Raw genomic sequence first — 553,562 nt, forward strand, 5'->3', positions numbered from 1 at the left:
ACAGGGACTCTCAAGTCCTTTAGAAATTACATCTTGCTATTATGAGCCACAGATGCCAAAGGTGGAACTAAAAAATGTTTGCCCACCTGGGTTTCAGTCTTAGTATGGCTCTATCTGTTCTTTCTAAGCCTTACTCTTCCCTTTTGGAAGGGGAATGCTTACTCTGTGCCATTGTACATTGGATATATGTAACTTACTTTAGATCTTTATAGGGGCTGACAGCCAAGAGTTTGCCTGAGTCTCAGGTGAGACTTTGGACTTGGGCTTTGGGCAATGCTGGAACTGTTAAGACTATGGAGCACTGAGAGATGATAAACTAAATGCATTTTTCATTTGGAGATGGACATGAGCTTTTGGGGACCAGGCACAGGATATTATAGTTTGAATATGAGGTGTCCTTCAAAAGTTCCTGTTAATGCAGGAATATTAAGAGGTAAAATTATTCAATTATAAGCTGCAATCAAACCAGTCCATCCTAGTTTGAATGGACTTACTGTGTGGTACTTACTTACTGTGTGGTAACTGTAGGCAGGTGGGGCATGGCTGGAGGAGGAGGCACTGGGGCTGTTCCCTGGAAGGGCTCATTGCCTCTCTGGCTCCTTACCCACTTCCTTATCTCTCCCTTTACTTCCTGGCTGCCATGAATGGGGCAGCACTACTCCACAATACCCTTCCATATGCTCCCTGACCTTGGAACCAGAGCAATGGACTAAACCTCTGGAACTTTTCTAAGTTGTTCTTGTCAGGTATTTTGGTCAAGTAATGAAAAGCTGACTAACATAGGTAGTGATTCTAATATTTTTTAGATTAAAAGAAAAAATGTGATACTTACAGTACAGGGCTTTAATGAGACACAGTACTGTAGAAAACAAAGCAGAATGTTGTCACATCTCTACCTGCAGCTGGCATGTGTGGTGGTTCCTCACAACCTTAGCTTGCATATGCCCTGCTATGGCTGCTCAGGTCTCTAGACCATTCCACAAACATCTGGCTTTGGCAACCTTTTTCAGCACTACTGCCACAGTTTTATGGTTCCTAATTTAAACTTCCTTGTGAGAGACTCTCATTGACCTAACTCATTTTTTTCTCCCTCATATCAGTCAAGTTGAAGTGTGTGGACTTCAAGGTGGACCTTGTCCTGGTCTGGTAATCTGGGACAAAGAAGTATTAGGGAGCTGATGTCCCTATAAGGCAGACCCTTCCATATAAGTAGGAGGTAGAAGGTGGAAGGGGTCTCCTTTCTTAGAGTATACTTGTGGTAACAGGAAGGCCTCCATATATGTAGATTAACAGCCCATGCTGGGACCTGAACCACCCCAAATGAGATCTGTTTGTCAGGCACAGAAGGAACAAGAAAAAAGAGGTGGAGAAGGAGAGGATTTTTACTGAAACAAAAGCCTTTTCTAAGTGTATAATTCTGACCTTGAGTTTTGGAGATGGTGAGAATACCTGGACTACTTGTACACTGAATTGCCCATTCATCTGATAAGCAAGGAAGCAAAAGCAGGCTCCCACAGGGAACCACCAGACACAAAGGGATCCCTCTCTTCACCTCTCCCCTGTGTTTTCTCCAGAACATCTGGAGGTGTTGCTTGGGAGGAAGGTGGATCTGAACATGACTCACCTGCCGAGTCATTGGCAAGGTTTCTATGCAGGCAGCTTTGCAGGGCTTTGTTCTTATGCTTGCTCTTGGTGAGGTAGCCTAAAAACCAGTCCTCCTCTTCCTCATCCCTTGGCTCTTTCTTTGACAGAGCAGCAGATTCCTCCTCCCTTCAGATGGTTGGAGCCTTTGGGAGAATGAACTAGCTCTAAAGCCTAAGTTGTCAGTCAGGGATTGAGGCTTAAAGTCCTTCCTCATAGCCAGACAGTTTACTAGTTGCCTCAGCACACTGAGGAAGGCCAGGATGCATGCAGTTCTAAGGTTTGAGGCACAGAGCTACATGGTGCTTGTGGATATCTCCAGGCCCTCTCTCACCAAACAGTGCACTGCTGGTTTTGGTCCACAACATCTTCAAGGAGAGCATACCATCTTCCCAGGGCTTGGGACACAGCCTCTTTACCATTCAAGCCTCCCATGGTAAACGAAGGACCATATACATAGCTCTGTGAACCCCACTCACTGCTCAGTGCCCTGTGCAAGGACTTTTTGTGCTAGTGTGGTCATCAGTGGCTCAGCCAACTGTACTGACCTTCAAGGAGTGCTGAGCTGGCAAAGAGACTGAACTTTAGAATTCAATAAGCCAGGTTCAAATCCTGGCCCTGATGAAGTGAAAGAAGTCACTTAACCTCTCAGTCTATTTTCTTATCTGCAGAATTGGGAACAAATAACACCCTCCTTTAAAAATTGTTGCTGGATAAAAAAAAAAAAGAGATAATAGATGAAACAGTCAGGCTGAAAAGTAGCTCCCATTCATCATTCATCCATAAACACATCTTAGATACTTTCTATGTGCCAGGCCCAGGGCTAGGTTCTAGAATATAGAGAAATCAGACAAGAAAGCAATTACTTACTATAGCACATTTACACACTATTTAATATGCAAATGTTTAGAAAAGACCTCTCTAACTTAAGTTGGAAGAAGATGTCAAGGCAAGTTTCCCAGAAGAGGTGGCAGCTGCAAGCCAGAGAAGAGGAATATTCTAGGCAGAGGAGCTGGGTGTTCCAAAGCCCAGAGGATAAGAGAATCTCTATGGATTCCCATGGGATCCAGCTGTTTTCTCTGGGAGGTTGAAGGCCATTGAGGTATCTTGCATATCATTTCTGATATAAACACACATGCAATGCTATTAGGTTCAAATGCTTCCAAGCTGGTGCCTCACAGAGGAAGTACTTGCTGACAGTTAACATCTGTGGCCTAAAGGAATCCAGGGCTGGTGATGGGGCTGCAGTTTCAAATTTAATAACATTTTTACTCACTCAAGAATAGTTTCTATTCAGCCCTGAAGCCTTCAGAGCCATGCTAATTCACACACAGCACAGACACTCAGGTTTGCTTTTACTCAGGGAAGGAGATAATAAATAGTTAAGGATAAAAATTCTCATTGAAAAATAAAAACACTTATGAACTACCCAGCTTAGCATATTGTAGCTGATGCATCCAGCCGGAGCACTTAGCCAGTCATTCAGGGTAACTGGCAGGTTGATGTTTCAATGACTCATCTTTGCAATGGTAGGGTCAAGGCTAGAGGTTAAGAGACATGTTTTAATTTAATAAACCATCTGTAGGTAATGCACAGTTTTCAGTTAAACACCTTTGGCCTCCCTATGTGAATGTTTCTACACTAAGGTCCAGCACATCTCTAATTAAAGTCTAAATTGCATTTAAGACTTTCACATCCAAAGAATGACAAAAAAGAAAAAACAAATGTTCAGCAAAGACCTAGCCCACTGAATTGTGAGTTAATATTTGAAAGCTCTTTATTTGTCCTTCCCCAATGCATAATTTTCCATTTTCACCTGGGTGCCAGTAAGTAAGCTTGCTATGAATATAACTAGGACTCATTTATCCTCCCAGCTGATATAACTGACACTTCATAAAAATAGTCAGAAATCTTCAAATGAATCATCCCCATCAGCAGCATAACAATAGCTTAGAAATACACTAGATTTTTAGACACGATTCTTACATGTCAGAGAATGAGAGGAAAATGCACCACACAGCCAATTAAGTCCACATATAGAATAACCAACTGCAGGGTTCCACTGTCTAGACCAGGGATTCTCAGCTCTGGATGAACATTAAAATCACCTGGGGAAGTTTAAAGTATACTAAGGAGATGGAATAATTAAAAGCAATAAATTTTTCACAGTTATTCAGAATTATCTAGAATTATTCATCAATTTCAATTGATGCAAGTTGAATAAGATCTTTAAATTGGTGAATGCTATTGAATCAATGTTAATATCCTGTCTTTGAAAACTCCACTGTGGTTATGTAACATGTTACCATTTGAGAAAGCTAAGAAAAGAGCATACAGAACTATTTTGCCTTTTTTTTTTTTTTTTTGGTAGCTTGAAGTTATTCAAAATGAAAAGTTTGAAAAAAACAATAAAAAGAAAGTAATTGTGGGGAAATCACTGAAGAAGCCTACAAAAATACCAATGCCTGGACTCCTCCTCAAACCAGTTCATTCACATCTCTGAGTGTGAAGCCTGAGTTTTAGTACTTTTAAAGCCCCTCTGATGACATTAATGTGTAGGGAAAATAGAGAACCACTCTTATAGTGAGGGTAAGTGAACTGATGCCAATTTTGTCATATGACTTCAGGCAGGTCATTTAACCTATTTCAGTCCATTTTTCTGTTGATAAAACTGAACACACAGACTGGAAAATTTATAAAGAATAAAGGTTTATTCAGCTCAGTTTTGGAGGCCCAAGGACAAGTGGCAAATGAGGATCTTCTTGCTGGGTGGGGACTTTGCAAAGTCCCGAGGGAACAGAGGATGTCATATTTTGAGAGGGGTGTGTCTGAGAGACAGAGCCACCCTTGAAATAATCCATGAACCTATCAATCCATCAGCCCATGAGTGGGGTAACTCTTCTAGGAGAGCATATCACCCATGTTACCTAATCACCTCTTAAAGTCCATCTGATACTACCTCTTAATATCTCACAAAGGGGATTAAACTCAAACCATAGCACTCACTATACCTCACTGGCCTTATCTCTAAAATGCAAACACTTGGATGCACCTTAAGAATATTACTAATATGGTAGTAAAGAGGCAGTGCAGATGGAAAAAGATTTAGAAATTTTCAGGTGGTATAAAAGTGTGTAGTGTAGGGGAATCATTTCCTCTGAGTTCAACTTAAGAGTCCAAATGACCTTCAGAACACAATGACATGTTCATAAATTAGTGTCTAGATGGTGTCTAGTAGTCCAAGAGTGAGCACTTCCATTACAACCATCTCAACCTAGCCTTGCCCTGAATCTCTACAGTAACAGCGACATCTGTCCATGGGCCAGACACTATCAGATCCCACTGCCTGGGTTCTTCCTGTATCTTGATTTATCACCTAAATTGTGAACTATACTTATTAAAAAGAACTGCTTCCTACTTGTTCTCTCCCCAACTCCAATCTACGATAGTGGCTCTCAAACTGTAACAGGCACTATGAACACCTAAAGGACTTGTTGCACAGGAATGATCATAGCACCCTTACCAGCCCCAAAGTAGAAACAACCCAAATGTCCATCAATTCATGAACAGATAACAAAAAAATGGTATATCCAAATACTAGAATATGATTAGAAGGAATGCAATATTGATACATGTTATAATATGATTGAACAATGAAAACATGCTCAGTGAAAGGAGCTAGACACAAAAAGCCCTCATTGTATGTCTCCATTTATGTGAAATGTCCAGAATAGACAAAGAGAATGTTAATTAATGATTGCATAGGGTTGGGGGGGATAAGGGTATAGGAGGGAAAAGATGAAGGGTGCAGGGCTTGTTTTGAGGTGATGAGATGTTTTAAAGATGCTTGATTGATGGTTGCACACATCTGTAAATAAACTAAAAATCACTGTATTGTATACTTTGAATGGGTAAGTTGTAAGGTATGTGAATTATAACTCAATAAAGCTGTTTAAAAGTGTTAAACAAACAAACAACAACAACAAAAAAACTACATATGGCTGACTCCTGATACCAAAGTTTCTGACTTAGTAAATCTAAGGTAGGGCCCATGAGTTTGCATTTATAAATTTCCAGGTGATGCTGATGCCATTGGTTTCAGGAACCACACTTTGAGAACAACCAATCTCCCAAATTCTTAATCTGACTAATAACATTCAGGATGGCTCTGTTAATGTCCTCTGGATTTCTGGTAGTCTGCATTTATAGTTTTGTTTTCTTTTTCTTATATTGGGCTGATCTTACTGGGATTCACTTGACATGAGGAAGTAAAGTCTTTATCTTTGTAAGAGCTGCAGACACCCAGTGCAAAACATACACCTAAACCCAGGCTGACATTGGCAAGTGACTTTTCTAAAGGAGTTCATACCTCATGGTATTTGATGTGATTGGTTGGGACATGAAAAATATCTAAGAATCCTTTCCAAACCTGCACAGACTTTGCCTTTGATTGTAGTTTGAAATTGATTTATTCTTCAATTGAAAGTACTTCATTAAATATCTTTTATCAAAAAACTGCTGGGCACAGTGGCACAGAATTGTAATCCCAGCTACTGGAGGCTGAAACAGGAAAATCACAAACTTGAGGCCATCCTGGGCAACTTGATGAGAACCTATTTCAAAATAAAATTAAAAAAACAAAAAGTCTGAGGATTTAACTCCACAGAGTGCTTGCCTAGCATGCACAAGACATTGGGTTCAATGCCTACTACCAAAAAATAAAAATAAAAAAATCCTTAATATGCATATCTGTTATCTCACAATTTTCCATTTATAAACACAGTCTAAAGAAAATAATAATGGATATGTGCAAATATCTAATTGTAAAGACATTTTGTAATAAATGTGTTCAAAATCACAAATTTAGAAAGCACTTAAATGTCCAATCAGAAAAGATTAAATAAAATATGCATCTGTTGCATGTCCCTTTCTAAATAAGATTTTTTATTTTTTAGCTATTTCACCTCAGAGAGATCCCTTATACTCTGTACCTAGTTTCTTCTATTATGAACTTCTTATGTTAGCATGGTACATTGTCACAATGAATGAATCGATATTCATAAATTGTTAAATTCCACACTTTATTCAGGTTTCCTTACTTTTACTTCATGTCCTCTATTTCAGGATCCCATCCAAGATGCCACATTATATTTTGTGACCTTTTTCAGAATTTCCTTTTTTTGATGATCATGAGAATTTAGGGAAGTGCTGGTCAGGTATTTTGTAGAATGTCTGTCAACCTGGATTTGCTGTTGTTCTCATGATTAAACTGGGATTGTGTGAGACCACAGAGGCACAGTATTATCACATCACATTAAGGATATGTACTGTCAACCAGACTTACCACTCTTGAGGTTGATTTTGATCACTTGGTGGAGTAATTTTTTGTCAGAGTTTCCGCTGTAAAGTTACTCTCTTTTCCTATTGTATTCTTTGGAAGAAAGAAGAGCCCATGATTTAGTAATACATAGTGTGTTTCACCTTTTTTTAAAAAATATTTTTTAGTTGTAGATGGACACAATAACTTATTTATTTATTTATTTTTATGTGATGCTGAGGATCGAACCCAGTGCCTCACCCATGCTAGGCAAGTGCTCTACCACTGGACTACAACCCCAGCCCCTTAAAGGCAGAACATCTATACAAATTATTTCAAATTCTTCAGCATATGAGGTTTGTCTCTTTTCCCTTACTTGTGCAATAATTTATTTATATCAGCATGTGTACTTGTTTTATAATGTTGTGTTATAATTCAATACTCCCTTATTTATTTGTTGCCCAAGTTCCTTCACCCTTGGCCATCGGGAGCTTTTCCAGTTGGCTCTTATACCCCTTTGGTATGCTCCCACTGTGTGGCTGTGTGTGTGTTCTTTAGCACTTTCTTCCTGGTGTTACAAGGTACTCCAGGGTTATGTATTTCTTGCCACAGTCTTACAGTCAGGAAATTCTCCAAGAAGCCCTGGTTCCTTTCAGTGGGGAATGATTTTAGAACCCAAGATCTGGATGCTAGGTGTGCTCACAGCTACTAGGATGTAAAAGAATTTTAATACAACATTGAAAATATGTGGTAAAAGGATACTTAACATCTACCAAATCTTAAGAGAAAAAAAAATCAGTTTAGAAAATAGCATGTATAATCCCATAGATTCTTTCACATATATGGCAGATAGTATATAATACAGATATGTGTCGCTTAAAAACAGTGATAAATTGTGAGAAATGCATCATTAGGCAGTGTTGTCAGTGTGTGAACATCATAGAATATGCTTACACAAATCTAGATGGAATAATCGACTACATACCTAGGTTATGTGGCAATACTGTCTGATATGTGGTCCTCATTGACTGAAACATCAGTCAATGCTGGCCTATGACTGCCAGCAATGGCTAACTTTTGATATTCAATGACAGGTGGTTTTTATTTACTTTGTTTTATGTAACTACAAATTTAAAGTTTCTGTAACAAACATGTATCAATTAATAATCTGAGCTTAGGCAGCTCCTACATGTGACAGATCCAAGGTCACAGGGCTACTTGCTGACAGAGCTTAATTAGAATCTGAAGTCAGAAGATTCTACTCCACCTTTGCTCCCATAGTAATGGACCTAGTATGGAGCAGTGCATCACTGAGGGTAGCCTGGGAAGCAGAAAAACAATGAAGGAGCTGTTATTCTGTCCTGAATAAGTAGAGTTGGTTAAGATCTGGGATAGCATGTATCACTCAAGATACTATGGTTCAATCCCTACTTCCCAAATGTGCTAATCTATCTTTTGTTACTACAACCAAATACGTAAGGCTAGGCAATTTTATTTTAAGAGGGGGTTCATTTAGCTCACATTTCTGGAGGTTCGAGGGCATGGTTCTGACATCAGTGTACCCTTATGGTGGATAGCATTGCAATGACAGGAGCCCATGGAGGAACAAGAAATCATGTTACAAGACAGGAAGCCAGAAAGTGATCCAGGGGTCAAGTGCTCTCTTAAAACAAGTCAGTCTTGTGAGAACTAATTCAAGGACTCATGAAAATTACCTTAGTCCCTTTCAAGGGCATGCCCTCAGTGTCCTAACAACCTCCTACAAGACCCATCTCTAAAAGGCCCCATCACTTCTACACTGCCACATGAACAAGCCTCCATTATCTGAACCCTTGTTGGAAAAGCCACATTCAAACTATAGCACGAAAAAGTGAAAAATGTGGAAATAAATATATCTTTCTAGGTTTTTTAAAATTGCAAAATGCTGGAGACATTCATTGAACTTAAATTCATTCTGTCAGTCATATTCCTTTGACTTCTACTGAAGTCAAGGACTGTGGGCAGCACCTCCCACCTGCAGAGGAGATCTCAGAAGAGCAAGGCCTTAGGTAGTCAGACCCAGGGAGGCTGTACTCTTTCTGTGATCTGCATGTTTGTGTCCCCCACAAAATTCATATGTTGAAACCTAATCCCCAGTTCAATAGTATGAAGAAACGTGGCCTTTAAGTAGTATTAGATCATAATATTAGAGCCCTCATGGATGGGATTAGTATCTTTAGAAAAGGGGACCAAGGAGCTTTTGTGCCCCTTCTGCCACATAAAGACACATAGAAGGGCCTGGAGCTATAACTCAGTGGTACAGCACTTGCCTCACACATGTGAAGCACTGGGTTCGATCCTCAGCACTACATAAATAAAAAAAAGATATTGTGTCCATCTACAATTTAAAAATAAAATTAAAAAAGACACATAGAAAGTGCCATGCTCTCCTCATCTGTCACTGAATCTCCTGGGGCCTTGATCTTGGACCTCTTAGGCTTCTCAGAACTGTGAGGAATAAATTTCTGTTCTTCATATATAACCCAGTCAAAGGTATTTTGTTGTAGCAGCCTAAACAATCTAACAACCACTTTTTAGGACAGCCAGAAATGCTCCAGTTTTCTACAGAATTTGGATAAGAGGTATTCAAAGGTGCTTCTCCAGGGAGTCATGCCTATCCACTTCTTAATGCAAAGAAGGATGGAATCATTTTATTAATTTTATAGCTAAAAACATCACATCAGGTATCCCACTGCACCTATTAGATCAGTTAAAACAAATGAATATATTCCCGTGTGGGAGAGAAAGCAAGTCTTCTTGTTATTCACTTCTTGGTAATATGTAGAGTAAGCTCTCTTGCAAGACTTTATGCAGGAGTTGGTTTAATTTGTATGTCTGTTGCTTATTTATACATAAGAATGTTTATGACAACTTTGTTCATAATAGTCCCAATCTGGAAACATCTTGTACCCATCAACAGGAAAATGGATAGATAAATTGTGATATAATCATACTTTGTTAGTTCTCTGTTGCTACATAATAAAGCAAAACAAAATGCAGAGGCTCACACAATGATGTCTTCACAATTTGTTCACCTGATGCACTCAGCTGGTAGTTGATGTGGGTGGTGTGGACCAGTGAGTTTGGCTGGGCCTGGATCATCTAAGGTGTTTCTTTCACGTGTCTGGAATCTCAGGGGCTGGCTGGAATGGCTGGTTACTGCCTAAGATCTCCCATGCGGCCTCTCATATTTTAGCAGTCTCATTGGATCTTAATAAAAGTCACTTGTCTTATTGGTGATAACTTTTTCTTGAACATTTATTATATACCACACACATATTTATATTGTCTAATTTCATTTTCAAAAGAGCTACTGGAGGTGGGCATTGTTTCATTTTACAATAAACTAGTATGAGGTTCAGAAAGGATACAATGCCATGCCCAAACTCAACAGCTAAGTGGCAGAGCCCAATAACCAGTAGGAAGAGGTAGAGTTGGAATTCTGACTCAGATCTGTCCCACCCCAATGGGCCTAAAAATATTGCCAGTATATATACTGTTGGCCAGTGGCCTCAGGAGACACTGATTTGATTTCCGAGGTATATGAATGGCTTTCAAAACAAGGTAACAAACAAGTATGTCTTGGGTATCATGCCCAGGACTTACTATATCCCCTGGACTAGGTGCTTGCTGCTCTACAACTACAAAAAGCCTATATTGGTGAAGTCTTTGAGACTTCTGGGTTTTTTGTTTTTTTTCTTTTTGCTTTTTTTGTTCTGGTTGAACTCAGTAGTCACCCACTGAGCCACATCCCCAGCCCCATTTTTAAATTTTGAGACAGGGTCTTCTTGCTTAGTTGCTTGGACACTATGTCGGACACATTTAAAAAAAAAAAACATTTATTTTTGAGTTGTAGGTGGACACAATTTTATTTTTATGTGGTGCTGAGGATCGAACCTAGTGCCTTATGCATGCTAGGCAAGCATTCTGTCTCTGAGCCACAATCCCAGCCCTAAGTTTTATACATAACTCTATCTTACAAATCCATTTTTTTTTTCTTTCTAATATAAACTTCTGCCTTAGCTGGGTACTAGGCAATGGGATATCAGGTATACATTTTAGTGTGGATGACTGAAATTCTTAGTCTTTCCAGGGCTACATGCCTTTTAAAAGGAAATCACATTAACCCAAATATATGTATATAATTTGTGGAATATATGCATCCATTCATCAAGTGTTTGTTGGGTGTTCCCTGTGTGTCATTTATTAGGAGTTGAGATACAACAATGACCAGATATTCTCTAGCCTCAAGGAGCTCCCCGTGCTTGGCAGGGGTGGGAGAGGAAGCAACATGGAGACAGACAAAAAGCAATGTCAGATGGTATTAAGTGCACTGAAGGAAACCAAAAGGACAGAGGATGACTGGGTGACTAAGAGTATGCTATCCCTCTCCTTGGTCTATACACAAAGGACTAAAAACAGCATTCTACAGGGACACAGCCACATCAATGTTTATAGCAGCACAGTTCACAATAGCTAAACTATGGAGCCAACCTAGATGCTATGCCCTTCAGTAGATGAGTGGATAAAAAAAAAAAAAAAACATGTGATATATATGCACAATGGAATTTGCAAGTAAATGGATGGAGTTAGAGAAGATAATTCTAAGCGAAGTTAGCCAATCCCAGAAAATCAAATGCAAAATGTTTTCTCTGATATAAGGAGGCTGATTCATAGTGGGGTAGGGAGGGGGAACATGGGAGGAATAGACGAACTCTAGATAGGGCAGAGGGGTGGGAGGTGAAGAGAGGGGGTATGGGGTTAGAAATGATGGTGGAATGTGATGGACATCATTATCCAAGGTACATGTATGAAGACACTAAATGGTATGAACATACTTTGTAAACAACCAGAGATATGAAAAGTTGTGTTCTATATGTATAATATGAATTGTAATGCAGTCAGCTGTCATATATAAATTTTAAAAAATTAATTTTAAAAAAAAGAGGATGCTGTTTTCCACTAGGTGTCAGAGGAAGCTTCTCATATGGTGATTCTTGGGCCATGCAGGTGCTAGAGGGACAAGAACTCCAGGGAGAAGAACAGCAGAATCCAGTGTGACTGAAATGGACTGAGCGAACAGAAAGCAATAGATGAGGGCAGACGTAAGACAAAATTATGGGGCCTCATGGGCTGTGGAAAAGGCTCTAGATTTTATTTGAAGTGAGACATGCAGCCACTGGAGTTTTGAGTAGATGAGTCTTAAGATCCAATTTATGACTTAAAAGGGTTACTTGGCTGCTTGTGAGGGAAAGGAAAGAAGCAAGGAGACCAGTTAAGAAGTTATTGCAATAGTTCAGGGAATCGTGGCTTGGAATAGAGGGAAATTGCAGTGGAAATTGGCTTTTGGATATATTTCAAAAGAAAAGCTAATTGAATTTGTTGATGGATTAGATGTGGTATATGAGAGAGACAAGTTAAGAATGTCTTCAAGGTTTTTGGCCTGAGACTAAATCAATGGAGATGATAAACAGATGAACAAGGAAAAAGATGGGAAGATATGAGGAGAAATTAGGAGTTCATTATGGGATATACCACTAATTTTGCAATGCTTAATAGATATTCAGGTAGATATGTTGAGTACAGTTGGATATGAGCCCAGAATACAGAGTAGTTAGGCTACAGACATAAATTTGAGAATTATCAGAGTATAGATGGTACTTTATGTCATGACAATGGATGAAAATGATTCAGGAGAAATATAGATAGGAACTCCTAAAGTTTAGAAGTCAATAATATGAGGAGCAACAAGAAAAGGACTGAAAAGAGGCAGCAAGTGTTTCAAGAAGGTGAGAAAGTCAAATCTACAGGATGTGTCCCAAAAATTCATCTTGGATACAGGAACTCAGAAGTCCATTGGCAGCTTGACAACAGCTGTTTTAGCAGAGTAAGAAAAACAAAAGCTTAGAGTGGTTTAGAGGAGAATGAAAGAGCTTCCAGCACTCACCTTCCCATGGCAACCTAATAGTACAATATTAAAAAATGATGGGATTACTCTATGTTGGAGAAAACATCATTTAGCATCACAGGTGGGCTCTCCAAGGAAGACCTTTACTTTCCAGAGAAGAGGAAAATCACCAGCCACATGAGAAAAACCAGATAACTCATGTTGGCCATGAGTCTCACTTCTGTGAGGTCTGGTGAATGAAGGAAGCGCTTCCTAGAGAAAAGCAGTGGGCAGCACTAAGCTGGTATGTGAAAACCCCTGCTAAGGTGAGCACATGTCTCACAAAGGCAGCAAAGTTATGAGTGCCTTGGTTGAATGATGCAAGAGTATTCATGGTTCTGTGTCTTCAAAAACCTGCAATGGCAATTCAGTAGTGAAAGAATAGTCTTTGATTTAACAAGTGATATTAAATAAAAAGGATAGTCATATTTTACAAAAAAGAAGTTTAATCCATAACTTGAATCATATATAAGAATTATCTTAAAATGAAGCAAATATCTGAATTGCAAATTTAAAACTATGAAATTTTCAGAAGAAAACATTTGTGATCTTGGGATAGGCAAAAATTTCTCCGATAGAACACAAATCACACAATCAATAAAGGAAAAAGTAAATAGACTAAACATCATCAAAATTAAAGACAATTATCAGACAACAGAATGAAAAGAGAAGCCAGAGTGGGAGAAAATATTTGAAAACTAAATATGTGATAAAGAACTTACTTCTAGAATATCAAAATTTTCAAATCTCAACAAAAAAGTAACCAGCTAGGCAAGGTGGCACACACTGTGATCCTGGCTAGTTGGGAGGCTGAGGCAGGATTGCAAGTTTGAGGCCAGTTTGGGGAATGTAGTGAGACCCCATCTCAAAAAAAAATATTTTTAGAAAAAGAGCTTTGGCTGTAGCTCAGTGGTGAAGCACTTGTCTACAATGTGCAAAGCCTTGAGTTTACTTGCCAGGGCCACAAAAAGTAAAACAAATAAGTAAAAAATGAAATAAGCAAGAAAATTTTAAAAATGGCCAAAATATTTAAAAAGACACTTCATCAAGAAAAATATATATTTGACAAATAAGCACATGAAAAGGTGTTCAATATCTTTAGTTACTAGGAATGTACACATTAAAGCCACAATGTGATACCATTATGCATCCATTAAAGTGGCTAAAATTCCGAAGACTGATCGCATCAAGTGTTGGTGAGGGGTGAAGAAGCTGCAACTTTCAGACAATATGGGTAAAATGTCAAATGGTTACCCAACAGAAATAAAAACATATAACCATACAAAGACTTATAGATGGAGATTCAAAGCAGCTTTCTTTGTAATAAACTGGAAATCTTTTATTTTTTTATTGTTTTTATTGTTTCATAGGTAAAACAGATAAACGATAGTATGATCCATACAATGGATTACTATTCTGAAATAAAAAGGAATAAGCAATTGGTATATGCAGCTACACAAATGAACAAGATAATGGTACTGTGTGACAGGAGCTAGATGAAAATGAATATATATCCTATTTATATAACATTTCAGGAAGTCTGAACTAATCTATAGGGACAGCAGGTCAGTGGTTGGGGTGTAGAGAGGAGAGCTGGATGAGAGGCAGGGCACACACAGAGATATGAGAAAGCTTTTGGGGGTGATGTATATGTTCATTGATGTGGTAATAGCTATATGAATGGATGCACATGAAACTTAAATTTTATACTTTAAACATATAAAGCTTGTTGAATGCCGATTATATATCCCAGTTAAATGTTTAACATTGGAAAGACAAAGTCTAGATTAGGAATAAAGACAATTCTTTTGAGTAGTTATAATTTAAAGGGAAATAGATTGGAGGGTGTTAAGGTTTAAGTTTTGGTCTTTCAGATGAGAAATATTACATTTGTTAGTGGATGGGAATAAAGAAGTAGGGAGGGAAAAATGATAATACTTAAGAGAAAGGGGACAACTGCACAAGCGATACCCACGAGGGACCAGAAAAGATGGGATGCAACAAACAAGGAATATGGTCTCTGGAAGGAGCATGGGCAGTTCCCCTCCACTAGCTGGGGGAAGGTAGAACACAGATCCCAGGGCTAGGGAGTGGATGAATATGGCAGCCCGACAAGTTCTCTTTGGATTGTTTTCCAGAAAAATCCCAAAGCAAGGTCATCAGCCAAGAACGGAGAAGGAGAAGCTTTGGAAGTTTACAGTGAAAGGAAAATGGATGAAATAGTTGTCTTAGAGAGCAGGTGAGAGGATGAAGTTAGGAAAGCAGCACTGAAAGCCCACTGGAGGACAGTGGTCACTAATTCAATAGTTAGACCACTCCGTATGGTCATTTTCTTTCCTTCATTCACTATTTTCCTACTGCTAATGTGATGGAAAAATAGGCCCTGTTCCTTCAGAACTCATACACATCAGATTCATCAAAATGGCCCCTACTCCCTGCCCTCTATGCACCATCCCCTACCGTGCTTTATTTTTCTTCACAACACTCATCTCTACCTGGAAGTATTTCCTAGTTTGTTTGCTTATGGTCCATCCTTGCTGTCTCTCTAGGACTAAGAGCAGTGTCTGGTACACAGATGAGGAAGGTTAAAGTCCCTGAGGACCTCTTCCTTCCCTCTCAAAGAGAGATTCCATCTGACATCAGGTTACTGATGGCCTGTTGTCCTGTCAGTGATGCTGCTTGCTGGCAGAAGTTAAAGCTGGGATGCCAGTAATCACATGCTCCCACCTGCCAACCACTGAGTGATCACATATTCCCCATTGCCTAATGGAACTCCAGACAAGCTCGATCTGGTTCAAATGCTATGGTGACAACCCAGGCAACTTTGGGTTCATTACAGTATCCTGGAAATAATAAAAACACATCCACTGGCACTATGACAGATCTGACTATGTCCCATGAGGGAAGACCAAAGGTGGCACCCTGATCCCTGGAAACCTCCCTTCCATGAAAAGCTCTGATGACAGCATGCACACCATACCCCCTCATCACAGGTCCTAGCAAAAACCCAGACCCCAGACTAGCTAGGGGAAAAGGTGCTTTTAGAACATGAGCTCTCCTTCTCTATTCTTTGGTCTTGAATAAAATTTCCTGCCTGGTCCCAGAATACTTATTTATGCATAATATTGAGGAAAAGAACCTGCAAATTCAGTAACATACCTGTTTTGTGCCCTACATTTCTGCATGTTTCCTGCAAGGAAACTTTGTTGTGTCCTGGGAAGCTACAGATCATACCTACAAGGTAACTTGGCTTTGGGTTGGGTGGGGCCAATGGGTGTCACTGGCAGGAATTTATTCTCTTGGCTCTTCCTAGTGTCACCACAGGCTGGGTGCATATCTCAACTAAAGGTCATAAAGCCACTGTGTGCACTCATCTGTCTCCTTCAGGATTTTGGTAACCAACTACTCCCCTCACCCTACCCCAATCCTCTCAGGATGAGGGGTGGTAGAAATCCTTTGTGTTCCCTTATATCCTGCCCTCTTGTGTGTAAATAATCCTTTTATTAACCTCCCTTAGAATTATCCTAATTTGTATGCACCACCTATTTCCTGCTGGGGCTCTGATAGGATATCTTTGTGAATAATTATTTTAATAGCTCTCTCTCTCTCTCTCTCTGAATTCCATTAGAGGTTCAACACTCAAATGTGACCATGGGTCAGCAGCATTGCCATCCCCTGCTGGTTAGAAACGTACAATCTCAGGCCCCACCCCAGACCTACTGGATCTGAATTTGATATTTTAAAAATTTCCTGGTGACTCTTATGCATCTTGACATCTAAGAAGCTCTGCCTTAGAGTATTCTGAATTTCAGTGAAGCTTTGTGGAGTGCAAAACACTCAAAGATTCATTTGAACTAGCTCCAGTGATGGGGTCTCATAAGTCAGACATACTTACCCAGAAACCTAAGAATAAGACCCATGAGAAGGTTAGGCCTATGAAACCAAAATTCTTGAGACCAAGGGGTCCCTGAATTAAAAAGGATTATTGAGCCATTATAGAAGCAGACCAGAAAAGGACTGGTCCTAGGACAAGTCTTTGCAGCTACAAGTAGCAAGACTAGGTAGCAGTGGCAAAATGTCTGCTGGATCAGAGCTAAGAGTATTTTTTAATTAAAAAATCTCGTGAAGGAAGGTATAAGTTGTTCCTGTTGAACCTACATTGGCTGTAGATAAGAGGGGCAGAATTAAATGAATGAGGGAAAGCTCTGGGGTGGGAGGATACTCCATAAGGACAATCTTTACGTATGAAGTGGTGGGTTAAGCAAAATGCAGTGGTACCTAGGGTGTCCTGATGGGATTGGGGTTAAGGTTTTAATACACATTCAGGAATGTAAAATGGTCTTTTGTCCTTCTTAGCCTCCCACATTTCTCTTCTCAGACACTTGTAATTAAATTTAAGACATCTGAGAATTTTTTCTCTTATCAAGTCTCATGGTAACAAGAATAAGAGGGTCAGTTTGGATCACAGAGATATCAAAACCAGAGTGGGCGGGCCTTCCCTAGCCATCCCCAGCCATGATTCACCCCTGCCCACACATGGTTTCTGGTCCCCCATGAACCATGGGATCTCTTATTATTCTTTTTATTTTCCTACCAGAGTTTTCACTTACACTTTGTCCTAATTTGAGTTTTTTTTTTTTTTTTTTCCCAGCATGTGAGTCTCATAGGCTTCCCACTTTGCTCACTAAATTTCAGTGTCTGAGAATAATATTATTTGTCCAGTTTGTCCCTGTTTGAACAGAGCTTTTTGCCGGTGCGCCTCAAAGGGTAAATAAAGGTTTGGCTGCCAGTTGCTGATTCAGCAAGCACTAGGTAATATGGTTTAAAATATATCAGCCCTGGGCTGTCTAGTCAGCAGGAGCTGTTGAAGGAAATCACCCTATGGTTACAAGTCTAGTTGAAGTGGTCTTAAAACATATGAAATAGGTTTGATGTTGGTTGCTGATTCTTTCCCCTTCGCCTACCTACACCACCACCTCCTGGGAACACCTGCATCCTCTGATAGTCTCAGAGAGGACTTTTCATGTTCAGGATATTTCAAGTGTTGTGTAACAAAATTAATTATATTTAATTAAACTTATCCATTTTTTATAGCCCCAAACAAATCTAAAGTGCCATGTGAAGCTTATGAGATGGCAGTCCTCCAAAGGCTTCTGCTGTTGGGTATATCTATCAGAGACTTATGTAATTTTAGGGATCATTTTACATGAGCAAGTCAGACAAATGGCCTCTCGGCCTCAGTAAAACAGCAAAAATTAGTCTTTGGATCCTGGACATGCTAACTACCTGTCTTCTCTCTTTCCAGCACTTCAACAATAGCTCCCTCAATAAAACAATAATCTTCCTCTTTTCATGGTACACTAAAAGTATACCCCAATATGGTAGCAGGAAAGGAACTGTTTGGATTTCCCACAAACACAGGGCCTGGCATATGGTAGTCACTGGATTTATTAACACTTAAAGAAATGCCTGCTCTTTCTCCTTGGCTATATGCTTCTCTCACCTTGTATGTTAATCAGGTATTCCCGTGATAAGCCCCAGGGTCACTGGTTTTCTTTCCACAAGCTTGATAAGTGACTGTGGAGGCTATAGTGAGCTTCACCCGTCTGCCTGCCCTGGGCCCACACTGAAGGCGTATCTTCTCTCTGGTCCATACTGGTCAGAAGGTGGGAGGCAGGAGTACAGGAGAGCTAACAGAGAACTTCTGCTTATGACCAGAACACAGCCACTTCCACCAAATACATGGGCTAAAAGCAAGTCATACGGATGAGCCCAACATCAGTGCCCTGTTAAAAATATCCTTCCCAAAGGAAAAAAGAGGACTGGAGTGAACATATGCTAATAAAACAATCTACTGTGCCTAAATTTTCTATCAGCACTATTCTAATGTTTTAACTAGTTTTCAAGTCAAACTAAAATCCACTACAATATTATATAGGTTAGGATCCATTCAGTTCCAATACAAAGTACAATTTCAAACTAGTTTAGAAAAAAAATTACTGACTCATGACATACTTAGGAAGTCCAAGGAGTAGGTTAAGTTGAAGTCCTGGGGCTTCAACAATGCCATCAGGGCTCTCTAGCCCTTCACTCTGGTTACCTCAGTGTGTTGATCATCTTCTCCCCAGTCTCTCAGAGGTGACCCCATTTAGCAGGAGTCAATGGCTGCAAAAACCCAGATCCATATCCTCCATTTTTGTTGTAACTCTTTATGGATAATTTCTCACCTTACGCAAATCACTCACAGGAAAGGTGTCTAACTGTCCTGAACTGAATATTATAATCACTTTTGGGCCCATATCTGTGTCTAGGAGAAAGGCTTTGATAGCTGACCAGATCTGGACCATGTGTCCTCTGATGTCAGAGATGACAAGGTCTCTTACTGCTCCTTCCCATACATGAGGCTAAAATACAAATAGGCAGAAAAGTAGCTAATTTAATCTGTTAACATAAATATTTGTGGGTATAGTGGCACACACCTGTAATCCTAGAAACTCCAAAGGCTGAGGCAGGAACATCACAAGTTTGAGCCTCAGCACTGAGCAAGACCCTGTCTCAAAATAAAAAGAGCCAGGAATGTAGTTCAGTGGTGAAGTGCCCCTGAACTACAACAACAACAAAAATTGCACACACACACACATTTGTTACATAAGTTTTCTATTAGCACTGTACTTATATTTTAACTAGTTTCCAAAAGCTACTAAAAACTCAATAATGAACATATTAGTCAGGATCCATTTAGTTCCAGGGACAGGATACAACTCAAATTAGTTTATGAACCAACAGCCTTGAAATTTATCTATTTAATGTTTATATCTAGGGAGTAATTAAACTGACCTACTTCCCTATTTGTGTTAGGAAGAACAATCTAAAAATGAAGAGTAAATTCAATAGTAATTCAATCTTCAGTTTATATATTCTTGCAACTTTATCATATTTGAAAATATTCAAGGCCAAGAGACTCTGCATCAGAAACATTATTTCCAAATCTTTCCAGATTGTTACACCCTGAATTTCTTTCCCATCTACCTACCCTTAGCCACTTTATCTAGTTTTCAAGTCCATAACTCTATGTCCTTCTTATTAGAAGTAACAGAGCAAAGTGCTATAAAAGACCTCTAAAAATTATCTTGTGTTATTACTGTCTACTAATTCACTAGGCCAAATATAGGGCAGATGCTGTATTTGGCTCTGGGGATATACAGGTATATAAAATATAACTCTTTTTTTTTCTCAAGAAACTTGTCACATATCAGAGCAACAGGTTTATAAACAAACATCTATAACATCACATGATAAGCACTATAATAAAAGGAACAGCTAGGAGAAACATGCTCAGCTCCATGGGCTATGAAGAAAATTCCCTGAGAAGGTTGAGTTGGAGAAAGTGATACCAGAAGCATGGTGATCAGTCAGGCGATGCTGCAGTAGTCTGGGCAAGTCCTGATTATAGTAGGAACTGTGACTGAAGGCAGAAGCTGTGAGGTTAAACAATGGATAAAAAGGTCACTATGGAGGAGAAACTAATAGAAACAGTAAAGCATAGGATAACAAATTTGTTTAAAAAAAAAAAAAAAAAAAAAAAAAAAAAAACAGTTGTTTCATGAAGGCCTGGATTTCTTCACCACTTTCTGTCCCTCTGAAGAATCTAACATTTATAACAAAAGAGTAGTTCTGTCTCATTTTGCTTTCCCCCTCATTATCAAGAGTTGGTTTGGAAGCTCTACAGTATCTGTTGAACAGAGTGCCCACAGAAGGTCTCCAGCCTTTACTGCTTAGATTCTGGATTTTCACAGATTTCATAAATGATTGCTAACAAATCTGCACGTGTAAGCAAAATGATATCATCTTTGACCAGACTAACTTTTTTTTTTCTTTTAGTTTCCGGCAGACACAGCATCTTTGTTTGTATGTGGTGCTAAGGATCGAACCTGGGCCGCACGCACGCCAGGCAAGCGCGCTACCGCTTGAGCCACATCCCCAACCCTGACCAGACTAACTTAATATGAAGAATACACTGCTTCAGCAATTGGCCATGCATTTTATTTTATTTTTGGTACCGGGGACTGAACTTAGGAGCATTCAATCACTGAGCCACGTCCCCAGCTCTATTTATTTAGAAACAGGGTTTCACTGACTTGCTTAGAGCCTTGCTTTTGCTGAGGCTGACTTTGAACTTGTGATCCTCCTGCCTCAGCCTTCCGATTCTCTGCGATTACAGGCGTGTGCCACCATGCCCAGCTGGCCTTGCATTTTAACCTTAAGAACATTAAGTCCCCTTGAGAGAGGGTTTTATATCATTGGACACAATGAAAACATTAATACTTTATTTTATAGGAAATATGTTTATTAATGATCATTTCAATTAAAAAATACTCCTTTTCCAAGGCTGGTGCACCATACTCTATCTCTTTGAAAATACGAAATATACCTTAAAATTAAGAGCCATTTTAAGTTACACTGAGACTTCTGCATAGCGATACAGGAATTTCCAACTATGAAACAAGGCTCCAGAACTTGCCAGTAAAACAAAGGAGCATTTCAGTGAGAAGGGGCAGGAACCCACCTATAAAATTTAACAGCACACATTGCAAAATGAGACCAAGAAACTAAATATCCCACCCTTACTCTGAATATGTTCTGTAATGGTGCAAAGCATGGCTTGTGAAGGGGCTCAGAGATGTAATTGCTTTTGTCTGAAGAATGTGTCCTTTGGGAATGGGACATATGATATCTACAGGCCCCAAAGTCAACTGTGTTCTAACTTCTTCTCAACGTAATGATGTCCAGAAGTATCAAAGAGCAGACAGGCATGGGAAGTATTTAGCTTTGATTTTTGAGTAGATGTAACACCAGCTCTTCATCCTCTGCTAAAGACAGGCCTGTATCCAAAGGTTCTAAGGTTTCCCACTTGGCCTTCTTTCTATGATGACTTGTTGGTCCCACATCTTCCACTTCACTGTTGTTCCTTTTCTTCATTTCCTGCTTCTTCTTGGTATCACTGGTGGGAACAAATCCAATGATTTACTTTATAAGTAAACTCATTATTATAAAATTAAACATCTGAAATAGGACAGAGTTATCAGTGACAGATAGTTGGTAAAGTGATATTATTTGAGAAGGAAAGAACCACAAAATCAAGACATTTCTATCAAACTTAATATCTTCCCATCAGCAGATGGGGAGAGAAAGCCTGTTGTACACCAGGCACACAAAGAATGCTGTGTATACAACGTGTCACCCATTTCTTACATTAATTATAGAAAGTTCTGAATATGTTATCTACAATTTGAAGACAATGAGAGTTCTCTTAAGTACTTCTGGATGCAATCTGTGCTTGTTCTCCATTTTAAATCACCTTTATTTAAAGTTAGGTAATCCTTTAGTTAGCAATTTGTGGGATACCGGATTAGGATACCAGGGACTGATTCTAATATTAATTGCATTAAGTTGTGGTAAGGAAGTCATAGCTAACAATAGTGCTTGAAATGTTAAATTGCAAGCAACTTAAGACACCAGATAAAATTTTCCCATTTAAAATGTGTATATAGTCTTAAGAAAGCAAATATTACTGCAGTATTCTTCATATACCCAAGACATAGACCATAAAAATAAAGGTTATTTCTGAAAGTGGAGGCAATTGCTTGATACAATAAAAAAGAAAAAGAACTACATCCTTTAGACATTTTGAGATATCATCATGTTCAAGATGATCCAAATGGAAGGGGCAGAGCAAGACATCAGTAGTCAAGAAAGATCTTCTGGATTTCTCTTCCCATAGATACACCAAGTTGAAGAGCTATTCATGCACCAAACTACCAGCACAAGAGCTAAAGAAATCAGTTTCTAACATTTCAAAAGCTTGTTAAAATTAAGACATTTTTTGTAAGCCTCATAGGAACCACAAAACAAAAGTCTGTAACAAACAAAAGTCTGTAACAAACCCAAAATAATAATCAAGGAATCAAAACACACTACTAGAGTAATTCATTTAACCACAAAGTAAGACAAGACAGAAAGAACTACAACAAAACTAGGACACAAGTTAAATAACGTCTGTGGTAAGAACTTACCTATCAATAATGACCTTGAATGTAAACATGAATTCTAACAATTTTATTTTCCAATTGAAGATATAGACTGAATGGATTAAAAAAAAAAAAACAAGATCCAACTACATTTTGCTTTTAAGAAACTCACCTCACTTCTAAAGACACACATAAACTAAAAGTGAAAGAATAAAATATTCTATGCAAATAGGAGGCAAAAGAATGCATAGTAGCCATATTAACATAAAATAAAATGGATTTTAAATCAAAATCTGTAAAAAGAGATAAGGAAGGACATTACATAATGATAAAAGAATCAATTCAGCAAGAGGCAATAACAATTCTACATACATGTGCATACAATATTGGAACATCCAAATACATAATGTATTAATAGACCTAAAGAGAGAGTATGTCCTGACACAAAATCAATAATGAAACTGAATTATATTGCACTTGAGGCCAAATGGACCTCACAGTTATCTACAGAACATTCCATCCAATAGCTGCTAAAGACACATTTTTCTCATCAGCACATGGAACATTCTCTAGATCAGACCATATGATAAACCACAATACAAGTCTCAGGAAACTTTTAAAGATTGAAATATTGAATGTCTTTTACTTTTGAACAACAAATGGAAGGAAGAAATCAAGAAGGAAATTTAAAATTTTCCTAAAAAGAAATGTAAAATGGAAACACAATCTATGACAAAAACAGCAAAAACCAGACTAAAAGGGAAGTTTATAACAATCATTACACTGAAAAACTAGAAAGATCTCAGATACTATCACTGAATTTCAAAGAATCAGAAGATCAAAAATAATCTAAACTCCAAATTAGAAGAAGGAATGAAATAAATAACAGAGCAGAAATAAATGGAGATTAAAACAAAAAAGACCAATGAAACAAAGAGCTAGATCTTTGAAAAGATAAAAACAAAGAGAGGGGGCTGGGGCTATAGCTCAGTGGCAGAGCGCTTGCCTAGCTTGTGTGAGGAACTGGGTTTGATCCTTAGCACCATATAAAAGTAAATAAAATAAAGGTATCTGTCCATCTACAACTACAAAAATATTAAAAAATAAAAAAAGAAAGAAAGAGAGATAATCCCTTGGTTTTACTAAAAAAGAAGTCTCAAAGATAAAAAGAAGAACATTATAACTAATACCACAGAAATATAAAAGGTCATTAAACAGTTTTATTAACAACCATATACCAACAAATTTGATAACCTAGAAGAAATGGGCATATTCCTGGATATACACACCTTAAGACTAAATCATGAAGAAACAGAAAATTTGAACAGACCACTAATGAGTTAACAAGATTAAATCCTTAATACAAAGCATCCTATGTGGGAGGGGGAAGCCCAGGACTAGATGCTTTCACTGTCGAATTCTACCAATATTTAGAGAAGAACTAATAACAATTCTTCCTAACATATTTCAAAATATAGAAGAGAAAGGGATTATTCCAAATATATTCTACAAAGCCAACACTACTCTGATACCAAAACCAGATAAGGACACAACATAAAAAGGAAACTATAGACCAACATCCTCTATGAACATAGATGTAAAAATCCTACCAAACAATATCCAACTGCAAATAAAAAGATTATTCACCATGATCAAATAGAATTCATCCCAGGGATTCAAAGACAGTCCAATACATTCATATATTTACACTGATATATGCTGATTTTTATAGCAAACTAACTGCTTCTTCAAAACATAGTACATAAAGCTGTAGTAATCAAAACAGCATGGCACTGTCATAAAGACAGAGACACAGATCAATGACAAAGAAAAAAGAGGCTAGAAATAAACCTATACATCTATAGTCAACTGATTTTTCAAAAGAGGTGCTAAGAATACACATTGAAGAAAGGATGGTCTTTTTAGTAATGATGTTGGCAAAATTGGATTTTCAAATACAGAAGAAGCAGTTACACCCCTATCTCTCACCAGCTACAAAACTCAACTCAGAATAAAGACTTAAATATAAAACCCGAAAGTATAAAAATACTGCAAGAAACAGGGGGAAATGCTTCAGGACATTGGAATGGTAAGAATTTTTTTTTTTTGGAAAACATCCCAAAAGCATAGGAAACAAAAGCAAAATAAACAAACAGTATTACATAAAAACCGAAAAGCTTCTCCACAGCAAAGGAAAAACTCAATTCAGTGAGGAGACAACTTAAGGAACAGGAGAAAATATTTGCAATGCATACATCTGACAAAGTGTTGTCCAGAATATGTGGAATTCCAAAAACTCAACAGCAAAAGCAAACCAAAACAGACCAAATAATCTGATTAAAAAGAGGGCAAGAGATCTAAACAGACATTTCTCACAAGAAAATATAAAAAAGAACCAATGAGTATATGAAAAAATATTCAACATCCTTAATCATTAGGATAATGAAAATCAAAACCACAATGAGCTATCACATCTAATCCAAAAAGACTAAGGATAATAATTGCTGGAAAGAATGTGGAGAAAAGGGAACTTTTGGACACTGTAGGTGGTGTAGGTAGAAAACGGTATGGAGGTTTCTCAAAAAAATTAAACACAGAACTATCATTTGATTCAACAATTCCACTCCTGAGCATATATATAAAAGAAATGAAATCAGCACATCAAATAGATTTTTGTGCTCCCATGTGCAGAGCAGCACTTTTCACAAAAATCAATAAATAAAACTTGATGAATGGATAAAGAAAATGTGGTACATATATAAAACAGAATGCTATTCAGCCTTTAAAAAAAGAATGAAATTCTATCATATGCAACAACATGGACAAAATGGAATAAGTCAGGCACAGGATGACAAATATTTCATGATCTCACTTATCTGAAATCTAAAAAAGGTGATCTCATAAAAGTTGAGAGCAGAATGTTGGTTACCAGAGACCAGGAAAATTGGGGGAGGGGGCGAGGAAATGCTGATTTATAGAGACTAAGTCAGTTAGATAACAGCAAAAAACTCTGGGGTACTATAATCACACTGCACGATAGGTAACAATTATGTCCCGTATGTGTCAAAAAGCTAAAAGAAAGGATTTTGACAGTTCACCACAAAGAAACAGTGTTTGAGGAGGTAAATATGTGACCTGATTAAAACATTATGTAAAATACACATGTACTGAATATTATGTAGTATTTCATTATATTCCAACTTTTATGTTTCTGCGTAGCAGTTAAAAAGAAAAAAATGACCCAATTATTGGATACAATATTAAAACAAAATAACCCAACTCATAGCAACAGTAGCATTATAAAGGGTAGAAAGTGAAAATTTTGTTAGGCAGAAAGTCTGTATTAAGGGCTTTCTAATGGTCTCGCATGGTGCTACATGCTTTACATAGATGACATTATTTATCTTCATGAAAACCCTGGGTGTAGGGAACATGAGCTTCATTCTACAACGAAGGTAAGAGAAATTAATGACTGGACCCAGATTATACACATGGGACTCAACCCCAGCTCTGAATGATTGAATCCAGACCCAACATGAGCAGGTTTTTGAAAATTATTATACTTGTCTCACTTCAGTCAACACTTGGATGACAGTAACTGAAAGAATTAGCTATGGAAACAGCATTGGTCTGGCATCAACACAAGTCAGATTTCAGACAATCAACTAACATTTCTGAGCCTGTTTTCTTTCTAAATATGCAGATTACAAAAAATTTACTTAGAATTATCGTAAAATGAAAACATATAAATGAGCTCAGGCAGTAATGCTTAATATAGGTTAGTTTACATTCTGTTTATAAACTACTCACTTTGAAATTCTCACATTGTACATAATATCAGCAAAAAGTCAAAGAATTATTATATTCCAACTATATGTATTTGAAAAGAGAACTTCTAAAATTCTGATGGATTCTATTATCTTTTAAGAAGAAAGCTTCAATATCAAAGTGAATATGCCCTATCAGCATGTCAATTTATGACCAGCTTGAAGCAAAACTAAATGATTCCTCCATTTACCTCCCAGAAGTGCCCAATGGTCTGACTCAGCCATTGTCTTTCACCACTGGAGGACAGACAGACTAGACCACATCATGAGGTTATTTAAAACACAAATAAATACCTTTTAAAAGGGAGCCTGAAGAGAAGAATTTGAAAGAGTTCTCCATTGATGACAATTCAGTCAGCAAATAATTAAAATAAGTCTTGGTAAAAAGATGCCTTTAAAAAAATGTACTGGGTCCTAATCTGCTTATGAATATGGCCAGTACTGTACCAATTACACTGGGCTATAGTGCCATGTTTTATTTGGTGCAAGATAATACTGATTTTTGCCCTGTAAATAAAGTGCATCTGAGAGTAGCTCATCAGAAGAGCCGTAATCAGTGGGCTCTACTAGTGCATCTTTTGTTAATGTGGGCATACACATTATATTCCCTGCAGGAAATAGGTGGTTCAGATACTAAAGGAAGATGGGAAATTAATATAACCCCAATTTTTTCACAATTAGCAGATCTGCTACTTTGTGGATCAGTTCAAATTCTAGAAAAGCATTTTATACTACTTTCTATATTGCAAATAAGTGGTAATCTTATAACAAATTAATTATCCAACAATAGTATAGGAATTCTATAGGTAATTCACCAAAAAAGGGATAATGTAATGGACCTAGAAAATAGCAAGCAGAAAGTCACTATCTGACCTTTTCAAAAAGGCCTCTTTCAAATGGTCTGGCACTAGAGGCCTCCATTTTATTCACATTTGCTGAATTAGGCAGAGGAAGCACCAAAGTGAAAGAATTCAGAATGACTCATCTTTCAATAATCCAAATCACAAAGAGATTTCATTAGTAATCATATAACAAAGTATAAAGAAAAACATCATGTAATACATAATCTGAACTGATGACAGGGAAATTCAACGATTTTCAAATTTTAGTGAAAACAGGTATACAAAAGCTTGTCAGGATACTCAAAGCAAATATCTGAGCCAATTATTCATTGCTAATAACTAAAGAAAAAAGAAAGCATTCGGATGTGAATTCAATTTTAAAATCTTAACATATTAAGAACTGATTTTTAAATGGAATATAACTTTCTTATTTTCTAAATTCTCTGAACCCCAAACCGAGAAACTGAACTGATTTTCTCAGTAGTTTTGATTCCCTGATTTCAACATTTAAATTTTTTCAGGTACTTAGTTACCTTACACCCCCTATCCCCGGCCCCCACTGCCCCCAGAATGTCATCTGTGTTAAGTTCATGAGCAAGAAAAGACAGGAAGGAAAGCCTAGAGTCAGTGTTCTTGTGGTAGCATTCCCAGTACCCAGCTGTGATTATGGGTCTTCCTTTGCTCTTCAAGATCCATTCTCCAATTCCACATCTAATTAAAAGGGATCTCTTTCCTCTGAATTCATGTGGCTTTAATTGTTTATTAGTCATTTTGCACCATCCATTCTACTTTCTGATACTAATGTGATTTTCTCATTTTTCGCATATAACGAAAGTTATCAGCACCTTCTGAAAATTTTAAAGTCGGCATGCCCAACAATTTCTCTTCTGGGAATTTTTCCCAAGGAAATGATAACTAGGGGTATGTTAAAAATGTAGTAACAAGGAGATTTAAGAAAAAGCCATTTTTAATTTCAAAAAGTTAGAAATACCCAAGTCCAACCATAAATAATTAATTGAAATGGTTATAAAATTAGAAATAAGATACCATGCAGCTAATAAAGTTTGCAGTATTTTTTTTTCCTGGACACTGAAAAAAAAGCTCTAAAAACAATAAAAAATAGGAATCCATCCATATATATATTTTTTAAAGTTTCTCTCTATATACATATATATTTGTAGAGAAAAGGACTTGTTCTTTTGCTAATATGTTTTGATTTTTTTTTCTGTAATCATTCTGCATTACTCTATGCAATAAAAAGGGAAAAAATTAAATTTGAAGTTCCAGGTAGGCAGGTAAATGTTAATTCTTTCTAATTCCACAAAAGCTCAGAGGGATACAGAAAAGGTGTGCTACATAGTCCTTTCCTGTTGATGATCCAATCTCCAACTTAAACAATCTTTAATTCATAGAACTACGGAGGAAAGGTGAGATTTGTTATGTAAGGATAGATGGGTCATGGGTTATTTTCAGTATTTAACAACAAATCAAAACTGCAATTGTGTGCCACAGACTAAGTTGTGGGATTTCTTTGCTTTTTGATAAAATCATTCCAACTGAACTTTGTGAATGCTTGACATAGCTGATGTTCAACTGGAAATTATATCTTTGTTGAAATAAACATAAAACATTAAGTATTAATTTTCTTAAAAGGCAAAAAATTTTTCAAAATATATGGGACTACCCACATTGCAAACAAATTTCTCTGTGATGATGAAAAGGTTGGAAGTCCCTGTTCTAGACTTGAGAGCTCTGCTCCATAATCATATGCAGAAACTTATGGGAGTTGTTGACAGTTTTCAGCTTCATATATTAGGCTTCTTAGATGCCATTCAATAATAGAGTCTATGCACACTTGCCCAAGGAAAAAAATTTAAGAACTGTTTTTCTACATAAATATTGTTGAAATACCATTTATTAAACCTTCATGTCTCCTATGTAACATTTCTCACTTTCCAGCCAATTTTATGTATGCTTACAAAAAGTAGCACTTACAAAGGTACAGCTTGGTTTTTGTAATTTCTTCATTAAAATTTCAGTGACTGCCTAGAAAATTTATTTAGAATAATGTTAAGAAGTTTTATGATTTAGTATATGCTTGTCCCTATAACCTACCCTGTATTTTGCCCCCTTAATACTCCTTCTGTTTCAGGAGGCTACTTTTTATTCTCAGAACATGTTCTATGTTCTCAATTTCTTTTGTTTCCAGTTGAAATTTTCTTTTCTGTTTCCAACTATATAAATCTTTACCATTCTTCAAAACCCACTCAAATTTTGGCAAAGACCCATGGTAAATTCATTTTTATTATCACACACACACACACACACACACACACACGAAATAGTGATTGCCAGGTATTCAGAGGGACATACAAACAAATGGAGTATAGGGCAATGATACTATAATGGTGGATGAACGTCATTATATATTTTTCCAAAACCAGAGACTATACAACACAGAGTGAACCCTAATGTAAACTACAGTCATCATTTGGGGTCATCTTGGTTTCACTTTCCTGTTCTCATGAGCCTCGTGCTAGCATACTTCTTTCTAATGAGGTGCATCATGCAACATAACAGCAGTTTCTCATGTTCAACACCTTTTATGTAACAAGTACCATAGGCATACAGGCACATGGGTGGAAGGATGATCAGATGCTGAGAGGCTCCTCTGGCAGGAATGCATATAACTATGTTTATAATTATGCTATTAGGATACATACTTAAATCTTAACGATTGTTCAAGTAATTCATGAATATTAGTATGAATCATTCTTTCTTTACTTAAAAAGAAAGTTTTCAGTAACTCTTCAGATCTCACCTCAGGGTGGGTTTTCTTAACTAACTCATCTAAAGAGAATTCACAAGTCCTCCTTCATCACAGTCACTGCTTTCAAGGCCCTATCACCCACCATCTTTTCTCTACTTTCTGTTTACTTCTTTATGGTCTGTCTCCTTCCCTGCAGGGTAAGCTGTATGAGAGCTAAGATCCAGTCTCTCTTCTTTTGGCTCTTTTCCTGGTATACAGTAAACTTTCAGTTAACTGAATGCCTACATAATGGGAGTGTTGAGGAACAAATAGGTAAGGGCATCCCCCATACTGTGGTAATATGCACTTTCTATCATATCTTGAATAAGATATATTACCTAAGATTATTTTTATTATATAATTCATTTCAACTTAGGCTGTAGGATATTTTTGCAGACTGTTTTGAATATGCCAAGTATTTTGTGTACCAAGGGCTTAATGAATGACTTTAATGAGGAAGATATTGAAGCTATATACTGCAGAGACCATTAAATTTTATTTGTATCAATGTATAATACTCATGTAAAAACTCCTACCAGTTTCACTATTAAAATGATTACTATATATTAATGACCTTATTATGTACCAGACTTGACTCTCTTTTCACTCTTACTAGGTCTTTATAATAATGTGGTAATTAAGAATTATTTTCATTTGACTGACTCAGAAAACTGAATGAGAGATTAAGCAACTTATCTAGGGTCCAGAACTTGTAAAGGAAATTCAGATTCAAATTCAAGTCTTTCTGGCTCCGAACATCACAATTTCCTATACAAGGCCAAATAGCCTATTTTTTTTTTCTAACACAGACTTAATTTCACAAAACTCCCTACTTTGCTTCATATTACAAAGTTTATAATAATAGAGCATATAGATCAATATTCCAAACCTACACACAGTGACACATATGAGCAAGACATTCAGTAGACTACTGAGTCACAGAACCTCATGTAATTCACATCATGCACCTGACAGAGTAACTGCTTTTGTAACACAGATGCTTCTGAGATCATATTGCCAGGACCAGATATAGTTTAAATACCTATGTATTGACAAAGAAAGGTAAAAGGAGAAAGATTGACCCCCTGATGTATTTTTCATGCAGAAGAAAATCCTAGGTCTTACTAAATTTTTTAAAATGCTTCTTCGCTGGTTCTTAGTAAGCTTTAGCCAACAGACTTAAAGATGCTGGAAAGGGTAAGGTGAGTGACATAACAAGAACAAAATGCTCACTGGTACCTGCCATGAATAGGAAGACCACTCACTGTTAAACAGCATACTTTAAATAAATGATGTGTGAATTCAATTAAAAAAAAAAAAACAGATCAAAATGTCCTCTGTAACCTGGGAACTACATTCCCTGGCTACAAGAATGCTGCAGTCAGAATCACTACATCAGGTCTTAAAAATGTTCTAGATGCTAATTTCACAATAGCCAAACAATAGGACTAGCTTAGGTGTCCACTGATAGATGAATGGATAAAGAAAATGTGGTACCCATACACAATGGAGTTTTATTTAGTCATAGAAGAATGAAATTATGTCATATGCAGGAAAATGGATGGAACTGGTGAGCATTGTATTAAGTGAAATAAGCCAAACTCAGAAAGTCAAGGGTCATATGTTTTCTCTCATGTGGAAACTAGAGAAGAAAAAGGAAAAGAAATGTGGGGAAGGATTCATGAAAACGGAAGGGAGATCAGTAGAGGAAAGGGACTGCAGGGAGGTTGGAAGGGAAGAAAAGGGGAATATACTGAAGAATGATACTGGCCAAATTATATTGTTATATTGTGTGCATGAACAAATATGTAACAACAAATCCCACCATTATGTACAATTATAAATGTGCCAACAAAAATATAGGAAAAAATAATGTTTCAAGCACTATGTGATATGACTGTGGCTAGGGCACTACAAAAGAGAAAAGATCTGCTGAGAAAATTTGTCAACTTCTTTCTGGAATGCTTTAGACAAATATAGTGCAGTGAACACTAAACTTGCAAAGACACTAGGACAAGTAGTTCCAAAAACTTGGTTATAAAATGGCAACTGAAATCATGGGGGATTCTGTAAGTTTGATTCTGGAAGAGACTGCAGCCATAGAGTACCATGGTGCCTGTGTTACAGCTCCTAACTTGGTTAGGGATTTGAGAGTTGGAATATGTTACATCATAAATTGAGGATAAACATCATTATATAACCTATTCAAAAATCTAACAAAAGCACAGATAAGGGGCTTCTCAAAGAAAGCACACTTTCCTTAATGTATGTGCAGTTTTTTGAGCTCTTGATTTTTCCTTTTCTCTTCCTTTTGAAATGCAAAGGGAAGAGATCAGGTGAAAATGCAGACTGATACAGCAGGATGAGGGTGGGTGTCTGGAGGTGGAGAAATAGCAAATATTCACGTACAGGGAAACTCCTGAGTGTCCTTTTACAAAATGCTGCAATATTGGCTGTGCAAAGCCACTGTATGGGCAAAAGTTCAGCACCCCAGTGCCCCATGAGAGCTTCTATTTATATAAAACTCTCCTTGTATTCATATCAAATGTAGCTTGGACTTTTCCTATGTAATTTTCAGCTAGTAATAAGTGAGCTTGTGATCATTTAAAATCAGTCTTGGAAATCTTCATAGGCATCCGTAAGTATTGGCACTTTGGTATTCAACTATGGTGTACCAAAGACTTTTTCCCTAACAAATTTTAAATTACAAGGCCATGGCAACAGTCCTAATGAAGATTAATTACTGCAGTACATTCCATAAAATCTGCTCAGTTTCCTTCTGATGGCATGTACAATAGTACTGAGAATGTATCACATTTTGAATATCTCTTCTAGTTGCTCAGAACTAAAAACAGATTTATAAAACCAGTTTGATCTAAGAAAAGATTGATTGGCTCAGAGTTCATTATAAACATAACTGCAAGAGGAAGAAAAAGTGTTTTCTTAGACCAGAATTCTAATAACCAGAAAAGGCTGTTGGTAGTAAGAAGGCAGAAAATGGCATATCTCACCACTATTCCTCAGATACATTTCCTTCTATAAAATGTATACTTAAACCTATTTGAAAATTTGATGAAAAATAAGACCCCCTTTTCCAGATGCATGCATGCCACACCTCATATTTACACACAATTTCAAGATATTCAAGATTCCCCTAAAGCTTATCAGAAGAGTCCAGGTTCAGAACTAGTGCTCTAGCAATTTGGGAGATATAATAAAAAATTTAAAAATCATCCAAGTTGGGTTTAGGCTACACATTTTGTTACATTACTAATACACATGTAGAACACTTTGTGCTCCCCAGAAACACATAAGCTTTTCTCTTAACTACTTTCACTGATTAGTTTTCAATATTCAAGATGATCACCTATCCAAGCATATCCCCCATGTTTTAGCTATCTGGCAAAATTAAGTTTTACAGTTTAGTCTTATTCTTCACTAGCCCTTCAAAGAGAAAATTCAGTCTTTACCAAGTTTCTCATTAAAGAATTACTCACAATGGCAATAAATAAGTAAATATATAAAAACCAAGCAAAAAGAACCAAAAACCTAAGATGAATACAATCTAAAATTCTGAAAGGGAAGGCTGATAAGGAAATTATGGTATAACTAAGTGACAGAACATATATTATGCAAACATCAGACATGAATACCTCTACATGTGAAAAGCAATGTGAAACAAAAGAGTCATTCTCAATGATCTTAATGTGAACAAACCTGCCATGCATCAGGATTAGGGCCACAGCCAAGAGAACACTATTTTTAGCAAGATGCTTTGCTTTGGCCTCATGGTGTCCTCATGGCCTTAAGGCAGTCCTGATACTTCTGAAAAATGACAAACTCACAACTCAGTGTCACTGACACTTATACAATGGGTGAATCAATGACACAGCAGAAAGCACAGGGCAAAAAAGACTATAAACAAAGTCAAGAGTATAGTTTCCTAAACCCCACATTTCTCATACTAGATCCTTACTATTCCAATCCTCACCCCAGAAAATTACACCCTCCTTCCTCACTGTCCCAAGCCAAATCATGTTGTCCTTTCCTATCCCTATTCTAATAATCAGCCTTAGAAGTTTCCCTAAATATTCTTGTTTCCAAATGTTTCACAGATAAGTAGAGATGATTGGGATTTTTCTCTTGAAAGCTGTTAGGCATACTGGAATGATGTTAAACCTCCTGAAGTTACAAAGACTAAAAGGAAAGAAATGGGCTAAGGGTGTAGCTCAGTTGTAGAGTTGTAGCTTAGCATATGCCAGACCGTAGCTTCAATCCCCAACATGGGTGAAGGTTGTGGTGGGGAATGGCAGGCACAGAATGAATTCATTACATCATTTAAGCTGAACTCACTTTTTCTATATCTATCATTCACAAGTCTATCAATCAAGACGTTCAAGTTGAAACCACAGTTAATAGTGTTTTTAAAACATGTATAATCAGACTACATGAGAGAGAGCTCTTTAATAGAGAATCATCCTCTCTCTCTATATATATATATCACAAGTAAGTTCACTAGATTTATATAAAATAGCATGCTACACCCATCCTGCCCCAATCAAAAGAAGTTTGGTTATGGTTTCTGCACATTTTCCTTCTCCAGGAATTCATTTTTGAATCATATACATTTATTTTCCAAGTGAAAAATCTCCCATATATTATGAGGCTGACTGAAAAGTCTTGAAAGAAGAGCTGCTAGGCAAAACTCACTGAAGAGATATCATAGAACTCAATACTAGGACAAACTACAGAGATTCAAGTAGCTCATGTAACAGATAATTTATAAAGATAGGCAAGTTCATTCAAAATCCAAACTAGTATAGAATAGATATTTTGAAAACAAAAATAAAAACTTCAAATTAAAAAAAGACAAAACACCTTGATCAATCTATTGTTTAAGAACCATGTAAGAGGTAAGATAGCTAATTATATCAGAAGTGGATGGGTTTACTCTTTATAGGAAGATGTATTAATCCATATAGATGTATCTCCATAGAAATTATGTGTAAACTATGACAGATTTCGGTACCAGTTACAGCTGTAACTGGCCTTGGGCAACTTAGAACAATCTACTAAACACAACAGGACACAACAGTTTGTTTTAAAGGAACCTACCTTAGTCAGAGGCTACAGTTTGCAAAGCAAAGACTGATACAAGGTAGTAAGAATCTAACCACCACTTTTTTCTTTGTTTGAAAAAGGTTATGATTATAAATATTAAAAACTCAATTTGACTGGATAATGAATATATGGAATATCCAGCTGCTTCCTTTTCATCATATTCAATACTATGCAAAAATTTACATCATTAGCAATTCACATGAAGATGGCCATAAACAAAATATGATGAATGGTACTAGACATACAAAATTAATCTTATATTACATGCTTACAGCCAAATCTTTTAGCTTGTGAGGCAGAGCTAAAAGGAACAATCTTACTGAAAGAAGAGATTAATTGGAACATGGTTAAAGATACTCTTCTCTCACTTCAAAGGCTATACCATTGCTCCCTCTGGTTGGTTAAGACTTAACTCACTTCAGGTTTAGCTTAGACATGGGTCCCTGCAGGAAGCTCTTCCTGGGCTCTTCCACCAGACCAAGGTGAGGCCTATCATTTATGTGCTTCCCACGGTCATTCTCTACATAAACCCTCTCCACTGCTTACCCAGGCACATAAAGCACAACACTAGTCCATCCCAACGTTTTGTAATTGTGTACTTAACTCTCTGTAATTGCCACTGAAAGAAAAACTATGAAAGCAAGAAAGGTACTTGTTTAGTGTTTTAGCTCTGTACCTGCACTCAGTATGCCTAGCACACTTCAGGCCTCAAAATATTCTTATTTGAAATAATGTATGGAGAAATATGATAACCAAACAAACAGATCAGGTAAGTATTTTTAATTCTTAAGTAGAATATGGTTTAAATTATGCAGAAGATTCTTATTACATTTCTTCGCACTACAGTTAGAATCTTTTAAAAATATCATTTTGTTGTTGTTGTTGTTGTTGTTAAAACAGTGAAGCCGCATTATATGGACTATCTGAAATGAATAATCACTTATGAGCGCAAGGGCAACTGCAACAGTTGAAGTCTTCTTTCCCCTAAGATACACAACTCTCCTAAAATATATTGGAAAAAAGAACATACAATTCTGCATAGATCTCAGCAGACCAGTGGATTGTTTGATGTTATAAAAGTCCACTAAAACAAGGAACTACATTTCATATCAAACTGTTTTGTCTCTATTTTAATAACAATAATAACAAATCCTAACATCTTTTATGAAATTCACCATACTAATTCCATAGTTCCAAAGCAGAAACGAGAGGTCAAAGCCAGAAAAAAAAAAAAAAAAATCTGGACTAAATTTTAAGATACCCCTCCTCCCCCCCCCAAAAAAAAGAAGAAAGAAATCAGAGAACAAAGCAAGCTCTTCTTTCTATACCTGTTGTCAAAAGAAGCACACCAAAGCCTCAGATGAAATTCAGATACCTGAATTTAGTACAGGTCCCAACTCCTCCTGTACTAAGGGTAGATTACCAGCCTTCCCAGTTCATAATTCTGTTTTTGAGGATAAATAGATTCATGGCAACTTTCTTATATCTCCTTAAAAGGAACTCAAGGTCATTATTTTCCTATTTGCTGGGACCACATATTAAGCAAAGGTTTCTTTTTAGTCATACTAACTTAAATCTCATACATCGAAATCCCTTTGGAATCTTAGTGCTAGAGACAGAAATTTTGATAATTCCACAGAGGGCTGAGGGTATTTTAAATTCTACTACAGATGTGCACTGAGCTGAGAAGGAAGGTAGAAATACGAACTTTTAAAAATCCTGTCAGACCTCCCTAAGGAGGAACTATGACCCCAGATTCAGCCATTCTCCACTAAATCTGGCTCTCCATTGCCTATTTCCTACTGACAAAGTATCTCTCCATGTAGAGACAAAAGTGCCACTCATGCTGAATATTTATGAGTGTCAGCAAAGTGAGGGAAAAAGAAATTCCAGAGGAAATTTAAATGAAACTACTTCATGCTGGCATTTTCTAATTGTTGTGTCTAGTCTCATAAGAATGAACTCATCTCTGAAAACACCAAGTTTATATACAGAGAATAACCTCCTGGGAGAACAATGATGACCAAGGCAGAAGCATGAGCTGCTGAAACAATTACTGAGTGGAAGCTAGAAAGAGCAAAGCAAATAAGCCTGTGAAAATGTTATGAAGCTCCTCTAAAGATGACATCACAAAAATCTTAGCACACCATCCTTTTTTTGAGAAGCAGAGAAAAAGAAGAGGTAGTCAACTGAAACAACACTGGAAAATTGTACTCATGTTATTATTGTAAATTGCAGTTGCAGCAGCAATTATTACTGTCAAAATTCTATAGTGTAGGGTCTGGGATTGAAGCTCAGTAGTAGAGTGTTTGCCTAGCATGTGTGAGACACTGGGTTCAATTCTCAGCACTGCATATGAATAAATAAATAAAATAAAGGTCTATCAACAACTAAATTTTTTTAAAATTCTACAGTATATATCCTTGTAAATACTTTTTCTTCATCCAAAGCAATTTTTGTTTTTTGTTTACATACATTTTAATTCATTGCCAATGAGGTAATTTAAAGAAAAAGGAAGAGCTGAGTATAGTGGCCTGTTATTCCAGTGGCTCAGGAGGCTGAGGCAGGATTGCAAGTTCAAAACCAGCCTCAACAATTTAGTGAAACTCTATGCAAATCAGCAAGACTCTGTCTCAAAAATAAAAAGGGTATGTGGCTCAGTGATTTAGTACCCCCGAGTTCAATCCCTGATACCAAAAAAGGGGGGAAGGGGGATGAATATCAGCGTATGAAAAGAAACTGTACATGTAGACCACTACTTGTAGCTTACCATAAATCCTGCCTTCTAGTGTTGGAATGACAAACAGGTTTTATCTTTTGTACCAGTTCCACCTGACTGATAGAAGCTGTGCTGAGGAGGACTACTTGCACTAAAATCTAGTCTCCTAGTTCTCAACTGTGGGCAATTTTGCTTCCCCAAAGTATGCCTGGTGATGTCTAAAGACATTTTTAGTTATCTGAACCAGGGGATGGGGAGAGGGAATCTGGTACTGTCAGTGGCCAGGGACAATACTAAATAGCCTATAGCCTCCCCTTTCCCTAAATATAGTATTTTCTGGACCAGAATGTCAATAATCCTAAAGGCAATATTATAGTTTGGATCTGGAATATCCCCTAAAAGTTCCTGTGTTGAAGGTTCTGTCCCAAATTTAGCATGTTCCGAGGTCAGGCCTTGTGGGAGTGACTAGATCATAAGGGTTCTGACCTCATCACTGGATTAATCCACTGATGGACTAAGAGTTTAATAGGCTATTAGGAGGTGGTGGAAACTTTAGGAACTAGGGCCTAGTTGATAGAAGTAGGTAATTGGAGGCATGCTCTTAAAGCATATAATTTGTCCACAGCCCCTTCCTCTCTGTTTTCTGGTCAACATGAGGTGAGCAGCTTTTCTCTTCCATGATGTATTGCTTCTCCATAGGCCTAAAAGCAATCAGGGCCAGAGACCATGGATTAAAATCTCTGAAACCCGTGAGGCAAATCTTTCTTCCTCATAAATTGTTTAACTCAGATATTTTATCACAGCAATGTAACTGCTTAACACAGTGGAAAACCATGGCTTAGTCAAATCTACCCTCTAGTTTGTAAATGGATCCAGGTCTTTAGTCAAATAAATAAATTTGTCTTTAGGCAGTTTTCCTTACCTACCTCTCCTAAAGTTGGAGAAACCCAGGATAACCTGATTGTGGTAGTAAAACTAAGAAATCAATTTCATTTATGCAAATCACACAAATCTGTCCCTGATTTTTACTGTGATCGTGGACATATATTATTTTATCCCTTAAAGCTTTGGTTTCTTCATTTGTAGGAAGAGGGAACTGAACTAGATAAACTGTGCTCATACATAAAAAGTATTGAATATACTTAAGGAATAATACCCTCATGTTAATAATAAAGCCCTGGTTGATATTCTCAAAAAAAGAATGTGTCTTTAGCTTGAGACAAGTTGACCAATTTTAATCTTTTTACTAGGTGTGCCTTAAACTACAACTGTTTTAATTTTCATATAATGCTTGACTATTTTCCATTTGAATTGTTGTCTTTACAATAAGATGCTTTGGCATCTTTCAGGGTACCCTACCTCCCTGTTTGTCCATTACACTTACCCAACCGTGGCTTTTCCCAACCTGCCAACCATCTGTACTCTGTCCATCATCAAACCATTGGGACCAATTACATAATTATAATTATATATTTTAACCCTATAAGTCTCCAAATATCAATGAATCAATTCAAATATTTCAGGGTCTTCTCTGTACTTGTGATGCTAATACTGAGGATGGAAATAGGGGCTCAATTCTAAGTGTTGATAAAAAATAAAGATAGAATTTCAAGCTATAAAACATTTTCAGGCTAATTAAGAGGATGCAGCATGTGAAATTATAAGAGAACTAGTTATATTAAGTAGGTATAATAGAGAAGTGTCATTATGATGATAAAAAAAGACAAATATGAAATGGAATGTCTGTACAACACAAATGAAGGATGACCCCAGAAACTCTCATAAAAATATTAAGGAAAAAACCTGTTCAAATCACATGCAGGATTGCCAACAACCTGCTTCTAAGATGGGTTCTATCTTTTAAAGGTATATTGGATATGCAAAATATGGCTACAGAACAAATTGTAAGAACCAATTAACATCCCTCCAGAGAGTCAAACAGAAACATCTGGAAGTTAATGGTTTAAAGTCATGCAGTAAGTCAAAACACATGTATTAAAATAGAGAGCCTATAAACCACTCTGAAAGAGGAACAACAACAACAAAACAACAAATATATATATATAAAATAAGGGGTAGTAAAATGGACCATCCAGTTTACCTAGATCTCAGACACATGCAAAAAGGAACTTTCTGAAGCTACATATGTGTACTTTCTTTTTTAAAAGTCAGTTTTTAAGAATTAAGAATAAGACCTGAACCTAAATAACTCTAAATGGCATAAACATTTGTATATTTTGTTAAATCCTAATAAGATTATCTTTACCTATGGTGCCTTTTGTGGAAGTAAAGTTAGTATTGCATTGTCTAGTATTTCACTCCCCAGTAGTCTAATAGCACGTACCTCAAGTTTCTGGCATTAGTTGGTACAACTGAGTTTTGGACATGTGAATTTTCCCTATTACCAAATAATTCTGTGTCTAAATGAGCACAAGATTTAAATGAAGAGTAACTCAAGGTCTCCACACAGCATTTTCTCCTTAGAGGATAATCTTTTGCAGATCTGCTCCTGTTTAAGAACAAATTGTAACTCTCTATGGCCTATTTGTGCAATTCCAAACTCCTTTGGCCAGCACTTCAGGGGTTCCATCAAGCTTCAACTTTATTTCAAGCCTATTAACTTTATCTGCCACTAGTTCTTAACTCCTCCTGCTCAATGATTTAAAATGTTTATGAAGTCTAGCATTCTTAACTTTTAAATCAATATAATCTTAATTTAATCTAATACCCAGTACTCTAAAAAAAAATGCTGAATAAGTAAAAGCTTTATTCAATTCATCACACTTATTTTTGGCATGGTGGTAAATAGATGACACCAAATGAATAGATTTTAAATTGAAAGAAAACTGTCAAGGGTTATTTATATTGTTTTCTAATATCTTATTTGTTATTAAATGTGAAAATATAATTGCTCTTTTGAAATTCAAAGGCAGGCCAGCTAGGTGGTACATGCCTATAATCCCAGTGACTCAGAGGCTGAGACAGAAGGATCACGAGCTCAAACCTAGCCTAAGCAAAAGCAAGGCACTAAGCAACTAAGTGAGACCCTGTCTCTAAACAAAATATAAAATAGGGCTGGGGATGTGGCTCAGTGGTTGAGTGTCTCTGAGTTTAATTCTCAGTATCCACTACCCCAAATGAAATTCAAAGGCAATTTTTAATAGAACTCTCAACAGAATCCTTTGATAGTGAGTCAAAATAAAATCCCCCTCTGTTTGTACTTACTCTAATTCATCAAAGAGTTAAGCATAAAAGATTCAGGAAGAGATGAGAGAAAAAGAATACAGAAAGAAAAAGAAAACAATTTACATCACACCTTTACCTGTTAGCAGGAATTACGGAAATAATTTTTTAAAAATCCTTTCTAAAATGACTAGAAAGGTCTGAGATATTTGTATTAGTGATCTAATACACCAGCAGGGTTTTCAGGATGTTAGAAGTAAAAAATTTTTTGGAATAATATTTTAAAAAATGTCTTTGGGATTCATTAAAAGGAGAAGATTCATGTGAGTATTAAGTACAAACTTAATAATACCAGTGGTAAAAGCATACCTAATTTTATTTTCCATGTCTTCACTATCTGATTCTTCAGAGCTTCTGTATTTATCTGGATCTGGAAGTGTGCTCGGATCAAATCCATCATCATCATCATCACTCCAATCCAGAAAAGCTTCCTCTTCCTCTTTGGCCTAAGAAAACACAAGGAAAATTGTAATTCAAGAAGTCAATTGGTAGGTAATCAGGTTTTATTTCTAGACCCAAACAGATACCCTTCTAATTGACAGCTTCAAATTAGAAGTGTTCTTTTCTGGTAAAGGCTTTCTATGACTTTCAGAACTATGGACATTTGCAAACTCATAGAAAATCTTTATCATTTCAAAAATAAAATAAGATTCAAAAAGTATATCATAAAGTTCTTTGAACTTAACACAAGGGAAAATGATCAATCCTATTACTTGCAAGCCTCTCAGATATCAAGGAAATAAAACTTGGTTTTAGTCCTTCCATCCAAACACATTTAAGCATTAAAAACATTAGGTGAAAACATCGAGGGCTAGAAGTCAGAGTACAGTAACATTTGTCTGATTTTATGACAATAGTTTGTCTTAATATACAACTGGATCTGCAACAAGCTTATTTATAATAAGGGATATTCTAAATTCAAATCCAAGTACAAAGCCATCAAGAATACTGGGAAAGAGAGAGAAATACAGTACAGCAATCAACCATGCAGGCCACTACAGAAGTCCTCTAATACTTTAACAGCTCTCCTTTGATAACCCCTAAATGTAACAAAAGGAGGGAAAAAAAGTAAGGACTTTTTTTTTTTTTCTTTACTTCAAAAGTCCTTATCTGCTTTCCTGATAAAGTTCCCTGGTAAAAGTAAAAAGTCTAGAAGCAAGTATCAGAAGGAAAGACAAGAGAAGATTGCCATTGGAAGCAGTAGGCAGCACACCTACTGCATGCTGTACCATTTACTTGAAAATAATGATACCAACAAAAATTGAAAGTTATCATATACTCAAGAACACTAATCTCTGGGTTACAAGGTATTTCCAATTTTCCAGTCTGCTGCTTGTCAAGGAATGTGCTGTCTGAAGGTAGAGGCAGAACAGGCTCAAAACAGTTCTCAATTTTTTTAGTCTCAGTATACCTTTAAAACTTAACAAAACAAAACAAAACAAAACAAAACAAAAAAAAAACTGGGGGATCCCAAAGAGCTTTTATTAGAATGAAGAATATCTATTGACTTTTACTGTGTTAGAAATTAGAACTAATAGAGTTAAAAAAAAATTATAAATTCATTTAACAATAAACCTACTACATGTTGACATAAAAAGCATATTTTTTATGAAAGAAAGGCTGTAATTTTTAAAACTAAAGAATACCAACTTATGTTTTTTCAAGTCTCTAACATCTGACTTAAAAGAAAAAAGCTGCATTCTCAAATCTGTTTCTGCACTCAATTTTTGCAATGTTATTCTGGTTGAGGTATAAGAATAAAATCTGTCCTTTCATGGGTAGTTGGGAAAGGGAGAAGTTGTTCAGATAACTGTGATTATTCTTTTTTGATACCATGACAAACCCTAGAGAGTAGTTTCTTCCACAGTAGTTACAATGTGACATCAGAAAGCACACCCATTAACTTTTTGTACTATGTTACACTAAACTCTATGGGCTTACTTTGTACTTTGAATGGATTTTTTTAAATCAGTGTATAATTTTCAGAATCAAGCACTGGTCTTGTAAAATTCTGGGTAGAATTATACAGATCCTTTTTATATAGATCTCTAAATGTTGACATATTTCATTAAATGTTAACAACTTTTTTAAAAAATCAATTTGCTAGTACCACAAAAGTCATTTTAAAGGCTTCTGAAGTACTAGGAAGTTTTTGGTGATTACAAGTTTTCCAAAACCACATATTATATTGCTGAATGTAAGTTTTCCAAAACTCCTTTTTTCCCCCTTAAGAGCTCAAATTTTAACACCAGGAACAAATATTATCAGTTGTTCTTTTGAAGTATAAGTAATAAGTAGTATTTTCCTCTGACTTTAACATTTTTCTGTTTATCTTAACAGTGGACTAGGATATGCCTAGAAATGATTTTCTTCATGTTCATCCTTATTGGTGTTCTATAAGTTTCTTGGATCTGTAAGTTAATGTTATTCACTGAATATGGTAAGTGTTAAGCCACTGTTTCATCAAATATTTTTATGCCTCATTCTCACCTATATTTTTAGAAATGCACATATATGTATATTAGACTACTTCACAGTTCTCTTAGGATCTACCTGTTTTTCAGCAATCTTTTTGTTATTAGAACACACCTGTTTCTACTGGGTCTTCTGATATTTTCAAGCTGTTTTTTGTTGTTGTTCTTGCTGAAGAAAAGACAGTCTTCTTAATAAATAGTGCTGGGAAAAGTGGACATCTATATGTAGTGGAATGAAATTTAACCCCTATCTCTCAATCCCACACAAAACTGACTCAAAGTGGATCAAAGACCTAGGAATTGAGCAGAAGCCCTATGAATGGTAGAAGAAAATGTAGGCCAAAAATTCCAATGTGTCGGCTCAGGAACGGGCTTCCTTAAAGACTCTTTAAGCATAAGAAGTAAAATTAAAAATCAATAAATGGGATGTTACCAAATTAAAAAGCTTTCTCATAGCATATAAAATTATCAGGAATATGAAGAAAGAGCCTATAGAATGGGAGAATATCTTTGCCACCTGCTCCTCAAGGCATTAATAACCAGGATATAGAAAGAGCTCAAAATATTTAACACAAAAACAGACAAAACAGGAAAAAAATCAAAACAAAACAAAAATATAACCTAATCAATAAATGGACAAAGGAACTAAACAGATACTTCTAAAAAGAAGAAATACAAATGGCCAATGAATATATAAAAAAATTCAATATCACTAGCAATTAGAGAAATGCAAATTAAAACTAAGATTTCATCTCACTACAGTCAGAATGCCAATTATTAAGAATACAAGTAACAGTAAGTGTTGGTAAGGATGTGAAGAAAAGGGTGCACTCATACATTGCTGGTGGGATTGCAAAATGATGAAACTACTATGGAAAGCAGTATGGAGATTCCTTAGAAAACTTGGACTGGAACCACCATTTGACCCAGTTATCCCACTCCTCAGTATATGCCCAAAGGATTTTAAATCAGCATATTATAGTGAAGCAGCCACACAATGTTTATAACAGCACAATTCACGATAACTAAGCTATGGAGCTAACCTACGTGCCCTACAACATATGAATGAATAGAGAAAATGTAGTATATATACACAATAGAGTATTACTCAGCTAAACAGAAGAATGACTGTATGGTATTTTCTGGTAAATGAATGGTACTTAAGACTATCATGCCAAGTAAAATAAGCCAGTACTAAAAAGTTGAAAGTCAAATGTTTTCTCTGATATGTGTAATCTAATTCAAAATAAGGGGGGAGGATTAAAAATAAAAAGGAATAGAAATAAGATCAGAGGAGTAGACAAAGGGGAATGAGGGAAGGGTGAAGGAATGGGATAAGGAAAGTCAGTGGAATAAATCTGACCTAACTTTCCTATGTACATATGTGAATATACCACAGTGAACCTTGCCATCACTTACATCCACAAGATACTAATTTAAAGAAAAAAACTATAAGTAAACAGAAGAAAGATCAGTAGAGCAGAGGGAAGGGATTTGGGGGGTGGGAGAAAGAAAGGGGAAAAGAAAGTACAGGGGACTGAATGAGAACAAATTATATTCCATGCTTTTATAATTATGTTATATTCTATCATTATGTTGCAACTAAAAAGAACCAATTTAAAAAAACACTGGATTGGGATGCTGGGGAAAAATTATAAAGTTAATGCAAAATATATTATAAAATTTGTAATAAATATATAATAAAATTACATATGACAGACTCAAAAATTTCTGAAGTCTATGTTAGGCAACCAGGCCTCTATTTTATGTAACTCAACACATGCTTACTTATTCAGAATCATTTTGTTCTTATTGGCCAATAACAAGCAGCAGCTCAAATATAAAGATATATTTTATGAGGAAAAGAAAACTCCTTTTTTAGTTCACTTACCAAATGAATTTTAGAAATTATACTTTTCAACTTTAAGATTTCCAGATTTTTTTAAAAATAATTTTCACTGTTCTGAGATTACCTGTCCATTCACTGATACCAAATTTTCTTTAATTCTTTGAACCTATTTTCCCTTACTTCTTTAAGTATAATTATAAAAACCTGCTTTGAAGTCTTTGTGGGGCTAAACATCAGTTTCTACTGACTACCTTTTTCTAAGGAATGGATAATCTTTCCTGTTTAATTCCATGTCCAATGTTTTTGTAGACAACTGGGCACTGTAGATAACATGTTACAGAAACACTGTTTTCCTATTTTCTGAGGGTCATTGAGATTATATTCTAATAATCTTGCCTGGATTCAAACTGCAAACTAATCCATGATATAAAGCTGGTTATCTCTGTTATGTTCTTATGACTTCAAACCACTGCTTTTTAGCATGGTTTTGTACAGGATTCTCCTAAGCCTGTGAAATGTGGCACTTCATCAAGGATTTAGGCAGAGCTGGTCTTATCTTGGCTTTTTAAGGATTTCCCTAATTTCCAGCTGTTCTGCTGACCTTGAGATCTCTCTGTACTCTAACACTTCAAGTAAATTATTCTATTCATACTATATTAATATCTATTACCATTTAATATAGCCTTTTATCATTAATGATAAAGCAAAGATCTTCATATAATAAGAGAAATAAACCACATGTTGAAACTTGGGATAATATTTCAGTTGATATTCCAGTGTAAACATTTCTCTGTAGAAAAATAGTCATTTGGAATGAAAGTTTACTGTTTAGTGGATAAAATGTTATTTGGATTTGTGTTCATATACCTTTTGTCATCAATCATTCTGATTAACCTTTTTTCTTTTATTTTGGCCTATTCTTTGAATGGTTGGAAATGTATAACTACAAAATGTATAATACTTCTATTTTAAAAAGTATATTGTAACTAATTCATGCCTTTATCTAAACACACACACACACACAATCACTTATGTCAAAATATAGTATAAATAAAAGTCACAAAGTGAACAGAGTGTCACCATAATGAAAAAAAATTGGAGAAAAGTATTATGTTTGTCTTTCTTGTGATGTCTAATTTAGATGTATGCTCTTTCTAGCCATATTCAGCAGCAAAGAAAATGCATATTCTAGCTGCTCTGCCTCGGTGATTTCATGAATCATTTAAAAGATAAGTTACAAATATAGCACATATCTCCTTTTAGAATCATTTTCATAAAAGACAACACAGATATTCTCTGATACATCTAACAATTCACAACTGATTATAAAATGTCATTGTGTTAGAAAATCCATAGCTATAAACTCTGCGCTAAGTAAAAGGGAACCGTTTTTAAGTATTTTAGCAAGGGAGTAATTAGCTAAATTATTACTCTAGAGATGCAGTAATAGGAAGGGTAGTTGACCAGTATAAGATCTGAAGGAGGACATCAGTTTTAAAACTAAGAATTCAGGGAAGACATGACAGATTCAGAAACTAGCAATGAAGATGGAGAAGAAGAGAAGATATGAGAGATATCAAGGAAATAATCAACTAGAATCTTTGGACTATGTGGGCATTACAGTAGACAACTTTAGTGTCCCCTTCTTGAAATACCTATTGATATCCTAATCCCAATGTGATCATTATGAGGGCAGAGTCCTGACCAAAGAGGTTAGTGCTCTTAAGGAGGGAAGAGAGAGCTATTCTACCATGTGAGGACATAGCAAAAAGCTACTTGCAAACCAGAAAGTGGGCCCTCAATAGAAACTTGATCTACTGGCACCTCGACACTAGACTTCCAGTCTCTATAACTTGAGAGATACTTGTTGTTTAAATTACCAATCTGTGGTAATTTACAAAGCAGTGGCAAGTGACTAAGAAAGAAATATAATGCATAAGGATACAGCCTTCACACATGGGATTAGTGACCTTATTAAAGAGATCCCAGGGAGCTTGTCCATCCCTTCCCCTATGTGAGGGCACAGCAAACAGACACCACCTATCAAATAGAAAATAAGCCCTCACCAGACTCCAAACCTACTGGCACCTTGATCTGAACCTTCCAGGCCCTAGAATTGGATCAATAAATTTTAATTCTTTATAAATTACCTATTTTGTGATAGCAGTCCAAACAGAGTAAGATAGAAATGCCTCATTCAACAAATATTTATTCAACTGCTATTACTTGAGCCAGAAACACTTCTAGGTTCCGGGGATGCAGCAGAGAACAAGAATGTTCCTGTCCTGATAATAATGTGCTGTCCTAGGATAGTTATCCACATAAACATTAAAATGAAAATCAGGTACTGGTATTTCTTGGGAGCAGCCAATTAATAGAATCAACTCCATGGTCCCTGATAAATGCCTACATTTGATAGCAGTTTCAACATATGGACCTCTTAAAATGTGACTGACTGATTATGGATCCTGGCTATCAACATTTCTCTCTCTCTTCAGTTATTTCCAGATTGAAAGCTGTGACCACTGCTCTCCCAGTCCCATCCAATTATACATACTCATAATCCTTTGTTAAGACCCTGTAGGGGAGAGTTGGCAACCCACATAAAATGATCAAAGGCACCTGTATGAACTGACTGTTAATGAAACAGGACCTCTGGGGAAATGACTTCACTTAAAACAAGAATGAGTTTCTCTAAAATACTGATTTGGAAGACTCATTTGTAAGTAGAGCAGGTGAAAATAACCACACAAAAAATGTTATCTGGCTAGCTTCTATTGTGTTTTGATAATTGAAAGAAACACAGATAAGTAATAGCAGCATCCACCTACTCCACATTTACCAAGTGCTTTGACATGTATTATCACATTTGATACAAATACTGTGAAACAGAACAGAAAACACTGATTTCATTTTCAAAATTAAGAAACTGTGATTCATATAATTACTTAATCGAAGTAATACAAACCTGAACATGCCGCAGTCTGGCTGGGCACAAATGCCGCAGTCTGGCTGGGCACACAATCACGAGCCACCACACAGCTTGTAGATTCAAACAGCAACTCTTTATTCCCGAACTCACACCAGCCGTCTATAATCACGTTCTGGGGAAATCCACGTTCTCTTCCCAAATCCAAATCCACTGGGCTTCTATCTCCAAAATATACTGTCTAAATCCCGTGAGAACTCAAGGGGAACTCAGGCAGCAGGATACGCCCTATTCCCAGCAGGAATAATCTTAAACCTTAAACCTGGAACCTAAACTGGGAACGCCCTAAACACGATTATCTTAAAACCGGGAACACCCTAATCTGCCTTGGTCCTTGAGCAAGGTCACGTACATTCAATGTCACTGCAACATGGGGTACGCTGGCAAGGAAATTGTCATACCTACTTGGCTAATGGCTCCCAGCATGAACATAAACTAGGTTTTTTCCTATCTCACCCTGAATCTCAAATTTTACCATTTATGCTTTGCATTTGCTACCTGCACAATGTTTTTTCCAGTGCAAGCATATTTTATAAGTTTCATTAAAAAAAAATTGGGTACTTTCTGTGTTGCCTTATATGCTTTCACCTCTACTTTCATTACACTTGTCTCTCAAACCTTTATTTTTCTCTTGTCTGAAATATCACACCAATGGCCTAATGAGTCTCCCTGCAAATAGTTTCTTCGTTTTGATCACCAATTCTGTATTGCAATTAGGAATTTTTTTATCGTGAAATATTTTAATTTCATTGTCAAATCTGAAGCTTAATTTTGCTGGATACAGTATTCTTGGTTGGAATCCATTATTTTTCAGCGTTTGAAATACGTTGTTCCAGGATCTTCTCGCTTTCAATGTCTGTGATGAAAAATCAGTCATTAACCTAATTGGTTTACCCCTGAATGTAATCTGCCTCCTTTCTCTCGTAGCTTTTAATATTCTCTCCTTGTTCTGTATGTTGGCTATCTTCATAATTATATGTCTTGGAGTTGGTCTATTACAGTTTTGGATGTTTGGGGTCCTGTAGGCTTCCAGGATTTGGCAATCCATTCCATCTTTCATCTCTGGGAAGTTTTCTAGGATTATTTCATTTAATAGGTTGTTCATTCCTTTGGTTTGAACCTCTATGCCTTCTTCTATCCCAATGACTCTCAAATTTGGTTTTTTTTATGAGATCCCATATCTCTTGGATAGATTGCTCATGAGATTTAAGCATCTTTTCTGTGTTGACTATATTCTTTTCAAGTTGGTAAACTTTGTCTTCATTATCTGATGTTCTGACTTCTACTTGATCTAGTCTATTTGTAATATTCTCATTAGAGTTTTTAATCTGGTTTATGGTTTCCTGCATTTCTAGGATTACTGTTTGTTGTTTTTTTTTTTTTTTTAAATCTCTATCTCCTGGTAAAGCTCGTTCTTTGCAGTTTGAATTTGTTTGTTTAATTCATTTTCAAAATATACTTTAATTGCTTGGACTTGCTATCTCATGTCTTCTCTAATATTCCGTTCCATCTGAGTTAGGTATGCCTTGATTTCTTTCCCTGTCCATGTTTCTGATGCTTCTAGGTCCTCCTGTAGATTTAAGTTGTCCTGCATTGTTTGTAATCCTTTTTTCCCTTGTATTTTCATGTTGTTTACGTTACTTTCCAGCTCTGTTTGACTGCTATGTAACTGCTTTCTCCTATAAATTTGTTATGGCTTTGTATATCTCTGTTGTCTCTCCTTTGTGGTTGGAGATTATGCCTAGAAATGTTGGGCTTTATTTTACTTTAGAGCTGATTCATTCAATTCATAAAAGGCTTCCGGGTTCTGTATGAATATAGTGATTTGTTGTTTGTTCTTAGGACTTTATGTTTAGGTTAGGTGCTATGATGGTATGAGGGTTAGTATGTCTTGGCTACTTTAGAAGATTGCTCTACTGAAGGGGGATATTAACAGGCGATTGGATCAGGGTGCTGGTAGTAGCTAGGTATTTACGAGCCCTATAGACAGCCTCGAAACATTCACCTATTTGCATTTAGACAATTACACGTAATGGAAGACGTAGTGCTTGGGATGAAAGTTGGGGGGTAGGGGAAGGAGGGTGCTCTTAAAAAGAAAGGAGAGAGAGATAGATAGGAATTTTTTTTTAAAAAAACTTTGTAGTTGTAGATGGACATCATGTCTGTATTTATTTGTTTATTTTTATGTGGTGCTATGGATCAAACCCAGTTCCTCACATGTTAGGCAAGTACTCAGAGCTACAGCCTCAGCCCTGCAATTAGGAAATTTTTAATATAAATATCAATTCTGAAGTCTGTCATCTGCTTAAAGTGTATAACCTCTTTATACCTGAGTCTTCACACATGCTCTTTCTCTACTAGAAAATTCTTTTGCTGCCTCTTTCCTCTTCCACACTAAGTCTTCAATTTCCTGGTACTAAACAAGTACAAAAATTTGACTCAATTCTGACACTTAGTCACCAGCTTTAGTCACTACTTTACAAACAGAAGCTCCAAGTTACTTACATTTCCTCGTGGCTGGCTACAAATTCAAGGGTTCCCTCAACTCCCTTCTCAGATTCCATAATTCTTTAGAACTATTCACAGAACTGAGGAAAGTGCTTCACTTTTAGTCACTAGTAAAGAGACAAACAATGTGCAGAATAAAATATGGATAGGGGTTAGGGGCATAGACTCAGTGATAAAGCATCGTACAAAGCCCTGGAATCAATCCCTACCATCCCAAGAAGAAAAACTGTGAAGCTTGCAGATATAGTGTCTGCATAGCATGCAAAAGGTCCTAAATTCAGTAGTTTCTACTACCAAAAAAAAAAGAGTCGGGGTACAGAGCTTCCACAATCTTTCTGGGTAGGCCACTTTTGCTGCACATGAATATGTGTCCACCAATACAGAAGTTCTCTGAATCTTGGTATTCCAGGGTTTTTAATCTTTTTCCAGCTGTCCCTCAACCTTCTATGAGGTGAGACTAAAAGTTCTCATCTTCAAATCACGTGTTAAGTTTGTCTGGTGATGAGCTTCCATCCTGAAGCTTTCTAGGGATCCCACCCTGAGTCCCTTCATTAGCATAAATTCAAGTATGCTCTGTAGGGGCTCCTCATGAGTAAGAAGAGACACTACCATTACTCAGTAAATTCCAAGGGCTTTATGGAGCTCAGTGCCAGAGACCTAGACAAAGAGTAAGTTCTTACAGTTTTGGTGCTTCACCCAGGGTCAAGTCATCATTTGTGTGATGTATATTTCCTATGCAGTAAGTTCCATGTAAATAGAGGCCATGCCCAGTTATGATACCCAGCTCTAATCAATGAAAAGCACAATGTAGAAGGGGACCAGGGAGATGGATAAGTAGAGGGAAAAAGTAGGTACTAGAGAATGAATCTGACCAAATTACATTGTTATATCATATGCATGTACAAATATCTAACAATGAATTCTACTATTATGCATAATACACCAGTAAAAAAGCCCATTAAAAGCACAATGAAGGTACTCAAAAAATAATATTAAGTGTGAAACTATTAAAGTGGGATACAAGCTACTAATAATCAAATTGTTATAATCCATCAGAATTGCTACAATCTATATGGTCATACATAGCATCTCATAAAAATAACATTTTTATGATGAAATTTTATTATGTGTTGTTTATTATGTCTGATGAAATAACATGAATAATAATGTATAAATCTTTTCTTTAAATACTACATTAAATAATGAGCATGCAAACAGTCATCCTTATTAATGGAGATTAAACATTAATTAAGTTTATAATTTACCAATTTAGTTCTACCTGTATAATTTTTATGGTAATTTTCAACCACTTAATTTCTTAGATTTCTCAACAATAAAATGAAAATAATTTATGGTATTTAGATAATAAATAAGGAAGTTTGGCAAGATTTTAATTAATTGCAGGTCCTTAGAAAATATGCAATAAACATCTTCATGGGAAAAAAATAATAGTCAATAAAAAAAATGAATGTATGATAATGCCTAAAGTAAAATAAATTATGTTTAAAACATCCCTCTAGAGGATAAGAAAACTTTTTAAAAGAATCTTTACACAGGACTTTGGGAAGAGGGCAGAATAGAGGAAGTCCTGTTTCTGGCTGCTCTGTGGCATGAAACCAAGAAAGCAGACAGGCAGGGACTCCACAAGGTCTCGCCTAAATGGAATACAACATCTCAGAGAGTGTGAGAAGACCTCTATACAGTGGATTTTTGCAGAAACCACCAGTGCTGTGACCACCCACACAGAAATCAGAGCCTCTGGGCTCGAGTAAGTCTCTGGATTCTGGACCCAAAGCCTGCAATTCTAGTTCACAGAAGGTTCACAAGCAGCTTAGCAGAACCACCTATCATCACCTCTGCAGAACTCCAGACTGCGCTCCGCTCCCACACAGGTCACTCAGCTGCTACCTATCCATAGCACAAGTGAATCGCCAGCTCCCCCGACATTACCAGACACCCTGGCACTGGAAGCAGACCAATTCTATCTTGGAAAACCTTCCTCGCTATTTTTGGTGGGCATGGCTATCAGATTGGATTGCCATTTGAGCAGGTACCTGATATCCAATTCCTCCCTCCTCCCTAGCAGCGATAACTCAGCACAGTGGCCACCCAACACAAGAATAGCTCTTAGTTGGACAGGAATGCAGTGCAAACAGAGCGCCGCCCACCTGGTGTGAGCCTGAAGACGAGAGGTCCCGCAGTTGGGACCTGATAAGTCAGAGACAGGAGAGGACTAAAGTCTGGAGAGATCAGGATCAGAAATCTCCAGACGAATGGTCACAAAAAAAGACCCGTGAGGCGCTATTTCCCTCCTGGGACTGGTGAGCAGCACTCCCAGCTTCCAGACGCTCTACAACAGGTCCAGTCTTCTCACCCTGGTTACCTACACCATCTAGAGGGCAGAGTTACCAGCTTAAAACAGACAAGTCCACCTACTGGATGAGAAGAGAAGCAGGAAAGAAATGAGATTCTTGTTGTTGTTGTTCTCTTCTACTCTTCTATCCTCTGGGCCTCACATCCCCAACATATATAAAACCAAGAACTTTGCATGAAATAGAACTTTGAGGACTGAGTCACCTGAATAATATAATATAGAGGAATTGCATAAGCCCTTTTTTTCTTTTTGTTTTCTTCTTTTTTCTTTCTTTCTTCCCCTTTTTTTCCTCTTTCTTCTTCCTTCACCTTCCAAATTATACTATTTTTACATCCTGTATTTCTCGAAATACATATGCGTGTTTGTTTTATGTACTCCACTATCTTCCCATGTAACTGTCTACCCCAAATTACTTCCTATCTATTCTCCTGTTACTAACCCTCTTCACTAGATTTATCCCTCACGTTTCCTAAGATATATTAACTCTATACCCACACATATTTTCTCCTCAACATATCACCCTACGCCTGACCCCCAATTCATTGTCCAACGCCAGAAACTATAAAACTTTTTATGAAACTACTGATTATATTTTAAATAATAATTGAATCCAAGATTTCTGGACATTGAGACGAAACTGTTAATGTCGTGATAACAACAATTTGTTCATAAGTGATGTACTGTTGATATTGGGATCTGTTAATATTGTCCTTCCCCACAAAGGAGAGATCTTGGAACCCTACAAGAGCACTATATTCTATAGGGTAAAAACAATAATACACCAGATCCACAGAGCTGGAAAGGAAAAAACAGGAGCAACATGAAAAGACAAGGGAAGAAAGTACCACAAACAAATCAAGACAACACATCATTAGAAGCATTGGCAGCTACAGCAGAAATAAATGACAGAGAAAGATTTCAGGATATGCATGGTTACAATGTTTTGGGATGCCAAAGAAGATATCAAAGAACAAATACAGGAAGTGAAAGATCACTTCGACAATGAGCTACATAAACAAATCCAAGATAAAAAAGATCACCTCAACAAGGTTCTACAAAAAAAAAAAAAAAAAACCCAAACAAACAAATTCTTGAAATGAAAGAAATAATAAACCAAATTAAAAACTCAAATGAAAGCATCACTAACAGAATAGACTACTTAGAAGATAGGATATCAGACAATGAAGACAAAATAAATCATTGTGAACAGAACATAGACATAGACCACACAGCAAAAACGATAAGAAACCATGAGCAGAACATTCAAGAAATATGGGATAGCTTAAAAAGATCAAATTGAAGAGTTACTGGGATAGAGGAAGGCATAGAGGTCCAAACCAAAGGAATGAACAATCTATTCAATGAAATAATATCAGAAAACTTTCCAAACATGAAGAATGAATTGGAAATCCAAATTTAAAAAGCCTACAGGATGCTAAATGTACAAAATCACAACAGATCCACACCAAGACACATTATAATGAAAACGCCCAATATACAGAATAAGGAGAGAATTTTAAAAGCCACAAGAGAAAGGAATCAGATTACATATGGGGAAAACCAATTAGGACAACAGATTTTTTAACACAGACCCTAAAAGCTAGAAGATCCTGGAACAACATATATCAAGCTCTAAAAGACAATGGGTGCCAACTAAGAATCTTGTATCCAGCAAAATTAAGCTTTAGATTTGAAGATGAAATAAAAACCTTCCACAATAAACAAAAGTTAAAAGAATTTATACCTAGAAAACCAGCACTACAAAACATCATTGGCAAAATATTACATGAAGAGAAAATGAAAAACAGCAATGAAAACCAGCAGAGGGAGGTAATACACTAAAACAAAACAAAACACTAATCAAAGAGGAAAACCAATTCAAATAAAATAACAAAAATAAGCAAATATAGCTAGAAATACAAACCACTTCTCAATAGTAACCTTAAATGTTAATGGCTTAAAACTCCCCAATCAAAAGACATAGGCTAGCAGATTGGATTAAAAAAAGGACCCAACAATATGCTACCTCCAGGAGACTCATCCGATAGGAAAAGACATACACAGACTGAAGGTGAAAGGTTGTGAAAAATCATACCACTCACATGCACTACGGAAGCAAGCAGAGGTTTCCATACTCATATCAAATAAAGTAGACTTCAAGCCAAGGTTAATCAAAAGGGATAAAGATGGACATTACACACTGCTCAAGGGAATTGTACACTAAAAAGACATAACAATTATAAATATATATGCCCCAAACAATGGTGCAGCTATGTTCATCAAATAAACTCTTCTCAAGTTCAAGAATCAAATTGACCACAACACAATAATCTTGGGTAACTTTAACATACCTCTCTCACCACTGGATAGATCTTCCAAACAAAAGTTGAATAAAGAAACTATAGAACTCAATAAAACAATCAATAACTTAGAGTTAACAGACATATATAGAATATTGAAACCTGCATCAAGCAAATACATTTTCTTCTCAGTAGCACATGGATCCTTCTCTAAAATAGACTATATACTATGCCACAAAGCAACTTTTAGCAAATACAAAAAAAGTAGAGATACTACCATGCATTTTATCAGACCATAACGGAAGGAAATTGGAAATCAATTACAAAATAAAAATAAAAATTATTCCATCATCTGGAGATTAAACAATATGCTACTGAATGAACAATGGGTCTCAGAAAACATCAGGAGGTGATTAAAAAAATCTTAGAGGTAAATGAGAACATAGACACAATATGACAAAATCTCTGTGACATTATGAAAGCAGTACTAAGTGGAAAATCTATTGCATGGAGTTCATTCCTTAAAAGAAGAGAAAGTCAACAAAAAGCCCTAGAAAAGAAGAACAAATCAGCAGCAAAAGCAGTAGAAGGCAAGAAATAATTAAAATTAGAGCTGAAATCAATGAAATTGAAACAAAAGAAACAATTGAAAAAATTGACAAAAAGTTCTTTGAAAAAATAAATAAAATTGACAGAAACTCAGCCACACTAACGAAGAGAAGGAGACAGAGAACTCAAATTATGAGCATACGTGATGAAAAAGGTAATATCACAACAAACACTACAGAAATACGGAGAATAATTAGAAATTATTTTGAAATCTTATACTCCAATAAAATAGAAGACATTAAAGACATAGAGAAATTTCTTAAGTCATGCGATTTGCCCAGATTGAATAATTCCAAACTCATTTTATGAGGCCAATATCACCCTTATCCCAAAACCAGGCAAAGACACATCAAAGAAAAAAAAAACTTCATACCATATCTCTAATGAACATACATGCAAAAATTTTCAATAAAATTCTGGCAAATCGAATACAAAAACATATCAAAAAGATTGCACACCATGATCAAGTGGGATTCATCCCAGAGATGCAAGGTTGGTTTAACATATGGAAATCAATAAATGTAATTCATCACATCGACAGACTTAAAGATAAGAATCATATGATCATCTCAACAGATGCACAAAAAGCATTTGACAAAAATACAGCACCTTTACCTGTTCAAAACATGAGAAAAGCTAGAGATAACAGGAACCTCTCAACATCATAAAGGCTATCTACACTAAGCCTTAGGCCAACATCATTCTAAAAGGAAAAAATTAAAGGCATTACCTCTAAAAACTGGAACAAGACAGGGATGCCCTCTTTCACCACTTCTATTCAACATAGTTCTTGAAACACTGGCCAGAGCAATTAGATGAAAAAAATTAATGGGATATGTATAGGAAAAGAAGAACTTAAATTAGCATTTATTTGCTGACAATGTGATTCTATACCTAGAAGATCCAAGCATTAATCTAGGGTATATAAAGAACTCAAAAAGCTAAGCACCAAAAAAAATAAAATAAAATAACCCAATCAACAAATGGGCCAAAGACCTGAACAGACACTTCTCAGAAGAGGATATACAATCAATCAACAAATATATGAAAAAATGCTCATCATTTCTGGCAATCAGAGAAATGCAAATCAAAACTACTCTCAGATATCATCTAATTATAGTCAGAATGGCAGCTATTATGAAGTCAAACAACAGTAAGTATTGGTGAGGATGTGGGGGAAAAGGTACACTCATACACTGCTGGTGGGACTGCAAACTGGTGCAGCCAATATGGAAAGCAGTATGGAGATTCCTTGGAAATCTGAGAATGGAACCACCATTTGACCCAGTTATCCCTCTCCTCAGTCTATATCCAAAGGACTTCAAAACAGCATACTACAGGGACACAGCCACATCAATGTTTATAGTAGCACAATTCACAATAGCTAAACTATGAAGCCAACCTAGATGCCCTTCAGTGGATGAATGGATAAAAAAAAATGTGGCATATATATACAATGGAATTTTCCTCAGCAATAAAAGAGAATAAAATCATGGCATTTGTAGGTAAATGGATGGCGTTGGAGAAGATAATGCTAAGTGAATTTAGCCAATCCCCCCAAAAAACAAATGCCGAATGTTTTCTCTGATATAAGGAGGCTGATTCATAGTGGGGTGGAGAGGAATGGGGGAATAGATGAATTCTAGATAGGGAAGAGGGGTGGGAGGGAAAGGAAGGAGGCAGGGGATTAGCAAGGATGGTGGGATGTGATGGACTTCATTACCCAAAGTACATGTATAAAGACATGAACTGGGTGTCAACCTACTTTATATACAAACAGAGATATGAAAAATTGCAGTATATATGTGTAATAAGAATTGTAATGCAAAAAATAACCCCAAAGTACATGTATAAAGGAAAAAAAAAGAATTTTTACACAGTGAAAACTTATTCATGCACCAAGATTTTATTTATTTATTTATACACTATATTTTTAATAAAGCTCTTGATGCTAACATTGGTAAACTGTATAGACTATAAGCATTCTCTTCAGCTTTAACTATAACCATTTTGAGTGCTTAGCATATGTAGCCTATCGCAGGGTATGCAAAAATTACTTTGAAAAATTTAAAATTTTAGAATATTATATGAAATTTCTTTAGAAGACAAAGGGGGATGGCTGAATAAGACTTCTGTTATCAAGTCCACAAATGACTAAAATAATATTTTTCTTGCAGTATCTAATAAGAAATCAGAACTTGAAAAACTCACTTAAAACATTTTCTCAGAGATAGAGAATTCTAACTTCCATTCCTCAATAAATTTATCATGCCAGGTGTTTCTACCACAGGTCTTGGATATAAAATAGAATTTCAAATGCCAGAATGAGAATAAAGAATTTGTATTAGTTTGTTCATATGACAGCATCACATCAAATTATACTCAGTCACATCAATGGTATAAAATGATTTTATTCTTGTCAAGGGTATGTTTTGGTGGTATAATCTAAAATGGTTTATATAGAAGACTCTCCCTTTGTCCATGGTTTCAGTTACCCATAGTCAATGGTAGTCCAAAAATATTAAATGGGACACTCCAGAAATAGTTCAAGTTTTAAGTTACACACACTGAGTAGTGTGTTGAAATCTCACATCACCCTGCTCCTTTCAGACAAGGATATGAACCACCCTTTTGTCCAGTGTATCCAAGATGTATATACTACACATCCCTTGTCACTAAGCAACCCCCCTTAAGAAGCTCCAGTGGTACTGCAATGCTGTGTTTGAGCAATCCTTATTTTGGAATAATGGTCCCAATGAGCAAGAATTGTGATGTTGGCAACTCAGATATTTTAGAGAAGCCATAAAGTGGTTCCTTTAAGTGAGAAGGTGAAAGCACAGTAAGATTATTTTCAGAGGGGGCAAAAGAGAAAAAGTGAGCATACAACCACATTCATAAAACTTTTATTACCATATATTGTTATGATTTTCTATTATAAGGTACTGTTGTTAATCTTATTAATCCAAATACTTTCTAAATTAAAATTTATCATAGGTATATATAGGAAAAACATAATATATATACGTTCAGTATTATCCATGGTTTTAGTCATGCATGGGGGATTCTCAGAATATATAACTTTCAGATATGAGGGAACTATTGTATTTGAATTTTCTATTACAATTTTCCAAACTGCATTTTACCACCCAAAAATGTTACTGAATTTAACATCCATTATCCTTTTTTTAACTATGAGCTACTGAGGCAATTGTTTACATATTATACTGAGAGAATATACACACCCATCCTGTACCTCATCAAATAGGCTTTGCAATAGTTTTTATGCTGTAACAATAAAGGTCACATTTAATTCATCTCTTGGTGGAGATCACTCAACATTAGCTCATAAACGGAATGTGTGTATAGAGAATTCTTAGTATTAAAACAGACTTAGAGAGGAATTTCAGAACTTATAGTGCTGAAAAGCAATGATATGACTTGAAACTTGGTTACATTTATAGTTACTTGCTACTTGTCCTGATAATTACACATGTCCTTCTAGCTCTTCCCTTATGATGAGGTCAAGATTGTATTGATCTATTATAGGCCATCACCAATTGACAGTCTATAAAAGTTCCTGGCCCATAGAATTCAAAAGACTGTATTTTACAGAGGTCATACTCTGGTAGTGTTATTGGAGTACCATAAAGTAATCAGATTGTCAAAAATAAAAATTCTTATTTTATCCTTAGACAGAGCCCCATTTGTGATTCTTATAGATGTCACCAAACCCAGCATAATACCTGTTGTTTTATAATACCTGTTGGTCATCCCATTTTGTTCCCCAAACTAGTGGCTGACTGTAGCAAGCCAAATTACATCCAAAAGCTTTTTCTGATCATAGATCCTCTCTGTGAGTCCATGGCACTGTACAGATACTTCTGTAGCACTAATCAGAACACAACTGTATTTTCTCCCTTGCATACAGTCCTTAGGAACAGACAGTGCCCCACAATTGTTAAGAACCAGAATTATTCAATATGGGTATAAATCCCAGCTGTACCACTTTCTATTTGGATGACATTGGGGAAGAAAGACTCTTAATCTTTCTCACATTCTACTTCTTCACTTATAAAATGAGGATAATAATACCATCAGCTTCAGAGGAACACTATGAGGATGAAGAGAGATAATAAAGTAAAGCACATAGCAGAGTATTTGGCATATAGTAGGAACTCAAAATATGCTACATAATAACAGTTCCATTTCTATTCCTCCAGAATTTAGCAACATCTGATAGCAAATAGAACAAAAAGAGGAAAAATATTCAATTTCTTAAGAGACCTCACTGTCTGATTTTCTTTAAATTTTTTTCTGAGTAATTTGTTGTCCTAGACATGCTTTCTTATTAGTTATTATTAGTGAGTAAGGCAATAAGTTCGAAGTCTAAACACATAGCATTACCCTTATTGTTGTCTTGTATACCATAGAGTACACATATAAACAAAATAATGTTTAAAAATTTATCTAATTCTTAGTTATTTAATTCTATTTGGGATTTCCGAAAGAATTCCTCCCATATTATATGAATTTAAATTAAAATGTTCACATTCTATATTTCAAAATTTCATGAGGAAAAACTCCAAAATTTATGATAAACTATTTCCCATCCTGAAAAACAAGTAAAGATTGCAAAGAAATGAAGACATTTTACAGAACAGTTAGTACCTCAAAAAAAAAAAAAAAACACATTTTGTTTCAATAATCAAACTTTGAAACAACTAAGCATGCATTAATGTTTCAGTTTTGAAATTTAAAATAAAAATTCTGCTAAGGATTGCTTTGGCTATTCTGGTCTCTTATTTTTCCAAATGAATTTCATGATTGGTTTTTCTATTTCTATAAGGAATGACCTTGGGATTTTAATTGAAATCACATTGAATCTGTATAGCTCTTTGGGTAGTATGGCCATTTTGACAATAGTAATTTTGCCTATTCAGGAGCATGGGAGATCTTTTCGTCTTCTAAGGTCTTCTTTAATTTCTTTCTCTAAGTGTCCTGTATTTTTCATTGTAGAGGTCTTTCACCTCTTTTTTTTTTTTAAGTGGATTCCCAAGTATTTATTTTATTTTATTTTTGAGGCTATTGTGAATGTGGTAGTTTTCCTAATTTCTCTCTCAGAGGTTCATCACTGATGTATACAAATGCATTTAATTTATAGGTATTGATTTTATATCCTGCTACTTTGCTGAATTCATTAATTAATTCTAGAAGTTTTCTGGTGGAGTTTTTGGATCCTCTAAATATAGAATCATGTCAGCAAATAATGATATCCCTTTAATTTCTTTTATCTGTCTAATTGCTCTGGCTAGAATTTCAAGGACTATGTTGAATACATAGTGATGAAAGAGGGCATCCCTTTCTTGTTCCAGTTTTTAGAGGAAATGCCTTCAATTTTTCTCCATTTAGAATGATATTCGCCTTGGGTTTAGCATAGATAGCTTTTACAATGTTGAGGTGTGTTCCTACTATCCTTAGTTTTACTAGTATTTTGAACATGAAAGGGTGCTGTATTTTGTCAGATGCTTTCTCTGCATCAACTGATATAATCATACAATTCTTCTTTTTAAGTCTATTGATGTGATGAATTATATTTATTGATTTCCATATGCTGAACCTACCTTGCTTCCCTGAAATGAACCCCACTTGATCTTGGTGCACTATTTTTTAAATATGCTTTTGTATGCAATTTGCCAGATTTTATTGAGAATTTTTGCATCAATGTTCATCGGGGATATTGGTCTGAAATTTTCTATCCTTGATGTGTCCCTGCCTGGTTTTGTTATCAGGATGATACTAGCTTTGTAGAATGAGCTTGGAAGGGTTTCTTCCTTTTCTATTTTATGGAATAATTTGAGGGGTATTGGTATTAATTCTTCTTTGTAGGTTTTATAGAACTCAGCTGTGAATCTGGTCACGGGGCTTTTCTTGGTTGATAGGCTTTTGATGGCGTCTTCTATTTCCTTGCTTGAAATTGATTAGTTTAAATTGTACATGTCGTCTTGACTCAGTCTGGATTATATGCCTCTAGAAGTTTTTCGGTGTCTTCGAGGTTTTATATTTTACTGGAGTATAAATTTTCAAAATAGTTTCTAATTGTCTGTATTTAATAGTATGTGTCATGACATTTCCTTTTTTATCACACATTTTAGTAATTTAAATTTTCACCCTTCTTCTTTTCATTAGAATGGCTATGGGTTTGTCAATTTTATTTACTTTTTTAAAGAACCAGCTTTTTGTTTTTTCAATTTTTTAAATTATTTCTTTAGTTTCAATTTCATTGATTTCTGCCTGATTTTTAATTATTTCCTGTCTTCAACTACTTTTGTGTTGGTTTGTTGTTCTTTTTCTAGGGCTTTGAGCTGTAATGTCAGGTCATTTATTTGTGGACTTTCCCTTCTTTTAATGTAAGAACTCCATGCAATGAACTTTCCTCTTAGGCCTTCATAGTGTCCCAGAGATTTTGATAAGTTTCGTTTACCTTTAAGAACCTCCAGAATAGCCAAAGCAGTCTTTTTGAAGAGTGAAACAGGAGGCATCACAATACCAGACCTGACACTATACTATAAAGCTACAGTAACAAAAACGGCATGGTATTGGCACCAAAATAAACATGTAGACCAATGGTACAGAATAGAAGACACAGAGACAAACCCACATAAATACATTTATCTCTTACTAGACAAAAGTACCAAAAACATACAGTGGAAAAAAGATAGACTCTTCAACAAATGGTGCTAGGAAAACTGGAAGCCATATGCAACAAAATGAAATTAAACCCTTATCTCTCACCCTACACAAAACTCAACTCAAAGTGGATCAAGGACCTAGGAATTAAACCAGAGACCTTGTGCCTAATAGAGGAAAAAGTAGGCCCAAATCTTCATCATGTTGGATTAGGCCCCAACTTCCTTAACAAGACTCCTAAAGCACAACAAATAAAATCAAGAATTAACAAATAGGATGGACTCAAACTAAAAAGCTTGTTATCAGCAAAACAATCAATTAGGTGAACACATAGCCTACATTTTGGAAGCAAATTTTTGCCACACACACATCAGACAGAGCATTAATCTCTAGGATATATAAAGAACTCAAAAAACTTAACACCAAAAAACCAAACAACCCAATCAATAAATAGGCTAAGGCGCTAAACAGACAATTCTCAGAAGATATACATTCGATCAACAAATATATGAAAAAATGCTCAACATCTTTAGTAATTAGAGAAATGCAAATCAAAACTACTCTAAGATTGGAAGTTATCAAGAATACGGACAACAATAAGTGATGGTGAGGATGTGGGGGAAAAAAACACACTTATACATTGCTGGTGGGACTGCAAACTGGTGCAACCAACCTGGAAAACAATATGGAGATTCCTTAGAAAACTTGGAATGGAACCACCATTTGAATCCAGATATCCCACTCCTTGGTCTATCCCCAAAGGACTTAAAATCAGAATAATATAGTAACACATCCACATTAATGTTCATAGCAGCACAATTCACAATTGCTAAACTGTGGAAGCAACCTAGATATCCTTCAATAGATGAATAGATAAAGAAACTATGGTATGTATATGTACACACACACACACACTGGAATACTTCTCAGTATTTAAAGAGAATAAAATTATAGCATTTGCAGTGAACTAAGCCAATCCCCCAAAACCAAAGGCCGAATGTCCTCTCTGATAAGTAGATGCTGATTCATAATGGGAAGGGTGGAGGCATGGGAAAATGGAGGAACTTTGGATAGGGCAAAGGGGAGGGAGGATGCACAGGGGCTGAAAAGATGGTAGAATGAGATGGACATCATTACCCTAGGTACATTTATGACTGTACATATGGTGTGACGCTACATAGTGTACAACCACAGAAATGTAAAGTTGTTCTGCAATTGTCTACAATGAATCAAAATTCATTCTGCTGTCATATATACCTAATTAAAATAAATAAATTAAAAAAAATCTGATTGCTAAAACTAACCATTCTCAATAGAAATGGACTAGTTTTTTAGATTTACCCAAGCTATAAATACTAGGTATAAAATTAGTTAAAGAAGATTTTTTATTAATACAAAAAGGTTAGTGATATTACTAAGTGCATCTGTTAAAAGTGAGCATTTATTGGTAAATGTAAGAGCACTGCTGACAATGCTGAGAAATTAGTTATTTTACCATAATATTTAATTTGAATAAACTGATTCCCTCACTTTTCAATAATAATGTAATACTAATTAAAATATTTTTGAATGTCTTCAGTTTTTTTTCTCTCTCCTAGAAATTCATTCCGTAATGGTGATGTTGGATAATAGTGTAGTATTAATTTATATACTTGGTTCTTTGGCATCTGGCTAGACTATGCTATATCTTTGGTACACCTCTAATACAATCTGTCTGAACTGCATTTAAAACCCCCATCTTTGATCAAGGACTCTGTACTGCACAATTATGAGGATGCTACTCAGAAACATGTTTTTCCTAACATCCAGCATTAATAAATAAAATTGACAGAAACAAATGAGAGAAAGGCAAAGCATTTCAGTTCTGGCCAGCTGAACTAGAAATCTGATAAGATAGGAGACAATGCAGAATATTGGGGAATGATTAAAGCAATATTATGGGGGAATAAGTAGGAGGATTCAGACAAAAGCCACCTGCTTACAGACTTAGTCCCTTAAAGCTAGTAGTATTTACCCCAATTTCTCTCAATATTTTTTTCTGAACATTCCAAAACAATGGGAATATTTGATTAAAAGCTTGTAAAAGGCAATGTAAATAATACATGCAGTGAAGGCAATTAAGAATGGCAGGCGAAGGGCTAGTGCATGAATACTGAAAGTTTCAAAGAGCAAATTCCATATTTGGAAGTATCTTCAGAATTTAGAATATCCACTTAACAACTGTTCAGTGCATGCTTACGATGTACTGGGCACTGCTCTAGAAGACTATAATCTGAAGCAGCATGCAGTAAAGAACTCTTAATTAAAATTTTAACCTTAAGACTGAACAAAATGAAATTTCTTCTACGATGGCTTAGAATAAAATTCATTATTCCTTCTAAATGGCTTACTCACTCAATATATGAGCATCTGACACAGCCCTACAGGATACTAATGCTACAACTTTATAATAAGCTATTAAATATTGGTGAATCCCACTTTAATCATCCTTTTATATAATTATCTTTCTAGAGGAAAGGTATACTACATAAGATACTAAATAAAATAAAAACTGCAAATTCAGTTTGCTTTTTTCAATAATGAATACTTTAATATGAGATGAGTCACAAGATGCTGATTTGGCTGCTGTTCTACCAGCAGCTAGCTGTATATTCTTAGCAATTTATTCAACTTAGGAAACTTCCATTTCCTTATCTGTATAATCTGAACACTTACTTCTACCATTCAAGCCTGTTAAAAGTATTCCATTTGGTCACCTTGTCCTCCTTAAGGATCCTTTAGATTTCTCTAAACCTAATTCTAATATAAACAGAAACACGAAATAGATTTAAATCTCCTCAAAGCAGTACATTCATGTTAGTAAAATATAAATTATATGCAAAAGAATTTAATTGAAACTACAGAAATAATGTCACAAAGGCTAAAAGCATCAGTGTTAGAATGTTTACTTGATGAAGGTAAATGAAAATACTACTAGTTTGATGACTAGAATATTACCCAACAATGATATGGTCTCACTTTTGTAACAACGTGGATGGATCTTAAATTCACTTTTCTAAATGAAGCAGGTCAGACCCCAAAGGCTACAAACTGGATAACACTTTATATGAAATTCTGGAAAAAGCTAAATTATAGCAACAGAAAACAGATCAGTGATTTCCAGAAGCTGGGTTAGTGTGAGGCAGAAGAGGACATTTTTTTATGAGATACAACTGTTCTGTATTTTTGATTCTTATAGATATATGACTCTATGCATTCGTCAAAATCTATAGGAGTAAATCACAAATAGTGAAATATACAATGGGTAAACTGAAAACAATCAAGTACTCCAAAGAACACTTTAATGACTTTTAAAAGTATCCACAAAGAATCAGTAGATTAGAAAGAATATACTATAAAGGAAAGTTGGGGTATTGAGATTGGATCACAGGATATCCCCCTAATAGCCCCTTATAATAAACAATGTTTTTGAAATAAAAGAGATTTTTAAAAAGTAACTCTCAAAGTTGCTTGCATGAACTCTTCATTAATATAGAAGGTGCAAAGGAGCTTTGGATTGAAAGTTGCAGACCTGAGGTTTCTGGAAGCCACATAATCATTGAAACAATAATAAAAATCTATAATAATATAAATATGCATTTTAGGAGAAAGCAGAGCCAAAACTTTCAATAATCCATGTCAGCCTCCAACGTGTCAAGGACTACTACTTGGTACAACTGAACTTCTTGGGGCTGAACTGATAATAAGAGGGAAAGTTCTCAAATTACACAGTTCTGAGAATTGAGAAGGTCATTCATCCCTGAGAGGCTTGAACATGATTTAGGTTTCCATTGCCTTGTGACACATGCCAATCTCTCTCTGTAAAATGTTCCAGGCTGGTAAAATGCAGAAAAACACAGAATAGAGTCATAAAAACAACATACATAAGGGCAAGAACAACATCTCAATAATTCATAAAATAGCTGTGAGATGAGTGGAGTCATGTACCTCTCTGACATGTGGCTATATTTTCAATCTTTGGCCAAAATTGTTATATCTCAAAGGGAGAAGAAAAACCATTATGGAGCTAGTCAAGATCTAGCTTCAGAGAAATAAAACTCTGATGAGATGGGTATTCTTGTCATTTGCATGTTTCGTTTTATTACATTCTTCATTTGTTTGTTCCATCAATTCTTATCATTTCTCCAAGTGGGAACCCAAGTTCAATCTCTCTCAGTGAGCTATTGGAAAACTACTCTTTGCACAGACTACAACTGGCTTTTGTTTGGTAAAAATAAGTAAATAAATAACAACTTAAAATGAGAAATTAATTCAGGTTTTGAAAAATATGTATGAATGAATCCTGTAGAATGTGAAAATCCATCAACCATTTGCATTTGAAAAGGCAGAAATATTAAATGGGAGGAAAGCATTCTTTCAAATGTAATAAAGTCACAAACCATGACAGCATATCTTCCAAGGAAATATGTCATTTCAATATCACTGAATAAAATGTCTTTGAGTGAACATTTCCAACCAAAACCAATTTTTTTCTTAAACATTCTGAAATAGTCCTCACTTCTGCTGAGACAACCCTACTCTAGCAGTCAGTTTCCTTAGAGTAGTGTCAGCTCCAACTGGCTCATTTTAAATAAATTACTTTTTTTTTAATCATAGCAAAATTTTTTCTTTTTTTTTCCTCCCCTCCCACTTCACCATAACATCCATGAAAACCCATGTTCACCATAACACCCATGACTCAAAGAGAATGGAGGAAGAATAAAACAAAGATCTTTAAGTTAAAGAGTACTTTGGAAAACAGTTTTTCAAAAAGTTCATCACAGAGCTACTACATAATTTAGCAACTGAAATCCTAGGTATACACCTGAAAGAACTAAAAACATACCCCCACATACAAAAAAATTGCACATATAACAGAATTATTCACAGTAATCAAAAAGTTCAAATAACACAAATGACCTCTAAATAACCAGACAAATAAAATACAAGATATTCATACAATGGAATATTACTCATCAATGAAAGAAATGAGGTACTTACATATGGTACAATGCGGATGAACCTTGAAATCAGTACAATAAAGAAAGAAGTCAACAAAGGATCACCTAGTATATGAATCCACTAATATGAATTTCCATAATACATTAGAAATCAAAGGAAGGGTAGTGATTGCCAAGGAAAAGCTAAAGAGAAAATGAAGTGAATTTAGTGAATATTGATTCATTTGGTGGCTGGCAAAATTTTCTGAAACTATACAATGGTGGTGGTTGCACAACATTATGAATATATTAAAAACCACTGAATTGTATACTTTAAAAGGGTCAATTTTGTGGCATGTAAATTATATCTCAATTTTAAAATAGAAGATTAAAGCTTACTTATTTAAAATTTTAGCATACGGAGGGAAGGATGAAATGATGGGGAGTGAAATTGGCCAAATTATATTGTATGCAGTATGAATATGTAACAACAAATCCCATCATTGTAAACAACTATAATGCACCAATAAAAAATGTGGAAAGAAAAAAAATGGTATAAAGCTGCAAATTTTTATATTCTTTATTTTTCATTCATTCATTTATTTATTGTTGGGTACCGGGGACTGAACTCAGGGGCGCTCTACCACTGAGCCATATCCCTAGCCCTATTTTGTATTTATTTAGAGACAGGGTCTCACTTAGTTGTCTGGTATCTCTGGTTTGCTGAGGCTGGCTTTGAACTCACAATGCTCCTGCCTCAGCCTCCTGAGCTGCTGGGATTACAGGCGAAAACGACTGTGCCCAGCTTTATTTTCTTTTAACTACAAATATACAGGATTATTTAATAGATGAACAACAATTCTATACCTCTGAAATGGTCAACAAAGTTACAGAATGAGAGAGAAACTACAGAAAAAATGAAGAAGAAGAGAGTGAGTTCTCTGACAGTTCAGACACGTAAAAACATTTATGAACACTTTTTATGTATTCAAACCTCATCACTGCTACAGAGGTTTAAAGAGATTGTAGTTACTCAAAGTCTGCAAACAAATGAATTTTCAATAAGAGCTGGAAAATTTTTTTTCACTTAAACAGAGATGTTACATCTATAGAAATATTAATATTCCCATCACAGAGTTTCAGATTTGAAAACTGAAGCTTAAAGGAACTATGTGAACTTCTCAAAGACAGTTTAGATGAGTGTGCCTCTCTCTCTCTTCTCTCTATCTTTAAAAAAAACAAAACAACAAAAACTATATGATCTTTTTACTACACTTAGGGAGAATGAAGAAGAATTCCATGTAATTCTACCTTGTGACACACACAGCTCTAAAAGCTACTTAATGTGAACCTATCAAAATGAGGTATTACTAAAATCAACTACCCCAAAAATTAAAGGTTACTTAGGTATCAGAGTGAGTAAGGTTGGTTACAATGTTGAATTGTTACTTTTCTTCAGGGATGAAATTTTATTACTTTAGTATTTTCACTATCAACTGAATTCATTAATTATATAGAAAGAAATGATGCATATTGCATGTTTTGGGCATATAACTTCCTAAACAAGTACACTTACATAAACACTGTTGTTTCCCTCTCGTTTCATATACAGTGATGTTACTGGTGATATTCCACCTTTGATGATTCTGTATTATTTAAATAATCTGCCACACACCATCAATATGGTAATAAATTGCTAAGGTATTTTCAGGCTTAGGTGGCATACAAATCATGTGTAACTTCATAGTTTTCACTTACTTAGTATTTCAGATGCTATTAAGCAACTTGTTATTCATGCTAGTTTGTAAATACCAACACACCTTAACAACACCTCCACCCCATATTTTACATTTGCTATGTACGCTGTTAATGTAATACTGTTGTCAAACTGATTGTTATACCAAGAACACCTCCATAAAACAAAACAAAAATGCTCTTGAAACTGTTCATTATCTTTATCTGCTCAAATTCTGTTTTCACTAAATAGGACAGTAGTTAGGATAAGAAAATTGTTTGGGAATACTACTTCTCAGCCTCAGAAATGGAAGTTAAGTTGAATATTATCTAAGAATTTCAAAAGAGCATTTGAAAACTCATGTTTTTGGAAGCATTATTCACAATAACCAAGAATCTGAAGCAATATAAACGTCTATCCATGGATAAATGGGTATGAACATTGGCATATACATCCAAAGTGGACTGAAGGTGTAGCTCAGTGGTACAGTGCTTGCCTGGAATGTGTGAGACCACGAGTTCCATCCCCAGCATTGGGGTTGGGGGGGGGGGGAGAGTTAAAAATATACATATAAGGAAATATTATTCAGTTTCTAAAAGAAATCCGGGTACATTCTACAACCTACAACAAGGCTGACACTTAAGGATATTATCAAAAGTGAAATAAACCAGTCACAAAAAAGATAAACACTGCATAATTCTATTTCATGAGGTATCTAAAGCAGTCAGACTCAAACAGTAAGAATGGTGCTTGCAGTTTGGGTTCAGAGAGTAAAGAAAGTTTGTACAATAGATATAGAATTTTAGTTTTGCAAGATGAAAAAGTTCTAGAGATCCATTGCCTAACAATATGCATACATTAATACTATTATGCTATAAATTTAAAATGGTTAACCATTTTAACCTTAATCTTAAGATGGTAAATTTTATCTGTATTTTACCATATACAACAAAACATTAATTAGCAAATACCCTCGCTTTACAGATTTCATACAAATATACACACAAGCAAGCACACACATGCAAAATATGGAGTTCAAGCAAATTTTCCAAGACCACAAAAAAGTTGCAAAACCAAGTGAAGTTCTTTAGTTTCTCAGTTTTCCAGTCAAGGCCAGACAATGTCACTCATGAAAGGACTGCATATATACAGATATATACATATACATATATATGGCATATATACATATACATATATATATATGGGAAGAGGTAGAAACTCAAAAGATAGTTGTCTTATTAGAGAGGCAACTAGGAAAAGACGTTGACTTCTAATATGAAACTGGCTTGAATTCCTCTGTGTCTGTATCAATTACAGAACAGTTATGATTTTAAAACAGAACTTTATAATAATTGTGGTACAAATCAGATGTGATATTGCTTTAATAATAAAGCCCAGACTCTGCTTCCAACTCTAAAACAGATCAACATCTTAGGAAACAGGAGACTGGGAGACAGACCAAAACTATGAATGTGTTTATTATCATTCATAATAACATACCACAGGTAATGGACCTGATTCAATTCCCTCCCCAAAAGCCCTGGAGAGTCAGCGACTAAAACACATGTTGGTAGGAAGAAGATAATTTGAAAGACTACTGTTTCATATATCTTTAGTCTAGAACCATCAAAGAGCTGCAGAGATTTTTGAGGCTAGATTTACCAGTACATTTGTTATTGTTTTGTCTTTTAATTGAACAGGTGTGAACACAGTATTTCTTAGTGTGTGTATATATATGTACACACACACACAAATACTTCTTCTTAGTAGACATGTTCTTATGTATACAACCTAAAATAAATAATACAGCCATAGCAAAGTCACTTTTATTTTTGCAAAGTTACTTTCAATTAACTTCCATGTTAATGTCCTGAATTGCTTATTTAAACAATTTCATTTGAGTGGTATGATACATATAAATGCTCCAGTCCTGCTCAGTAAATGTTGAATTGTTCCTAAGGTAACACCAATAGATCTCCTTTTAAGCACAAATGGTTTACTTTAACCCTCAAAGGTATTCTCAAAAAATAAAAAATTTGGTATTTTGAACAACAGGTTGATAACTTTTCTTTATTTGGAAATGTTCTAGTGAATTTTCTAAATGCAAGAAGCTGGGAACAAAAGCACATAGCTGGTGTCTAAGTATCTACTTTATTAAAATGAAATTTTGATACTTTCTCTACTATTACCTTGGTATTAACCAAAACTAAGAAATCTCTGGAAATAGTTTTGGTTATAATTATTAAAGCCAAGGACAACAACAACATTATCAAGTCAGCCTGTATTATTCTTTATGTCCTACAGAAATAAATCTCATTAGGATATAAAGAAAAGTATGATAATTTTTAAGATGTTAAAATCACTATTAATGTATTAATGAAAGATAGAAGTATAATTCCTTTACAGAATGAAAACTAAATTTGGGTCCAACTGCCTTATAACAGGTAATAAAAAATAGTGAATCCTTAATATCTGTTATTAAGAAATAATAATCAGATTTTGGGAAAAGATCATTTAACAAGAGATTAATAAGAAGTTTTCTGACTTCATCAAGTTTACATTCCAAGGATACTTAGATATAACACAATGGAACTCATAACTCAGAAAAATAAGTCACATCTTTTACACTAAGACAAAACCCCATTCATTCAATGATGATATTTCATACTGTGGAAAAGTTTCCCAATAGGCACTTTTTAATTGCCTAGGTCAAAGCTTGCTTCTATTAATCAAAGTAGATACTTCAAACCTGACAGAATTAAATTACAAGTTGTCTGAAATTCCAGTGTTCTTATTTTGAAAATAAACAAAGAAGTTATGATCTGAAATATAGGCTAGAATATAAATGCCAACTACAAATCCAATTTTCTACCAAAGCTCTGCCTAGGATAAGTGAGAAATTTTCATTAAGAAAATAAAAAGGATGAGGGGTTGGGGTTATGGCTCAGTGGTAGAGTGCTTGCCTAGCATGTGTGAGGCACTGGGTTCAATTCTCAGCACCGCATATAAATAAATGAATAAAATAAAAGTCCATCAACATCTAAAAAAAATTTAAAAAAGAAAAGAAAAAGGATGAAGAAATCACTCTTAATATTCTTATGGCAGTAAATTCAGAGGCATTTCTTCTTCTTTAAAAGAAACTGAAATAAAATATAATTTGTCCCCAGTTCCCTTGATTTCTTTTTTTTAATATTTATTTTTTAGTTATAGTTGGACACAATACGCTTATTTTATTTATTTATTTTTATGTGGTGCTGAGGATCGAACCCAAGGCCTCGCACATGCGAGGCAAGAGCTCCACCACTGAGCCACAACCCCAGCCCCAGTTCCCTTGATTTCATAATAACTATTTCACCTGAAAAGTCACATAGCTACTACAGGATTTTTTGAAAAGGTATCTACAGAAGAGTACAAAAAAAAAAAAAAAGCCAGTATGAACAAAATGCCACTTTTTAAAGGTGTTTTGCATTCTGAATCCTATTAACCTTGTCTTTTAGTCATAACTTAAATTTGCTCCATTATTAATTTTAGTCTTATATTTTCAAATTTAATTAATCTGAATAACACATTAATATTTAAAAGGCCATGACTGGAATCACATAATAAACAACAACTTGCAATCATGAAAAGATTGATAACTCTCATAAAATCATATAAATACACCTTTAAAAACTATGAAGAAACTTCATTCCTTAGCATTGTGCTTAAGTATACTAAAAAGGATGAAAATTTCAATTAGTATCAGTTTCCTATATCATTCATTGCCATAAAGACAAGAAAGCATCAATTTCATTTACAACTTCCTAATTCTTAGTCCTTCTGCTGATTGGTAAAACAACTCAGCACCAACTTAGAACCTTTGCTCCTAAAACACAATATGAGCAGTGAAAGGGTATCATCCTCAAATTCTCATTTACAACCTTTCCTTTATTTAACCAAGAATCAATTAACTAATTAATAATTTTTATGCCCAATGAATAGATTTTCATAAAATTCACTTTTACAATGAAAACCAAGTATTGGAACTCTATTTTATCTCTTCACAGTTTGTCACACAGTCATTTACAAGTAGATTTGAATATAGGTCAAATTAAGACAATCAACTTTCCATTAAGCCAGACAAAAAACAAAGAATATGTTTTGTTTACACAGGAGAAACATTTTAAGATGAACACCTGGAAATCATAGCTAACTTATCTACTGTATATATTTGCATGCAATTTCTTATCTATTACTTTCTCTGTTAAGAAAAAACAGGCTAATCTTACATATCAATCTCTTTAATATTCTATTTAACAATTAACGTTCCCCTGCTAACAGACTGACAAAAACAATTCCCAAATATCATTCAGGTGTTAAGATGAAGATGAAATCACTTATCCATAATTACATACAGATAAATAGTTGGGACTATAATCCCCAGTAACTCTATTTGAAAGACAGTTTATTTTGTGCAGTTTTTCAAAAAAATGAATTTTCCAAAAGGACAAGATAAACGGTAATAAAGTACCAATAGGCAATATAAGTAGAAAGACCAAGCCAGGAACAACGCATCAAGACCCCATGTCAAAAAAAAAAAAAAAATGAAAGAAGGAAGAAAAACCAATGTAATTATCTCAATGTTACAATTTAAAGATAATAATGTCTAGCATATCAATATTAGTTTAATGAATGAAGAGGTGAATGAAAATGTGTCAGAATTTCACATTTCGTAAATAAGGAAATAGGTTTATCAATATCATGATACAGCTACAACCCAAATTTCCAGTTTTTAATATAAAATTCTTTTTAATACAAAATTCTTTCCATAAAAGATAATTTAACCAAATATCTCTTACCATGCAAAATCAGTACTATATTTATCAGTTCAATGAAACCAATAGTAATCTTCAAGTGCTAAACAATCACTAGACTGATAAGCTACTAACATAACTTTATGAATCTCATGGACACATCATCTTTTCCTTCTTCAGCAAATATTTTTGATCACCTACATCATGTCAGTTTAATGAATGAATAACTTCTATATAAAAGTGCCTATTAGTAGAGTTAGAATTTCATAGTTATCCCTTTTTTGAATTTGACATTCCATACCAATAGTTTTTTTTGTAAGGTTCAGAGCCTATAGAAAAATATAAATAATTTAGCATCTTTATTCTCATTTTAATTGTCATTTCTCTGATAGTACTTTATGAAATGATTAACAGTGTTATTAAAATCCATAAGTCATCTAATCTTAAAAGTAAGGCCTATAAGTATTAAGAACACTAAAACAAAGCAATATCCATTTCCTCTGGTAAATTAGTAAACAGGAAGATGACAAAAGACAGAAAAACAAAAACAAAAACAAAAACCTAATACATTTCTAACCACTGTTTTCCAGCAGACTGATTTTCAAGTTAGTTCAGATATGGGTTTATTATTGTAATAAGAGAATTCACTAGTGATTTTCTCGGAGCCTAACAAACTTGCTGTACCATAACTTTTGTCAGAAAAAAAAAAAAAAATCAATGACAAATCCAGAACAAAACAAAGAACAATCCTTTCCTCAATCAACTAATTTGCTACACAAAAGAAAAAGAAATGTTTCCTCCTCCCCCTCTCCCTAGCCCTCCTCCTCCTTCTTCTAAAGAAATGCTTAGATACTTTCTTGTTGGGATAGAAGTACCTAATTCTAGAAGTCCCTTGCTAGTCTTATTTCTTTTATCAGATAAAGCAACATATTACATAATATCTAAATGCCCTGTTTCATTAAGCTAGAATAACTTTAATAAATGTAATGGATAATCTTCAAAGTCCAGTATACATACATTTTCATAAGATTAGGTTTATATGACTAGTGAAATAATGTTTGCTGGATAACAATGACAGCAAAACTTGAACACATTTTCAAAGAAAAAAATCAATTTAATGATTTGGTAGCTAAACAACTGAAAAAAATGCCTCTTAGAAATGTCTCAAAGAAACCTCTCTTAACTGCTATCAGGTGGTTATGATTTGCCCCATTCCAAATAAACAAAAGCTACTTTGTTTCTGGTATATTCTTTCCAAATTTCACCAATATTTGTAGATGTCCAAGAAGGTAAAACAATGCTATAAACTGCACTCAGATGTGGATGGATTTTTCATGGAAATTTTCAGTAAGTAAATTTTCAGTTCTTTTGGAAGAACCTAGATTTTTTGAAAGAGTAGGAAAAGGCTTCTTACCCTGCTTCAAAAAGCTGGTTATGAGGAATGATTATTTTTCCAAGAATTTTCACATAATTTGTATAGAGTTCATTATAATGGAAGTCAGATTTTAGAGAAAAGTTCTAAAAATCAGACAACTGAACAAATAAGATCAGTAATTCCAACCTGGGAGAGTCAGGGAGAAGAGTTAGACACAAGGGGAAATAATAAACATAGAAGTTGAGATGTGAAACAGTGTTGTCATTTCCAAGTCACAGAAAGGCAGAAAGGGCAGGTGAGTGTGAAGACAGAGAACAACCACATAAAGGAGAATAAAATCTCTTAAGCAGCAGCTAATGGGGAGATAGAGGTAGATGGGGAGAAATGAGGGAGTTCTGAAACCAAGGGAAAACCTGAATAAACCCTCTAGCTTCTCTTGTTTTTTTAAATTGGTTCTTTTTAGTTATATATGATAGTAGAATCTGATGTAATATACAAGCACGGAATAGAGCTTATTATAGCTGAGTCCCATTCTTACGAATATACATAGTGGTGGGATTCACTGTGTTGTTGTCATATATGCACATGGGAAAATTATATCAGATTTATTCCACTGTCTTCCCAGATACTTTCTTTTGTCACCAATTTTAGAGGTCACATATCTAAATATTATACTACCATTGACTCTATTACAGGTAACACCTCTGATGGATGGTCACGGTGGTAATGACCACAGGCCACTTTTGTCTATCTCAAACTGATTAAAATGACCAACCCTTCCCATGGGCCTGCCCAGGTATGGAGTGAGTGATTTTCAGATGTCAAAGGGCCAAAAATTCCACCCTCAGATAATGCTAACACTGCCATTTTCTGAGAATATATCCTATGAAGTTTCACTACATGTGTATACACCACTGATTATTTCAGTTTTCCCTGCTTCTAATTAATTACCTTTCCCCACAACTCAGACAACTTGCTTCTTTATCCCATAAGTACCAAACCCTATCCTCTAGGAATTGTATTTGAGATATGGGGATCTTGACAATTGACATCTTATGAACTCTTTTGCAAAATTCATTTCAATGATTGGAATACTGTGTAGTGGGCAAAATGTCTCATTCTTAACAAATCAACATGTGGATTTGAGGAAAGAGAAGACTAGGAAGAGGGACCATCAAGTATAAAGTTCCAAACATAGCCATGAGCTTATTGTATTCAAGGAACTTCCAGGGTTTGGACCCAATCACCGAGTGAATAACGATGGCATATATTGAGATAGAGAAGTCTTGCTGAATGGGGACAGAGATTTGTCAACAATGAATGTGTTTAGCTGTGATAAATTTGAAATACTTAACAAACATCCAAATTAAAATATTAAGGAGGCCATTACATATATGAACCAGCAACTCAGGAGAGAGGTCACAGCTAGAGATACAAATTTAGGATTCATCAACATTAAAAAGGAATTTAAAGCATTGAGACTAGAATAGATCATCCAGGTGTGAGTAAAGACTGAGAGGGAAAAGAGGTCAAAAGACTAAGTTCAGTACCATGCTGTTTTCGTTATTATTGCTCTGTACTATAGTTTAAGGTCTGGTATAGTGGTGCCACCTGCTTTTGCTTTTCCTGCTAAGGATTGCTCTAGCTATTCTGGATCTCTTATTTTTCAAGATGAATTTCATAATTGATTTTTCTATTGCTATGAGGAATGCCATTGGGACTTTGATCGAAATTGCATTAAATCTGAATAATGCTTTTGGTAGTATGGTCATTTTGATAATATTAATGCTGCCTATCTAAGAGCAAGATAGATATTTCCATCTTCTAAGGTCTTCTTTGATTTCTTTCTTTAGAATTCTGTAGTTTTCATCATATAGATCTTCACCTCTTTGGTTAAGTTGATTCCCAAGTTGTTTTTTTTTTTTTTTTAGATTATTCTAAATGGAGAAGTTTTCCTCATTTCCTTCTCAGAGGATTTGCCACGGATATACGGAAATGCCTTTGATTTAAAGGTGTTGATTTTATATCCTGCTACTTTGCTGAATTCATTTACTAGTTATAGAAGTTTTCTGGTAGAGCTTTTTGGGTCTTCTAGGTATAGAATCATATCATCAGAAAATAGTGCTAATTTAAGTTCTTCTTTTCCTATACATAACCCTTTAATTTCTTTTGTCTGTCTGATTGCTCTGGCCAGTGTTTCAAGAACTATGTTGAATAGAAGTGGTAAAAGAGAGCAATAGTAACAAAAATAGTATGGTATTGGCACCAAAACAAACTGGTAGACCAATGGTACAGAATAAAGGACACAGAGACTAACCCACAAAAGTACAATTATCTTATATTAGACAAAAGTGCCAAAACATGCACTGGAGAAAAGACAGCCTCTTCAACAAATGGTGCTGGGAAAACTGGATATCCATATGCAACAAAATGAAATTAAACCCATTTCTCTCACCATGCACAAAACTCAACTCAAAGTGAATCAAGGACCTAGGAATTAAGCCAGAGACTCTGTGTCTAGTAGAAGAAAAAGTAGGCCCTAATCTTCATCTTGTGGATTAGGCCCCAACTGCCTTAATAAGACTCTGCTAGCACAAGAAGTAAAACCAAGAATCAATAAATGGGATGGAATCAAACTACAAAGTTTCTTTTCAGCAAAAGAAATAATCTGTGAGGTGAACAGAGAGCCTACATCCTGGGAGCAAATTTTTAACCCTCACACATCAGATAGAGCACTAATCTCTAGGGTATATAAAGTACTCAAAAAGCTAAGCACCAAAAAAATAAAATAAAATAACCCAATCAACAAATGGATCAAGGACCTGAACAGACACTTCTCAGAAGAGGATATACAATCAATCAACAAATATATGAAAAAATACTCATCATTTCTGGCAATCAGAGAAATGCAAATCAAAACTACTCTAAGATATCATCTCACTCCAGTCAGAATGGCAGGTATTATGAAGACAAACAACAGTAAGTGTTGACAAGGATGTGGGGGAAAAGGTACACTCATACACTGCTGGTGGGACTGCAAACTGGTGCAGCCAATATGGAAAGCAGTATGGAGATACCTTGGAAATCTGGGAATGGAACCACCATTTGACCCAGTTATCCCTCTCCTCATCTATACCCAAAAGACTTAAAAACAATATACTACAGAGACACAGCCACATCAATGTTTATAGTAGCACAATTCATAATAGCTAAACTGTGGAGCCAACCTAGATGCCCTTCAGTAGATGAATGGATTAAAAAATGTGGCATATATACACAATGGAATTTTCCTCAGCAATAAAAGAGAATGAAATCATGGCATTTGCAGGTAAATGGATGGCATTGGAGAAGATAATGCTAAGTGAAGTTAGCCAATCCCAAAAAAACAAATGCGGAATATTTTCTCTGATATAAGGAAGCTGACTCATAGTGGGGTAGGGAGGGGGAGCATGGGAGGAATAGAAGAATTCTAGATAGGGCAAAGGGGTAGGAGGGAAAGGGAGGGGGCAGGGGATTAGCAAGGATGATGGAATGTGATGGACATCATTATCCAAAGTACACGTATGAAGACACGAATTGGTGTCAACATACTTCATATACAGAGATATGAAAAATTGTGCTGTTTACGTGTAATAAGAATTGTAATGCATTCTGCTGTCATTTATTTTTTTTAAAAAATCAATTTTAAAAAAAAAACTAAATACAGAGCTTTCGAACAACTAGAAGTCTGGAAGTGTAAGTTTGAGAAGATGATGGAAAAAGAATTTCCTCTGAAGTAAACAGAAAACGAAGAGAACTTAATGTCCTGAAAACTTAGTGAAGAAAGGTTTCAGGAAGAGAATGAACAAATGTTTCAAAGTGCTGAGAGGTCCAGGAAGATGAAGACTGAGAATCAATCATGTGATTTGATAAACCAGAAGTTGCTGTTGATGGTAAAAGAAAGTTTTCTGGGAAGTGGAAGTAAAACATTCTGAGTTAAGTAGCCTGAAAGATGAAAGGGATGAAAGATGAGGACACAGTAACACAACCATAGCAAAGTAGCATTTTATTATAAAGCAAAACTAATAACTGTACACTCAAGTAAGGGATCCCCACTCCTCAGAGGTGGCATGTTTGCATGTTAATAAGAGGGATCTATTAAAGAGGAAGGTTACAAAGAGATATGAGATACTTCAAAAGCAAAGTCTTTAGTAGAAACAAGGGGCAGGACACAGTCACCAAACAGAGAGGCTGGCCTTGGATTGGAGTTGGGACAATGATGGAAACACACAATCTGGAAGCAATATGATAGAATATAAAATATCATGAATTCTACTGTTTTCTCAATAGGTAAACTGAGAGATTCTTTCACTCATGATTTTTATATACCTTTAAAAGCAATCTTTGCAGGTAATATGATCTACTGAAAATACTATCAACCAGGCAGTAAATTCTAGATATGGATCTGATAGTACTCTACATAAATATCACCAATTTTTTACTTAACTGAATTATTATATTTCAGTTGCCCAATTTTCCTTACCAAGTGATGTCTATGTAATTGCTTACCATTTTAACATTATTTAGAAAGAGCAATCAGTATAACAAAACCTATTGTTATATTCTGTGGGTTACTGCATAGGAATACTTAGAAACTGATATAGGCAGTATCTTGAGATTCTGAATAATGAAATTCATTTGGAAAAATAAGAAACCCAGAATAGCCAAAGCAATCCTTAGTAAAAAGAGTGAATCAGGAGGCATCACAATACCAGACCTTAAACTATACTACAGAGCTATAGTAACAAAAACGGAACTGTACTGGCACCAAAATAGACATGCAGATCAATGATACAGAACAGAAGACACCCAGACTCACATAAATACAGTTATCTCATACTAGACAAAGGCACCAAAAACATGTATTGGAGAAAAGACACCCTCTTCAACAAATGGTGCTGGGAAAACTGGAAATCCATATGCAGCAAAATGAAATTAAAACCCTATCTCTCACCATGCACAAAACTCAACTCAAAGTAGATCAAGGAACCTAGGAATTAAACCAGAATCCCCGTGCCTAACAGAAGAAAAAGTAGGCCCCAATCTTCATCATGTCATATTAGGTCCTCACTTCCTTAATAAGACTTCTGAATTATAAGAAATAAAATCAAGAATCAATAAATGGGATGGATTCAAACTAAAAATCATCTTCTCAGCAAAGGAAACAATCAATAATGTGAAGAGACAGCCACAGAGTAGGAGAAAATCTTTACCACATGCATATAAGATAGAGCACTAATTTCCAGGATATATGAAGAACTCAAAAAACTTAACACCAAAACAAACAAACAACCCAATCAATAAATGGGCTAAGAAGCTGAACAGACACTTCTCAAAAGAAGATATATAACTGATCAACAAATATGCAGGAAAAAAATGTTCAGCATCTCTAGTAATGCAAATCAAAACTACTCTAAGATTTTACCTTACTCCAGTCAGAATGGCAGTTATCAAGAATACAAACAATAAGTGTTGATGAGGATGTGGGAGAAAAGGTACATTCATACACTGCTGGTGGGGCTGTAAATTGTTGCAACCACTATGGAAAGCAGTTTGAAATTTCCTTAGAAAACTTGAAATGGAACCACCATTTGATCCAGTTATCCCACTCCTCGGTCTATACTCAAAGGACTTAAAATCAGCATACCATATGACACAGCCACATCAATGTTTACAGCAGCTCAATTCACAATAGCTAAACTGTGGAAGCAACCTAGATGACCTTCAACAGATGAATAAAGAAACTGTGGTATATATACACAGTGGAATATTACTCAGCATTAAAAAAGAATAAAAATTATGGCATTTGCAGGTAAATGGATGGAACTGGAGAATATCATGCTAAGTAAGTCAATCCCAAAAGACTAAAGGCCAAATATCCTCTCTGGTAAGTGGATGCTGATCCATAATGGGTGGGGGGCAGAGAAGGGATGAAGGAATTCTGGATTGGACAAAGGGAAGGGAGAGGACTGAGGGTAGAAACATCATTACCTTAGTACACGAGTGGTGTGACTCTGCATAGTGTACATCCAGAGACATGAAAACTTGTGCTCCCTTTGTGTATAATGAATCAAAATGCATTGCCATGTATAACTAATTAGAACAAATTTTAAAAATAAAATAAAATTGAGAATTCTACATTAGAATTTCACAGAATCACAGACTGCTTAAGGTGGATGGGAACATATTTAAGTGTTCAACTCATGAATGTTACAGGCAGGTGGGATTAGAGATGAAGGCTGAACACCAGCTATGCCACTTACATTGAGTAAAATTATTTAATCTCCACTAGACCTCCGTTTAAAAAAAAATTTATTGGTGCATTCTAAGTATATGTAATACTAGAATTCATTATGATACAGTACAATGACAGCATAAATTATTCTGTTTCATTCATACCTCTCCTTTCCCTCACCCTTGTCCCTCCCTCATCCTCTTCCTATACTTACTATAGACTTTAGTTTCTGAGTAACAGTGCTAGCAGAATCTACCCATCCAGTTACACATTTCTGAAAATGCTTAGTAAATGTTAGTAATTATAATTGTTGGCAAAGATAACTTAGTTCAGCTTCCTTCTAGTACAAAGGAATCAAAATATTAGGAGAGGGGGATCTTCTCCAAGTTTACTGTCACAGAGCCCATGTTATGGTTTGGATATGACATGTATCCCAAAAGCTTCTGTTAAAACAGAAATATTCAGAGGTAAAATGATTGGATTATGAGAGCTGTAACCTCCTAGTTTGAATGGACGGAGTTGTAACTATGGGCAGGTTGGACATAGCTGGAGGAGGTAGGTCACTGGGGACGTGTCCTGGAAGGGTTCATCTTCTCTTTGTATTCCTCCTTACCCCCAGCTTCTTGATCCCACCATGAGCTAAACAGGTGAGATCCTCCCTTGGTCCCTTCCCTCATAGGCTCACCTTGGCCCCAAAGCAATGGAGCTGGTCATCTATGGACTGCAACCTTGAAAGTGAGCACCAGATAAACTTTTTCTCCTCTAAGTTGTTCTTGTCAGGTGTTTTGGTCACAGTGATGCAAAAGCTGATTAAAACAGCCCACTACTACAGAGTTGGAACAACATGCTAGGTTCATTTGATTTCTTCATTGTTTTTCCACAACACACCTTAGATAAAGCAAGCTGGAATATTGTGTGGCATGCATATTTTACTACAGGGATGAAAAACTACAAAATTATTTGTATCATGGTACTCTCCAATTCTATATCTTCTCTGAAAGTAAACAGGAAAATAGCACTATCACACCTGGACCTTCAACCCATCATAGAATGTTATGAGGGGAGAAAAACTTAATTTTCAAGTGTATTCATAATTACTAATATTATGGAGAAAACAAAGACTTGAAATATGATCACTGCTATTGTAAGTCACATAGATAATATATACGGGGGAAAGTTTTCTTCTATTTTCTTCTGTATTCCTACCAATTATAATTCATTATCTGCTGAGCTACAACTCAAGCTTTAAAGGCATAGCACAAAATGCCCCTTAAGCAGAGAAAGCATATGGGACAGGGATAACACAACATAGCACCTCCTCATTAAAATCAATGTCTAAGGATATTAATAATAATCCTTATTTGTAATGGCTAATTTTTGAAAAAAAGGAAGAACATGAGAAAGATATTATTTAATCATAGAATTTTAGATATGAAAGCAATATTCTGCAAATAAATGAAGAAATGTTTAAGACCAAGAGATTTGAAGTGATTTGCTAAAGGTTATATCAAGCCCAGAAAAAGAAGCGTGGCTCCAAATTCCTTCATATAACAACATTTTTTTAATTTGTAGGTGGACACAATGGCTTTATTTTACTTATTTATCTTTATGTGGTGCTAAGGATTGAACCCAATGTTTCACATGTGCAAGACAAGCATTCTACCACTGAGCCATGACCCCAGCCCAACACTTTTATACATTATTACCAAAATATATTTTCTGCGATTTTATGAAATATTAATAGAAATAAAAATCAGAGTTAACAAACTTATACATCTTACTTCTCATCTATCAATTAAAAACAATAAATTTTACTCTATAAGTATATAATGATTTAAAAAGATATTTCAAATTACCTATTTACATAATTAAGGATTATTGCTTCCATCATAAATGTCACTATGAAATTATGGAATTTTAACAAAATGTTTCTTTACAATATGGAATCAACACAAATCTTAAGTCAAAAATGATTGTGGAACTTACTTTACCCCAATTTCCACAGATGAGGTGCTCACCATCCAAGCACTGCTCCCTCCTCTGGGTAAACTGTGGAATTACCAAAGGAATGGAATACCATAGGACTGAGTTATCTTTTAAAATCAGCACAAAAGGTGAATGCTTCTCCTTGTTCCCTGATTGAACAGGGTGGGACACATATTAAGCACTACTTCCAGGAGAATTATGTAAAAAAGCAAAACAATGAATTCAGAGAATTCTTGAGAAATTTACATCTTGTTTTGTTTGTTTTTTATGGTGCTAGTGACTGAATCCGGAACCTCACCCATGCAAGGCAAGTGCTCTACCACTGAGATACACCCTTAGCCCTTGACTGATTATATAATCCAATCATGGAAGACAGGATTCTATTGTAATTTTCCCCACAATGTACAATTATTTCCTGATAAACACCCTGATGCTACTCAATTCTCCAACAGGAAGTAAACACAATTTTAGAAAATAAATATATGGATCAGATACTTGTTCATGAATCTCCTAATGGTTTAATCTTGAAAGATATTACCATCAGATAAAACAATATTGGGCAACCCTACACAGACTTTAGGATATGCCCCTTACTACCACAAAAAAAGATTTCCATGTATTACTGGATTGAAAGGGTTAACACTTATCAAAATCATAATCCTGCTGGAGAAGGGAAGGGGAACAAGAAGAAGATAGGATGGGGGAGGGGGAGAAAGGAGAGGAGAGGAAATGAATTTGTTTCATGAGATTTATTTTCCCAGATCATTTCACCTGAAATACCAGCCTTTTGTAACCACAGTGTACCTACTCATATTTAATTTACTTGTAAGGCTTCCAAATCAACAAATTGGTCTATGAGAAAAAACTTGCACAAAACCAATGATCCTATGGAAAGCAGTCATAAAGCCTAAAAGCCTCCTCATTTTACAGGGGAGGGGAAAACTACCATTAAGCTACTAGTTTACAACTATTCCTAGTGTTTTCTAGAGGATAAAAATACTGAATCTTTTGTGATGCTCTGAAATTTTGTGCTCACATCGCATGTGCTACAAAGACAGTTTTAAGAGTACTTCAGAAGTAATTCAGGGACATTTTAAATAGCTGGCACATATGGCTTAGTAAAGAGAAAACAAAAAAGTGCATAAGAATCCATCTCTAAATATAGTGGTCATGACAAAAATAAGGTTTGGTTTTTGTTCCTTTTCAGTCAATGAAGAAATAATGTAAAAAACACTTGAAAACTATAGAAGAAAAAGTCCAGGTCAATGTTCCAGAGGCCCCAAATAGCACAGAAGAAAGCCCCTCCAAGAAATAAAGCTTGGAAATATATATAACCAATTGTTTAAAAAGTTAGTTCTACATATGTTTAGAAAAAAGGCCAGACAACCCCAGATTATATCATTTTCCTGATTATAACTCTTCAGCATTCCCTATTAACTAACAGCTCCACCCTGAAGCATGATGCTTTTGCCAGTACACCTAATTTTTCCTTGTTCATGCCACCTCACAATGTTTTCAATATCAACTAAAATCAAACTGTCTTTTGACCATATCTGCTCATACTTACCAGATTAGTTTTTACTACTGATCAGTTTTTATGTTGGGCTTCCACATTAGAGAGAATCTTTTAGAGATTAAGATGATATCTAATTCTCACATATCCAATGCCTAATTTTGTGTTGCCCCAAATCCATATCTTGGAGCTCTAACCCCTAATGTGACTATATTTGGAGATAGGGTCATTATAGAGATAATGAGATCATACAGTGGCTATCTACAAGTCAGGAAGACAGACTCATCTGAATCCAATCCAGAGAGCACCTTCACCTTGAACTTCTAGTCCAAAACAGTGAGAAAGTAAGTCTGTGCTATACTTTTTATGGCAGCCTAAGTGGTCTAGGGCAAAGGCCAAGAAAGTATTTTGCTAAGTGGAGTGTTATTCAAAGTTAGTCTTTAAAAAAACCCAAGTTAGGAAATTGTCTTCAATTACCACCACATAGTTTTGGAACATCATGCCTTCAGGTTGAATAAGTATGCAATTATACCTGTAAAACTTGGTCTTCAAAGTATAAGCAACAGCAGAACATTTTGACATGGCCACCTTGAAATATGGGATATTCTGATGAGGTTACTTTCAGTTAGCTATGTCAGAATGACCCCATTAGAATGCAAAATCAATTTTTCATTAGCAAGAATAATATACAGAGATAACACTAACTCTTACTCATTTAAGGAGTGTTCCTGTATCAAAATAGTCAATCCAAATATTATGTTACTAAATGCTCCTAAAACCTATTGCCAGTCTTTTTTCATGATCATCTTCCCCTTACTCCATCTCTCCCCCTTTTTATCCTTCTCCCCTTCTTTCTTCATTAGTAATCTGCTTTCTTCATTAGTAAGAGCAATGCAGAAGTTACAAATACAGGAAAATTATAGTCAACAGTATAAATACAGTTGTGTCACAGGAATCTGAAAAAAGATTTAACCCATACTATATATAAATAGGAAACTATTGTTTATCTTTGGAAGAATGAAGCTAATTGATCAATCTCAATGTTTAGAAGCCTTAGAAAATTCCAGTGAAGAAAAAAATCATATCCTTATCCAGTTAGAATGAAACACAGAACTCTAAGGGAAGGTACATCAAAAACAGAAGTATTTTGGTTCCATTTCTTAGCTATCCTCATATATTATACTAGTGAACTGAGATCAGTGAAGTAATTTTCTTAAGTTCACAGACCTAGTTAGTTTCCAAATTATGATATCAACAAAATAAAAAAGTATCTCCAATGCCCAAGTTCTTTGCACTAAAACATGGCTTTTGCAATTAACATTAAAGGAAGACATAAATTATTGAATCAGATAATCCCATGACACCAACTTGTCAAATGAAGACCTTCCTGAGCAAGAATGAAAGTGAAACACTACAAAAAAGAGACGGAATGCTTTTCAAGTATTCGTAATTTCATTCCAAAAAGAAAACTGCACTGTCACATTAAGGGACAATGTTAAGAAGAGAGAATCAGTGTAAATATTATACTTCAGTAAAAAAAAAACACAGTAGTTAGCCAAGAGAAAGAGGTGAAAAAATATTTTTTAAAAACTTTGTTGCTGTGGCAATTGTGTGATACACATCTATTTCCACAAATCAGTTATAACATGTAATATAACAGTAACTGGGCAATTAGTTTTTTTATAAAAGGATATCTCAGAACTACTCAACTTAATTGATTTTTCTTCCAAAGAAAAACAAATAAATAAAAGTGAATAAAAATGAACAAACAGATTTTGGTCTAATATATCTATTCTTATTCTTTTCTGTATTTGGAGATGGGAAAGTTAGTATAATAAATGTCCTGCATATGACTCTAATATGCTTAATTCTGAATAACATAGAGATTTAAGCTAGTGAAATCTGGTCTTTGGTCTTCAAAACTATTTTCAAATCAGAGGGAAAAAAGTCCTTTAAATATCTTTTTTGGTATCAAAGTGAAGGAGAAAGGGAGGGTAGGAAAAAGAAATCACCAAAATACAAACAGAAATAAGATAAGGAAAAAGAAACATTAGCGAGCCTCATCCAGCTGTGCCTTAATAAGTTTTCTTGATGCGAACTTATTTTCCTTGGGCTAGACGCTTTCACTTCAAATGATAAGATGAACTCTGCAAAATTTGAAAAGCCACAACAAATGTCAAAATGAAAACGAGAACTATGCTTTTTCTGCTTATCAGTTATCGTAAGAAGACAAAATTCTCTAAGCCAAGGAAGCATACGAGGACCTTCTATAGAATGTCCATTGTAATGTCTCATTTATCCAGGTCCACAAGTTTAATTATGAAACACAGACCTTTTATACATCAATGTGAACAGTGTAAATTTACCTTCAGAAGGTACCTTCTCCATCCTAACCAACCATACATAATCAACACCCTTAGTGACAAAGTAAGTACCTAACAAAGCTTGTTTATACAAATATTTTAGAAACTCAATGAAGTTCTTAATAGTAACTATCTTATAAAAATAGGCTTCAAATTGTGGTTGAGATCTAGATATAAAAGGACACTTGAAATGTCTTCAGGTCATCAGAATGAGATTCCACATATGCTATTCTATAACCAAAAGTGTTACATAAATTTAAAACTAAAACATACACAATTTACTATGCTTTTTACTTGGCCAGAATAATGTCTAGATCATGAAAAGAGACAAATGATGCTGATGACTTTCAAAGAATCATTAAAAAAAAAAAGGAAAAAAAGCAACCACAAATTTATATTCAAGTTTGCACCATGGTTTAATTTGAGAACATTCTTTTGAAAAGTTAAATACAGTGTATAAAAACAGTCACAAAGCAGCAGTTATTTGCACTTTTTCAAAACGGGGCTATATATTCCAGATTTATAGGAAATAGTCAACTTGTATCAAAGGTTTTGAATTCCTCAAAATAGTTTGATAGTTGATGAAGGCAACAGGAAAAATTTTAGCCTTTTTCTCTGTGCTTATTATGATCTCTTCAAAGAGCCTAAAAACTGGTCAAGTGTGGGGAGGTTAACTGGACTAACTATTATCAAACCAATAATTCCCTTAATAAAGGGTTTTGGGGTTTTTTTGTTTGTTTGTTTGTTTGTTTTACTTTAATTGGATACAGCTAGTGGTGGTGGTGAAATAGCTAAAATCTCTCTAAGAACCTGCAATGACATCATGTTTTATCCTGATCTCTGATAGGACTGACAATAATTGAGAAAAAAAGGATACAATTTCTATCTTTGAAGAAGTGTGCTATGAGAGGCAAATGACTTATGGAGAAGATCTTATGTGCCAAGGGTTAACATGTGCTACACAAATGCTACCTTACATATTTTTCCCAATAACTCAGGATTTAGGTACCAATAGTCCCAAATTACAGATGAAAAATTTAGGTTCAGATAGTTTAAGAAATTTTTTCATAGTCATATACTTAGCAAATGAGATGGATTTTAATCCAAGTCTGGATGATTCTAAAGTAAATGCTATTTTCCTTCCTAAGCATTTTTTTGAGCCAAGTCAAATACCTACAGTTGCTTTGTAGCTGTTTTTCATATCTCTTGGCTCCAAAGTGCCCTCATCATTTTGTTCTTTGATGCGATGCAGAGGGAAAAGAGGTTTGGAATCTGTGAACTTATTTGGCACATAACCTGTTCAACGTGAGCCTATTGCTTAAGTAGTCTCACCTTTAGGTTCCTCATTTGGTGAGGGAAAATAACCGTCAGGTATAAATAACATGGTGACAATAGGAAGGTAGCCCCAAATGACCTAAAAATGAGTGAAATAAGGCTATACCCTAAAAATCAAATCACTAAAACTAATATAAGATGGACAACATCAGAAATATTTAACTATATCTATTTAATGTGTTACAGTTTGAATCAGGAGTTTCTCCCAAGTCTTCATACATTAAAGGCTTGGTTGCCAGCCTGTTTGCTCTTTCGAGGTAGTAGAAACTTTAGGAGTTGGCACTTCCCTTAGTGGGAAGAAGTTAGATCATTAGGGGTATACCCTTGCAGGGAATATTGGGATGTCAGTCCCTGTTGCTCTTCCTGGCTGCCATAAAGTGAGCAGCCTCCTCCTCCACATACTCCTACCACCATGACTTAGTGTAGTACAGCTCCAATTGATGAGGTCAAGCTACAATGGACTGAAGCCTCTGAGAACATAAGCCCAAATGAAACTTTTCTCCCTTAAGTTGACTTTCTCAAGTATTTTGACATAGCAACAGAAAGCTAACATAAGTGTTTTATTTATTCAATCTATCATGTGCTAGAGGGTGTAACTCAGTAGTAAGCACTTGCATAGCATTTGTGAGGCCCTGGATTTGATTCCCAGCAATTATGAGGGGTGGGAGGCTATCATAACTGTTTTGGTCAATAAGAAATGATCCGATAACTTTTTAATATTCCACCTCATATATAACCTTTCTGAGGCTCTGTTTACTCTCATGTGCAAACCTGGGAAAATGTAGCTGTTTTTCATGGGTTTGTTGAGATCATTACACGAACTGGGACACAGAACTGCTGTAACTGCACTATGTCAGGTTCCATGAGGTTAAGAAGCTGTGGATCACCATTAGGAAAATATACAGTAAAACCCACAAATATCTCCTAAAAATCCACCATTTGGCTTCTCCTGTCTTCTTTTCCACCTCCAATTACTACTTATATAAAGGTAATGCCTAACTACCTTATTGCAAAGGAAGGCAGTTAGAAGCTAACCTACAGGATCACAACATGTGGAAGTGCTTCAAGAAGTGGGAAGTCAATGCAGACCACATCTGGCAGGATGTTAGCTCTGTATTTTCCCTATGAAACAGAGACCCTCCCTTCTTTAAACTGCTCCCTGGACACCTGGCCCTTTATTCTGGATGAACACTGGACCATCAGCAGCACCACTCTGCATCTGTGCACTTATCACCTCAGCAGCTGTGAGAGGCATTTGGATAAGAGCCACAAAACTGGAACAACAAATCTCTTGCTGAGAGCCCCTTCTGAGTTTACAGTCCCTGAAATTGTTCTTCCATAATGACAGGAATAGGGCCACAGGGAGTTCTAAAAATGGGATTAGAAGTACCTGCAATCTTTCAAAAGCTCGTGACCCATCAGCCCCTCTGGATTCTAGCAGGATCTACACTTAGAAATCATGACTCATTAAGTTTTCAGCAGAGACAAAGGTCTAAGACACAAGAAGGCTAATTTGAAAAGCATACGTATTAGAGCTTTGCAAAACAATCATGTGTCAACAGACAACTAACACGGACTGACTAAAGTCAGCCAGTCTTTTCCTTTAAAACAGAATTAAAATATCATTCATGGTAATAAAGTCATCATAGAAACTATGTCCTTTCCTGGTTTAGGGTTATTTAAGCAACTCTGTCTTAAAACCTCTTCCTGGTTCAACAATCACATTGTATAAATTATTTAACTTCACTTATGGTAACTTTATATTAATCATTACCTCATTTAATCCCCCAAATAGTGCTATGCAATAAGTACTATTATTCCCTTCATTTTAGAAGTGAGAAAACTTAGGGTTTCAATAACTTGTGCAAGAATTCAAAGTTAGACCATCTGTTCCAGAGTCATTCCTCTTTACCACTCTACTCTGCTGCCATCAACAAAAGAATTCAACTGAATTACTGTGCTACTTCACTAATTCAGCACATATGACTCTGGCATTGGCATTTTTTAAAAGGCTAGCTGAAATTAACTTTTCAGAAATCAAACAAGGCTGGACTTGTTAAGATGTTAGAAAGGTTTAGATATTAAAGAGATAAAACTACCTCAAGCACCTTCCAACATTTCAAAGTACTGATACTTAAAGCAACTATCATGCTAACATATAGCTCTCTGCTAGTTAATATGTTGTTTGCTTCCTCTGAGTACTCTCAAAGTAAATATCAACAGAATTATGAGCTTTTGAGTATCTTGAAAGGCCTTGGAATCTGTCTCATCTAAACTCCCAGTGAGGGCAGAAATCCCCTGCCTTAGTAAGAATGGAAACTAAAAGTAGAGTGTGCTCAGCATTATCTCCCTCAAGAGGGGAGTTCATCCCATTTCTCAACAGTTTTGTCATGAAGTTCCTCCATTAGCCAACTTTGATCATCACATGTAGTACATTTTCTCTCATAAATCCTAATCTTGAGTAATCACTGATTTCGCTGTGTATCTGTAGCTGTAAAATACTCTGGATTACCCCTACCCCTGCTTCTGTGAAAACACTATCTAAAAAAATAGCCCTCTGACCCTCAGCTTTCTTGCAGGCTAAATGGAATATCATCCTTTAGGTCAAGGAGGCACATCCACTATGAGTAGTGAAAAGACCTAACAGAGATCGACCCTGTGGAGTTATGCGAATGAAAAAGCTCATGTATTGTTTGATCCAAATGAGTGTAATATCTAGAAATATGAAAGATTAGTAATGTAATTTACTTAGTACAGGTACTATAGAGTCCCATGTTTGATAAAACTATTATTATATCTATACTTTCTTTCTTACATGGTAGCTTTGTAACATGAACAAAACATTTAGGGGATGTGCTAGCCAAACAAAACACAAAGGCGCTGTACATGCCAGAGGGCCTGAAGTTTTGAGTTCTCATTCTTGGCCAATCAATCATATAACTTCTCTGGGAAGAGATTTTATGAAAGGAATTTGATCTTTGTAAGACAAAAACAGAGGAGATCCAGAGCACAAATAATTTGTCCAAAAGGAAATGTTCTCAGAAGAATAAAAGGTTTCCAGGTTAGAACACCCATGGCAACATCATAAGACAAAGGCAACCATAGGTGGGACTAAAAGTGCTATGATGATTTATTCCTATATAAAAAGGATGCTCAGTCATTCAGTTAAGAGGGGTTAAAAAAAAGAGAGAGAAAGAGAGAAAGCGGGGAGAGATTCCATCAAAATAGAAAAATGAAGGGAACTGAGGGGAAAAGAAAAGGAACAGAATAAGGGAAGAATAGCAGAATGAATCTGACCTTAACTTACCTATGTACATACATGACTATACCACAATGAATCTCAGGGAAAAGAAAGGAGAAATACTAGGGACTGAATTAAAGCAAATTGTATTCCATGATTTTACAATTATATCAAAATGAATCCTAATGTTATGGATAACTAAAAAGAACCAATAAACATTGAAGAAGAAAAAAAGCCACTCTGAACTATCAAGCATAAGAAATCTGGAGATCTAAGCTGACAGCAAAAGGGAAGAAAGAGATTAACAACTTTTATCTCCTTAAGGACTAAGACAACATGTTTGTCCTTGATAAATATCATGCTAATCAGGAACAAAGTGCCAAGTTTTCCTCAAATCTGACCTTCAGACAGTAAAGACATTCTTCTCTACCCATTTAGAAGAATAACACATGTTGGCTCAGTTTTCAAACTGGAAAAAAAAAATGGTACAAATACCATTTTTTCAAACAGAAATACCATTACAATTATGCTAATACAAAATGACATTGCTAAATACCCTGCTGGCCTTCCACTGATTCATGAGTGAGTGACAAAAATTTTGTGAGTGACAAAAATTTGTTTAGATATTTAGAATGACTTAACTATGAATTATGACCATTATTTTTTTAATTGTAGATGGACCTTTATTTTATTTATTATTTACATGTGGTACTGAGAATTGAACCCAGTACTCACATGTGCTAGGCAAGCACTCTACAACTGAGCTACGACCTCACCCACCATTATATTTATTCTACATTTACTCACAGATTTAATTTCAGGGTACCTCCTAAGCAGTGGTTCCTAATCTTAAATCATAGCAAAGTCCACATTTAACAAGTACATGTGCTAGTTTTCAGAAGCCTTTGTAGTATGGGAGCAGAAGGGAAAGAAGGGATAGGAGAGGGAGAGTGTAAAAATGGATGTGAAGGAGAAAAACAGAAAAAAGAAAAACAGGAGGGCAGGTTGACACAAACTTGCATCCATATTTTTATAAATAACAGACTTGTATTTGCACCCAAAACCTCTTGAAAGATATTGCCAAATATTTCCACAAATTCAAACACACACAGACACCAGGGAATGGCACAATTAGCTGACAGTGGTGCCAGAAATAATAGAAGTCAGTTGAGAAGCTAGTACATTGAAGGAAAATGGACTCATATGCTTGCTGTCAAAACAAGTCTGTTTTTTGCAAACCAAAGCTGTCTAAACCTGGGGTGAATATAATATCAAAGTGTCCCTGATTTTCTGCAACTCAAAATACTCTTTACATGCTACACTCCCATTCTACCCCCTACGCTAACTTATATAAGTACTAATTTTAAGGGAATAAGAAAGGTTTTCTTAAGGTTTTATATTTTTATACCAATTTGGTTTTCTCTGAAAGGATCAAACAATGAAGAAACTGCTTGTTTTAAAGACAACAGAACACAATGATCTTAAAGGATATTCAAAGTAAATAACCACTTAATGGAAAAATCAATTACATAAAATTAAGTTGACTTTGAGTACTATTAGTAATCAATCTTTTTTATGCATTTGTGATTTATCTTGTTGACAAAGCATTACACTAGAGTTGGGTGTTCACAGGGAACATTTGACAAGATGAATTTCAAAGAACACATAGTATAAAAGAAAAAATAAAACTACCTGCAAAATAGTTAACTCTGGGCAAATTCACATGTCACAATGAATGTCATTTTAGCAAATCACTACTTGCTAGTGCAGTTATTTGTGAATTTAAGTTTCTTAGTACTTTATAAAAACTTATTTATGTCAAAGATCAACTGTTTTACTTTTTTAATTCATAGGACTGGTAAGGAGGAAAATAGATTTGGGATGTGGACAAATGGGTGGTACAGGGACAGGGTATTTTCTTAGTGCTAGTATGACCAGTAGAGAATAGAGTGTTCAGGAAGGAAAGGGAACAGATGAAACATAATATTTTTCTACAGCAGGAGCTTAACATGTTCCAGAGATCCAAGCCTTCAGCACAGGTCAGGGTGACCTTTCCCATAGGATAAGGTAAGGTCATCTTTGAGTTATATAATTAAGGTGACCATGCATCCCAAGTTTGTCTAGGACCATTTTGGGGGGTATAATTATTCACTGTACCTGCTTTCATTCTCCAAAGTGTCCTGTCTGCATGGTACTTTTTTATGGTGACCCTAAATAATAATGGAAATCAACCATAGTATATATCATCTTTTCTATGGAAAAAAATGTGCACTAGTTTATAAAATATATATTAATTTTATCATTGCTTTCAAACCTCACCCATTATCTGTCTTGTTTTACTATTTTTCATTGCAAAAAATTATGAAACATCTCAAAAATTATTATACCTGTTAATAAACAATACACTACAATGCTGCTATATCACTGTTTAGGATATAGCACAGCGAAATCAAGTAACTACGTTAAATAATTACTGCTTAATTCACTCCAATACTAAATGCCTACCATTTACATGCTATCAATATAGGCATTAGTGATACAGCAGTGAAAAGTCTCTGTCCAGTCATGGGGTTGTTGGGATAAGTCAAGCAACAACAAACTAAAATGTATTAAAATGTTGTCTGGTAGAAAGAAGCACTAAGAGAAAATATACATCAAGGCAAGTGATTATAAGACTGGAGTTGGATGATCAGAGAACTTTCAGCAGAAATCTGAAGGGAATAAGGAAATAAATCATGTTAGCTATCTGGTGGTACCAAGGACAAAGGCCAGAATCTGCTTTGTATCTGAGGAGTAATCAGAGCTTGAAGTTCAATGAATTAATCAGCAGAACCATGGGAAATAAGAGAGGCAGTTGGATCATATATTCAGGATTTTGTAGCTTTGATTGTAAGATGGAGAATCCCTTGGGGGTTAGTTTCTGAGCAAATAATGATTTAATGTGACTTTTTTTTTTTTTTTTTTTTGGTACTGAGGATTGAATCCAGGAGCACTTTACTACTGAGCTACATCCCAACCCCATTTTATTTTTTATTTTGTGACAGGGTCTCACTAAGCTACTTAGAATCTGGAACTTGTGATCCTCAGCCTCCTGAGCCATTGGGATTACAGGTGTGTGCCACCATATCCAGTATGTGACTTATTTTTAAAGGCTCATTCTGGTTACCATATTAAAAATAATATGGGGAAGCAGCTAAGAGAAAGAGGACTAGTAGACTAGAAGGTTCTTCCAATTAATCCATTATAGAGATGATGGTGACTTGGATCCAAGTGATAGTAGTGAGAGTGTTAAATAATTTTATACTTACAGGAAATTTGTAGAGACAATTTGGAGTACCATAAACACTCAACCACATTTTTCCCATTTTTAACATATTATGGAATATTTGTCACAATTAAGAAATCAACATGATATATTAACAACAGACCTCAAATTACTACCATCAAATTTTCTGGATCTATTTTTAAGGTAAGGTCAATAGCACTTACTGATCAAGTACGGTACAGTATTAAAAATCAGAGAAGTAGCCAGGCTCAGTGGCACACACCTGTAAACCCAAGTGGCTCAAAAACCTGAGACAGGAGGATCACAAGTCCAAGGACAGCCTCAGCAATTTAGCGAGATGCTAAGCAACTTAGTGAGGTCCTGTCTCAAAATTTAAAAATAAAATAAAGAGTGTTGTGGGTATAGCTCGGTGGTAAATTGCCTTTGGGTTAAATCCCCACTATCAAAATAAGTAAAAGAGACTTGAAGAAGTCAAGGATATACCTAATATTTTTCCTGAACAACTTAAAGGATGGAGGTGTCATTTCCTGGGACAAGGAAAACCATGGAAAGGACTTACTTGGAAGACAAGTTGGAATTTGGATAAGTTGAGATTCCCACTAAAAAAGAGCAGATATCTAATAGGCTATTGGCTATATGGATATAGAGTTCAAGGAAGAAGTCTGGACTGTACATATTAGTTTGAGAGAAATTTTTAACATAGAATTATAAGAACTTGACACTTGATTTGTGTAAATATGGAGATGCTGAAAATAAATCGTAGGTTTCCAGGTAAGAGAAGACATAAATGATACAAACCCTATTTCAGCCAACTCCTAACTAATATCCATATTTTACCACAATGCTCTATAACAAAGGTAAAAATCTCAACCAAAATGTCAGTAAAAATTATTATTAACACATTTTATAGAAAGAATTATTAAAAAAAAAAAAAAACAAGACCTATCAAAAGCTTCTTGGTAAAAGAAACATTTTTTTTTTTTTTTGGTCAAGATTACAGGAGATCAGAAAGAAAACACAAAATTGACATTTTATAGCCTATCTACATACAAATATATTTAAGGACTCATTTCATTCTTGTATTTCAGCCTAATATTGATGATCCAGTCTCTTCACAATGAAATTTGAAGCAATATACACTTAATGATTTTCAGAAGGTAATGAAAATACAGAATAATCTATGTCAAAAAGGAAGACTAGGCACATCTATACCAATTCACACTTGGCAAAAGGCCTGCTTATATGTCGAATTCTAAATTATATGTTTCTGAAACTTAAATATTAGTATTTTCATATTTGAAGATTAAACAACAAAAAATACTTTCTCAATTCAGTTCCTTCCAAAGGGAAGATAAGTGATGAAAACTATCATATACTATGACAGAACATAATGGCAATTTTATACCCTTGGCCTTGCTCAATAAATGGGCTGGAATTTTACAACATAACCAAGAACAAACACAAGATTCTGGGATGCATGTCACTGGCTTTCAACATAAAAGTAAATTCTTCAAGTAATTACTTGGATTTTCTTTTGACTCACCATTTGACCCCTCCCTTCTATTTTTCTATAACTATCATTATCTCTGCCCAGACTTCTGGTAAGGCCAGTTAGTTTAACTTTTTCTCCTACTCACTAATCTAGCTGTCAGAAATACTGAGTTTATTTCCTAAATAGGGCTATAAACTTAAGAGGCTTTGCCTCTTTAAACCTCAGTTTCTTTTATCTTCCTCTCAAGATTATTATGGGGAACAAATTAAATAAAAGTATGTCAAAGTTCCTTATACATTGTAAGGAGCTCTGTTAGGGTATTATCAAATTACTAGTACAAAGACATAATTATGTTAGCACCCTAACACAGAATCAGGAACCTTTTATTGCCCAGATTAAATACAGTTACTTGGTGTGGCATTATAGAACACGTAGAATATATAACCACAACACAGCCTTGTAACTTTATTTGTCCACAAGATAATTTACATACATGTTACAGTAGAACAGTCTTATGTCAAATTGCACATCTTCATTCATTAGTATATCATTAACTCAGTATCCTGAAGTTATGAGTGGAGTATGACTATTACTTGTTTAGAATAGGATATTCTGAGTATAACAACAAAGTAGAACTAGATATCAATTTTATATTGTATACGTGTTACTGGAAAAGTATGTAAAATTTATTCTTACTCTAAGATACAGGCAAAGGGAAAAAAAAAAAAAAAAAACTACATTGAACTACTCACTACTCTTCCACATCCATACCTTTATGATCTTCAATCATCCAGCCATACAAAGAAAATTCCTAGCATCCAGACTGACCTCTACCTAAACTTTTCAGGTCTCCTTTCCTCATCTAAAAGATGGAGATAACATATATAGAAACTTATAATGCTGCTATGAGAGCAAATGGGACTCCTTTGTTACTAGATATTAAAAGACATGAGGCACCAAAAGATTTTCTCAGTTCCTTCTCCTGACTGCAAACCTATAGGACAAAGTAAAAACTAGGGTCAGTAACCACTGTGGGCAAAAGAAAAATGAACCCAGTGTGTACAGAGCTACAATATCTAAAAAAAAAAAAATCAACAATTTCCTATTACTTTGAATCCCAAGCTTACTGTTCAAGTGAAAAAGGCCTGTAAAAGTCAAACCTTTTATGAAGCATTGCCTGAAGACAAAATGTACCTTATTATCTCCTTGATGCCTAAGGGCAAACACTGCAACTACAGGTACTATAACAAAAATGTTGTCCTTTGGGTCTGTACCATACCACTTTAAAATCAAAGAGGCCTGTTTTATTAGTAAATGTCTATTAATTTTCCTTGCTTGTCAGTTATCTTGCTTTGCTGATAAAGAACTGGCCTTAAAAGACCACCTCTTCTTATTTGCTATATATCATCTGTAGCCTTACATCATGAATAGGGCTGAGATTAAATGAATACGGTAGCAATTGTGTTACTTTATCCATCTTGATCTTTGGCTGTGTACATTAATTTTCCCATATGGGCCTTGCTTGGAGACAGAAGTGTATGTTCCCTTACAGGTATTGTGACCTGAACATTGAGAGATCAGAGGCTTTTTGTTCACTTCAAGGTTCTTGAGTATAGTAGTTAATTTTCAAAACAGTTAAGTATGTCATAAATGAGACTAGACCTCAACTTTCAACTTTCTAAAATTATGTCCTTGATTATATACTGAAATCTCCCAATGCAAAGTATTAAATGAAATTTTGGCTTATTCTTCAAAGTTCAAACTTCATACTAAACCACGACATATATGCAAAAATACTTAAACATGAGATTTTTGGGGGTATGTATTCTTATTTCTACTCTCAACCCTTCAGTGTCTATTTACCAACTTAATAAACTCAATGTACTTGCTATATTTATTGTGATATATTCAAGGTCCTCTACTTCAACTTGTCCTGCTCCACCTGAAGAATCTCTACGCTCCAGGAAAAATTCAGCAGTAATAACTTAAGACTTAATGCTCCCTTGCTTATGCTTGATGTCAATGTGGTATGTTCAGTCTACATAGTTTTTATAAATCATACTGTTTACCAATTTCTTCCATTTAATTGTTAGTTCCTTAAGAGCAGGTTAACTTTATTTTGGCATTATGTTGATTGGTATGGTTTGGATGTGAGGTGTCCCTCCCAAAAAATCCTGTATATTCAAAGGTGAAATCATCAGATTATAAGAGCTGTAATCTAATCAGTTCATCCTAATTTGAATGGACTGGATAGCAACTGTAGGCAGGTAGGCACGGCTGGAGGTGGGTCAACAGGGTCATGACCTGGAAGGGTACATCTTCTCTATGGCCTTTTCCCCTTACATTCTCTGTTTCCTGATCCAGTCATGAGCTGAGCAGCTTTCCCCTGCTGGGCTCTCCTTCCATGATGGGCTGTCTCACTTTGGACCCAAAGCACTGGAGTCAGCTATCTATGTACCGAGACCTCTGAAATCTAATAAGCTTTCTCTCCTCTCAGTTGTTCTTATAAGGCATTTGGGTCCTTTGCTCAAAAATGACTTAATACTTCTTTCACTGTGTTCTCCTCAAAGGAGCACCACAAAAATGTCATGCACCAGTTGAACTAAAAGGAGCAAAAATCTTAAGGTTAGATAGATGTCAGGAGACAAGGGATTGATAACAGTCATATTTAGAATTTACATACACAGCTCATGTTAAAAGCAATTCAATTAGACTGAAGCCTCTGACAATATACTTTCTAGTTTTCAAAAAAGCTGTATCAATATGAATAAATGGATGAGCTTGAAAGCGTATATCCTCTCCAAATGAAAGAAAAAAGATGACTTTATATAATAAAAATCAAATTAGTCTCTAGTAAGGGGGGAAATTAATGTACACAGCCAAAGATCAAGATGGGTAAAACAACACAATTGCTCTTAATTTTAGCAGAGATCATCTTATAGTCCAAAGACAGATAAGCAATATGATTCTTGATAAGGGCACTTTGAATCCTGTGTGTGTGTGTGTGTGTGTGTGTGTTTTCCAAGCTGCAGAGACAAAGTAACATTCGCTTTTGCACTTGGGAGAAATAATTTTGTAAGTTTTAGGAGGTTAAAGCATCACACCTCTTGGAAGAAGCGGATTTAAAAAGAAATGTGTACATGAAGAATATAAATTATTTTCTTTCATAAAACATGGATGACTCTATGGACTAAGGTTCCTATTACTTTAGGAGTTACAAGAGATATCCATAATGCCCTATATTCCTAAATCTACACGTTAAAACCTCTAGCTGAAAGCACACGTGGAAATCTAATCTACCCCTTCATTTAAAAAATCTCTTACATTGAAATATGACATACATTCAGAAAAGTGTTCCAATCACAAGCATATAGCTTGATGAATTTTCACAAAGAATAATATATAATTACCATTCAGATGAAGAAATCAGGACACTATTAAATTCTACAGAATCACCCCTTCTTGTGTTCCTTCCTAGCAATGATCCCTTCTTTTCCCCAAAAGTGATCCTACCATACTGACTCTAACCCCAAACATTTTTCATTTTTTAAAAATGTCATATAAATGGGATACAATGCTACTTACTCTTGTGTTTGATTAATTTTGCTTAATATTATATTTGTGTAATTTGTTTCTGTTACTATTTGTAGCAGTATTTCTTCTATGGGAATATAATATTTCATTGTACGATTATCTCACAATTTATCTACCTTACAGTTTAGATTATTCCCAGTCTTTAATGAATATAAATAGTGCTATGTGAGTAGCTTTTGATGTAAACATGGAAGCATTTCTCTTAGGTATATACCTACAAGAGTAATTGTGAGACCAGGTAGATACATGCCCAGCTTAGCAAATACTGCCAAACCTTTCTCCAAAATGGCTGTACCAACAAGGAAAAGAAGAGCTTACAGAAATAAAGTGATTTTGCACATAAATATATAATGATTTAGAAGAAGAACCAGAGATAAATTCTGGAACTTATAATGTACTACTATTACTACTCCTTTCTAAACATTTTAGATAATGCTTAAGGCAATCCAAGTGAGAAGACTTATTATTTGAAACAGAGAAAGACAGAAAAGAGACAAATTCTAAATAAAGCCAAAAGACCTCTGCATATTGGATCCTGAAACAGAAATCTGAGGGATTTTTGTTTTGTTTTTTACCCTACCAATTAAATATATAAGCTAAGACAAGTAACTTAAATAGATTTGCCATGCCAAAACTTTTTTAACTGTTAAATGACTATGAAAGAAATCTTTGAATCCTATAACAATAGTAAAGACTTAGGCAAATGAAAAAATATTCCCATATAAAACACTGCAGACACCTGGGAATATCTTTCCCCAAAGCAAGAAAGTACAGCAAAGATGAATCATTTCATATTGATGATAATAAAAGTAATAAGATTATCTAAATACAGCTTTATAGATACTGAACATTTTCATCTGTAATTCCTGAAACGACAAAAAAAAATTGTGAGAAAAACAAGTTCTTTTCAATGTTATTTTAGGTTATATGTGATTATTCCAGGGATAAGTTCCTATGGCCACTAACTTTTATACTCTTTCAAACACTAGTTTATGGTGCTCAACAGAAGTCTTTATAGTTTCAAGGAGCAGGCAATAAAGCTTTGTTACTCCACAGTCCATAGCCATACAAAACAGAGTAAAAGCTTATCCCCACAGAGCTCTCCTCATCCAAAAAAAAATTTTGCCACTAACACAGGAATTAGTGAATATTATAAATACTTGAAAATTTAGTATCAGTTATACTGTATGACCCATCTCCAAAATAAGAATGACTTTTAGGAATTAGTACAAAATTTTTGTCATTCTCCCTTTTTCTGTGTTCCATCTGTCTGTTATTTCCTTCTCCACTGATTTTTTCCTCCTTGAAAGGATAGAGAGCAAAGCCTCCTCCTCCTTTTAAGAAACAGTATTTGGGGCTGGGATTGTAGCTTAGCAGTAGAGCGCTCACCTCTCACGTGTGAGATCTTGGGTTCGATCCTTAGCACCACATTAAAAATAAATAAATAAAGATATTGTGCCCATGTATAACTAAAAAAAAAAAATTTAAAGAAAGAAAGAAACAGTATTCTATGCTTTTCCCCATCTCTTTTCTTTCTCCCTGTGCTCAGCTGTCTCAGGAATATGCCTGCTTCTGTTTATACACCATATGACAGTATTCTTGATAAACTATCAGAGGTGCTTTGTACAGGAGACCACAGCAATAGACCAAAGCAAGAGTCCATCACACCTGAGAGGGTCAGAAAAATCTTCACTAATTATTTTTACTTAGTCTTAAAAGAACAGCAGGTATTCACGATAGCATGACTATATTCCTCCATTTCACGAAGTTAACTATAAATAATCATGACTAGAGGAATAATTCTCAAAAAAAGGGAACACTGGACTGGAAGTATCACTTAAATAACTTCTAGCATAGTAATCCAGTTCTTATTCATTATCACCAAAGAAAGAGAAAAAACACACTGCTACATTAATCTCCAAGCAATCCATACCAACACTAGAGTCACAAAGATAAACCTATTTAGGTTTTCATAGCTAATTTTGGTAGATATTAAAGAGAAATAGCAAGCTGTCAAAAACAGGGTATTGTTTATTAAAATAAGGCAGTGTATTTGATCTTATTACAGTATTAAAGCAAGGTATTATGTGAGGAGTCCGCTTAGAGACGCCAAATCACTTGTTCAGTAAATGATTATATTGGAATGTGGCATTTCTGCACACCAAAATGGAAAAAAATCTTAATTTGGTATTTATCAATAATGCACTGCCAAAAAACGAATAAATGCGAAGGCTTTTATTCTCTGGGGAACTAATACCACCAACAACATTTAATGTCCCATTTATAGCTTTATGTGAAATCATCATTTAACAAATAAGCTTCTGGTAAAATATGAAGAAAAAATATCTTCAAATATCAAGAGGATGAGGACCTTTACTAGGAACCATTCAGTACAACTGTGCCTTTAATTACATAGCTCAGATCAAGATCACACAAGAACCACACAAACAACAATATCATGATTAAAAATGTGGAAAAAAATTTAAAAAGTGAGAAAGTGGCTGTCCTTCATTTTATACATTTTGAGAAAAGAACTAGAAAGGTTAATGATATGCCCCAGGTCACCAAGCAACTTTGAGACATAGCATGCTTTCTAGATTTCAGATATCACACTTTTAATAAATCCTACTCTATTTTCAAAAGTAGTATACCCCTAAGATAATTCTGAAGATTTATTTCCTCAAGTTTCAGCATGGTTGTTCATTTTCTACACATTTCTGCTAAATCCTTACAGCCACAAGAGATTAGTACAAGCAATTGTGACTATAAAAGCAACAGGAAATCTAGCTGGATAATGAGGTAAAACTATATTTCCAGGATTATGTAACTTCTATGAGTCAAAAGGCAATATAGTCTATTGATCATTGCTACAACTATTTTTTCAGATCTCAGTTTAAAATATCTAAGTTATAAGAACATTTGATATTCTGTTAGCTAAAGCAGAAGCAATTCTATTGTACAGTTCAAGTATTTCCTTGATAAAGAAAGTTTTCATTTAAAAAAAGACCATATTTCCACCAAACAATTAAATATTGGGTCTCCAAGAAATGTTCCTAAGCATTTCATCTTCATATGCCTCTTCCATTCTGGATACTGTATATAATATATTTTAGGCAGATCTTAGATGTGTACTTTAACAAAAAGCTGTATTAGTTTTGGTTATTGCTTTTGTTCTTTGTTTTATGTGGTACTAGAGATTTAACCCAAGACCTTCACACATGCTACACAAAGAGTCTACCACTGAGCTATATCCCCAGTCCTTTTTTGTTTTTATTTTGAGATGAGGTCTCTCTAAGTTGCCAAGGCTAGTGTAGAACTTGGTTCTCCTGCCTCAGTATCCTAAGTACCTGGAATTATAGGGATGCACCACCTTACCTGGCTGAATCAGGTTCTTGAGAGGGCCATTCCAACTTTATTTTACCATATTCATACTTAAAGACAATTTATTTTTAGAACTACTTTCAATGTACAAAGAAATAGATAATCAGTAATCATCATTTCTAAAATTGAAAACCCTCATTATCATTAAGGCTTCACTTTTCTGGGAAATAAAGATATTTCCATTAGCTTTCATTGTCTTCTCCCAAATTTAAAAAAAAACACCATGACCTCTATATTACTCCTTTATAACAACATGTTAACTGTATGATACAAGAAATAAAAACATTGAGTCCACTCTTTCTCACACTTTCAGTTTCTACATGCTAATTCCTTAAAATAGCTTATCAAGAGATAAGACCACACACTTGCTGGCATATTTAGTTTGCAAATACCACTTTCTTTTATCATTAAAATACCTTTTGTATATCTTACAGGTCTGGCTCAAAGAAATGCTCTAGTCTGAATCTCACTCAAGTATCTCAGAAGGCAACATCCTAAAGCAACACAATAATTATATTTAAATGAGATTAAAGAGAAAAATTTACTTTAAAATTAAGTCACAGAAGTCATTTAAAGCACAGACACTGTAGAGAAACCTGACTATTCCATCACGTATTTCTTCTTACATATCATAAAATTTTGGGTCTTCACCACTTTGTCAATTCTTTTCAAATAATAGGTCTGTTTCCAAGGGGAAACTGAAAAGTCAAGAAAGCTTTCATGTCTCATCACTTTAATTTGAAAAGAAGCTGGGTGCAGAAAAATTGGTTCAAGTTAATTCCTTGGGATCTGTCAGTGAGCCTGAACCTCTCACTAATGCCAGTTCTCAGTCCTGGCTACAAACTGGCCACACAGCTCTCTGGTATCATCACTCTTTCTAGAAGCCACCTATCTGCACACTCAGAGGAGGGTGGTGAAATGAAAGCAGCTGAACTATTAGAGAATAATGAAGCACAGCCTCTATCCAAAGGTCATGGCTCAACAGCAAAGCCATGTCATCTGCAGATCCTCTTTTGTTCCTAGTACAATCCTTAGGAGGGTGATACAGAAATTAGACCTTCTCTTGACAAGAAAATCCCTCTTCTTTTCTGGATGCCAGAAAACAAACGCATACGAAAAACATGAAAGAGGGAAATTAGAGAAGCCAGGGACTTGTCTCAAGCAGTTCACATTTCAATTCACCCCCAAGGGAAAAACCGAACTCTTGTGGCCTTCACAGTTTATTTCCCCAGCTGATACAGTATTAAAACCAAATACAGCTGGGCAAGATAGTGCATGCCTGTAATCCCAGCAACTAGGAAGGCTGAGTCAAGTGCACCAAGTCTGAGGCCAACCTGGGCAACTTAGTGAGACCCTATCTCAAAAACAAACAAAACCATGGGCTGGGATGTAGCTCAATGGTACAGGTAGGTCTTGCCTAGCATGCACAGGCCCTGTGCTCAATCCCAAGTAACACATACATACATATTCCCTCCCTTCCTCCCCCTGCCCTTACATAGGGGAATGAAAGAAACTGTTTCTAAGAACAAATCCAGAGAACAGGCTCAGCAGTGAGTGTGATATTTTACAGCTCAAATAATTATGAAAAATTAGGCATACAACATCTATTGAGTGTAAAAAATGAACCATACTGAATAATGCAATTTTCACTTGAAATCTTAAGGGAAATTTGTTCTAGAAATACCAAAACTCCGTAAATACCAAAACCTAAAGATACCTAAGTCCCTTATATAAAATGGCATATAACCTACATACATGTCCTGCATAATTAAATCATCTCCAGATTACATATAATACCTAATACAATGTAAAATCCCATATAAATTATTAAACTGCATTTTTAGGGAATAATGGCAAGAAAAATTCTCTACATGTTCAATACAGATGTAACCATCGGCTTTACTACACTTTCATCTCTGGTTGGTTAAAATCTGTGGACATGGATACAGAGAGCTGACTGAATGAATGAACACGCACAAATACACACAAAGGAAATGTGTAACAGGGCTTTCTTTTGGCTCTAGAGTGTATCTTTCATTTTGTATACTTTTATTTGCAGAAATGAATGTTAGTGAAACAAAAAAGGGCTTATTTTTATGCTAAATATGCAATATTTCTAAATATCAAGGGCGTTCATTAGAGTTAATATTTTCTTGTTAATTTTAAATTCTTCCAACTATAGCTCCTAAGATCTCATTTTCCTGGCATAAGAGTTCACATTTCCATTTTAAAAGCATATGCAGAGGTCACCACCTGCTTTAGCAGTCAGGCTTACATACTGGGGCTTTCATTTTGAGGAACTTTTGAAGAAAGAGTGATATTAAATACTGAATATAAGCAGTCTTTTCATCTTACACTATACAGTAATTGCTTCCCACTTCAGAATTATAGCATGAGTTACCATCTCTGACTTGCTTTCTAAGTGCTATGACTAGCATAGAAAACACACACACACACACACACACACACACAACAAAGAACTTTATGGACTTACTCAAGGGAGTCGGATCTTTGGTAACTGCCAAGAAGAAATCATGGCTAGTCAGGCATAGCACAATAAGATACAGCATGAGAAATGACATACATTATTGGGCCCTGGTTCTAGGATATCATTTCTACTAAATGTCTTTAGAATTCAGACACTGCACACTTCTCAGTGTGAAACACCTCAGATAAAAAAAATCATGGCAGCTTATAGATGGTGCTTATAATTATACATATATATTTCAGGGAAACTGTTTATAAATATTTGAATATTATTTGCAGAATACAGTGAAAATGAGAAATATAGAGCACTTTCAAGTATATTCTGGGAGCTAAATTGTAGCAACCAATGCTCTCAGAGTTACTTACTATCGAGTTGAGTTCAAATAGATCATCTATCTAGTCTAATGATGATAAAGATGAAAATCCTATCAGACCTGGACCATGGAGACAACTGTATTCTGTATATATGGAGGCAAAAAAATACAATGGGAAAAGTGGTAGGGAGAGTATAGCAAAGCCCAATGAACAAATTATTTTAGATGTGTTTCATGCTGCATCATAGAGGAAACAAATGAATATGAGAAAGTAAATAGGCTACAAGGACTTAATCCAACTAGAATGTCCTGGGGTATAAATAAATAAATAAATAATGCATATTGAAAGACAAGAATTTAAACTCTTGTTTCAACATTACAAAAATTGTTTTTATCAAATATAAATCCCTTTCAATTATATCTTAAGAAAGCTGGCAAAAAAAATACAATATCCACATATATAAATTCGTACCTTTGCTTGTCTCTTGTTGGCTTCTCTTCTGGCTTCCCTTTCTTTCAGTCTCTTCTCCTAAAAGAAAGATGGGGAAAATTAGCAACATATGAACTTTTATCTATTAGACATAAAACAAATTATTACTGTTTTATTTTTTAAAGCCAACTGATATGTGTAATTTGTTTTTCAGTAAACACTTACTAAAAACACTTACTATGGAACTGGCATAAGTATTAAAAATCACTAAGTATGTGTCAGACAGACCTGGAATTAAATGCTAGGTCCACCACTTACTGGAACTTATTGTGTAGTTTTGAGCTTTATACTTTCTAACTCAAAATAGAATGGAAAGAATTAGAGCACACGGTTTTATAAAGTTGATGTAACAATTCCGAAAATACCTAAGTGATTAGCATAGCATCTGAGATACTACTGATACATAATGACAGAATAAGAATAAAAGGAAGAAAAATATGCAATCATGCCTATTTCCCTTGTCTTCTATTTGAAATGGAATTTAAAGAAGATATAAAATTCACACCCTGAGGGTTCTTAGGAAAGAAACATTCTTATAAAACATGTTATTTTCATACTTTGCTTTCCCCATTAGTTTTCCACCAATCACAAAATAGGAAATGCACACCAGGATTTTTTTTTAAAGAAAAAGAAACATATATGATATTAAAATTCAAAACAACAGGGGCTAGAAATATAGCTCAGTTGGTAAAGAGCTTGCCTTACATGCATAAGGCCCTGGGTTCAATCCCCAGCACCAAAAAAAAAAAGACATTACTTAGCTAAATAGTAAACAGAAAGAAAGCCATTTTGAAAACAATCAAAAATCTATCTTCCTCTCCAAACAAAAGTATTAACAAAGAGGCTATTCCTGAGAGCTTCTTTGGGGGTTCTAGCAGGGAAGCACAGTTACTAGTATACCCTTGTCCTAAAAATCATCCTTTCTCTAACTAGAAAGATGGTCTTCTTCAACTGAGTACACTTCTGGAGGGGTTTACCTAGAACAGTTAAGAAATGGACACCTACCTAGCCAGCCAGATCAGCCCAATCACAGCCAGATTACCTTCATGTCCAAAGAAGCTATTCTTAATCCTAAATTCCTCATATTTTATGTTTTTTAAATGTTAATGAACAACTAGGTCAATGCAAAAAGTAAATAGTTTTCATGTAATAAGAAGAAAATGCAATCATGATTCACTATTGCATTAAACTAAGTCATCAACATGAGAGTGAACAGGGGGTTCTACACTGGGCATTCTTTCATTTCCATTATGCTTTGCACATAAATAACTTCCTTCAGATTCAAAAAACAATCCTAATCCATCACTCTAGAGGTAGAATTGCTAATATGTATGTTTTCTAAGTTTACAGACTTCTTTATGATAAAGTGAGAAGACAAATGTTAAAAGTCTCCAAGAAGATCAAATACTAATGTCAAAAAGAAGGAGTCCATCAGGCTTCTAGATTCAGTTTCTATAGCTTCAGATTACATAGTAAAAAAGCTAAATTCTAAGTGAAGTTGAAAATTCAAATTCAAATGGCTGTTGGTTGAGTTATGTTCCTAAGTATGCCTAATGCTAAATTGTTCTTCTGTGCCTATTCTTTTTCTTCTTTCTCAACTTTGGAAATTATGGTTAGTACTCTGATTTCCAAATAAAGTATACAATTAGCAAGGACATCTGCAATTACACAACTAGACCATTACATTCTAAAGATTACTTGGAAGTTGCAGAAATCAAAGTCAAAGGAAGGAACAAGAGAGCTAAACAAAAACTCAAAAGAGAATTTGACTTGCTTATTGTAAAGTCTTTATTTAGTTACTAGGAGATTAATCCAAAAGCTGGGTCTTCACATGTCATATCTAGTACTTTTTCCAATACATTCTAATAAAAATAAAAATGTTCACTTGGGGTTAAATAGTAACAGATGTGACTTTAACAACCCAAGAAAATAATACTAGTATTTGAACAAGCAGCCAATTAATGCAGTAGTTATTATCAAACTCTATCCCTGAATAGGTTCTCTAATGAGATTATGACAAATGTCCTGCCTCTAAAATAATCTCCAACTTTCTTCAATTTGTGGGGAAAAAATAGGTTAATGGATGACTGTTTCTAAATAATTTGCACCAAAATTTTTCATAAACCTGACACCAATTACTGATTTTCTTTTAACATTAGCAGACTACAAAATACATAAATAGCAAAAAGTATTAGAAAAAATATTAAAATAACTAATATTAATTTTGCTTAGTTGCTGGCTCTAGTTTGTGGTTACATGTATTTATAATCTTCTCTCTCTTCTGTGTTACCTTCCATCAAAAGGACAATTGAATCCTATTATTAAAAAAAAAAAGTTTTTCTGCTTTAGATACTAAAATTAAACGTAACAGTAATTTTATGCTAGTCTACAATAAGAATGACTTTCAAAAGTTTTGTTGCTTAACTTACTTTTAAATCTACAGCTATATAAAACACTAATTACAGAGATCAATAAAATTTTACTTTCCACAAATTTGTATTTGTCCATAAGTACATTATTACCATTTTTGTTATTTTCTTACAAACCGTTACAGTTCTTAGTAATTATCAGCATTTCACTATAAACTTGTATTTGAAAACCTATGTGATAGAATTTATGAGATATTATTTTCCCCATTTTATAGAGGAAAAAAGTGAAAGGCCAAAGTAATGAGGTCACTTGGCTGATGTCAAGTACACAGTGAGTAACAGGCCTGGGATTATCCTGGGTCCATGGAGCTACTGCAACATACACTCAAGGTTTCTTCATTCGAAATGTTCATTTAAGGTTGTACAGTCATATGTAGTATTTTTCTCCCACCAATATGCTTAGACAAGTGGTGCTGTTTCTTTTATTACTAATAGTCTGCTACTATGAATCTTTTCATATTTTTCTGACATTTTATGGACTTAATTAAGTTTTGACAGTCTCCTGTGCAGAACAGATAACTGACTACACTTAACAGTCACAAAATTTGGGGTTGTAATTATTCAATAACACATGAGAATATCTGAAAAATGACACTTCAATTTGCAAGTAACCTCACCATCAGAAAAACCTTTTCTATATAACTAAACACTTCTCTATTCTGAGCATTTCATCTAGCCATTTTAATCACAGCAGGAAAACACAATATTGGCAATTTTCTTCTTCTACTGAATTTCAATAATAATTCAGTATAGTCACTAAAAGGTATCTTAAATTTCAGATTTCAATATCAGAATTCACATATGCAAAAGTAATCATTTTTGCCTACTGACATTTTCTGACTGTAGTCTCAAATAGATGAGTGACATCCACAGACATTTACAAAATGGCCAAGACATAAAAGGGAAGTGCATTAAAGGCAACCACCTTTCAATACTGGATGAAACAAAAGGAAAATAATTTGAAGTATATCATTAGAAAACTTTTTTTATTTTACAAGGTTATGTTACTACTCTGCCTGAAAAAGAGACAAGAGTAAAGAGTTCTCTTTAAAGTTAAAAGAAAGTAAAATTACAGGAATTCAAGATTTGGGATATATAGATATAAGGAAGAAAATACCTTTTTTCTTTACTGAGGTAAGAAAAAAATTTATAAGGTCATGATACATCAAAGATAAAAGGTCAGAGTACTTGAAGCCAAAATATAACTTAACTTCATTTTATTCAGTAACTTAGGTTTCCCCCTCAATATCATCTGGTTCAAAAGTTTTAAATCCTTTATTTTTCTATTTCATTTCTAAAAGAGTAATGTCAACAAAAACTATTTTCTTATTTCTAGGAGAGTACTAATATAAAAAACTATTTTAGGCCACACAAAAAGACAAAATTTTATCTTTAGTTCTACCATGCTACAAATGATTAAATATAAGGACAGAATGAAATTCAATAATAAAAATCAAATTAACAAGGGAAAGGAAAACAGAAAATCACATTTCAAGGTACAAAATACTCCCTTTATAGCTATTATAAAGCTTTTGGCCTCACACATACTATAGGTCCTTATCAGTCCAGAAAAGAACGAACCATGAAATATGACTTTCATCAGCAGTCAGGACAATGTATTTAAACCTTTTTCACTCTCTGACAGTACTTAAATCTATTTGTAGATCTGGAAATAAAACTCATTTTTCAGGAAGTAATGAAAACATGACCCATATGGATGAGTTTGGAGGAACTGTGACAGTTTGGAAAGGAGTAGAGTAGCAACTATCATACAGGGATCAAGGGGATATCTAGCTTTATTTAAGTATTAGAAGCACCTCTTTTTCAGGTAAGAAAATTGACTCAACAAAAGTGCATAAAAGAATGTTTATAAGAATCTTAAAGCCTGAAGGAATCCCCTGCTCTCCAAGGACAAAATCCTAGAAAACCTAAATCCTTCCCAGGAACTCAGAACACAGTAAGATTCTTTTGATCTGTTACCTATTCTTTTAAGTTTCATTTGAACAATATAAAAAAGGAGTCTTTTATATTTAAATATGAAATAATTACAATAAGAATATGAAGACAGAAAAAAAAATGATATGGAAACAACAATTCACTAGTTAATCTCTTTGACTACTTGATGAGATACTCTATGCCATGTGGCTGTGGGTATAAAGCAATAGACAACAAATGGTTCAATCTCCTGTGACGTCTATCACCCCATCTCCTATCAAATTGGACACCATAAGCACTAAACTCTGCTCTGTGCTTATCAATCCAAGTCTCCAACTAGTCTCAATCAATATAATCATCAATCCATATCTTAAACATTATATGGTGTTTTTAAAAATTCATAAAAAATTAAAATATAAGTTATAAAAATCTCAAAGACTTATTATAAAGTTGATAGATTCAATGGGGGCAGGGAAGAGACATTGGTCAAAGGATATAATGTTTTAATTAAACATCCGAAATGAGTTCTAGGGATCTATTGCACAACATGGTGACTATGATTGATAATACTGTACTATATGTTCAGAGTAGAGATGATTTTAAATCTTCATACCACAAATACATAACAATCATTTGAGATGACAATTAGACTGATTTGATTACTGTACAATGTATACTTGTAACAAATCACAATATAAATATATATCATTTGTATTAGAACACATATAATACACATTAGTAAATATCTTAAAATAAGTTAAAAACTTTTTAATGAAAAAAATCTTTATATCCCAGGGGCTGGGGATGTGGCTCAAGCAGTAGTGAGCTCGCCTGGCATGCTTGCAGCCCGGGTTCGATCCTCAGCACCACATACAAACAAAGATGTTGTGTCCGCCGAAAACTAAAAAATAAATATTAAAAAAATTATCTCTCTCTGTTTCTCTCTCACTCTCTATTAAAAAAAATCTTTATATCCCAGTTTAAGACTTTAAGACAAGTATAAATATTAGAGTCATGGTAGAAATTATGTAGCTTCCAAAACTTGGTAGGTGAAAACAGAAGTCAAAGACAAGTGTGATAAGAGAGGACAAAATAAGAGAAACAAAATGAATACCTGAGTCCTATATTACATAGGCTGAGAACACATCTAAAACTATAATTTAAGATTGTTAACTTTATAAGCTAGAGGGAACAACTACTGTCAGGATCATTAAGAATAAATTCACTTATATATAAAATACCTTTTTAAATAAAAAATTTCATCATGAAATATTTTGAACAAGCTGGGTAAAAAATTCTAAAAGCTTATAAAACCTAAAATCAATATACATTTTAAAAATATATGTGAAATAGAGAAACATGCCATCAGTTTTATGGAGTTTCGTTTTTTTCCATGCAAAATTCATCAGACACATCATTATTCATAATTTTGCATCAAAAGTTTCTTAACCTTTATCTATCTTCATGAAGTAAAGCTTATTCCCAGATTCTAATGTTAGTATTTTCAAAATTCACTGGGGACAGAGAACTCTTCTTAGTACACTTTCATAGAAGTAACAAAATTATGAGTGATAGCCTCCAAAAGTGACAAAATTACATTTGCTCAAAGCAAAACCTCATGCTAGAAGAATATTGTCATCATGGTAATATTAGTAATACAATATTATTTCAACATCAACGATGTGTTCAGCAATTAATTGAAACAAAATAATCTGTTCAGCATTACTAATAGTTTTTTAAGTAAAATTTTGTAACTACTGGAAAATAAGTGAACAAGAAAAAAATGTCATCAAAGCAATATGATTTGTCATGGAGGAAAAATTATAAATGAAAATTCCATTTTCCCCAAAAAGTAAAGGCAATTTTATTCCCATGTCTTGACTGGATCTACAGAGCCAGAAGACCTAACTCTTATTCCCTTGTCATTTTTAGAAATGTACAGTCCAAATTGGTGACTGATTACTCAAATTGAACTACATAATGCCATACTCAGTAGTCAAGTGCAAGTATTCTCCCTGACAGCCCAGAACTGTTTCCACTAACCACCACTACTGCTTCACTATGCCATACAATATACCTTCCCATTTAAAATAATATTCCATGTATCTTCAGGACAGAATCCATTCCATGAAAGTTTGGTGCATAAGTAATTTGAATACCGACACTGTATTTTATACATGTTATTATTATATAAACATATTAATTCCAAAGTGTTCACAAATGTAAATTTTTCTCTTCTTCAATACACACAAATATTATGTATACATAAATGTTACTGTTAAAAATACTACCAAGAAACCAATCATGTGAGTTGAGTATTATTACATTAAAGTTTAATACAGACAACTAATCTAGCTATTGCAATTGTGCCCTATCACAATACTACTTAATTCCCTAAAAGAGGACATTTCACTAATCAGTTAATGGAGTAAGGCAGCTATGCCATGAGCTGTCATATGTAGGATATACCCCTTTTATCTGAAATAGAAAGCTTTCACTGATTTTTTTAAAAGACTTGCTCTTTTAGGTACAGAGATACTGTAGTATCTACTATGTCCTACTACGGTACTATGTAAAGGTCTGGTGATATTTCTTTGAAGTTTATCAGCTCAAAACAACTTTGTGCGACCTTATTGTGAGACAGTCCATGAGACTGTTTGAAGCTATGCTATATTTTAATACTGGTTCAAAGAAAATTAAAATTAAAAACTCAAAAATCAGTGAAGCAGAAAAGCATAAACATTATATTCAGAAGGCTCGATCTCAGGTAAGAAAAGGAGAAAGTAAGAGTATGGTATTTCCATTAACTCCTCTTTGCATAAAAGGCCTCATTAAAAGGAAATAAAAGTAGAGAGCTGTCAGGGTGGGGTATGAAAGACAAGTATAGGCACAAGCAAAAATTTTCAATATGCTTTTTTACATCTTGAATTTTGAATCATGTATATTATTCATCACAAAAAAATACCATAAAATAAAGATACAGATTTTGAACAGTGCCAGTATAGCCAGAGTTAACAATCACTTATTTATACTCTTCCTAAGAGGCCTCATATATTTTAACAGATGACATTCACAGTCTAGACTGTGTAACCACATGGACAATTAGCCCATTTGACACAAAGTTTCTAAAAGTTTCAGAAACAATATTACAAAATTGGAAATAGTATAACTTCTACAAATGGAAAAGAAAGGGGAAGGAGGGATAATCTTACTTAATTTATATTCTTCATATTTCTCTGACTATAACTTAGAAATAATAAAGGGTCAAACCTTCTTACACTTTATTTGCTCCAAGATAAGTACTCTAAGTAGAATGTAAGCCAAAACATAGCAAATTGCTGACAGTCTTTAGTATTTCCAACGATTTTAACAACTTGTTAACACCAAATTTCAATTCAATTTAAAAGAAATTTTAATACAATTTCAAAGGAAGTAATGCAAAAAAAATGTCTCTCAATAACATAAACATCCAAAAACTACAACCAGTATATTTTTGATTGATTTGTTCTCCACATTTCTGAATGTTTTTCACAACATTCATTTCCCTCCCTAAAGCTATGTTTAATATCTACTTTTTCCTTTTTCACCAAATGCTATTGTGAAATTCTATCAAATGGTTAAGAAGCTATAATTACTGCTCTCTTTAAAAAAAAAAATTTTAAAGTGTTCTGGCCCATTAAAAAGTGATAAATTAGTTCAAAGAAGGGTGAAAAACTACAAGAATCTCTCTTGAGATGCTGCTAATAAGGTCCATATCCAAAGGCTTCAGAGGTTCTTAACACAGAATCTAGTATTATGGCAGTGATTCTCAGGTATGATACTGTGCTACTCTGGAATCATTGTCTCAAAGATATGCTACATAAAGTTTTTTAAAAGTGTAAATCTGCTTTACTTCATTAACTAATCTAGTGAAATGTCCACTGTTAGGGAATTAAATAGTATGCTTGATAGGGCAATAATATGTATAACAGAAAACTGCCAAGTTTAAGACTATCAGGAACATGCCTATTTAGAAGCATTCCCTCTTAAAAGGTTTCCACTTTTTTTAAGGCAGTGAATTTAATTTTATATTTATTATCAAATAATTGATATGAAAAGAAATTTAGCTGAATTTAATTGAATCTGGAAGTAATACCAATGTCCCTCATGGTAAAACAAACCTTGGTGAATCCAAACAATGAAATACTACTCAGTATTATAAGGAATAAAGTGGTGTTGATTCACACAACTTGGATAATTCTTCAGGAAAAAAAAATGCCAAACAATAAAAGCCAACCCCTAAAGGCTACATATTGGGGCTAAGAATATTGCTCTGTAGAGCAAATGCTAGCAACATAAGGCCCTGCATTTGATCCCTAGCACTTGGGGGGTTGGAGGGGAGTACAAAAGGTATATATACTGTGTAGTTTCATATACAATATACTGAGCAGTTTCATATACAAAACATTCTGTGGTGACAAAAACTACAGAAATGGAGAACATGGGATCTCTCTGTATTACTTCCTACAAGTACACATCAAACAAGAATTACATCAAAATAAACATTTTACTAAAGTCATGTGTCACTAGGTGGTTTCACCATTGTGCATACATTGTAAGTAAACTCACAGAAACTGAGAAGGCTCCAACATCACTACCCCACATAATCTTATGGGACCACTATAATTAATATATGTGGTCCATTATTGATTGAAACATTATAGGAATAGGGATGTAGCTCAGTGTACAGCGCTTGACTCATATGTGCAAGGCCCTGGGTTCAATCCTCAGCATTGCTTTTAAAAAAAAGGAAAAAGAAAAAGAAACAATGTTATGTGGGGTGTGACTATAATTTTAAAACCCACTAATATTATATGAGTCACCTCAGACCAAAAGCAGATCTATATGACACTGTCAAGAGAGATGTCAGTATTATAAAGACTCTCCCAGTAGAAGAACCAAAGGAACAGATAAAATGATGATAGCCACAGGAAAAAGCATCAGAAAACAATGAAAAAAGTCATATCAATTTACCTGAGTATTTATATTTCTTTAGGGACATAATAAATTTCACTTAGTACTAATTCAAAATGGAATGCTTACCCGATGCTTTGCCTTAATTTTCTTCCTATATTCTTCTTTGTCAAATTTGTCCTCTTCCTGAAGCCTTTCCTTTGCTTTATCTAAGTTGATACCACCAGTGTCATCATCCTCCTCCTTATCATTCATGGTGGATTTCTGCATCTGTGGCCACTGCTGAACCAACTACAGACGAGAGAGATAAGTATGGAATGAGAAACAGGAAACATTCACAGAAACCCTTTTCTTTTGTGTAACAACTTTAAAAGTTGTTATATGTATACTCACTTTCTGCCTTATAACTATATTTCTTAAGTTTTCTCACAAACTTCATAATTCAAGTAAGCAAGCCCTCCTCCAATGCCCCACAAAAAGTCCCAGTAGGGGTAAAGTAATGCTGTCATAACCTATTAAGAACACAATAAAACGAAAATTTTACAAAATTATTTGGAGAAGGTAGGCTCAAAATAGAAATGCTTTGTAATGGTGTTCCTAATACCCTAGCCTAATCTCCATACAATTCAGGTAAAAATTACCCACGTAGAGTAGGACTTGAGCTGACCAACATGTACCTCCTTTAGGCTACCAAGGCACCTGTACCTCTATATCTTATCATACTGTACTGGTTTACTTTCCTGTTTCTCTTACTAGAATTAACTCCTTGAGGACAGTTGTACCCCAGTACGGTATGAAATACATAGCAAACACTTGCTCAAAACTGATGAACAAATCACCTTTCAGCCAATATTACACATAAGCAATGAAATACATGTAAAGGAGAAACTTAGCTTGGATTTCCTGAACTGTTCACATTCAAATGATTCTGTATGCATAATTTATGGACAGAATCAAGGTGACAGGCAGGCAAGTCACTAATCTAAGAGTTGGGGGACCTAGTTGAATGTGTTGGCTTTTTCACTAGCCTACTGAATAATGATGAATAAATTAATTAGTCACAAGTAGCTTGTGTCCTTTCCAGAAAAATAAAGCCATTACTCGGTGATTTGTAGGTCCAACATAAAAATATAAAACTCGACAATTTAGACAAAAATGTTCATTTATTTAATAATTGGTTGCCAGAAGGATGTGAGTAGGTGTCACTGTTTTGGAAAGACTAATTAGCATACAGTCTCATGGAAATTGGAGACACACACCTCACAGACCCTCATGCATCCTTGCCTCCTCTCACTCTTGTAGTCACCACAGGCATTCTTTGGGGTGCAATACCTACAGTCTCAACTTCTGGCAACCAATGGAGGTGATGAACATTACTAAACGACAGGCAATACTAGCAGTTACTGAGCCTAAATCTGCCAAAGAGAGGGGTCACTCCTGACAAAAACACCATCCATTACTCAGACTCCTCATTGTGATTTGTATTGAAGAGGATAAAAAGTGTGCCCTTCTATGGGCTACACTATAAGCAGCACTTTTAGAGTTTTAGATCAGAAGTTTCAGTGTGGTGGATAACCTCCTATTAGCAATAGACATAAACTGAAACATTTTACAGTTACAGATTTATACTCATCTTGAAGCTAACTGGTGTAATCTGTGCAGATAAACTGAGCAGCATACTAAGGAATCTCATTACTATACAACATTCACTTTATTTTACAGTGAACACCTGATGTAATAGGTCTACATCCTAGTTTAGCCTGCTTCTCAGATGTTTATCACTTTTTAATAATTTTGGCACATTAATTATTTATCATATATAGCATTTTTCGTTTCCAGCAACTTTGAGTCACTATGTATACTGTGTTATTCTTCATTTAATTCATATATCCCAAAATAACATCCAAATCTTTAGTACTTCCAAAACAAAAAGGAAAAACTGGATATAGACTACTTAAGCAGCATTTACATTAGTGAAGATAAAATATATGCGATACTTTAGTCAATATGAAAAGCTGTTATTTTATTGGAAAAATAAATGATTCATTCAAGAAATCTGGGGGTTTTCAGTTAGCACTGTTATAGGTACTGGGGACTGATAGTGAACAAAGTCAACAAAATAACTAACTTTCTTCACATCCATTTTTCCTTCACAGAAAAGTGGAGAAGAAATTGACAACAGTCAAATAATAGATTGAGGTTACAAACCAAGCACTGTGAAGAAAAGTTATAAAAGATGAAATAAGATTATGATGTGTATAAGTTGCTGTGTGGTCAGAAAAATTTGCATGTAGTGAGGATGAGGTCATCTGAAATATTCAGAAGAATCTGATATACTGTTCACTTCTTAAGTTAAACCACTCAATATTCTGGATCTATTTAATCATTTAAAAACAAAATAACTATTATGCAAAATAAGGACCTTCCTGTGAAAAGCTTTGAGTTATAATCCCTTCCCTATGATTTTTTAATATAACTGTTTATTTAAAACCAGGCCACAATAAGGGTGAGATAAAGGCACATGTGTGTCTGAGATTACTTAAAGGCAGAGAATTTCCTCCTGTAGCCAACCCAGCAAGAATGTGCAAGAACAGCATCTAAAGCAAAAGACTCTCTGGCAAGACAAGTAGTTGTTAATATTCTTATGCTTGTTCCATAGAAGAATTTGATAAAAACCATGATGAGAAAATCTTATTGCTGCCAGCACTTATAAAATTAGAATTTATAAAGTTCACTATCATTTTTGTGTCAGCATCACCAAGAAGTATCTCAAGTTTAATGCCAGGAATTCATCCTTGTCCAGAGCTGTAGAGCTGATCACATGCCTGCAGGGGTAGCTAAAGGAACTGACCATTGCTATACAGAAACACTGGCCTTTTCAAGAAGTAGTCATTAGGAGAGTCAAACTTCTTAATATTTGCAATGTATCCCAGAAATGAAGCTTTCAGACTCTTACCTCCCCTTCATCAGTAAATGTTATTTTCTTATTCACTTTAAAATTTCTCTTCATTACTTTTTTTGCTTCTGCCACTTTGGTTACTTTTTTCTTGACACTGGATTTAGAAGGTTCTTTCTTCTGCAAAATAACAAAACAACAACAACAAAAGACAATTAGGGTAAAGGTTGCTTTATATTAATTTAACTCAAGCAATATACTTTCCAATATTGAGTGCATTTATTGCTCTTGTTGGTAATGAGAAGCATCAAAAACACTGAACAGAAATAAAAAGTTATTAGACTTATTAACTAATGACTCCCCCAAAGCTAAAAGGATTTAAATGTGAATTCAATAGGTATTAGATATAAATAAACTTTACATTTTCTTCTATTGCTAGAATTGGACTATCTGAAAATGTTGAAGTACCAGAAACCACATGACAATGTAATAAATGAACATAAAATATAGCTGTCTCTCCCAGCTAAAATACAAAATATATTTTTAAATTCCCAAGCACAAACTTCAATTTCTAGACTATGAAAATGTATATTTGGAAAACAAAATGATTAATGCATCGTTTGCAACTCAACATTCTTCCACCAATTACAATGACTTACTCTACGTGCCCAGAAAAACATCTGTGATGATTAGGCTGTGCCAGAGGTGAAATAAAATAACTCCATAATAGGATAGACTGATCAGGACCAAGTTAATGTCCTAAAACCTCTATGGAATGGTATTAAAAATTCAAAGGCACGCTGACTAATGCTAAGTGAAAAATGCTGAGAATGCCACCAGACATGTGGGGTGTAAGAGATCACAGCATTGTCTGCTTGTAATGAGAGGGTGACAAGAAGCAACATGTGTCTCGAGAGGATTTTTATCATTCTCCTTGAAGATTTCTCGTTAGTGGTGTTTGAGATGAAGTCACTGGTACACTGGTTAAGAAAATATATTTGTGCTCAAGCTGTACCACTTACTAGGTATGCTGGGAGAAGTAGATAGTAGACATAAAACATAAAAAGAAGTGTTCAATAAATCTAAAATATTATCATTACATATTGATTTTATGTTGCATGAAGAGAATGTGCCAACTGGATAGGACCTTACTTTGCAAAATACCAGACCCCAAGCTTCCTAGTTTTAAATTCTGTACCATAGGGAACCACCCAAGGAAAAGTAAAATGGTTCTGATCTAGAAAACCAAAAATCATCAGAAGCTCTGAAAAGACATAGATGGGTTATAACCATTATACTGTGGTAATAAATATGCATAAAATTCATTTAATAAGTTGATATGGTTAATGAGGCATAGATCAAATGCTTAAAAATAAAACACTATAAAATTATAAACAACTAAAACAGAAGTTTATGACAACTTAGTAATGTATTCTAGTTTTAGATAATGAGGTTTGTTACGAAATAAGCCAGTGCATCTGCAATAACAGTATAAGTACAATAAACTTATTTTGACACCCTGGTTCTCTTATGTATTACTAACAACACTGTCTTTGTATTCTTGATTCTTAATGAAGGAAAGCTATAGCATTTAATCACATTTATTTATTTCTTGGACAATAATCAACTTATATTTAATAAGCTATTAACATCTTCAATCTTATAAGATTTAATAGCCCATTCCTACAGACTGGAGACAAATGTCGAAGCATAGTGATACCAAAAATTGTCAGAACAGAATAAACATCAGTCAAAGAAATAATGCCACAGAAGCAAACTTTAGAGCAAGGTAATGGGTCTATTTGCAGACCTTCAAAGAAGTCCACGAAACTGCGTGATAACATTTGGAGATATGTGTATCTTCGCCTTTTTATGGTGTATCTTGATTTCTAAAAGGGATTTGTGTACCAACCCCCACCCCGGAAAAAAAAAGTTATTTTTAAAATTTAGGTAAGCTACTGAAAAAAAAGCAACAGACCTGCCAATGTACAACAGAATAGAGTTAACATACTTTCCTGATAGGCTGTGGTTTTTCTCTGAAACTGCAGAATTATTCACTTATTCAAATAAACACTGTCAACTACACAGAATGCATCTGTTAGCCTTCTGTCACTGACAAAAATATGAGATAACCAACTTATAAAGGGAAAAGGTTTATTTTGGCGCACATATTTATAAAAACATTTCAGACCATGATGGGTTGACTCTATTGTTTTGAGCAAGGTAGCATATCATGATGGGAGCACATGGTGGAGTGAAACTACTTGGCCCCACCCCGCAAACAAACAAAACTGCTTGCCACTTTTGCAAGGAAACAAACAAGAAGAACAGAATGAGGCTAAAGTCCTACTGTCTCCTCAAAGAGTATGCCTCCAATGACCTTAACACCTCCCATTAAATCCCACCTCTTAAAGGTCCGATGACCTCCCAATAGCACTTTACTGGACAAAGCCTTTATCACACAGAAATTTTACCACAGCTAAGATCCAAATTATAGCACCACCGCAGTACAAACCCAGGACCCAGCAGTACAAACCCAGGACCCAGCAGTACAAGGTAGGTGGGCTCTAAACATTCTGGATCCTAAATGTATCCATGGAAAAGGATATTAAGCAAAAATAAATTTTCTTAAAAAAATAACTATTTAATCACAAATGTAATCATTTGCATTCAAGTATGACAGAACCTTATTTTTCTGTGAATCATTTATATTCTTTGTTCATAGTTCTAATGAATCCCTGGTATTTTATTTATCAATTTGTAGTATCCATTCCTAAAATATGATTCAATATTTTCCTCTGTGCCATCAGCTATATTTAGACTCTTGTCATAAAGTCATTTTAAAAATTCTTTTTTTTCCCTTGCCAAAGATTTTTTTTAATATACAATCAATTTTATTACTTTAAAATGTTCTCTTTTTAAAATGTTCTCTTGGGTTGTGCCATGTTTTAAACTTTTCCAACTAAAAGATTTTTAAAAATGAATTTGCCTTTTTAAAATGCATAAGAGTATATTTACTGTTAGGCAGAAGTTACACTGTAACTACAAAACTGTATTATGAGTACAAGAATAAAATTTGAGGCAAAAAAAGAAGCATAATAAAACATTTTGCAGACAAGACATAAAAAACATCAAAATGTCATGTTTGATCCAATTTGTATTTCTTCTACAACATGTGTCCTAGTCCTTATAAACTAAAATGCTAAAAAGAAAATGTAAAATATGAAATTGATAAAGCATCAAGTTATCTTCAAGGTACAGTGTTAGCCATAGGAAGCTGTTGTTCTAATAGCTCAGAAAATAAAAGAACAGCCACCAGTCTCAAAACAATGATGACTGTAAAAACATTGGCTTTAAGATTCAAAACACAATCAATGAAAAATAAACACCTTAGTAATGCTAAGCATTATTAATAGATATTCTAGCAAAGAAAATAAAGATACTGTTTTTAAAAATGGTATTTTAGTGAAAAGCAAAAAAATTCAGGGAAATCAATATTAGAATTAAACTGAAAGACAAACCAATCAAATTAAACTTTATGTCTCAAGTGACTCCTCCTACCTGTGTGACTAACAGTTTACAATGAAAACTACTGTAAAGTGAGGGGAGCAAGAAATAATCAACAAAACTTAGGAACTCAATCCTGGTAAAGTTTTTAGAGATTACATGTTATAAACTAAACCACACATGTCAACATGAGTCCATTTCTTAACATATTGATAAATACTGCCTCCCCAAAGACCACATGTGCTTAACTATAGACATTTCCATTGGCTAAATAATCAAACACTACTAAAAGTCGTTAATGATTTTTTAATAAGTGCCTGTCATATAAGCATAATTCCTCATTATCTAGTGAACTAAAGTAATGCAAATATTCTCTAATTTTACAATATCTATTATATATGCAATACTTGACATTCTAAAGCCATGTATGAGATCTCTTAAGAAACTTAATGCTACCTTTAAGTAGCTAAAGCATTATGTTTGTAAAATCTTTGCAAAAACTCAGCTTAAAATTAAGCCACCTGATGGATTTAGTGTTTCAGTTTTGTAAGATGAAAAAAAATTCTGGAGATTGGTTGCACAACAATATGAATATACTCCACACTACTGGACTGGTTTTAAATGGTCAATTTTATATCCTGTATCCTCTACACAACTAAAAATATTTTTAAAAAAGTTAAGTCCCACGAAGAATCAGGCCATCAGGTTAAAATGTTATTATAGGAACAAAGTTTGTCTTTTCAGAATTCCTATACACATAAACTTGTTGAAACAAACACATGCTACAGTAACAGTTCCAGAATTATAGAACATTAGAGGAGAGGGAATGGGTAGCATGGTGTGGCAGTATGTGGGAAGCCCACAATGACCACAAGAAGGGTTAAAGACTGCTAAGTAAGAAAAACTAAAATTATATAAAAGAATATGTATAAATTACAGATTATAAAAATGATCTTAGAGTGGTCTAAAAAATGTCAGGATTTTTCTTTTTAAAAATGTCTACATCTGGGGCTGGGGTTGTGGCTCAGTGGCAGAGTGCGTGCCTCACACATGTGACACACTGGGTTCGATCCTTAGCATCACATAAAAGTAAGTAAATATAATAAAGATATTTTTAAAAAATGTCTACATCTACCCATGTAAAGTTTATAGAGCGCACAATAAAATAAACCTTGGTCATATGCATAAATTTGAAACCATAAGAATTCAGGAGAAAGACAAAAGTCCTATCTGGTCCACCCAGCTCCCAGTTACCATTATTTCTGGAATGGACTGCTTATTACAATAGCCTTTTAGGCTGACTCTCTGGTGCTTTTTTTGTTGTTGTTGTTTGCTTATACATAACAGTAGAATGTATTTTGGAAGAATATACATACACAGAGTATAACTCATTCTATTTAAGTTCCCACTCTTGTGGTCCATATGATGTGGAGTTACCCTGGTTGTGTATACAAATACAAGATTAGGAAAGTTTTAACCAATTAATTCTGCCTCTCCTATTCCCCTCCCCTTCCTTCCCTTCAGTTCATTTGGTGGGGGGGGGGGGGGTAGTGCCAGGGATTAAACTCAGGGGCACTTGACCACCAAACCGCATCTCCAGCCTTTTTTTTTTTTTTTTAAGAGACATAGTCTGAGTTACTTATCACCTTGTTTTTGCTAAGGTTGGCTTTTAACTCCTGATCCTCCTGCCTCAGTCTTCCAAGCTGCTTCAATCACAGGCGTGAACCACTGTGTTGGGCCTCATTCTTGATGCCACAAGAGCTTTGTTTCTAATAGACTGCAACCTCCACAAAGGATAACATTAATGTTACATCTGTTTCCACAGTATATCACAGAAAAGGTGGCATGTAGGGAACATTGGACAGAGAGTTCTTGAAAGAATTCATTAATAAACTATGTAAGCATTGCTTCTTTTTCTGCTCATAACAATCCTAAGTCAAATCTTGTCCCTACTGACAGTTTTTATATTAAAAGTCCAAAGCTTGATTAATCCAGCAACTGTTCAAGTTTGCATCAAGCTAACTGAAGTATATGACATTCACATTCTACAATGCTTAGCTGATATCTGTTCAAACTGCAATAGAAGACCACGTCATTGTAATTTGACTGCATTTCACATTGAAATTTCTATCAATTTAGCAAAAAATGTTTGACAATTGCCAAGAAACTTAGTTTTTGAGACTCTTTAAATAGTCATTTACTAAGATTGTTTTCAGATTTTAGATTTTATTTTCATGCAGTTTGGTTTCAAAAATAACTGTTTTCCCATCAAAATACATATTTTCAATACTGAATATGCTATTTTTGAACTACAAAGCCCCAACCATACTTCTCTTCTGATAAATATTGCAGCTGTTATGAAATACTTGTTACTTTGCATTAATGCTTCATTAATTATATCTAAAAGACCACCTAGAAAGCTTTCCATATTTTACAAATTATATAGATAATTCATATTTATTCTAAGCACAAGAGCAAGCATGAGTTTCTGCATTTCCTGTTACAGTCACTCTTCAGTCAAGATTTGATTAGTCCTGATTACACTATGAAGCAAGCTACAAGTGAATGCTAATCTTCCTGTTTTGTAGGGTCAATACCCATTTTCCTGGTAGTTTCTAAACTGCAAGTCTAATGTTTAATATGATGAAAATGATTAGAGAATAATATATTGAGCAACAATGCCAAAATATTTATTAATATTAGTAATTCACTTTAAAATAATCTTCAATAGGCAAACATGAAGAGGCAAACAGATCATTTTGTCTTGCATGCTCTTTCCCCTTTCCCTCCACCCTACCCTAGACCAAATACCACATAAATATGCAGTGATCTGAAATTGATAGGGACTTCCTTCCGTCTGCTTAATGATAAAGGCACAACCTCCCCTAGCATTCCCAATTCAAACAATCTACACAATGTTTTCTGATTGCTGGATTCCTGGTGCCTAAATTCACAGGCTTATTTTTGAGTAAATTCCAGGAACTGCTTTTTAACCTAATAAATTTCTGAGTTTATCTGCTATCATAACTATTGAATGTCTTAAAAAAATAACATTTAAATGTATCTCCAATACAGTGTCTATTTTCTTCTACTGTTTCCCTCTTTTTTTCAGATACATGTTCCCCCCACCAAAACCTAAACACCCACAACATATTTGTCTGCCTTCTCTCATCAAGCCCACCCCCTGCAACCGCCATCACGGGGATTGAACCCAGGAGCTCTCTACTATTGAGCTACAAACCTCAGTTCTGTTTATTTATTAATTTTATTTTGAGACAGGATTTTGCTAAGTCACCCAGACTGACCTCAAATTTGTGATTCTCCTGCCTCTGTCCCCCAAACAGCAGACTGCAGGCATGCATCACTGTGCCCAGCCAATTTCTTGTCAGAATGAACAAATTTCTTCCTTACTTTAAAAAGACTCTTAATAGGATTTCAGCCTAATAATTCTTTAAGAATAGAGAAAAAAATTTACATTTCTGTTCTCCACACAAGCCACATTAGACTTTGTTTTCATACTATTTCCTTACTTTAAGGTTCATCCCCATTTGTCACCATAAGCCCAATTCATCAAACATTTGTAACACTGGAACACAAGGGAAATTTTCATTGTCTTCTATCTATTCATTACCTTAGGACATCTTTGCTTCATTCTAACTGTTGTAGGGGTTCGGCTTTACCTGACTGTAGCCATCTTGATTCAGAACCACCAGGACTACCCCTGAGTAACCCAGGCCTGTTCTTCCCCACAAACTTTTCCAGCTTACTGTATTTTGTAGACAAAATGTTGGTGTGGTTTGTGGAGCATTATGACTAGACTAGGGTGCTGTTGATGCTTTGATATAAACTCAACATAAACGAGGTGCAATACTGCTTGGATTGAATTCACTTTTGTCCTGACCATTATGTAAGCTCCCTCCTTTATACCTAACTCCAAGGGATTCACTGGTCTTAGTACCACCCCAGACACACTTCTGTTCTTAAAGTCCCAGTCAAACTGTACTCTGTGCAAACCTGGATCACTGTACCTCTTTCTTCAATCTCAGGGAACCCTGCTGCTGCTTCTCAAACACTGGAACCAGATTCAAGTTTTTTCCAGAAAGTTGCCTAGACTGTGTAGTGTTCAACTCCAGGAAACATATTTGCTCCACGTCATGCTCCTCAAGGTTGGAGGTCCAGGGGACACTATAGTGACAAAAATCTCAGATATTTTCTACTCTAACAAAATCATGGAACCAGTCATATTTTGCCATAAGAATCTAATTTTTAACCTGTCACTTTTAATAAATATTTCTATATTAAGAAGCAGGCAGCTGTAAGCAATTTAGAAACAGAACCTGATACATTCTTGCTTCTTTTTTAGGTATCAAAAAATGACAGTATTGATTTTATTTCTAACTTGTGTTCAAATTGGCCATATCAATTTCTGTTGTCTCCTGATACTTTTGGAACTCTTTCAGAATTTATAAATCTGATAAGCTACATACCAAAATCAATAACAATGCAGAAAGAGATGCTAATTTGTGTGATACAGCCTTTTGGTTAACAAATGGATTACATAGTGGGAGACAACAAAGAGGTAAAAAACTAAAAGGCCTGAATCAGAATTCATTAAACAATATAACACTAAAAATGTTTTTCTCTTGGGGTAGTCTCTAAGTCATCTACGTCTCTATAATCTTCTTTCCAAGAGATACCAGTTAAGAAGGAATCATAATTTGCTTGAACAACATAGAATAGTATCAAAATAACATGCAACAATATTCAAATATTAGTTTATCTGGGAATTCCAGAATTGGCTTCACTTATAAGAAAAACAAGTTGTTGGTTAGATTAGTGTGGTTTTAAAGTAGAGTCTCTATAAATCCATTCATCATGAAAATCTAATAAACAAATACAATATAATACTGGCTATTCAATGAACCACCACATGTTAAAAGTACATACACATGCACGTACACTCTGGACTAGAGAAACAGAATCTCTATATGATTTAAAGCCTTCACAAGAACTATTCTGACATAGCATTTTAAAGTCATCTAACACCCAAGATGAAATAATCACTATTACTAGGTTTTCCATGATTTCTAGTTACCATATAACATTTTTCTAAAATGGCTGACATTATGAAATCACAAGACATACAGACTGTATCTTAAGTGAACAAAAACAAACATCATTATCACGTACAATAGTTTCCAAACTCTACCTTTTATTATATACAAACACCAGCTAAGAAAAAAGTACCAAATAAAAATTTAAAGGACAGCCTACATGTACTGTTTTAACAAAATGTGCAAGAATGGTGTCCAATTATTCAAAATTGAATACTCTTTAAAAATAGCACTTGTAAAATAGTAAAGTTGAACAACAGTGAATTAAAATACTGACATTATTTTAAAAAAAACTTAGAAGCATCAAGGGTTCTTTAAGATCACCTTGAGAAATAGATAATAAATAAACAAGCATGTACATACACACACATACACCAGGGAGAGAGAAATTCATGATCAAAACTAGTACCAGCAAAGACAGAGATAGAACTTCAAATCATTCAAACACCTAGTATGTGTTCTTAACCTGACACAATGCAAAATAACTATGTTAAATAGGAACTTCTCCAGACTAGACCTTCCTAGGGGAACCATAGTTGTCCTAAACATTATTTTGACCTCATGAAATGTAAAAGAAAGAGCTGACCAACATACTTTTTTTAGTGACAAGAATTCTTCCAGGAATTAATTTAAATTTTTTCATGGGGCCACAGATATGACTCAAAATCTAACCTATAATTTTTTCTCTCCCAAAAGAGTATTATCTCACAGAAGAAAAATGGCAAAAAAAATTATTCCTCAATGCTTTACTACTTTGGCCACTTATAAATTATATGCTGAGCCTGTGGCAATTAATACAATTTCTATCTGTCTCCCTTAGCACTTAATTATTTTTAAAAGCTTGACAGCCATTGGAGGCTGCTGACAGATTCATGCTCATTAGTTTGTTTTCCTTCCATCTTAGAAAGAGTCCTTGCTATTTTCAGTAAATCAGTCATACTAAAATATTTTGAGGAAATACAACTTTCTCTACAAACTACTTTAAAAAAATCGCAATTCCCAAAGATTTTAAGTAACACTTACTAGTCTCCAAATTCCATATGTTATATTGCCAAGAATAACTATGACTTTTGCTGGTAAATGAAAGGATTTGGAGACTACAATGTTAAGTGAAAACAAGCCAATTCCAAAACCCCAGAGGTCCAGTGTTCTGATACGTGAATGCTAACACAAAAGTTGGAGGTCAGAGGGAGAAGAGAAGTTCAGTAGATTAGACAAGGGAAAATGAAGGGAAGAGAGCGGGTACAGGAATAGAAACGACAGTGGAATGTATCTGACATAACTTTTCTATGTAAGTATATGAATATCCCACAGTTAATCTCCACATCATGTACAACCATAAGGCAGGGATCCTTTAGAATAAGATGTACTTTATGTTTGTATAAATATGTCAAAATATTCTCTACTGTCATGGATAACTAAAAAGAAATAAAAATTATAAAATAAATCATTCTCCTTCTTGCCCCATATAGACTAGAATATTTAGGAGCTATCAACAAGCTTGGAATTCTTCCTCAAAAAGTAGCTTTATGTTAAGCTTCATCATCGGCTATCTTTTGAAATTTCTTGTCACTTCCTAACCTGAGCCCACTGGTGATATTTCTTGTGGTACTTCTTAAACTCTATGTGTATTTTTAAGTCTTGTATTTCATTCCTCTTAGACATTCAACTCCTTAAAAGTTATGAAATTTGTTGTATTTGTCTTTTAATTACTAGATCAAGCAAATATACAATGTCTAACAAACCAAAAATGATAGAACTGAGTTGAGTCTGGGCTAATCAAAACCAATTTTCTTTGACATATTTAGAAATATATTCTATTGTTACCCATTCTCTTATCAATCGGCTTAAACAGTATAGAAATAAACATATAATATTGTACATTTCATTTGACAATCACTTGTTGAGAAAATGAATTTGATGGCCTTGGGGAAGTAAAACATAATCTGAGAACTAGACATGCCTGAAAATGATATCAGGAGTCACTCTGGGTTGCTTCAACAGTGAGTTTACATAATTGAATAATCACTCCATTACACTCATTTCCCAGCAGGGAAGGCTGCAAAAATACTTAGCTTCTGACAGAACCATGGCTTTCTCCCTCAGCAAGGCACACTGAACATCAATAGGCCCTAAGTCCTCACATAAATATCTCAGGTGACTGCAGGAACATGCAAATATAACATCTGGTTCCTAAGCAGTTTCTGTGTCTGTGATCATACACTGATACCACTAATCTGCTGCTTGTTCTCTAAAAAGAGAGGACAAAAAACCTCAAAGAGAATGAAAATCAATGCTGCATCCAATATGTTATCAAAATTCTGGCATCCCTTCTTTTCACGATAAAGCTTACTCCTTAGTCAATGCCAAATGAAACTATGCTATCTGTCCTCAACTCTGATACATGATATGTGCCAAATAGATACTACTTAACTTACAATCAAGGTCACTAATATGTACAATTACTACATGGCAATTAAAATTAAAAATACATTTAAAAATTTTTTAAAAAGAGGTCATTAAACTCCTTACAGAACAGTAGTTATCTACAGATGTCATATAACAGAAATACACAATGCTAGATCTCACAACTACACTTATGAGGGACTGCTTTGCATGCTACAGATAATTAAACAATTATTAAAGTAAAAGGGACAGAGGCTAGCTCTAAACAGAGGTCTATCAAACTTTAAAATTCAAACTCCCCAACTATGAAGCCAGTATTTTCTGGAGTCAAAAATTTCGCTGATTAGAATAAACTCCATAAGCACTGCTTATAGAAAGATTTAGTCTACTTCTCAAATGCTGGATCCCATAATCTTCCTCAAAGATACACATGGTATCTACCTGAACAAATCCTTCCATAGAGAATTCAGTAAAAACAAGAAAACATTTTGGGCTGGATCATCCATTCCTACTTTTCTCATATTTTTTTATTCTAAAATATTTAAGATTAGGAATTTTCTTTTTTATTTTTCTTCCCACAAATGGGTATGTATAAATCTGACAGTGATATAATTCTCACCTGCCTAGTTGTACTTTAATAATGTAATTAAGAAGAAGATACAATAAAGGACTTTATTTTAACTAATGTTTTTGTTGAAGTATAAAGAGACATATAACCTAAAAAGGGAGGATACAACTCTCCTCAGATATGAACTAAAACATAAAAGTGTGAGAAGATCCTTTATAAGAGAACTATTATGTAGCAATTAAATGTAATTATACACTAAAATTAATCGTTCAGTTTTTCAAAAGCAGGCTCAATTTATTTCCTGTGTTTTTTCTTTATTTTCTGAGTCCAATCTCATTTTTAAAAGTCTTTACATGTAGACATATTTCTTAATGGGAAAATTGTAAGACTGCTGGCACACAAGCACTGTTCTTCACTTTTGATGAGGCCACTTGAAATCGCCTAATAGCCAACAGTCATTTTTTTCTGAAACATTTAGGTGTGTGGGGGAGTAATTTTCTTAAAATCTGTAAGTTTAGGGATGCTACCTGGAGATTGACTTGACTCCTAAATTGGACACTGTTTTTCTCTAATTATATATTAAGATGGCTTCATACAATATAATTAGTCCTTCTACTCAACACATTCATTTCAGAGCAAAGGGCACACATTTTAAAAGAAGTATATCAATAAAAAACAAGCACTACTCCTTTTACCGAAAAATACACGTCATCTCCAAACAAAATAGGAAACCGATATTGGTCAAAAATTCCAATCCAAATGCCTTCCCCTACTCCCAAGATCTAGCCTAACCCTCGAAGGGTCTATCCTGTTACTACAAAGACAGATTCAATCTCCTCCTGCCATTCTAGTAAGAAGACAACAGTAATTACAGACATAGGTGAAATAAAGTTAGAGGGCAAAAACGGGGAAGGTAATAAGAATTCAGTGACAAACTGAATTCAGAGTCAAAAGACAGCGTATGCCAAACAAAAAGGATAGCTATGCAGAGTTAAGACACTTAACTCTGATAAAAAGAAACAGAAAACAAAATCACAAGGAAGGAAAGAACAAGGGAAAGCTAAAGCTCTGTGAAAACAAATTCCTCCGTGATTGGGGATGTGCTGCGAAAACATTGCAAGACTCCCATTAAATTGTATTTCTCCACAGACACTTCTAAATTGTCAACTCTAGATCAGGAAAATAAAATAACACTGAGAAACTTTGAGAACATCTTAAACAGGATGCAAAATAATTACTACCCATTTCCTAAATATCTTCTATATTATAGAAACAAGGGGGAAGATACAAATCTAGAAGTGGTTAAATCCAAACAAAAAGTATATCAGAACATAAAAATGAAATTTTAGCACTCAGTGTGGTTACATTCAAATTAATATGCTATTACTAATAAGTATTATTTGCAACATATTCTAGACCACTTCTTTTCCCGATACTTTGATTATTTAAGACATAATAATTTGAAGAATTCAGTTGACTTTTTAATAAATGAAAACATTAAACTTAAAGATGATCCTAATAGGCTAGGCACAGCAGCCATGTACATGCCTGTGATCCTAGTGACTCAGGAGGCTGAGGCGGGAGGATGGTGAGTTCAAAGCCAACCTCAGCAAAAGTAAGGCGCTAAGCAACTCAGTGAGACCCTGTCTCTAAATAAAATACAAAATAGGGCTAGGGATGTGGCTCAGTGGTCAAGCACCCCTGAGTTCAATCCCCAGGACCAAAAAAAAAGATGATGTTAATAAAAGATTTATATCAAACTAACTTGAAAGATATTCAACTTTAATAAAATGAAGTAAATAGGCTGAAATGATTAAAATTATTAAAACACAGTTCATTCTCCACTACTATGATTTCTGAAGTAATGATATTATGAAATTCCTAATTTGCCTCATTAATTCCAAAACTTTGATACCACATGTCAAAACTTCCTAATAAAGGCCACAAATTGCTGTGGATTAAGTTGATAAAAAACTGTCACTATTAGCTAAGCAGAGTGACTTACACCTATAACCCCAGCAACTTGGGAGGCTGAGGCAGGAGGAACCCAAGTCTGAAGCCAGCCCTAACAATGTGGTGAGACCCTTAGCAAGACCCTGTCTCAAAACAAATAAAAAAGACTGGGAATGTAGTCCACTGATAAAGCACCCCTAGGTTCAATCTCCAATACCTTAAAAAAAAAAAAAAAAAAAGCCATTATTAGCAGGTATTTGAGCATTTTCAGGAAGCCTCGTTAGACTAAAGACATATTGTATGGCTACTTTTCAACCTGCTTTGTAATGAGTTGCCCAGGTTAGGAATAATGCACAAACTGTCTCAGTATTCTGTCACTGAGAAAAATGGTACATTTTGATAAAAGTGTTAAACAAGCTCTACCTTATGTAGGAGCATGTACCCATCCTGGTGTTGGGGAAGAAGGATGCAGAATAGGAGAAAATATGAGTATGCGTGATGTGCTTGAGTATTTATTAGTCAGTTTTCAGAGTATAGCCAGGCATGGTGTCACACACCTGCAATCCCAGTGGCTCGGGAGGGAGGCTGAGACAGGAGGATTACGAGTTCAAAGACAGCCTCAACAATATAGCGAGGCCCTAAGTAACTCAATGAGACCCTGTCTCTAAATAAAATACAAAAAAGGGCTGGGGATGTGCCTCGGTGGTTAAGTGCTCCTGAATTCACTCCCCAATAAAAAAAAAAAAGTTTCCAGAATACTGCCTTCCCTGAGCATCATCATCATCATCCCTCCAGTTTACTTTGAAGATGGGTATTATCTTTACCAAATAAAACTTACTATTTCATGTTTTGTTGAACAGTTTGAACTGTTAGGAAAATTTGTGATCTTGGAGTACAAAGAATGCTTTCTCCTTACAGACAAGCTGTTTCTCTTCTCATTTTGGCAGTAAAGAGACTTTAGATCCAAATTCCTGATCTATAATTAAGAAAGATGTAAAATCTTGCATGACCTGAATATCAAATTTCCCACCATTCATTTCTATTCTATCTACATTTTGCATACGTTGATGTTTTCAATTTTAATATAACACATCAAAAGTATTTTAAACTCCTTTTGGAATTAAAGGGATAAAATAAAAAGAAAAAAGCAAGCTCATTCATTTACCCAACAAATACTGTCTACTATACTCTATGTAATAATTTTCTGTTACTGTAATAAACACCTAAGATTAATTCATTTAAAAAGAGAAGAGGTTTATTTTTTCTCACAGCTTGGGAGGTTTCAGTCCATGACTGATTGGCTCTGTTGCTTTGAGCCTGTGGCAAGGCAAGAGTACATCATGAGGGAACAAAACTGCTCATTTCAGGGTGGCCAGGAAGCAGAAAGAAAAAGGGAGAGATCAGTATCCCACAACTACCTTTGAAGGCATGTCCCCACTAGGTCCCACCTCTTAATGTTCCACCGCCTTCCAATAGCATCTTGGGCAAAGAAACAAATCTTTAACACATGAGCCTTTAGGGAACATCTATCCACAACCATAGTACTGAACACCACAGCTATGCACATGGATACAGTGGAGCTTGCATTCTAGTGGGAAGGTACAAAATGAGTATGTCAAGGAGCTTTTCAGTGCTAGAGACAAATAAAGGCAAGCCTGAGTGGGCAGTACAAGATAATAATGTTAAATAGAGAAGGCCTCTCTAAAGAAGGAGCACTTGCGCAAAAAAATCCAAAAGACATGAAAGAACAATTCCTGCAGTGGTCTAGATAGAGTGCCAGATGGAGTTGCCAATACACGCAAAGGCCTAGAAACAGAAATGAGTTTGCTCTTTTCAAGAAACAAAAAATTCAGAATGGCTAGGCAAGAGGAAGGGAAAGGGTAGTAGGAACAAAACCACAGGAAGATACTGGATTATATAAAACATTAAAGAAACCTAGTAAAGAGTTGAACTGACCCAGAATATAACAGAAAGAACACAAGTTTTAAACAATATACATGAAGTAATCTCATTGGTCACTTAGTTGTAGGGGACAATCAGAAGTTACACTATTGGTCTACATGCAAGATGATAGAAGGTAGAACATAGGGCATAAGTGAAGAACACAGTAGTGTCTGGGTATGTTTTGAAGGAAGAGTAAATAAGATTTTCTAAAGGGATAGTAGCAGGACGTAAAAGAAGATTCAAAGACAACTCATGGGTTCTGAATGAGTATTATTAAACATCTAGGAGATATTAAATGGCAAGTTAAAGGGAGTTTAGAAAAGCTAAAGGGGTTTAGGAGATATATTTGGGTTTTGTATGTGTGTGTGTGGTGCTAGGGATTGAACACAGGGCCTTGTGCATGGGAGGCAAGCACTCTACCGATTGAGCTATATCCCCAGCCCAGCATATTTTTTAAAAAATTTTTTTTAGTTGTTGATGGACAGAATACCTTTGTTTGTTTATTTTCATGTGGTGCTAAAGATTAAACACAGTGCCTCACATGTGCAAGGCGAGCACTCTACCACTGAGCCGCAACCCCAGCCCCCGCCCCCAGCATATGGTTTTTAACATAAAAAGACTTACTGAGCTTGTCTAGGAGAATATGTCAATGGAAAATAAACTAAAAGGGAAAACCCTCAGATACTCCATCATTTAAAGGCAGAAAAAGAAGGAATCAGCAAAGGAAGAAACAACCAGTTAAGGCAGGAATAAAAGGAAGAAAGTACAGTGTGCCAAAAGCCAAATGAAGAAAGCATTCTTAGAAAATGTTGATTAAAAGAGTCCTGATAGTTGATTATTTAATTTAGAAAAAACAGAAACTGTTTTTGACCTTAGCAAGAGAAATTTCAACAGACTGTCAGGTACAAAAATATGACCCTATACTGGTCATATTCAAAAGGAAAAATGAGGTGAGATAGTGAAAATTGTAATTACAGATTACTCTTTCAAGTAATTCTCTTCCTTATCCCCTGTCATGATGAAGGTCCAGAATTTAGTCTCATGTTAATGGAGTTCACCTACATAATGAGTTATGTTTTTAATATGCTAGACTGAATACTTAATCATCAGATTTTACATTTTCCAGAAAATCATTAAGGATTATCAATGAAATATTTTCAATAAATCATTCCATTTATTAGGGTAAAGCAAGAAGAAACCCAAAAGTATCATGATAGTTTCTGAGTAAAATGTGGTAAATGATGCTCATAGTCTTAAGTAAAGCATAATAGCTATTAAATTATTTCATTATACAAACACATTTATTAAAATGGAAATATTCCCTAATATGGACTTTTTTTAAAAAAAAATTAAGGTTATAGATCAAAATATAATACTACATGTGCTCTGTAATCTAAAATGTGTTGGGGGAAGGAGAATATGACATGATCATATAGGAAAAAAGGCTAAGAAGTATAAACCAAAGAATTCTGAAGTATGTGATAGGAGTATGATTAATCTTTATTTTCCTTGTATCTTACATTATAGTTCAAATTTGTAGCAGAAAATGAAATGACTAGCAAAAATGACTAATTAAAATAAAATTATTTGCTGAGGAAAAAAGTTAAAATAATGAAAGATAAAATTCCTATTTATTCTTCTAGATTAGCTCTAACATCAATTAAAGAAGTCTTCCCTGATTCCCCTTTTCTTTCTCATCCATACAGGCTGGATGAGGTACTTTCCTTATGCTCCAAGAGACTTTAAACTCTCAGTTTCTCCAGATATGTAATTCACCAGATTAATTAATGGCTATAAACAAGAAGCTGTGGACATTCAGTAAATATTAATTGGTTCCATTTATTCCATAACAAATTCATTGATGTATTGCAATTTTTCCTCCAAAGGTCACTTATATATTATTAAGAATAACAATTTAACTGATGTTTAAATAGTCATTTCAAAAATTTATGAGAGGTTTTCTTGTACTCTAAAATTCCAGCCAGGTACAGTGGCACATGTCTATAATCCCAGTTGCTTGGGAGGATGAGGCAGAAGGATCATGAGTTCAAAGCCAATCTCAGCAAAATCAAGGCGCTAAGCAACTCAGTGAGATCCTGTCTCTAAATACAAAAAAAAAAAAAAAAGGCCATGGATGTGGCTCAGAAGATTATAAGGTATAGATAGATGCTGAAGATCAGAACCTAAAATGAATTTCCTACACCAAGGGTTTATTAAGTTGTAAGGATGCGCAGTAAGTCACATTTGATTTAAGACCTGAACAATTTTTTAAAAAATAAACATTTCACAAGTCTCTTTAATTAAAAATGATCAATTGACATGTTTACAAGTAGGGATTCATATATAATGAAGGAAGGTTTACCTCTATATTAGCCTGCAAATAATCTTTATATGAAAGATAAAATTAAAAATTAGAAGCCAAGTTTCTTTATGATACAAAGACAAAGCTGCCATTTCTTATTCTAAGTCAGCTAAAAAAACAACTTTTTTGGTTGTGTGTCTGTATTATCCTATACCTCCTGATGAACCTTAGAGAAGACAGTTCATGTTAAGTGACTAGAAGAAGGGTAATGAAGATTTTATTAAACCTGTATAAAATCATCTAAAGAATATAGATCCATTACAGCATTTAGGGATAGATTCCTAATTAGTAAAGATTTCTCCCAAAGAAGATGTATATTAAAAAGCTATTTTGAAGATAAATAGTAAATCCTAAAATTCTATACATTGGAATTTAATTGTCCAAGCATAGTATTATTTTGTTTTAGACCCAATTTCTAAGCAAATAAAATTAAATTATAAAACTTTAAAGTGAAATATAACAAGCCCCTTTTAACCCCATCTTCATGCTGTGATGGAGAGAATGATAAATCTGTTTATTATGATTCTGATTCAAGTTAATAAGAAAAAGAACAAAGTTAAGTGAGCCTGAAAAAAAATCTCATTTAAAAATTCAAATTTGATTCATGGTCTCTAATTTGATTTAAAACCATGAAGACAATTAAGCCCATTTTATAGAAAAAATAGCCAAATCTTCTGAAAATCTTACCAGTATTAAATACCATTTCTCAGGAAGCTTTGGATCTTTAATACTGCTCACTATTCTAAAAATCTAGTTTATCCATAAATAATGGTAAGTTTTCATTCTGTTTATCTTGTGTATTTTAAAATACCTCCCAGAATCATTCTGAAACATATAGACACATACATACAAATATGATTAAGCATACATATTTCTAATGTCAAATCAGAAGATTTTATCTTCTAAACCTAAAAGGTTGGCGGAGCATGGAAAGATAACAATGATAGTGTTCTCTTGTTCCCAAGTTTAAGAGTTAGTTTGTTTGTATCACTAGTAATGTTGTGTTACGAAAATCCATAAGAAAAAAATAATCTTCAGATATAGTGAGAGGAAAAAAAAACTCACTGGGCTAAAAATACAGTGTCTATTCAGGGACAATTTGTTAATTTTTTACTGTTACTAAATAAGGATGGGGTAGAGAGTTCCTCTAGATGATGAATACAAAGACTTGATAAAAACATTGTGCAAAACCCAGGTTAGATCTACACAGTCACTAATTCCCTATATTAAAGTAATCCAATTTGCTATGGTTTAACTTTAACAAATTAATTTAAAAAAATCAATTCAAAAGACTTGTTTCATTAATAAGGCAGTAGAACAGAGGTTAAGCTTCAAAGTTAAAATATAAGTAAAATGCTCAGCAAACTGCCTCCCCCAATAAACAATCCATTTCCCCTTCCCCTTCTTCTCCTTCCCCTCCTTCCACTCCTTCCTCTTCTTCCTCCCCTTCTTCCCCTTCCCCTTTTCCCCTTCCCCTTCCCCTCACCATCACAAAGGCAGTCGCAAAGCACAATGTGTCAGGGTGTGAAGAACAACACTGTCCAACTCAGAGACCAGCAGAGGATGTAAGTGGGCCAGAATCTTTATCTTACTTATCTAGTTTACTGACCTCAAACACCCTGAGCCAGTTCTGATCAAAAATGTTTCTTTATTTTGTCTCTTACTTCCACTCTACCAATGAATTGAGAATGGCATGTAGCAGTGTTACTCTGAAGTTGGCTGTTTACTCTTTTACTTCACATCAGTGTCCTGCCACCCTTACACTTGTCTATGGTATTAATATGTCTCCCAAAGTTAATGTTAGAAAATTAATCCCAAAATTCATATGTTGATTGTAATTGGAGGTAGGACTCCTGAGAGCTAAGTCATGAGTGTGGGTCCCCATCATGGCATTTTGACTTTATAAGCAGAGGAAGAAAGACACTTGTTCCATCTTGGTTCCCTAAGACCTCTGCCGTGTTATGGTACAGTAAGGCCTTCACCAGAGCCCAGTACTGGAATTCTGTTCTTGGACTCCCCACACCTCCAGAATCAAGCTCTTAGACTTCCCAGCCACCAAAACCAGGATCCAAATAAACCTCTATTGGTTATAAGCAGGTATTTTGTTGTAGCAACATGAATATACACACTGTCCCATACACCAGACCTGACCCCTCAATGTCAGTTCCTGGTAGAAAGCCACACACCACAGATTTGGCTCAAAATAAGAGTCACAAGCTTAGAAAATAAACTTCTAGCATTCGTAAATTGTGTTCAAGAAAATATAGAAAATATTTTGTCTAATGTCAGTTTAGAAATACCAACATGCAACTTGTTTTATCTTTTTAAAAATAAATCTTTGCTTATTCATTATGTATAGCCAAGAGATGAGTACAAATATCAAAAGAAAAGCCAAAAGTTCTTCAACCTTTCTATACAACAAATAGTCTGAGCATAATAGAAAATCATGAACTACTATTTATAAAATCAATGGTTTTAAATGTGTACTATTTGGAGATTTTCATTTTGGCAACATGATGAAACTCTCCCCCGACAGACATCCAGAAAAATTGATAAGATGTAGTCAAAAAATTTTCAATAATTAAATACATTGCTAATTTTACATGAGAGAATCCCTAGAATCAGAAAAGGGAAATTAGGTATTCTGGGTTGTGTTATCAACCCAAATAAATGCTATGGTATTGAGTATTATGCTCATACCTGAACAGAAGTATGTCCAGAGCTATAGTACTGAGTGTATGATGCCAATAACTGAACAGAAATGATGTTCAATTAGAACTATTAAAGCTCTATGTAACTCTCTACACCCTCTTTAACAGGACAAGAAAAAATTTGCCCAATAAGACCTAACAAGACAACAATGAAGTTTAGTTTAGGCTCTGATCTTTGGGAACAAGGTAAAGGGTAAGAGAAAGGAAATTTTTAAAAGAAAAGGAAAAAAAAAAAAAAAAGCCCAACACAAAACTTCAAAATGGAATACTTGAATTTATACCACCATAAGTCTCCAAGTCAAGAATTTTTTTAAGATTATGTTTAAATTCAGAATTTCAGAAATCTCCAAAAAAAAGTAATAATACTCCAAAATATTTAAGCATGTTATAAAGGAACTACATCAAAAGATCTGTATAGGAGGGAAGATGGCGGCGAGGGGAGTGCATTACCCCCGTGTGCTGCTTCACTGTGTGGGAGTATGACAAGTCAGGACGGCTAAAGGATATCTTGTTAGGAATTTCCAGCAATAGTGGGGTGCGCCGGAACCTGGAGGAAGGATTTCCATCGCATGAGGATCGGCTACGGGGACTCAAACGCGAGAGGTTTGTCGCACAGAGGGTAATACTGCTTATTCAGCAAATCGCCCCGCGGCTAGAGTCTGCAAGGCGCGCTGGGATAGAGACGCAGGGTTACAGCGCTGCAGTTTCTGCCAGATGCGCAAGCACCGCACTCAGGGCTGAATTCTGGGTTCGAGACGGGGAAGGAAGCGGTCCATCTCGGTTCTCCACACCGGTCAGACCACAGAGGAGGCCAGCAGCCACCATGTTGGTAAACTGACGTCACCACACCTGTTTTTGACTGACCGCAGCTCATTCAGCCATAGAACAGGTAATTTCAGGCTGCAATTCGCCTGCGGCTTGCAGACAGATTGCTAGGGTTCAGCGCCTGGGGGCTTCTTAAAATCTGATCTTATCGGAGTGAACACGGAGCGCGGGGCGGCCAAGTCCCCGCTCCCGGAACCGTCCCGGAACCGCCCTGGCTCCGGGTTGCGGAGCCTGCGGAGGCTGCTTCTTGGACCCTGCTAATATCAGAGCAAACACGAAACACCAAGAAGCCGAATTCCAGCTCCCGGAACTGAGCCCGCGGGGACTGCTTCTTGGAGCTTACACTTATAGGAGCTTACACCGAGCACAGAGCGGCCGAGTTCCGGCTCCCGGAACCGTCCCGGAACCGCCCTGGCTCAGGGCTGCGGAGCCCGCGGAGGCTGCTTCTTGGACCCTGCTACTATCAGAGCATACACCAAACACTAAGCGGCCGAATTCCGGCTCCCGGAACTGAGCCCGCGGGGGCTGCTTCTTGGAGCCTACACTTATAGGAGCTTACACCGAGCACGGAGCGGCCGAGTTCCGGCTCCCGGAACTTCCCTGGACCGGGGCTAGGAGCCCGCGGAAACTGTGTCTTGGTCCGGGTCCTGCTGAGGGCAGGTCAGGACTCACCCATTGCTTGGGCTGCCTGGCAAGGGGAACGAAATGCTGCCATTCGCATAGGATACCAACATGGCAGAGATCTGATGTCAGCAGAAAGCGGTGGAGGAGAGATCTTCATCAATACCAGCGGTGACATAAGCAGTTGGTCTTCTGGTAAGGGGGGTGAGGCTCAGTCACCCGAGTCTCCTCAATTTGTCCTCGAGCCGGAGGGAAGGAGCCGGGCCGCCGCCAGCCCCCGGAGCAGGCCCAGCGGCTCGCCAGCGTGGTGACCGCGTGACCCCAATTGGAGAGGGGGCGGAGCGGAGCCGCCACCCACACCCGCCAGGTGGGCAGACCCACAACCCAGTAGTACATGGGCGTGGTAGGAGGGGCAGGGCAGAGCCGCCCTTCGCGCTTGCAAGGTAAACAGACCTGTGACAGCCTGGCGGGTCAGGCCCAGTGGCCTGCCAGTGTGGTACACACGTCACCCCAACTCGAGTAGGGGCAGAGCAGATCCTTATCCCACGCCCGGATCAGGCCCTGCCGGTGTGGTGGTCACGTGACCCCAATTGGAGTGGGGGTGGAGCGGAACCGCCACCCGTGCCCGCAGGGTGAGCAGACCAGTGATCAACCTGCAGATCAGGCCCAGGGGTCCGCAGGCGTGGTAGGAGGGGCAGGGCAGATCCGCCGCCAGCGCCTTCAAGGTAGGCAGACCTACAACAGACCGGCGGATCAGGCCCAGGAGCCTGCCGGCGGGGTACAAACACCACCCTAATTGGAGTAGGGACAGAGCAGAGTCGCCTCCCTTGCCAGGAACAGACCCAGCATCCTGCAGGCGGGGTAGTCACGACACCCCAATTGGAGTAGGGGCAAAGCAGAGCCTCCACTCGTGCCCGAAAGGTGGGCAGATCTGCGACCGACCAGCAGGACAGGCCCAGTGGCCTGCTGGTACGACAGACACGACACCCCAATTGGAGTAGGGGCAGAACAGAGCCGCCACCAGCTCCCAGAACAGGCCCAGTGACCTGCCGGCGTGGTAGCCACGACACCCCAATTGGAATAAGGAGAGAGCAGAGCCGCCGCCCGCACCTGCAGGAAAGATACGCAAGCAGTATGAAAAGACAAGGAAAGAAAGGACCACAAGCAATGCAGGTCAACGCAACTTTAGAAGAGGTAACAGCTGCAGCAGATGGAATGTCAGATAAAGAATTCAGGATATACATGCTTCAGATGATCTGGAGTATCAAGGAAGACATTAAACAGCAAAATCAGACAATGAAAGATCACTTCGACAACGAATTACGCAAACAAATCCAGGAAGCAAAGGATCAACTATACAGGGAGATAGAGGTTATAAAAAACAAGCAATCAGAAATCCTAGAAATGCAGGAAGCAATAAACCAACTTAAAAACTCAATGGAGAATACTACCAACAGAGTAGAACACTTAGAAGATAGAACATCAGACAATGAAGACAAAGTATTTCAACTGGAAAAGAACATAGACAGCTCAGCAAGACTGTTAAGAAACCATGAGCAGAACATCCAAGAAATATGGGATAACATTAAGAGACCAAACTTAAGAGTCATTGGGATACAGGAAGGTACAGAGCTCCAAACCAAAGGAATGAGCAGTCTATTCCATGAAATAATACAAGAAAACTTCCCAGACTTGAAGAATGAGACAGAATCCCAAATCCTAGAAGCCTACAGGACGCCGAATGTGCAAAATCATAAGAGATCCACACCTAGACACATTATAATGAAGATGCCCAACATACAGAATAAGGAGAGAATTTTAAAAGCTACAAGAGAAAGGAAGCAGATTACATTTAGGGGCAAGCCAATCAGGATAACAGCTGATCTTTCAACACAGACTCTGAAAGCTAGAAGATCCTGGAATAACATATTTCAAACACTGAAAGATAATGGGTTCCAACCAAGAATTGTGTATCCAGCGAAATTAAGCTTCAGGATGGAGAATGAAATTAAAACCTTCCACGATAAACAAAAGTTTAAAGAATTCGCAGCTAGAAAACCATCTCTTCAAAACATCCTAGCCAAAGTATTACAGGAAGAGGAAATGGAAAATAACAATGAAAACCAACAGTGGGAGGTAGGACAGTAAAGGGGGGGGGGAAACAATCAAAGAGGAAAACAAACAATGTTTAGTAACAGAAATAAACAAATATGGCTGGAAGAACAACCCATATCTCAATAATAACCCTAAATGTTAATGGCTTAAACTCACCAATTAAGAGACACAGGCTAGTAGAATGGATCACAAAACAAGACCCAACAATATGCTGCCTACAGGAGACGCATTTGATAGGAAAAGACATACATAGGCTGAAGGTGAAAGGTTGGGAAAAATCATATCACTCATATGGACTTCGGAAACAAGCAGGCGTGTCCATACTCATATCAAATAAAATAGATTTCAAGCCAAAGTTAATCAAAAGAGATAAAGAGGGACACTACATACTGCTTAAGGGAACCATACACCAACAAGACATAACAATCATAAATATTTATGCCCCAAACAATGGTGCAGCTATGTTCGTCAAACAAACTCTTCTCAAGTTCAAGAGTCTAATAGACCACCACACCATAATCATGGGAGACTTCAACACACCTCTCTCGCCACTGGACAGATCTTCCAAACAAAAGTTGAATAAGGAAACTATAGAACTCAATAACACTATTAATAACCTAGACCTAATTGACATATATAGAGTATACCACCCAACATCAAGCAGTTACACTTTTTTCTCAGCAGCACATGGATCCTTCTCAAAAATAGATCATATATTATGTCACAGGGCAACTCTTAGACAATATAAAGGAGTAGAGATATTACCATGCATCTTATCTGATCATAATGGAATGAAACTGAAAATCAACGATAAAAGAAGGAAGGAAAAAGCATACATCAATTGGAGAATGAACAATAGGTTACTGAATGATCAATGGGTTATAGAAGACATCAAGGAGGAAATTAAAAAATTCTTAGAGATAAATGAAAACACAGACACAACATATCGGAATCTATGGGACACATTGAAAGCAGTTCTAAGAGGAAAATTCATTGCTTGGAGTTCATTCCTTAAAAAAAGAAAAAACCAACAAATAAATGATCTCATACTTCATCTCAAAATCCTTGAAAAAGAAGAGCAAAACAACAGCAAAAGAAGTAGAAGGCAAGAAATAATTAAAATCAGAGCTGAAATTAATGAAATCGAAACAAAAGAAACAATTGAAAAAATTGACAAAACTAAAAGTTGGTTCTTTGAAAAAATAAACAAAATCGACAGACCCTTAGCGATGCTAGTGAAGAGAAGAAGAGAGAGAACTCAAATTACTAGCATACGGGATGAAAAAGGCAATATCACAACAGACACTTCAGAAATACAGAAGATAATCAAAAACTATTTTGAATCCTTATACTCCAATAAATTAGAAGATAGTGAAGGCATAGATAAATTTCTTAAGTCATATGATCTGCCCAGATTGAGTCAGGAGGATATAGAAAACCTAAACAGACCAATATCAATTGAGGAGATAGAAGAAACCATCAAAAGACTACCAACTAAGAAAAGCCCAGGTCCCGATGGGTATACAGCAGAATTTTACAAAACCTTTAAAGAAGAACTAATACCAATACTTTTCAAGCTACTTCAGGAAATAGAAAAGGAGGGAGAACTTCCAAATTCATTCTATGAGGCCAACATCACCCTGATACCTAAACCAGACAAAGACACTTCAAAGAAAGAAAACTACAGACCAATATCTCTAATGAACCTAGATGCAAAAATCCTCAATAAAATTCTGGCGAATCGGATACAAAAACATATAAAAAAAATTGTACACCATGATCAAGTAGGATTCATCCCTGGGATGCAAGGCTGGTTCAATATACGGAAATCAATAAATGTTATTCACCACATCAATAGACTTAAAAATAAGAACCATATGATCATCTCGATAGATGCGGAAAAAGCATTTGACAAAGTACAGCATCCCTTTATGTTCAAAACTCTAGAAAAACTAGGGATAACAGGAACATACCTCAATATTGTAAAAGCAATCTATGCTAAGCCTCAGGCTAGCATTATTCTGAATGGAGAAAAACTGAAGGCATTCCCTCTAAAATCTGGAACAAGACAGGGATGCCCTCTCTCTCCACTTCTCTTCAACATAGTTCTCGAAACACTGGCCAGAGCAATTAGACAGACGAAAGAAATTAAAGGCATAAAAATAGGAAAAGAAGAAATTAAATTATCACTATTTGCAGATGATATGATTCTATATCTAGCAGACCCAAAAGGCTCTACAAAGAAACTATTAGAGCTAATAAATGAATTCAGCAAAGTGGCAGGATTTAAAATCAACACGCATAAATCAAAGGCATTCCTGTATATCAGCGACAAATCCTCTGAAATGGAAATGAGGACAACCACTCCATTCAAAATATCTTCAAAAAAAATAAAATACTTGGGAATCAACCTAACAAAAGAGGTGAAAGACTTATACAATGAAAACTACAGAACCCTAAAGAGAGAAATAGAAGAAGATCTTAGAAGATGGAAAAATATACCCTGTTCATGGATAGGCAGAACTAACATCATCAAAATGGCGATATTACCAAAAGTTCTCTATAGGTTTAATGCAATGCCAATCAAAATCCCAATGGCATTTCTTGTAGAAATAGAGAAAGCAATCATGAAATTCATATGGAAAAATAAAAGACCCAGAATAGCAAAAACAATGCTAAGCAAGAAGTGTGAATCAGGCGGTATAGCGATACCAGACTTCAAACTATACTACAGAGCAATAGTAACAAAAACAGCATGGTACTGGTACCAAAACAGGCGTGTGGACCAATGGTACAGAATAGAGGACACAGAAACCAATCCACAAAACTACAACTATCTTATATTTGATAAAGGGGCTAAAAGCATGCAATGGAGGAAGGATAGCATCTTCAACAAATGGTGCTGGGAAAACTGGAAATCCATATGCAACAAAATGAAACTGAATCCCTTTCTCTCGCCATGCACAAAAGTGAATTCAAAATGGATCAAGGAACTTGATATCAAATCAGAGACGCGCCGTCTGATAGAAGAAAAAGTTGGCTACGATCTACAGTCGGTGGGGTCGGGCTCCAAATTCCTCAATAGGACACCCATAGCACAAAAGTTAATAACTAGAATCAACAAATGGGACTTTCTCAAACTAAGAAGTTTTTTCTCAGCAAAAGAAACAATAAGAGAGGTAAATAGGGAGCCTACATCCTGGGAACAAATCTTTACTCCTCACACTTCAGATAGAGCCCTAATATCCAGAGTATACAAAGAACTCAAAAAATTAGACAATAAGAGAACAAACAACCCAATCAACAAATGGGCCAAGGACCTGAACAGACACTTCACAGAGGAGGACATACAGTCAATCAACAAGTACATGAAAAAATGCTCAACATCTCTAGCGGTCAGAGAAATGCAAATCAAAACCACCCTAAGATACCATCTCACTCCAGTAAGATTGGCAGCCATTAGGAAGTCAAACAACAACAAGTGCTGGCGAGGATGTGGGGAAAAGGGTACACTTGTACATTGCTGGTGGGACTGCAGATTGGTGCAGCCAATTTGGAAAGCAGTATGGAGATTTCTTGGAAAGCTGGGAATGGAGCCACCATTTGACCCAGCTATTCCCCTTCTTGGTCTATTCCCTAAAGACCTAAAAAGAGCATGCTACAGGGACACTGCTACATCGATGTTCATAGCAGCACAGTTCACAATAGCAAGACTGTGGAACCAACCTAGATGCCCTTCAATAGACGAATGGATAAAAAAAATGTGGCATTTATACACAATGGAGTATTACTCTGCATTAAAAAATGACAAAATCATAGAATTTACAGGGAAATGGATGGCATTAGAGCAGATTATGCTAAGTGAAGCTAGCCAATCCCTAAAAAACAAATGCCAAATGTCTTCTTTGATATAAGGAAAGTAACTAAGAACAGAGTAGGGACGAAGAACAGGAGAAGAAGATTAACATTTAACAGGGATGAGAGGTGGGAGGGAAAGGGAGAGAGAAGGTAAATTGCACGGTAATGGAAGGAGACCCTCAGGGTTATACAGTGGAGGGGGTAGAGAGAGAGGAGGGGAGGGGAGGGGAGAGGTGGGGAGGGGGGAGGGTGGATGATGGGAAAGGCAGCGGAGCACAACAGACACTAGTATGGCAATTTGTAAATCAATGGATGTGTAACTGATGTGAATCTGCAATCTGTGTATGGGGTGAAGGTGGGAGTTCATAACCCACTAGAATCAAAGTGTGGAATATGATATGTCAAGAAATTTGTAATGTTTTGAACAACCCACAATAAAAAATTAAAAAAAAAAAAAAAAAAAAAGAAAGAGGTAAAAGATCTATATGATGAAAATTACAAACCCCAAACAAGACCTTAGAAGATGGAAAGATCTACCTTGCTCTTGGATAGGCAGAATTAATATTATAAAAATGACCATACTTCCAAAGCACTATACAGATTTAATGCAATTCCAGTCAAAATCACAATGACATTCCTCATAGAAATATAAAAAGCAATTATGAAATTCATCTGGAAAAATAAGAGACCTGGAATAGCTAAGCAATCTTTAGCAGGAAGAGTAAAGCAGGTGGCATCACTATACCAGACCTTAAACTATACTTTAGAGCCATAGTAACAAAAACAGCATGGTAGTGGCACCAAAACTGACTGGTAGACCAATGGTACAGAATAGAGGACACAGAGACTAACCATCAAAATTACAATTATCTTATATTAGACAAAGGTGCCAAAAACATGCATTGAAGAAAAGATAGCCTCTTTAACAAATGGTGCTGGGAAAACTGGAAAGTCATATGCAACAAAATGAATTTAAACCCCTATCTCTTACCATGCACAAAACTCAACTAAAATGGATCAAGGGCTTAGGAATAAAACCAAAGACCCTGCGTCTAATAGAAGAAAAATTGGGCCTTAATTTCTATCATGTGGAATTAGGCCCCAACTTCCTTAATAAGACTCCTTTGGTGCAAAAATTAAAATTAAGAATCAATAAATGCCTATTTCTTAAACTCCAAAAAAAAAAAAAAAAAAAAAAAAAAAGATCTGTATAAAAAGCCTAAAATCAGAAAGATTTTAGATAGAATAAAGGTAGTTTGTTAAATCAATGCAAAAAAAGAATTTCGTAAATGGTGGAACACCTGTGTATTTATACACAGAAAATAAAGTTGGATATATAGTTCATACTGTGCAACATAGTGAATTCCAAGCAGACCAAGCACTTGGAAGCAAAAAAATTAAGCCATAGAAGTGTCAGAATAAACCCTGGGAGAATGCTTTTAAAACTTTAGTGAAGATCCTATTCAGCTGTGACATGAAATTCAGCAACTACTGAATCGGCAAATTCAACTAACTAAATTTTTTAAAACAACTCATATAATGCACCAATAAAAAATAGAAAAATTAAAAAAAACACACCAGAAAAAGAAAAGAAAAGCAAGTTACTTGCAACTCATCAGATTAGAAGGAAAAGGCAAATGTTCCCCAAAATAAATAATAAATATAAAGGAATATAAGGAAAATAGCCCAACATGACAAAGATATCATCAGTTTCCAGAAGAGCCAATATAATAAATAGTTCACCCATCATATGAAAATTGTAAAAGTAAACTCCACTAAGATACTGTTTCCCTCCTATCTAAAAAAATTGGAAAAGATCGAATATTTGAAAAAATGCTGTGTTAGGATAAAAGGTAGTATCATGTAGTATGAAAAATATATAATTAGCACAACTCAATAGCTACCAAATTTTAAAATTTACACTCTGACTTAGCAATTTCAGTTCTAGAAATGTATTCTATAGGCATTTTTTCTTAAATGAAGGGATATATATACTCCGAAATTTTTCGGTGTCAGAAACATATATATAATTTTGGCTATTGTCTGTTTCAAAAACCAATATCATGAATTTTATACCACTTTAGGAACACCTTGGAAAAATGTGTTTATAAACAGTAGATGTTTTTTCATGTAATTTTTATGACTGCTTTTTATTATCATTTCAGATATCTTGCATTTTTATGTATACTACAATTCACTTGGTAAAGTTTCTGAAGAAAATGTACAAGCAAGCAGAGCACAGTGATGCACATCTATAATCCCAGCTTGGAAGACTGAGGCAGAAGGATCACAAGTCCAAGTCCATCCTTGGCTACTTTGCAAGACTGTCACAAAATAAAAAGTAAAAAGGGCTAGACATGTATTTCAGTGGTGAAGCCTCTAGGTTTGATCCCCAGTACCACCAACAACAAAAATAAAGCAAAATACAAAGAACATATAAAAATAAAGAGCAATAATAACTAAGAACTACAAAACTGTGTTTCAGTGAAATATAGGTAAAGAGCTGATATGTGTTTGTCATCAAAAACTTATAAAATCCTAATACTCCCCTTCAAGTGCAACTTTCTTAGATATAACACCTTTAAAATAAGTACTGAAAGAGACAAAAGTGAATTGAATATGAAGGTATATAATTAACTGAATATACATACCAATTATAGTAGGATTTGCTGATGTTGGGTGGTAGAAATTAAGTTTATTTCAAAGGCACTGTATCAGTGTTTAATGATTTGTTTAACAAACTCTGAAAGATAATTAGGTTTGTTTTAATGTCTTAGTTATTGATTCCAAAACAGTGTTCAGTGTGTTGGGTGAAGTGTCTAATAGAGATAGGGAAATTAATGAACAGGCGGTTGCAGGCCATTGATGCAAAGTGATCAATCTTTTTCTTAGAAGAAAAACACACTAACATGCTTACACCTAACTACCACCAAGATAAAAAGGGATTGCTAGGATAAAAGAACAGTTAAGGGGGGCTTTAAGGAGGATTTATGTATGTAAAACTGGAAAACATACAAGAAAGTATGGCAAAAGTGTTATAATAATGTTAATCCTACCAACTAGTCAGATCTCTCCCGCTATATTTGCAATTTCCATTCCCTAGATTTCCTGATGAGAACCATACTCTGTTTTATTTGTCATAACTACATAAAATTCAAAAGAATCACTCGTCATTTCCAGGTCATACAAGCAATGAAAAACCACTGGGCAGTAAATCACAAAATGTAATGGAATGCCAGAGCTACAGTTAGTCTTTGAAGGATTCTTTCCAACTCACTGAAAGACAAAACACTCCGTGCTTGGTTTTTAACAAATATACCTAAAGTAATAATATGGCCAACTATTTTTTTCCACTTTTTTGAGTAACTGTATACCAACAGTTACATTACAACATAATATTTAATTATGTGCTATATACCAGACCATGAGATGGTGAAAAAAGTTTTAGTTTTGTTTTTAAAAATAAATCCTGAAGAATGGGGATCAAGATTAGAGAAAGATCACAGGAGATACCATGAGGACTCATTTCTTAATAGCCTTCTACACTACATCCTTTCCAAAATCCAGTTTTTGAGTTCTGCCTATTTCAAGAAGCCATCTTGTACCCATTATAATACGTTCCTGAAACAATTCCTACCATATAATTAGTGCTTAAATTTATAGGATCGTGGGTCATTTCCTAATTTGTACACACAGTATTTATCTCCATAATATAACCCTGAGAAGTATGACAAGTGGAATATGCACATAGAAGGCCACAGCCACTACCAACACCATCCCCAATATACACACATATTATACTGGAAATGGCACATATTAAAAAGATGGTCCATATAGATTTATATAGTGTATCAAGTGGCAAATTATGATAGATGACTCAAAAAGATCTAGTAATCTTCAAAAAAAACTAGAAAGTTAAAAATAAAGATATCTCCTGTCGAAAGATTATATTGCTTTGGCGATAGATAAAGAACAATAACTAGAATGTTGAAGTGCTACAGGAAATACTTTACAGTCAGGTAAAGAGGAATGGCATTGTGGTATGTGTCTGGGGTTGGTGGTAATTAAAATTTCTGGCCATGCACGTGCTTGTGTGTGCACATATATCATGAAGAAGCCAAAACAAAACACAGATTCAGTGGAAACATAATAATTTATACTTTGAATATACATAATCCAGTGCTCTCATTTTAAAAATGTGTGTCAAATCAACAGATTCCAAAAAAAACTTAGCATCACTCTCATCAGTATCTGTACCTTTCAATCATCCTCTTGCTTCCTCTCTACACATGCCCTCCAAATCAAATTGATAATCAGTCAAGACAGTTGGGTGTACCTCCTACTCCTTTCCACATGGGTTTTCAGCACTGCTTTCAAGAAACATGTCACAAAAGAATATCAAATAATACCAAAAATTTTAAGAACCTATAACTTCACAGGGAAGAATCTGAAAAATAACCCTCTCTATTGTCCCTCTAGGGTTTAAAAAATCTATTTCATTACAGGTAAAACAGATTTTTATCAATTAAGAAAGAAAATAAATAGCCATTCTTAGTTAACTATTCCATTCCCTTACACCTGTACCACTCTATTCATAACCTTTTATAATATTGTTTTATTATATCTTTTATTACCTTATATCTTGTGAAAATGCTCAGATATTCAACATTGTCATTGTGACCAAAACATTTGACAAGGTAAAAATGGGAGTTCATAACCCACTTGAATCAAAGTGTGAAATATGATATATCAAGAACTATGTAATGTTTTGAACAACCAACAATAAAAAATTAAAAAAAAAAAAAAAAACATTTGACAAAAACAATTTTCCCACCCACATCTCGCACCCCTTCTCATCAATAGAACATGGCAACAGTGACTGGATGCTACTCCCATGACTAGGTTACATTATATGACTAAGGTGATAACTGATTGTGTTATGTTTTAACATATGACCCCATCTTATTAGCACACGGGAGCTACAGAATCTCTTTTAGCCTTAATGTTGTAAGCAGCCATGGTGGAGAAGCTCACATGACAATAAATGACAGATGGTCTCTAGGTGCTACGACTGCAGTTCAGGCTACCTTAACAAAAATACTACACACTCAGTAGTTAAACAACAGAAATTTATTTCTCATTTCTGAAACTGGGAAGTTCAATATCAAGGTGCCTTCCAATTAGATGGTCTCTGGTGATGGTCTCTTCCTCCTTAGAGATAAGTTTTCTTACTGTATCCTCATATGACCCAGAGAGAGGAGAGGAAGAGAGAAGAGAGAGATCATCTTTCTCCTGTCTCTTCTTACAATGGTAATAATCTCATTCAAGAGGGCTTTGCCTTCATGACCTCATTACCTCCCAGAGGCCCCAACTCTAAATACCTTTAAACTGGGAATTAGGACTCAGATTTGGAAGGTACACATTTAATTCATAGCAGATGGCCTTCAACCAAGAGTTCACCCCTCACAAAAGTGGAGCCCTAAGTAATACAGCTGCCTAAGAAATACATTCTGCTCCAGTCTAGCCCCAAGATAATAAAGCAAAATGGCTAGCACTTGAAAATATTGTTTTGAGACAATGAGCCCAAGTTCCAGCTATGCTATACACAGACTCCTGACAGAAAGTCTGGTAATACTTTGTCTTAAACTGCTACATTTGTAATATTTTTTTACACAAGGAAACTAATACACTGGCTTAGAATTGTTCTCTAGCTTGATTTTATTTTTCTTTGATGTACTTGGACTAACATAATATGCAATGCCCTCAATAAACATTTGCTGAATTACCTGTGATAACCCAGATCTTTATGGATCTCTTATATTTTGATCCTATGATAATGAACAAGCAAATGTAAAAAAATTTAAAAAAAAAAAACAACACAAGAGCACTAGAAATTGCCTTTGAAATAGACCCAGCAGGAGCACCTTGTTCTAAAAAGAATGAGAAGCTACACACACACACACACACACACACACACAGAGAAAACCTTACTGAAATAATGCCACATTGGCAATTTCTTCACATCTTTTCTTTTTAAAGCTTCTATGTCTTCCTTTTCATTAATAACTATTTTTAAATATTACTATTTACAAAGTAACACTTCTGTTCATTGTGGTAAGAAATCGTTGATTATACACAGAATCGTTAAATGACCAGTCTCAGTCTCTAACTTTGCTCTTTATTGTGTCGTTTTTAATTTAGGAAAGTGTCTAACTTGTATGTGCATATGCAAAAAAAAATTATAAGAGGGGACAAGATACTGTTTGGGGGCTGAAGACATTTTAAAGGGGTAAGAAGAATGTAAAAGGCATCTTCACCTAGGAGAAAATGGAAACTGATTTAGTACTACCATATCAACACAGAAACTAATGCTACCATACAAACAGGTTATAAATATTTACATTTTTGTTTTTTCTTACTTTATTCTCACAAAAGGGTACCTGAGAAAATTCAGGCATTAAGAGGTGGGGAAATTTGCTAATAATCAGAAAACAGAGCTCACTGTATTCAGGATTCACAGGTCTTCTGATATCTAGTCAAAAAGAATTTTCTCTACACATACCTGAGCTGTTTCCAATCTTCGAGTATAACATTTCATATATCTTCCTAAAACACACTAAAAGCATACTCTGAGCTGAAGCTTTAGGAAGGAAAAAAGATAAGCAGACAGCACACAGGTCTCCTTGCTGATTCTACAGTAGTTTACCCATTAGCAAAGATGCCATTTCTCTTCACAGGGTAGGCAGCTAAGTAGAGATGAACACTAAGTTTTTATTGTAAAATAATACTGCTAGAAAACTATGGTTTCATTAAACATCTTCTTAACAAAATTGGAACAATCACACTCTGGCATTCAAAACCCCCATTCTACAATCCAAGTGCATACGCTAATAACTACAGGTTCTCTTTGATGCAGAGGAGATGCACTAACATCTTCTCATCTTGCTCAGTCTGACAATGTGAGAATTGGTACTTGAGCATATCTGCCAATCCAAAGGATTACCTTTTATCAATTTCAGCATATATTTGACAAAATGATATATCACATAACAACAATATACATTTCTCTCTGTACATACTGCATAGGGATGCAAAAAAATGGGAGAAAATTCCTTTATAACCTTGACAAGAAGCTAATTTATAGATCAGACAATATAAGGGTAAATGTAATAAGGTACAGTGAAAAATCATCAACTGAGAAAATGGGACTAGATAGCAATTCCACAGAAGCAATACTATTACTCAAATAAACAGTTCAACCATATTTTTGCCCAATAGAATTAGGAAAAAGACTCATTTCATACAATTTTCCTCATGACTGTTCATTAATCAACAAGAATTTGATTTATTGTAAGCCTGGCACTAGATGTTCCAAATATTCACATCATTAGGAGGTCATTAGGAACATTAGCTCTAGCTAGGCAGACAGGTAACAAGGAAAAAGAGAAGTGCTCAAGGCTGACACAGTCAACTGGAGAACAAAGACAGAAATGTTAAGGTAGTCATTTTAAGAAAGAACATAAATGCAAAAGTAAGTTAGAAAAGGGAATGAACAACACAGACAGGCTGAAAAATAAGGCTGAACTCCTCTTAGAAAGTCAATATGATCCTCTTCAATATCTATACATATATTCCACTAGCCAACTCTGTATAAGGTATAGTGCTACATCCCAGGATATGAAATTAAAACAGACATTATCTCTGTTCTGTAGTATCCAGCCATAAATTATAAATAAGTTGGATATACAAATAATTATAATGAGATAAATGTTTCAGGGGTGTGAAATCTGTGCAAGAGCAAAAGAAGGAAACAAATTTAACATTAGCCATTTCTCACTGGGCCCCCCCAAAAAAAATTAATCCTTAATATCCTTACACATCCACTGAAGGTAATGAATTAACTTCTGTTACATGTGTAGGGTGTTAGCATCATGTATCACTCTTCAGGAAACAGAAAAGTGTCACTCAAATCATTGTCTGAATAAGGTTCCAATGAGAAACCCTGGCAGAAAACAAGGACTTCAATCAACTAGTGGGGCTTCACCTGATAAAGACAATAAGGATAAGATATCCCAAAGAAGGAGAACATTTGTCCCCACAAGGAAAAGATATATGCCAAATTTGGGAAATTCTCAGTATTTGGTAGAAATGGAAGCAGAGGTGAGTGACTAAACTGTTTAGGAGTGACTAAACTGAAAATAGGCAAACTAGGGGATGAAAAATTGTGTTTTGCATCAAATTATGAAGCACGTAATATGACATGTTAAGGATTTGGGAATTCATACATAAAAAAGGGCAGAGAAATACTATAGAGGTGTGCTCAGATTTCTCCTACAGAACTTCTTTAGATGGTTCCAATTCACAAAGGCCAAGACTTAACCCTTTTAAAACACTATCATATCCACCACTCAATAAACAGAAAACTGAATGTTCTATCCAAACTTGAGCCTAATATTTGCCAGTAAGTGGATAGAACTGGACACTATCATGCTAAGTGAAATAAGCAATCCCAACAATCAGAAGCCAAATATTTTCTCTGATATATGGATACTAACACACAGTTAGGGGGAGAGAAAGAAGAGAAGTTCAATGGACTAGACAAAGGGGGATGAAAGGAAGGAAGGGGGAATGGGAATAGGAAAGTCAGTAGAATGAACTGGACATAACGTTCCTAAGTTCATATATGAATACATGACCAGTGAAACTCCAAATCATGTACAACTGCAAGAATGGGATCATAATTAGAATAAGTTATACTCCATATATGTAAAACATGTCTAAATACACTTTATTGTCATATATATCTAAAAAGAATTTTTAAAAAAACAATTTGAGCCTGAACAATTTTTGAATTTAAAAAATATAACAAGAGGCTGGGGTTGTGGCTCAGTGGCAAGCACTTGCTCCTCACATGTAAGGCACTTGGTTCAATCCTCAGACCACATAAAAATAAATAAATGAAATAAAAATATTGTGTTCATATATAACTAAAAATTTTTAAAAAAGGAAAGTAAAAGTTGTCATCTACATTTTATCAAAGAATAACAGAACTCAAAAGAAATAACTTAATTTTCAGATTATCTTGGTGATCAGGAGTTGAAAAAGACATTTCCATTACAGTTTTAACAGGTCTTTGATTGAAATATCTATCACAAAGATTATATAGAAAAAAATATAGTAGAAACAACTATTGAAACAGAATGCAAAGTTAAAACTTCAGAAGGCCCAAAATCTTTTTTCCCTGAATACACCTGAGAACTATAACCATTCTTTTCAGAAATCTAATATTCTAACATCCTCAATCCTCTTCTCATTTAAAAAAAAATGCTCTTAATGGAGATTTGACATTCAACTTTAAAAAGTGAAGAAATTCTAACACATACTGAAATAGTGGAGAATTAATTTGTATCCTAAATCTGCAAACCTTTAAACAAATGAGGTCCATATTTTGTACTAGCTGAAAAGGGGGGAATATTTAACAGAGTACATTATGGTAAGCCCAATAAGCCAGTAATGAAAAAAAAAATAGTACTTGATTCTATTGATATGGGATATCGAGAATAGCCAAATTTATAGATAGAGAAAGTAGAATGGTGGCTGTCAAAAGACTGTGGGAAGCTATATATCTGAAAACAGGCATTTTTTTAATGATTATAGAATTTTTTGCAAAATGAAAAAGTTTGGAGATTGGATATATAGATACACACAAACCAAAACACTGTGCACTTAGAAATGGTTAAGATGGGACATTTTATGTTTGTCACAATAAAAATAGGAAATTAAAACTTAAAAAGAAAAAAATTAAAAATTAGAGATCAGAAGAAAATTCATTAAGACTCAAATAGTAAATAACTAAGGAAGTAGTCCACGTCTCAAGAGGATGAAATCAAAGGAATACTTATTAAAGACTAAGAGTTTTATAGAATTTTATTCTGTAAGCCTTGAAATGTTTAAGGGGTCAAAACAATGATGCAACTGAAATGCTGGTTTAGGTAGATAAATGTGACAGTAAATATTAAAATAGATAGGAGAGCAGGAGGTAGGGACTCAAGTAAGCAAATCTGAAAGAAATTAAAAGAACTCAAAAGATGAGTTCAATGCCTATGTCAAGGTTTCTAATATGGACAAGAGGAAGGATGCATCCTGCATCCTACTCCTTTGTAATCATTACTGAGGAAAGGCTAAACAAGCAGATAAATTCACAATACACTGCAAAAGGTACAGAGAAGGCCCTTTCTGTTGTGCTTCAGTCTCAAGGCCATTTAACAGGGATCAAAGAATTGCATTATTTATGACTTTCCTTACTTGAAAAAGTCAGCAAATAGCCACTGTTCTGTTACTTGCTGTTGACCAAGCACAATAGGAATACTGACACTCCCCAGAATTCTACCTGTTATAATAAAGATACAGTTCTCCTTGCAAATTGTATAATAGATGACATTCTGAAAGGCTTCATAAAGAAAATTATGGAAACTCTACTTACATGTTAAACGTACTAGACAAACCCTATCTTCTATGTAGAGCTCTGTCTCCACAAGTGGATCTTTTTGTAATAGAAATAATTTATCTGTTATATCTTACAGTGGATTCATTGCATTCATCTCCACTATGGCTTGGGAGAAAGGCTTGGAGTGAGGTAAAAAGAAAGCACCAAGTCAGATAAAGGGACTTTCTTACTGTGTTTGCTGCTACAACAAACTACCACTAACTGGTAATTTATAAAGAACAGATTTTTCTCACAGTTCTAAGGACTAGAAAATCCCAGATCAAGACTCCTATATTTGGTGAGTACCTTAATGCATCATAATACAGTGGAAGGCATCACATAGAAAGGAAGGAAGAGAGAAAGATCTTGCTGTGTGTGTATTCACAAGACAGTGCCAAACTCCATGCTTTATCAAGAGCCCACTCCCTCAAAAGAGCATTAATCCATTCATGAGAGGTGCTCAACAACCCAATCACCTTTAACAGGACCAGCCCTCACTATATCACTGTTTTCAGGATCACATTTCCAACACATGAACTTTGGGGGACACATTCAAACCATATCAGATATTACAACTATTTTTTCAAACCAAAAAAAGGCAACACTAAAAAATGAGATCAGAATTATTTGAAGTATGTTAATAAGAACATAAATTATAATAAAATTTAGATTATTTATACTTTAGTATATAAACAATTTTCAGATAAAAAAGAGTGAAGATGATATACATGGCTTATATGGGGGAAGTAGCATTTCAAGAGCCAAAAGCAAAAGAGACTCTGAAGTGACACAACTTTGAACTAGAGTAGGGAAGAAAAAAAAAACACATGCTTGCCTAAGATTCTGAGTACAAGTGAAATGTATTGGTGATCAATGGATACATCCTAATAAACTCATACAGCATCCTCTAGGAAATGCTCATGCCATTAGGAAAGACAAAGATCAGGAGAGCCAATAAATTCTGTTCAGGCAAATGCTAGTCAAGGTGCAATGCATTTGAAAATAAGGGGAAGGAGAAAGCCACAACAAATAACAAATTTTATGTCATCTGTGGAGAATGAAATCAATTTTGATTAATCATGAGTTGGCTATATTCCTCCTAAAGTAAGCCAATATTTACCCTAAAGATTGATATATATCTGCACATAATAACTAAAATGTGTTCTGATAACCCTATTTCCTTCCTGGCCAAAATATTCTCATTATAGTTCACTACTTTAATCAAATTGCCTATCTAGAGACTTGTCTCTCAAGTGAGTCATTTATGTAACTCTTCTTTAAGTGATAATAGTGAATACCACAAATTCAAAACATAAGGGAATTTTTCTAGAACTTTAATCCATCAAAGGGTAGATATCAGGCTAGGGTTGTGGCTCAGGGGTAGAGCACTGGCCTAGCACCATGTGAGGCACTGGGTTCAATCCTCAGCACCACATAAAAATAAATAAAGGTATTATGTCCATCTACAACTAAAAAAAATATATTTTTTAAAAGGATAGGTACCACTAATTGAATTCCTTTCTTTCCTTCCTTAGTAAAAGAACTGATTTCTTCAGTTATCAAATGACCTGCTTCAGAGGAGGTGGGTTTATAAACTCCTTGGTTAATCTTAATTGGTGAAATTCAGCACTCTTGAGCCTAACTAGCTGTACAATAGAATCACTGAGGATATTTGTCCTCTTCATGACAAAAACACACTACACAACAAGATAATTAAATAAGAATTGTGGGGGAAGATTTAATTACTTTGGAGTTTACAGTGTCTTTTACTCACGAGAGCACAAATCTGAGGACAAAAGTCAATTCAGTAAGGACATCAGAGTGTAAGAGCAAAACCTTGATCTTGACATTATTGAATACACTGACCCTAGAAATGCCTTTCACCCATGTTTCTCATTATGTAAACAATTTTTCCTTGTTCTATATGCCACCTTTAGTTGTGTTCTTTTTAGTTGCAGTGTAAAGTATCCTAGGCACAAAACATTAGCAATACAACCTTCAGAATTAAAGCCTGGTTTTATAAATGAAGCAGACTTCAGTCATTTTGTTGAAAAAGTGCATTTAATACGTGTCAAGCCAAGAATTTAATCACTGTACTCTATATGAAAATGCTTTTTCTCACAGCTTATAAACAGATCTAATGTTGAATATTTGAAAAAATAGGCATATGTATATTCAATTGCCTCTCTAAATAGCTACATATTCTTCTTTGAAACTGAGTGATACGGTAGTATATATAGCATCACCTTTTCACAAGTGTTTCAAGAGCTACCTCTCAGATATACCTATAAAATTAATTTGAAATAAAGAAGAACATTCTAAAAAACAAAATAAACAGGTAACATGTCCCTCTTTTACATGGTCTCTTTGTGTCCACTAGGCTGTTCCAGGACCCCATAAGATACCAAAATCTGAAGATGCTCTAAACTACCTTCAATAAAATGGAGTATTGCTTGCATACAACCTTTGTATATCTCCCTGTATACATTAAACCATGTCAGAATTACCTACAATATCTATACAATGTAAAATGTTATGCATATAATTGTTATACTGAATTTGGGGAATAATGAATAAAGTCTGTACATTTCAGTACAGATACAATGTTTAAAAATATTTTTGATATGTTGGTTTAATCCACAGATGCAGTACCGGCACACACAGATGGCTCATCTAAATACACTAAAAGCAACTGCCACCAGACTCACTATACCACTGTTTTCAGGGTCACATTTCCAACACATCACTGAAGGTGAATACTATTCAACTTTGGCTCTAATATAAGGTGTAACATGAGGAGGAAGCAACTTATTTAAGGGGTTCGGCCCCAAAATTCAATTCTAAGTCAATTATTTAGAACTTTTTCTTGTTTTACTCTCAAATGCAGAAAGCTTGTCATTTCAAAAGTTCATCTCCCCCTCTACAACCTATTTTCTGGATTTGACCTCTCTCAAATCCTCACAAATCCCCATTTCCTCAATGAGGTCCTCCCCTGGGGCTCCTTCCCTAAGACTATTATCATGTTCAGATGTCCCAGTTTTCACATTTATTTTAAAGCATTCCCTGTCAGCTATAGCCTCCATTCTTCCACCCCTTCTGCCTTTCACAGTCAACCTCCTTGAATCATGGCCCACTCATCCTTTCTTTCATTCATTTTATCAACCTACCTCAATATGGCCTTTCACCTCCACAAGTGAATAAAATATTCTGAGATAGGGAAAGATCACCAATTATTATTGCCTCATTGTTAAAAATAACGAACTCTGTTAAGTCTTTTTTATTAATTTTTAAGCTTCCATTAAAGCCAAACTAAAGTTTACAAAGATGATTAAAACATTCTTGTATCTTTAAAAAGCTTACAATAAAATAGGACTAACAATCACAGATTTCTTCATTCTTTTTGTGATGCCGGGGATCAAACTAAGGGGTCACACATGCCGAGTACTAACTTTATCACTGAGCTACACTCTTGGCCCCCAATTTATTTATTTTATTTCAGAGACAGGGTCTTCTTATGTTACCCAAGATGATGTCAAACTCCTAGGCTCAAAGTGATCCTCTTGCCTCAGTCTTCTAAGAAGCTAGGCCTAGAGGGACAATTCTAATACAGGGGTAAATTCAATGAATGAGACTTATATATGTGATAGAGAAACCATAGGAAATAGGCTAGAGAAAATGGTTTCAGTGAAGTGACGAATAACCTCCGTGATAAAAGTTAAACAGGAATCAATTAACACTAAGAGCATGGATATTCCAGGGAAAACATATGTATGTGAAGAAAAGAGAAATGACCCAAACTCAGGCCATGGCCATGAACACTGAAGAGGGGATAGATCTCAGTGACACAATTTGGTGCCACTGACTTCCCTCCTAATATGCTCTCTCTGACTTTTCTCCTATCCTTGTTTTGCTGGATTCTCTTTCTATAATTCATTAGAGTCCTGCCCTCATGCTCCTCTCTTTCTAAATGCTTCAAGAAGATCTGATCAAAGCTTACTACTAGCTGGTAATTCGGTAGACACGGCAAACAGCATTACTATAAAGGAATAGAAATGTCCATTTTTAACTTTAATGATAGCACCTATGAGCAAAAGAAGATTGAGTTCTCTCTATAGAATATACTAAATTATTTGCTTTGATAAAAGTACTGTACAAACTAAAATTTAAAAATAGCAAATATGAGAATATGGTACATGAAAAATAGCCTAAGTTATACTACAATAAGATGTACTGAACAGAAACAAGCAAAAGCAGTTCTAAAGGAATAGAACTGAAAAATCTAAAGTGCTTTAGAAATAGTCTTAAGTAAAATTTAATTGCAGATGAGAAATATTAATCATAGATTTCAACCATATCCAAAAGACATTTGAACTCAAGAGTCTAAAGTGATTTAGAAACAATCTAAGTAGAATTTAACTGCAGATGAGAAAAACTGATCATGTAGATTTCAACCACATCCAAAAGACACTAAAAAATGACTGCTGAATGAAATGACTGAAGAAATGAAAGACTGAGCCTCCTCTGAAAAAAGTAGGGTCCTCCATATTAAAATTTATATCTGAAAATGCTCTGCAAAACTGCCTGTGGCAAGAGCAATTCCTAATCAGAAACCTAAACAAAGAAACGGTTTCTAAGATATAGCCAAGGCCCATGCCTATACCATATATAATCTCATATACCATACTCATCACCTGAGCTTGTTAGAATTAACTGGAGAATTTGTGCCGTAAATCTGCAAACCATTAAACAAATGGCCTCCATATTTTGTACTGGCTGAAAAGGGGGAATATCTGACAATAATCTTTCCTGAGGTCTATGCTGTTAGTTCCCAATCACCCAAGGAAACATGGCCCTTTACTTATATCACAGAACCTTTTAAATTTTTTAAAGAGAAATTTAAAATAGTATGATTCAGTTATCCATTCAGTTAGCTATACTAACTTTTGCTATTTTTATTTCTACCAAGAAAAAAAAAAAAAAATATATATATATATATATATATATCTATATATCCAACTGTTCATCAAAATAAATAATGGGGGTAGAGGATAGTTCTTTGGTTTTCAACTTTACACTTTTAGAACCCCTGGTAACCTCTGTTACCTTTTTAAGAAAGGCTATTTCAACTATAAGTTAGAACTATTTTAAACACAAATAACTTTCTTCTTTTACTCTATGGGAATAAGAGGGAAAGGATCAATAGGAACTGAGCTAATCCTTTCATACAGCTAAATATTATGCACATCATTTGATATACATCATAACATTATAAACTAAATTTTTTTTCATTCAATTCAATTCCATTAGATGAGCTTCTCTGTAAGTACATTAGCTTACAATGACAATTCACATTGTAAGGTACTTAATTTTCCTTCCTCTTGAAAATTTCATTTTAGTCAGCTTATGTAAATCAGTACCTTTTCTACCCCAAGGCGGGAGGAGTTGTTAATAGAAACATTTTGCAACAATAAAACCCAGGCACCTATGTTAATAAAGTACTTAAGGAGAATATTCGGGATATATTATTTCAAAGTGTTATATAATAAAATAGCATCCTTTGGGACACAGAGAAGTATATTTATGGAAAATGTGGTCAACTATAAAAACTACAAATCCAATTAGCACCAATAAAGAATTTTAGTGGACAGGTTTTAAAATGGGTTTACTTAAAAGACACTCATATTGGAAACAACCCCAGCCAGGGTATTTGCTGGCTTAACCCAACAGATTAGCCTTATACCAAAGCAAGCATATTGTTGGGGCAGGGCAGGAGTAGTCCCCAGAAGCCACATCTGAAAGTCATCTTAACAGGATTTCCTTTTGATGCACAAACTAAAGGGAATAGGATAATTTTATCTTTTGGATTCAGCACACAACATGTAATTGATAAACTGTACTTTCGTCTGTAACTTCAGTCAGCATATTCTGTGTTCTTGCCATTTGTAGTTGTCTTTTTTCATTATGTATATGGATCTGTTTTGAAAAGTAATCCAATTGTAAATGGGCATTTTACTCAGAAAACAAGGTGGAAAAACACTAAATTAGCGATAGTCATTATCTTTATCTCCTCATCTATCACTATGTGTCCATATCTTTGCCAGTATTTTCTATAAATAATGTAATCTCATCCCCAAGAAACTATGAGAAACAGACTTTCTTACCCTTTCACGTAAGGGGAAAATGAGACTACTTTAAACTTGCCCCAATCTCTCATAGCATGCAAGCGGCCCAACAGAAAGTGAGAACTTGTATATCTTACTCCAAAGGTTTTGAGAATTTCCTCGATTCTTTTTAGACCCAGAATTCTATTCCAAATGTATCCCAAGTAAATAACAGGACTGACAGAGATATCTGCAGCTTTTTCTCTTTTAATAGCAAAAGTAAAAACACCTAACATTAGGAGATGGTACTCCAACACATTGAGATGTTATGCAACTAACATGAACCCATATGAATAATTTTAATGTGAAAAAAGGACCCACAAAATGATGTGAACGGGAAGTTCTAGCTCCAGTTAACAGCTGAACAGCTTGTATCAGAATGGTAGTCCCAGATGATGATTACAAAATCAATATGAAATATATAAAACAACTACTTGTACTGAAGAGAAGCAGTATCAAGCAGAAATTAAAAGGAATTCTCAGGAAAGAAGCAAATTATGCTGCATGAAATTCCTGTTGTATTAGTTTTCTACTGCAGGATAACCAGTTACCAGAAACCTAGCCACTTAAAATAACAGCTATTTATTAGCTCAGAATTCTGTTAAATTAGAAATCTGACATAATGCAGCAAATTCTCTGTTTGGGATTATTGGAAATCTGAAATCAAAATGTCGGCTAGGCAAACTGCTCATCTGAAAGCTCTGGAGAAAAATTCACTATCAAGCTCCTTAAGGTTGTTAGCAGAATTTGGCTCCTTGTATTTATAAGACCTGAGGCCCCCTTTCCTTGCTGGCTATCAGGCAGGGACTTCTCACTTTTTTGGATTCCTTTCTCACATAATGTCCTCCATCTATAGGCCAGCAATGCTGTGTCAAATACTTCTTTGCTGCTTCTGTCACTGGCCAGAGAGTGAGAGGCTATGGGAGTAGTTAAGCCCACAAAGATAATCTCCCTATGTCAATGTTATATTAAACATCATCATGACAGTGATATCATATTCACAAATGCCAGAGATTATGGGTCTTTTTTAGTGTTCTCCCTACCTGACCCACTTACATGGTTTTTCCTCCCTGAAGACATTCCGAAATCCATTATGGACTAGTGGCTCTAAAACCAGAAAGATACTCTCCACTAGTCTGAGGAATCAGATCATTTAGCATGGGTCCAGACATAGACATTAAAAGAAATCTCAAAACAGAGGGAGCCACAAGAGAAGGTGGCTCGAATCTGTATATAACTCCTGAAATTCTTTTCTGACAACTGAAATGCACATGCTAACAGCCAACTCCAAGAAGCTCAGGAAGAAATGGCAGAGACTGCAGCTGTCCCTCACTGAAACAAACACAAAGGTTGAAGTTTGAGTCCCAATAAATTAGAAGAACTTTGTAGACACCTTGGGCTTTCCATTAAAATGCCAGAAAATTTCTAGAACTTCAGTTTTTCATAACTGAAGGTGAAACCAAAACAGACCTGACTTAATAAGATGGAAAATAAAGCTTCCACATTTTAGGTGGCCTATCAGTAATTTAATCATCTGTTAAAATACACTTCAAAGGAAGATAAAATCATATCTCTACAATATAGCATCTTAAGCATATGATAAAAAAATCAGGAATGAAAAAAAAAACAGAAAAATATGCCTCATAGTCAATAGAAAAAAATCAATAGAGACAAATATCTTTAATAAATATGTGAAAAAGATGGATTTCGTGGGCTTAAAAAAGGGGTTATTTCAAAACAGATTGAAATACTAAGGGGGGAAAAAATCCCAATGAAGAAATAGAAATCCCACAATTTAAAAAACAATTTCTAAAATGAAAATTTCAGAGAAAACTAGTTGGAAATTGAACACAAAATAAAGAACCAATAACCTGAAGACAGGCAAACAAATCATCTGTACAACAAGTTAGAATTAGATGGCCAAGAATTTAGAAATCAAAACTGACTAGACCTAACACAAGGGAAAACAGGGAGGTAAAAAAAAAAAAAAAAAGAACTCTGAATATCCCTATATATACACCAAAGAACCTAAATTCGTAATTTAAAATTTTCACACAAAAATTCTCCAGGCACTGTTAGCCTCACTAATGTACTTTACTTCATTTGTAAGGATTAAAAAAAAAAAACTCACAAAAAACATTCCATTTTTCATATAGGGCCAAGCATAACCCTGACATCAAAACCTGCTACAGACACTATAAAAGAAAATCACAGTATCACTCATGAATACAGAAGCAAAAATTCTGAACAAAGTATTATGAAATTGAACCAAGATTTTATATATATATATATATATATAAAGGTAATAAAATGACTCATTTGGATATAGCCCAGGAAAGCAAAATCAATTAATATAATTCACTACATTAACATATTAAAGGGAAGAAACTCTATCATTTTAATCAATATATAAAAAGTACTTGACTAAATAATGCTCCTTCATAATTTAAAAAATAAAGCACTCAGCAAAGTGAGAAGAGAAGGCAACTTCCTTAGTTTGATGAAAGACAGCTATGGTGTAGGTAAAGAGAAATTTCACTAACTTTCTAGCTCCTCTATCTCCCTGGCAACCTGATAAAAGTAGCATGTCCATACCTTTATTCTTCAGATTATGAGACTGACGCACAGCCCACTGTGCCAAGAGGGCAGCTCATATGTTTATTCTTATAGTAAAAATGACACCTGGTTGGAAGACTTCATCTGGATCCAGAACTAATAATCTGATACAAAGTATAAATTCAGACTTCCTTGTCAAGGACATGTTCCTTGAAGGAACCCTGGAAAAGACATCTTAGAGAGTTGTTAACAAGACACAGTATCTCCTTAGGACCATGAGGCTTCCAAGACAGGGTGGCTCTGCCACACATTCAATGTGGATCTTGTCTCCCTGCACTTGAACTCTCATTGGGGGCCAAAATCAGCCAAAATAAAGCAGAATTGCTAAGCTATAAAATCCAAAACTGAACAACACATTTGTAATCAAAGTTCTCATGTGTTTTTCATAAAATCAACAACTACGATTTAAAATTTATATGGAAATTCAAAAGATTTAGCATAGGCAAGATAATACTGAGGAAAAATACAGTTGAAGGCCTTACCTTAACTGTTTCCATGACTTAATATAAAACCATAATAACTGAGGCAGCTTATGATATTGGCAATAAGGATAAATATAGATGATAGAGCAGAATAGAAAGTCCAAAAATGGAGTTTAGGCAGAAGCCCATCTTATTCATTCAGGGAAATAGACTGGTAAAGAAATTATATACAAACATTGAAAATCTACATAGAAATAAACACATCTCAATCCCTATCTTACTGAAGAAATTCGTTCCAATATATTGTAAAAATTAAAATTATAAAACTCTGATAACTAAGAATACAATCTTAGTGATATCTTTCTACAGGCAATGCCTTCATAGAGCACAAAAAATAAAAAAGTAACCAAACACACAAAAAAATTTTAAACGATACACTGGATTCCAAAGTTAAAATTTTTTTAATTTCCAAAAACAACATTAAGAAAATTAATTCTACCAGATGCTTTTGCAAAATATATAGAAAATGATCAAAAGGCATATAAAAAGATATATAATTTGTCATCAGAAAATGTCACAATCAGATAACACTAGACTGGCTAAATTAAAAAAGACTGATAATAAAAATTTAGGAGAGTATGTAGAGCAAATAAACTATCATATATTGCCTATATATATTACAGCCACTCTGAAACACTGTCAGTTGTTTAAAACAAAATTCTTCAAAGCCAACATACAGATATGTTGAGCTATAAAATTTTTTGTTGTGAGGAACCATTATATGCATTGTATGGTTAGCAGTCTCCCTAAATTCAATCCATTTTCACCAACTGAGATAATAAAAATGTTTCCAGATTGCCACATTTCCTGGGAAGGGGGATTGTTTCTAACCAACCCACAATTAAGACCCTCTGCTTTATAAACATAAATATAATCAACAATTCCATCCACAGCTATTTATCCAAAAGATGTGAACAGGTACACCCTTAAAAGATTTATGCATATAATTGAGACAATTTCATTTGTACAAGTAAAAAGTAGAAATATCCCAAATGTCCATCCATAAATTATATACTCATAAAATAGAAGACGACTCAGCAATAAAAACAAACTACTGATACATCAAGTAACATGAATTTTAAATTATGCTGAACAAAAGAAACAAGATATAAAAGAAAACAAGCTATTTGAGTATGTTTATGAGTTCTTCAGGCAAAGCTAAACTATGGTAAATATAAAACTAGTGTGGTTGTTTAGGATAAGATCAGGGGCTGGAAAAGGCACAAGGGAATTTACTTAAACTCTGGGCCTTCAGTGCATGTAAATTACAGCTCAAAGTTCATCTATTCCTCCCATGCTCCCGCTCCCAAAATGCCAAATGTCTTCTTTGATATAAAGAGGCTGATTCATAGTGGGATAGGAAGCTGGAGCATGGGAGGAATAGACGAACTCTAGATAGAGCAGAGGGGTTGGAGGGGAATGGAGGGGGCATGGGGTAATTAATGATGGTGGATTAATTAATGTGATGGTCATTATTATCCAAAATACATTTATGAAGACACGAATTGGTGTGAATATTCTATGTATACAACTAGAGATATGAAAAATTGTGTTCTCTCTCTATATATATAATAAGAATTGTAATGCATTCTGCTGTCATTTATAAATTTTAAAAAATTACATTAAAAAATTAAAATACATTTAAATAAATAAATTGCAACTCAAAATGGGGAAAAGTTGTGATACTGTACCGAAACTACAAATGTGCATGTTTATGTTGAGAAAATGAGAAAACAAAAATAGAGTGTAAAACTAATTCTGAGGTAACAATGATTTTTGGTGTCATCGTTATATAAATTTTAAACAATATTTATGGAAAGAAGTGAGAAAGCCAATAAGCATTCCTTGCTAAAACCTGCCACAGGCACAAACCAAGATCGTCAGGCACTGCTTTGAGATATTGTACTTAATAGATGCTTAAATTTTCCTAAGTTGTACAAATATCAAGGCTTAACATAAATTCCTCTTACTCTTTTCAGTAAGCTGGTCACTAATTCCTGAATTAAAGAGACAATATCGCACTCATTTGTTTATACGCTAACTCAATTGTCAAATGAATTATGTGCTTCCTTGGGAAGGTCAAAGTCTTCATAGATTCATCCACCAATGCAACTTGTCACATTTACAAGCCAGTATGCAGAGAAAAACCTATTTAAGATTATTAACTTTTTCATTTCCATTTAATTTCCTGTGACAATCTTACCCTCAAAGTTACAATGTTTCCTTCATTTCACTAATGAGCTAGACAGCTTTCACATTAATTTCACTTCCTTCAAATTGGATGCATTTGGCAGTACCCACCATTTAAATGAGCCAATGTCTAACTCTGAATAGTTCTGAAAATGTTTCAGCACACTTTCTGTCACTCATAAAACTGCCTGGTACTGGGGCTGGGGTTGTGGCTCAGCGATAGAGCACTCGTCTAGCACGTGTGAGGCCCTGGGTTCGATCCTCAACACCACATAAAAATAAAATAAACAAAATAAAGGTATTGTGTCCAACTACAACTAAAAAATAAATATTAAAAAAAAACTGCCTGGTACTGGATGTGTTCAATAGAAGTGCACACTGGTAAGAAAAGTTGTAATTACCAAAGCACTCTATGCTACTGGCCACTCAGTTGAAAAAATTATGTGTCTTCTGGATCTACCAAGTTAGATAATGAACTTAAGAGTGAGCAGTACGTGATTTTCACTGGACAGGCGGGGGATTACATAGCATCCTCAAAGCTTAACAGTGAACTGTGTGAAACAGCATATTTAATATCCCTATGTTTTTCCACAATACAAACTATAAAACAAAGCAAAACTCTTCTTTGCTGGGGAAAATAGAACACAGTATAAGAAAATCCACAAGGAGTTTGTCTGGAGGGAAGAAAATGCTATACAATGTTTTCTAGGTACAACTTGTCTTAGGTTCTGACACTGAAGAAAAGGTTAATACCTGAGATATAACTTAAGGCCAAGGTTTAATTCAAGGCAGGAATTTCCAGGTAAATCTTGCCAAAAGGTTGAGTCTGATCTGATTCCTCCAGCAAGGAATGAATTTTAAAAATATACAAGAAAAAATTTAGGCCCAGTGTGTTGGCACAGGCCTTTAATTCCAGCAACCCAGAAGCTAAGGCAGTAGGATCGTAAGTTCAAGGCAGGCCTTGACTAAGAAGCAAGACCCTTTCTCAAAAAAGAAGGGGTGTATAACTTGGTGGTAGAGAGCCCCTGGGCACAATTCCCAGTACTACAAACATCAATAATTTAAATATAAACCCAATGACCAAAAGAAAGAAGATAGCAGCAAATAACAGATTTTAACAAAATAGTACAATGAATTAATTAATTAACAAATAACTAATCAACATGAAGAAAAGTGTATAACCAAAGTGCCTGCACAGGGCAATGCCCATAATGACCCTCCTAGTCACACTGCCAATGGACAATAATTCTCACCTCACTAAGGTGTAATATACCAAGGCAAAATTTATTCTCTTGCTGCGTACAAAATACAGAATCAATGTAATTATTCCATACTTCCTACTAGCAACAAGTAAGACAACAAGTCTGATTTAACCTTCCTGGTTGTCCATCAGTCCCAAACCAATGGGAGGTGGGGGACTGAACATAAAAGCACAGTAACATCTACTTACCCTCAAGGACACATTGCAAGACGCCCAATGGATACCTGAAACCACAGATAGTATCAACCCCTATAAGTTTTCCTGTACATATCTGATGAAATTTAATTTATACATTAGGCACAGTAAGAAACTGACAATAACAGACTTATATACTATAATAAAATGTGTTTAAAACTTACAGATTGTTGATCTCTAAGTTAAAAACCAAAAACATTTGCCATATTTGGTACTCCTTAGTTTGGCTATAAATAAACTAATCCTAACCCATAATACCTTGGGAAATGAATACTTTTAAGGATGATTGTATAATGATAAAACTGATTCCATGAAAAGACTGACAATTATATAACGAGGTGAAAGGTATGTTTGAGTATATATGTGTGTGTGCACATACACAGTAGGAGAAACGGAGGGAGAAAAAAGCCTCCTAGGCATAAATTCATAAGAAAAAATCAATCCATAAAAAATAAATCTGATAGCTTCCCAAACAAAAACAAGACAGTTAAAGAGCATACACAGACTACTCTAAAAGACAAGATACAAAAGATAAGATACCAATAGTAAGTAGTGCTACCTTGATAGGTAAAACCCTAAAAGCAATTGCCAATTATCTTGAGTGAGTAGAAAGTAAGATTAGGTTTAGGTTCTCTTTTTGCCACTTACAAGTGAAAGATCTACTCTCTTACTTGTACATCTCTCACTTGGATGATGAGAGACCATTCTTACTAGCGTTTTTACCAAGTATCAGAAGGTACATAATATTAACAAGTTCTAATTCAAAAAATATCATATCTACCAAGCAGTGCTACATGTTATATCTGAGTCGACTGTGAAAAAGAACATAATGTTTATTATAACCTGCACCCCCAAATGAGCCTCAAAGAAGAAAGTTTTATCTGGATTCTTCAAGTGCGTCAGGTTCTGTTAGGCACTGGTCCTGAAAACATGGTCCACAGACCTCAAAAAAAAAAAAAAAATGCTCTCAGGCATTTCTACAAAAACTCGAAATCAGCCTGTTAATTTCAAAGAAAACTGACAGCATTTGTTGCCAATGTTAAAATTCAAGACTTCAAGAAAAAATTACCTTTCTGGAAAATGTTTATCTACTATGCACTGGATTGCTTCCCAATACTTCAAGATAATTGTAATAAAGACACTGATTATGTTAACATATATAATATTGATACTATAAAGTGAGATAGGTCAATATTTGGAAGATCTGCACAACTCAAAGAACAAATTTCCAATTAAACAAAACATACATGAGTTGAGCAACAATATATGAATAAAGGTCTTTTCAGAGTTGAAGGCAGGCTAATGGGTTTTATTATAACAAAGAAAAGGTTCTTTAACATATCTACATTGTAATTGATCTGTATTAAATTATCACTGGTTGAGCTTTGGTGCATTATCAAAGAAGAATGTACAATTATGTGAAATGATTATTAAAATATTCCGCCCTTTCCAACTACAAATCTGTGTGAAGCCATATTTTCTTAATATTCTTTAAAGATACATGTTGTAATAGATTAACCCAGAAGCTGTTATTATATATGTAATTATATCACTAATATTTTTTTGTATTGGAAGACTTATTTTTCATTAAAAAGTTATTTTCTGTTAGCATTTAATAAGTTTGCTATTATTTTAAGTTAATAAACCTGGCTTTAAAGATTGCAACGTCAATTTCTAATGCAGTAAATATCAACAGATAAAGTGTACAAAAAAAAGGTCTTCAAGATCCTCAATTTCTAGGACAGTTCATGGTCCTAAGACCAAAAAGTTTGAGTTGCTATCTGAAAGCATTCGTCAGACATCAATAACTTTTTGACAAAGAATCTATATTCCAGATTATCCAAAGCTTATTCCATACAATAATCATCTATAACACAACTGCATTATAATTTCTATCAATTAATGTTTCCAGGCCTCAAAATTATGAAACTAAAGGCATGGACAAAAGACATGATAAAAAAAATAAAAAGCCATTTCAGAACAACTTAAAGAATAAGGTGAAAACTTATTTACATTGTTCATCTAAGAACTTTCAAGCCAAGAAAACTGACAGATGTCAAAGGCTGCACTATCTAAGGTATCATAAAAATATTAAATGGGTCTGAAGGAACAACAGAATTTCCACAGTATAAGGTAATGAAGATAAGTTCAGCAAACTATACAAAACACCTGATCACTACTCATCACTGTGAAGAGTCACTACACACAAAACACAGGAGCTTATACTCCTATGAAATTGAGATAATAAAATTACATGGTAAATATTACAAAACAATCAAGTTTAACATTTCTGAGGATATAAGAAAAGTAATGTATCTTTTTGTATGGCTAGTTAGAAAAAGAACCAATCACAACTTACTGGAACAAAAAAAAAAAAAAAATGGGCACCAGAATTAAAACCTCAATGGTTGTGTTACAAATGCAAATCAGATACAGAAAAAGATAGCAGAGGTTGACTGAAAAATGAATCTGAAGAATTAAAATAGAAGACAAAAGATGGAAAATATTAAAAGATCATAAAACATGAATAAAATAAAAAGGCAACATTTATCAAACGGGAGTTTCAAAAGAGAAAATAATGTTGAAAATTTTCCAGTACAAATGAAAGTGATGAATCCTCAGATATACAGAAAGGATGAATCACAATCAGTGAATATGCAGACAAAATTTTAAATGAAATCACAAAGATAAATTGTTACGAAACAATGACAATTAGATTAATATCAACCATAGAATGCTGGAAGACAATGGATAATAACCTCTCACTAACAACTAACTACACAATTAACATTTGTGAGTGAAACAGCCATTTTTAGACAACGTTTACTAATAATCCTCACTAAAAGAGACACTAAAAGCATACCACTTTAAAAAAACTAAATTCAAAAGGAAAAAGTGGGGCACCAGAAAGACTTGGAAAACATAAAGATGTGCAGCTATATTTTTAAATAAGGATTGCTATGAAGGGGGGGGGGGTCAAAACTAATGTTCAGGGCCTAAAAAATTATGAAACTATAATACACAGAATCTGGGTTAGAAAAGTGAATTAAAGAATTTCATGGGTTTATGTTGTACAAATGGTAAGTAGAAATACTGGTTGACGTTAGCTCAATATGCTTTTATTCTATCAAGAATGATCGCAAAATTTAGATGTTTAAGATAACCAGGTACACACCACAAATTAAAACACACTGCATTCTGCAGAAAATCAAAAATGGTGGATACAGATATAAAACCCTGTGTGTTTCACCAACTCCCACTCTTCCTCTAAATATTTCTCATATATGACAAGTGTCAGCTTGATATATGAGATAAGGGGAGTGTCACTGTAAGTCCAACCAATAAACACTAGCAAAGCTTAGTTTTCTCTGAAAGTTTATACAAATAGAAAATCTATTATTTTCTTTCTTATTTACTGAAAGATTATCCTGGACTTCACTTTGGAAACCATAGAGAAATAGATATGCCCAGGATTCCATACGTAGTTGTTCCCCAATCAAACAACCCTTAACATCATAAGCTGTTAGTTAATTAGGAAAAAAACAAAAAGTGAAGGATGACCCAAACACATAATAACATGAACAAAAGCCAAAGGCATAAAACGGAATGATCTATGTGGAAAAACTAAAAATTGTTTGAAGTTTGCAGTTTTGAACTGGTAGGGCTTAAAGCATATCTCTCTTGACATTCACTCTTAAAAACTAAGAGGAGACAATGCTACCAGTGGATCTCAGTGAGGCAGTTTAATCTTCACCTTCCTTTCTTTACAGTAATCAATGCCCCACACTAACATGTTATCAAGTCTCCAATGCCTAGATATACCTGCCTGAATTAGAAAATAGACAAGATTTTATTGTTTGGCTGCAAAAGAACATGAAATCTGACTTTCACTTTATTGGAGAAAATGAGTTTCCTTAGCACAGATGTACTTTTATACTGCTTCTTCTCAGAAAGAATCTCAATATAAAACAAGTATTCATGCTGCTGTCTTCCAATAAGCAGAAAGAGTAATTCCACAGATGAATTATTTACTGATATACAGAGGTGACTAAGACTGCTGAGAATATAAATCATAAGGTCCCCATCATTTTGTGCCTAACTCTGCTTCCTTTTTGATGCTCTAATATGAGCACTGAAATAACCAGCATAACAAAACACTTAAGACAATACTGATTTCTTAATAAAAGGCTCTCGAAATAAGTTTTCCACACCTTGAAATCAACTTGAAGCTTGTAATCAATAACTCAAGTCCTAATGGTTGCACACCAGCCTAGCTGGTTGTTTTCTAACAATCCTATATAATTGTATTCACTTATTCTTTCACTCAGTCATTCGTTCAAATTCTCAATGAGTATTAAGTATGTACCAGACATTGGTACACAGTACACTGTTATAAAATCAGATGTTCCTATCTAGTATGACACAGCATTTCCCTGGTTATTTAATCTCAAGAATCATGATATTCATTACACCATCATTTCATCCATATTGTTTTAAAATTCTCAGGACCACAAATCACACCCATGTGAGCCTTATAACACACGTTTGCTCCAAGTCTAAATAGTTGCAATGAGGGGGAAAAAATATTCAGTAGTAGGTGTTACATAAACATATATTAATAGCCACTAAACCACTAAATACTACATAAATCTTGGATCTACTATGAGATTGTCTCTATTTCATTTCAGCAGATGAAGGAAAATTAAGTCTCCAAATATTTTAAAATATTACAAAAAAAAATCTTTAAAAAGGTTTACAAAATAGTTCTGCCTTTGTAAGCTTATTATAGTGGAATAAGGTGGAATCCAAGAAACAAATGGAAATATTAAAAATATTAGAACTACAAATCTAGAGACCTATTGATTATTATATGTAGAAAATGCCTTAAAAGGTAATATAGCATGAATGAAATTCAAATAAGGATTTGCTGAAATTAGAAATAAAATTATGTATCACTCTGTTTAATTTGTATATGTACCAACAATTCAATACTTCAATGCATAAATGACAAACTTTAAATTTTCTTAGAACACTTAACAAATTAAGGTTCTTTACAAAAATCACCTAATCTAGTCTTCCACATCATTTGACATCCTCTCACTTCAAATATATAAAGCACACAGTGGGCAATTAAATGACTGAACTATACCTTTGGCTTTAATTTTTTTTAAAAATATATTGTTTATTTAGATGCAGATAAAAATCATTTTGTGGTGCTCACTTAATAAAAAAGTACATGAACGAATGTCAAACATTATGACTTATAATGCATTTTGCAATGCACAAGTAAACTGACATGTATTAAATACAAAATAACTCTTGAATCTAATATGAGGTTGTCAAATTTCCCAAAGTGCAATCAAAATATTTTAATTCATCTCAGCGAATGAAGTGAAACTAAGGCTACAAATATTTTTCTGAGCCAAATTTAAAAACAGAACACCTAATTTACTTAAAAACTAAAAGCATCTTGTCATCAAGACCTAAGTAAAGTTTCTGAAAGAGCTTTAAGTAATCTAAAACTACAGTATATGAAACGTCAATATTAGTTTTTAAATAGGGATAAGAAAAATACCGTGTTTAATTTTATTTTACTTAGGTTTAAGAATCCAAGAGCGGAAACAGGATGGGAATTAAGGATAAACGGGAGCAACCTAAATTTTAAATTCAGCACCACTACCACTGTTGTAATGCTTCCATTTATTTTAATCAAATAAAAATAGGCTGTTAATATTTTTTTTCTTAAGCTCAGGATGCCAATTCCCATTGGCACACTATTACTGCTATAGATTCCTCTGCCTCTGTTTCAGATCTATGAAGAAATTTTGTTCATTCAGTATATTACTTAATTTGAAGGTCCATTAAAATCTTGCATAAAAGCTACTTACTTGGCAAAAAAAAAACAAGAAAATGAATCTTAAATTGCAAAGCATGTGAATGTGTTTTCATTTGCATGACCTAATTAATTTTCTTATAAAAAAAACAATATATTTTTTAAGAAAAGGTTTGCTACTCTAATGCTCTACTTTTTATTCCCAAGTTTTATGTTGTAATTTATACCAGAATCATTACTGATAACAGTTCAAAAGTCATTATACTGAAGCACTTCCTTATGTTTTATGATCAGTTTTCAAATTATTATGGATTTTTAAGACATCAAGTCAAGGAAATAAGATTAAGAAATACATTCTATGCCAAACCTCACTTGACATTACACTTATTATTTCTTATATTCGTAGTATCAGGGTAGCTTCTTTCTTCTGAGGGTTTGTTTTGGTTTTTGTTCATTTACCTTTGGAAGGTCCTCCTGATTTACAATGTCTAATTGCAAACACAGTGAAATTATTCTGCATTGCAGAGAACTTTATTCTTTTAATTCACACACACACAAAAAAAATTAATTAATTAAAACCCTCTCTAACCATCTCTTTTGCTCTATTTTTGTTCTGCTTGGTTAAACCAAAAATTCACTGAAAGGGAGATATTCTTTTGATGTTGTGTTTGATGATTCCATGGTAGAAAGCTTTATGAAAATATGTAGGCCAACCTCATCGTGCTGCTGATCCAACACAATGTCTAGTACAACATGATCTGGTTTAGACACAGTCACTAAAATACAAAGACTTCCCAATCAACAACTACCTAAAAGTTTCAGATGGTCTTCCTTAAAACAAAAGTGATCTATTTCCACAATTCTCATAATCTCGATTTTTCTTTGCACCCAGGCAAAAATGAAAGCCCCATATTTGGAATGGTTAATCTTTGTCAATCTGTATTTTCCAAAAATAATTTGAAACCTGTTAAAAGAACATTTTCTCTGGATGCAAAGAATAGTATTTTCAGCTATTCTTATGTGAAATTTTAAACCTGAATTGTTTAATGTAGCATTACAAGGTACAGAATATTTACTGGTAAGAGTACCTTTTGCTTTTCTCCATACATACATTCTGAGCAGAATCAAATCTTATGCCCAACTAATATTCCAATTACAATACAATATAATACCCAATGATTCAATTAATTTACCTCTTCCTTCAGCAAATGACTTTGGTTATAGTACAGCACAACAATAAAACACTTCGAAAATACAAGGTTTTCTAAGTCCATTTTAAAAAGAAGCACATTGCATTCAATACTGGAAACAGCACGGTGCTCACTGACAGAGATATCCTTGGTACATATGTGTACTCAGATGTTAAGGATCTCCCACATCTCTACGAGCACAGATGTCCTAACTCACAATTTGATTTTTTAAAGTAGATCCTTTAAGTAATTTTTCCAAAAAGATTATGAATTCTCCTTAAGGTAAGAGGAGAGAGACTAGGTAAAAATAAGCCCAAGTGAGGATGACTTCTGAAAAGACTATGAAATTAAGGTATCAGTAGCATCATCCTCCCCAGGAGTGTCAACTTCTCAGTACTACTGCTGCAGTGGACAGTCTGATCTGGCTGCAATGAAACTGAAACCAAAGGAAGAACCACCACCACCAGACCCTGTTCTGAATCTGTTAACTAATCACATACTATGCAAGTCACTACAAATATATTAAGGATACCCTGTCTCTGTTCTGCACAAAAAGCATGTATTATAGTAAAGTCTTCTCAAGAATCAATCAGAATGTAATTAAGACATGTTATTTTTTAAGTTTTAAGCTAGAAACAAAAAGAATCAAAGGGTGGAAGGCAAGAGGAAGATTAAGAGAAGATCATATATTCTACTCATTTTGTGACTAGAAGTTCAGGCATGATACAGAAACTCAAAGATAATTCTAATAGGAATCAGATATTCTATAATAGAAGTAAAGAGTCAGAACAGCCTATTATCAACATTTTAAGAAATACTTAATTATTGTTCCCAAAAAAAATATAAATGGCCAACAAATTTATGGGGAAAAAAAAAAGTTCAACATCTTCAGCAATCATGGAAATGAAAATCAAAACTACCCTGAGATTTCATTTCACTCAATAACAATCATCCAGAATACAAATAACAATAAATCCCAGCAAATATGAAGGAGAAAAGATACACTTATACATTGTTAGTGGGACTGAAAATTAGTACAACCACTTTGGAAATCAACATGGAGATTCCTCAAAAGATTAGGAATGGGGGCTGGAGATGTGGCTCAGTGGTAGAGCGCTTGCCTAGCATGTGTGAGCCACTGGGTTGGATTCTCAGCACCACATAAAAATAAATTAATAAAATAAAGGTATTGTGCTCATCTACAATCAATCAATCAATCAATAAAGGTTAGGAATGGAAACACCATATGATTCAGCTATTCCACTCCTTAGAATTTATCCAAAAAAAAAAAAAAAAAAAACTAAAATCAACATACTATAGTGATACGTGCATACCAATGTTTATAGCAATGCAATTTGCAATAACCAAGTTATGGAACCAGCCTAGGTGCCCAATTGAAGAGATGATAAAGAACATGTAATGGAATTTTACTCAGACATAAAGAATGAAATTATGGCATTTGCTGGCAAATAGGTGGAACTGGAGAACAAGTAAAATAAGTCAAGGGTCAAAAGTTTTCTTTTGTACATGGAAGCTAAAGAAAAAACAATAAAAATTTTAAAAGGATCTCATAAAAACAGAAAGGAGGCCAATAGAGTACAGGAAGAGAATGTAGAGGAAGGGAGGGGGACAGAACACATGGGGAAGCATTAGGGAATCAAATCAACCAAATTACCCTATGTCCATGTATAAATACACTGCAATGAATCCCATTTTATATAGAATTACAACACGCTAATTTAAAAAATAATAAAAGAGATGAGTACAGCAAGGGGATTGGGGGAAGAAGAAGAAGAGGGAAAGGGAAGATATTAGGGAATGAGATTAATCAAATTATGCTGTTTTCTGTTAACCAAATAGAAATGCATATAATTTTATATATAAGAACTCTGATACCATAAATCTAGACATTATTTTGGTTTCTCCCTAACTTTAATTAGATTACTTATTTCCAACAGGATCTGCCATGCCTACTGAAAGAGACCAGTATAAAGATGTTTGAGAACCTCTGAGTCAGATAACCTTCAAGGTACTATCAAGTTCCCCTTAATCTAAATACTTCTACTTGACTAGTAGGTTATGCTTTCAGGAACTTCCTTGGGAGTATTTAATCTTTCTGTCCTAGATTTTTTAGCCTGAGTCCCTAATCTGCATTGATAATGCCTAATTATCATCATATCAGGAACAGAAAGAATCCATCATCCTGTAATCCTTGCTCTGTGTGCTTACTTTCACAATCAAAACAACAAATGAACATAATATAGCTGGCAGCTCAAACCATCCTAAAAGGCAAAGTAACTCAAGGGGAAATAACTGCTTGATTTTGCAGCGTTTTTTTCTTCCTTTTTTTTTTTTTTTTTTTTAAGATTTGTTACCTAAATAGGGATTGCTGGTATATTTCTACCTCACTAGTACCTGTTTGGGCAACATTTTATTTGAGCACTTCATTCAAACAAGTGAACCAAACAGAACTATAAGGAGTTAGAACACATCAACACAACAGAATTTGAGAAAGAACTAGCCCAAACTCCTCCTCTTAGTTATCATATAAAAAGAGAAATTACAAGCTTATAAACTTAACTAACAATTTGATGAAGGTCTACTAAACAGTTTGGGGACTCTCAGTTGTCAGCAGATTATAGTGAGAAGTACTGTTTTAGGAAAACACACACACACAATAATTTGAGGAGTCCTAGTTTCTCATTCCTGCTACCAAAAATGCTCTGGGGAGTACCTGTCAAAAGCAGAACACAGGACACATCCAAAGTATCCCTGGATTTGTTCATCTGGCAACTCGACCCAGAAAATAAAATGAGATAGATTTAAAGTGAGTAACCTATACTGGGTTCTTTTGTTCATTCCCTTCTCTTACCGTATGCTGCTAATTAAGCTCTAGAGTTTTCACCAAAGATCAAAGCTAGCTTGCTAATTTTCACTTCCAGAATTTAACTCTAGAGCTTTAAAAAAAATAAAATAAAATCCACTCACTTAGTGTCTTTCTTCTAACTTCTAGCACTTTCTTCAAACACCTTCCAATATTATTCATCAACTCTATGAACATTACAATTCTCTTTAGAGTCAAGCAAATAATTCTATAGTGCTAAAATTAACTCCTCACTGTTTTAGGTAGAGGGATACAGAGAGAAATGAATGGTATTAAGGAGGAAAATAAAGCCATTTTTGGCTCACACATAGAAGACTATTAAATTCCTGGAATAATACATTAATCCAAATGCTTCTAAGTTCACTTCAGTTGAAATTCATTAAAAGCTTACTATAAAGTATAGAAGTCACTGAAAACTACTGTCATTTTGACATATTTAAGCATTTTTAACAGGAAGATCACAGGTACTTGCTATTCATTTGAATAGTTTCTAGCAAGGGTTACTAGAGAATGAAATGCCCACACACTTCATACCATTAAGGTCCCTTGAATTCAATGAAATATTAAGATTGATTTTTATTATGTACTGGGTAAAAAGTTTTCCCATTACCATAGAAATCAACAGGGAATGTTTTTAATGTACAAATGTCTCTTTCTGCAACTTTATATGAATACAATCTAATACTTAAAATAAGGTCAAGCTGTTTGCTCTCTAGCAGGAGTATTATTATGCCCACTATGAAGTGATAATGACAAATCAGGAAAGATGTGGAATAAGAACTTAAACGAGTGTTACCTCTGATTCACACCTGGTAGGCTATAATATTAATAGTGTTGAGATTAAGTAAATGAATCAGGTTTAGTACATGAACCTTTATCTATGTGTACTACTGGGATAGCGAAAAGTACTGGTGGCTATAATTTACTCATAATTTTTCATTTTAATACATGTAGACCTTCATTTTTAAAATAATTTAAGAAAATCAGGGATAGCAAATTCAATCCAAAGGAGTGTTCTAGTCCAACTGCCAGAATTGAGCCCGAGAAGTCCCAGTGAACAATAAACATCAATATGTTCACTTTTAACTACAGTACCAAGTCAAACTTTGATTTTTCATACATTACTGGTGAAAATATTATATAAATGTACTTAATGATTTATCAACCTAATTTTCCATAGCATATCTCCTATGGCTTCCATAGGATTTGTCTACATTGTACCTAATGTATCTAATGTATACTGGCAAGAAATTTAAGTCTAGAGATCTCAATAAACCCATGTTTGACTCATACATAAGTTTTACTTCTTGCAAGATACTTTCTCCATCTAATGGTCCTTTTTTAGTATTCTTCCAAATGTGGAGGCTCCATATATGTTAGGGCAAAACACCACTACTATGGCTGCTGAAATGTCTTATAAGGAAAATGGGTCTGAGTTTTTACTTGATCCTTTCTCTAAACACCTTATCTTGGCAATATATGGTTTACTCATGTTTTTTCAGCTTCCCGTTAACAAAGGAACTATAATGAGTAATCACTGGGGACAACACAACAACAGGGAAATAGTCTCACCAAGCCAGAAGTAACAGCATTATGAATCAAGAATACATCTTACTAGAGGGAATTTGAAATCCAAAAGATCTTTAAAAGTCAACATTTATAGTCATTTAGAAAGGTCAGAATCAAAGAGGAACACAAGTATGACTTCAGTTCCAATTCAGTTGTTTCCATGCAAAATGAACTGTCTCAAGATCACAAAAAATAAATAATAGAGAAGTGCCCTCTAGACTACTGTTGCCCAAAAGAAAAGAGAAAGACACAAGTATGTAATAAAATTATTTGCATAATGAAAATTAAAAGAGTCTGTCTTCCTGAACAGCTTCCCTGCTTTGAGTACCTAATGAAGTTGAAAAGAGACCCACAGGCTCATTGGCTCTCAAATTTCTGATGAATGCTCTTACTGTTGCCACTTTAGGAAAACAGAAAGCAGGAAACAAACAGGTTCTCGGAGATGAAACCACATTCCATAAAAGCTATGTGAAGTGATGAGAGTTTGAAATTGTTTTCATTTTACATTTTGTGTCTGAATCATTTTTTCCAACACAGGCTGTAGCAAGTACTATAGATGAGATAGGCTTTGTTACACAGCTGGAATTCCAATAGCACATGCTTACAGACTGAATTACTTTGTTTATTCAATCTTCTATTCCCTAGGACTTTTTAAAGCAAAGAAGACTTAGATGAATAGCTCTGGTCATCAGAGAAATTATACATGGCAATAGCTAAAATCAATAAAACTGTTTGGAGAAAACCACGTATAGTTTTCCCATTCCCAAACTCTAGCTTTCTGTTTCCACAGGTCACTCATTGGTAAATCAGCAAGAATAGAATAGGTAGCCACCTTTCTTCTTATAGGCTGTGAACCCCAGTTTTTTAAAATGAAATCATGTTTTACTTTAGTAAAAGAATATCCTAAATCAAATCCCAACGTGATCTTTTATTTGTCCCAAAGACATGATGATAATTTCATTTAATGTACTGCACTAAAAAATAGTATCAAGGAAGTTATTCACAACCTGATGAGCCTCTTAAGCTGCCCCCAAAACTTACCAACCATACACAATCAACATGAGAACCTTCTCATATGAACTAGAATGAAAACATATGGGAACTTCAACAAACTTGGAGTTTTTAAATATAAACACACACACACACACACACACACACACACACACACACACTGACCATAGTGAATCATTTAAAAATACAAAAATGTCAAAAGGAGGGTTTGGTTTGTTTTTTTTTTTTTTTTCCTATTTCTGTATTCTACTCTTTCTCTGTTTTCAAATGAACCAACATAGGCTATTTCTAAAAATATATCTGAACAGTTTCTTTCACAAATTCAACAACACAATGAAGTACAAGAGACTAAGAAAAACACATTTTACACAAAAAAAGTCTCCTTCAGCATGAATGAATTCACAATTTGGATACCTATAAAATTTCCTCCTCATCTGGAATTGTAATATTAAATATTCCTAATAAAATGATATCTAGTAGAGGTAGCATTTTAGAATAAGTCTTACTGCCACATCCTAATCTGAGCTATTAAAGGAATTCACAGAAAATTTAGGTCATGAGATACTAATGAAAAAAATGTAGACAACGAAAGTGTTAAAAATGTGGTACAAAGTGATGAGGCTTCAAAAGTGAATTCTGCCTACATTAGCATTTGTCAAGGTTAGAACCTTCAAAGTCCTGAGATATTTATATAATTTTAAGATGTCTCAAAGGTTTCCTATAATAACTTTTTAATTATTCGCTTGTATGATAAATGACAATCTAAAATCTTTTGTTTACTTTCTGGATCAAGTGGATAATAAAACCAAATCAACCACCAGAGTACAGTGGAGTACAGCACACAGCACACTGAGCTGACACGGGCAAAACTCACTGTACCATAAAAGAGCAAAGGTTGGCGGAAGCTCATATGGAGCAGAATCTGAATCACAACACAACCACCCAAACATGACACATTAATGAAAGTTATTACCTGTCCCATAAAACAAATGCTATTTATTTGAAGTCTGATTTTTGTTTTATTATTGTTTTGATTTAAAGGCATGAGATCTTTTAAATACAAAGAACTTAGAAATAATTTTATGTTATACTTCAAATAAGTGCCTAATTTTAAAAGAATCTGAAATGAAGGAGTGCATTATTGATAAATGTTAGTTATTATCCATTTACATTTTTGCAAAGCATCCTAGTACCAATCTTCAGTAATGCAGAACCCAGAAGAATTGAAAGAATCATATGGAATGCATTATAGTAGTATTAATACTGCTGGTATGTTCATTAGTGTGGACAAAAAAGAAAGCAACTAACAAACAATGTTTTCTATTATTATTCTTACCCCCATAAAGGCAGCCTAGAGACATGCAATGACCTAACTAGAGCAAATGAGTGGAACTTTATCGCCATGCCCAAAAGAAAAACAGGCACCCAATATGTCCACATGCTAATACCCATATCCTGTGAGTATTGGGTTGCATTGAAAGGTGAATTAAGGTTCCTAATCAGCTAAGCTTAAATGAGAAGATCCTGAATATCTCAGGTGGACTCAATGTAATCCTAAGGATCCTTAAAAGTAAAAAGGGAAGCAAAAGATGCAGCAAGAATGACACAATAGGAACTAGGCCAGCAACCCACTGCTGCTAGCTCTTAAGAGAAAAAGGCCAACATGGGTGGATCTGGGAGCTAAAAAGGACTGAGAAAGGGACCCTTGGCTTTTACCACAGTGAGATTCATTTAAGACTTATGACCTATATATAGAACTCTTAATAAATTTATGTTGCTTTGTGCCACTAAGTTTGTCCTGATGTTTGTCACAGGAGCCACAGAAAGTTCATATACTTCCTCTATTCTTCCATATTCCTCATGCATCAAGCCAGTCCTAACATTTTACAAAGCCAGAAGTTTTATTTAAGCTTCACTATTTGATATGCATTTCCTGTGAGCTATTTCAAATTCCTTGTAAACAAGTAGTATACATTTTTTAAAATGAATAATATCACCCTCAAAGATCCTGAATATCCACTGACCATGAAGTTTCACTAGGTGTTATAGAATACAGTAAGTATAATTTATAGTTTTATCTCTCACTCACTACCATGAACCTGGTTTTCTACCAGATGGTATATAATTTTCACTATGGCATCATTACAAGAAACTGAGCAAGTCGATGATTAGTTAGGAGGCATAAGATTTGATGCTACCACTCTGGGGTATAAGGAACCAGAAACAAAGAGATCCAGTTAAGATTGTGATAATAGGCAGCCCAGACACAAGTAAGCAAAAAAATAACTGGGACTGATAGATGGTAAAGAAAAGTAAAGTAATAGTGAGGAAAAACAAAACAAAAACAGAGGGAGAATAATATGTTATACGGGCCAGAAAGTTAATAAATTAGGGTCAAGGAATAGTTTCAGGTAATGAATATGCTAATTACCTGCCACAGTCTGGCTGGGCACAAATAACCAAGCCGCCATGAGGCACTTGTAACTTCAAACAGGAACTCCTTTATTGCCCAAACTCTCACCAGCACTCCATACATACTCCCTGGGAACTCTCTCCACCCTCAACGGGCTCCAAGAGAACTCAAAAGTAGCAGGCAGCAGGAGCTACCCTATTACCAGACAGCAGGGGCCTATATACTACTGAATACACAGCCTGTTTCAATCCAGCATCATCCAGTCACAGCAATTATACACAGCTTAACTTAATTATCATCTTAATGGCTCCCTGGCTTCACCTCTCAACCACTCCTTCTGGCTAAATGTCAGGGACCATCCTGTGGCTCTCAACATCTCCCCACTTCTGTTTAATTAAACAACAAGCATTTGGCTTAGGGACCGTGCCTGTCTTAGGTTGTCCAATACTACATATGGTCCTTACCCGTCATCGGATGAGCTGACCTCAAGGCATCAGCCTCCTGTCTTAGGTTGGTACCATTGCAATTGGATCTTACCTGTCATTCACTACCAGCCCAGCATACAGCCATACTTGTGGATAGGCCTTTGCACCAGAGTGGGGGGGTGAGGTTCTTTGCCTCACCTCTGTTGGCCCCTAAATTTTAGTTGAACGACCATCACAAGCAGAAGGGAGGAGGATACAAAATGACAATACACCAAGCCAATTGACAGCTCCTTTTGGAAAAATTGTACCACCGATGACACCATCAGCAAAAATACCCCAGCACTACCACAAGTCGCTGCACCCACAGATAATTCACAATGCATACAAGTGATACATAGTCCAGGAAAGTCCTATAAGTAGATCAAAGCAGAGGAAACCATTAATATGTCCATTTCCTCCCAAAGTAAATCAACTCCTTGATTGAGCATCACTTGTTGAGTTATATTATTCATTGATGCATCAGTTTATACAATTTGTTGTGATAGCTATCGAAGAAGCAGTAGTTTGCTTTTATCTTTGTCTTCACCAGCACTGGAATGAAGATAGGAATTCTGGCAATGATGGATAAAAAAAAATTATGTAACATTCCAGCAGGCACTAAAAAAAGAGCAATTTTCTAAACAATTTAGTATCCTGAATAGAATTAGATATAATGAAAAGGAAAGGTGAAAGTAAAAAAACAGATCTGTTAACCTCCATTTCTGTTCACATTTTAAAACAATCCTCAACAGCTGTTTACCCAATTTAAATTAAACCAATCACATGAATAATAAAAAAAATTTGGATCCATTTTTTTATGAGCGCTGCTCATATATGATATGGACATACAGACATACAACACAAACCCAAGTGTGCACACATAATACAATACATACAACACATAACATAATAGTAAAGGCCTTGTAGCTTTTCACAGGTGAAATCCCCATTGCAATGCTCAAAAACTCCACAGTTAAAAAATAGAACTGATCAGAAAAACATTAACCTAGGTCTGTATGAGCTCAAAAAACAAAAGCATTTTTACATTTGAAATAGGCCTTAATGGTGTTCAAAATTCATTAGCCTCCAGGTGTGGAAGAACCACTGTCGCAGATGTAAGGATAGCCAAACTGGAGTTCTGGATATCAGCTGTTATGGATTTGAGCCAAATCATCTTCTTTTTGGTCTGTAGAAATTGCTTTAGTTAATCTCTCTGGAATCCAAATCGGCTGCTGTTCTCCCTGTGGAAACACACAAACAGACCCCCGACTCCAGACAATCACTGAGTCAGGACCTTTCATTGTCCTGTTAGAATATCCTTCCAAAGTACCTTGGGCTTATGTACATTTTTTGGACACATGTGCCTTTCCGCAGCACTAAGTCCTGATGAATCCAAATTTTAAAAGTTTAGAGTAAAAAGGGTTATTTTAAGTTTATCTTTGAGGGATATATACCCCTTCCCAATTCCTTCTTTTTGCTTTAATAAGTACATTTTAATAGTTTGATGAGCTCTTTCAACTAGGCCTTGTCCCTGTGGATTGTATGGGATTCTTGTTATATGAGTAATACCAAATGATGAGCAAAATTGTTTAAAAGAGGTAGAAGTATAGCCAGGGCCATTATCTGTTTTTAACTGTTTTTGAATGCCCACAGTAGCAAAATTTTGTAAACAATGAGCTATAATATCTTTAGTTTTTTCTCTGGCATGAAGGGAGCCCATCAAAAATCCAGAAGAAGTATCAACTGTAACATGCAAATATTTTAATTTTCCAAATTCTGGCAAGTGTGTGACGTCCATCTGCCAAATATGGTTAGGTATCAATCCTCTAGGATTGACTCCAAGATTAACTTGTGGTAAAAAGGTCACACAATTTTGACATTGTTTTATTATTTGTCTAGCTTGTTCCTTAGTTATTTTAAAACGCTTTTTTAAAGTATTTGCATTGACATGGAAGGATTTATGAAAATTTGTAGCTTCTTCTAGCGTAGAAAAAATATGTATGTCATGTGTAGTTTTATCTGCTAAATCATTGCCCAAACTAAGGGCTCCAGGCGATCCTGTATGTGCCCTGATATGTCCTATAAAGAATGGATTTTTTCTGTCCCAGATTAGACTTTGTATAGTGGAAAACAAAGAGAAGACAGTAGAGGAAGGGGAAATCCTACCAGCATCTTCAAGGGATACTATAGCATTAACTATATACTGACTATCAGAAAATAAATTTTTAAACATCATAAAAGCTTGTAATACTGCATTAAGCTCTACCTTTTGAGCTGATTGTTTGGGTACTAAAAATGTAAAAGTTTGATCAGGGGTAACTACTGCTACTGTACCATTATTTGACCCATCAGTGAATATATTTGGAGCATTCATGATAGGGGTTTTTCTTGTCATTTTTGGAAAAACTACAGGATTCGAAGACCAAAAAGACAACAAAGGATTAGATGATAAGTGGTTATCAAATGAAACATTAGATTTGCACATGATTATTGCCCAAGTATTTAACTCATTAGCTAACTCATCAATTTGATCCATTGTATATGGAGTAATAATTTTATTGGGAAAAATTCCAAACACTCCCTTTGCTGATTTTATTCTTTTGAGCATTAATTGTCCTACAGCCTCAGGATACCTAGTAAGAATAGTGTTAGGAGAATAAGATAAATGTATCCATAATAATGGAACTTCTTGCCAAAATACTCCTGTAGGAATATTTTTTGTTGGTAGTACAATAAATAATAAAGGCAAACTTATATCAATTCTATCCAAATGCATATTTTCCATAAATGTTTCAATGATTTTTAATGTCTTTCTTGCTTCAGGCATTAACATGCGGGGTGAGTTTGGATCTGATGGACCTTTTAGGATATAAAATAAAGGTCCCAACTCTCCTGTTGGTATGCCTAGATAAGGCCTTATCCAATTTATGTCTCCTAATAACTTTTGAAAGTCGTTAAGTGATTTGAGTTGATCTACTCGTATTTGAATTTTTGGTGGACGGACCATGGTTGAGGATAATAGAACTCCTAAATAATTAATTGGAAAATTTAATTGTACTTTATCTATTGCTATCTTTAGATTATAATTTTGTAATAAGTTTGTAAGTGTGGCATAACATTCTAGCAATGTGTTTTTATCTTTGTGTGCTAATAATACATCGTCCATATAGTGAAATATTTGTAGTTCAGGATTTTGATTTCTAAGTGGCTGGATTGGTTTGTTAACATAAATTTGACACATAGTTGGGCTGTTACCCATCCCTTGAGGGAGTACTTTCCATTCATATCTCTGATCGGGACCTTCATGATTCAGCGCAGGGATAGTAAATGCAAAACGTGGACAATCCTCAGGATGAATTGGAATTGAAAAAAAAATCTTTAATATCTATAACTAAAACATACCAGGTTTTTGGCAAAGCAGACCACTGAGGAATCCCCGATTGAGCAGGTCCCATAATAACCATCTCATTATTAATGGCTCTTAAATCTTGCAATAATCTCCATTTACCCGATTTCTTTTTGATGACAAAAATGGGAGTATTATGGGGAGATATGGAAGGTTGTATATGTCCCTCCGCTAATTGTTGTTTGACCAGGTCATGGGCTGCTTGTATCTTTTCTTTAGTCAGGGGCCAATGAGGAACCCATACTGGTCTTTCTGATTTCCAAGTAATTTTTATTGTCTCAGTGACCCTTCCTGAAAACCCAATCCATGTCTATCTATTTCTTGATCTATTTGTATTGGTGCCACTATACTTTGTCCTTTTTTTCCTAATCCTTTTCCTTTCCTAAAACCTTGTCTAGCCATAATAGTGGGCGCATTTGAATTGATGTTATTTGTTAATGTTAGTCCTAATTGATCAAGGACATCTCTTCCCCATAAATTTATAGGAAGATGATCCAATACATATGGCTGTATAGTTCCTTCACATCCTTCAGGATCCTTCCAATCTAATACCATTGCACTTCTATGGGGATTAGTCGCCACTCCTAGGCCTCAAAGCGTTTGAGTGGCTTGTTGTAACGGCCAATGTTTTGGCCATTCTTGACAAGAGATGATGCTAAGGTCTGCACCTGTATCCAGTAGCACATTAAATTCATGTCCTTGAATATTCAGTTTTAGCATGGGGCGAGAATCTAAATTTAAAGAAAGCATAGCCCAATCTATCATAAGTAGGTGTGGAACCTCTTTCTATAGTACGGCTGGAAAATTTATCATGTAGGCTGGGTATTATTAATAACTGTGCTATTCTATCTTCTGGTGAAATTACTGATATACCCCTTGGAGAACTGGCTATAATTTTTATTTCACCTTCATAATCGGGATCAATTACCCCAGGACTTATCATAAGTCCTTTTAGAGTAGAAGAACTGTGTCCTAATAATAAGCCTACTGTTCCTTTTACCCCTGTGGGAATGATTTGAACTCCCATCTCTGGAGTTAGTACTGCTCTGGCAGAGGCGCAGATGTCCAATCCTGCGCGCCCTCTAGTTTGTCTAATGAGGGATCTAATGGAGCATGTGTCCTGGGCACCACGCTGATGGTGTTGCTAGGTTCCTCCAGTGCCCCGTATATTTGTGGTTGTGGGCCCCGGAGCATTGGGCCCCCCTGTCCGTTTTTTGGCAATGGAGCCCAATGGTTTTCTCCATGATATCGTGGGTAAACACCTGGTCCTTGTCCATTTTTTGATAACAGGGTACCCTCTATGGTGATTTGAGAATGGCATTCATTAGCCCAATGTCTCCCTCTATGGCATCGTGGGCAAATACCCGATATTCTACCCCTTTGATACCTAGTTTTGTTAAACCCTCCTCCTATGGAGCAACTCCTTCTAACATGTCCTGTTTGTCCACAATTGTAGCATGTTTTTGGCCTGGTACCTAAAGCCTGTTGTACTGCAGCTGCCAAGACTTGCCCTTGTTCATTAATGTCTCTACATAATTTAACATATGTGTTTAAATCTTCATGTTTCCTTGGTCTAACGGCCTCCTTGCACCATTTACTTGCTTGTTCAAAGGCTAGCTGTTTAATTAAGGGCATTGCTTGTTCTGTATCCCCAAAACCTCTGGTAGCTGTTTGAATAAGCCTATCTACAAATTCAGTGTAGGGTTCATTAGATCCTTACATTACCTTAGATAACTGACCTTGTAAATCTCCATGTCCTTGTAAAGTCTTCCATGCCCTAACCGCATCTGCAGCAATTTGTGAGTATATGGCAGGATCACATCCAATTTGTTGCTGCTGACCCTCATAAGGTCCCTTTCCTAACACCATATCTAGATTTCTCTGAGGATAACCGGCTGCTGCATTTCGCTTAGCCATCTCCGTGCAAAATTCCTGATTGGCAACCTTCCATAACAAATATTGTCCTCCATTTAGCACAGCTTTGCACATACTAGTCCAATCTGCTGGCATCATGTCCAAGTTGGTAATGGATTCGATCATACTTACAGTGAAGGGTGCTTGGGGACCATAGGTTATTACAGCCTCTTTCAGCTGCTTCACTGTTTTGAAATCTAAAACACAGTGAATTTGCTGCCCTCCTGCCTGCTCAAATACAAGGCATGCTAATCTTTGAGGTCCTGTCTCAGGATCCCATCTATCAACTACGGGGGTTGGGGGCCACCCAGCATGTGTTGTCTCCATAGGTGGAGCTCTTGGTTGGACACTTACGCCCTCTGGTGATAGAAAGGTGTTAGTAGCAACCTCCCGTTGTAACTTTTCCCCTGATAGCCTTCCCTTCTCTAAACTTTCTTCCCCTGTCTGACTAACTCGAGAGACTTCCACTTTTACTTGATCTAAAATGTCTTCTCCTTGACTAAGCAAATAAGATTGTACCAACATCCATAACGGTAATGTGCCAACTGGCAGAGTTCCTGGGCTTTCCTTTTCTATCCTTTTCAAATCTTCACCATGATGGTTCCATTGTGATACATTTAATAACCCTTCTTTAATGAACCATGGGCTACATCTTTGTATCATCTTAACGTATGCCCTAACGGTTCTTGATTTTACTGAGATGCCTCCTTCCTCTAGCAATTTACTTAACACCCTTTCGGTTTGGTTTTTACTAATTTTTAATTCCATATTTCTGCTGTAAAAATAATGCAACCCAACAAGATAACACAAAACAAAACCGAAGCAAAATGAAACAAAAACGGAACAAAAAATCGTTGTATCAGTTTTTCTATTTTCTTGACACGTGCATTTGTGGTCTATCTCTATCTCTTCCTCAGGGGCAAACATCTTAAAACCTTGAGCCAACCATTTTCCCCAGTTTGCCTGAGAAAGTTCTAGGGACAGGCAGCTTGAAACAAAAACAAAACAAATCAAAACAAGAACACATTGTTTTTTGAATTGGTCACCCATTCTCTCGCCCTCCCTCAGGGGCGAGCAATTTCACTTACACCCAAGCTTCAGGCATTCCCCCATATGGATCACCAAATGTTGCAGTCTGGCTGGGCACAAATAACTGAGCCCCCACGAGGCACTTGTAGGTTCAAACAGGAACTCCTTTATTGCCTGAACTCTCACCGGAACTCCATGCAGTACTCCCTAGGAACTCTCTCTGCCCTCAACAGGGCTCCGAGAGAACTCAATTGGAACTGTGGGAGAACTCAAGGGGAACTCAAAAGTAGCAGGTGCCTGAGGCAGCAGGAGCCGCCCTATTGTCGGACAGCAGGGGTCTATATACAACTGAATACACAGCCTGTTTCAATCCAGCATCATCCAGTCACAGCAATTATACACAGCTTAACTTAATTATCATCATCTTAATGGCTAGCTGGGTCACCTCTCAACCACTCCTTCTGGCTAAATGGCAGGCGCCATCCTGACTGGGCTATGGCGCTCAACAGTTACCTTGATTTGATTATTACATACTATATATGTATTAAAATACCACTGAACTCTATAAATATATACAATTGTCTTAAAATGAAATTTGTAAAAAGACACTCCTCCATGAAGGTGGAATTATCAAGAAAAGAGAAATTGGGGTCACAGAGAATGAGTTTTGTTTTTTGTATGGAGTTGGGGCGAGGGTCCTACTGGGGATAAAACCTGAGGCACTCTACCACTGAGATACACAAAATTTTGTTTTTAAACAGGACATCAATAAGTTACCCAAGCTGGTCTCAAACTTGGGATTTTCCTGCCTCAGTCTCCAAAATTGCTGGGATTACAGGTCTATGTCAGTAAACTCAGTGAGAATGACATGGAAACCAAGAAGTGGTTCTGGAAGGAAATACAGAGTGAACTGGTACAGTCAAATCTAGGCATAAGAGAATTAGAAGATTAGGAAGAGAAGTTAGATTATTAAGGATGCTTAATTTTTTAAGGTTGACACCAAGGAAGTTAACTAACACTTCTAGAGAAAACTCCTTGAGGGGTACTCCTGGCCACAGAACTCTTGGAAATTTGCACCTTAATAAATATGAAAATTATCATAATGAAGAGTGTTGTGGGGACAAGATTGTAGCTCAATGGTAGAGCACTTGCCTGATGCATGTGAGGCACTGGGTTTGATCCTCAGCACCACATAAAAATAAATAAGTAAAATACAGGAATTGTGTCCATGTACAACTAAAAGAAATTTTTTTTAAAGAGTGCTGTGCACACATCTGCTTCCAAATCCTGTAAGTAGTCTCCAATTACAAAAATGTGGTTACCAGTAAATATTTTTAATAATTACAATTCAATGTAATTAAAATTATAATTAACAGGTACCTGAAAGTTGATAACTCAGTTTGTATAAATCAAATGTTTTTATATGCAACATGAATCTTGAAAGGGATAATAACATTTATTTTATAGAGACAGGAAAAAAGGAAGAAAATAGAGATGAAAGTGAACATAGTCATGCTGACATTGTGGTTTGAGGAATTCTTTCTAGGGAAAGAAGGAAGATACCTGCTGTAATTGTTCTGCTAAAATTATGACAGAAATATTCTAATGAAGCCTCAGATGACAGGCTACAGAGGGTCAACCAGTTTCTCAGCATAATACCTTCTTCTGTCCAATCCACCACAAGAACCTACTTTCCTGAAATGTGCAACACTTAAATGTTCTATGTTTACTGTACTTGTTAGAATCTCTCCTAGGTCAGACAGCATGGTTACTGTATCAGGGTGTTTGAAGAATTACGAGAGAGAGGATTATACTCAATTAAATGATTTTATAACTTATTCACCTTTCACAGTAAGCCCAAAAGAAGAGAAAAGCAAGATATGGTATATGTGACTGTAATTTACTAATACATAACTTCATTTTACTGCCTGTACGACTAGACAAAAGCCTAATGAACAACACGATCCATCAAGAAAGCAAGCATAGATAAATATTCTGAAATTTTACAAGAATACTACCTTATTTGCTTTAGTCAGGCTGCATTGAAGGGGGTTTATAAAAGAAGCCAAACTGAAATCACATAAAATTATTCACAGCTCTAGCCCATCTTCAGTTGTAACTGAAAACCTAAAAAGATTACTAGTTTAGTACTATGTTAGCCAAAGAGCAAGTGAAGTCTATAATGTCTTAGATCGACAGACAAATCTAAATACACATAGCAACCTAAAAGCTAAATAAATAGCCCATTGGAGTAAATTAATGAGTGAAAACATAAAATCAATTTAAATTTATCTCTCATCTAATATCTTTTCAGTGGCCTTATTCTCAAGACAACAATAAATTTAAAATTCATTATACTTGCAATCTGATTAAAGCAGATGAAGAAAGTACTTTGATCTTGATGAGTTTGACATTCAAATATATATGGTACTACTGCATGCACAGGTAAATCCTCTTCTAAGAATTACCCAGGATACCATTCTTAGTTTATTGAACAACCCTAAGTTGAATTCCAATAGATTGATATACAAAATATAAGCAGATTAACCAACCCAAATAACATTTAATAACGCTTAATGCAAGCTAACAATTCTGTGGTTTGAATGAACAAGAATCTTTAAAGAAGAAAACTGTAGGAGTACTAACAGAATCAGTATAGCCAGAGGCTAAGTATAAAGGAAGAGTCGACTTCTCATATGAGGCATAGTCTTGGAATACAGTAGTTCCTTTTACCTTTTCCTTCAGATTTTAAAGAAAACTAATCTAAAGTGAAAACAGACAATATTTATTCACCAAGTACCTGTCATACACTAGACACTATTTATTTCTCAGAACAACCTTTTGAGCTAGTACTATTATTAGTCCTACTTTCCAAAGGAGAAACTAAAAGAGGAGTAATACTTTCCAAATCATACAGTTTACACATAGCTGAGGCAAGATTTGAACTCAAAAGGTTTTACTCTAAAGCCAGCATTAACTACTCTATTATATTGTCTTGTAAAAGTAAGCTTCTCCACGTAATGACCTGAAAAGCCATCTAATGCGGGAAAGGAAAGGAAAAAAAAAAAAAACTACTCATAAAATATCTACAAGTTCAAATGACTCAAAGATAGCCTTCCCCCGCCACCCTGTGAAGGGGCAGATAGTAAATATTTTAGGCTTTATGGCCCATAGGGTCTTTGTCCCAACTCCTCAACTCCACTGTTGTAGTCTGAAAACAACAAGTAAAATTTTATTTACAAGCACAAGGCCCTAAGGAGATTTGTCTTACTTTGCTAACCCCAGACTAGAAATATATAACCAGAAATATATTTTAATAATTTGAGTACAATACAAAATTCATGAGTCCTATAATAAATTACAGAAAACTCGCCATGTATCTTTAAGACATAATTGCAAGGAGTTTCTCCAGGATAAATGCTTTTATTTGCAGGAAGGATTTGTACTTTTTAATTATGCTATTGAAACACATTGTTTTAGAGTAAAGAGCAGGTTCTTTCTTTGCATCTTCCATGGGCACCTCTAAGCTGCTCTAAATCCCCAGGGAAGGCAGCACCTCCCAGGACGCATTTTACAAAACTACAGTAATGTGCACTAGCACTCCTATACAGCCTATACATATTCCTGTCCCACATTTATTCACCACTGACAGCATCTGTTATCAGGTTGCTCACTGAACTAATAAAATCTGATTTTCCTGGAACAGAGAAGGCAGGAAACAGAAGAGTGTTTACTTGAGTTACTGAATGCAAATATATGTAAACATATCAGTCTGAAAATTCAACCTTTTCTGATACTGTAACTTTCTAGTTGTTACCTGCTCTCCTCCAGGTTGCCCAATCATTTAGGTAAGAGATAGAACAGGGATTAACATTTGTTATCTGCTTTCATAGATTCCATAGGCTCAGGAAAGTTATGAACAAGAATATGGAATCTTTTTTGAACCTTCTCTCTCACCTGGAACTAAATGTGAAATATATCTCAAGTTGTTACTTTTCTCATATTTCTAGTGCTACCACTCTATCATCGATTATGTGTTTATTTCCAAGTGTTTCTAATAACTTATACTCCCCAGTAAATGATTCAAACCCTAGCAAAACCTTAAAAAAATACCCAAATACACTTTTTTAAAATATATATATACCTTTATTTTATTTATTTTTATGTGATGCTGAGGATCGAACCCAGTGCCTCACACATGCCAGGCAACTGCTCTACCACTGAGCCACAACCCCAGCCCCACAACACACTCTTATTGACAATAAAAAGTGTAGTTGTGGGTATATATAAAATCAAATACATGGAAAAATATGAAGGATTAGATAAATTAAACGAACTTCATGTTTTAATATTTTATTCCTGTACCCCAATAGGTCAAACACATTCCTCTTGTGAACTGCATTTATAGCAACAGGATCTAAACTTGACACTACCAAAACACACTTTATAAAGTGAGTGTTATACTTCACTGTATTAATGTATAAAGCACTATAAGAACACCAATAAGGAAATGATTCATTGTGCTTGAACAAACCACAAGAGAAGGTTATTAAGGCTAGAACTTTGAAATCCAGACAATACACTGTAAGCAGTAACTGAACTGGTAAAATGATGCACTACAGTCAAAATAGCATCAAATCTGAACTGAAAACAGGCTACTATAAACAGTCTATTACTTCACTACAACATAAACAGCAGCAATATTAAGTGATAGAAACAAACTCTTTAATGAATGACATATCAACACCAAATGCAAAAGGTAAACTGTCAAATTAATGTTTTGAATTAGCTGGTTTTAAATGGAAATGATAGCTAACAAATATAATAAATGTTACTTAATACACACACAAAACATCCTGTATTTAGCACTTTGTGTTCCAAAGAAAAGCCTAAGAAATTTTGAATTAATTAATCTTCAATACTTTTGTAACATTAAGTACCATATGGTTCACATAATACAAAGTTAAAAATTAAGTTCTCATGTATAATTCATTCATATAAAACCTAACTAAAAATTTATAGATTGATTTCAGAAGAATAATTTTGCTTATGTGTCATGATGTCCCATATTTCCAATTTCTCATGATGCTTTTCAATTCTCAAGTGAAAATACATCATATGAAGCATGTCTTAAATGTTTACTCTTGCTTCCTATTTTGATCCAAACCAGGAATTTGTAGAAGTCAATGAATACAAGATCTTTTCCATTCATGACATATAAAAAGTGTAACCATACTGGACATAGTGGTGCATGCCTGAAATCCCAATGACTCAGGAGGATGAAGCAGGAGGATCACAGGTTTGAGGGCACCCTCAGCAACTTAGTAAGGCCATAAGGAACTTAATGAAACCCTGTCTCAATATAAAAAAATAAATAAAAGGGCTAGGAATGTGACTAAGGAGTCAAGCAACCCTGGGTTCAATCCTCAGTACCAAAAAAAAAAAGTGTAACCAGAGCTGGAGGTGTATCTCGGTGGTGGAACACTTGGTTAGCATACCCAAGGTCCTGGGTTTAATCCTTAGCACCATGAAGAAATAAAAGTGTAACCAATGGAAAACATGACAAAGGAGTAATTGCTGGTCATTTGAGAGTATTTTTTATTATGCAAATTTTTTTATTTATATATGGCACCAAAGCAGACTGGAAGACCAATGGTACAGAATAGAGGACACAGAGACTAACCCACAAAACTACAATTATCTTCTATTAGACAAAAGTGCCAAGAACATGCATTGGAGAAAAGATAGCCTCTTCAACAAATGGTGCTGGGAAAACTGGAAATCCATATGCAACAAAATGGGATTAAACCCCTATCTCTCACCATGCACAAAACTCAACTCAAAATAGATCAAGAACTTAGGAATACAACCAGAAACCCTGTGTCTAACAGAAGGAAAAGTAGGTCCTAATCTCCATCATGTGGAATTAGGCTCCAACTTCCTTAATAAGACTCCTGAGGCACAAGAATTAATATCAAGAATCAATAAATGGGATAACCTCAAAAAACTTCTTCTCAGCAAAAGAAACAATCTGTGAGGTAAATAGAGAGTCTACATCTTGAGAGCAAATCTTTACCCCTCACACAGCAGACAGAGTACTAATCACTAAGACATATAAAGAACTCAAAAAACTAAACACCAAAAAAACAAATAACCCAATCAATAAATGGGCCAAGGACCTGAAGAGACACTTCTCAGAAGATGATGTACAATCAATCAACAAATACTGAGAGTATTTTTAACATTCATCAAAACTTTTACTTTATAAAGCCTGCCAAGTTCAACACAGTCATCCCACCTTATCTTAGGAGAAGTGGTTCAGGATGTTCAAAGGATATCAAAATCTGCTCAAGTACCTTAAATAAAATGGTCTGATATTTATAATTAAGCTAGGCTCATCCTTCTATATACTTTAAGCCATAGTTAGATTACTTATACCTAATGAAATATAAATGTTATATATGTGAATAGTTGTCATATTGTGTTGTTTTTGGAATAATGATAAGAAAAAAGTCTGCACATATTTAGTTCAGATGAAATTTCTTCTTCCCAGATATTTTTATTCCATGGTTAGTTGAACCTGTTTATGTGGAATCCATGGATTATAAAGGCTGCCAACTGAAAATATACAATTTGTATAATGCTGTTTCCTCTGGTAAACACCCACATTGGAGTAAATGACTATTTTGTAGAGTTGTTTATATATTTATTAGTTGTTGATGGACCTTTTATTTTATTTATTTATTTATATATGGTGCTGAGGATCGAACCCAGTGCCTCATATATGTTAGGCAAGCTTTCTACCACTGAGCCACAACTCCAGCCCCAACAACCTATATTTTAAGATAGCTGTTATTTCTTTTAAATATCAAATTAAAAACTCTAGTTCTATTTAAATAGTCTTTATCTAACCAAGGACAGCACTAAATAATTATGTAAAGTTTGTACCATATATATATATTTTTTTTTTTTTTTTTTTTTTTTTTTTTTTTTTTTGAGGAAGGTTACTGGGAATTGAACCCTGGGGTGCTTTCCCACTGAACTATATTCCCCGCCCTTTTAAATTTTTGATTTTGAGACAGGGACTCACTAAGTTGCCAAGACTGACCTTCAACTTGTGATTCTCCTACTTCAGCCTCCAGACCCACTGGGATTCTAAGACATTTTTAATAAGCACTGAATTGTGTTGTTAGTCCATCAATTTCACAGATTTGGCTTATACAAATATTATGCATTATAAAATATTCTCTTTATAAATAAAAACTGCTGGTTGTAAACCTATTTAAAACTTATGACAGAGAATTGTACATTTTCTAAAATTATAACTTGGCTAACAGAATTCAATTCAGCAAACATTTATTTAGCCTTTACTATGTGTTCCAGGACCCAAGAGAGAAAAATGAAAATCAAATGACATTCACTGCCTAAAAATGGTTCAAAATCTAGCATGAAAAAGATAACATTTTTAATAGATAACATTTACTCTTCTGGGAAATATAAAAATCTAAAGCATCACTGCTCACAGTGGTAAAAAATGTTAGGCTAGGTTGTGTTTACAATTTGGTGCTGGAAAAACACTGCTTTATAATCTTTTATCAGTTCTACTTATGCAAGATAAAATATGCAGGATAAAATACTACTGTATGTTTTTGCTATTGGGTAGGGAACAGCTGTGAATTTAATTAAGGTACCACATAAATCACTGGGAGAGCCATCTCCTCCGGAATTTATCCCAAGAGAAAGTGAGCAGAGCAGCATAAAGACAGCTGACTGAAATATTAGGACATCTTCATTGTTTACTCCACATTATGATAAGTATGCATTAAGACCAAGAGGCAAGTCAGCAGATTTAACCTTAGATTAGACTTAAAGGTCTTTCACAAATGTATCTCTCATACCTCCATAAAAAAACTAGTCACTACAGTCAAACTAGCATGATCATCCTCAAAATGTAATTTCATGGTGTCAATTCTTACAATGCGCCCATTCTTCATATCTATATAATTTCCCCTTCATAAAATCTTCCCTCTTTACCCCTACCCCATGAGAAAAAGAACTCAAGAACCTTAAACCAACACTCGCTGGAAACTTTACCATATATTAAGCCTTCCCAATGTAATGAAAAAAATGTCTATTTAGCATTATAATAAGATATTCCTAATTCACATTCTGGCTCAAAACTGTATTTTCACTAGTTTCTGAATCTCTTTAAGCCTTTTACTGTTGATTTAAGATATAAAACAAAGATATAGAGGTTTCCCTAATTGTTTCAAATGTCTATGCACAAGAGAACTCTGTGTGTTATATTCCTACTTTCTCTAATACTGCAATTTTTAAGAGTTTAATATATTCACTGTCTAGTATAAATGTCTCAACATTTATTAAAATAAAATCATGATAGGCTACATAATTTAACATAAAAAAATTAAAGGGCTTGAAGAACAGTAGGTAGCACTCATCTAAGAAATAACAAAAAGTTATAGAGCAAAAGATTTTTTACATTAAAGATATTCAGTTATAATCAAAGAATAAGAAGAGTCAATCATCTACTTCAATTCCTTTCACTACAAATCTTAGGCTAAGATTAACAGTAACTAATAATAAAACACAGTAATTATAAACTAATAAAATTGCCAGTGACAACAGCACTTCTGCACTTCTGGGGTTACTCTTTAAAGAAAATAAGGGTTACCTGAAAATGAGCACTGAGATATTGCTATAATTGACCTGATAACTGAGACAGCTACTAGGTGACTAATAGGCAGACAGAACATACAGTGTGAATAAATTGGAAAAGGGGATCGTTCACATACTTATAACAGCATCCAATTCCATTAAATAACTCCAGGCTTGTTGACCTCAGGTAATTTAAATATTGGAAAGCAAATCTATGGATAAGGGGAAACTACTGTAATCTGATGTATTTTATGCATTTGAAATATTACTCTGAGAAGTGGCCTATAGACATTATCAGACCACCAAAGGAGACTTTGGCGAACAGTAAGGCTCAAAGAGACAGTAGTTCAGAAACCCAAGTAAAATAGGGCAATGGATTTACAATATAATTGTGCTAGTAGCTCAATAACCTTTAGGTAGTTAGCAAAAAAACAGAATTCACATCTGCCATTAGCTCTTTAATATTATCTTTAAAATGAATGTTAAATTTAAGTCAACCATGTAAGCAACTTACAATTTGAACTCTAGCCGCTTACAGTACTAAATGAAAGACAAACTAGATGGCAGTGGGTGCTACAGCATCATTCACTGATAAAAAACCCTAAAACAAAAATCTTTCAAGTTAGCTTTTCTGATTGCTTCCCAAAGAAGAAAATAATGGCACCGCAATAATGATTTCTCAAGTGGAATATTTCAGAACCAGAATCTTAATACAGTTTCTCATTTCCATCAACTACAACTTTCAAAGCAACAGCTGGACTTTATACAGATTTTGCAATTTAATTTTACCTTTAATCACAACTAAACTATAATCCACTTTTAAACAGAAGAAGTTACAGATCCAAGACAAAAAACATCTTTACATATAGTATTTATAGGATTGCCCATCACACTAAACAAAGTTCCCAAAAAATCCATGCAAAATATTCTACCTGATATAGTTTTACCTATTGTTTTTCCCAATTAGCAAAATACTTTGCAATAAGTGGCCATTACAAGTTTTTCAAGTAAAAGTAATTCTGCTTAAATGAAAGTAAAGCACCAAGTTTAAATCCTGCATTCTTTAAATGATTAGTTTCTATATGACTTATTTTGTGATGAATAATTCAACTTCATTGACAAAGTTTTACACATCAAATATGATTTGAGTTTAATTTATAATGTCTCACATATGCTATATGTGCTGACATTTACAGAAGAAAACTTGCAGCAAGTGACACTTCCAAGAAAGGTGAGGAGAGGAAAGTAGAGGGAACTGTGACCACGCACAGAGCAGGCCCAGCGGCCTGCTGAGGGGCAGAGCCGCCCCCGACCCCCCGCGCCTGCCAGGTAGGTGGAACTGTGACCACGGTCAGAAAAGGCCCAGTGGCCCGCGGCGGGACAGAGCTTCCAATCACTCCTGCAAGGTAGGCGGGCCTGCGACCCACCGGCAGAAGAGGAGCAGCGACCTGCTGAGAGGCAGAGCCGCCCCCTCCCCCTGCACCGGCAAGGTAGAGGGAACTGTGACCACGCACAGAGCAGGCCCAGCGGCCTGCTGAGGGGCAGAGCCACCCCCCACCCCCCGCGCCTGCCAGGTGACCACCGACAGAAAAGGCCCAGTGGCCCGCGGTGGGACAGAGCTTCCAATCACTCCTGCAAGGTAGGCAGGCCTGCGACCCACGGGCAGAAGAGGAGCAGCGTCCTGCTGAGAGGCTGAGCCGCCCCCTCCCCCTGCGCCAGCAAAGTAGAGGGAACTGTGACCACGCACAGAGCAGGCCCAGCGGCCTGCTGAGGGGCAGAGCCGCCCCCCACCCCCCGCGCCTGCCAGGTAGGGGAACTGTGACCACGGACAGAAAAGGCCCAGTGGCCCGCGGCGGGACAGAGCTTCCAATCACTCCTGCAAGGTAGGCGGGCCTGCGACCCACCGGCAGAAGAGGAGCAGCAACCTGCTGAGAGGCAGAGCCGCCCCCTCCCCCTGCACCGGCAAGGTAGAGGAAACTGTGACCACGCACAGAGCAGGCCCAGCGGCCTGCTGAGGGGCAGAGCCACCCCCTACCCCCTGCGCCTGCCAGGTGACCACCGACAGAAAAGGCACAGTGGCCCGCGGTGGGACAGAGCTTCCAATCACTCCTGCAAGGTAGGCGGGCCTGCGACCCACCGGCAGAAGAGGAGCAGCGTCCTGCTGAGAGGCTGAGCCGCCCCCTCCCCCTGCGCCAGCAAAGTAGAGGGAACTGTGACCACGCACAGAGCAGGCCCAGCGGCCTGCTGAGGGGCAGAGCCGCCCCCGACCCCCCGCCCCTGCCAGGTAGGTGGAACTGTGACCACGGTCAGAAAAGGCCCAGTGGCCCGCGGCGGGACAGAGCTTCCAATCACTCCTGCAAGGTAGGCGGGCCTGCAACCCACCGGCAGAAGAGGAGCAGCGGCCTGCTGAGAGGCTGAGCCGCCCCCTCCCCCTGCACCGGCAAGGTAGAGGGAACTGTGACCACGCACAGAGCAGGCCCAGCGGCCGGCTGAGGGGCAGAGCCGCCCCCCACCCCCCGCGCCTGCCAGGTAGGGGAACTGTGACCACGGACAGAAAAGGCCCAGTGGCCCGCGGCGGGACAGAGCTTCCAATCACTCCTGCAAGGTAGGCGGGCCTGCGACCCACCAGCAGAAGAGGAGCAGCGGCCTGCTGAGATGCTGAGCCGCCCCCTCCGCCTGCGCCAGCAAAGTAGAGGGAACTGTGACCACGCACAGAGCAGGCCCAGCGGCCTGCTGAGGGGCAGAGCCGCCCCCCACCCCCCGCGCCTGCCAGGTAGGTGGAACTGTGACCAAGGACAGAAAAGGCCCAGTGGCCCGCGGCGGGACAGAGCTTCCAATCACTCCTGCAAGGTAGGCGGGCCTGCGACCCTTCAACAGAAGAGGAGCAGCGGCCTGCTGAGAGGCAGAGCCGCCCCCTCCCCCTGCACCGGCAAGGTAGAGGGAACTGTGACCACGCACAGAGCAGGCCCAGCGGCCTGCTGAGGGGCAGAGCCGCCCCCCACCCCCCGCGCCTGACAGGTAGGTGGAACTGTGACCACGGACAGAAAAGGCCCAGTGGCCCGCGGCAGGACAGAGCTTCCAATCACTCCTGCAAGGTAGGCGGGCCTGCGACCCACCGGCAGAAGAGGAGCAGCGGCCTGCTGAGAGGCTGAGCCGCCCCCTCCCCCTGCGCCAGCAAAGTAGAGGGAACTGTGACCACGCACAGAGCAGGCCCAGCGGCCGGCTGAGGGGCAGAGCCGCCCCCCACCCCCCGCGCCTGCCAGGTAGGTGGAACTGTGACCACGGACAGAAAAGGCCCAGTGGCCCGCGGCGGGACAGAGCTTCCAATCACTCCTGCAAGGTAGGCGGGCCTGCGACCCACCAGCAGAAGAGGAGCAGCGGCCTGCTAAGAGGCAGAGCCGTCCCCTCCCCCTGCACTGGCAAGGTATAGGGAACTGTGACCACCATTAGAACAGGCCAGACCTGCAACCTAGAGACAGAACAGGCCCAGTGGCCTGAGGAAGGGTAGAGCCGCCCCCCCCCCCGCGCCTGCAAGGTAGGCAGACCTGTGACCCACTGGCAGTACAGCCCCAGAGGCCTGCAGAGGGGCAGTGCCGCTGCCTGTGCATGCAAAGTAGACAGAACTGTGACCACCGACAGAACAAGCCTAGCGGCCCGCAGAGGGACAGAGCCGCCGCCCGCGCCTGCGAGGGAGACTTTGCAACTATACAAGACCAATATAAATATACAGGGGGAAAATTCAATAGCACAACAGTTTCACCAAGTAGAAAGGAACGCGAACAGTATGAAGAGACAAGGAAAGAAAGGACCACAAGCATTGCAGGTCAACTCAACGTTAGAAGAGGTAATAGCTGCAGCAGATGGAATGTCAGATAAAGAATTCAGGATATACATGCTTCAGATGATCTGGAGTCTCAAGGAAGACATCAGACAGCAAAATCAGACAATGAAAGATCACTTCAACAATGAATTACATAAACAAATCCAAGAAGCAAAAGATCAACGATACAGGGAAATAGAGGTTATAAAAAACAAACAAACAGAAATCCTAGAAATGCAGGAAGCAATAAGCCAACTTAAAAACTCAATTGAGAATACTACCAGCAGAGCAGAACACTTAGAAGACAGAACATCAGACAATGAAGATAAAGTATTTCAACTTGAAAAGAACATAGACAGCTCAGCAAGACTGTTAAGAAACCATGAGCAGAACATCCAAGAAATATGGGATAACATCAAGAGACCAAATTTAAGAGTCATTGGGATACAGGAAGGGACAGAGATTCAAACCAAAGGAATGAGCAATCTATTCAATGAAATAATACGAGAAAACTTCCCAGACTTGAAGAATGAGACAGAACCCCAAATCCTAGAAGCCTACAGGACGCCGAATGTGCAAAATCATAAGAGACCCACACCTAGACACATTATAATGAAGATGCCCAACATACAGAATAAGGAGAGAATTTTAAAAGCTACAAGAGAAAGGAAGCAGATCACATTTAGGAGTAAGCCAATCAGGATAACAGCTGATCTTTCAACACAGACTCTGAAAGCTAGAAGATCCTGGAATAACATATTTCAAACACTGAAAGAAAATGGGTTCCAACCAAGAATTGTGTTTCCAGCGAAATTAAGCTTCAGGATGGAAGATGAAATCAAAACCTTCCACGATAAACAAAAGTTAAAAGAATTTGCAGCTAGAAAACCATCTCTTCAAAACATCCTTGGCAAAACATTACAGGAAGAGGAAATGGAAAATAACAATGAAAACCAACAGTGGGAGGTAGGACACTAAAGGGGGGAAAATAATCAAAGAGGAAAACAAACCATGTTTAGTAACATAAATAAATATGGCTGGAAGAACAACCCATATCTCAATAATAACCCTAAATGTTAATGGCTTAAACTCACCAATCAAGAGACACAGGCTAGTAGAATGGATCACAAAACAAGACCCAACAATATGCTGCCTACAGGAGACGCATTTGATAGGAAAAGACATACATAGGCTGAAGGTGAAAGGTTGGGAAAAATCATATCACTCATATGGACTTCGGAAACAAGCAGGAGTATCCATACTCATATCAAATAAAATAGATTTCAAGCCAAAGTTAATCAAAAGGGATAAAGAGGGACACTACATACTGCTCAAGGGAACCATACACCAACAAGACATAACAATCATAAATATATATGCCCCAAACAATGGTGCAGCTATGTTCATCAAACAAACTCTTCTCAAGTTCAAGAGTCTAATAGACCACCATACAATAATCATGGGAGACTTCAACACACCTCTATCACCACTGGACAGATCTTCCAAACAAAAGTTGAATAAGGAAACTATAGAACTCAATAACACAATTAATAACCTAGACTTAATTGACATATATAGAATATACCACCCAACATCAAGCAGTTACACTTTTTTCTCAGCAGCACATGGATCCTTCTCAAAAATAGATCATATATTATGTCACAGGGAAACTCTTAGACAATATAAAGGAGTAGAGATAATACCATGCATCCTATCTGATCATAATGGAATGGAACTGAAAATCAATGATAAAAGAAGGAAGGGAAAAGAATACATCACTTGGAGAATGAACAATAGGTTACTGAACGATCAATGGGTTATAGAAGACATCAAGGAAGAAATTAAAAAATTCTTAGAGATTAATAAAAACACAGACACAACATATCGGAATCTATGGGACACATTGAAAGCAGTTCTAAGAGGAAAATTCATTGCTTGGAGTTCATTCCTTAAAAAAAGAAAAAACCAACAAATAAATGATCTCATACTTCATCTCAAAATCCTAGAAAAAGAAGAGCAAAACAACAGCAAAAGAAGTAGAAGGCAAGAAATAATGAAAATCAGAGCTGAAATTAATGAAATCGAAACAAAAGAAACAATTGAAAAAATTGACAAAACTAAAAGTTGGTTCTTTGAAAAAATAAACAAAATCGACAGACCCTTAGCCATGCTAGCGAAGAGAAGAAGAGAGAGAACTCAAATTACTAACATACGGGATGAAAGAGGCAATATCACAACAGACACTTCAGAAATACAGAAGATAATCAAAAATTATTTTGAATCCTTATACTCCAATAAATTAGAAGATAGTGAAGGCATAGATAAATTTCTTAAGTCATATCATCTGCCCAGATTGAGTCAGGAGGATATAGACAACCTAAACAGACCAATATCAATTGAGGAAATAGAAGAAACCATCAAAAGACTACCAACTAAGAAAAGCCCAGGACCGGATGGGTATACAGCAGAGTTTTACAAAACCTTTAAAGAGGAACTAATACCAATACTTTTCAAGCTACTTCGGGAAATAGAAAAAGAGGAAGAACTTCCAAATTCATTCTACGAGGCCAACATCACCCTGATACCTAAACCAGACAAAGACACTTCAAAGAAAGAAAACTACAGACCAATATCTCTAATGAACCTAGATGCAAAAATCCTCAATAAAATTCTGGCCACTCGGATACAAAAACTTATCAAAAAAATTGTGCACCATGATCAAGTAGGATTCATCCCTGGGATGCAAGGCTGGTTCAATATACGGAAATCAATAAATGTTATTCACCACATCAATAGACTTAAAAATAAGAATCATATGATCATCTCGATAGATGCGGAAAAAGCATTCGACAAAGTACAGCATCCCTTTATGTTCAAAACTCTAGAAAAACTAGGGATAACAGGAACATACCTCAATATTGTAAAAGCAATCTATGCTAAGCCTCAGGCTAGCATCATTCTGAATGGAGAAAAATTGAAGGCATTCCCTCTAAAATCTGGAACAAGACAGGGATGCCCTCTCTCACCACTTCTGTTCAACATAGTTCTCGAAACACTGGCCAGAGCAATTAGACAGACGAAAGAAATTAAAGGCATCAAAATAGGAAAAGAAGAACTTAAATTATCACTATTTGCAGATGACATGATTCTATACCTAGCAGACCCAAAAGGGTCTACAAAGAAACTATTAGAGCTAATAAATGAATTCAGCAAAGTGGCAGGATATAAAATCAACACGCATAAATCAAAGGCATTCCTGTATATCAGCGACAAATCCTCTGAAATGGAAATGAGGACAACCACTCCATTCACAATATCTTCAAAAAAAATAAAATACTTGGGAATCAACCTAACAAAAGAGGTGAAAGACTTATACAATGAAAACTACAGAACCCTAAAGAGAGAAATAGAAGAAGATCTTAGAAGATGGAAAAATATAACCTGTTCATGGATAGGCAGAACTAACATCATCAAAATGGCGATATTACCAAAAGTTCTCTACAGGTTTAATGCAATGCCAATCAAAATCCCAACGGCATTTCTTGTAGAAATAGAGAAAGCAATCATGAAATTCATATGGAAAAACAAAAGACCCAGAATAGCAAAAACAATGCTAAGCAGGAAGTGTGAATCAGGCGGTATAGCGATACCAGACTTCAAACTATACTACAGAGCAATAGTAACAAAAACAGCATGGTACTGGTACCAAAACAGGCGGGTGGACCAATGGTACAGAATAGAGGACACAGAAACCAATCCACAAAACTACAACTACCTTATATTTGATAAAGGGGCTAAAAGCATGCAATGGAGGAAGGATAGCATCTTCAACAAATGGTGCTGGGAAAACTGGAAATCCATATGCAACAAAATGAAACTGAATCCCTTTCTCTCGCCATGCACAAAAGTGAATTCAAAATGGATCAAGGAGCTTGATATCAAATCAGAGACACGCCGTCTGATAGAAGAAAAAGTTGGCTACGATCTACATACTGTGGGGTCGGGCTCCAAATTCCTCAATAGGACACCCATAGCACAAAAGTTAATAACTAGAATCAACAAATGGGACTTACTCAAACTAAAAAGTTTTTTCTCAGCAAAAGATACAATAAGAGAGGTAAATAGAGAGCCTACATACTGGGAACAAATCTTTACTCCTCACACTTCAGATAGAGCCCTAATATCCAGAGTATACAAAGAACTCAAAAAATTAGACAATAAGAGAACAAACAACCCAATCAACAAATGGGCCAAGGACCTGAACAGACTCTTCTCAGAGGAGGACATACAATCAATCAACAAGTACATGAAAAAATGCTCACCATCTCTAGCTGTCAGAGAAATGCAAATCAAAACCACCCTAAGATACCATTTCACTCCAGTTAGATTGGCAGCCATTATGAAGTCAAACAACAACAAGTGCTGGCGAGGATGTGGGGAAAAGGGTACACTTATACATTGCTGGTGGGACTGCAAATTGGTGCAGCCAATTTGGAAAGCAGTATGGAGATTTCTTGGAAAGCTGGGAATGGAGCCACCATTTGACCCAGCTATTCCCCTTCTCAGTCTATTCCCTAAAGAACTAAAAAGAGCATGCTACAGGGACACTGCTACATCGATGTTCATAGCAGCACAATTCACAATAGCTAGACTGTGGAACCAACCTAGATGCCCTTCAATGGATGAATGCATAAAAAAAATGTGGCATTTATACACAATGGAGTATTACTCTGCATTAAAAAATGACAAAATCATAGAATTTACAGGGAAATGGATGGCATTAGAGCAGATTATGCTAAGTGAAGCTAGCCAATCCCTAAAAAACAAATGCCAAATGTCTTCTTTGATATAAGGAGAGTAACTAAGAACAGAGTAGGGTCGAAGAGCATGAGAAGAAGATTAACATTAAACAGGGATGAGAGGTGGGAGGGAAAGGGAGAGAGAAGGGAAAATGCATGGAAATGGAAGGAGACCCTCAGAGTTATACAAAAGTACATACAAGAGGAAGTGAGGGGAAGGGGAAAAATAATATAAGGGGGACAAACGAATGTCAGTAGAGGGAGCACAGAGAGAAGAGGGGAGGGGAGGGGAGGGGAGAGGAGGGGAGGGGGGATAGTAGAGGATAGGAAAGGCAGCAGAATACAACAGACACTAGTATGGCAATATGTAAATCAATGGATGTGTAACTGATGTGATTCTGCAATCTGTATATGGGGTAAAAATGGGAGCTCATAACCCACTTGAATCAAATTGTGAAATATGATATATCAAGAACTATGTAATGTTTTGAACAGCCAACAATAAAAAATTTAAAAAAAAAAAAAAAAGAAAGGTGAGGAGAGAAAGCCAAGCAACTAAGGAAATGTTTAATAGGAAAATTATAGTTTCTCTTTCAAGCATTTAACAAAAGAGAACCAGTCTTTTACCTTTAAGAATTAAGAGAACTTTAAACTTTGACCTGACAAAACATGCAATCTTGTCACTAAGCTAAAAACCTGAATAGTTAAAGTATGGCATTAATGTCCCATTTGTTGAGCAAAGATTTCCACCAGTGACAGTGTAAATACCTTTTGAGAGAATTAAGGAACTCTGTAACAAATCTATTTCACAAACTGTGAATAATGATGAATTTTTATTTTCAGTCTAGACTTCAAAAATATCTAGATATGGGCTGGGGATGTGGCTCAAGCGGTAGCGCGCTTGCCTGGTGTGCGTGCGGCCCGGGTTCGATCCTCAGCACCACATACAAACAAAGATGTTGTGTCCGCCGAAAACTAAAAAATAAATATTAAAATTCTCTCTCTCGCTGTCTCTCTCTTGCTGTCTCTCTCTCTCTCTTTAAAAAAAAAATTATTAAAAAAAATATATATCTAGATATGAATTTTAATAATCCATATGCAACCCATTCTGTTCCTGTTTTTATCCCTCTTTTAAGCAATGAGTGCCCATGTCAACATAAAAGACAACACAAAAACAATTAAATTAGCAAAGACACTATCTTCAGACCTTACACATACTTAATTTCCCAGTATTTTCTGTTTCCCTAGATATCCCACTGATAGTTCAACCCTTTCAAACATAATTTTCCTATGTTCATATATGAATACACCACAGTGCATCTACACATTATATGCGACCACAAGAATAGAATCCTAGTTTGAATAAGATGTACGCCACATATGTATCATATGTCAAAATATACCCTGTCACATATATCTAAAAAGAACAAATAAAACTTTGTGACCTAGTATATAGAGCATTATGAATATACCAGGTGAACTAAAGAATGAACATTCTGCAGTTGTTCAATGTAATATTCTAAAATATCAATGAGCCAAGGTGGTTAAGAAGCCAAGGTATCAAAAAAAGTGACAAATACTATGTTCCTACAATGCTCGACCTGAAAATATTGACAATAAATCTTCTCTCCATGTTTTTTAAACTTATCGTTATCACCTCCAGATACTCTCTAGAAATGGGAAATTGGTGATCATGTTAAAACAACTCTAGCCCATGCCAAAAGTAGGTCTCACTAATTATCGATCACTGTATTCTGGACAATTCATAGTTATTTATAGCTGGTAGAAATCAAATAAGGAGTTATAACTTAAAGAATGTAAGGTTTCTTTTTTGAGGTAGTAAAAACATTTTTTTAAATTGATAGTATGCTCAATTGATTAGCCTGACCACTAAGAACTTGTGATTTATACACTTTAATTGTGTGAACTGTATGGTGCACAAATTATATCTCAATAAAGCTATTACCCAAATGGAAGACATGCTAAAAGAAAAAAGACTGGTCCACTGAGAAAGGAATGTGATAATACAATTTCAGACCTAGGTAAACCTATATCAGATCTTCCAGATCTAGAAAAGTTGAGTATCTGAATAATTTACTTTCTTCTTACCAAGAGAAATCTGAACTATAAATACTAATATTTAATAAGACTATTCAGAGAATTACAAATAGGAGAGCACTCTATGTTAAAAATCATACCTTTAACATGATGCATAGCATCAAGTAAATGAAAGTTGATGCAATTAGATTTATATCTAAGCTGCACCAAGTGGTAACAGTAGTAAAATTGGATAACATAAAAATATAAATAAAATAGAAATTATTCTTCACTTGCTTCATTACCCTTTATCATGTCCTACAGAGCTCTTCTATTCTTCCATATCTAATTGGTGAAAACATACTCTGTGCTCTACATTGTCCCTCTTTCTCCACAGGCCAAATCCAATACAACTTTCAAAATTTATCCAATTTCACATATTCCAGAAAGATCTTCCAGAGCATTCTAGCTTCAAAATATTTTATTACCACAGATAAGAAGCTCACACTATATTTCTTGCCCTGTCTCACTATGTAAATTTACTGAAGAATGACAAGTCTAATTTTTTCATACTTGGGAACATAGTATCACATCCATAACACATGAATTTTAAAAAGCAATTAATTATGACAGGGCCATGGGTGGCAGAGGGTATTTAAGGTCAACCAACATAATCCCAAAGGCTCAAGCTAATCTACTGAGACAAAAGGCACAATAATTGTAATTTCTCCCTGAGTAGACTTTTGGGTCCTGTTGCTGAGCATTTTTTTTTTTAACTGAAAGCAGAAATAATTAATTAATAATGGAAATGAATATTTAAAAAACATATCTGAATTTTTTAAGAAGCTCATGAATCATTTTTTTTCCTTTATACTACTGGATATACTATCAGTGTTTTTTACAAATACCTCAACAGCATATGAAAGAAGCTAGCATTTTAAGCAGTCCAGCAGGGTCTTTTAATCTGAGAAAACCAGAGACATAGATAGCCTAATTAAATAATCATTTCTTGGCACCTGCTAAAGCTCTACATTTCACAAATTCATGTGACTCATTATGCAGACACCACTGGAAAAATGCTTCCCAACTGTGACAAGACTACTCTTTCCCTCAATTTCCAGTGAGAGAAATTCCTAGAAAAGTACACAAAGCCATTCATTGTAATTATATTAATGGAAATGAATATTTAAAAAGCAGATCTGAATTTTAAGAAGCTTATGATCATTTTTTTCCTTTATACTACTAGATACACTTCTGGCAAAAATATATAAACCTAACACAGATGTAAAAACATCAGCCTGCCAAAACAATTCTACTTTTATTTCTGGTTAAAAATAGCTAGATAATTTTGATTGCTAAACTTAGGAAACGTTTCAAAGTGACAGCACAAGTATTACCTAGCACTTTTTGATTGCTTCTCTGAGCTTCTGAATGATAGAGATCACAGGACTCTAGTAGCACTGCATGTTTTGGAGCACTTGTTAAGAAACAAGCAGCCTGCCTCCATTTGCCTTGACCAAGGTTAAATCTCCAGCTCAAGTAGTAAAAACTGTAGGAAAGAGTCTTGTGCCAAGTCTTCTGGCAATGGTAATTTATACATACACTCTTTACTTTAATCCTATTCAAGATTATACACACATTTATGCCCCAAACCAACTATTGACAGAACATTAGGATTTAACATCTTTTTGTGAATTCACTTTAAAATAAAATTATAATTCAATAGGAGAAGTTACTTTTTCTACTAAAACTTCTCAAACATCTTTAAATGGTAAGTAACCAAATTTCACTTAATTTTTGTTTTGAGAATACAGAAAATCAGGTTTAAAAAAAACACAGGTACTAGAAATCAAAGCAATCTCTATGAAAAGGAAGGGATGATGGATTAATTTAAGTTTAGGAATGATTTCACCCAAGATATGTACTCTGGAGCTCAACACAGCGGCACACACCTGTAGTCGCAGCTACTCAGGAGGTTGAAGCAACAGCAGGATAGCAAACTTGTGGCCAATCTAGGCAACTTAAAAAAGTTCTGTCTCAAAAGAAAATGTAAAAAGTGTGGGGGATGTAGCACAGTGGTATCTCACTTACCTAGCCTGCATGAGGTACTGGGTTTGCTCGTCAGTAACACACAAACACATACATCATGCTCTAATACAGGATACAGGGTCCTGTACAGATTAACCTGATTAGTCAACAAGTGTTTACTGAACTTTCATGTCTCCAGTCTATTTTTCAATCAGAGAGTATAGTCTCAAATCTAGCTAATGAATTGGAATAAAAAGGTATCAACCAGATTTGAATTAAAAGGTTCTTATCCACTTATTTATTCATTCACTCATTTAACAAACAGGAAGAACCTGCAATACAAACAGGCAAACCTGACAGTAAAACACCAAAATTATTAAAATCCATTCCCTACATTCATAAAGGCATATCATATTGTACAGGTAGAGCAATCACTGCAAACTTGAAACTTATGCTGTCTGCTGTTCCACACACTGTCCAACAACATGTATAAAAATATGGCAGGCTAATTTGTGAGTCTCCAAGTAGGAAACAATCTCTAACTCTTCACAGTTCTTGAAAACTGGAAATAATTTGCTTCTCTCTCTTCAGTAAAGAAATGAGAAAAGCCAGAAAGATCTTCAATTTCTGCCAAAATACAGTAGTAGTTAATGGCAGAGGAGCAGGAAAAAGAAGGGCTAACCTAGCAGACACAAATAATCCTGAAATTATAAATCCATTACAAATCTGGATATTAGCTAAGCTGATGCTAGAAGATAGGCTGCAAACTAGATGGGTGTAGGCTCTGGAAGGCTGATAGCATGTTTGGGGGAAATAAAATAACTACTCTCTCCTTTTTTGAGGAAGGGGTAAAGACATCAAAGATTTGAGTGGGGAGTAAAGATAGACTAATAAAAATTTACCTGCTTTTTGATTCATAAAACTCTATCAAAATGTGAGCAAGAAAAAAAAAAGTCAGTTCGGAAAGATCAATAGATGCAAAGGAAACAAAACAATGCTGATCCAAATCACTGGAGAAAACATTATTTAGCAAGTTCTTCCTAAGAGTTTTTGGAATATACAACCATTTCCTACAAGCATTTTGAAATTAGTGTCTTCCAAAATTAGTATCACAGCAAGGAAGAAAACATTCCTCTGCTCTGTTACTTCCCATGACAAAAATGAGGTGATTAAAAAAAAAAAAAAAAAATGCAGGCAGGTGGAAGAATTATTCTTATTGTGATTACCCAACAGATGTAAGAGCACCATTTTAATTTAGAAAGCAAAGTTGGGTAAGAATTATTATATGTAGGCAGGTCTTACAGTGATTGCCATTCAGAAACTAATACATTGAGTCTAGCAATGCAACGGATGAGGAGCAAATAGACCAACAGAAAGGAACACTGCAACAAGACAGTTCATCTATCAAAATATGGGCTTCATGCTTTCATGTGCTTTAAGCAAGCCTTCAGTAAATTATTTCTATCTTGTACATGCCTAATTCTTAGGAATTTTTCCATATATTCCAAGGACATTTACACTGGTTTCTGGAGCTTAATTTACGCACCATAAAAATCTCCACCATGCTGGCTTTATTAGAATTGTAATAAAATAGCACTTTGTTTTCAATCATTTATTATGCCAAATAACAACCAGCAGATTCGCAACCCAACAGTATAACAAGACTGTCTGTCACCTCTATCCTAACAGCCAGCAGGCAAGCTAAAAGAAGAAACCGAAAACAGTAACAGCCTTCTGGACAGAAAATGCCTAGAGATTAATGATCACTCGCTTAATAGACACAAATTTTTTTGTTTATGGCAAAAAAATCTTGGCTTAAAAGCTCTATTTTAGACTCAGTTTATTAAAACTAAAATAGAGATGCTTCTAATCATGATGAGTTGAGGAAGAGCTACATTGTTTACTCTGATTCTAGGAAGAAAGTGCTGTCCATAATGCTCATTTAAAGAAAATGAAAACAAGCATTATCATGTGAAAGATACTGCAGATGATGCAGAAGCTCCAAGTGTTAGCTGATTTCAAAAGAAACTCTCTTACTGCATACTTCATTATATCATCAATGCACATACCAGAAGACTATATACTAATTCTTCTTAACCTTCTTCCTTTCTTTCTGCAGGAAGAGGTAGCAGAAGAGAAGGAGGGAATGGAATCATTTAAACAGACATCCTTATCCATCTTGTGCTGCTGTAACAAAACACCTGAGACCAGGTCATTTATAATGAAAAATATGTTTCTTGTGGTTCTGGAGGTTAGTAAGTCCAGTGCCCAGGTGCTAACATTTGATGTCTGCTTAAGGCACTCTTAAAGCATCCTTGCAAGGCAAGAGGGATAAATGCTATATCCTTTCTTGGCACATGAATGGAAGAGCAAGCTAGAGCAGAAGACAAGCTAGCAGAACAATATGAAGAAGCTGTTTTTATTTTAAAAGTTTCAATTCCTTTCATGAAGGAGAAGCCCTAATGGCATAATCACCTTTTAAGGGCCTCACATCTTAATATGATTGCAATGATTAACACCTGAATTTTGAGAGGGACACACTCACACCACAGCAGAGCCCAATACCCAAAGAGGTCAAGGAACCCTCACATCCCAACTGCAGTCATCCCTAATTGAGGCAAATCCCAGGAATAGCCCCCAAAGACATGGAAACGATATACAGAAATTGCAAAGTTTTCTAAATTGACAAATAGTAGTTTTATCCATTAAATATTATTCATGATGTTACAAACATCCCATAATATTATATTCTAATATGTCCACATAAACAGAAGAGACAGACAAAAAAGAATGCACAAGGAGGTTTTTTGTTTTTTGGGGTGTTTTTTTTTTTTTTTTGGGGGGGGGTCCTGTTTGTTTTTGCCACACTGGGGATTAAAGCCAGGGCCTTATGCATGCTAGGCAGGCACTCTAACATTGAGCCATAGTCCCAACCCTTTTAAAAAATTTTGAGATGGGGTTTTGCCAAGTTATAGATGTGTGCCATCATGCCCAGCTCAGAGGAGATTTTTATCATGAAAAGATAAAACAATACTGGATAGAGAATTCCATCCATTAAAATCTTAATAATTTCATGTAATTCATGATTAATAATTCTTAATAAATTCATGCAAACACCACATGAAAAAAAATCTGTTTATAAATAGAATTAAAAATATTTTTGACAGTTAATTTCTACTATACTGCCTTGACATAAAAACTACAATTTGTCATGAACTGTTCTTAATCCATCCTATACCTTACAGTGCTTGATACAATGCTATACATGCACTTCTTTTTAGTCAACATTTGGCTGTGCTATGAACTGGACTTGTGATAACAGTATAGGGTTTTGCACTTTTCAGGTCCATGCTAGACAGTAAAAATGCTCCATCAACTAACTGTGCCATAATTTTTTAGAAAAACATCTGTTTTCTGATGTTAAACCTGAAATAAATGAAACATGTCACCTTTTCTTTCTACAATGGGTCCTCAGCTCAGAAAGAGATCTTATTTTTCAGTGGCTACCTCAGAGATGGCCTGGTCATCTTTTTATTATAATTTACCAAGTGGAAATAATAATAGCTAACATCAACTATTCTCCTCCCATATACACAAACTATGCTAGCTGCTTTATATTTCTAATCATCACCATATCACTACCAAACAGACATGTTATTGACTACAGTTTACAGGGATGGAAACTCAACTCAGGAAAGTTAACACTCCTTATAGCCATGGTTTTGCTCATTCGGTTCTCTTCAATTACAACACTTGCCCCCTTTGTACTAATTCCTCTGTCAATTCCTTACTCCACAATTTCTTCAGGACATCATTTCTACTATGAGGCCAGTAGAGCTTTCAAAGCTTTAGAACATTGGTTGAATCAATTATTAGTCTGCTACCTTATAAGTTTAATCTTCTATAAGCCATCAAGTACCTAGCATAGTCCCTGGTTTTCAGGAATTGCTGCAGGAAAGATAAAAAAGGAAAGGAGAAAATCAGGAAAGCAGAGGAAAGATGGAAAGACAAAAGAAAGAAAAATCTTGGCTCCTTTATCACAATATAGATTTAAAACTTAAAATAACATGAGTATACTGACAAACAAGCTCTGAAGTTAGCTAATCTAGCTTTAATAACATTAGTGAGTTCTTACAATACTGGAGGGAAAGAAGCTACCAAAAAAGAAAATCTCAACAGAATCTAGAATCAACTCTAAGGAACAAAAAATAATCTGTATTGGCCAAGTCTTAATTAAAACCAACCTATGTTTACTATGAAGAGAGCTTCAAAATGACACAGCTGAGCTAGAAATATAAAAAAGACAGCAAAGTATATCCTTAAAGATATCATTTTATATTTAAAATAAATGTCCTAAATTATTTTTAATTGTTTTAGTTACATATTCAGTCTTCTCTAACACCATTTCCCTAGAGGTCAACTTTCTAAACACCAAACAGCCCATAAAACTGGTCCAAGCAAGTCGTCCCATCACAGCAGGAGGTCAACAACCTTCTCTTACTGCCTCAGTGCCTGCTCACCCCAGCTGTGATCTCTCCTGCATATCCTATTGCCCCATCACTCATGACCCCCTCACCATTACTAACAAAATCTGTGTCCTTTACTGCTTTGATCCTGTCAAACAGAAAAGTATTGCTTGCACCTGGCCCTCTCCATTCGTGTCTAAGCCTAAAGACAACATACTCATTCTACATTCTGTGTGTATACACAGCAGATACCTTAAAATTACTTTTGGTGCTGTGGATTACACAGACATTCCTCAGTTACTACACACAAACTACACACAAATGACAATAGGCAGCAGGATAGAGAAGAATGATTTGGCAAAGCAGACAGGTTTAACTATACACCTCACCCCTGTAACCTTGGAAAGGCATTTAATTCCTTTGTGAAATTTTAGGATCGTCATCTACCTTTTCTGTCATGATAAAAAAATGAGAACTTATCTGGGCATGGCAGCACACGCTACCATAGTCCCAATTACTCAATAAACTGACGCAGGAGGATCACATGAGCACAAGGGACCATCTTAGACAACCTAACAAGAGCCCATCTCAAAGAGAAGATAGTTAAAAATGAAAACTCATAAAGAAAGTATCTGGTATCCAGTTCAATGCCAAATAAAGAAAGTTAAAGAAGAGTTATGGTCTTAGTGATATGACTGATAGACAAATTCCATCTTATCTGCAGTCCAAAATATTTCTATTGATTCCAATTCTCAAGTTAGCTTGGCAAATTTTATCTCCTTTCCAGGGAGACAAGAAAGGAAAAAAATGACAAGATGAAGAAGACAGACAACAAGTAACAAAACCAAATCTTTTATGTGTATGGTACAGTGTATTGAAGACAATTCTAAGACAGGAGCAACAGAAACATTTGAACAAAGTCAGCAGTGTCTAAAAACAGCATTTAGAACCCCACAGAAAATACACTAATTTATTGATGTAAATCATCATTTCCCACCCTGTATATGGTTTCTATGGTTTATCTTTATCAGGTCTATTCAAAACAAATAGGTAATAAAAGAAAAAAGCAGTCAGTGAGTAATGATTGTAATACAATAGTAAAATATAAAATGCAACAGCAAAATCTAAAACAGAAAGCTGATTGAGATTGTGAATGCTGATTCACATTCAAAATCAACTGCTTTAAAAAAACATGGTGATTGAAAGAATATTAATGTAAGCACAAATAAGAATTGATTTTAAAAATTCAAAGGCAAATAAGAAATGAAACAGACAACTAGGTAAAGCGGGGGTGGGGGGGTGGGGGGAAGCAGCCTATTTCTAGTTCAGCTGAAGAACCAATAAACTCAATTCTATTTTTTGTATACAGTACTAGGCAATGTACAGGAATACAAAATTCCTTGATCAGCATCTCAAACTCCTATCAACTGTTCCAAAATGTTCCTCATATTTGACAAATACGTCATAATATTTCAAACTTATAGTAAAAAAAAAATCATGCAGCTGTCTTTTTTCCTGTTCTTTTTTCTTTAAATTTTATTGGTTCTTTTTAATTATACATGAGAGCAGAATCCACTTTGATATAATTATACAAGTATGTAATATATCTTATTCTAATTCAGACCCCAGTTCCTTTTCTTCCCCTTCCTATTCCCCTCCCCTGTTCCCTCAAGAATTTTTTAGTGTGATGTAAACATAGTCTTAGAAATCAAAATTTCACATCATTACAACTAGACATTATCAATTACCTAAAGTACGACAATGCTAGGCAGGCAAAGGTCTATCATTTAGAACCAATAATTTACTTATGTCTATGCTCATAGAACATTCAACAATACTTTTTCAGTATAAGTCAATCAGCTAAACCTTACATAGCTTCAAAGATATACTATTTTCCAATAAATATTACAAATAAATTCTACATAAGTCATAGTCAACAAAACTATCAAAGTAAATCTGCTTTTTCATTCATTAAATACTTGTGAAATTTGCACATGAGACACTGTACCAGAACCTAAACACACACTGATCAATAAGGCATTGTAAGTCAGGCAAATAAGTATTTTGTGTGACAGGAATACTTAAAAAAAATAATAATAAGTTAAGAGCCAGAAACAATAAATTTGATAAAACCTTGCAAATCAACAGGGGGAAAAAACAGTACCAGAAGTGAGGGAGAGGCACACAGAAAATGTAGACACAAGCGTCAGGTGGTGGAGGGAGCCACTAGGGGAGAAAGACATTAAAGCAAAGGCAGGGGGAGCACATGTAGGGGAGAGGAGAGGGCAGGGCACATGTCCAGGGAGACACAGTACTGGGAAGACATGAGGTGAAGGTAGACACTTGGTAAAAAAAGACACAGGGAGTAGAAAAAGACATGGGGTAAAATGTGTGTAAGCAATATGGAGAAATCAAAGCTGAGAAGTAATTAGTATTCATTAATATTAGGACTCAAGATGGATTCAAATAATAAGACATTTCTAATTGTTCCCAAAATAGTAAAAACATGTTCATATTCGGTGATGGTTTGAGTAAATGGACATTAAAATAAAAACTACTGGGATAATTATCAATATGACCTCTCTTTAAGAGGATGATTTGGCAAAAGATAGCAAAAAATTTAAAATATACCATATTATCAGTCAGCTCATTAAAGGCAGAAAATCTACAAACTAATTTCACTTGTGACAAAAAAAGTAACAATCCCTAACAAAATGCCTATTAGCAAATAAAATCTTGCAATATATAGAAAAACAAATCATGCTTAAGTGAGGTTTTTCAAAGGAAGCTAAATTGGTTCAACATAAGGGGGAGGAAAAAAAATGCACCCTATCAACAGATTAAAGACCACATGATCACCATAATAGCTGTAAAAAAGGCAAGTGAAAAAATTCCTCATCTATTTTTTTTTTATAAAAACATGAAAGAAGCTAGGAATAGAATGGAACTTTCCCAATCGGATAAAAGTATTTACCCAAAAAATGGAGGCTAACATCAAATGTTATGGCAAACAACTGAAAGCTTCCCCACCTACCCCACCCTAAGATCAGGAACAACATATTGATATCTACTCTTACCACTACTATTCTTGAGAGCCTGTTCAGTGTAATAAAGCGAGAAAATGAAATAAAAGGCACAAAGAAAATGAAATAAAAGATGATAAGTGAAGTAAATTATGGTTGTTTGCAAATAAGGATTGTTTAATCAACTACAGAGAAAATCCCAGAGAACTTGCAAAGAAGCCACAAGAACAGGTAAGTTTAGAATAATCAGTAAACAAAAACAAATTGTATTTCTGTATACTGGCAAGAAAAATTAAAAACTGAAATTTTAAGAAGTACTACTTATATTATTGATAATATCAAATAGCAACATATTAATCTAAAACAATGTGCATGATGATATGTGTGTGCTAAAAGACAATAAAGACAACCTAAAGGAACAAAAATATATCACATTCATTAGATTAAAAGACTTGATATTAAGATGTTCCCTCCAAGTAGATTTATAGACTCAATGTAATCCCAATGAAGATAAAACCAGCTTTTTGTACTAATCCACTAGCTGATTCAAAAACTAATGAAAATTCAATGATCTAAAAATAAAAATAGTCCAAAGTTTTTGAGGAAAATAAAGATACCAAATTGAAAAATACACTACCTAAGATTTACTATAGGGTTACTCTAATCAAGACAGGAGTTATTGGTGAAAGCACACACACAGAGAACAGAACTGAGTCCACAAAGAAACCCACACCTACACAGTCAACTGACAGTCAAACTAATTCAATGTAAAATGCATAGTCTTTTCAATAAATTGGTAGTGGGTCAATTACATACCCATAAGTAAAAAAGTGAACCTTGACCCTTACTTAGCACCATACCCAAACATTGAGTTTAAGCAGATCCTAATCATGAATACAAATGCTAAAAAGGTCAATCTTCTACAAGAAAACATATGGGAAAACCTTCATGGCGTTGGATTAACCACACATTTATCAGATATGACACAATCGTAAACTATAAAAGTAATAAATACTTCAAAAATTTGCTGCTTTCACAAGACACTTAAGTGAAAGATGCCATAGACGGGAGAAAATATTAGCAAAATACATCTCATAATACAAGTTCAGAATACAGAAAGAACTCTTAGAAGTCAAGAATGCAAAAAAACACAATTTTTAAAAGCTGAAAGACATTTCACAAAAAAAAAGATATTTCTATGGAAAATAAACATGAAAAGAGGCTTACCGCTAAGTCATTAGAGAAATGAAAATTAAAACTATAACAACATTCAGCTACATACCTAGCAGGAATGGCTACAAAGACTGACAATACCAGGCACAGGTGAACTGAAGAATCAGAACTCCCATACATTGATAGCAGAAACACAAACTGAAAGAGCCCATTCGAAAAGCAACTAAGGAGCTTCTCAAAATTCAATATATCAATTCCTAGGATCCCAGTGAACCCACTGTTATATATAAACTCCAGAGAAATAAAAAAAAGTTATCTTCACAATAACTTACATGTGAATATTTGTAGTTGTTTTTGTCATGATCATCAAAAATGGGAAATAATCAATTTATTAAAAATAAGAAAGAAAACTAGATGTATCCAAACAATGAAATTGAATCAGCAATTAAAGGAACAAACTACTGATATATCCAATAACCACATATTAAACAAAAGGTGGCAGGTGTAAAAGGCATAAGGCTATACATGTTGTATGATTCTATCCATGTAATTCTAAAAAATTCAACACTATAGGGTCAGAAATCAGATCAAGGGATAAAGGTGGAGTGAAGTTACTGACTGAAAAGAGGATAAGGGAAGGACCTGCACAATGAAAATATAGAACACTAAAGAAAGAAATTGAGAAAGACCTTAGAAGATGAAAAGACTTCCCATCTTCTTAGATACGCCAAATCAATAGTCAAAATGGCTCTACTACCAAAAGCACTATACAGATTCAATGCAATACCAATCAAAGTTCCAATGACATTCTTCATAGAAATATAAAAAGTAGTCATAAAATTCATTTACAAAAATAAGAGGCCCAGGATAGCCTAAGTAATCCTTAGCAAGAAAAGCAAAGCAGGAAGCATCAAAATACCAGAATTTAAATTATATTACAGAGATAGAGGAAAAAAACAGCATGCTATTGGCATCAAGACAGGCATAAAGACCAATGGAATAGAAGGCACAGAGGCAAACCTACATAAATATAGTTATCTCATATTTGACAAAGATGCCAAAAGCATACTTAGGAGAAAAGACAGTCTTTTTTTAACAAATGGTGCTGAGAAAACTGGAAATCCATATATAGTAGAATGAAACTTAACCTCTATCTTTCAACCTGCACAAAACTCAATTCAAAGTGGATAAAATACCACTTTTTTAGACTAGATGAAAATGTAGGCCCAATACTCCAACATATCAGCTCAGGAACAACTTCCTCAACAAGACTCTCAGAGCATAAGGAATAAAATCAAGAATCAATAAATGGAATGGCATCAAACTAAAAGGCTTCATCACAACAAACGAAACAATCAAGAATGTGGAGAGAGAGCCTATAGAATGGGAGAAAATCTTTGCCACCTGTTCCTAATATAGAGCATTAATATCCAGCATATACAAAGAACTCAAAAAACACCAAAAAACAACCCAATCAATAAAGGGCAAAGGAACTAAATAGGCACTTCTCAAAAGAAGAAATACGGTCAATAAATATATTAAAAATGTTCAACATCTCTAGCAATTAGAGAAATTCAAATTAGAACTACACTGAGATTTCATCTCACTCCAGTCAGCATGACAATTATCAATAATACAAGTAGCAATAAATTTTGGAAGGGATATAGGGGGGAAAGAATACATTCATACATTGCTGGTGGGACTGCAAACTGATACAACCTCTCTGAAAAGTAGTATGGAGATTCCTCAAAAAAACTAGGAATAGAATGACCATTTGGCCTAGCTATCCCACTCCTTAGTACACATCCAAAGAATTTAATATCAATATGTTACAGTGACTCAGTCACATCAATGTTTACAGCAGCACAATTCACGATAGCTAAGCTATGGAGCTAACATAGGTAACCTTCAACAGATAAATGGATAAAGAGTGTGTGTGTGTGTGTGTGTGTGTGTGTACACGTGAAAATACTATTATTCAGCCATACAGAAAAATTATTTTATGACATTTGCTGGTAAATCGATGGATCTGGAGTCTATGGTGCTAAGTGAAATAAGCCAACCCCAAAAAACCAAAGATCAAATGTTTTTTCTGATATGTGGAAGCTAAACCAGAATAAGGGGTGGAATAGAGAATAGAAGTTCAGTGGAGAAGCCAAGGAATGAAGGGATTGCGGTAGGGGAGGCATGTTGAAGAAAGACAATGGAATGAACCTGGCATAAATTTCCTATATACATATATGAATGTACCACAGTGAATTCACCATCGTGTACATCCACAAGAAATCAATTTAAAAAAAAAAAATAACTATGGGTAAATGGCAAAAAAAAATGGTAAAGGGAAGGGAGCAGGGGGTGGGGAAAAGAAAGGGATAGGAAAGTACTGGGGACTGAATTAGAACAAGATATAACCTATGATTTTATAATTATGTCAAAATAGATTCTACAGTCACGTATAGCTAAAAAGAACCAATTTTTTTTAAGTGATAGGAGTGTTCTACTCTTCATTGTGGTAGTGTTTACACAACTTACACTTCAAAACTCAAATTATATATTTAAAAAGTTAAATTTTACCCCACATCAGTTACCTAAATTAACTTTTTTTAGAAAGTTAAACGTTTTTTGCTATATGCATTTAATTTTTTTTTCAAATGCCAGATGAGCTATAAATACTTGAATACGCACCCTACTTATAATATGAATAATCACATGCCATTACAAAATTTTGTCATTCCTTCATAATCTTACCTCTAGCTTATTCCCTTAACAGTTTTTAAAAAGGCATAAAAACAATTTTAATGCACTAAGAACAAAAATTTAGATTGTTTCGTTTCACTTATTTGAAATGAGACTTAACTGCAAACTTAAAGTGATTTAACTTGAGTAGAATAAGACAGTACATGATTATGCCACAGGTTTTATTCCCCTCACCTATATAAGATGACAGTTCCTACTTCATAGTATATTTCAAGTACTAAATGATGCCAACTTTTAGAAAATGCTTCATACATAATACACTATGTGTTCAATAAACATGTCTACTTTTTTCTTTTTTTTTTTTTGGCGGGGGGGATAAATATCTGGGATTGAACTCAGAGGCATTCAACCACTGAGCCACATCCCCAGCCCTTTTTTGTATTTTTATTTAGAGACAGGATCTCACTGAGTTGCCTAGCACCTTGCCATTGCTGAGGCTGGTTTTGAAACCACAATCCTCCTGCCTCAGCCTCCCGGGCCACTGGGATTACAGTGCTTATTTTTTTAATTACTTTAAAAAACACCTTTCTAAATCTAATGGTCCAAATTCTATGTATTTCCTGCTATGAATCTTGGCATTTTATTAAACATTACATAAACACTAGGAGTCTGGTTCCATTTTTCATTCAATTCTCTTTCAACAGTTGATCAAGAATAAAGGGATACAAAGCAAGAATGGAAAGAAGGAGGAGAAAGAAGAAATATTTACTGAGATCCTATAAGTATCACAGGGCAACAGATTATATGGGATGAATCAATCAATATCTCTCTCTCTCTCTCTCCCTCTCTCTCTCTCTCTCTCTGGTTCCTTCTAGCAGGTGCCAACAGAGAAACAAAGAATCTACATGAAAACTTTATAAGCTTTTATAAGGGGTCTTTAAAAAGAGGTGTTTGAGTCTACTTAAGATACTAGGTACGTTCCCAAAAGCCAATGTTTCATTACAAGTAAAGTTCATGTTCAGAAAGATTTAAATAGTAACTTCTCCTTACAACAATTTAATCAAAGTAGTATGTTAACAATCACAATGAAAGATTCTCACATCATAAACCATGAACCTCACTGCCTTCCTTCATGTCATAATCATGACTCTGACGACTTTCAAAACATAGTATCAGAAAGCCAATAAATACAATTAAAGGTGATAACCTCGTAGGATAAAATAAAAATTCTTTGGCACTTACTCTGTGTTTAAATATGGGGGGGAGGGTGCCACTGGAAAAAACAAAACTATGATTCTCTTAGTTCTTACTTTTCTTAAAATCCCAAAATGCAAAAACTAGTACACAGTAAAAAAACATAACAGAAGACCCTCAGTGGAGAGTAAACTTACCTGTAACACTTTATTCTCTGAAAGATTCAACCCAAACACATTGCACCGTTTCACTGTAAGAAAATCATTATCAGGTCCATCTTCTTCCTCATCATCTTGGTCCAAGAACCGCACAGAAACTTCCTTGACCTTCTGTGTCTCCATGTTGGGATGAGATTGAGTTTGAGACCCTTTCGCTTTTCCCAGTTTCTCTTTCATTTCTTCTTCTCCTCCTTCTCCTTCTCCTTCTTCTTCTTCTTCTTCTTCTTCTTCTTCTTCTTCTTCTTCTTCTTCTTCTTCTTCTTCTTCTTCTTCTTCTTCATCCTCCTCCTCCTCCTCCTCCTCCTCCTCCTCCTCCTCCTCCTCTTCACTAACATCACTATTCTGTCTATTCTCTGTCCCTTGTAGTCTTTTCCCACCTTTCTGAAGGATGGACATCTTCTCATTGAAATAGGCTCTAAATTCTTCCACCTCATCATTGGTGAGAGATGGAGCCCTGGGCTCAGTTACCACATTGTCTTGACTCTTCACCAATTCTTTGGTAGATTGTTTCTGCATTTTCTGAAGAAATCTTACCCGTGGTGCCACAGCAAGACCAAGAGACCTTAAAAATGAGGGAAAAAATTTTAAAAATTATCTCAGTACACTGATGGTACATGTACAGTATTATGGAAGAGTTTCTTGATTAGAAATATATTTCTAAAACTTTCATAAAGAAAATCTTCCTCTGAAATAAAATCCAATGTACTGACACACTAGATTATCCAAAATGCAAACCAAAGTTCACTTAAAAGCTGTCTGAAAAAATTTTAGATACTAGTTTTTCTTCTAGAATAATATGGTATAAAATAAAGAGCATTACAACAAACCTAGATGGTGACAGATTAAGTACTAGACCTATCAATTTTCAATTCAACTCTCAGACTCAGCTTCCTCATAATGTAGTATAACACCATGTGCCAGGACTATCATAGTTATTGTGAAGATCCAATTAATTAACTATATTAAAGTACATTTTATAAAAATGTGAGTTACTGAATAAACTGGCAAAGACATGCCATGAAAGGACAAAATCCAGTTCTTCAAAAGAATGAACTAGAATATCATCCCTATCCCACCTCATGCTTCTTATCAAAACATGGCATAATCACTGCATAAAAATGAATTTTTATAAAAAGAGATTAGATAAAAATAATCTCGCTTTCTCCATCTATTATCAAGATTCCATTTAAGATCAAGTGGTTCCCAGCTGGGATCAAAGCTAACAGCTTTCATTAAGTTCCTAATAGCAGATTAGAAATAAAACCTTAGAGCAAGGTTGGCTTTAGTAAACAGCTAATGTTACAACATGGATCACTACTCTTTCCCTGTATGACATGGTGAACATCTAAAAAACACACTTTCAGAAATAGTACTGTTGAGGTTCAAATCCTAGCTCTGTCAATGACCAGTTAGTTGTATGGTATCAAGATAGTATTTAATCTCTCTAGCCCCAAGTTTTCCTATTTGCAAAATTGGGCAGGAGTTCAACCTCATAGGGTTGTTATAAAACATCAATTGACACATACAATGCAGTCAAAGTTGTGGTATATGGGCAACCACTGAGAACTTGCTATTATCATTATTACTTTCATGGAGATGAGGGGTTAGGATCATGAACTTGAATCCACCTAAGGATTTCTCTTAATATAATACATTTACATTTATGTTTTCTTGGCTACTAAAATTTTTTGAGTTCTTAAAGAGTACACATTCATATATAATTCTATCACTGAGCACAATGATCTGCACCTACTAGGCATCCAAAATATGTATCTATAGTAAAATTTTTAAAACCTTTTTTATATCTTACATACATAGCCCTGCTTTAGGCATCCAAGACTTCTACAAGACTACACATCTTAAGGAAATTACACATCTATCCACAAAAACTAAAAACACCAAGGTAAACTGTACCAATAATTTAGGCTCAAGTTTATTTTCTGACTTCTTCAATTATCACCAAAAAACAGTCTTTAACTGTAAACATGACATTTACTGGAGTCAGTTTAAACAAAACATCTCCTAAATATGGCCCTAACATGTTAAAGATTTGTGCAATTTTTGTTTGTTAAGAATCCAGCTAAGTCAGTCAGAAAACTAGGATAGCACTTCACACAGAGCACAAAAATCAGCTAATAATCCAAACCATGGGCCATGCTCAGAAATGGTGAAACCATGAATGTGTAAATAAACATGAGCAAACAAAAAACTGTTATCCATAGCACATGGTTTTCCTTCGATTACTTAAACAGAAAGTTAGTTGCTTAACAATGCTATGAAGCAAATAAAGTGTTCTATAATAAAACTGACAAATTACCTTTTGTATTAAACTTACAATATAACATAGTAACAAAGAATAGAAAGTAGCAGCTTGCCCAAATAAAAGTTTTTGTTACACTCAATTTAAAGGTCAAGGCACTCAAATTCCTGAAGAGCAGGCTAAACATACAGACCTTGACTAGTAAACACATTTCATCATTATCTGGGCAAGTTTATTCTCATATTCAAAGTATGATGAAGTTCTATAGGATTATGTCAATGCTTTCCCCACAAGTAGGACTCCTTTAAAGAATGAACACTCCTCTTTTATAGGTGAAAAACTTTCAGTATTTTGTTGCTGTTGTTTTTATTTTAAAATCAAACTAAGCCAAACAAAACCAATCATTCCATTCACTAAACAGGGGTATCTTGCCATAGTAGTTGCAAATACTTATAAGAAATACCAACTCAGAAATAATATTCAGGCAATAAGCAATATGGGGAAAACAATCTAACATAAGAACTAGAGAAGAGACGCACATCCAAAGCATAAAATGTCTATGGTAATCTATAGCAGCATCTTAGAGGGCAAGAGAAGACTACAAATGTGAAGATTTCAAAGACTCAGTTGCTTTCTGTCTCCTATAAAATCAAACCATAGGTATCCACCACTTTAAGGAATTTATATTTATTGGGGGAAAACTTCTTCCTGGCAACAGAAACTAATTTTCCAGAGATTACTTAATCTTTTTTCTTTGTACATCTGTAACATTCTTTTAAGGCAAAGAAGAGTGGTTTAAACCAGGACCATCAGAGAACCAGGCCAGAAATAAACTAACTTTGAAGACTGACTAGCACAGCTACATTATGAATACTTACAGTGCATATTCAGGAATAGGTAACTTGTTCACATCGAATACTTCTTTATCCTTCATAAGGTATACTGAACGTATGTAGGAGACAAAACACTGAAAAATAAAAGGTTGGGAGAAAGAAAAAGAAAGGTTGAGAAGTACAACAGCATAGCAATGGAAAATGAAGTTAGGCCAATAGAAGAACAACCACCACGACAGGGATAAATTTAACAGTAGTAAGCACACACACACAGTCATTCACACACACACAAAAAAAGAAAACCTACTTTTAGAATATTAGAAGAAAAGATTTTGCGTCTGTTCAAGCAAACTAACCACAGAATATCACTTCCCCAAAAGGCTACTCCACAAATTAATACTCAGTTACAATAGGTAACATGGAGAAAATAAAGGCACTGGAATAATATAAATAGGATCTACACTAAGCTACTTATTAGTTAAGCAAATTTCTTGGTTTCTCTAAATGGCAGTTTCCTCATCAAAGAACTAAGTGTTATGACAATAAAGGGGGCATATGCATATAGAATACCTAGTATTTACTGCATTCCAAAAGATATGCTAATACATGCTTCTTATTGTTAATCATCAGAAGATACATTTTGATAAAATTTTACTGTATTGAATGAAGCTTAATTAAATTATGACTGTCAAACCTTTTCCCTGTTTTACTATAATTTTATATAATTCATTATCAAGCTGGCATACTTTTCTTTCATTTGTGCAAAAATACTAAGCAAGAGTTATACACAAATCAGAAAGTAAATATGGTTCCAATACTTTACCAGTTAGTAAAACAGGTAATAACATATAATATATCTAAGCAAGTAATGTCTTTCATTTTTAAAATAATTCTTATAAAGTTTATTTAATCCTTTCCATAATTTCTTCACATTTTGTTCTAGCTTTACACTAATCCTTTCTACATCACTTATCTCTATAGGCATGAATAACAATGAATGGCATCAGTTCAATATAATTTTTCCCCTACAACCATCCTACAAGAAACCATTCAAGTTGAATATCATTTTTGTTCTCTCCAGGTTATAATCAAAAGTTATACAATCAGTTCTCTGAAGCCAGATAGCATGCTATTGCTGGCAACACAACCAATCTGCTAAACCATGTATGACACTCAATAAATCACAACATTTATTTCAATGTGCTATTCTAAAAATCTTTATTCTGGAAGGATCATTTGTTGTAAGCACAAACCAATGAAACAACATCCTTCATGCAGAAAGTCATGACATTATCTGAATTCATGTTATGTTTTTTCAATGTCTGCACTATTCTTAAAGCTTCTAAAAAAAGTTTAGCTTGAATATGTGCTAGACAAAACACATACTCACAAATGGTTGTTGCATGGGCACAAATTAAGAAAAGAAAATCACTAATTTGTTTTCACTGGATTTCAGGTGAAGTGAACTTATAGAAATTCAACTTAGTGTAGCTCAATAGTTGATTTTCATATTTTGGAATTCTTTTCTCCTAATGTAGCAACGTTCTCAACAATGAAAGACATAGATTTCAATCTCAGACTGAGACTTTTGATAACTATGTGACCCTGGACAATTTTTAATTTTCTGAAGCTAGCATCTAACCTCTGTAAAAATCACATCAACACCACTTACCTCATGTGTTCTTGGGAAGAATAGATAACACAGTGCATGTAAAATACACATGAAACAGTCAAGTCATGACTAAGTGCTTGGTACATAGTAAGGACTCAAATTTTAGCTTTTGTCATTGACATCATTTTATGCATAGCAATGTTTTGCTAAAGTATAAGTCAGCAATAAATAGAAGCTTTGATCTTTAGTAAAACTTACTTCTCTGCTTCTCTGCTGGGAATATCCAGTTTCAAAATAACAAAGAACCCAACTACTCAATGTTTTTTCTGCCCGAGTTACCCCAACAATCTTATCTCCTCCTTCCTTATATTCTTCCTCCCACATCATGTGCCTGCTGAAATAGAATCCAGCCTCCTAATCACTCCTCTCTAGCTCACTTTTGATATGCTATGAGAGAAGCAAAGATCCTATAACTATAAGGAAGTTAGTAAAAACAGTGGTAAAAATGCAAAGCTTCATAAGAGTACTCATAATTGTTAATTCAAAGATTATAGACTGGGTAGATTGGAAGGCACAAGTCATAATCATTTCACATCTTCCTTTTCCACAGAATCTATTGCTAGACACTATGAACTGAAAGAGTAAGTATAACTAAACATGACTTCTCTCATCATAAATAACTGGTATGTAAGGTAATGAATATTAATGTTTGATTTAGCCACTCCAAAATGTATACCGTTTCAAAATCTCATGTTGCACACTGTAATGTAATTTGTCAATTTAGCAAATAAATTACTTTTTAATTTCATTTTTCTAATACAGAAGATTAAAAGTCCAGAAAAGCAATCAGAGAATAAGTCATATTTACAGATTAAAATTTCATCCCTAAAGATAACTTGACAATAGTTTTATCCTTTCTAGAAATTTAACCTAATATATAAAGATATTAATTTCATAGTCAAAGTGCATTCAGGACTTACAGTAACTTTACTGAAGAAATGTAAAGTTTACCCAATACACTAGAAAACAGGGCATAAGAATAATCTTAGGATTTTCTGTGTATCTCTGACAAGACTATATACAGGTTATTATAAAAAAAACACTTTGAAATTTTAAGGAATATTCTAGGTGCATGTACAAATTACACCATTTGAATATGTGATACATGACCATGCAATGTAGAAATAGCAGAACAACAAAATTTAAACTTATTATGTATTGCACTCCAACAAAGGTACCCAACTCAGAAAGAACTTACCCTTTGAGCTCTTTCTTTTAAATCTTGATCTTGGGCTAAAAAAGATTCCAATTTTTTCTGTACATCTATAAGTTTTTCTGGATTGATTCTTTGTAACAAAAAGAAAGATATAATGGTTACACTAAGAAATCTGAATTTTAGAAATGATAAATAGCATATAGCATTTTTCTATTTCCCTCAATATTGTTTTTAAATATATAACATTTCTCATCTATGCCCCAAGTTAGAACAAAATTACACTTGATCTAAATCTCTCTCCTGCATATTATGAATAATACAGGAGGAAAGAAATGACAGATACTTTCTCTAAACACCCCATGCTGAGTGAGTGAAGGATACTTAGATTAACAACATAATTAGCACTGATTACTTCTTAACTCTATAAAGATGGAAAGTAGCTTGAGCAAGATTAATAAATGGAATAAATGAAATCTAATGTCATTTTTAAGTGTTTCCATTTTCTTATATAATAAAATCAATTTCAAGTAATAAACAAATACACAAAAAATATAAATATTGATTTACCTATTTAGAAATTAGGCACAATGTAACAGAGACATAACTTAAAACTCTGCCTAGGTAAGCTATAGGAAATCCTGAGATTCTTTTAAGGGTACAAGCTTCACAATAGACTTCACTTGTTTCCTTCACTTTAGACTGCTTTGAACCACTTTTTCCTACAAAGCCAGGGTGATGATAGGTGGATGTGAAGCAACTATTTTTCCTGTTTTTATTGCAGAAAATTTTAAAACACCTAAAAGTAGAAAACTTTAAGTCTCAACAATTATGAACTCATAGCCAATGTGTTTCTTCTAAATCCTCAACCATTCCTGTCCTTATCTAACTACTGTCTAATTTATTTCTAGTCAAACCAAACCAAGGTGTTTCAATGGCCCTTATACTAGTGAAATTTTGAAGAATTCCACTAATAATCCACATATCCTCAATGACAGAGAGCACATAATATTTTGAAATGGACCCACAACCTGAAACATTTCATTGAAAGTTTCATTCTTTCAACTTCCTCTTTTAAAAAAAAAATATTTATTTTTTAGTTATAGGCAGACACAATGTCTTTATTACACTTTAGGTGGTGCTGAGGATAAAACCCAGTGCCTCACACATGCTAAGCCAGCGCTCTACCTGAGCCACAACCCCAGCCCTCATTCTTTCAACATTCAATGCTTCCTAAAATTAATAAGTTCTCCTTTATCTCTTTTATTTTCTCCAGTTAGTCTCCTGAAAATTTTGTTTAAACAGAAACCTTTAATTTAAAAATTCAGACTTCTGATTTTTAGTACTACACAGAAGCTTACAAGTCAACACAGTATCTTAACAAGAAAAGAGCTGAATGTATTAGATAATCAGCAACCTATATTGAATTTGTTAGTAGGGTGACCTGACACAGGGCAAACCACAATCCTCAAAATAGGAGGGGAGGAGGGAGAAGGAAGAAGGAAATAGAAAGGGGGGAACGGAGAGAGGAGGTAGGAGGCGAACCCAAGAACATGGCTGAATGGAACACTCTCGTGAGCAAAGCCCACTGGGGGAACCACTGGGGCACCGGAAAACTTGAACCTGCAATTTAGAGATAGATGGAGGCTCAATGTGAACAAGTCTGAAATACATAAACTTCAGGAGGACCCATTTGTGAATATAGGAAACTCCTAAACTTGCTTGAGTCTTACCACCAGGAGTCAACCACCAGTATCTGAGAAAAAAATTCCTCATGCTTCTGGCAGAGGATTGGTGGGAGCATTTTAAAATACACTATAGCACCAGCTTTCTCTTAACTAGTTTCTCCTAAGATTAGTCCTTATTAATGAGAGTCCAATCTGCCAGGGGTTTATCAGAGCCCGACAGGTTTGGCTCTGATAAAACTATTTTGGTTTGGACCCTAAATGTCACCAAGGCCATGGGTTGAAGACTTCATTGTCAGCTTGGGGTACTACCGGAAGGTGGTAGAACCTTTAGGAGGTAGAATCTGGTAGAAGATGTTAGGTAATTGGGGGTGAACCTTTTGAAGGGGATATTGGGTCTCCAACCCCTTACTATCTCTTTGGTTCCTGGCCACCATGACCTGAGCCATCTTCCTCTGCCATGTGATCCTTATCATGATTCTCTGCTGTAACATGAGTTCCAAGTGATGCTAAAAACTATAGAGTGAAACCACAGGTGCTGAGAGACAAAATAAATCTTCCCTCCTTGTAAGTTGATTTTCTCAGGTACTTTGTCCCAGTCAGGAAAGGTGATGTACACATACAAACTAAGCTGGGGAAAGGGAAAGCCACCTCTGGCCACCCAGCATCACTTAAGCTTGGATGGAGGTACTAAGGACTACTTGTGAAGTTCACAGTCCAGAGATACAGACTTACTCCAAAACTGAAACGAACTGGGCATGGTAGTGCATGTCTGTGATCCCACCAACTCAGGAAGCTAAAGCAGGAGATTCCAAGTTCAAAGCTAGTTTCAGAAATTTAGTGAGGCCCTAAACAACTTAGCAAGACCCTATCTGACAAGTACATGAAAAAATGCTCACCATCTCTAGCAGTCAGAGAAATGCAAATCAAAACCACCCTAAGATACCATCTCACTCCAGTAAGATTGGCAGCCATTATGAAGTCAAACAACAACAAGTGCTGGAGAGGATGTGGGGAAAAGGGTACACTTGTACATTGCTGGTGGGACTGCAAACTGGTGCGGCCAATCTGGAAAGCAGTATGGAGACTCCTGGGAAAGCTGGGAATGGAACCACCATTTGACCCAGCTATTGCCCTTCTTGGACTTTTCCCTGAAGACCTTAAAAGAGCGTACTACAGGGATACTGCTACATCGATGTTCATAGCAGCACAATTCACAATTGCTAGACTGTGGAACCAACCCAGACGCCCTTCAATAGATGAATGGATAAAAAAAATGTGGCATTTATACACCATGGAGTATTACGCAGCACTAAAAAATGACAAAATCATAGAATTTGCAGGGAAATGGATGGCACTAGAGCAGATTATGCTTAGTGAAGCTAGCCAATCCCTAAAAAACAAATACCAAATGTCTTCTTTGATATAATGAGAGCAACTAAGAACAGAGCAGGGAGGAAGAGCAGGAAGAAAAGATTAACATTAAACAGATACATGAGGTGGGATGGAAAGGGAGAGAAAAGGGAAATTGCATGGTAATGGAGGGAGACCCTCATTGTTATACAAAATTACATATAAGAGGTTGTGAGGGGAATGGGAAAATAAACAAGGAGAGATATGAATTACAGTGGATGGGGTAGAGAGAGAAGATGGGAGGGGAGGGAGGGGGGATGGTAGAGGATAGGAAAGGTAGCAGAATACAACAGTTACTAATAGGGCATTATGTAAAAATGTGGATGTGTAACCGATGTGATTGTGCAATCTGTATTTGGGGTAAAATTGGGAGTCCATAACCAACTTGAATCTAATGTATGAAATATGATATGTCAAGAGCTTTATAATGTCTTGAACAACCAATAAAAAAATAAAAAAATAAAAAGACCCTATCTGAAAATAAAAAGGTTTTAAGAAATGACGGGAAAGAATGGCAATTATCAAGAATACAAGCAACAATAAATGTTGCTAAGGATGTGGGGAAAAGGTACACTCATACATTGCTGGTAGGACTGAAAATTGGTGCAACCTATCTGGAAAGCAATATGGAGATTCCTTAGAAAACTTGAAGTGGAACCACCATTTGACCCAACTATCCCACTCCTTGGTCTATACCTGAAGGATTTAAAATCAGCATACTGCCAAGATGTGGATATGTCAATGTTTATAGCAGTTCAATTCACAAGAGCTAAATTGTAGAACTAACCTAGGTGCCCTTCAACAGATGAACGGATGAAGAAACTGTGGTCTATGTATACACAATGGAATACTACTCAGCCTCAAAGAAGAATGAAAATGGCATTTGCAGGTAAATGGATGGAATTGGAGAATATTGTGCTAAGAGAAATAAGCCAATCCCAAAAGCCAAAGTCTAAATGTTTACTCTGATATGGGGATTCTGATCCCAAAACGGTTGGGGGAGGGGGGTGTTAGAATGGAAGAATTTTGGATTGGAAGGGGGTATGGGGGTAGACAGGATTACCTTATGTACATGCATGATTGCATGAATGGTGTAACTTTATCATGTACAACCAGAGAAATGAAAAGTTGTGTTCTATTTGTGTACAATGAGTCAAAATGCATTCTGCTACCATGAATAACTAATTAGAATTTTCTTAAAAGAACTGGGGATGTGGGTCAATGGTTAAGTGCCACCAGGTTCAATTCTGAGTCAAAGGGGGAAAAAAAAAACTGGGACCTAATCACAGGACTATAACACATGTCCCATCCCTATCCACATTAGTCAAGGGCCATTTACATCCATTCTTTTTATCCCATCACATCAGCTATTAAGGAAAAATTACAAGGCATACAAGACACAAAAACAATTTGAAAACAGAGCCAAAACCATAACCAACTGTGGAAAGTATACTGAAATTAACAAAAGTAGGAATTTGAAACTAAAGTAATATACGAAGACTTCCTATGGATTTAGTAAACAGAAAGCAACAACAGACAGAAAATGTAAACTAAGAGATGGAAAACTTAAGAAGGAATCAAAACTAGTGCTACAGATCCACACAACCACCAGTAAGAAAGAATGTTTCTGAGAGGCCTATCAGCAGATTAAACATGGCTAAGGATAGAGTATGAGCTTGAATAACATTTAAAAAATCCAAAATTGAAAAACAGAAAAAAACAAACTGATAACACAGGACAGAACATCCTAGGTCTTATGAAACAACTACAAAAAGTCCTCCCACATGGCCCCAAAGCTAAAGTCACTGGACATTAAGATCTATTTCTCAAACAAGAACATATATAAAATTACAGAAATCACTTAACCCAGTAATTTATTAAGTTATCTAAACCTATTTTTCATAGAAGTATTATCTTAGTATATTTTAATTATTGATTAAAATAATTAATCAATAATTAAAATATACTAAGGGGGTGTTCAAGATGGCAGAATAAAGCAGCTTTCCTGGCTGCTCCATGGTGTGAAATCAAGAAAGGAGAAAGGCAGTTTCTCAGCAAGGTGAGTGAACAGGAAAAAAAAAGGGGGTCAGGGGACTTTATTGGAATTTAATACTGGACACATAAACACTCCCCAACTAAACTAAAAGGCACATAGCCACAATAGCACTGCTTGGAAAAGCAAACACATCTCTCCCAGTGGCATGTGGAAGACAAAGAAAGGAATCATTTTGTAGCCACAGCACAAGGATCAAAAGCTGAGGGAGCGGAGTCCTGGTAAACACGAGTCTGGCTGAAAATATAGGCTGGCAAATCCACACTACATAACATAGACTGTGCCTAAGTGACCAGGAGAAAATTAAATATGGAGAGAGGTTTGCACAGGGGACTACTAGTTGCGAAAATTCCCCCACACACACCCCCTTCCTCCAATCTGGCTGCCTGCAGGACTGGCAGGGAGAGACTTACATGGTCAGGAATTCCAAAGGGTACATGCAGGAGATACCAAGTTTGGAGACTGAATCTGAGACCAGGAAACATAGGGTCCTCAGGTGAAGTAGTGAACTAAGAATTGGCTCCTCCATCACATGAAAGGAACCCAAGGGAGATCCTGGAGTACAGTCTTCCAGTGTGGACCCCAGCAATTGCTGGGCCTTGTAGGTGTGCTAATTTAAAATCTCCAGATCAATTTGCATCCAGCGAAGAGCCTGGAGCCTACCAAAGCCTAAACGGTCTCTCCAGAAGTTCTGCCTATGGGATTACTTTTCTCACCTTAGCAACCCCACCCTGAGGTGGGAGCAAGCATCAATCTCCAGACAACCCCTCTTAACCACTGAGAAGGGAAGTCAAGAGTCTTTTAAACTCCACTGGAAACAAATCTTTAACTTTTCATTTTGTTTTTCCCTTTTTTCTTTTCTTTTTTTTTTGCTTAATTGTGACCTTAATCATTCATGGACATTTATACATACTAATATTTAGGACTTTGTCTTTCCTCATTTCTAGCATTTTTTAAATCATTTCTTCATGGATCAATTTTTTGAGGACTAGGAAATTTGATTAGTGTATTTCAGGGGGTTTTATTCTTTTATTATTTTCATTGTAAACTTTTTACTTTATATATTTTTTCTTCTCACTTATCTACTTCCCTTCAATCTCTCTCTCTTTTTCTGCTAACAGCCAATCTCAATTATTCTCTTTTTCACTTTTCTTTAATTTTTTAGTTCTATCTTCTCTCCTCCTCCCTAATAATCATCACATCCTAAACCAGTTCTGTTAACTCTCTATCCACCATTTGAAATTGCAAACTATTATACAAACTATTCTGCAAACTTACTGTTTTTATTGTTGGAAATAACTCATCATTTCTGTTTGTGACAAATTCGTAGACATCATAGCATTAATGCTGTATGTTGTTTGCATTGGTTGTTATTATTTGTCTTCGCCTAAACAATAAGATACAGGAAACCTTCAGGAACACTGTGTCTATAGGTTAGAAACTCTCTACTGCCTTACACTCATACTGTTAGATGAGTAGAAACACAAATAACATGAAAAAACAAGGGAACAAATCACCCCAAGCAAACCAATAGAATTCAGTAACAGAATCCATCCCTACCACAGTGGAAGAAATGTCAAAGAAGTTTAGAATGTACATAATTAAACTAATCTATGTACATTATCACATTTAAACTATGATAAAGGACAGTGTAAGGAGTGATATTAGAGAGAAATTACAGGAAGTGAAAGATCACATCAATAAAGAGAGATTTTGGAAAATAAAATTAAGAATAAATACTCGAACTGAAGGTATCAATAAACCAAATTAAAACTTCAATGGAAAGCATCACCAACAGACTAAATGACTTGGAAGACAGAGTTTCAGGCAATGAAGACAAAATATATAATCTTGAAAATAAAGTTCACCATGGAGGAAAGATGTTAAGAGATCATGAACAGAACTTCCAAGAAATATGGGATAACCCAAAAAGAACAAATTTAACATTTATTGGGACATATGAAGGCTCTGAGATACAAACCAAAGGAATGCACAATCTTTTCAATGAAATAATATCAGAAAATTTCCCAAACCTAAAGAATGAAATGAAAAATCAGATACACAAGGCTTACAGGACCTGAAATATACAAAATCACAACATACCCACACCAAGGCACATTATTATGAAAATGCCTAACATACAGAATAATGATAGAATTTTAAAAGCTGCCACGGAAAAATAAAAAGTCACATACAGAGAGAAACCAATCCAGATCTTAGCTGATTTCTTAACCTACGTCCTCAATGCTAGGAGGTCTTAGATAATATATATCAAGCTCCGAAAGAAAATGGATGCCAACCAAGAATACTATACCCAGCAAAATTAATCTTCAGAATTGACAACAAAATAAAAACCTTCCATAATAAACAAGTAAAAAGAATTCACAACAAGAAAACCTGCTCTACAAAACATACTCCACAAAATATTCCATGAAAAACAGCAAAGGAAAGAACTACACCATCAGAGGAGAAAATAATTCAAATTAAAATATATCAAAATGACAGGGAATAAAAATCATATCTAAATAACACTGAATGTAAATGGCCTAAATTCATCCATCAAAAATCAAAGACTGGCAGACTGGATTAAAAAACAAGACCCAAAACTATAATCTCCAAGAGAGTCACATCTTAGACAAAAGACAGTCCCAGACTGAAAGTACAAGGATGGGAAAAAACATATCATTCACATGGATCTCATAAACAAGCAGTAGTTTCTATCCTCATACCAGATAAAGTGAACTTCAAGCAAAAGTTAATCAGAAAGGACAAAGAAGGGCATTTCATACTGCTTAAGGGAATTACACATCAACAAGACACAAAAATCATAAATATTTACGCCCCAAACAATGGAAAAATCTATGTACATCAAACAAAATTTTCTCAAATTCAAGAATCAAATAGACCACAACACAATAATACTAGGTGATTTTAACGTACCTCTCTTACCACTGGCTAGATCCTCCAAACAAAAACTAAATAAAGAAGCTATAGAAGTAAAATATACCACTAATAATTTAGACTTAACAGACATATATAGTATACTTCATCCTTCAATGACTGGATACACTTAATTCTCAGCAGCACACAGATCCTTCTCTAACACTGAACGTATCTTAGGCCACTAAGCAACTCTTAGCAAGTATAAAATATACAGATAATATCTTGCATTCTATCAGATCATAATGGAATGAAATTAGAAATCAACAATAGAATACAAAATAAAAGCTATTCTAACACCTGGAGACTAAATAATATGCCACTGAATGAACAGTGAATAGCAGAAGAAATCAGGGATGAAATTAAATATTTAAAGGTAAATGAGACTAGGGATACAACATATCAAAATCTCCAGACACTATGAAGGCAGTGCTAAGAGGAATGTTCCTTGCACTGAATTCATTCATTAAAATAACAAAAAAAAAAAAAAAAAACTTAACATTACATCTCAAATCCCAAGAAAAAGAATGAACCAACACCTAGAGCAGAAGACAGGAAATAATTATCAGGGCTACAATCAATGAAATTGAAACAAAAGAATGAAAAAAAAAAAAAAAGACAAATTAAAAAGTTGGTTATTTTAAAAAAATAAATAAAATTGATAAACCGTTAGTCAAGCTAGCTAGAGAAAGAGAAAACTCAAACTATGATGGATCCAACATGGCAGCGGGCGCTGAGAGATCAGTTCTCTGACCTCTTCAGCTGCGCAAGCAAAGAGAGCCTTGGACCGACTGAGTGCTGTTTGCTCAGGATCACTGGGCAATGCTGGGCCGACATGGACTAGGGGTGAGCAGTTTGCGCCCCTCAGAACCCACGCCAAGCCGAGAGCGGGTGAATTCGAGCTTCCCGTGCAAAATTTCTGGCTGACTGGCTGCCTCTCGCAGCCAAACCGCAGTGACTCAGCGCTACGGATGCTCCGGCTGAATAGAGGGGCAGCTCTTCGGTTCCTACATGAGCCTTTTGAGGTGATACCAACTGAGCCTTCATAGGCAGCAGGCCCAGGATTGGGAGGGGGCCTGGGAGAGCCGGACTGGACCCACCCTTTGCATCGGACACCCAGCAAAGGGAACTAACGGCAGCCCTTCGCATTGGACACCACCATGGCAGAGAACTGACGTCACCAGAGTTCGACGGAGGAGATAGCTTCATTGAGACCGACGTCTGCAGATGTATGACCCTCGGGCCCCTCCTCTCCGCACAGCGGGGAGATCTCGGCCACCCCCCAGCTCTAACCATGAGCGCAGTTGTCAGACCGAGGGAGAGTCAAGAGCAGTGCATGACCCCCGGTTACCACTCCCACCAGCGCTGACAACCGAGGTCTCTTGCGCCAGCTCCCGGGGGCGTGGCTACCGGAGGGCAGGCAGAATATGCTGACGGTTCCCAGCCCCGCGCTCCACAACCTTAGGGTCTGGGGGAATGGCAATCAGAGAGACTGGGCCCAGTCATCCAAGAAAATAGGGCTCCTGGGAGCAGCAGACCCCGCGTGTAGCCAGTTTTGTTGTGAAAGTCACTGGTGAGCAGGGCCTGGCTAGAGGAAAAGCGAGGAAGTGACTGAATACCAGGAAAGGCCCTGGGCGCCCAGGACTGGAGAGCTGCCCAGTGGGGGAGGAGGAGCCGCCTCACAGTGATTGGTGCCTGCATATTTAGAGGAGAAGCTTGGCCCAGTGGGCACAGCTCCACCTACTGGAAGAGAAGTTAATCAAATGCTAAGACTGCATTTTTTATATTTTCTTTTTATTCTTATTTTTTTATTTTTTTTATTTTTATTGTTTTTTTATTTTTATTTTTTGTCTTTTCATTTCTTTTCAATTTCCTTATTCCCCTTTTCTTGAATTCTACATGTTTACTCTCATTCTCTTTAGCGACTTCTTCCCTCCCCTTCTAATACCTTTCCTCCAAAACATTACGATGCTATTTATGTGTAATTTACTAAATGTGTATAGGCAAATGTTCCGAGGCGTTATATAGTGCTACCAATTCCCTAGCTACTCCCAAATACTCCGGACCATTCTCCTGTTAATATTCCTCGTTAGTAGAGCAATCTTCCAAGTTTGCCAAGATATACCAACCTCTATACCATCACATCACTCGACCTAAACGTAAGTCCCAAGACCAAACCGCAGATCACTATATGCCATCAGAATCCATACACAGTTTATGAAACGAATGACTCTGCTTTAAAGTGCAGTAAAATTCATCATCTCTAGTCATAGTCTCCCATCACAAAGGAGAGACTCCGGAGATACACAAAACCAAAATAAATTTATAGGAGTAAACAGTAACTCAGCAGTCAAACAGAACTGGAAGTAACATGAGCAGCATGAAAAAGTAAGGAAGAAAAGGAGTACAAACAATGCAGGACAGCCTAAATCTACAGACGACCTAGAGGCATCAGAAAAATGGTCAAATAAAGAACTCAAGAAATACCTTATACAGATGGAATGGAATCTTAAAGAGGACATGAGACAGCAAATTCAAACAATGAAAGAACACACTGAAAATGAATTACATAAACAGATAAAAGAAGCAAATAAGCAACTTTACCAGGAGATAGAGATTATAAAAAAAAATCAAACAATAATCCTAGAAATGAAGGAAACTATAAATCAAATTAAAAACTCAAACGAGAGTATCACTAGCAGAGTGGAACAGGTAGAAGTCAGAACGTGAGACAATGAAGACAAAATATATCATCTTGAAAACAGTCTAGCCAACTCAGAAAGGCTGGTAAGAAACCACGAGAAAAACAGCCAAGAGATATGGGATAACATAAAAAAACCAAACTTAAGAGTCATCGGGATAGAGGAAGGTATAGAGGTCCAAACCAAAAGAATGAGCAATCTATTAAATGAAATAATTTTAGAGAACTTTCCAGATATAAAAAAGGAAACGGAAGTACAAATTCTAGATGCATACAGGACACTGAGCATACAAAATCACAGTATACCAACGCTAAGACACATTGTTATGAAGATATCCAATATACAGAAAAAAAGAGAAAATATTAAAAGCTACAAGAGAAAGGAGGCAGATTACATTCAGGGGTAAACCAATAAGGTTAACGGCTGATTTTTCATCACAGACTGAAAGCGAGAAGATCCTGGAACAACATATTTCAAACACTGAAAGACAATGGATGCCAACCAAGAATTTTGTATCCAGCAAAATTAAGCTTCAGGTACGACAACGAAATAAAAATCTTTCACGATAAACAAAAGTTAAAAGAATTCACAGCCAGAAAACCAGCATTGCAAAGCATCTTGAGCAAAACACTACACGAGGAAGAAATGAAAAACAACAACCAAAACCAACAGTGGGAAGTACCTCAGTAAAGCGAGAGGGATGGGGGGAGCTAATCATAGATAAACAAACCAAATTTAAAAAAGAAAAAAACAAAGATAAATAATCAAACATGACTGGAAGTACGAACCATATATCAATAGTAACCCTAAACGTTAATGGCTTAAACTCACCAATAAAGCGACATAGGCTGGTAATCTGGATTAAAAAAACACCAACAATATGCTGCCTTCAGGAGACACATCTGATTGGAAAAGACATACACAGGCTGAAGGTGAAAGGTTGGGAAAAATCATACCACCACACGGTCCTCGGAAGCAAGCAGGGGTGGCCATCTTCATATCGAATAAAATCGACTTCAAGACTAAGTTAATCAAAAGGGATAAGGAAGGACATTATATACTGTTAAAAAGAACGATTCACCAACAAGACATAACAATTATCAATATTTATGCACCAAATAATGGTGCTCCAACGTTCATAAAACAAACTCTCCTCAAGTTCAAGAATCAAATAGACCACAACACAATAATTATGGGTGACTTCAACACACCTCTCTCACCATTGGACAGATCCTCCAAACAAAAATTGAATAAAGAAACTATAGAACTCAATAACACAATCAATAACCTAGACTTAACCGACATATATAAAATATATCAACCATCATCAAGTGGATATACTTTTTTCTCAGCAGCACATGGATCCGTCTCAAAAATAGACCATATATTATGCCATAGGGCAACCCTTAGTAAATACAAAGGTGTGGAGATAATACTATGCATCTTATCTGATCATAATGGAATGAAACTGGAAATCAATGATAAAAGAAGGAAGGAAAAATCCTACATCACATGGAAAATGAACAATATGTTACTGAATGATCAATGGGTTACAGAAGACATAAAAGAGGAAATCAAAAAATTCTTAGAGATAAATGAAAATATAGACACAACATACTGGAATCTATGGGACACAATGAAAGCAGTTTTAAGAGGGAAATTCATTGCCTGGAGTTCATTCCTCAAAAAAAGAAAAAACAAACAAATAAATGAGCTCACACTTCATCTCAAAACCCTAGAAAAAGAAGAGCAAAACAACAGCAAATGTAGCAGAAGGCAAGAAATAATTAAAATCAGAGCGGAAATCAACGAAACTGAAACAAAAGAAACTATTGAAAAAATTGACAAAACTAAAAGTTGGTTCTTCAAAAAAATAAATAAGATCGACTGACCCTTAGCCATGCTAATGAAGAGAAGAAGAGAGAGAACTCAAATTACTAACATACGGGATGAAAAAGGCAGTATCACAACAGATGCTACAGATATACAGAAGATAATTAGAAATTATTTTGAAACCCTATATTCCAATAAAATAGAAGATAGTGAACACATGCACAAGGCCATGGGTTCAGTCCCCAGCACCACCAAAAAAAAAAAGGAAAGAAAGAAATTGAAGACACCTACCAACAAAGAAAAGCCTGGAACAAGATGGATTCTCATCCAAATGCTACCAGATATTCAAAGAAGAACTAACACCAATGCTCCTCAAGTTACTCTATGAAACAGAAAGGAGAGAACCCTTCCAGACTCATTCTATGAAGCTAGTATCATCCTGTTACCAACACCAGACAAAGACAAAGAAAAATTCAGACCAATATCTCTGATGAACATAGATGCAAAAATTCTTAATAAAATATTGGCAAATAGCATACAAAAACATATTAAAAAGACAGTGCACCACAATCAAGTGGGATTCATCCCAAGGATAGAAGGTTGGTTCAACATAACAGAAATCAATTAACATAATTCATCACATCAATAGACTTAAAGATAAGAATCACATAGTTATCTCAATAGATGCACAAAAAGCAATTGACAAAACACAGCATCCATTCATGCTTAAAACACTAGAAAAACTAGGGCTAGTAAGAACATACCTCAACATTGTAAAACCAATATATGCTAAACTCAAGGCCAACATCATTCTAAACAGAGAAAACTTGAAAACATTCCCTCTAATATCTAGAACAAGACAGGGATGCCCTCTTAAACCACTCTATTCAACATCGTCCTCGAAACTCTAGCCAGAGCAATTAGACAGAAGAAAGACATTAAAGGGATATAAACAGGAAAAGAAGAACTCAAACTATCCCTATTTGCCAATGACATGATTCTATATTAAGAATACCCAAAAAACTCCACTGGAAAAATTCTAGAACTCATAAAAGAATTCAGCAAAGTAATAGGATATTAAATCAATTGTGTTCCTATATATCAGTGATGAATCAACTGAAAGAGAAATTTGAACAACTATAGCATTCAAAATAGCCTCTAAAATAATAAAATGCTTGGAAATCAATCTAACAAAAGAAATGAAAGATTCTACTATGAAAACTACAGAACTCTAAAGAACAAAATTGAGGAAGGCCTTAGAAGATGGAAAGATCTTCCACGATCTTATACAGGCAGAATTAATATTGCCAAAATGGCCATAGTACTAAAAATATGATGTAGGTTTAATGCCATTCATGTTAAAATTCCAATGACATTTTTCTTAGAAACAAAAAAAGCAGTCATGAAAATTATGTGGAAAAATAAGAGACTCAGAATAACTAAAGCAGTCCTCAGCAAGAAAAGGGAAACAAGAGGCATCACAATACCAGACTTTAAATTATACTACAGAGCTATAGTAACTAAAACAGCATGGTATTGGCACCAAAACAGACATGAAGACCAATGGTACAGAATAGAAGACACAAACAAACCCATATAAACACACTTATCTCATGCTAGACAAAGGCATCATAAACACACATTGGAGTAAAGATAGCCTCTTCAACAAATGCTGCTGGGAAAACCGGAAATCCATATTGAACATATGAAAATAGACCCCTATCTCTCACACTGCACAAAACTCAAATAGATCAAGGACTATAGCATTAGAACAGAGATTCTATGCCTACTAGAAGAAAAAGTAGACCCAAGTCTCCACCATGTTGACTTAGGAACCAAATTCCTCAACAAGACTCTTAATGCATAAAAAGTAAAATCAAGACTCAATAAAAGGGATGGTATCACACTTAAAAGCTTCTTCACAGCAAAAGAAACAGTCAGGAATGTTGAGAGCCTACAGAATGGGAGAAAATCTTTGCCACTTGCACTTCAGTAGAGATTTTTCTCCAGGATATATAAAGAACTCAAAAAACCCAACACCAAAAAACCAAACAACTAATCAGTAAATGGGCAAAGGAACTGAACAGACATGTCATAGAAAATGAAATATGATCAGTGAGAAAATATATGAAAAAGATTCAACATCTCTAGCAATCAGACAAATGCAAATTAAAACTACACTGAGATTTCATCTGACCCCAGTCAGAATGGCAATTATCAAGAATACAAGCAACAATAAATGTTGCTGAGGATGTGGAGAAAAAGTACACTGGTGGGACTGCAAATTGGTGCAACCACTCTAGAAAGCAGTGTGGAGATTCCTCGGGAAACTTGAAATGAAACTACCATTTGACCCAGTTATCCACTCCTCAGCATATACCCTGAAGACTTAAAATAAGTATACAATAGTGATACAACCAAATCAATGTTTATAGTAGCTCAATTCACAATAGCTAAGCTATGGTACCAGCCTAGGTGCCCTTCAAGAGATGAATGGATAAAGAAAATGTGGTATATATACACGATGGAATATTAGCCATAAAGAAGAATGAAATTATGGCATTTGCCAGTAAATAGATGGAGTGAAATAGGCCATTTCAAATAGGCCATGCTAAGTGAAAAAGGCCATTTCCAAAAAAATCAAAGGCTGACTATTCTTTCTGATATGCGGATGCTGACTCACAAGTGGGGGGGAAAGGGGCTTCACCAGGTTGAACAGGTTGAACAGAGTAGAGTGGGAGGAAGAGAGGAGGTATGGGAATGGGAAAGACAGTAGAATGAATCAGACATACCTTTCCTATGTTCATACGTGAATACATGACCAGTGTAACATGTACAACATGTACAACCACAAAAATAGGAAGTTATACTCCATTTATATGTGATATGTCAAACTACATTCAACTGTCATATATAACTAAGAAGAACAAAAAAATTTAATTCAACATAGGATAAAGGGGATAACATGGTAAAGGGTTCAATTCTGAGAATACATAGTAATCCTGATCATGCATGCATCTAACAACAGAGCAAACTACATGAGGCAAAACTGATAAAACTGCAAGGAGAAAGATGAATCCATCATTTTAGCTGAAGACTTCTACACCCCTATATCTGAAATGGATGGATTCAGCAGGCAAAGTCAGCAAAGACACAGTTAAACTCAACAATACCATCAATCATGTAGACATAATGAATATCTGTACACTACTTTATCTAACAGCAGAATATACATCTTCAAGATCACATGGAAAGTTCGCCAACACCGAACACATTCATGGCTGTAATACCATAAAATTTTTAAAAGACTAGAAATCATACATTGTTTACTCTCTGACACAAAAAAAATTAAACTAGAAATTACACTAGCAGCTAATAACGCAAAAATTCCAAGACATGTGACCATTAAAAATACTTCTAGCAGGTCAAAGTACAAATTTCAAGGAAAACTTAAGTATTTTGAATTAAATCAAAATCAAAGTAAAACTTAGGAAATTTTGTGGAAAGCAACCAAAGTAGTACTTAGAAAAGGAAGTTCACAGTACCGAGTGCAAATAACTAAATATCAATCTGTTTCCCAATTTAGGAAACTAGAAAAAGAGGAACAAATTAAATCCAAAATATCTAAAAAAAATAAACAAATAAGTAGAAATTAATGTAACTGAGAAAAATAGGTTCAAAAATGAAATCAAAAAGGTGTTTCTTTGAAAAGTATTTTTTTTTAAAGAAGAAGAAAATTACACCACAGTAAATCTCTGGCCAAAAGAGGATACAAAATATCAGAAATGAAATAGGGATCATCATTCATATTAAAAGGATAAAAAGGAATATGGATAAAAAGGAATATTTTTTATTATTGAATTCAAAACATCAATTAAAATAATCTACCACACTGACAGGCTTAGCACAAGTCACATGAGCATATCAATAGATGTAAAAAAAAATCTGATGAAATCTAATTTACAAATTTTATATCCACACAAAGGATATTGTCACAATCCTTAACAATGAGAAATCAAGTTTTGCAACTAAGATCAAGAGCAACGAAGGGATGCCTCCTTTCACCACTGCTTTTCTACATATTACTGGCAGTCCTAATTAATGCACTAAGACAAGAAAAAGAAAAAAGCCATACTGATTGTGAAAGAAGATATAAAACTATCCTTGTTCATGGATAACATATCTATATGAAAAATCACACACAAAAAAAATAGACAAAAACACTCCAGGAACTTGTAACAATGATAGCAAGGTTTCAAAATTCAAAGTTAATACATACAAGTCCATCATTTACCAGCAATGACTAAGTGGAAACTAAGATTAACACAGTGCCATTTACACTGGGACCAAATAATAATAATAATAATATGAATTTGACAAAATATGTATAAAATCTATATTAAGAAAACTACAAAACTCTGATGAAAGAGGTCAAAGAGTAACTAAATCAATGGAAAGATAATCCATGTTCAGAGAGATTTAATGTTGTCAATATGTCAGTTCATTCTCCATTTGATCTATAGATTCAATATAATCCAAATCAAAATTCCAGGAAATTATTTAGTGGATATCAATAAATTTTAAACTTTATACGGAAAAGGTAAAGACCCAGAAAACTGAACACAATAGGAAATAGAACAAATAGGGGGACTGATATTACCCAACCTCTCAAGTCTTAGTATGAAACCACAATAATCAACACAATGAAATAAAGTTACTCTTTCCAACAAATGGTATTGAAACTGGAAACCTACCTGCAAAAATATGCATCTAGACACAGACTTTACATCTCTTATAAAAATTAACTCAACATGGATCATAAATGTCAATGTAAAACACCAAAGTACAAAATTCCTAAAAGAAAATATGGGGGGGGCAATCTATATGACTCTAGGTATGGCAATGGCTTTAGAGGTAACACCCAAGGCCTGATCCATGAAAGAACTGATGAGATGGACTTCATTTAAATTAGAAATATCTGTTTTGTAAAAGACCATGTCGAAATTATGTGGAGATAGTCACAGAATGGGAAAAAGTATATTCAAAAGACATCTGATATAAAAAGACATGCACAAAGAAGTCATAAAATTTAACACAAACAATCCAATTTTAAAATGGGCCAACAACCTTAATGCACATCTCCCCAAAACAGATGACAAATAAACATAGGAAAAATACTACACATCCTTCATCATCGAGGAAACACAAACTAAAGCAATGAAATACCACTACACACCTATTGAAATGACCAAAATCGAAAACATTCACAATCCCAAATGGTGACAAGGATTGGAGTAATAAGAATATTCTCATTCATTGCTGGTGAGAATGAAAAATGGTACAGTTTTCTTATCTAAGAAAAAAAATCAAACATTCTTTCCCAACAATCCAGCTATTATGTGCCTTGATAGTTACTCAAAGAAGCTAAAGTTTTATATCAGCACAAAAACCTGCTTGTGGATATTTCTTCATAACTACCAAAATAAGAAACAATCAAAATGTCCTATGGTAATGAATGAATAAACTGGAACATCCAGACAATGGAATATTTTTCAGCACTAAAAAGAAATGAGCCTTTAAGCCATGAAAAAAGGAACTTACATATATTTTATATTAAAAAGTAAAAGATATTATCCTGGAAAAGCTACATACTTTATGATTTGAACAATATAACATTCTGGGAAAAGCAAAACAATGTAAACAGTAAAAGACTGGTGTTTCCCAGAGTGGAGAAAGTGGGATAAATAGACAATCATGGAGTAGTTTCAGGACAGTAAAAATACTATATATGATACTATAACAGTGAATACAAGTCCTCCCACATTTGTTCAAACCTATAAAATACACAACACAAAGAGAAAATCCCACTATGGACTTCAGATTATAATAATGTCAGTGTAGGTTGTTAAACTGTTACAAATTCATCACTCTGTTGGGATGTGTTGATAACTGGGGGAGGTTATGTATGTGTGGGGTAAGGGTTATATACAAACTATCTGCACTTTCTCCTTAGTTTTACTGAAAACCTAAAACTTCTAAAAAAAAATTAGTTTTTACTTTAAAATTTCAAACCAGGCAACTGAATGGGTTAGGATGAAAAGGGAAATAAATGGAGATAAGCAAACATAATAATTTCATGCCTTTACTTTTCTAATAACATAAACCAGTAGCTCTTACTTGATTTCCTTTACAGGTACTTTTTTCTGGAGAAGTTGCTGCACCATCCCTTTTTCTTCTGAGGGAAGCAAAATTAATAAGGCTTCACCATCCTCTTTGTACCTACACAAACAACAAAAATTAATACATCAATGCAATCTATATTTTACATTTTAACAGTGTAAGTAATTAACAGAGTCAAGTTCATCTAATTGTAAATATTAAGAATCCAAATTTTTCATCTTCTGTGATAACAGAAAACTAGGGATCTGACCACCTTATATCAAATTACATCACTTATTATAATTTCTAGTTACTTTAAGGCTGTGCCTTAATAGAAGTGCTAGCTTCTAAGAAAGAAATCAATTCAAGATAATTTCTTAAATAGCTTCCTATCCACACAGCAAGAAGATAATTTTTCACACAAGCAACTAAGAAAATGTAAATAAAATTAGTCATTTAATAAACAGAGCACCCTAATATATTAATTAAATAAATTCATCTTCCTGGAAATTTTATTAATGCCTCTGGAATAAAATTGTTCAGAGGCATCAGTATGAAGAAAAACACTCAGGTAAAACACATGCCTCCAATTCTTGCATCTTCTCTTCCCTCACCAAAACAGATAACCTTATTTCATTCTGCACCTTCAGAAATTTGTATTGACATAGGTCATAAAGCATCCTCTGGTTATTTAAGCTTTTGGTACTATTTGTATACAGATCTTACTAATAATACTGTAAGATCAACTGTTACATATAAAAAGTCAAACAGATTAAGATTGGGTATTTGGGAAATTTTTTAAATAAACCAAACAAAAAAATCTCAAAGCACTCTAAGATTTATGCTACAAAACATGAGTACATTTTATATCAAATCAAATAAACTATTGATAAACTATGATTCAAGCATAAACCAAAGAACACAAAAAAAAAAAAAACCAAAAATGAAAACTGATCTTCAGGGATCTAACACTAAAGTTGACTAAGATAAACATCACAGAAGCAAGAGATTCAAGATGACAGTTACAGAATGGTGAATAAGTCAGTGCCAAAGGACAGCCACAGGCAATAAATGTCATCAACTCACAAGTAAAGAGCCTACTCAGGGGCTGGAATTGTATCTCAGTAGTAGAGTGCTCGCCTAGCATGTGTGAAGCACTGGGTTCGATCCTCAGTACCACATAAAAATAAATACAATAAAGGTATTGTGTCCATCTACAACTAAAAAAAATTAAGAGAGAGAGACTAGTCAGGGCAAGCCACAGGGCTGGGGAGAAGGGTTTATATTAAAAAAAAAAAAAACTGTGTGTGTATGTGTGTGTTTGTGTCTGTGTCTGTGCCATAGCTGATGGAATTTTAGGTAAGTCTTGAATATGAATAAAAAGGGAAAAGCTACATACTTTTTAACATGATCAAATGAATAGAAACCAAAAAATGCAAGGCTAATTCAGGTTTTTTTTTATTTGTTTATTTTTAAAGGAGTAAGGCAAAGCTGTAATACAAAATGGATAACAGAGAAGAGTACTAAGATACATTAGAACCTGACTTTAGAGACCTTGGATGTCTCTGCAGAGATTCAGAACAATTATATGCTTGCAGAATTTTATTACTGAATGCTGAAGGGGAAAACTGGCCATAACAACTTACTGAAAAATGGTAGTATACTTTATTTTGAAGACTGAGGGCAATTTTTACCTTATATGTTGACTTTAAAACTCAACTACTCTACATAAGGTAAAACTTCAGTAAGAAAAAAATAAATACCCTTGTATGCACAAAGAATATGAAATAAAACACATAAAATATTAAGTTTCTTAGATAATTCAGTAGCTTTAAATTCTTTTTATTAAAAGTACTCTATGTGCCAAATGCTAACATAGTGGGAAAATAGACATGGTTTTGGCTGTTAAAAGCTCGTGGCCTATTGCCACAGACATTAAAATCAAAGGCTATGAGTGTTACAATATACATACAGGAAGCTGTAAGGACATGACAGAGCTCTAGATAAGTAGTCTAGGTGTCAAGCAAACTGTCCTGAAGAAATTATATCAAAGCTGAGACCTAAAGAATAAAGAATTAGTTTAACATTAGGGTTAGGAATATAAATGGTGGAGTCAAGTTTACAGGGAAAAAGTAGAATTTCAGAGTCTAGTGGATACTTTTGTCTTCATAATTATTTGCTTTTTCTAGTAAAACTGAAAATAGCTTATTCCTTAATTATGTTTCATAACTAAAAAACTAGTACCAAATAACTTCTTTGTTGTACTTTAATGCAGAATTATGACTCAAAAAAGTTTTTCATCTTTTTTTTCTTTAAAAAAAATGGGGGGGGGGGATTTAAAACATTCCCCCTAGCAGTTTTAGACTAACCTGTGATGAAAGCAGAATGTATTAGTAACAAGGTGACATCCTGAGTAGATAAAATATCTGAGAGACATCACAATTTCTGCAGCAACAAGACCATACCAGGGACCTGGTAAGAGTCAAAGAGGATCAGAATCAGCTAACGAAGCAGTATTTTTACCAAGATGCTCTCAGGGCAGTCAGACTCTGGAAGTGAAATTAATGCCTTCTGATGGTATCCTGTAGCTACTAGAAACAGTTAGGAAGGAGGAAAAACAGTGGGCTAAGGAGAGTCAACACTTCAAATCTTCCACATCCAAATTCAGGGACAGCAAGATGTAATAAACAAGCCCACAAGTTTACACAGGGTAAGAATTGTGGCCAAGGAGTAAAAGAAATCTCTGGAAGGTCAAAAAGGCTGAATTTAACATTCCGTGATCTTCCAACTGACTCATGAGCAAGAAAAATAAGGCTAGTCACCCACCCTACCCATTCATGCATCCAAGGAGAACCTGAAAGAATGAATCAGGATTCAAGTCACAAAAGGAACCATGTCCAAACCTTTTAATGCTACAGCTAACGGAATATACATAAACAGCTTCACATGGTTAAGACAGACTGTAACAGTGACATTTAGAAGAAACACATTCCAAAAAGAAAATGAAAAATGATATGCAAAATCAAATCCCACAAGATAAGCAGCTATTAAGATCATTACCAACCATTTCACCCATTTTACATATACATCTCTTCCCTAAAACAACATAAAGCACAAATTATCTCCAACTAATACCCAAAAATATCCAGTAAACTTTTATTCCAAGAATAAAAGTACTTTTACAGAGAAGGTATAAGCCCACTTCATTTTTCTAATGCTTACAAGAATAAAGTCTATTTACCCATGAGCTAGCTTTTAGATTTCAAAAGCAATATCCCAGAGGTGGGGAGGGGGGAGGGTGGATGATGGGAAAGGCAGCGGAGCACAACAGACACTAGTATGGCAATTTGTAAATCAATGGATGTGTAACTGATGTGAATCTGCAATCTGTATATGGGGTGAAGGTGGGAGTTCATAACCCACTAGAATCAAAGTGTGGAATATGATATGTCAAGAAATTTGTAATGTTTTGAACAACCCACAATAAAAAATTAAAAAAAAAAAAAAAAAAAAAAAAAAAAGCAATATCCCAGGCCCAAAGCTCACATGTGTAAGAAAAATAAATGTTCTTCTAAGACCTACATTTTAAAATTCCATATATTTGGATAGATTATTTTAAGAGACATCCCAGGCACTTCAGAAAGTTCTGTATCTGAAACAAAATTTCATTTTCATCATCAGTATTAACTCCATGTAGCATTTATACAACTCTTTCCAGTTTTTTTTTTAATTGGTTGTTCAAAACATTACAAAGCTCTTGACATATCATATTTCATACATTAGATTCAAGTTGGTTATGAACTCCCAATTTTACCCCAAATACAGATTGCACAATCACATCGGTTACACATCCACATTTTTACATAATGCCCTATTAGTAACTGTTGTATTCTGCTACCTTTCCTATCTTCTACTATCCCCCCTCCCCTCCCCTCCCATCTTCTCTCTCTACCCCATCTACTGTAATTCATTTCTCTCCTTGTTTATTTTCCCATTCCCCTCACAACCTCTTATATGTAATTTCGCTGGGTCACCATTTGACCCAGCTATTGCCCTTCTCGGACTATTCACTGAAGACCTTAAAAGAGCGTACTACAGGCATACTGCTACATCGATGTTCATAGCAGCACAATTCACAATTGCTAGACTGTGGAACCAACCCAGATGCCTTTCAATAGATGAATGGATAAAAAAAATGTGGCATTTATACACCATGGAGTATTACGCAGCACTAAAAAATGACAAAATCATGGAATTTGCAGGGAAATGGATGGCACTAGAGCAGATTATGCTTAGTGAAGCTAGCCAATCCCTAAAAAACAAATACCAAATGTCTTCTTTGATATAATGAGAGCAAATAAGAACAGAGCAGGGAGGAAGAGCAGGAAGAAAAGATTAACATTAAACAGATACATGAGGTGGGAGGGAAAGAGAGAGAAAAGGGAAATTGCATGGTAATGGAGAGAGACCCTCTTTCCAGTTTTTTAAGAATTTCATTCACATTAATTTGTCAATCCTAAAAAGAAAGAAACCAAGAGAAGAAGCGAATGAAGTTCCTGACAGACCAAGAAGCTGGCCTCAAGCCAGCTGGTCACTACGTTTCAAAGATTTAAACTTTTAATCCATGCTTTTTCAATTATACAAGAAGACTCTCCAGAAACAAAGATCCTCAAGAGATTGATCATAACTGTCTAACTCACATAAAGAACATACTCAAATCCTGCAGTTCACTAGTATTTCTAGATAAATAAGATGTCCAGACTATTGGCTTGAGTACACATGACAATTCCTCCATTGAAATAACACGCAAACAAACTGGCCAAAGCAAGGAAAGCAATCTTGCTATTTTAGCAATAATGTGCCTTTTTCCCCAAAGTGAAGAAAGCAGTCTTGCTATTTGGGCAATAAAGTGCCTTTTTCCCCCAAAGTCAATAATCCTTAACTATTCCATTTCAGATTACCCAAACATCAATGCCATTCTAATTGAGTCTCTAACTGTCCCTTAAAGTTTGCTCACTGATAGTGCCAACTACTGTCCTACTACAATATGACTGTTTACAAAAAACTGTAGGGACAGTTCTCCATGTCACAAGCTGGGTTATAAAAGGGTCTATTTAGAACAATTCCATTTCTGTAATTTTAAAAAATAAGTATATACATATAGCATACATTAAAATTTTTCTTTTTAGGGATTTTGGAGATTTTGTCATTAGTGCCTGTCTGTGTTGCCATTTTGGTATTATTGCATCTGTCTAGTGATTAAGCACTGCTTTTATAATAAAATAAACAAGTTATTAAAAACAAGTAAAAGCCAGACATAGTGGCAAATGCCTATAATCCTGGAGACTTGGAAGCCTAAGGGAGGATCTCCTGTTGTCCTGTTGTACTGTTCATTAGCTAAAAACTTTGTATAAAACACTTCATCACCATTTACCACATTTTCTGATTCATACAGTATACAACTGAATCTAGGTTTCCTTTAGGATCAAAAATTCTATAATTCTGACTATTAATAAACTATAGACATTGTTCACAATACAAGCATCATCAAGAGATAGACAAGTCGGGCGTGTTAGTACATGCCTATTACCCCAGTAATTCTGAAGGCTAAGACAGGAGGATTCCAAGTTCAAGGCCAGCTTCAGCAACTTAGTGAGGCCCTGTCTCAAAATAAAAAATAAAAAGGGATGGGGATGTAGCTCAGTGAGAAAGCACCCCTGGGTTCAATCCCTGGTACCTACCCCCCAAAAAAAGAAAAAAAGGAGACATTTGTTGATGACCCCTTACTATTCTATAGTACCTTCTCTTTTACCCTCTCTATCTCTCCTACTATTCTCCCTGTATCTCAGCCTTACCTGTAACAACCATACCTAAGATTTCATGTCACTGTGGGAGAAAAGTACAGTCTGTCATACCTATGCAGAAAGACAGCCATAAGGAATCCAAGTCCAAGAGTCTTATTCCTCCTACACGATGTGGTACAAAGGAAAGCTTACTACTCTAGGAAAAAGGCTATCTGACTTATAGACTGTCTAAAGATTCTAATCTATTTTAAAAAGAAAAAAAAAAATGGCATGTTTGAATATACTCTGGGACAAAGAAAGTCATCTGCAGCCTAGAATTTCAGAAGCTACCAAAAGGTATATCATTATAGGCTCAGTGACAAATGAAGTTCATCCACCATAAAATAATTAGGAAAAAAAAAACAGGTTGGTTAACATATATTATATGTAAGAACAAAGATTTAAGAGGTTCACAAAGAAAGAACAGAAATCATTGCACTCTATCAACTGTTCTCAGAAAATAAATCCTGCTGGGCACACTAGCGCACACCTATAATTGCAGCAACTAGGATAGGTGAGAGAGAAATGCAAGTTCAAAGCCAGCCTCACCAACTTAAGACTGTCACAAAATAAAAAAGAAAGGACTAGGGATGGCTCAATAGTAAAGCACCCCTAGGTTCAGGTTCAGTAAGAGAGAGGAGGGGATTACTTTCCAAAACATAAATGCTAAACTAAATTTTAATAGATTAAAAATAAAAAGAAAAATGAAATTCTACTGCCTAAAATTGTAGTGTCAGAAAATAAGTGAGAGAGATGATTAACACCATTTTACAGAAAAAAACAGTCTCAGAAGTTAAAAACTGATCCAAGGGTACATACCCAGCAGGTAACCAAGTCAAATTCAAACCTAAGTGTTCTGACTTTAAAGATAATAATTGAACAACTATGGGAAACCTGTCTCATAATCCAAATGAAGATGGAAAATAAATATATTTTTACTTGATCTTCATGATTACAAATGGGCAGCAAATTTAAGTAAAGACATCTACCATTCTTCTCCTGGCTTTCATACATTCTAAAAGCCATGCAGGGGAGCAACAACCATTAGAATCCATTAAGTAAAAACAGCTGGATTTAGGCATTGCAGTAAGAAGTTAGAGACTTCAGTACTCATTCCAGGCCTGGTACTTAACTGAGTTATCTTAAATGTATTTTACCTTCAAGTCTCTGGGAAGGAGTTTCTTGATAAGAAAACTTCTTCCACAAGTTGTTCTCTATTGGCTAAATGAGTCCATTCATTTATTTACTCAACAAATATTTATCAAATTTTGGAATGTAACTGGAAAAACAATTCATTCAAACCCTGGGTGTAGCACAGAGGTTGTCCCAGTTTAAAACACAAACAAACAAAAATGGTACGGTCAAATCTCCTCATAAAACACAAATGACAGAACCCTTTGAAAGCAAACATGGCATTTAGTAGAATGAGTCCTCATATATGAGGCACTTACCTTTGGATAGGTTGTACCAAAGTTGTTCACAATCTATAGATCCAAGAAGTACATTTCTAGTGAGCTTTGTGACCAAATATCCAAGTATATAAATAGCTCATCTGTTTAATTGATATGCCACACACATCATTTAGTCTTCTGTGTTTATCTGGGCCAAAGACGTCCCAAATATGCCAATGAATGATAACTGAGGTCCTAGACTTATTTCTGTTTCACCTACCCTTGGAATTGCTTTTATCCTTGAAATTAGTAAAGCCTGACATTGGATGTGGAAGGCAATTCCTAAAATGGCTCCCAACAATCTGCACCTCTTGGTATTCACCTCTTTGTAGTCCCTCCACAAGGAGTAGGGCTGGCATGTATAAGCACTAGGATAATGCAGGAAAGATGAAGTGTGACTTCCAAGTTTAGGTAACAAACAACACTATTACTTCCATTTTCTCTCCTGTGCTCTCTCATCTGCTCTCTGATTAGGTTAGTTGTCTTGTGAGCTTCCATTCAAAGGGAGCCACATGAAAAGGAATTAGAAAGTACCTCTGACCAATAGTCAGGGAGGAAATGAATCTGCAAAACATCATGTGAGTGAGCTTGGAAATGAATCTATTCCAGCTGAGACTTCAAGTACCAATGACACCTTGACAGCACCCTTTTGTTAGACTCAAAGCTGGAGGACCCAGCTGTGCCACACCTGGATTCCTGACCCACAAAAACTAAGAAAGGCTATTGTTGTAAGCCACTAAGCAAGATGATAATTTATAGCAGTGATGGGTAATTAATGTGTTTGGTAGAATCTGATTCATGAGCCTGATTTGTTATCTCAAGTGTCTAATATTCATGCCCTTTTCTAAGCACTTAAGATACATCAATAAAAAGACAAACATTCTTGGGCTGGGGATGTGGCTCAAGCGGTAGCGCGCTCGCCTGGCGTGCGTGCGGCCCGGGTTCGATCCTCAGCACCACATACAAACAAAGATGTTGTGTCCGCCGAAAACTAAGAAATAAATAAATATTAAAAAAAAAAAAAAAAAAAAAAGACAAACATTCTTGCCTTTACAGAACTTACAATCTAGTAAGAGAAAGAAGAAAAATACCAAGCAAATACTCAATATAGAAGGTGATAAGTGTTGAGGAAAAAAGAAAACAAAAAGCAAGTTAAGGAGAAGTTGCTGGGGGGTGAGTTAGAAAAAGAACCATGTCAATAAGTCAGGAAAAAGCAGTCCAGCAGAAGAGCTAATATAAAGGCCCTCAGAGATGAGTATGCCTGGCATGTACAAGAAACACCAAGACCAATATGAAATTTAAGAAACAGGGAAGAACAGCAAACAGGGTGAAGGATGAATGCATAGGCCCTGGAGGTCACTGTCTGTCACTCTGAGCTGGGAAGTCAGAGATGTGACAAGATCTAGCTTATGTTTTAAAAGATCACTGTGCCTGCTGCATTTAGTAGACAGTAAGGGAACAAGGGCAGAGGGAAGTGCTAGGGGAATGACAAACTCTTAACAAGTATCAGCCCCTGTCTACCTCCACAGCTATACCAGCTATATTCCACCCCAGCTCTTCACTGCTTCAAGACACAAAATACACGAGTTAATTTGCTTTATGGCAAAATTAAGGCTTTAAATTCTGGAAATCAATAAAGACAGAAGGCCATGTCAGGGAGCATCAGCCTCCATTTGGAAAAAACAGACTAAAGACAGAACCTTACAAATCTCAGCTAAGGAATGAGAGAATCTGGCTAACAAAAGCAGGTCCTGGCTTACATCTAAGAAATTCACAGTTAAGTTAATGCAAATAGAAATGGTCTTTTCACTATTATTTCTATTTACAAACCAATTAAAAACTCCACAAAAATTTTTTTCTCATTGATTCTTTAAAGTACAAGTACATTATACAAACCATGAATCCTTCTCAAGTCATTAAGAATTTTAACCAGTTTCTAGCTTGATTTTTATGAAATTGATACTACAGTCAGCAAGTGTACAATGCAAAGGTTTGGCCTCTGCTGTCCCCTAGTGGAATCACAGTCAGCTACCTAAATTATTCACAAAATCTCAGCCACAAAATGCAAACCAGTAAATAAGGTGAAAATGGAATGTTGCTGAAATGATCTTATTTCCGAGTACACTGGAAAATAAAAGTTACATATAAACCCCTATCTTCTACCCAGGGCTACCCTATTCTCCCCAAATAGAAGTATCTGATTTGTGTCTACCTTTCATTCCCAAATTTCTATTTTCACCTACACATTTTTATAAGAAATAAAAGAACTTAGTTTTTTTGAGTACCAAAAATTGATAGCCCTACAGAGAAATGCTTCTTAATGGCAGAATATACCACAGGATATAGCATTAAAAAAAATTTATATCTCTTGCCTCATTTGTCTCACAAGAAGATTGTTTTGTTAAAAAGGGCATGAATAGTTAAGAAAACAAGAAAATTTCTCAACTGCTTGCTGTAGGTCCAATGAATTCTAGACAGGTAAATCAATTAATACAAAGCACCTCAAGATGTTAAGTATCTGAATCACCCTTTACTCTTATTTAGCTAAAACATAGAAAAAAATACAGATTCCCACGTACCTTAGCTACTTTGCTAATGAATTCAGTCTCCTATATTCATGTATTTTAGTTTAATTCCAAAAGCAAACACTATCTGACAAACCCTATTTTAATTACAGCCTAACACAGGATTTTAATTAGTTTCAAATTTTCATTTAGCCTTTATTTAACTCAATTATTCAGTCTCATGGCCCACGAAACTTTCTAATTATTTCTAAGTCCATTAATGGCAACTTTTGAACTGCCAGGGAAAAGATAAGAATTATATATGATAACCTTTTCACTGATTATACATATAAAATGGTAAATTCAGAATATAGTTAGCTGTTATGAATAGTCAAACAGATTTCTACTTTTAAAATCAATGGCCGTATTAGAAACTACATTATTGTAACCGATGTGATTCTGCAATCTGTATTTGGGGTAAAATTGGGAGTTCATAACCAACTTGAATCTAATGTATGAAATATGATATGTCAAGAGCTTTATAATGTTTTGAACAACCAATAAAAAAAATTAAAAAAAAAGAAGTACAAATATATAAATATCATGACTAAAACTATTTAACAAATGAAGCATAGGCAGAGAAAAAAAAGAAACTACATTATACCATTTTTTTCATTAGCATTCTCTTCAAACATAATCTTTATGTTGTTCTTTTTTCATCTCAGTCATTATGGCCCAATTTAATGCTCACCACAGCACATGTTCAACATTAGATTTTCAGCAACTTCATCAGAACCAAGAACCCAAAATATTTCCCCTTCTTGGACTTTTTCCTGATATAATGAAATGTTCAACAGTCTTCATTTAGGAAAAATACACAATACTGCTAAACATTCTATGAAAGAATTAGTCTGCCCTATCCACATACACATGATTGGCACATCTACAAGACCTGTAAGTAATCCCCTGGTAAGTTGTGAGACACCATATGCAACTTTAGCTATCCAAAGACTCAAAGGACCACAAAATACAGATGTGTGAGGGTACAAGTACAAAGGTATAATTATTACACATTAACTGAGAAGAACTAAACAATGGAACAAGATATATCCCACCAACCACCACTAATAACTTCTCAGAACATCTCATTATGAACCATAATCCAAACATGCACCCAACAGATTCAAGACCTCTGTGACATTATGTACCTTCTTATAAAATGAAAAGTGGAACAAGCTATTGTTCTATCCATGTCCTATTTTTCTTAGATCTCAGAAAAAAAAAAATCGAAAGTCTAGTTTGTTTGAATATACAATTACATCTTATATAGAGCATAGTCCTATCTAGTGCTTGTTCAAATATTTTATCACTAATTATCATTAATTATAATTGAAAGACTTACTTTTGAATATTCTAGTATAAAAATTCTATTTTAGAAGCCTTTTACTACTAAACTGTTGTCTCCCTTCTTTCATGGAGTTAAAAGAAACACAAGTAAGAAAGTACATTTTGATTAGAGCCAATTTTGAAGGCAGCCTACAAGATAACTTCGAATCTATCAAAAGACAGATACTTAGACATTCAACTTATTTTATGAAAATAATAAGAAAAGCTCTATTAGTTAAGCTATGAAAGAACTTGAAATGTTATGGATTAGATTATGTGCCCCTAAAAACTCATATGTGAGAAAAGTTAAGAAAGTTTAGAGGTGAAATGACTGGGTTAACCTAATCAGTGCATTAACCCCCTGATAATTGGTTTGTAAGTAGAAATAATAGTGAAAAGACCATTTTCGTTTGTATTAATTTAAGTTAAATGTGAATTTCTTAGATATAAGCTAGGACCTACTTTTGTTAGCCAGATACAGATTAACTGGGTGGTAAGTGTAGGCAGGGAGGGTGTGGCCTACAGAAAGAGGGTCCCAGGGATTGTATCTTTAGGGTTTATATTTGTTCCTTCTTGAGTAAAGAGATATCTCTCTCTCTCTCTTGTTTATATTTGTTCCTTCTTAAGCAAAGATCTCTCTCTCTCTCTCTCTCTCTCTCTCTCTCTCTCTCTCTCTCTCTCTCTCTCGGTAGCCATGTCCTAACCTGCTTTCTTCCACCACATCCTTCCGCCATGATGTTCTGTCTCACCTAAGACCTTGAGGAATGGAGTCAGCCATCTATGGACTGAGACTTCTGAAACTGTGAGCCTCAAACTTTTTCTCCTCTGATTATTCTTGTCAGGTCTTTTTGGTCACAGCGGTGAAAAAGCTGAGTAAAACAATGAACAACTTTCATTTCAACGGAAACAAGGGCCACCATGTTCCAAAATATTATTTTGTTATCTTTCAAGGATATCCAGGAAATATGATGTAAAAATAGAAGAATGATAAATCCCAAAGGAAATTCCTAGATAATCCTTTAAACAAAGGATTATCTATAGAAGACAATTTATACCTGTTGTGGGCACAGGGCTGGTGGGGGGAAAATATATATCAAGCCTGCCAGAAGTATATTCACAGTCTTTGCTCAGATGAAGATTTAAACCTTGAGTCTAAAGATCCTATCATCCCTGAGAAAGCCTTACATGTTCATGGCTTGAAATCAGAAGTAATTGCTAGTCCAGTTAGAACCACATCAAAATCCCTCTAAGTACCCAATCATTAAGTTTTGATGAAAAGGAAAATGGGAAGAAAATGTAAAACTGAAGAAATAGTCCATCTGTGACTAATCATAAGTTAAAAAAAAAAACTAAATATTAATCACAATGAGTGTTTTTCCAAGAAAAACATTATAAATATCAGTGAGAATATTTCTTACTGATTCACCCGTTTTCTTATGATCAATTTCTGGATGCAGAATTACTAAGGCAAAAAGAAGTACTGTAATGCTTTGGATAAGTCTTACCAAATGCTACCTAAAAAGCTGTTAGCCATTTACAATTCTACCACCAGCACACATCTTTTAGCTTCAATGCAACTCAATCACATCTTGTATGATCTTTTTCATTTATTCAGATATATTTTTATATTTCAGTCCCAAATCACTGTGACTTTTTTTTAATATTTATTTTTTAGTTGTAGTTAGACACAATACCTTGATTTTATTTATTTATATGTGATGCTGAAGATCGAACCCAGGGCCTCGCACTTTGATGTCTTCTTTTGTAGACAATTTCTATATAGATTTTGATCACATATAAGGGGTGTGGAGAAGGAAAATATAGAAAACTAAAAGTATTTACCAATACCTCAATTCCCACTAGGAAGAAAGGGAAAAAAAGGAAATCAAGACTCCAAAATACCTTCCCTTTAATAAAGCCTATAACACAGAAGTAAGAATACAAGATGGGACCAGAGGAGTCTGACTGCCCAGGTTCAAATCCTGGCCGTGTGTATCTTTGAACACATTGTTTACCTGCTTAAAGACTCAGTTTTCTCATCTGAAATTGGAAAGATCATTAGGATTCAATGAATGATGTTCAGTGAGCAGTTTGGGTGAAAAGTTTAGAATAAGTAAAGTCAAACAAGAAACTAAAATAAGATTAATGGATTTTTCTTAACATTAATCAAGTCTCAGCCATAATGATTCACAACAGCTGTCAGGTTGCTATCAAACCACACCCCAAATGCCAAACCAATACTCACCTAACTTCTCCATTCTTTGAAGATGGGGAAGCAAGTTTTGTTACTTAAATTGTACCAAAAGCAAAGAAATGGGCTAGGACACCTACCTGGCAGTTCTACCTGCTCTATGAATATATGTGTTGGCATCCTCTGGACAATCAAACTGAAGAACCCAATTTACAGCTGGAAAATCTACACAGAAGGAATATCAGGTTAAAAATTTTAAAAAATCAGTTTCAAGATCTGCCCACTGTACTATTTTTATTTTACAATATTGCCTGCCAACACAAACTAATATTAACTGTGAACTCTACTAAAAATAAAATTAATTGCAAGAACCAAGAGATAATAAACACTGCTTCTTGGACAAAGTGAACTAAAATTAATTACAGTATTTGAATGTAAAGATTATTTCACAACTGACACAGGACAAATTGCTTTGTGTCAAGCAAATAATGAAATACCCTGATGTTTAATAATCTTAAAAAGAAACACTCTTCTTGGGGTGAACTATATAACTGGATTCTAAATTTAAAGGGAGGTTTACTTTACCTGCTAGTCCCATCTCTGGATTGAATTGTTCTTTTTTGAGATCCTTGTCCCTGATTCCTAGCAATTATTACTCCCTACATACTTATGGCTACAGCAATTTTCATTCATTCTCAGAATCCTCTCAACAGAACTACCTCTGATCACTTATGAATTTTGCTATGAGGATTTCAGATAACTTTCATCAGAGAAAAGGGCTGAACACCAAAAAAAAAAAAAAAAAAATGGGCATCATGGCACACATATACACCTGTAATCCCAGTAGCTTGGGAGGCTGAGGCAGAAGAATCGCAAGTTCAAAGCCAGCCTCAGCAACTTAGCAAGGCCATAAGCAACTTAGCAAGACCTTGTCTCAAAAGAAAAAAATAAAAAGGACTAGGGATGTGGCTCAGTGGTTAAGTATCCCTGGGTTCAATGACTGGTACAAAAAAAATGTTGAAAGATAATGAGTTTGATACCTATAAGTATTAAGTGATACAGCCTACCCAAAAAGGTTAAAATTTAGTACAGGGACAAAGTCAAGAAAAACATTTAAAGCAATTCTCTCAGAACTTGAAGTAAAAGGTACTTCAGAAGGAAGTCAGAAGGAAAGGCATATTGCAGGGCTATCAACAGATTGAAAGCAGCACTTGAAACTCAGGCCTCCTACCTCACCCAATATAACTGGGTCTCTTGGAGAAAAGTTTTTTGCCAGAGAAAGACTCCAAACTCCAGGGTACCAGATAGAGCAGAAAGGAGGGCAACAGAGCCAGAGTAAAAAAAGGGATCCTGAGGCAAAGTCTTCATGCTTCCTGGAAGGCCTTGGTGCCAACTTCCTTGCTAGTCTTCCCCAGAGACAGCAGCAAAATTAATTTATATGAGATTGAGGGTCCCTTATCTAGAGGAATTAAATATTTGAAAACGAATAGAACTCAACATTTTAAATCCTCCACAAAATAATAGACTTTGTCCAAATCCCCTCGCAATGACAGCCATTAGTCAACAAGTCTAGATAATAAAGAGAAAATTAGAACTGTGTTTCCACTCTTAGAAAACTAGGCATGTAACTGCTAGAACATTTGAGAACACAGAATTGGGAACACATAAAACTAAACAAATTTTGTAACAACAGTATGAGACAGGAAACAGTACTACTTCCCTCAGCAGAAACTATAGTCAAAACAATGTAAACACAAAGTGTTTATCTAGCCGAAACTCATGATATAACAATATAAAAAAGATGGGGATTAGCAGAAGACAGATAATTATGAGAGTTAATAAAAGGAGTAATTTCTAAACATGCTGTCATTAAGTGGTAGTATAAGATTACTTAGTTAAATAGAGCTAGACACCAAGTAAGATTTTTAAATAGTTGCCTCTAGGGGAAAAAAGAGGGCTAGAGCAGGGTCTGTTCATTTGAACTCATTACCCCACATAATTTTATTAAAAAATAAAATTAAAACTAAAATAAAGTAAGAAGATACAAATGTATTCTGAAATTGTTCTTGGATGGGGACAGGAAAGCTCAGAATATTCACTGCACATTTTTATGTACAAAAACTGAAAACCTAAGTGTCCATTGTTATAGGAAGAGTCATGTAACTGAATAAATTCTTTCTATGTGACACTATATAAACACATTAAATCTTTATACATCACCATGGAAAGACCTCAAGAGCAAGTTAAAGACTAGCCCTTACGTTACTGTTTATAATAAAAGAGTTTTTCTATCACCTAAGATAATATATTCACAAAGTACTTTCTTTTAAATATTTTTTTACTTGTTGTTTTATTTATTTATATGCAGTGCTGAGACTCAAACCCAGTGCTTCACACATGCTAGGCAAGCATGCTACCACTGAGCAACACCCCAGTCCCACAAAGTACTTTTAATAAACCAAAATTGAGGCTCTTGATCCTTTTTGTGCTATAATTAAAGACTCTAACCCCCATCTCAGAATGATTTTAACAAAGCAAAACACAGGTTATAAGAGAAAATATTTATAGTATTTACAATAAAACATTTTTATTATTTTTTTATATACTAATGTATAGACTTACTAAAACATTAACACAACCTCATTGTGGGTCTAATAAGCACTATAATGTAATTAATAATGTAAGTATAAATAATTTTCCAAGATACCCATAACAATATATAATGAAAATATGATTTTAACTGGTGACAAAGTCACAGGAACTATTAAAACTATGATAGTTTGTTGCTTACATTCATAGAGCTAAATTTCAATCAAAGATTACTGAAAACCATATTTTTTTTTAAAGAAAGAGAGAGAGGGAGAGAGAGAGAGAATTTTAATATTTATTATCTAGTATTTGGCGGACACAACATCTTTGTCTGTATGCGGTGCTGAGGATCGAACCCGGGCCGCACGCATGCCAGGCGAGTGGCTACCGCTTGAGCCACATCCCCAGCCCTGAAAACCATATTCTCCCCAACTCTATTTACAGTTCACAGACCTGCTAATTAATTTTTACCTTACAATTCACTGAACCAGATGTAGAAAACTTAAAGGCTCTATTCCAAATATATGACAGTAACTGTTTGATAGGAGGTATAGGAGTAAAATGAGAAAGAGAGAGAGGGTTCAAAAAGGACTACATCAATTAATATTTAACAGAATCCAAGGAAAATGTGACAAAATATTACTATCTGTTGTGGCTACTGTGTTTATGTGTGAGTTTTCTGAATTATTATTTTGCAAAATGAGATCATAAAAGGAATAAACTTCAGTTTAAAACATGCTTTGGTTAACCTGGAACTACTTTAAGTTCAAAAGTCAGATATAATTTGGGGGAGAAAATCACAAAATGTTTCAAAACTACATAGTCAAAGAACAATGCAGGTTGTAGGGGAATTGTCATTGGGCTGAGTAAAAACTAGTTTTTAAAATATGCATACTTGGCTACTGTCTCTAGTCACACGTTAACAAACTGATGCTTTAGAACAGAGGCAGGAGGATGATCATGATAAAAATAATTGTTAAAGTGGAGTAATGTGTATATCAGAGTACGTAGGACCTATTCTTTGTGCAGGTTTGAAATTTGCCACAGTTAATAAATACAATAAAACAAAGCTACCACCTATTTATTCTCACCTCTTATTCCTACCTCTAGATTATTTCTACTTCTATGCCCATCTTACTCCTCCAAAGCCATAAGTTAAACATGAGTATCAGAATTTTTAAAATAAATTTTAAGTACATTAAACAGCCATTTTCCCCCCATACTAGGGACTGAACCCAGGGGTGCTTAACCACTGAGCCACATTCCCAGGCCTTTTAATTTTTTCTTTTGAGACACAGTCTCACTAAATTACTGAGGCTGGCTTAGAACCTATGATCCTCCTGCCACAGTCTTCTAAGTCATTGGGATTATACGCGTACACCACTGTACCTGGCTTAAAACAGCAATTTTTAAATAAAAATTAGAAGGGTAAAAGGATGGACTTCACAGATTTTCATTAAATGAATTATAATATCAACACATTTCCAATTTTAAAAAAAAAAGGAATTTTTTTCACATCTTTAAACCCTCCTTTGGTTTTACAGACTCTTCAGGTACTATGATGTAATTATATCATGAAACAATAGTAAAAGTACAAAAGATACATATATTACAGAATGTTTCACTGACACATCCTTAATGTTAATTAACTTATTTACTTATTTCTCCCACAAGAAAAGTCCAATTATTTAAATCCATTAGATTTCCAAAAATACACCTTAAAATTAAACTATGGTTCCCATGATCACAGACATTTCATTGTAGTAAGTTTTCTTACCCAGCCCCCTGGCTGCAATATCCGTAGCAAAGAGTACTGCAGCTCTCTTGCGGACAAATTCATTATAGACTTCCATTCTTCTCATCTGTTGTTGTCGACCATGGAGAGCAAGGATAGAAATACCAGGGCGAAGCCGACAGAAAACTCGGTACAGGTACTGAACCTAGGCATTAACAAAAGAATGAGTTTTGTACTTCTGGATGGCAACAGTAAGGCTTACAAGATAAACAGCAAAAATGCACTGAAAATGCATCCAGAACACAAATTTTGCCAGTTTGAAATTAAAAAAAAAAAAAAAAAAAAAACAGTTAAATATGGAGCAGAGAAAAGGCAAATGGAATTTAGGGTCTTCAAACAATTTTGCTCTCATATTTCCTAAAAGAATTGTGAAAGGAAAAATATATTTCAGTTGACATCTAAAATCTTTCCAAATTTAAATAACTATAAAAAGGCAATTTCTATTTAAACGGATGTTTTAAAACTTTTTCTTTCTTCTACAAATGTCCAATGCATTCTAAATAGAACTATAAGCCAACAACCAAAGTAACCAATATGTAAAGACACTTCTTTACAGAAATTTTATTCCCTTTCCTCCTTTAACTCATTTCTAGTTCCTGACCTCACAGAACTGCATATTAGGTTTTAAGCCTGAAAGCTCCTTACTGATCACATTCTATTTCATAAATTTCAGTGTTACATTTAATTTCCTATGTTCATAAGGCCATATTAATTTTCTTGTCAGACTAAGCAATTATTACAATATGAACACAGAAATGACCAAAATAAGAGATGTTGAGTTTAATAGACATTAGACATAAATAAACTTGTATTTTAGCCAGGCACGGTGACACACACCTGTTATCTCAGCAACTCTAGAGGCTAAGGCAGTAGGATCAAAAGTTCAAAGTCAGCCTCAGCAACTTTCGAGGTCCTAAGCAACTCAGCGAGACCCTGTATCTAATAAAATATTAAAAAGGGCTGGGGATGTGGCTCAGTGATTAAACACCCCTGGAATTCAATCCCTGGTACAAAAAGAAAAAGGCTATGTTTAATCCCAGTATCAAAAAAAAAAATGTATACTGTAAATACATCTCAATGTATAGACCAAGATTTTTTGGTTTTAATTCACTTGTATTTATATTTCTTAAATGTATTGTATGGACTGCTAGACAAGACAGTTTAGCATTTTATTCCCAATTTCTCTTTCTAACCTAAATTAATAAAATCTATCTACATAAATACAGAAGATGGACTCAAAAAAAGGCTTCTCCCTTTCAACTCCTATAAAATCTGCCAAAAATCACAATGACAGATGACCAAAGATTACTTATAATACAGCTAGAACTCCATTTAAGTCTCTCTTCAATTCTATTCAAAATAAAGAATGGGAAACCACAGTGACTTACTACCCAATCATTAGTGTCATTCACTTTCTCAACAGTAATTCTCTAATGTCAGGGAGGTTCTGATTCTGAAATAAGGTACCGGCAAGATTAAGGATAAATGGACTTATTCCTTTTTCTTGTAAAGATATAAAAAGGGCCACCATAGAAGGGGAAATAGTTAAGGAGACTTGTGGACTACAGATGCACTCTCAGGCAAATCAATCTTAGAAAAAGTATATGTGGAAAATTAGAAAGTATAAATTAAGTTTATGAAAACTTTGTAAATCTGAATCTTGAACCAAGATTGACCTTGAATTCCTGCTCTTTTTAACAAATCTGCTAGCGTGAAAGACATCTGTTGAATAAAGTCATTGAGGTTTTAAGCATGGAGTTTGATTCTAATTGACAGAAAAAGTAACTGAAGGATTTTAAGCAAAGCAATGATTATTCTTGTGTTGACTTTCCAAAGGTCACTCTGGCTATAAAGTGGAAAAACTAAAGGAAACAAAGTGAGGGAATGAGGAAAGAAATAGGAGGCTAAGAGAAGGTTAAGCGCGGTCCATACTGCACTAGAACAGAGGAGATGGAGGTGGATGAGAAATGGTAGAGCTAATGAGTAATCAACAGCTTGAGTATGGGATTAAAACAGAGAGGAATTAAGGATTCTGTAACTTAATGAGATAGAAAAGAGTTGGGGAAAACAGATCCAAGAACAGGAACTCTTTAATTGTTTTTATTATATTCTATTTGCAAAACCTTCTAGTAATCACTGGAAGTATCCAAGGGAATACATAAATCTGGAGATCAGAGAAGAAGTGAGAGCTTGATACATGAATTTTCCAGTTAGCATACAGCTGGAATTTATAACCATAAAACTAATAAATTTTCTCACAAAGAAGGCAGAGATGGAAAAAGGGCAGAGTAGACAGGTCGGAGGCACTCCAATTGCAATGGTCAAACAAAGGCAAACTCAGCAAAGGAGTTCAAAATAGAGCAGTCAGAAAGCAGAATGGGATGACAAGCTAATGAGTGTGGAGTCACAAAAGCCTAAAGTGTTTCAATAGGGAATGATCAGCTGTAGCTAATGCTTCTGAGAGGACAAATAAAATAAAGACTGATAACTTAGCACTCACTCTGGAAAGCTTTCTCTCTGACGGGCTGATTCAGTGAAGGGCTTAGTAAAGAACAGGAGGTAAGAAAGTGGTTCAGCCAGGAAAGTAAGTTTTTAGAAGAGACTGCTGTGAAGAGCAGAGAAAAAGGCAGTGACTGGAAAGGGACACAGGATATGTTTTGTTTGGTTTTCCCCCTTAATACTGGCATTGCTGAAGAGTAAGGAGAAAAGAAAATGTGGAACAAAGGAGACATTTGCAGTGGCAAAGGCCTTGCAAAAGGGAATGGAGCACACAAGAAGGGTGGGTCATAGACACAAGGGAGAGACAACTGTCCACTGTGGCAAAGAAAAAAGCAAACATTACAGAGTAGAAACTTTAAAGGATTCTGAAAATAATTTTCCAGTATCTAGGAGACAAAGTTTTGAAAATCTAAAATAGACACTAAGAAGATCTGAAGTCATTCATTACATGGCAAAAGGATAGGGTTCAGTGGACAACAGAACAGACCACTACTTGCCTTTCAAGAAGCTGGAGGGAAACTCACCTGCATGCTTATGGTAAACTATTATTAGGGAATATATCTAGAATTGATCTATTATATGCTCATATGTTATCAAAAATCTGAAATACAAATGAAAAGTGGTATACAAAAATCAACCATAATCACTTATCCTTAAAGAAGGAGATGAGGGGCTGGGATTGTGGCTCAGCGGTAGAGCGCTTGCCTAGCACAGGTGGGACCTGGGTTCGATCCTCAGCACCACATAAAAAATAAAGGCATTGTGTTGTGTCCATCTACACCTAAAAAATAAATATTTAAAAAAAAAAAAAGAAGGAGATGAAATGTTCTCACGTATCTCTGAATCCCCTGTTCCTAACACAGGGCAAGAGTTCATGAAGTGTTTATTAACCAAATAAGGATATAAACAAACATCGCAAAAAAGATAGGAAAGGGAATAACTGATTCTAAAAGAGCATCAGAGAGAGTCAGAGAGAGACTTCCAGGTATAATATTTGAGCTCAGCTTTAAAGAGCACCAAATATTTATCCTGTATGTGGGTGAAAGGATGCAAGAAGGGCAGCCCAAACAAATCAGTATGAACAAAGGTAAGAGACATGGGGGGAAAAAAGAGAGAGCGAGCATATTCAGTTCCATATTCATGGAGAGTAGGAAAGGTGTCAGATTATGAAAGCCTCTGCTCAGCCAAGCTAAGGATTGTTTATTCTACCAATATTTACTGGAGGCTACTATGTTTCCAGGATTATTAGCACCTAGCACAATATTGAAGAAGACTGATAGTTTCTACCCTCATGGAGATAAAAGTCTCACCCGTGGATAATTTATTTACAGCAACACAGGATTCTCATTATCTATGGATCCCTCACCTCACCTAGCACTGTGTGTCTCATACAATATAATATTTGCCTAACTGAAATTTGATATCTCAAAGGAAATGATTCAACATGAGTAAGTTCAGAAAGAAAAATAAACAGTTGGTACCTCTTTGCAACTAGAGAAAAACACAATACTCTTCTTCTTCAGATGACTTCTCAAAAAGGAATACAGCACACTTATTTTTTGCTGCAGCTCACAAACTATGTAGTTCTGTTCCAAAGTAGCAGGGGTGCTTGAAAAATTAGGAAAAAATATATTAAAAATAAATTGTGGAGTGATATTGGCAAAACTATATTTTTTCATGTATGAACATGTAACCACAACTCCCACCATTATGTAGAACTATAATGCATCAAATTTAAAATGTGGGGGAAAAAAATGAAAACGATGTGTTGTTACCTTTGGAATACACACTTTAAAAAAGGAAAATTTTAACAATAGCTCACCCCTCAAATTATTCTCCCTCTCTCTCACCCAACTCCACACACACCTTTTCTCTACTGTCCCTTAGGAAACTAATTCAACATGTAATTAAAATACATTCAAAATCCTTTACAGAATACATGTCAAAAGACACTCAAAATAGTTACTTCTGACAGTGCAGAGTCAAGGATTAACTATTAAAAGGGGAAAGGACCCACAATCTATGAAAAGCAGCATAAAAGACTTGTTGGGTTGATGGTAATGTTCTACATTTTACTGGGGGTTTGGGTGACACAGATATACACATTCATCAAAATCAGCAAATGTACACTTAGAAATTGCAGATTTCATGATATTAAGTTTTACATTAAAGAAAGAAAATATATAAATATTAATGATGGTATATGTGCTGAAATATTTAGGGGAACATACCTGCAATTTATTTTGAAAAATAAATTAAGATAGTTAATATACAGTCAGCGAGATGAACAAACAACTAGTAAATCGATACTGCCATTAGGTAACATCTAGTTGACAGGTATGAAGTATTCACTATAGCAGTCTTTCAATTTACTGAATGATTGAAATTTTGTAATAAATATTACAGAAATACATGTATTTACTCTTTGAATAAATCCACTTTTATGTTTCTATTCCTAACATACACACACAAAAGACACATGACATTATTTTAAAAACAGAAGATAAACAACCCAATTGTCTATCACTAGAGAACACACTAAATATCCACACAATTAAGTGTTATATGCAACTGCAAACAGGAATGAGCAATCTATCCATATATCACTATGGAGTTGTCTCTGGAACTTAGTGTTTTGGAAAGAAATAGCAGAGTAGTAAATAATTGGTAGGATATATCAGTGTGGAGGTACACACATACACATACATATATGCACATCTGTGTGTATCTATTTGTATTGACGGGAAAACAAAAGCAGACACCAAAAACTATACATCAATTTACATGACACCAAAATCATGATCCATAAAAGAACTGGTAACCTGGATTTCATTTTCATTAAAATTAAAAATAACTGATCCATGACAGACACTGCCCAGAGAATGAAAAACAAGTCACAGAACTTAATATTTGCAAACAAACGATAAAGGACTATTCTCCAAAATATAAAAAGAAGCATTAAAACTCAACAAGAAGAACATAGTTATTTTGTTTGTTTGTTTGTTTGTTTGTTCGTTTGTTTTTGGTATCAGGAATAGAACTCAGGGATGCTTTACACTGAGCTACATTCCCAATCCTTTTTTTATAAATTGTGAAACAGGGTCTTGCTAAATTGCTTAAGGAATTCCTGAACTGTGGAGGCTGGCCTCTGACTTGCAATCCTCCTGCCTCAGGCTGCCAAGCCATGGAATTATAGGGGTATACCATAGTACCTGGCAAGAGCAAAATGTTTTAATTAAAATAAAGGGGAGGGGCAAAAAACTTTAACACCTCCCCAAAGGGGATATACAAAAAGCAAATGAGCATATAAAAAGATTTTCCACGTCATGTCATCAGGGAAATGCAAATCAGAACAATGAGATACTAGTATATAGATACTAGTATATACCTTATTAGAGTGACCAAAATCCAGAAGAGTGATAACAAAAGATATTAAGAACATTCAACCACAGACTCATTCATTACTGGAAGAAATGCAAAATGGGATAGCCACTTCTCAGACAGTTTGACATTTCTTACAACAACAAACCTTACCATCTGGTCTAGCAATGTGCTCCTTGGATTGACCAAAAGGAGTTAAAAACATGTCCACACAGAAAAAATTCTGCACAGATGTTTATAGCAGCTTTCTTCATAATTGCTACAACCTGGAAGAAATCAAGATGCCCCACAGTAGGTACAAGGATAAAATGTGTTATATCCAGACAATAGGTTATTATTCAGTACTAAAAATAAATGAGTTCTCAGAGCTGAGGGTACAGCTCAGTGGTAGAGCACTTGCCTAGCATACGCAAAGCCCTGGGACAATGGGGGGAGGAAGCAGGGGAGGGTGAGCAGCTCTCAAGTCACAGTCACGTGTAGACATGGAAGACACTTAAATGCATCTTAAATCAAAGAAACCAACCTGAAAAGGCAGTATGTTATGATTCCAGCTACATGACATTCTTAAAAAAAAAAAAAAATGGGTATAATAAATGGTCGCCAAAAACTAAGGGAGAAGGGATGAATAGGCAGAGCATAGACAATATTTAAGGCACTGAATGAAAATACTGTACAATAACTATCACATTAGATATGTGCAATCAATCATAAATTTGTCTAAAACCATAGAATGTGCAACACCAAAAGTGAACCCTCATGGTAACCATGGGCTTCAGGTAATAATAATGAATCAGTAGGTTCATCAATTGTAACTGTGCCACTCTAGTAGGAGCCGTTGATAAAGGAGGAAGGCATCTTCCTCTCAATTTTGCTGTGCATCTACGCATGCTCTAAAATAGTTTTTAAAAATAAATAGGTCATATCCATAGGAAAATATGATAACACAGTGAACTGAAGTTTTATTAAAAAGCTCCAAAATGAGCCAGTAACAGTGGTGCATGCCTGTAATCCCAGTGACTCAAGAGGCTGAGTCAGGAGGAACACCAAGTTCAAGGCAAGCCTGGGCCACTTAGTGAAACCCTGTGTCAAAATAAAAAGGGCTAAGTATGTAATGGTAGAATGCCCTGGATCCATCCCCAGTAAACACACACACACACACACACACACACACACATACACACACAAAAGGTCCACATATATATGAAATTTACAGCTTAATAGCAGCTCCGTAGTGTGAAACCAAGAAAGCAGACAGGGCAGCTTCTCCACAAGGTAGGTGACCAAAAAAAAAAAAAAAAAAAAAAGGCAGGGGAGCTTTACTGGAACCTAAAACTGCACATTCAAAGCAGACTGTGGACACAAAAGGTTGGATATAATAAGGAAAAAAAAAACCCAGCCTCACAGCTGCTGTCACAGCCTGGACAGAAGCTCCTACCATGAACATAGTAGAGGGATAAGGGAATTAAAGGAACCTGCATTTTTCAGAGGCAGTGCAGAACATGTGGGTTTGGAGCATTTAGAGACCAAAGACATTTCCCAACAAACGTGAAGGACATGATGCATGATATCTGTGTGTTGGGAAAGAAGTCACCATCTCTCTAGGTGGCATATGGAGGACAAAGGAAGGAACCATTTTGCAGCTGCAGCACAGGGGCTGGCACCTTAGGGGGCAGATTCCTGGCAAACCAAGTTTGGCCTGAAATACATGGCCAGTAAACACATGCTGCATGACATGGAGTGTGCTTAAGTAACCAGAATAAAATCAAATGGGGAGACAGGTTTACTCAGGGGACAACTGGTCAAGGAAACCCACCAGGCTCTACCCTTCCCCCTCCAATGTGACTGCTTACAGGAGCAGCTTGGAGAGATGCATCTGGCCAAAAACTCAGAAGGGCAGGGACTGAAGAGATTGTTTGGAAACTGAACCTGAGACCAAGAAACGTGTGGTTGTAGTGGTACCCCCTTCTCCACAGAAAATCTTAACTAAGCTTCTCCAGAAATCTTCACCGTAATTGATTTTAGGTTTATCAGCGAAAGAGTCTATACAAAAAGAGTTCAATGTAGGCAGACTTCCTATTTTCCTATTGCTCTATTGTAGTTGGCCAGTGGCCTGGAAGAAATCAGCACTCTAGGTGCTCAATGCCCCTTTACTAGTTTTTCATAAACATTTATCCAGTATAGTAGTCTATAAAAGTGTGTTTGCAAATGTAAAATGTGATAATAAAAAGACAAATCCTTTGACAAGGCCTCTGGCCTTGAGCTGGAGCTTCACAGAGATGTCTACATTTCTAAGATAAGAGAAGTTATCAATTGGGCTCCATGGTAAAAGTTGGCTATGGGAGGAAAGAAAGGAGAGAAGACGCTCTCCCCTTCTCAGTGTTGTCCTTGAAAGGTTAACTTGCCCAGAACAGTGAAAGAAAAAACTGCTTCTATGTGAACTTCTACAGACTGTGAACTTCTGAGACCCTCCCCTTACATGCTGGGTATAAAGTTCTGAAACTACCTGAACCCGAGGTTCAGAGGATTAATTGATTACAGTGAAAGCTATGCCCTCTGAACCTGGCTGCAGCCAAATAAAACTGTTTCCTGCTATCTGGTCTGTCTCCTACAACAGGGTATACAGGTGATGTAGGGGGACTAAGAATTGGCTCCTCCACCACATGAGTTGAACCCAGGTAAGATCCATGAGGTAAACTCTTTCAGAGTGGACCAGCAAGTACTGGGTGCTGGAGGTGCCGATCAAGACCAATCAGCATCCAGCAAAGAGCCTAAAGCCTCCCTTAACCTAAACCCTGCCACCAGGAACTCCACCTACACTTCAGAATATTCTCAACAAAATATTCCACAAAGATAAAATGAAAAAAAAAAGAAAGAAAGAAAGAAAAGTGAAAAGCAGCAAAGGGAGAAACTATAGTAAAGGAATAGTCAATCAAAGAAGAAACTAATTCAAATTAAAAACTAGAAATAAACAAAAAAGACCAGGAACACATATCATATCTCCATAATAACCTTGAACATTAATAGCCTAAACTCATTAATCAAAAGACACAGACTGGTAGATTGGATGAAAAAAACAAGACCCAAAACTATACCATCTCCAAGAGACTCACCTCATAGGCAAAGACAGCCACAGACTGAAGATGAAAGGATGGGAAAAAAACACCATTCACATGGATCACATAAACAAGCCTCTTATCAGATAAAGTGGACTTCAAGCCAGTTAATCAGAAGGGACAAAGAAAGACATTTCATACTACTTAAGGGAATTATGCATCAAGAAGACATAACAATCGTAAATATTTATGCTTCAAACAATGGAGCATCTATGTACATCAAACAAGCCTTTCTCAAATTCAAGAGGCAAATAGACCACAACACAATAATTCCGGGTGACTTTAACATACCTCTCTCACTACTGGGTAGATCTTCCAAACAAAAACTAAACAAAGAAACTATACAACTCAATAATACAATCAATAATTTAGACTTAACAGACATATATAGAATATTTCATCCATCAATGAGTGAGCACACGGTCTTATCAGCAGCACATGGATCCATCTCTAAAACAGACCATACCTTATGCCATTAAGCAACTCTTGGGGAAAAAAACAGAGATAATATACCCTGCATCCTATCAGATCATAATGGAATGAAATTAGAGATCAATTATAAAATAAAAAATAGAAGAAACTCTAACACGGGGAGGCTAAATAATACACTATTCAATGACTAAAAGATAACAAAAGAAATCAGACATGAAATAAAAAGAAACTTAGAGGTAAATGAGAATAGTGATAAGACAAAATCTCTGTGACACCACGATGGCAGTGCTAGGAGGAAAGTTCATTACACTGAGAAAATTCATTAAAAGAATAAAAAGTCAACAAATAAAAGACCTAACATTATATCTCAAAGCCCTAGGAAAAACAGAACAAATCAACATCTAAAGCAGGAAAAAACAAATCAACATCTAAAAGGAACAAATCAACATCTAAAGCAGGAGAAAACAGGAAATAATTAAAATCAGAGCTGAAATCAATAAAACTGAAACAAAAGAATTCAAAAACTGATAAAACAAAAAGTTGGTTCTTTAAAAAATATAAATGATAAAACATTAACCACGCTAACAAAGAGAAAGAGAAAAATTACTAAAATTCATGATGAAAAGGAAATATTACAATGGACACTACTAAAATACAGAAGATAATCAGAAACTATTTAGAAAATTTATACTACGATAAAATAGAAAATCTCAACAACATCCACAAATTTCTAAAGACATATGACCTACCCAAACTGAACCAGGAGGATATACACAATTTGAGCAGTTCAATCTCAATCAATGAAATAGAAGATGCCATCAAAAGCCTACCAACCGGAGAGAAGGCTGGAAGATGGCGGCGACAACAGCCTCAAAAAATAAAATATTTGGGAATTAATCTAACAAAAGAAGTGAAAGACCTCTAAAATGAAAACTATAGAACTCTAAAGAAGGAAACTGAAGAAGATCTTAAAAGATGGAAAGATCACCCATGTTCTTGGATAGGAAGAATTACGTTGTCAAAAGGACCATACTACCAAAAGCGTTATACAGAGTTAATGCAATTCCCATTAAATGACATTCTTATTAGAACTAGAAAACCCAATTAATGAAATTCATTTGAAAAATAAGAGACCCAGATTAGCCAAAACAATCCTTCACAAGAAAAATGAAGCAAGAGACATCACCAAACCAGACCTTAAAATTATATTATAAAGCCTTAGTAACAAAAATGGCATGGTATCGGCACCAAAACAGATACACAGACCAGTGGTACAGAATAGAACAGACCAACCCACATAAATACAGTTATCTCATACTAGACAAAGATGTCAAAATCATACACTGGACAAAAGACAGCCTCTTCAACAAATGGTGCAGGGAAAACTGGAAATCCATATGTAGCAAAATGAAATTAAACCTTTCTCTCAACCTGCAGAAAAATCAACTCAAAGTGGATCAAAGATTTAGGCACTAGAACAGAGACCCTGTGCCTAATAGAAGAAAAATTAGGTCCAAATCTCCACTATGGTGGCTTAGGAACTAATTTCCTTGAAAAGACTCCTAAAGTTCAAGAAGTAAAATCAAGAATCAATAAATGGGATAGAATTTAACCAAAAGCTTCTTCACAGCAAAGAAAACAATCAAGAACATGGAGAGAAAGACTACGGAATGGGAGAAAATCTTTACCACACTTACCTCAGACAGAGTATTAATCTCTAGGATATATAAAAACTCAAAAAACTTAACACCAAAAAAAATTTAAAAATAATAACCCAAACAATAAATGGGCAAAGGAACTGAACAGATACTTCACAGAAGAAGAAATACAATCAATCAACAAATATATAAAAAACTGTTCATCATCACTAATAATTAGAGAAATGCAAACTAAAACAACACTGAGATTCCATCTCAATCCAGTCAGAATGGCAATCATCAAGAATTCAATCAACAATAGATGTCAGCAAGGATGTAGAGGAAAAGGGGGGGACTACAAATTGGTACAACCATTCTGGAAAGCAGTATGGAGATTCCTCAGAAAACTTGGAATGGAAGCACCATATAACCCAGTCATCCCACTCCTAAGTTTATATCCAAAGTACTTAAAATCAGCATACTATAGTAACGTGGCCATGTCAATGTTTATAGCAGCTCAATTCACAACAGCTAAACTATGGAACCGACGTAGGTGCCCCTTCAATAGATAAATGCATAAAGGAACTGTGATATACACACACACACACACACACACACACACACACACACAATGGAATATTACTCAGCCTGAAAGAATGAAATTATGGCATTTGCCAGTAAACAGATGGAACTGGAGAATATCATGCTAAGAGAAATAAGCCAATCCCAAAGAACCAAAGGCCGGCCGAATGTTTTCTCTGACATGCAGATGGTAATTCACAATTGGGGGTCAGGGAGAGGTATTTTAGACTAGACAAAGGGGAGTGAAGGGAAAGGAGGGGGACATGGGGGTAGGAATAATAGTAGAATGAATCAGATATTATCTTATGTGCATATATGACTATATACCTGTATTACTCTACATCATACACAACCAGACAAATGAGAAGTTGTACTCCATATATGTATGATATGTCAAAATGCATTCTACTCTCATGTGTAGCTAATTAAAATTTTAAAAATATTTTAAAAATACTGATTGAGGGGCTGGGGATGTGGCTCAAGCGGCAACACGCTCGCCTGGCATGCGTGGGGCGCTGGGTTAGATCCTCAGCACCACATAAAATAAAATAAAGATGTTGTGTCCACCGAAAACTGAAAAATAAATATTAAAAAATTCTCTCTTCTCTCTCGCTCTTAAAAAAAAAAATACTGATTGACAGAACAAGTACAAATCTCTAGGAACAAAGATGTTTGGCACAAAAGAGATACATACCAAAAATGAGGCTGAGTAAAAATCTTATAATACTAAATTTGATTTATAAGCATCAGTATAAATTCATGATATGCTTGCTCTTTAAAAAGTCTATCCAATAAGAAACCTAAACAGTGGCCATCGCACTAACAATTAGACTATAATACTTAAATACCATATTCTGCTAAAAGGATTTAATAACTGAAAACATGTATGGTGCACCCAGAACACCACAAGACAGAGTCCAAAGACTACCTAGATGTGTCTTAAGGAAACAACTTGAAACATCTCCTTTTAGTCAAGTGTTTTAGTCAGCCTTAGTGTCACTGTGACCAAAATACAACAACAACTAAAGAGAAGGAAAAGTTTATCTGCAGCTCAGAGTTTCAGAGATCTCAGTCCATAGACAGCCAACTCCACTGCTCTGAATCTAAGGTGAGGCAGCACATTATGGGGGATGGTAGAGGCAGAGGAAAGCTGTCTCTCCCTTTTGGCAGGGGGATGGAGACAGGAAGAACAACCTTTCAGGGCACACCCCCAGTGACCCTCCTCCTTCATTCATGCCCCATCTGCCTAGAGTTACCACCCTGTCAGTTCCCTCAAAGTAGGATGGACTGATTAGGTTATAGCTCTCATAATCAAATCATTTTGCCTCTGGATATTCCTGCATTAACAGAAGTTTTGGGGGGACACTTCATACCTGAAGCACAACATGAAGTTTGGGACATCAAGGGAAAATGTTGAATGTTATTTCTATTGTGAGAAGGATGAAAAAAATGTTTAACTATTACATTATATTAAATGTTACATATTAACACATCATTGAGACATCATTAAACATTAAGTTCTGAGTTCATCTAAAAAAAAAAAAAAAAAGTGGTCACCTTCAAAAAATGCTGGGGAATCAACTCAGTTGTCTAAGAGCTATTCCAGAGAATAAAGCATATACCCTGCTCTTCTCTTTCCAGTAACAACTGTACCTCAGCTAATCTCAGTTCATATATAATAGCTATCTGATATAAAAAGTATTCCAGCTAATAAAGACATTTAGAATATGACAAATTTACAAACTCTAACTAAAATTAAAACTATACTGAGATTCCATCTCAATCCAGTCAGAATGGCAATCATCAAGAATACAAGCAACAATAAATCTTAGTATGGTTTTGGTATCAGGGTGATACTAGTTTCAAAGAATGAATTTGGAAGGGTTCCGTCCTTTTCTATTTCATAGAATAACTTGAGGAGTATTGGTGTAAGTTTTTCTTTGAAGGTCTCGTAGAACTTGGCTGAGAAGACAACTGTTCCTAGGCTTTTCTTTGTTGGTAGGCTTTTGATGGTATCTTCAATTTCATTCAAAATTGATGCTTAAATTTTCTATGTCCTCCTGATTCAATTTGGATAAGTCATGTGTCTCTAGAAATTTGTCGATTTCTTCATTACTTTTTATTTTATTGTAGTATAGACTTTCAAAGTAGTTTCTGATTATCGTCTGTATTTCAGTGGTGTCCATGGTGATATTTCCTTTATCATCATGAATTTTAGTAATTTGAGCAGTCCCAAACAAAGACCAAATGTTCTCTCTGATATGTGGATGCTAACCCACAACAAGGGTGGATAAAGAGAGGAAGAATAGAAGTTCATTGGATTAGACAAAGGGGAATGAAGGAAAGGGATGGAGGGACAGGAATAGGAAAGACAGTAGAATGAATCAGACATAACTTTCCTATCCTTTTATATGAATACACAACCAGTGTAACTTCACATCATGTATAACCACCAGAATGGATCCTAATTAGAATAAGTTATACTCCATGTATGTAAATAAATTGGAAAAAACAGAAGAATTTACCCTTGAGGAATATACCAGCTCCTAAAGTGAATACACACAAGGCAATATGAGGGAAGGCAAGCAGAAAGCAACTATTAAAAAACTACAGAGCTGAGAAGAAAATTTGGCAGTCTCATAATGCTACAAAGCCCAGAGCTTGCCAAGATAAATAAATACTCCAGTTTTTCTGTTTAGACTCAGAGAAAGGCTATACCCTCTAAGTCAGAGAGGGTCAACAAGAAACAGAAGAGCCCCAAAGTCTAATTGCCAGGCCAGAGCATATCAAGGTAACTGCCTTTAGGATGCTTGCCTTCTGAGAGGGTAGGGTAACACATCACATTCATTATTTTGCTTAACAAAACCTTACAAGGAAAAAAACTACCTTCAAAGGAAAAAGAACTGTCTGATTACTTTAAGAATACTAGTATACAATAGAAAGCTATTTCTGAAGAGAAAAAACTGCCAAGATGGCCATCAAAAAAATGAAGATGAAATAAAGAAGTTTTCACTAACAAACACATACTACAAAGAAACACAGAAAAAGCATCAAAGAAAAAAAATTTTTTAAAAGGACTGGGGGACGCAGCTCAGTGGTAAAATGCCCCTGCGTACAATCCCCAGTACAAAAAAATATATATATTATACACATACACACAATAATTTTGAAGAACTTAAAAACAATATGCTACTTACGGAGACAAATGTATACATTTACAGGCATAAAAAAAGTACAAAGATGATAAAAGATTCACAACTAAAACACTAACCAAGCCGGGCACAGTGGCTCAGAGCTGTAATCCCAGCTCAGGAGGCTGAGGAAGGAAGATCACAAGTTCAAAGCCAGCCTCAGCAAAAGAAATGGCAATAAGAAACTCAGTGAGACCCTGTCTCTAAATAAAATACAAAATATGGCTGGGATGTAGCTCAGTGGCTAAGTGCCCCTGAGTTCAATCTCCAGTACTCACCGCCCACCCCCCCCACAAAAAAAAAAAAAAAAAAAAATACTAACCAAAAGAAAGTCTGGCTAATAGCAAACTAAACCAAAGTATAGGTAAAGACACAAAGGAACATTTTACAATAACGTTTCACATTAACAGCAAAATGTAATACTAAATTTTATGTACCTAGTAACAATATCAGAATGGATATCTCAAATTCAAAATTTTTCTTCACTTATCAAAAAAATCAACTTACAGTCATTAGAAAACAGCAAACTGCTATAGCCTGTAGTCAGTCAAACTACATTCTTTTAAAAATAAAATCATTAGAAACACCACTTGTCCACATATAGTAATATAAAGAAATACTGGTATAACTTTTCCCTAAATATATTCTGACATATAACTTCAGAAACCTAAACTTCTTAAATTTTCTTCAGGTCCTTCACAATTTGAGTCAACATTGTATGATGCCTTATGCCTTAAAATAATTCTTGATGATAATCTTTCATGGTATATTAACCAAACTGATGTTATTAAAGGGGGAAAATAATGTCATTAGACAAAAATTCCTAGCAACATCTACTTATTATAGCGCTTCCACAATTTGGAATATCACTGTCTTGCAATTATTGTCATATAACCAACAGTTGTATAAATCATGCTGCTACCCATCTGTCTTCTAAACTTTTCTGACAGTCACATTTTTACAAGTGCTAGAACTGTTTCAAAATAATTTGTAATACACATGGAAGTCTTTGAATTCAAGTTTTTCTAAAACTTTCTGATTTACAAATCACCATTATCTACAGAAACGGAAATAGACAAAGATAAGTAATTCTGACATATTCATTCAAAATGAATAATCTCCACTATTAGTCTTTACAATATGGAGTTAGTAGTAACAAAAATTATAATAGTCATCTCAACACAAAAAAGAACAAGGTGTCCCCAACAAATAAGCCAAGGAAGAAACTACATCTCAGACATCTGCTATTCCAATTTTCAAGTTCTCGGTAGCCAAAACCACCAATATTCAGATTCTCCAAAGTTTACCCATTAAGATCACCTAATATCATTAAGTCTGGTCTCAGAATCTCTTTTAATCATAGACATTTTCAATAAGGTCAACATGGACGTAAATATCCATATTTCTGGAATTTAAGGACTTTCAAACAGGATAACCCAATTCATTTACCAACACTATTTTTTTAGACTAACATTATCATAGAAGAAATTAAAATTTTAAAATAAAAATAATGGTGGAGTTGAATCCATACTGGTATCTTCAACACAGAATCCAACATTCACTGGAAAGTATTTCTTTAGGGAGTCAATTATGTCAATAGTCTACAATGATTCATAAGACATGCATATCGTGCTAGTTGTCATATCAAAATACAATTTAAAAGCATTTCTCCAAACCATTTGCATATCAGAAACACTTATACTTTATTCTCTAATTTTTAGGAAGACAAGGCAAAGTAACAGTTGCTAGAATAATTTTAAACAGAAAGAATATTTGGTGAATTTGATAAAATGTGTTCTATAGCACATCAGTCCTGCAGAATACTGCTGAAGAGAATGATTCTACACCCAAATAATTTTGGTAGCTATAGCACACTTTACCACTTACTCTTTTGTAGAGTCACAACATCCATGAAAACATTCAAATGTTCTGAGAAGTCCTGCAGTGAATAAAACTATTTCCCTTTGACACACAAGTGTTATTTATCTATCTAGAAACTCACTCACACTCCCCTCATCTAGGGAAGTGGGGAGGAAGAAAGTTGGTGAATGGTAAAATACCTGTTAACATCTTATAGAAAACTATTGTTCCCTAGTCCACATTTGGGAAATGCTTCATTAGAGCATTCTCACATTAAAAGATACATCCAGATTTTGAGTAACTTTAACCAATATACTAACTAGGATTTGCACATCTAGTAACAAAGTATTTTATTCCTAGAAAATATAAATTTAAAATACCAAATCCCTGCCAGGCACAGTGGCACATGCCTGTCATCCCAGTGACTCAGGAAGTTAAGGTAGAAGGATCTCAACTTCAAAGAAAGCCTCTGCAACTTAGCAAGACCCTAAGTAACTTGGCAAGACTCCATTTCAAAATAACAAAGGGTTCAGGATATAGCTCAGTGGCAAAGCACTCTTGGGTTAAATCCCCAACACCAAAATAATAATAATAATAAACAAAATATCAAATTCTTAAACTAAAAAGAACACGAGTTATTTTGATTAAATCCAGGAGTCCATACCTGTATTTTGCTTTTTCATGAACCCATACATATTCAGGGTTTTTCAAGCTCAAGCGAGCAAGGTCCTTTACAGATTTAGTTTGTGTTGCTGAGAAAAGTAAAGTCTGACGTTTCTTGGGAAGATTTTCAATAATAGCATTCATAGTATCAGCAAAGCCCATATCCAATATTCTGTCTGCTTCATCAAGAACTAAAAAAGGAACATGCAAGTTAAGCCATAATATTTAAAATAAACATTAAATGCAATGTAATATCCTAAACAATGGAGTACTATAGACTAGATCCCAAAACAGAAAAAAAAAAAAAAATTAGTAGAAAAACTCATATGAAATTTGACCAAAATCTGACATAGCATACCAATGTCAATCTTATTTTTTACAAAGGTATCATAGTTACCTAAAAGATTAACACCAAGGGAACTAGGTGAAAGACATAGGAACTCTTACTATCACCATGACTTTTATTTAAGTCCAGAAGTATTCAAAAGTAAAAGGTTTATTAAAATACATATTAGGTAAAAAGACCACGTAAAAAAGAAAGTTCATTTTAAAAATGACAATTTGAGGATTGGGGATAAAGCTCAATGATAGAACACTTGGCTAGCATGAGCAAGGTTCTGGATTTGATCCCTAGCACCACAGAAGAAAACATGACAATATGACATTTCAAGTTAGGAGAAGTGGGTGTTACCTAAACTAAAACATTCTTAGTAGTGCCTAATACTAAAGCATCTAATTTCATATGTAAAAGTACATATAATACTTTCTTTCAAAAAAAAAGGCCTAGCTTGCGCTCTCTGGGTTGAGAGTCTAAATGCTAGAAAAATTGCAAGTTTTTTCTCAGGTTTTAATCACATTTATCCAATAGAACAATTCTATCATTAAAATTTATGAGGGCTCTCTCAAAAGTAAGCTTTTTCTCTTCAGAAATTCATGAGACTCACCTAACATTTGGAGATTGGTGGCATGAAAACATATTGTTTCATCCATGTGTTGCAGAAGCCGACCTGGTGTGCAAACGAGTATATTTATGTTGTTGATCCTCTCAGCTTCATGTTTCAGATCCTGAAAATAGTTGTTTCTTTTGATTACACTACGTCTTAAAGCAGCCTGTGTACTAATACTACAAAAGCCATCTACATGGTATTTCTTCATAGCAGCTTAAATACTCTCAGAAATAAATGTAACTGCTCCCTTCCATTTCTGTAGTACATCCACATTTATGACGTAATAAACATCTTTAATGAAGACCTAGAAAGCTCAGAGTTCTTCTAGATTCTTAATCATACCCAGGATTTTGATGCCAAGAAAAACTATCTAGGAAGCTCAGAGTTCTTCTAGATTTTTAATCATACCCAGGATTTTGAGGCCAAGAAAAACTATCAATTGAATGCTCCAAGACTTGATTTCCTATTAAGTCTGCTGGAACTAGTTTAAAAACTGGAATTACTCGCATTCTTTAAGTCAGGATCCACGAGCACTGAAGAAGCTCTCTCCACCACTGCCTGTGCTTTTTGGACTGAAAAAAGGGTTGAGCTTTACATATTAAGAGTATCTATCATTGAGACAAAAGCCAGAGAACATTGTTAGTGCTGTGTGACAGGTACAAGAATAAACAAGGGTTTGTGGTATAATTCTTTGTTCTTGCATGTATGTTTACACAGAAATTCATGAAGTATTTATGCCCATAGTCTAAAGGAAACCCCAGCAGGGGAAAAAAAAAAAGCATTCCAGATGTACTACAAGGTAGAACAAAAGCAGTAGATTCAACCACAACCCAAAATTAACATTCCTCAAAACAATCTATCTTCCTTTTTCTACTGTTGATATAGCAATGTTCTAAATTATCTGAACCTCTAAGTAAAGGTACTAGGGTCAAACACTGAAATGTTATCTTTCCAATGTACAGCAATAAATTTACTCTAATTAGTCTATAAATCTGTCTCAGAGCCTTATCAATTCAGATATCCTGACAAAAATGGACTTCTGAACCTGCAAAATTGACAATCACTCTAGATGACAGCAACCACACCAAGAAAAACTCATGAAATTTGACCAAAATCTGACATAGCATATCAATGTCAATCTTATTTTTTACAAAGGTTTCATAGCCACCTAAGAGATAGGAAGCCAGTTCCTCCCTATCAACTGCCACAGTGCTCCCACATAAGTTACTAAAGGCAGGGAAGGAAGGACAAGGACAAAAGGACAAACCTTTCCACCAATGATGAGACCAGCTGAGAAGTCATGGTTCTTTCCTACTTTTCGGAGAACCTCAAAGGTCTGATATGCCAGTTCTCGTGTAGGTGATATTATCAGAACACCCAGCCCATCAGTTGAGGTCCACTGCAGACGGTATAAGGCTTCCAACACCTTGAAGACAACAGTAAATTCATGTTCAATAAGTCTTTTAAAAAGTCAGCTTTTTTGATCTGGCTCTCAGCCTTGCCACTCCAAATTGAAGGCAACTTCCAGGCACAACGCATACTACTCCCAGGTTTTACCCAATCTGAAAGAGACTATTTTTCTTCCATCTACCAGAAGCACCCACCCCCAATTCAGACAGATAAGAAAAGACGACTGATAGCAGCTCATCTGATGCCAGAGTCATGCTATCAGGTGACTGGTTATCAAAAAAGTCAAACCATAGTCCACTGAAACAGATTTATGAAAATAATAATAGTAAACTCTTATCTCTATAGCTATAGTTATAAAGTGACTGGATTCTAATTGTAGAAAAATAGTGCTATTTAAAAAAAACACATACACACACACACAAAACACCAGAATTTAAAAGAGAAAAATGGTTTTTTAGAACTTGGAACAAAAATTGTGATTTCTCAAAGCCAATTCTCTCGCAGTACTCAAATCAAAAGATTAACTACATAACAGATATAAGCAACTCTACTGTTCTACTATAAAGGATAGCTATCAATGTTCCAGAAAATTCTCAACAAATGCCCACTCCTTGAAGTGAACATATTTCAGCCTTATCCTAAACAGGTGGCAAGTATAAATGTTACTGGCAGGCTTTCTGAGGTGAAAACAGAAATAGTTTTCTCCACCAGTCCTACTACACATGAAATACCCTGCCCCTTCAAGAACATACTAGCTTGTCAAGATATAGTAATTCATTCATTCAATAAGTTACTTAGTGCCTGCCATTGAGTTGGGGAATATGGTGGAAAAGAGGACAGATATGGCTCCTATCTGAAAAAGCTTGCATTCTAGCCAAGGAAACCCAACATGAACACACATCTTTATATAATTATTTCCATTCAGCACAAAATATTATAAAATTATATAACTGAGGATCTGAATCATTATAGATGTACTTACTGGAACAAGAAAAGCCAAAGTCTTGCCAGATCCAGTTTTGGCAGCTCCAAGTACATCTTTACCTTGCAAAGCCAACCCTATGGTCTGCTTCTGTATCTCAGTTACCAAGCGGTACTGGGCTTCTTGCAAACCTGGAATTGTGGATAGAAAAACAGTAATTCAGTGGACGGGGATATAGCTCAGTTGATACAGTGCTTGCCCAGGGTTCAATCCCCAGCACCACCAAAAAAAAAAAAAAACAGGACTTCAGAAAATTCTTGTACAATGGTGTTACAATTTCAACTGTATCTTCCCACCTCAAGAGGTTCCTATGCTAAAGCCCTAATCCTCAATACCTCAGAATGTGCATTTGGTGAGAAGGCTTTGAAAGAGATGATTAAGTTAACTAAGAGCAGATTCCAATCCAACAAGACTGATGTCTTTATAAGCAGAAATTTGAACAAATACACGAAGGGTGCAGGTGCACATAGGGACAACCATGTGAAGATGCAGCACAATACCATATAACCCAGTGATCCCACCCCTAGGGTTACATGTCAAGTATATGATATCAGTATGCTGAGGTATCTACACTCTCATGTTCATGGTAGCACACTGTCCACAATAGTAAAAGTATGGAATAAACCTGTGCATGAGTGGATAAAGAAAATGCAGTATACATATAAAACAGATTATCCAGCATTAAAAGGAAATCCTATCATCAGTGATAATACTGATGAACCTTGAGAGAATTATATTAAATCCAATAAGTCAGGTACAAAAAGACAAATGCTACATGATCTCACCTACATGTGAACTCCAAAAAAGCCAAACTCTTAAAAGTAGAAAGTAGAATATTGTTAGCAAAAGTTAGGGATTGGAGACAATTTTGCTCAAAGAATACAAAATTTCTAGTTTAGATTGAATAAGTTCAAGAGATTTGTTGTACAGCCAGGCATGGTGGTGCATGCCTGTAATCCCAGCAGCTCAGGAGGCTGAGGCAGGAGGATCTTGAGTTCAAAGCCAGCCTCAGCAACGGCAAGGCACTAAGAAACTCAGTGAGACCCTGTCTCTAAATAAAATAAATACAAAAGAGAGCTGGGGATGTGGCTAAGTGGTTGAATGCCCCCAAGTTCAATCCCCCCAACAACAACAAAAAAAAATCTACTGTACATCACAATGACTATAGCTAATATACTTGAAAACTGCTGACAGATTTTAAGTAGCCTTATTACAAAGAAAAGTATCAGCATGTGAGGTAATGCATGTTAATTAGTTTGATTTGTGGCTATTCTACAATGTATGTGTGTTTTTTGGAAATACCATGTTGTACAATATACATATCTATACAACTTTTGTCAAAAAAAAAAAAAAGAGGCAACAAGGAGGAGGACACCTGCAAGGCAAAGAGGAAAGCCTGGAAGAGGCTTCCCTCATGGCTCTGAGAAGAAACCAAGCCTGCCAGCACATTGATCTTGCACATCTTGCCTCCAAAATGCAATAAAATTAATTTCTATTACGTAAAGCCCCCAATTGATAGTTTGTTATGACATCCCTAGAAAACTAATACAAAGTGTCACATCTTTGTTCTCCTGCTTATATTAACAAACACAGTTTCATTACTTAGAGGCTCCTGGCATCTTTTTTTTTTTTTAATTTTTTATTGTGGGTTGTTCAAAACATTACAAATTTCTTGACATATCATATTCCACACTTTGATTCAAGTGGGTTATGAACTCCCACCTTCACCCCATACACAGATTGCAGAATCACATCAGTTACACATCCATTGATTTACAAATTACCATACTAGTGTCTGTTGTGCTCCGCTGCCTTTCCCATCCTCCACCCTCCCCCCTCCCCACCTCTCCCTCCTGGCATCTTTTTAATCAATGGATTTTTAGCTAGTTCAGAAAGATTAAAAAGTGACAAATTATTAAAAATCACTATTTGCCTAGGTTTTTATAATATCAAAATTGTTTATAGAATAAGATTTTTTAGGTTAACCTCTCTTTAAATCATCTCCCTTAAAAAATAATATAACGTGTTCCAAGATTATGACATACCTACCTTTCAATGTTTTTTTAGACAAGGGGAAATCTGAAAATCTTGTAATTTCATTTACATTTATCTGGGGGAAAAAAGATAAAGAAAATGTCAGATAATGCAATCTACTGAACAATTTATGTTTCCTAATTAAATCACTTTTTCTCTACATTGTGCTGCCTAACTCATCCTTGATACTGAAGGACTGAATTCAACCATCATTTCTAAATAAAACCAAGCATTACTATTGAAATATTTTGAGGAATGTGTCATGAATTGAAAATTAGAATTTGGAACTATCCCAACTGACCCTCCCCCCAAAAAAAATCCACTTAAAATACATGACAACAGGGGCTGGGGATGTGGCTCAAGCGGTAGCGCGCTCGCCTGGCATGCTTGCGGCCCAGGTTCGATCCTCAGCACCACATACAGACAAAGATGTTGTGTCCGCCAAATACTAAAAAATAAATATTAAAAAATAAAATACATGACAACAAAGCATAGTGGTCCATGCCTAAAATACCAGCCACATGGAGTGCTGAAGAAGGAAGATCACAAGTTTGAGATCAGCCTGGGCAAATAATCAAGACCCTGTCTCAAAATTTAAAAAAATAAATAAAAAGGACTGGGGATATAGCTCAGTGGTAAAGCAATACGGGGCTCAATTCTGAGTACCCCCTTCTACACACATACACACACACACACACACACACACACACACAAAACCACCACATTACCTATACTTTGAACATCTTTAACTTCCAAATATTAAGACAATCATCACAGCATCAACTGTGGAAGGAAAATTTATTTTCAGTCATCTTTCAAAGCTTATCAGTTTAAGAAATAAGAGGTAAAATGACTACAAACTATGGACTCTGGTGAGACTAGTTCTATTTGCACATGTTAAAGATTTACATTACCTGGAGAAACACCTCAATAGCACAAAACTCTCAATATTTTAACCATAAATCAGGCATATGAAACCAACCCAACTAGTCATTTTAGGGTATATGATGGAGGGCTGTTATTTCAAAATAACCAGACATGTCTTGGGTCATATTTTGAAGACACAATAACATTTTGCCCTTTAACTTTACATTATTCAAACGTTCATTATGACTGCTCTTCGTTAGCATAACTCAAATTTCCTTTATTTCATGTTAGATACTCAGGAGAATTATTTTATTACAGATGCTGAATGCAAGAACTACTGCTCAGATCTGTGAATATGCTGCCAAATTATTCATGACTCACAAAAGAGAAAAGCTGCATTTGTAAGGTTAGTTTTCTTAAATTACACTCTAGGCACTAAAGGCATGCCAACTGCATTTCATTTTATAATCTTTACAACATCTTTCCCACAATTCTTAAACATGGCCCAGGCAGGATTATTCTCTGTCCTCCCATACTAAAAACAAAATATTAAAACGTTGTCTTAATCCCTACAAATCATTCCAGATCGTCAATGGAGAAGAGGTAGAATCAGCATTCAAGAATTGTTTATTCCAATGACATGTTGTTTTAGCAAGGAATTTCATTTGCAAAATAATCTTCCCGACAAGACATTAATTAAGATGATGTGTGTCCCTCTCTTGCACTTGTGGTATCATAAGCTAACAAACTATTTTCACAGGGAACAGAAGGCCTGAGGTGGAAAGAGACTGGCAATGCACCTTACAATATGGGTCCAAAGATTCAGCCAAGGCAAGGTGAGCTACTCAAAGTAGGGCACATCTTCCTAACATCTGTTAACCTTCTACAGTGGAGTTTGGGAAGAACATAACTGTTCTAGAGCTCCAGGGTCAACCACTGCAATAGAGATGCACCATGTTCTTTATTTATTTTTATTTTTTAAAGAAGCACTGAGGACTGAACCCAGAGCCATGCAAGCACTCTACTGTGCTACATCCCCAACCCTGGGCCACATTCTTTAAAGAGTTTACCAGAGAAAAGGAAATTTTGATTCTGCTGATACACTAGAACAGGAGTCAGCAAACTATGTCCTACAGATCAAATCCTTGGTTTTGTAAATAAAATTTTACAGTAACACAGATACAGCTAGTCAGTTACACACCGTCTATACAGTTGATTGTTTGACCCACACAGCCTAATATTGACTATGTGACCTTCACAGAAAAGTTTGCCAACTGGAAGATTCTCAGTTATATTCCAAAGATACCTGAAATCACAGCAGAAAACAACCATCTTGCTGAGCGACTCAGGAGGCTGAAGCAAGAGGATAACAACTTCAAGGCCAGCCTTAACAATTTAGTGGGATCCCGTCTCAATAAATGAATGAAAAGGGCTGGAGATATAGCTCAGTAGCAAAGCATCTCTGGGTTCAATTTGCAGTTGCCAAAAAGGGCATCATACCCTTACCCCATCCCTTCATCCCTTAGAAACAAACAACAAAAGTCAATTCCAGCCAGGCACAGTGTAATCCCACTTGCCTATAATCCCAGCAACTCAGGAGGCTGAGCAGGAGGACCATGAGTTCAAAGGCAGTCTCAGCAACTGTGAGACGCTAAACAACTCAGTGAGACCCTGTCTCTAAATAAAATAGAAAATAGGGCTAGGGATGTGGATCAGTGGCTGAGTGCCCCGGAGTTCAATCCCCAGTACCAAATTAAAAAAAAAAAAAAAAAAAAAAAAATCAATTCCTATCTATATAACCCTCACACTCCCTCTAAAATCTGTATCATTCTTCCGAATTCAGAAAACAGAAAGTTTAGAGATGGTCCTTATTAAGTACTTCCACACAGGTAGAAAAGCTGGAGGGAACAGAGGGGATTTTAGGGTGGGTACCACTTAACCACCTTCTTATACTCTAACATCTACTTCTCAAAAAAGTGAATAATGCCTACAGTAAAAAGGATAAATGTTCTACTTACAGCAATCTTCAAAAGAAGATAAACAACTTGCCTCCAATTACACCAGACCAAATTTTGATTAAAAAACAGGACTCCAGGTAGTACAGCTGATCATAAAAGCCCAAATGAAACTCATGTTGAGTTTGTGTCAGTCAGAAATAGAGAAAATAATTCCTGAATTAAAACAAATAACTCAGTATTTGTGAGTAAACCTCAGTCTCCAGATCTGCATCAGTCTAATACAAACCCTCTTCCACACACCCCTATATAATAGCCTTAGAAATACAGCCTCAAATCTCCTGCTTCAGGGAGCATAGCTGGCTGCCAGCACTGTATCCCTCTAATCCAACAACACTGAAAAAGTTATTCTTCCCCTGGGCTGCTCCCAGTCAGTCACTGAGCTCCGCAATAGTAGAACTACAGTTCTGCTTAACCACAGTCCAATATATATTACACTGAAGCTCCAGGAATAAATAATTCCTAAGTTTTATATTGTTTTTACTACAGTATACAGTTATAATTATTCTGCTGTGTTGTTGTTAATCTCTAACTGTGCCTAATCTATAAATTAAACTGTATTATAATTTATGTATAGGAAAAATCATAGCACATTTAGGGTTTAGAGCCATCCAGTTTCAGAAAAGCAGCCACTGGCAATCTTGAAATGAATCCTATGTAGATGAGGGAGTGCTACTATACAACTACAGGCCCATTCCTACAGACCAAAGGATTCCTGTAAAGGGTGTTAAAAGGAAAATTTGTTAGACCAAATTCTGTAGTTTCTTTGAGCAGAACAAAAAGAAATTGTGATTTGGGCAGCTCTCAGAGCCAGAGAAGTTCTCAGAATTCCAATCAACAATGTGATCAGTCAGCCTTCACATGAAAACAGCTCAAGACATACAAAATAACTTAATTGGCTCTATAGCCTAGTCAATCAGTCAATTAGTTACAGCTTAACTTGTTCACTGTGTATAGCCTCATCAGGTAACTGACTACAGGGTCTTCTGCAACCAGCTAAACCTTCTTATGGTTAAACTCTGTTGGGCCCAATGCAGAAGCTCAATCCTAAAACATGGCTTCCTTCGGAATTTTACATGGTCAACAGTCAACCTTGGAATGAGGACTCTCCAACAACTTGGCCAAAACTGTCTTAGAATTGTGCTTCACTCTGATTCTTTCTACCTACTCCCTCTTCCTTCTCCTTCATATTTCAAATATTTCCTCCCAATAAATCTCCAACTCACACAATCCCATCTTGGCATCTGCTTCTCAGTGGACACAACACTGGACTACGCTGATGGGCTCCTACCTGGTCTTTTGGGCTACAAATCCTTTACAGCTTGTATATATCCTGCCCAACTGCTTCCAGATGAAAAATCTATGAGCATGGCCTCCATATAAATTTCCTCTTGTTGCTGTACAGATTATCATACTATGTCTTAAAGCAACAAAAATTTGCTACCTTACAATTCTGGAGGTCAGAGGTCCAAATGGGTTTCACTTAGCTGAATTCGAGGTATTGGTAGAGCTACATTCTATCTGGTGACTTTAGGCAAGAGTTCATCTCCTTACTTTTTCCAGCATTTTCCTTAGCTATGTATGGCCCCTTTGTTTTCCATTTCATTTATTTGAGATAGGGTCTCAATATATATATTGCCCAGGCTGGCCTGAAATTCCTGGCCTCAAGCAATCTTCCTCCCTCAGCCTTGGCAGTGGCTGGGACTATGAGCAGGCCCAGCAGTCCCTGCCTCCCAATTGAAAGACAACAACAGACTGGAGTCAAGACTTTCTGACATCACATGACTCTGAATCTTCTGCCTCCCTTTTCCTCTTGCACAGGTAAGAATACATTAGGCTCACCTGAATATGTACCCTAAAGTTTGCTGATTAGCAATCGTAATTACCCCTTACCATCTAATATAATCACAGGTTCTAAGTATTTGGAGGAGGCATTATTCTGCCTACCACAGTCTCCACAGTCCTTCATAATCCACCTCCAACCCTCTTGCCCAACCCCATTTGAAGCCAGTTCAGAAACACATACAACATCCCAAGGAGTATTTCCTCCCTCAAGAAAACCATGTGTTTTCATATCACCTTGTGTTTCCTCATGCTGGTCCCTCCTCCCAGAGGGTCCTTGCCAATAACTTCCATCTTCCAGTTAATTTAACTCATTTAAGAAGAAGCTCCACCCTAAGCCACCACAAACCACTGGAGAGCCTGTGCACAGCAGAGGCATATGGGAAGGCTTAGGTGCAGAGGATGAAATCCAGCCCACATTCAGCTCTTTAAGCCAGGCCTGCAGCTGCAAGCATCAGGAAGAAGGTAGCATGCCCAGAGGAAATGTTCTTTCCTAACTCATCTGGCCAGAGGAGTGATGTATAGAATAACTTTTACCTAAATCTTTCTTCCTCTAATTACACCATTTTCTAACTGCACAGCCCTGAGTTACATATTTCCTATTTGCTATTATAATATTTTATACATATTTACTATTATTGTTAACATTCATCAAAATTTATCAGTCCCCCTACCCACTGCCCTGCACAGTTCCCTAAGGACCCAGACATGCATTTTTTCCATGAATATTTATGTAAGCTTCAATAAGCATCTGTCAAATTGTTTTAAAATGTTTCTGAATCAAATTGTTCAGTATATCTTCAGCAAGACTACTGAGTACTAGCTGTATACCATGGCTCTGTAATAAGTTTTACACACAAATGCTACCACCTGAAGAGCAAAATAATAAGGGTCTGTCCCTTGGTTACCTGGAGAATAGCAAATCTACTGTTCAAATGATTGTGTTACAGTATTGCTAGTCCTGGCAAATGATTTCACAACGCATTTATTTCTTGACCAAATCTTAAGAAAATGTTTCTAAAATTAAAAAAAAAAAAAAAACTGGAACAATGCTACAATGCTGAAGGAGATTAAAAATATGCTCCTTCAACTCAGTAAAAAGACTGGGATTTAAACATCCATTTAACAAATGCAATACAATAAAGTATAGTGGTTTGGAACTTCAGTGTCAGAAACTACCTAGGGTAGTAGTCATTTACTATATATTAGTCTTGCCATAACTTAAGGTTTCCTCAGCTGTATAATGCAAAGAATTTCTTAGGGTGGTGGTTGTAAGGATACATCAAGTCAACATGCATAAAATTTGAAAAATGTTAGTAATTATTTTTAAAACAAGTGATCAAAAAGAATGAACCAATGCTGCTAACTACCCCAAAGACAAGGGGAAAAGGTTTGGTATTACACATCAAGCAATATCAAACACTGACTAAGCTTCTTCTCAAGGACAAGCACTGTGCTACCAGTCTCTGAAGAGAGCAAAGATGAGCAGAAACAGTCATTAACTTTTAATGGTTTTGATTTCTATAATGGCATTAAAATGATACATACTCCATAGAAACTGTATTTCAAATTTTGAATTTTGATCTTCTCCCAATACAATACTCTCGGAATGCTGGGCAGCAGTAGCAAGCCACAGCTGCCAGTTAGCCCCAAGATATAAAGAAGGTAAGCAGTGGACAATCCATAACGTGCCGTATTGCTAAGCCATGACATTCAATAGGTTAGGCTTATTAAACATATTTTCGACATGATATTTGCAACTTACAATTGGTTATCAAGATATTGCCCCATTGTAGTAAGTCAAGGAACACTGTGCTTATCAATGGTCTCTGACCTAATCAGAGTTTACAAAGAAGTTAAAGAAGCCAATCATCACAACCCAGTGATAAATGCTGTAATAATGTAACAAAATACTACACACAGATGCACACCTGGGGAGGTCATGAAACAAGATTTAAGCTAAATCTTGAAGGCCAAGTGCTAGGGTGGAGGGATGGGTATGCTTAAGGCAAGCAATGGAAACCTCAAATACCAGGACAAGAAGCATCAAGGAATATGGTCAATTCATAAAACTGCAAGTTGTTCCTTCATGTATACCCACTATGTACCACTTGGTTTATGTATGTCATCTCATTTGAGCCTTACAACCCTCTCAATAGTTAATAATCTGTTCACTAAATAAGGAAATTGCAACTTGAGATGTTGAGAACTTGAACTGACTGAGATTTAAACTAGCTTTACCTAACCACAAATAACATGCTTTCACATACTAGAATATGTCAACATATTAAGGTATTGGACAATTTTCCTGAAAGCAATTGTAAGCCTGTGAGCCAAGGAAGGATTATATTTGAATGTATGGTTATTCTCCTGTGGTCCACGCTGGGATAAGCAGGTATACACATTTACCTTATAACAACTCCAGCACGTATGCATTTATCTGTTTTCCAGATGAGGAACTAAGGCTTTTAGAAACCTCAAAAAGACAGTAGTTTGGGGCTGGGGTTGTGGCTCAGTGATACAGGGCTTGCCTCACACATGTGAGGCAATGGGTTCGATCCTCAGCATCACATAAAAATAAAATAAAGGTATTGTGTCCATCTACAACTAAAAAATTTCTTTAATTTAAAAAAAAAGGACAATTTAAGTGATTTATTTTCTTCATATGCTTTGTTGTTGTTGCTGTTGTTTAAGACAAAGTATTTCTGAGTTCACCAGGCTGGACTCAAATTTGTGATCCTCGTTTTTCAGCCTCCCAAGTCGCTGGATTACAGATGAAAGCTACTATGCCAGGATTTATTGCATTACTGAAAAAGAAAGACTCCTATTTTGTGATGCTCTGTTACTGATAAAGAACTATGATTTAAAAAAAAAAGAGAGAGAGAGAGAGAAATGATTAGATTTTCCTCTTGGAAAGAAACTTTTTAGCAGCACTACAGAAGATGCATTCAAGGACTATAAGACACAAGAGCCAAATCCCATTAGCCATCTTTTTCAATAATCAAAGTTATACAAAACACAATACCCATTTGTTCAGTATTTCTATGGCAGTTTTTGTGTTACTACTCAGTTCTGCCCTTCTGACCTACATAGCTGGAAACATTTACTATAATTTACACAAAAAGACTGCCAACTCCTGTTGTAAGCAATAGCTACTATGGTAATCCAGGCAACAGATGATGCAGACTGAATTAGGGCTTTGCAGTAGAAATGGAAAAGCATTCAAGAAACAAGCAGTGAAAGATCACCAGTGTAACTGGCAGAACAGCAGGTAAGAGAAAAGTACCATTGATAGCTCCTCCATTTCTAGCTCAGTGGTCTATTTACATGGTAGAACTAAGATGTACTAGGATAGAAAAAGATTACCAAACATGTCCATGCCCTAAGCCCTACCTAAAACCTGTAAATGTTACATTTTATGGCAAAAAGAACTTTACAAATGTGATTAAATATCTTAAAATGACATTATCGTGAATTATATGAGTGGGCCAAAAGTATAATAGAAAGTGTCCTTATTTAAAAAAAAAAAGAAGAAGAAGAAAAGAAAAAGAAAAAAGAAGAAAGAAGGAAGGAAGGAAGGAAGGAAGGAAGGAAGGAAGAGGTAGATCTGACACAGAACAGAAGAAGGCAACGTATTCATGGAGGCAGAGATTGGAGTTATGCAGCCACAAGCCAAGGAACCATAGCAGCAGCCACAGAAGCTAGAAGAGACCGTAGAGCCTCTAGAGGAAGCACAGCCCTGCTGATACTCTGATTTTGGCCAAGCGAAACTGATTTCTGGCCTCCAGAAACATGAAAGAATAAATTTCCTTTGGTTTAAGTCACCAAGTTTGTAATAAATTCTTACAATAGCAATAGAAAACTAATACACAGGGCTATGAATTTAGGAGTAAATGCTAAGGTATGACAGAAAAGATAATGGCTACGGGCATTTAAGATGTTCTATGATACAATTAAGTAAAGACATCCAGCATAATCAGAAATAAGGATGTGAACTCAGAAGTGCTCTAGACAGAAATGAGTCAAGCTAGGGCTAAAGCTATACTCTCTAAGCAATTCTAGTCACAGTCCAAAACAAATTCCAAAAGTAACTTACTTTATAATGGCTTATTGAAGTATTGTGTATACAACAGTAGCAATAATAATATAACAGCTGATATATTAATATTTCTATGTGGCAGGCATTGTGCAGAATGCTTTTTATGTATTTTCTTACTCTCCACAACTTATAAAGTAATATTATGATGCCTTTAAAGACAAGAAAAGGGAAGCTCAAAGTCACATATGAGTGAGCAAGAGCCTGGGTCAAATCATCAGCTTAACTCCAAAACCCAAGGAAACAAACTCTAAGCTCTACTTAACCTTACTATTGATCTCAGGATCATTTAAAGGAAGGCTATACCAGCATGACAAATAATGACTTTAAAATCAAGAAAGTTCAACCTGTTAAATCCCTGGTAACATTACACTAAAATAGGGGCAGTCACTGACAGAGTAGGGTGGGAGAAGGCCAACAGATTTATGAGGACTCAAGGGTAAGAAGGAGAGCAACTGTCATTCCTAAAGAGCCTGAGGAAGGAAAAGAGGTCAGCAGGTCAAAGGACTGAGTATCCCAGGGATACTTATCTGGGAACATCAGGGACAATGTAGGGATGACAGGTAGCAGAAACAGACCAACAGTCCAAATTTTCTACACCAATTCTTGAGTGGGAATGCGAAGCAGATGAACATGAGATGGGCACAGGAGAGAGGATGGATGATATTGAGGGGTGTGATCTGGTTTAATGGTTAAAAGCAAAGGCTTCGAAACAGAAAGAGATCTAGGTTCCAATTCCACATCATCTGTAGGTGTGTGAGCTTGGAATAAATTTCTTAATCTGAGTCTCGATTTTCTTCACCTGTATAATGGGAATATTAAGAACCATACTTGAGATCAAGTCAAAGAATTCATGTACAACACATGATGGAGAGTACTTAAAAAGGTCTGTGTTGTTGCTTCCGTTGTCATCAGTTTTATTACTACGAATATTATTGTAACTGTCACAGCATTAGTCTCCTTACCCTTAAGTACCACAGCATTTCTAGCATTTTTTTCAAGAACAGAGTGATGAGCAGAAGAGTGAGAGTCCCAGGTTGTGGCACCCAGCAGACCACCGACGAGGCCTCAAAAGGACCCCTGACACTTCCTACTCCACTTCCTTCTCCAGCCTAGTGGACCAACGGTACAATCCCCAGGCCGGGTCCCGAGTGACAGACCCACCGCCTCCCCCTCCAGCCCATCGCCGCAGTGACACGCGGGCTGCGGGCTGGCCCCCTGCAGGTCAGGGGCCAGCTGGTGCCGCCCCCCGACACCGGCCTCACCTTCTCATAGTTCTGTATAAGGCGGCTGATGCCTTCACGTTCGACCTGCCACTCGGGCTTCTTCAGCTGCTTCCTCAACTGCTTCTTTTGGTTCTGCCTATGGCTGTGTTTTTTCTTCCAGCGATTGAAGCTCCGCACCGGGTCGGATCGGGTTCCCTGACTCAGAGAGTCAGCAGTTTTGCCCATCGTGGCGGCGGCTACAGCCTGGACAGAGCTCAAACACGAGATCCCTAAAGACCAGGTGGAGGTGCGGCAGACTTCACAGAACCAGCATGGGGAAGACGCACCGAGGCGCATGCGCGAATCCGTAAGCCCGACCCCGAGCTTTTGGAGCCGGGGCACGCGCCAATGACCGCCTGGGAGAAGCGGGCGATGATTGGTGGTTCGGCTTCCGCAGGGAGGAGCCGTCTCTCAGGAAACCCGGTTGGAAGGGTCTGAGGAAAAAGGCGGGTTTAGCGTTCCCCAGTCGCACGCCGGCTCTTTAAAAAAACGCATGCGCGCTGGTTTCTGTCGCTCCCGTGATTTCACATTACTTTTTTTTTTTTTTTTTTTTTTTTTTTTGCTGTCTGGTGTTTGCTCATGGTTCAGCTTTGCCAAGCGCGTACACACACACACACAATCTGTGGATTATAATTGTATTCCTCGTTTTGCATATTTCGAGCCAGGGATCCGAAATATTTCAATAGCTAGCCAATGACTTCTGATTTCCGTCTACTGCAGTGCACCTCCGTAGGAATAAAAATGTATATTTTATAGTCATAACCTCTTTGGATTGTCCCCTTCCTCACACCCTTCAGACTCCAGCTGCGGCACCGTCGGAACTGAATGTCTAATTGAATTTGCCTGAAAATGCTAATTTTAAAACTAAATGCTAACCAAAAGTAAAGAATTAATAGAGAAAGTATTTGCAATCTGGCCATTTAAGTGAGTTGGTTTTCTATGAATTGGGGGTTTGGACACATTTACCTAGAGCCTCCAGAGATGCACACTGGATGGTATGGGAGAGCCCAGTTGAGGCAATGGGACTTGGAAAATTGCGTTCGAAGTTCACATGCAGACTATTTGAACCCTCAAATTTCCCATGTATCCAGATAACTACTCCCAACCCTATGCCCATCTCCCGAGGAGACAAGGGGGGCGGGAGGACCGGCAGTGAACTGGAAAACCTCCACACCGCCATTCACCAGATGTGGGTCATATTTTTCACTGAGGTTTCTCTCAGGTGAGGTGCACTGTACACTTACTCGTTTGTTTTTATTTTATTAATCTGTCTTATGTTACTAAGGTCTGTCCCAACTATGAACTTATAAGGATTGGGGAAAATTTTCTATTTTCTTCCTTAGAATAAGTATGTTTTTTCAACTAAAATGGTTTATAATATAGAATGTCCACAACAGAAAAGTCATGTAAGTTGGTACTGAGAAAATACATTTAAACATAGGTATTTTCGAGTATATACCTTTGATTAGCACCATAGACTTTATCTAGACAATTTATCTTTTAAAATATTGATAACTTACAAGAAAGCATTGTTTACTCTGATTATTAGTGGCAGTGTGGCCTCAACTTAACTTACATTATGAATTTTATAATGATTTCAAAATTAACTTCAGTAAAATTTTTGGTGCCCTTTAATATTTCAATGAACTAAAATTTGGTTGTACAGTTCTATGATGATATAAATTTTCAATAGGTTGAAAAAGGATTTTTGATCAGGGCCACTAGCCATACCTCTAATCCCAGCCACTTGAGAGGCTGAGGCAGGAGGATGGTAGGTTTGAACAACTTAACAAACTTAGCCTCAGCAACTTAGCAAAACTCTGTGTCAAAATAAAAAATACTGGGGATGTAGCTCAGTGGTAAAGTGTCCTGGGTTCAATCATCAGTACAAAAAAAAATTTGCTATATTTTTCATCATTACTTTTAAAAAATACATAAAGGATATGAGATGCTCCATAATTACTTTTCAGAAATCCTTCTGTCCAAATCAATTACATTTTTCATGTACGTAAATTGGGGCACTGTCATATCTTTGGCCTTCAAAGTATTTATTAATAATACTTACATTATTATAGTTGTCCTTAGAATAAAATTTAAGTTTTACAGATGTCTATGAACAAGAGGGTACTTCAATTCTTTGAGGGAACATCGTTTTTGATTTGCCATAACGTGTGTGTGTGTGTGTGTGTGTGTGAGTGTGTGTGTGTGTGGTGCTGGGGATTGAACCCACAGCCTTGTGCATGCAAGGCAAGCACTCTACCAACTGAGCTATATCCCCAGCCCTGCCATAATATCTTTACTTCAAAACTCTAGCATTTCAAATTTTACTCATGTTACACTATTTTTTTTTTCTGTCACAACTTGTGTACAGCTTTCAAAAACATGAAACCTTTTTGGCATTTACTTTTTTGTTTGGTTTGCTTTGCTTCATTTATTGCAGTACAGGGTTGAACCCAGGTGCACTCTACCACTGAGCTACATCCCCAGCACTTTTTATTTTGAGACAGGGTCTGGCCAGATTGCCAAGACTGACCTGGAAATGGTGATCTTCCTGTCTCAGGTTCTCCAGTTGCTGGAATTATAGACATTCTGACCATCTTGGCATTTATTTTTAATTTAATCTTAGTGAATCTTCTGTACTTTCACTTTTGTAGTGAATTGAACCAAGATGGTGGCCACATGCTTTAAGATGTTGCAAGGGCAGGGGCACATTATCTCAAATCAAGAGATCATTTCCCCTCTCACATTTTGAATTCTATTTTGTGTTTACAAGTAGTCTATTAAACAATGTAGACCAAATCATTCCATTATTATATCATCTGCTGAGCAATATCTATGTTGACACATAGAAATACCTCAGTCCCCTCTTATCTAGGTTTCATTTCTATGGTTTTAATTACTCACAGTCAACTGCCAACCAAAATTATTAATATTTGTCTTGACTTTTTGAAGAAAGAGAAACCACATCCATATAAATTTATTTCAATATATTGTTATAATTATTTTTTATTAGTTTTGTGCCAATTTTGTACTTTGCCTAATCTATATATTAAACTTTATCATAGATATACATTATAGGATAAAGCATAGTATATATACAGTTTGGTAAAAATCCATGGTTTTAGGCATTCACTGAGGGTCTTGGAAAGCATCCCCTGTGCATAAAAGAAAACTTCTGTGTTGGGTTTTAATCATCCATATATCCAACAATTATTGTAATCTGTTCTATCTGAGATCTATAGAGGTTTTTACTAAAATAACTGAGGAATATTTGGCATTCTTACCTTATTCAAATGATCAAATGATTTCACTCAATATCATATCTTAGCTACTTGGTTTTGTTTTTTATCTTCTAAATATATCTTTATTCCACAGCACCAATAGTGATACATAAATAGATAAATAACTTTTCAAATTAGATTCCAATTTTGAATACTCAATACTCAACACTTTGCTGATATACTTTACAGTTTCTAAGAATATGTCATAAATGCCAGTCATCACACCTGTTTTCATTCTTCTGTTGATTTCATTCAGCCCCAGAGAGTTTAAAAAAAAAAAAAAAAAGACTCCTTAGGGCTGGGGTTGTGGCTCAGTGGTACAGCACTTGCCTGGCATGTGTGAAGCCCTGGGTTCAATCCTCAGCACCACATATAAATAAATAAAATGAAAGATCTATTTACAACTAAAAAATACTTTAAAAAAAAGAATCCTTCGGGGTACAATAAAGTAACTAGAATCTAGCTATTTTCTACTATTTGAGTTTGTGTAAAAGAGAAAAGTTTCTAAAAACAACCATCTGTGCTGCTTTTTGAAAAAATTTAAATTTCTTGCATGTAGTATATAGTTTCAACAGGAATGGCCCATCATTTGATATTCATGTTACTTGGCCATGTTTCTGAATTGAGAGAAAATGAGACAAGTACATACTCAATTTTTCTTTCAATTTTTCTTTCAGTTCATTTGTTACGGTTGATATGGAGGTAAAAAGTAAATTCTCATCCTGCTCTTAGTTGTATGCTCTGATGAAACTAGTGTCTTTCTCTCTTTTTTCCAATGTTCCCTATATTTGCTTAATATATATAAAATATATTCAGTTAACTCCTTCTAGTGTTATTTCATTTCTCCATGATTTCTGGTTTTTTAATTCTATTATTTTTTAGATATTTTTCTTATGGCTAGTAAGAAATATATAATAGCTTGGTATTTTATCTCAGATTTTGTACAAATTTAAAACGATACATACAAACTAAGCTGTTAAATTTCAACAACAATTATTCACTGTGAACCAATGTGAACATCTTTTATTAGATGATTTGAGTTTACTTAAATTAATTGATATCACTGATGTTGGCCTCAGTTCTCTCATTATTTATATATAAAATTTTATATAATAAATGATGTGTTCTTTTTCTATGTTGTCTGTTTTGGTGATTTTTATCTTTTTAATATGATTTTTAAAATTTTTTTTAGATGTTGATGAACCTTTATTTTATTCATTTATTTGTATGTGGTGCTGAGAATGGAACCCAGTGCCTCACACATGCTAGGCAAGCACTCTGCCACTGAGCCACAACCCCAGCCTGATTTTTTGAATTTTTGATTTTGAACAGTGTATTCAGAAGTATATATAAGCTGGGCATGGTTAACTCGTGACTTTAATCTCAGCAGTTCCATGCCCAGCAGTTTGGGAGACTGAAGCAAGAGGATCACAAGTTCAAAGCCAGCCTCAGCCATTTAGTGAGACCCTAAGCAACTTAATGAGACCCTGTCTTAAAATAAAAAATAAAAGCGGGAGGACTGGGGTTGTGGGTCAGAGGTGGAGCACTCACCTGACACACATGAGGCACTGGGTTCAATCCTCAGCACCACATAAAGTTTAAAAAAAAAATTGTGTCTACCTATAACGAAAAAATTTTTTTTAAAAAAAAAGGGGCTGGGAATGTGGCTCAGTGGTTAAGCGTCCCTGATTCAATTCCCAGTACCAAAAGGGAGAGGAGGAGGAGAGTTATGTATATGATCTATATAATAATACCTTTTTTGTTGTTGGTTTTTTGGGGGGTTTTTTTGTTGTTGTTGTTGTTGGTTTTTTGTTTTGTTTTGTTTTTGTTTTTGGTACTGGGGATTGAACTCAGGGGTACTCAACCACTATGCCACATCCCCAGCCCTATTTTGTATTTTATTCAGAGACAGAGTCTTACTGATTTGCTTAACACCTCACTTTTGCTGAGGTTGGCTTTGAACTTACCATCCTCCTGCCTAAACCTCCTGAGCCACTGGGATTACAGGCATGCATCACCACACCTGGCTTATATAATAATATCTTTATACTGTGTCCTTAGACTTCTTTTTTCTTGACTTTCCCATTGACTCTCATTTATTGTCTATATGGAAATTAGTGAGTTCCCTTTTACTTCTCTTCCCATTATTTAAAGTTGAGTTACATCTGCATTGTCAGACCATATAACATTTTGTAATCTATTCCCTCATGTGTACCCCTCTTTGTTTAGATTTGAATCTAAAATTACATTTAATTAATTCTCCTCCTTTATCTTTCTTCCAGTTTCTCAAATCGATTTATCTTTTAATTAGAAGGAATTTATGGGTACAATATTTCCTGAGTTGCTGAATGCTTCCAAATGTTTTTCAGTAGTTTCAATTCTTAAAAGACAGCTTAACTCTTTGATTCTTACCTTTTTTTCCTTGAGTTTCTCTAAAGGGTTGCTCCACTTTTGTCTTGAATAGTATTTTAATACCAAAATATCTGATTTCAACCTGATTTTCTTTCTTTTGTAATAATATTGTTTTGAATAGAGAATCAAAAGACTTTTTCCTTTTTTAAAGAATAAATTTAATAATTTTACTAGATTATGTTTTAGGATTGTTTGCAGATCCATTTTCCCTGGCATACAGTGGATCTCTCCAAATACCAATCCTTTGTTTTTCTGTTTTCTACAATGTAACTGCCTCTCTACATTATCACTGAAGGTAGAAAAAAATGTTTAATTTTGACTGACTCCTCTAAGATCTGAATAACTTGGCCTAAAAAGGCTAGAAAGTAAACCCATCCAAGTCTTCTTATTACAGAAAAAAAAAATGGCAAATAACTTTTTTTTTTGGGGGGGGGGAGGCATACTAAGGATTAAACCCAGGGGTACTTGACCACTAAGCCACATCACCAGCCCCTATTTTATTTTTTATTTTGAGACAATGTCTCACTAATTGCTAAGGGCTTTACTAAATTGTGGAAGTTGGCTTTGAACTGGCAATCCTCCTGTCTCATCCTCCTGACTGCTGGGATTACAGCCCTGGGCCACTGTGCCAACACAGTTATTTTTATAATAAATAATTCAACTCTATATTTGATGCTTCAATAGGAAATTAATAAAATATGATGAAGCATATGTTTATTCAAATAATGAAATCTTCCTCTGTTTCTTTATGCCTTGTTGGTATAATCAGTCTGAAGTCATTCTTGGTACCTCAGTGGAATTTTGGAATTTGCAGCCTAGTTAGTCCATCTTCTTTTACTCATGCCCTCTAAATCTTGGCAGGCCAAACATGTAGCTGCTTTGATTCTAGAGTGCAATTGCTCTGACATTCTCAACAATAAAGGCATATTTACTTAATGGGTTGTACACATAAACTAGAAGACCAAGAGTTTCAAGCCTGCTACAACTGTGGTGTTGCTAACCACCAGGAGTCATGAATCAATTTTTTGTGTACATGCAGGGCTTTTTCTCATTCATTTATTTAATTTTTATTCTTTCATTCATTTGTCTTTGCTGGGCATACTAAGTCTCAAGAATACAAAAATGAAGGAGAAAGTGTCCTTGCCTGAAAGAGTGTGCAATCTAGTGTCTTCTCAGCTGAATGAGAATTACATAAAAAGCTTTTTTTCTGTCCCCCACATTTTTTTGTTGTACATAATGATGGGATTTGTTGTTACATATTCGTACATGCACACAATACACAATATAACAATAGTATTTGGCCAATATCACTCTCCAGCCCTTTCCCCCTTCCTCCCACCTCCCAGCGCTTGGTCCCTTTTCTCTACTGATCTCCCTTTGATTTTTATGAGATCTTCCCCCATATTTCTTTTCCCTCTCCCATCTAGTTTCTGCATATGAGAGAAAACCTGCAACCCTTAATCTATAGAAAGCTTTTCAAAAATAGTACTTCTTGAGTTTTACCTCCAAAAATTGATTAATACTTGATTCTTCAAGTATTAATACAGTCAGTCAACTAATCTACAGATTGCCTTTCAGGGACCTAATAGCTTATAATTAATCATAATAATTGAAGTTTATTGTAATTAATTATATAATTTGGGTCAGTGCAAGTTTAATGACAATAAAATTAAACCACTAAAAAAAACTCTGAAATATTAACATGCAAAAAGAAAATAGTAACAAATAGTTGCCATATGCTCTTGATTCACATTGAAGCCTAACAAAATAATTTCTACTTACCAATGCTATCAATAAAAATTATTGCCAGACGTGGCAACGCATGCCTGCAATCCCAGTAACTCAGGAAATTGAGGCAGGAAGTTCAAAGCCAAACTCAGCAACTTCGTGAGGCCCTAAGTAACTTAGTGAGGCCCTGTCTCTAAGTAAAATACAGGGGCTGGGGAGGTGGCTTAGTGGTAGAGCGCTTGCCTAGCATGTGTGAGGCACTGGGTTCAATTTTCAGCACCACATGTCAATAAATAAAATAAAAGTCCGTTGACAACTAAAAAATATTTTAAATAAATAAATAAAATACAAAAAAAAAGTGGCTCAGTGGTTAAGTGCCCCTGGATTCAATCCTGGTGCGAAAGAAAGGAAGAAGGGAAGGAAGAGAAAAGTAAGTTATTGTGTCTCTAACACATAAGGATTCTGATAGTAAGGGATACTTGTAAAAATATGTGAAAACTCATGCCATAATCATTTGTTTGAGATAAATTAAACTTCTATCACTATTTTCATTTAGTGAGAAATTGGAACTTCCTGATAGTTTTAGTCCATTATTGGCCAGCAGGTGGCAACCGAGGATAAAGTACTATCTTTCCCTTGGGGTTAGATAGAATTTGGCCTGGGTTTTTAGAGCCAGTGAGTTATTTGGCTTACTGTTACATTTACCTGTCGTATAACATTGAGCCTTTCAAATATGCTTAAAAAAATTCTCTGGAATATTTTTTCAATCATTTTTTTCCACATTTCTTTTAAGTTAAAAGTATGTGATAGCTAACATTTATTGAGCATTTGCTAGGTGTTCATCATATATATATATTATCTTTAAACCTCATGGAACCTTCCAGGTGATAAAAAGTGAAGCTAAGAAAGATTAAATGATATACACAGGGTCACTGACCTGATAAATGATATCTATCCCAGTTTGTAACACTTCAAAACATGTAATTTTGATCTATTTCATCACTAAAAGCCTTCCATCTGCTCTGTTCTAGGAAGAATTTAGATCTTCATAAACAGCAGTTTATCTTCTACTAAAGTTAATAATTATTTCTAACGTGAGATTGAATTTGGTTGTTTGAGATGAACTTTGACTCTCTTTGTCCACTACTTAAATGGTCATTTTGATGAATTGCTGGAGACTGGACTATTGTGAGATTGGAGCCCATCTCAACAAGTTCTCAAGATGAAGGTCTGAAAAAGATCCCCTATGGGTCTGGCAGTGGGGAGAGTAATTATTGTAAAATAAGTGCAGAGCTTTCTTTATAACAAAGACCTATTTTCTAGTGGAAACACCTTTACAAAAGCTTTGTGCCAGTCATAAGGGAAGAGAATTCCTCTCACATCAGTTCTTCCTACTCTTCCTGTCTCACCTAAGGTAGAGGGAAACTATATAAGAAAAAAATATTTGTGAAGGTCACAGGCCAGAGACATAGGCCCAATAAAAGACGGACATTAAATTGGAAGATTATGAACTATTCCACTTACCCTCACCTTACCACTCACTCCAGCAAGTTTCCAGAATTATAGTAGTAGATTATAACTGCAAAAGCTGCAAGATGCAGACTATCTTTAAGGAGGAGAATTTAGGAAAGCCTAAAATGAGAAAAGGAATCAGTACTAAAAGCATTAAGGAATTTGAAGTTTCTGGCCCCTTTGGCTACAACAAACATTAAATAAAGCTCATCTTCCAGCCAGATTAACATAAATCGCACACACCTCAGCCCCTATTACCCAATTTAACACAACCACCTTTCAACACAAAATTACAAGACATGTTTGAAAAGGCAAACAAGCATCAAAACCAGACTCCAATGTGAAGAAGGTATTAGGATTATCGGGGAATTTGAAATAACTATGACAACTATGTCAGGGGGTTTAATGGGGCAAGTAGACAACATGAAAGAACAGGTGAGTAGAATAAGCAGAAAAAAATGGAAATTTTGAGAAAAATTAGAAGGAAATTCTAGGAAAAAATATTTATGTATTTCTGTTTTTTTCTTTTTTTATTTATTATTTTGTGATACTGGGGATTGAAACCAGGGACACTTTATCACCAAACTATATCCTAGTCCTTTTTTATTGATTTTTTTTTTTTTTTTTTTAGTTTTTGAGACAATGTCTAAGTTGCCTAGGGTCTTGCTAAGTTCCTGAGAGTGGTCTAGAATTTGCGATCCTCCTGCCTCAGCCTCAGTGGGATTATAGGCATGTGCCATATGCCCAGCTAGAAAAAAAAATTTGAAATGCTATAACAGAAATAAAGAATGCCTTTGTTGGACTCACCAGTACCACAGTACAGCCAAAGAAAAGAACTTGAAGAACAATAAAAACCTCCCAAGCTGGATCAGTATAGGAAAGGGACCAAGGAGTGGGGTTGGGGGTGGGGTTGCTGGGGAGAAATATTGGCCAAATTGCATTGTTATATTGTATATTGTGTGCATGTGAGAATGTGTAAAAACAAATCACATCTGTATGTACAACTATAATGCACCAATTTTAAAATGTGGGAAAAAATAAAAGTTTTCCCGGAAAACAAACAAATTTTAAAAAGGAACCTGAATAGAGGGAGGAGTGAATAGAGAAAAAACATTAAAACCAGAAAAGAGAATCCAGAAATAGTTGGACAATTTTAAAAGACATAAATGCACTTAATTGGAATACTAGAATGACAAAGAATTAATAAAAAGAAATATTTGAAGTAATCAAGGTTGTAAACTTTCCAAAATGAAAGGCAGATGCCAAATTACAAGTCCAGGAAGCCCAGAGAACATCAAGCAGAATAAATATGAAAAACTAACTAACCCAACAACTTATGGAGACCCTGTCTCAAAATAAAATATAAGAAGGGTTGGGGATGTGGCTCAGTGGCAAAGTACCCTGTGGTTCAATCTCCATTGCAAAAAAAAAAGCTTAACATTATTTAGCATTAAGAAATTTCATATTAAAACAATGAGATACCATGCTACACATCTATTAGAATGGACAAATCTAGAACACTGACAATGCCAAATGCTGGCAAGGATAGGCTGCAACAAGAAACTTCATTCATTGCAGGTATGATTGCAAAATGGTACAGGCATTTTAGAACACAGCTTCTTATAAAATTATAGACTCTTACCATATTACCCAGTATTCACAGTCACCGCTTTCACCCAACTGATTTGAAAACTTACATATACACAAACAGGTGCACACATATGTTCATGGTAGTCTTTTTCTTGTGCAAAAACTAGAAGTAATCAAGATATCTTTCAACAGTTGAATGAATATACAAACTGCGGTCCATCCGCAAAATAGAAAATATCCAACAATAAGAAGAAATGAACTGTCAGGCTACAACAAAACATGGATAAATCTTAAGTGCATATTGCTCAGTGAAAGAAGTCAATCTGAAATAGCTACATACAGTATGATTCCACTTATTTTACATTGTGGAAAAGGCAAAAATATAGAAATAGTAAATAGACCAGTAGTGTAGGATACGGGTGATTGAGGAGATGATCAGGTAAAGAACAGGAACTGGGGGTGTGGCTCAGTGGCAGTGCTTGCCTATCCTGCATAAGGCCCTAGGCTGGATCCCCAGCACAGATTCTTCAGTTCGATAAACCATTCCACAAGCTACAGTAATGGTAAATACATGCTGTTAACATTTATCAAAACCCATAGAACATTACAGCACAAGAGTAAACATCAAAATATATAAAATTTTAAAAAATCATTTAGAAGGTAGAAGGATCCCAGATGGACTATAGAATGTGACAAAAGAATCCAAATGTATTACAAATGTGTGAATAAGCTCCGTGAAGAGGGTAGGAGGCAAAGGTGCTGACCTTGGGCAACTTTGAAAACTTGTGATTCTGTGTAGTAACTGCAAAAGAAACCAAACAATGAAACGTAAGATGGTGACCATGAGCCAGAAATGCTTTCTTTAGAAATACAAATATAAATAATTATAGATAATTGTCAATGAAATATATAGGCCCCGAGCTAAGGAGAACCTAACTAGGTCAAAGGGTCTTCTCAAATTTAGAAAGCAAGGGATGAAATTATTTAAGGATGAAAAAACTCACAGAAATGTAACCTTCCCAGGGTCACTTAAACTGATGAAGCCTTTCCTATGAACTTTTTCTGTGCAAATACAAACCATTTGTGGTTGAAATCAAGGTAACTTGTCCCACTAGAAAGCCAGGGACTGCCAAACCTGATAGTAAACGGCAAAGCTGGCGTGGAAACCTCCTGGCCTTTCTAGTTCCAAAACTCACTATGTTAATCCCTACACTCTGCCTCACAATAAGCTACCTCACAAGGTTCTCGTTAAAACCCTCTGTTGATTTTATATGTTGCTTTTGTGTCTGGTAATTTTGCTAAATACATCCATCTTTTTTTTGTTTGTTTGTTTGTTTGTTTGTTGCACTGGAGATTGAACCCAGGAGTGTGCTACCACTGAGCTACATCCCCAGGCTTTTTATTTTTTAAGACATGATCTGACTAAGTTGCTGAGGGTCTTGCTGAGTTGTGGAGGCTGGCCTCAAACTTGTGATCCTCCTGCTTCCCAAGTAACTGTCTCCCTGATTCTGTACACCGGGCTCTGGCCTCATTTTCTTCTATCTAAATCTGAGCTGAGACCTTAAACACACTGAACATGCTTCTTCCACAAGCTCACACATGTGTTCTAAACGTTTATAGATTATCTTGGAAGCATTTATATTCCAATGTCAATATTTTTTCTTATCCTTTATAATTCCATGTCTTTTATTTTTCCTTTATGTTTGCCTTCCTGCCCTTCTTTAATTCCTGGTTTCCTTATCACATCAGCTAAAATCTCCAGGATTATTTAGAATAGGAATGAGATAGAAGACATTCTTGTTAAGATTAATGTTAACTAATTGTAATAAAAGGTTACAACAAGGATAAACAGATTTTTTTAATATTACACAGGAAACTGACCCACAATACACTCTTTCCATTAAGAATATTTATGTTTATTAACAATTGATTCATTAATAAACTTCTGGAGAAAAATCCTTGGGAAATTAGGATAATGTAATACATCAGACATCATTGTGGAACTTCCTGGAACATGTTGAAGATTAAAAACACAGTTACATTAACAACAGATTAAGTGATTCAGTGAATGTAAATTGATAATTATTTTATATCCTCACATTTTGGATACTATTTTATCAAGTGAAAAACATAAATACCCTTTATACCTTCATTAATTGTGAAAATATTGGGAGTAATGTCTATTTAGAATAGCAAATGAAGAGAAAGATTCCCACAGGTAATTCAGACAGAGGCAATAGTCCAAAGAAAGAAAGAGAATACATTGAAAGCATTTCTTACTTGGGATATCAATATGGATGTGTGGTGCTCCTGCCGGAATCATTTAGCAGGCAAGGATTTCTTCAGCACAAATATAGATCATTCACAGCAGAAACAAACTGACTGACTTACCTTTGGAAGCAAGCATCTCCAGTTCTGATCTGAAAGCACAAAATGGTTTCAAAATTCTATCACCAATGACACCTCAGAGTGGAATACAAAGTCTTCAGCAATCGCAGAAGATGTGGTCACTTCTGTATTTGAAATTCTATTTGTCCTTTATGTTATGTTCAAATTCTATCTTAAATTTCATAAAGTTTACAAACTCTCTCATCAAGAAAAACAATTTTCCCCAAAGGAAGAAATGATTTCTGGAGGTATTTGGTTTTTTAACTATGCATGTATTTACCGCAGAGATCAGAACACAGCTATGCATATTTTATTATGAAGAAACTATGCAGTGTATGCCTATAAATACTCATGGGGTTTTTCTAAGCATCTAGCTCATGATACTTAAAATTTTGGTGGTTATAGGGCTCTTTAGCATGCGAACACAAGCATCAAAACATCTCTTGGTTATTTATATGATGGTTTATAATTTAACAGATTTTCCATTTTCTGCCTCCCTGATTCTGTACACCGGGCTCTGGCTCATTTTCTTCTATCTAAATCTGAGCTGAGACCTTAAACACACTGAACATGCTTCTTCCACAAGCTCACAGCAATCTTCCTTGCATTCAATTCCCAACTCTTTAACATTTCCATAGTATTCTTCCCATGCTTTTACCTTCTGGGATGGATTCCCTCATGGAAACATGAGAAGTAGGGGAGAAGCCATGTCCTCTTGTGATCTCTAGTTTAACAAATATGCCTTTGTCCATCCACGAGTCTGACTATCGCCTTCAGAGAAATAAGTCATCATTTCATCAGGACAGTCTGTGTCCAACTTTAAAAAGTCACTGCTGAAAACATTATGCTAAATGAAAAATGCCAGTAACTAAAGACAAGTATGTTTTGATTTCATTCATATTAAATATCCAGTTTTTTAACTACACATGTATTTATCGTATGCATGTATGTATTATGGGTACAGGAAGTAGATTAGTGGTTGCTAAGGGCTTGGGATTAGGGGAGGGGATGGGGAAAATGGAGAGCTACTGCTAACAGGTATGGGATTTCATTTGGGAATTACAAAAAAAGCCCTAAAATTATGGTGGTGGTTGCACAACTTTTCAAATATACTAAAAGAGGGGTTGGGGCAGGGGCTCAGCGGTAGAGCACTCACCTAGCATGTGAAAGGCCCTAGGTTCAATCCTAGCACCATATAGGAGTAAATAAAATAAAGGTATTGTATCCAACTAAAATAAATATTTTTTTAAAGCCCACTGAATTGTACTCTATAAATGGGTAAATTGTTGGGTATATGAATTACATCTTAACACAGCTGTTAAAAAGGAAACCACCATGTCCACACTGGCCACTAACCTCAGGGTGATGTTGTGTATATACTGCAAACCGCCACTTGTCCTTCAGATAATTCTCTTGGGTCCTCTGGTGAGCAGTTGTTCCTATACTCTGAAATAGGTCATGGCTAAACATTATTTTAGGCAGAATATTGCTTTCTTGTCTATTTTCCATACTAAATATTCACCCATTGTGAACTAGAGTTTGGTAGTTATCAATCAAACTGGCACACTTTTGAGACAGAGAAGGAGAGGTGTTAATAATTTCTCTGAAATACAAGCCATGAACTAAAATTATCCTGGGCAAAATAGGACATAAAGGCTAATTATTTTTTTTTAATTTTTTTATTGTTGGTTGTTCAAAACATTACAAATTTCTTGATACATCATATTTCACACTTTGATTCAAGTGGGTTATGAACTCCCATTTTTACCCCATATACAGATTGCAGAATCACATCAGTTACACATCCATTGATTTACATATTGCCATACTAGTGACTGTTGTGTTCTGCTGCCTTTCCTATCCTCTACTATCCCCCCTCCCCTCCCCTCCCCTCCCCTCTTCTCTCTCTACCCCCTCTACTGTCATTCATTTCTCCCCCTTGTATTATTTTTCCCTTTCCCCTCACTTCCTCTTGTATGTACTTTTGTATAACCCTGAGGGTCTCCTTCCATTTCCATGCAATTTCCCTTCTCTCTCCCTTTCCCTCCCACCTCTCATCCCTGTTTAATGTTAATCTTCTTCTCATGCTCTTCGTCCCTACTCTGTTCTTAGTTACTCTCCTTATATCAAAGAAGACATTTGGCATTTGTTTTTTAGGGATTGGCTAGCTTCACTTAGCATAATCTGCTCTAATGCCATCCATTTCCCTGCAAATTCTATGATTTTGTCATTTTTTAATGCAGAGTAATACTCCATTGTGTATAAATGCCACATTTTTTTTTATCCATTCGTCTATTGAAGGGCATCTAGGTTGGTTCCACAGTCTTGCTATTGTGAATTGTGCTGCTATGAACATCGATGTAGCAGTGTCCCTGTAGCATGCTCTTTTTAGGTGTTTAGGGAATAGACCGAGAAGGGGAATAGCTGGGTCAAATGGTGGCTCCATTCCCAGCTTTCCAAGAAATCTCCATACTGCTTTCCAAATTGGCTGCACCAATTTGCATTCCCACCAGCAATGTGCAAGTGTACCCTTTTCCCCACATCCTCGCCAGCACTTGTTGTTGTTTGACTTCCTAATGGCTGCCAATCTAACTGGAGTGAGATGGTATCTTAGGGTGGTTTTGATTTGCATTTCTCTGACTGCTAGAGATGGTGAGCATTTTTTCATGTACTTGTTGATTGACTGTATGTCCTCCTCTGAGAAGTGTCTGTTCAGGTCCTTGGCCCATTTGTTGATTGGGTTGTTTGTTCTCTTATTGTCTAATTTTTTGAGTTCTTTGTATACTCTGGATATTAGGGCTCTATCTGAAGTGTAAGGAGTAAAGATTTGTTCCCAGGATGTGGGCTCCCTATTTACCTCTCTTATTGTTTCTTTTGCTGAGAAAAAACTTTTTAGTTTGAGTAAGTCCCATTTGTTGATTCTAGTTATTAACTTTTATGCTATGGGTGTCCTATTGAGGAATTTGGAGCCCGACCCCACAATTTGTAGATCGTAACCAACTTTTTCTTCTATCAGACGGCGTGTCTCTGATTTGATATCAAGCTCCTTGATCCATTTTGAATTAACTTTTGTGCATGGTGAGAGAAAGGGATTCAGTTTCATTTTGTTGCATATGGATTTCCAGTTTTCCCAGCACCATTTGTTGAAGATGCTATCCTTCTTCCATTGCATGCTTTTAGCCCCTTTATCAAATATAAGATAGTTGTAGTTTTGTGGATTGGTTTCTGTGTCCTCTATTCTGTACCATTGGTCCACCCACCTGTTTTGGTACCAGTACCATGCTGTTTTTGTTACTATTGCTCTGTAGTATAGTTTGAAGTCTGGTATCGCTATACCGCCTGATTCACACTTCCTGCTTAGCATTGTTTTTGCTATTCTGGGTCTTTTATTTTTCCATATGAATTTCATGATTGCTTTCTCTATTTCTACAAGAAATGCCGTTGGGATTTTGATTGGCATTGCATTAAACCTATAGAGAACTTTTGGTAATATCGCCATTTTGATAATGTTAGTTCTGCCTATCCATGAACAGGGTATATTTTTCCATCTTCTAAGATCTTCTTCTATTTCTCTCTTTAGGGTTCTGTAGTTTTCATTGTATAAGTCTTTCACCTCTTTTGTTAGGTTGATTCCCAAGTATTTTATTTTTTTTGAAGATATTGTGAATGGAGTAGTTGTCCTCATTTCCATTTCAGAGGGTTTGTCGCTGATATACAGGAATGATAAAGGCTAATTATAGCTCAACAGTGTATATTACAGTGAGTCTAGTGGCATTATTCCAAGTAAGAAAATATCATCAACGTGATAAAAAAACTTCCATTATCAAATTCCCAGGATGAAATTAAAAACAAATAATGAATCTCCTTCATCTTATCAGTTAATATACAAGATAGTAAAGCCCCACTTGAAATTAACTTATTAAAATTAAATCAAGGGCCCAGGTTGTGGCTCAGTGGTAGAGCACTTGCCTAGCATGCTTGAGGCACTGGGTTCAATCTGCTGAACCACATAAAAGTAAATAAAATAAGGGTATTGTGTGCACCTACAACTAAAAAAATATATATTTAAAAAAATAAATCAAAATCTCAAAGACCATCCTTTCCCACTTTATTTGGAAAAGGTTGCTATGGATGAACTAAACATGATTCTACCCCAGTTCAGCCCTAAAATTAATGAATCAGGTACCATCCCCACTAGACTGCTGATGGGTCTCATTGTAGCCCAGCAATTAGGCACCTTCTCTCCTCCGTCCCAGTTTTTCCTTTTTCTGTGGATTTTCTCTTTTTTTTAACTTTTTTAGACGTTAATGGGCCTTTATTTTGTTCATTTATTTTTATGCGGTGCTGAGAATCGAACCCAGTGCCTCACACATGCTGGGCAAGTGCTCTGCTACTGAGCCACAACCCCGACTCCTCTCTTTGCTTTTTTTAATAGGAAAAAAAAATTTGGCGAGCTATTACTCCATGTATCTCCTCCCCTCTACAGAAGTCCTTGAAAGTATTATCTGTACTTTGTGTCTTTAATGTCTCTTTCTGTTCTCTCTTGACTGTACTCTCAAGGTTTTGCTTCACCTATCCATCTAAATTGCTCTGTCAAGATTGCTTCAAAACTAAATCCAGGTGTCACTCTCTGCAGCACCACTGGACAGAGCTGATCTCTCTCTCTCTCTCTCTCTCGTCACTTGGCTCTAGGATATCTCAGTCATCGGGTTCCTTTTTTCTCTCTAGTCACTCCTGAGTTTCCTTTGTTGATCCCCCTCTGTTCCTGACCTCTATATTTTAGAGCCATCAAAGTCTTATTACCGTTTTTTCCTACCTACACTCACTTTCTAAAGAAAGTTACTTATTTTGATGGCTTTAAGTACCATCTCCATAGTGATGACTCTACATCTGTATCTCAAGTACAAACCTCTCTTCTGGACCCCAGCCCTGAGTATCCAGCTGCCCAAATTTGACCTCTCCATTTGGATATCTAACACTTTGATCTTAACAAGTCCATTCCCTCCTAAAAATCATTCCCTCCAGTCTTCTCTACCTCAGTTCATTGCAATTCAGTCTACCATTTGCTCAGGCCAAAGCCTCTGTGTCCCCTTGGATGGACATCTCTATTCACAAATTCTGTCAAACCCACCTGCAATATCTATTGAGAATTCAGTCACTTTTTACTACCCTACCCTGGTCCTATCCTCTTTCTCCCCTCTCTCAGATTCTCTCAGCCTCCTTCTGTTCTCCTTAATGTCTACCTTTGTTCCCCTTCAGTAGACTCTCCACACAGCAGGCAAAATAATACTGTTAAAATCTAAGCCAGATTTTTTTCATCCGCCTGCTCAATACTTTGCATGACTTACTGTCCCGCCCCTGTTATCTCTCTGACCTTATTTCTTGCTACTTTACCCCTCAGTCTCTCTACTCTGTCCATGTCAGCCTTCATGCAGTTCCTAGAGCAAGCCAGGCACCTTCTCACGCTGGGAGTTTGCTCCTGCCATTCCTTCTGAGGGGCTTCCTCCCTTCCTTCAAGTCTTTTCTCAAAATTACCTTTTCACAAAGCCTTTTGTCTCACTATCACCCTAACTCTTCATATCCCTCTAACATACTTTCAATTGTCTGTTTTGTCCTTATTTATTATTTATGTGTTTTATTTTTTTGATGCTGGGAATTGAACGGGTGCTGGACCACTAAGCTACACTCCCAGCTCTTTATATTTTTTTATGTTGAGACAAGGTCTCACTAAATTATTCAGAGTCTCATTAAGTTGCCCAGGTTGGCCTCTAACTTGGGATACTCTGCCTCAGGCTCCAGAATCTCTGGAATTACAGGCATGTGTCACTTCTCTGGGCATTATTATAAAACATATTAATAGATTCCTCTATTTTTGTCTCTAGAATATTAGTTCCATGAGGGCAAGGAAGTCTCATCTGTTTTGTTTTCTGCTGTACACCCAGTACTTAAGGGGCACCTGGAACATAGTGACTGCTCCTTAAATATTTGTTGAGTAAAAAACTGCATAAATAAGATCCACAAATCCAGTTAGAAATTCCTGCAGCAGCTCCAATGTTGAGTTAATCCAATCAAAGTTTTCTCAGATGCCTCACTGTGGTCCCTGGAATTAAGCTGCCAGTGGAATCAAGACCCAGAGTCCTGATGCCAGGCAAAGACAGAGCACAGACTCAGTCATATCTGAGGGAGAAAGGGTTTACAAAGACTTGGTTTGGGTTTCACTAGGATGCCAAAGTTCTGTGGACTTGAATTCTATTGGGAATCTCTTCTAGCATTTCGTTGTGCCCCTGTGTTAGCACATTTGTGATTTCTGTCTGACCTCTCAGAGCATGGCGGGTGAAATGCTCCTGTCTTTTTGTTAGGTTGAGACATTCAGGATGTTATTCCAGGTTTTCCTTGACTATAATAAGTTCCTTTTAAATTTCCACTTTGACCTCTTTCTTCCTGTCACCTTAATGCTGAGATGAGGGAGAACTCTGTCCAATTAGCCTTGAATTCTCTTGTGAATAGACATTTTAATTCTGAGCCACAGTGGCTGCAGGATTTTTCATAAATTTTGGGTTTTTTTGTTTGTTTGTTTATGTGGTACTAAGAATCGAACTGAGGGCAAATCTGCCATTGAACTACTTCTCCAGTTCCAGTGTAACCCCCCCCCCATTCAACCACTTTCTTTTTTTCTTCTTTTTTCTCTTTCTTTTTTTGAGACAGTGTCTTCTCACTAAATTTCTGAGGCTGGCCTCAAACTTATGATCTTACTGACTCACCCTTGGAGTACTGGGATTACATGCATGTGTCACAAAACCTGGCCTCAGAAGTTTTTAATAGGCTGATAAAGCACATTGTGAATCTCCAAGAAAAAATATGACTGTTTCTCAAATTTACTTGATCATTACTATTTGTATTTCCTGAGCACCTTTGTGTCCCTTGGAAAATTGTCTAGCAATTAATCAGGCATTATATTTCAACATTGCTTATATCACTACAATAAGCTTTTATGTGACCTTTACACAAATAAAATGTTTCTTTTCCCTATTTAATGTTGACTCAAACTCTGACTTCTACATTAAACATTTCCATTAAACATTTCTTGGTCAATTCAGGAAGATTATCAGAATTCTTACAGCATTTATCACAATCCTGTTTTGCTTTATTTTTTAAATCATACTTTATTGAGATATAATTGACATGCCATATAATTGATCCATCTAATTGTATATAATGCAATGGCTTTTAGTATATTCACAGAGATGTAAAATAACCAGTCAATTTTATAATGTTTTTATCACCTTAAAACATTTAGCTATTACCCTTTCTAATTCATCCTATGCCCCCAGCCTTATGCAACCATGAATCTAGCAATTAATCAGGTATTATATTTCAACATTGCTCATATTACTACAATAAAAGTGTTTCTAGATATGTACCTATCCTTCACATTTCATATATAGAATCATACAGTATTGTGGCCTTTTGTGATTGACTTCTTTCACTTAATATCTCCAGATTTATCCTTGTTGTAGCATGTATCAGCACTTCCTTACTTCTGTGGACAAATATGCCCTTGTTTGTAAAAACCAACTTTGGTTTTTCTGTTCATCGGTTGATGGACAATTGTGTTGTTTCCACCTTTCAGCTCTTGAGAATAATGCTGCTATGAACAGTCAGGCACAAGTTTTTGTGTGGGCATGTTTTTATTTCTCTTGCTTATGTACTTAGCATCATACTCTTTTGGAAACACATTGAATAAGGTCATCCTCCTGTTTAAAGTTTCATCCAACTTCCTGTTGCACTTATAATATATGAGTCCAAACTCTTTACCAAAGCTTTCAGCATCTTCATATTCTGACCCTAGCTATCTGCCCCATTTTGTTTTCTGAATTCCAATTCATACTCTGCCACTTCTTCAAATTTCACCCTTTATTCCACTTCTTCAAACATGCCAAACTTGTTCTTGTCATTGTACTTATGGGTTTGCTTTTTGTACTTGCTCTTCCCCTCGATATTCACTTGGCTGATATATTCTGGTCAAACAGACCTCAGCCCAAAGGTTACCTCCTTCATGGGGCCTTCCTTGACCTCTATATCTAATGTTGTCTGGTTATTCTTGCTAGCTAAAGCACCTGTAATCACCTTAAGTATCATCTTTTTTAAATAGGTTTTCTACTTGCTTATTAGACCTTCTTGACTAAAATATGGGCTCCATGAGCTCAGAATCCTAGTTAATTTTAGCACTCTATTCCCAAATTCTGTCTCAGTGTCTACCAAGTTACTATAATGGATATTACCTTCACATTCATTCAGCATCTTTACAAGGTCCTATAATAACCATTATTTTTCTTGTGTTCATCTTTATTTTAAAACATTATTCTATGCTTTTCGATGCAGTTCTTTTTTGATACTTCTTAGGATCTCTCATTACCAAGTAGAATAGGCACTCAATAAATTTGTTCACTGAAATTTCTCATGATTTCAGTACGTAGCAGTTGTGTCTTGAATTAAAAAAGCAGTAATTTGATTGTGGGGTTTCAGTGCATTTTTATTGGTTTAATGCTTATATTTATATAAACAATGTTAATATTCAGAATTAGGGAATCTATTTTGTTTTTCTTAAATCCATGTAAAGACTGATAGATAAAGTGGAGAATCTTTCAACTTAACCTACTTTTTAAATTATATTTATTAAAAAATCTGACTTACTTGAGGTTAATTTTGCATAAAAATAGTAAAAGTCATACCTCACTTTCTGTGATATTGTTCAAATATCTAAATATATATTGCAAATACTAGAAAAAGGGGTAGATCAGTTGACAATTGGTGGCATGTATAATGTGCATACATTTACAAGCATCAAGGGCTCTGCTTTTGTCATTAGTTTCATTAAGATAAAATCAGTCACTTAAAATAACATTGTCCCCAATAGTTTTATTTTCATTCCTTTATTATCAATATTAAGTTAAAAGAGCAGTGGCTCATGCCTGCAATCTGAGCGATTCAGGAGGCTGAGGCAGGAGGATCACAAGTTCAAGGTCAGCCTCAGCATCTTAGGGAGGCCTTAATAACTTAGCAAAACCCTGTCTCTAAATAAAAATAAAATGGGGCTGGAGATATGACTCAGTGGTTAAATGCCCCTGGTTTCAATTCCTGGTGCCAAAAAAGAAGAAGAAGAAGAAGAAGAAGAAGAAGAAGAAGAAGAAAGAAGAAGAAGAAGAAAAGAAAGAAAAAATATTAAATTAAATATGTCTTAGAAATTACTATTAATATACAAAATATTTCCTTTAAATAACTGAAAAATAAAAGGCAGCATTGAAGGCAATATTGCCTTTACATAATATTGGGGCTATTACATTTTGCTCTAAAATTTGGCTCAGTGCTATTGGAAGGGTTCCTGATAGTGAACAAGGCACTGCTCAAAAGTGATAAGGTATTTCAACCACAATAAGCATCATCTCAGCCATGTATGTAAGGATAGGCAACAACTGATTGTTGTGCATAATCTAGTTCCTTCCGTGTATAATGTCTAAATATATATTTTCAGTCAGATTTTAGGAGAAAGCATTGTGTGTCATTTTCAACTTTAGATTCCATTAAACTGGACATTGTCAGCTTAATTAGAATAGTTTATTTAGAACAGTAAAAACAATTATGTACTATATATAAAATATAAAATGTACACATTACTGAATGCCAAGACCTTTGTTGCTATTTGCAATCTTGTTAAAGTCCATCCCTGACCAGGGTAAGTGACTGTAACTAACCAGATGCAGCAATACCTGCTTCTGTTTCCCAGACAAAAGCAATGTGTTTTGTTTACATTGCCTATCAGGACCAGTAACTAAATTGTGGAAGTAGATGACTATAACCTTTTAAAAGATCAATTGAAAAAATGATATGCCAGTGATTAGATCTACCAGGACCACTGTGGTCAAGCGTTCTTATCCACAGCATTGTTCTCCAGGTAGATACAGGAGTGGGAGGGAGTGGAAACCATCTATCTGTCAAGGCAAATTAAAGGAAGTAAGCTCATCCCTTTCTGTATTTGCCAACACCAAGAGGATATGTTTGAGAACTATGAGATGGTTTGATTTAGAAGAGGTATCCAAGAAACAAACGATTGACTTGTTTCTTCAGGAAGTACTGGTGGATCTTGAAATGCTGCTCATCAGCATTCCATTCACATGCCTTCTCTTGGCATGAAAATGTAGAAATAGAATCAGAGCAGACTAAAGTTGGAGGAAAGGAGTCCAGGATAAATTACTTATAAAGAGTCTGTGATGTGCAATAACTTGACAACTTGTGTAGTTCAGGTAGGTATGAACCTTGTTCCTGTGGACATCTGAGCATTAGTTAGAAAACATATGGATGAAAAGCACTGAGTGGTGGTTGTTTGTGGCATATTGTTTCTTCTATGTGCAGCTTTCACCCTGGATTTGACTCATCAAACCTTAAGTATGATAGCTGTGGAACCATGTTATGGGTAAGGATTGGGAAAGGCAAGCATTCTGGGGTACCTGCCAATACAGATGGGAAAAGTTTCTAGAACAAACTAACAAAAATGGAAGAATCTAAAACAGGTCTAATGGGTGAAAGTAAAACAAAGGGAAGCAATACCAGACAAGAGAAAAACTAAAGTAAAGCCTGGGTTAACTCACCAATAAGATAAAGTCAGTAGGACAATTTCAGTACTTCCACTGAGATGTGAGGAGTGAATCTGGAGAAAAGTTACATGGTATATATATTGGTGCAGTATGCTCTAAAGTAGAGAAATTTGAAGTATTAATAATCTAATCAAGGTTGATCCAACATGGCGGCGAGCAGGGAGGCAGCGCTTTCAGTACCTCCTCAATAACGGGGTCAGAGAGACGCATTGATATGCTTAGATTCGACCTGCTGAGAAACTCCTAGCAAAATTCCACTGAAGAGAGACTGGCCGGGAATTGGTAGGATTTTTGGAGGTGACAGTTTGCCCCAGACGAGTGAATCTCCGCCACGCGGTGCAGAGGTCCAGACCCGTCAGCCGCTGCCTACGCGACTCAGCAACCGCCGGCTGCCCACCCGTGGCCCCCGCGACTGGGCAGCTAGCCTCCGAGGTGCAGCGCAGCAGGAGCAGCGCAGGGACTCTAGGAAGAGGTCTCTAGCCAAGCCTTCATGAAATAGCGAACCGGGAGCTGAAACCAACCAGAGACAGACCAGTCCCACCCCTCCCTTCGGACACTCCAGCAAGGAGCCTGGGGCCCGCCATAGCAGAGAGGTGACGTCACCGGAGTTCGGCCGACGGAATTCCTTCCCAGCGGAATCCACTTTAGCAGGTGTGTGACTCCCACCCCCTCCAGATACAAGCAGCCAGGAAACCTCGGGAATCTCTCCGGGGGCGTGTCTGTAGGGAAGCAGAGGGGATTCCCGATCCCCAACTCCCCTTACCACCAGCGGCGACACCCAAGGTCTTAGCCGCCAGTTTCCAGGGGCATGCCCACCAAAGGGGTCCGGAAAAATTAAACTGTTGGTTCCCAGATCACCGCACCACAGCACTGGGGCTTAGATGAATGACAGAGAGGGTGCTCAGTCGTTCGGGATATAGGACACGCAGTGGGGCTGCAAGTGTAACCAGATCCTTGGGGAACCGCCTCCGGTGAACAGGACCTGGCTAGCTTGCTGGGAGGAGGAAGCGGGGGAGGGGCCAGAGAAGTGAAACGGCTCTGGACTAACAGGATTGAGAGACTCCCAGAGCCGCCTTACAGGGATTAATGTCGGCACATAGAGGGCAGAAGCTTGGCTTGGAGGGCACAGCTCCACCTACTGTAAGAGAAGAAAATGGATCTCTAAGACTTCAATTTTTTCTTTTTTTTTTCTCTCTTTGTTCTTTTCTCCACTTTTCCTTCTTTCTTTCTTTCCCGTTTCAAGTTTTATTGTTCTTTCCATTCTCCTCTAATCTATCTATCTCTCTCTCCTTCTTTCTTTTTAAGAGCACCTTCCTTCCCCTACCCCCCAACTTTCATCCCAAGCATTACATCTTCCATTACGTGTAATTGTCTAAATGCAAATAGGTGAATGTTTCGAGGCTGTCTATAGGGCTCCTAAATACCTAGCTACTACCAAACACCCTGATCCAATCGCCTGTTAATATCCCCCTTCAGTAGAGCAATCTTCTAAAGTAGCCAAGACATACGAACCCTCATACCATCATAGCACCTAACCTAAACATAAAGTCCTAAGAACAAACAACAAATCACTATATGCATACAGAATCCGGAAGCCTTTTATGAATTGAATGAATCAGCTTTAAAGTACAATAAAGCCCAACATTTCTAGGCATAGTCTCCCACCACAAAGGAGAGACAACAGAGATATACAAAACCAAAACAAATTTATAGGAGAAAGCAGAAACACAGCAGTCAAACAGAGCTGGAAAGTAATGTGAACAACATGAAAAAACAAGGGAAAAAAGGATTACAAACAATGCAGGACAACTTAAATCTACAGGGGGACCTAGAGGCATCAGAAAAATGGACAGAGAAAGAACTCAAGGCATACCTAACTCAGAAGGAATGGAATATTAGAGAAGACATGAGACAGCAAGTCCAAGCAATGAAAGTATATTTTGAAAACGAATTAAATAAACAAATTCAAATGGCAAAGAACGAGCTCTACCAGGAGATAGAGATTTAAAAAAAAAATCAAACAGTAATCCTAGAAATGCAGGAAACCATAAACCAAATTAAAAACTCAAACGAGAATATTACAAATAGACTAGATCAAGTAGAAGTCAGAACATCAGATAATGAAGACAAAGTTTATCAACTTGAAAAGAATATAGTCAACACAGAAAGGATGCTTAAAACTCACGAGCAATCTATCCAAGAGATATGGGATGTCATAAAAAAACCAAACTTGAGAGTCATTGGGATAGAAGAAGGTATAGAAGTTCAAACCAAAGGAATGGACAACCTATTAAATGAAATAATCCTAGAAAACTTCCCAGATATGAAAGATGGAATGGATGGCCAAATCCTGGAAGCCTACAGGACCCCAAACATTCAAAACCATAATAGACCAACTCCAAGACACATAATTATGAAGATATCCAACATACAGAACAAGGAGAGAATATTAAAAGCTACTAGAGAAAGGAGGCAGATTACATTCAGGGGTAAACCAATTAGGTTAACGGCTGATTTTTCATCACAGACATTGAAAGCGAGAAGATCCTGGAACAACGTATTTCAAACGCTGAAAAATAATGGATTCCAACCAAGAATACTGTATCCAGCAAAATTAAGCTTCAGATTTGACAATGAAATTAAAATATTTCACGATAAACAAAAGTTAAAAGAATTCGCAGCCAGAAAACCAGCACTGCAAGGCATTTTGAGCAAAATACGACAAGAAGAGGAATTGAAAAATAGCACCCAAAACTAACAGTGGGAGGTATCTCAGTAAAGGGGGAGAAAAATAACCACAGAGGAAAAACTAGCCAAACTCAAATAAATAAATAAATAAACATGACTGGAAGTACAAACCATATTTCAATAGTAACCTTAAATGTTAATGGCTTAAATTCACCAATCAAGGGACATAGGCTAGTAACCTGGATTAAAAAAACAGATCCAACAATATGCTGCCTTCAGGAGACTCATATGATAGAAAAAGACATACACAGGCTGAAGGTGAAAGGTTGGGAAAAATCATACCACTCACATGGCCCTCGGAAGCAAGCAGGAGTGGCCATACTCATATCGAATAAAATCAACTTCAAACCTAAGTTAATCAAAAGGGATAAAGAAGGACACTATATACTGTTAAAAGGAACCATCCACCAAGAAGACATAACAATTATCAATATGTATGCACCAAACAATGGTGCTTCAATGTACATAAAACAAACTCTCCTCAAGTTCAAGAATCAAATAGACCACAACACAATAATTATGGGTGACTTCAACACACCGCTCTCTCTATTAGACAGATCCTCCAGACAAAAGCTGAATAAAGAAACTATAGAACTCAATAACACAATCAATAACCTAGACTTAACCGACATATACAGAATATATCAACCATCATCAAGTAGATACACGTTCTTCTCAGCAGCACATGGATCTTACTCAAAGATAGACCATATATTATGCCATAGGGCAACTCTTAGTAAATATACAGTTGTGGAGATAATACCATGCACCTTATCTGATCATAATGGAATGAAACTGGAAATCAATGATAAAAGAAAGAAGGAAAAATCCTACATCACATGGAAAATGAACAATATGTTACTGAATGATCAGTGGGTTACAGAGGACATAAATGAGGAAATCAAAAAATTCTTAGAGATAAACGACAATACAGACACAACATACCAGAATCTATGGGACACGATGAAAGCAGTTTTAAGAGGGAAATTCATTTCCTGGAGTTCATTCCTCAAAAAAAGAAAAAACCAACAAATAAATGAACTCACACTACATCGTAAAACCCTAGAAAAGGAAGAGCAAAACAACAGCAAAGGTAGTAGAAGACAAGAAATAATTAAAATCAGAGCGGAAATCAATGAAATTGAAACAAAAAAAACCATTGAAAAAATTGATAAAACTAAAAGTTGGTTCTTCGAAAAAATAAATAAGATCGACAGACCCTTAGCCATGCTAACGAAGAGAAGAAGAGAGAGAATTCAAATTACTAACATACAGGATGAAAAAGGCAATATCACAACGGACACTACAGAAATACAGAAGATAATTAGAAAGTATTTTGAAACCCTATATTCCAATAAAATAGAAGATAGTGAAGATGTTGATAAATTTCTTAAGTCATATGATCTGCCCAGATTGAGTCAGGAAGACATACACAATTTAAACAGACCAATAATAAAGGAAGAAATAGAAGAAGCCATCAAAAGACTACCAACCAAGAAAAGCCCAGGACCGGATGGGTATACAGCGGAGTTTTACAAAACCTTCAAAGAAGAATTAATACCAATACTTTTCAAGCTATTTCAAGAAATAGAAAAAGAAGGAGCTCTTCCAAATTCATTCTATGAGGCCAACATCACCCTGATCCCAAAAGCAGACAAAGACACTTCAAAGAAAGAAAACTACAGACCAATATCTCTAATGAACTTAGATGCAAAAATTCTCAATAAAATCCTGGCGAATCGAATACAAAAGCGTATCAAAAAAATTGTGCACCATGATCAAGTAGGATTCATCCCTGGGATGCAAGGCTGGTTCAATATACAGAAATCAATGAATGTTATTCACCACATCAATAGACTTAAAAATAAGAACCATATGATCATCTCGATAGATGCAGAAAAAGCATTCGACAAAGTACAGCATCCCTTTATGTTCAAAACACTAGAAAAACTAGGGATAACAGGAACTTACCTCAACATTGTAAAAGCTATATATGCTAAGCCTCAGGCTAGCATCATTCTAAATGGAGAAAAACTGAAGGCATTCCCTCTAAAATCTGGAACAAGACAGGGATGCCTTCTCTCACCACTTCTATTCAATTTAGTTCTTGAAATACTAGCCAGAGCAATTAGACAGAAGAAAGAAATTAAAGGCATAAAAATAGGAAAAGAAGAACTTAAATTATCACTATTTGCAGATGATACGATTCTATACCTAGAAGATCCAAAAGGGTCTACAAAGAAACTACTAGAACTAATAAATGAATTTAGCAAAGTGGCAGGATATAAAATCAACACACATAAATCAAAGGCATTCCTGTATATCAGCAACAAAACTTCTGAAAAGGAAATGAGGAAAACCACTCCATTCACAATATCCTCAAAAAAAAAAAAAAATACTTGGGAGTCAACCTAACAAAAGAGGTGAAAGATTTATACAATGAAAACTACAGAACCCTAAAGAGAGAAACAGAAGAAGATCTCAGAAGATGGAAAAATATACCCTGTTCATGGATAGGCAGAACTAACATCATCAAAATGGCGATATTACCCAAAGTTCTCTACAGGTTTAATGCAATGCCAATCAAAATCCCAACGGCATTTCTTGTAGAAATAGATAAAGCAATCATGAAATTCATATGGAAAAACAAAAGACCCAGAATAGCAAAAGCAATTCTAAGCAGGAAGTGTGAATCTGGAGGTATAGTGATACCAGATTTCAAACTGTACTACAGAGCAATAGTAACAAAAACAGCATGGTACTGGTACCAAAACAGGCAGGTGGACCAATGGTACAGAATAGAGGACACAGAGACCAATCCACAAAATTACAACTTTCTTATATTTGATAAAGGGGCTAAAAGCATGCAATGGAGGAAGGATAGCATCTTCAACAAATGGGAAAACTGGAAATCCATATGCAACAAAATGAAGCTGAACCCCTTTCTCTCGCCATGCACAAAAGTTAACTCAAAGTGGATCAAGGAGCTTGATATCAAATCAGAGACTCTGCGCCTGATAGAAGAAAAAGTTGGCTGTGATCTACATATTGTGGGGTCAGGCTCCAAATTCCTTAATAGGACGCCTATAGCCCATTAGTTCATAACTAGAATCAACAAATGGGACTTACTCAAACTAACAAGTTTTTTCTCAGCAAGAGAAACAATAAGAGAGGTAAATAGGAAGCCTACATCCTGGGAATAAATTTTTACCCCTCACACATCAGATAGAGCCCTAATATCCAGAATATACAAAGAACTCAAAAAATTAAACAATAAGATAACAAATAACCCAATCAACAAATGGTCCAAGGACCTGAACAGACACTTCTCAGAGGAGGACATACAGTCAATCAACAAGTACATGAAAAAATGCTCACCATCTCTAGCAGTCAGAGAAATGCAAATCAAAACCACCCTAAGATACCATCTCACTCCAGTAAGATTGGCAGCCATTAGGAAGTCAAACAACAATAAGTGCTGGCGAGGATGTGGGGAAAAGGGTACACTTGTACATTGCTGGTGGGACTGCAAATTGGTGCGGCCAATGTGGAAAGCAGTATGGAGATTCCTGGGAAAGCTGGGAATGGAGCCACCATTTGACCCAGCTATCGCCCTTCTCGGACTATTCTCTGAGGACCTTAAAAGAGCGTACTATAGGGATACTGCCACATCAATGATCATAGCAGCACAATTCACAATAGCTAGACTGTGGAACCAACCTAGATGCCCTTCAATAGATGAATGGATAAAAAAAAATGTGGCATTTATACACAATGGAGTATTACGCAGCGCTAAAAAATGACAAAATCATGGAATTTGCAGGGAAATGGATGGCATTAGAGCAGATTATGCTAAGTGAAGCTAGCCAATCCTTAAAAAACAAATGCCAAATGTCTTCTTTGATATAAGGAGAGCAACTAAGAACAGAGCAGGGAGGAAGAGCATGAGGAAAAGATTAACATTAAACAGAGACGAGTGGTGGAAGGGAAAGGGAGAGAGAAGGGAAAATGTATGGAAATGGAAGGAGACCCTCAATGTTACACAAAATTACATATAAGAGGTTGTGAGGGGAAAGGGGGGAAAAAAACAAGGGAGAGAATTGAACAACAGCAGATGAGGTAGAGAGGGAAGATGGGAGGGGAGGGGAGGGGGGATAGTAGGGGATAGGAAAGGTAGCAGAATACAACAGTCACTAATATGGCATTATGTAAAAATGTGAATGTGTAACCGATGTGATTCTGTAATTTGTATTTGGGGTAAAAATGGGAGTTCATAACCCACTTGAATCAAATGTATGAAAGATGATATGTCATGAGCTTTGTAATGTTTTGAACAACCAATTAAAAAAAATAATCTAATCAAAGGATTTACAAGTTAATGATAAAATATGTGAATTTAAGTCAAGATTTCCAAAATATTGAACGGTCATATGGCATTACTATCTCCAGGCATTCTTGTGTGGCCTTTCTGGAGGTGGAACATGTTGGCAGAAAGTCACAGCAGGAGGAGAGAAAGCCATTAGTAGAGGGACCACACCTGGTCTGGAAGGGTGTCACTGAAAGAGAAGACTTTCCTATAATTTCATCTCCCTCTATAAAAATGGATTGGTCCTCCTTATTGTGTACACAAGTTTGTCTACTTATGGAATCTTTCCACTAGCTACTTTCTCTGCCTGCCTTTTGAGGGGCTGGGTATCAAACTCAGGGCCACACACATGCCAGGCAAATGATCTACTATTGAGCCACATCCCCAGCCCTACATACTCTTTCCTGGTTATCTGCTCACATGCTAACATCTCAAAAGAAAGCCTATTCTGTCTGCACTGCTTAAAACAGCAATATAATCCACAAATTCCACTCTTGAGCCCCTGAAGCCCACTCCAATTTTCCAATCATGTCTCTTACCTTCTTATCCTACAACATACTACATTGTATATTTATTGCTCTTTTTGTTCATTTTTTTGACCCAACCCTTTTCCTCCAGTTAGAATGCAACTTCACCAGAGTTGGGGCCTTGTTCTGCATGGTTCACTACTCAGAGGAGTGCTTGGTACAGAGTAGATGCCCAGTATGTGTATGTTGAATAAATGAAAACTGAAAGTATCTTAAATAACACCTTTGAATTATTTATGGATTTTATCATTTCTTAACTCTTTAGTAAAATTTAGAAGTTATCTTGTGAAAAAATTCAAATGGTATTCAATGATTTCTTAATATTTTCTTATTTATTTTCTTCTATTAAATCTATAAAATTAGAATTTCATATTTTCATTGAAAAAGTAATACATCATCTGGCAAATACTACTCTTTTGCTGGGTGTGGTGGTGCACGCCTGTGTGGCCTTTATGGAGGTGGAACATGTTGACAGAACATGTTGCCCAACCTCCCAGCAGCTTGGGAGGCTGGGCAGGAGGATTGCCAGCCTCAACAACTTAGCAAGGTCTTAAGTAACTTAGTAAGATCCTATCTATCTCAAATTTTAAAAAATAAAACAAAAAAAAGCTGGGCAGTGTGTCTTAGGGGTTGAATGTCCCTAGGTTCAATCCCTGGTACCCAAAACAAAAGCAAAAAAACCTTTTTAATCATGGTTCAGAATTTGAAGCATGAGTAGTAAGTCATTTTGACATTACATACCTCTGATCTGATGCCTCTAAGGTATTCTTCCCCAAAATTCAAGTCATTCTACAAAATGTCTGGCCAGTATTTATCAAAAATGTGAAGGATTGATACTTCGCCAACAATTGGCAGAGCCTGAGGAGACACAGACAACTATATGTAATGCGGTATCCTAGACAGAAAAAAAAAAAAGACATCAGTAGAAAAAGTGGGGAATGTGAATGAAGCCAATATTTCATTAAAAGGATTACACTATAACTAACTTCTTAGTTTTATAGATGAACCAAAGTAATATAAGATGTTAACACTAGAGAACGCTAGGTAAAGGAATATATAGGAACCCTCTATATTACTTTTGCAAATTTTCTGTAAATTTAAAATTGATTTTTAAATTAAGTAATAAATATACCATGATCGTATTCTTATACAATTTTTATTTTTTTATTAGTTGTTCAAAACATTACATAGCTCTTGACATATCATTCTTATACAATTTTTAAACCCACCTATTCACCTATGCTTTAAACTATCTCCTATCTCTATATATAGAAGGAGATATACTTAAAATAATACTAACATTATTTATTATTGCATAATGGGATTTTTAAATTGATTTTTTTTTCTTTATGCTTTTCCTTATTGTTTAGTGTTTAGGATTATTTCAGGCCAACAATAATAAAAATAACTACAATATATTAAGAACTGACTATGAGACAGAACCGCTGGAGTTAGAATTTCATTCCTTATCTCAATTCTCACATTAATCTGCAAGGGAGATGTGGTTATTATTAGAATTTCATTTCTTATGCAGAAACACACACACACACACACACATATATATATATATATATATATATATATATATATATATATGAACACATGTACATTTATGGTATATATGTTAAAAGATACATACATAGGCATAAATATATAATACATATACCATAGAAATAAAAGACAGTCTCCTACAAGATATACCATGACAACCAGAGCCTGCTTCTCATAAAAGTATCTTAATTTTTTTGCATTTCCCAAGAATTGCAATTTTAAGCTCTTTTAAGTGTTTTTGAAAATTTATGTACATAATTCTTTCCTTAAAACATGCTTATACAGTTATTTCTTAATTTTCAGTTTTAGATTTTACTTATTGACTTCCTACTGTGGCAAACAAGCATTTAGATCTTTTAACATGCTTATTTCTCACCTACACAAATATCTTTGTGAATATTCTACATTTGCATTATTATGACCATGTAAATGTTATTAATATAGCTTGCTTTTTCCCCAGGGTTAATAATTGTCTCATGTTCACTTGTTTTCTTATTTTTCTATGACCCTATCACTAACAGATCCCCAAACCCTTCATCGGTAGTGTAAGTCATCTTTTAGTACATTAAGGAATATGAGGCACTCTATCATTTTCCTCTCATTCTTGGAGACTGCCTGGGGGTTCCTCTGTCCTCCTCTCCATGCCCTCCACCCCCAGGGCTCTCCTCTGGGCTGGACTGATGGCTCTCTAGGCTTGTCACAGAGCAGTCACCTGTGATCCTCCTGCACCATCATCCTGGGGGAGGCACCTCTTCTTTCCTGTGATGCTTCTCTTTTCTGTTTCCTGCATATATATCTTTCTTGGTTTGCTCTTTGTTTGGGAAGCTCTTCCAGAAATATTTTATGGTTTTTGAGAGGTAAAAATGTCAAGATATTGTTTGTCTAAAATGTCTTCATTTCACCCTCACACGTTTAAGTTGTCTGGATAGGCATAGAATTTTAGATTGAAAAATGCTTTTCCTCAGAAATTTGAACTAATTGCTCCTTAGTCTTTAACCTTCTTCATTCGCAATGGACAAATATGACGCCATTCTGTTCTCCATTCTTTGGATCTGATATGTTTGTCTATATTGCTCCTTACTTATTTTCTACTTATCATCAAATTGTAATCTTTCACGATGATGTGACACCATGAGGATCTTTTTCATCAGTGTAGCAACCCTCTTTAGTTAGGAAACTGTAATCTTTTATTTGGAGAATATTTCTCTATGTTATTCCTTTGTTTTATAAATATTTTTCCCCTCCCCAAGGCACCTTGCTGCCCTGGTACTGGGGATTGAACCCAGAGGTGCTCAACCACTGATCTATATTCCCAGCCCTTTTTATTTTTTATTTTGAGACAAGTCTCTCTAAATTTCCCAGGCTGGCTTCAAACTTGACCTCCTCCTACCTCAACCTTCTGAATCACTGGGATTATAGGCAGGCACCACCATCACTCTCAGCCTAAACATTTTGTTTGTTTGTTTGTTTTGTAGCATTTTACTCTCACTCCTTGAATGCACTTTTAAATTGTTTAATGAGGGATGGGCACAGTAGCATATGGTTGTAATCCAATCCACTCAGGAGACTGAAGCAGGAGGATTGCAAGTTTGAGGTCCAGCCTCAGCAACTTAGTGAGTCCCTAAATCACTTAGAAAGACCCTGTCTCAAAATAAAAAATAGGGCTGGGGATGTGGTTAAGAGGTAAAGCACCCTGGGTTCAATCTATAGAACCAAAAATAAATAAATATTTTTAAAATGAGAAATACATACATATATATTATGCATATATATATACATACAACATACATTTTTCCTTCATTGCCCCTATTTCTTCTGCATTTACTTTCTTCCTCTATGATTGTTAATATTTTTGTCTCTCTAATTACAGGATTTCCTCAAGTCCAAAATGTTTGGTGATCCTTAGCACTTCCTTCATTTTTAAGAATAAGGCATCAAAAAGCCAATTTGATCCTGTGGGTATGGACTCTGCTGGTCAAGTTGCAGACTTTGCTGTAAGTTGCAGACTTTGCGGGGTTACTCAACAGAAGCGCTGTTGTTACTTTGAACTGGATAATTCTCTGTTGTGGGGCAGTCCTGTGCATTGTAGGATGTTCAGTGACATCCCTGACCTCTACTAATTAGATGATAGTAGCATTCTCCCTCCATATGTGACTGACTAGTGTCTCCACGTATTGCCAAATGTCTAAGAGGGGGATGTCTAGGAGACATCTTGGTTGAGAACTGTGGCTCTCAGGAATCTGACTAAAATTTTGTTGGGACCCCAACCAAGTATCTATAATTTTCCACTTTTCTCATGGGGTAGTCAATTTCCACTACAAGAAATCATCTACTATCCTGCCTGAAAATTATCTTCTGGCCACCAGCATTCTCAGAAGTAACCGATAGTCTCAACATTGGTGTGTGAATTCACATTTAGTTTCCCACCATCACCATGCCTATTTTAATTGCAGCTCCAGTGCCCACCGTCAGCCATGCCTGGTACCATCCAGAGCAAATCCCTTTGGTTCTATTTCTGCAGAGCATTAAAATTCCATTCTTCTGTCAGAATGGGAAAAACATCTGATGGCAGTTTTCCAGGGTCTGAGAGCAGATAGTGATCCAATTGCTTTTTACATAGGCTGTGGATTTATTGTTTTAGCCTTACTTGCACTCTGATTTTAGGGGTGCCTGCACCTCCAATTTCAGACTTTCTACAGTTTTACAGTGTAAAGCAACTTGATTCTAGTCTTCCCCTGCTTCTAAGGTTTTACTTTTCTTGGTTCTGTGAAGTCAGTTTACACTAGTCTCAGCTTCCAAAGTGTTTTTCCCCATTTTTTTTCAGTTATCTTTTTTGTAGTGGATTTTTGCCATGTTAAATTCTTTACTGTAATTTTAGTGGGATTTTAGGAGAGAGTAAAGGGGAAAATATGTATTTAATCAAGTTTTTAATAAAAGTTCTATTTTGCACATTTTAAAGAATGAGCTGTCGTTTTTATGAAGACAATCCACTGTAGTTAACAGAAAGAAAGAAAAAAAAACATCTTCCTGTAACCCTTTCTGGGTTAAAGTCATTTCTTAGTCATAACAGACCCCTTGTGTACTGGTTCCCTCCCTACTTTACCTCACCTACCTAAGCAAGATCACTTGAAAAGAAATTGTGGACCTGGTAGCTTTCTGATTACCTATAAAGCAGAGGATGACTACTTTACCAATGTTATTGCTGCCCCAATCTCTTTGTGCCTACTTGTCTTCCTTTTGATAAGATGAGAACTATGATAATTTTATTTCATTGAATGTACATTATCAGATCAGGCCAGGAAGTTTGTGCTACATTATGAAAAGTGACCTCTTGGAGGGAAAAAGCCTCTATTGAAACACAAAAGTATTGTCAATTGGGTATCCTACTAGATAGGATCTAGAGCTTATCTAGATTAGCAGTATTTCCAGTTCTGTACACAGACAGCAGCATTTCATGACTCACTGTGGGTTGAGTTGCCAATTCCCCACCCTCTGTATCAAAACAAAAGTGACTTAACAGGAGAAAGCAAGGAACACAGCTTGATGTCATTTACATTTCAATCTATGACCTTCACTGATAATGAAAGCAGAGATCTGGAAAGTGAGGTTCTTTCTTTTCAGGCTTTCCAAATGAATCTACAAGAACCAGTCAAACAAGAGCGGGTCAATTCATAAAGGGTTAAAGTTACCATTTAGTCATATAAAAATTTCACTACTATTTCACTGCTGGTGTTAAAAACATGATTGAACTTCGAGGACCTGGGAACACCTCTCTATAGACCTATATGTCAATATGAATTCTGCACCCAGAAAGCATGCTAGGCATAGTTATTGAGTCTTTGAGAAGTTCACCTTTAACAATAATGTCAATTACACTATGGGCGCATCGCCAACACACAAGCCCCACCTCAAATGAAAAACTTGTCAGGACAGTGAACATATGTTAGCCTGTTGACTCAGGACAAGCCTATAACCATGAAAATGAGCCTGCTGTTAAGAACAATTGGTACAACCTTAAGTGAAAAGGCCAAAAGTTATTGAACATATCTCTCAAGTTAGTGGTCTTAACACTCAGACACAGGTCTTTAAGATTTCATATTTTCTTTCTTTTTTAAATCTTATATTTAGTTGTAGATGGACAGCATGACTTCATTTTATTTTCTTATGTGGTGCTAAGGATTGAACTCTCAGTGCCTCACATGTTCCAGGCAAGTGCTCTGCCACTGAGCCATAGCCCCAGCCCAAGATTTCATATTTTCATTTCAATGCTAATACAGTAGAATTAATATGGTACATTACAAAAAATTTAAAAAAAAAAAAAAGAATGATATTGACCAAATTATATTTGTTAAATTGTGTGCATGTACAAATATGTAATAATAAAACCCACTATCATGTATAATTATAATGTGCCAATAAAAATGGAAACGAATAAAAATTTTAAAAATATTAAAAAAAAATATGGTACATTACAGGAATAATATTTCAAAAATATTAAACAGATTATCTCTTATTCTCTTCATTAATCATGTTCCCCAGTATCTTAATAAATTCATGCTAAATCCTATGGTGACTCATGGAAGAAGATACAAACTAGAAGGAAATTTCATGAATGAAGTGGACACTATAGAGAGCAAATAATTACAAGAGTAGAAAGTTACAGAGAAACTCCTCTGAAATGAGGGGGCAGGTTAAGAAATGGAGCAAGAGGTTAAAAACCAGTGTCTTTCTTTCCTCCTTCATGCCCAGCCTCCTCCCCACATTTTCCTTCCTCTGCTGGAATTGCATCTTCCTAGAGTAATAGTGACCTGTTCTGTAAGAACTTGTGAGTGGTAAAATTCTCTGGCCTTAAAATATTTTTAGTTGCCTCATTTTAACCAAACAATTGAATGGTAATTTAGTTGGGGATAAAATTCTAACTTGACAATTTCAAAATTTTATTCCACTGACTCCAAACTTAATAATTTTTGTTGAAAAGTCGTGTCATTTTTTTAAGATTTAAGATTATTTAAATTTTTTTCTGATTTCATTTTAAAAAAATTTTTATTGGTGCGTTATAGTTGTAAATAATGATGGTGTTTGTTGTTGCATATTTGTACATGCATACAATATGACAATGTAATTTGGCCAATATCACTACCCAGCACTGCCCTCTTGCCTCCCTGCCTCCCACCCCATGCTCCCTTCACTCTATTGATCTCCCTTTGATTTTCAAGAGACCGTTTCCCACCTTTCTTTTCCTTTTTCCTCTCTAGCTTCCACATGTGAGAGAAAACATATGACCGTTGATCTTCTGCATTTGACTTATTTCACTTTTCATAATGGTCTTCCATCCATTATCCTGTAAATGCCATAATTTTATTTTTCTTTGTGGTTGAATAAAATTTCATTGTGTACATATGCTGCATTTTAATCCATTTAGCTATTGGTGGACATCTAGGCTGGTTCCACAGTTTGACTATTGTGAATTGTGCTGCTATAAACATGAGTAGGCATGTGTCACCAATGTAAGATGACTTTAATATTTCAGGATAAATACTGAGTAGTGGGATAGCTGAGTCATATGGTGGTTCTGTGCCTAGTCTTTTTTTTTTCTAAAGAGAGAGAGTGAGAGAGAGAGAATTTTTTTTAATATTTATTTTTTAGTTTTCGGTGGACACAACATCTTTGTTTGTATGTGGTGCTGAGGATTGAATCCGGGCCACACGCATGCCAGGCGAGCGCTCTACCGCTTGAGCCACATCCCCAGCCCTGTGCCTAGTCTTTTGAGGAAACTCCATACTGATTTCCATAATGGTTGTTACTAATCTATGGTCCCACCAATAGTGTAAAGTGTTCCTTTTTCTCCACATCCTCTAGCATTTATTATTATTTGTGTTATTAATGACTGCCATTCTGACTGGTGTGAGATGAAATCTCAGTGTAGTTTTGATTTGCATTTTCCTAATTGCTAATGTTGTTGAACATTTTTCTCATGTATTTGTTAGCCATTTGTATATCTTCTTTTGAGAAATATCTGTTAATTCATTAGCCCATTTATTAATTGGCTTATTTGATTTTTTGGTGTAAAGTTTTTTGAGTTCTTTATATATTCTAGTTACTGATCCTCTGTCAGAAGAGTAGCTTGCAAAAGTTTTCTCTCATTGTGTAGGTTCTCTCTTTACATTCCTGTTTCCTTTGACATGTAGAAGTTTTTTTGTCTTAGTTTGTTTTGTTTTGTTTTGTACCAAAGATTGAACCCAGGGGTGTAAAACTTTTTAATTTGATGCTGCCTCATTTATTAACTGCCTGCATTATTTCCTGAGCCTTAGAGGTTCTCTTGAGAAAATAATTGCCTATGCCTAAAAGCTGGAGTGTTGATCTCACGTTTTCTTCTAGGAGTTGTATAGTTTTTGGTCTAATTCTGAGGTTTTTGACCCATTTTGAGTTGATTTTTGGTGAGAGGTAAGGATCTAGTTTCATTCTTCTGTATATATATGGGTAACCGGTTATCCCAGCACCATTTGTTAACATGGCTATCTTTTTTTATCAGTGTATGTTTTTGGCACCTATGTCAAGAATCAGATGACTATAGATGTGTGGGTTTGTCTGTGTCTTCAGTCTATACCATTGGTCTATGTACACTGCCATCTAGGTTTTTTTGTTTTTTGTTTGTTTGTTTTTGTTTTTACTACAGCTTGTTAGTATAATTTGAAGTTAAGTATTGCGAAGCCTCCAGCATTGCTTTTTTTTTTTTTTTTTTTGGCTAATTCTCCAAGTACATCATTAGTATTTTAATAGAAATTGCAGGGGCTGGGATTGTGCAAGGTTTGATCCTCAGCACCACATAACAATAAATAAAATAAAGATACAACTAAAAGATAACTAAAAAAAATATTTTTAAAAAAGATTGCTTTCACTTTGTATGTTCAGTGTCATTTTGACTAATATTCCCTTTTAGTTACTTTTTTAAAATCTCAGATTATATTAATATGTTCTTTTTATTTTAGGCCTTCTGTAATTCTGAGGATCATGTCTTTCATTAAGAAAATTCTCAGTTGTTCCTTTTGAAATATTGCCTCTCTCAATCTTCTTGTTTTTAAAAATCCCTGTTAGATAAACAATAGACATTTCAGCTCTTTCCTCTAGATCTTGCAGACTCTCATTTTTTAAAATTTTTATTTATTTTATTTACTCTAATTAGTTATATATGACAGCAGAATGCAATTCAATTCATATTACACAAGTAGAGCACAATTTTTCATGTCTCTGATTGAACAGAGTCACACCATTCTTGTTTTCATACATGTACTTAGGGTAATGATGTCCATCTCATTCCACTGTCTTTTCTACCTCCTCCCTTCCCCTTTCTCCCCTTTGCCCTATCTAAAGTTCTTCTAATCCTTCCATGCTCCCCCCCATCCCCATATGAATCAGCATACTTAAAGAAGACATTGGCGATTTGGTTTTTTTGGGATTGGCTTATTTAGCATTATATTCTCCAACTCCATCTATTTACCTGCAAATGCCATGATTTTATTCTCTTTTAATGTTGGGTAATACTCCATTGTGTATATATGCCACATTTTCTTTATCCATTCATCTACTGAATGGTATCTAGGTTGGATCCACAATTTTGCTATTGTGAATTATGCTGCTATAAATAGTATAAGGCTATGTCCCTGTAGTATGCTGTTTTTAAGTCCTTTGAGTATAAACCTCAGAGTGGGGTAGCTGGATACAATCAAATTGTTGCAGCCAATATGGAAGGCAGTATGGAGATTTCTTGAAAAATTGGGAATGGAACCACCATTTGACCACCTATCCCTCTCAACGGTCTAAATGGATGGAGTTAGAGAAGACAATGCTAAGTGAAGTAAATGGATGGAGTTAGAGAAGATAATACTAAATGAAGTTAGCCAATCCCAAAAAACCAAATGCCAAATGTTTTCTCTGATATAAGGAGGCTGATTCATAGTGGGGTAGGGAGGGGGAGCATGGGAGGAATAGATCAACTCTAGATAGGGCAGAGGGGTTGGAGGGGAAGGGATGGGTCATAGGGTTAGAAATGATGGTGGAATGTGATGAACATTATTATCCAAAGTACATGTATAAAGACACAAATTAATGTGAATATACTTTGTATACAACCAGAGATATGAAAAAAATGTGCTCTATATATGTAATAAAAATTGTAATACATTCTGCTGTCATATATAAATAAAAAACAATTAATTAAAAAAACAAAATGTAAAAAGAAAAAGGTTTTTGAGTTCTTTATATATCCTAGAGTTTAGAGCGCTATCTAATGTGTATGTGGTAAAAATTTGCTACTATTCTGTAGATTCTCTATTTACCTCACTGATTGTTTCTTTTGCTGGAAAGAAGCTTTTTGAGTTTGATCCCATTTATTGATTCTTGATTTTAATTCTTGTGCTATAGAAGTCTTATTAAGAAAGTCAGGGCCTAATCCAACATGAAGGAGATTGGGGCTGACTTTTTCTTCTATTAGATGCAGGGTCTCTGGTTGTATTCTTAAGTCCTTGATCCAATTTGAGCTCGGTGAGGGATTTTGTTGCATATGGATTTCCAGTTTTCCCAGCACCATTTGTTGAAGAGGCTATCTTTTCACCAATATGTTTTTGGCATCTTTAAGACTCTCATATTTCTTAAACTTTTTGAGATTCACACTGCATATATTTCCTTATCTGCTCATATAAGATCACAAATTCTTTACTTGGGGAATTAAATTTTTAAATTTCAGCTCTATTTTTCAATTTTTAGAAATTCTAGATTTTAAAGTCAGCCTTTCATAATATCTTACTTTCCTATGGCTTCTATTATTTCTCATCTCTTAAGTTACTTTAAATATAGTGCTTTATGAAGCTATAAGTTTAAGTTTTGAAAAAGAGTATGTAAAACCTGCTGTTTGTTGACTATGGTATCTTTCATAGATGTAGATTATTTCCTCCTGTATTTTTCAATTTTCAAAATCTGGGATTAACTTCAATGGGGATCATTTTTCTGTGAAGCCTTGGATTTGGAAGAATGTGCCAAAGTAGTTTATTTGTTCAATTGTTGATATTTACTTTTTACTGACTATTAAGTTTTACATTAATTTTTGACTTGGTGCATTTCTGGATAACAGGAAGCTCCAAATTCATCCATACATTGAGTAAAGTGGGGAGTTTCAGACTTCAAATCCATACATGAGGTAAATTTGGAGGTTTGATTTCTTGTGAGAGTTTATCATCATCATCATCATCATCATCATCATTAGTATCATCATCATCTTCCTAAAAATGTAGGCCTTGACAAGTTTCCTTTGCATCTCCCTGGGACAATGGAAAATTTTCCTAGTCCTTTTTTCATAGAAGTGTATGCCTTTCCATGTCCTTGTATAGGTTTAAAATGCATGCCCTTAAATATTATTATTAATTTCTTTTTTTTTGTTCTAGAAAAGTCTGTATATTTTCTATTTAATTATGTTTAGTAAATATATATGGAAAACATTTTTTTTAATTCTTGTTGAAACATTTGTCAGACTTTTTTTCCCAGCTGCCTCAATCTCTGAAAGTTAACCTTCTGAAGGGAAAAATGAGAAAGACTAGTTTCACGTTACCAAGACATTAATAGAGCTAAGTCATTTACAGTTCTACAGATCTTTTTTCCATTTCTGACACTGGAAGTTTTTAATTTTCTCTATGTAGTTATATATAATTACAATATGCTTCTATGTAGTTATATTGTATTTAGCATTTTAGGGTTTGTAAGAGGATTCTTTGTTATTGTAGTCATTAGTGTTATTAGAACTATATGTTCAGCATTAGGTTTGTAAAACTTTGTGGTTGTTTTTTTTTTTAACTAGAGACTGAACTCAGGGGTGCTTTACTACAGAGCTACATCAACAATACTTCTTATTTTTTTTAATTTCAAGACAGGGTCTCACTAAATTGCCAAAGCTCTACTTAAGTTGCCGAGGCTGGCCTCAAACTTGTAAATCTCCTGTCTCATTCTCTCAAATGTCTGGGATTACAGGCAAATGCAACCATGCCCAACTCCTTGTGATTACTTTCAAGTTAACATGTCCTAATATTAAAATAAGAGTTATCTGTATTCAAAATAATACTTACATTTAATTATTTTACCAAACTCCTCCTCCTCCTTTTTTACAGGGATGACTCAAGATTAAAGACCATTTCATAGAAGTAGTAAAAGGACTTCAGTTTCATAGAAAAGCCACGCCACTGAAACTTTCATTTGTATGAAAACCACAAGATGCAATGGAATCATGAGCTACTTGGACTCATTTAGGCCAATGAGGGGGAAAAAAAGCTACAGAAGCAAATGTAATACACCAATGATGGGTTCAATCCAGATGGAGGCTTAATGTATAAATGAGTGAAAGTTTTATAAGTAGTGTAAATAGAGACAAATGGTGGAAGAATTCAACTGAGTCATCACAGAGCAAATGCTATAAAAGGCACATTGTCATAAATGGCCAGATGTGTTATATAAATTTTACCTTTGTATATGGAAGCTTCTAATAGTTTGTGTAGTAGTAAATAAGCAATGAAGACATTTCTTAAAACTGTATTTTTTATTCATTTGTATTGTATTGAGGGACATACTACTAAATTGAATGTTTCATTAAAGTAATGGATTGTTAAAAACTGATCCATTGTTTTCTTTCAGCAAAACAACACCCTCTATTTTATTACATATGTGAATAAATGGGTTTTTTGTTTTTATATTTAACTTTTACACTTTAAAAATCACTGTTTATATATTTTAATAAATAACTTGAATCAGAAGCTTATGCTTAATCTTATGTATATTTTAAGTAACCCTTAAATAGAGATGATCTAAGTCATCATTAAAGATCCAAGTAAGAAACAATTGTCATAAGACTCTAGAGCACAAATCCATACACATTGTGGTCCTGGACTTCCTATTAGGCTGAACCATACAAAATTACCTATGACTTTCAAAAAAATTTTGCCTACAAAAGTTGAAATAATACATAATAGCTATATAGCCTTATATAGATAGATGAAATTTAATCTTATAGAGAGAGAGATGAAATTTAATCTCTTTGAGCTTATCATTTATCATCTGTAAAATAGAGAAAAATAGTTCTGGTTTGTATCAAAATAGTGTTTATCTACTAGAACAGGATTACTTTGACATGTCTAAAAGATCAAGTCATTTTTTTCCCTCAGGGATTTAATCCAAGGAATCTGGGTCTTTTAACATCAGAGTTTCTCCCTTTCCACTGGACGAGTAGAGGTATCCTGGTGTCCCCAACCACTTCACAAGAGAGGACAAAAGAGGAGAACTACCTGAATTTTCTCCAGAAAAGTGGAGACTTCATTTTCTCCTACCTCACCACATCTAGGAGATCCATGTCTGGGGGTTAACATTTATGTTTTTGATCCAAAGTTGGAGTAAAAACTGCCAAAATGCCACTTTTAGTAAAAGCCAAGATATTAAGAGTACTAAAAAGTATAAGAAGAGCAATATAAGTACATGCATTGAAAGGCTACAAAGATACCTGCCATTTGTGTCAAAATCCATATACTATTTTGAGTCAGAACGAAAGAAGCACACATTTGCATTGTCGGTCTCCCAGACAAAATGAATTTTTAATAACAGTGACTATTAAGCAACTGATCTATTTGTAGGATCTTAATTTGATGGACTAAAGCAACACAGTCAATCTATGCTCAAAAGTAAATCAAAGTAGGTGAATAAGAAATCATCAGATGCCAGGTACCATGGTGTAAACCTGTAATTCCAGCATCTCGTAAAGCTAAGTCAGGGGAATCACAAATTTGAGCCTGGACAACTTCGGCAAGACCTTGCCTTAAAATAAAATAAAATATCTGGGGATGAAGCTCAGTGGTAAAGCACCCCTTGGTTCAATCCCTAATACTGAAGGAGGAAAAAAAGTCATCAGATGACATTACTAAAAAAATGGATAAAAACTGCAAGAATTTGGGTCAAAGAAATCAGGTATCTCCATATATGTATAGTTATAAAAGATCTGTGGGTGTATGTATAAAATATGCATAGCCTTTGATTTAGCAGAGACAAAGGAAATGGTTGCAGACATACAAGAGAAGGAATAGCAAGGGTTATTTCATGGGTATTAAGAATTAAAATTAAGAATTAAGAACTGCCAAATGAGGTTGACCTATCATGTTTGGACAGCATCAGTCTATGTTTATATCAGTGGCCAGGATGTCACCAGATGCAATCTGAAGTCTCAGGTATGAGGACGATAATAAAAAATTTCTCAAGCACCAGACACAGGCAGTCATGAGAGTTAGGTAGTATGAAACAAGGAGATTTCACAAGGGTTGCTGTAGACATTAATCATATTTATCACAAGAAGATGACTACCTGCCACCTGTAACATTACCAATTTTATTTATATGAGGGGAGGGAGATGAAGTAGAGGCAAGAGCACAGTATATTTAATTTTGGAAATTCAAGCCATTTTATAAGGCTTCTGTATTTAATACTGTGTAAAATTTGAGTTGTAGGGATGAGATTATCTGCTTCTCCAGAAACTCCAGTGAAAACTGGACATGATTATTTCTTAATGAGCTGTGTGATGTGAGTCTTTTCCATTCAGGATTTATATGGTTTAGGTGCTAAGAATATTTTCCTAAAAACACTCTAGGAAAATAAATGTGTCTGGCAGAAATATTTCTCTTTGTTACAAGGGCCCTTCTCTCTAGAGAGTGGATCATAAATTCCAAAAATGAGTATGTGGATGCACACACACAACCAACCACCTACCTCTAACCCCTAAACAAATTCCTCCTCATCTTGTCTAATCAGACACACCTGCATATTTAAAATAAATGGTTCTCTTGTGATTTTTTATTTTATGATCAACTCTTACAAATATATACACACAAAGTGCAAATTAAGTTTCTTTGTGCCACAGGAATGTACATGGAATGAGGAAAGAGAGAGTAGTGAATGATTCTCTAACAGGTTAGAACCATACATTTGTGTCCTCAAGGATCCTGCTTACATGGTTTAGGCAGCTTCTGCTTTAGTTGGTTCTCCTTTTCAATTTCCTCAGAACTCTATATATAATCATCAACTCTTCATGAATCAGATACAATAACAAAGCCTTTCTACCCTATCTAGAACTTCTCTGGTGTACATCTGATGTTAACAGAAAAATAGAGAGAGAGACAGAAAAAAAGTTCTTTCTTATTTGCACCTTTGTAGGGTGACTCTGCTTTTCATGCCTAAAAGCAGCATCTAGAAAGGCAGTAGGCAACAGGGAAAGCTTTCTCATTTTTTTGGACCACAAAAGTATCCCTGGACAATTCTTAATCCACTCTCCTTCCTCTTCCTTTCCTCTTTCTTCCACCTCTACTATACCCAAATGTGATGTTCTATCAACAAATACTATCTTAAGAGTTTTGAAAAGGAGGATATTGAACAAGGAGGTGAAGAGTTCACCTTCTTTCTTAGGTAATGGTTTTAGGGGAATCTGTTAGCACAAGCTTTGCTTATAAAGGAAAAGCCAGGGATGATGAAAAATTCAAGGGGTATTGACTGGTTTGCAGAGTTCAGAAACTCCATAGTCGCTCTTGGTAACAAACTCATGGTACTTCTTACACTATCCATCTAATTTGATGTTAAAGAAAATACAGAAGCCCTGGGAACTAGCTTAGGATTTCTGATCCCAAAATGAGGGAGCATTTTGCTTTAGGTCAGTCATCAAGTGTCACATTAAGAGGGGTCTCGATTAATGCTGAAAGTTCTGAGTTTAAACCTCTTACCTTGGCTCATTCTATTCAGCCATGCCCTTAAATTTTCTGCTCTTCTGCCAGGCTCAAAGTTTTAAATGCCAGACTCTGATACTGCGTATTTCACTAGATAGACGCCATGTGATGTTTAAGAGACAGAGGGAATTGTTCAGCCTCCCAGTTCAATGTGCCATCCCGTGCTCAGGAACGGGTTCACCCTGCTGAGGTTTTCATGATGATGTTGACCACAGCAAAGAAGAAGCAATCTCTCAGGAGAAACCAGGAGGCTTCCTTCTACCTATTCATCACACAGAGGACTAGGTGATGATTCACACAATTCCAATGAGGCAATCATTAGACAATAGGATATAAAGTCAAGCAGGAATTATGAGTCATAAGAGTCATGCTTTAGATTTGAATATCCAGGTTGTTTTGCTTCTCAATTAATAAGCAGCATACCTACTTACCAACAAAAACAAAAAGCCCAAATTATTTGACTTTTTAATTTAAATATTCTTCTTATTATTATTTTTTTGATACTGGGGATTGAACTCAAAGGTGCTTAACCTCTGAGCCACATCCCCAGGACTATTTTGTATTTTATTTAGAGACAGGGTCTCACTGAGTTGCTTAGGGCCTAAATTGCTGAGGCTGGCTTTGAACTTGCCGTCCTCCTGCCTCAGCCTCCCAAGCCACTGAGATTACAAGCATTCGCCACCATCCCCAGCTTATTTAAATATCCTTTATGCACAAATATATTTTAGTTTTAAGACTATGGAGAAAATGAAGTGAGATATTTACATTTTCTTCCTTTTCACAATTTTTTTGTACACATTTGTAGGAGTTATATATTCACTTAACTACCATGTCCTAAATTATTATGAATAGTTATTGAAAGTGGAACAAAGAAAAGCCTCTCCTACCATAATCATCATGACAATTACTGCTGAGATAACATGAATTCTGTTATCTCCTAAGCAATATAACCCATAAAATATCATCACAATATTACAAATTCAAAGAAGAATCTTTTTAATATGTTACCATGATTGATAAGCAAAGCTTTTATCCCCATCTTTGGTGAGAAAGAAAAAGGCTGTTTCTCTTTCTTAAGCCTTTTCTGTTTGTGTAGATCTTAGCCCAGTGAAGTTTTCTCTATCAGCTTATGTCCTTAGCAATTTTGACTTCCCATAAAGTGTCTTCCACGTGATGGGTGCATACGATTATAAATAGGTGAAGGGATTGATGCATTTCTCAAACTAGACATCCTGGCTTATTGTAGGCCCCCACATAAACTTCTTAAACTGCTTTAACACTATCCTTCACATTCCTGTTAGAAGCAGCTTCTTTTCATGCTGCCTATTGACCTTGAAAGTTGCCAATTAAACAGTACTGTTTGCACATCTCTACAAGCATGATACAGACTAGACTATTGTATCATACTCTGGTCATTTTATTCAAAGCTCCCTGCTCTGTAATGATCTATATAGAGTAATTATTCCTTCCCCCATCATTAATGATTATAATACCTTTTACCAATATAAGTCCAGTCATCAAAGAGGGCCTGATTACTCTGCTTTATAAACGGAAACTTAAATATCATGACTCATCAGCACAATGAGGCTATACAAGTTCTGTTGTAAGTTAACCTGTTCAGTACAATAATAATCATTTGTCATGACTTGTTGAACACTAACACAGTAATGAAATCTGCATTACACTTTCTTAAATTTTATTTTTTATACAACCAAGTTCTGTATATGATCACCTTAATATTCTTGTTATTGTGCAAAGTATTTTTCTAAAAGTGCTTTTCAATTTAGAAATATAAAAGGGTTTTACATTTTAGTCTGATAATAACTTATATAAGAATAGTAGCCTGATTTCTCTGAAACATGAGCTCAGAAATTCATATAACTTGTAAATTTTCTTATTGCCTACATGCTGTTTGAACTGATAATTGAATGACTTCTCACCATGTCCCTGGGATGCTCATAAAAACAAGGGATGAATGAAAGGTTGATTAACGAACTCTCTTTCTTTGTCAATGTTAGAAAAATGACATTCTCAAAGGACCACACCAGATTCAGAATATCTGGACATGTTTTTTAAAGCTCATTCAGATATTCCTTCAAGGGATCCTTGGATATCTCTAATGCAGCTAATAGAACAGGTGAAATCCATCCTTTGCCGATAGAGGCAGGGATGTTGAGAAGCCTAACATAGAATCAATACTCACCTAGGCCTCATCTGAAGAGCTAGTACAAAAAGTTTTTATGTCTGATGGATGTTACCTGAAAAGAACCAGCACTATTATTTAATATCAAACACTATAATACAAAAGAAGGATATGTAAAAGAAGGTTTACATTACGAAATTCTTCCTTGCAAGATAAATATAACTTTGACTAAATAGTATTTAGTAATAGTGAATTAGTATATTTTATTGCTATTGTATATATGGAAGAAGAAATCCATACTAACTATTAAAAGAACTCAGAGTCCCAGCTTTGCCACTTAACTAAGAGTACCATGTCTTCAGATGAGCTACCTAAATTGTGTGAGACTCAGTTTCCTCATCTGTAAAATGAGGGCAATAACATCTATCACACAAACATAGTGCCTGGTATAGCTGGAGCTTAAGAAATGTTCATTTCTTCTTTTAACTTTAAAAATGTTTTTGAAGAGCTCTAGTTAAATAGAAATGGAGAGTCAGATTTTGCTTCCACAAAATCAAAAGTCTTATTAGTAAATGTATTGAGTTCACACATCCCGTTGTAAAAAACTAGGGAAAATAAAAATAATGTTCTGGTTCGAGATCCATAAAATGTTAATTAAAACAGACACATCTGTGATTTCTAAGACATATTAAGTACAGGAGCAATACAATGCAGTAGAAAATAAGCATAGTCTTTTTGTTTTGTTTTGTTTTTATAGTATTCTGCATTTATTTATTTATGTATTTATTCAACAAATATTGATTAGAGGTCCACTAGGTATCAGAGCTAGGCTGGTACTGAGAATGTGACCTCTGGGAAATAAGCCTAGTTTTAGGAGAGAGAACTAAGGTCATATCCTAGCTCTGCCAGTTACTGATTTTTTTTAATCTTACTAATTTTCAGGATCGTTTTCTTCATGGAAAGAAAAAAAATAATACTACATTACACTGAATTTAATATGCTATATTTTATCATTATTTATATACCAGTAAGAAAAAAATATTGCCAATTAGATACACTGTTTTCTGACAATGTATAATTTTTATTTCATACTTTTGAAAGAGTTCTTCTAATGTATTTAGACAGATTTTAGTCATATATCACCCTGATGCAGAGGTGAGAACAAAAATCTTAGTAAAATAAAGTACTTAATATATTCCTCATTAATGGCAGAGGAAGACCCTTCTAAATCACTTTTGGTTCGGAGTCACCCATATTCTCACTTTCCTATATAATAATGGCCTCTATGCCATGAAGAACATTGATGATACTTGTTTCTTAAAAGATACTTCATTATTGACTCCAAGGTTTTCATCCAAGTCATATTTGAGCTGCTACTTTCCTGCTACCAGGAATAACAACCAAGTTTGCTCACAAGTGGGTCATGACAACTGACATTTGAGTGCTGTCTTGCAGACAACATGCACATCACCTACTGTAGGATGCATTCTGACTTCAGGGAGGTTATAAGTGGGAAAAGTAGACATTTTGGCACTGAAGTGTGGATAACACTTCATCTTCAAAGAACTACTGTGAAAATAATAATAAAACGTTAAAAGGGTTAAAAACATGCACATGTAATTAAATAGTAGCTGTGCTATTTGGGGGAAACAGGAGAAGAAACCACTTCTGCTCTGTAACTTTCCTCCATGTTCCTGGGATATGCATAAATATTGGATTTAATTATTCAAAACCCTGGGTATATTACTGGGCTATTTGAAAACTGGCATTTTGCACAGGATGAACTTTGCAAGTTTGAAGCAAGTACTGCCGAGCAGTACATTCATTTTAGTCTCACATTCCCTCCCTACAAAGAAGCAAAGCACAACAAAACCCAGTAATTATCCCTGTTTTATAAAAGCATGGCAAGATCATCACAGCGTGACCCTCTGTGTCTTTCCTGCTACCCAACTCCCCCACTTTCTTGGATACTGCTGACTCAGAGGAGTCTGAGTATGGAGGACCAATTCAGGCAGGAACAGTTCTCAAAGACAGTGGTTGCTGGAATCAGCCTTCAGCCCTGGACTGCTCTCTTTCTCTTCTCTCTCTTTCAACCTTGCCCCTTCCTCCTCCTCCTCTCTTTCTTCCTCCCTCCCCTATTCCCTCACCCTCACCTTCTCCCTCAATAATGGCATGAAGACATGACTTAGCCATGCTGTGAGCAGTCCTGTAAGACATATGCTTTTGCAGTCTCTGACTGATGGATTTCTTTATACCATCACACAGGTATCAGCCTGATTCTCTGAGCCTCTGGGAAGAAGCTCAGAGGAACACAGAAGACACATCCCTTCCTCCTGTGCATTCAACACTGTAGAGAGGAACATTTAAGAAGAGCTAAGTTTAACAGTGGTGTATATGAAGCTTCATTTATTACCAGAATATCATTATCTTGTCCTGTATGTCCATTTGAGAATTTGGTGATCTCAAAAATACCTTTCTTTTGTACATCAGTGTTGTAAAGTAATAATTTATTTATTTTTCTTTTTTTTAATTTTTATTGTTGGTTGTTCAAAACATTACATAGTTCTTGATATATCATATTTCACACTTTGATTCAAGTGGGTTATGAACTCCCATTTTTATTTGGGGTAAAAATAATTTATTTTTTTTAAAGAATGTAAAATTTGAACAAAGCATGGTTACAAACTGCAATGTGCCTAAGTATTTCTTTAGGGCACTTATTTAAAAGGCAAATTCTGGTGAACCCATAAGTTTGTATTTTTTTAACATTATCTTCAGATAATCCTCTGAGAAATATCAGTTTATGAGGGAAATAAAAATGTATTGGAATTAGTTAAAAATGTATGATTTGCCAGAAAGGTTAGAATGTAATTTTGTTCAATGCAGACATGATTTTTAAAAATTGGTTCATGAGGAAGAGTTCTAGACCTAATAGGACAGAGTCCCAGAGCTACAGAAATGTCCCTAACTAGATTTGGTTTAAAAGAAGGCAGGTGGCAAGTACCTGGGCCCTTATGCAACTCCGGGTGGAGGTAAGAAAGATTAGTGAAGAGAAGGGATTGTCACATGTATAAATCATCCTGTGAGGAAAGTGGATAATTGCTTGGCGTTTAGGTAATTGTGCATGCAAATTAGAAGAGCACATATATATGTGAGCCAAACAAAACAAAACAATTGTTAATACATTCTAGATCCACCATGCCAGTCACACCATCATTTCCAGCTGCCCAGATGTAAGTACCAGTAGGGACATGGTTTCCAATTGTTTGATGCTCTGATAGTCTTATATGGAAGCAAGAATGTTTTATTTAGAGGGTGTTTTATACAATAAATGAGGAAAAATTGTGATGGATTATTTTCTAGTAGACTCCATATTCTCCCCACACTAAATACCAGAAAACTTTTAATAAATATAAGTATTACTGAGTTTAAAAAGCAATTTTTGCTCTCAGTGTTACTACTGAGTACTCCAGCATTGAATTCCAGGATTCTTCCTTCTTTAGTTCTTTCAAGGCATGTGAGTAACATGTGTGTGATAAAGGGAACAAAGAGAAATGAAACTCTTCCTCCTTTTTTTTTCTAAAATCTTATATTGGATGATGATATTTTCACAAATAGTGCTTTACATTCATACTGCACTATCTCTGTTGTTTGGCCCAGATGATGTCCTTCTTCTCGTTCTCAGATTCTTTTTTAAAATTGATTTTTAAAAAAATAAATGACAGTGGAATGCATTATAATTCTTATTATGCGTATGCAGCATAATTTTTCATATCTCTGATTGTATATAAAGTATGTTGACACTGATTTGTGTCTTCACACATGTACTTTGGATAATGATGTCTATCACATTCTACCATCCTTGCTAATCCTCTGCCCCCTCCCTTTTCCTCCCACCCCTCTTCTCTATCTAGAATTCATTTTTTCCTCCCATGCTCCCTCTCCCTACCCCACTATGAGTCAGCCTCCTTATATCAGAGAAAACATTCAGCCTTTGTTTTTTGGGATTGACTAATTTAGCGTTATCTTCTCTAACGCCATCCATTTACCAGCAAATGCCATGATTTTTATTCTCTTTTATCACTGAGTAATATTCCATTGTGTATATGTGTCACATTTTTTTTTTATCCATTCATCCACTGAAGGGCATCTAGGTTGGCTCCACAGTTTAGTTATTATGAATTGTGCTGCTATAAACATTGATGTGGCTGTGTCCTGTAGTATGTTGTTTTTAAGTCTTTTGGATATAGACCGAGGAGTGGAATAGCTGGGTCAAATGGTGGTTCCATTCCCAATTTTCTAAGAAATCTCCGTACTGTTTTCCATTTTGGCTGCACCAATTTGGAGTCCCACCAGCAATGTATGAATGTAACTTTTCCCCACGTCCTCGCCAACACTTATTGTTGTTTGTCTTCATAATAGCTGCCATTCTGACTGGAGGGAGATGGTATCTTAGAGTAGTTTTGATTTGCATTTCTCTAATTGCTAGAGATGATGAGCATTTTTTCATATATTTGTTGATTGATTGTATATTCTCTTCTGAGAAGTGTCTGTTCAGGTCCTTGGCTCATTTGTTGATTGGGTTATACACCCTAGAGATTAGTGCTCTATCTGATGTGTGAGGGGTAAAAATTTGCTCTCAGGATGTAGGCTCTCTGTTCACCTCACAGATTGTTTCTTTTGCTGTCATTCTCAGATTCTTATTTCAAAAAATTTCTGTTTTTAGAACTCCTAATGTCTCCAACTTTTCTTGAGACTCAATTTCAATAAAAATCCAATAATTTAAGTTCTCTGTGGTCTCTGAAGAAAAAATGAAAATGTTCTCTGTGGTTTCTAAACTTTAAAATTCTGTAAGTGATGTGAAAAAAGATTGAAACTGGATCAGAATATATGAGTTTAACAAAAAGAATCAACATAGGGTCCTGCTTCACTGGGTTTATCTCTAGCTAAGAATGAGAATTCTGCGAACAAAATTTCCATAAAGAATCCTAAGTGCTATGATAAAAGTTCATATGGGTAGATGAGGCTTGAGAAGGCTGTCTTCAGGCAGGGATGAATCATAAGGGGAGGGATGGGGAGAGGCTTCATACATGAAATGGGTCTCAGCAGAGTCTTAAGTGTGAAATGCTGTCTATAAAAAGATTAAAATCAAACTTAAAAATCTCAGAAGGAAAACAATTTAAAATATCTAAAAAATACGTGAATAATTTGATTTTTAAGTTGCGTGGGGTTGATTCATAGGTGGAAAAGTTTTGGGGAAAGTAGAGCAGGTGGGTTGGAGCAGGTACAAAGGACTTGGTGAAGTAAGTAGCTGAGCCCAGCCTTAGAATGGGTTATAGAAAAAGACAGTGGGGGAGACTGGAGAGCACACAGCTGGGAGAGTCTGCTCTAATGCGTCCTCTACTCTATCACACAACTGATCTTTTGTAAGAGTAGCATCAATTTCTCTGCTCCTTCTGGTCCTTTCCCATGACTTTCACTTGTGAACCTCAGGCCAGAGCTGCTCAGACACTGAGACCTTGCAGGCAGCAGAGTCACTGCCTTTGTGACCAGTCCACTCTGGAAATGATGGGACTTTGGGGATGAATAGATTGACACTCTTGTCCTAGAAGTGGTACTTACTACCACCTGAGTACACACCTGGATCTCAGTAATCTTGCTCTTGATAAATCTTCTTCTTGTCCATTGACCTCTCCTTTTCTCAGTCCTTCTGAATCAGTTTCCTCCAACTCTGCTCCATCCAATTCAACTTCTTCCCAAACTCATTGTCTTATGACCTCTGGAACCCTAATTAATTTTGCCAAAATTTCCTGTACATTTACAGACCTTTCTTTGAGTGTTTCTTCCTTCTTTATCCTAAAACTGATTTCCTCCTCATGACCTCATTTAGTTCACTCACAATGTTATATGAATACCACTTCTATCTAGGATAGAAGTTTTGACCGAAGATGGTGGCTGCTTCTTATGTTAGCTTCTGCCTCTTGACGCTGGGGTCTCAGGACTCTCAGATATTGGTATTCTCCTTGACCTCCACATCCACTTCCAGGTCACTTTAATAACCATTGTTCTTTAGCATCATCTTCTTTAAAAGTCCTTCTCTCAGTGTTCCCATTGGTGCCCCTTTCTGTCACATATAAACCAGGGCACTCACTTATAGAAAACAGGCTGGGTTCAGACCTCCCCAGTAGAAAAATCATCTGAGTTCTAATTTTCAATAATAATATAAAAAAAAATACAAAAAATGCCAAGAGGTTGGATAGGGTAATGAAATGAGGATGATTAAAAGGAAAGCAGGTTTTCTTTAAACAGTAAAAGTGTTCAACCTTCCTTCAATTAAACATAGCTGAATGTTATTTAACTGCCTAACTCTGAAAATCAAAAACAGATTAACTAGTTAGGCACAGTGGCGCATGCCTAAAATCTCTGCAGCTCAGGAGTCTGAGGCAGGAGGATTGTGAGTTCAAAGCCAGCTTCAGCAACAGTGAGGCACTAAGCAACTCAGTGAGACCCTGTCTCTAAATAAAATACATAAAAGGGCTGGGGATGTGGCTCAGGGGTCGAGTGCCCCTGAGTTCAATATCTGGTACCCCCCCAAATAAATAAAAAATTTAAAAAAAAACAGATTAACTACCATCAGAATAATTCTTCTGCTCCTGAGCACTAGATACGTTTCTTAATGTGTATTTATTTATGGATAATGGCCTCTTATGCTTCCTGACATTGCAGGATCTCAGCCATCTTTTCCCTCAGATGTCTAAAATCTTCACTTGCTCCTCCTACAAACAGCCTTTCTTTCCTTCAGGTCAATTTTCCAGGAAGTCTTGCTCCTTATGGTTACTAGATGGCTATTAGGAACTGCTCTCCATCCACAGGTGGAGATCCTTCTTGTTGCAGCATTCAGAGTCATGTGGAGCACCAGGCTATAAATCAGAAACAGAGTGGTTGTGTCTTGCAAGTGTTTATAGCTCCTTTGACTTAATACTTCCTACTTAACTAATCCTAAACTTCGTGTTTTAGTAAGATTGAGTTAATGAAGGCATTCTGCTTGATGCACTGAGGTTATATTTGGACTATTCCCTAGACAACTAGGGTGAGGGCAGATAAGTTTACAATTTTATTAACAGGGAAAAAACAGTTAAATATGATTTTAACAAGTTGTATTGAGATGGCATTCACCTAACAGATTTAATCATTTTAACATGAAAAATTTTGTGGCATTTAGTTCACTCACAATGTTGTATGAATACCACTTCTATCTAGGATCAAAATATATCAGTACCTTCAAAGGAATCCTATACACATGGAAAATGATTTTCAAACCATCCTAGGGATTTATATATAATTTGCACAATATTTGCCATATGTATAAGATTTATATTTCCTTTTCTCTTATTTATTTTCCTACTGATCCCATTTAACCCACTTTAAGTTAAAGACACCTTTGTTGAAGTGGGAGTCCTAGGAGGACAGCAAATTATGTAGGAGGAAAACTCTCTGTCACAGGTAACCTTTAATTCTAAAATATTGCTGAATAATATAAATCTACATAAAAGAGAAGTATCCAAGGGCTGGAGCTGTAGCTCAGTGGCAAAGCGCTTGCTCTGCACATGTGAGGCACTGAGTTTGATCCTTAGCACCACATAAAAATAAATAAATAAAATAAAGACCTGCTGTCCATGTACAACTACCAAAAAAATTTTTTTTTAAAAAGGAGAGGTGTCTGAGATAAGGACAAATAACTGCTTTAAAAGATCAAGGCAGGAATTTGGAGGAAATTAAACTAAAAAGAGAATTAGAATAGAAAAGTAGAGAACAGCCCTAGAATGATGCCTGGCACATGGCAGATGACCAGTAGGTATTAGCTGAATGAAAGAATGAACAAAGACAACTTTGAGCAAGTTAATCAAAACAACCTAGAATGAATGACTACACTGAGAATGGATGCAGGATGCAAGGAGTAGGGTTTCAAGAGAGAAATTTGATAAGCTGGGAAATGTATTAAATGGTTATTGGTTCATTGCAGTTGGACAGTCTTGAAAATGAACAGGAGGGAAATATAAAGAATCTATCATTTCTGGGCTCAGGATGTAGCTCCGTGGTACAGCACTTACCTAGCATTTCCAAGACTCTGGGTTCAATCCCCAACACTGTAAAAAATAATCTTTCATCTAGTGTTTAAACAGTTACACCAAAGGGTAAAGGATCAATGTTTCCAAAGCTTTCATTGCTTATCATATCTAAAGATTATAAGAATATAACTCTCTGGGAAAAGTACTGATTGAATTATAATACTTAAGGTTTTAACAAAAATAGAAGGGCATATGCTATTATGTAAATTGTTTATAAGCTTGGATCACACCTATTGTGTTTATACATTTGTGTGACCATTTCTTAGTCAGTTTTGGGGATACTCTTTCTGGTTTATATCTCTTAATATGTTAAGTGCCTTTTCCACCATGACTATGGGTTAAAATATGCTATTAATTAATTAAAAAGTCTGTCTATCTAGTCAACCCCTGGGTCAGAAGAACATCTGGTATGATACATACCATCATGTGACGATTGGTAATATAATTAAAGCACTGGCATTATTCATCAACACAATAATTAGTTTAATAGGATTTAGTAAGACCTAAGTTATTCTAAAAGAGTAGTCATTAGTGCTCAATTAGGCCTTCTAACCTAGGGACAGCAAACAAGCATGACATATTTTTACCTCCAGCCAAAATGTTCTACTACCCAAGAAAGCCCTTCATTACAGATAATTCTTGCAGATCCTCACGCTCAGCTCAAGATTTAGCATGCTTCTCCATGCTCTGCAACAACTTCATATGTTCTTTCAGCTGTTCTTATTTAGAAAGTAGATATCCCTATCCTGGTGGATGGCACTAGAGAACATTATATTTGTCATCCAACTTGTTACTTGATGATAAACTTCCATCCATGTTAAATAACAAATATAACCAGAGAAAATCAAATGCCAGAGAATCCTGATATGTGTGTATGGCTTACATATTTTTTGAAGCATGCCTCATCCATGAGAATAAATGACTAGTAAAGGAAACAAAGGAACAGAAAATATAGTACTTAGAATACTTCCAAACTGTCATGGAGGTTAAGTTAGGGAAGCCTTGATTAGTTATTTCTGCATTAAGGATTTAGCCAGAAACTAGCTTGGTACTAATAATGAATTTAGAAACAAGAAATACAATTATCACATTCTACTTAATAGAAATTTGCCTACTTAAATCACAGTGCAAATTTTGAAGAACTACAATACTGTTACTGTGCTTGTCCTGTTAAACAGATAACAATTTTATGTAGTTTAAAACCGAGGTTTTTAAATAAAAATGAGAAAAAAATTACATTAATCAATTCTCTTTAAAAGGCACAAAGGAGAAAAAAAAAGGCTTCCAGTTTAGTCTGAGACACAATTTGATTAGATGTAAGTCGCATATTAATTAATTGCATTGATCTAATTAATTAGAGGTTACAAAGAGGTTGCTGCACACCTGAGGATGGGGAAAGGAAGATTTAACTTTCAATCTCACACCTTTTATTCTGAATGGATGTCTCTTTGAAACATGGAAGGGACTGAGCTCAGTCTTCTGTATTGTAATTTTTGGCCACTAGATTCCACTTCCCCCACCTCTCCATACAATACAGAAGTAGTACAGGGAAAAGTCTTTTTTTTTTTTTTTTCACCAATCTTGTACATTCCAAGTTACTCAGAGGGCAACCTCCTGGACTCAAGCAGCAAAATCAGATTCAATGGATTAGAATTATGGAAGCAAACATAAGCCTTTGATTTAGAAAAAGTGAGTTACTGATAAAGCTTTTTTTTTTTTAGTTATGGATGGACACAATATCTTTATTTTGTTTGTTTATTTTTACGTGGTGCTAAGGATTGAACTCAGTGCCTCATGTGTGCCAGGCAAGTGCTCTGCCACTGAGCCATAACCCCAGGTTCTGATAAAGTTTTTTTTATTCTTTTTTTCTTTTTCTTTCTTTTATGGCACTGGGAATTGAAGCTAGGGGCACTCTACCACTGAGCTAGATCCCTAGCCCTTTTTATTTCGAAACAGAGTCTTGTTAAATTGCTGAGGCTGACCTTGAACTTTCAATCCTCCTGCGTCAGCCTCCTAAGTACTGGGATTACAGGAATGTGCCATCCTCCTATGTGATAACTGAGAACATTCAAGTCTTTTACTGAGAGCAGTCATGGGACTTATCCCTCCTCCCCATCAGCATTGTAGATACTCTCACAATGCTGCTTTTCTTACTTATGGAAGATTTCCCAAGAATAAACAAAAAAGCTTTCTTTTCCAGGTGTACACATTGTTAGTGAAAGGTCACTGTCCTCTGGAAAGAAAGGCACGCAGAAGTAGGTAGAATTGCCCTACGAAAGCGTGTCCAAAGAATCAATACTATAAAATGCTAGATCTGGTTCCTGGGGTAAAATAAAGGCATCAACAATCTTATTTCTGTAAAACACTTTAAAGTTCTCAAAGGAACTTTGAAACTTAAAATCCAACTAGATTTTGAAATTCTACAGAAGTCTTTCAGTAATAGTACTAAAAACGTTTATCAAAATATGCACCACTCTGATTACAACTGTTTTGAATATGTGTTTATAGACATGTGTTACAGATGACATTTTATCTAGTTTAAAACTTAGGTTTTTTGAATCAAATAGGGAAAAAATACAAACGTTAATAAACTGTCTTTAAACCACACAGTGGGAAGGAAAACAATTTCTGGCTTAATTTGAACTACCATTTGATTAGATTAAGTGGTATATTAATTGCAATGATCCAGATAATTAGAGGTTGCAAAGAGTCTGTTGCACACCTGTGCATGAGGAAAGGCAGCCTTTCAGTCCCACTCACTATACACATGCACACATGGGCAAAGAACTTTGGGATGGTATTCAAATATGGAAAGAGTCCTTGAATTAGGATGATAGAATTATAAATCTTTTTTGTTGTTGTTTACTTTGGTGTCATTTTCAATTTAAAACACTTTTAACCCTTACATCACAAATATTTGAAGTGAGTTCTACCCAGAGGCAAGAGTTCCTCTAGGTTGGGGTCAAGGAGAGAAGAGAAGGTATTGGCAAATCCTTTGCCATCCCAGAAACTGGGCAGGTATAAGGAGGAAAATGTACTGGGAAGTGTCACCCCCCCTTCTCTCCACATTAAGCACTTCACATACGTTATCAGATTTAATTCTACAACCTTATAAGGGGGGCATTATTGTTATCCTCAGTTCACAGATGAAGAGATGAAATAACAACCCGAGGTCACACGTCTAAAAAATGGTGTAGCCAGAGCTTGAACCAAGGACTTCTGACTCCAAGCCCAAGCCCCTAGAATAAGATCTAAATACTCTGACCTTGGCCTAACCACCTTATCAGGTCCATATCTACTTCTCAGACATTTCTTTTATATCTCTTTTCCCTGCATTTACCGTGGTCCAGGAACATCAGCCCAAAGCCTGCCAACTCCTGCCTCTGCATCTGAGTCCTTGCCCCAGCTCACAAAGCCATTCTTCTGGCTCTTTTCAAGGTTAGGTCCTTGACAACCCTCAGATTACCACTTCACTGTCAATTCAGAGTGGGCTTCCAGACCCCTTCAAGTTAGGTAGCAAAGTTCTCTTTGTAATGTTAGTTTTCTTCAGAGTACTTATTGTAGTTAGTAAATCTTTTATTTATGTATGTGTATATCATCTGTCTCTTCCCTCAGGAACACAAAGTCCAGGAGGCTACACATCTGTTTGGTTTTGTACCTCTGTGTTTCTAGCACCTGGCACGGGGTTGAACATTTGTTCAACATAGCAGGTTGAGTGAATACTAAATGCCTTTAACCACTAAGCCACATTATCTGGGGCAGGAGCCCCGTGGATTATGTCTTATATGAAGATGACATAAATTCAAAAGATTTTACAAATAGCACATAAGTCTACTCTTTGTCCTCATTTTTCAAACTCAAGCCAATTCGAGGAAATCTCTGCACTTATTTTCCTACTTCTTTACACGTCTGGCTTCTTATCTTTCCAGTCTCCACTACTCTGGCATCTGGTCATTGTCTTCCCTGGCTGACCACTCTGGCTGAACCCTCTCTCCTCCCCTCCCTGTTTATTTGATTCATAGCACTTACCACACTCTTAATTTATATAGATTTATTCCTAATAATATTCTTAAGGGCAGGAACACCTTGCTTAAGAGGTGTCCAGAACATTTCCCAACATGGTGGACATTGCATAAATATTTGTTGGATGATACAACATGACGGCCACTTATATGTATCCTCTTTCTAGTTCTAATAGTTTTTAAATGGATTTCTTTTTATTTTCTAAGCAGATAATCATCATCTATTACAAATTTTCTCTTTCTTGAGAGTTATACCTCATTGCTTTTTCTTTTTATCCTATTGATTAATGCTACCAGAAAGAGAAGGTAGCTTTAATTTGTTCTTACTTGCCGCAGTCTGGCTGGGCACAAAATCACGAGCCACTCAAGCAGGAACAAACTTTATTTTTGAAACTGCCGCCAATGCCCCATATGCTCCTGGGAAGATTGCCTACCGACCCACGCCGCGTTCTCCCGGACCCCAACAGGAAGTCCCTCCTCAGGAATTCCCTCCTACCGCACTTCCCCAACCAATGGGAACTCTCCAGGAGTTCCATATATCCATATGAATGCAGATCTTAACATAATCATATCATCTCAATGGCTTGCTGGCGTCACCTTCCAACCAAAAATGCTATGCATCATATTATTTGGCTGTGGCTCTTAGCACTTACTAAATGAACTCATCATTAATTATAACATTAGTATTGTCTGGGATGGACTGTTCCTTATCATATCAAGGAAACCTTCCAATTCTAGTTCACTAAGGATGCTAAATCTAGTTTTATGTAGTTTAATTCTAACACAAAATAATCTTGAATTTTATCAAAAACATTTTGATCATAGAATTTGCTTCCATTAAGGATGATAAAGTAAATCATGTCAATTTAGATATATGCTTTATTCCTGGAATAAAGGAATATTCAGCCATCTGATGTTTTTCTACCTTTTTGGTTTTTTGGCATTTGTTTTTTCCTAGGATTTCTTTACATCTCCAAAGGCACTAGGGAAATTACAGTTTTTTGTATTGACCTAGTTTTTTCAGGTGTGGCTATTAGGATAATAAATTCATACAGCATCTGGAAATATTTACTTTTTTCTGTGTTTTGAGCAGTCCTGGGTGTTTACACACATCTCAGAGCCCACTGCCTCTCTCCTTCATCCTTCAGGTGGAGTGGGAACACTGAAAGCCCCTTACAGTGAATGTGTGGGGCCAGGCAGAATTGAATGTTTACAATTAGGATAATATTAGTGTGTGCTGCTCAGTGCCAGATTTCATCAGATTTTTGTTTGGTTTAGTTTGGGTTTCGGGGTTTTTTTGTTGTTGTTTGGTTGTTTGGTTGGTTGGTTGGTTGGTTTTGGTCAGGTCAATTTTGAGATCTAGACATCAGATTTATTGAATTCTGACATGAAAGAGTCAGAGGCTCTTGACCCCCTTGCCTCATTTGATATTTGGGATTTCAGTGTCATACACTCCTGCCATACATCACATCAGGGCTCAGTGACTTGTTTAAACACTCCAGAAGTCTCTGGTTGTCACTATGATCTTACATAATGTTCAGATGATTCAAGGGTCCCCAGTAACATGTTATCCTAGGAAGTCTAGGCAGCCACATAAAGGAAAATTCTAGGAGACTATTATAATAATGCTATTTCTATTTTAAATAAATTTATATGGAAAATGGGACTATATGGACATAAACAAAACTATTATTTATTTATAATAACGAAAAATGATATTAATAATGACATTAATACATTAATAAATACATTAATAGTTGATGGGATTATTGATTAAGATATCAATACTTTTCACTTTTTTCCATAGTCCTACATTTACATATGATGAACATTATTGGGGAAAAGCCCATTCCTTCACTTTTCTAGGAGGGGAACTCTATGACTTGAATAATTTCCAGCCTCTCTGTATGACCCTTACCTGTTCTTTCTCAGAGTATGTGGAAGCGTAAATTACCTGACTGGAGGTTGGTAAGGGTATGAACTCCTCCATACAAGCTTTTTTGGGGGAGAGGAGGTACTGGGATTGAAGACAGGGATGCTTTACTATTGAGCTCTATTGCCAGGCTTTTTTATTTTTTATTTTGAGACAGAGTTTTGCTAAACTGCTCGCGGTCTTGCTAAGTTGCTGAAGCTGGCCTCAAATTTTCTCCTGCCTTTTGAAACACTGGGATTACGTGTGTGCACCCCTGCACCCAGCTTGGTCCATGGTTTTTAGCAGAGTGGAATTAACTTGTTAGAAAGTTTGAAGCATTTGGTGATCATTCTCTCTGCTCCCTGGCTATGCCTATCACGAATAACATATATTCTCCAAATCCAAGTCTCCCTTTGGTGTTCTACCTCAGGGTGAGATTTGGAAGGGTCACACTAGTAAGGCTATTTAGCTACAGAACTAAGACACATTTTTCCATTAAAGTTTGTCAGTAATAAACCTCAGAATTGGGCTTCATCAATCTGAGATATATATATATATATATATATATATATATATATATGGAGAGAGAGAGAGAGAGAGAGAGAGAGAGAGTTTTTTTTTGCTTAGCCCAACAAATAGGTAACACTTTTGTAATCAAAGAAAATAATATTTTCATAATTGTAGGCTGCTTTATGAGCAAATAATATTAGTCGGTACCATTTATTGAACACTTATTAATTGCTTTATTTGTACCATCTCATTGAATTTTTACAATTCAATTATGATCTTCCTTTCAAAAGTTTTTTAAAAAGCTAAAATTAATTATGATCTGATATTTTTATGGACTCTACTCTCATAATTGTGGATATAGAACTGAATCCTCAAATGGAACTAAAAAACTAGTTCTAATCTAAATTTGCAAAGCTATTCACTGAATAGTTAGAACAATGAAAACGAAATGAACAACTGTGCAAACTCTTTTCTGAGTTTTACATCTCTTGTTTAATAATAAAGGTCAGTTACCAAAATCAATCAAGTTAATAAGTTACAAGAATTTGCTTGTTTAACTAAAGGCTACCACCAAACACACCCTATGACCTATTATTGGAAGGCATCTGGATTGTCCAGGGAGAAGAGCCAAAACTTGCTACAAAGATACTTCTGTGAAAACAGAATCTATTGAGCTGCTTTTCAATGGCCTGCTAGGGTCATAGGTGACTTTGAATGGCAAAAGTTTATAAATTCAAATAAGTGTTGTGATCATGTTTTCTCTTGGCTGGGTGGTTGTAAAGCAAGAAACAAAACTCTGCTGGGGATGTGACCAACAAGAGCCTGGAGAAAATAAGACTATGGGAGATGTCTAAAGAGTATTCTTTTCTATTGAGCTTGTTTAAAAACAAACTGATGAGCATCTCTTTAGTTGAGAACCTGGGAAGAGATTACCAGGGTTACCAGATACTGAGATGGAAAATTAGTGCTTACTGCTGCCTGCACAAGCCCCTAAAACAAACTTTGACAATTATTTTTATTTTGAAAGTACTGTGATTATAATCCCAATGAAACTAATCTATATGTTTTCCAGGACAATCCCCAAAGCCTTGTAAATTTCTCAATATAAAATGTCAGCATAAGGGGCTGGGGATGTGGCTCAAGCAGTAGCGCGCTCGCCTGGCATGCGTGCGGCCCGGGTTCGATCCTCAGCACCACATACAAACAAAGATGTTGTGTCCACCGAAAACTAAGAAATAAATATTTAAAAAAAAAAAAGTCAGCATAAAAATTTCTTAATAGTGTGCTCTATTGTGCCACAACCCAGGGTGGAAGCATGACTCAGTGCTGATGTGCTTTGTGGGATAGGCTTGGTCATTCAAAGTTCTGACCTCAGCCTCTGCTCCCTGTCCATCCTTTGCTGCAAACATGTTATCTAGTCCAGGGTTTTGGCAATCATCTTCAAGCAGATGACTTCCAAATCTACTTCTCCATCCCTGCTTCGAAAATTCTGGTTCTACATTTATCATATTTGTTGGGTATCCCCACATGAAGGAATTGCAGGCACTCCTTGTGTCTAAAACTGAACACCTGATCTCTAGAAAGAGATCGTTTCTGGTACCATCAAATAGACTAATTTCCTTTCAAACACTTGTGAAGTCTTGCATCATCTTTTTGAATCTTTCTTGGGGGGATGGGGAGTATGGTGAGGATTGTACTTAGTGGCAGGCAACCACTGAGCTATATCCTTGGTCCTTTTATTTTTATTTTAAAACAGGGTCTTGCTAAGTTTCCCGGGCTGGCCTTGAACTTTGGGATCTCCTACTGCAGTCCCCTGATTCATTTAGGATTACAGGCATGAGCCTTCACACCAGACTGAATTTTTCTTTCTTAACCCCCTATCTAACAAGTTATTAATTCCAGCTCATATCCTTGGACTACAGCCCTCTTTTCTGCTATCACCGCCACTGCTTTGTTCAGGCCCTCCTCCCCCTTTCTCCAGCATCAGCATAATACAATGGTTTCTTTGCTGCTTTCTTCCCTCTACTCTTCCTTGTCTCCTACTATCAGAGTTATCTTCCCAAAGTTCCATTTTAAATGTATAGTTGTCACCCCTCAAAACTTGTATTGGTTCCTCATTGCTCACACAATGAAGTCCAGAATCTTTAGCATGGTATTCACAGTAAGATCTCAGCCTTTTTCCTCCTTATGTACCATGCATGCTAGCCTACTGCCTCAAAACATTCTTTTTCATTACTGTACCCACCCCACATGGAGTCTTTTTGGAGTTTTTTTTTTTAATTAATTGTTCCATTCATGAAATGTTAATATCACAGATATACTGTATATCTGTCTAGGTATTGTACATTTATCTGTGATCTATACATAAAAAGAGTAAGATTTTGCCCCTATTGAGAATGTATGTTCCAGCCAAAACAGATCATCACTAATCCCTGAATATGTACCTAAATTTTCTATCATCCAAATTTTTGCTCACTCTGACCATTAATCAAAGATGATGGAATAGGAAGATTCCTAGAGTGTACATGGGTCATCCAATGTTCCCCTTGCGTAGAATAGACTTGCATGTCTTCTCTCATCACCCTCTATTTTTTCCTATTGATATCTGACACTTCATGTTGCAACCTAAATAGACTACCCTCTTCTCTGATCTTCTTAGCTAGAACTAGATTAATGTTCATGGAATCTTTTTACTATGTAGTTATATTTCTACTCATGTTTTCTTACCCACTTAATATTATTTATATTATAAACTTTCTAAAGACAATGAGCAGGGCTGGCAGCCCATGCCTGAAATCCCAGCAACTTGGGAGGCTGAGGCAAGAGGATTGCAAGTTCAAGGTCAGCCTTAGCAATTTGGTAAGGCCCTAAGCAATTTGGCATGATGCTGTCTCAAAATAAAATAAAATAAGGGGTGGGGATGTAGCTCAGTGGTAATTGGAGTATTCAATACCTTCATGTAAGAAACACCAGAATATGTTGGTTGAAACTAACCAATATATACTATCAACACTGATATATTGGGAACAGAGTAAAAACTCTTGGGTTCTCATATTTAAAAGCCCCATGTGTATGCCCAATAAATGAATAAATGAACACATGAGAAAAATAGGACACTATATACAAGACACACTCTCAAACCACCATCATTAACATATAAACAATTTTATTTATTTATTTTAATTAGGTATATATGACAGCAAAATGCATTTTGATTCATTGTACACAATTGCAGCATCCCTTTTCATTTCTCTGGTTGTACATGATACAGATTCGCACCATATGTACAGTCAATCATTCATGCACCTAGGGTAATGACATCCATCTCATTCCACCATCTTTCTTGCCCCAAAATACTCCCTCCACATAAACAATTTATAAAGGAACTCTGTGTTGTATGACACTAATGTACATAATTACTATACCCACAGAAAGTTATTTAAATGGCTAGTTTCCCAGACATGTTTTAAATAACGATTAAGAGTTATTTTTGATTTCAGATTCTTGTTAACTGATACAAAATCTTTTGGTTGGAGGGACCGGTGCTATGTATTGAGCCCAGGAGCACTCTACCACTGAGCTATATCCCCAGCCCTTTTAAAGGGTCTCACTGAGTTTCTGAGGCTGGCCTCAAACTTCCCATCCTCTGCCTCAGCCTGGGATTACAGGCATGCACCACAGTGCCGTGGTCAGATATAAAAATCTTTATTGGGTTTATTTACCATGTGAAGAGATGATACATTTGGACATACATTTTATTTTTTTAATGCTTATTCTTACGTTTTAGGTGGACACAATATCTTTATTTTACATTTACGTGGTGCTGAGGATCGAATCCAGTGCCTCGTGCATGCTAGGCGAGTGCTCTATCACTGAGCCACAAACCCAGCCTCTGGACATACATTTTAATGTTAGCAATCATCACCACATCATAAGGTAACCAAATGCAAGCTATTGGGGCAGGAAAGTCCATCTGACAAATTTGTTTTTATGTAGGAAGTGAAGTCAAAAGAAGAGGCATACTTTCTGAAAAGCCTTAACAATTAAAAAAAAAAAAATATATATATATATATATATACACACACACACACACACACACACACGTCTATGGACATTTCCATCATACTTTACTATATCAGAATAATTTACTTTCTAGGAAAGCTATTCCTGTGGTTTCACAGGATTACATTTCGCTTCAGTCAGAGGAGCTTTTCACCATCTCTTTCCCCAGCCAGCGCAGTCTTCCAAAATAACATAAACGGGATTTTTGTTTGCTGAATTTCCAAAATCTGAGGATGACTTCCGTGGGGGCAATGAAGTGGTGGTGGTGGGTTACGAGAGATGACAAGTTTGGCAAATATTCGTTTCCAAGGATACCCTAAATTTCAGCCCTTCTGCCAGGTCTGTCCACAAATGGCTGTTAATGTTAGATTATCTCTTCCTGGTCTCTCAAATAGAGAAACCCTTCCACCAGTTCTAAAGCTTCTACCTGCAATTCTATTTTCTATGAGCTCTTAATTATTGAAAGGGAGAATTAGTTATGAATCTCTTTCCTTTTCACTCCTTCTACAAATCAAGCTCAAGTTTTTAGAGCAAAGAGCAACCACCAAAGCAAATACTCTGGGGCCAACACTTCAGCCTAGGCCTCACTTAGGCAGAATTATGTAGGCTTGTTTGCCTACCAAGTCAGAGAGCAGGTGGGTGGGGGGAGGAGACGAAGCCGGGCCCGCCTCCCTCGAAATGGGATTGGCTCCTTCTCTGCCTTTAGTCGTTCACTTTGCATCTTGGTTGGACAGGTCGAGAGAAACATGTCATTAAGGTGTTGTCAAAATGATCCCTGTTTATGTGGGCCGTTCCCTAGGTTTGTGGCTTTAGATTTTCCAAGGGGCGGACTTATTGACTATGGGATCAAGTTCGTGAAGCCAGTCTTCTGCAGATCTTGAAAAATGCCATCGTAACAGGAGGCGCCAGGGACCTTAAGCGTAAGCCACACACAGTAGAGAAAATGACGAAAGTTCCTCAGGGGTTCGATTTCAGTTTTTTAAGTGAGGAAGAAGCCAGGAAGATCCTTCAGGTGCTGGAAAGAAATGAGGAACTACAAAGAGCAGAGAAGGAGAGGATCAGGTACAGAACTTCCTTCCTCTTTTCCTGGGCGTGGGTCCAGCTGCAGCCCGGGGTCCGCGGCTCTCCTAGCGCCGGGCGTGCGCGGGGTAGGTAGGAGCTTGCGTGGGGCACCTGTCCGTCCAGGGCTGCGCGACGCGGATCAGCGAGCTCCGGGCAGATGCTCCGGGGGCTGAGGGTGGGCAAAGGAAGTCTGCGCGGCGTTTTTCTCTGAAGGACTCTTGGAATGCCTGGTTGGTGCTCTGCAGACCCGGTATCCCAGACGGACTCGGACCCAAGTCTGGGATCCCGCAGGATGGTGGCGCATTCTGCCGTGTGTTCCCAGTGGGTCCCTCGCGACTGTCCTGCCCGGGCTCGGGACACGTGGGCCGTGCTCTGGCGCGCGGGGTCCGGGCGCTATGTGGGCTGCGTGGCCTCGCTGCGCTGGTACTCAGGTGTCTCTTTGGTGGTCTGGGCACCCGGCCTTTTCAGGCAGGTGAAATAATAGGGCGGGGGTGCTATCAAGAGCGGAATCCTGGCAGCTGCTTCCTCTGATGCCCCTTTGCACCAAACCCCAGGGCGGGAGCTCAAGGAACTTGCCAAAGAGAGATTTGTGAGGGTGAACGGGACTTGCACGCGCTGGGTTGGCGGCAGTGGGTGGGTCTCCTTGTGCGTGATGTTGTAAGGAGGAAGTTTCTAAGGAATTTCACTGTTGACCTTACAATAAAATGTAGATGAGGGATTTGTTACTAGCAAAAGAAGTGGGTAATTACCTAGGTTGCAAATTAACCAGTTTTTCTGCTGGGGAAGAACAGGATAAATCCTGGAATGAATTGAAAGTACTTCTCTCACCAGACTTAGATTAGACACATCCAAGGCCTTCTCTAGGTAATTGTGGAAGGGAATTCAGGTCATCACTCTCAGGCCACACAATGTGTGGTGTCCGGTGGAATTTAGAAAGTGGTTTTGTTTGTAATCAACCAACTGGTGATGTGAGTTCTGGATTCTCAATTCTTTCTAGATATCCTCTCCTACTTGCAAAAGTCCTTCAAAGGACACACTTCCAAAAGTCCTTCCAGGACACCCTTCAAATTGGGAATCCCTAATCATTGTAGAACGAATTGGAGTATACTGGGCCCAAATCTCTGTCATTATTCTTTTTCCCTAGACATGACTCTGGAGGAGGAGTGAAATTTGAGGTTTGAGGATATGAATTCATACGTCATACTCTGCCTTTAGGATTATTATTTTATTTTATTGATTGATTTTGGTACTGGTGACGGAACCCAAGGGTGCTCTATCACAGAATCACATCCCCAGCCTGTTTTATTTTTTATTTTGAGATGTAGTCTTGCTAGATTGCCTGAACTCAAAATCCTCCTGCCTCAGCCTCCTGAGTGGCTGGGATTCCAGGCGAGCACCACCAGCCTGACTGTCATACTCTGCCTTTAGAAAAATAGGCTTCATTATTTCCCAAAACAGTATAAAAAGTGTGTCTTCCTGAGAACACTGTGTCCACACCCATGTACCTCTATCCACACAAATGTTCATACACAGCACACAACCACACTTGGAAGTCTGAGGAACTTCAGAAAGGCAATGGAGTTTGACTTCAACACATGCATTCCTGAGGCACTAAGAAACTGTGTTTATTTTAATATGTGTTATTGAAAGTGCTCTTGTTTCTGAAGAGGTGGAGCTTCTTCATTGATGCATTGTATATTTGCAGAAATTGAGAAAATAAGAGGAAGGAAGCATCCTTTCAGGATGCTATTAACTCGGCTTCTATATTCTTAGAAATAGTGATATAATTCATTTTTAATTTTCATTCAAGGGAATTTTGACCATTTATATTTGACCCAATGCTTTCCTTGTTGTGTTTTCTCTGTAGCAGCTCTGGGTGCCCACTTCAGTTGACTTTTGAGGAAACGGAATTTGCACATAGATAGAAAAGGCCACTGGGCTAGGTATTGGAAGGCTGGAACACATTTTCTGATTTCATGATGCTCACATCCTAAATGAGGCATTGACAGAAAAAGCCACATGCTAAGACAAAAATCAACATTGTAACTATTAAACTATTAATAGTTACCCAAACAATTTGATAGATGTCATCATTAAAATACAAAAATAATTTAAGGAAAGCAGATGGTTGGGTCAAGTGCTCAAAACAATGATTTCTAGTACTTTCTTTTTCTCTGTTTAATTCTGGCTCTCCTATCAAATACCCATGTCAGGATGACAGTCTCTGTGGGATTGTTCTGCTCACCTGCTTCAGGCTGACATGCATGGGTCTTAGTAGCAGATACTGACATGCAGAAAGGGCCTGAGGTAACAAGTCAACTTGGCTGTTCTTCTCATTCTCTTGATGTGTATGATCATCATATTTTCCAAATAAAAAATTAGGACACATGACTTACAATTCAAGAGTGTGATTTCAGAGACAGTTCAACAGGCCTATCTGAGAGACCCTGGGGGCCTTTTTACTCTATTGTGAAACAGCTTCAAGATCTCTTGGCTAGGACAATAAGGAAACAAATGGGGAAGTTTGGAAAATTAGCAAGATGGGGGACATCTGATTAACTTGGTTGTACCTGTGATAGATGATAGACTTGAGGTATCTACAAGACAACTAAGAAGAAACATTTCATAATTAGAATATAGGACTGGAAAGTCATGGAGGTCCAGAGATATTCAGAGATTGATACTAAAGCTATGAGAGTAGTTGAGTTCCCCTGCAGGAGACAGCAACCCCTGTCCACCCCCACAGAAATGCACCTGAATACACAGAACTTTCCCCTGGTCTCTCATCTGTGCCATATGGTTCTGGGTCCAGCTTCCTGGGAAAGTATCTGCATTAAATATGATAGTAACATAAAAAGTTGATTCAAATTTTTAAGAAAACCACCAAGATTCGAGTTGATAAATAGGCAAAAATAGAAATAAATCATTCACACTATAAGATAACCAAATGGTAAACAAAACAGATGGGGAAATGTTCACTCCCATGGTAATAAATGAAAGTAATCTTGAGATACCATATTTCCACTATTAAAATGACAGAAAAAAATATTGGTGAGGGTTGTAGTAAAATTGATAGACTCTGCATGTTATTAGAGACCTAAGTTCACTACAGGCTTTATAGTGAGCAATATGACAAAATTTATGAAGATATGTCTTGCCCTTAACTCAGTTGTCCAATTTTTGAATATTTCTCAGTGGGAAACAGAAGTAGAGAAGATGGATGCATCAACACTTATTAAGTGCTGCTTTTTGTGTAAAAATAGTAATTATTGTGCCACTAGTAATAGCTCACACGTATTGGGCCCATACTGTATATTGATCATTGTACTAAACATGTTATACAGATTTAATTTACCCTCCCAATAATCTTTTTAGGTACCCTCTTTATAAATTCCACTTTGCAGATATGGAAACAACCTGCAAAGGTTATATAACTTGTCTAAATTAAGCAGAATTCATTTCAGGTCTATCTCAAAATTATTTTATCTATCAGCATTGAGTAATGCTCATAAGCATTCCTTGGGGTAAGTATTATTAATGAGTTTTTATAGAAGGGAAACATATTTAGCAAGGTTAAGGAACTTGTCCAGGGCCACAGTTCACAAATGGCAAAGCTAAAATTTGAACTGAAATCTGTATGGCTCTAAAATTTGCATTGTTTTTACTCTGTGTGTGTGTGCATGCCCAAGCATGCATATAGAAGTGTATATATACATAAATGTCTATATATAAACACATACACATACATATATTGTGTGTATAATATATGTTCTGTATAATCTGAAAAGCATCTTACTTTTTACAAATCATTGAAAACTACTACTGTGCATTTTTCCCACACATCTTTATCATTGGGCCTCATGAATTGAACTCTGAAACAGAAAGTACCAAAAAATTATCACCTCATCAGCTCACAAAATAGATACAAGTAAATCAAGACTGGTTACTTTTCCCATTGCAGAAAACTTGTAAAGTATCAGTTGGTACAGTGCTTGGTATAATCAAGTTGAAAAACAGCATGTCTAGATTTAGACTGTCTTTCCTCAAAGGTAAGATTACAGTCCAGGATGGTTTTCCAGAATTTATTTGTTTCTGATTGATTTACACTAATGTCCTTGAGCTGTGGAACAGTTCTGAAGGGGACTGTATTTACCCATGTTGTAAAGTGGTTAGTAGCTAATGAAAGCTGAAGTATCCTGCAGAGATTAAACACTAGATATGTACGTTTCCTGTCTCTTCTAGGCTTCTCTCCCAGCCAGTGAAATATGCCTCTAAGAAAGTTTCAAGAGACATTGGACACCAATTTATTGGGCATCTTCTATTTGCCATACACTGTGTTGGCCCTGAGAATACAGCAGAGAATAGAGCCAGATTCTGCCCTAACTGGCCTCAGTCTATGAAAGTTTTTCATTGGTAGTAGGACCTGTGAGATGAAGTGTCCCTATACATATAACTTACCATTAATCAGCCCTATGTGGCCAGGAAAAGTAACCATGAGGAGAATGCCTAGAAGTCATAGGTGTGCCTGAAAGACTTGAGTATTCTGAAACAAGGTATCTGATTAATATCATGTATGTTTCCAACAACATCCAATTAATTAATTCATTTAAACTGAGTGGAGAGTTTTCTTGCATATGTATTCTCTTGCCTAGTTACTCCTGTGGATTGTTCTCTGTGGGCCATACACATGGAACTCCTATAATAAGATACCAGGCTAGGCACAGTGGTGCACGCCTGTAATCCCAGCAGCTCCGGAGGATGAGACAGGAGGATTGCAAGTTCAAAGCCAGCCTCAGAACTCAGTGAGACCCCGTTTGTAAATAAAATACAAAATAGGGCTGGGGATGTGGCTCAGTGGTTGAGTGCCCCTGAGTTCAATCCCCAGTATCCCTCTTCCAAAAAAGATAGCCCATACCTCAAGGTTGGGGAGTAGAGTCCTTTTTAGACTTTATTACTCCATTAACTATTAAAGTCTTTTATGTCTGTTTATCCTCATCTTAAGCCGTCTAAAATAGGAATTTTTATATTCTTTTTCAAAAGCTGACAGTAACAATATTAAAGGCTAACATTTGTTGAGCTCTTATTCTATGCTAAGTTCTTCGTGTGCATTATCTAATTTAATTCTCACAACAACTGAATGAATTAAGGGGTATTCTAATCTCCATTCTACAGAGGATGCAAAGACAGTTCAGTATCTTGTTTGAGATAACACCAGGATCTAGGACGTGTCTGATTTGGGAACACATCTGGATGTGACCGCTGTGTAGGACTGCCTCCTATCGTACAAAAAAGTTGAAGTGACTTTCCTTGCAATGCCCAACTAGCTTATAACAAAACCATAGCTGGAATCTTTTCACTTTAAAACTCTTGCTGTTCCCACTGACCATGAAAATAGAGAACACACAATTCTAGGCACTCATATGCCCAACCTAAAGTCAGAAATGTTATTACTAAGAAAAATGGCACAATATAGATATTAAGGGACAATTTATAGTGTCTGCCTATACAGGGAAAATTTACTTTTTAAAAAGCATATATGCAAAAAAAAAAAAAAAAAAAAAAAAAAAAAGCATATATGCATTGTTTAAGGATATACTCCAAACTGTCAAAATGGTTATCACCTGGGAATATTTCATGACACTCAAACACTTTTATTTCTTACAGTTATCATGTGTTATTTTAAAAAGTAATGATAACTTGTATTTTTTTAAATTAACTTTATTTGCAGAAAACATAACTATTTATATTGAAAATCAGATTGAATCTTTTTTTGTTGTTGTTATTGTATTTTTTATACCTTTATTTAATTAATTTATTTTTATGTGGTGCTGAGGATCAAAGAACCCAGTGCCTCACACATGCTAGACAAGTGCTCTACCACTGAACTACAACCACAGCCCCTACTTGTTTCTTTTTATAATGAGAAAATGCAGAATATTTGGTTATTTTTTGCCTCCATTAATGTCCCTTTAAATAATTTATTTTAAAATGTTTAAATGTTTTTTTGCCCATATCCTTTTCTTTATAATGTTAATGTGTAGATGAGTAAATTGCTTGATTTCTTGTAGTCAAGGACGGTCTCAGGATGAGAGCCTCACACACTTAGTAGGTTCTAAGGACCTAGTGAGAGGGCACTGACTTATTGCTGTGCAGGGAATGCAAAGTAAGGGAAAGAAAGATCTGGGGAAACCTTGCAAAGGACAAAGAAGGTCATCCTGAGGTTAGAAAATATTTTCCTTCTTTTTTTTTTTAAAGAGAGAGTGTGAGAGAGAGAGGGAGAAGAGAGAGAATTTTTCAATATTTATTTTCTAGTTTTCGGCGGACACAACATCTTTGTTTGTATGTGGTGCTGAGGATCGAACCCTGGCCGCACGCATGCCAGGCAAGTGTGCTACCGCTTGAGCCACATCCCCAGCCCTGTTTTCCTTCTTCATCAGCACACATGGTCTTAAAACAGAGAACCATGTGAAGGTCAAAGGAAGGTCAGGTTAAGGTTAGAAAGAAAATGTTCTCCTTCCCTATTAGCGGTCATGGTCTTAAAATCAAGCAGGAGGCCAAGAGCCTCACTAAAGTACTTGCACACATGTGGGTGAATTATGCAGGTCTGTTCTGCAGATTGTTATTTCACAGGCTGTGAAGTTCAAGGGCATAGGCTCACCTCTCTCTCCCTCTCAGGAATGTTTCCTTATTGACATTGTGAATGGCCCTATTAAAAGGCTGTACTTGAAACATTAATTTGGCACACCATAGTAGCCAGCTTCCTCATACCACTGTGTGTTAGCTTTCTAATGATAAAAAAAGAAATAGAGGGCTACAATGACCAAAGCCCCCATCTCCAACAACACACTGTGAGGTTTTATATTACTATCAAGTTTGCCTTGGTTTCAGCTTTTAAAAACAAAGCATTTAACAGCAGTTGAAGGTAGAAGAGATGTAGGGGAGATAGTAAAGGGGAGTGAGTAACCTACTCTGGCAAACACTCTTTTGTTCTGAATCACTATGGTTTGATTTTTTAAAGATATTATTATAGGTTCAAACATTGAGTATATGACCTTTTGAGACTGACCTCTTTAACTCAGTAAAATGCCTTTGGGATTCACACCAGTTGTTATATCAATAATTCATTCCTTTGTATAGCTTATCATTCCATTGTATGGATGGCCATTCATCCCTAGAAGAACATTTGTATTGTTTCCTGTTTTGGATATTGAATAGGGCTGCCACAGACATCTGTGTACAGATGTTTTTGTTTGTTTGTTTGTTTTAGTTTTGCTTTTTGCAGTGTTTTTTGTTTTGTTTTGTTTTTCAGTGCTGGGATCAAACCCAGAGCCTCATAAATAATAGGCAAGCAGTGTAACACTGACCTACATCCCAGGCCTGTGTACAGGTTCGTGTGCAAACATAAGTTTTTATTAGAGTGGAATTGTCAGATTCTTTTTTTTTTTTTTTTACCCCAATCCTGGAGATTGAACCCAGTGCCTTGCATGTAGTGCCTGCCACTGAGCTACATCCCCATTCCCTTTTAAATTTGTTTTGTTTTGTTTTAAGACAGGGTCTTGCTAAGTTGCCCTGTCTGGTCTCAAACCTGTGATCCTTCTATCTCAGTTTCCCAAGTAGTTGGGGTTACAGGTGTGTATCACCATGTTTGGCCATATTCTTGAATTTATAAGAAACTGCCAAAATGTTTTTCCCAATGGTTGTAACATTTTGTATTTCTACCAGCAGTATACAAGAGTTCCAATTTCATCTTAGTTGTTTGTGCTACTATAATAAAATGCTTCAGAATGGATGATTTATAGATACAGAAATTTGCTCACAGTTCTGGAGCCTGGGAAGTCCAACATCAAGGTACTGGCATATTTGGTGTCGAGTAAGGGACCATTCCTCACAGATGTGTCTTTTTTTTTTTTTTTTAAAGAGAGAGTGTGAGAGAGAGAGAGAGAGGGAGAGAATTTTTAAATATTTATTTTTTTAGTTTTCGGCAGACACAACATCTTTGTACGTGGTGCTGAGGATCGAACCTGGGCCGCACGCATGCCAGGCGAGCGCTACCGCTTGAGCCACATCCCCAGCCCACACAGATGTGTCTTGTGTGTGTCTTCACATGATAAAGGAGATAAAAGACCACCTCTCAAGCCTCTTTTACAAGGAAATTAATCGCATTCATGAGGGTAGATCCCTCTTGCCCTAATCACTTTCCAAAGGCCAGACTCTTGATACTGTTACCTTAAGGGTTAGGTTTCAGCATAAGAATTTGGAGAGGACACATACAGTGATTCTTCAATCCTGGCAGTGTTTGTTATTGTCAATATTTTTATTTTATACATTCTAATAAGTCTGTAGTGTTATCAAGTTTTAATTTGCATTTCCCTGGTGACTAATGATGGTAAATGTATTTTCATGTGCTTATTTGCTTTCATAATTTTTTTTTTGGTGAAGTGTCTGTTCAAATTGTTTACATAATTTTTTAGCTTGGTTATTTTCTTACTGTTGAATTTCAAGAGTTCTTTATATATTCTGCTCTAATTCCTTTGTGGAATGTTCAAACATTTTTTGTCTTGCAGTATTGTTGCAGAACAAAAGATTTGCATTTTGATGAAATTCAATAAATAAATTTTTTCCTGTTATGAGTCATGCTTAAGCCCAGATTACAAAGATTTTTCTCCTATGATTTAAAAAATATGTATAATTTAATGTAATAATTTTTATGTAAAGTTTGAGGTTGACTGTGATTTGTTTTATTTTTGCCTGTGGATGCACAATTATCCCAACACCATTTGCTAAAAAGATTGCCTTTCATTGAATTGTCTTTGTATCTTTATAAAATTTTTAAATTTAATTTTATGATTGTTCCTTGCTAGTACCTAGAAACACAGTGGATTTGTGTATTGTTCTTGTGTATCCTACCACTTAACTGAACTTATCAATTCTAGAATGTCCTCTTATTTCTTTTTTTTTCTTTTCTTTTTTTTTTTGTAGAGTTTTTGAGTGATTTTCTATGTAGCCAATCATGTCATCTGCAAATAAAGACTGTTTTATTTCTGCCTTTCTAATAGGTATGTCTTTTATTTCTTTTCCTTGCCTAATTCTGGCTAGGACTAAGCCTTGTTCCTGAGTCTTTCATTATTAAGTATGATATTAGCAATAAGTTTTTTTTAGCTGCTTTGTATCAGATTCTGTTTCTTGTTTCTGAGAGTTATTATCAAATACTTTTTCTGCATCAATTTAACATGGTCATGTGGCTTTTCTCCTTTAGAGAGTTGATACAGTGGTTTATGGTAAACAATTTTAAAATAGCAAACCAGCCTTACTGTTATGAATTGTACTGTATTATCTCATATATATATATATGTATATATATATATATATATGGCTATATGTGTATATATGTAAATATATATATACTTACACATATATTTATATTTTACACACATATATATTTATATACATATATACTTATACACACACACACACACACACACACACACAGGCATGCTGGGGTCCTAAGTTCCAGTACTTCAGAATGTGACCTTATTTGAGGAAAAGGTGTTTACAATGGTAGTTAAGTTAAAATGAGATTGTTAGGCCAGGCATGGTGGTGCATGTGGTGCATGTCTATAATCCCAGCAACTTGGGAGGCTAAGGCAGGAGGAATGCAAGTTCAAAGCCAGACTAAGCAACTTAACAAGGCCCTAAGCAACTTGAGAAACCTGTCTCAAAATAAAAAATAAAAATGTCTGAGAATATGGTTCAGTGGTTAAATGTGCCTGGGTTTGGTCCCTGGTACCAAAAAAAAAAAAAAAAAAAAAAAACCCATGAGATTTTTAGGGTGGGCTCTATCTAATATAACCCATGTTCTTATACTAAGGACATCAGAAACAGAGACAGACAGGCACAATGAAGAATGTCATGTGCAGACTGAGAGACTGGAGTTACACTACCACCAGCCTAGGAACTTCCAGGAGCTAGAGAAAAGCCCTGAAGAGATCTCCTAGCATCTTCAGAGTGAGCAGAGCCCTCCAACCCATGTTTCATCTCTAGGCTCCAGAATTTGGGACCACAGATTTCTGTTCACTCAGTTACTTTGCTTTATTGTGACACTTTACATAGAACATACAGCTCTAGCAAACAAATACACTTACATTCTCAGGATAAATCCCACTCAGCCATGGTGTACTGTAATAACTTTTTACTCAATTTGCTAATATTTTGTTTAGGATTTTTGCATCTGGGTTCATGAGAAATGCTGTGCATACGTACTGGGGATTTAATCCAGGGTGCTTTGCCACAGAGCTATATCCCCACCCCTTGTTATTTTGAGACAGGGCCTCCCTAAGTTGCTGAGGCTGATTTGGAACTTGGAATCCTCCTGCCTCAGCCTCCTGAGTTGTGGGGATTACAGGTGTGCACCACCACACCCAGCTAATTTATTTTGTTCATAATACTTTTGTCTGGTTTTGGTGTCAGGTTAATTCTAACCTAGTTAAGTGAGTTAGAAAGTGTACTCTGGTCTTTTCTGAGGAAAACTGTGTATTTTTCTTCCTCAGACATTTGGTAAAATTCACACAGAAACCATTTAGAACTGGAAGTTTCCTTTTTGAAAGGTTCTCAATGATACATTCAACTTATTTGATACACATAGGGCTAGTCAGGCTATTTCATCCTAGGATGAGTTTGATAGTTTTTGGTTTCTGAGAAATGCATCTATCTTATCTAAGTTGTTAAATATATGTTGTTATAGTGAGTTTCTGCTACATTGTGTATAGTTGAGTCATTTTTTAGTCATTCTGACAATTTCTATCTTTATCTTAGTGTTTATTTAAATCATTTACATTTAATGAAATTATTAGTACATTTGGGTTCAAGTCTACCATTTTATTTGGTTTTTTATTTGTTCCCTTTTTTCATTCCTCTGTTCTTCCTCTCCTGCCTTGTTTTCGGTTACTTTAATCATTTTAAAGTGTTCTTTTAAAATTTATTTCTTGTAATTTTTATAATATATCTTTGTGCAATATTTTGGTGGTTGCTCTAGAGATATATTACATAACCTTTAAAAAATCACTGTTTAATGTTTTCTAGTAAAATTTAGGAACTTAACACTACATATGTGTTTTCACTTCCTAATTTATGTTGTAATTATTTTATATATTAGAACTAGATACATTGGAAATCCAAGAAATGATATTACAATTTTTGCTTTTAACCTTCAAATAAAGAACTCAAAAGCAAGACAGACTGTTGTGCAATTCTCTATCTATGAGTTTCTCATCTGGGGAGTCAACCAACCTAGTCAATATATATATATTTGGATCAGAAACATATATATATATATGTATGTATATGTATATAAATTAAATAATAAATAAAATAAATTTAATTAAATATAAATATTTAATATTTTTGAAGTGGTAGGGATTGAACCCAGGGCTTTGTGCTTAGTAAGTGCTCTACCACTGAGCTACATACACTCCCAACTCATATAACAAAAATGTTTGAGAAAAAGCTTGTATTTGTACTGAACATGTACAAACTTTTTTCTTGTCACTATTCCCTAAATAATATGTTGTAACAACCATTTACTTAGCATTTACATTGTGTTATTAAGTATTATAAATAATCTAGAGACGATTTAAAGTAAATGGGAGAATATGTAGGCTATATGCAATTACTATACCATTTTACTTTATTTGTGTATTTTTATGTGGTGCTGAGGATGGAACCCACTGCCTTACATGTGCTAGCCAAGCGCTCTACCACTGAGTTACAGCCCCAGCCCTACTATGCCATTTTATATAAAGACTTGTGCTTCCAAGGGATTTTAGTATTGGCAGGAGTCCTGGAACCAATCCCCCACCAATCCCAAGGCAACTGTATTTAGGTTTGATATTTATATGGCTCTTTCTCCATTGCAGATGTTCTAAGTTTCCTTCTGATAAAACTTCCCTTCCACTTGAAGAACTTCCTTTAGCAGTTCCTTTACGGCAGTCCTCCAGCGGGAGGACAGAAAGAAAAAAGCAAAGGATGTTAGCCACATCCTCTTGGGACCAGACACAGCTCCCCTCATCAGAAGGCCCGCCTCCCTTCCCTCAGAGCCAGGCTGCCAGTGCCTGCTGTCAGGAGACCCCTTTCTTGCTCCCCAAGCCTGAATGAGGAGCTTGCTCTGCTCCATTCACACCAATGCCCTCTTCTGCCCTCAGTCCAGAACAGGATACAGTAGAAGAGGAAAAACAAAAATGGGGAATTCTCAGTGGCCCAGGGGTAGTTTGTATTCTTTTGAAATTTGCATATTGCTATCTACTTCAAGCCCTTTTTTAACTGCTTACTGCATTCTGTTCAAGTCTATGGCTCCATTTGCTAGGAAACACCTGGTGGAAAGAACTTACAACACCTCACCTGGAACCGGAACTCTCTCCGCATTTAAGTTTAAAAAAAAAAAATTTATTGAGATGAAATTCTTATAACATAAAATTATCCACTTTAAAGTGAGCAACTCACTGGCATTTAGTACATTTACAATGTTGTGCAATCACCTCTATACGGTACCAGATCATTTTCATTACCCCAAAATACAACCCAGTGAATAGTTACTACCCTTTGCCACCTTCCCCCAATTGCTGGCAATCACTAATCTGCTTTCTGACTCTATGGATTTACCTGTTGTGAATGTTTTATATAAATTGTATCTGGTTTCTGTTAGCATTCTGTAAGGTTTCTCGATCTTATAGCATAGATCAGTACTTTGCACATCCTTAACCTTTTTAAAAAAAATATTTTTTGTGGGGTTGTAGATGGATACAATACCTTTCTTTCTTTCTTTTTCTTTTCTTTATTTTTATGTGGTGTTGAGGATTGAACCCAGTGCCTCACACATGTGAGACAAGCGCTTTACCACTGAGCTACAACTCCAGCCCTTCCCTAGCCCTTTTAAAAAATTCTTGTTTAATTTTATTTTGAGACAGAGCCTCACTAAGTTGCCCAGACTGGCCTCAAACTTCCATTCCTCTTGCCTCAGTTCCCAAGTCACTGGGATTATAGGCATATGCCACCATGCCCAGAAATATCTTTGCTAATTTTGTAGGAAACTTTTCTTGTGCTTGATTTAAACTCTAATGTTGTGGTTGTAATTAACTTTTAAACATTTTTCATATTTTTATAAGTCATTCATATTTCTTGACTTATTATTATTCACATATTTGCCTATTTATATATCCAGGTCTGCAACCAGAATGCTTCTAGTAACAATTAACAGAACATCTAACTGTAGTTTTGACAAATTGGGGGTGAATTTTTTTTCTGACATAGTAAGACATCTGGAATTAGGCAGCTGCTAAACTGGTTTATTGGTTTGAGGATGTCAGGATGGTGTCTTTGCAAACTAAGATGGTTGCAGCTGCTCAGGACATCACATGCATCTTCAAGGAAGGAGGATAAGGTGAACCAACTGCATATTCTGGGAATAGACCCAGAAGTGGAAATGTTCATTTTAACATGGAAGTAAAAGCTTTTCCAGATCATCTCCCAGCAGATTTTTCTTTTTAAGTCTCATTGACCAATACTGGATCATATGGCCACCATTAGCTACAAGGAAATTGAGAAATCAAGGAATGAGAATGAAGTGCTGGATTAGGCTTAGCCCAATCATGATCCATTCCCAGTACCAAACAGTTTGCTGCTCATGCACGAGGAAATAGAAAGTAGGGGAACAGGGAGTGCATTCTAGAAAGCAACTAACATTGTCTAAGCCTTAGGGTGTGTGTGTGTGTGTTTGTGTGTGTGTGTGTTCTCTCTTATTGATTTATATATTTCTCTATATACTAAGGAAGATATTTATCTTATAAATTTATTTCCCAGTTTCTGGCTTATACTTGATGTCTATCTGAATATAGGAGTTTTTCTTCATTTTTCTGTAGTAAAATATACAATGTTTAAAATATTTTTCCTTTTAAGATCGTAGGTTCTCCCTACCTGCAGCCTAGATCAACATTCGGTTCTATACCAATGGTATGTCCCTGTATTCCCAGCTACTCAGGAGACTGAGGCAGGAGGATTACTTGATCCCAGGAGTTTGAGGCCAGGCTGGGCAACAGGATAAGATTTATGTCTCCAAAAATAAAATAAGAAAAAAAAATTCTCGTTTTTAAAGTCTTTTTAAAAATTTAACTTTTTAATCCATTTCATGTATGTTTTGTCTTTAAAGTAGGATAATTATATAAATTGATTTTTCCCAAACAGCTAGCAAATTGTCCTGGTACCATTGATTTCCATCTGCTTCTAGGACCCATGATGTATAATAGGTCCCCATTTTTCTGTAGTTTTGCTTTATGGGGTTTCATTTACCTATGATCAACCACAGTCTGAAACTGTTCAGTGGAAAACTCCAGAAATAAACAATTCATAAGTTTGAAATTGTGCTCTGTTCTGAGCTCCATGATGAAGTCTCCCACTGTCCATCTCCCCTGGGATGTGGCCCATCCCCTGTACCTCCCTCCACTAGTCTCAGTAGCAGGCTCAGCCTTCAGATGGGCTGTGTGGACTACAGTGTTTGTGTTCAGGGAACCCTTGCACAGTGGTTCCACGCCGCATCACCTCACTTTAATTTAACTTTTCTCATCACATAGGCATTGTATCACATTATCACCAGAAGAAGGGTGAGGAGAGGACAAGGTGTTTTGGGAAAGTGAGTGCATTCACATAACTTTTATAACACTATATTGTCATAATTGTTTTATTTCATTCTTAGCTGTTGTTAATCTCTTGCTGTGCCTAATTTGTAAGTTAAGCTTTAGTTAAGCTTTATGATAGGTGTGTATGTATAGGAAAAACATAGCGTGGATAGGGTTCAGTACTGTCTGTGGTTCAGTACTGTCAGTGTCCTCCATGGACTCCGACACTGATGTATTCCTTTTAGGGAAAAGACTATGGAACAAACAAGTATTAACAACAACAAAGGATCAATGAGGCAAAAAGCTTACGGCATCAGCTTTTTTTCTTATTTATTTGTTTGCTTTATTGGGGATTGAACCTAGGGGCACTCTACACTGGACCTATCCCCAGCTCTATTTATTTCTTAATTTGAGACGGTGTTTCTCTAAGTTGCTGAGGCTGGCAACTCCTGGACTCAAGTGGGCCTCCTGCCTCAACCTCTCAGATAAATGGGATCACAGGTATGTGCCATTATGCTTCACCACAGCATCAGCTTTCATGGAGTCAGGAGATTGCAGGGAAGAGGCGTTGGTAAAAAGAAGTGTGATTGCCATCTCTGTATTAGTGCCCATAGGTAATGGATTATGTTTCAGTTTCCTTCCTCTCCCCCTTTCCTGTGCCAGGTGGCAAACCCAACTAAGGGTAGACCATTCATGAAGTCTGCATCAAGTGACCTGATTGTCTTTTAGAGTTGGTTCTTTGGCTAAGCAAAGCAATGCTCTGGCAGAGTGGTGTGATATGATATATAAAAAAAGTAGATTCTCTCCCTCCTCAAAGCAGGTCATGGAAACTCCAATCCAGCTCCCCTCCCTGCTCCCTTCCTTCGAACTGTTGACTATAAAAGAAATTCTGATGATGTACCTTCAACTTCAGAAGGGTCCTGACCCACACCCACAAGGAAAAAATGCAAAAGAATCTAAACAGACAGGCCTTGCTGTGTTTTCCCACCCAGCCCACTAGCATTAGATCATACTCGTTTTGTCCAATCACATTTCAGCACGTCTGTCCATGCTTTGATTGTGGTGCCTATGCAATGAAGACTCTGTCCAAAAAAAAAAAAAAAAAAAATACAGGGCTCCGAAAGCCTTGGATCTCTGAACAAATGGAAGCTCCTGGAGGGTGGTGCACCTGGAGAGGGCATAGAAGTGCTGTGCCCTTTCCCGATTGCCTCGACCTGTGCCTCTCTTCATCTGCATCCTTTGTCCTTTATAATAAACCAGTAAATGTAAGTAAATGTTTCTCAGAGTTCTGTGAGCCACCCAAGTCAATAATCAAACCTGAGGAGGGGTTGTGGGAACCCTGGCTTATAGCCAGCTGGTCAGGAGCACAGGTAAAAAAATAACCTGGTGCTTACAACTGGCATCTAAAAGGAGCTGGCGCAGTCTTGGGAACTGAACAAAAATAACCTGGTGCTTACAACTGGCATCTAAAAGCTGGGGCGGGTAGTCTTGGGGACTGAACCCTCAGTCTGTGGATCTGAAGCTCTCTCCAGGTAGATAGGGCAGAACTGAAACAAAGTAGAAAACATGGGCTAGTGTCCACTGCAGAACTGCCTTCCTGCTCACTGGTGGGGAGAGGTGCCCACACAATTCGTGATCACAGAAGTGTTCAGTGTGGATTGCTGTAATATAAGAGCAGAGTAAAAGCATTTTGTCTTTCCAACACAGATAGTATAAGTTCCTAAGTTATAACAAAATTAATTTACATATATATGTATATATATGCACATATGCATACACACACACATATATATTTAGTTGTAGATGGACACAATATTTTTATTTTATTTATTTATTTTTATGTGGTGCTGGGGATCAAACCCAGTGCCTCACGCGTGCTAAGCAAGTGCTCTACCACTGAGCCACAACCTCGGCCCCAAAATTAATTTACTTTTTAAAACTACTAAAACATAAGGTAAGCCATTATTAGGATGACTAGACTAGCAAGCAAACCTTGAAAACTACACATGTTGTAAGTTTAGTGTTTCCCGCTCACAGGGAAGCTGGGAAAGCTCTCCAGGAGCTCATTCTCTGCTACCAGCCCAGGTCCTACCAACCAGGAAAACAAACTGCTCTGTGCTGAAAACAGAATGTAGGGGGGTGAATTGGCTACAAGGTGACAAAAAGGAGCAGAGAAAATCAGGGCACACTGAGGCAAACAAGAGATTGCAGGAAGGCAGGAGGCAGAGGTAAGGAAGTCTTGATTTGTTGTTGACCAGTTTCAAACTATGGAGTTTAACAATCAGCTTGCCAAATTCCTGAATATTTAAAGATCTGCCCTCCTAAACCAGTGCAAGCCAGCTCTAGCACAACTCTCCTTGGAGGGACAATGGGAGCAGGTGGTGTTATCTAAGCCCTCGGGCTACTATCCCCCAAGAGAAACCAGAAGCATGGCAGGTATGACTAGAGATTTGGAGATGTAGGAAAGACAGTCATTTCCAGAAGTTCTGCAAGAGCTTCAGGGAGGAGAAAAAAAATACCCACCTTCCTCTTCTTGTTCTCTAATCTCCTGCCAGTTCTGGCGGAACCCAGTTGAAAGTAGATGGACAGGTTGTGAGAACCTGGGAAATGCAGCTTACAGGGGTCATCTTATGGCAGCACAGAGCAAAGTAGAGGAAGAACAGTCACTTGTCCTCCTCTTTCCTCTTCCATCTCTTGTTCTCTTTGGTCAGCCTTTATATTTATTTATTTACTTAGGTATCAGGGTGTTAAAGGGTGCTTAACCCAAGGGTGCTTAACAACTGAGCCATATCCCCAGCCACCCCCCTACACACACACTTTTATTTTTTATTTTGAGACAGGGTCTCGAGAAGTTACTGAGGCCAGCTTTGAACTGGCAATCCTCGTGCCTCAGCCTCCCAAGCCACTGGGATTACAAGAGTGCAACACCTTGTCCAGCTTCTTCTATCATCCTTTAGACTCCGCATTTTCTCACTGCCCATTTATGTATTGCTTCTTTGCCTGAAAATTCTCAGGAATTTCTCTTTCTGTTGTCCTATACTAGTGCTCTGACCCCTTTGCTCCTTTACACTTTCTTTCTCTTGCTTCTGCACTTTGGGAGTTGCCCTATTCCCCTTGTGTCTCTCTGTTGCTGCTTCTCTCTGCCTTGCACCTTTCTCAGTTTTCTTAACAGAAAGGGATGTGATCAGGCTTTCTCATGCATTTGGGAGTCAAGGTCTTTGGGTGGAGAAGAAGAAAGTCTCATTTAGTGTTGAGGGGGCCTTGTGGAAAGGTTATGCCTAGACTGAAACTGGAATATGAAGAATTTGGGGAACCAAGACACCTCTAAGGACCAGCTACTCACTTGGTCATCTCTCCCAGCCCACACTGTCCTCCTCCCAGCATGCCTTTGATTCCTTTACATGCTACATTCTTTACCTGGTCCAGATCCTGATGTGATGGCCATTCTGATGCATCTCTGGCCAGCCTGGGGATGGGCTGCCCTAGGACCAAATATCCAATCTGTAACATCTCCTGGAGAAAGCTTAGTGCTTTCTGTACAGGGACTACAGTCTGTTCAGTTTCACTACAGTGATGTAATGCTGGTGTGGCATATTGCCAAGATACCTCTACCAGTGGGAGTTGTGCAGTTGCTTTCTCTGTACTTGCTTTGCTTCTCCTCTCTGCATACCCACCTGTGCACAAAAGCTAATGCACATCTGATGCATCTACCCAGCATCTCTGATGAAAGATCTCAGGTCACAGGCTGTGCTTAGACAGATATTCCCAACCTTGACTGAAATTACAACCATCTGGGGAACTCTCAAAACAGCCAGTGCCAAGCTGGTGTAGTGGTACACGCCTGTAATTCCAGCAATTGAAGAGATTGACGCAGGAGGATCCCAAGTTTGGGGTCAGCCTGGATAACTTAGTGAGACCCTCAGCAACTTAACAAGACCAAAATTAGAAGTTAAAAAAAGCATTGGGGATGTAGCTCAGTGGTAAACACCCCCGGAGTTCAATCCCTAGTACCAAAAAGTATTTATTTAAATAAAATTACCAATGCCAGTCTCCCCCCTCCAGGATACCCCAAGCCTTTTTAGCTTAATTGCTCTGTGACCAGAGTGGTTTGGTATTGATTTTTAAAGCTCCACAGATGATGTCATGTGCACTAAGGATCCCACCCTGGCTGCCTGGGCACTTGGGTTGTGGACCCCACTTGTTCCATTTTTTTCTATGATCCACTCCTTTGCATGAGTTGAGGCACAGCTGATCTTTCAAGAAAGCTTGCGATTTGGGAGGGAGAAACCTTGGGTCCTAGCAAAGCACAATCAAGAGGATTATGTTTGACAAATGTAATGAACCTTGTTTCCAGTACTTTCCCATTTTAAAACTACTTGGCAGGATCAAAGAACCTCCTATCCCTGGAGCTGTTTAGTCTGGCAACTGGAAGAATCACTTTTTACTTTTGTTGTTTTTGTTTTATTTTTCTGCCCACTGAGTGTGGGTTACTATCAACACAAATGCTGTAATGGCCACAAGCTGATTAGAACCTGGTCTTATGAACTGTCTTCCTTGATCCAACTATAGTCAGAATTTCTTCACATTGGCTGTTGAGTGGGTTTGTTCAATGCGTATTTTTAAAATTGCTATCATGTATTTTGTGTTCATTCTCTTCTTTTCTCCGAGATGCCATTAAGGCATATAAAAATAACTTTGGGGATTGTGCATGTCTGAGGGTAGTTCTAACGTGCTGACCGAGTTATAGCATTTGCCCTTGAGTTTGTCCTTTGAAGCTCCCTTTGGGATCACCAGAGGCTAAGTAGGAGCTCTGCTTGCTGAAAGTTGTCCTGTAATAGTGGTTATATGTAGTTTATTCCTCAATGTAGAAAAAACTAGTAGAGAGGATTCTGGCAATGGCTTCTCCGTCTCACAGGAGGGTCTCTTCTCCATTCTCTGCTCTGCTTCCAGGTACCTCTCCTCCTTAATGACATAAGTTCCTCCTATCCTCAGTAATCTCCCTTCTCAGCCTCCAAAACTCATTCTTACTTATAGGTCACAGTATAGCTCTGGCTCCAGAGAAGGCAACAGAAAATGCCAATAAATTAGGTCATGTCTATCCACAGCTGTTTAATTGCTTTGCCACTGCCATCCAGGCAAAAGTCTTTAAAGGGTTTATGAGTAACATATTTGCTCCAGGGTAGCTGTCTCCACCTTCAAAGCCACACCAGACCCCACCCTCATCCAGTTCCACTGAGCTCTGATTCCAGCTTCCTCCCCAGCTACCATTCCACTTCCCCAACCTGTCAACTTTTAACTCTGTTCTGGGCCTCTCAGTGTTGAGGAGTGTTCAGAGGAACAAAACAACACCTAAGTGTAAAATTTTTTTGGTGTGTGTCTAAAAATTAGCTCACAATTATGTAAATGCCACAATTTCCAAACCATATTCTAACACAACAGTGATGGTTTGTGGTTTGAGTGGTGCAGACAAACGCTTTTCTGTTCACAGCTTACCTGAGCTCCATCTGTGAGGCAATGCAGGCACTCACAGGGGCAGCTCCCTAAAGATGGCAGATCTTACATCTCCTGGCTCAGGGTCATTCCAGGAGGGAAGCCAGGTCCAGGCTCCTTCTTCAGCTTGGGTATGACTTTCTTCCTGGGAGGCAGGTAGTCATCAGGAGTTTTTGACTGTAGGTCAGCCAGCCATCAAAATTAAGTGTTGGGAGTAACATTGCAATTTTACCTCGTTCTCCTGGAGTTGCCAGGTATGAGCCAGTCCTCCATCTAGAGCATTGGAACCTGTTACTGCTTCAGATCCTTCTTCTCAGTGCCTCACAACATCAGGGGACAGAGGTCGGGTACCTCTGTGTTCCTCTCTATAATAAGAACACCAAGGGATAGACTTTTTCTGGATCATGATTCAGTAACACCTCTGTTCATCAGCACTCATTTAACAGATATTTTTGAGCTCTTACTATGTACGTAGTAGCAGAGACACAAAAATGTTCTCTACAGTTTTTCCATGTCATTTAACCCCATGCTGGGGGAGATGATGCCTGAACTGAGTCTCAGGGGAGACAAGGTGTGAGTGAAGGTGAGAAGGGCACACCTCACCTTGTATGGTGAGCAGCACTAGGTAAGGCACAAAGTCATGAAAAATGTGGTTACAGGCAGGCTCCGTTCACAGTGGATAGCACTAGGGTCACATGGACAGGCAATGAGAGGCAATGGCATGAGCAAGGGGGAGAAAAGGTAGGCGATGGAGGCCTGTGGACCGTGCCCAGGACCCAGGGCTTGACAAAGCTGGGAGTGAGAAGGAGCCATTGAAATATTTAGAGCAACAGAGAAACAGAGTCAATTTTTCTTCTTAGGCAGGTGTCTCTGAGTGAAGTCTGGGTTAGAGGAGAATTGTGGATAGGGGCTTAATGTGTCCCCCAAAGGTCGAATATTGGAAATATCCCCCAGTGGAATAGTGTTGGAAGGTGGGGTCTAGTAAGATATTTAGGCCATGAAGGCTCTGCCCGCATGAATGTCTGAATGTCGTTACTCCAGGGGTAGGTTAGTTATCATGACAGTGGACTTGGTATATGAGCAACTCTGTACCCCCATCCCTTGCCTGCTGCTTGCTCTCTGGTGTTCTCCTGCCCTTCTGCTTTTGCCATGGATGACACAGCATGAAGCCCTTACCAGATGCCGACATGATGCTCTTAGACTTCCCAGCTTCCAAAGCCATGAGAAAAAACAGGTTTTTTCTTTATAAATTACCCAATCTGTAATGTTCTGTTATAGCAAGACAAAATGGACTAAAGTGGGGATCTTGACTAGGAATAAAGAAGTTGGTGAGAGATTCAAGAAATATTTGGAAAGTCAGATTAGCAGGATTTAGTGACTGATAGCTGTAGGAAGAGGGAGAAAGGATACTTTGTAGGAACTCAGGTTTCTGGCTTCAGAAGCTGGTGAATCTAAATGGATTACTCTTGAGTCCAGTGTGAGGTATAATATCTGAATATTAAAGGATTCTAATTCCTCTGTCATCTTTAACGTATTCAGAGACATTATTTCTTGGCAACTGAAGTCAGGTTTTAGGCCTGTGACGAAGATTGGGGGTGAGGGGAAAAGTGGGCAGATTTCAAAGTAGAACTCTGGCAAGCTTCTTGGAACTGTTCCTCAGCTCCAGATGGCCTGGTGAAGGACTTCTGGGGGAGAAACTGAAAGCAGCCACCTGACCATACAGGAGGGGACTAATTGGCCCACAGAAGCCACCACATAGGTGAGCCATGGAGAACAGCCTGCTAGGCAGCAGGTGCCCAGTGAACCAGAGGAAAATACAGGTGCTCTCATTTCCTCCCTGTCAGCTTTGTACTTTGGTCAGGAGCTTTATCTTTCTCCACTTCCAAGCAAAAATAATTAAGGCCAACTGATCATTAAGACTCCCCACTCAAAAACAAAAAAAATAAAATAAAATAAAAAACAGGACACTTCATTTCAAGTGGCTATTTCTCCTTCCCAGTCAGCAACAAGCCAGCTTTTTAGCAGCGCCCTCCCCTTTAATAGAGGATCAGCAGAAGTGTACTTCACCGTCAGTGAGTAGGAGGGTCCCCTCACTTCAATGTGCTCTTCCTGCCAGCTTAGGGCACTGTGGATCTTGGTTTTGAAGCTTGTCCAGAGCCACTGAGGCACAGCCGTCATTCTACCCAACACACACCAGGTAAGCTGCTATGCACCAGCATGAAGCCCCCTGGAAGATCATTTGGCCATTATTCCAGAATTTGCTTAAATATATTGAACATGCTCTTAGACTTCTTTGACCCCTAACACTTTTGGGGTCAAAGCAATAAGGCTAAAAATGGTCTCTTCAGCAAGGCATAATGATAAAGGAAAGAGATGTCCTTTCCAAGTTTATCATGAATTGAACATCTTGAATAAATCCCAAATTTTGCGGGATCAGTATGAGTGATGTTTTCATTCATATCAAAATAAGAGATACCTGACAAATATTTGGAGGACCTACTATTTGTGGGAGATATGCAATTAGCTATGATAAATGCAAAGCATAGTGTTCTAGAAATTTATAACCTATTGGGAGGACAGGATATGAGAATTTTAACAATATTACGAGCCTGCACATGACTAAGGGCCTAATAGGTGGCACAGACAGTAGCAAAGTCGGGTTGGGGAGTGAAAAATGGATAGGACCTATACTTGCTAGAAAGCCTTTCATGAAGAGACTCACCTTGAAGAGTGGAATGATGTAGCAAAGTGGGATGACTTGCAGTTATGGATTGTTAACACTTCCATTGAATCAATTCTACATAACAAACTCTTGAATATGTGTGAATTCATAATTTATATGAATTCTGATTCATAGTTGGAATATGTGCATCTTCAATTCAGAAAACCATTCATGTCAATATTGGAAACTAAAGTCCTGAAGGAAAGACTGGTGTTTGCTCGTTGTGGTAACTGCTGGCTGGCCCTGGAGCCTGCTGGCCTGCATTCCCTCTCCTCAGCAACCTGTTCCCCTTCAGTAACTTTTACTGAATGCTCACTAATTTTTAACAACCCAGCACACAGAGAATGAGCTTAGTTTAACTGCTTTCATTTTATTTTTAAATCTTGTAAATTTAAAATGGAATAGAGGCACAAAATAACTTCGGATTGAAAAAGAAATATGGTTTAAGGGCTTGTGGCTTCATTTCTCTATATTTCTGGCTTTTAGTTGAACCTGTTGCCCTAGGGGAGCAACTGTGCCATGGGCTGGTGCTCTGAATGAGTGAGTGATGGGCAGAGGCCACAAAAAGAAACCTTTAGTTTCCCCTTCAGGCTTTGTCCTTTACGTGAGTGTGCAGGAAGCCTCCAGAAAGCTTATGTGATCTGAGTATTGAAATTTCTCTTCTGTATTTATCAAGGAATTGAGAGAATTTCAATTTTGGGGACTCTTGTTCATAGCCTAATAACCCAGCGTGGCAATAAAAATATTACTTCTGACTAGATGAAGATATTCTTTGTTAGGTTATTAAGTCGGGCAGACACCTATATCGCCAAATTGAACCTAGAGATAAATGCAGTGTATTTTGAGTGAGTTTTCTATTAGAAATGAGTCTTTTGATTAAAATAAAATCACAGTATTATGAATCACTAAAAAAAAATATTACTAGAGAATGATTGGATTCTATGAGTAAATTTGGACAGTTTCTCAGATGTAAGACTAACAAATGAAAACTCTGTAGGCTGCTTACCACAAACAAAACAAAGCTAAGTAATTTTCTCTCCTATTTCCTTCCTTTACTCAAGATTATTCTATATGCCCATGATGACCTTCACTCACCCTTCATGTACACATCAAAGTTATCTTCCAGATCATTCACGTGTTCACTGGGGAATGAGCATCACTATTGATGAACAATGATGATCTCAGATCTACCCTAATGGACTTTAGACTCCTCTAAAGTCTAGTTCTGTCTTTTAAGACACATCTCCACAAATGCTTTTCCAGCCCTTAACTAAAATTTATCTTTTTAAAAAATGTTTATTTTTTAGTTTTAGGTGGACACAATACCTTTATTTCATTTTTATGTGGTGCTGAGAATCGAACCCAGTGCCTCACGCATGCTAGGCGAGTGCTCTACCACTTGAGCCACATCCCCAGCCCCTAGAATTTATCTTGATTGTAAATCAAAAGTCTGGGTTTTCTATTATACATGGTCTATCATGTCCTGTGTTACATCCCAGCTACCTTGAATATATCTTTTTTCTACCAGTAGATCCTAAATTTCCTAACATGTCTTTATATCATCCTTATAAATTTGAAAGCTCATCATGGTTGAATTGTTTTGTTTTGTTTCACTCAAAAAGACATTTTTCAACCCTTTGGCTAGGTGCTAAAGCACTGAGTTGGGTCATGGAACAAAGGATGTATAGAAGGGACATTGCAATCAAAAAATAAATTAAGAAAATTGCCTGGAGGCATGGCAAAGAGTTTGGAATGGTTGGCACTTAGGGTTTAAATGAGGGAACAATGGGCAACAGTCCAAATAGGAAAGCAGAGGACTCCTCATGAAGAATTGAGTTTCACAAATGAGGAAAATGAGACATAGATGTTATTTGACCAGCCCAGGTAACAAAGGACTAGAATCCATCACTTGATCAGACCTACCAACCAGGCCCAGCACCTCACATCGGCTCAGACAGTGATTTTGTGTTCCCACGCCAGTCTGGGGCAATTAGCTAGAAAAGATGAGGACAGTGATAGTGTCTCCAGCACTCTTGTCTGCATTATACCTCTCTTTGAATTTATCACAGCAGCCTGAATGGAGGCAAGAGCAAGAAGAGGCCAACAACCAAGAAATAGAGCGTACCAAAGGCAGCATCCAGCACTGGTCTCTAGTATGCAGTCATGACCAAGCTGAGCCCTGCTTAATGACATGTAGACCAGGCTGTGAACTATAGGCTGAGGCATGTGTGTAGCGTTTCCAGCCCTGCTATGCTTTTGGTGCTTCACCTTGAACATCACAGAACCAATATGTTCAATGACACCTAGGTTAAAGGAATAGGCAAAGGTTACAAAACTGCTCATATCCAGAGAACACATGTAATAATGTGCAACTCTCTAATAATCAAAGAAATAAAAAAAGAGTGATTGAGAGAGAGAAAGAAAAAAAAAACTTTTTTTTTTTTGGTCAATCAAATTTGCAAAGATTAAAAAGAATACTAATAACTAATGTGGCCAAAGGCATGGAAGAATGGGCTTTCTTTTTTTTTTTTATTTCACTTATTTATTTTTATGTGGTGCTGAGGATCGAACCCAGGGTCTTGCACGTGCAAGGCGAGCATTCTACCACTGAGCCACAAACAACCCCAGCCCAAGAATGGGCTTTCTTATGAGGCAAAAAAGGTACAACTTTTCTCCAGAATAATTTGGCACTGTATTTTATAAGTTATTAAAACATGTTCATCCCTCGTCCTGGCAAGTCCACTTCAAAGAAATTTGTTCTACATAATTAATCACGGATGTACACAAATGCCAGTTTTGAACTGAGTTCACTTCAACATTATGACTGAAAATTGGAAATAGCTTTATACCAACAATAATAATATCTGATTACCATGGTACTGGAGTAGGTATATCTATTAACAGAGATACAATGGTAGAATATTGTAGCACAGCATTCTTAGCTATAATGGTAAATGAGAACTGTAGACTACACAACAGTCTACAGTGTAAGCGTTTTTTTTTTTTTTTTAAATGTATACAAGGATGCCAAGCATAGTGGTGCATGTCTGTAATTCCAGCAGCTCGGGAGGCAGGAGGATCACAAGTTCAAGACCAGACTCAGCAACTTTGTGAGACCCTGTCTTAAAATACAAAATAGAAAGGGCTGGGGATATAGCTCAGTGGTAAAGTGCCCCCTCAGTTCAATCACCAGTACCAAAAAAAAAAAAAAAAAATGCATACAAGGGTGGTATGTGCCCTGGCAACTTGGGAGGGTGAGGCAGGAAGATTTAGCCAGTCTGGGAACATAGGAAGATTTCATCTAAAAAAAAATTACATTATAAAACCCATAATATGTAACTGACATGTTGTTCAAATGGGACTCGTGGAATATAATCAGAAAGCATCTTTAGTTTTGTGTCCTACTTTTCCTTTAAATGCCACTGAATAAGAATAAGGGTGTTCCCATGACCTTTCTTCTCACTCTTATATAATAAAAGTCCTCTGGTCACTTTAACACAAAAATCACAGCCCACTTCAATGGGATAATTAGAATGTCCAGTCCCCGGTTAATTCCAGCCTTATTCAGAGGATTCCGTATTCCTCTCCCACAGCCACCACTTGCTTGAGTTGCCTATAACAGTGAGGAGGGATCCAACCTTCTCCTTTTCCCTGTAAGCCTCTTCCTCTCTTCTCATCAGTGATTGGTTTTAACCACTCCAAGGCTGAAGTGGATGGTGGTCAGTGGGAAGAGAAGTACTAGTTTGGAGGGGAGGTATATACTGAAAAGCCCTCTCCTGGCTGGAATGGTTGGGCTGATGTTTAAATGTGCCTCTTGTCTTGTGTGTATTTGTGTGGTTTTCTCAGAGATGGCCTTTGGCCAGGCCCTGTACTGAAGATCTTTTGATGCAGATGATAAGCTTTCTTCTGCTTTCTGCTAGGAACCCAGTGATTTATCCACAACCTCTTTCTTTTACCCCTGAAACTGGCTTTAAAGGACATCAACTGTGAGAATCCCATGTCTCCTCAGCCAATCCTGTGGCCCCCATGTCTTGTACATGGGAAACATGCCATTTTTGCCTGAGAAACCCTGGAAATGAAGACTGCCCACCAGTGAGCTGTGCACTCCACTGTGCAAGCTGAGCAGATGGCCAACCCCAGTTTTCAAACTCAGACTTCTCAGGGAGGAGTCTGAAACCAGTCTGCCTTTCCCCCACAGCATAAGGGACACAATTATGCTCTTTCAGTAGTAATGTTGAAGACTCTTTCTCTAAAGAAAATCTCCTTACAAATCCTCCCTCTGTCTCCACTCTCCTGACCCACTCTGGGGAAGGGGACTTGTAACTCTTTTTTTTTTAATTAATTTTTTAAAAAAATTTACATGTGACAGTGGAATGCATTACAATTCTTAACTCTTAACAGGACTGCTTTGGCTTTGTTTTTGTAAATTCAAGCAAGGAAGTTCTTCTTACTGGTCTTTTCACAACTCAGTTGAATATCTGGAATCTCTTGCTCTCATACCTCAGCTAAAAACGGAGATGGGCAGATTCCTAGTCCTGTTACCCCTGTTTTAAAACAGTTGGACACACACACACACACACAGTGAGAAAGAGCATGAAAGCAGTATCTCTGGTCTTCTGAGGATTATGAATAATTTTTTTCCTTCAAACTTTTATGTAATTTCCAAGTCTTCTGCATCTTGTATAATTATATGTTCATAATTTTAAAAAATTAACTTCAAAAAACTTTTAAGTGGAAAAAAAAACACCTCAATTTTGTTGATATTTGAAATTTCTTGTCCCCATGTTAGGAATTCCCTGTGTAAGAATTCCTACATTGTTACTTATGGCTGGGCATTTTAGTTATGCTCTTTTAGGTGATGAGGAACATACATTACTTTACCACAAATGTTAGATGGCTCTTTATGATGAGGGTACAGGAGAGAGAAAGGAAACAGCCTGAGCCGGGCAAAGCCAGTTCTTGGGAACAGGAATGCTGATCAAAATACAGCAGCATTCTGGCCCCAGTCATCACATGGTACTGCTCAGTGCCTTTCACTGTGTTTCACAGCCTCTGTGTCACTGTAGTTTGTCTTACTTGTCATTATGATTTCAAGACACACCAACAAGAAAGACGTGAATTAATTGTCAGTCACACTTCAAAATAGAGCTCATCAGCTGGGCAGCATTCTTGCTTATGTTTAGCTTTTGGGTCAAGCAAGAATCCTCAGGTCAGTTGATTAGGGCTAGGAGTGCAAAAAAATAAGAAAGAAAAAAGGCAGGGGCAGGGTGGATCCCATGACCCAAAGCATAGCAATTATCCACAAATATTTTACTATGAGTAGGTCAGGCTCCCGCCACATCCTGGGTTGCCAGTTTGCTAGAAAAGTCGTCCATCCTCTCAGACTACCATGCTTAATTCATTGCTTCTGTGACTTTAATCCTGTTTTTGAATGATGGTAAAGAGAATAGAGGTACCAGGATGATTTTAAATAAAACAAAACAGTGCGAATCAGATATCAAGATTTCTTTTCCTATGCCAGACATTTCTTTGTCCAACCCAAAAAAAACAAGTATTTTTGCTAACAGGAGCAAAAATGACTCAAAGCTGAAAAAATATTGACTTTTAAAATGTAAGGTCATTGTTAATAAAGAATAGGACACACCCAGATACATATACCAAGTAAATAGTTCTATTCATTTCTACTTTTCTTCTATAAAATGCACCTGGCATCACTGCATTAACATTTCTATTCATTTTCGAGAGATTGGTTGGTTGTTCACACTGAGTACAATTATTTTGAACAATTCATGATGCACAGAGACATATTCAAAGTACATAATATCCTCCAATGGTATATTATCATTTGTATTGTGTGACAAAGCTTCATTTAGGCCTTTTCTCCAAAACCCATTGAGATTTCATGATAAAGTGTTTAATACATTGCAAAGAGTGATCACAAATTGTGTTTGTTTTTGAGATTGAGAAAGAAGAATTTAGCTACTAGAAACTGAATAATGATGTCAAATAATAACATAGACAATGACATTACCAGAAAAATTTCTGAAAAAAAAATTTCTTATATACTAAGTCAGGTTTCCATAAATACGTTATGTAATTTGCGGTAGTACTGCCAGTATTACTTCATTTCTCCCCAGGTACAGAATTTCTTACAGAATCACTCTAGTAGTGCTTCACAGGAATATGTTTTGGTAAATAAATGTAATTACATTTAAGACCAAACTTAGTAAGTTCTTCTGAATGAGATCTTACTCATGTGTGTGTATGTGTGGAACATCTCATCAGCAGAGTAATAATTCTAATGATCACCTTTTGTAGAAAGATCTAAGGGAAAAATGTTCTAAGTAAATCTCTTTGGAATGTGGTTCTTCAATAATTTCTAAAGAAGTGGAGTGCCTCAGCCGGGCAAAGCCAGTTCTTGGGAACAGGAATGTTAATCAAAATACAGCAGCATACTGGCATCATTTTGTCAATTGATGAAAAAAGTAGTGTAAACACAGCACTGATCTTTGACAGGCAGCTTTGCCAAAGAAGATTGGAAAAGGCAGGGACCATTTGAGTAAGGATTAGTTCAAGGATTAAGTCTTCTTAAAAATATATTGCAAACTGTAATACAATCCAATGACATCAAGCTTTCTTGACCCAGTGAGTGAATCCTGCAATTTATAACTCAAGAGACTTTCCTCAACTCCATCGTTCCTGGGAACCCAGGAACAATACATTCATGGTAATGGCATTCAGGAAACCCCAGGCCACTTTCTCAGCAGTTTGTGGCCTAAATCAAAGACTGAATACGTATTTGAGATCTATCTTTCTTGCCTCCTGGCTTCTATATTTGACCAGTATGTGAGGATGAAGTGGGAGAGGAAGGAAACCTCACATTGCAACATTAAATTCTTTAAAGTTGAAGCTCATTCTGGAAAGTTAGATTCGATTTGAGTTGGTTTTCTAACATCTTTAAGATGTCATGATATGGAGGGTGAATTAAGTTGAATATCATTGTAGGTTTTAATTAGAGAATGAAAAGTGAATGTAAGGTAATCTTGCAACCTGCCTGCCTGGACCCAGAATAAACTATGGGAGCATCACTTTTCTCTAACCTTGTAAAATTGCCTAGGCTTCTCCTTCTGTCTTCTTTTCCTGGCAGGACACATTGTAAAAATAAGCATTCAGCTTCATTCTTATTAATGAAAAACAAAGGAGGGATGCACCAGAGCCTCAGGAGTACAGTTGTGTCTTGTTACCTAACTCTACAGAACCAGCAGTACAGAGGATGTGGTCAGAATTTAGGATGTAGTTGTCTTTGGAAAGAAGCCATGAATAATATAATAAACAAATCCAAGGTGTTGAGATCATACACTTTATCTATGGATCAGAACTTTATTAGCTCTAACCTGTCTTGCAGTTGTGCTAGTAACAGCCTGACAGGAGTCACTTACCTCTGATTCTGCAGTCCTGCGCAGCTTCCCTGCACTTGTAGAATCCTAACATCACCTTGCGAGTCTCAGTGTAAGATGTCTGAGCATCTGTGTAAAGGGGAATAAGAGGGACGCAAAAGCTAAAAACTTCAAGCTGGGGTTGTAGCTCAGTGGAAGAACGCATGCCTAGCATGTGTGAGGCCCTGGATTTAATTCTCAGCACCACATGTAAGTAAATAATAAATATCCATTGACAACTAAAAAATATTTTTTAAAAACCTCTAGTTTGAAATTCTTTTGTATTCATTTGTTGGATTATTCAACAAATATTTATTCACTGCTTTGGTGTGTACAGGAATTCTGGCATCTGACTTAGGGAGCTGACATCTAGTGACAAGGCAACCAGCCTGCAAAAACTTTAGACACACTACAGAGAAAGTTTATTCCAGGCAGGCACTGAATAGTTCAAGCACTGAGTAAAATAAACTGGAAATTATTGTACTCTCAATGAATGGGGTCTTAAGCTAGGTGGAAATCTAACTTTTTTATTCTCCACTTACAACCTCTACAAGTTTTTCATCTTTCATAGTTTTAGGGTTTTTTACTGTAAAATGAATATTGTTGTCTTTCGGTATCTGCAGGGGTTGGTTTTAGGATCCCTCAATGGATACCAAAGTCTATGGATGCTCAAGTTTCATATAAAGAATGCTATAATACTTGCATATAACCTGTGCACACTGTCCCATATTCTTCCTTCATTCATTCACTTATCTCTCTCTCTCTCTCTCTCTCTCTCTCTCTCTCTCTCTCTCTCTCTCTTTCTTTTTCTTTCTCTCTTTCTTTTAGACTGGGTCTTGCTATGTTGCCCAGATTGGTGTCAAAACTCCAGCCTCTGAGCATGGGAACTACAAATCCATACCACCCCACCTGACTCTACATACTTTAAAGCATCTCTAAATTGCTTATGATAACTAATACAATGTAAATCCTATGTAAATAGTTGTTTTACTGTATTGTTCTGGAAATAATGGCAAGAAAAGATCTGTGCATGTTCGATACAGCCATTTTTTCCTAATATTTTTATTTGCAGTTTGTTGAGTCTGTGTTGGGAACCTGGAACTATGAAGGACCTACTTCATGGGGATCCTGTGGCGATTTAATTTGACAGTTTTTGTGGAAGTGCCCAGTGAAGCAGCTGTCATGTAACTTATACCTAATATTTAATTCTAGGACCACTTTACCCTGCAGGAGACAAGGTGCTGATGCAGTGGGCAGGTTTTGTTCAAGTTAAGCAACATCATGAAGACACTAGAAATGATACAAAAATAGTGTCTTAATTCAAGTTATTGTCAGTTTGAATCTGGAATCATGTTGTCCTCTTCTTGCTGTTTCATTTTAATCATGTAATGGACCCAGAGAAAAGCAGCAAAAAGAAAGGTCGAGGACATGAATGGACAGTAGACACAAGAGGACAACCTGAAAGACTGGGGTGGTGTGGGCTGGAACATAGAGGACTAAGGGAAATAGAGTTGGGATCTCTGAGATCTCAGACCAAGTTAAATGGGGATTTGTCATCCACATCCTGGAACATGAGGCCATTTCCTTTGAGACCTTTGTAGAAGTCTGCTTAGACTCACAGCAAGTGGGATGGCACTACAGAGGCTCCAGGTCAGCCCCCTCATTTTATAGGTGAAGAAATGCATGTTCAGAGAGAATAGTTTCCCAAATAGATATTCATTCATTCACCAAGGGCTTATTAAGTCCCTGGCCTACATCTGATGTCATTCCAGAAAACAAGACAGGCAAGGTCATTGCTATTATGGATTATATTTTAGTGGGGAACAGGGAGACAATAAAAAGAAAATAAATGAAGATGATGATTTCAAAAGAAGATTAATGAGATTAAGAAAAGTATACCAAGTAATGACAAAAAGTGACTATAGATGGGAGAAGGGATTTTTTTAAAGAATTTAACCTTTATTTTTTATGTAGTGTTGAGGATGGACCCCAGTACCTCACATGTGCTAGGTAAACACTCTACCACTGAGCTACAACTCCAGCCCAAGAAGGGATAATTTATTTTGAAAAGTCAGGGAACACCTCTGCAAGGACATGACATTTTAACTAAGGCCTAAATGAGACAAAGGAATTGCTGTGTGTCAAAACAGTGAGGAGCATTTCAGGTGGAGGCTACAGCAAGTGTGAATCCCAGTAGAAACTAGCTTGACTTGTGAGAGGAACAGAAAGGTGATATGAAACAGTGGCAGAAAAGGCAGAGGTCAGATACTATATGAAGACCATGAAGTTTAATGGTATTCTAAGCATGGAGAGAATTAAATAGAGAAGTGACATAAAATGGCTTACATTTATAAAAGATTGTGTAAAATAAAATTTATATATTGACCAAGGGGAAAAGGTTAGGTAGTCAGTGTAGGTAAGAATAAAAGGGTCTAGTAATTAGAAAATGGGCTAACAACTGTTTTTCAAATCAGGCAGTTGACATGGGTAAAAAACACGAGAGTTCAGAGGATGACGAATAGTTTTCCAAAGAAAGAACAAAAGAGTTGCTGGTGGTTATTTTTCAAAAAAAAATTTAAAAAAACTTTCATGTTTGTGTTCCTAGTCACATATAGGGAAAGAAAGGAAAGATGAAGATCAATGAAAGACAGAAGTTCTGAGGGCTATAAAAAAGGCAGGTCGCATCCCTCCCACATGCTTTTGGGCTCTGAAAGTCCCCTTCTCTCCAGGGAAGTCTGTCCTCTGTCACTTTTTTTTTACTTATTTATTTATTTTTATGTGGTGCTGAAGATCAAACCCAGTGCCTCATACACAGACAAGTGCTCTACCACTGACCACAAACCCAGCCCCTCTATCACTTTTTAAAATAAATCCTGCTAGGCTTAACTTACCTCAGCTGCTCCCTGTGTTCATTCTTTAACTCCATGAAACACAAACTCTGTCCAATCATCAATAAGACCGGTATCAGTAGGCTATTGTTTTAACTGAGCTCCTACACTAGTCCCCAATAGCCATACCAAAATGGAGTCATTTGTGTTAAATGTCACATAATCAGACCAAAACTTAAAAGAAATCAAACAAAATAAGAAAATATCCCAAAAGATAAGGTTATCAAAAAAAATTCACAACAAATAATCAAAACCATCAGTCAACCTGAGCCAACATGATAAGAAAGTCCCCCTCTACTTTAGTTCTTACAATGAAAGTAACCTGAAATAACCTTACATTAGCCAATATCCTTTATATATTCTGTTGTTTCCTTGATCCTGCTCAAGCTACTTTATAAAAATCAACTGTTCTGCCATGCCCAACAGAGCTATTTTGTAGATGGGATGCTTTCCAATTCATGAATTGCTAATAAAAGATAATTTAATCTTTAAAATTCAATTTGTCAAAATATTGTTTCTGGAATTTGCTTTGGCTGCTATGTGGAGTCTGGATAGAAGGAGATCCAGATTAGAAGGTAGGAGGTTCCTGCAGCCTTCCAGATAAGAAATGGTGGTAGTTTGGGCTGGGGTTGTGGCTCAGTGGTAGAGCGCTCGCCTAGCACCTGGGTTCGATCCTCAGCACCACATAAAAATAAATAAATAAAGATATTGGTCCAACTAAAAAATAAATAAATACTTTTAAAAAAAGAAAAGAAAAAGAAATGGTGGTAGTTTGGACAAGGAATGTGGCTATGGAAATACTTGATAGACTGCAAGCCCCAGGAAGGTGAGGACCTTTGTCTCTTGTACACTGTGTGATCCAAGCTCCTAGAACAATATCTGGTGCATAATTACTGCTCAATAACTATCAATTGAATCAAAGAATGGTCAATTTCAGAAATTTGATAGGAATCCAGGTTTATGATAAATACAAATATAAGCTCTTCCCAGTTTATGTACATTTGCCTTTTTGTGTTCAGAATAGTATGTGTTTTTAGATCTTTTGATAAAAAGATAATTGTAAGCAATTATGCAGCCCAAATCTTGGCCTCAGCCATTGTGTTTCAGCACAGTGGGCCATTCAATGCAGTGGCCAGCAGTGGCTGCCTTCCCAGCCAGTTCCTCATCTTGAGTGTGGCATCTGAGCCTATTTGTCAACATCTGCCCTGAAAGCTGTGGTTTTGGTGGAAGCATGCTTTTGATTTAAGTACAATGTGGAGATCCAGGAGGGGATCTATTATGTCTAAGCCAAATAATTGATGCTTTTGACTTTCCTTACAGGAAGGAATAGCCCTAAGGGCCATTCTCTTCCTGATGTCACTCGCTGTTGTGTTTGGGATGGTGATACAAATTGTCCACCCCAGCACTCTTCTCTATAAACTCTGCCTCCCAACCTGCTCAGCACTTCATCTATGCCAAACAGACCTTTCGTGCCTTAATGCAATCCTCACAAAAGCACTATGAGAAATCATCCCTCTTATCCCCACTTGATATATGAGAAAACTGAGGCACAGAGAGATTAAAATTATACAAGTAATAAAGGTTAAGGACAGCATTTAAATCAATAAGTCTGAATTTAATTTAGCCTGTCAGTATTTTAACATCCTCATTGATAAAATAGGAAATGATGACTATCAACCTTCACAAGGGTGCTTGTGAAGATTAAATTAGTTAATATGTATCACCGTGCCTGGTCCAGGAAAAGCACTATGTAAATGTTAGCTATAATTAACTTTCTGATACTAGTCCTATGCAAAATTTACTTCTTATAGACATGATTTCAATTTGTGTGCAGAGTCACATCTCTCACAGTAAATATTGACTGAGTTGCTTTACAATGATGGCATGAAATTTTTGTAGAATTCATTCATTACTCCAAAAGTGGTGCAAATCTTTACCTGATTGCCCTTAAGTCAGGAACCATACTGATCCCTGAGGAAGCCAAGTGAATGAGCCACAGTCCCGGCCCTCAAGGAGCTGACAGCCTAGTGAGACAGCCAAACAGGTACATACATGGCAAGTAATTCAATATAATCTGGTAAATATGGAAGTGATCCTGGATGCTTTCTGGTATGGTTTAGGTAAAAGGCACAAACAAAAAGAGATCAGGTAAATCTAGGAGGACAGAAGAGCCCTAGTGGCTACGAGGGGAATTAACGGTTCAACTCCAAGTTGAACCTCTAGCGGGGCAGCAAGTATTTTCTACAGAACCTTCTTTCAGGTGACTTTTGGTAAGAGATCACTCACTGTGAGCTGAACCCATATGGCAATTACATGCCTTTATTTTTACTTATATCATTTCTATTTTCCTGCTGTTGTGACTTTGTGTTATATTAAAACAAACATTCAGAAGGGAACAATGATCAATTGTTAAAATATAAAGCGATTTTCTTTTATCCATGGTGCGCAGTCTAGATCACAACCATTCAAGGAGTTTAAATGGATTTTATCATTGAGCTTGTTTTGAATGCTGGTGCCATTGTTGTGTTGCTGCCCTTTGAGTTCTAAAGATTTGTTGTTGTTGCTCACTTTACCCTTTTTTCTTATCTGAGCTTTCCTTCCTGCAGACTTCCTTCTTGTGGTTTAACTTTGCCATTATCAAAAGAACACATTTTCAATATACCTGTTTGGTTTTCCTAGTCCCTGCCCCTCCCTGTGGGCTGAGCCAAAGACCAGCTCTGATGTCAAGGCAAAGGCTCTCAAATAACAAATCTTTTCAGAGGAGCAACAGGGGGAGAAGTGGCTAAGAACTCACACTTGTCCTTAAGCATTCTTTAGTCAGCGAGCACAATAAGAAATCTTTACCTGGAAATATCGCCTTTCTGAAGCAGGAAAACAAAAGCAACATTTTCCAAAGATGGTGAGTCTGCTTTGGGGATTCAGCATTTTGAAAAGTTTCTGCTTGGGCATACTGATCTATTCTTCATTATGACATTAACCCTAGTCTAAACTGTGACTCAGGAACTAGTTCCTGCCCCATGCCTTACATTTGTGCTTTCCTGGGTGTTGTGTCAATACGAAACAAAATATGTTTGAATTCCTGTGTGGAAGGAAAACTTTTACGCTACTTTGATCACCTGTGAATAAAGAGGCAAATGTGCTTTCACAGGATGTAGTGCACTTGAAAAATTCATTCTGGGGCTCACCTATGACTGAACCTGTGAGACATGAATGGGTGGAGAGTTTAAGATTCCTCAAGAATTTGGCAAGAAGTCCTTAAAGCCTAGAGTAGAGGTTGATAGCGATCAGGATTCCTGGCTGCCTGGAAGACAGAACAAGATGTAATGGGACAGTCACTCACGGGAAAGTCATCTGTGAAAGAAAAACAACATACATACAGGAGCCAAGGAAGTAAGAAAAGTGGGGGACAGGGGGAAGGATACAAGTAGGAGATAAAAAGAGAGGTAAGAACAGCAAAAAGAGGAATCGATACCCTTGGCCAGAGGACCTGATAAAGGGAGCTATTTTGAGAACTGTTTGAAAATTTGCTGAGAAGGTCATGAAAACTATAATTCCTATTTTCTGGCTTAGGAGACTTGTTTGCTTTTAAATTTTGTATAACTGCTGTCTTTCCAGCATATTTGGATTATCATCACCACTTGTGTAATTAACAAATGTCACTATATGCGCATACAGTTGTATTGTTCACTAGTGGGGTTAATAATACACAGAGACCATAAGATATGTGGTTAAGAGAACACGGGTTTGAGAATCAGAAGCATGAGTTCACAGGGCAGTTCAAGGACTCCAGCATGCCTGGTTTGCCAGGCTTCAGTGTCCTCCTGCAGCATTATCACGAGGATTAACAATAATGACTGCAAGATTCTGGAGATAGGAAGAGCTCAATACATATCATCTGCCATGATTTTTTTATTATTATTATTTTACCTGCAGAGAAGATATAGAACCAATTATGTCTTAAGGCTCTTGTCAGCCTAAGATGTCTCACTTAAATGTGATTTATCAATGCTGAGGGTTTTGACCACAGATTTTAGAACAGAAGAGATCTTCAAGGTAATCTCATCTATCTCCAATTTCTAAAAATTATACACAACAAATCACCTCAAAACTTAAAAGACAGTTTCTGTTTATTAGCTTATGATTCTGTGAGACAGCCATTTGGGCTGGACCCAGCTGGGCTGGCCACCTGGAATCACTCAATTGTTTCAGGCAGGGGGGAAAGGGGGGGGGGATGGGAGGGTTGTAGTCACCTGGATCTGGATGGACTAAGATGGCTTTGCTTACATGTCTGGCAATTGGTGATGGCTTTCAGCTGGGTCTCTGTGAATGATCTCACCCTCAGGGACACTAGCCTGGGGCTTTATATTACAGTAGTCTCAAGATTCCCAAAGGGAGAAGGCAGAAGCAGTAAGATCTCTTAGAGCCTGGACTTAGACGTCTCACCATTTCACTTCCACCACATTCTGTTGGTCTAAGAAAGCACAAGGCCAGTCCAGATTCCAGGGTGCAGTGAAAGAGATCCTACTTCTTGATGGGAGGAATGGCAAAGTCACATTGCAAGGGAGTGTACCTTCAGGGAGAAGAGGAATTTTGAGGCTTTCTTTGCAAACAACCTACCATATCATCTAGCCAGCCCTCTTTTACAAATGAGGAAAAGTTAAGTAAAGAAAAGTTAAGCCAAGAAAGTTAAGTATGTAACCAACTTCATTCAGCTAGAACCTAACTCTGTCTGTGCTCTTTCTATTATCTGATGATAACTCAAGAATGGCCAGAGTTTGAGAAGGAACAGGAAAGAGCAGACATGAAATGGGAGATAAGGAGACAACTATCATTTACTGAGCACATTCTCAATGATTGGTACATAATTATTAGTCATGGAAATAAAGGTAAGGACAAAGACTTGCTCAGAATAAAGACAAACAAGCAGAGCACAACAGACACTAGTATGGCAATATGTAAATCAATGGATGTGTAACTGATGTGATTCTGCAATCTGTGTATGGGGTGAAGGTGGGAGTTCATAACCCACTTGAATCAAAGTGTGGAATATGATATGTCAAGAAATTTGTAATGTTTTGAACAACCCACAATAAAAAATTAAAAATATAAAAAAAAAAGAATAAAGACAAACAAAGATGACTAGTGAAGGTCAGCAAGGGAACAAATGGGGAAGAGAAAGAGGAGGGGGTTTGGGATTCTTAGCACAAGGCTGGAAAATCAAGAAAAAAATAAATTTAACTTGGGAAAAGGAACCTGAAAGGAGTGGCATGTCCAGGAGGTGCCAGGACGAAATCCTCAGCATACCCAGCAGGGTAGGATTCATGTAAATGAAGATGGCATTTGGACTTGGAACTGAGGGCTGGACCCAGCAAGAAAGGACCTGATTTAATTTAGTCAAGTTGATCAGCCTGAGGGTAAAGCAAATTAGAAGTATAGACAACAGTCCCTTGTGATATGTTGAGTCAGTCTGGACTAATTAAGCAGACAAGCTGTGTACTGGTAATTTATATATATACACACATATATGTGTGTGTGTGTGTGTGTGTGTGTGTATATATATATATATATATACATATATATATATATATATATATATGTCATTTATAACCCTGAGTTCCTGTCATTGGCCTAAGTGGGCTGTACACACCAAATGGATGGCCATGTGTGTAACAAATCAACACAGATGAGGAAGAGTCTCGTGCCACTCAAGCTTGTTGGAACTTGGTTGAATTGTGTTTACAAGCACGTGTTATCCCCATTAGGCTGAGATATAAAACACTGCCCTCGAGTTTCACATATTACTGTGCCCTTGCTTTTTTTAAATTTTTTTTAGTTGTTGATGGACCTTTATTTTTTTTATTTATTTGTATGTGGTGCTGAGAATTGAACCCAGTGCCTCATGGATGCTAGTCAAGCACTCTACCACTGAGCCACAACCCCAGCACCCACCTCCCCGCCCTTGCTTTTATAATCAGAAATTTCTCTTACTTGCTGATGTTGAACTTACTTGATATTTTATGTCTTAAGTAAATTGGTGAGCCAAAACTGCACTAATTTTATAATTGTTATGTTTTTAGTACAAGAAACTAAGGCAACCACCATAAACATTCAAATAATATTTTATTGGACACAGACTCTTGAGTATATAAATTTAAGAAGGCATGTTCAGGTTCCCACAGAGTAAGAAGAGTCACTTCTTACTTCAAAAGTCATAACTATTTTCATTTTGCTTCTTTAGTAATAATAATCACAGCTTTTGACAGCCTGAACTTTGGGTTTTCTGGCTCATGATTGAACATGTTCATCCACTCTCCTGACAACCATCCCCAGGATCAGCCCTGAAAGATTTGTGGTTTGAGAGCTTCTGAATTTCTTCAAAATCTTGCCCCATTCATGTATATACATGCCACTACTGCCTGAATGTCATTTCTCATTGCCTTCAGGAAACAAATATTACCATAAACATATCTACATATTAATTGTGTTTTATGTACTCTATCCCTAGCTAGAATGAGGTTTCTGTGGCCCAACATTCAAAGTCTAATGAAAATAAAAGTCAAAAACCTGGATGAAATAAGAAAAAGGAGTTACTTTTTATTAAATATTTCTCATTCCAATGAAAAATTTTGAGGCACTGATTCATAAATTAGCAACCCCCCCGTGCCAAAACACAAAATGTAATTTCACACATATGAGAAAGTGTTCAAACCTCACTACTTATCAAAGAAATGTAGCATATTTTATGAAACAAAGTAAATAAGACTTCTCAAAAAGAAAAATAATTATAGACACAGTTCCATTAAAATATTAAATTAGGAAAATAAAAATACTTAAAATAATAATACCCAGCCTTCCAAGGATGAGTAGTTCTTGTACATTACTAGGAGGAGTAATGTTGCTTATATCCCTTTTGATAAGTATTTTGGTAGTTCGTATAAAGAAACACAAAAATATTTTGACTCCTTGACTCAATTATTCTTTCAGAGACGCTATAAAAATAGAAAATGCACAATGACATCTTTTATTGCAATATTTACAAGGGAAAATCTTCACCAGGGGAAGAGTAAATAAATTATGGAAAATATACTAACTTGAATATTATGCAAATATTTAGTATTTGCCCTGAAAATGAGTAATGTTAAAAGTATTTTTGACAAAGTGTTAAGGGTTTTTTTTTTTTTTAAAGATTATATAGGCATGATCTCTATGAATGGCATTTACTTAGGTAAATCTGACATCTAGGAGTCTTCCTTGACTTGTCTCTGCCCTTAAACTCCACCCCCACCAAATCACGTCATCCTTATGGACACCTGGAGTCAATTTTACCCACTATGTCACTCTAAACACTTTCTACTTCACTTCAGCCTCACCACCATCATCCTGATCCAAGCAGATACCTCTGTTTCCTATAGGTAACCTTGACTGGTCTCCTCTCCCCCACTGGAATCTACTTTCCACCTGTAGCTAGGATGAGCTTTTAAAAATGCAAATCCGATGTGTCACACCTCTCATGCTTTCTCATTGCTTCAGGATCAAACACCAAAGCACTTAATCTGACCCCTAGCACTGCATGATCTAGTGGCTGTCTCTCTCCTCTCCCCTTTGGTTAGGCTTCCTCTCCCTGACCACCCTCCAGCCACAGGGCTATAGTTCTCCAGTTACTACTTCTCCACCTAGGATCCCCCAGCCCACTACCCTTCGCCTCATCCTTTATCCTTCCAGGGAATCTTCACTGTGATCTCAGGCAGGTCCCCTAGTTGCATGCTCTTGTAGTACCTATTTACATTTTGTTGTTTATTGTCCCCTCCCACCTACCCCCCAACACACACAAATATAAATGCTCCCACCCCAGCAGAATTTAAATTCCGTAGGGCAAGCATTCTTTACCCAGGGTTCAAACATACGTTGAATGAATAAGTCACACTTACCACTATTATTACATCTCTATTGTTACTGGACTCATGTTCATTTCTCCCATTAGACTGTCAGCTACCTAGAGTGGAGCCAAATCTGTTTTGCTCACTGTTGTAGGCCAGCAAGCGCATCATTCGAGGCTTTCTGCTGATATATATGAAATAAATTCTATTACAACCATATGAAAAACACAGAGGATAAAACACATTAAAAAGGCAATAATGGATATATTAGGATTGTAGAAATATGACATTTTTCTCTATCTTCCACAAATATGTAATGCAAAAATGTTAAAATAAAAATTCACATACAAAAAGAAACATCTTGTTCTGGGGATATATCTCAATAGTGGAGGAATTGCCTAGCATGTGAGAGGCCCTGAGTTTAATCCCCAGTACTTCTGAAAAAAAGAAACAGCTCCACGTGTTGTACTTATAGAATCAACATAACAAAAAAGCTAAACATAGAAATGATACCTATAATTATTCTACCCTAAAAGATCAGACGTTTTCTTTTGTTCCCAAATGTGTCCAAATGATTGCATCATTTTTACATAGTCATGCTCATTGGCAAAATGCTGTATTTTGTTTTTGCCATTTCACGTAAATTCATGTGAATTTTCTTAGGATTCTCTATTGCCTGCATAATTATGGTTAGCAACTACATGGATGTTCATTAAATTTGTGTGCTTGGGAGTAGCTATTGCTTTAAGATATATTTCCTGAAATGGAATTCAAAATGCATGAGTATTCACAAGAAAATATTGATGTCTGAATCTATTGACAATGAGATGGATAAAAACCAGGCAGCTATGGTATGTGTGCAAGGTGCTAGAGATGGCAGTAAGTGAGCTGTGATTATTTTTAAAAGAGAGTCCAAGTTACACCAAGCCTATAAGGGGAAAAATAAAAGGTTATATTTATATTGGGCATTCCTAAGTCAGGTAGCTTGACCTCCTTCTGAAATTAGATTGGTATGTGGAGAAGTGGAAGAGGGTGGTGCTGACTTTGGGGAACCAACAATTAGGGAAGGTTTCCAGGAAGTAGAGGTCATGTCCCAATATGGGACATTAGTAAGGTGTTAGAGACAGCTTGAACTTATTAGCAGCTCTATGAGTGGCATATTTTATACACTTATGTAAATCAAAATCTAGGAGTCTTCCTTGACATGTCTCAGCCCTTAGCCCCCCCAAAACACTCAATCCCAGTGGACATCTGAGAGTCAATTTTACCCCTTAAGTTGCTCTGAGTGCTTATGCTTTTCTTCAGCATCACCACCATCACCCTGGTCAAGTAAACACCTCTCTCTACCAGCCCCTTGACTAGTCTCCTGTCCCCTACTGCTACCTAAGCAAGGGATCACCTATAGAATTGTGACCTCATGCACATTGAAAGATGCCCTGCAGCTTTGTGTGGATTTCTTTTCTTTTTTTTTTAATATTTATTTTTTAGTTTTTTTTTTTTTTGGTGGACACAATATCTTTATTTTACTTTATGTGGTGCTGAGGATCAAACCCAGTGCCTCATGAATGCTAGACGAGCACTCTACCACTGAGCCACAACCCCAGCCCCTGTGTGGATTTCTTCTACTCAGTAGATCCAGCAGAGGCACAGGATTCTGAGGGCAGCTCTGATGCCCCATCATTCAGCACTGGTTAGAAGCAGATACCTGGGGGTCTCTTAGTCTATTCTGGTAGTAAGGGAAGTCTCAATAGACAGGAGCTACCAGGTATCAGAGAGTGGCCATGGCAAAAGAGGAGGCACTAGTGCAAATTTGTGGGCTGAACATAATGATTGCTGCCTAATGCTTTTCAAAATGCAAGTCTGGGCAGGATGACCTCTGGCTTCCTTCTTGAATATTTTTATAAAACAGCAGTATCATAGCCCCAAGCAGAAGCATGAGTTACAGCCATCTCAGTTCATTGCCTTTAACCCCAAATTGGCCATTCTGGAGACATCTTGCTCACCATCTTCTTAGCAATACAAAGACCTTACATTGGTTATTTACAGCAGGCCCAGGATAAAAGATGACAGCTGCTTGGAACCCAACAAGAAGCCTAACCTTTCATTAGCGTTATACAAAAGCAACTACTTTATAAGTTACACACTGAGCCCTATATTGTCACCGTGTTCTTCAAACTCACCTTTCTGCTCTTTTTGCTCTGCCCAGGGAGATTTCCTGTTAGATCTCCAAACAGTTCTAGGGTCCTTATGAAATTGAGCAAAATGATCAACTTTGAAAAAAAAAAATCATAACTGGGGATTTAAGTAAGGACTTAAAGCAGCATTTTCTTTTTTTTTAATTGATGTTATTTTTTTAAATACACGATAGCAGAATTACAATTTTTATTACATATATAGAGCACAATTTTTCATACCTTTGTGTATAAAGTATGTTCACACCAATTCATGTTTTTATACACGTACTTTGGGGGTTTTTTGCATTACAAGTCTTATTACATATATGTACCACAATTTTTCATATCTGTTTGTATATAAAGTAGGTTGACACCCAATTTGAGTCTTCATACATGTACTTTGGATAATGATGTCCATCACATTCCACCATCCTTGCTAATCCCCTGCCTCCTCCCTCTCCCTCCCTCCCCTCTTCCCTATCTAGAATTCATCTATTCCTCCCATATTCCCCCTTCCTACCCTACTATGAGTCAGCCTCCTTATATCAGAGAAAACATTCCACATTTGTTTTTTTGGGATTGGCTAACTTCACTTAGCATTATCTTTTCTAACTTCATCCATTTGCTTGCAAATACCATGATTTTATTCTCTTTTATTACTGAGTAAAATTCCATTGTGTATATATGCCACATTTTTTTAATCCATTCATCCACTGAAGGGCATCTAGGTTGGCTCCACAGTTTAGCTATTGTGAATTGTGCTGCTATAAACATTGATGTGGCTGTGTCCCTGTAGTATGCTGTTTTTAAGTCCATTGGGTATAGTCCAAGGAGAGGGATAGCTAGGTCAAATGGTGGTTCCATTCCCAGATTTCCAAGGAATCTCCATACTGTAAAACAGCATTTTCATTTGAAAGAAGACTAAACAGGAAAAGCAGGAAAGCAAAAGAAGTAGGTAGGATTTCAGGCCTGGTGTTTTCAAGGTGCAGAGGATATATTTAGGCTTTCAGTAAACTTTCCTGTCTATCTCAAATTCCACTTTTCCCTACAACTCTAGCATTAGCCCTGTGCACATTCATGGGTTTTCAGGTCTTCATGTTTGAAGAATTCCATTATCTAAGACCATACTATTCAACAATTTATTTTCTGCATAATAGCTTTTATCTTTGGCCATGGAATGGATGAGTAAGCAACCTACCTGTTATATTCACTATGAACCCCCATTGCCTACATGGGGCCTCAATAAACATTTAATTGATTAACATTGCCAAATAAACATTTAATGGATTAATGAATGAGTGAATGAGTAATCAGAACTAGGATATGCTAGTTTCTACATGTTATTAGAACATCTATCATTTATTTGCATTATTAGATCAGGTTTTAGCATATTGCTCAACCCAGTTTGTCGTCATTAACTCAACTACTGGCAAAAATTTTAGGTTGTCATGGTATACAGAAGAACACATCTAAAATATATATGCTTTGGTCAAAAGGAATATCTGACTAGTGCCATTTTTTCCCTAGACTCATAGTTTACACTGCTCCTGCATTAGGCAGAACATAGCTCATCATGTGAGTTTGCATTAGATAAGAATGAATTTGAAGAATGCATTGATGTCCATCGCATTCTGTTTTCTGCTTTATTTCAGCAAGCTTCAGAAGACAAAGAGGGATATCAGATGGCTTCAAGGAGTGACTGGAGAATGGTTTGAAGAAATTCAAAGAAAAAAGTTTTGCACTGAAACAGATGTTAGCCAAATGATAAAACAACCACTCACACACAGGCTAAGGATGGCAAAAAATGGTGAGTAAACATAGATTTAAATCATCTCTTCTTTTCCTTGTGGTACAGTATTATAGAAAATGGATCAGTGGATCCCCAACTAAACTAATCTATAGCTTAGAACTATTATAAAGTACAAAAGTTTCATCATATAACATACACTAAAAAGAGTGAACTGAAATTTTACTGTAATACTGTCTTGATAGCATAGTATTTGGAAACACAAACATGGATGTCAAAAAAGACCTGGATTCAAATTTCCAACCTATTCATGTGAGTCTGTTCAAGTATTTGTTCTCTATAAACCTTAATTTTCTCTTCTTTAAATGGGTTTATTGCCTACCTCATAGGGTGGTTATGAGAATTAAATACAATTATGTCTACAAATAATCAATCTGGAACACAGCAAGCACTTAAATAGATGGGGTTATGATGGAGAAGGAAGAAACAGGGGAGGGTTTCAGGAAAGGAGGGGAGAGGTGGGAATGAGGAGGAAAGTGGGGAGGAGGCAGCAGAAGAGCTGCCGTCCCTCTGAAACTTTGGTCAGCTTCATACATGACTTCAATAAGTGTATTCTATGGACATTCTAACCATGTGATTCCCAGCATGTCATTTAACTTTACCATTCGATTAATTTTTAATCTGTACATGAGGATAGTAAGACTTGCTCTCTCAGGACTATTGTGAGAATAACAAAGTGCGCTAGAAATTATAAACTATGAAAACAGAATAAAGTGACTTTTTTACTGGTAATCATATTGACAATTATTGCATATGTTATCAACATTAGTAACACAATGAAACATGAAACAATATTTCTAAATTTATATACTGACAATATCTTGTAACTTTCTTAATAAACCACCGTACCTAAAAAGACTCTCAGTTCCAATTTTCAGATTAATCCCCTATATACTGTGGTGACTTTGCTGTTCCCTTAAATTCCTATAATAATTATAAAGTCAGCATGCCCTAAAGTATTAGGGTGTTATGGTCTGTATGGTATTATGGTATTATTGTCTTCAAATTTTAATAATTATATGTAAAACTATCACCTATACATGCACGCACTTACCTAAACTGTTTATGTTGCAAATACATGTATGCTGAGAGACTTTTGGAAACAGACACTAAATGGTTTAATTTCCTTTTCCTTTACTTTCTTTGGTATAAAAAGTTATGAGGGCTGGGATTGTGGCTCAGTTGAAGAGTGCTTACCTAGCACGTGTGGGGCACTGGGTTAGATCCTCAGCACCACATATAAATTAATTAATTAATTAGTTTAATTAATATGGTTGTGTACATCTAAAAATAGATTAAAAAGTTATGATTTTAAAATACTAAAAATGAAAATTTCTAAAAGACACAACAACCTGAGTATTGGATGAGCTCCCAATTTACTACCATGAGTGTTGGACATCCATGGGGAAGACATGATGAGAAAGACTCACAGCTGGCGTAAGGCAAGAGATCACCTACAGAATTGTGACCCATGTACATACTGAAAGTCGCCCTGCAGCTTGTGAGGATATTCTCTATTGGGCAGAACCAGCAGGGGCATAGGACTCTGAGAGGCTGTTCTGGTTCCCCTTCATTCCCAGAGTCTTCCTGCGAGGAATCCTGACCTGTTTCTAGACTGCATAGAGGGAGAGAGGGGAAACAAGAGTGAAAGGTTCATTCTTTCATGTGTATTTTTCTGGAAAGATTTTAACAATGCAAAAATTCTTATGATTCTTTTTAGATCCTATGGAGTTACAAACATCAAGATCTAAAATTCTAACTAATCAAAAAAAAACCACATCTGTGCCTTCCCGACTGAGCTTCAGATCATCATTTGCTTCCTTGTTTTCATTCAGAAAACCTGGGAAGGAGACTTTAAAGCTTCAATCTCTGGGACAGAAAGGGTGAGTTAAACTCAGATCATGTGACAGCTCCTTAGTTATTTGATGTCAGAGGCCAGTTGCCCATTTAGTTTAATGTTTGTTCTTGGAATTTCAATTCATACAGTAACAAAAGAAACAGGTCTTAGCTCAAACAGTGACAAAGTTCTTAGGAAACCATGAGACTTGACTCACCTGAAATTCAACTTCTACTCAACTGCAATCGTCCTTGGTGGTACACTTGTTAAATGATGGGTTAAATGTTGGGAAATAGTTATTGGCAGTTGTTCCACTGCTCCAATAGTATGTTCTTATGCTTTATCTGGGAAGATATATTTAAATCAAAACTGCTCCTTTTAGGAGGATGTATGTCCCTGGTCTCATAAGGGGAGTTGGCGCATAAAGACTAGAAAAGAGTAAATATGAGATAAGCAAAAGAAAACAAGAAAACAGAATTTCCAAAACAGAGAGAAGAGAAAGCAAGCATGATTGTTATCAGAAATATTGACAGCAAGCCATCCCCGTGTGGTTACCCAGGATTTAAATATAAGGTGAGGGAGAGGAAGCTTTTGGAGAGGTGGTAGCATAGTTCCAGATGGTTCCTGGTTTAGAACTGCAGAAATCAGTTTATCTTGACTCATTACTTTGTTGGATTGTTTCATGAAAAACAAGCAAGGCTATGCTGATGTGTATTTGAGCTGACTGCTAAATATTTTGGCATGTCTTCCTGGTTGCAAAGCTTCCCACCCTCTTAAGGTGTTGGCTTGGCACGTGATGTGTTCCCTGTGCCGTCAAACCATTCAGATTGCGTTACACAGCTAAATAAAAGGTGTTGGAGGTCACTGTTGCTGAAAAACAAGAGGCAGCAAGCAGCTGGTGGGGCGTGTGATGAGACTCCCAGGCTTGGCAGAGCACTGGCTTCCCCTCTTGGGTGGATAGCAGGATTTTTACTTTCAGCTCTCACCTGAGGCTCTTTTTGTCTGATGAAATAAGGAAGAGCTGAGCAAAATGTAGATTTATGTGACTGTCCCTACCAGAATCACTTGAGAGGAAAAAGACTTCAAGTAGGTGAGTTACTTTCTTTTTTAAAATACTTGAGACACTAGTAATTCTTTCTCATGTGGGGAATTTAAAATCAAGGAGCATTTCCTGCAAAGGAAATATTTGTTTTAAAGAGAAAAGAAATACTGCCAGTGTGTCGTAGCTAGGATTTGTCATAGAATTTGTATTTTCAGTGATTTTCTCTAAAGCAAATTTTATATGGCTGAACAGTCTAATATTAATAAAGTCAGAAAAGTTGAGAAACCTGTTAACTCTCTGGACAAGTTATTTCCAAGTTCATATTTCAAGATACTGTAAAAGTGAATCAAAGAAGATAAAAGGTCTGTAATCTTCACTCATGGTGTCATGTGCTTTGGCTACAGATCAAATTGAAAAATAAAAGTTAAAACTTGCAAGATTCTGTTTAGCAAATGTCTCTCTTAGATACCAAAATAACTTATAGCTCTTTTAAACAAACCAAAATATAATATGCAGAAATGAAACAAAATTTTTAAGTATATGTGTATGTTCATCAGTTTTCAGAATCTTTTATCTTTAAATAAAATTTACTTTTAAAATGTAAGTGGATGAATTTAATTAACATTTATCTTAATGATCATTAATATGATACATATTTATTAATTTCTGCTAGTGTAAAATATACAATGAAGACACTGGTGGTTGCTCTGAAGCGGTTTTAGAAGATAAAATGCAAAATCATATCCTTTTTATTTTTGAATTTGAATATGAATATGACCTAAATATTTGGATACTAATCCTAAATGTAAGCGTACGGGTATTTTTAAGTGTGGCAGTTTATATAAATTGTGTATCATACATCTTGAGGGCTTTTTAAATCCCAGATAGGGTTTAACTTTCTTTGAAAGTCTTGATCTTCCAAAATACAAAATCAACCTTCAGAAAACAGACTCCCGAATCCTCCTTGCTGCAAGCATATTGGAAGGACTTGACAGAGAGCCCAGGAAGCCCAGTCATTTTGTGTGAAGCAGCTGTCAGGTTTCTACTTGCTGAAGCCATCGATGGCTTGCATTGTCGCATTTGGTACTCTGGAGAACAAGTCATGAAAGTAGGTTAGAGGATCTTTTTGCCAATCAGAGAAAAAGAACCAACCCTTACATGAAAAAGCCAGCTTTCTGTACAACTCAATACTTGATTATCAGAGACATTTCTTTTCCTCTTCTAAGCTTTGGTTTTAACTGAAAAAATAACACTGGATAGCAGGTAACCTTCTTCAGAAAAAAAGTGGGCTTCATCACCTTAACAGTTATACTTGTTTACTTTAAGGGCCAGCCAATAGAATTACAATATCCGGCCCAGCCCCAACCCCCCACCACCCAAATCCATCATTTTAGCTACCCACAATCAGCCATGGTCCAAAAATACAGTAGAATACAATAAAATACCTTGAAAGAGAAAGAGAACATATTTACATAACTTTTATTACAATATATTGTTATAATTGTTCTATTTTATTATTGGTTGTTGTTACTCTCTTACTATGCCTAATTTTTAAATTAAACTTTATCATATGTAAATATGAGGAAAAAATAATATTCTCAGGTTTTTATCCTATAAATGGTTTCAGGTACCCACAGGGGGTCTTGGAACATATCCCCTCCCCAGGATAGAGGGGCCTACTGTATATGGCATCTTAAACTTTGGTTTCTTATTATCAATGGATTAAAAAAGCCATGGGAACACAGTGACTTTATGAATTTATATATAAAAAAAGATTAACCATTGCTGTTTAAAAAATGATTTCCTCCTCTTCCCAAATGGTACTCCTCAGTTTTCCCATCATGATTTTAATACTATTAGTAAATGATTGACCTGACTCAAATCCAGGAAAAAAGAAAAATATTTTCTGTTTATATTTTATTAATTGCTAGCCAACAAATTCAAGAACCTACATATCTTGCTTGTAGCTTTCCCCTACATTTTCCCTTAGATTTTATCTTGTTATAGGGTATTTGGTGTTTGTGACATATGGTGCTCAGCACCCCCCTTCCCCTCTTTTCCCCCCTTCCCCACCTCCCCACCTTCCCCACCTCCTCCCCTTCCCCCCCTTCCCCCCCTTCCCCACACACAGAATTTTAGTAACTCTGTCCTCACAGAGTCCCTCCACATAGTTCAGTAAATATCCAGTAGTATATGGTGTGAGCTTTTAAATGCAGTCCTCCTCACAAACCATTCCAGTGATGCCCTACCTACTAGGTAGGGTACTTTGCCACTCTGTTCCATGCTCCACCAAGAAGTCAGGTTCCACTGACTCAAGGGAGCTGTTTACTCTCAAGCTGCACAACTACCTACTACCAGTTGGTTATGGTGATTTTAGGCATGTGCATATTTTTCTCCTTACTCTTTCCCTTGTGGCAGTCCCAACTTCTAGGGAGAGGTGGAAGTACAAGCAAACTACTTCATAAGGTTCTCAAAGAGCCCTCATTTCTTTGAGAATGATCATAGAGCTTAGCATATGGTGACTGCTCACTACAGAGTTGTGATTGGAGTGATAACTGTGATCTTGGAACAAGAGTGTGCGTGCCCACTGCCCTGCTCCTTTCAGATGATTTTCTTCCCTTCATATGCAAAGAGCTTTGGTGGATCCTCCTAGCTGCTACTTCAGACTTGTCCAAATTTGTCTGATCCATAGGGCGTACACAGCTCAGACTGTTCAACTGCAACCTCCCTTATGTAAAGCAAAAAGATCAAATACTGTTTTGGAAAGTTAAAAAGCAGATTTTTCCCCCCTGGATATTTCTCTCTCTCCCTCCCCGCCTGCTTCCTCTTTCCTACTTGAGTGCCTGTGTTCAAGTGGGAAGATACAAGGAATCCAAGACACTTAAACTTAAGGAGACATCAGAGTAAGCAAGATTCTACCTTGGCAATGTTCCTTCTGGTTCCTTGTAGATTCCAGGCGTGGTGTCCACAGATGAACAGTAGGCTTGTGGTGACAGGAGGGAGAGGCCAGACAAGAGGAGTGGTTTGAAGTTTCATTCTGGGTGGCCAATGGTTCCCAGTTGATCTGGTTGGTCATTATTATAATCTCATCAACAATTTAAAACTAATGACAGACAGGCACAGTGGTACACACCTGTAATCCCAGATCAGGAAGCTGAAGCAGAAGGATTGCAAGTTCAAGACCAGCCTGGGCAACTTAGCAAGACCCTCAGCAACTTAATGAGACCCCGTCTCACAAATATAAAATAAAAGTGACTGGGGAAGGGGATATAGCTCAATGGTAGAGCACTTAACTAGTATGTTTGATATCCTGGGTTCAATCTCCAGCATTGCAAACAAAACAAAACAAAATACTGAGGATGTAGCTCAGTGTTAGAATGCCCTTGTGTTCAATCCCCTCCCCCAATTTTTAAATAAAAATAAATAAATAAAATAAGACAGATAATCAGACCCCTATCTTGAGATTCTAAATCAGAGGTCTGAATTGGGGCACAGGGAGATTTATTTTTTAGTTTTTAATTCTCCAGGATATAATGATTCCCATTCAGGGCTGGGAACCACTGCAGTTTGGTTATCACTGTGATAAGGGCTGACAAAGTTCCTGGCATGGGTATAACAAGGCCACAGGTTCCCTTTCATATATATTTATCAAGCTTTTATCAAAGTCCTACCCAAGATCAGACACTATGTTTAATACTGAAGATAAAATAGTGAAAAAAAAAAAAACCAAAGTCCATGCCTATAGACTTTAGAATCTAGTAAGGAACATCCGATTACTGTGTATGGCTGGGCAGGGGGTATACCACAGTACTCTGAGAAGTGCATCATGATCATCATATTTATTGTGGCAATTTCCAGCAAATGACACTAAGGGGTCCTAAGGAAGGGATGCCTTTTAGAATTCACACAGGAATAGCAGGTGGCCTGGCTATAGCCTGAGCAACACCCAAGTCCTCTGATGACTGTGGTGTAATGTGGTGAGAGCTGTGATGATGTATGATATTCTTGCCTGGAAACATAGGAGAAGTGCTTAACTCAGACTCAAGGACCCAGAAGGCTTTCTGGAAGAGGGGAGTCAATGTTTACTAGGCAACTAAGATCCACAGGCTATACCAAGTAAAAGAAATAACACCAACCAAGTTGCAGAAAGTAGAGAAAACAGGAATTCAACCAGGTCACCAAGATTCAGTGAGAGGTGGGAGGAATGGAAGAGTCTGGCAGAGGCCAGAACACAGGGACCTTATATATGCAATACTAAGAAGCTTAGACGTGATCCTGTATCAGTGGGCAGCCATTAATCCCTTTTAAAATAATACTATTTTGTCCTTATTACATATGTGTAAAGATAAAATCATCCGCATTCACTGATCTGGACTAATACTAACATTTTGGTATATTCCTCTTTCTCTCCCCTGCACATACTCCACATGCATGAGTGAATGTATGTGTATTTTTTCCATTGATTGCTTTAATAATAATAATTATTATTATTATTATACTAATAATAATTATTATTATTTTGGTACTGGGATTATTACTACTACTATTATTATTATTATTATTATTATTATTATTATTATTATTATTATTTTGGTACTGGGATTGAACCCAGGGGCACTTAACCACTGAGCCATATCCCCAGTGCCCCCTCTTGTGAGAGGGGGCAGGATCTCACTAAGTTGCTTGGGGCCTCAACTTTCATGAGAGCAAATGGAAGTCTGCAGGGACTGGCATGAATTAATATGTACTGATCGCTCTGGCTAAAGTATACAGAATAGATTTGATTGGTACAAACCTGGAGACAGAAAGAAAGCTAAGGGGTTGTTGAAATAATAAAGGCAAGAGATGACCAAAGTCTTAACTACAGTAAGAGCAGGGAGATGCTGAAAAGAGGATGATTTATGAGTGTGGATCCACAGGATTTGTTGATTAATTAGATAGGAAGGAGAGGGAGAGCTAGAAGGAGAATGTGGAGTGCCTGTGGCCATCCCAGTGGAGCTTCTCAGTGGTTAAAGTGTGCTCCACAACACTTGAAGGAAAATCACCCATGGCTCTGATTAGAAAAGAATATTGTTGAACCCCACCTCTCTCTCTCTCTCTCTCTCTCTCTCTCAGTATTAGGGATTGAACTCAGGGATGCTGAGTTCATATCCTCAACCCCTTTTATTTTTTATTTTGAGGCTGGGTCTCACTAAGTTGCCAAGGCTGGCCTCAAACTTGCATTCCTTCTACCTCAGCCTCCCAAGTAGCTGGCGTTACGACATGTGCCATCACACCTTGCAAATACTACTCTACTTTATTGAATGAGAATTTTTGGTATTTGCAAAGGTCTAAAAAGAAGAGAGAATTATAGAGGTGGAATTAATTTGACAAGCCTGGGGTTCAGATACCCATGATAAGTGGAATGTGGGGAGATGAAGTTCTACAGATGAAGGGTTGTCTGGAGGGTTCAGCACATAAAAGAAAGGTCTTGTGTAAGGCCTTTTAAAATTTAGAATTTTAGGCAGGGGATTGAAAAGATCTAATTTGCATTTTAGACAGATCTTTCCAATGGTGGTGTGAAGGATTATGGAAAGTCCAGAAGAGAAAATGTGAAAGGTAACTATCAGGCAGAATGATTGGGGATGGAGAAGTGGGGGTATTTGTAAGGAGTCTCTAAGACGTGGCATCACTACAACATAGGAGATGAGGTATTTTTGTATCCTTTGACATGGCAAAGTCTGGCAGGCTCATGCCAACATAGACTATATGGCATTGCTATTGCTTCTATTCACTCTACAAGTGGAAGTTTTTTCTTATCAGAAACATGAGTTTGCTTGTGGAGGGTCTGGAGTGGGTGCAGAGACTCTGGAGCCCCATGTCAGCAGAGTCCTACCCCCTCCTACCAAAGTCCATATTGGCACACATAGCCGTGCACACTCTCAGGTGAGGGTGCATCTTTACACTGGCTGCACACACTTGCATTTGGTGATACTCTGTCTAATTATGAGCCAGACATCCTCTGGTCTGTTAACTGCTTCTTCCATTCACCTGCCATTCTCAGCAACCTGCCCCTGCTGCCCTTGCTCCAAGTCAGATAAGGGCCCTGGAGAGCTGGTAAGAGTTGGGCTGTGGGGATGCACTGTGAGGGCTGCAGCCTGGCAGGTATCTGGGAAGAATCTGCACCATCAGCAGATACTGTTGGCTCTAGGCAAACCGAGTTACTTGCTGGTCCCCAACCTCCCTTGCAGCACCTCCAAGCCTTTGCTCTTGCAGTTCTTTCGCCTCTGTGCCTGTTCCCCGCCAGCTTCTCCCTATCATTTTCCCTGTTTATCCCCAGGAAATGCTTATGGGCCCCTCTGCATTTTCAGTGTATTTTATTTAAATCTCTTTATTGTCCTTATCAAGCCTTGCCTTTTGGTATTTTGACTTTTTAGTCTGTGCTGTTGTTGAAAACTCTCAGAGAACAGGTCCCTATCTCAGTCATATTTGTTTTTACTAAAGAGCTCAAAATAGTATATAGCATGTAAGAGGAATGTGGCCTCGATATTTACAGAGAGGAAAGATAAAAAATGAAACCATCCCTAATTCAAAAATTCAAAATCCAAAGTGTTCCAAAATATAAAACTTTTGGAGTACTGACATGACACCACAAGTAGAAAATTCCACACCTCACCTCACGTGATGGGTTGCAGTCAAACTTCAGATGCACTAGAAATACTGTGTAAAACTACCTTCTGGCTGTGTGTGTGTGTGTGTGTGTATGTGTTTATAGTACACGAAACATAAATAAATTTCATGTTTAGATTTGTGTCCCAACATATCTCATTAGTTAAATATAGGACACATACGCATGTGTACACACACAATCCAAACCCTGAAATCCAAAACACTTCAGGTCCCAAGCATTTTGGAAAAGGAATACTCAATCTGGATTTAACCTCCAGATATTACTAGTAGAGAGAAAAATTCAGAGTAATATGAAAAATACCCATAATATTGATTTCAATTTCTGTTTAAATTTTGAGTTAAACTATAAAATACATGACATGTGGATATTTTTGAGATATCAAATGATTCGGCCTCCCAGGTTTCTTGCTCAACTTTCATGAACCACAAAGCAGCAAGGAGTCCAAATGAAAGACAGCTGTGCCTGGCCACCTTGGACTATTCCAACTTAAGAGTCCCAGTTTGTTTAACTTAGTACTCTCCTTGCTATTTTTTGTTGTTGTTGTTGTTGTTTGGTGGAAGAGATGGCCTGATATCATAAGGAGCTCTGAGTCACAACGGTCTATTAAATATTGAATAAGAATTCAGGCTGACTGTACTTTGGAATAAGATTATAAATGTAAAAGATCTTATAAATTTTTTACCTTCTCACTAAATTCGAAAGGAGCAACACAAATAGTAAAAGTATATTTGTTCCTCCAAAATGATTATATAATGTCAGGCATCTTTAAAAATAAATAATCCTAAAGCAATATTTATAGTGTGTGTGTGTGTGTGTGTGTGTGTGTGTGTACACAACCCAGGGGCACTTTACCATTTAGTTACAACCCCAGCAACCCCAGCCTTTTTTTTGGGGGGGGGGGTACCAGGGAATGAACTTGGGGGCACTTGACCACTGAGCCACATCCCCAGCCCTATTTTGTATTTTATCAGAGACAGGGTCTCATTGAGTTGCTTAGCACCTCATTAAATTGCTGAGTCTGGCTTTGAACTCATGATCCTCCTGCCTCCACCTCCCAAGCCACTAGGATCACAAGCGTGCGCCACCACACCTGGCACAACCCCAGCCCTTTTTATTTTTTGTTTTGAAACATGGTTTTGCTAAGTTGCACAGGCTGCCTCAAATTTGCAATCCTCCTGCCTCAGCCTCTCAAGCAGCTGGGATCACAGGTGTGGCCACCACACCCAGCTTAGAGTTTTCTTTTTCAACAATTCTCTTATGGATTAAGTCTGGTCCTGAATTAATTTCTTTTTGGAAGAAAAATGCACAGAAACAAAGTGTTTGCAGGAAGAGTCAATGTGCCACACTGTTAAAGAGGGCTCTGGATTCAGACAACCTGAGCCTAACTCCTAGCCCAACCACTGACAGTGTTCCTTGAGCAGTGTTGTCTAACTTCCTGTGTTTCCATCTTCTCATCTGTCACATGGGAACAGCCATTATATCCACCTCATGGAAGTGAAGTATATGAAGAAGTTACTATGTGGATGGAGCATGAGAACAGAGCCTGTCACACAGTAAACATTCAACAGGTGTAAATAAACACTCAACAGATGCAACTGTTTTGTTATTATGTTTTTATGCTGTTTTCTTGATCACCTAAGTGGCAACATTGTAAAACATTGACTAAGCAATCACAGGAAAAGATTTCTGAAATTTTGTTCAATAACGCATTAATCAAGAAATGTCTGTCTACAGAGCACACACACACACACAAAAAAAAAAACAGCTTGAGGGCTGGGGTTGTGGCTCAGCAGCAGAGCGCTCGCCTAGTACATGCAAGGCCCTGGGTTCGATCCTTACCTGTACATAAAAATAAATAAAATAAAGGTATTGTGTCCAATTACAACTAAAAGATTTTTTAAAAACTTGAGATTTCAACATATAATGGTAAATATGTTGTTAATCTCCTCTTGGTGGCTCTTCTAAGAAATTATTTTAAATCCCTTCCACAGGTGTGATGGCCATGTAGGACCTCCTGAGCCTGCAAGGGGAACGACTGTGGTAAGTGACAGGAGAACTATAGGTTACACTAAGAAACCCAGTAATCCCAGGTTGGAAGCCTACTTAAGTTTGATTTTCCTTGGCTCAGCTTCGACTTTACTTCAGAAGCTTAGATTTCTCCTCCAGAGTTCAAATTCCCCAATTGTGGTTGATTTCCAGTTGGCTCTGGAACTGGAAGGCTCAAATATAAGGCTCTGCCTGGAAGAAGTGGGCCATGGTGTTTCTATACCACCATTGGCAGATCTCTGATATTTTACTATGTGTCACTCCTGCATAGCCCTAATGAGCTGGACAGGGGAAGGGGCAAGAGGCAACTACAGGCAGCTTTGTAAACTGGTGTGGTCTGGACTTTCTGAGTGTGATCATCATTTACATTCAGAGAGATGTGAGGTGCCCTTGGCTGGAGCAGGTTCACATGAAGAGATGGGACCAGTATGACCCTCTCTACACCAAAGGCTTAAATTTAAATGTACCGCTATGATCACATGCTTATGAGACTGAAGCTCTAAGTTTTCTGTTTCTGCTTTTTCTGAAGACAAAAAAAAGTATACCAAAATTCTATGTATGTGTTTTTCTGCCTGTGTCTCTCTGTGTAACTTATGTGGTCTGGAAATGAAAGAAGGGCAGACTTTTGGAAAGGATCTACATCAGGAGAAGGGCAGAGGCATTTTTCAACTTATCATGGCCTTAGAACTAGGACTTCGCCCACTTTTACAAGAAGCATGAGTAGAATTCTGATGAGTAGTATGCCTACAAAGAGATTCTTGACACTAAAAACAAAAGCAAATCGCCTTTCCTCTTCAAAGTAATGCAGCTTCTTTCTGGATAAGAGTAATACACTATTTTGAGTCCTCCGTGTGCTTCAGTCCCAGTCATGACTCCAGCACCAGGAATTGCAACGCTCTTGCAGAGAATGTATTATTATTATAGAGGTACTTAACACTGCTCATTTAATCTTTTTATATTTTTTTAGTTGTAGATGGACACATTACCTTTATTTTATTTATTGATTTTTATGTGGTGCTGAGGATCGAACCCAGTGCTTCACATGTGCTAGGCAAGCGCTCTGCCACTGAGCTACAACCCCAGCCCTTCTCATTTTATTTAATTGAGAAAAATATTTGAAGTACATACTATTGTTGGCCCCATATGAAAGATGAAGAAACCAAGGCTTAGAGAAATTAAAGATCCTGCTGAAGGTCACACTGGCAGAAGGTGGAGTCAGGATTAGAAAACCCAGGTCTCTATAACTTCACGGTCAGGAGTCAGTGATGCCTATAGGAGTCAGTCTCAAAGCCCTGTCTGCATATTGACCTCAGTTAGTAGCTACCTGCAGAAACTTCTATAACTGAGCAGTGGACTCAAGTAGCTTGTTCTCTGCATTTGGTTTTGCTTTCTAAGAAGAGACAGCCCTGGTTCAGAATGCTTCTGTGCTCTTAATTTTCCTGAAAGAAGGGCTCAACTGACCATCCTCTGCCATTTAAGAGCCATGAGATCTGAAGCAGATGGAGAATCTACATTAAAAAACATAAATGCCTAAAACTTACTGATTGATAGAACTAATTTGGCATTCTTAAAATTTAAAAATCCCGTCTGAGGATCAATAAATATCAACATAGAAATAATTCTCTCGTAGAGGGTATCTCCTGGTTGCTGCTTTTATTTAACTATTTTGTAGCTCAGAGTATGTCAGTCTAAAAGGGAAGAGCTGGAGCCCAGCATGGCGATACATGCCTATGATCCAGTGACTTAGGAGACTGAGGCAGGAGGATCACAAGTTCAAGGACAGCCTTGACAACTAAATGAGACCCTCACAACTTAGTGAGACCTATCTCAAAAATAAAAAGGGCTGGGATGTAGCTCAGAGGTAGAGCATGCTTGGGTTCGATCCCCAGTATCAAAACAAAAGTAAATAAATAAATAGAAAGAGTTGAGAAATTGTGATTCAGGTCAGTGGTTGTGGCTCACAATTAACAGCTATTATAAGGAGTAGGAGAGAGAAAATAGTACAAGTGCTATATGTTCTGTATGACTTGTAGATTTCCCTTATTTATTCATAAAAGTCCTGTCCCCTTAGCCTGCAGAGAACTAGAAGTTGGCCACTGATGCCATGGGGATTCTTGCCAAGATTTGAGATGAGGAACTTCCTACCACTTAGTTGGCAGCTGGGTAGGAATGGTACAAAGGGATTTCAGTATTTTATGGGTGGTTGTAATACATTATTGGATGACCTCCCAAAAAGAAGGGAAAAGAAGTTGCTATTAAAACATTTGCAGAAGCTTGATAGAAGCAAGAATTCTCAGAAACAGAACTTTTAGAGCTAGATAGAAACTTAGAGATGAAGCCCAGAGTTTCTCTCAAACTTAGCACTGTGGGCATGTAGAGCTGAATAATTCTCTGCTGGAGGGCTATCTTGTGTATCATGACATGTTCATCAGCATCCCTGGCCTCCACCTACTGAATGCCAGAAGCTCTCCTCCACCCAAATGTGACAATCAAAGGTGTCTCCAGATATTGCCAAATTTTCCCAGTGGAACAAGTGGTCTCCACGTGAGAACTATCTCCTTACAGGAGTCCAAAGTTAAAATCTATCTTCAAGAATAGAGTCAAAACATATGGCCTGGGCCACTCTTCATTTCTGAACAATTCTGGCTGTGTTCACTCTTAGGTGATACTGCTAGCTTTGTGCCCCTGGGAACCCACCTCCAGTGTGGCACTTATCACACTGGGCTGTGGGAGCTCCCACACCCAAGGACTGTGTCACGCCCACCTGTGCATCCCCCCTGCCTGACACAACCTGAGCACTCTGTAACTGGAAGAGGAAATGAATAAGTGGGTCAAAGTCACAAGGTACATTGGTGGATATGACCTAGGTGGGAAAACAGACACAATAAATTCAAGAATCCCTTGAAAAGCTAATTTGTTGACTTTACTGAGGCATTTGATAAAATCAGCGAGCTTAGGTTTCAGCTCCAACAGCTGCTCTGCAGGTTTGGCTGCCCTAGGATGATCTCAAATATTCTAAGGTTACTCTCTGACTGAAAGTTTGTTTGTCTAACTAATCATGTCAGAATTGCAGACAATATCGGTAGAGTGCAGCTGTGTAAAAGGCCTCATATTACTCAGACTTTTTCTGTACTGTGACAGAGATCCTGAAAGCCAGCATTTTGAGACCATGCCTCTAGTCCTGGGGGACATATTTCTAGCTTATTGAGTTTCAAATACCAGCAAGACTCCTCCAGGAAATTCTCTATAACCCCAGAAGAATAGTAATAGCCAACAATAAGGAAGTGCTAGGTACCATTCTAACTATTTTAACAACTATTAGTAGATTTAATCACCTGGCAACCCTCTAAGGAAATTGTTGTGATTCTCATTGTTGCTGTTATTTTCATTTTACCAAGAAAAAAACTAAGGTACAAAGAAGTTAAGTAACTTTCCCAAAGTCATATGGCTTTAATGGACAGAGCCAGGATTTGAACTATGTGGAGCTGATATGTTTAACCTCTATGCTGTCCTACCTCCAGCATGCTTTCCTGAGTACTAGTAAATGTTAAAAATTATAAATGTTTAATGTCTTAATTTTTGTTATAATCTTTACCAACAACTGCATGTATAGTTTTCTACTTTGGCAAATCATAAATTAATTTATTAATTCAATATAGAAATAATTATTTGTTAGAGGGTAATTCCTGGTTGCTGCTTTTATTTAACTATTTCATAACTCAATGCAAAGTATGTCTCATGCAGAGGATGGCAGGGAATGTTTAAGACAAGATTCCTCTTTTCAGAAAGATGACTAACCAAAGACAATGTCATTAGTAAAATAAAAATAAGAACCAACATAGTAGAAAGAACAGGATTAGAGATCAGATCAGATGAATGAGAATAGCCAATACTACCATGTATAATTTACATGATAAGTAAAGCACTTGCTTGAAATTGTTTTCTCATCTGAAAAATGGGAATGATAATGCCCACCTAATTCACACACTTGTTCTAAGAGTCCAGAGAGAGAGGACATAAAAAGCACAGTATTAAAAATTGAATAAATGAGTAATTCTGTTCAAATGTGGGAAACATTTGTGGCAAATGAATTTTTAAAAATGCATTGGAGGAGTCTAGAAAAGACGAGTATTATTGTAAGTAGAGTAGCTTGGATTTGGTACTAATCCATCACTTGTGCGGTAGGTGCCATGCTTGGTACTCAGGATATGGAGGAAAATATGTTTTCTTGGTCACTTTGATTCATTTCCAAGGTCCTGTTTCTTATCTTTCTTGTTTTTGAATCTTTGGTTTCCTAGATCAGAAAAGGGACTGAAATTTGTAGTAGGAAGGAGAGAGACTAGTGAAGTAAAAGTGGAAAGAATGACAACAACTTTGAACATGGAATTATGGGCATAATATCAGAAGTGCATAAAAAATACTGTGGGGATTAATTCTGCCCAAGGAGAGTTAGACAGGGATTCAGAGAGATGATGATGTAGGACCTGGACTCTGAAAGATGAGTTGCAATTTTCCAGAAGTGCAGAAAGAACAAAAATCAGGAGCAAAGGCACAGAGATCTAGAAAAGCATGGCATTTGGGGGAACTGCGGGCAGTAAGCTTGCAGCTCAGTACATCTGGAGAGAAAGAGGAGGAAAGGTTTACATCAAAAGTTAAAAAGGTTTAATATACATTGGGCTGGGGTTATGGCTCAGCGGTAGAGCACTTGCCTAGCACATGCGAGGCCTTGGATTCAATCCTCAGCACCACATAAAAATAAATAAATAAATAAAATAAAGGCATTGTGTCCAACCACAACTAAAAAATAAAATATTAAAAGAAAAAGACCCTATCTTAAAATTAAAATTTTTTTTAAAAAAGTTGGGAAAGGTTTCAGACACATTTTTGCTGCAAAGAGTTAGTCAGACTTCATCCTCCAGGACAGGAATGGGAAATAGGCTTCCTTTTTTTATGTCAACTCCACAGCATTGAGCTTTATTTTGAAGAAGAGTCTGAGGTTGAGGCTAAGGCTGACACTGACGATCAGTGTCTGTTCAGGGACCTGGAGGGATTGTCTCTGCTCTGGGCCCCAAAGAACTAGGATGCTTCCCAGCTGTGCTAAGACCTGTGTTAGGCTACAGATGCCTCCCACTAGGATGCAGTGTGCTGATAAACCCAGAGCTGCAGAACTTTTCCAGGAGCAGGGAGGAGTCAGCAAGGGCTCAGGAATCTGACACCCTGGAATACATCTTCTCAGACCAGACTCTTGAAACCTCTGGAAAGAGGGACAATAGAAGTACCAACTTCATAGGGTTATTAAAATAATGCAATAAAGTTACCCCTACAAAGCCCTTAACATATTGTCTACAATATTCTGCTGCTCAGAACACTATTAATAATATCTTATACATTGCTCAAATTAAAGTTCAGATCTATAAAGCAGTTCAATCTTCTTTATGTCAGATACCAGCCATTGACAAGCAGTTACTTTTTCTTTTTAAGTTTTCATACACACACACACACACACACACACGCACGCACGCACACACACACCACAAAACCCTTGTAGACTTAAAGTTGAATGTAAATAAAACCTTGATATTTTCTCTTAACAGCCTAATTTACATTTCTATGTGTCAGAAGCATCCTGAACATGCAGATGAGTAGGGCTAGTTTTGAAGAGGATCCAGACAGAAACATAATCAAGCAGGTGTGTCAGGGTCTGTAGATGGGAGTGATCCTTCCCGGCCTAGGAAGATTCATCTCTTCACCTGAACCCTCACATGCACATTCCATTTCACTGTAAATTTTCGCTATTGAAGGACGTGTCCAGGAGGCCACAAGGAATGTGCTGTGGTCTACAGAGGGGAAATCTGAAGTTCATTCAAATGTTAAATGGTTGAGAGGCAATGAAGCTTGGTAATCTGTTATCAGATATTATCTATTCTCCACCAACTACTTAAACTGCAGATTTGGAAAGAATGGATTATAAGATCCATGACTAATTGTTATTATTACAAATAAAGAGTTGCAGAAACATTTTGTTGCAGGGAACAAAATAGATCACCTCAATATACTTTAGGGTGAAAAAAATTAACTTAGATCTGATTTCTCAAATGATTAAAGTTTTATTATCTCCAATCAATATCTCACTGTAATTATGTTTTGATTCTAAAATCTATTTCTTAATTTTATATTAGTGTGTTAAACTATATCCAATGACTAATAAGTTATGAGAGAATTTCTTCCTTACTAAAGAAGTCTCCTTTGTGAGTAGTCAGTTGTGGCTTGTCCATGGAGCTGAAAACTGCATGTCAATAAAACTTGGGCAGCTATCTATAAGAAATAGTTGGCCTAGACCTTGAAGGAAAAAAAAATAATAATAACACCAGGCAAGAGTGAAAAAACACCAGGCAAGAGTGAATTTATTAGAATGTGAGGAATGTAGGGGTTACGAGGACCTTAGATCTGTGGTGAAGACATTAAAAACTTTGGAAAGCTTAGACATTTGGTGTTAGGCAGTAAAGATGAGATGAAGTGTAATGGTGAAAATAAAATGGAAAGGGGACCCTTGGGAAGGAGAGGGATTCAAGAGGCAGAGTAGGTAGCAGACTGAGCTGAAAATGAAGAGATGAGAAAGAAAAGAGGGCTGCCAACCTTGTTCAGGGATCAGTGCAGGGTAAGTTGAAGTGGAGACATGAGCAATGGAGCCAGTTTAATGACAGAGGAAATGCAAATGGAGTTTTGGCACAATGCAGTAAAAATGTGGGTGTGGATAATTCCTCCAAGGTTATGAAAACAAATAAAGCTTAAAAGCAAATCAGTGATTAGATTTGATGAAATCAAGGTAAACATTTGCTAGTTAAGGGGAAAAAAGACAACAACTTTAACTCATATCTGTATTAATTAAATCCTAAAAATCCTTTAAAACTAGCAATAGTTAATAATAATAATAATATCATGTTTCTCGGTGCTTTTGTTTTAGAACTAGTAAATATTTCCATATGGTTCTGGGGTGGGAGTAGGATTTCTACATTCTAGATGACCTCTGGATAGAAATACTGTTTTTCCTTAAATTCATCAAGTTCACACATCTTGAAATATACTACTTGCTTTAACTAATGTGCTCTTGATATAATATATGCACAGTGTTAGAAAATCCAAAATTGCAGCCACTGGAACCCTGGAGACAACACTCCTGACTTGAGAGAGATTAATTTCTTTCCTGATTTCCAGGAACCACCCTTACTCCATAACATTTGTGTAATTCTATGTAAGCCTATAGGAAGTCTTAGAAGCAAAGCTCAATATCTTGCCTGAACATTAATACTGTAATTAATTAAAATAATTAATACAGATATGAAGAAATTTATGATCAGTTGCAAAAGACAGAAACAAAAAAAACATTGTAAGTTGAGAAATAAATGTTAGGAAAATTGATTGGCAGTGCTGGGACCAGGACTTTAAAGCTGTGGCATTTTTGTAGGAACACATGAGCAGTTTGGCTGCAGAAGGTTCAGAAATAATATTATGTTTGTTTTTTGTTTTACTTTAAAATTAGCAGGCAAAAATATATAGTTCACCTCTGGAAAATCAACCAGTTGACAGCGCGTTTGTCCCCACACCAGCAATCATGAGGGTGGGGAGTGGAATGCCTCCTCCATGGGATACTTCAGTTCTGGACAATGAGTTTTTCCAAGGTAAGTTGGAACTCCTTATGCTAAAGGGAAGCAAATAATTAGTTTGAGTTAAAGTGCTTAAAACATATCAAACTCTATGTTTTTGAAGTCCTCTTGTTTACCTTAACTGAAGTAGATACTGATACATGCTATTAACATAAATATTGAAGAACTTAATGGTTAAATGTAATCTAAGAAAATACTCTAGACTCAGGAGCTGATAAATATATGGAAGAGTAATAATGTTTAATATTTAACCTCAGATAAAAAGGAAATACATCTATAAAGTTTACTGTTCTAAACAGACTTTTATTGTTCCTGATTAGGACATAAATGCACTGTGATAAAATCTAATTTAAACAAGTAACCTTCTGTAGCAGATGATAAAAACTGAAACAGATTCCACAAGTTCCACAAGTACATGTATCTTATTATGCTATAGTCACTGTTCACCTTTATAAATAGGTTATCCCATGTCAAAATAAAGCTGACTATTCAAAAAGTTAACTCTCCAAGTCATTCACCAGCATACCTGGAAGAGCTAAGTTCAGTCTGCAAAGGTAGGGACATCATCCCAACCCTGTGGTATGGAACAGGTGTGGTAGTCAGTGAGAGGCATGCAGCAGGATAGGCAACCTGGGGATGCCCTTCAGTAAGGTGGTCCCTGGCAGAGACCCAGAGGAAAATCTCTGCTCCAAAATGAAGGTTTTGCTCAAAGGAAAGCTGTTCACAGAATCAGGGCTGGAGATGGGGGTGGGGGTGGGGGGGTGAAGTGGGGGGCTGGGGGGATGTTGTGCAGAGGATTTCCTGGCCTTTCTGAAAATAAAGACAAGAAGAACAAGAATTTTTCTGACTTCAAGAGTACTGAGCAAGACAGCATTGTTAATTTGGGTTCTCAATTACTGAATAATTTAAATTCCTATTATGGGGGAAATTAAAAGTGGTCACCTCTAGATAGGATGCCTGGTGACTTTTTCCTCTTTTGTTAAACATATCTGATTTTCTAGTCTAAGTATATTCTGCTTTTCTAGTTAGCAAATCTTTGGGGGGGGGGGAGCCAACATAAAACAACTTGAAAGGGAGAATGAAAATCAAAGAGATTTTATTGTAATTTGTTTTAAAAAACAGATTTTTTTTCTTATATAGTTTCATTCACCATCTTACACTTTGATATTGTTTGAATATTTTGTTGTGGGTAAAGGGAATACATTTTTTCAGGAACTAAGAATAAGTAAATAGTTTTTCTTTAAAATACTGACAGATGATTCTTTAAAGAATTCCTTAGAGGGGCTGGGGTTATGGCTTAGGGGTGGAGAGCTCACCTAGCATGTGCAAGGCCCTGGGTTCCATCCTCAGCACCACATAGAAATGAATAAATAAAATAAAGGTATTGTGTCAAACTATAACTAAAAAATAAAGTATTTTAAAAAAGATCTTATTTTATAGTTCAGAATGTAGCCTATTTTGGCATTTGTGCATTTGTTATGTGTATATTTGAACATGTGTTTGCTTTACTCTGTGGAATGTTCTATAAATGCCAGTTTAAATTGGTTGAAAAAAAAAAAGAATTCCTTAGAGATCCTTAATGCTTGAGACTAGTTGTTTGTGCTATGCAAACTTAATAGCACTAATTCACAAATAAAATAGGGGAGGGGAAAATCCAAAACAGACATCAAAAATCCTGTTAGCACCTGCCCTAATATAACTGGCATGTCACATGTGTATTCCAATTATATGTGCTCAGACACTGATATGCTTCACTTTTCCTGTCATTTTACAGTTAAAAATTATAAATTATAAAAATTTTAAAATAAAACACAACTTTTTATGTAATTCAGAAGGAAAGATTTTTATATGCCCCAAACTCCCTCAGCAGTTTAAATAATACTGTTACTTATTTCTTGTGTCAGATTTTATTTCTATTAATGAGTTTTTTCAATAAACACATAACCTATTTGTATTTATTGTAAGATGAAGGTGGTGAACATATAGGTATGACATAACCTTAAAGATTATGGTTCTATTCAAATTCTAATGGGTTTTATTGAGGAAAATATGTCAAATATGATTAAATAAGCACAATTCAAAGAAACACCAATCATATCACTGAAAATATAGCATGATTTGCATGAGATCACAGAAACTGTGGTCCTATAAGCCTGAGTCCGGGTCTTGGCTTGACCTAGGTCTTCAGCGTGATAAGGAGGTAACTGAGCCTTGACTTGGGAACCACCCTCTTTATGACCTTGCTACTGAGAGAAGCAGAATCATTATTTGACAACAGCAGTTTTACATCCTGGTAGAATGATAGCTCATCTCCTACTGAAATGGCGTTTATAAGTTATATAGAGCAAAAAGTGAAAAGGAAGCTTTTATAGCCCAGAGAATGTGTTGCAAGGTGATTATGTACATAGACTCAAGAGACAGACTCCCTGGAGTCAAATCCCTGCACTATGTGACCTTGGTGACCTACTTAATCTCTTTCTGCCTCAGTTTCCTCAGTATAAAATAAGAATAGTAATAGTATAAGCTTGTAAGGTTATGTGAGGATTTAATGAGCTAATATATCAAGTGCTTAAAACTGTGCCTGACCCAGAGAAAGTGCTATAGTATAGTAGTGCTAATGGATTTCAGTTTTTCTAGCAAAAATATAATATTTGTATATCACTTCATAATATTGCATAGAATTTTAAATTATATATATGGTTTAAATGTATCCAACTAATACATTTATAAATTAGGTGGTAATGCTAAGCTTTTGGCAGCGATGCTGTTTTCTGAACAATACAACCAAGAAATCACATGTTATTACAATCTTATGAGGCAAACATAGTTGAAATATTATAGCCACTTGGAGACATGAAAGAAATAGACATGGTTTAATAATACTCAGGTTGTCTGTTTATTCAATGATAGAACCAATACTGCAACCTACATTATTAATTCTCTTTTGTTACTAGCCCATGTCTTACAAAAACTCAGTAAACTTCAAATGCACTAAAAGAAACCATGAATAAAATTTATTGTTAGGAAAAATATAGCATTTATTCTTAACTCATTTACGTTGAAAAGTTTGATTTCCTCTATTACAGTTTTGTAAAAACAGACTATCTTAAAAACATAATCAAAATTAACGTCATCATAATTATGATAGCATGGTAAAAATAAAATTATAAATGATTATGTTTCTTGAAGAGGGGCATTCCACAACTCAAATTATTATTAAACTATAAAATAATAAACAAAAAATTGACTCATATTCTCCTTTAGTTTTAGATGATTTGGATAGCACACTGGCTCAGGAGCAGTCTGCAAGTTCAGTGAATACCAACATGTCCCTAAACCACGGATCAAGAACACCCTTCAGTCGTTCTTACTCCAGTGGGAACAGACGTGGCAATATTACAGGAACACACAAACATCGCTACAATGAAACTTCCAATATGTCAATTTATGACATCCTGCGACCAGGAACTCCTAGAGAAGGTTTTAAAACCTTTTCTCCCAGGACAAGGACAATTTGTGATATGTACAGGTCAAGGGAGCCCAGAATCTTAAAAGAAGATTATGCACAAAAGAACACTCTTGGTAGTACGTCTCTATGTTTTGACAGCCGGCAACGAACAGCCTCACCAGCCACAAGGCATTTCACAGCAAGAAGCATACATTTTCCAGCCACAACTCAGAACAAGAGTAGGTTTGTACCACCAAGCCACCAGCGGACCCCAAAGAGAACTCCTTTGTCATCCATCATATGGAATAGATCAGATTCTTCTGGAGATAGGCAGAACCAGGAAGAATTTCTGAGGGCACTATCACCCATGGAAATGGACCCTGCTGACCAGTACATGTACCCAAGGTGTTTTCAGGAGAATAGGAGATATGAATTTTACCATTCACGGAATGTTTTCCAGAGTGCTAGTTTAAATGCCCCCATGGATAATGCAATGAGTCCTGATGCATTTGAGAACTCAGAGAATATGCCATTTTACTATCAAGACAACCTATTTGCTAGGTCTTTCTTTAGCAATACCTTTAGACAAAGCAGAGAACAGAGATTTGGACAAAGTTCTTTTTGGAACCAACAGAAAGAATATTTTCCCTATTCTGACTTTCATCCAAGTAGGAAACAATTCACTTCTTCTGACAGAGACTTTGAAATGATTTCCATTGAAGCAAATAGTGCATCAGCTATTCATGGTCATAGTATCCCTTCTCGACACTGGGAACCATTTTCTTCTCATTATGGAACAAATCTTTTCAGAGGCCAAGAAGAGCCACATCTGTGGCAACCTGATTTTCAAACTTCCCCACCAGAGAGCATGGAGATATCACCTGGTAATGAGAGCCAATCTACTCATTTTGGCACACCTAATGTTTACTCCAGGACTGGTTCAGGTTATCACATCAAATCTAGTGGGTTGGAATGTCATCAGGACAGTTCTCCTAGAGAAGTACTTATAAACAAAGAACCTTACTCATTTGGAATTGCTCAGACTCTAGTGTCCTCATTCAAAAATTCCTTCTCCCAGATTCCTGATGAACAAGGGAATTCTCAGAGTCCCAACTTTCAGCAGTCTACAGTGACTTTGCAGAAAATTATTCCAAATAATCCAGATACCCTTCCAATAAGAAACCATATGGAAGATACTGTGACAGATAGCAATTCAACTGATTCTCTGTCACTGACTGAAAGCCAGCTCAATATCTCGGTCACAGAAATGAATAATGAGAAGAACTTGGCTGAATCTATTTTAGAAGAAGACAAACAACTAAACAAGATGGACCAGGTGAACATAACAGGTGAAATACCCCAACCTGTTTCACAGACAGTGATCTCTAGCCCTTTAATGGATTCTCAGAATTCTCTCTCCCAGGACTCAGCCAAGAGAAATAGGTTGAATTTTAATGAACCTCCCAAAATAAATTTCAAAAGGTCACCCAGAGTCTTTTCCAGGAACGATACTTCCCAAATGTATGCATCACACAGAGAGAAGGCCAATGAACTTAAAAAAGAGAAGAGTTTTCCTGGGGACAAAAAACTTGGTTCAACAACTTCCCTTTCTTTCACCCAGGAAAGCATAACACCACCATCTTTCCTCGGCCAAAATCAAGAGTATCATCAGGAATTAACAGAAGGTAGTGAAGATATTTCAAGCATTATTAAAAATTACCACTGGCACTCTGAACCTATTGATACTCAAAACACACAGTCTCCAGAGGAAGCTGTTATTTCAGATACTGCGGGAGAACAATGTCCCACAACTCACTCTACTAACTATAGCAAGCTGGCTGCCGGGAACAATAGCTTAAACAGTTCTTCAGGTCTGTCATCAGGTGCACCACCAGATTCCTCACCATCAAATAATTCTTTCCCTGATGCACTTATGATTCCTTCTACTACAGTGTTCTCCAGGAAAAGTACTTCAGACAAAGATCTACTTCTGAGAGAAAGGGAAGGAAAAGATAATGCTAGCAAGAAACAAAATGATCAGTTTTCTGTAAGCCCCTCAGGAAATCAGAAGAGTACGGATAGTCACATGCCTATAAGTGATGAAGTGGTTGATGTTGTCAAATGCCATTCATGCTCTCCATTCAGAAATGGAAGGGGAAAAGGAAAAATAAGACGTCGAATATCCTGTATTGAAAAGTTAAGCAAAATAGAAAATAGGTCAATACCCATCAGTGAAGGCAGTAGCCTCATTGAGGAGAACCAAAGCAATGAGCTTAACACAATTTATTGTACCTTGCCAAGAAAATCAGCCAGTTTTCTCATAAACAGCAGACAGCCTGAAAGTAAGATAATGGCTGCTTCCATTAGGAATGGACCACTTCCATTCCAAATAAAAAACAATGTGGAAGATCCAGTTGGGAAATATCAATCAAGCAAATTCAGTCCCAGTTCTCCTGAGTTGATAAGTGAATGTTCCAAAGTTGTTTCAGACTCAGTCCCCGTAGCACCTGAAGACACAGAGAGGAAGACATATATGAAAGGCATTCGAAATGCTTCTGTCAGAAAAGGACCACTTCCATTCCTCATCAAGAGGGCTATGTCCTGTCCTTCAGGGGAGCCATGTGCCTCAACTGGAAAAGATGGAAGAAAAAAGCCATCAGTTTCAGACACAGATACTTATGCTGTAACACCAAGCCCTTGGGAGAGAATGGTTAACTCTCTGGAAAATGACTCATCTGTTAGAGATTGTTCTTTAACCAAAAGACACCATCTAAAGGGATTCTCTCCAGAATGCACGGAAAAGGACGGTGAAACTATTGCCTCCAGGACAAGTGTATTTTCCCTTTCAAATGAAGATCCATTACCTTTTTGTGCAGAATGGTCAGGAAAAGAATGCAGGAAAACATTGCATAAATTTAAGACAACTAGCACGTTTTCTGTTTCTGGTGATGAAGAAAATGTAAAATGTCTTGAGGTGGTTTCAATATATTATACTCTACCAAGGAAACCCAGCAAAAAATTCTGTGATCTCCTTCAACGGTATACACAAAATGCCAGTCCACTTACAGAATCACCTCAAGTGGAAACTGAAACATTTCCTAATGATTTAGAAAGAGATGAACCAACTTATTCTCCACCAGACCAATCAGAAACACTTTCATCTGAAGATCTAACGGTACCAGTCAACTCTGCTGAAAGTTATCTTTCTCAGACCACTGAAAACATGGCTGTCTTCAAATTACCAAACAATGGGCTCTCAGAAATGGCTTCTGTTGGGACAGATGTTTGTCTTCATAAAGGAGAATCTAAGACTAGAAATATTTCCCCAGACAACTTAGCTAAAACACCGGTAGGTGATTTACAAATCAGAAAAGAGAAAGGGGGGAAATGTCAAAGTGGAACCCTGCATACATCATTAATGCTTCAGGAAAGAAATGGTACCGACAAAAACTCTGAAACTTCCGTTAATGCAGGAAATGGTCTCCCAGCCCATTTAGAAGATAATGTTGAAAATTCTCAAACCAGAAGTTCCAGGGAGTGTGCAGGTAGTTGTATAGACTTTATAGCTACTGCAAGTGGAGAATGTCCTCAAAAAGATCACCCAGTGATATTTGTAGATGATTGTTCCAGTGGATCACACCCGAGGGAGATCAGAGGGAAAATTGAAACAGATTGCCATAAAAGAACTGATAGAATGCTTTCTGATTCAGAAAACCGAGTCTTTGCTTTAATTCCGGCATTCCAGAAACTGCAAGTAGTTGAAGAGACTCATTCAGGTGAACAAGATTTAGAGAATTTAGAGTCTGGACCCAGAGAATCATCTCAAGCAAGTCAGGATATAAATATAACAGGAAGCAGGAAGGTTAAAGATGAAATGCAGAAATTAGTTTGGGATCAAACTTTACTTCTTGGAGGGAGTAATGAAAATAAAACCAACTTGGATAACCCAGATAAAGCAGAAAACAAATCTACAATTAAACATAGATTGGCAGCCATGTCTAAAGCAAACAGAAAATTCCCCACTAAGGACTTAAGTCCTAGAAGACATGTAGCTACTATCTTCCCCCAAAGCGGGAGCAAATCTGGCTTTGGCCATTTATCACTTGGCAATCTGGAATGTGACCCACTGTCCCCTGAGCCTATTCCAAATTCCACAGGCTCCACAGATGATACCTGCTTGAGTAATAATGGGATGAATATGGAGAAATCTGAGAACCCTCTCCAGGATATGATAACATCTGGCAGAGAAACTTCTAGCCACTCCTGTGATCAGAAGTCTGACAACATTTCACAACTACATCAGAATGAGTTTCAAAATGTCTCAGAATCATCCCCAAAGCATGAGAATTCTGAAGATGTGACAGTAGCTCAGATTTTGGAAAAAGAATCAGGAACCCCAACCCAGCTCACATTCACCAGCCTCAGAGAAGTTGACTTCTCTGACCATCAGAAGAGGCTGAGCCCTCCTTTTCCACTGGAGCCTGCACAAAATTCTACAGTCAACCTCTCACTGGCCAGTTGTCAGCAGCAACAAAGGAGTGCTTCATCTCCGAACAGGGAATCTGAGCCACATCTCTATCGTTCAAAGAGCTTAAAGAACATCAATGTGCTAGGTGATCAGCTATATGTAAGTGGACCTCCCAAAGTCAGGGAGCGCCATTTTTCTGAAAGCACTTCTATTGACAATGCCCTGAGTCAACTGAGCCTTGAGAATGAATTCTCTACCAACGCTGGATATGGCAGAAGATTCAAATCTTTTTCTGAACTTCCTTCCTGTGATGAAAATGAAAGTTGGGCTTTGTATAGCAGCAGGACAAAAACAGTTCCCAAGTCTGCATCATCTATATCCAGACCTATTGACTATGGGATTTTTGGGAAAGAACAACAGTTGGCTTTCTTGGAGAATGTAAAGAAGTCACTCACACAAGGAAGATTATGGAAACCAAGTTTTCTTAAGAACCCAGGCTTCCTGAAAGATGACATAATCAACCCCCCCAACACATCAGAGTCATTAAGTTCAAATTCTCCTAGCAGTCAGCTGCCAAAAGATGGCTTATTTGCCAACGAACCACTTAATATATATGAGGAGAACCCAGTGGACTCAGATTGTGACACAGACACTACCACAGATGATGAATACTACCTGGATGAAAATGACAAAGAGTCAGAACTCTGAGGCTTTTTCAAAAAAAATGCATTATGCATTGCATTTTTGCATTTTTCTTTTCACCAAAAGCTTATAATACAAATAATATAAATTTTTATGCCCATAGGAACACAATATAAATGATCCTAACTCTTTAGTTGCCAGCCGTGCTGATCATCTGGAAATTTCGCTCCTATTTCAGGGTAAAGGATAGTGGTGAAAATAATTTGTTAGACCTACAGAGAACATATAATCCTGGAACTCAATATCGTGACAGTCATCATGAGTGGATTTAAAAAAATTTTTTTAGTTGTCGATAGATCTTTGTTTCATTCGTTTATACACGATGCTGAGAACTGAACCCAGTGTCTCGAACATACTAGGCAAGCACTCTGCCACTGAGCCACAACCCCAGCCCCATGAGTGCATTTTTTTCATGCTTGATTTGTTATTTGCTTCCATTTGATCTTATTTTCCATTTTTCTAACTTACACAGTTTCATCCATATAAACTAAGGATAATGACAGGTGTTGGTGAAGTGTACAAATGTAAGAACTATGTTATTATTATCCTCCTAATCATTGTCTTGTCTAGAAGCAAAATGCCAGGGCAAGTTCACATTGTTCCCATGAAACTTAAAACAAATGAAGATGAGGTAACTAACATGAAAGCTCTTCCTTAAATCTGTCAACTCTTTTAAATTTCAAACTTTCACCAATTTTGAGCTTAAAGATATGGAGAATTTTAAATCATTTGTTCTGAACTTTTGAATTTAAATTTGTATGATAAAGAATAAATAATGGGCTGGAGTGTAGCAGTTCAGGGGTAGAATGCTTGCCTACGGGAGACTCTGAGTCTGATCCCTTGCACACACACACAAAATCAGAGAATAACATTTTATTCACTGTAATGTCTACCTTTCCCCTTTTTTCTATTTATCTTATTAATTAAGTTAAATTTTCATATAGCATGACCTATATTCTCCATGTGATTTTTAAGATATTCAGAGTAAATATTTTAACATTATGATTCTTGATTTTTGAAATGATCAACTTGAAAATTCCATTTCAATACATACTTTTGAATCTACATGTTTGCTACAAAAGATGAAATGAAGTTAGTTTGTTTCTCAGTGAATGAGGCTCTATCACCAATTAGGTGAGTGAGGTAAGGATGAACAACTGCTTTAAGGCCCAGACTCTGCACTGGAGTTTAATGTCTGAACTCAAGGTGATGGATGGCCAGTGCTGCCTTGCACTGTTTGTAATGTTTGCCTGTTGGTCTGGCTCAAGAATTGAGAAAATGGAAAATTCATGAAAATAGCACTGTGTACAGTTTTCTACTTTTATAAATAGCACTTCGATAAAGAAGTATAGTAAATTTCTATGTATTTTAACATACAAACTGCTTTTTTAATGTTCACTTTTGGTCATAGCTATGGTAATTTATATTAGTCATTTTATACTCATAATGTTTTTTAAATATATATATATATATATATATATATATATATATATATATATATATCATTATTAAATTCTCATGTAGATGGAATAAACCACTAGGGAATCAATACTAATAAGTACCTAGCAAATTATTAACTTATTTAGATATTAGCCTATTATAATCATAAACTTTATACTGTTAAATGTATTTAAGAAGGACTTAATGAGATTATTTTAGTTTTTAGGGACATCCCTCTAAATAATTTGCCCTTATATCGTAAATACATAGATGTTAGTAAACCCCAACTGCAATAAGAAAGGGTTTGTCTAAAAAAAAAAAAAAAACCTACTTCATATGGAAGGTAAATATGTGACCTGGAGCTGATGAAAGAAAGTCCACTTAGGTTATGATAAAGAGGGGAATCACATGAAGAGTCACATTTATGTAAAATTAATACCATTCATTGAATGCCAGAGGGTTAAAGTGGCCTATTAGTAAGTTTATTGTTATTAATAAAGCTTCAGAATAGCCTGTTTAAAAAATCCTGCTTGAATGTACAGTGTAAATATGTAAACATTTTATTTTCCAAGTCAATTTCCAAGAGACAATAAGTGTCTCTGTGTGACTGGCAATTCTGTTTTTGAAACAAACAAGCCATAGCACTTTTGTTAAAACTGTCAAATAATCCTTTTATAAAGTTGTTCTCAGACCTCTTCTCTAGGTATTAAATGTTAACAGATGTAAATTTAAAATAATGGTTATGTTGAAATAAATGATTCAAACAGATGCACAGACATGGCTTTTATTCCCATCCTTGAATTATTATTTTTAGGCATGAAAGTTCCAGGAAAAATGCAAAGGAGTGGGGCAAAAGTATTTAAACCAATCTTTCTGATGACTTGAGTGATATTGCCTTACAGATAACATTATCAAAAATATAGGATTGGTCAGGCGTGGTAATCCCAGGGTCTGGTGTTTCTTTCTGGGGTTCTCACATTTATGAAGGAAAAGGGAACTAACTGGAATTGGGGGTAGCACTGATGTAAGATAAACAGTTCGTTCTAGATAAATATAAGACATGCCAAGTTAATTCCTGCTAAGCAAATAAATTAATAGGATTATACTAATCTATCTAGACCATCAACCTATCTAGTACGGAACTTTTCTGGAAAAGCAACCCAAAGCCCTTTCTCCACCAATGACAAGATTGTGTCATCATCTTAGAAACAGGTAACACTTTATCAAAATATTTTTACTGTCCTTTGGTAAAATTTAAAATACATTGGATCAGCTGGTGTTTTTAGTGGTAGGCAATAGAATCATCTGTAGCTAATTCAATAGAAAAAAAATACACACTAAATGTACATTTTGCTCACAAAACTCATTAGTAGGATTTAGATTTTAGAGGAGATAGATTTTAGGCTGAAATTCCAGTACCTAAAACCATGCCACAAAATTAGATTTGTCTTTGTGAAGATCAATAAGATGCAGAATCAGAACATTAGATGGGCCAACACATTGAATCATAAAATTTGTCCCAGAAATCACTCCTAAGAGATTCCAGGGGCCATGCAATTTATAGAAGTATATTGAATCTTAGGCTTTCCAGAGTTACACTGACTACAAGTCTGTATTTAAGAGTGGAACTAAATATGGAGATGAATATGAAAGGAAATGAGAAAAGTGTTGGATGATATTATTTTCTTCAAGTTTTATACACAACATTTTTCCTATCTGAAATGCTGTCTGCCTCCTTTTATGCAGCTGATTCCTATTTGACCTTCATATTTTGGCATAGATACCATCTTTCAGAACTCTCTTGCGTCCCCAAATATTAGGTTAGTTGGTCTTCATATGCAGTGTATAGGAAACACTGTATTTATATTGGAAGAGGCAATCTGTGGTGGACCTTGAACGTTCCTGAACATTCTTGCTAGGTTTGCGGGAGTATGTAAGTCTTTAACTGCTCTTCACTCAGGTCATTTCTCAGGGTAGTGTTTGAAGCAAGCAAATTTAATAGATAACATCTCCCCACCTACAAGTTGTAGACTTCATCCTGTTTACTTTAAGTGGTAAATTCCCTAAGCTCATTGTAATGCAATTCACTTTAGGCATCCATGAAAGGCCCCTTGCATTGCCCCCACAGGATTTGGAGGGCAAAGGAAACCAGCATGAAGTTCTGACTACTGCTTTCACAGTGACTTTTTTTTTTTTTTAAAGAGAGAGTGAGAGAGAGAGAGAGAGAGAGAGAATTTTTTAATATTTATTTTTTAGTTTTCGGCAGACACAACATCTTTGTTTGTACGTGGTGCTGAGGATAGAACCCAGGCAGCACGCGTGCCAGGCGAGCACCCTACCGCTTGAGCCACATCCCCAGCCCCTCACAGTGACTCTTGTCTTTCTTCTCCACAAAACTACAGGCGCTTTGAAGTCAAAGAACAGTATCTAAAATATAGTAGACAGTGAATGCTACGAATGTTTGTTGAATGCTAGGGGTATAGCTTAATGGTAGAGTTTTGCTTAGCAGGTTTGAGGGCCTGGGTTTAATTCCCAGTTCCAGAAAGATAGAGAGAAAGTTCACTTAATGAATGAAATTTTTATGATAAAGAATCAGATCAAGCTGGGTGCAATGGCACATGTCTGTAATCCCAGCAGCTCCAGAGGCTGAGTCCGGAGGATGGCAAATTCAAAGTTAGCCTCAGCAAGTGAGACACTAAGCAACTCAGTGAGACCCTATCTCTAAATAAAATACAAAATAGGGCTGGGGATGTGGCTCAGTGGTTGAGTGCCCCTGAGTTTAATCTCTGGTACCTCTCTCCCCCCAAAAAGAATCTAGTCAAGGCATTGATTGATCTAAAGAGATAAGCTCTTTGGAGATGGATTAAGATAAGAAAGAAAACAGGTTGGTACAGACTCAGTATTGCTAAACAAGAGGGTGTTCGGATACAATTATGTCTTCCTTGATGGGCTCTCACAAAAATGAAAAGACTGGGTGTTACCCCAAGTGTTATAAAATTCATGCTATAGTTCACAATCACTCAGGACCAGCTAATCCTTAGATTCTCTGGGGGGAAAAAAAAGTTTTTAAGTCTGAATTTAGAAGAGTGTGAAGAAAATGTGTTCTATACAATTTTTATTGATGAACAGAGACAACTCAAGAAAATAAAACTTACAAGTGAAAGTAATACCAAGTAATGCTACAGTTTAGCCCTACAATCTACTAGTGATTTACTACCAGCTCCCAATAATCTTTCCAAAGTACAAAGAATACCATCTATCTCTGTTTAGCTTTCTAAAATCAGTCAAAAGAACTGGTGAAAATATGGGATAGTTTTTTCCTTGATAAAACCTGGCCATAGAGCTGGGGCTGTAACTCAGTGACAGAGCACTTGCCTAGCATGTGTGAGGCACTGGGTTCGATCTTCAGCACCACATAAAAATAAACAAATAAAATAAAGTCTTGCTGTCCATACACAACTAAAAACAAACAAACAAAAAAAAAAAAACCAAACAAACAACAACAACAACAAAAAAAAAAAAACTGGCCATAGCAAAAATGCTAAGTAGCCCAGTTAAAGTCTTGAGAAGACAGAGGGCTGCCCAGGATCTGGTTCTGACTTGTTAGGGTTGAGGTCTGCCTAGAGGGTGCAGGAACCCTGTGTTCATTCTCGGGTGTGAGTTCTCTCACAGAATCTTTATTTCCTTTGAATAGATTGAAGCCATAAACAGATAAAGACAGAGAAAAACAACGAATGTAGATTAAATGGCCAAAAAAGAAGGCGGAGAGTGATTTAGACTCTTGGTGCCTCTACCAGTCTCTTCCTGGACCCAGTTTCCAGCTTCTGAGACGTGGTGGAGGTGAACAAGGCCATTTTCCATTAATTGCCAGGGAGAAGAGATTTCAGCTTTGAGATGAGGCTCAGCCACCAGGCTTGAACCCAACGCAGTGAATGCTCAGAAAAGAGCACTTAACAGGGGAATGTGGTGGGAAAGGGGAAAGGGGAGGAGTAGAGGGAATCACACTCTAATGAGGGAGACTTCTGGGAAGAAAAGAAACCACAGAAGACAGGAGAACAATGGCGCGTGCTGGTGCGAACAGAGGGCCTTGAGAAGCGGTGCGTAAGGAGGGAGCGAGGGACGCCTGACAGGGGCTCTGCATCAGGTTAACTCGGTGAAATTCTCAGGCGAAAGGAAATTTCTTAGCGGCGGACTGTGCGATTTGTCTCAGCATCCTTCAGCAGTCACCACCGGGTCTTCGTCCTGGTTTTCTCTAAATAGTGACAAACTCAAGCTACCAGAGGTGGAGCCGGGCATGCAGGGGCCTGCGCAACGCAGAGTGCCCATTCGTACCCTCGGTCTCTCTGCGTGGTCCTTCCACCTCTGTCCTCCGTCGGGATCAGGAGACTGGAGGCCAGGGGGTGCCCATTGCCTTTGCGCTGTGACTGGCCGGTGACCTCGCTCTGGATAGCATTCCAACACTGAGAAGGCCGGGGGCGGGACGGCGGGCGGCCACGCAGAGGCCCGCCCCAGGGTGGGCCTCTGCCCTGGCTGCCGGCGCTCTGGGCCCCTCCCTGCCCCGGCGGAGCTGGACCGCAGCTGGACCGCAGCTGCCCCGCCGACCATGCGCCGTCTCGCGCGGGTCCCGCTGCTGCCGCTGCAGCTCACCCTGCTCCTGGCCACAGGGGCCCCTGAGGCCCCAGTCAGCGCGCCGCGGAGCCTGGTGTGGGGGCCCGGGCTGCAGGCGGCCGTCGTTCTGCCCGTCCGCTATTTCTACCTGCAGGCGGTGAACTCCGACGGCCAGAACCTCACACGCTCGCCCCCAGGTAGCGTCAGGCCGCCGGCCTCCCTTGCCTCCCTGCCCGCCCGGCTCCTGACCCCCTGCCCTGCCCGGCCGCCACCGCGCCGCCCAGGAATCCACTCGGCCCCTCCTCCCAGCGTGCGTCGCCTTTTCTGAAGTCTGGTCGCTTTCCCTTCCGTCTTCCTCCCCGACACCAAAGAGGGAGGAAGAAGCCCTAAAAGTCTTTCGGAAGAATGAATGACTCCAAGAGCCCTCCCACATTTAATGTGCAGGGAGGAGGATCCGAGTGGATAGCGCCCGGGGCTTAATGATGCGGTGTGAGTCACACGTTGTTGCACGGTCCTTCCGCCCCCGGTGCAGAGGGCTGAACGGTGCGGCCTGCGGGGAGGGCCTTCCTGGGAGGACTCACCACGCCTAGACCTCCTAGGCCAGATGAGGTACCACGTGAGGGATAGTCTGCTTTGTCTCGGATTATTTGGTTTAGGCCTGATGGACTCGAAACCGTGAAAAAGCTCCCAGCGGAGAATATCAGAGCAAATAGGCCGAAAGAAGGCAGTTCTTCGCAGTTTTGACTTCTTGAGAGCATATTTCACAGAAATTAGTGAAAGTCAGTAGAAATTCGGTTATTCCTACAGAGGGTGGGTGGATCTTGTCCTGACAATCTTTTCCTGCTCCATCCGCCTCCCACGTTCTCCTTCACATCTTACCTTTGCAACTTCTTACAACTTGTCTGGCTGGTTTCAAGTTGTTGCTAGTCAGGATTTGCTAATTTATATCTAAATTAGGGTTCCAGCCAACTGGCACCCTATTTTATCAACAAAGACAAGGAATGCATTGGTGCCTCTTACCCTGCCAGTCCTGCTGGAAACTTAACTGTGGGATGTGGAGCACAGGGAGGCGATGGGGGGCACTGTTGATTAAGCAAAGAATTTAAGAGCCAAACAAGTCATATATAAAGATAGATAGATAGATAGACAGACAGACATATGTATATATTTAATTTCACTCATTAGACAAATATTCATTTGCTGTCCACTATGTATTGGTAATCCTGCTGAGGATATAAGGATGAAAGGTAATGCCTGCCCATCAAGGAATTTACAATCTATTGGGCAAACAGATAAGCAAATCGCCTATGACTGTACAACATAATCATTACAATGGAGGTATATCCAGAGTGCAGTAAAAACACTGAAGCACTACCAGTTTCCTGGGGAAATCTAGAAAGATTCCAGGAGCAGAGATTTGAAGGATGAGCTTGTGGCTGGCCAGGCCTGCCAGCAGATGCTCTGTGATGTGCAAAAGCACAAAGGCTAACAGAGTGTGGAGTTCAGGAAAATAAATAATTTACTGATGCTAAGCAGAAAAAGAAAGTCAGGTTGTAATTTGAAATCTTCAAGGGCTTTGAATGCCAAGCAAGAGATTTTTAGAAATAAAGGAAAGCCACTGGAGAATTTGGAGCTGAGAACCTGTTCTTCCTTAACCACTTCAGTGGGTGTTGCTATATGTTTAATTCAGAACACTCCTAAAGTCATCCTTGATTATCACTTTGATAACATATCTATGAGTTAGATCCTAAATCTTCAGACAGCTAGTTTTCTATGCTTTATAGGAATTGTGATAGAATAATTTAAACTCCATTGATACAGAATAATAAGGGTATATCAGGGTTCAGCTAACTTTTTTCTTCAAAAATCTGATAGTAAATAATTTAGATTTTGTAGGTCAGTAAATGTAACAGTTTTTGTTACATTTATTCAACTCTGTTTTGTAGCCACAGACAATATGTAAACAAAAGGGTCTGTCTGCATTCTAATAAAACTATAGACACTGAAATTTGAATTTCATATAATTTTTCACATTACAAAATGGTTTTCTTTTAAATTTTTTCCATTTGTAAAATGTAAAAGCCATTCAAGTTTCAATAGTTAGAAAAGGCAAAAAGAATATCATTGCTGTGTGTGGTGGTGCACACCTGTAATCCCAGGAGTTTGTGAGGCTAGGACAGGAGAGTGGCAAATTTGAGGCAAGCCTCAGCAACTTAGCAAGTCCCTAAGCAACTTAGCAAGACCCTGTCTCAAAATAAAAAAATAAAAAGGACTGGGAATGTAGCTTAGTGGCAAAGAGCCCCTGGGTTCAATCCCCAGTGCCAAAAAGTAAACAGGACATCATTTGCAAAGAACGTCCTTGCCCTATTATATGGTATCTGACTTTCCACGTATCTGTCCAGGGAAAATAATCCAAATATGGGTAAAGATCATGAGAAAGGATACTCCTGCAGTACTATGATTATTTGTTACAGAAGTGTAAATAGCAAACTATAAGATAATTGTTTAAAGTATGATACATTCATGTAATAAAATGTTTGGCAGCCATTAAAAGTAACATTTGAGATTCCACTTATGTGAGATATGCAGCGTAGACTTGCAGAAATAGAAGTAGAATAGTGATCATCACAAGAAGGGGTAAAGCAAGATAAAAAAAAAAAAAAGGTTATGTGATGGGACAGGGTGGCACACACCTATAATCCAGCCTGAAATCCCAGCCACTCAGGGGGGATTCAAAGCCAGCCTCAGCAACTTAGTGAGGCCCTAAGCAATTTAGTGAGGCCCTGTCTTCTCAAAATAAAATATAAAAAGGGTTAGGGATGTGACTCAGTGGTTAAGTACCCTGGGTCTAATCCCCACTACTTAAAAAAAAATGTAGATTTATTGCACAATAGCACAATAATGTGAATATACTTAACACACTGAGCTGTACATTTTAAAATTGCATAGGGCTGGGGTTGTAACTCAGTGGTAGGGTGCTTGCCAGCACACACAAGGCCCTGGGTTGATCCCCAGCACAGCAAAAATAAACAAACAAATAAACCAATTAGGATGGTAAGATTTATTGTATTTTTAACAACAATTTTAAATGTTTAAAATTTTTGAAGAAATATTTTTGAAAATTACTAAATTATGCTTATATTAGACTAAGTAAGGGTGGAGTAAACAAGAAAAGTTATTTAATATAATTCCAATTTTGTGATAAGTAAATGAACCTGTGTCTATGCTCATTAGTATTATCAGTGGTTGTAACAAGAGGGTAAGGATTTTTCTTTTTTATACTCTTCATTTTCCCAAAAAAATTCCCCCAAAAGATTATATTATCCTTATAGTCAGAAAAAAAATCATAAGAAAAAAATACAGACTTTGCCCACGTCATCAAAGACTTTTGAGACAATCTTACTTTCATTCCTTGAATTCTCTTTGTTTCCTTTCAGGTCACTTAAGTTTCTTAGTTAAAAAGCTGTTCTATAGTTCTTCTGAAAGCTTACCTAGCCAGCTTCTCATGTTATCTGCCACTTTCATTGACTTGAAATTCCTGAAATCTTTCTCTAAGATCTAATTGAAAAAGAGGAACAATTTTCTCAAGTTGTAGCCCATTATAAATGATACAAAGATTTTATTATTATCACTTCCATTTAATAGTGTATCATTTACCTGAATACCATTATTATGCTGCATATATACAAGTGATTATAACAAACGTGAACTTCAGTGATATAATGCAGGGATCTTAACCTGGGGTACATGGGCATAACTTAGGGAGTTCTGAGTCTTTGGTTGGGGGAAAAGCCTATCTTTACCTTCACTAGCCTATGACTTAAGTTGAGCATTTCCTTCAGTTATAAACATAAAATTTGTTGCTACTGTTATATTCTCAGAATTGAGCACAATGCCTTGCAGAGATGATGAGTAAGTGTTATAGAATAAAAGAAAGGAAGTAGAAGGAGAGATGGTTGGAATAGGTCAAGATGAGTATGCATATGCTTGTTTTCTCTTCAGTCCTCTACCTTCATCAATCATGATATTTTCATAAAATAATCTTACTAATTATATAGTGTTTTAAACTGCCCTATTTTAATTGTTCTCCATAGTAGTCTTATGTGGTAGGAAGAAGAGATATTATTGTCTTCATTTTACACATAAACTGAGGCTCAGTGAAGCTAAAATATCTTGTCCATAACCCACAGCCAGTAAGCGTCAGAGCCAAGACCAGATACTCAGCCCTTTGAACAGCTATATATCATTGCTCTTTTCCTTTTACCAAACTGCCCTTAATATGAATGCCATGCATCAGTTTTCAGTAAGATCCTCAAGAGTGTTCATAGTTAGCAGGCAGTCACATTTTTGCAGGTTTTTCACTTAGTCTCAGGGCACAACACCTTGGTCTTTTGGGACTCTTTTTTTGTCCACGTAGGATCAACACTTGTTCTAGCTACAGAGAGTTTTCTAAAACTTCCTAAACATCAGGAGAGAAGACAACTCATTGTACTGAAAGTATACCCAAGCTATTCTTCCAACTTTGAATGTTTAAAAGCTGTGTTCAAACACTGGCACTGGAATTCATTATGTATGTGACTTTGGGCAAGCTACTTAATTTCTTGGAACTTCAGTTTCTTGTTCTATAAAAAAAGGGGCCACAAATACCTACTTAACAAGGTCTTCTAGGATAAATGGGATAGAAAATACATATGAGGTCAAAGGCTGAAATACAATAGGGATTAAGTAAATTTTTAAAAATGCTTTTAGTTTCTTTCTAAATCAACTGTTCAAACTTTCTGATTCTAATGATGTAAGACTTTGATACTGCCAATCTCCTTCCAAAGTCTCTGTATTCTCATCCAATTAGCTGTTTGTCTTAAAGACATTTGAATTTATGAATGAGAAAAGCCGCCAGGACAAATGAAAATTCACAGTCTTCCCTTTTGAAGTAATTTGGAATTTCATTCTTCTCATTTTCTCTTTATGAAGTTAGAGTTATTTATTTCTATTTTAGTCCTGATAAATATTATTTTTCATTGATTCTCATATTAATTTTCATGCCATCAATGAAACGGGAATGGAGGATTACTATAAAAAGAACTGAACACTTAGAACACGTATTTCCAATGGCTGTGTTTTACAGTTTTATAAGTACATTTTTAAATATCACTTCTAAGTGCTATTTAAATATAACTGGAAGAGATCATAGTGATCCAAGTTGATATTCTCTATTTACAAATAATAAAGTGTTTTGGTGCTAGTTTTCTTGTACAAGTCTCTTTCAAAAAAGAAAAAAAAGAAATCACACAATCAATGATATGCTTCTCTTTTTCTGTTTTGTGTGTTTGAAATAATGAACTGTGGCAAGTAGGAATATTTGATCAGAAGACAATGTTTGTATGTTTACATCTGGAAAGGGAGGAGGGATCAATGGAAATAGCTTTCTAATTCCCAGTATCTGCTCCCCTAATTTTCAATCTGCTGGACTTTGTTGTCTTCTTGAAGCCAAGTGGGAAGGAACACAAGGCAATAATCTGTGTGTTTCATTTATATGTTTCAGGTAATTGGCCAACATTTCTAATAATTGCATATTAAATGATTACCTTTTTGTAACATCCTCTGTTTATTTACAAGAGTCCATTTATCTTAGTAGGCTTCTTTCATAATTTTATCACACTTGTTTCAAGGGTCCTATAACCTATGGGTTCTGCACTTAAGTAATTATGTCAGATACTGTTATAGTTTGGATGAGAGGTGTCCCCCAAAAGCTCATGTATGAGATAATGCAAGAAGGTTCAGAGGAGAAATGATTGAGTTGTGAGTGTCTTAACCCAATCAGTGAATTAGTCCCCATAGAGATTAACTGAGTGGTAACTGAAGGTAGATAGGGTGTGGCTGGAGCAGGTAGGCATTGAGGGTGTGGTTTTGGATATATATTTTGTATCTGGTAAGTGGAGTCTCTTTAGCTTCCTGACTGTCATGTGAGCCCCTTCCCTCTGCCACACCCTTCTGCCATGATGTTCAGCCTAACCTTGAGCCCCCAGGAATGGAGCCAGCTGTCTGTGGACTGAAAGACAGAGACCTCCAAAACCTTGAACCTTCAAATAAACTTTTCTTCCCCTAAAATTTTTGTGGTCAGACATTTTAGTCACAGCGGTGAAAAAGCTGACTAAAACAAATACATTACTATGACCAAATTGAAGAGACTGAGAAACATTTCTCCTGACTCTTGATAAAAATATAAAACTCTTGAAGATTAAAATAAAGTAGAATCTTATACTCAATAGATTTAGAGAAAAAACTTTTTCAGTAATTTAAAAATTATATATGTTAAGTATGCTTAACCTCATAATGTGATAGACATGGGATAAAAAACAACTTTGGTTACAACTTGCTGTTAGCAAGGGCTATGGATTTCAGAGGATTTTACCACTTTTTTAACATTTTTCCTTTGATAAGGTGATCTCAATGGCATATTCATTATACCCTGAAGAAAAAGGTTCCAATGTTTAATCCTAGGCCACAGTAACATTAGTCACAACAGTGTTGTTTCAAAGTCTAAATAAGTCAGCTAATAGAAAAGGGAGTTTGTTAGTAAGTGTACTTACCTAGAACAGAAATCCCACAGAATTTTGGAGTTGGAAGGGGTGATTATATTACGACTGTTTTACTTTAAGCTGAGGAAACAGAGAAGTAAATGCTAGCGTTTACAAAGGTGAACGTGTGTGTGTCTCTGTGTGTGTGTGTCTCTGTGTGTGTGTCTCTGAGTGTGTGTGTGTCTGTGTGTGTGTGTCTCTGTATGTGTGTGTGTGCATGCGTGCGCATGCAAGCACGTGGTCTGGCGACCACCTGTGATCTCTCTCTACATAAGAAAGTGGCTCAGAAGTCTTGAAATTTGGGTTTTAAAAAAGAGGAAAGTTTTCTCAGAAGTGAACATTTTTAGATGTTAAAATGATATACAAAGAACGTGTATGTTTTACACGGAGAAAACTGAATTACTGTAGAGGTCTGTCATTCTTAAAGTTCATGGATTTTTTTTTTTTAAATACCTAAGCTTTAAGGCTTAGGCAAAAAAATTAGCTTATTTCTTGCTTTTACATTAATGATTTCATTTATTCAGTAAATCTTTATTAAATGACTAATGAATCAAATGATAATTCAGATCTTTGGTTTGATAACATCAGCCAGACCCAATTCTTAGCCTTTAGAATATTCCAGACTCAAATGATGTATGTTTATCATTGATGCTACAGGAAAAGTAACATCTAGAGACATTTGTCCAATAATTAAGGCTTGATAATCATAAAGTAGTAAAGTTATTCATATTTCTTTTTCTTTCAGGTCAAACACTATTCAAAGTAGTAGTCAAATCTCTTTCACCTAAAGAGTTAGTTCGAATCCATGTCCCTAAACCTTTGGACAGGAATGATGGAACATTTTTAGTGAGATATAGGATGTATGAAACTGTCAATGAAGGGTTGAAGATAGAGATCCTGTATGGTAATGAACATGTGGCTCAGTCTCCCTATATTTTAAAAGGTAAGTGGTTATTAATAATCCAGAGCAAGCCTTAGTATGCGTTCCATGCTTTTCCAAATGAGTTATAATGACCTTAAAGTCATGTTCAACAAAATCTATATTTTATATATATTTAAAAATCAATATTTTTACATATATAAATGTGTGTACACACACACATTCACACACACTTCCTAGAGCTCTATTTAACTTGAAATTTTAAGGGAATGCAAATTAAGTAATTTAGATTTAAACTATAAGAAAAAAAGTTGTGTGTTTACCCATGTAGTTATCATACTCTTTATTCCTTTTTGTAAATCCATATTTCTGTCTGGTACCACTTGCCTTCTGTTTAAACAACTTCCATTAAGATTTTTCTTAGAATGAAAATACTGGTGATAAATTCTTCCAGCTTTTACATTACTGAAAAAGTCTTTATTTTGCCTTCTTTTTTTTTTGGGGGGGGGGGTTGTAAAAGAAATAAATTCTAAGAATATTCAGTTGAATAGTTTTGAAATTTTCCAAAGATTCCATTTCTTTTTCTTTTTTTCTTTTTCTTATACCCTTGGTGAGAACAGAATCTTCTGAGTCTTTCCTGAGGGAAAAGTTAGTAGGTGACTGAGCAGGTCCAAAGTAATTGTACTCAAAGGTCCTTATCACCTGAGCTTCTTCTCTTCTCCGTGAGGACATCTCATCCACCTTGAAGTCCAGGCTTAAATTGGATGCCTTTATTTTAGTTATTTATTTTTATGTGGTGTTAAGGATCAAGCCCAGTGCCTCATACATGCTAGGCAAGCACTCTACCACTGAGCTTCAGCCCCAGTCCTAGTCGACTCTTTTTGTGTCAATAAATTGTATATAAAGATGCTTTAAGTTTTTATAAAGACTTTTAATAAAGTCATAGTTCCCCCATTTTTGGTCTAAAGTCCCTTCACTCCTATAATCCATTCATTAATCCTCCTCAGACTCCTGTCAGAACAGAGTTGATAAATATTTTCATGCCCTGGAGGAAGTCTTTTATTTCAAGCAGTGATCAATTTCTTCTTATGAGCCTACAGAAAATAGATACTGGTAGTGGTGGGTCCTTAGGAGAATTAGCATTCCTTATGGGGCAGTGTACTCAGGTGTTTCTCCCAGATGCCACATTTTTGTTATTGGTGCATTATTATTATATATAATGGTGGAATTTTTTATTGTTATTTTTTCATACATGAACACAACCTAACAATATCATTTGGCCAGTATCATTCCCCAGTTTTTATCCTTTCCCTCCTCTCTTAATGGACAATTTAAAAGTATAGACTAAGAATTTTTTTTTTATCTTTTCAATAAAATGTATGAATATTATATGCCTGTAGACTGTGGTGATTAAATGAAAGTTGCAAAGGAGTGGTCTATATTTTTGCAGGCTTTGAATAAAGCATATATGGTAGACAACAAAGGAAAATTTTCTCAGCTTCTCACTGCCATTACCTTCATTAAAAAAAAAAAGTTTTTGCTTAGCTATAGAAGTGCAAATTAATGGATTTTTTCCCTTTTAATACTCTAAAGTTGCTTCTCCACTATCCCCTCACCATTATCTTTATCTCTCTGGATTGCTTTTTGAGGCTTTTTTCTTTACCAGTTTTTGTTATTTGTTTTTGTTTTCAGTGCTGGGGATCAAACCCAGGGCCTCATGCAAGCCAGCCAAGTGCTCTACCACTGGGCCACATCCCTAGCCTCTCTTTATCAGTTGTTTCGAGTAGTTGGTTGTTATATTTTTTGGTGTAGTTTTCTTTCTTTGTGCGTGTGGTGGAGATCGGGGGTACACACACTTGCGATTTATAGAGCCTCTTATATCTTTGGTTTATAATTTTCAGCAAATTTAGAAAAATTTTGACCATTATTTCATCAAACATTTTTTCCATTCCTTCAAGGGATTCTAATTACCCGTAATTTCAGCATTTTAAAAATTTGCTTTTTCTCAACATTTCATTTTATTTAGTTTCCATTTCTCTGTCTTTAAATCCACTAATGTTTTTTTCCTATAATGCCTTTTTGTCATTAATCCCATAAAGTACATTTTTCATCTCTTGATTTTTCTTGAGTTTTTTTTTTTTTTTTGGATGCAGCTGAGTTACTTAGAAATTAGTTTAATCCTTTCAAGTTATATTTTTACAATTTGTTAGATCAAATTAGAGCCAATTTAATCCAGGACTAATTATTCCTCACTACTGAGGCATATCTTTTACATATTCTTCCCAAACCCCAGGAATTAGGATGCTTTCCAGCCTGGCTGATATGAACAGGCCCTATTGCCAAGCCTGTGTTCTAGTCACTTTGGATGGTTCTTCCTCTGCCTCACACATGCTCTGCTAAATACTCAAGAGGGGAACTACTTCACTTTCTGGAGTTCTCTGTGCAGTTTTCTCCTTTCAGATAACTCAGTCCTTCCAATCCTGGCTGGTTTCCTGGACTCTCAGCCTTGTCTTCTCAATGCAGTGACACTGCTGGGCTTTCTCCACCTCCCTATCCCTATGCTGCCACCTGGAAACTTTCTTAAGTAGTAAACATAGGGACTGTGAGACTCACTTTATGTGTTTCCCACCTCTCAGACTCACTGTCTTTCATTGCCTGATGTCTAGTTTCTTAGAAACTTGTTTTAGATATTTTATCGGAGTCTTTTTCAGTGATTTCAGGTGGAAGAGTAAATTCCTGTTATTTATCTTGGTCCGAAGTAGAAATCCTAAAGAAAATTTAATAATTTTTATATTAAAATAAATATAGATGTATCTTAATATATTTATATAAATTATTTTAAAAACAAGTCTTCAGAGAAGTTCTATGTTTATAGCTGACCACTTAAAAATACACTTGCTAGACCCCTCTGGGTTACACATTTCCTCTTTGAGATGAGCGAATGGAGACGATTTAGGGACTCAGAGAACTAGATCCTCAGCTTTGTCTTAAAAAAAAAAAAAATCACTATCCCTACTACATTTTAATGCCTGAAAATTAATATGCTTTCTTCCTTGTTAAAAGGTGAGTTGGTTTATGTTTATCAGCCCCTTCCCCCTCACTACAAATGAATTTATCATCTAGTTGACTGAGAGTAGGTTAGACTGGGAGAAAGCATATGCTATGCTTTGCTGTGTTCAGGTGATTCAAAAAGGAGACAGAAAGTAGGGGTGTGAGACTGACACAACAACTTGCACCACTGATGTGTCTAGAGCAGTTTTTCTGTATCTGGATCATCTTAGAATTCACCAAGAAGTCATCAACAACTCCCTGCATCATGGCACTTGCTAATGGAACATGGTGTTGTGTTTTGCTCTCCCTAGGACCAGTGTACCATGAATACTGTGAGTGTCCAGAACAGGATCCTCAGGCTTGGCAGAGAACTCTTTCTTGTCCAACCCAGGAACCACAGATTGAAGAAGATTTTGCTTCCTTCCCCAGCATCAATCTCCAGCAGATGCTAAAGGAAGTTCCCAAAAGATTTGGGGATGAGAGGGGCGCTGTGGTACATTACACGATTCTCAATAATCGTATTTATCGGAGATCTTTAGGGAAATACACAGACTTCAAAATGTTCTCTGATGAAATTTTGCTGTCACTGGCAAGAAAGGTATATCATTGCTCTTTTTCTTTTATCAAATGAATTTACTTTAAAAAGTAGTGTAGTTTAACGATTTTTTTGCAACATTTAAATGCTTAGAATTATAATAGCAAGCTCAGAAATGTGTCATCCAAGTGTTCATAAGTCACCTGAGAAGATCTCTCTTTCCTATAAGATTTAAATTAGGTAGCTTGAGCCCCCATCCTAAGTAGGTAGGCCAAAAAAGGCACTCCAAGGTTTCTGTGAACTCCCAGATGTTTACAGCCTCTGGGTGACTAAGTTCTCTCTTCTGCCAAATTCTTTTCCCACTCAGATTTCACCATCTGCAGCTATTTTTGTCCCCTCCAGATGAATTTGAACTTAGAACATATTTTCCTTTTTTTACCCTAAGTACCTTTAAAAGAACATGCACATGACTCGTTTTGTTGAAGGCTCGGGGGAACAGAGGCTGTTTTACACCCATGCATACTAAAAAACAGATAAAAACCTGACACCAATCAAACTCAGTCATCCTTGCCTCTGGGAACTTTTCACTGACCATCCTTGATTTTGGTCTCTTTCTAAATGTGGTTGGGCCCCCTGTCCACATCCACCAACAACCATCTCTTATCCTACTTATTTATTTGACCTCTCTTTCCACATTTTCAGGACCCTAACTTCCTTTTAAACAGAACAGTTCAGACCACTTTTGTTCTTGTGCCTGATCATGCAGAGTTTTTTGAAGGATGGAGGTGGGAAATTTTTATCTTTCTGGCCCAGAGAAATCACCTAGGTAGTTTTGTAAACCAAATGCCAACCATCTCTGTGTGTTGTACAGTTTTCCAAGCATGCTGAATGTGTGAAGGCAATCAGTTCTTATTTTAAACAGCAGTGACTTTCCCCCTTCTCTCAGCCCACCTGTGAGCATATGAGTACATTATGAGCGTCTGACCCTAGGGTAGTTCTCTCTGCCTGTCCAACCTGCCTGATTTCCTGTATTTTATACTGGTGTTGCTGTCTCTGCAGCAATAATTCTCAACTGGGAATGATTCTGCTCCCCATGGGACATTGGGCAATAAGTGGAGACATATTTGGTGATTTTACCTTGGGGTTGCTACTAGCATCCAGAGGATAGAGTGGGGTTTGCTAGTCGTATCTAATAGGTAAATATCCTACAATGAACAGGACAGCCCCCCACAGAAAAGAATTATACGGCACAAAATATCAATAGTGCAAGATTGAGAAACCTAGCTCCATAATAAGAATTTCTGATGTGAATATTATTGATGAATTTTTAATTAATAACAAAGAAGCAAGAGCATGTACATTTGCATTCCTTATCTTTCCTTTTATTCCTGATTGTTGCCTACTGGCTGGGAAGAAATCTGAAAAAAAAAAAAAAAAAGCAAGACTCAGTGCTAGTCTTCAAGTGGCACACTCTTGTGGAACTTGTTTGTATTCTTTGGAAGTAGGAGTGTGGTATGAATACAAACAGATAAATATACCACAACATGACAGATACTGAGGGTTCAAGTGCCCAAGGAGGGTGAGTCATAGAAGAGGAAATGTTAGATCTGGGTTTGAGGGACAAGAAAGGAGACTACCAAGTTGAAAAAGTGGGAGAATATTCCAAGTGAAATGAATTACATATTAAAGTGGATGGCATTTTCAGAAAGTAGCCCAGAGTTTACCAGTACATGGGGATGGAAGACAAGGCTTAAAGCTAAGCTGGAACAAGGTAGGTGATATGTTGAATGCAAGTCAGGCAGTTTAGACCTCATCCTGTAAGCTTAAGATTCTTTAATCTTCGTAGTTACATTAATTTGTGTTTTAAAGATTTCATTGACCTTGATTCTGGCCAAGTGGAGACTAGATTAGAGTGAGAACACCTAACAAGGAAGATATTGCAGCATTCTAGGCAGGAGGTGACAAGGGCCTCAACTAACGCATTGACTACAGAGACGGAAATGGGGCAGCCGACTCCAGAGACATAGTAGGTGTGGTAAAGAGGGTGATAGTGGAGGAAAACAAGGGTTCAGGTCTAACATCATGGGTTCTTGCTGTGGTAGCTGGCAGAGAAGGATCTCAAGGATTTCATACTTTTCTATACTAAAATATAAAATATACTAAAATATAAAATAATACTAAAATGTAAAATCCACCTCTGGATAGTGGTAGCTGACTTCTGGCTAAGAGAATTTGCCATGTACTGTCCTCACCCAAGATTTAATGATACAACTTAAAACCAAGAAGCATTCTTCTCTCTTCTCCTACTATTTTTGAATGGTCAAGCTCTATCAGAAATTTTTAAGAAAGCCAAGGAACTATACAGTATTTAGTATCAAAGACTGGAGTCTCGCAAGCATTAATGTTTGTACTTTTGTTTACTTAGGTCCTTCTCCCAGATTTAGAATTTTACATTAATCTTGGAGATTGGCCCCTGGAGCATCGAAAAGCCAGTGACATCCCTGGCCCTATACCTATCATTTCCTGGTGTGGCTCTCTGGATTCAAGAGATGTTATCCTTCCAACCTATGACATCACCCACTCCACGCTTGAAGCAATGAGGGGTGTTACCAATGATCTCCTCTCTATTCAGGGAAATACAGGTAAACTAAGGCTGATTCTAAAGAGTGAAAATAGTTAAGGTAATATTTAGTCAGAGAAAGTAAATTATATCTTTAAATAACCATTCTTATTTTCTTACCAAGAAAAAAGAAGAACAGCACCTTTGGGGCTAGGATGTAGAATACTTGCCTAGCAGGTGTGAGACTCTGGTTTCTATCCCCAATGCCACAGAAAAACACCACCAACCACCAAAAGGCATTCTAAGCACTGAAGTGGTTTGTTTAGGATTCTTCTAATCCTAAAATTAAAGAAATATGGTTTGGGCTAGTAATGCCCAAATCTACCTTCACTAAGTCTCCTTTGAGTTTAATCTTTTGTATATATACATTTGGGAAAGTCATCACTTAATTCTGAGTCCAAGGCCTTTATATTTCTGGATGAAATGAGAGATAATTTTGAAATATATGTTACACAAATATAAGAGAACCGTAATAATAGTATAGCTGAGGTATTACATTCTCCAACACTTGGTAAGGAATTCTTTCCTCTCCTTTTTCTGCCTCTTCATCCTTTAACATCTGAATTCCTTTTCTCCTATTTAGTGAGCTTGGATTTATTATGCAACATAACTTTTTTTTTAAACCAAATTCACCAAAATGAGAAAAAAACCTTGCTCTGTCTTTATTTTTTTTAATAGTTTTTTTTTTCTCAGCCCATATTAGGACTGATTTTTTTTTTTTAAAGAGAGAGAGATGAGAGAGAATTTTTTAATATTTATTTTTTAGTTTTCGGCAGACACAACATCTTTGTTTGTATGTGGTGCTGAAGATCGAACCCGGGCCGCACGCATGCCAGGCGAGCGCACTACCACTTGAGCCACATCCCTAGCCCCCTTGCTCTGTCTTTATAACCTGTATTTCTGATTATTATAGTTCGATGAACTTATTATGTACACAAGATCAGAGAGTTGTAAACTATGTAAAGATAACAGTATGTGAAAACTGGCGTACTTTAAAAAAATTTTTTTTAGTTGTAGATGAACACAATACGTTTATTTTATTTATTTATTTTTATGCGGTGCTAAGGATTCAACTTAATGCCTCACACATGCTAGGCAAGTACTCTACCACTGAGCTACAGCTACAGCCCCTGGCCTACTTTTAATTTGATAACAATGAATTCCTGAAAGGTATGCTAAAATAGTAAAAAGATTGACCCCTGCCTATTTATGTGTTTTATGACTTATCCCTCAAGACAATGACAGGTGTTAACCAATGGCTTTCTCTCTTTAGAATAATAATAATTTAGCCAGATGTGGTGGCACACACCTGTAATCCCAGCAACTTGGGAGGCTGAGACAGGAGAATCATGATTTCAAAGCCAACCTCAGCAACTTTGAGGCACTAAGCAACTCAGTGAGACTCTGTCTCTAAATAAATTACAAAATAGGGTGGGATGTGACTCAGTCATCAATTGAACCCCTGAGTTCAATCCCTGGTACCAAAAAATAATAATAATAATAATTTAAATTAATTCTCCCAGAATATTCCCCCCTGAAAAAAAAGATATATATATATATATATATATATATATATACATACATATATATATATATCTTTTATATATCTATATCTATCTATATAGATAGATAGATAGATGTACATACATATAGCTATGTATTTGCATTTAATGGTTTATTAGAAAAAAATCTTCCCCCAAATTCTGAATAGCCTGGGGATTAAGGATTTGTCTTAGTTATCAGTTTTTTATGATTGTCCTGTGAACAAAAGCCTAGCTCATGTTTGATTGTGAAACATAAAAGATGGAAGAAGCTATTGCTTGGTAAGTAAGCCAAGTCATTGAATCTCTTTGTCTCTTTAAACTTGATCCAGTATGATTTTGGATATTTCCTAGTCTTGTACAACAGAAAACACCAGTACTTGTATCAATTCTCATTAAAAGGTGGGTAGAGTTGAAGTATTCTTTAATTCAGCAAATAAAAAGAGTGTTTTTGAAAGTCTAAGCTTGAAAATTATCTCTGGAAAATTGAGACTTGATCCCATATGTTTTGGAAATAGCGTCTACTTTATGAGTCTGATAAAAGAGCATTAACATCTTAAATGACAATGGTGGATTAAAGAGGATTATGCTTGCCATATAAAAATGTCAAATTCTTAACTGTAATTTATTTTTATGGCCTCAAACTTCTAGGGCCTTCCTGGATCAATAAAACAGAGAAAGCTTTCTTCAGAGGTAGAGATAGTCGTGAGGAGAGGCTACAGTTGGTACAGCTATCCAAAGAAAATCCACAACTGCTAGATGCAGGAATTACAGGATATTTCTTTTTCCAGGAGAAGGAAAAGGAGCTTGGAAAAGCCAAGTTGATGGGTTTCTTTGATTTCTTTAAGGTATGTATCACCTAGTACCTCTGATCCCCAAGTATGGAATCTTCCTGTATGGATATGAAATGATAAACTTGGGTTAAAAGTCTATCAAATAGGTGGGCTTAGGCAAATTTCTTCTGTGAACTGATGTACACTTTCATTCTTATCAGACCTGGGGAATTAAAAAGTTCATTATAGTTTTTTTTGTCATTGTTGTTGCTGTTAACTTGTCTATGGAATAGCTCAGAGCTATGTTTAATGCTCAAATTGTAGGGTTAACATAAGTTTTGGTATATTTTTTGGTATATTTTTTATATTTGTCTTAATAAAATGAGGATATGTCTTTTATACAAAGTAATGTACAATTTCTTTTTTTTTTTTTAGTTGTAGATGGACCCAATATCTTTATTTTTATGTGGTGCTGAGGATGGATCCCAGTGCCTCATGCATGTGAGGCAAGTACTCTACCACTGAGCTACAACCCCAGCCTTCTGATATCTTTTATAAATAAAAAGTGCATACATTTAATGTATATTAAACAGGAACTGGACTTAAAGGTCCAGTCCTACCTCTCCTCCTGCCTTTGCTACTGACTGTGAGGCCTTCATCTCTTGCTGCCTCTGGTCTCCAAACACCTGTGATGCCTCCCTTGCTCCTTCAGAGCATTATCATGAGGCCCAGAGGAGACAGTTGTGAACTATGTGACAAAATCTGACTGACTAGGAAACTCTTTGGAACTAGTTTTCAAAGAAACCATTAAGGGGTTGGGGGTGTGGCTCATTGGTAGAGTGCTTGCTTCGCATGCTCAAGACCTTAGGTTTGAGCCTCAGCACCACAAAAAAATAAGTAAATAATTAACAGATCAGGGAGTGTATTCTGTTTACTGCAGGGTGCTATCATGAAAAGGATGGGGGATTTGGACTCAGAAATAGAAGTTTATATATTTCCCAGAAGACCAGTTTTCTCACTTATTAAAAAAAAGCACCTATTTCATAGTATAATAACTGAATAAGATTTAATGCCTATGAAAAGTAATTTTTAAAAAGTATTTATGTTTTAGTTGTAGTTAGAAACAAAACCTTTATTTTATTTATGTATTTTTATGTGGCGCTGAGGATCAAAACCAGCGCCTTGCATGTGCTAGGCAAGCTCTCCACCACTGAGCCACAACTCCAGCCCTGAAAAAGTGCTTTTGAAGTGGAAATCAAAACTTACTAATCCAACATAAGCAAACAGAGCACCTACTTCTCCATGTTTCTGTATCCTTGACACAAAAACTGCAAAATAGAGGTAACACCTTCTTCCTTTAGGGATTGAATATAGAAACAAGTGAAATCATGTAAACATTAGAGTATAAATTCTTATTAGTATTCAACTTTAACAAATACAAACTTTTTGAAAATAGTTTTAATACCTAGTTATAGAAATCTGAATTCCCCTATTGTATAGACATCAAAATAAGTATTTATTCCTATTTCCTAAAATTGTTTATCACCTTATCCTTAAAAGTTTTGTATTTCTTAAAATTGATCTGTTAGCCAGGTGCGGTGGTATATGCCTCTAATCCCAGCAGCTTGGGAGGCTGAGGCAGAGGATCACAAGTTCAAAGCCAGCCTCAGTGAGGTAATAAGCAACTCAGTGAGACCCTGTCTCCAAATAAAATACAAAAAATAGGGCTGGAGGTGTGGCTCATTGGTGAGTGCCCCTGAGTTCAATCCCTGGTACTCCCCCCCCCCAAAAAAAAAATCTGTTAAAGGCTGCTTATAATTTGAACATCAAGAGAATATGTAAGTTACAAAATAAAATTTTTAAACAAAAGTGTTGAAAAATGGAAAATAAATCTATCTGTATTTAGTATTACAGTATTGAGAGGCAAAAATGAAGCAAATCATTGTGAAAAGTTTTTGCTTACGTTTTTTATTTTTATCTTTCAGTACAAGTATCAAGTGAATGTTGATGGGACCGTGGCTGCGTATAGGTATCCATATCTCATGCTGGGAGACAGCCTGGTTCTGAAGCAGGACTCACCATATTATGAACATTTCTATGTGGCGCTTAGGCCATGGAAACATTATGTTCCAATCAAAAGAAATCTTAGTGATTTACTAGAGAAAATTAAATGGGCCAAGGTACGTTCCCTACAATTTTTATTTCTTTAGGCAATAACACATTCAGCAGTATAGGTTGCCTGAGTTCCATCACAATGCAGTTTAATTTGATATAATGACATTGAAAGAAATATGATTTCTTTGGAATTTTTGTTCTCTTGAAATATCTAAAGTCAACATCAGAATCATTTATGTACTCTCTATCAATGTATCTGAGATTTAAAGTACAGATTTTTTTTTGAAGGAATCACTAGTTGTGCTTACACACACACCCCCAACGAACAAACAAAATGCAAATTATAGACTGAAAGAACAGAGTTAAAGGGCTTTACCTACAAGAAAACATTTAAGGCAATTGTGACACTCTTCTTTCTTTCATGCAGACAAAAAGGCACAAGTTTTTTTTTCCCCCTTAATGGATTTATTTTTTATTTGTTCTTTTTAGTTATACATGACAGTAGAGTATATTTTGACATATATATACAAACATGAAATATATCTTATTCTAATTAGGATCCCAGTCTTGTGGTTATACATGATGTCTATTCATACATGTACATGGGAGATTCACTATGGTGTATTCATATATGTACATAGGAAAGTTATTTCAAATGAATTCCACTGTCTTTCCTATTCCTGTCCCCCACTCCCCTCCCTCCATTCCCCTTTGTCTAATCCCTGGAACATCTATTCCACCCACCCACCTATTGTGTGTTATCATTCACATGTAAAAACATTCGACCTTTTTTGAGGGGGATTGGCTTATTTCACTTATATGATAGTCTCCAGCTCCATCCATTTGCTGGCAAATGTCATAAAGTCATTCTTTTTTATGGCTGAGTAATATTCCATTGTGTATATGTACAACATTGTCTTTATCCATTCATCTGTTGAAGGGCACCTAGGTTACTTCGATAGCTTAGCTATTCTGAATTGAATTTCTATAAACATTGATGAATAATATATACCAAGCTCTGGAAGAAAATGGATGCTGAGAATACTATACCCAGCAAAATTAAGCTTCAGGTTTGATGATAAAATAAAAACCTTCCACAATAAACAAAAGTTAAAAGAATTCACAATTAGAATGCCTACACTACAAAACATATTCGATAAAATATTTTATGACATAGAAATGAAAAATAAAACTGAAAAGGCACAAGTTCTTAACCAATGCATGCTATATATAACATTCCAAGAATCACAAATTTCCTACAAAATAGGAATTCCCTTTTTAAAAGGAACAATATTGAAAAGCTGCTGTGTTTAATTATAAAAATTCACCCTTGCTTTATGAGTCTATTCTGAGTTTCTGAGAAGCAATATTTGCTTAAGGAAACAACTGGGTAGAATCATTTTTGTGACCCTTTATGAAAGCCACAGTTGCCAGCAAATGGCTTTTCCTGTTGGCAGTATGGTAGAAGATTAACTATTTTCAAAAGTGTAATTAGGAACACTGACTATTCCTGGTACTAGAGGAATAGCCTGTGGGTAATAATAACTGAATTTTTTTTTATTATACCACTATAGCTTTTTGATAGCTGTGGCTACATATGAAAATGGAGCTTTTAAAAGATCTTATAACACGAGAATACATTTGCATTACTCTTAAGCAGCGAAGCTGAGTCTAGGAGGACAATTGACTGACCAAAGCCAAGCTTTCTTCCTGGGTAGCTAGGAAAGCGCCAAGGTAGTCCTGATAGAAGCCACATGTGAGTGTTGCACTGTGGCGACTGTGGAATCAGGGCCATATGTGTCTGTCTGATCATTTCCCTATAACAGAGATGGTCAGGAAAGCTCTCTGTTTCCATGGCCTCATCCATTTCTCCCATTCTGTTCACATTCAACCCCACATCTTTCCCAGCTCACACTTGTCCCTAGCTTTCTTTGTAGGCTGTGGGAATAATTTTCATTCTTTTTAAAAACCTTCAGGAAAATGATGAAGAAGCCAAGAAGATTGCAAAAGAAGGGCAGCTGACCGCTCGGGACCTGCTACAGCCACACAGGCTTTACTGCTACTATTACAGTGTTCTACAGGTCAGTTCAGAGTCATCCTGCTGGGTCAGCCCTCCTCAGATCTCATGTGTTTCTTCCTACACAAATCTATACAGAAAGAAAAGATATAAGAAATTATGTTTTTATTTTTAACATAAATTTATTTTTCTGCAGGAAGAGTAGCAGTAGATACCTTCCTTAAGTGGGTTCTGTCCTCTCTGCTGGTCTAGCTTAATTTTAATAGTAAGAATTACTTCCCCTAAAAATTTAATTAGGCTTACCCACTTATATCACCATTTTGTTGGGTTTGGCTCAGTACCAGGAGTATACAGCTACATGGACAAAGAACCACTGAAGTGAAATATCCAATTTATAGAAATATTTCAGTCAGTAGCCATAGTAGAGGAACATTTTATAGGACAGTTGTCATTTAAAAAATGGATGTGACTACAGACCTAACAGAAAGGATATGTACTACCCACTTTTTCTTGAGATGTTTATCATCTTTGTTTGCTGATTTGAATATTCAACAAGTTTATTATTCATTAACAAGTAGAAGGTTAGTGCTGAGAACTGCTGTTCACTTCAAGAAGGGCCATTTGGCTTGGCATCTCTCTTGTAGCATTCCTCCTTACACATAAAATTGTGAACTAGGGTTCTTGGGTAGATTATAAAATATTGTACCATCACCCATAATAACTAAGTTAAAATGTAACTGTAGGACCAGAATAAACCAGATCTTTGGTTTTGTTCTGAAATATAATGGGTAGGGATAGAGGTATCAGTAGAATCGAGTATGGACTAATCTTTCAGTTGCCTTTAAACACATTTCAGAAATATGCTGAGCGCCAGTCCAGCAAGCCTGAGATCCGTGATGGAATGGAACTTGTTCCTCAGCCAGATGATAACACATCCATCTGTCGGTGCCACAGGAAAAGGCTTTCAAGGGAAGAGCTTTAAGGTGGCCCAGATTCACCCTCCTGTGTATTCCAGCTACATCTTCAGGAAAGACTTTAGATGCTAAGCTGTGAAGAAAAGTACAGAAGACATTTCTCTTGGTTGCTTTATGTAATGTGGATGGATATAGCAGTATTTGAGCAAGTATTACCAAATATCTTTGGATGTTAATTTGTTTTGGGTTAAAACTGCTGTTATCAGCATCACAGTTTTATCCAAAAAGAACATTTGCAGATCATAGCAGATTGAGAGGCTTGCCAAAATACCAATCACCCTCTGTGAATCTGTTGACACCATGCCCATGGCTTATTTATATCTCTTGTTCACTTTCTGTCTTCTTCCTCCATTTGTGAAGAGAAAATATTTGCGCAGGGTTTTGTTTTTTGTTTCCTCCTCACTGCATAATTTCTCCTTTTGCAAGGTGCTTTTGGCATTTAGCAGTTTCTGCTTCCAACCTTGGATTGAATATGATGAGAATAATTAAAAAACAGGAAGATGACTCTGACAGTAAAGGTATCATGCAGAGTATAGAGTGAATTTTTTTAATGCACTGCTCATATCTTTTTAGCTAAATTTTAGGCCTGAGACAAAACTAAGGAGAAATTGTAGCTGGGTATTGTTGCGCATGCCTGTAATCCCAGCAGCTTGGTAGTATGAGGAAGGAGGATTGGAAGTTCAAAGCCAGCCTTAGCAAATAAGCAAGGCCCTCAGCAACTTAGCAAGATGAATCTTTGTCTTACATATATTGTACCAAGGGTTTGGGGGTTGTCCAAACTGGGATTTTGGAAAGAAAAGTTACCTCCCTCCTTCATAACTCTCTGCCATCCAAACCCCAGGTCCTGATGGCTAATGGTATATTATTAGACACATCTTAAATTTTTAAAATTGACTTTTCCTACTGCCAAACAGTCCAGGTAGTTAAAATCAAGTAGAGACAAATCAGGCAGCTTCAGGGAATGGAACAGGAAGAATGTGCTCGAGAAATAAAGAGGAGCCCCTCAAGAAATTCTATGGGAAGAGAGTAGCCTTAATCTAAATAATCCTCCATCTCATCAATTTGACCACAGCCTTTAAAAAAGTTAGTTTTACAGGCTTTTTGATTTGTTGAATTGAATATAATTCAGTAAAGACAAGACTACTAATATCCCTGATTCTTTCCCTTTCAGTTCACACATTGCCCACATAATCCATTAGTCATTTTTAATATTTCAATTTTCACTTAAAATATCTGATTTTTCAAAGGACTGAAAGAATCTATTGGCAGATATAATAGCTGAATTTGTCTAAATAGGCTATCAACATGTTCATTGCTGCATTAATGCAGAAACACCCTATGTAGCCTTCGTTAGTGAATTGCCTGATATATCAAAGAATGAAGTACAACTATTAAAAAAGAATGAAGCAGCTTTATATCATCACAAAACGTTTCCACAACAGTACTGAGTGAAAGCAAGTTATAGAACGTATATAATATGAAGGCATTTGTGTAAAAGAGAACACGGTTGGGTTGGGAATATGCTCAGTTGGTAGAGTGCTTGTGTCGCATGCACAAGGCCCTGGGTTAAATCCCCAGCACCATAAAAAAAGACAACATGGCTGAAAGTTTTGAGGGAGATTTGCTATCTGAGAAGGGGATAGAGGGAGGGGAATTTTTGTTTTATACCTTTAAGTTGTTTTTACTATGAGTGTGAATCACATTGTTAAAAATGCCAACCTGGGAAAAGACAATGAATGCACATAAGGTTTAAATATGAAAATAGAATGCATATTTATATTTTCCATTATGCTATTTTTTAAATCTACTATGTCTGAATTTTATGTGATGGGACATATTTATATATACTTTTTAAATAAATTTCCATAAAAAATTTTGAAAAAGATACATTTTGTTTTTTAAGAGATTATCACCACCTCAAACTGAATCGGTCTAATTTTAATTCAATTATGTCTTCGTGAATGAATGAACCCAAACTTCTTTCACCACCACTCCATCCCTAATGGGCAGAAATATAATGTTAGAGAAAAAAATATTTGAGTTTGACATTAGTTTCAGTTGCTAGTAAAAATACAAGAAGATAGGCAGAGAGTTAATGGTCCCCTTGAATAATAAAGCCAAGGTTAGAAGAACTATAAAAGTTCTTGTTTGGAAGGAAGGGAATCATCCTTGTGATGAGGTATATTTAACTTCACAGGGTTGAGGAATGTCAGGCTTAGCGACACACATCTATAATCCCAGTGATTCTGGGGCTGAGGCAGGAAGACCATAAGTTCAAGGCCAGCCACAGCAACCTAACAAGGCCCTAAACAACTTAGCAAGACCCTGTCTCAAAATAACAACAACAAAAAAAAAAAAAAAAATTCAAGGGACTGGGGATGCAGGTCAGTGGTATAGACCCCCCCCCCCAAGTTCAATCCCTAGTACCAAAAAAGACCCCCCAAAAAAACAAAAACAAAAAAACTGGAGAGAATATCAGCTAGACAGAAGAGTAAAAGGCCCTCTTTTATGCACAGAGCCACAGATTCCCCTCTCCCAGCCACTGTGTCCCCACTGCATTCTAACACTCCAGACACTGAGACCAAAGCTAAATCTCCTGCAAGCCAAGTCCTCTCTGTAGAGTTTTGTGGAAGAGGGAACCACTAATTTTTTTTCTTTTTATTTTTATTGATTTAAAAAAAATAAATGACAGCGGAATGCATTACGATTCTTATTACACATATACAGCACAATTTTTCATATCTCTGGTTGTATATAAGGTATGTTGACACCAATTCGAGTCTTCATACATGTACTTTGGATAATAATGTCCATCATATTACACCATAATTTCTAACCCCATGCCCTCTCCCTTTCCCTCCCACCCCTCTGCCCTATCTAGAGTTTGTCTATTCCTCCCATGTTCTCCACTATGAATCAGCCTTCTTATGTCAGAGAAAATATTTGGCATTTGTTTTTTGGGGATTAGCTAACTTCACTTAACATTATCTTCTCCATCAATGTCCATTTACCTGCAAATACCATGATTTTATTCTCTTTCATTGCTGGATAATATTCCTTTGTCTTTATATACTACATGTTTTTTTTATCCATTCATCTACTGAAGGGCATATAGGATGGCTCCACAGTTTAGCTATTGTGAATTGTGCTGCCATAAACATTGCTATGGCTGTGTCCCTATAGTATGTTGATTTTAAGTCCTTTGGGTATAGACCAAGGAGTGGGATAGCTGGGTCAAATGGTGGGGAAACCACTAATTTTAAGCTGCAACCTTATATTGTAATATTTCTTAGAAACAAGGAAAGTAGGAGACTGGGGTTTCTTTATTCTATAGGAATAAGTAGCACATCCTGGAAGTGGACAGGGGGCAGGAAGGCAGGGGGGTAGCAGAGGTGATATACATAGAAGGAAACATGACATCCAGAAGTGAGGGGAGGAGAAGAGTAAGGAGAAAAAAGAATGTTTTTGTGAGACATCTCATCACCCCAAACTGAGCTGAGTATTCATTATTTAAAAGGCTTGGAACAAGAAGTATTTCAGATTTGAGGATATTTACATAGGCTTCACCTGTTGGGCATCCCTAATCAGAAAATAGATCTGAAATGTCCCAAATTCAAAACTTAGCATTATGTTGACATTCAGAAAGTTTCAGATTTTGGAGCCTTTTGGATTTGGGGTTTTTGGATTAGGGATGCTCAACCTATATACTTCAATACAATTCTGATGCTACCCATCCATTAGCATCAAACACCATAGGTTTAATGACTCAGTCTTCCACAAGACTGCCCTTATAGATGCGAGTAAGGTCCCTGGACCACCTACAGTTCTAACCAACTGATTAAAAGTTAAGGGGTTCCTGCCGCAGTCTGGCTGGGCACAAATGCCGCAGTCTGGCTGGGCACACAATCACGAGCCACCACACAGCTTGTAGATTCAAACAGCAACTCTTTATTCCCGAACTCACACCAGCCGTCTACAATCACGTTCTGGGGAAATCCACCTTCTCTCCCCAAATCCACGTTCTCTGCCCAAATCCACCTCCACTGGGCTTCTGTCTCCCAAAATATACTGTCTGAATCCCGTGAGAACTCAAGGGGAACTCAGGCAGCAGGATACGCCCTATTCCCAGCAGGAATAATCTTAAACCTTAAACCTGGAACCTAAACTGGGAACGCCCTAAACAAGATTATCTTAAAACCGGGAACACCCTAATCTGCCTTGGTCCTTGAGCAAGGTTAAGTACATTCAATGTCACTGCAACATGGGGTACGCTGGCAAGGAAATTGTCATACCTACTTGGCTAATGGCTCCCAGCATCTCCCCCCTTCTGATTAATTAAACAACAAGCAATGTGGCTTAAGGACCGTGCCTGGTAGGTTGTCCAATTCAACATATGGTTCTTACCCGTCATCGGAAAACTGACCTTTAGGCGTCAGCCTCCTGTCTTAGGTTGATACCACTGCAATTGAATCATACCCGTCACTGACTACCGGTCCAGCATACAGCCATACTTGTGGATAGGTCTATGCACCAGTGGGGGGGTGAGGTTCTTTGCCTCACCTCTGTTGGCCCCCAAATTTGGCCTTGGTGCCAGTGGGGGAGTGAGGTTAATGTGGCTTATGGACCGTGCCTGGTAGGTTGTCCAATTCAACATATGGTTCTTACCCGTCATCGGAAAACTGACCTTTAGGCGTCAGCCTCCTGTCTTAGGTTGATACCACTGCAATTGGATCATACCCGTCACTGACTACTGGTCCAGCATAAGCCATTGGCCCCCAAATTTTAGACCATCACTAGCAGAAGGGAGGAGGATACAGAAATGCCACGACACCAAGCCAATTGACGGCTCCTTGGGAAAAATTGCATCACTGGTGACACCATCAGCAAAGATATGCCAGCACTACCACAACTAACATGGGGTGCGCTGGCAAGGAAATAAAAATTGCATCACTGGTTAATCACTGTCGCAGATGTAAGAATGGCCAAGCTGGAGCTCTGGATATCAGCTGTTATGGATTTGAGTCAAATCATCTTCTTCTCGATCTGTAGAAATTGTTTTAGTTAATCTCTCTGGAATCCAAATCTGCTGCTGTTCTCCCTGTGGAAACACACAAACAAAACCCCGACTCCAGACAATCACTGGGTCAGGACCTTTCCATTGTCCTGTTAGAATATCTTTCCAAAGTACCTTAGACTTATGTACATTTTTTGGATACATATGCCTTTCTGCAGCACTAAGTCCTGATGAATCTAAATTTTTAAAAAGTTTAGAGTAAAAAGCGTTATTTTAAGTTTATCTTTGGGGGATATATACCCCTTTCCAATTCCCTCTTTTTTGCTTTAATAAGTATATGTCTGTATCTAATAGTTGTCTTAGCTTTTTGCATTTTCTATCTGTAATACCTTACTTGATATTTTCAACCATTTTTTATCTTATTTCTATCTTCTAGTTTTTTCTAAGGTTTGTATATTTACCCTTAGTTGCTTAATTTCCTCCTAGTTTTTTTTTTCTTCCTATTTTGTGGGTTTAAAATTCTTGTCTTCCTACATTTTTTTTATCTTTCTACATCTTCTTTATCTTTTTTCTTTTTAACTTTCTATACTTCTGTCTTTAAAGTTTTTCACTTTAAATTTTTAATCTTCTTTATCTAAATATCTTTTATCCTATTATCTTCCCATTTTTTTAAAGTAATGCCTTTAAGATTAACTAGGCTTCGAATGATACAATAAAGCAATCTTTTTTCCGCCATGAAGGTATCTCGACCACCTTCAATTTAACCTTTTAATTATCATCTATATTGTACTTTTAAATGTACTTTTTCACCACCTACAACTTCACTCTTTTAAACGAGGCTTAGATTCTGTTTAAATCGCTTCAATGTTAGTTTACATGGCTGCCCTTCAACCAAAGGCTTTTTTTTTTTTTTTTAACTCCATTGAGAAACTTTGTCTCAATCTGCCATGTACAAATACTTTTTTTTTTCTTTCTTCCTTTCTCAAGCTTTTAAAGTAAGTCTAGTTTCCTCAAAATATTTTTAAACGGCATTTTACAACTTTTTACTTTACCACACAGAGATTATCTCATCTAGATAACATTTCTTTTTCCTTTAACCTTTTATATTAAAATATATTTCCACATCTTGAATCTTTTTCTCTCTTTTTTAACCGTTAACCCTTTTTATAAATTCACATTTTGAAACAACTCTTATAAAATTTCTGATTTAGACAAATTACTCCACTTTAATAAGATGAAAGACTTTCATGTTTTTTATGATACTATAATACTATAATTGAAACCCAACTGAAAATTTTTTTACTCTTTGTATATAAATTACACATGATAGAATCTTAACACTTAGTAACCTTGTTTCAGCAAAGACACAGACACAAAGCAATATTAAACATTTTTCCATTTACCAATTTATGAAAACACACATAATGTTTAAATATATTACCTTATGGGACTTAATAAGTAAAGAGTACTTGATTTCACATTTAGTGGTTGATATTTTAACACTTCAGCTTTGTAAATTCATTAGATGTCTGTAAAAACAAAGATCTTAGACAAATGTAGTAAACAGAATTAGCCATCTCTTTCTTGTTGAAGAAAAATCCTTCTATAGGATACCATGATGGTCCCATTGATATACTTAATAACTCGTCTTTAAAAAGCCATGGGCTACATTTTTGTATTGTATCAACATATGTCCTAACTGTTCTTGGTCTTACTGGGGTGCCTCTTTCCTCTAACAATTTCTCTTCCTCGGGGGTGAACAACTTCAAACTTTGAGTCAACCATTTTCCCCAGTTTTGAGAAAGTTCTAGGAACAGGCAACTTGAAATAAAAACAAAATAAATCAAAACGAGAACACATTGTTTTTTGAATTGGTCACCCATTCTTTCTCTCTTCCTCAAGGGTGAGAAATTTCACTTACCTCTAAGCTTCAGAAGTTCCCCGTACAAGCCGCCAAATGCCACAGTCTGGCTGGGCACAAATGCCGCAGTCTGGCTGGGCACACAATCACGAGCCACCACACAGCTTGTAGATTCAAACAGCAACTCTTTATTCCCGAACTCACACCAGCCGTCTACAATCACGTTCTGGGGAAATCCACCTTCTCTCCCCAAATCCACGTTCTCTGCCCAAATCCACCTCCACTGGGCTTCTGTCTCCCAAAATATACTGTCTGAATCCCGTGAGAACTCAAGGGGAACTCAGGCAGCAGGATACGCCCTATTCCCAGCAGGAATAATCTTAAACCTTAAACCTGGAACCTAAACTGGGAACGCCCTAAACAAGATTATCTTAAAACCGGGAACACCCTAATCTGCCTTGGTCCTTGAGCAAGGTTAAGTACATTCAATGTCACTGCAACATGGGGTACGCTGGCAAGGAAATTGTCATACCTACTTGGCTAATGGCTCCCAGCAGGTTCCAATGACCCCCCTCAGGTTTGATGAGTCACTAGAACAACTCAAAACTCAGAAAAGCACTGTACAAATGCTCCTTAACTTACAATGGCACTGTGCCCTACAAAGCCCATTATAAGATGAAAATGCATTTAATACACCTCACCTACTGAACCTCATAGCTTAGCAACACAGTGCACTGTAGAGTATCAGTTTCCTCTCATGATCCTGTGGCTGACTGGGGGCTGAGGCTCGCTGCTATTGCCCCATCAGGAGGGAGTATTATAGGGTATATTGCTGACCCAGAAAAATATCAAAATTTAAAGAACAGTTTCCACTGCATGCATATTATGTTTTCAAACCATCTTAAAGTTAAAAAATGTATAAGTTAAACCATCATAAGTTGAAGACCATCTGTACCTAACAATCACAGTTTTATTATAAAGGTAACATATAGGATGGAGTCTGGGTTGGAGCACAGAGCTCCACACGCTCTCCTTGGGAAATGAGGACTTCTTACAATTCAAGTACATTAATATCTTTACCAGGAAGTTCCTCTGAGCTTTGACATCCCAATTTGCAGGTTGGAGGGAGGCTCTCATTACATAGGCATGACTGATTAAATCATTGGCCATATGATTCAATCTCTAGCATCTCTCCTCTTTCTGGAGTGTAGGCTATTCAAAGTCCCAACCCTCTGTAATCATGCACTTGGTGTTTATGCTATCTCTCATTCTGAAGCTATCTAGGGGTTTACCACTTGTACTTATAACAAAGATATTTCTATCACATAGGAAATTCTAAGGGTTTTTGAAGCTCTGTGCTGAGAATCAGAAACAGAGATAAGATATATTCTTTAAATGCCATACACCCCTGAGGGCCTGGGAACTGAGGACCACCTAAGCCAGTGAGATCCATGTAAGGGTATTGTAGGACAGGCCCCAAACGGCTATAGTTAGGCTTCCAGCAGGCTGTTTTTAGTATGTAGCCAAGATCATGAACACAACACCCAGATTCAGTGTAGGTACTCAAAGTCATAAACATTTGCTTGTGAGCGTGCATCCACTTATGTAACTTGTTGGCAATGTGCCTTCTTTGGCCTGCATATAGAAAGGGCCCATACAAATGGCACAATGGCGCTAAATGGAACTGGTTGGATCTAAATTAAGCTAAAGCTGGAGGCTATAGGCCAACTTTGAATAAACAATATCTACTATCCCAACTGCATCTTGCATCATCTTCTACCTGCTGGCACCCCAAATCTGTTTCTGGGTCTAAGCCTTCCACAGGTACGAAGTTGCAATATTACTCCCATTTGTAAGGTTTGGGACAAATACCTGAGCCTTTTAGTAAAGATATGCTTTAACCAAATCCCATTTCATGTAGTTCAGATCTTGTAGTAGAGGAATCCTTTAAATAGGCAGAGAGTAAGACTCCTTCCGTGGTTTCCAAGGATCTACCCCCACTCTAAGAGTTATTATTCACTACTAGTGTACAGCAAGAAGCACCAAGCTTCAGATGACAATGAACATGAAAACTATAACTCTTTCACAGCTCACCCATCCACTCTGCTTCAGCATCTCCAAACAATAAGGAGAACTGTTGCCACTACTTGCATTCCTTGTACCAGTAGCACTGTAGTCATGAAGCAGAAAAGGAAGGCACCTGCCACCTAGGTGAGAAAAAAATAAATCTTCCAAGGAAAATAATTTGTCCTTTGATCCATGATTTTATCATTCACCACTGGGGCAATGGGCCAAGTGACTCCCTTATTTGGAACTCTTTGGGCTGACATGGAGACTTACAAAGGGAAGAATATTACAACAAGGTTCTATTCTTGTTGTCACAATGAAGGTTTTTCTGTTCCTTCAGCTAATAAAACTTATGGGAGACTTTGGATTTAGAGACCTCCGATAGGCCCCACCCAACACACCAAACCCATATAGATAATAGCAGTAACTTGAGTTTCAGCTGGTTTTAGAGGCCCTGCAGCCAACTAACTGAGTTGTAAACAATCAGCTAGGTAAACTATACCCAACTGGCTGACTAGGCGGTTGCCAATTAAGTTGTTGTCTAGGCATCATTTCTGTTTTCCTATAAATGCCATTGGACCACAGTGTTGATTGGAATTTTTGGAATCTGCTTTGGTTTTGGGAACTGCTTGATTCTCCAATGGTCTTTGTTTTGCTCAAATAAACTCCACGAAATGTATTAGTTTAAGGAATTTTCCTTTTAACAGTTTTGGCCTGGTCATCGGGATCCAAATCAAAGTTCTAGTGACCTCCAGCAGCATCAGGTAAGGTTCCCATTGAGCCCGTCATGTTCACTGTTTTCTTGTAGCATCCGGGAATTGCAGGTTACTTCTCTCTGGTTCTAAAGCTCTTTGGATTTGTGTTTTGGGCAAACCTTTTGGGTTTATTGTTTTGTTTGTTTGTTGCAGTGCTGGGGATTAAACCCAGGGGCTCACACATACTAAAAAAAAAAAAAAATACCACTGAGCTATACCACAGCCTATTGGTGCAAATTTTTTGATCCAGAATGGATTTGCAAGTGCTGATACAGGAAAGTCTCACCTATATTCTACCACGCGGCCTGCGCAATGGTTTCATTAATGAGGTTCTTGGCATAAAGTTAGTTAGAAGAGATCGAAATAAAACACACAGACTCAGTTACCTTATTTCTATTGCCAGGTCCGAGACGGCTCCCCTCTCTGACTCCAACCTCTAACCGCCCAGCAGGGCAGCAAGGATTACTCAGGGCTAGCAGGAGAGAGAGAGTGAACATGCCAGGGAGTAGCCTTTTATTGGGGAACAAGAAATTCAGGGGATAATTCCATCCAATGAAGGTTGAGGGGGGACTGCACTCCAAGGTCAGGGTCAGTGATTGGGCCCCCGGGGTCAGTGGTCAGTCACACCCCCACACGGACGGGTTCTCTCATCAGGAAAGGGCCGGGAAAATTCCGACACAGCCAGAAGCCTCAGACCCTTAACGGGAGTCGCCCAGTCACGTGTCAGGATGGCTTCCCACACTATATAAATAGTCAGACAAACTGAACTGGGCTCAGTAAGAACAGGCTACAAAGAAACCTCAGAGTAAATGGAGAAAGAAAGATGGATTCTTAAAGGAATAGATGAGTTTGGATGTGGTGAAATCTTTTTGCCTGAGATAAAAATTAATATTCAGAGGATTTATGACAGCTGAATCATTTTGGAGGATTTTTCTTAAAATAAATGGAGCAGAAGTCAGCCTTGCATTTTTCCTGTTTTTCAAGTGCCTTCAATTTAAAATAATCACTATACAAATGTGGCATGTTTTGATATTTTCCAAACTCCTTCAATGAGTAGTTTGGTTTAACAAGCCAATCAAGCATAGCTGTCAGCTGGACACAGCAGCCTGTAATCCCAGTATTTAGCAAGACCTTGTCTCAAAATAAAAGTTTAATAAAAGGTCTGGGAAGGTAGCTCAGTGGTAAAGTAAAGTGCCCCTGGGTTCATTTTCCATTATTAAAGACTATTTTTTTTTAAAGAACTAGTAGGCAAAATAGCAACCCCCCTAAGAACAAAGTGCCTGATTCAGTGATGTCCTAGAGCCCTCTCCTACTAACTCTCCAGTGGATTTTCTCTCCAGCTTCACATCAGTAGATCACATTGGTGCCTTAAAATTGCCTGTGATGAGGATATTTTAGCATCTGAAATTGGCAAACCCTACAAATTAGGGATTGCATTCTTTTTTTTTTTTTTTTTTTTTTTGGAGCTGTTTACTAGGATATCACTGCTAACATTACACAGTTACTCTGTTAAAAATTTGTCCTGCAGAAAAAAGAGAAGCTTATATTGTTCAGAATATTGAGAAAGGAATAAGGGAAATTCTAACAGACTTGGTGTGGACTGTGATCTTGATTTTTATAGATCATTCATTGCTACTATTATTGTGGGTGCTAAGCCCCCTTTAAGAAAGCAAAAGGGAAATCTTTAATGAAAGTTGTGGGGATAAGGAGGATAGATTTCTATATAAAAAATTAGTGAAAGGTGCTTCTCCCATTCCCCAACCTTCAACCTGCTAAACCTCAGCAGGAAGTTGATGCCTGACTGGAGGTTCCTCTGACTTCCTTGGAACACCACACAACTTGTGTCACTGTGTGACATTGTGGTTTATCTACTACATGAGATATATTCCATAATTATAAAAATGCTCATATTCAGGGGCAGTCTTGTCCATTGTTGGAGTTTGTTCCAGTGCCATGGTGGGAGCAGAAAGAAATGGCATCTAATTATCCTCTCCTTCTACATTACAAATATTTCTCTTCTGTCATACCAATTCATTTTGTTTCCTATTTTTGTCTTTACATGTCTGATACAGAGAAAGCCTTGCCTTCAAAATTAGAAAGCAGGAATATTGATGTTATTAGTATACCATATATTTATGAAAAGAAAAATAAGAGAAAGAGAATGAATGGATAGAGGAACGGAAGGAAGGATTTCTATGAAACTACACAGAAGTTCCTGATCTCTGTTTCCTGGTGAACACATAAATGAATAAACAGAATAGCTGAAGGTTTTGTGTCTTAAATGATCTGTCTACTTTAAAGAAAGATACTATTTCTTTTGAAGAATTTTCACATGTATTAGAGCAGTAAAAAAAGATCTGAACCTTTTACATAGAAATTACTGAATTCTGCAATGTTAGAACACATAGTATTCAACAGTAACTATTGTTTCTGATGTGTATGTGAAATAATGCAATAAATACTTCATTAAAATATGTAAGGCTTATTTTAAAGTAATACATAAACAAGGTGATAAACCTTAAACATATATAATATTTCATTCTCTAAACTGAAAAACTTGTTCTGAATGTTTTATTTTTGTACTAAATTTAATTTTGTAATTTTAAAGAACAATTTTTTTAATTTTGTAGTTTTTAAAGTTTAATCTTCAAATTGTAAAACATATCTAAATTTGTCATGCTAACTACTTTCAAGTGTACTGATCAGAGGTATTAAGTACATTCATGTTATTGTATAGTTTTAACAGTTTTTAAATTTTAAACCCAGTTTCTACTAGATTAAAAATTATAGGGGCTCAGGATGTGGCTCAAGTGGTAGTGCGCTAACCTGGCATGCGTGAGGCACTGGGTTAGATCCTCAGCACCACATAAAAATAAAATAAAGATATTGTGTCCACCTAAAAAAAAAAAAAAAAGCTAAAAAATAAATATTTTTAAAAAATTGTAAGTACATGTAATGTTTCCATAACCATATTTTTACATTATTCATGGTTACTCTGTATGACTGTAGCAAAGTAACTACATAAAAGGGAAATAAAGCTCATTCGGCTTATTATGATTATGATAATGTTTTTAAAGAATTCTGGAAGCTCAGTGAGCTACTGAGATAGCTTACAGGTTATTTCTTCTGTACAAATGTTTTTTATAGGAAAATTTTTCTCCCTAAATGGTCATCTTCTTTACACGTTTTATTAACATGCATAAGCATAGGTGGGAAATAGCAGAACTGGGTAGTCCTGAACAAGATTATTTTACATTACAATAATTCATCACTAATAACACTGCCAAAGTATCAACTCGTAGGTATTTAAGCAAATCAAACTTGCATAACATATGCAGTATTTGTATAAAGTTATTTGAAAACTCATCTTTTTAAAAAAGTCATATTTTCAATTTAAAACTATTTTAGGCTTTGCCATTTTTTTGGTGATACTGAGGATTGAACTCAGGGCTGTGTGCATACAAGGTAAGCTCTCTACTAATTGAGGTATACCCTCAGCTGGTGTGTGACTTATTCTTAACCCCACAGAAAACCTGTCAAATCGCTAGGATTAATTTTCTTACTTACAAAGAAATTAATTAAATAGATGTTTCCACTGTATTTCTTCAACATCTTTAAGATTCTTCGTTGAAGTGACCAGGCTTTGTAGTATATGGACACCAACTTCATAGACACTTACTTTTGATTTCCCTTCTCAAATCCCTGGCCTCAAAACCCCTAACAATCTAGGTGAGAGCCCCTAACTGGCCTGGGACTCGGAAAGGCAGCGGGTGGAGGAATGACCAAGGCTGGGGGTTGGGCCTAGGAGGCGGGACTAAAGAGGTAGGCGGGGCCAGACAGAACGGAACTGGATTTGCATCATTTCCTGCTGCTTGGTTGCCACCGAAGCAGAGAATCCGCACTGGGGCTATTGGCCCGTGAGGGGCATGGTGTCCCCTCCTCTCCGTGATTACCACTCCTCTTCCCCTCTCCAAGGTAATTGGATTGGTACTCTCCAGTTTCAGGGCCCTAAAAGGCCCGCCCCCTTGGAGTCTCTGTGATATCATGCCCTTAAGGAGGTTTCTTTCCTTCTACTCCTTTGCGGGAACCTCTTCCAAGACGCGTCTTTTTCCTGCCCTCGGTGAAGTTGAGTCCTCTGGTTGAAAAACCCTCCCTGCCTGCCTTGCGCATCCACAGAGCCCCGCGCCAGGCGCCGGCTGCAGAAGAAATATTTGTTAACATTTGCTAAACACTTTTTCTGGACTTTTTTTTTTTAACCCATGAAATACCTTTAGGCCATTTCACAGAAATATTTAGAGATGGAAAAGGAGAAAGGCGTTTTAAAGGAGTAGGTTGGTATAAAGGACCACAGGTAAAAAGGAAAAGTGAAATTTTAGAACTGATGAAGAGCATGAAACATTTGTTTAGTCAACAACATTTAGTTGAGAGAACAAAATAGGAAGTATAGATTCTGATCCCAGCAAATTTTAAGATTTTTTTTTACACCTTTTAAAATAAAGGGCAACTCCAAACATCCTGTGAGCTTTTACTCACGAAGTCTAAAAATAGATATATTGGCATCATGATATATTATAATAAAAGTTGTTGACTTGGGATAGTGTCTCCTAAGTTGATAAAGTACTTGGAAAATCTTTAAATACCTCATTTACAATCTTTAGTGATTTTTAAATAAATAAATAGCTCACTATTTGAGTAATGGGTTAATACTACTTTTTTTTAAGAGAGAGAAGAGAGAGATAATTTTTTAATATTTATTTTTCAGTTTCGGTGGACACAACATCTTTATTTTATTTTATGTGGTGCTAAGGATGAACCCAGTGCCCCGCGCATGCCAGGCGAGCGCGTTGCCGCTTCAGCCACATCCCCAGCCCCACTACTTTTTAACATCTTAAAATTTGTGAAATATTTTCATACTTGTTACTTTACTTGGAGCCTCACAATATCTGTATGAAATTTCTTTTTTAATGGCTCTTATTTTTTACTTAAGGGCAGCAACTTTCTGTTCTGGACTGTGTCCTCTTATACCTACTCAAAAGAATTTTACCTTAAATTTGTCACCCTTGAAACTTTTATTTCTCCCCCTCTACCGGATCACACATAACAGCATCTTTACTTGTTTTAATATCACCCATATTAAAAACAAAAAAAACTCGATTCCATTCCCACCCTTTCCAGCTACCAGCCCATTCATTATTATACTTATTGTCTCAACTTTCCCATTTTCTCAACCAACTTCAGTCTTTTTTCTCCTGCTACTTCACTTAAACCATACTAAAAATGATCACAGGTAACTTTATGTGACCAAATTATTTGTTTATTTTCAATTTACTTGACCCCCCAGCAACATTTGATGCAAATGAGCATTTTCTTTCTTGAAATATGTGGAACTTCATCCTTCCTCAGTGATGTGACAATTTCTGAGTAATTTTGAATACTGTTATAATGTTGACATATACAACACATTTTTAATCTGCTTTACTAACATTTTTCCACCACCACTACCACCCCCTTTTTTTATGCTGGGATTGAATTCAGGGGCCACTGAGCTACATCCCCAGGTCCTCCTTTAAAAAAAAAAAAAAAAAATTTTTTTTTTTTTGAAACAGAGTTCTGTAAGTTGCCCAGGCTGACCTTGACATTGCAATCATCCTGTCTCAGCCTCCTGGATAGCTTGAATCAGGTGTGTACCACTGCACCTGGCTCTCCATATTTAAGTCTAAGCAACCAAGAAAACTACAAATCAAGTACTGATTTGAGACATTTAACAATTTCTATGATATAAATATTCTCCTCCTGGCCCAATTTCAGTATACCACATGGCCTCAGGAATTGAAAAGAGATGGGCAGTATTGCATCATTAAATAGCATTTCTTCCATGTAGATCCAGTACTGGTTCTCAACTGTGGCAATGTCTGGAGACATCTTTGGTTGTCACAACTGTACTACTGGTATATCTGGTGAACTGATACCATACACTGAACAGTCCCCACCAAATGCAAATTCAGCCCCAAAATATCAATAGTGACACATTAAGAGACCCTGAAGCAGTCATAAATAACCTCAAGGAAAATGTTCACAGTAGTAGTAAACTGTAGCAAAATAATTAGTAAGTGGTGAGTTTTTATAGGTTTAATTTATGATTATCATTATTTATGGCTGAGCAATTAATTTGGTTCTTTCCATTTTCTTTTACACCCCTTCAGAGACATTTTTTTTCTTTTTTTGATACTGGGAATTGAACCCAGGGGTGCTTTACAACTGAGTTACATCCCAGTTCTTTTATTTATTTCATAAGATGGAGGTCTTGTTCAATTGATGAGGCTTATGATCCTCCTGTCTCAGCCTCCTGAGTTGCTGGGAATACAGGCATGTGTTGCTATCATGCCTGGCCAGAATGAAACTTTAAAAATATAAATTAGATTATGTTTTTAGAGTATTGCTTTTGTAAAAGAAAATTACTAGGAAATACCCACAAAGATATGCAAATTTATAAGCCAACTGATCATGTGTTTATATACCACTTTATTGTCAAATTGCTATGAAAGTTTGTAACTACTCTCAATTTCTTTTTTGTTTTTATTCATGTGTTATAGTTGTATGTAATAATGGGATTCATTTTGATACAATTATAAATGCATATAACATAATTGTTCTATTTCAATCCCCAGTACTACTTCTTTTCTCTCCCTCCCCCTGATATGCTCCCTCAATTCTACTGGTCTTCCTTCTGTTTTTTTAATTGATATATTATACACAAAAGTGGAATTCATACATTACATAGCATAGTCAATTTCATTCCTCCTCAGGGAATTTTCACCTAGAGATTGAGATAGTAAACATGTTCAGTAAATAAGGACATTAATTCTTCCAAAAGGACTTATTAACTTACTGTTTTGGCAAACTCTAAATACTCTGAAGCCTATATTACTGAAGACAGAAGTATGTGCAGAAAGCCTGGGTGAAATTATTTAGAACAAAGTGCCCCACATGTAACACAGTCAATTAAAAGGAATTTTTTAAACCCAATGTTAAATTTACCTACAAAATTGGATATATATTTGGGAAAATGCTCAAGTTTTTTTTCTAAATTAGCAATAATGCTAATAGATGATATCAAATATATGTACATGTGTTGCTTTACGCATCAAAACCAATCACTATGCATTAATGACAGAGAAAAATCACATAGTTTAGTTCTTGGAGAGACTATTAGAAGACCCACTGTAATCCTAATACCCTACTTATGTTTAGATTTTTACTTTTGTAAAATCTAGAATTAAGCAATCCTTTAGAAAATTTTTGGGTATAAATTGGACAAGATTTTTTAACAAAAATTTAGTCAAAATTTTTATTTTTTTAATGAAGTCATATATCTAAACTATATGCACATTGTGGGAAAAGACCAATCAATATAAAAGTATGCAGAATATAATGTGTTTTATTCCTGAACTTAGATTTCATAATCTGCTGGATCCTCCCCCGATGTATCAATCTCAGCAGTTTATTTTATTCCCTTCCAGAGAAAGTCAGTGCAAATATGTATGTGCATACCTTTTGTCAAAGCAGTCTGAAAAGCTAACAAAAATAGTTGCATGTGTACACAAGTATACGTATATAGATAATTCATTTTGGATTTGTAACAGAAAAAAACCTGAATGTCCAATAATGGAGGAAAGAGTAACATATCCACACCCAGGAATACTATGCAACTACAAAAGAATGAACAAAATCTATATGCATTAACATGGAAAAATTTCCAACACAGATTAAGTTAAAAAAATATGTATAGTTTAGGGGCTGGGGCTGTAGCTCAGTGGTAGAGTACCTGCCTAGCATGCATGAGACACAAGGTTTCATCCTCGGCACCACATATAAATAAACAAATAAAATAAAGGCATTCTGTCCATCTATAACTACAAAAATAATTTTTTAAACATGTATAGTTTGATCACATTAATGCAAACAAAACTATATGTGTTCATGTACATGTGGCTATATAAGATGTATATATAAAATATGAATACATACTTGTGTATACAGTGTGTTTGCACATACGTGTATTTTTTTTAACTTTTAATTGTTGATAGACATTTATTTATTTATTTATTTATTTATGGTGCTGAGAATCGAACCCAGTGCCTCACACATGCTAGGCAAGCGCTCCACCACTGAGACACAACCTCAGCACCAGTATTTTCAAAGATATAAGAAAATGTCTGGAAGAATCACATATCAACAGATATGACCTTTGAAGAATGCACTCCTCAAAGAAGAGAAGGGAGTGGATGATTTTTGCTTTTTTCTTTATAGTTCTATTGTTTGAATTTATCTGTTATTTACATCATAACTTTTAAAGTAAACATCTATATAGTATCATGAATAATTTTGTATTTTAAATGTTAATGGGATGTTAGGGAAAGATATCTACCAGTATCTTGAATGCTACTATTATTATTCTATGGTCTTTTGTGTATAAATAAACTGTATTCTGTATTCTTTCATTTTTTCCATTGAAAAAGAACATGGACAAGAAAACTAAGGTGTAATAATGACGTGAATTCCATGTCTTAAAACTCATTATAATTATCTCTTTGTCTCACATTTTAAATTTGAAATTTTGGGTTTTTTATGATAAATCTAAGATGGCAAAGCTGTCTTCTGTATTTGTCTCTTTTAATGTTATAGCGACAATATTTTTAAAAATTATGGGGCTGGGTTGTGGCTCAGTGGCATAGTGCTTGCCTCGCACATGTGAGGCACTGGGTTTGATCCTCAGCACCACATAAAAATGAATAAACAAAGATAAAAAAATATTTTTAAAAAATTATTAAAACTACCAGGTGTGGTGGCGCACACCTGTAATCACAGCAGCTCAGGAGGCTGACAGGAGAATTGTGAGTTCAAAGCCAGCCTCAACAATAGCAAGGTGCTAAAGCAACTCAGTGAGTCCCTGTCTCTAAATAAAATACAAAATAAGGCTGGGATATGGCTCAGTGGTTGAGTGCCCCTGAGTTCAATCCCTGGTACAAAAAAAAAAAAATTACATTGATTTTTTTCCCCCTGAAGTGTTATATAATACATAGATAAATTATATTTCTCTACCTGATGGCTAGAAAGTATATTTGTCAGAAAAGTATTCTTTGATCAAAATTAACAAATCTTTTACCACCCCCCATAGTATTTTTTACTCTCATTTGTTCTAATAGTTATTTGTAAATTTAAAAAAGTAAGTGTGCTTGAAATATTTAGTTACATTGGTGAGGTTTGGGGTTGTGTTTTTATACGGGGGATTGAATCCCTAGGGGAACTTAACCACTGAGCAACACCCCAACCCTTTTTAATTTTTTATTTTGAAATAGGGCCTCACTAAGTTGCTGAGGCCCTCCTTAAGTCGCTGAGCTGGCTTTGAAGCTTTGAACTCGCAATCCTCCTGTCTCAGTCTCTCAAGTTGCTGGGATTACAGGCATGTGCCATCACACCTGGCTCTAGTTACATTAGTTTTTTAAATAGAATAATGCACATGAATAGTTATTATTTTGGAAAATAATTTGTATTGTCATAATGGATGTGATTTATTGAGTGGTTTTGGTAGGCCAGAAATCGTACTAAATGCTTCACCTGTATTATCTGATTTAACCTTCACAATTCAATGCGGTAGTACTGTGAGTCCTCATGTTTTACAAATAAGGAAACTGAAGTTTGAATAAATTAAGTAACTGTGCAAGATTACACAGCTAAGTAAGAGGTAGAATTTGTTGCTTTAAACCCTGGAGGGGTGGTACAGCCTGTAATCCCAGCACTCAGGAGGCTAAAGCAGGAGAATTGATTAAGCCCAGGAATTTGAGACCAGTGTGGGCAACAGAGAAATCCTAACTCAAAAAGCAAAAAACACTGGTCTGACTTACTTCAAAGACCAAAGACTTAACTTATCTCCTTATGCCTTCTGCCACAGTCCGGCCGCAGCAAAATAACCCCGGGGGGTGACACGAGCAACTTGTGTACATTGATACAGCAGGAGTGGGAGCCCTTTATTGTAGGACAGGAGCAGTATTTATACATTCCACACAGCGTATCTAATTAACATAAACTAGATACAGCAGTCAACCAATCAGGAATCTCCACACTTAATGTCTCACTGGCGTTACTTCACAAACCACTCCCTCTGGCATTTTGCCAGGCATCATCCAGACTTGTTTACAGACTCTAACATTTCTCTGGCAAAATGCCAGGTGCCATCCTGACTTGTTTATAGACTCTAACAGCCTTCTATATTGTAAAGACTCTTTGTACGGAAAGAAAAAAAAGACAAATTACTTCTCGTGGAGAACCTTCTTCTTACTCTTAAAAAAAATTCAATTATAAAAAATTGACAATATACACAGAAAAACATCTTTAGTTTTAAAATCTCAAATGATTTCAAACATCAGAGAGAATAATAGATTAAGAAAATATATAAATAGGTTTTTCTTTCATTTTTTTCTGTAAATGGTATATGTTTAGATAGTTTTACTGTTTGGTCTCTGCACCTCTAAATACAATGCATATATTAGATGTGTATATGTTTAAATCAGGATTTTGGCACTTGTAAATACATATTATTCATTTATAAGCAACAGTTCAAAATTTTAAAATTTTAAGCAGAATTTAAAATTCATATGTCTCCCTGTCTTCAGTGCAGCACCCTTTTTCTTTATATTTGACCTTTAGAGTATTGTGCCCTTTATAAAGTAAATTCAAAAAGTTGTAAAACTGAAATAGCCTTTGGAATTAATTTATTGCATTTACAAATGTTGAAACTGAAGCCTAAAGATGTTAAGCTGTTTGTCCAAGGTTACATTAAATAGCAGCATGAACTAAATCTAAACCACATCTTTAGTCTCAACTTCATCAGCATTCCTTCTATGGTTTAGTGTAAGAAAACTACCGAAAGCAATGAGTTACTTGTAAATTTTATGTATACCTCTTCTCAATATATACAGTGAAAAATGAGTAAATTTGTACATAATTTATATAACCTACACAAATGAAAATTCTTGCTCTTCTTTCTCTCTTTTGATTACATTGGAGCAATACTGGAATAGTCTTAATTTTCGATCTAACCATTTAATTTTGAAGGAGATGCTTGTTAGGGTAATAAATATTTAAGCAGCACAGATATGAATTTAGCTTACTGACATTTCTTAAGGGAGTCTGTTATAGTTTGGATCTAGAATGTTCCCTAAGGTCTCATGTGTTCAGAAGTGGGGCTTTGGGAAAGTGATCATCAGATCATGAGTGCTTTATCCTTGTCAGTGAATTAATCTATTGATGGCTGAATGGACAACAGGGAGGTGGCATCTAGTTGGAGAAAGCAGGCATTGGGGATATACTTTGGAAAGGTTCCTTTCTTCTCCCTCTCTGCTTTCTGACTGGCATGAGACAAGGAGCTTTCCTCTACCATGTCCTTCTACCATGATGTTCTACCTTGCCTTAGGCCCAAAGAAATGGAGGTGGCTGACCATAAACTCAAACCTCTGAAACCATTTGTTAAAATAAATCTTTACACCTCGAAGTTGTTCTTGTCAGGTATTTTGGTCACAGTGATGAAAATATGACTAACACAGTCAAAAACTAGAATATCTTTCTGACTTTTATTATTAATTCTTTATGGTATGAATAAAAATTGTGAATTAGAAATAGTGATTTTGTTTTGCTCCTTAATAGTAAAGCTTCATTTAAAAAATAATGTATGATTTATTAAATAGTCAATGTGGTTAAGGGCTATACTGAAAAAGTCTTCTATCACCTCTAATTCTAGATTAGAAGCCTATCCAACTTTGGGAATGTATCTGTTTCTCTGCATATTAAGAGAACTTTATTTCAAGCAAACAAGAAAGTATGTAAAGACCATGGACTTCCACAACAGACTGGAGTTCAGTTCAATACTGGCTTTGTTACTACTTGATCTTAAGCCTTTAGTTCAGTCTTCTCATCTCTACTATAAGCATATTAATAAACTCTGCTATTTAGTGTCCTTGTTGGGATTAGAAATAATAAATTGGAACAAAATTAGATAATCAATAATAAGAGACTACTTTTTATTTTAAATATTTTTTAAAGAGAGAGAGAGAGAAAGTACTTTTTAGTATTTATTTTTCAGGTTTCAGTGGACACAATATCTTTATTTTTTTATGTGGTGCTGAGGATCGAACCCAGGGCCCCGAGCATGCCAGGCAAGCGTGTTACACTTGAGCCACATCCCCAGCCCTATTATAAATATTTTGATACCAAATCTCATTTTTTCACTCATACAACTCTATTAAATTTCTGCTGTATTCTAGTGTCAGTTTCATAGTAGAGTATAGAAAATGATTTTAAATAAATCCTTTGTTTTTTTTTTATTTTAGGACTTTCAAATGCCTGGGAAAAAAGAAATAGAAAATATAAGGAAAGAAAGGGCTGCAGAAGTCATTCAGAGGGCCTGGAAAAAATTTCTTGTGAGTTTATTTAGCATCTTTATTGAGATTATAACTTATATGTCATAAAATTAACCTGTGTAAAGTGTAGAATTCAGTAGTTTTTTTAGTTTTTCAGGTTTTGTGTTTTACTCTTTACTTTAAAAGCAGACTTTAAATTTCAGAAAAACACAATTATTTTGTTAGTTTCACAAATATTAAGTTCCTCAATGGAACTAGCCACTTTGATAATGGCTGCTATCAGTAAAAGTATCACTAATAGGCTCATTTGACCTTCACCTCTAAATGTTTTTTTGACTAGGGAATCAGATTTGTGACATATTTACCCTTGAGGAGCCTGTAGTTTAATAATATATTGCATTTGGATTAAGGTGTTAGTTACTTATTGTACTCCTCCTTGGGCAGAGTTGGTCTCATAGTTGTGAGGAATATTCCAAGTTGGCTTACCTGATTGGGTGAGAGCTAAGAGCTAAAGTGACTTCACTTTTTTCTCTCTAATAGCAGCTATACTTGATCTTTCCTGGCGATTCTATGTGAAGTTTTTTGTGGCTCTGTTTCTAGCACATAAAAACACCTTTGTATCAGTTAATCAAATGTTGTAAAATAGCTTCTATTGTTTACCTCTTTTGTTTCTAAAAAAGCCATAAAACTTAAACTGGGGCATAACTATGTTGACTTCCAACACTAAAACAGTAATTTTCTTTTAAAATATTTCTTTGTGTCTGTCAACAGACTCACAATCTAGGCTTAAGCATTATCGTTTGCAACTTTTTTCTCCCACACCCAACTGGCCATGTGACTTTGAATAATTATGTAATCCTGTCACTGCTAGGCATTTCACAATACATTCTTGCCTTAAAGGGGCTACAGCAGAGAAACCAAGTATAAAAACAAATAAGTGTGTGTGGATTCATATTCTGAGCACACATTTTTTTAAATCTTCTATCCTTCCACAATCCCATTGATATGATGTATGTAGAAGGTTAATTCATAACAGACAGAAGGAATTTCATAAGCAGATTAGAAATATTATCTAACTTCTGAAAAACCCAAAATAGAAGGTAGCATGATGTTGGAGGAAGCTGGGTAGAAGCACTTGCCGAGATACACTTCAAGGGGGTTCCAGTGAAGGAACTGGTTTGTAATGGAAACCAAATAAGGATATGAATTTAGAGTCAGCAACTTAAATGATAGATTGGAGTAATATTGATATTTTCATGATAATCCATATAACATAGATATTACATGATATCCTGTGAACCTGGGATATCTTTTCATTTATTTCTTTCTTCTAAAATAGTTTTTGGCATACAAGTCTTTTACATCCTTGGTTAAATTTATTCCTAAGTATTTTTGGTAACTATTACAAGTGGTATTGTTTCTTAATTTGTTTTTTTGATAGTTTATTGCTAGTATTTAGACACTACTATTTTTGCGTGTTGATTTTTTTTGTATCCTGCAACATTAATAAATTCATTTATTCTAATGCTTTCTGATGGAATCTTTAGAGTTTTCTACATATAAAACCATATCAACTGCAAATAAAGACAATTTAACTTTGTATATTTCCAATTTGGATTTTTATTTTTTAAATTTTTTATCCCTTTTTTTATCTTTTTTTTATTAGTTGTTCAAAACATTACAAAGCTCTGGACATATCATATTTCATACATTTGATTCAAACGGATTATGAACTCCCATTTTTACCCCATATACATATTACAGATTCACATCGGTTACACATCCACTTTTTTACATACTGCCATACTAGTGTATGTTGTATTCTGCTGCCTTTCCTATCTTCTACTAACCCCCTTCTCCTCCCCTCCCCTCCACTCCCATCTTCTCTCTCTAACCCATCTACTATAATTCATTTCTCTCTCTTGTTGTTTCAAGCTTTTTATATCCTATGTAAAGACTATTTTAAACAAAATATATTTGTAACTAATTTTGTTTAATCCTAAATAATTTTGTCTTTCAACTAGTATGTTTAGATCATTAACATTTATTATAATTACTGTACTACTTGGCTACCACCTTGCTGTTTATTTTTCCTGTCTGATGTGTTCTTCCTATGTTCCCCTCCTAATTTTGCCTTTCTTTTTATTAAACATTTTTGATATCCCATTATGTTCTTCTGTATCAACTTTTTAATTGTTTTGGTTGATTAAAAATGTCTATCACTTGTTTGCTGTTTCTTCTATTGAGAGGTGAATGACAGTCTTTTCCACTGAATCTGGATTATTTTAGTGACTTGCTTTATTGCTAAAACCAATAAAAGAGAACACAATGTTCTGGGACCTCTGAGTGGACCTCTTGAGTCTATTTCATAAAAGCATTGCAGTGTCAATGTCTCTGTCCTGAATCTTATGACCATGTAAGATAAACAACTGACCAGAAACTGCCATGCTTGAAGGGAAGCCCAAGCTTTCTCAGAGAAAGGCTGGCTACAGAGATGAATGATTGGCCATTACCAGCTGTTTCAACTATTTCAGCTCAGTTATCAGATAAGTGAAAAAACGTCTTTGATATTCCATCTTTAGCAAATTAAGTTGGCAAAGAACCAAGAGAAGTAACATGACAGCTAGAATTGTGGTCACCGAACTACTGCCCCAGTTGAGTCATCCCAGTCATTTCCAGGTGTTTCAGTCATCATAGCTGAAGTCTGTTCCTGTGGAAGTCAGAAAAGACTGTCCTACTGATAGAAGGAACTTACCTCAATATTATAAAGGCTGTAAATGGCAACTCCAAAGCTAATATTATACTGAATGGAGAAAATCCGAAAGCAGTTCCTCTAAAATTAGGAACAAGACAAAGATGTCCATTATTATTACTTCTATTCAATATAGTTTTCAAAACTCTAGCTAGAGAAATCAGTGAAAAGAAGGTAATTAAGGGATAAAAATAGTCTGACACTTATTTTCCCTTTTGCTAATGATATGATCCTATGTCTAGAAGAGCCAAAAAACTCTACCAGAAGACTTCTAGAGCTGATAAATGATTTCAGCAAAGCAGCAGGATATAAGATCAATACTTATCAACCCAGATGATAAGTCAACCCAGATGCCTGTCAGTGGATGAATGGATCAAGAAAATGTAGTATATGTACCCAATGGAGTTTTATTCAACCATGAAGAAGGATTAAATTGGGCTGGGGTTATAGCTCAGTGTTAGAGCACTTGTCTAGCATGTGTGAGGCACTGGGTCCATCCTCAGCACCACATATAAGTAAATAAAATAAAGGCCCATCAACAAGTAAAATTATATATAAAAATGTACATGCATGGAATTGTGGCCTTAGCTGGTAAATGGATGGAAATGGAGAACATAATGCTAAGTGAAATTAGTCAAAAAGTCAAAGGTTGAATGTTTTCTCTCATGTGGAAGTAAGAGAAAAATAAGGGAAAGAAGGGGGAATCAGATACCATAAAGATATAGGGAAGATCAGTAAAGTAGAAGATCAAGAGGGAGGGAAGGAACAGGAATTGAAGTCAAATTCCATGCATGAATGATTTTGTCAAAATGAACCCAACCACTATGTATAACTATAATGCTCTTAAAAAAAAAAAAAAAGAGTCCTGGTACTATGCCCTACCAGTATAACCCATAACCATGGCCCATATTGTGAGTATAATTAAACAATGGTTGTTTAACACCACCACTAGTTTGCTATACCTTAATAGATCTTTAGAATACTTACATATTCTTTTAGTGTGTTTCCCTACTATTTGCCCTTGATTAATTAGCGTTTGCCATAAATTAGTACTTTCCAGTTAATATAAAAATCTCAACAAGTTATGCCCTTCCCCTTTGTTCTGTTGTTATATAATTCACTTATATTTTGGTTTGAAACATTAGGAACACATTTTTATTCTTGTTTTAAGTAGTGCTTATTTTTATTTTGCTAAAGTATATATATCATAAAATTTACAATTTTAGCCATTTTAGGCATATAAGATGTATTGATGATGTTGTACACCCATCCTCACCATCCATTTTCAGTACTTTTTTACCATCCCAAACAGAACTTCTTACACCCTTAAATAATACTGTCTTACTAACACTGTCTTACTCTCCAGACCTGCCTGGGTAACCTCTATTCTACTTTGTCTTTATTAATTTCCTATTTTTGGTACCTCATATAAGTAAGTTTGGGGTTTTATGTGTTTGGTTTTGTTTTGTTTATCCATTCATCTGTTAATGGCCATTTGGGCTGTTTCTAGTTTTGAGCTACTGTGAATGATGCTGCTATGAAAATTCATATTCAAGTATCTGTTTGAGCACTTTTTTTTGATTGCTCAAGGAAATTTTATTTGTAAGAGCCAAAAAGTACAAAGGAGGAAAATGTTGTCAATGTGATGAAATCCATTTAGTTACAAATTCTGTTTCTTCATATTTAAGACAAAAATTTTAGTAAAATATTTTTACTGTAGTAATGATGAAGTATTGGTTTTATTGATTCATTTCAAGGCTGATCTTCTCAATAAACCTTTTTTTTTTTTCATTTCAAAGAACACCCTGTTGCTATATTGTTTCCAAAGTTACAATGATATCAAGGTACAATTATATGGATTTTTAAAATTAATTTCTTTTATTTATATATGACATTATAATTCATATTACACATATAGAGCACAAATTTTCATATCTCCGGTTTTATACAAAGTATATTCATACCAATTCATGTCTTCATACATGTACTTTGGATAATGATGTCCATCACATTCCACCATCATTTCTAACCCCATGCCCCCTCCTACCCCTCTGCCCTATCTTTTTTTAAAAATCCTTTTGGGTATATATCTAAAATTCAAATTGCTGTGTCAAATTATAATACTATGTTAAACTTTGTGAGGGAACCACCAAACTGCTTTCCATAGTTGCTGTACTATTTTACATTTCTCTCAGTAATGTACAAAGTTTCTAATTTCTGTACATCTGCTGTAACCAGCACAGTTAAACTAGCAGTTTTTGGCTAGGGGCAATGGGAGATTGGAAGAAATAAGACTCATGAACTCAGATTGTGAAATAAATAGCTGGGATTGGGTAGAACGCTGCTCTCTGATGGAGAAGCAGGTCTGAAGAATTACACCAGCAATCTTTATTATATATGTCTCATTAATCAGATTAAAGACTATGTAAGCATTATTCTTTGTATTCATGAAAGTTACAGAGTTAGCAACATAATGCAGCTTATTCCTCAGTTACATTCTACAGTTGCAATGTGCAATGTTAGGAGCTTATATAGCTCTTAAGAAAGTCCATTATTAAAAGTTACTATTATATGGGCAGGTTCAGCAGCAGGGAGCTGGTGAAACATTGTGGTTGTCTTAGAGAGGGAATTTCTTCATTCCAAGGAGCTGAGTGCCTGAGAGCAAGGCTGAGGCTAATCAGACTCTAGCACAGAGCCTCCCCATGGAGAGCATCCTGCATCTTTGCACAGAAACTTTCCCAGGTACCAAGCATGCCACTGCCATGAAGTCATCAGGGACACCAGTCTCAGACACTAGTCTCCCAATCACTGTCACCGCTCTCCACATACATCCTTGCCAATACTTTTTATTTTCTGTTTATTATTCTGTTTTATTTTTATAATAGTCATTTTAGTTGATGTTAAGTAGAATCTCAGTGTTGTATTAAAAATCTTTATTTATTTTTATGTGTTGTGCTAAGAATTTGAACCTAGTGCCTCACACATATGATGCAAGTACTCCACTACCGAGCCACAGCCCCCAGTGTGGTTTTGATTTGCCTTTCCTGATGCCGAGTATTTTTCATGTGTTTATTGGCCATTTGTAACTTCTAAGTAAAGTCAACATTAAAATGATTAAATTTTACAATTTAATTCATAACATGAAGCAAACCTCACATAAGCCAAAACATATTCACCCCCTTCCCAAAAGAAACTTTATCCATCTTTGGATCATTTTTCTTCCTGTTTTTGCTGAGCATACTCTTCCTATGGTATCTTATAAATTCAATACTAGATGTAAGGTTAAAGACATATTAATTTCTTATTACTGCTGTAAAAATTGTCACAAACCTAGTGCTTTAAAAAACAAAGCTCTCCTAAATCTCAGGAAATAATGCCAAAAATTAAAAAATGGAATGATATCAAATTAAAAAGCTTCTGCACAGCAAAGCAAACATGTGAAGGGAGAACCTAAAGAATGGGAGAAAATCATTGCTACCTATTCTTCTGACAGAGGATTAATAGAACTCAAACTTTACACCAACCATCCCCCCAATTAACAAACAAGGAAATGAATTAAACAGACACTTCTCAAAAGAAGAAATATACACGGCCAACAAATATATGAAAAAATGTTTAGCATCCTTAGCAATTAGGAAATGCAAATCAAAACTACACTGAGATTTCATCGTACTCCAGTCAGAATGGCAGTCATCAAAAATATAAACACTAATAAATGCTGGAGAGGATGTGCAGAAAAGGAATACTTTTACACTGCTGGTGGGATTGTAAATTAATACAACCACTATAGAAATCAGTATGGAGGTTCCTCAAAAGACTAGGCATGGAACCACCATATGACCAGCTATATATTCCAGTCTCAATATTTATCCTGAAGAATTAAAAGTCAGCACACTATAATGATATATGCATACCCATGTTTATAGTCACACAATTCACAATACCTAGGTGTTCATAGATGGATGAATGGAAAAAGAAAATGTTTCCTATATATGTACAATGGAGTTTTATTCAGCCACAAAGAAAAATGAAATTGTCATTTGCATGAAGATGGATGGAACTAGAGACCATTATGTTGAGTGAAATAAGTCAAATTCAGAAGTTCAAGGGTCATATGTTTTATATGTGGAGGCTAGAGAGGAAAAAGAGGAAAAAGGAAAAGAAAGGTGGGGACGAATCTCATGAAAATCCAAGGGATAGCAGTAGAGGAAAAGGGACCAAGGGATGGGAGGTGGCAAGGGAGGGAAGAAGTGATATTGGCCAAATTATATTGTTATATTGTATACATGTACAAATATGTAATAACAAATCCCATCATTATCTCAACTACATTGCACCAATAAAAAAGTGGGAAAATTTTTTCTTACATTTCTGGAGGTAAAAAGTCTGAACATTTTAACTGGGCTAAAATCAATATGTCATGAAGACTGTCTGCTTTCTGGAGGCTCTAAGGACGAAATTGTTTTCTTGCCTTTTACAGCTTCTAATGGTTCTTACATCTTAGCACATGTTCCTCCTCCATCTTCAAATCCAGCAATGACTTTGTCAATTTTTTTTTCACATCACTCTGACACTGACTCTTCTTCCTCCCTGCTTTCACTTACACAGACCCTTAGGCAGACCTTAATCATATCAGTCTAATCTTCCCACATTACAGTCATCTTCAGGTTTTTTTAATAGACAGGGTCTCACTTAGTTGCTGAGCCTGGCCTTGAACTTGTGATCCTCCTGTCTCAACCTCTCTAGTCTCTGAGATTACAGGCATGTGCCACCATGCCAGGTGCTAATGCAATATTAATTGCTCCTTTTCATATAACTTACTTTCAGAATCCTGGGATTAGGATTGAGCATCTTTGGGGTGAGCATTATTCTGATAACTATACCATCATTAGCATACCTTACATTCAGTTGAAAGGATATTGGCAAGAGAGAAAAGAAAGAAAAAAAATTGGTTAATATTTATATATAAATATAAAAAGGAAATGCTGATAAATACTAGTTTCTGAAAGTGATTATGATATTTTTAACTTTATTCTTCTGCTCACCACTCCATATTTCCTTTTCTTTTTAAAAAATATTTAATTTTTAGTTGTAGTTGGACACAATACCTTTATTTTATTTATTTATTTTTATGTGGTGCTGAGGATCGAACACAGGGCCTCGAATATGCTGGGTGAGCACTCTACCACTGAGCCAAAACCCCAGCCCCCATATTTCCTTTTCTTTAGGAAGTGCCTCAGCTGGTTGTGGCTCCTTATCTGGGAATTGATCCAAACCTTTATTTCTGAAGGCAGTAGGTCATTAGCAATTCTACTTATATTAAGTTATGCATTAGTAGATAGCTATAATATAGTAATCTACATATTTATAGGATACTAGTCAGATTTTGAGCCATAATTAAATTTTCTTGTTTACCCATTTTGGCATTTTACTTGGTGGAGCTATGTATTCTTTTCAGAAAGAATACTAATTGTTTGGACATGGGCTTCTCCATTGTCCATAAACAATTGCAATAGGGCTTCATACTGTTATGTTGATACTATGTATTACTTCACTTTGAATTTATTTTATGTAACTTAACATAAACAAATAGGGGAGGCAGGGAGTTTACCAAGAATTGCTAAGGGGCTTTCAGGTGGACAAGATATGAGGGGAGGATTACCCAAGAAACAGTTTTCCAAGATAGAAGAATTACGTAGGGTTGATTGAGTAAATTTGCACAAATGGGAAAAGCAGATGGTTTTGTAAATCAGGGGAATTACTTTGGGAGTAAGGGGGATTCTGTAGTGTTAATAACTTAATGTTTACTGGGCTCTTTCCTGTGCCAGGAACTATTCTAGGTGCTTTACAATATTAACACATTTATTCATCATCATTGCTTTGTGAAATAATCACTTTCATTCCCACTGTATACATGAAGAAACTGAGCACAGTAGATGTTAAGCAGCTTGTCCTGGGTCCTTGTCTTAGTAAGTATAAGAGTTGAATACAGATAATATTATGCTGTATTCAGTTTTCTTAACCAGTCAACTACATTTTGTTTTTCTCTTAGATTACTCTGAAGAGTAAACAGAGGTGACTAACCAAAGTTTTGGCTATTTTATTTACAGCCCATGGTGATGCAATTGTAAATTTAAGGGTAAAACTCTTTATGAGAATAATGCCAACATTAACTGGCTTATCAAAGCTAACCCTGAGTGGATAATATTTCCAAAAATCCAACTAAAGTTCATAAAATCTGTATTTATAGTTTTTATTTTTGCCCTAATTAGGCAAACAGCAAATTACAAAATCTTATGTTTGAACCTTTAGAATGTTGCTGTATTTCAACACTTTAAAAGTCTGATTAATTTAAGAAGACAAGGAGAACCACATCAGATAGTAAAATATATTAATCCTAAAGAGGTAAGGACATTATTTATTTATTATAACACCTTATCTTTTTCCTTAAAATATATGAATACTTTATCAATTCAGTATGTGCATACTTGTTTTATTAAACCCTTTTATTGAAATATTATGTACATGCAGAAACTTCATAAAGTATATAGTTAAATGAATCATCTCCCAGATCAATGTTTTCATACTCCAAATTGCCTCCTTCAGATGCCCTGAAAATTACTGCCAATGCTTCCTTCTAAAAAGTGAGCACTAATCTAACATCACACTTTAGATTCCCATTTTTGAACTACATATGAATAGAATTTCATAGTACGCTTTGGGGTATGCATTTATTCATTCAACGTTGTTTCAATATGAAAAGAATTATGAAGATGATGACAGTGATAGTTGTACAACATTATGAATGTATTTAATATCACACTTAAAATGGGTAAGATGGTAAATTTTATGTGTACATAATAAAGTTAGGAGGGGCAGAATTAGTAAAAATTTGACTTTTTACAATGCCACTTTTATAATAAATCAAGAGGTAGTTTATGTATTTATTTGTTCCTGAGTTTTCTACTCTGTTCCATTGGTCTATTTTTCTACTCTGGTCTTAACTACAATAGCTTTATAACAAGTCTATTCTATGATAGAGTTCTCCAATATTATAATTCTTCTTTGAGAAGACTCCTCCAGGTTATTCTTAGATGTCTTATATTTTCATGTAAACTTTTTAATTTATTAATCTCCAGCCTCCTACTCTAGTCTATTAGTGGAGTGACAATGATGAAATAGGGACTCTAAGAGCAACTGTCAGAATCAACCTTATCAGAACTCTGAAATCTAAATTTAAATATTTATTTTTTAGTTGTAGTTGGACACAGTACCTTTATTTTATTTATTTATTTTTATGTGGTGCTGAGGATTGAATTAGATTTCAGAACTCTGAAATCAAATAATTTAAAAACTTAAAAGGGGGCCTTTTCTAATGAAAGTAAAGGTCACCAAATCTTGTTAAGAAAGCATTCCAGGCTGAGCAGTGGCACATGTCTGTAATCCCAGATACTTGGGAGGCTGAGGCAGAAGGAGCACAAGTTTGGGAACAGCCTTCACAACTTAAGAAGCACCCTGTCTCAAAAACAAAAAGTAAAAAAAAAAAAAAAAAAAAACAAAAAAAAGCACTGGGGATGTAGCTCAGAGGTAAAGGGTAAAGAACCCCTGGATTCAATCCTCAGTACTAAAAACAAAACAAACATTGAGGTGTTTTTTGCTTACCCATCTAAGGTCCCCATTCTCCAACTTGGCAGCAGCCAGGAAAACAAAAGGCCCAAATTTCTGGGGTGGCTTACGAGAACCAGGATTCAAAATACAGAGATGGTTCACAAAAACTGTAGTTGTGATTTATTATCTACCTGGCAGTTCCCAAGGGACCTGCAAGAGTCTTGCCTTTGTTTCAGCATTTTCACACAGTCCCAGATCCAGTATTTAGTCATATACTACCTGCAACTAAGGGATAGCAGACAAAGCAAGAACAGGAAGACTCAAAAGTTGGGAAGGAGTAGGCAAAGGAAAATGATACATAGAGATGTCTGATAAAATAGAGAATTTAATAAAGAGAAAAACTAGTGGTTGCCAAGGCCTGTAAACAAGGAAGAATGAGGAAACAACTGATTAATGGATATAGGGTTTCCTTTTGGAGTGAAGAAAATATTCTGCAAGTCAATAGTGGCTATACAACATTATGAAACAACTAAATGTCACTAATGGTACATTTATGTTATATTTTACCACAGTAAAGGCTGTTAAACACCTATTGAGATTTTTAATTGGTATTGTATTGAATATTTAGATCAATTCGAGGAAAACTGACATCATGACAATATTGAGAGCTTTAATCCATGAACTTTTATGGGAAATGTGAGATGGGCTGCTCAAATCTGTCTTCACAGATGGATTTACTACTCGGTTTGGGGTATTATAGACAGCAGACAGCCTCCTGCTGGCTGTGACCATCTTCAGTTTCTCCATTTTCTGCAGAGAACTGCTTTCATGTTAAGTCAACTGTTTCCAGGGCAACCCACATCCAGGGACCAAGCAGAGTGTGGTAGGTGGGCAGAAGGGTATTAAAGGTCTTTGTGATGTGGACAAAATTCATTTTAGAGCTCCCTGCATGATTGGCCCAGGTTTTGTGGGGCTTGCATTGCAGTTCAAATTCTTCCTTTGTCCAGTTCATCTTTCTTCTCCTTATTTCATAGATTGTTTGTTGACCCACAGTAAACCTGTGACACCCAAACTTCATATCAGCACTTTCTTCTGGAAAATCCATTTGGCCACATTATTTACTTTTTATGTATTTTTTTATCAATAATGTTTTATAGTTTTCTGTATAGAGGTTTTACACATCTTTTATTAGACTTATACCTTATTCTTTGCTCCTATAAATGGTAATTACAAAATTTTTGATTAACATATAGAAAGATAATCAATTCTTATATATTAGCTTTGTTTCCAGTAATTCTATAATCCTCATTTATTAATTGTAATAATTGGAACATGAATTATTTTGGAGTTTCTATAGAAAAAATATCATGTTCAGATATTTTCCCCTTTCTTAACATTATGCATCACTTATTTTTCTTTCTGCATTGAGTAGAACCTTAAATAATGATTGATAGAAATGATGACCTTTGTCTCATTTTCAGTATTTTATCATTAAATAGGAATTGTGCTACTGAGTTGTTTTGTAGAAACCTTTTATGTGATTAAGAAAGTTTCCTTCTTTGTTAAGCTACAATCATTTTTTTTTAAATCCAAGAATGATTAAGTTTTCAGAGACATTTTTCTGCTTTAATTGATGTATTATTTTTCTTCTGTTTCTTTTGTTAAGTTTCCTAGAATACACACATTTTGGTCATGTCTTTTTAAGTATCCCCAAATATATACAGTTGGCTAATATTTTGTTGAAATTTTTACATGTATGTTCATGTAGAACATGTAATTTACTTTTTTGTACTTTTTTTGTCAAGATTTTTGTGTCAAACTTAGCTGGCCTCCGAATATTCTCTCTGATACGCATATGCTAACTCACAATAAGTGGGAGGTGAGGATGGGAGTTCACTGGGATAGACAAAGGGGAATGAAGGGAAGGGAAGGTGAATGGGAATAGAGAAAAGACAGTAGAATGAATTGGACATACCTTTCCTATGTTCATATATGAATACAGGAATGGTATAACTCCACATTTTAACTTGTACAGCCACAAGTATGGGAACTTACACTCCTATGTACGATGTCAAAATACATTCTACTGTCATGTATAATTAAAAAGACCAAATAAAAAAAGTTTAAAAACAAACAAACCTTAGCTGGCCTCCTAAAACAGATAGGAAAATGTGCCTTCTCCACTTATTTTCTAGATTTAGTTTTTACATTAAATGTTATTTTTTTCTTAAAGGAGGATAATAAGTACTTACCAGTGAAGCCATCTGTGCCAGAAGTTTTCTTTGTGAGATTTTAAATTATAAATCCAATATATAGTTAAAGGTGTATTCTTATTTTGTATTTATTCTTCTGCTAGCTTTGATAGGTTGTATTCTTCTATGAAGTTGTCCATTTAATCTAAATTTTCAAATTTATTAAGGTTGAAGTTAAAATTGCTCATAATATTCTCTTATGATCTTTCTAATATTTTAGAATCTATAATAGTTTTTTAAATTTTTATTCCTGATAATTTGTCTTTTCTTTTTTGACCAATTTCACTTTATTAGTCTTTTCAAAGAACCAAATTTCAGCTTTATTTTTCCTGTCTATTGTTCATGCCTTTCTGACTTGTTTTCTAGTTCATCATGTCCTGCTGTTTCTTATTTCCTTCTTTATAATTTCTTTGAATTATATTAACTGTTACTTTTCTAACTTTTTTGAACTGAATGCTGAACTTATAATTTCCCACTGTATTTTGTAGTTGAGCCCATAAATTTTAACTTAAGCATGCTTTTAGCTGCAGCTTACATACTTTCAAATTTCTACTTGAATTTCTAAAGTTATTTCGAATTGTACTTTTTTTTTTCTCTTGGTACTAGAGACACTTAACCACGAAGCCACATCCCCAGCCTTCTTTATTTTTCAGTTTGAGACAGGATCTCGCTAAGTGCTTACGGCCTTGCTAAGTTGCTGAAACCAGCTTTGAACTTGAGATCCTCCTGCCTTAGCTCGCAAGCCTCTAGGATTGCAAGCATGCACTATCACACCCAGCTAGAATTGTACTTTTAAAATTGAGGAATTACCAAGTTATCTCTTTATTACTAATATTTATCTTAATTGCATTGTGACTTCAATCTTTTCATGTCTATTTTTGTAAATTTTTATCTAGACATAATGTATTCTTTAGTTGGGCATAATGTATTGATGTGAATTAAGTCAATTTTTCAATTACGTTGATGAAATTATCTGTGTGGTAATTTAGGTAGGTAAGGCACACTGGAGGAGTTGGATGATCATTGGGGGCATGCCCTGGAAGAGTTGATCTTCCCTCCAGCCTCTTCCTCCAGCCCCCTGTCTCTGCTTCTTGGCTGTCATGAATGGAGTGCTCTTCTCTTTGCCTTTTCTCTATCATATTCTGCCTATTCTTGAGCCAAAAGAAATAGAGTTAACCCACCATGGACTGAACCTCTGATACCAGGAGCCAAAATAAACCTTTCCTTCTCCAAATCGTTGTTGTTAGGTATTTTGGACACAATGATGAAAACCTGACTAACATACCTGATAACATATACGGTTGAGCATCTTTTCATATGCTTACTGTATATCACTATTGGTAAGATATCTTTATAGATATCTTTTTGCCCATTTTTAAATCAAGTTTTTCATTTTCTCATTTTGGAGTTTTTAGAGTTCTTCACATGTTTTCAATACCAGTCCTTTATTAGATATATATTTTGAAAATATTTTTTCCCTAGTCTATGGCTCATCTTTTCATACTATTTGTAATCTTCACAGAGTAGAACTTAATTTTAAATTTTACTAAGGTTCATCTATAATATTTTCTTCCACATGTCATAACTTTGGTGTTGTATCTTAAAAAAAAATTGTCACCCAACCCAATTCATTTAGATTTCTTCTTAATATTTTATAAGATTTGTATCATATTCCTTTTTTCCTCCAGTTGCATTACCACCACTTCTTAAAATTAAATTATTGGTTTATTCTAATTTGTTATACATGATGGCAGAATGCAATTCATTTCATATTACATATATAGAGCACAATTTCTCAAGTCACTGATTGTACACAAAGTATTTTTACACCATTTGAGTTTTCATACATGTATTAGGGTAATGATGTCTAACTCATTCCACCATCATTCCTACCCCTTTGCCCCCTCCTTTCCCCTCCCTCTCCTTTGCCCTATCTAAATTTTCTCCATTCCTCCCATATCTCCCCCACAAGGCCATTATGAATCACCATCCTCATATCAAAGAAAACATTCAGCCTTTGTTTTGGGGGGATTGGCTTGCTTCACTTAGCATTATAGTCTCCAATTTCATCCATTTACCTGCAAATGCCATGATTTTATTCTCTTCAATGCTGAGTAATGTTCTATTTGTGTATATATACCAAAGTTTTCCTATCCATTCATCTACTGAAGGGCATCTAGGTTGGTACCATAATTTAGCTATTGTGAATTGCACCACCATTTATTGAAGACATTTTCTCCGTTGAATTACTTTTTCTTGTTTTTCAACAATCAGTTGACTATACTTATTCAGGTCTATTTCTGGGCTTTCTCTTCTGCTCCATTCATGTATTTGTTTATCTTCTCACCAATATCACATTGTCTTGATTGCTTTTGCTTAATAGCAAGTCTTGTGATATTGGGTAATGTCAGTTCTCTAACTTTGTTATCTTTTACTATTGCTGTGACTGTCCTCCTGCCCCAGCCTCCCAAGTAACTGTTTGTTTGTTTCCTAGCTTCTTTTTTAAAAATATTTTTTTTAGTTGTTGATGGACCTTTATTTTTAAAAAATTTATTTGCATGTGGTGCTGAGAATCGAACCCAGTGCCTCATGCATGCTAGTCAAGCGCTCTACCACTGAGCCACAATCCCAGCCCCTTTTTCTAGCTTTTTAAGGTGGAACATTAGATTATTGATTTCAGATCTTTCTTGTTTTCAACATATGAATTCAATGCTATAAATTTTCTTCTAAGCATTGTTTTTGCTATATTTTGAAAATTTTGATAAGTTCTTTTCTCACTTAGTTCTAAGTACTTTCTAGTTTTTATTATTGTATTGTAGACTTCTCATTGAACATATTTTTTTATTTATAATACCCAGCATTTGGTATTTTCCTCTTGTCTTTCTATTGCTGATCTTAAACTTATTAAGGTATGTTTCATGACTCAGATATGGTCTATCTTGGTATTTCTTCTGTATAAGCTTGAAAAGAATATTCTCAGGTAGATTCTGCTATTAGATGAAGTGTTATCAAGTAGATCTAGTCAATTATGGTGCTGTCACGGTCAACTGTGACCCTACTGATTTTCTGCCTACTGAATCTGTCATTTATTAGTAGAGGAGTATTGGTATCTCCAGCTATAATAATGGATTCCTCTGTTTTTCCTTATAGTTCCATCAATTTTTGCCTCATATAAGTTTATGCTCTGTTAGGTTTATACACAGGGATTTTTATGTCTTCTTAGAGAATTGACCACTTTATCATCATGTAATGCTTCTCTTTAACCCCCAAAGTTTTTCTTGCTCTTAATTCAATTGTTTTTTAAATTGGTATAGCTGCTCAGCTCTGATTTGATTGGTAGTGTCATATATTGCCACAGCACAATCTCTCAGCCTGGTTGTTAATTCAGGAAAGACCAGCAAGAGGCCAATAGGGAATTGAGAAACAAGAGGCACACACACAGAGAAAGCTGGGGGACATTACCCTCTGATAGAGGAATAATGATTCAGAGCTAGTACAACACATTTTTTTTTAAACATGTGAAACAGCATTCTTGATTGCTTCTTGGTTACATGGAAATGAGTACATTAAAAAGTTCACTGTGGGGCTGGCATTGTGGCTCAGCAGTAGAGTGCTCGCCTAGCATGTGCGAGGCCCTGGGTTCGATCCTCAGCACCACATAAAAATAAATAAATAAAATAAGTGTATAGTGTCCAACTACAACTAAAAAATAAATATTTTTTTTTAAATAGTTCATTGTTAGTTTTGTTTTTGAAACACAAAAATTCCCTTCACTGCTCACCCAAATCACACAGACATTTTGTCTGTGATGCATCTTTTGTCTTTTCTGTAACCCTTTATTCATATCCCCATTAGCCTCTCTCTCTCTTTCTCTTTTATTTCTTTTCTTTTTTGTGATGCTGGGGATTGATTGAACTCAGGGCCTTGTGTGTTCGAGGCAAACACTCTACCAACTGAGCTATATCCCCAGCCCCCCTATCAGCTTCTCTTACCTGTGCTCTTACTTCATTCCAAACTTCCTTTCACCATCTCTTAAGGTCTAGTGCATTTCTATTCCTGAACTAGCTTTTCTTTTTTTAAAAATTTTTTAAAATTTATTCCAATTTGTTATATATGACAGCAGAATGCATTATAATTCATATTCACATATAGAGCTCAATTTTTCATATCTCTGGTTGTACACAAAGTAGAGTCACACCATTCGTGTCTTCATACATGTACTTAGGGTAATGATGTCTATCTCATTTCACCGTCTTTCCTACCCCCATGCCCCTTCCCTTACCCTCCCTCCCCTTTGCCTATCTAAAGTTCCTCCATTCCTCCCATGCTCCCTCCCCATCACTATTATGAGTCAGCATTCTTATATCAGAGAAAACATTCAGCATTTGTTTTTTTAGAATTGGCTTACTTTGCTTAGCATTATATTCTCCATTTATTTACCTGCAAATGCCCTGATTTTATTCTCTTTTAATGCTGAATAATTTTTCATTGCCTATATATACCACATTTTCTTTATCCATTCCTTTGTTGAAGAGCATCTAAGTTGGTTCCACAGTTTAACTATTGTTAATTGTGCTGCTATGAACACTGATGTGGCTGTGTCTCTGTAGTATGCTGTTTTTAAGTCCTTTGTGTATAGATGGAGGAGTGGGATTGCTGGGTCAAAAGGTGGTTCCATTCCCAGTTTTCCAAGAAATCTCCATACTGCTTTCCATATTGGCTGCACCAATTTGCAGACCTACCAGCAATGTATGAATGTGCCTTTTCCCCCACATCCTCACCAACACTTATTGTTGTTGGTATTCTTAATAGCTGCCATTCTGATTGCAGTGAGATGAAATCTTAGAGTAGTTTTGATTACATTTCTCTAATTGCTAGAGATGTTGAACAAAGCACTACAATGTAGAAAACCTATTATATGTAATACTTACAATTTTTAAACCTGGGTTTTTGATTTAACAAAACCTAATTAGGAAAGATCATCTGGTGTTGAACTTGGGTTGACCAATCATCTTTCTTTTCCTGAATTTATAAAATAATATTTTATATGTAAATCATATATGACTTAATGATGACTTAATTTTTATGAATAATAAGTTGCTTGACTTTTATATTTGTATGTAGTATAGAAAGGAAATAGTTTGGTACCATTTTATTTTCAGTTGTCATATAAGCTATTTTAGTTACTGGGTCTGTAAGAGATTATGTCTTTAGCTTGAAAAAAATTTTTTAATTTAAAACTAATTATTTGAGTTCTTTTCACCTGATCTATTTTGTAAGTAATCAATATCCAGCAACTATTTTAAAATAGTAGAATGAGAAGCAGCAAGATGATATATACAGAACATTGAAGAGTAATGTACTTTTTTATAGGCAGAACTTCTAGATGCTGCTGCTGGCATTCATGTACGATTCAGATTAGGTGGAGTAAGTACACATGAATCTTTAATAATCTTAAAGCACATTTTTGTAAAATTTAAAAGATGAATTTTTAAAAATGATAATCATGTTTGTAATTGCATTACAATAATACTTTGAACTTTTCCATCTACAGATTAAATTTCCACCTGATATATACTATAAAATTTTTACTCACAGACATATTGAAGATTTGTGTGCTAACAGCCCTAGAGATTACACAAATCTTCCAGCAAAACATACATTGCATAATAAAAATGATCATCTTCAAGAAGAGGATCATAGTGGCTGGTATCATCGTATAGAAAACAATGGCTGGAGGCCTGTTTCTGATAGAGTAAGAAAAGAGAAATATTAGTCATTTTAAATTTTATACATTTAGATACTGTTTTCTCTTTGAACATTTTAAAAAATAATAATTGCTAGTTATTGATAAAATTTGCTTAAACTGTTCTAGGATTAATAATTCTAAGAGTAGCAATTTATCTCTTTTTCTTAACATTTACTTGTACTTCTAGTAATCAGCTTTAATATTAGGCCATCTTTAGATATTCTCTGGAATTCAGATTATATATATTTGGCATATAGATTATATATACTTTTATATACTAAGTATGAAACATGAAGTGTGAATTCATTCAACAGACTTTCTATCAATCGTGCAAGCATTAGGCATACAGTGGTAAAAAGGTATGATTCTTCCCCTCAAATAGTTTGCCATTTTAATTGGGGAGACAGTTAAGTAAACAGGATATTTCAGTTCAGTGCAACAAGTATGTTCAGTACTTTAATAAAGGCAAATACATGGTGTTATGGGTGGTAGAAAATTCTTTGTTACATAGTGTGATTGGGCATGGGAGATGAATTGGATGTGGGAAAGTAGGCAACTAGTTAGGAGAAAGTTTCATTCAGAGGAACCCATATAGACTTAGGACAAAATAGAAGTATGTATCCTGAGTGTGCCTGGAGGGTTGATTAATCATTAAGGGATAGATTCATCAAAAGCCAACAGCACTAAGTGTAGTTCAGATCTGTTCATGTGAGACGAGAAACACTCTTAGAATATGTCTACTTATTAACTTGCCAAATACAAAGTACTTTAGTCCATAAATACTGTTTGTTTTTCTATAGCATGTGCTTCTGAAGGCTCTATGTATTTCTCACCGGTGACTTAATTGGAAATACCTTGAAAAGGTTTATCCTCTCTCCTGTTTCTATCTTGGTATATTCCTGATGAAGACAAAAAAGTTCTTATCTATAGCAAGAGAAATCCACAATCAGTATGTCAACACTTTATATCTCAATTTTCATTTCTCAATAGTTTTGGATACCAGATGAAAAAGAAGTGATGGAAGGCAAAAAGAAAAGCGAATTTCACTTTTCTAAACTGAAGAGAAGGCAAGATTTGGAAAAGAAAAGAAAAATTCGAAAAATAGAATGGATGAGGCATATGTAAGTAAATGAAATAGACCTACTAAAAACCTATATGATACTTTAGGAAATAACAGATTTGGGAAACTTAAACTACTTGATTTGGAGACTTTTAAAGGTATTACAATGGTGGCATTGCAGTATTGGCATAAAAGTAGACATCAGTAGAATATAGATTTAAGAAATGGACCCACACATATATTAATTGATTTTTCAATAAAGGTGCTCAGAGAATTTAATTGGGAAAAGATAGCTTTTTTGACAAATTAGATATTGAGATGCAGAAAAATGAAACTTGACTCTATGTTATGTCTAAAATTAACTTGACTCTATGTTATGTCTAAAATTAACTCAAGAGATCATAGATCTAAAGATAAGAGCAAAAGCCATAACATCTACAAGTAATCAAGGAGAAAATTTTAGTGACCTTAGTTCTGGCAAACATTTCTTAAACAGGACACAGAGGCATGAACTATAAAATTAAAAAATATATATTAAACTGCATTCTTCAAATTTAAAAGCTTTTGTTCTTTGAACAACCTCTTACAAAAATAGAAATGTGAGGTAAAAATAATAGCAACATTTTACAAAATATATTTCTGAAAAAGTTCTTGAATCTAGAATTTTTTTTTTTCGTACCAGGGATTGAACCTAGGGGCACTTGGCCACCGAGTTATCCCCAGCCCTACTTTGTATTTTATTTAGAGACAGGGTCTCACTGAGTTGCTTAGCGCCTCACCATTGGTGAGGCTGGCTTTGAACTCGTGATCCTCCTGCCTCAGCCTTCTGAGCCACTGGGATTTCAGGTGTGTGCCAACATGCCTGGCTAGAATATATTTTAAATTCTCAAAAGTAATGAAAAGAAGACAATCTAATTTTATATGGACAAAAAATTAAACAAATACTTCACTGATGAAGATATATTAATAGCAAATTAGCAACTCATTTAATGACTAACATCATTAGGCATGAGGGAAGTGCAAACTAAAATGATAATGAGTTACCACCACATACCCACCAGAATGGCTAAAATAGTCTGCCATACCAGTATTTGGCAAGGGATACGGAGCATGTGCAAACTGGTGCAGCTAATTGGAAAACAGTCTGGTAGTTAAAAAAAAAAAAAGTTAATCAACACAGTTATTCTACTCCTAGGCATTTACCCAAGAGAAATCATAACTATGTTCACAAAAAGATTGAATGTGAATGTTCATAGCAGGTTTATTTGTAATAGCCCACAACTGGAAATAGTACAAGTGCTCATGAGTAGGTGAATGGATAAGCAAATATGTTACATCCACAATGAGTGAATACCACTCAGCAATACAAAGCAACAGACTATTGATACACATAACCACATGGATCAATCTCAAAATTATGATGCTAAATGAAATGATGCTAATAAAAAGAGTACATATTACATGGTTCCATTTACATAAAATTCTAGATGTTAAAAACAAATCTAGAGTTACAAAGCAGATCAATAAATAGTTGGTTGGAAATGAGCAGGGAGGAAATAGGGAAAGATTACAAAAGGCAACAAGAAAACTTGGGGGAGGAGATGATGGATAGATTCAGTTTTTATTGTAGTGATGCATTCCCAAGCTGTATGCATGTCAAAACTGTTAATTGTGTAATTTAAATATGTGGTTCATTGTACATCAGTTATACCTCAATAAAGTTGTTAAATTAAAAAAAAATGTGCAAACAATTAGAAGATCTCCAAAGTGGCTCCGAAGTAGTTCTTCATCTCCTATAGTTGCAGTGTAAGTTAAGGGAAACCCAATTGCAAGGGTCACAGGATTACAGTGACTAAAGTACAACCAAGTGTTCAAAATTTATAGAGTAAAACATTTACTGTAGGCTAAGGTTAATTATTAAAGAAAGATATTTAAAAATAAATTCAGCATAGCCTAAGTGTACTATGTTTATAATATCTATGTATAGTAATGTTATAGGGCTTCACATTCACTCAGCATATACTTACTCACCAAGTTCTGTTCATGGTACATGCCCTATACAAGTGTTCCATTTTAAATCTTTTCTTTCTCTTTAAAAATTTTTTATAGTTGTAGATGGACAGAATACTTTATTTTATTTGTTTATTTTTATGTGGTGCTGAGGCTCGAACCCAGTACCTCACATATGCTACGCAAGTGCTCTGCCACTGAGCTCCAGCCCCAGCTCCATTTTAAATTGTTTATAGCATATTTTTACTATATCTTTTCTATGTTTAGGTCCACAAATACTCACCTTTGTATTTCAGTTGCCTGCAGTAGTGGGTACAGTAACATGTAGTACAGTTTTATAGCCTAGAAGCAATATACTATACTTTATAGCCTTGGTATGTCTTAAGTTTATGTAAGTACACTCTGTGATGTTTATGTGACAAAATTGACTAATGTCACATTTCTTGTTGTTAAGCAATGCATGACTGTATTTCTATGTTCTTGTTAAGGACTAATTTATACTTACTTAATGTTTGGTGGATATATTAATTCATGTGCTCAAATTAGTGTCAAAAAGAGGCTGGACTTAGAGTCAAGTTTAAATGCTGGCTTTCTACATATTTTCTACCTTCATGATTTTGAACAGTCTTTTAACTTATACAAGTCCCACTTTCTTTATCTAAAAAGTAAAATAAATAAATAATAACTGTCACAAATGACTGTCTTTTGAGAGAGAATTAAATAAAAAAGTATATGAAAAGTACCTGGCATGAAGATATTGTTTGTCTTCACTAGATAATCTTCATCCTCTCCATTTCCTTTTTCCCCTTTATTTCCCTCTACCTACCTTTAGATTCATGGCTTTGTAGAAGGTACTCAATTCCTCCAGGGTTTATTACCTCACTGTTAACACAAGCCAGCTAGTTATCTGGTCTCTAACATACTTTCTACTCTATAATTCTATGACTCAGTGATTAAACAACTTAATTTTTCTCTGTATCATAAAAAATGCAGCTTATTGGGTGATTTTTAAGTGAGGCCTCTTTGGTTTGGTGTGGTTAATGAAATTACTTCTTTTCCCCCACAAAAGATTCTATCATATAGATCTTAGTTTACATGCATCTGGGTATATAGGATCAAAACTGTATTAATGTATACCCATTTTTAATTTATATATATATTGATATGTAACAACAATATATAACAATCATATCTGCTTGTTATGACCTATTGCAATGACTGACCTTTCTCTTCACTTCTTCTGTTTAGGTACTACACAGGGAGCCTCATGGCTAGGGCTACTCATTATGGCACTGTAAGCTTAATTCAAACAGCAACAAAAGGTCTAATGAAAAGTATTGAAGATGGTGGGATAGATTCTGTGATGGAATGGGAAGTAGATGAAGTACTGAAGTGGACCAATACACTCAACTTTGATGAGTAAGTACATATTGCTATTCTTGGAAAAGAAAGGCAGTCATATATTTTTTCTTTCTTTTCTTTTCTTTTAGATTTTTTTTGTTTTAAATACCTTTATTTCATTTTATTTTATTTTTGTCGTGCTGAGGATTGAACCCAGGGCCTCGCACTTGCTAGGTGAGTGCCCTACCATTGAGCCACAATCCCAGCCCTATTTTTTCTTTTTAACATTTCCTACTCCCATAGTAAGTCTTAGGGCCACAAACATAATCTTCCAAAAATTAGTATTATTTTTCTAAAGAAAAGCAGGAAAAATGAGGAATGAACCAAGAATTAAGAAAATTAGACTTAGTGGTTTTTGTTTTGTTTTTATTCACAGAATTATGCTTTAGTATAATTCTGTTTTGTTTGTACTTTGCAGTTTAGAAACAAGGCTAAGAACATGAAATTAATTATAAAAATTATATTGTCATCTATATTCCCTATTTTTTCTGTGTGAGATATTAATAAAGTATAAATTTTCACTAAAATGTTCTTTGAAAAACATTTTTAGAATTTTGTATAGTAAAATTTTTGAAATATTTAATATGATCACTAAGGACATGCAAATCAGAAGTATCATTTCGTACCTACTAGCATGACTATAAGTAAAACTATAGATAATAACAAGTGTTGGTGAGAGTGTGAGAAAACTGGAACACTTATATGCTAATACTGGAAACATGCAGTGTTTCACCCACTTTGGAAACAATCTGGAAGTTTCTCAGATGATTAAACATAAAGTTGCTATCATGATCTAGCAATTTCATTCCAAGAGAAATAAAATATATGTCCATGTAAAAACCTGCACATGAAGTTATTACCAAAAAGTGGTAAGCAACTCAAATGTCCATCACCTGATGGATACATGTGATAAATCCATATCATGTACTATTTTGTTAACAATAAAATAAATGAAGAACTGTTATATCCTACAATATTGATGAAACTTTTAAGGTAAAGAAGCCGCCAATCACAAAGGATTCCAATTATATGACATTTGCATGACATTAAATAATTCCATTTATATGACATTTCCAGAATAAGCAAACTTTTGAAGAAAGTAGATACTAGTGGTTACATAGGAGTAGGGAACTGGGGAGTTGAGAAAAGGTGGCTAGGAATGTGAGGTTTCTTGGGCTGGGGATATAGCTTAGTTAGTAGAGCGCTTGCCTTGCATGTACAGGCCCTGTGTTCAATCCCTAGCACCACCAAAAAAAGGAATGTGAGGTTTCTTTGGGGGGTTAAGGATAATGTTTGTAAATTGATTATGCAGATGGATGCACTACTCTGTGAATATGTGAAAAGCCACTGAATTGCACACTTTAAATGGGTGAATTGTATGGCATATGAATTACATCTCAAAAAACCTGTTAATGTTCAATATATACTTACCTGCAATAAATAATGTAAATATTACATGGATGAAGAAAATTATAATAAAGACACTATCAATAAAGAAATGCAAGAAAGTAGGAGAAGTTAGAGGGAGATAAGAAAATGGGGTAGGAAAAAAATCAAGGTGTGGAGCACTGGAACGTGAAAAAGACCAGAGGAAGCATAGAGAATAATGACCAAAGGAAAGATAAAAGAATACAGAAGGGAAATAATTACAAAGAAAAAAAGAAAAACAGGAAAGCAAAAGAGAAAAGATATTGATGAGAAAGATATAGTTGTGTGCCATGCAATTACATTTTGATCAATGACCACATATAAGATAGAGGTCCCATAAGATTATAATGGAGCTCAAAAATTCCTATCACCTTGCGATGTCATAGCCATCATAGTGCAGTGAATTGCTCACACATTTGTGGTGATGCTCATATTTACAAACTTCTTGTGTTTCTGGAGATATGGCTCAGTGGTTAAGCACCCCTGGGTTCAATCCCTGGAATCAAGGGAAAAAATTAAAGGAAGAATCGATAGGTACTATGGAAAATTTTCTGCAGTCAGATCATTAGAAATGCATACACACCTTGAACACATATTTATTGGTAAAAATCCAGTTTCTTTTCAAAGACTTTTGTGCTAGCATTTGTTATGACAAATGGATGTTCTCCTGGGATAAAACCCTGCATGTCTTCAGATATAAATTATAACTATCAACTGAGTACATTATCATTTTGAAGGACAGAGCCAACTTTTACTCTTGGATTCAAGGAGCAACCATTAAAAGTACATTCTGCCAAGTACAAGCAGTACTGTCTACTAAGAGATCCCGAAAGGGGTTTATGCTACCTGTTGTCTTCCAGAATGCTTTAAGTGGCCAAGCAGTATCCCATATAAGGCCATAGAATAAAGTTAGTAGAGCAATAAAAGGAAGCAGTAATAAGAAGGAGCCAGCTATTATATCTTATTATTAATTCAATACTATTGGACAATATATACCTTTCTATAGCAAAAAACTTTAGGAGTCAGACATAAAAATAATTCAAATATTTAAATACTTGGAACATCAGAGTTGTTTTGTTAGTTATGTGACAATTCTAATCTTCCTCATTTTTTTCTCTGCCATCTCCCTTTCAGTACTTGCTTTGGCTAACTTCTTACTGATTTATGCGTAAGACTGGGTGCATTTGAAAGGAAGGAGGCTTAGAAAAGGGGATATAAGGCCTAAGATGAAATAAGTCTCAGGAAATCTGCCTTAGAACTTCTGCTCATCTTCACAGCTCATCATATGTGTTCTTCCTATTTTATCTCTTCTCTGGTTACCATGGTCTCACTATTTCAGCCTCCATTTCGGGAGCTGAAGAGTTAGCTGCATTTGCCCAACTTGAATATTACCTTTTATATTTTATGGATACTGCAAAGACAGCACTATTGTTTAAATCATAAACAACGTAGTTTAAATTTCCTCTAAAATATCAGAAACAGGTCTGGCAATCCAAAACTAAGGAGAATGTTTCTATTGTTTTCTATTGGCTTTTCCTTCTGAGGGTTTTCTGCTATACTTCAAATTTAAAATTATTAGCTACTAACGTAGTGGGTACTCACTGAGGATCTTGCAGGAATGAAACAGGATAAAATGAGACAGGAGCTGGGGGGAAGGCAAAAGGATACTACTATGACATATGGTAGGCCCCATTTTTATACCTCCTTCATCCCCTTGTCTTGGTGATTGCCTTAGGTACATGTGAGCTACTAAGATATAGGAAAGTCCTAAGAATTTAACATTGAGACTATTTGTTATAATTAATCTAAGCATGTACTAATGAATTAACTTTTTGCTTCCTAATCAATTTCATTTAATGTCCATATAACATGCTTAGGTATATTGCAAACTGGAAGGAAATTGCAACAAGCAACTCTTCAGTTAACTATAAAGGTAGGTGATTTTTAGCAATACTTTTGGGAAATTCTCATGAACTATAATTATACATTTCACATATGTAAACATTTCTAAATATCCAAAATTTCAGTAACCTACACAATATATAGATATAAAAGAATATGAGGAGTCATTTTTACCTTTATATGTAAGACTGTTATTTAGGAATAGAATGAAATTTTCTAGTTTGTTTAGGATTGAATAAAGTGTGTGTGTCTTTTTAAGTTGTATCTCATGGTTTCAGCAATAATAGCCCTTTTTAAATGTTTTTTAAAAAAATTTTGAGCCAGGCATGGTGGTACATACCTGTAATCCCAGTGGCTCGGGAAGCTGAGGCAGGAAGATCTCAAGTTCAAAGCCAGCCTCAGCAAAAGCAATGTGTTAAGCAACTCAGTGAGATCTTCTGTCTAAATGAAATACAAAATAGGGCTGGGGATGTGGCTCAGTGGTTGTGTGCCCCTGAGTTCAATCCCCTGTACCCCCCCCCCAAAAAAAAAAAAACACAACAAAAAATTTGAGATGGGGTCTTGTTAAGTCACTTAGGGCCTTGCTAAATTGCTAAGGCTGGCCTTGAACTTGTGATCTTCCTGCTTCACCCTTTGGAGGTGCTGGAATTATAGGCATGCACCACTGCTCCCAGCTTCAGCAATGATTTTTAATGGGCAAACTTTATTTGGCAAAATAAATGTCACAAAATGTTGAAAACACTTTTTAGGATCTATGCCACTATTGTTCTTCCAGTGGTCAAGAATACTGAGAAGCTAAAAGTGATAACCAGCATGTTGAAGTAGAGTATCTTCTGCAGGGGTACAGGGGTCTAAGGAGGTATCTGGAAGTGGAGGAGATCTTTACTTGGATCTTCCAGATTCTTGACTATCACAGAAAAGAATTTAATGACAAAACAGGTTTTAGCAAAGATCTTTATTAGAAAGCAAAAGGTGAAAGTACCTTCTCAGAGCAGAGAGCAGGCAGTCTTAAGAGTGACTCACATTGTCTTGTTCTGGGGTTTTAACATTTATAGTAGAAAAGCAGATGGGACTGAACTAGAGGTAGAGTCAGGGCATGGTTATGAAATTCTGCTCATTGTTGTTGTGGTTGCACATTGCCCTTGCTATTCTAATAATGCTACTTTCTAAATCACATTTCTTTAGCATTTTAAATTTCCACACTGGGGTGTGCAAAATTTACTATTATAAGGAGACTAGGGTCATTTCTTATTCACCAAAGTCTTTAATGCACATGCTTCTCAAAGGAGTGGTTTCTCCACCTTGTGGTTATCTTGGGGTTTTGTTGCTTTTTCAGCAGCCCATCAGCAAGCTGCAGGCAAGGACACAGGCACACAAAGGTGGGGTTGCTCAGAGTTGTTTTGCATTTCCATTGTTTATGGATGTTTTTCTTTTGAGACTCAGTGTTCTCTCTGTATCCCTAAATTCCTATCCTGATATCCCAGAAATACCAATAATTCTAACATAGTCAAATTCTGATTGTGGTTACTGTATGATCTGAGTGTGAGTTCTGCCTTATCTTCTATGAAAAGCAGTAAACCAAGGGGTTAACAAACATGTAGTTTGGGTTTGATTTTTGGCTGTACTGCTTACTGGCTGTGTGATCTGGGCAAGCCAGTAGCTCAGTTTTCTTGTCTGTAAAACCAGAATTTAAAAAAAGTACCCAGCTGACAGTTGTGAGATAGCAAGAGGTAATATTTGTAAAGAGTTTAGAATAGTGCCTTGGCACAAAATACTACTCCATAAATATGAGTCATCATTAGCTTTAGCCTATTCACTTATTTCCAACTGGTTGCCTCCACACTGTCCAAGGTACCATCCCCCACAGGCTTCTGCAGTGGCCTCCAAACTGATGCTCCTCCAGTCCATTCCCTGCACAACAGATAGTTTACACATTTAAATCAGCACAACTGGAACTCTTCTATTTGCTAACAAACTCTTCTTTAGCAATTGCATTGTAGTAACTCATTTGGTTTTCAAAACAATCCAACCAAACAGGTTCTATTATTTGCATTTACAGAGAAGCAAACAAGGAGGTGCTATGATTTGTTTGAGGACACACAATTTGTGTGAGGGCCAGAATTTTAATTGAAGCAGGTTAGCTAAGAATTCATGCTTTTAAACATGACCACACTCTGCTGCCTTACATTGTCTTCTACCACACAAAAAAGCCTAAACTGATCATGGCCTTGCCTCTGACTGTGGCCTAGCCTTCTACTTGTACATGCTCCCCCTCTTGCTCCTCACTGTTTTCATGCCTGTACCTCAAACACGTGATGCAATTTTCACTTTGGAGGATTAATTGTTGATGGTCTTCTAGAGCTCAGTTTAGGTAACCTTCTTCACTAGAGGGCAGAGTGTTGTCTATTCTCTTTGCTACAGAAATCCCAATGTGTAACACTTAGTAGGTTCTTACTGGCTGATCAAAGAATATAAAGGAATGGAAAGTACAAAAAGAAACTATATAAATTACTGAGTTATAAAAGATCACCATGAAAGAAAAGATACAGGATGTTAGTTAGAAGGGGCACAAGAACAAGAAAAAATTATTTCTCATAGTGGAGATTTGCATCACTGAAGCCAGTGAAGATGATGAATTGAAGATATTGGTATTAGAGAAGAATGTGTGCCACCTCTTCAAGAAGCAGGTCAAATCCAGAACAGATATGGGAACTTCAGCTCTGCAGAAGAAAAAAGGCATCTGTTCATTTGTGAATAAAGAGCTAATAGTTAATTACAGAGAACTAAATGACAAACACTAGGAAAACTTCTTTACACGCACCATCACATTTAATTCCCTCTTTATTAGGATGAGGTAGGTGCTATTATATCCCAACTTTCAGATGACATTGAGACTTAAAGAACTTTAATAATTACCCCAAATCAAACAGCTAGTTATTAGATCAAACTTCACTCAACCTCAGGTCCTGCAGAACAATAATATATGGTGGTGAAAATAGGATGAATTCAGAAATTTGGGGCAGAAATTTATGATTTCAGTTAAACAACATATAAAGAAAGGTATCTACTCTGGGTGGGTTGTGGATCAGTGGTAGAGCGCTTGTCTCACATGTGTGAGGCACTGGATTCAATTCTCAGCACTACATATAAGTAAATGAATAAAATAAAGGTCCATCAACAACTAAAATTGTATATGTATGTATGTGTGTGTGTGTGTGTGTATATATATATATATATATATATATATATATATATATATATATATATATATATGATATCTATTCTGAGTGGTGAAAAGGGATATGGAATAGATCTTACCTGGCCATAGTATCATATTAAATGAATCTACCTTATCATATTTAGCATCTAATCATTTGTCATTTCTCTTTAGGTTTCAGATTTGAGCAAGAACAGAAAGATACACGCAACGCTGAAGATAGATCAGAGGTGCACATGGAAGCACCATATGATTATTTATATGGCAATATTTATGAAAAACCAAATTTTACTAGAGTAACACCTGATTCCACTTATAGAATGTAAACATAAAATACATTATTTTATTTTCTGAGGTTATGGTCCTTCAAGCCCTGCATTTACCAGTTACAGTTGAGAGAACTTACTCTGACTGAAGCAGCTTGTATGTCTATTCTCAGCATAGAATCTACCCCAGTTAAGAAACGAATATTAAACAGAAATAACATTAGACTGCATACAGTAGTCAAGAAAAATACAGAAATCAGTTCTAGAATGCTGATAAACCATAATTGTAACAGTCATGCATAAGATACTACATTTAGGTATAAAAAGTAATCAGATTGTTTTCCTCCTTTGAAGCCTTTAGGGAAATCATATAAGGTCATATCTAAATGGCTTTGCTTTTTCCATTCCCTCTCCAACTTTCCCTTATTCTTTTATTTCTTCACTAAATCTTAAAAAATTCACATATTAAACAATTTATGGTATACAGTATATTTCAACATGTGTATATAATATTTACAGACCAAATCAGGGTAATATTTACATCTCTTTATAATTTGTTTGGAGGTTTTGGGCTTCTCTTAGTTTTTCATAAAATATATAATAGGTTATTGTGAGCTATAGTTATCCCACTGTGCTGAAGAACACTAGAATGTCTTCACTATCTTTATTTTGGTACCTGTTATTCAGTTCCCTTAAACAATCTACTACCCACCCTTCCAACCCTCTGCTATCTGATACTCTATGTTTAGACTTTTTTTTTTTTTTGCATCCACATGGGAACATCTGGCATTTGTCTTCCTGTATCTGAATTATCTCACTTAAGAGACTCTAGCTCCTTCTATTTTTCTGCAAATGGCAGGATTTCATTTTTTATGGCTGAATAATATTCCATATGCATATATGCCACATTTTCATTATCCATTCATATGTTGATGGATACCAAGGCTGATTAAATATCTTGGCTCTTGTGAACAGTGCTGCAATAAATGTGGGAGTGCAGGCATTTCTTTGATATACTGAATTCATTTTTTTGGTATGTATACCCAGAAGTGGGATGGCTGGATCACATGATATATCTATTTTTAATCTTTTGAGAAACATCTAAATTGTTCTCCATATGGCCATGCTAATTTGCATTCCCACCAATAGTGTATAAGAGTTTTTTTTTCTCATATCCATGTCAGTACCTATCATTTATTATTTATAATAGTCATTCTAACTGGAGTGAGATGTATCTCATTGTAGTTTCTATTTGCATTTACCTGATGGCTAATGATACTTAACATTTTTTTTCAAGTATTTGAATTTCTTTTGAGAAGTGTCTAGTTGGATCATTTCTCCATTTTGTAATTGGATTGCTGTTTCTTTTTAAGTTTTGTGAGCTTCTTAATATTCTAGATATTAACATTTTGTCAGTGAATAATGGGCAAATATTTTCTTCCATTCTGTAGGCTGTCTTTTCACTGTTTCTTTTGCTGTGCAGAAGCTTTTTAATTTGTTCTAATTCTATTTGTCAATTTTTGCTTTGGCTTCTGTGTTTTTGAGGTCCTATCTAAAAAGTCATTGTCTTTACCTTTGTCTAAGACATTTCCTGTTTCTTCTAGTGGTTTCACAATTTCATCTTATATTTCTTTGGTCCACTTTGAGTTGATTTTAGTATAAGGTAAAAGTGGATCAAATTTCGATTTTCTGTATATGAATATACAGTTTTTCCTGTATTATGGGGAATAATGAAGAAACTGTCTTTTCTCCAATATGTTTTTTTTTTTTTTTTTGCTTCAAGGAAAAGTTTATTGCTTGTTTTTTTTTTTTAATTGGTTGTTCAAAACATTACAAAGTTCATGACATATCATCTTTCATACATTTGATTCAAGTGAGTTATGAACTCCCATTTTTACCCCAAATACAAATTGCAGAATCACATCAGTTACACATTCACATTTTTACATAATGCCATATTAGTGACTGTTATATTCTGCTGCCTTTCCTATCCCCTACTATCCCCCTTCCCCTCCCCTCCCATCATCCCTCTCTACCTCATCTGCTGTTGTTCAGTTCTCTCCCTTGTTCCGCGCCCCCCCCCCCGCCCCGCTTTCCCCTCACAACCTCTTATATGTGATTTTGTATAACATTGAGGGTTTCCTTCCGTTTCCATGCAGTTTCCCTTCTCTCTCCCTTTCCCTCCCACCACTCGTCTCTGTTTAATGTTAATCTTTTCCTCATGCTCTTCCTCCCTGCTCTGTTCTTAGTTGCTCTCCTTAAATCAAATAAGACATTTGGCATTTGTTTTTTAAGGATTGGCTAGCTTCACTTAGCATAATCTGCTCTAATGCCATCCATTTCCCTGCAAATTCCATGATTTTGTCATGTTTTAGTGCTTGCGTAATACTCCATTGTGTATAAATGCCACATTTTTTTTTATCCATTCATCTATTGAAGGGCATCTAGGTTGGTTCCACGGTCTAGCTATTGTGAATTGTGCTGCTATGATCATTGATGTGGCAGTATCCCTATAGTACGCTCTTTTAAGGTCCTCAGGGAATAGTCCGAGAAGGGCAATAGCTAGGTCAAATGGTGGTTCCATTCCCAGCTTTCCCATGAATCTCCATACTGCTTTCCATATTGGCCGCACCAATTTGCAGTCCCACCAACAATGTACAAGTGTACCATTTTCCCCACATCCTCGCCAGCACTTGTTGTTGTTTGACTTCATAATGGCTGCCAATCTTACTGGAGTGAGATGGTATCTTAGGGTGGTTTTGATTTGCATTTCTCTGACTGCTAGAGATGGTGAGCATTTTTCATGTACTTATTGATTGATTGTATGTCCTCCTCTGAGAAGTGTCTGTTCAGGTCCTTGGCCCATTTGTTGATTGGGTTATTTGTTATTTTATTGTTTAATTTTTTTGAGTTCTTTGTATATTCTGGAAATTAGGGCTCTATCTGAAGTGTGAGGAGTAAGGATTTGTTCCCAAGATGTAGGCTCCCTATTTACTTCTCTTATTGTTTCTCTTGCTGAGAAAAAACTTTTTAGTTTAAGTAAGTCCCATTTGTTGATTTTTGTTATTAACTCTTGGGCTATGGGCGTCCTATTAAGGAATTTGGAGCCCGACCCCACAATTTGTAGATCGGAGCCAACTTTTTCTTCTATCAGTCGCAGAGTCTCTGATTTGATATCAAGCTCTTTGATCCATTTTGAGTTAACTTTTGTGCATGGCGAGAGAAAGGGGTTCAGCTTCATTTTGTTGCATATGGATTTCCAGTTTTCCCAGCACCATTTGTTGAAGATGCTATCCTTCCTCTATTGCATGCTTTTAGTCCCTTTATCAAATATAAGAAAGTTGTAATTTTGTGGATTGGTCTCTGTGTCCTCTATTCTGTACCATTGATCCACCTGCCTGTTTTGGTACCAGTACCATGCTGTTTTTGTTACTATTGCTCTGTAGTACAGTTTGAAATCTGGTATCGCTATACCTCCAGATTCACACTTCCTGCTTAGAATTGCTTTTGCTATTCTGGGTCTTTTGTTTTTCCATATGAATTTCATGATTGCTTTATCTATTTCTACAAGAAATGCCGTTGGGATTTTGATTGGCATTGCATTAAACCTGTAGAGAACTTTGGGTAATATCGCAATTTTGATGATGTTAGTTCTGCCTATCCATGAACAGGGTACATTTTTCCATCTTCTAAGATCTTCTTCTGTCTCTCTCTTTAGGGTTCTGTAGTTTTCATTGTATAAATCTTTCACCTCTTTTGTTAGGTTGATTCCCAAGTATTTTATTTTTTTTTGAGGATATTGTGAATGGAGTGGTTTTCCTCGTTTCCATTTCAGAAGTTTTGTTGCTGATATACAGGAATGCCTTTGATTTATGCGTGTTGATTTTATATCCTGCCACTTTGCTGAATTCATTTATTAACTCTAGCAGTTTCTTTGTAGACCCTTTTGGGTCTGTTAGATATATTATCATATCATCCGCAAATAGTGATAATTTAAGTTCTTCTTTTCCTATTTTTATGCCTTTAATTTCTTTTGTCCAATTGCTCTGGCTAGTACTTCAAGAACTAAATTGAATAGAAGTGGTGAGAGAGGGCATCCCTGTCTTGTTCCAGATTTTAGAGGGAATGTCTTCAGTTTTTCTCCATTTAGAATGATGCTAGCCTGAGGCTTAGCATATATAGCTTTTACAATGTTGAGGTAAGTTCCTGTTATCCCTAGTTTTTCTAGTGTTTTGAACATAAAGGGATGCTGTACTTTGTCAAATGCTTTTTCTGCATCTATCGAGATGATCATATGGTTCTTATCTTTAAGTCTATTGATGTGGTGAATAACATTTATTGATTTCCATATATTGAACCAGCCTTGCATCCCAGGGATGAATCCTACTTGATCATGGTGCACAATTTTTTTGATATACTTTTGTATTCGATTCACCAGGATTTTATTGAGAATTTTTGCATCTAAGTTCATTAGAGATATTGGTCTGTAGTTTTCTTTTTTTGAAGTGTCTTTGTCTGCTTTTGGGATCAGGGTGATGTTGGCCTCATAGAATGAATTTGGAAGAGCTCCTTCTTTTTCTATTTCTTGAAATAGCTTGAAAAGTATTGGTATTAATTCTTCTTTGAAGGTTTTGTAAAACTCCACTGTATACCCATCCGGTCCAGGGCTTTTCTTAGTTGGTAGTCTTTTGATGGCTTCTTCTATTTCTTCCTTTGTTATTGGTCTGTTTAAATTGTGTGTGTCTTCCTGACTCAATCTGGGCAGATCATATGACTTAAGAAATTTATCGATGCCTTCACTACCTTCTATTTTATTGGAATATAGGGTTTCAAAATACTTTCTAATTATCTTCTGTATTTCTGTAGTGTCTGTTGTGATATTGCCTTTTTCATCCCGTATGTTAGTAATTTGAGTTCTCTCTCTTCTTCTCTTCATTAGCATGGCTAAGGGTCTGTTGATCTTATTTATTTTTTCAAAGAACCAACTTTTAGTTTTATCAATTTTTTCAATTTTTTTTTTGTTTCAATTTCATTGATTTCCGCTCTGATTTTAATTATTTCTTGTCTTCTACTACCTTTGCTGTTGTTTTGCTCTTCCTTTTCTAGGGTTTTAAGATGTAGTGTGAGTTCATTTATTTGTTGGTTTTTTCTTTTTTTGAGGAATGAACTCCAGGAAATGAATTTCCCTCTTAAAACTGCTTTCATTGTGTCCCATAGATTCTGGTATGTTGTGTCTGTATTGTCGTTTATCTCTAAGAATTTTTTGATTTCCTCCTTTATGTCTTCTGTAACCCATTGATCATTCAGTAACATATTGTTCATTTTCCAGGTGATGCAGGATTTTTCCTTCCTTCTTTTATCATTGATTTCCAGTTTCATTCCATTATGATCAGATATGGTGCATGCTGTTATCTCCACACCTTTATATTTACTGAGAGTTGCCCTATGGCATAATATATGGTCTATCTTTGAGTAGGATCCATGTGCTGCTGAGAAGAACGTGTATCCACTTGATGATGGTTGATATATTCTATATATGTCGGTTAAGTCTAGGTTATTGATTGCGTTATTGAGTTCTATAGTTTCTTTATTCAGCTTTTGTCTAGAGGATCTGTCTAATGGCGAGAGTGGTGTGTTGAAGTCACCCATAATTATTGTGTTGTGGTCTATTTGACTCTTGAACTTGAGGAGAGTTTGTTTTATGAACGTTGCAGCACCATTGTTTGGTGCATACAAATTGATAATTGTTATGTCTTGTTGGTGGATGGTTCCTTTTAACAGTATATAGTGTCCTTCTTTATCCCTTTTGATTAACTTAGGTTTGAAGTTGATTTTATTCGATGTGAGTATGGCCACTCCTGCTTGCTTCCGAGTGGTATGATTTTTCCCAACCTTTCACCTTCAGCCTGTGTATGTCTTTTCCTATCATATGAGTCTCCTGAAGGCAGCATATTGTTGGATTTGTTTTTTTAATCCAGGTTACTAGCCTATGTCACTTGATTGGTGAATTTAAGCCATTTACAATTGAAATATGGTTTGTACTTCCAGTCATGTTTATTTATTTATTTATTTTAGTTTGGCTAGTTTTTCCTCTTTGGTTATTTTTCTCCCCCTTTACTGAGATACCTCCCACTGTTAGTTTTGGGTGCTATTTTTCAATTCCTCTTCTTGTAGTATTTTGCTCAAAATGCTTTGCAGTGCTGGTTTTCTGGCTGCGAATTCTTTTAGCTTTTGTTTATCGTGAAATATTTTAATTTCATTGTCAAATCTGAAGCTTAATTTTGCTGGATACAGTATTCTTGGTTGGAATCCATTATTTTTGAGCGTTTGAAATACGTTGTTCCAGGATCTTCTTGCTTTCAAAGTCCGTGATGAAAAATCCGTCGTTAACCTAATTGGTTTACCCCTGAATGTAATCTGCCTCCTTTCTCTCGTAGCTTTTAATATTCTCTCCTTGTTCTGTATGTTGGCTATCTTCATAATTATATGTCTTGGAGTTGGTCTATTACGGTTTTGAATGTTTGGGGTCCTGTAGGCTTCCAGAATTTGGCAATCCATTCCATCTTTCATCTCTGGGAAGTTTTCTAGGATTATTTCATTTAATATGTTGTCCATTCCTTTGGTTTGAACCTCTATACCTTCTTCTATCCCAATGACTATAAAGTTTGGTTTTTTAATGACATCCCATATCTCTTGGATAGATTGCTCGTGAGATTTAAGCATCCTTTCTGTGTTGACTATATTCTTTTCAAGTTGATAAACTTTGTCTTCATTATCTGATGTTCTGACTTCTACTTGATCTAGTCTATTTGTAATATTCTCGGTAGAGTTTTTAATTTGGTTTATGGTTTCCTGCATTTCTAGGATTACTGTTTTTTTTTTTTTTTAAATCTCTATCTCCTGGTAAAGCTCGTTCTTTGCAGTTTGAATTTGTTTGTTTAATTCGTTTTCAAAATATACTTTCATTGCTTGGACTTGCTGTCTCATGTCTTCTCTAATATTCCGTTCCATCTGAGTTAGGTATGCCTTGAGTTCTTTCTCTGTCCGTGTTTCTGATGCTTCTAGGTCCTCCTGTAGATTTAAGTTGTCCTGCATTGTTTGTAATCCTTTTTTCCCTTGTTTTTTCATGTTGTTCATGTTACTTTCCAGCTCTGTTTGACTGCTGTGTAACTGCTTTCTCCTATAAATTTGTTTTGGTTTTGTATATCTCTGTTGTCTCTCCTTTGTGGTGGGAGATTATGCCTAGAAATGTTGGGCTTTATTGTACTTTAAAGCTGATTCATTCAATTCATAAAAGGCTTCTGGGTTCTGTATGCATATAGTGATTTGTTGTTTGTTCTTGGGACTTTATGTTTAGGTTAGGTGCTATGATGGTATGAGGGTTAGTATGTCTTGGCTACTTTAGAAGATTGCTCTACTGAAGGGGGATACTAAAAGGCGACTGGATCAGGGTGTTGGTAGTAGCTAGGTATTTAGGAGCCCTATAGACAGCCTCGAAACATTCACCTATTTGCATTTAGACAATTACACGTAATGGAAGACATAATGCTTGGGATGAAAGTTGGGGGGGTAGGGGAAGGAAGGTGCTCTTAAAAAGAAAGAAGGAGAGAGAGATAGATTAGAGGAGAATGAAAAGAACAATAAAACTTGAAAGGGGAAAGAAAGAAAGAAGGAAAAGGGGAGAAAAGAACAGAGAGAGAAGAAAAAAAAATTGAAGTCTTAGAGATCCATTTTCTTCTCTTCCAGTAGGCGGAGCTGTGCCCTCCGAGCGGAGCTTCTGCCCTCTACGTGCTGATAGCAATCCCTGTAAGGTGGTTCCTGGGAGTCTCTCAATCTTGTCAGTCCAGAGCCGTTTCACTTCTCCGGCCCCTCCCCCCTTCCTCCTGTCAGCCAGCCAGCCAGGTCCTGTTCATCGGAATCGGTTCCCCAAAGATCTAGTTACACTTGCAGCCCCACTGCGTGTCCCATTTAAGCCCCAGTGCTGTGGTAAACTGGCGGCTAAGACCTTGGGAGTCGCCGCTGGTGATATGGGGTGTTGGGGGTTGGGAATCCCCTCTGCTTCCCTACAGACACGCCCCCGGAAATATCCCTGAGGTTTCCTGGCTGCTTGTGTCTGGCTGGGGTGGGAGTCACACACCTGCTAAAGTGGATTCCGCTGGGAAGGAATTCCGTCGGCCGAACTTCGGTGACGTCACCTCTCTGCTATGGCGGGCCCCAGGCTCCTTGCCGGAGTGTCCAAAGGGAGGGGTGGGACTGGTCCGTCCCCAGTTGGCCTCAGCTCCCGGCTCGCTATTTCATGAAGGCTTGGCTAAAGACCTCTTCCTGCCAAGCTGTGTCTCGGAGGCTAGCCACACAGTCATGGTGGCTGCGGGCGGGCGGCCGCGCCGCAGCGCGCAAACAGCGGCTGGCGGGTCTGGACCTCTGCATCTCGTGGCGGGGATTCACTCGTCTGGGGCAAACTGTCACTTCCAAAAATCCTAGTAACTCCCTGCCAGTCTCTCTTCAGTGGAATTTTGCTAGGAGATTCTCCGCAGGTAGAATCTAAGTGTATCTATGCGTCTCTCTGACCCCATCACTGAGGGGGTACTGAAAGCGCTGCCTCTCCGCCCAACGCCATCCTAGGATGTGCTTTGATTGGAGGAGTGATCCTGCTGGGATTGCAGTGATGAATGGAAACAGTGTATATGATGGCCTTAGTGGAGTGACCGGTGTTCAACTATGTGGGAAGGCAGACAAGTCTGATGTGGTTCCTTTTTCTCAGAAAGTCCTCCAATATGTTTTTGGCACATTTATCAAGAAGTGGTCAACTGTAGGTGCACGGGTTTGTTTCTGGGATCATACAGTTTTGGTTATTATAGCTCTGTGGTATATCTTGAAGTTAGTTATTTCAGTTGCTCTAGTTTTGTTCTTTTTGGTCAAGATTGCTTTGACTATTTAGAGTTTTTTGTGGTTTCATATGAATTTTGTTATTCTGTAAATAATTTCATTAGTATTTTAATAGGGATTACATTGAATCTTTAAAATTATTTTGGGTAGTGTTACGGCTCAGCTCTTGTATATACCCCAAAGGCCTGTGTTAAAGGCATAGTCCCAAGCCCCAGGCACCTTTGGGAAGTGGGGAAATCTTTAAGAGATGGGACCTAATGGAAAGAAATCAGGTTTACACTCTTAGAGGGCAAATTAGGACCTCCAGACCCTCCCTCTCTTTTTGCTTCCTGGCCACAAAGTAAGTAGTTTTTCTCTGCCATGGGCTGTTCCACTGTAGGCCCAAAGCAAAGGTGCTAAGAAGGCATGGACTGAAACTCTAAGCCAAAGTAAAATTTTCTTCCTTTAAGTTGATTATCTCAGGTATTTTGTCACAGAGACAAAAAAGACCAACACAGAAAAGTTGTTATGGAGAAGTGGGGTCACTGCTATGACTATACTTGACAGTGTGGTTCAGAAACCTTTGGAATTGGTTTGTGGGAACAGTTTGGAGAGGAGGTAGCCAGAGAATGCCTAGAATGATAAGCAGAGCTGAACTGGTAACTTTAATGGGAGTTCAGAAGACCTGAATGCTGGACAGTAAATGCTGTGCTGATGAGGTTTAAGAAAGAGAAACAGGATTCTATTTGAGAATTAGACTAGAGACCAGTCATGTTATGCTCTGGCAAAAAATGTGTCTATATTTTGTCCATGCCCTGAGACTTAGTGGGAGTTTAAAGGTGACAGACTGGTTTATCTGGCAGAGACAATTTTAAGGCAGCACAGAATTCAGGAAGAGGTATGGGTATTGCTGGCTGCCTTTAGTCAAAATTGTGGTGATAATTAGGAACAAAAAGCAAAGCTGAAATATTTGGGGAAACTTGCATTTGATTCAGAAAAGGAACATGTTTACATTTGTAGCCAAGGAGAGTGCAGGTTCCCGGAGGAATAAGTGCCATTAAAAAGGAGGCAAGCTGGGCGCAGTGGCGCACAACTGTAATCCCAGCAGCTTGGGAGGCTGAGGCAGGAGGATCACGAGTTCAAAGCTAGCCTCAGTGACAGGGAGGCGCTAAGCAACTCAGTGAGACCCTGTCTCTAAATAAAATACAAAATAGGGCTGGGGATGTGGCTAAGTGGTGGAGTGCCCCTGAGTTCAATCTCCGGTACACCCGCCCCCCGCCAACCAAAAAAAAAAAAAAAAAGCTAAATACCTTGAACTAGAACAAGAAGAAGCCTTAAGGGGATCTCAGAAATCAACAAGAGTCCACCCATTGCAGGCTTAAGTGGGTAAAAGTGTATACTCATTTCAAAGATTTTATCTTTAAGAGTGAGCCCTGGGGTGCCCTGCTAGCACAGGGCCCCCTAGGAAATCGTTTCCCTTGGCTGTTTCCCTGTGTTTGGCATTCCAGGAACTCAGGGCCCGTGCAGCTATGGCCCAAGTGGGCTCAGCTACTGTTCACCTTGGTGGCAGATCTTGGCATTTTCTATTTAAATGCTGTTGTTGCAGGCATGCAGAATGCAAGAGCTGTAGGGTCATGGAGCCTTCACAGATTTAAAATCTGGGAGGCCAGGTAGTATGTGACAGGGTCAAGAGACCCTGGAAGCAGCCCCTAAAAAGGCAATGTGTGAAGCTATGAAAGTGAAGCTGATGATGCAATGGAGACCCCAGGAAGTTAGAGATGCAAAGAACACGGAATGCTTAACAGACAGTCACAGGCACTGAGCAGAGGCAGCCCAGGAAAGTTGACATGTCTTAAATGCTTGATCCCCAGCTGCTGGTGGTGTTGTGAAGTTTGTGAAGTAGAGAACATTTAGGAGGTGGGTCTAATAGAATGAGGTCATCAGGGGCATGCCCTTGAAATGGCAATTTGGAACCCCAGAATCTTCCTCTCCCCTTTTGCTTCCTGGCTACCATGAAGTGAGTTTTCCTTTGCCACACACTTCTGCCAACTTGTGTTGCCTCATTACAGGGTCAAGCAATGGGGCCAAACAACTGTGAACTGAAACCTGTCCAACTGTGAGCGAAATAAACCTTTTCTCTTTTAAACAGATTATCTTGAGTATCTTGTAATAGAGACAAAAAGCTGACTAAAACGAGTAGTACGGACATTTTAACAATATTAACTCTTCCAACCCCTGAATATGAATGGTTAGTCCTGTTTTTTGTTTTCTTTTTTTCATCAATGTTTTGCATTTTTCATGGTAAAAGTTTTTCACATCCTGTCTTAAATTTATTCCTAGGTATTTTAATTTTTTTAGTAGCTCTTTTGAATGGGACTGCTTCATGATAGTTCCTTAGATTTTTTAATATAAGGGTAATTTGATTTCCTTTCTTATTATTTGTATCCCCTCTATTTGTCTTGCCAGTTGCTCTGGCTAATACTTCCATTACTATATTGAATAGGAGTTGTGGGAGTGTACATTCTTATTCCAGGAAATGCTTTCAGATTTTCCCCATTTAATGTGATGTTGGCTGTGGACCTGTAATATATATCCTTTATTACATTTAAAAATGTTCCTTCTATACTTAATTGGTTGAGTTTTGGTTGTGAAGGGATGTTGAACTTTATCAATTATTTTCATTCATCTGTTGAGAATATCATATGATTTTTGTCCTAAACTCTACTTATATGATGAGTTAAATTTATTGATTTGCACATTGAACCATCCTTGCATCCCTGGAATGAAACCAACTTAATCATAATGTACAATCTTCTTAATGTGTTTTTGAGTATGATTTGCTAACATTTCATTGGGGATTTTTGTATATATGTTCATCAAGGATATGGTCTGTAGTTTTCATTCTTGATGTGTCCTTATCTGGTTTTGGTATCAGGGTGATACTGGCTTCATAGAATGCATTTGGAAGTGTTCATACACGCTCCTTTCTTGTTTCATGGAATAATTTGAGGAGCGGGAGCATTAGTTCTTCTTTAAAGGTCTGATAAAATTCAGCTGGCCCTGGATTTCTTTGCTGGAGGGTCTTTGTTTTCTCTTTTTATTACTGCTTCAATCTCATTGCTTGCTACTGGTCTGTTCAGGTTTACCATACCCTCTCAGTTCAATTTTGTTAGGTCATTATGTATCTAGAAACTTGTCCATTTCTTCTAGATTTTCCAATTTACTAGAGGATGAACTTTAAAAATAGTCTCTAATGATTCTCTGGATTTCAGTGATATCTGTGGTGCTATCTCCTTTTTCATCTCTAATTTTATTAATTTGGGTCTTTCTTTTGGTTAGTCTGGACAAGGTTTTATCAATTTGTTTCTTTTCAAAGAAAACTGTTTTCTTTGCTCTTTTATATACTTTATTCTCAATTTCATTACTTTTAGCTCTGATCTTAATTATTTCCTGTCTTCTACTGATTTTGCAGTTAGTCTTTAAAAATTCTAACATTCCATATGTTCAGTCATGGAGAGGTTCTTCTTTTGGTCTTATATTTTTGGGGTTCTAAATACCTCCTGTATTTGTATATCCATCTCATTCCCAAGGCTTGGAAATTTTTCTGTTATTTCACTGAACAATTAATCAATGCCATTAGTACAAATTTCTATTTCTTCCTTGATAATGATTCTAAGATTGGACTCTAAATGTCCCAGAATTTTGTATATTCTGATCATAGTTTATTGTTATTTTTTTTCTTTAATACTGTCTGAATATGCAAGACTGGCTACTCTGTCCTTAAGCTCTGAGATACTATCTTCTACTTGATCTAAGCTATTCAACTGAATATATTACTGTTTTTCATTTCCAAGATTTCCTTGGTTCTTTTTCAGAATCTCTTTTGAAATATTTTTTTCACAGCCTGTATTTTTCCTTTTGATCATTTTAGATCTTTGTTTAATTAACTAATCATTTGAACAATCAGGTTTCTGAATTTTTTTTGGCCAGAATTTCATTCACTTTAATATTTGTGGATTCAGTTGTTGGGAAGTTACAAACTTTTGGCAGTATCTGGTCTGTTTTTCTCAGTATGTTCTTATATTTGTGCATCTATTGGGATGGATTCTTCTTCCTCTTTTATGTGAGGGTCCTTAAGTTGGTAATTATCTCTTTCTAATAACCAAACCAAGTTTCAATAATCAGTGCCACTTTTGAGAGAAGAGACTGACAATTTTAAGAACAATCCATATATCAACATATGCTAAAAAAGTTCTTACTAATGTTATCTACTAATCTGTTAACCAAAGAGAAAAGTAGGTGAGAAGTAATATAGAGTGAAAAGATTAAGCATTAATGATAACATACTAAATTGAATTGGAAGAAGGGATAAAAAGCAGAAAAAGAGAGAAAGGAAAAAATGAGAGAGGAAAAGAAATAAAATAAGAAGAGAAAGAAGTATAAAGAATAGGAGAAGGGAATGAAGGAAGAAGAAAGGAGGTGTCAAGAGAGGATTCTATTAATTGACTAAATGAGTAAAATTAAAACTAAAATCACAAAATGGGAAGACACTAGAAACCAGTTTTCATTGAGCAGGTGAAGCAATAACAATCATGAACAGATTGTTTTCTTCTTGCTGAGGCATTCTAAATGGAAACATTTTGTTCTGAGCTTCCAATTTTAGAATCTTCCTGCTTTGAGGAAGTTTGTGTCACAGAAATATCATGCCATTTCTTTGTTCTCGGCACTAACCCAAACTGGCAGGGAGTCTGTATGCTGAGTTCCTCTCCCTTTTCCCTTGGCAGCATCTACTGCGGAATGTTGTCCATTTCAGAGCTGGCTTCTGAAATGGCTTTGTTATTGACTGGGGTTGGGTTGCCTGTCAGGATCACTGGCCAGCCCTTTCACTCATGTAGTCTGTGGACTGACCTGGACTGTACCGCACGCCTCATGTGCTGAGTGGAGGTGTGTCAGTCCAGACCCTCTGGGTGTTGGGGAGGATGGCATGGGGGTCTGTGGTAGGATGTTGTACGGTCGCTACTTTCCACCTGATCCATCTCAGTTTTACCCTGTGCTCCCAATCACTGAGTTCAGACTTTCAATTTTAAGTGAAAGCATCCTTTGCTCTTAGATCCCCAAAACAAGTAACAGAGGCTGGAGAGAAAAGGTGAACTGTAGGGATTTATAGACTAATGCTCAGGAAGTCCAAACAAAGTCTTTAAGCTGTCACTAGTTTCCCACTTTCACTAACTTCACTGGAGAGTTCTAGGACTTTCTCCCAAGCCAGTTTACCTCACTGTATCTGAGCTTATGTTCTGCTCAGACTGAATTTGTTGGACCTTGTGGTGCCTGTTTTTCTTAAACTTAGTGGGAGAATTTCCTTGGGCTGGTTAGAAGGGAGCTTTTCTTCCTGTACTGAGCTCCAGTGCACCAAGTACTGCTGTAGTCTATTCTTTTTATTTATTTTATTCTAGAAACCAGTATTTTTTTGGTTTTCACTTGGTTGCTAGCTCTCAGTCGTCACTGCAGAACTGTTAATTCCTTCTTTGGAAGCAGCTAAGATACTGTGGGTTTCCCTAATGCATCACTGTTTCAGCCTCACTGATTATTTTTTGTATTTTTACTCTATTTCATTTAGTTCTGATCTTTGTTATTTCCTTTTTAGTTTTGGTTTCCTTCTTATTTTATAGTTCCATGTGCCTTATAAAAAAATGTCAAATTTTATTACAAACTTTTTCTGTGCCAACTGACATTGTAATATGGATTTTGTTTATTTATGTTAATCTTTTAAATAGTAAGCCAACTGGTATTCCTATAATAATGCCATTTGGACATGAGGTATTATCTTTTTTTTTTTTTGAATTATCTCTTTTATAGATCAATGAAATAAATTTGCTAATATTTTGTAAAGGCTTTTGTATTTATGTTCTTGAAGGATATTGGTCTTTTATTTGGTTTTTATTCAAGGTTAATGCTAATCTCATAAAATGGGTTCTTGCAATATTGGGAAGAGTTTTGTAGAACTGGTTTTATTTTTTCCTTAGAAATAAAAACATTGATTCATCAAAACTATTTTCAGTCCCAGTATACTAAATTTCTATTCCACCCAACATCACCTGTGGCTTGTTGTAAGCAGTCACAGGGCCATGAGTGTACCTCAGCAACAGCTAGTCCATAGCACTGTAGGCCTTGGTCCTGCCCTAGTGTTATGCAGGTCTTGGTGGCCTCAGGGCATGATATAGCTGAGAGGCATTGGAGGCAATGGGCAGGACATAGAATCTAAAATAATGCAGAAGTAACCATATTTATATCAGATAAAACAGACTTTAAATCAAAAGCAGGTAAGAACAAGACAACAAAGGTAATTATATAAGGATAAAAAGGGGTCAATTTAGCAAGAGGAAGATTTTCTAAATGTGTAAGAACCTAGTATCAGAGTACACAAGCATATAACACACTAACAGACCTAAAGCAGGATTGGGTATGTAGCTTAGCAGTAGAGCACTTGCCTAGCATGCATAAGGCTCCAGCTGGGTTCACTCACTAGCACTGCATAGATAGGAAAAACAACTCTAAAGGGAGAGAGATTGATTCCCATATGTGCACAATTAGGACTTAAATACCCCACTTTGAGCAATGGACAGATCACCTACAAACAGCAGACTAAATATATCTTAGACCAAACAGACTTAAATGGGCATCCTATAGAACACTTCACCCATCAGTTATTGAATATACATTTTTTCACATCAGCACATGGAACAGTCTTCAGAATATATCATGACAGGCTATAAAATACATCTTGACAAAATTTTTAAAAGATGAAATCATATCAAGTATCATTTTTTACTACAATGCAATACAACTAGAAATCAATAATAAGAGAAACTTTGGAAATTATATGAACACATGGAAATTAAACTTACCACGAACAAGTAGATCTGGAAAGAAATCAAGAAGGAAATTACTTTTTGAAACAAAAATACAACATATCAAAACCTAATGAAGGGGCTGGGGTTGTGGCTCAGCCGTAGAGTACTCACCTAGCATGTGCAAGGCCCTGGGTTCGATCCTCGCACCACATAAAAATAAATAAAATAAAGATATTGTGTCCAACTATAAAATAAATTAAAAACAAAAATCTTAATGGATAGCCAGGTGCAGTGGTGTACGCCTTTAATCCCAGCAGCTGAGGAGGCTGAGGCTGGAGGATCGGGAGTTCAAAACCGGCCTCAGCAAGAAGTGAGGTGCTGATAAGCAACTCAGTGAGACCCTGTCTCTAAATAAAATACGAAATAGGGCTGGGGATATGGCTCAGTGATTGAGTGCACCTGAGTTCAATCCCCAGTACCAAAAACAAAATTAAAAAACCTAATGGATATAGCAAAAGCAGTGCACTAAGAGGAAAATAAACTGAAATAACTATTACTGCAACTAAAGGACTCAGAAAAAACAGGATCAAACCAAACCTCAAAATAGTAGGAAAGAAATAATAAATAAGCAGAAATAAATATAAGCCAAAAAGATAACATAGAGGATCAACAAATTGCTGGTTTCTTTGAAAATATAGACCAAATTGACAAACCCTTATCTGGACTAAGAAAAAGAGAAGACTAAAATAAAATCAGAGATGAAAAGGGAGACATTACAACTGACACCACAGAAATACGAAAGATCACTAGAGATTACTATAAACAACTATACGTGTGGGGAACCACATTGAATGACCACGCCTTCCAGTCCTGATGCCTCAGGCTCTGGCCAATCACAGCATTTGTCAAGGAGATCTTCTCTGTGGGGAATGCCCCTAGGGTTGAGTTACACTCACCTTACCTTTGTAGTCCTGCCCCTTCTTCCCTTTTTTGGATAGAACTTTGTAAGAACAAGAGTCCCCCCAATAAAAGATGACTTCCAAATGTGTTTCCTCTCTTGTCGGCCTCTCATGACTTTCTCTTGCTCTCCCTTTGGGGGAGACTGAGGCAGAGAGCCCGGGAAGCCAACCTGAAACTTAGGTAAAGGTAAACTGTGTCTGTGTTTTATTTGGTGTCTCTGCAAATTCACACCAGGGATCTTAGATCTTAGTTCAGCTGCCTGGCTGGTCAGGGGTGGCAAATATGTCAACAAATTTGATAATGCAGAAGTAATGAAAAAGTTCCTAAACACATACACCCTACCAAGACTGAATCATGAAGAGAAAACCCAAACAGACCAGTAACAGATAAACTGACTGGACCAATAATAAAGTTTCCTATCACAGGACCAGATAGATGGTTTCACTGAAATGTTTACCAAACATTTAAAGAACTAATACCAATTCTCCTTATTCCAAAAAATAAAAGAGGAAGAAATTCTTTTAAACACATTCTATGAGGCCAGCACTACTCTTACACATAAAAGTAGGTGAGAACATGACAACAGAAACGCTCCAGGCCGATATCCTTGAGGAATACAGATGCAAAATCACTCAACAAAATACTAGCAAACCACATCCAACAAATCGAGAGTGAAAGACAAAAATCATACTATCAACAGATAAATATAAGGCATTTGGTAAAATTCAATGACCCTTTCTGATAAAAACTGCAACCAAAGTAGGTGCTTCAATAAAGGCCACTTACGTTGAAACAACAGCCATTATATACTGAATGGAGAAGGCTGCCTACTTCTACCACTTTTTAAAAACATAGTGCTGGAAGTCCTAGCCAGAACAATCAGGCAAAATAAAGAAGGGGCATCTGAACTGGGAAAGACGTCAAACTGTCACTGTTTGCAACTGAGATGATCTTATATGTAGAAAATCCCAAAATGTCACCCCAAAACTATTAGAATAAATGAATTCAGCAAAATTGAAGGATACTAAATCAACATATAGAAATTGGTAGAACTACTACAAACCTATAGTAAATTACCTGAAATAAAAATCAAGAAAGCAATCTCACTTAATATAGTTATAAAAATACCTACCAATAAATTTATTCAAAGAGGTGAATCATCTCTTCAATGAAGTTTATGAAATACTGGTGAAAGAAAGTATAGAGGACACAAGAAGTGGAAAGACATTCCATGTAACAGATTGGAAGAATCGATATTGCTAAAATGTCCATACCCAAAGTGATTTATATTTAATGCAATTCCCATCAAAATACCTATGGCAACACAACTAGAAAAGAACAATCCTAAAATTATAAACCCCCAAATCTGCAAACAGCCTGTTATCTTGAGCAAAAAAGAATACGTACGACTAATGGAATGGAGAGCCTTGGAGCAGACCCACACCTATACAGCCAAATTATTTTCAACAAAGGTGCTAAGACCACACATTGAAGAAAGGATAGTCTTTTCAATAATATTGCTAAGAAAATCAGATATTCACAGGCTGAAGCCCTCTCACCAGTTTAAAAATGGATTAGTCTTAAGTATAATACGTGAAACTAGTAGAAGAAAACAAAGGGGGATGCTTTAGAACATTGGAATGGGCAAGGAATTTTTTGGACAAGATCCCCAAAGCAAAAGAAACAAAGGCAAAAATAGACAAATGGGAACAAACAAAAAACTTCTGCAGAGCAAACGAGTACAGAGACAACCTACAGAACAAGAGAAAATATTAGAAAATCATCTGACAAGGAGGTGGTATTCAGAATATATATAGAACTCTGAAACCCAGTAGCCAAAATCAACCCAATTTAAGGGAAATAGAGCCTGTAATCCCAGTGGCTTGGAAGGCTGGGGCAGGAGGACAGCAAGTTCAAAGCCAACCTCATTGACTTAGTGAGCCCTAAGCAGCTTAGTGAAACCCTGCCTCAAAATAAAAATGGGCTGGGGATATGGCTCAGCGGTAGCGCCCTGGGTTCAATGTCTGATACCCCCCTCATCCTGAAAAAAAAGAAAACAGACCCAAATAGATATTTATCAAAAGAAGACATACAAATATCCAATAGACAAAAGTGCTCAACATGACTAATCATCGGGAAATGCAAACTACGAGATGTCACCTCACTCTAGTAAGAATGTCTATATCAAAAATACTAAAGAAAATACATGCTGGCAAAAATGTGAAGAAAAAGGAATCCTTGCACACCATTGGTAGTGATAACAGGCATTATGGAAAACAGTATGGAGGTTCCTCAAAAAATTAAAAGTAGAACTATCATATGATCCAGCAATCCCACTCCTGGGTATATACCCAAAGGAAAATGAAGTCAGTATGTCAAAAAACAAACAAACAAACCACCTGCTGCGATGTTCACTGCAACACTGTTTACAACAGCCAAGAACTGGAAACCACCTAAGTATCCAGTTGATGAATGGATAAAGAAAATGTGGTACACACAGAGTGGAACACTATTCATTCATAAAAAAGAATGAAATCCTACCATTGCAATAACATGGGTGGAACTGAAGATCATTACTGTGCCTAACTTTACTTGCCACATAGTCTTACTCATGTGGAATCTAAAAATGCTGTCTCACAGAAGTTGAGAAAAGAATGGTGGTTACCAAAGGTTAGGGAGAGCAGTGGAAAAAGGCTCATCAGAAGAGACTACTGTACTGCATAGCAGCGTGACTATATGTAATTGTATGTTTATAACAAATAATGTATTATTAATTAAAAGCTGGAAGAAATTTTGAGATTTTTCAAATGTTTGAGAAGATGCATCTCTTTAACTTGATTTGAACATTACACAATATATACATATATCAAAACATTACCTGGTATCCCATTAATTTGTATAATTTTTGTTTTTATGTATCAGTTGGAAATATTTTTTAAAAGGTCTGATAAGGCATACATTATATTTCATGTGCTCATTTGGAAGAGGAAGAAAGTTACATGTTATTAAATTGTTTCTTTTTTAATTAATACCAGATTCATGTTACCTATTGTCAATCTCAATAAACTATATGTTATGGGTATTAAATGGAGAGTTTAATCAGCTAAATTAAAAAATAGAATTACTATGATTAAGCAGTTCCAATACTAGAACTATGTAAAATATCCAAAAGAAATCTGTAAAAGAGTTCTGAAGAGATATTTCATACACATGTGTTAGCTTTCTGTTGCTACGACAAAAAACCCAAGATAATCAACTCATAAGAAGGAACGATTTAACTTGGCTCCCATTTTCAGAGGGGTTAGTCCATGGTCAGTTGGCTCCACTGTTTGGGGGGCTGTGGTGAGGCAGAACATCATGCTGAGAAGCGTGCGGTTGAAGCAAAGGTCCTCACCTCAAGGCAACCAGAAAGCAAAGAGAGTCCCCAGTGATCCAGCTTCCTTCCATAAGGCCTCACTTCCTAAGTGTTTCACCTCCCAACAGCACCATAGACTAGTGATCTTACCTGAAATACATGGGACTTTGAGGGACACTCCGATCCAAATTATATTCCATGTTCATAGCATCAACAGTCACACAACTCAAAAGACAGAGACAATCCAAGTATCCAATAAGAAAGGATAATTAAAATGTCATATACATACGTGTGTGTATATATACATATATATACACACAGTGGAATAGTCCAGTGGGAAGGGGTATATATTCCCCAAAGATAAACTTAAAATAACCCTTTTTACTTTAAACTTTTTAAATTTGGATTCATCAGGACTTAGTGCTGCGGAAAGGCATATGTGTCCAAAAAATGTGCATAAGCCCAAGGTACTTTGGAAGGATATTCTAACAGGACAATGGAAAGGTCCTGACCCAGTAATTGTCTGGAGTCGGGGGTCTGTTTGTGTGTTTCCACAGGGAGAACAGCAGCCGATTTGGATTCCAGAGAGATTAACCAAGGTCCTAACCCAGTGATTGTCTGGAGTCGGGGGTCTGTTTGTGTGTTTCCACAGGGAGAACAGCAGCCGATTTGGATTCCAGAAAGATTAACTAAAGCGATTTCTACAGACCAAAAAGAAGATGATTTGGCTCAAATCCATAACAACTGATATCCAAAACTCCAGTTTGGCTATTCTTACATCTGCAACAGAACCAGGATGCTTTTTTCAATATCTATTTTATTATTGCCCTTTGCCATATCATGAAGTTCTATTTTGTTTTTTGAGCTCTTACAGACCTAGGTTAATGTTTTGCTGATCAGTTCTATTTTTTTTTTGACTATAGAGTTTTTAAACATTGCAATGGAGATTTCACCTGTAAAAAGTTATAAGGCCTTTACTATAATGTTATGTGTTGTATGTATTATATTATGTGTGCACACTTGTGTTTTGTGTTTTATGTTTGAATGTACGTATGTCCATATATCATATATGATGAGCGCTCATGATAAAATGGATCCAAATATTTTTTTTTCTCTATTCCCACCTCCACTTTATTATTTCTTATGTAAACATAAAAGCTAGTTACATCAAGGAAAAACAGCAAGGATTTTCTCTTACAACAAAGTAACAACTACCTTTCAAGGTCTTTTATATTTATAAATGCAGTAAATAAAAAAGCTGTTCACAAATAATTTTATCTTATCAAAACCAGAATCAACTAAAAGTGAATATTTTAAATGAAGAAATTCTGCACTTTGCTTTGCCATGCCTACATATTAAAAATGATTCCATTCACTTGCAACTTTTAAGACACATCATGCAAACATACTCTCCTAGGAATGTTTTAAGATCACTCTGTTCTAGTTAACAGGAATAAATAATATAAATAACAACCATCACTTTTACAAAACACCCTTCCCCCAAAGCAAAAATCTCAAAGTGCTCACAAAAAAATTTTACAACAATTTTATAAGGCACACATAAACCTAAACATTTTCAACCAAATTTTTCTCAAACATCCAAGATAGTAAATGCCAATTCCTAAAAAAATTCAGTTTATTTTACTCTCTCTTCCCATCCCGAGCCCTCCCCTTCAAAATTTTTTCCTAGTAAGGAAAAATAAGTACTTCAAACACAAACTATTCCTGAAAGGGAAATACTTTCACAACTATAAATGGTCACTTACTCAAATGGGAAAAAAAATTAAGCACTGAAGTATTATTTTATCCAGTGGAAGAAAAACACTACTTTAGAAAAATTCTGTATCCAGTGGAGTATTTATATAGCAACATTCATAGACACAAAACTCTCCTCTCTTGCTTTCCTCTTTTCTCAGTTCTCAAATAGAATTAAATATAATATGCAATTTTAGACCTGGAAATGATCTTACAAATTATCAAGACCAAAATTATTATATATAAAATTAAGGAACATTAAAGGACAGGTGACCTGCCCAATGTTATTAATTAGTGACCTGGGTAATAAAGTCAGTTTTTCTCATCAAATATGAGACTTAGAATCTTTAAAGTCTCCCCCCAGAGTAAAATTCTATGGAGAGTATCTTTCCCACACAAGTATCACAAAAACAATATTTTACATTTATAACAATCAATATGATTCTTCATGAAATTCTTATAAGTGGTACAAAGTATATTATGTTTTAAAATACAGGACATCAATAGAAATTAATTACAGTAGAAATTTTACATAAAGCTGAGGTAAGTAGAAAAAGCATAGAACAGCCTGAAAGTTAAATTTGTCCAGTCAGGCTTCTTTACTAAAAGTAGTTCCTGCATTTTAGAGGAGGTGATTAATTTCTCCCAATAAAATTATTACTCCATATACTATGAATCAAATTGATGAGTTAGCTAATGAGTTAAATACTTGGGCAATAATCATGTGCAAATCTAATGTTTCATTTGATAACCACTTACCATCTAATCCTTTATTGTCTTTTTGGTCATCGCATCCTGTAATTTTTCCAAAAATGACAAGAAAAACACCTATCATGAATGCTCCAAATATATTCATTGATGGATCAAATAATGGTACAGCAGCAATAGTTACACCTGATCAAACTTTTACATTTTTAGTACCCAAACAATCAGCTCAATTTAAATTTAGATTCTCGCCCCATGCTAAAACTAAATATTCAAGGACATGAATTTAATGGACTACTGGATACAGGCGCAGACCTTAGCATCATCTCGTCAAGAGTGGCCAAAACATTGGCCATTACAACAAGCCACTCAAACGCTTCGAGGCCTAGGAGTGGCGACTAATCCCCATAGAAGTGCAATGGTATTAGATTGGAAGGATCCTGAGGATGTGAAGGAACTATACAGCCATATGTATTGGATCATCTTCCCATAAATTTATGGGGACGAGATGTCCTAGATCAATTAGGTTTGACATTAACAAATAACATCAATCAAAATGCACCCACTATTATGGCTAGACAAGATTTTAGGAAAGGAAAAAGATTAGAAAAACAAGAACAAGGTATAGCAGCACCAATACAAATAGATCAAGGAACAGACAGACATGGGTTGGATTTTCAGAAAGGGCCACTGAGACAATAAAAATTACTTGGAAATCAGAAAGACCAGTGTGGGTTCCTCAGTGGCCCCTGACTAAAGAAAAGATACAAGCAGCCCATGACCTGGTCAAACAACAATTAGCGGAGGGACATATACAACCTTCTGTATCTCCCCATAATACTCCCATTTTTGTCATCAAAAAGAAATCTGGTAAATGGAGATTATTGCAAGATTTAAGAGCCATTAATAATGAGATGGTTATTATGGGACCTGCTCAATCAGGGATTCCTCAATTGTCTGCTTTGCCAAAAACCTGGTATGTTTTAGTTATAGATATTAAAGATTGTTTTTTTTTCAATTCCAATTCATCCTGAGGATAGTCCACGTTTTGCATTTACTATCCCCGCACTGAATCATGAAGGTCCTGATCAGAGATATGAATGGAAAGTACTCCCTCAAGGGATGGCTAACAGCCCAACTATGTGTCAAATTTATGTTAACAAAGTAATCCAGCCACTTAGAAATCAAAATCCTGAACTACAAATATTTCACTATATGGATGATGTATTATTAGCACACAAAGATAAAAACACATTGCTAGAATGTTATGCCACACTTACAAACTTATTAAAAAATTATAATCTAGAGATAGCAATAGATAAAGTACAATTAAATTTTCCAATTAATTATTTAGGAGTTCTATTATCCTCAACCATGGTCCGTCCACCAAAAATTCAAATACGAGTAGATCAACTCAAATCACTTAATGACTTTCAAAAGTTATTAGGAGACATAAATTGGATAAGGCCTTATCTAGGTATACCAACAGGAGAGTTGGGACCTTTATTTGATATCCTAAAAGGTCCATCAGATCCAAATTCACCCCGAATGTTAAGGCCTGAAGCAAGAAAGGCATTAAAAATCATTGAAACATATATGGAAAATATGCATTTGGATAGAATTGATATAAGTTTGCCTTTATTATTTATTGTACTACCAACAAAAAATATTCTTACAGGAGTATTTTGGCAAGAAGGTCCATTATTATGGATACATTTATCTTATTCTCCTAACACTATTCTTACTAGGTATCCTGAGGCTGAGGACAATTAATACTCAAAGGAATAAAAGCAGCAAAGGGAGTGTTTGGAATTTCTCCCAATAAAATTATTACTCCATATACTATGAATCAAATTGATGAGTTAGCTAATGATTTAAATACTTGGGCAATAATCATGTGCAAATCTAATGTTTCATTTGATAACCACTTACCATCTAATCCTTTATTGTCTTTTTGGTCATCGCATCCTGTAATTTTTCCAAAAATGACAAGAAAAACACCTATCATGAATGCTCCAAATATATTCACTGATGGATCAAATAATGGTACAGCAGCAATAGTTACACCTGATCAAACTTTTACATTTTTAGTACCCAAACAAATCAGCTCAAAAGGTAGAGCTTAATGCAGTATTACAAGCTTTTGTGATGTTTAAAGATTCTGTATTTAATTTATTTTCCGATAGTCAGTATATAGTTAACGCTATAGTATCCCTTGAAGATGCTGGTAGGATTTCCCCTTCCTCTACTGTTTTCTCTTTGCTTTCCACTATACAAAGTCTAATCTGGGACAGAAAAGATCCATTCTTTATAGGACATATCAGGGCACATACAGGATTGCCTGGAGCCCTTAGTTTGGGCAATGATTTAGCAGATAAAACTACACATGACATAAATATTTTCTCTACACTAGAAGAAGCTATAAATTTTCATAAAAAGTTCCATGTCAATGCTAATACTTTACAAAAGTGTTTTAAAATAACTAAGGAACAAGCTAGACAAATAATAAAACAATGTCAAAATTGTGTGACCTTTTTACCACAAGTTAATCTTGGAGTCAATCCTAGAGGACTGATACCTAACCATATTTGGCAGATGGACGTCACACACTTGCCAGAATTTGGAAAATTAAAATATTTGCATGTTACAGTTGATACTTCTTCTGGATTTTTGATGGGCTCCCTTCATGCCGGAGAAAAAACTAAAGATGTTATAGCTCATTGCTTACAAAATTTTGCCACTGTGGGTGTTCCAAAACAGTTAAAAACAGATAATGCCCCTGGTTATACTTCTACCTCTTTTTTTTTTTTTTGCTCAACATTTGGCATTACTCATATAACAGGAATCCCATACAATCCACAGGGACAAGGCATAGTTGAAAGAGCTCATCAAACTATTAAAATGTACTTATTAAAGCAAAAAGAAGGAATTGGGAAGGGGTATATATTCCCCAAAGATAAACTTAAAATAACCCTTTTTACTCTAAACTTTTTAAATTTGGATTCATCAGGACTTAGTGCTGCGGAAAGGCATATGTGTCCAAAAAATGTGCATAAGCCCAAGGTACTTTGGAAGGATATTCTAACAGGACAATGGAAAGGTCCTGACCCAGTAATTGTCTGGAGTCGGGGTCTGTTTGTGTTTCCACAGGAGACAGCGCCGATTGGATCCAGAGATTACCAGTCTACCAGTGATTGGGGTCTGTTTGTGTTTCCACAGGGAGAACAGCAGCCGATTTGGATTCCAGAAAGATTAACTAAAGCAATTTCTACAGACCAAAAAGAAGATGATTTGGCTCAAATCCATAACAACTGATATCCAAAACTCCAGTTTGGCTATTCTTACATCTGCAACAGAACCAGGATGCTTTTTTCAATATCTATTTTATTATTGCCCTTTGCCATATCATGAAGTTCTATTTTGTTTTTTGAGCTCTTACAGACCTAGGTTAATGTTTTGCTGATCAGTTCTATTTTTTTTTTGACTATAGAGTTTTTAAACATTGCAATGGAGATTTCACCTGTAAAAAGTTATAAGGCCTTTACTATAATGTTATGTGTTGTATGTATTATATTATGTGTGCACACTTGTGTTTTGTGTTTTATGTTTGAATGTACGTATGTCCATTTATCATATGATGAGCGCTCATGATAAAATGCATCCAAATATTTTTTTTCACGTGATTTATATGGTTTAATTTAAATTGGGTAAACAACTGTTGAGGATTGTTTTAATATGTAAACAAAAAAGAAGGTTAACAGATCTGTTTGTTTACTTTCACCTTTCCTTTTCATTACATTTAATAATTCTCTTAAAGACAATGTAAATTGTTAAGAAAATTGTTTTCTTTTAGTGCCTTCTGTAATATTACATAATTTTTTCTTTAGCCATTATTGCCAGAATTCCTATCTTCATCCCAGTGCCGGTGAAGACAATGTAAATTGTTAAGAAAATTGTTTTCTTTTAGTGCCTTCTGTAATGTTACATAATTTTTTCTTTAGCCATTATTGCCAGAATTCCTATCTTCATCCCAGTGCTGGTGAAGTCAAAGATAAAACCAATCTACAGCTTCTGCAATAGCCATCACTGAACTGCTTGCAGAACTTGCCTGGACACATCGTGAACTCACCTGTATGCATTGTGAACTATCTGTTGGTGCAGCGACTTGTGGTAGTGTTGGGGTATTTTTGCTGATGATGTCATCGGTGGTACAATTTTTCCAAAAGGAGCCGTCAATTGGCTTGGTGTATCTTCCTCCCTTCTGCTTGTCATGATCGTCCAGCTAAAATTTGGGGGCCAACAGAGGTGAGGCAAAGAACCTCACCCCGCCCGCTGGTACAAAGACCTCTCCACAGGTGTGGCTGTATACTGGACCGGTAGTCAGTGACGGGTAAGAGCCAATTGCAATGGTACCAACCTAACAGGTAAGGACCATATGTACTATTGGACAACCTAAGGCAGGCATGGTCCCTAAGCCACATGCTTGTTGTTTAAACAGAGAGGGGGAGATGTTGAGAGCCACAGCCGAAGGGGCCCCAGCAAACTTCCAGCTGCCAGCAAACTTCCAGCTGCCAGCTGATGATTGGCTCACAGCGGCCCCAGAAACATCTAGCTGATTGGCTCCTCTGCGGTGATACTCATTGGGCTGTTTCCCTGCCCTTTCAGACCACGGAGCTGCTCATTGGGGGACTTTTTTGGCTCCGCCCACGTGACCCAGCCAATCGGCCTCAAGAGCAGGAGGATTGTGGGAGGTGGAGAGAAGCTTGTGTGGGAGAGAGAGGCTTGTGGGAAGCTGGTGGTGGCAGTTGGGCTCTGAAGGTTTTTCCTGAGGAGCTGTGTGGTTTGGTGTGTGTGTTCTAAAAATAAAGTTCGTTTCTTTTGACAAGTGGCTCCTGAATTGTGCCCAGCCAGACTGCGGCAGTCCAGTCTTAAAAAAAGACAGAAAATTGTGACGTGCTACAATGTGGATGAATCTTGGGGACGCTGCTAACTGAAGAAAGTCAGTCACAAAAAGACAAATATTATATGATTCCATTTATATGAAGTAAAATTCATAGGGACAGAAAATAAAACGGTGGTTTCCAGGGGGTGGGTAGGAATAGAGGAAATGAGTTGTTGAATGCATACACAATTTTAGTTTTGCAAGGTAAAAGGAGTGCTGGAGATTGGTTGAACACTGTAAAAATGATGGAACACTCATGAATTGTATACCTGAAAATGAGTGAGATGTCAAATTTTGTTATGTGTTTGACCACAGTTTAAAATCTGACTTGCCACTAGTAGACTCACACGTAGGCTATAAGCAAGATTATGAGCATTTCTTTTCCAAGTACTTCTGTCCTGGTTTAGTGATGCTGACCTTAACCTTCAATTCAGTGTTTCGTGTCCTTTGCATCAATGGACTCTTTCAAATCAGTAATGTTAATTGCTAAACTTTAATTCTCCCTGAGAATTTTTTTAATACTAATTTCTCTTGTGATTCAAAATTTGGAAAAAACACAAATTTCTCATGAAAATCTGGGAAGGAATTCCCATGTGAAAATATTAACCAAAACATTAGCAAAAAGAATGAAGTAATATACAGAATAAACCAAGAGGGTTTATAAGTGTAAGGATGATTTAATATTAGAAATCAAACAATGTAATTCATTAGACTAACAGATTCAAGGCAAGTAATCGTTCTCAATAAATTCAAATAAACTGCTAAAACTCACCATTTGTGATAAAACTTCACAGTGATCTAGTAACAGGAAGGAACTCTTTTAATCTGATAAGGGAAATATATACATTTTAAAAACCCTGCAGCAAATTGAAAATTTAATGATGAAATACTGACACTTTCACCTTTAAGATCAGACACAGGATTAGAATCTTTCAGTATTACTACTTCTACTGATATTTGTACTAAAGAGAGGCTGTAACTAATTAGCACAATGAACAAGAAAAAGCAATAAACAATGTAAGGTTTGGAAAGAAATCTAAAATTGTTCATAGATGATATGATTACAAACTACAAAATCCAAAACAATCCAGATATGCCTCTAGAAAGAAGAAAAGTTTACTAAAGTTACTGGATAGAAAATCAGTATGCAACAACTAACTTTAATTCTAAATGCTGACAATAATCATAAAAAACCTGTGAAAAATACCCTTTACAAAAAAATAGAAGTGCCTACAGATCAGCTACATAAAAGTATGCAAATCTCTACAAGGAAATTTGTAAAACTTCATTAAGAGAAGGTCTAAGAACAGAGGAAAAAATCTTATGTGACAGATTTAATCATGAATTAAGTAATAAAAAAATGTGACCCAGAAAACTAAATTAAGAGAATAAAAAGACAAGACACAGAATGGTAAAATGTTAGCAATGATGTTATGCAACCAATAAAGAACTACTGGAAACATTGGCAAATAAAACACAGAGGCAGTTTATCAAAGAGAAAATCACAGTGACCAACAAACATACAAAAAACTTAATCTTCCTAGTCAATTAAAATGAGACATCAAGGCATGTTGCACCCAACAAAATAGTAAAAATGTTAGTTTGAAAATATCAAGAAGGAGAAGCAAAATCACCCCTGGTTAAGAGCCACTGATTCTAAATAATATACCATGAAACTCTACATTTTTCCATCCTGCTGTACATAAAACTACATGTTTTATTTTAAGGGCAAAGTAAAGAATTTTTCAGGGGATGATTTCATCACATGAAATCTTTACCTTAATTACCAATTCAAAATCTAATAATCCTTGTGAAAACTTTGACTACACTGTATGCAAAATTCATTTTGTAGAAAGAAGATAAAAAAGGTTGAAACCCTAAAGAACAGCAAAGGCGCCATAAACATATTTTTTTTAATTAAAAAAAAAAAACGTGATTTGGGGCTGGGGTTGTGGCTCAATGGTAGAGCGCTCGCCTTGCATGCACGAGGCCCTGGGTTCGATCCTCAGCACCACATAAAAATAAATAAGTGGAAATAAAGATATTGTGTCCAACTATAATGAAAAAATAAATATTTAAAAAAACCGTGATAAGCAGATGGAAGGCAAACTTCACATTTAGGATATTACAATTTTTGTACCTATCATAAATTGATCTTTTAGATTTTAGAAATGTCAACTAGATCACTTTGTAGGCCCAAAGAAAATTTATCTGCCCCTTTTTCATGAGGAAACTAAGAAACACTACTAGAATATTTAGACTGAGATGCAGCATGTTACATTGGTCTATGTAGGCTCTCCAGTTCACACTGCAATATTGGTCTGGTGTCTATCTTCTCCAGACTCTGACCTCTACATGTACAGACGCTGCCTGCCTGGCTCACTGTGGTCTTCTTAGAACTAGCCTCAAGCCTGTGGTATTGGCATAAAAACAGACATCAAGACCAATGGTACAGAATAGAAGACACAGAGACACATCTATCATCCGCATCCAGTGCAGACGACTAACTGTCCAGTCACTCGAGGGAAATTCTTAGGGAGTTAGAAAGGAACTGAGTTCCTCAACAAGTCTGCTAAGGTGCAAGAAGTAAAATCAAGAATCAATAAATGGGATGGATTCAAACTAAAAAGCTTCTTCTCAGTAAAAGAAACAATGATGTGATGAGAGAGCCTACAGAATGGGATAAAAATCTTTACCACATGCACATTGAATAGAGTACTACTTTCCAGGATATATAAAGAGCTCAAAAAACTTAACACCAAAACAACAAACAAACAACAACAACAAAAAACCCAATCAAGGAACTGAACAGACACTTCACAGAAGAAATATAATCAATCAACAAACATATGAAAAAATGTTCACCATCTCTAGCAATTAGAAAAAAAACAAATCAAAACTATTATAAGATTTCATCTCACTCCAGTCAGAATGATAATTATCAAGAGTACAAGCAATAAGAAATGTCAGCAAAGATGTAGAGGAAAAGGTACACTCATACATTGCTGGTGGCATTGTAAATTGGTGCAACCATTCTGGGAAGCAGTATGGAGATTCCATAGAAAACTTGGAATGGAACCACCATTAGACCCAGTTATTCCACTCCTTGGTTTAAGCCCAAAGGACTTAAAATCAGCATACTATACAGCACATCAACGTTTATAGCAGCTCAATTCACAATAGCTAAACTATGGAACCAACCTAGGTGTTTCAACAGATGAATGAACAAAGAAAATGTGGTGTATA

At 36.2% G+C, this 553,562-nt stretch overlaps 4 protein-coding genes across 11 annotated transcripts; 3 read left to right on the forward strand and 1 right to left on the reverse strand.

Moving 5' to 3' along the window:
* Nucleotides 1–21,254: 21,254 nt before the first annotated feature.
* On the reverse strand, nt 21,255–302,969 carry Ddx10 (DEAD-box helicase 10). The gene is made up of 18 exons (XM_058586486.1): nt 302,672–302,969; nt 292,602–292,662; nt 290,553–290,683; nt 289,428–289,586; nt 288,158–288,278; nt 287,215–287,404; nt 273,836–273,962; nt 269,838–270,000; nt 265,612–265,696; nt 252,115–252,216; nt 233,357–233,444; nt 230,532–230,620; nt 227,373–227,955; nt 120,235–120,354; nt 117,408–117,569; nt 107,944–108,000; nt 41,843–41,979; nt 21,255–21,945 (listed from the first exon to the last, which is right to left on the reverse strand). Exons 1-18 carry the CDS (start codon nt 302,966–302,968, stop codon nt 21,768–21,770), a joined length of 2,850 nt encoding a protein of 949 aa, XP_058442469.1. The 5' UTR covers nt 302,969; the 3' UTR covers nt 21,255–21,767.
* A 51,595-nt stretch (nt 302,970–354,564) lies between these two features.
* On the forward strand, nt 354,565–446,211 carry Exph5 (exophilin 5). 6 transcript variants are annotated; one of them, XM_058586497.1, is made up of 6 exons: nt 354,565–354,595; nt 415,962–416,116; nt 417,837–417,999; nt 427,657–427,705; nt 435,252–435,390; nt 438,640–446,211. In XM_058586497.1, exons 2-6 carry the CDS (start codon nt 416,071–416,073, stop codon nt 443,997–443,999), a joined length of 5,757 nt encoding a protein of 1,918 aa, XP_058442480.1. In that variant the 5' UTR covers nt 354,565–354,595; nt 415,962–416,070; the 3' UTR covers nt 444,000–446,211. The 6 variants fall into 6 exon arrangements, with proteins under 6 accessions (XP_058442480.1, XP_046322209.1, XP_046322220.1 ...); XM_046466253.2 differs by lacking the exon at nt 354,565–354,595 and adding an exon at nt 370,732–371,059; XM_046466264.2 differs by lacking the exon at nt 354,565–354,595 and adding an exon at nt 370,732–371,059 and having other exon boundaries at nt 435,255–435,390.
* A 3,781-nt stretch (nt 446,212–449,992) lies between these two features.
* On the forward strand, nt 449,993–473,008 carry Poglut3 (protein O-glucosyltransferase 3). 3 transcript variants are annotated; one of them, XM_046466292.2, is made up of 8 exons: nt 449,993–450,238; nt 457,365–457,562; nt 460,862–461,148; nt 463,511–463,727; nt 465,898–466,094; nt 468,005–468,199; nt 470,111–470,215; nt 471,008–473,008. In XM_046466292.2, exons 1-8 carry the CDS (start codon nt 450,037–450,039, stop codon nt 471,131–471,133), a joined length of 1,527 nt encoding a protein of 508 aa, XP_046322248.1. In that variant the 5' UTR covers nt 449,993–450,036; the 3' UTR covers nt 471,134–473,008. The 3 variants fall into 3 exon arrangements, with proteins under 3 accessions (XP_046322248.1, XP_046322256.1, XP_046322266.1); XM_046466300.2 differs by lacking the exon at nt 449,993–450,238 and adding an exon at nt 450,398–450,530; XM_046466310.2 differs by lacking the exon at nt 449,993–450,238 and adding an exon at nt 450,515–450,650.
* A 20,209-nt stretch (nt 473,009–493,217) lies between these two features.
* CUNH11orf65 (chromosome unknown C11orf65 homolog) lies at nt 493,218–523,886 on the forward strand. The gene is made up of 8 exons (XM_046467128.2): nt 493,218–493,298; nt 502,303–502,395; nt 511,224–511,277; nt 511,405–511,605; nt 512,590–512,720; nt 515,918–516,088; nt 519,376–519,431; nt 522,792–523,886. Exons 1-8 carry the CDS (start codon nt 493,218–493,220, stop codon nt 522,941–522,943), a joined length of 939 nt encoding a protein of 312 aa, XP_046323084.1. The 3' UTR covers nt 522,944–523,886.
* Nucleotides 523,887–553,562: the final 29,676 nt, after the last annotated feature.

Source organism: Marmota monax, unplaced genomic scaffold (genome assembly GCF_021218885.2).
Source record: "Marmota monax isolate L192 unplaced genomic scaffold, Marmota_monax_Labrador192_F-V1.1 WCK01_AAM20220418_F8-fsc00045, whole genome shotgun sequence".
Classification (NCBI taxonomy): domain Eukaryota; kingdom Metazoa; phylum Chordata; class Mammalia; order Rodentia; family Sciuridae; genus Marmota; species Marmota monax.

What these genes read in the sequence shown, in the direction of transcription:
- Ddx10 (XM_058586486.1), bottom strand. Translation starts at nt 302,968, where the DNA reads ATGCGCCTCGGTGCGTCTTCCCCATGCTGGTTCTGTGAAGTCTGCCGC. An exon ending in TATTGCAGCCAGGGGGCTGG is followed by an intron (nt 265,697 to 269,837) that starts GTAAGAAAACTT and finishes CCTTCTGTGTAG; the next exon opens with ATTTTCCAGCTGTAAATTGG. An exon ending in GTACCTGTAAAGGAAATCAA is followed by an intron (nt 233,445 to 252,114) that starts GTAAGAGCTACT and finishes TTTGTTACAAAG; the next exon opens with AATCAATCCAGAAAAACTTA.
- Exph5 (XM_046466253.2), top strand. Translation starts at nt 370,941, where the DNA reads ATGACGAAAGTTCCTCAGGGGTTCGATTTCAGTTTTTTAAGTGAGGAA. An exon ending in GCTAAGGATGGCAAAAAATG is followed by an intron (nt 416,117 to 417,836) that starts GTGAGTAAACAT and finishes GATTCTTTTTAG; the next exon opens with ATCCTATGGAGTTACAAACA. An exon ending in CTGCAAGGGGAACGACTGTG is followed by an intron (nt 427,706 to 435,251) that starts GTAAGTGACAGG and finishes CTTTAAAATTAG; the next exon opens with CAGGCAAAAATATATAGTTC.
- Poglut3 (XM_046466292.2), top strand. Translation starts at nt 450,037, where the DNA reads ATGCGCCGTCTCGCGCGGGTCCCGCTGCTGCCGCTGCAGCTCACCCTG. An exon ending in GTCTCCCTATATTTTAAAAG is followed by an intron (nt 457,563 to 460,861) that starts GTAAGTGGTTAT and finishes TGCTCTCCCTAG; the next exon opens with GACCAGTGTACCATGAATAC. An exon ending in GTTTCTTTGATTTCTTTAAG is followed by an intron (nt 466,095 to 468,004) that starts GTATGTATCACC and finishes TTTATCTTTCAG; the next exon opens with TACAAGTATCAAGTGAATGT.
- CUNH11orf65 (XM_046467128.2), top strand. Translation starts at nt 493,218, where the DNA reads ATGCCTGGGAAAAAAGAAATAGAAAATATAAGGAAAGAAAGGGCTGCA. An exon ending in GGGCCTGGAAAAAATTTCTT is followed by an intron (nt 493,299 to 502,302) that starts GTGAGTTTATTT and finishes TTGAACCTTTAG; the next exon opens with AATGTTGCTGTATTTCAACA. An exon ending in GGAGGCCTGTTTCTGATAGA is followed by an intron (nt 511,606 to 512,589) that starts GTAAGAAAAGAG and finishes ATTTCTCAATAG; the next exon opens with TTTTGGATACCAGATGAAAA.